This window comes from Myotis myotis, unplaced genomic scaffold, assembly GCF_014108235.1.
Source record: "Myotis myotis isolate mMyoMyo1 unplaced genomic scaffold, mMyoMyo1.p scaffold_m19_p_11, whole genome shotgun sequence".
Classification (NCBI taxonomy): Eukaryota; Metazoa; Chordata; class Mammalia; order Chiroptera; family Vespertilionidae; genus Myotis; species Myotis myotis.
In genome coordinates, this window is record NW_023416315.1 from 45,692,010 (window position 1) to 46,255,263 (window position 563,254).

At 36.6% G+C, this 563,254-nt stretch overlaps 1 protein-coding gene and 1 pseudogene across 7 annotated transcripts; both read left to right on the forward strand.

The window, feature by feature from the left end:
* Positions 1-41,696: 41,696 nt before the first annotated feature.
* CACNA2D1 (calcium voltage-gated channel auxiliary subunit alpha2delta 1) lies at positions 41,697-433,443 on the forward strand. 7 transcript variants are annotated; one of them, XM_036328344.1, is made up of 40 exons: positions 41,697-42,142; positions 116,841-116,922; positions 128,436-128,552; positions 251,685-251,744; positions 279,743-279,784; positions 297,601-297,730; positions 329,099-329,230; positions 332,860-332,929; positions 335,088-335,138; positions 337,284-337,383; positions 351,760-351,918; positions 356,714-356,818; positions 367,371-367,449; positions 368,309-368,358; positions 369,988-370,077; positions 374,209-374,286; positions 376,257-376,331; positions 376,627-376,701; positions 378,610-378,666; positions 382,749-382,805; positions 384,112-384,183; positions 386,490-386,551; positions 391,699-391,775; positions 393,049-393,069; positions 393,715-393,775; positions 397,929-398,026; positions 399,385-399,472; positions 400,456-400,518; positions 401,185-401,288; positions 402,098-402,184; positions 403,625-403,692; positions 404,053-404,091; positions 405,778-405,849; positions 406,765-406,917; positions 407,004-407,056; positions 408,795-408,850; positions 409,553-409,682; positions 411,494-411,603; positions 412,937-413,019; positions 429,324-433,443. In XM_036328344.1, the coding sequence occupies exons 1-40, from the start codon at positions 42,048-42,050 to the stop codon at positions 429,438-429,440; spliced, it is 3,318 nt and encodes a 1,105-aa protein (XP_036184237.1). In that variant the 5' UTR covers positions 41,697-42,047; the 3' UTR covers positions 429,441-433,443. The 7 variants fall into 7 exon arrangements, with proteins under 7 accessions (XP_036184237.1, XP_036184238.1, XP_036184232.1 ...); XM_036328345.1 differs by lacking the exon at positions 393,049-393,069 and having other exon boundaries at positions 382,734-382,805; XM_036328339.1 differs by lacking the exon at positions 378,610-378,666 and having other exon boundaries at positions 382,734-382,805.
* A 67,059-nt stretch (positions 433,444-500,502) lies between these two features.
* Positions 500,503-501,578, forward strand: LOC118665769 (annotated as a pseudogene).
* The last annotated feature ends 61,676 nt before the right edge of the window (positions 501,579-563,254 follow it).

Consider the following 563,254-nt stretch of genomic DNA (forward strand, 5'->3'; position numbering starts at 1 on the left):
ATTAATAGCCATTGTTTTAAAGTCTATTTTGTCTGATATAAGTATTACTACCCCAGCTTTTTTCTTTATTTGTTTCTATTTGGCTGAAATATCTTTTCCATCCCATTACTTTCAGCCTACGTGTGAGTCTGATGATCTGAATTTGAGGCACTGTTTTTCTAAAGTGTTTGGCTGCAGTAGAATTTATTGTTAAAAATGTTTTCTCTAGTTAAACTGCTGATTTCTTGGTTGTTTGGCTAGAGAGAACAGGCTTTTGTTGTGGTTATTTTTGTCTGCTCCTCTTTGTATCTCCAGGTTACCACTTTTTCAGCATCCAGTCTGAGATATATGAGGCAAAAGTAATACCCAGAGAATTTAACATCGTGGTTTTTCCTGTAGTCTCAAGATATTTAGTTGGCCTTCCTTCTTCTCACCACCTTTGAGTCTTGTTATTTTTGTTGTACATACAATGACCAGGAAGGACTCTTAGTTGGAATTAGTGGAAGGAATATGAAAAAGTACATCTAGTTCATTTTCCTGGGAATGGAAACCCAAAGATAAATTTATTTTTCTATTCAAATTTGTAATTTTTATTATAAATTTTGTCAGTGAGGACAGACTATTTGATGGAAGCTTCATATGTCCTTCAGCATCCAATTTATTTTAGTGGTTTTAAAATATTTATTTATTTATTTATTTATTTTTATAGCACTGTATTGGAAAAATTCTGCTTGACACAAATAGCAGTTACCATAATATCCTTTTTTATTTTGCCTGACTCATAGACCACATCTCACCCACTGCCTATTTTGATAGGCAAAGATGTATTAGATCACACTCACATCTATGTATTAATATATTGTGTGTGGCTATTTTTGCAGTATAATTACAGGTTTTGTAGTCGTGACAGAAGCTTTATGATGCATGCCACTGAAAATATTTACTAATTGCACTTTAAAGAAAAAGTGTGCCTGGCCGGTGTGGTTCAGTGGTTGAGCACCAACCCATGAACCAAGAGTTCAGGTTAGGGCACATACTGGGTTATGAGCTGGATTCCCCAGTAGGGGGCATGCAGGAGGCAGCCCAGCAATGTTTCTCTCTCATCCATGTCTGTATCTCGCTATCCCTCTCCCTTCCTCTCTCTCTAAAATAAATAAAAACATTTTTTTTAAACGTTCCCCAATCCTATTTATTTATTTATTTATTTAATTTAAAAATTGGCACTTTATATGTAATGGAACTGTTTCAGCTAGTACTTCTTCTTTTTTTTTTTTTTTTCCCTCTACCATTCTGGGCATTAACCACACCTATTTTAAATGTTTTACTTTACTTTCTCATGATACTAGTATGTAATTACAATCCAGAAGTTAGGATGAGGAAAAGTAGAATAATTTATTTCAAAGATGAATTACCCACTACATTTAATAATTCATTATTTTAGTCAATAAGTGAATTCTTAGTCATTTTTTTCCGTAATCTGATATATTCAATATTGTCAAAGAAAAAAGTAAATGTCTCAGTTGAAAAGATAAAATTTCCCATAAGGTCATTTATTAAGACACTTGCGTCTAAAATATTAAATTTAACTGATTATACTTTATAATCTCCGTTGCAGCACTGTAGTATTCAGACTCTGCATTACCCAATGGAATTTTACTGAGCTACATGCAAATGAGTGCAACTATGCCATAGGTGAGAAATATGCTAACAATGAAGGGAGAAAGCCACGGGAATAACTGTTTTTCCCCCTAAGACTATACAGTAAATTTGAGGAGTAGGTAGGAAATTGTCATGGCTAGAACAAGAGTAAAGAGTGAAGACATTGATAGGAGATGAGTTTAGACGGGTGGCCATGGGCCAGTATGTGTCTGTCGGACCTCGTGTCCCTTGGTAAAACTTGAGATTGCACTCTGAATAAACTGAGCAGCCACTGGAAGTTTTGAGGCAGAGGAATTACATGATTGAATTGAATGGTTGAAAGGAACACCTTAGCCAATATGTGGAGACTGGGCATAAGGTGGTAATAAAAGAGGGATCCCAGTTTAGGAAGCTATTGCAATAGTCTAAGCAAGAAATAAGAGTGATTTGGTCAGGGGCTTTGTGGGATAACAATTTTACTGGCATTGGTTCCTGGTTTCTGGGTAGTTACCTCTAAATCCTTGGCATTTTCTGGTTGATAGAAATATCTTCGTTTACATGATGGACTCTGATAATTTATATTGACTTGGCCCCTCCATTGTATAAACTAGCAAAATGACTCAGAATGGGGACCATCTAGGCCCAAAAGACCATCCATTTGATTAGAGTACTGGGTCTTAGCGGCATATGTCAGTCTGACCCCTAGGAAGGAGAGGGATCGAGAGCTTGAGTTCAATCATACTGCCAATGATTCAATCTATCATGCCTATAATGATACCCCAGTAAAAACTCTGGACACCAATGCTTGGATACAGAAATGTGCATAGAGAGATTTTATGAAAGGGTGGGCTATAAGAATGCTGTCCTATTTGGAGATTTGTATTTGCTTTTGATATTATGATGTGTTTTCCCTTAGAAGCAAGGCATTATATCTAACAAGTTGGTGGCCATGAAAATAAAATAAACATAGAGTTGATAGCACTTTTGTGGATGTAGGAAATTCCCATAATATTACCATATTTATATTTACACTTAATAAATACTAGAGTGTTTACAGTGTGATTCTGGCCATGTTTCTGTGCATTACAGTGCCTTGGAGTTTTAAAGCATATGTGTTTACTTTTATTGAAGAGTCAGTGAACACTATGCTTTCCAATAACTACAATGTCACTTAAAATTAGAAAATTTGGAGCACTCCTGACCTGACAATGCAATGGTTTTAAACAGTTTCATGTGTAAATGTCAAATCACAAAGTACTATACTTATATGAAGTGATTGCTTAGATTGGATGTTCAAATAAATGCATAAAGCTTCAAAGAATATGTAGATTTTAATTTACACAGAAAAAATAGAGTTCAAAACTTCAACTGAAAAATTCTTAAAAGCATGGAAATAGCTTTGGATAAAGAAACTCTAGTAGCTAGTGATAAAACATTATAGATGTTCAAAGTCATTTTAGAGTTACTACAATAAAGTTCAGAATCACCAATTAAGAGCAGAGGACAAGTTGTGAGCTATAGAACAAAAGAAGCCAGAGTAATTAAATCTTTGAGCTAGGTGCGTGTATATAGAATAAAATAGTTTCAGGCCCCAGACAACTCCATGACAAGTGACAGAAAAGAATCTATAATTATCAATTAAAGTAACATCTTTTTAGCAAAAAAATTATAGAATGTGAATATACCATGACTAGTTATATGAATATATTTTGGACAGCAGTAGATTTTTTTTAATAAGAAAATTATATGTTGCTTTTGGATTTTTCCCAAGCTCTTTCAAAGATTTATATAAAACCAGCCAAAAACTTGATGATTTGTCAGCAACTGTATATTGTTGGACATTTAGGAGCAGTATACAGAGCTTATCCTATATAATAAAGAGGTAATATGCAAATTGACCATCACTCCAACAAACAAGATGGCCGCCCCTATGTGGACAAAACATGGCCTGCAGGGGAGGGCAGTTGGGGGTGACCAGGCCTGAAGGGGAGGGAAGTTGGCAGGGACCAGGCCTATAAGGGAAGGCAGTTTGGGGGGGGGGGGACAGGTTGGCAGGGGCAGGCAATTAGGGGTGACCAGGCCTGGAGAGGAGAGCAGTTAGGGCCAATCGAGCTGGCAGGAGAGCAGTTAGGTGTCGGTTAAGCTGGCATGGGAGTGGTTAGGGGGTGATCAGGCTTGCAAGCAGAAGTGGTTAGGGGCAATCAAGCAGGCAGGTATGCGAGCAGTTGGGAAACAGCAGTCCTGGATTGTGAAAGGGATGTCTGACTGCCCTTTTAGGCCCGATCTCACTGGTGGGATTGGGCCTAAACGGGTAGTCGGACATCCCTTGAGGGGTTCCAGATTGGAGAGGGTTCAGGCTGGGCTGAGGGACACCCCCCCACCATGCATGAATTTCATGCACCGGGCCTCTAGTCCTATCTAATAAAAGAGAAACATGGTAATTGGTGTACAACCGCTACCCTTCCCATTGGCTAATCAGGGCGATATGCAAATTAACTGTCAGCCAAGATGGCGGCCGGCAGCCAGGCAGCTTGAAACTAACATGAGGCTTGCTTGCTTCAGTGACGGAGGAAACCAACGTTCCCCGCCTGCGGCTGCAGGCCTCTGAGCTGGCAGTTTCAAACAATGTAACAAATATAGACGCTAAACAAAACGCCAGGAAACAGCTTTCAGCGAGCTGGGATCTCAGAGCTGGAGTTATACATTGTTTCGAACTGAAACAAACCAGATACCTACTTTCAGCAGTGGGGGCCTAAGAGCTGGAGCCTCAGAGCTAAAGCTGGCCCAGAATTAAAAAAAAAAGAAAAGAAAAAAAGGAGCGGTTGGGAGCTTCAGTCACCCCCAGCCTGAAAACAGCCCTCAGCCCCTCACCCAGACTGGCCAGGCATCCCAGTGGGGACCCCCACCCTGAAGGGTGTGTGACCAGCTGCAAAAGCCATCATCCCCTCACCCAGGCTGGCCAGGCACCCCAGTGGGGACCCCCACCCTGATCCAGGACACCCTTCAGGGGAAACCAGCCAGCACCACCCATGCACCAGGCCTCTATTCTATATAGTAAAAGGGTAATATGCCTCCCAGCACCAGGATCAGCGTGACAGGGGGGAGCTCCCCAACCCCCTGATTGCCCTGAGGCTCTGTGTGTGACAGGGGGCAGGGCCACAACCTCCCTATCCGCTCTGCTCTGTTCCTGACAAGGTGCAGCACCCCAACCCCCTGATCGGCCCTGCTCTGTGTGTGACAGGGTGCAGCGCCCCAAACCGCCCCCCCCCCATGGGCCCTGCTCTGTGTGTGACGGGGTAGAGCCATAACCTCCCCATTGGCCCTGCCCTGAGTGTGACAGTGGCGGCGCCCCAACCCCCTGATTGGCCCTGCTCTGTGGGTGATAAGGGCGACGCCCCAGCCCCCTGATCTGCCCTGCTCTGTGTGTGACAGGGGGCAGTGCCCCAACTCCCCTATCGGCCCTACTCTGTGAGTGACAGGGGGGAGCTCCCCAACCCCCTGATGGGCCCTGCTCTGTGAGTGACAGGGGGGAGCTCCCCAACCCCCTGATCAACCCTGCTCTGTGTGTGACAGGGGGTGGCGCCGCAACCTCCCCATCGACCCTGCCTTGAGTGTGACGGGGGCAGTGCCCCAACCCCCCAATTGGCCCTACCCTGAGTGTGACTGAGGGTGGCATCGCAACCTCCCAATCCGCCCTGCTCTGTGCATGACAGGGGGCAGCGTCCCAGCTCCCCAATTGGCCCTGCTCTGAGCCCGACCAGGGGCTGCACCTAGGGATTGGGCCTGCCCTCTGCCACCCGGGAGATGGCCTAAGCCAGCAGGGCGTTATCTCCTGAGGGGTCCCAGACCGCGAGAGAGCACAGGCCGGGCTGAAGGACCCCCCTTCCCCACCAAGTGCACAAATTTTTGTGCACTGGGCCTCTAGTCTAATATAAAGGAGCTAAAGAAAGCATTCTTTAGCATTGAAATTAATTGAATAATTCAGAGGCATGAAAATCACAGGATCAGTCATTTTTAAAATTACCATCACTTTGATTTTCAGGTCATTAAAGGACATTGAATTACATCAACTAGAGTCAGGCAAGAGGAATACACTCATACTGAATTTGTAAACAGATATGAGCTAATTGGCCTAACTGGCTAAGATCTCAATGTTATTTAAAAGGCATGGACATCTTCTTAAATAAACTATTAAAATGGTAGGGAAGATACTTTGAATATATATACATATATATGTTTTGGATATATATATTATAAAACATTGAGCATAGCAGTTATTTAGGTTTATCTATAGATATTGATTATTGCTCCTCAGAACCTGTGCTAGTATTTAATCGACACATATCAGGGCACACTGCTTTGGAGTAAAAACATTGTAAGAAGTAATTTTGGCCTCTTAAGAAGTTTATGGTCATGTGGAAAGTGTAAGACATATACACATGAAATATAGTTTATGTGAGACAGTGCAATTGCCAGGCAGAGTAATAACAAGAAATATCTCTGCTCTGAGATAGGAAGGTAAAGTTGTTTACAGAATGTAAGTTGAGCTGGCCCTGAAGGATATGTCACAGCTGAATATGATAAGAAGAAGGGTGACTCTGACAAAGACAAAGGATCAAGCAAAGGTTGTGCATGCTTGCAATTGGCAAGTAGATATATTTCCCAGGGCATTTGAATATGTGTGACTGAGCAGTAAAAATAAGATTGGGTTTGGTTGTGGAGGATATTAAATGCCAGATTGAGATCGAGAAGTATGGATCTTAACATTGTAGTAATATTTTCATTTGGCTTCTGAGTCAGTACATTCATAAATCAAAACATAAACTTAAGTTCTGGATCAATTAAAGAGCACTGAACTTGTTGACCTGAAAATAGCAGTTGTTTGTTACAGGCCTCTTTTCTTCAACCTGAGAGGAGATTTTGCAAAAGCATATTGAGGGAAAAATTTAAAACAGTTGGTTAAAAACAATGCTATAAAAATTTCCATGAGTCTTATGATTGAATTCAAATCTGTAAAGAGGATTTCTCTCTGCTGAAACATCTCCTGAGGGAATTCCTCAATACCACCAAGCAGGACATGGCAGGACATGGTGGATATTTGTGATTTTCCTGCCCAGCATCCTTCCTTGTACTTCACTCCAGTTTAACTTTTCTCATTGTAGGTGATTTGTCACAAGTGCCAATGAAAGTGCCCTGACCTCCCCTGGCCAGAAGAGAGTCACATGACCCAAGATGAATCAGAGTCCCTGACCTTGGAACTTAGCAGACAGCAATAAGACTTAGCAATAAGACTCTGAGGCAAAATATCCCAATTTGTGACATCTGGTCATTCGTTTCTGTTACCTAGCCTCCAGGAACTGTTCTTTCTGCACACTGGGACTCTGGCTCTTCCATTTTCTCTTCACAGGCCCCAAGAAATTCATTTTTTGCTTAGGTTTTCCACAGAGAGTTTCCATGGCTTGAAACTAATGATACCGACTGGTACCAGGCAACTTCTAATAAGGATTCGGGGATTTTAGTATGACTTGCTGTAGTTGATGGGTTATACTTAGGCCCCACTAACGTCTTATAGGTAAAGTAACAATCTAATTCATGATCATAAACAGTGATACTTTTGAAAGTCAAAGCAGGCATCATTAAAAATTAAACTGTAACAACAGATAAAAATAGGACCAGGATAACCCTAGCCAGTTTTCTCAGTGGTTAGAGTGTTGGCAGTTAGACGAAGGATCAAGGGTTCGATTTCCAGTCTAGGGCATGCACCTCCGTTGCAGGTTCATCCCCAGCGCCAGTCCCGGTGTATGTGGGAGGCAATCGGTCAGTGTGTCTGACATCAATGTCTCTCTCTCTCCCCCTCCTCCCTCCTTTCCACTCTCTCTCTAAAGATCATGCAAAAAATGTCCTCAGACGAGGCTTAAAAAAAATTTGTAAATTGTATGAGCTTAGCCTTCTTTTGACAAGTTTATAATCTTTTACCTCTTTATTATGATTTTAAAATTTATTTAAAGATGAGGAACATTTAGAAGAATATAAATTTTTCCTCCATGAGGATCTTTAGAGCATATTGTGGAGATATAAAACATTCAACAAAATACTTACATAGAAAAGAATAAGTGGATGGCACAATTCATGACTTGAATCCTTAATCTACTAACATCATGAAGACAATAAAATCATTTTATTTCTATGATTGTTAGCATAGTGTTTTAATATAGGCTAAAAAACTGCTACGTATGACTTTAGAGAGAGGATTAAATCATTTAACCTTGTGAAGACAAATGTTAACCAAAGAAAAGAGAGGCTGCTTTGAAATGACTAAATGGGTTAATGCAGTATTGGCATAAAGCCACTAGAGGGTGAAATGAAAAATACTACCACCATTTCTTATGAAAATATTTCCGTAAAACACTTCATTTAATCAATATATGACAATTTACTATATTTAAAGGCACTATTTATCTTCATATAATTTTATTATAAGAAAATAGTCATGCTTATTCTTTGTGATAACTTATAAAGATGATTCGATGATTTGATTTGAGCCAGCTAACCAGAAATATAGCTCTCCTAGGTCTTTACTGTGACAAACATTTTGCTACCTACTTAAAAGAGATTTATTTGAAAACAAACCAAAAGCTAAAACCACATTATGTTTTAGTTATTATAATTATTTATCACATATTAATCCAGTAGATTTAATTTAACCAAATAAACCAATACTTACTGTAAATGTATGAAGCCTGTAATTGAATCATAACCACACACTGTGATAGAAGAGAAATGTAGCAATACATTTATGAAAACTGTTTAGATTGAGTAGAATTAACAATAAATTTCAAATTCACCTTTCAAATATCAAAAAGGCTCACTAGCTTCTTTCAAGCATCTCCATTTTATACATAAATTAGATCTATTTAAATCAACTTCAGTGTTTTACAACTAGGTACCATTTACCTTTTTTAACCTTAAACTGCTGTTGTAAAATATATACTCCTCTGAGTATATGATTCCTTTTCAAACTTTACAAGTATTAATTTCATAGACTCCATATTATTGTTTTATGACGAACATGATGGTGATAATGGCTGACATTACTGAACCAGGCACTGTTCAGCGCCCATAATTGCCTCATTCAATGTGACCCAAACTATTTTGACTGTCTAATATGAATTAACTAATCCAATCTTCAAAACAAACCTAGGAGGTAGGTACAATTATTATTTCAATTCTATAGACAAAAAAAAGTAAGAAATGGAAGTTTAATAACTTGCTCAAAAACTCATGCCAGTAAATAGAAGGTTCAGGATTTTAACTCAGGCAGTTTAGCAGCTTATACAGTATATTGATAGGCTTTTGGCTTCAATTTTATAAAAGTGCAGTTGACCCTAGAACAACACAGGGAATGGAGAACCAATTCCCACAATTGAATATCCACATATAACTTTTTTTTTAATATATTTTATTGATTTTTTACAGAGAGGAAGGGAGAGGAATAGAGAGTCAGAAACATCGATGAGAGAGAAACATCGATCAGCTGCCTCTTGCACACCCCCTCCTGGGGATGTGCCCGCAACCAAAGTACATGCCCTTGACCTGAATCGAACCTGGGACCCTTGAGTCTGTAGGCGGACGCTCTATCCACTGAGCCAAACCGGTTAGGGCACACATATAACTTTTTACTCCGCCAAAACGTAGTTGTTTCTTGGTATCTGTGTGGGGATCCAGCACCCCCTTTCCATCTTCAGATGCCAAAATCCGAAGATGCTCAAGTCCTCCATATAAAATTGTGTAGATCAATGCATGCAGTAAGCCCTTGCATCTGCAAACTTCCCGATGGATTGAAAATAGCACAGGTATTTATTGAAAAAACTGTGTGTATAAATGGACCTGAGCAGTTCAAATCTGTGTTGTTCAAAATTCAACAGTAATTTAAGTTCTGCTTCCTGGAAACAACAGATTACTAAAAGTCATTCGGAACCCAGGCCCACATTCATCTGACATAAGCTGCCTTCACCGTGGCGCTGTGGAAGTTCAACTCCAAAGAGAGCAGCCGTATAGCTGAGGTACACTGGTGGGGAAGTTGGTGCCATGTCTGTCCTGGCCCCCAACATGGGCCCTCTGAGTCTGTCTCCCAAAAAAGCTTGGTAATGACATTGCCAAAGCAACCAGTGATTGGAAGGGTCTGAGGATTGTAGTGAAACTGACCGTTCAGAACAGCCAGCCTGAGATTGAAGCAGTATTGCAGACTGACGGACAGAAAGAGGCAAGAAAACAGTAAGCACAGGAGAAATATCACTTTGATGAGATTGCCGACATTGCCTACAGATGCAGCACTGAGCTTTAACTAGAGAACTCTCTGGAACTATTAAAGGGATGATGGGGCTGTCCAGTCTGTGGCCTGCCATGTTGATGGCTGTCCCCCTCATGGTGTCATAGATGACATCAGCAGTGGGTGCAATGGGATGCCCAGCTCATTGAGAACTACAGAGGAAAATATTTCAATTAGAAATCATTGACAAACAAAAAGTCATCAAGTTCTCATCTATTGCCATGCAATCTCGAAGTTTATACCCAATTGGGATTAGTATGCATTTCTATATCTTAAATTCACATGATTTAAAAATATCTCAATGATATGGCATATCTAAAAATCTTGTTTCCTAAATTAGCAAAATATATTTTTAATTTCATGTCATTTCTAAATGGTGTATATAATATTGCTCCAGGTCTCAAAAGAATTGACTGACTCTTTTTCTTAATTTTCACATTTGCTTTTGCTCTTCTATAAAAGTTATATTAGTGAATATTCAATTTATTAATTATAATTTAATAATGACTTTATGAATATTACAGTATTTTGATGCTTTGCCTGTTTTTTTCTTTTTTATGTAATAATTGTAAGGTTGATCATGTTGAAAAGTGTTTTATGTGATAACATGATACTGAGGCAGTTTGCTAATGTGAAAAACAAACAAACACCTAATAGATTAAGTATCAAAGATGTAGATTCTATTTAATTGAATAGTGATTCACATAAGTGATATCAAATACGTGACAACTTTATTAACTTCAGGGTTTGTTTGTTTTTTGCTTGAAAACTGAAGATAATTCCAATTGTGGTAGTCCATCATAAAGTTTTCTGAAAATAAAAAAATAGCATATTAGATGACATTTTTGAAATTAAAAAAAAAAATGCAGTGGTGTGTTCATTGTCATTGCTATGGTTAGTATTACCTCAAAATCAGAGATCAGAACATACATTTCAGGAGATGAAAAAGAGGCACGTGACAGCTTATAATAAGTGCATAGAATAATCAAAAAACTTAAAAGTTTACTAGTAAAGAAGGTAAATTCTAATTAAATGCTTAAATGTATTTTTGCCAAAAAATAGCTTATACTTTAGTTCTATGAACTATTATAGTCCATGAAAGAGTGTAAAGGGGGATAAGGTTTGAAAAAGAGGTTGGATTCAGATTAGGGTGGGTTTTAAATGTTTAAGACATTTGTCCTTGGTTTAAGAGAAAATTGGACTTGCTGAATGTTTTCCAATGGAGTAATGATATAAGAGCTTTAATTTAAGAAAATTAACTTTATAGCAGACCAGTTAGCTAAGAATTGAAAAGAAAGATAATTATAACATGGCAGGAAACAGATTTAGAATGCCTGCATGTATGTGCAAAGTATGGATCATAACTTTAATAATTTGCTTCAAAATAAAAATAATGGTAAATTAAATTAAACAGATCAATTTAAATTTTGTCTATATTCTATTTATTACAAATAATTTAAGCTAATTTAAAAGGAAGTTATCCAGAGCAGTTAAATGATCTATCAAAAGATCCTACTCAACCCAGCCTGCGTGATTCAGGGTTGAGCGTCTACTTATGGACCAGGAGGTCATGGTTGATTCCCAGCCAGGGACCATGCCAGGGTTGCGGGCTTGATCCCCAGTGGGGGACATGCAGGAGGCAGCTGATCAATGATTCTCTCTCATCCTTGATGTTTCTCTCTCTCTCTCCCTTTCCTTTCCTCTCTAAAACTAATAAAATATATATTAAAAAAATAAAAGATCCTACTAAATTGTAAACAGGTTTCCTAAGATAACTTCCTACCTTCTGTTTTAGTGAATTCCTTTGATAGTTTAACTTTGAAAAGGCACTTACACAAATTTCCCTAAGGGAATAACAATGTCTTAAGTGCTATATATTTATCCATTTATCAATATTTCAGAAATTTTATTAGCTATAATTTAACAATATAATATAGATTAACCTTTATTGACTTCAGTATAACAATGGCCCATAATATCAAGAGAAATAAATATATAAATATATATAAATACTAGAGGCCCGATGCACGAAGATTCATGCAAGAATAGGCCTTCCTTCCCCTGGCTGCTGGCATCGCATTCGCTCTGGCCCGGAGCCACCTTCTGCTCTTGCCTTGTCTTGTCAATTTGCATATTCCCTCCTTATTGGCTGTGGGCGCTGCCATCTTTGTCGCTGAGTTACAGTCAATTTGCTTATTCTGTCTTTATTAGATAGTATATATACATATATATCTATACTAATAAAAGCCTAGGTGACTGTCACACCTTCACATCATCACAAGATGGCCCCCCTATGTCATCACAAGATGGTCACCACAATATGGCTGCCTCAAGATGGCCAGCAGGAGAGGGCAGATGGGGGTGACCGGGCCAGTAGGTGAGGGCAGTTGGGGGAGATTGGGCTGGCGGGGGAGCACTTAGGCATCAATCATGTCAGCAGGGGAGTGGTTAGGGAGTGATCAGGCTGCAGGCAGAGTGATTAGGGGCAATTAGGCAGGCAGGCAGGCAGGCAAGCAGTTAGGAGCCAGCAGTCCTGGATTGTGAGAGGGATGTCTGACTGCTGGTTTAGGCCTGATCTTGCAGGGGTCCCAGATTGAAGAGGGTACAGGCCAGGCTGAGGGACTATTTCCCCCTCCCCCTCAGTGCATGAATTTTGTGCACTGGGCCTCTAGTGTGTGTGTGTGTGTGTGTGTGTGTGTGTGTGTGTGTGTGTGTGTATAATCAGTGCTAATGCTGTGGGTGGTGAATTACATTTATAATTGCATAAAATCAACATGAGTGAATCATAGCAGCTGAGAAGGGAGTAAAAGTGGAAGCAATGTGTCAAAATTGCCCTAGAGAAAGCCAGATGAACATTATTAAGGTGTTTTTACTTATACTTGGTAATAAAGAAATGAAAAGTTGGCAAGACTATCTTGGAGTGAGGCACCAAAATACAATCAGGAGAGCAGGGTCACTTATCCATGGAATCTAAAAAGTAAATGAGCAAGCAAAACAGGAGCAGACTTACACATACAGAGAACAAACTGAGGTTGGTGGGGTGGGCGAGATGGAGGGATATATGAAATAAATGAAGGGAATTAAGGGGTGCAAACTTCCAGGGTAAAATCAATAAGTTGTGTGAAAGTAACTAACAGCATGGAGAAAATAGTCAATAATACTGTACTAACGTGATATGGTAACAGAAGGTAACTAAACTATAAGTGGTGACCACATTGTAATATATATAAATATCAAATCACCATTTTGTACCTCTGAAACTAATATAATATTGTAAGTCAGTTATACTTGAATGAATAAATTAATGAATGAATACAAGAGATATTACAAGAACAACAAGAGAGAAGCTTTTGAATTATGTCCACAAGACATGTACTTTTTTGTTATAGGTTTTAAGATGTAAGGAAAAAGTGTGGTTACTATAAAGAGACTCAGTTTAACTGGCTAACTCTTCATGAGAAATTCATTGTGGTTTGTTTGTCTCTTCATGAGTAATTGAGCTGCATCTAAGTTTATCTGTGCTGTGAAATTGAATCCCACTTATTAAATAAGTGGCATCTATTGGCAAGTTTAGGAATAAGCATGTTAATATCCTTAATCTTTGTTAGATACAGTATGACAATTTATTCTGCATATTTTTAAAAAGATTAGCTGCACAAACAAGGATGAGTTCAGGTATATGCTACTTTAAGTAAGGAAAATAATCTGTTTGCTAATGAATTTTTAGCAATACAAATTAAAATGTATTTAAAATTCACGTGACATATGTAATACCCTTTGTAATATTTTAAGCAATAAAAAAAAAATAAAATAAAATAAAATTCACGTGCCATAGCTGGTTTGGCTCTGTGGATAGACAGCTGATCAATGAGTCTCTCTCATCATTGATGTTTCCCTCTCTCTCTCCCTCTCCCTTCCTCTCTAAAATCAATAAAAATGTATTTTAAAAAAGTCATATGAATCTAGGAAGTACCAGAAGTGGTCTTACCTAGCACTAGGATATAATGCTAATGCTAATTTAAAGAAAAAATGTCTGTGTCATAGCAGCTTTAACTGCTGTGCTCAGATGCTGATGCTGCTGTTTCTCATTTAAAGGTAGAAGTGACTGATGTCAGTAAAAAGAGTTCTCACTGTTTAGCTGGCAGTGGATAAAACTTCCTAGTTACCAGCTAGAACCTACTTGCTAGATAATATTTCTGGTGCTGATTATACAGTGTAGCTATAGAGCTCTGAAGTTAGAGTAAAATCAGCAGCTCATTGGAGTTGATTTAAAATAAAATTCTCAAGGTTGGTAAGAGATAGTAATCAATCATTCCTAAAACTCAAGCTGGCTCTACAAAAATAGAGTCCCAAGCACAATTACACATAAAAGAAAGATGGCATGTAAGTTTCTTTGCGTACTTTTCAGTGGATTCAAAAGAGGAATTATAGTCAACTTTAGAATATTAAATAGAAGATTGTTATTGCCCTTAAGGAGAAATATAAAATTTTAAATGTGTACCTTCTCTGCAGGAAAAATTAAAGATAGACAAACTAGACCCAATATAAAGTGATTCATGGTCTTTTAAAATGTCTTATATCTCTAGTTGCAAAATAATTCTTATTCTATGTCCTTATATGCCTAAAAGCATGTCATAAAGGAAAAAAAATTGTGTGAATATCAAACACCTAAGCTTTTATCCTAAATAATCACAAATTTGATTTATTGTCTTGATTGACCAGTCCATGGAACTAATTAAAGGAATAAATGTATGTTGCAATACTCAACATCCTTTATTTGTTGATAATTTGCTCATAACAATTTCTCTGAACTCCTAGCCAATAGAATTTTTTAATTAGCAGAACTATAAAATTCCAGTTTGAGTTTTTTTGCCTTTTGTTTTTTTTAAATAGAATTTGCAGGCAACAGCAGGCCAGGGTAGACTTGGGAATCTTAGCTGTAAACTTCACCCTCTTTTTCTCTCACTTGCCTGCCATATTTTTCTTCCCTTCAGTATACATTGTTTTTTAAAACATTCTTTCTTCTTGGCATTGAGAGATTAACAGGAACAGAGAACAAGTATATAAAGCACTGTGGAAGGAAAAACTACCATACAATTAGAAATCTAAATTTAATCCTGGAATTATAATTAACAAAAACAAATTCTTTAACATGTGTGAGTTTCTGTTTCTTCATATGCAAATTTAGGAGTTAGAAATTATACTCTCTGAGGTTCTTCTAGCTCTATAATTTATTATTCTTAGTGTGTGAGAAAGGATAAAATAAGTCATATATTATTGAAGCAATATTTGTTACCACAGAATGGTGGTACTTTTTTCTTCATGGAAACTAATGTGTCAATGACAAAACATCATAATTTCATTTACATTCCTAGTTCAAATAAAGTAGAATATTAGCTCCAAAATTTGGTAAAATCTGTGGAGAGACTTAGAAATCCTATTATCATATACACTCTATGAGGTATCTGTTTAAGATACCTCATTTACCAAATACAAGTAACAGCTCTTTTTCTTGTGGAAATAGCAGTCAAATTATTTAGTTAAGGCTTGAACATACAGTTTCTATATGTTGTCATAGTGCAAAAACATTATTTAATTGAAGACTTACTGTGAGCTAAATATTACAATCTGGAAAGAAACGGTTGTTTTCATTATCTTCAGGGTTGATCGCTGAGGTTCATTAGGTACTGTGAAGCACTGGACATTTTATCATACTGGCAAGCTAACAGGTTGGCCGGCCACAGTTTCAAAACTGCTGTCAAAAGACATAAGACTCCTGGGTCAAAGACAGAAGGCTTTATTCCTCATTGTATTGGCTGATTCCAGAGTATCAGCATTTAAGCTAATGTCCCAATTCCACGAGGGGACTTGAAGAGGGATACATGTTCCCCGTACATACATTATTGGAGAGAAATGCTGAGCTTAGGGAACAAATCCTTTATAATGAACAGTAAGTCTGCCTGACCTTTTTCCCAGAAGAAGACATTACTTTTGTTTAAACACAATCGTGAACCAATGTGCTTTTTGCTCCAGAGGGAGACACTATCTTCAACATTAAAGATTGTTCCCTATACAGACATTCTTGGGAAGATAGTCCAGGACAAAGGCCAACAGTTCCTCTACTAGCAAGTTGTACAGAAATCTAAGAGACCTATGGGTAATTATTCTTGACAATAAAGCAAGCTGTTTAAAAATGGCTAATAATTGCCCTCACTGGTTTGGCTCAATGGATAGAGCGTTGGCCTGCGGACTGAAAGATCCCAGGTTCGATTCCGGTCAAGGGCATGTACCTTGGTTGCGGGCTCATCCCCAGTGGGGGGTGTGCAGGAGGCAGCTGATTGATGTTTCTCTCTCATCCATGTTTCTAACTCTCTATCCCTCTCCCTTCCTCTCTGTAAAAAAAAAAAAAAAAAAAAAATCAATAAAATATATTTTTTTAAAAAAAAGAATGGCTAATAATTAAAGGTTCATTAAATAAAACATTTATGCCCTAGCCAGTTTTGCTGAATGGTTAAAGCTTCGGCCTGTGGACTAAAAGGTCCTGGGTTCAATTGTGGTCAAGGGCATGTATCTCAGTTGCAGGCTTCTCCCCAGCCTGAGTCTTGGTTAGGGCTCCTGCAGGAGGCAACCAATCAATGTATTTATCTCACATTGATATTTCTCTCTGTCTTTCCCTCTCTCTTCCACTCTCTCTAAAAATGGAAAAATATCCTGGGGTGAGGATAAAAAAAAATAATAAATATAACAAAACATTTATTATGTTATAATAAAACTGCTTGCATTTTAGATATCAATTGCATTGGAGTTGGGGACAATAGTGAGGTAGAAAATAAGACAAGTCAATATTATAACTCAACAACTCCTTTAGAGAGTTGACTATGTTAAAGGCTATTGTTATCAACAACCCCTATTTGGATGAAGTCATGGGTCAATGTAAATCAAACAAACATTTTTAAGTGACTTAAAAATTTCCCAGGCTTAAAAATATTTCAATGATTTTGAACTTGCAATAGAAATAAAACCAACTTCTTACAGTAACCCACAAGACCCTGTGGCTTCAGTTAGTGCTTACTTCTTGGTCCTCTTCTCATACCACTCTCCAAGATATTCTCTGGACTTCAGTTACACTCTTTCTTATGTTCCTCAGGGACATCAAACTTTTCCCCAAATTGGATTCATTTCACTTGCTCTTCACTTTGCCTGGAATACATACTCTTCCCCCAGATTTCCACATGGCTGTCTCTTTCTCGTCAGTTGCATTTTAGCTCAGTTTTATCTCAGAGAGATTTCTCAGAGTTCCCACTCCTTCCCAACCAGTCATTCAATGAAGTAGACACTTTTGTGGATTACCATACAGCCATTCTTCTTTGATAACAGTCTTCAAGGGAGACAGGCCCGAGGCATGACTTGGTTATTTTAAGGCAAGTCAGGATTATCTCAGATTATTGCCGATTGATCACTTTAGCCATAAATCTACCACACAATTTAGAGGAAACTTTGGGTGACAGGCAAATCATTGGAATTCTAAAAAATTTTATCCTTTAAGAAGAAAGCCCCCCTTAACTATCGCAGGGTATCGGACACCTGAGATTCTCTCTGCTATTTTGAGTCCTGAGTATATCCAGGCAAAAATGACGAGCCAACATGCTGAAAATGACAAAGAAGAAAAATTTCTGTAAATGATGAGGTAACTGACTCTTGAATTAATCATCCTGGAGCTTTCCTAGTACCTGACATCATGTTATATGAGCTAATCAATGTGCTTACTGACCAAAATTTTAGTTTATTGTTTTTTTCTGTAACTTGAGATAGAAAGCATCCTTACTGCTATTAACAGATATCCCATTGTCTTATATTTTTTCTTCCTGCCACTTTCCTCAATGAGACCAGGTACCTCATCTGTCTTGTTCATTCCTAATTATATAGTACCCAGAATAGTGCTTTGACTATACTGTGTACTCAGTAAATATTTTTAAGTTAAAATATAAGAAAGTGAAACAAAATCAATGTCCAGTGGAACTTATACTATATTAAAATGATTAAAAATATTTCACACACACTCACACATGTAATAGGCATGATAAGTAGTGTTAATGTACTTTTCTCTTTCATCTTTCTATGCTATATAATGTTCTCCCAATCATATTTCTGTGTGTGTTGGGGGGGGGGAGTGGAACGTTAAAAAAAGAGAAATAAATAACTGTTCATCTCTAAAAAATAAAATTTGGGGGAGTGTTTTATGAGACAATTTTCTAAATTACAGGTGATTTTGAAAAAGAAAGGGATTTTTTGAATTATTTAAACTTCCATAAGCATACTAAAATTTCAGCCCTCCCAGTTAGTGTGTTTAGATCTGCAGTTGAGCAACATTAAAAAAGTGATACCACATCTCTCTCTCTATCTCCATGTGAGGACATACCAAGAAGGTGCCCACCTGAAAGCCAGGAGGAGAGATTTTACCGGAATCCAGCTGTGCTGGCATCCTGATCTTAGAATTCCAGCCTCCAGAACTGTGAACAAATAAATTTCTGTTGTTTAAGTCATCCAGCCTATAATATTTTGTTATGGCATCCCTACCTCACTAATACATGAAAACAAGCAGAATTAAGTCTATGATTTCATGATTATTCACGTGACAAAATAACCAGACAAGAATCAAATAAGAATTCCAGAATTACTATAAAAAAAATTTCCCAGATAACAGAAAAAAAGGCAGTTTTGAGGGATTGTGAGCCTCTGACACAGAATTTTTGTCTGCAGTCTTCCTGCCCTCTGGTAGTGCCTCTCCCATGCTGAGGAAGGGCTCTACTGTGCCAACCTGATCATGGCATTGGCTTGCTCTTTCATAGAAGCACGTCATCTGTGGCATAAAGTTCATACTGATCCTGACAAACAAGGTCCTTCATGATTTGGCCCCAGTGGTGCTCTTTTGACTTCTTTCTTGCCATTACCAGCAACATTTTCAGCCCTAAAGTAACTATCTCAAATTTCTATCTTGCCATGCTGTTTTCACAACTTGAAGCTTTGTACTCTTCATGGGACATGCTCTCTCCTTCCAAATCCCCCTCTTCCATTTTTAAAACAACTACTCATTCTCCAAGTCCTGGCTAAGATGTTGCCTTCTTTTCTAATTCTAGAATCATTCCATAGACCATATTCTCATTGCATCTTGGATATTCATCCATCATATATAAACAATTGTCATATTTATTGTATACTCTTCTCTATACTGTATCTATCAACATGTGACATGCCATTCACTTGGACTTACTTGGAAAATTCTCTCTTCTCTGTGCTTCTCTCTTGCTAGTGTAAGTCCTATTCATCATTGGCCTAAAATTCTTCTGGAAAACTTTCCCAGGCTCTTAAGACGAATTGGTCTCTCTGTAAATACCCATCATAATTCTCATTACACTCTGATTACATTGTATTTACTTATTTGCTGTTTTCTTCACTCTGGAACAATGAATGGATATCATCTATCTGCTAGAACTGGACTGTCCAACACAGTAGGCACTGACCACATGTGAGTGATGAGCATTTAAAGTGTGGCTAGTGCAAATTGAGCTGTGCTATAAAGGTAAAATATGCACTGGCTTTTGAAAATGGGACCAAAAAGAGAATACAAAGTATTACAACAAAGTGGTTTATGTTGATTATACCTTGAAATGCTGACATCTTGATTTTATTGAGATAAGTGAAATATATTATTAAAATTATTTTTTTGTGTGTTTAGTCTTTTCACCTGGCTACTAAATAATATAAAAGTTTCAAATGTGCCACACATTATATTTCTATTAAATAGCACTGCACATCATGGTCTTTGGAAGGAGAAAAAACATATTTGATTGATTTTCTACATATTACTATATGGCAAATAGTGAGTGAGAATAGCTGTATTATTTAATTAGCAACAAGTAAAGAAATTTGCACAGATTCTTTGTGACTAATTCATCAAAGTGATCTTCGATTCATCATGACAATGCTGTCCTCTTTTGTATGCTTGTAAAATGGGAGAAGTCAGGGGAATAAACTCAGCCTGAAAGCCTTATGATGGTAAAGTTCTGACTCTAAAAGAAATATACATCCCGACTTTAATATATTTTTAAATTTTTTATTTGAATCTGTGTTTGGGGGCCATTCTGAATGTGCCTGTCATAGGCAGATGCTTCTGTTCCCTAAGACGAGCGACATAGGAATCAGTAGGTGGTGGTGCAGATGGCAGAGAGAGGGCGGGGTGACATTTCAGACTGTGGGCAGGACTAATGCAAATTTGGCAGCCCAAATGGAAATTTTGTGGCTGGCTATTTTTGCAAGACTTTTTGCTTTCCAAAAGGTCTTTGACCACCCCACCCCACCCCCATATATATGTGTATATGTTTTAACTCTCTCCATTGGAATTATTTTATATTGTAATTCTCAAAGACCAAGAGTCCTCAAAATTTTGCCTATGTGACCAAACTTTATACTTCTAACACTGGAAATCATAGGTATTTCTATTTTAAAAATCTTAAGTATAGGGAAATAGATTTTTTTCATGCATTTAATTATTAGAAATACATATGCATATAGTTTTAATGAGAAAAAAGTACAAATTGTTTCCTGATTTTTTAAAGCCATTGTCATTGGACTTGCTGAGCCATATAATGTGAACTGCCTGAGATAAGTCAGGCTCCTCACCAAGCTCCTCTGGCATGATTCAATTCCATTCCCAATGAGCCAAGGCAGATAAACTTCATCTCTGTATCTGGGATCCCTAATCCCCCTGTAAAACACGCCCTCCAGCTTGTCAACATCTTTATATAGTGTGATATATTTCCAAATGTCTAACCATAACAACCTGTTGTGTTATATCCTTTTTTCTCTTATGTGCTTGAACATTGAATTCGGGTACTAAATTTTTTTTTAACTTTTTGCAAATTATTATTTCCAATATGCTCATCTACCAAAGTTGTAAAAATATTAAAAGCTTTAAAGATGAAACTGTTAACTGATTAAGATAAAATAGTACATGTCTTTAAGCCCAGCAAAATGCTATAGGCCCTGATGTCCTGAATTCCAGGTAAAGTTCAAGTTTTTGCAGAGAGAGAGAGAGAGAGAGAGAGAGAGAGAGAGAGAGAGAGAGAAAGAGAGAGTGAGAGAATGAGAGAGAATGAGAGAATACAAGTATAAATGAGACTCTGGAGTAATCCATATTTTTATTCATTCTTAGTTGGAATGTAAAACATGATAGCATTATCTAGTAAAAATTTGCATATACAACTACCCAATAATTCATTCTTAGAATTGTATCTTAAAGAAATTCTCAAATATTAGAGCCAAGAAATAGGTGCAAGAAAATTCACAGAAACACTATTGGTGAGGGTAAAGAATTAGTACTTAGGCAAGTATATCAACAATAAAATGCTTCAAATAATTGTGGTGAATGGAATGCTAGCCAGCAATAAAAGTGAATGATCTTTAGCTAAAATTAACATGAGACTATCTTGGAGTCATGAGGTGGAGGGGTAAAATAAGACAGGGAAGACTGAATATAGTAAAATTCCATTTATATAAAGTTTTGTACATGCAATATTAAGCAATACATTAATAAAAACTATAGACATAGAGATAAAGGAAGACATGACAAACAAAAAGTTCAAAATATTAGTGAATTCATGGTAAATTAGGAGAGGGGTTGATGGAACCAGGCAGGGCAAGTAGGGACTTCCAAGGTATACCGATCATACTCTATCTCTTAACCTGAGTGGTGGGTATGGGAGTGTTTAATATATGATTATTCATTATATGTAACAGCCTATTATAAATAATATTTCATTATTTTTTGCATATCACAAAATAATTTTAAAAATAGAGTTCTAAAGGGAAGGAAGTAAATGAGGGAAGGGGAAGTAGGGAGGGAAGGAAGGGAGAAGGAAAGAAGAAAAAAACATGGAAAAGTAAAGAGAAAAATAATGACTAAATAAGACAGAATAAAATGAGAAGTCTGAGCAAAATGGAAATCCCATAGGGAAAGGTGCAAAAAACAGAGAAATGTTGGTCATGATGACACATTAATAGTCACATCACAATGATGATGATGACGATAGAGTATCTAATGTTATGGAGTCATTGTTGTGTTGCAGACATGTTCTCATTCTCAGGTTTTGTACATGAGCTCATTTAAACATTATAATAACTTCATGGGACAGGTTCTACTACCATTGCCATTTGTTCACATTAATACACTAAAGCAAATAAAATTTTAGTAACCTTGTGAAGGTCACACATTTGGTAAGTGGCAGAATGGGGAAATTAATCCATTGAAAGACTGATTCCTTTTTTTTTAATTGGATATTTAACATTATATAAATTAGCATTATATTACTTTCAGGTTTCCAACATAATATTTGTATCTAAGTTAACATCCATCACCAGACATAGTTACACATTTCTTAACACCATCCTATCTAAAATCTCCAAGAATCATTGTTCTCAGATAATAAGTGATTAATTTTTTCCTAGCCTATCTGGCCAAGCCTCCATGAACCTACCTCAGTAGGTCTCCTGACATTAGGCAGGCTATGTCAGTGGCTATAAGATTAAAAGTCTATTTAAGTCTTTACTTTCACTTTTTTTATTTTTATAAATGAACATCTCTGAGTTTTTATTATGGTAATACGATATAAGATACTACAATGCTGTAAGACAAAAATAACTTTCTTTCCTGGTTCCCAGATAAGATGCTGATACTTTGTTCTAAAGGACTAATATGGTTGGTTGCTTTGCGTTTCCTTTCTTTAAGGCAAGCACAGTAATTGTTAGTAATATAGATAGATGGTTTTAGATGGCAGATTTTGCTCCAGAGCCCATCTTACATTTTTTCCATAAAAACCCTAAAGCTACAGAAAAAGAACAAACTTTTTAGTCTTATTTCCCTCAATAAATGCAAAGATATCAGCAGGCCATTGCTATTCTGTGATTAAAACTACACTGTTGGGGTCCAACCCCAGCAGGTCCAGGGGTTCCCAAAGGTGTGGATGGAGTCAGCAAAGAAGGAATGACACGGAGACAGTGTTCAGTTCATCAGCAGCCTAGCCAAGTTCTCTAGCCAGGTTCTAGCCAGGATCTCCAGCCAGGTTCTGTCCAGGATCTCCAGCCAGGTTCTGTCTACTTTCACTTTTTAAGACATTCTAGTTTCCTCCCTCTTCTCAAGACTTGTCATCCTCCATGAGATACTGAATTTGGAACAGAGGTATTAGGTCACTTTTATTAAATGTTTTCTTAGGCATTACTGTATTTTCCTGTATTCCAATTTCTTCATTTTCTTCCCAAAGAAACAACAAGTCTTATATGATGCCTAGGATTTTTCAGGCATCACACAATCTTTCATTAAAGGTTAAAATTGGATAATGCTCTCATATTTTCAGCTTAGTCTTAAATGAAAACTCACTGAGGGTGGTTCCAAATTTAGAGATGTTTACACAGAAACAATCACAAACTGTTAAAGTCAAGGCTAAGTGAAAAGATTCCACATATTTTCCCCAAATGTCACTATATACTGTAACTGTCTCTTTATTTCTTATATCATTGTGGTGACCTTAGTCTGTGGAATTATATGCCTCTGAATATTTTATCATTTTAGTTAGAAGAATTCATCATAAAACAAAATTATATATGACTCACCAAGTTGGAAAAAAAAATGATCATAATAACCATTGAAACTGAGTCATCGTCCCTTTATTACCTTACCCTGTAGTTCTGGGACAGCACTGATTACATCCTCACCAGCCCAACTTTCTATAGTACCTAAATCCCCTCTGAACTTCAGTCCTCACTGAAGAGTGTGAATGAGGATGGAAAGATCTGAAGAGTTTTCCAGAGTAGGACTTGGTGAATACCACAGTCTTCAAAGTCAGTGACCTGTTTATTTCCCATGCTCCTATTCGGCAGTATCCCTTCCTAAGCAAGTTTCATAATCCCTATTTCACTCTCAAGAAACCCCTGAAACTGCAGGTCCCAGCATGCTCTCCCTCCAGGGAGCACACCTGTGCCATTCCCTTAACAACAGGCACGTTTCCCCTGACCCCTAAGTCTCATGGGACCCCCTAAGATTTGCAACCAGTGGAGCAATGGGCAGTGGCAGCTCATCTCAGGCTAATCTCCTGAACCTGTCTCTAAGGCCCCCTTTTCTCTGACTTCCCAGTGAGCCAAAGCAGCCCAGCCTAGGCTCTCCTACTACTGACTTTATGCCTTTCCTAGTTTCACTGTCCTGTGTTTTAGCTGCAATCAATAAATTCTTGCTTGCTTTTCTACATTTTGTCTCATGATTGAAATATTTCCTTCAAAAAGACAAGAGCTGAGGTGTCCTTGTCTCACCAGTAATACTTCTTTTGTCTGGATGCAAAGACTTCTGGGCTCTGGGAGACAGAGGAACCATGAGAAGGAAAGAGCCTGGTCCCTTAAATTGCCAGGAGGAGAAATCTGCTTGCTGACAGGCACATCTGCATTGGATTATTAAATGAGCAAAATAATACTTTTTGTATGTTACATTCTTAAAATATAAGATTTTACTTGTCACTGAAATCATTGTTAATCAGAAAGAAAATTTAATCTTTCTGTTGAAAATTTAATCTTATAACACAGAAAAATGTAGAGAGGGTTCATATTTTCCACTTGGAACACTAAAATGTATGAAAATCACAGCATGAATCCATAGATAATTCTATGACTATTTTAATCAGTGCTAAAAATCTGTAAATATTTAGGCACAAAAATGCCTATTCTGTTGAATACTGCTTTAAAAATAAGAGCATGATTAATGCACTGCTTGATATTATTTAGCATAATCCTCAATTTTTATTTATTTATTTTAAAAATATATTTTTATTGATTTCAGAGAGGAAAAGGGAAGGAGAGAGCGAGAAACATCAATGATGAGAGAGAATAATTGACTGGCTGCCTCCTGCAAGTCTCCTGGGGATCCAGCCTGCACCCGGCATGTACCCTGACTGGGAATCAAACAGTGACCTCCTACTTCCTAGTTTGACACTCAGCCACTGAGCCACTCTGGCCAGGCCTCAGTTTTTATTTTTAAGGGTTTGGTTATATTAAGGAATATGTAAATATAATCTTGTTGCATCAGCTCCAAGGTTGCAACAAGTTTTGTATCAAAGAGAATATATATCCTATATAATAAAAGCCTAATATGCTGTCTGGTTGTCTAATTGTCCGTTCAACCAATCAAAGCATAATATGCTAATGATATGCTAAGGCCACTCAACTGCTCACTATGATGTGCACTGACCACCAGGGGACAGACAGTCAACCAGTCGCTATGATGTGCACTGACCACCAGAGGTAGACGCTCCAACTGTTAGGTTAGCTTGCTGCTGGGGTCCAGCCAATCGGGACTGAGCAAGACGGGCTGGACATGTCCTGGAGCCCTCCCCCGGTCTGTTCCCAGCTGGCCCTCCCCGGCCCTGATCATGCACTGGTGGTGTCCCTTGGCCTGGCCTCTCACAATCTGGGACCCTTTGGGGGATGTCAGAGAGACAGTTTCAGCCCATTCCCACAGGCCAGGCCGAGGGATCCCACTGGTGCACGAATTCATGCACGGGGCCTCTAATACTAGTATATACGACTATTAGTAACAGTATATTGCTTTATATATAAAGGGGTATACTAGTAGGTAGAACCAAATACCAAATATTATTATAGGTCATAACACTCGGAAATGTTAAGCATATAGTGATAATAATTAACCTAGCTGGTTTTGTAAATTATTGCTGAAGTAGTCATAACATTTCAGCAGCTTAATTTTCTTTATGGTGTCAAGGTAGTTTAGTAATGCTACTTATTCTTTCATTTAAACCTAAGAATTAGCTTGATCAATCACATAATCTGATACTGAATGTAATAGAAAATTATCAAAGTTACAATAACAGTGCCATATTTCTTATAGATTAAAAAATGTATATATATATATATATATATATATATATATATATATATTGCTTTGGAAATTGTTTTCACAAGTCATTATGCTTACAAAATTCTAATTAAACACCTAAACCTTACAGTAACCCAATCCGTGATTTACCAATGCCAATTTCTATACTAGCACTCGTATCTGTTTATTCATATTGACATAATAGACATAAAAAGCACAAACATTTGTCTGCAGATGGTACAGATTTCCTTGGAAAACTAGGGAACTGAAAGAAGCAGAAGCTGAATTACAAATCTATACTTTCTCTATTGGGTTATTTTTATTTCATAACCATATTTTCTTTGGGGTTTCCAGATTTCTCTTCTCTCCAAGGCACTAAGATCAATTATTATTTTTTAAACAATAACGAGTTTGTTTCTGTTTTTCTTTTGTTCTCTGAAAGGATTCTATGGCCCATATGAGACAATATCTTATTAGAAAGAGTGATAATGAATGAAATTGTGCTTCAATGCCTCATAAAGTAAATTTGAAAAACATATAGCACTACGTTTAAAGTACTCTTTATTAGTAATGCTTTCTTGTTGATTATTGTTTTTGTAAGTGCTTTAAAAACAAATCCTAATAATTTAATTTTGAAGTGAAATAGTTGCAATGAATCAAATCCATATTGACTTTTCTTTCCCTTTTTATTTATTTATTTTTTATCAAATATCTTTTCATAGAGCCTGGAAATCTGTTTTCAAGGTGACAGTTCATCTGCTAAACTGATTTTTTGATAAAGACAAATGGACATTTCTGTGTTAATAGGAAAGCTGCTTCCATCCTGATAGCTTGTGCATTAGCGTGCACTTCATAGTAAAGTGAAGTTGGGGCGGGGGAGATGGCCTTGAGGGGTACATGTTTTGGGGAAGAATAGGGTCTTAAGATCTTAGACACATCCCAACTCTCATACTGAATAGCAGACTTCCAACTTGGCCCCACATGTTTCAGGAGCTGTTTGGGGGGCAGGCCAGTATCAGTAAATTTGATATGTGAAAGGCAGCAGGAGATCTGACAAGCAATTTAACTCAGGAATTGGTGTTAAAGGTAACACCAGATAATAAAGCTCGCTCACTGAATCACCATTCTTACCAGGTACCAAGATAATGCACTAGTGTAAAAAGCTTTGCTAGAAGTTAGTTTATTGACTTATAAAATTTGTCTCAGTGAGTCATTTCCTTTTATGTCTCCATTTTCCTTAGCCCACCTCACATCATCTCCCACTTAACATTCACTTTTTGAATAACTGGTAGAATTCCCCTGACACACAGAATCAGTATTACTGTTGAATTTGTTAGGCATACAAATACTTTGGCCCCACCCAAACCTACTGAATCAGAAACTCAGGCTTGGTGCTAGTAATCTGGTCTCCCACGTGATTATGACGCATACTCAAATTTGAGAACCACTGATATGTATGGAAGGCACTGTAGCTTTAAAGTATCCCAGTCAGGCCTCTATCTCAAGTATGTGCTTAGAAACTTCTTAGGGGAGTTCAAACCTTCATCTCTACAAATTCACCTCTCCCAGGAATTGATCTTGGCTCTTAGAAGGATAATTAGAACAAATTTCAGCTTGGGTTTATTTTAACAGACACAATACCAAGTTTTGATTAATTTTTCTTGCAGGTAATACTTTTGACTTATTTACTTGCCAGTCTTGTTTCCTTAAAACATAATTGTAGAGTGCCTCCTGTGGCCCAGACACTTGACTAAAGGCAGTATTGTCTATGAAATGTGTAGTCTAGTAAAGTGTACCAGGCATTATATATATATATATGATAATATATATTACATTATATTATATATATGTTATATATATCATTATATATCATATATATGATATAATTAAGGTATAGTTAATATGCCATTCACCCATGTAAAGTGTATGAATCAATGGTTTTTAATATATTTACAAAGTTGTGCAACCATCACCACAATTATTCTTAGAACATTTCATCTCCCTGTCTTGACCGGAAGCTCCTTTTAACAAATTCTTACTAACAAATGAGTAGATGACCAACTCCAAGAATAAACAAATGAATAAAGACACATGTAAATTTCTAGTTTGCATCAAACAAGTGCAAAAGTGAGTTCTTAAGGTTTCTATTATGCACTCACATATGTACTATGCTATGTGTATGAAAGGGAAATCTTGATTTAAAAAAAAGAAATATAATGAATTACCTTTAATGCTATTCATGAGATTAAGTGATGACTATCAACCCACATTCATCAATTTATATTTCCAAGGTTATTAATTTGAATGTTGTTTGAAGTCTGTTAGACTTTATACAGAAATGGTGACTCTAGACCCGCAATTGAAGCTAAGTAGGATTGTGAATTCACGATCAGGTTGCTCACTAAAACCCACATGTTCTTTCTTTTTTTTTTTTTTTTTTTTTAAATATATTTTATTGATTTTTTACAGAGAGGAAGGGAGAGAGACAGAGGGCCAGAAAGATCGATGAGAGAGAAACATTGATCAGCCGCCTCCCGCACATCTCCCACCGGGGATATGCCCGCAACCCAGGCACACGCCCCTGACCGGAATCGAACCCGGGACCCCCCAGTCCGCAGGCCGACGCTCTATCCACTGAGCCAAACCGGTTTCGGCAACCCACATGTTCTTTCAATGAGAAAATGCAGCTTGTGTTTCAAAACGAGGGTATAAAAATAATTGTTTGGAACACATGCTTATAAGTTGGGGATTGCCTGTATTTTTGGAATACTGTTACTATTATAGTGTTTAGAAAATACTTTCTACTTAAATTAAAAATATACTTCTAAGAGAAAGTACCAAATCCAGTTGTCTTAATATTTCATTCAGAAAAAAATGACAAATACTACCCATACTGTTTATTTGAGGATCTAATAAAAGTTTTCAAAATGAGACATATTTAGTTATAGATTTTATTTTTTCTTGTATTTTCAAATTCAACTTTTAAAGCTTCTTATTTGCTTGATCAAGGTGATAATATTTTATTTCTCTAAAATATTTTTATCTTTCTAATCTCCATTGAAAGGTAACAAAATCAGTACCATGAAGGTGTCTTACTGAGGTATTGCTGTTTATGGAAGAAGAGTACATGAAGCAATAAATAGCTCCAGCCAGTGATTAAATGTAGACGCAGAGTTGATGTATCTGATGGATGCAAATGCCATTTACAGCCTCACATAGTTCAATATCATAAATACTACTCTCATTGTACAAGTACAAAGATGACAACACAAAATAAGCTCCATAGCATATACATAAATGATACAAATAAAAAAGTAGGTACATATGCCAGTTGAAATGATAATTTATTGGTTTTTTATGAATCTATAATAGGCCCAGATGATTATTTTTTTATATAAGCTTAAATAGAAACTTTTATAGTGATTAATTGCTTGAGATGGACTAAAGGATAGAGAGGCTAAGAGTTTATATTTGGAAAAATCCTAGTCATCAGTAATTTATACAATTTAAGTATCAAGGCCATTAAAATTTCTCTAACATTCATAAGTTGATATGTTACATATCTATATAGTTAATACTTGCATATCTCATTAAATACTGTGCCTGTTTAAATATGTAAGAATTGATTTTTTAAAATAAAAATATTTCTATGCTAAATCTTTTAATGCTAAAAACCCTTGGAACATATAATTTAAATGGGTTAATTATATGGTATGTGAATAAATAAAGCTATTAAAAGTTAACAAATTATAAAGAAATACTTATATGTTTCTAATTTTTAAAATTTGCCTACATATTTGAGCCTTGAAAATGGTTTATTTATTCTTAGACAATATTTTCTTTATTACAAGCTTTTTTCCAAATGAACAATCTCCACCTTTATTGATCATCAGTTTACTAATCTATTATGTATATTTCAAAGCATGCACACATACAGATTACAAAAGAATGAGAAAAAAGCTACTTCTTTAGAATATATATATTCTAAAGAAGTATATATATTTAGAATATATATATATATATATATATATATATATATATATATATATTAGAGGCCTGTTGCATGAAGAGATTCATGCAATAGGCCTTCCCTTCTCCTGGCTGCTGGCACCGGTTTTCTTCTGGCACCCGGAACCCAGGCCTTCACTCTGGCCGGAGCAACCTTCAGTCTTCCATCTTCACTGCTCCGGCCGGAGCCGCCTTCAGTCTTCAGTCTTTGCTGCTCGGGCCGGAGCTGCCTTCAGCCTTCCATCTTCGCTGCTCTGGCTCGCCTTCAGTCTTCCTTCCACTGCTTGGAGCCTACGTATGCAAATTAACCACCATCTTTGTTGATGGTTAATTTGCATATCACGCTGATTAGCGAATGGGAGGAGTAGCAAAGGTACTATCAATTACCATGTTGGTCTATTATTAGATAGGATATATTTTACATGCCAGTTATTTGTTCTTATAGATAATTGCTTAGTCTTGTTTAAAATGACTTGTTATAAATTTATTTTCAATTCTTAAATCATAGAGATTGAAAAAATTTCACCTTGCATGGCTCAATGCTTTTTATCTGTTGTCCTGCAATATCCTTGACTTTGAGTGTGGCTATGGATGAGTAAAGAAACTGCTATATTCTTTAATCCTCACACAGAATTTCCCCCATTTTTTAAAAATTGAAAACTGAGGCTGGAGAAAGAAGTAACTTGGCCTACATCTCTGAACTATTACATGACACAGCTAAGTTTTTTAGTTAGACATGGCTGGCCATTTCTAGCGTACCACTGCATGTGAGCATACTTCTCTATAGTCAGGCAGAAATTTCTAATGATTTCAAGAGTCAACAGAAATCTGGGGTTAAGAATTTGAGTATTTGATGGAGGTTTTAGAGATTAATGAGTTCAAGTGTTCTCATTAATTAAGAACAAATTAATGTAAAATTAATGTAAGACATGGAAAAGAGACTGAGTGGGACATGTGACTCTGAGTTCAGGGCTCTTTGACATTTTCTAAATTCTAACAGTTTTTCAGGTTAGAATAAAGTCACTGAAGTGGTTAAGTCACCGTTGACCTTTCTTCCTAATCCCATTTACACCTCCCTATTGTTCGTGAATTTTTCTGAACAAAGGTATTGAGAGAAAGAAGTGGTCCTGAAGGCTGAAAATGAAAAGAATACAGGCTCATTAAAGTTCATGAGTCATTTACTATGAAAATATTTGTACATATAAATTGGTATTCTATATGTAATGGATTATGACATTTTTTAGTTGAGTTCTTATAAAAATTCTACATGTCATGATCAGGTTGCTGCCTATGCATAGGGAATTTGCAAACATTGTACAGTAGTTGTACCTTATATAACACTTTATTATTTACTGTTTTATTTTAAAAAGTGGTTGAATATTAATATCATAAAACCCGTTCTACTTTTAGGGAATCTTTTTTTTTATATATATATTTTATTGATTTTTTACAGAGAGGAAGGGAGAGAGATAGAGAGTTAGAAACATCGATGAGAGAGAAACATCGATCAGCTGCCTCCTGCACATCTCCCACTGGGGATGTGCCCGCAACCCAGGTACATGCCCTTGACCGGAATCGAACCTGGGACCTTTCAGTCCGCAGGCCGAGGCTCTATCCACTGAGCCAAACCGGTTTCGGCTTTTAGGGAATCTTGAAAGATTTTTTATATTTTCTATAAATAGGGAGACATTGAAGATTACTACATTTGTTTAGCAATAAAAATTTTAGCTGATTGAATGTTTGAAGTAAATTTAGTTGTCTTAATCTTTAGCCTCATGTATGCTGTTTTGTTCCAGGCATTTTGGCCTTCTTGCTTCTTACTGTTTCTGTTTTACCTTTCTTCTTTGCATTGCATTTATCTGTGTTATAGGAGCAAATTCATCCCTTTTTCATATTGTCCTTCCTTCACGTTTCTATTTTTTCTTCTTTGGGTAATTTCTCTTTGATTTTGCTAATATTTACACTTCCTTTTCTCCATATTACTTTCAAAAGATCCCTCTTTTGGTAATGTGTTTAAGACATTCAAGTATTGTCTGTTGGGAAGGAAAAAGGTCAAAAGAAAAGGTGGAAAAGAGACAGAATGGAACTGGCTAGTTAAGTTGGGAGAAAAGGGGGAAAAACAGCAGAACTGGGTTCTGTCCTGCACTCTGATAAATTATGGACCTTTGTTCAAGCTTGAATTTGAAGCTTTGTCACCATGTTGTAACTAAGTTTATGATGACAGTTCATCTTTGAGAAGTATTTTGTGGTTGTTCAAAGGAAAAAATGTTGTGTATTTTGAGAAGTAATAATGAAGTTTAAAAAATGTATAATCCAATATATAGGAAGTATGAAAGTATTCTAATAATCTTTTGAAAAATATCAAGTCTTGAATTTAAGAAATTTTCAAGGACAAACAGGGAGAGATAGAGATGAGTGACTATACACAGCCCTCCCACCAAAAAAACCCCCAAAACGTGCTGGCTCTTATTATAAACTAGAGGCCTGGTGCATGGATTCGTGCGGGGGTGGTGGGGGCGGAATCCTTGACCTTCTTGCACCCTCTTGCAATCTGGGACCCCTTGGGGGATGTAGCAGTGCGTCAAGTGGCCGGGGGCCAGGGAGGAGCGTGAGCCAGGGCTGGGTACCATGACGGGCTCCTGCCACCACAGCTGCGCTCGCCAGCCATGAGCCCAGCTTCTGGCTGAGCAGCGCTTCTCCCCCCCCCCCCCCCCCGTGGAAGTGCACTGACCACCAGGGGGCAACTCCTGCATTGAGCGTCTTCCCCTTGGTGGTCAGTGCGCATCATAGCGACTGGTTGACTGGTTATTCCGGTCGGAATGGTCACTTAGGCTTTTATATATATATACTAGTAGCCCGATGCACAAAATTCATGCAAGGGGGGGGGGTGTTCCCCACAGCCTGGCCTGCAATGATGCCAGCATCCCTCGCCACAAACTCTGGCCAAGGCCCCTGCCCTCCCCTCTCTTCACCCAGCCAAGCACACACGTTCAGCTTTAGAAGTTATTTACTTACTGATGGTTAGTAAATAACTTCTAAAGCTGAACGCGTCGCCGTGAGCCCAGCATTCCTCACCAGGGACTCTGGCCTGCCCTCCCCTCCCTCCGCCTGGCTGGGGTGCAGACGCTGGGCATTCCTTGAAGCGGACTCTGGCCAGAGGTCCCTCCCCTTCCCTCCCTCCACGCAACTGGGCCAGACGCTGGGCTTGTGTTGCTGGGGCAACGCCGCCAGCGTCCCGCCCTGGCCACTATGGGCACCGCCATCTTGGTCGCAGAGTGACAGTTAACAAAAGTCCCGGGAGCCTGCGGACGTGGCTACGGCCTTTCCTCCCGGGGCCAGCGAAAGTCCCAGGAGCCCACGGCCACGGCCGACTTCGCCTCCTAGGGTGCTTGACACCTGCATATGCAAATTAACCACCATCTTTGTTGGATAATTTGCATAGTCACTCGGATTGGCTGGTGGGCGTGACTGGTGGGCATGGCTTCAGCATAGCAGAGGGATGGCTAATTTGCATGTTTCTCTTTTATTAGATAGGATATAGAAAATGACTACTAACCATGTGAATGACATAATTAAATAAAATTAAGATAATTTTTAATGGCAGCTAGAGTAAGATATGTTATTAGAATATTATAAAAACAAAACCCTTCATTTTTAAGTTATCCATTTGAGATTATAAAGTTATTCATTTGGTTTAAACTTAATAATTTGCATGTATCCTGACAGTATAAATTATATCCAAAAAAGTGAGTGACAGTTTGGCAAAAGATGGATTAATCTCTGTGTAACAGAAAGACTTGCAGTAACATCAGGTAATACATACAGTTGTTGTGGGGGATTGGTTCCAGAACCTCCATGGACACCAATATCTGAGGATGCTCAAGTCCCCTACATAGAATGGCACAGTATTTGCATATAGTCTGCGCACACCCTCCTGTATACTGTAAATCATCTCTAGATTACTCACAATGTAATTACTCACAGTGTAAATGCTATGCAAATAATTGAACTATATTGTTTAGGGAATAATATGTAGGGAAAAATCTGTACATGTTCATTACAGACACAACAATCACAGGTCTCATTATATGGTAGTACACATCAGCAACAACATAACTACTTTTTACTTGGTGAATTGAAACCACCGATTTAGAACCCGAGAATACAGAGGGCAGGCTGTATACCAGTACTCAGTTTGAAACACAAGACTCAAGTTTATGTTTTACTTTGGACTATCTTCACCCAGGTTGGCAAATTTATGAAATCAATTCTTTTATTCTGGCTAGCTTGGATAATCTGAGAGAATCATATTCCTAAAGAAAGGGTCACCTTAGAGTAAAAATTAAAGGAAATGTGAATAAGAAAAAGAAAAATCAATATATTTAACCCTTTGAGTGCCAACCAATATCCTAGTAACTATGCTAAAATTGCCAAGGCATTTTTGCTGATTTTACAGCAGTTTAGGAAAAAAATTATGAATCTCAAGTAAATGAAGTTACATATTCAAAAACGTAAGGAAACCTTTACTACATTTGTTTTCATCTTTGACATATATTGTTTGCTGATTGTATTATAAAATACTAGTAGAAAAAAATTGAACAAAGCATATAATGTTAAAATAGAGGGACACCCTTCTCCAATATCTTCCACAAAATCGTCATCTTCACAGCAAGAATTGACATATTTAGCAATATCATCATCACTAATAAAAGCAGATTTAGAACCGGGCGTCATTTCGAAGCGTTAGGGCTACAAAATCTGAGTAAACTTCATAAAATCATAGTGCCTGTAAAACACTAGGCAGATAAAAAATGCCAGTGGTCAATTCTAGAACTACAAACATTCGGCATCATAAGTAACCTGCACTTAGGTGCCATCTGTCAATAAAGAGTGAACTCCTAGCATCTAATAGTGACACTGCAGGAGGAGCACGACAGTGCTCCCGGCACTTTTGGCGAAGGACAGGAGGAGCGCGATCACGCTCCCCAGCACTCTAGGGGTTAAATTCCAACTGTAGACAATGTAAGTTATCTTTAGAATAAAATTATTTAAATCCCTGTTTTTACGTTTAAGGGTCCAAGCTGTTGAAATACTGTTTTAATTATGAAAAAATATAACATCAGAAGCATACAACAATATCCTTCAGCCAGTTGATTAGGCATCACAGTATCTTGTCTTTTTCCAAATTATCAGGAATTGTTAGAAATTATACCACATTCTATCTTTTAAAGAAAATACTATTACTATTTAAAAATATTTGATGGGTCCTAACCAGTTTGGCTCAGTGGATAGAGCGTCGGCCTGCGGACTGAAAGGTCCCAGGTTTGATCCGGTCAAGGGCATGTACCTTGGTTGCAGGCACCTCCCCAGTAGGAGGTGTGCAGGAGGCAGCTGATTGATGTTTCTCTCTCATCGATGTTTCTAACTCTCTGGCCCTCTCCCTTCCTCTCTGTAAAAAATCAATAAAATATATTAAAAAAATAATATTTGATGGTCCAGTTGGCGTGGCTCAATGGTTGAGTGTCGACCAGGAGGTCATGGTTCGATTCCTTATCAGGGCCTTATGCCTGGGCTGTGGGCTTGATCCCCAGTGTGAGGCACGCAGGAGGCAGCTGACTAATGATTCTCTCTCATCATTGATATTTCGATCTCTCTTTCTCCCTTCCTCTCTGAAATCAATAAAATATATTTAAAAAATTAAAAAAAATCTTGATGTAGCCCTGGCCTGTGTGGCTCAGTTGGTTGGAGTGTCATCCTGAACACTGAAAGGTCGCTGGTTTGATTTCTGGTCAGGACACATACACAGAGTGCAGGTTTAATCCCTGGTCGGGCACAAACAAAAGGCAACTGATCAATGTTTCTCTCTTACATCGATGTTTTTCTCTCCACCCCCCCACTTCCTCACTCTCTAAAAAAATCAATAAAACACATCCTCTGATGAGGATTAAAAATGATACTTTAAAATATTTGATGGCCTGGCCAGTGTGGGTCAGTGGTTTAGCATAGACCTATGAACCAGAATGTCAAAGTTTGATTCCTAGTCAGGGTATATGCCAGGTGTGGGCTTGAAACCAAGTAGGAGGCATGCAGGAGGCAGCCAATCAATGATTCTATCTCATCGTTGATGTTTCTATCCCTCTCTATCTCTCCCTTCATCTTTCTGAAATTAATAAACAAATTGATGTATATTGATTTTCAAAAGTTTCCTAATACCCAACTTGTTTATATTGCCCATGAGATAGGTAAATAGAATAGAGATATTATTGTCACCTATTAGTGGAATGTAGGATTTTAACTCTTAAGTTTACTCATATGTCCAGATAATCAAATCCCTTTTGCAATAATAGTAGGTATTTTAATCATATAAATCTGAAATGTGTGGCTACAAAAATAAAATTATTTTTCTTCTATTTTCCCCCACCTCATTACTTCAGAGGGAGAAACTCCTAGCAATACCCTTTTGTGGTGCTTCTATAAATTCTCATATAACAGATTAATTTATATAATATCTATATTTATATAAATATTTGATCCATAACAGGTATGGTGTGCAGGAGGCAGCCTATCGATCTCATCTATGTTTCTATCTCTCTATCGCTCTCTCTAAAATCAATAATAAAAAAAGAATAGCATCAACAAATGATCTTTTTTTTTTCTTTCTCATGGAAGGTTGCATTTATCAGTGGTTCTCAACATTCTGGCCCTTTAAATACAGTTCCTCATGTTGTGACCCAACCATAAAATTATTTTTGTTCCTACTTCATAACTGTAATGCTGCTACTGTTATGAATCCTAATGTAAATATCTGATATGCAGGATGGTCTTAGGCAACGCCTGTGAAAGGTTCGTTCGACTGCCAAAGGGGTCGTGACCCACAGGTTGAGAACTGCTGGTTTACATAATTAAAAAAAACTGGAAGAGTGCCAATAGGTATTAGTTTTCGTCTTTTCAAATGTTACTATCTACCCATTATTAACCACATCCCATTGCATTTTTGCTGCTAGTAATTACTTGGATAAGTAACTGAATTCTGTACTTCCCTTTGTCTGTATAGGTCTAAATAAATGGATTGCATATAGTTTGTGCTATAACTTACAGTTCAAAAAACAACAAGAAAACTCTAGCCTCACCCTGGCTGGTGTGGTTCAGCTCAGTGGTTAGAGCGTTGTCCCTTGCACCAAAAGGTCGTGGGTTCAATTCCCTGTCAGGGTACACACCCAGGTTGGGGGTGTAATACCCAGTTGGGGCATGATACCCAGTTGGGGTGCATGCATGAGACAACCCAATCAATGTTTCTCTATCACATGGATGTTTCTCTCTTTTTCTTTTTCTAGAATCAATGAAAAATGTATCCTGGGGCGAGGAATAAAAAAACATAAAAACTCCAGCCTTATTTATGGAGTGAAGAAGGATCATTCAATAAAATTTAGATTTTAGAGTCTAATAGTTTTTTTTAATGGGAATTCATGATGTAGGTGCTAATTTTTTCTGAGATGTGCTTGTGTTTAATGGTGGAGGAAGGTAGAAAGAGCAAAAATAAAACAAGAGAAAGGGATAAATAAAAAATTTTATGATTAGCAGAGATTAAAAAATAGAACAGCATAAAAGCTATTGCTTGGTTGAAGATATGATGGTATTTAATATAATAGCTACTATTTCTAAATCCTTAAGTTAGCAGAAGTTTGTCAATATCAGATTCTGATGGGCAAATAATAAACTTTTAATAAGTACTTGTTGAATGCTTCTGTGTTCATTTAGAAAAAGAATATTTTTTCATCAAAAGTTTAATGCAGACCTAGCCAGTTTGGCTCAGTGGATAGAGTGTCGGCCTGTGGCCTGAAGGGTCCCGGGTTCGATTCCAGTCAAGGGCATGTACCTCTGTTGCAGGTTTGGTACCTGGAGGGGTCTCCTGTGGGAGGCAACCAATCTATGTGTCTCTCTCACATTGATGTTTCTCTCTCTCTGTTTCTTCTCCTCCCTTCCACTCTCTCTAAAAATCAATGGGAAAATATCTTCAGGTGAGTATTAACAACAATAAGAAGTTTAATGCAATATCTGTCAATAGCTATATTATTCTGGCCAAGGAAAAATTTATTCTAAATACTTATCTTGTTTATAGGAAGTATTTGACCGTATTTCCTTATCTAAGACAGTGTCTTTTCCTTGTTGCTTTCTATGATGGCCTGTGTGTGCTGCTTTAGTTTAAAAACACTGAACGCTAATGCTGCCTTAAAAACCATTACACACTCCCTTAACCATTCATTCTCCTGGGAGTTGATACTTCTGAGTTGCTTTCTTTCTTATTCCCATCTTCTGAAAAGATCCCCCAAGGACATAGATAGTTGAAGCTTTCTGTCCATTTTTTGTTTAACTTTGGCTTTCTATGTCACATAACTGTGTGTGCATAGAAGCATGATATCACCTCAAGTCACAGGCATTTTCGATTATGGCTCTTACAGTGTAACTTTATCTCCGAGACAGGTCGTACACTCCTATCTGCATATACACAAATAAGGCTCATTGTTATGATTTTCTCCTTATATTACTTAAGATATGCCAAAAAGAAAAACCTAGAACATTAATTATTGCCTTTTAAGTTATTTTGGCCAAGCGGAATTATTTTCTTTTCTAGTATTTGTATATGTACAGGAGAGAGAGAGAGAGAGAGAGAGAGAGAGAGAGAGAGAGAGAGAGAGAGAGAGGGAGAGAGAGAGAAAATTAAAAACATTTCAATTAGGTTACTTGTTCTATTATATAGTAAAAATGTTGAATAATTAGATTTGATTTACTGAAAAAATTTCAGGAAAACATGCTCATACAAACAAACAAATATACAACAAAGTAGACTTTTACGCTACCACTATGTATACTATAACCTAAAAAGGGGAATAAAAGTGAATGTTTCGTGGTTACAAGGTGCATATCGTTCTTTGTTCATTTTTAATAAAAATGAAATATATATGAACAAATTAAATATTTACAAATAATAACAATTGAGAGTTAGCCAAAAGTTACAAATTATAAATTTGTTATAAAAGTGACTGTTTATGGAGACTTGACTGGGAGTGGTGAGCACACAATACAGTGTACAGATGATGTGTTGTGGAATGGTGCACCTGAAACCCACATAATTTTGTTAACCAGTGTCACCCCAATAGATTAAATGAACAGGGAGTAAAAGTCACTGCTTTGCATGAACTAAATCTTCTTTAAACTTTCTTCTAGATGTGACTAAATATAAATATCTGCAACTCTTCATTAGTCTATTTTCATATTAGAAAATTTCCTCTAAGTGAATGGTAGGTATTGATTTCTTACTTCTTGCTCATTTATAGCCCATAAGACAACTTTTATTATCAGTCCCTGTGATTTATAAACAGTTTACCTTAAATGGCAGATTTGATGATTTTAGCAAAATTTCATTAAAATTAATGGGATGAGATCTGATTTTTGGGGAAATTTTCTAAAATAACAGAACTGAGATGAAACAATGCATTGTCAATGGCTATGGCTAATCCAATAGGCACATAATATTATGTTGTGGAAATGGTCGTGTTTTAACTATTGGACGTTAGAAATAAAATTCACATTATGGATATTCTCATTAAAAAGGTTTAGGTAGATAAAAAACCATGAGTAGCAAACCTTATAACAGAGCACTGGGCAGTGATTTAGCCTTACAGTTGATAACCAACACTTTCACAAAGAATTGTAGAAGCAATATCTTTCTTCAGCAGCTTCAGATATTAGAAAACAGTGTGTTTCATCATAGTGATCCAAAAAAATTGAGATTTGGCTCAAAGGCCAACAATGTTAATACTGAAGGCTGGCTTACCTTCTCTTGAAGTTTATTACATTTTTTTTTTACTCCTTAAGCTCTTTCTTTTAAAGATATCAAATTGGAAATGGTATACCTTAGTAGGAATTCTGAGGTCATTATTGAAATCATTGACAGAATACATTATACAAATATTTTTATGTAGTGAGGCTATTATGATACCAACATATCACGCAGACAATAACGGGCGTCTAATTCTGCTATTTGTCATCCCCATACTGGGGGAGAAAATCTGCTTTTGCATCATTGAAAATTGGAAAATAAATGATGGACTGGACTACTTGCTTATCTAATTTTGGAGTGGAAAGCTCTCGTCTGTTATAGAAAATCTCCTTCCTGAGCTCTGTTTCTCAATCGCATTACATCTCACTTCATCTCTGTTTGCTAGCTCCTGCTGCCACACTCCATGCTTAGCATAAAACAAAGTTAAGTCCCGGCGGGGTGCCTTTTGTGAGGCCTCTCAGAGTAGGAAGAGAGAAACAAAGAGCAATAAAGAGATGTAGAGAATACAAAAACAAATAAGGCGCCACAAAGGAGGGTAAAGGAGGGGGTGGATGGGTGGGTGAAAACATCATGGGGTCAAGAATCTTAAAATCACACACTTTTTATCTTTTGCTAGTAAGTAGTAGTATGTCTTCTCTGTTTCGGGATGTTGCCTTCAGAGAGCTGGAACATAAATTCTGATTACGTAAGGGTCTTTCATAAGCGCCCCTCTGAAACTAAAGAAGGGATCATTAACATTTTACAGCCACCTCATAATTGTGGCTTGGACGTACATGCAGGATGGTCATTTTTTTTTTTTTTTTTTTGTCATCGGAATACACTGTCATAGGGAGCTTATGAATTTAAGACGTTCAAGGAAATTTCCCCACTCCGGCACACCAGTTCCCCCCTGAAGAGGCCTGTGCGGTTGGGAGAGGCCTCATCCAAGACCCCTCTGTTCTCTCTGCGAGGAGGCCTGAGCACGCCTTCCCACTGCGGCTGCCGGGGGTGGAGGTGAAAACTGGTTGTCTTGCTGCTACTCAGCTTTCTCTTCCTCCCTTAATTCCTCCTCCACATTTCAGGCGCTTTTCTCAAATTGCTGCCCTTCTCGTGCCTTCGCATTGCCAAAGTGAACTCACCCTGCAGGCAAGGCAGACCCGTGGCCAAAGCCGGCCGTTTGAACCCTCCTGGAGTAGCCTCACCAGAATGTACAAAGCCCCGTTCGCAGTTCTCTCCTCCCAGGATGGAGAATTCGTCCCTCCACCCCTCTGTCCCACTGAATGGCAGGGCTGGGAAGATGTGACAGCATCAGGTGCTTCCCCGAACGTCCTCAGCCCGGCCCGGAGGCTGTCCTCGCCAGGTGAGCCGTACCTGGGGTGGGACCGCTGGTACAAACGGCATTCAGCCAGGCCAGAGGCTCTAGCTTCGGGCGCTGCCGGGCAAATAAATAGTGCCACCTGGTAGAGCCCAAAGCGGGGCTTTCCCATGCAAATACACCCCCTCCTGCATTTGTGGTCAGATCACTCCCCCAGATTCCCAGGCCGGCAGTGGATTCTGCACTCGGGGGAAAGGCTGGGGGAACGCAGCCCGCCTGTGCAAAAATAACCCCCGAAGACGCCGGCCAAGTGCCGGCTGGAGCCTCCGCAGCCCGGTGCCCGCGGGGCGGCTGGCTGTCCCGGGGGAGCCCCGCGGGGCTGGGTCCGCTCTGCCTCCGCTCGCCGGGCAGCGGCAGCGGGCGGGCGCCGACTTGGGGAGTTCCTTTCTGCCTTGTAAGGAGGGCTGCTCCGGCCGTCCCCGCCCGATCGCGCTGACGCCCAGCCCTCCCTCTGCCCACCCCCAGCCGCCTCCCTTCCACTCCCCGGGAGCAGCCAGACGGAGCCTCTCCCCGCCACAAGTCTCTCCGCCTGCCATCCCCCCATTCCGACATCCCCCCGCCACCCCTCCTCCTCCGCCCCCGCCCCCGCCCCCGCCTCCGCCTCCTTCCCCTGGGCGATCGGGGGAATAAATCAGGGAAGAAGCCGAGAGGGAAAGAGAGATAGTGAGAGTGCGCGGGCGCCAGCAGGCTCGCCCAGGTCTGTTTCCAAAGTCGCCCTTGATGGCGGCAGAGGCGAGGCAGCCGGGAAGCTGAACCGCGAAGCGAGCTCGAGGGTCCGCCCGCCGCCGCCCCTTCCCCGCGCCCGCCGCGCCCCTGCTCCCCCGGCGCGTCCGCGCCCCGGCCGGCGCGCCAGCCCTCGGACCTCCGCGCCCGGGCGGAGGGCGCCCCTTCTCCTCCCCGCGGCCCCGGCCCCGCTCCTTCCTTCCCGGGCTGGGGAGGGAGGCGGGATTGATCTTCGATCGCGAAGATGGCTGCTGGCTGCCTGCTGGCCTTGACTCTGACACTTTTCCAATCTTGGCTGATCCGCCCCTCGTCGGAGGAGCCATTCCCTTCGGCCATCACGTAAGTCGCCGGGCCGGGCAGGGCTGGGAGTGCCGGCCGAGGGCGCCGCTGGGGCTGGGCGCCCGACTCCGTGGCCGAGTCGCGGGTTTTCCTGCCCGTGGGGGTGGGGAGCGAGCCCGGCTGGGATCCGGAGAGGCCGAGCGGGAGGAGGGCGCCGCTCGCCGCCTGGATGTGCTCGGAACCGGGGCGTCCGAGGGGCTGGCCGCCCTGGCCGCGCGGTCCCGGGAAACCTCCGCCGGCGCCCTCAGCCCTTCTCTTTAAAGGATTCTCGAAAGAGTTTATAGGTGCGCCTTTCCCGGGGGGGAAGAGAAGAAAGTTTCCAGCCACTTGACCGCTCTCAGCCACACGCAGTCTAATAAAAAGTTGTGTTTGGGCTGGGCGTTTTACAAATAGGTAATGTCAGGCTTGGCAGGGCAGCCCGGACTTCGCCCGCACTTGGCCTCTGGGATGCTCTCCAGTGGCTCCGGTGTCCAAACTCCTGTAGGTCCTCAATCCCAGGGCGCACTTGACAGCCTCTCTGGCCTGCCCGCTCCCCGCCGCAGAGTCCGGGCCACCAAGGGGTCTTGCAGGTACTGGGGCCACCCTTCCTTAGAAGCATCTAATTGCCGGAAGACTTGGGGTTCCTGCTCTTAGAATGAATTGAACCTATTCTTTGGGGGAGGAACTGAGCCTTACCAGAGTCTCCTGTAATTCTCTATTATTTTTAAGATTCTAAAATAACTTGCACACACACACACACACACACACGCACACGCGCGCACACACACCACCTCGCTGCTTTTCTGGAAATAGAGTGTTTAAAGGTAGCCATGTAGTCACACGGCAAGGAAGGGAATGAAACCTAATTCTCTCCTCTCTTTTAGGCTGGGAAAAAGAATCAAAGTCCGTGGCACAAAAATACACATACATACTTTTAAATGCGCTGAAGAGCCTATCAGGCATTCTGGGAAAGCATTTATTTTAGTTCTTGAAGCTACTTTAAAGCTTCTGAGAGTAGGTGATCTTAAGTGGATGAGTCACTTTAATGCATTTTACATAACAAAAACAAAGCCCACGGTAGCCTTCCCGGTATGTATGATGTTGGGAATTATTTGCTGTCCTTTTGTTGACCGAGTGCCGGATACGATAGTTTTTGGTGGATCCTAACTGTGAATCTTTACCAGTTGGAACCCCGCGGCTATTAGATTCAGTGCATTAGGTGCCAGTGCAAGCATCTGACTGATGCACACTCTAACCCAGAGGAGGGAAGTGTCTAATATTTTTATCATTGATTTACAGTCATGTTCCTTTTTAGATAATCTTCCATAAAAACGATTGCAGATCCTATTTTTGTTATGAAGCAAAAGGGTAAATGCCATCTGTGGACCTTCATTCAATTGGCAGCATGTTCCAAGCAGATATTTTAAAACATAAAAAGAGTAAAGATTACCCTATAGATACTTCAAAATTATTTACTCTTACTAATTTTTTACTCTTTCTAGCTTGGCCTATACAGCAAGAACTCCAGTGACTCACTTGCATTTTGTGTCAAATAAAGAAGTGGCTTTTTAAAAAGGAGTCTGTGTATTTAGTTTACACCTTTTTAGTCTCATTTTTAACTGACATATTATCATTATTTCTATCATTTGGAGGTTATGCATCATCACACCATTGGGGAAAAAAACTATGACTTTAAACTCCAACAAACTACAACCTTTTATTCTTGAATGTGACATGGTAAAATATTAATGTAAAAATCCTTTTTGTAAGTACAGCTTCCATAAATGATTTCCTCAAATTAAAATAACTCAGTTTTCATGGTCAGAAATTTACTAGAGACAAGAAAGAAAATAAATAGTGGGCGAAAATAGGAATTAGGAAAACAAAATTTTTTTAAAAGATTTGAAATTTATTTTTTAACCATGGGAATTTAAGATGTCTTCAAATTATATGAAACATCATTTCATGAAATAAAAGCCATTTAATGAAAGATTTTGTAGGTCTAAGCCAGTATCATATAGATAATATTAACCATATTTTTGTAAGACTGCATCTTCAATTATTATTCATTTGGAAAGTTAGTAACACTTTCCAAATGAGGACAAATGATAATTGACATCTGTACTTCATGTTAGATTTTTGAATAAATTAAAAAAAAATTAAATTGCAGCGTTATTTTCATCAAGATGTGATTCCATTTGCTTTTCTTGAAAGAAAAATCATATGAAGTGTGGAGATCAGGAAAAATCTCAAATCTTTGGAAAAAATTTCAAGTTTATAAAAACTGCATACAAAGATGATAGCATTCACTAAAGGCACATTATTATGCTTCTATGTGTAAGTTTCTCATTAGTAAATCATTAGTAAATTTTGGATGATTTTACTTTTCAGAGAAAAGGTAACATGAGAAGTTTTGATTATCAGAAAAGGATGCCATCATCAACACACTCTGAAATTAATTATGCACTTACTGGAGTGGGCCTCAATTCCAGCTAGTAATTCACAAAGTGTTTCTTTTAGAGTGTTTATAATATTAAGAGCTTAAGTTTTATTATAATAAAACAAAAAATTTTCTAAATAGCTTCAATTTTTTGCTGTCTGCTTTCTCATACATTCTCATAGCAGATTCTTCTGGATTAAAGTAGTAGTTAAATTGTTCTAAGTGTTAATACTAAAATAACTTTTTTTTAAGACAAGGAAATTTTGATACAGTTCTTTGCTAGGTTAGGTTTTCCTTGTGGAAATAATTGTCTCAATAGGTGTGAAACATATATATGCCATATGGTAGCAACCACCTCATGCATATTGGTTTATATATAAGTGGAAAATACAGTTTTGTCGTGTTAAAATGCACGTTATATTGGTAGTTTAAAATACAGTTTTCAAAAAGAGAGCTCTCGCTTGTTCTAGAAATAATTTCTTGACTCATATGTGAAAACACTTCTATTTTAAAACTCAGGGTAATATGTATGGAAGCCAGTATTATAATGTTAATTTAAACCTGTCCCTCTTAATCTTAGAACCTATTTATAAATTCAGGTTTTTTTTTAAACATCGTAGTTCTAACTACTCATGTGAAACTTTTATCTCAGTCATATCAAAATGCCAATCAGTCAAGAATAATTGGCTGAGAGACCACTGGTATATGGTGGTTTTATTATAAACTGTATAATGGGATAAATTACAGGTGTCTACATGAGATATAGGATCTACACGAAAAAACATAACATCTTATAGAAGAGTAGTACTTAGGGGTTTAAATACTTAATATCTATCTATCTATCTATCAATCATTCAATCTATCTATGCATATTTCTGTTACTAGACAAATTTAAATTTAAAGGCTGCAGAAAAATTTTTTTTATGTCATTGGAATGACTATGACTTGCAATGAATATCTTTCTTTACTATGTGTTAGAAGTGACAATTATTCTCATTTGGGCTTAGCAATTTCTTCCCACATATTATGTATACAAGAAAATCTGTCCTTGGTAAAATGAGATAAAATATTAAATGTAAAATAAAACCTTAAAACTATGAACATCAATAAATCCCTGTTAGACCTTTAATTTGTTCTCATCAGCTTAAGCACATGACATTTATTATTTCACAGGTGTGTGTTTAAAATATGCAACAGTAGATACATTCTTTTCAGATAAGTAGTAACATGATGTTAAATTTATTAATGTTTACACATAGTAGTATGGGTAGCTATCTGGATTGGCATTTGGATGAGCATTAGGTTGACAGAAATGGATATAAACCAACTTTTTTTAGAAATATACAAAGGCATAACTTATTATAGTTTATAACAAGGAGATAAAATGTGCCTTTATTTTTTCATGGATTTCATTAATTTAATAAGTACAGATAAAATAAGAATCTAAAGCAAACTGTTCATTTTGGAAAATATAAAAAATTTACCACTCTTTCTTCAAAGAAACCTCGCTGCATAGACACCTTTCTTTTATTTCTCCAGTATTGATAAAAATAACATAGTTTTACACATGGTGAGGTCTTGCAAAAACCTAAATAACGTGCAAATCATGTATGCAAATTTAGTATTTATATTTACAGTATAAATTCATAAGAAATAATGCATTTAAGAATTTTAAAAATAATTTGAATCATTGGTTTTCAATACACATGTAAATTTCCAAGGAAGTAATCTGTTCTTCTAAGTTCACCTCTTATTTTCTTATATGTGTCTTCAAACTGTTTATAAGCTTAAACTGGAGATTTAAATGGTTAAAGTAAAATATATTTTAGGCAAATTGCCAATTTATTGATTTCCTTCAGTGACTTACATGTATGGACATAATCAGTTCTAACATAAACATATATATCTAGAAGTTTGGGGAAAAAAATCAGAATTTCAGTATTTCTGAGAAGTAACATTTTATTGCTCTTAAAAGTGATAACCCTTTATCATTTGTAATAAAAGAGCTGCCTGTTATAGTATTTCAAAAAGCCTGTGAGCTGCTTTCATGGGGAAAGAACTCTGTTCTCTTTCCTCCGCTCCACTTTTACTTGCGGCTGGTAGCCTGCATCAGGCACTGTTCATGGATTATCTGCTTAGTGCCGCACCTGTTCCCAAGCCTTTCCTATGGTTGCGTTCCAGTGTACATAGAATTATACTGCGATAACCAACCACATAGCTTACACACGCTTCATTTTTTTTTTCTTTTGTGTGCATGAAAAGAAAAGAAAAATGGTTGTGTCGTATTGTTTACAGAATTGAAAGAAAGAGGGTTTTTGACTTCAATGTCACTTGAGGTAAAAATAGTAGCACTTTGTGAAAAATACTGTATTTGCCATCTTTTCCTTCTGGGTCCAAAATATTAACATTGCAAAATTAGATAAATTGTCTAGTTTATATTACTATAGTACTCTATTTAATAATATTATATGTGTGTGCAAATATATTCAGGGTGGGGCAAATGTAGATTTCCAATTGTTGGTATGGAAAAGAATACAATAATTAATAAATAATAATACAAGAATAAACTGTTTCACATACGACTGCAGACCTACTTTTGCTCCACCCTGTTTCTATATATATGGGAATGTATACACACCGTAACAGCTGATAGCTGTAGATTCTATTACATTTTGAAAATGAAGTGTATTTTAATAAATATTGTCTTTTTAGTATATATACATTTTGGGGGGGACACTGTGTGTGTGTGTGTGTGTGTGTGTGCGCGCACATGGATGGATTTTTTAAAACTTCAAGTGGTTTGCTAGGGTAGAAAACTTCAGTAAGGTAAGATTTTTAACAAATATTCATGCTTTAATGTCTGCCAATCCACAACCGTTTTTTAGGGATTAAATGCCATTCAAAATATTTTTCTGACACTAGCATTTAGAATAACTTGTAAAGAAAATAAAATGATATATTGTATGCAAAAGCAACTGGAAAATGCTCAGATCATATAGTGACAAGTTATTAACATAATGATGATTGAAAAGAAGTATGATTCTAAAGATAGTCTTGCCTCATTTAAAAAATAAATATTTTATTATTGATTTCAGAGAGGAAGGGAGAGGGAGAAAGAGATAGAGACATCAGTGATGAGAGAGAATCATTGATTGTCTGTCTCCTGCATGCCCCACACTGGGGTTTAAGCCCTCAACCCCAGCACGTGTTCTGGCCTGGAATCAACCTGTGACTTCCTGGTTTATAGGCTGATGCTCAACCACTGAGCCACACCAGCTGGGGAGTTTTGCCATCTTTTAAACAAAACAAGCATGAGAAAGAAACTATTGCACATGGAATATTGGGGGTACATATTAAGAGGTCTATGCATGCTAAACAATTTTGTTTCTGCCACTTACAAATGGGATACTTAAAAATTTGTTAAGAATTAAACATATTTGGCATTATGACATTTTTGGAATGAAGGATAAATGTGCCCATGTTTTAGTTTTATTTGTAAAATATAACTTTCAGGTTTCTTTTTTTTAATAGGAATTATATATTTTGGAGTATTCTAATACACATGAATAAACTACTATTAGCAATCTCAAATAGTGAGTCAAATGATCATTGCGCCTTTAAAATTTGCCATTTGTACAGATTGTAACAAGATTCCAAACAAAGAAAAGATTGACATTGTGGCCTCAACAAACTGGTGCACTTTTACAGTTAATTTCAGTTATTCAGAATCAGGGTGTTATATATGAAGCAATATTTAAAGTTCTGTTTGAATATGAATGTGGGATATTTCTGGCTAGATGTTATTTTAACATTTGCTTCTACTGATTTTTTTTTTTTTTACCATATGCCTCTGCTGGGATAAAAAATTAGGATATATTTTAAATTCTATATCATAAATGGGGGAGCTACTTAAGCTAGAAATGATGGTAATACAAATAATGTTGTTGCCCATTTTAAATGCTTCAGATCTGGGGATAATCTTAACTGTCAATTTGAAGTTCTTTTTTTTTTCTGAGTAATTAAAAATTTGTGATAGTCTCCTGGCTAATTAAGAATTCTTCTATTCAAATAACTAATTGTTAGTTCTCTCCTTCATGCACATGCATATTTACTATTAATGTATTATTCAATATAACATTGACTCTATTGGGGATATTTTGGTTTGTTTTTTTTCCCAAGTAACCTGTGATCAGACCTCAATTTCGGGTCCTCCTTCTCCCTTGATTCTTCTCTCACTGTTTCATGGACTTTCTTTCACCAGACATTTCTCTCAATGGGAAATTGTTGAGGGATTTTGATGCACAGATGTCTGTAATGTATAATCAAAACTTCCACCAAAATTGTCAGTCTAGACAATTGTTTCGTTTGACATTTGCCCACATACTGTGGGGATAATTAGGGGAAAGAGGGAAAGAGCTAATAAAATAGTTCTCTGTGTAAGGTGCCTACTGTCAGGCTATGTAAAGGGATGGTTAGACATTAATGATGTCTTATTTTCAGGATTAAAGGAGGACTGGCTCGGTAAAATAAAAAGGCTTAGGCAGCCTGGAAAGTCTCCTGTTTTAAAAAAGTGATCTAGAGGCGTGGTCAAAATGCCATGAGGAATGATGCATGTGTAAAGTGGGGTAGACAGAGGAGCCCTTGGATTACAAAATTAAAGATGCTAAAGGCAGCAGTTGGTTATTTAAAATTTTTTCTTATTTTTTTCCATGTCCCATGTGAACTTGGTTTTTCTAGTGCTGTTTACTGAACATAATATTAGCTTTTATATATTTAAATATCCATATATGGAAATTCACCTTAGAAACAAACCAAAGACAATAAAATTGTCTCGGTCTCAAAAAATAGAAGCAATTAAACATTTTTATTTTTTATAAAACTCTGGGGAATTGGTTTATTGGATAAGAAGTGTTACTATAATTTTTTTTCATTAGATTATAAGAAATTAAATAACTTGCAGGTCTGTAGGCATCTATGTATTATACCAGAGATTATTTAGACTTCAAGGTAGATAATACATCATATTTTTGAAAAATTTTAATTTATGCTGTCTCTAATGTCTCCTGCTTCATATATTTTAACATCAAATACAATTTAATTCAATGAATAACGCAATTATTATTCAGTACAAATTATATAATGCACTGAGCTACGTTCTGAGACTCCAAACTGAGGAAGAGAGTCCCGCAGGAAGGCATTCACAGCTCCAAGGTAACTGGGAAGCAGTGGGACCAAAACATGATCCAGTAAAAGCACATACCATGTTGAAGAAACATGGCCTGTTCCGTGTTAGGTCTGGGCTCCTGGGTAGGAAGAGATGTTGGTGGGACTGGATTGTTGGTTAGAGTCTGAATTATAAAATGTTTGCATCAGGGCCATCTTTCTACATGACCTGAAGGGAGACAGGCAGTGTTTACAGCACATGGACATTTGTGGTAGCCCAGCTCTGTGTACTCAAATTTGGCCTCCATCCTCAGATTTTTTAAATTAAAAATAAAAGTTATAGGCTTTGGCTTATAATATCTAGAAGGTGGATGAAAGAGACCAATATTTGAGGCAGAGACAATGAGAGGAGCAGCTAGTAGACCATGGCAGCACTCCCAGAGTGAGAGTTGGCCACGGTCTAAAAAAGAACAGTGGTCGTGGGAAAGCATAGCAGGTATGGAACATACTGCAGAAATAAAATGTCAGGTCCTGTTGGTTTGGGTACTCGGGGAATCAGAAAGAGAGAAGAGTTAGAATCTAAGATCTCTACCAGGTAGATCATGTTACACTGAACGTTGTACATTAGAGCGCACAGGAGGAAGACCAAGTTGGTGGTGGGAGTGAAGGAACTGGGCTCACTGTTGGCCATTTTGATGAGCAGTGTGTCTGTAGAAATATGTATCTAAAGGGGATTTGCAGACACATTTCAGAGTGCAGACTTTGAAGTCAGAAAAAAAGGCTCATTCATCTATTTAGCAAATATTATTTCGTATCTGTTAGGACAGGCATTGCGAGTTTCCAAAGAAGAACCTAGATACAGCAGGGTTGGGGAACATCTGGCCCTCGGGCCATATAAGCCTGGAGGGAACATTTGGCCTGGCCATGCCAAGGCATTAAGGGTGAGTTAATTAAATGTTAGACCAAATATAGCAGGCTAATTTTTAGGTTGATGATTTTGTATGGCCCGGGAATGATGTTATAAATATCCAAATGATTTTTAGAGATCTGAAAAGATGAGTCCTTTAAGGAAGTCACCAGGCCACGAGGGTACGAGAGCAGTTTCAGCAGCGTGTTGCTGACTGCAGCATGATTTCAGTGCCTTGGGAGTGCGTAGCAGCTGAGACTAGAAAGGTGGCAAGTGTAGATTGTTCTTTCAAGGGATTTGACACTGTGAGGAAAGGGGAAGATGTATAGTGGGTTCAGAGGAAGACACTTTAAGAAATTTGGCACTCTTGCTTTGTTTGAAAATAGGAGTTACAGTATATTAGGTTGTTTGGGATTTCAAGTAGTAGTAGTAAGAAACCATAGGACTATCTTGAACCAAAAAGGGAAATATTGTTCAGTGATAGTGGAGCTGGATGATCTATTATGGGAGTCAAGGTCAAGGATGTGCCAACAACTGCAGAAGGGGTGGGACTGCCAATGGGTTCATCCCTTGCTCCTGTCTACAGGTTTTCTTTGACTTTTCATTCTCTGTTCCCTGCAAATTTGCCTTATCTGCTTTCTAGCGCGCATGATATTGAATAGCTGGGAGAGTTCATATTTATCCATCAAAGCTTTGAACTAGTTTGAGACTAGAATTCTAGTCCAAACATAGCATCCTATGTTGATAGTCTGGCCATTTAGTGGTGATCAGGAGATGGGATTTGGAGAAATGATTCTGGTTACCAGAGCTTGGGGCACTTCGTTATACCCCGGTCAAATCTCTTTAGGAAGTATTACATTGCAGCAGACCAGTTGCTGTTAGCCTGGATAGAGTAGAGGTAGTTCTTAGAAAATGGCTCCTGAGGTTGGGGAAGGTTGTAGAGACAACGAAATAAGTGTTACCAAAGGGGAGATTTGAGGGTATCTGAGGGAGGAGACCAAATGGCAGAGAGATGAAAGAGATGAGAGGCCATGACTGATAGGTGAATTTCCTGCCAGGAGGTGAGGAATGGATCAAGAAGAAGAATAGTGTTTTACAAAGTACCTTTTCGAAGATGAATCAGCCTTGAGAGTTAAAGCAGATGTTTGGGATATAGAATAGATGCACTTTTAATTTACTGGAGATGTTTTTGGAGGAATGTTTCAAATTACATATTCCATTCTCAATGAGGAATGAGCGGGTTCAGAAATGTAATGCATACACATGAGTGATGTTCAAGTTCTGAGATGCACAGACTAGAGTTTCTCCTTACCTGATAGTAAGGAGACTCAGTTCATAGCTCTATTCCCTTTGGACACAGCGACAGTTGATCCTTTTTTGTCTTTATTTTTTTGTTCACTTCTTTTGTTAGACGACATTGTTATCTTGAAAATCCATTTTGTTTTGCAAAATGTTATTAGATTTAATAAGTATATATGCTCATGGTAAAAAGAAATATGAGTGAAAAGAAAATAACAGAAAGAGGAAAGAGTTCCTGTTTTAGCAATTTATCATTATTTATTAATTATTTTTTGACAGATAGGGGAGGTTTACTACTACATTCTATCCCAGTCTTTAGCAAGAAGAAGAGATTTGAATTGGAACAGTTCCTGGTCAATAAAACAAAATGAAAAATTTGGTAAAATAAGAAACAACTAACTGAATATTTCTGCAAAGCATGTTCCTGGTCACCTCTTAAAGGGGCATCTCAGGTCTCCTGAAGGCCTGGAAATTACTGGCAGCTGCCTTCACAGCGGTTGCCTGAGCTTCCAGGATGACTGATGAATGGTTAGGATCACACATGCCAGCACATCTATGAATCAATGTCGATCCCATTGGTATCAGTGCAGTGTGGAAAAATCACCCCCGTCGTTTGCAACAAGAGATGAGAAGAGTTAGATGGGCTCTGTATTTTTCTCTCGTTTCTCTCCCATAGGTATTCACTGTTTACTTGAGCTAATTTTGATGTCTCTACCTGCAGAATGTATGGACACTAATGCTAAGCATTCTCTTTACATATTATAAGATTGCTTTCTGACATTTTTGAGCTCCTTCTGTATGCCAGGCACTGTGAATTAATACTCTGCATGTTTTTGAACCCATCCAACTTTAGTTAGTTAGTCCCCTAAGAGAAGTATTATTATCCTTGTTTTCTAGATTAGGGAAGTTAAATTTAGAGTATGAAGAACTTTTATGAATTTTCTTAGGAGCAAACTTTGATCTCAAACAGTTTAATTACTTAACCTGCTGTACTTTGCTGTCCTTCTGTGGCAGGGGCTTTGATGTGTTCGCATCCAGTCCTCACTTGGTCCAGCCGTGGCTGGCTGAATATCTCAGCAGTGAGGTGGAGGGGAAAGGAGTCAATGTAAATAGAGCAAAACTAACTACAAGTCTCAATTTCTCCATCTGCAGAGCCAGGATAACTTTAAGTAGATCCAGAATCACAGTGTTATACCATGAGGCTCAAATGAGAAGGTGCGTGGGGAACTTGGAAAGGCTGTTTAATGGCCAGGCTTTAGTATTTGTATCACATGTGATTTTTTTCTGCCTTCAAGAAATCACGAAGTGCTGACTAAGATTCAGTGAGCTAGCTTAGTATGCTAATATATCATTGGGCCATGCGGAAAGCCTTAACTGAAGGGGGGAAGGAATGCTTATCAGACCTTAAAAGTGTCTCTTTGTAAAGCTTCTGTGGCCTTAATCATGAAGAGGGATGCGGTGAACTTGAGAGAATGAAGTGTTTTGGTTAAGGACAACCTGTGCCCTAAAGGAGACCATGGAGAAAGCAGAACCATCAAGGACTCTGTTTTATCTAGCATTTCAGCCAGCACCTGTGCTATGAGAACTGTGCCACAGGAGGTCGAATCTGTTCTTGAAAGTTATAACCTTGACACTGATACCCTCTCATTATCAAACAAAGGTGTGAGCTTTCCGTTTCAAGTCAGAATATTTGAAAGTTAAGGCAATCCACCCATGATGTTTATAGAAATGATTCCAGACAACTCTCCAAATTGGGAGAGCACAGAAGAGTAAAATCGAGACCAGTTGCACTTTTAGCAACCAATACAGAAGTCAGAGCATACTGAAAAGGCCAGTTTTCATCTGTTTCATCCAACTGATGACTACTCACACTCATTTAACCCCACCCCTTCACTTTCCAGTATAAACGCAGGCCAGCCTTTTACACACACTCTTCGTAGACATAAAACAGTTAACATGTCTGCTGCACATTTTTAATCAATTCGTGGAGGAAAGAGATATTTTGATGATACTATACATTAATCCGATGACTAATGAGTACAACTTGGTAATAACCATTGAAACAGTAAGTTTTCAAGTACCAGGAACCTGCCTTTTTGACATTTGCCACCGAGAGGAATGTGTAATAGTCTTATGATGTTTGTCACTTTAAAAATACCAACCCATCTGTGCTATGGCATGCTATTAGAATCGACGTAAATTTGCATTTGTGAAGATGTTAGGAGAGACAAACCGATGGGCCATGTGAAGCCACAGAAGAATGGTCACAATGGGGGCGATGCTCATAGCTCTGAATTAAACATTTAAGCTTGGTTGTTTCTCAACACATCTGATTTTCCTGTCAATTTAAATGTAGAAATCAGAATTAATTTTCCTGAGCTAAATTTTTTATTGTGCATGTGTAGCTCAGTTCCCAGGGGATTGATATACATCGTGTCAAGGTCTGCCAGTGAGTAATTGTTTAAAATTTATATCAATACTCAATGGTAATAAATAAACATCGGGGAATGGTAACTCATCACAGAGCCAACCATGCATGATAATTAGATGAGGTCCATTTATCTCCTTAAGTTATCAGATGTGACACAACCTGTCTGTGTGGTGTCTAAATGCCAGCTGAGCCCCTGGGTGTAAATGACCGTGACAGGGGGGTGGTTTGAGGGTTGCAAGCCTTGGATATGATTCTACCACTTCTGGATTTTTGCACAAGTAAAGTCCATTGGCCCCTGGGATTCTGTACTCTATGTATGGGTTCTAAAACCTGGGGTCAACAGACTGCTCAGGATATATACATATATATATATATATATATATATATATATATATATATATATATATTTTTTTTTTTCTTTTCTGTTTACTCTACAACCACCACCCTAATTCCAGGATAACACATAAAATATGTGTTGTATTATATTACATAACATTATAGTACTACAGCACCGTATATAATATATAAACACTAGAGGCCTGGTGCACAGATTCATGCACCGGTGGGGTCCCTTGGTCTGGCCTGTGCCCTCTTGCAATCTGGGACCCCTCGGGGGATGTTGGAGGCCTAGTGCACAGATTCGGCCTGATCCCTGCAGGCCAGGCCCAGGGACTCCATCTGTGCACGGATTCGTACACCGGGCCTCTAGTATGCTTATAAGATCTTTGGTTGATCTCTTCCTGCCCTCCCCCCCCCCCCCACTTCCTCTGAGATTCATCAGTCTGTTCCATGTTTCCATGCCTGTGCATTGAGCATGCCCCCTGGCAGTCAGTGTGTGTCATAGCTACTGGTCGAAGGGTCGCTTAGGCATATATATATATATATATATATATATATATATATATATATATATATATCAAGAATACAGATAATGATTTGAGTGACTCTTTTTTCAGTTCTCTCAAAAATGGTTCATGGAGAACCATCTAATTCTTAAAAATGGGTGCTTTTGAACATTAGGGCTTAATTCTCTCATAGAACTTGCTTGGTTGGTTAAAGTGTGCGTTCAAAGCTCAGCTCTACAATTTATTAGCTGGGTAATTTGAGCAACTGTACCTTCCCATTGATAAAACCATATAATGTTTTTGCAAGAACTAAGAATGTTAATTCATGTAAAGCACGGGTAACATAGAAAGCACTGATTAAATAATATTGGCATAGAAGCAGAATTTAGTGGATGCAGGTAATCTGAGTTCCTGTTTGTCTCTGCTACTAAGTAGATAGGGAACCTGCTTTGGTAGCATCTTGTGAGGACGAGTAATTGTGATACTTGTGTGACATAGAATGCTACTCTTTTTTTTTTTTTTTTTTTTTTTTTTTGAAGCTGAGCAACAAACATCATTTCTTACCTTGAGGAATAAATGAGTTTTATGGAGTTTCTAAGAAAAGAGTACAAACCAATTAAACTGTTAGAATATCAACTCAAATTTTTCAAGAAGACTTTATACTAGAACTCATTCATCTTGAAGTTTAGAAGTGTGTACAGAATCACATAAAGTGTGGCCTTTCCTTGTGCCCCGTTGATTAGCTTTCTTCCCAGTGAAATGTCATGATTCTATGAGAGAAGTTAGGAAAACTTAAATCCTCAACATTTATGAAAAAAAAAGTCAATCAGATTATACAAAAGAGTTACAAGACTGACCTCTAATTTAAAGTACAGTGAGTGAAAACAAACTAGACAGAATCTTCATAAAGATATTTTATATGAAGATGGAGAGGATGAGTCACTTGTTTAGAATTCAGTAATCTAGATTCATTCATTTATTTCATTTTGGCATTTTCCATGCTGTGTATTACACTGCCACAAACTTTGTCATTTAAAACAATGCACATTTATTTTCTCCCAGTTTCCATGGTGAGGAGCCTAGCCATGGCTTAGCAGTCAGTGGTTCTCAACCTTCCTAATGCCGCGACCCTTTAATACAGTTCCTCATGTTGTGGTGACCCCCAATTTCATTGTTACAAATTGAACATAATTAAAGCATAGTGATTAATCACAAAAACAATATGTAAATTATATATTTTTCCAATGGTCTTTAGCCACCCCTGTGAAAGGGTCGTTCAACCCTCAGGTTGAGAACCTCTGGGACTTAGCTGGATCTTTTGCTCTGGGTCTCACAAGGCTGCACTAAGGAGTCGACTGGTCTGCATTTCTTACTGAGGCTACTTTCTGCTCTTCTTTAAAGCTTATGTGGTTGTTGACACTCCCTTGTGGTTTTAGGAATCCTTCCAACCTCCTGCCCTTTCTTCTTAGCTGCCAGAGGCCCCTCAAATTTCCTTTGCACAAGGTGCCCTCTCAAAGGTCCTCTCACAACATGGCCACTTCTTTCTGAAAGGCCAGCAGGAAAATCTCTCTGTTTAGTCTCTCTTTTATGGACTTTCAACTAATTAAGTGCACCACCCACGATAATCTTTCTTTTGATGATCTGAGAATCAAATAATTTGGGATCTTTCGTCTACAGAATCCCTTTACTCTTGGCCATATAACATACCCCCGTCATGGGAGTGACTTCCCTATATAATCACAGGTCCCATCCCTCCCACCTTCTCCCAGGAGAGTGGATGTTACATGGGAGCCCTCTTAGAATTCTTCCTCCCACAGGTTTTACTATTAGACAACCATCATAAAAACACCCCAAGTTAGAAAATGAATAGGAATACTCATTTGCTTGCCACTTTAGATGTTCAGAAACATTGACAATTCTCTGAAGCAGTCAGGTGATTTCTCATCCTTTTGCCTCCAGGAAATCGTGCTCTGCTACCTTGGTGCTGATCTATCCTGTAAGGAAAGTAAATTCCAGGAGCTCATTAACAACTCATTCCTAATGTTAGTTGAACTTTTCATCCTCTACAAAGAAAAAAATTCTCCCTGCTGTGGTTTAAGTCAGTTAACACAATTATTGCCAGCACTGTGTAGAAAGATTGTAAGACAACTCTTCTGAAATGTAAAGGATTAAATTACTTCCAAATTAAGGCTTATATTTCATGAAAACTTAAGTCTCTCCTGAAATTATGTGCATTTCCCTGCCTATATAAACTAGGTGATTTTGTAAAATCCTAACCTGCACCTGTTTTTTATACATATCCATAATGAATACCCCAGTTATAAAAGTATTAATGCAGAAATGTTCATGTATGGAAAAAGCATCATATATCCCTTATCATCAGTATATAGATTTAGGAGGATAGCTATGGTTTCTGTTTACAAAGAAAATACTATCATAAAATGCTTCTGCAAATTCTTAAGTACTGGGTACTCAGTATGTTTACTTTTAAAAAAGTGCCCTCCCTATCCTGTATACAGGTGCCCTGTGCATACCTAGTCATTTCCTTTGAAGTACTGCTGATTACCTGATTTGTTATACCTCTAGCATTAATTAATTAGCTAACACCTGGGTATTCTGGCCAGAATAATAATCTAGTTCAGTGCTTTTCACATTAACTGTCCTAAAGGAATAGAGTTTATTTTTTTTTGTAAATTTCATATCCATTGCAAATGTATATTTTTGTAGAACAATGAAAATCAATTAATGGTAAAATGTAATTTTAAAAGATATGAACCATGTTCTCTTTTTATTATTATTATTTTTGGTCAATCCTCACCCGAGGATATTTTTTCCATTGATTTTTTTAGAGAGAGTGGAATGGAGGGAGGGCGTAAGGGAGAGAGAGAGAGAGTTCAAGGGAGAGAGAAACATTGATGTGAGAGAGACACATCTATTAGTTGCCTCCTGCTCATGCCCCGACTCACCAGGGACAGGGATTGAACCTGAAACCCAGGTACATGCACTTGACTGGGAATCAAACCTGTGATCCTTTGGTTTGTGGCCTGATGCTCTGACCACTGCAGTACTGACCAGGGCTGAATCATGTTGTAAAATAATCAGATTTAGTAGTCATAGCATTACTTTTTCGAACAGTGATAAAAGTGTCTAAACACTCTATATTTCTATGCTTTTCTTTTTTTTAATTAAATCTTTATTGTTCAGATTATTACATTTGTTCCTCTTCCCCCCCCCCCCCATAACTGCCCTCTACCCAGTTCCCACCCCACCCTCCTCCCTCACTCCCCATCCACTGTCTTCATCCATAGGTGCACGATTTTTGTCCAGTCTCTTCTCGCATCCCCTTTGCCCCTTTCCCCCCAAGAATAGCCAGTCCATTCCCTTTCTATGTCCCTGATTCTATTATAATCACCAGTTCATTCTGTTCATCAGATTATTCACTTGATTTTCAGATTCTCTTGTTGATAGATGTGTATTTGTTGTTCATAATTTGTATCTTTACCTTTTTCTTCTTCTTCCTCTTCTTAAAGGATACCTTTCAGCATTTCATATAATACTGGTTTGGTGGTGATGAACTCCTTTAGCTTTTTCTTATCTGTGAAGCTCTTTATCTGACCTTCAATTCTGAATGATAGCTTTGCTGGATAAAGTAATCTTGGTTGTAGGTTCTTGGCATTCATCACTTTGAATATTTCTTGCCACTCCCTTCTGGCCTGCAAAGTTTCTGTTGAGAAATTAGCTGACATTCGTATGGGTACTCCCTTGTAGGTAACTGACTTTCTTTCTCTTGCTGCTTTTAAGATTCTCTCTTTGTCTTTTGCTCTTGGCATTTTAATTATGATGTGTCTTGGTGTGGTCCTCTTTGGATTCCTTTTGTTTGGGGTTCTCTGCGCTTCCTGGACTTGTAAGTCTATTTCTTTGACCAGGTAGGGGAAGTTTTCTGTCATTATTTCTTCAAATAGGTTTTCAATATCTTGCTCTCTCTCATCTTCTGGCACCCCTATAATTCTGATGTTGGGAGGCTTGAAGCTGTCCCAGAGGCTCCTTACACTATCTTCGTATTTTTGGGTTCTTTGTTCATTTTGCTTTTCTGGTTGGGTGTGTTTTGCTTCTTCGTATTTCAAATCTTTGAGTTGATTCTTGGGATCCTCTAGTCTGCTGTTGGGAGTCTGTATAATATTCTTTATTTCAGTCAGTGTATGCTAAATTTCTAGTTGGTCCTTTATCACAACCTCGAGGGTCTCATTAGATTTCTTGTAGATCTCATTAAGTTTATCGGCAGTTTCTAGAAAATTCTTGAAAAACCTTAGAAGTGTGGTTTTGAACTCTATATCCAGTAGTTTGCTTTCCTCCATTTCTGTCATTTGTGTCCTTTTTCTTTGTCTCCGCATTTTTTATGCTTCCCTGTGTTGATAAAGTGGTGTTCTGTGCTGAGTGTCCTCTAGGGCCCAGTGGTTCAGCCTCCCCAATTACCTGAGGAGGGCACTCTTGGTGCACCCCCTTGTGGGCTTTGTGCACAGTCTTGTTGTAGTTAAGCCTTGATTGTTGTAGTTATCACTGGGAGGAATTGACCTCCAGGCCAATTGGCTGTGAGAATCAGCCGTGTCTGCAGTGGGAGAACTTCTGTGCTGGAGACACCCCTCTGGGGCAAGACTTGCTTCAGTGGGGCTTTGGTGCTCACTGAGTCTTCCCCCTGAGTGTGTCCTTTATGGTTCCACGGAGCTGCAAACTGGATGGTCCCACTCTGACCTCTGGGTACACTGGCTCCTGGATCTCTAGGGAGGTGCTAATCTAGCCTCTGCCTTAGGCTATCCAGCAAAAGTCTCCCTGCAGGGCTTGGGCGGGGCGGGTCCCATGGGATCAACAGGGCGGGGCTAGCAGTTATGGCTGCTCTCAGAGGCTCCGCTTCTCAGTGTCTCAGCAATTGCTGCAAGCCCCTCCGAGAGAAAGCTGCCCTTGAGTTCCGTCCGATGCCAGACAGTCCCGCTTTTCCGGTATGAGTCTGGGTCCCCAGAGACTCATCCAGAACTGGAGCTCAGAGCCTGAGACTCCCTCCTGATTGAAAACAGCAACCGCACCCTCAGCCGCCAGCCCACTCCCTATGCACCTCTGCACCTTAGTATTTTACTTCCGCACTGCGCCTCCTCTGAGTCTCGGTATGCTTTTCTCTTTCCTTCTAATTGTAGAATTTCCCCTCAGCCAGCCTTCCTGTGGTTCTGGATGATGTCCGTTCCGTCTTTTAGTTGTATTTTTGAAGTGGTTGTGCGAGGCAGCAAACTCCGGTGTTTACTTATGCCGCCTTCTTGGTTTCTCAATTTCTATGCTTTTCTTGAGCCATATCAGCAGAGTACAACCAGAGTAGCCTTAGTTTAATTGGTTTGCCTACTTAAGGTAACCAAATTACTGTTTTCAGCTTGAGAATGGAATAAAAAGCAAACAAAACTAAAATAGAAGATTTTCTCATTAAGTGGTCTTTAAAAATGATATGCCCTGTTTTAAAGCTTATCTTTGGTTTCGGCTATTGGATAACCTTTTTCCTCAAAGTAATCATAATGTTTTGGTTCGAAAGTAGCTGCCTATTTCAGATTGTCACATGTATAGTTTCTGAATAGAATTTTATGTTATTTACAAGAAATTTGACTTTTAGTGTATTCTCTTTAGGATGTTTGCTTTTTCCAATGAGTCTAAATGCTTGCTATAAGTGGAACGAATATCTTGGTACTGCAATGAAAGGAAGGACTGCCATACCTGAGGCAGGTTGCATCATTTTTACACTTTTTAAAAAATAATCTGAATAAAGTGTACTTGGCCTATGAGACTAAGGTTGTATAAAAAAAAAAATCTCTGTTGATATCTCAGATCTGATAGTGTCTGCAAAGTATAAAAGTATGACATTCTCACTGGATTGCAACACATCCAGAATCAAACAATATGACTCTTGCAAAAGGCAATTAAAAGTTTTCTAAGAGAGTTTCACATGTTCACTTTGTAAGTATTGAGAATTGCAAAACTTTTTCATTTTGTAGACCCCGATTTCTCCTTAAGTATCTGTACTCATTGTAACTGAAATGTCTGAAAAAAAGTATTGATTTTTGACAGAGTTTCTTCTGTTGTTTTCTCCTGGTTTGACTGGAGATTTTTTCTGACAGCCAGTGCCAAAAAAGTTCTCAAAGTGCATGTAGAATTTTACCTAATGAAACTGAGGCATGTAAAGTTATAGCAATAGACGGGAACAACAAGGTTGCCAGCTCTTTATTTTATGTCTTTCCGTGCAGTCTCCTCTGAGTTGTATCTGTCACTATACACTAATTCCAGAACTATTGTCTCAAGGATAGAGTTTTCCAGGCTATTGAGACAGACTAGTTTCCTAAGAAAATTAGAACTTATGTGCTTTAAGGCTCTCTTGAAGGGTTCTTATTCTGTAGTTAGGTGGGTCACTTAACGCTAATTGAATTAAACTAGATCTTTTTATAAAGATGCTGCATCTCCGAGCTAATAGGACGTCAGATAAAGAGCAATGCCAGTGTGGACAGTACTAGACAAACTCTTGCTAAACTGGCCATCTAAGTAAGTGGTTTTCAGGATAAGATCACAAAAAATACTTGATTGATAAATTCCCTTACAGCATAACTTCATGGATCTTACATAGTAAAAATTATAGCTGTTTCTATGTAGTTTGAAATCCCCTTCACGAAAGAGAATGTGTAATTTACAACATTACAATGGCCGCGGTTCTAAGAAATCTGCTGAAATCTTACTAGTGGAAACTGTCCTACCTTGGAAACCATTATAGTTAATTATTGCAATAAAATATTAATTATCATTACATTTGTATGTACATATTTAAAACCTCTTGGCAAGATGACCCTCATACATGAATATTTTAATTTAATGTATTTCAATTTTGCCAAAAATATAGCTGAGAATTTAAAATCAGATGCCACTGTCTTATAAACCTTCCAAGTAAAAAGTCAAGCATTATCTTCTTTGTGAGCAGTTTTATTTAGGGGTTGGTTAAGCCTTGTCCTTTGAACTATAGGGAGCAACAGGAAGAGAAAATATGCTTAAAGAAAATACATAGGGACGAGACAACCCAAACATTTGCTGCATGTTTGAATTTTTATGAGGCCAGGACCTTGACTCCAAATTATCTATGAAATTATTCTGTTGACATCATATGGTCCTGAAATGAAACTCTGTGTTACTCACATTGCTGGCCATCTCATTTTTAATTAGATGGTGATTTAAGGCATGTCTATGCATACATGATCTGATTAGTTCTGAGCCAGCCCTTCCTCCAGGTGAGCACCCGGGAAGCGACAGGGCCATTATATTTAGTAGTGTAGGAGGCTGTCACCAACTGTGTTGGAATGTGGGTTTGTGTCTGTGTGCTTCTCCTTCCCTATCCTTCTGCCACTACGTTTATCTACTCATTTTCCAGTGGATCAAGTGCCCACAAGCTCTTCCTTGGTTGGTCAGATCTCTGCTTTTATCCTTCACCCACCCCCCATTTGAATACATTCAGAAGAACTCTTCTTTCTCAAACCATTAGATAAACAGAATCTTTCTAGAGGCATCATTTTAGTGGGGGTTAATTAGCACCGATAAATCCCTAGTGTGTAGGCCATATAAATGCAGACCATATTTTAAAGGAGGATTTTTCTGAAGTTCTGTCCTGGCTCCTGATTACAACTGCCAAGCACCATGTCAGAAGAGAACTATCTTGGTGATCTGCTTCTGGAAGTTTGTTTACTAGTGTCTGGACAGAGTCATAGAACAAGTTTTGAGAGAATGATTTCTTGAGGTTTTCTCTCTAGATTCAGATACTATCCCTTAGGACATCAGATATTATTCTAAAGAAGTCATTAAGTCAGATATCAGTGGCACATAATAAAGTGATGACAAGCTAAGCATGGTCAGTAAAGACCTACTATGGATATGTGATATTTTATATAATAAAAGGCTAATATGCAAATCAACCAAACAGTGGAACAACAAACTGCCCCCTGGTGGTCAGTGTGCTCCCACAGGGGGAGCGCAGCTCAGCCAGAAGCTGAGCTCATGGCTGGCGAGCACAGCAGCAGTGGCAGGAGCCTCTCGCGCCTCCACGGTAGCACTAAGGATATCCTACTGGAATGGGCCTAAGCTGTCAGTCAGACATCCCTTTGGACTGTGAGAGGGTGCAGGCTGGGCTGAGGGACCCCCTCCCTCCCTGCCCTGAGTGTACAAATTTCATGCACTGAGCCTCTAGTTTTATAATAAAGCAAGAGTGCTACTTATAAAAATACTGATGGAATAGCAGTCTGGTAGATTAAGAGGCACAGACTGTTAGGATAAGGAGAGATGTTTTGAAGAACATGCCCTTGAAGAAGTGTGGCCCGATATTTTTTTTCTGCTCTGATTTTTCTATATTATGTCGATCTACATTGAAGATTGAAAATTTGTTCCACATACACATACTACATGTTTATCAAAGGCAAGGACTCTGCAAAATTGTTGTTGTATAAAATAAGGAAACATGGACCTAAAAACACTTAAAGCAGTTATTCCATAAAACGTATCACAGAGAAGATATTCTATCATTTTTAAGAGACAGAACTGGATTTGCTAATTACATCCAATTGGGTACATTTCTGAATGCTTTTCTCATGCTTTTATCTCACAATGAGAATCATTCTGTTTCTGGCCTTCATGATGTAGCAGGTTAAAAGCAGTGTTTTATTTTATAAAGAAAAGAAAATCAAGAGTTAGTAATGGGGTGAAAACTGGAAAAAAGAGGCTTTTGGAATCCTTAATGAATATGATATGCAATTCAGTTCGACTCATTTATGTTTCTTATTAATCCCCGGTCTCTCCTAAATTCAGACACAGCATGATAGACACTAGAATATTGTATTTTAATTTTATAATATTTGTTTGCATTTAATAATACTTTTATACTATTTATTAACAATTCATAATTTTAGAAAAATCAAATCATAGAAACTTGACTGAAAATAACTATTGAAGTCTATTAAAATACACCAAGGAAAGATAGTGTTGCCACAAAGATTTTATAGAAAGCCACTCCATTTTTCACATAATCTAGGCTAGGTTGCTCAAGCTTGGAACTACTGACATTTTGAACCAGACAGTTCTTTGTAATGGAGGCCTGTCATGTGCATTGTAGGATGTTAGTAGCATCCTTGGTCTCTGCCCTTGGTCACTACCAGTAACAACCCTTCCCAAGTCATGACAATAAAAAAATATCTCCAGACATTGTCAAATGTCTCTTGTGGTGCAAAATCAGCCCTGGTTGGGAACCACTGACCTAAATGTAAATCGCACAATCAATTGACCTATGGTGTGTATTCCTGTTGCCAGTGGTGACTCTATCTGGCTCATTCCCAAAATACTTAAGTGGTGTTGGCATTTTGCAAAACACTTTGTCACATCTGTGAGTTTTTTTTCATTAACCCCAGAGAAGTATGCTTTTAAAAAAGGTAATTTGGCTAGTTCAAAATATTTTCTAAATGTAACTGTTCAATGTAGTGCTTGGTGAAGCAAGAAGAATAATTATTTAACATGTAGTCAGATGTCCAGGGGTGAACTTCTCCTGTTCCCAGAGATCAGTGAGTTTCCTGAAGGAAAATGCTGACCGGCAGTGGAACATGTCTGTCTGTAACAGAGGTATTCTGCTACCTGCTCTTTCCTGCTGGGTTTGGAGCAGAAATGAGACAATCTTCTAGCTGGTCCTTGTGCACAAGGCATAAAATGCTTCATAGACACCAGAAATGCTGGACAGTTGCCAGGGTGGCCTGTGGGCAAACTGTAATTAATATGGACACTCTTGTTAGGGGTGTTTGTTTCACCTGGGAAAGCTGTGCAGTAAACTAATGAAGATTTTCTTGGCTGAAAGGACTCCCTATTTTAAGGGGGAAATAATGAACAGGGACCTCCCCTACGACCCCCATTCCCCAAACAATATGAGCACTGTTGGGACAAACTTACTCTACTGCAAAGCGTTATTTGTAGATGTATTGGTATAGTGTTCTGTCTTATGGTGCTTTGAAATTTTATAGGGCTGGTCTGGACTGATCATACACCAAAAATATCTTGATGAGTATGAAAAGAATACCAGGCATTGCTGCTCATCTACTTGCACTGTAAATGGAGACGAGCTACATTCTGGTTTGTTCTCTTTTAGGACAGTGTACTTACAAGAGTGACAATACGATGTGGTGTAGTGTAGAAACGGTAATCCTGCTGAGCACTCGGGGCATTAATTAGAAAGGAATGCTATTATAAGAGGGAAAATGGAAACCCAGAGTCTCTGGTCCAAGATCAAGGAGAATTTCTCTGTGTGTTGTTTTCCTGTCTGCAAAGAAATGATACAGTATTTTATCTTTTTAGTTGATTGGGCTTAAATGGGACTCTTGAAGTATTTCAGATTTATCCTACTCTAGCTGACTTAGGAGAGCCTAGAAAGATCCACTTTTGTGTCTCCTTTTCATGTTGTCCTCTCTCTGATACCTCTCTAATACTTAACCATTTTGTTAAAAAAAAAACAAACCAACATAACTATATTGCACTTTCACTGGATGCAAAAATCTAGTGCATTTCCATACATTTTCTCCCTTCTTTAGGTAGTCAGCATTCATACATGACATAATACTTCCTGCCTTTCCCTTTTTCTACTACAGACAAATATGGTAAAAAGTATCCTGTAATGACCAGCATTTTATTTCAGCCCAGCTCTTCCTTTTGTTAACCCTTGTGTTGGGTTTGACTAGGACCCTTTTGGTTTCTTCCTGTTATCCATCCTAATGGTTAATAATGACCTTTCACTCTCAAAAGTATCCAGGTTCAGACAACATATTATATGTTTACCCTGTGTTCAAGCTATATCATCAGCATGTTGTACGGTGTAATCCAATTTATGGTGTCATCCTTAGGAAGTTTAGATTACATTTAAAAAATTTATATATGGAACATATAGTGGAAATTGTGAGTATTAATAAACTTCTATACATATGCCTGGATTGTGGATACATTAAAATGACTTAGAAACACTTGTTTTTATCTTCTTCATGTCCTGGATATGTTTTTTTCTTTTAAGTCCCTTAAGAAATGAGATATTTGCTATATATTCCACAACAGCAGTTTAAAAGTTTTAAGTAGCTGTGAATTACTAAGTTATGCAAACCATTAATATGAAGAACAACCTGATTTATTCATTACCTGTGAGATTGCTTTTTGAATCCCTTTGGGTTGACATATGGCTTTTCCAAAATCTATATGTTGAAGTTCTAACTCCCAGAATCTCAGAGTGTATGTGCCCTTATTTAGAAATAGGGTCTTTGCAGATGTAATTAGTTAGGATTAGGTCATACTGGGGTAAGGTGGGCTATAATCCAATATGGCATATGTACCTTAAGAAGGGAAAATTTGGGCACAGACACACACACACACACACACACACACACACACACACACACACACACGGAGAACACCACAGGAAGAGAGGAATTATGCTGCCACAGGCCAAGAAACTACCAGAATCTGGGAGAGAGGCCTAGAGCAGACCCTTCCCTAGTGCCTCCAGAGGAGCTTGGCCGTACGGACACCTTGGTCTTGGTTTTCTAGCCCCCAGAACTATGAGACAACAGGTTTCTGTTATTCTAAGCCACCCAGTTTGAGGTACTTTGTTGGAAACCCCAGCACAGACTCCATCCCCTGTTGGGATGGTCATGACATCACATTCAGTCATATTGTCGAGCATATTGTCATCATATATAATTATTACAGTGGTTTCATTTTCCATGAGACACCACTAAAAATAATTCCTTAAGGACACTTACTTATGAATGCTCTTTCTATTTATACTCCCTAACATACTCAGTGTAGGTTGTCTTTTAGGCAAAACTTCAAGGCAATTATATGAAGCTCCCGGACTTGAGGTCTATGGAGTTTTTCTAGCCTTCTCTTACCAAGAGAGACTTATATCTGGTGCTTTGTCCTGTGCTCCTTCCTCTTTGGCACAGCATCAATGGATTTGCTCCAGGCTTGGAAAACGTGTGACGGGTGAATAGCATGATTCTTGCCAGACAAACTTCCCAAGAAATAAAGAGAACCCTTAGGCTTTTAAAGATTTGTTTATTAAAAAAAAAAAAGAGGCTAATTTGGAAAGTTTTTTTTTTCTTCTAAAATAACATAATGTGGGTATAGTACTTTTACTTTGGGACCTTTTAAGTTTGAATAGAATGAGTTTGTTAACATGTACATTTTTAGGATGCTAATGACGCAATTATAAATACAAATGTCTGGCTATAGCCAGCACATGAAACACACAATTCCACAGAGGTGTGCACTCCAGGGTGTGTTGTCTTGTAGAATCAGAGGTCAGGCTCGCTTGGAGCTATTAGTGCTAGTACTGTGTTCACCTTCTTAAAGAAAACATTTTTATGATAAACATGCTGGACACATACACCTCCCTAGAATGGATCAAAATCTCTTATAGGCTGAACCAATACTGTAGATATTCTCTTTCAGGACTTGACACTCTTTTCACCCTGTCCTCCCTGGATTAGAATGCTGGATTCGTGCTTTTAATGCTCATTGCTACCCTTGCTTCCCACAAATTACTACTCAATATTTCATTGTCTGGCATTATGTTTGGTGGGTTTTCCCACTATTTTTTCTACTCTGTTTGATGCTTCATTTAATGAGCTCTGTAATGTGTGTAGGGTCACTTGGGCCTTTGGTTTTTGTACTAGACATGGGTCCAGGTGGACAGTGCTTGATGTCTCAGTTGCCATTTCCTTATCACTAAACTGCGTTCAAATGCTCTCTCTTACCTAGCTCACTGTGTTGCTGTGACAGTCACACAGGCAATGTATATGTGAATACATTGACACTCCAGAGAACAGTATTGCCATGTGATATTATACTGTTCATTTTCCCCACTAAGCCAATGTGCTGGATCTGTGTAACATTTAACTTGCCATGAAGGTTAGTGGTTGGCCTCTTTTTCAGAACCTTGCTTTTTCTGAACGTATGTTGTATTTGATATGCAGTTTAGATACCATCTAGTGTAGACACCAGCATTTGTATTGCTATGATTATAGAGTGGTGAATTAGTTACAATTACATCTTGGTTTATTATTCTAGTATTTTATTGGGTAAAATTCTGACTGATGGGTTAGAGTAAAGTAAGTTATAAATGCTATTCATGATAATGTATCCTCATTAATAAAATAATTCAATGCATAGTCTCATTATATGTATGTATATCTATAATATGTGCATATATACCATATGTGTACATATGATATTCATGTGTAGATACTCATAACATTAATAAAATAATATGGCTCAGTGGATAGAGCCCAGGCAATATGTTAGTTCCTAAAGAAACAAAGTTAATAGAACAAGATTGTACCTTAGATAATTTCTAGGATAATTATAACAATATTTAACATTTAATCATTTGCATGTACTATCTTAAAGCTTTATTTTATTTTTATTAATTTTTTTCTAAAATATTTTTGGTTTACAAGTGTTATGATAGTAATTAAGAAAATACGGAACATACATACTATGGAAACTGCTCAGCCATAAGAAAAGATGAAATATTGCCATTTTACAACTACATGGATGGACCTTGAGGATACTATGCCAAGAGAAATAACTCAGTCAGAAAAAGCTAAGAATCATGTGATTTCACTCATATGTGGGATATAAAAGTGAAACCCATTGACATAGTTAGACAGCAGTAGGGTAGTTAGTTGCCAGAGGGAAGGGGATTGGGGGGCGGTGGCTAATGGTAAAGCGAGCCAAGTATATGGGGTTGGGAAATGATTTGACGTTGGGTGGTAGGCATACATTGCAATATACAGATAATGTACAATAGAAATGTACAGTTTTCAAAAAAAATTTGAATCCTATATGACCCCATTAACCAATGCCACCCCAATAATTTTAATAAAATTTAAAAAAAGAATTAAATCTCAGTGTTTTTTTCTAGAAATTGTGCATAATAGGATAAGCTTCATTTATTTTTCTAGGGAATAATGGGGCTTTAGAGCCAAACCCATCAGCTATTGTTCTAGAGCTCCTCAGGGAGGTGCGGGTCATAAGCATGAGGCACATGTAGCCAAGCAGAGTTGGGAAGACCTCCGCCTAGGCCTGAAAATGCAGACACATTGCTTCTTTGGCTGAGAAGTCAGGGCATGAGTAGAAATAAACTTGCTGATGACCCATTTTCCTTTAGGTAAATGTTAGATATTTTAGAAGGAAATTAGTAAGTCCATACAAAGTTTCTTTTGCATATATATATATATATATATATATATATATATATATATATATGTGGCTCCTCATTCAAAATATAGAAGATAAAATTGATTAAGAAATGTTCAATTAAGAACTGTCCAGAAAATACTAATGCAGTCTTTGAAAATCTGTTAGAGTGTAAAACAGACACACATATATATGTGGACTAATTCAAATAACATTATTTCTTTAATTTTTATGAGAAAGTGATTATAGTTAAAATAATTGAACAAATGAAATACTTAACTTTTAGCAAATGTTAATACTTATTTAAGTGGCTTATAAGCATTTTAGAGCCTTTTTCTCTCATCATTTTGCATCTCTGAAACAACTAGGAAAAAGTTTCAGTTAATTCTGAATTTTACAAAATGTTTTGATAATCTTGAGGGGGCTGTATAATTTTCCCCTAAATAGACTTTTTGAATTTCTAGTATTTGTTTTTACATAGGTTTCTGCATAATTGTCCACATTTATATCAAGGATTGGATATTTTCTGGCCTAAAGAGTAAGGTGAGAAGCAGTTTAGTCCATTTTTCAAAAATAAAACTAGTGCTTAGCAGATTAACAACTGATTTTTATCTTTGAGAACCAAATCAGAGGGAAAGGGTTGCAAGCACAGAGAGCCTGAAACACAAATACAGACAAATAATTGGAGCCCCGAACCGTCTCTGGGACGAATGATCTAGAGCCCAGAAGTGAGATGAGGCCATTTTTTTTAAAAATCAACATTTATTTAATATATATAATTGATTTTTTTACAGAGAGGAAGGGAGAGGGACAGAGAGTCAGAAACATCGATGAGAGAGAAACATCGATCAGCTGCCTCCTGCACCGCCCCCCCCCCCCCCCCCCCACACACACACACACACGCACTGGGGATGTGCCCGCAACCACAGTACATGCCCTTGACCAGAATCGAACCTGGGACCCTTCAGCCCGCAGGCCGACGCTCTATCCACTGAGCCAAAATCGGTTATGGCTCAACATTTACTTTTTACGATTACTTCTCATGTATTCAGTACATGGGTGGCAACTCAATTACATTGTTTGAGATTTAGTCCCTGACTTGACTGTGGTTTAATTTACACTTTTTCAACTTTACCAAGATGCGAAAACCATACCCAAACCTTATATCAGAGTTTGAATTTTGGTCTTCTCCCAGGCTAGTGATATGTGGTAGGATGCTCTCTGGTAATGCTGGGCAGGGACAGGGAACACAGATACCAGTGAGCTGATATCATGGGTGAACGCCCGAGACTCTGCAGCATACTGTGTTGCCAGTGTTTTTGCATGTTGTGTTTTCACATGCCATCATGTGTGTAAAACACCCATCTGCGGATTCTGCTTCTGATGAGGAGAAGAGGAAGGCAATTATTATAAGGATAATGGTGTGTGTGCTAGTTTTGGCGTGAGGTAAGGAATTTAATACCTTGAGGGACTTTCATTGTCTATGAAATAATTTCAACTTGTTATCAAAGTTAGACGTCTCTTGTGAGAAATGTACCAAAATGCAAAAGTTGCTCTAGTGAGGTTTACTATTCAGGAAAAATAATTCCCAGGATATTTTCTACCCCTGTTAGCTCCTCTGTACTATGTGCCAGAAAAATGGGCAGAGGCAAGGTGTCCACACACCTGTATAGAAAAAAAGGCTTTGAGATTTTGGATTCTTGGATGTGAATATTATATGCCTATTTAATAATGTCAACAGCAGTTTAAATAATATGCTTCTTGATTTTTTGATCATTAACTACTTACTGAATAAGAAATTGTTGTTGGAAATAAACATAATTGCTAGCATTTACTGAGTGCCAGGTGTCAGGTAGTATGCTAGTGTTTTATTTATTTCATTCTGACCTCAACCCAGCAGACATTACTTTTCTCTTTTATAGATGAAGAAGACTAAGCTGAGGTCCTGAGCAGTTGAATAACCTGACTGCACTACATAGATGGTGATAGTGGGATAGAAATACAATTCTGGTCTGTCTGATTCCAGACTTTCAGCCACAAAATTATATTGCCTTCTCATGCAGAACTGCTCAGGTGCCAGGCATTTAAAATAGCATTTAAAATAAGGTTGACTGTATTTGGGTCATTGAATATGTTCTTAGGCAGGCTATAGTTTTTCTTTATCAACACCAGTGATTGTTAAATGGAGGGCATTTAAACTATCATTTCTCTAATGACTTTTAACTCTTGGATTTTAAATAAGAGTCCATACAATGGAATAAACATTTTTTTCCATTACAGTATGTGAAAGAAATCTTCAAAGCAAAAAATAGGCAAGTGAATATCAAAGAAGCTTCTTTTAGAATGTAATCCTATGAGAGAGTAGTCATGAAAGATTGAAAAAGATTCTCTTTGTGATTATGCATTTGAAACAGCTGGAATGAATTCTGACATGATCGACATAACTGAGGATCATTTCTGCAAGTGAGGGATACAGAATGTTAAAGACTCATCGCTTGGTCCTGAGGTCACCTGCTTCTTAACAGACTAAAATAGAAGAGAACAAGTGTTAAGAATTCACCCTGCCTTCCCAATGCTTTTGTAGCTTTATTTTTAGAGCTCTGCTAGCAGCAGTTGGGAGCATTGTTTGCCCCTAAGCGCTTGCTCAGTCAGACTCACTCTCTCTCTTGCCGTCTTCGCCTCCTCCTCCTTTGACAGGTGTGAGGGACTTCCTAAGTGTTGCAAGCTAGTCATCTGGCACCAGCCACCCAGATATAGCTTGCGCCTTCAGCCCACTGAGGTCATAAGAGAGGTAATTTTTCTTGTGCATGTGAACATGTATAAGTTTTTTTGTAAGGCTAAGCCGATCAGAATGAAAGGGTGTTGGATAGATAGTGGTGCAGGATAAAAAATTTAATAAAGAATGGATTAGATAAACTGCCATGATGGATTGATTCATAAGGAAAGAATGAAAAGGAATATGTCAGTGGCTTTCTTACAAAACCTAAGCGATCAGAAATGCCCCAAACCACACAATAATACCAGTTTTTGTGATAAAAGCAGAACACACTTATTATTATAAAAATTGTGCATGCGTGTGTGTATGTTTCTGAAGAAATTAGAGAAACTATTACATAGAGATTTACCCATAATATGCTGTTTATTCAAGACAAAGTAAGTGTAGCAATTTAAATATTTATAGCCCAGGGAACAATAGGAACAGAAGAGATCTTGGACCAGCGGTTCTCAACCTGTGGGACGCGACCCCTTTGGCGGTCGAACTACCCTTTCACAGGGGTCGCCTAAGACCATCCTGCATATCAGTTGTTTACATTATGATTCATAACAGTAGCAACATTACAGTTATGAAGTAGCAACGAACATAATTTTATGGTTGGGTCACAACATGAGGAACTATATTTAAAGGGCCAGAAGGTTGAGAACCACTGCCTTAGACAATGACTTTCTCAGGAAAGTCATGAACTGTTGGCAGTTCATGCTATTCATTGGAATTACGGGAGATACAGAGGTTTTTATTGCACACATTATACAAGGTAACACAGCAGATACACATTTGAATCACCTGGGAAGTTTTCAAAAATTACAAGTTCTTAGGTTCTACTCTAGAGACTCTGATAATTGGCTTGGCATTTGTATTTAAAAAAAAAAAATCTCCCTGGATGATTTTATTGTGCAGCCAGGGTAGAGAGCCATTGCCTTAGAAAACTCAATAGGAAAGTTGTGCTTTCAGAATTACATATCTCTAATTATACTTGGCTTCTATGACCTGTGGAATATAACATATTTTCAGACACACTAGCATTAAAAAATAGGATTTCGTTATCCAATAATCTATTCATGAGTTAATCAAATATGTGTTCAATGCCTACCATGTAAGAGGACATTGATGGAGAGAGAGCCTAAGGGATCCAGCATTTTATTTCTTCTCAAAGAATTTATAATCTGGGGAGTAATAGATATATCTTAAGAAGTAATCAGTGTTCTAAAGCTGTATGTGCTTCGCAGCAATGCCCAGTAGTGATAAAGTGAATGGAGGAAGAGTAACAACTCTGGGCTCATGTGGTCATGGAGAGTTCATAGAAGGTTTGCAATCCTCCCCATTGCAGATTTTCTTTTAAAGCCTTTAAAGCTGCAGTCTCTGAAGTTTTGTTGGCAGCTTAAAAGTGCTGAGACCCAGATCTATCTGGTCTTCTCCCTGTAGATACTAGTAAAATCTCCTCATTGAATTACATTGTCTTGGGACCACCCTTAACTAGCTGATTACCCCTAGTGTTTACAACTGCTTTGAACTTGAATATGAAGTTTATCTAAAATGATAGCTTTTGAGCAGGCCTTACAGAATGAACAGAATTGAGGTGCAGGTACAGTAGGTTGAATTTTCCCTGCTCCAGATTAGCAGGGGGACCATATTAAACAAAAGTAAAGAGTATACAACCTGATTGCAAAAGGAAGGTTATTGCAATAAAAACAAGCTCATACAGTTCCTCTTCCATCTGCTCTATGTTAGATGCATTTTTACAACTTTTGTCAGGTATTAGATTAATTTTTTTTTAGTAAAAAGAGAGGTTCAAAGAGTTTATAATATCAAACATTAGTAAGTCATCAAGTCAAGTTTCCAACACAGTCCAGTAGCCACTCTGATATCAAAAGCAGTGCTCTTTCCACTCTGCTGCGTCTCCTTGTATAAACGAATAATGGGAAGAGACCAAAAGCAGGTAGAGGAAGAAGGTGGCTTGTGGAATCCTTGAATACCAATTCAAAGAAAGGATTTCATCCTGAGGGAAGAAGGGAGTCATTCAATATTTTTGCAGGGGGTATATATTGTGGAAGGCTAAACAGTCAGGGAATTACTTACTGAACACATTGTATTCTACACAGTATCTGATCGCAGGGAGTAGAGTTGAATTAATGAGTGTTTTTAATCAAGAAGTTTCTTTGTAATATGTTGTGCTAAAACATTTTTGAGTGAAAGAGAAATAAGATACAGCATCCACCCTCTATATATCTTGTTGTTGAATTAGCCTATTGGATAATTGGGCCCTTCTGGGTGTTTTTGTACTTCCAACTGTGGCATGATGGGTTCCAGGGGAAGGAGGCTATGCTGGGATCATCAAGCTTTCTGTAGTGGTCCATCAGAAGGTCTCTACTCAAGTTGAGAAGTGGAAGATGAAATGACAGAAGAAAGGAAGAGTGTCTGTGATTTTTGAACCTTTATGTTTTGTTTCACACAAACTTCTTAAAAATAGTTCTGTCACCATGAGTTAATATATAGCACGCTGTGACATTCCAGTGTTCCAGATGAAATTAATTTTTACTTTGAGTGTTTCTCATTGTGCACAATGTTCTCTTTATGAAATATTTGATATGTAGGACTCTGAAAGGTACTGTGAGAAGTTATGAGAAGAGGGATTATATAAAGCAAGAGGTAAACAAATTATATATTAAATTATATGATATTTTTATTTGTGGCAAAGATCCACTAAATTTGACCATGTTTTTTTAAAAAAAATATGTTTTTATTGATTTCAGAGAGAGGAAGGGAAAAGGAGCGAGAGATAGAAACATCAATGATGAGAATCATTGATTGGCTGCCTCCTACTTACCCCCAGTGGGGACTGAGCCCAAAACCCAGGCATGTGCCCTGACTGGGAATCGAATCGATCTCCTGCTTCATGGGTCAACACTCAACCACTGAGCAGCTGGGCTTGACCAACATGTTTTTTGAACTGTCTTTCTGGATGGCTGACATTCTTTGAAGAAAAACTATCTACCATTAATTATCAATATTAAGGCCAGACCACAGAGAAAAACTGACCTCATGAGGTATTAAACTCTTTTTCTGGGCATTTTTAGTACCATTCTCTGACCCAATCTGTGTGCACTGCACCTCTGATTGAGTAGAGGAGAGGGCTGTGAAGTTTGTTTCTAAGGTATCCTTAAATCCTGTGGGTTGAAAACATTATCTATAGCCTAGGCATAAAAACTGTCTTATTTGTAATAATTATTGCTGTTTTTAAACTGTATGTCAACGTCATTCTTATTAATAAACTAGAGGCCTGGTGCATGAAATTCGTGCACGGGTAGGGTCCCTAGGCCAGGCCGGGGATCAGGGCCAATAGGGGCTTTTCAGCTGCCGGCCGGGGCTTTCCTTCCCCTCCTGCCAGCCGGGGCCTGCCTTCATTCCGCGCTGCTCCCCCCCCCCCGCCCCTGCCCCCATGGTCAGTGCACATCATAGCGAGCGATAGAACTCCCAGTCTCCTGGTCGAACTCCCACAGGGACACTTTGCATATTAGCCTGTTATATACTAGTATATAGATTATACTTGGGCATGTGCAGTTCATATATTTTTCTGCTAAAGCAAATTCTAATTTATAATGTTAATCAAGAAAAATTCATTAAATAAGTGTGCAAGGACATCAGTAATCTTCCCATATTGGGGGATACAGAAGATGTACATTTTAGAGCGATATTGAAATATCAGATATTTTGTGCATGATTATTTTACTTATCTAGTGATATAAAGAACTCAAAACCAAGTAAAGACTCTCAAATATGGATGTCAAATCTATTCCCCATTGCCTGTTTGAATATCAAATATATTTCCATAACACTAGCAACATGAGCTCACACACCTAGTGTGTGTGTTGTCTTGTGGTAACATTGCTTAAGGTGGTAGGCAGATCCCTCAGAAAATGCCTGAACAAAGAGTTGAAGACAACTGGCAGGCGGTTGTTAAATTAAGCCATGCTGGAATTCTCTGTGCCAGTCACATTCTTCAGATGGACAGAAGACTTATACATTAACAGATCTGCCTTACTGGCATCCTTATAATATTTTTAGAGGTGTAGTAAATAGGATATTTGATCTTTAAGGTTACTTTTTATATATGTGGACCTGACATTTGAAATTACTTAAACATAATTTGTTATAGTAATTGAACATCTACAGTATGTTTTAAAATAACTTCCTGGATAAAGTTGAAAAGAAAGTGGAAAATCTAAAAATAATAGTGAGACAGCCCTTGCTGGTTTGGCTCAGTGGATAGAGCATCAGCCTATGGACTGAAGGGGTCCCGGGTTCAATTCCAGTCAAGGGCACATGCCTGGGTTGCAGGCCTGATCCCCAGTAGGGGACATGTAGGAGGTAGCCGATCAATAATTCTCTCTCTTTTTTTTTTTTTTAATATATTTTATTGATTTTTCACAGAGAGGAAGGGAGAGAGATAGAGAGAGTTAGAAACATCGATGAGAGAGAAACATCGATCAGCTGCCTCTTGCACATCCCCCACCAGGGATGTGCCCGCAACCCAGGTACATGCCCTTGACCGGAATCGAACCCGGGACCTCTCAGTCCGCAGGCTGACGCTCTATCCACTGAGCCAAACCGGTTTTCGGCAATAATTCTCTCTTATCACTGATGTTTCTCTCTCTCTCTCCCTCTCCTTCTCTGAAATCAATAAAAATATATTAAAAAAATAAAAATAATAGACAAAAAAAATCCAAGTAAAATAGATAAGGATTTACAGGAAAAAAAAAAAAAAAGTGGTGCAGTGATTTCTGAGCCAGAGCTTCTCTAAAATAAGTAAAACAAAACAAAACAAAAATACTTTATTTATTTGAGTAGTTTTAGGTTCACAGCACAATTGAGAGAGAGTTCCCATACAGCCCCTGCCCCTATACATCATAGCTTCGCAGAGCCTCCCCCATTTTCAACATCCTTTTCCTTGTATGTGTTGCATAAGCATCCACACTAGAAACCCAGGAAGGAAAGAGCTGAGGATGTGACTGATGGTAGGCTGGGGAAGGGCTTCCAACAAACACCACTTCAACTACAATCCTGACACTTGAAAGGTAGTTCTACTTACTCAGATCTGATCATTTGCACTGCATAATACATAAGTACATACTGAGCCGTGTTCCTTAGAATCCGCTCTGAATTCCACAGGCAACATTGCTACTGGCCACTGAGCCGCAGTGTGAATTCCTAGACTTCGTCCTTCATTTTCCTCCTATCTCCTATAGTTTTAGACAGTCTTGTTTTCTCTTTTTCTTTTAGTTGGTGACCGGAGTGTTGCAATGCCTTTACTTAGAAATAATTTCCCAGCTTTAGAAATATGACTGTTTGCATACATTTAACTTATTTGTATATCTTAGTTTGTATGATTTTAAACCTTAATTTTGTTTTTTAGATTATTCTTCTAAATTTTAATATACATACTTCATAATACATTTAAAGAGAAAATGTGTTGTCTATTATTTTCATGTTATAATTATCTTAATTAGACATACTCCTTCACTTTAAAAATTTATTTTTCTTTTTTCTTTATTGATTAAGGTATTACATATGTATCCTTATCCCCCCATTGCTCCCCCACCCTAGTGTCTGTTTGTGTCCATTGGTTAGGCTTATATGCATGCATACAAGTCCTTTGGTTGATCTCTCCCGCTTCCCCCCACCCTCCCCTGCCTTCCCTCTGAGGTTTGATGGTCTGATCGATTCTTCTCTGTCTCTGGATCTGTTTTTGTTCATTAGCTTATGTTCATTATATTCCACTTTCTGAGAGCATTTGTCATTCAGCATTGACCATATTTTCTGATCAGAACCCTCAAAGCAGTGATATGAAATGACTAACCAGATAATTTTAAAAATGGCAAAGAGAATATCAGTCTCTTTTCTAACCCAATGTTCTTTGCTAACCCACCCATTTTACCTTGACAAGTGTTGTTATAATGCCACCGGAATTTTACTTAACTAGTTTTGAAACACTGTCTCTCAGAGAAAGTAATTCTCAGAATCAGCTGCCTCCGAAAAGGCAAGTGTCTTGGGTGCTTTGGAGTTTTCTATCTAGATCTCCACTTGCTGTCTCAAGTAAATATAGAGTCTGTCCTTGAGCGGCAGCAACAAATGCTGAAACCTAATCCTACATGCCCAGCGCTCTGATGGGCCATATTTGGCCAATCACTGCTCTCCCTGGACTTCACTGGTCCAGCGAATATCTTTTCTGCTGACTACAGAGGGAGGCGTAGGGCACAGTCTCATGGTTTACTTTTCTGCTTGTGTAAAATTAGTAGTACTGACTGAGAGTGTGAAGTAATGAGTTAGTATTAAAAGTTGCCTAATGGTGCCAAAATGTGAACGTGAGCTTGGCTTTCAGTCAATATTCTGTCACACATACAAAAGCAAGTATGCAAGATATAGAACTAAATTTATTCCCCTATAATTGAACTTCATTTTAAATTTGAGCTGTCTTTAAGAATGATACTTAAAACTAACAGTCAATTTAAGGGTTCTTCACTAAACCATTTCAAGCAGGAGTGGCAATTCAGATCTGAGGAGGGCCTGTGCAGTTCCTAGACTTTGGGATGGAAAGGTTCATCTAGCATCCTTTGAAATGAAGCTAATATCTTTAGACCTTTGTCCCTACTGCAGATCCTAAGATATGCATGTTCCTGCACTTGTCAAAGTCACTCTGTGTCATGAGGTTCCTTCAGGTCACCGGCCTCTATCAGCCACTTCCATGTCTCCCTTTTGGCCAGAGTTTCAAGAACTTATTTAGAACTCCCATCAACCACCCAAGAATTTGACTCTGGTCTGTGTACTTGATGTTCTTTGCTTACTAACTCAATGTAGGAATTGGAAGTGGGGGAAGGGGCAGAAAAAAGGGGAGAAAACAGCGTATTCTCACTTAACAGCACTAAGTCTTCTCCCTCACACTTAAAAAACTATTCAGCGCTTAACAGTATTAATATATTTTCTCAGGAATTGTGTACTTGAAACCTGTATAATTTTGCTAACCAGTGTCACCCCAATAAATTCAATAAAAAGGAAAAACAAAAATAAAACAAAGCTTTTTGTTTCTTTTACTGAGTTGATTGAAAATAAAAACTAAATCCTGTTCACCCGTCTAAACTTACAATTCTACTCTGACACTTACTATACTACTTCCCAACTTAATTTTCTCTAGCATATAGAAATACTTAATATTTAGTTAATATAGTTATCTAAATAATATAATTTGCTTGTGTCCTAAATTTTCTAATTTCTTTGTTTTCCTTAATCTTAAATGCAAGCTTTAGAATAAATACAATGTGGCACCTAGTAGCTATGCCCAAGAGAGTGCAGTACCTAGTAGACATTCTTATAAATAGATTTTCCCTTCTGGAAAAATTTATTTAAGTCTTAGTTTCTATTACATTAAAATAATTTCAGAATGTACATCTTTTTGTTTGTTTGTTACATTGAAGTCAAATACCCAAGAGATTAAATATCATTTTTAATTCTGTTTCCTAATTTAAAATGTATATCTTATTAGCTCCTCTTTTCATTTGTTTGTAATTTTGTTAGTAAGGTATGGAATTATTATTTGAACAATTGCATAACTTGAACACACCTGTGTAGCCTTCAGCATGGATTATACATTTTTATTTGCAAGAATATATTTAACATTTTGTGTGTAAGAATTCAGCATTTCTCTATTGAAAGATGACCTTCATTTCCATTACTTCATTAAAATAGTACATATCTGCATATATGTCAAAATTTCACATGCAGATGTTGTTTCAAGGTAATTCAAGTGTCATTGCCCTTTTACATTTTTTTTTGTAGCCTATCATTTTATTATTCAAATCTTTCAGGACTGAGCTGGAATACTGATTATTTATAACTTCATATTTACAAAATTCATGCAAATTGATAATATAATCAAATTGATATCACTTCAGAATTATTACCAAAAAAGGGGGGACGTTATCTTTCAGTGAGAGAGCTAATACATGTCTATCTTGTCTTTGCTGTTTCCTGATGACTTGTAGACTCACCTGACCATTTACATCCAAGGAGAAACATTTATAAGTAGAATTTTTGTATCGACTTGGGATAGGATTCAATAATTATTTTCCTGAGGCATTTAGAGTTCATGTATTGTTTTTATATATTCTCTCAAGTGTAATAAATTTATTCCTTGTAAGCTGATAGTGATTAAACATTGTAAACTGATAGTGAGCCCTTATAGGGTTATCCTATCTAATAAAAGAGAAACATGGTAATTGGCGTACAACTGCTACCCTTCCCATTGGCTAATCAGCGAGATATGCAAATTAACTGCCAGCCAAGATGGTGGCCGGCAGCCAGGCAGCTTGAAACTAACATGAGGCTTGCTTGCTTCAGTGACGGAGGAAACCAACGTTCCCCGCCTGCCGCTGCAGGCCTCTGAGCTGCAACTCTAAGCAACTATGTAAGAAATATAGAAGCTAAACAAAACCCCAGAAACCTGCTTTAGTCTGCTGGGCTTCAGCCAGTAGGATCGCAACATTGTAAGCAAAGGCCAGAAACCTACTTTCAGCAGTGGAGGAAAAGAGCTGGAGCCAAGCCTCAAAGCTAAAGCTGGCCCAGAATAAAAAAAAAAAAAAAAAAAAAAAAAAAGGAGCGGTTGGGAGCTTCAGTCACCCCCAGCCTGAAAACAGCCCTCAGCCCCTCACCCAGACTGGCCAGGCACCCCAGTGGGGACCCCCACCCTGAAGGGTGTGTGACCAGCTGCAAACAGCCATCATCCCCTCACCCAGGCTGGCCAGGCATCCCGGTGGGGACCCCCACCCTGATCCAGGACACCCTTCAGGGCAAACCAGCCGGCACCCACCCGTGCACCAGGCCTCTACCCTATATAGTAAAAGGGTAATATGCCTCCCAGTACCAGGATCAGCGTGAGAGGGGGCAGTGCCCAAACCCCCTGACCGCCCTGGGGCTCTGTGTGTGACAGGGAGTGGGGCCACAACCTCCCTATCCACCCTGTTCTGTTCATGACAGGGGAAGGCGCCCCAACCCCCTGATCAGCCCTGCTCTGTGCCTGGTAGGGGGGCACTCCCCAACCCCCTGATCGCCCTGCGGCTCTGTGTGTGATAGGGTGTGGCGCCCCAACCCCCTGATTGGCCCTGCTCTCTGTTTGACAGGGTGGGGTGCCCCAACACCCCCGCCCCCCACAGGCCCTGCTCTGTGTGTGACGGGGTAGAGCCATAACCTCCCCATCGGCCTTGCCCTGAGTGTGAGAGTGGCGGCACCCCAACCCCCTGATTGGCCTTGCTCTGTGTGTGACAGGGTATAGTGCCCCAACCCCCCTGATGGGCCCTGCTCTGTGAGTGACAGGGGGAAGTGCCCCAACCCCCTGATTGGCCCTGCTCTCTGCGTGACAGGGTGGCGCCACAACCTCCCCATCGACCCTGCCTTGAGTGTGACAGGGGGCGGTGCCCCAACCCACCAATCGGGCCTACCCTGAGTGTGACTGAGGGTGGCATCCCAACCTCCCGATCACCCTGCTCTGTGCATGACAGGGGGCGGCGCCCCACTCCCCAATCGGCCCTGCTCTGAGCCCGACCAGGGGCTGCACCTAGGGATTGGGCCTGCCCTCTGCCACCCAGGAGCAGGCCTAAGCCAGCAGGTCGTTATCTCCCGAGGGGTCCCAGACTGCGAGAGGGCACAGGCCGGGCTGAGGGACCCCCCTCCCCTCCAAGTGCACAAATTTTTGTGTACCGGGCCTCTAGTCCTATATAATAAAAGCCTAATATGCAAATCAACCAAATGGCAGAAGGACTGGTTGGCGGGTGGTGGGGGGTGGGACTGGCGAGTGGGCAGTGCCAGGCCAGCCAAGGCAGGTGCCTGCAGGCAGAGGGAGGGGACAGCAATCGGGGTGGCAGCGACTGGCGGGTGGTGGCAGTGCGCTATGGGGGCCAGGGCCAGCTGCTTACCTGCCTGCACCGTCCCCCGATCGTCCAACTGTGGCTTAGGCCTGCTCCCCTCAGTCAGACATCCCCTGAGGGCTCCTGGACTGCGGGAGGGTGCAGGCCAGGCTGAGGGACACCCCGTCCCCCCCCACTCCCCCCTCCACACACACACCGAGTACACAAATTTTCATGCACTGGGCCTCTAGTTTTAAAATAAAAGAACACTTTAGGAAACAAAACGATGTTAATATAAAACCAGGAATAACTAATTATGTGTGGGGAATAAGTTAATTATTTTAGCTTCCTTTAAATTTCACCAGATGGGACTACCAACTTTACCTCTGTAAACTATTTTTACTGTTTTTTTTTTAATTTTATTTTTCAATTATCGTTTACATTCAATATTATTTGCATTAGTTTCAGATGTACAGCATAGTGGTTTAGACAATCATACACTTTATAAATATTCTTCCCCATATTTTCAGTACCCACATGGCACCATATACAGTTATTAGAATACTGTTGACTGTCTTCACTGTGCTGCACTTTACGTCTCCAGGACTGTTTTATAGCTACCAACGTGTACTTTCTAATCCTTTCACCGTTCCCACCCAGTCTCCCAACTGCCATTCCCTTTGACAACCATCGGTCTTGTTCCCTGTATTTGTGTGTGTGTTTTTGTTTGGTTTTAATCTGTGCAAATAAACAATACAAAATTTAAGAAATAAAATCTATTGTGTGAAAATTATTTAAAGTATTTAAAGGCCAAATATTTTATTTTAAAAAATAATTTTATTTATTTCAAAGATGAAGAGATAGATAGATAGAAATATCAATGATGAGAATCATTGATCGACTGCCTCCTGCATGCCCCCCACTGGGGATTGAGCCCACAACCCTGGCAAGTGCCCTGACCAGGAATCGAACCATGACCTCCTGGTTCGTATTTCAACACTCAACCACTGAGCCATGCCAGCTGGCAAGGCCTAATATTTTTATGCTGTATTCTGTCTTGGCTTTCCATAGATCAGTACCCTTTTATGATGGGGATAATTAAAATTTTACTGTATTTTGAATTTATGCAGATTAATCTGGGTAATCTGAAGTTTCAAAAAGTCAGGTGAGTGGTCAAAAAGTCAGGCGAGTAGAGGGAGAACTGGAGATTGCACTGTATAATTTTTGCCAGTCCTATTAAATCTGCTGGTAGAAATTATGAGGATTTCCTCTAGAAACATAAAGCATGCAGAGTATTTAACTTATTTCTGTCTAATTATATACTTGAGTGGTGCACGTGTTGTCAGATTCTGAAACCATCTTTGAATTAGCTTTTTCTCTCACCTTGGTGCTCCGTGCTTTCTGAGATTTTGCATGGTTACATGAACTATGAGTGATGCTCAATGTTGACAAGTACAGTGCAAACAACAGATGGCAGGATAGTGATGGAGAATTTTGTTAATGGGCCGGTTGTCTCGCTTAGAAGTACATCTTTTGGCTTTTTCCCTCTGCTTTTCTACACTTTGTACCTTGGAAGGAGGAAAGAACAGAAAGGTCTTTTTATGTTTCTTTGTGGGAATATATTTTCTAATCTGACTGTTCTCTGGCTAGTCACACCTCCATTTAGGCAACACAAAAGTAAACCATAGTTTCCTTCTTTGATTGTGAAACATAAAGAAGCTTCTAAAAGATTTGCTAATTGGTAAAGGTGAATTTATAGGTAAAAAGTAAGTATTTCCTCTTCGTTTTTCTATAAAATGACAACCTACCCGTGGAAAGGCATATCTAGAGATGAAGAGGTTAGCTCTGATTTAAATTTGAACTCAGGGACTTTCCCTGGGAACCCTAAACAAATTATGCTATCCCAATATAATTGAAATACTTTTGCTGCTTCTCATTTACATCTAGCCAAGAAAATAACAAAGCTATTGCTACTGTGTTCTCAGGTATTTGAAAAGGAAAATGTCAAAATACTGTTGGAAAGCCAGTTTTTGATTAAAGTTATTCCTCCTGATCTTCTGACTGCCTCAGAGAATTAAGAGCTCATTTAGGATTGTGAACCCTGACATTTTCATGGTAACTCTCATTGTTGGACCACCATATCGATATAACTACATAAACAAAATTTGCCACCCTTGGCACTTCCAAGCATACTAAAATGTTTAAATCCGAAAAAAACTTACTAAATTTGGCCAGGCAAAGCAAAACAGTATTATAAAAATCTGTGTTTTTGACTCAGATCTGATTTTCACTGATCCAACATTGATCTTAAATTTTACATAGAGAAAAATATTCAAGAAAATGTCTCTTTTAAGAGGGGGCGGTATTGGAATAGCAAGTAATACCTTAAATGTTGAAGGGTAAGAATGCTGGGATAGGGTTAACAATATGGATTACTTCCCTGGCCATCAGAGTAACGGCATTTAATGTTTTATAAAGGACATATGACCATTGGAAATGATATATTTTTTATAAAGACATATCTTAAGTGCAATGATTAATAATTAAACTGCCACAATTATTCTTTAACCACATGATATATAATATATTTAAATTGCTACCACTTTATACTATCTATATATTGTTGTGTGGTGTGTGTGTATTGTTTACTAATCTAATTGTCTTAGATGGATATAATGATTTTTAACTGATTGTTAGAAGCCAAATTGTCATAGTATATTTTTACAATGAAACAATTAATGGTGGGTTTAGCACTTTTGCGCATACAGTCTTTAAATGGGTATGGGACTGTATTTTATTTTACTCTTCATGAGAGTGTATTTCTGTTAACTTGTGGTTTTTAGTGGACAGCTGCTTGGCTTCAGAAGGTTGTAATTTATTATGTTAAAATGTAATTTGAAACAAGAGCTAATTTCTTCCCTCAATCCTATGTGTAAATATATTGTTAACATATTGTATGGTTTGCCCTTTCCAATGAAGTGCAGTTGCATCCTATATAGACGTTTTTCACAGAAGAATGCAGCACAAAGTAAGATTAAAATGGAGGCTATTAAATACTACAGGCTTTTTTTTCTTTTGCTGGAGGTACTTATTGCTGTGGTTATTGCCATTTAAGGCAAAAGATGCTGCTTACTTACTGGTAGCTGGTGGTCTCTAGGGCACTTTACAGAACAGCCTAAGAATGCAAGTGTATGTATAAGTGAATTCTTTGGAAACACCCCAATATATTTTATTATAAAAAAGAAAGATTTTCCAGGCCAGTTTGTAAAGCCTATTTAACCCACATGTAACAGATAGAAAATTACGCTAGAAGTATCTCAATCATATTTGACCACCAGGCTTTCGTGCTCATGTATTCATCATGAGCATCAACAAGAGACATTTCTTTGTAGGCACTGGGGATGGAAGATGGAGGTGTGGGGCAGAAGACACATGTATGAAAAAGTCCCTTTCTCTAAAGATCTAATCATTCCTCTTACGGAAAGTTACAGTCCATTCCACTTTGAGACTTTGGACTATTTTTCTTACTCCAACAGTGGGAGTGAAGCTCTCCAGCCTCTTTGGAAAGCCAAGAGCAGGGCAGAAGAGGCAGGAGGAGCACAGCACAAGCTGAGCAAAATGAGGTCCTATTCCTTGGGGAGCTTGCAATCCAGCCAGCAGGTGCACAAGTGGGTTTGTGCCCTGGCGAAACAGTGACGTTTTGTAGGTATTGGAACTGGCAGGAGGAACTCTTAATGCAGGCAGAGGAGAAGGGTTTGCTTGCGTTGTTCCCAGTATTTCACTAGGGTCTAAATGGTTCAGGAGCATTTCAGTACATTAATGTGATTTATGCTCGATCTATATGCATTAATTGATTCTTACATCATGCCTCATTTTCCCATGTGTCTTGCATCAACATTTAGTTAAAAACAACTTCATCTTCACTATATTCAGTCGATTTCTACCCTAACGTCTACTGATTTCAAACTATATGAAAACTCTCTCTTCCCTAGCCAGCCAGTTATTTCTGTTATTTGTATACAAGGCAAACAAATAAGCTTTACTTTTTTTTTAATCTTTAGCATTTTAATGCAATGCTCATTTCGTATTTTAAAGCATACATTCTTTCTAGGACAAAACTATGTTTTCTTTTTTCTTTATTTTATTACCAGTGATCTATTTTGTATATCTCAAAATATTTTACAAATAATTGTATTAGTCTGCTTGGGCTGCTGTAACAAAATACCCAAGGCTGAGTGGCTTAAATATCAGGCATTTATTTCTCACAGCGGTAGAGGCTGGGGAGTCAAAGGTCAAGGTGCTGGCCAGTGTGGTTCTTGGTGAGAACCTGCTTCTTAGTTTACAGGTAGACAACTTTTTGCTGTGCCATTACATGGCAGAGATAGAACATCTTTCTCTTCCATCTCCAAGTACAGTCACATTAGGGATTAGAGCCTCAACATACTAATTTTTTTCTTTGGGGGGAGAGGGGAGAACAAAATTCAGTCCATAGCATTGACATAGTAATAACAAAAAAAACCCTGGAGCTTTTTAAATTATTGTGTTAATTCTCTAGTGTTTTAGTCAAATGAAAAGTTGATAAATGAGAGATATAAGTGTATCTCATAACTGAACAGGAGTCAGTTTTTCTGTATATTTCAGCATTTCCTATTTTCAGCACTCACTTGGCTATGTGTGGTGAATATGCACTTCATATAGATGTGCAGATTTTTCCAGGAGCTGCTTTTGGCTTGTTTAGTTTTAAAAAATCACTTGGCTTTTCAGATATGTAAAATTTTGGTTATCCACATGCCTTAGTGTAAAGAGTTACTTTATAAATATTTACTAATTGCAATATTGGAAATTTTAATTCGTGTGAAAAGGACTTTGACTAAAATAGGAATCTAGCCTGTGTATATTAGTAAATAAGCATTATATCAAATTAATTCAAAAAGGGGGATTTTAGGCAAAGTGATGAAAAGTCCCGTGTTGATGGGTGCAGGGAGAGGAGAGCTCAGGTGATAAATAAGAAGTGATGTAAATAAATACTAGTCGTGCTTTATCTACTCTGAAAGCCTCAGCTTATTCAACACTCCTTTGAATTTATACATGTTTACTACTAATTTAATTTTTTACATATGAAGACCAAGAATGCTGCCCGTTTTTATTAGGATTCCTGAGTACCTTTTCTCTAGCCCTGGTTTCAAATATCATTCTTCTGTGATGCTCCTTCCCCTTGTAACTGTGAAAGGTCCTCTTCCTTCTTTCTCGGGCTGCCTGTTTGCTGCTCTATTTCTCCTTAGTGCTTTCTCTTCCAAACAAAGGCTGAATATGAATAATTGAATGGCAAATAGATTTAGTTGAGAGCAGCAGTGGTGCAGCTGGCAGCCATGCCAGTAAGCACCCTTGGCATGGAAAACTAGCCTCTGACCAGTTTTTCTCTTTTGGAATAGAACAGAGACTCCAAACTTGCAGCCAAAGAAGCTGAAATACAGGTTCTCATTTGGAGGGGGAAAAATAACTACATGACGTGATCTATTTTTGTATCAAGGCTGTATCCTAAGTGACAAATGTGTTAATGTCCTTAATGGTTAATTTTACAACTTCTACTGACTTTTAGGTTACTAGATAAAATAATCCTCTAGGTCATCAGTTCTTCTACTGCTGCTATGGAACTGATGGTATAGAAGAAATCACAATACCTTTCAATAGAAACAACAGAAAGATTGAATCCCAAACCTTAGACAGAGAGACTTAAAGTCATCTGCACTCAGAGGGAAGATAGGGGAGGGTTGGGGTAAGGGGGAGAGATCAACCAAAGGACTTGTATGCAGGCATATAAGCCTAACCAATGGACACAGACACCAGGGGAGTGAGGGCATGAGTAGGGGAGAGGTGGGGAGCAAAGGGGGGATAAGGACACATATGTGATACCTTAATCAAGAAAAAAAAAAGACATCTGCAAATCTTGGCTACCATTACATATAGCATATATTTTTATGCATAAATGTCTCCAAATATATTTACCCCTTGTGTTTAAACATAGTTTATTTTAAATTTATGAATACCAACCATATATTTCTGTATATCTAAACATGTCATTTGAGTAGTTTTAACTACTAATAATTCATCTAATCTTTTCAGAAGCACCATTTTAGGCCATGTAACATTTACCGTATCACAAAGCGTATTATGGAGGAGGTGGTCCCCTTACACTTACATACACAACCAGTAACAAATAGAAGGTCATTTTCTGATTTAAGGGGTCACTTTCCTTTCTTCTGTGGAGGGCTGCCATCCCGCCCACTGCCCCTCCCCTAACAGTTCTCTGAATAGTCTCTGTGAATGGGCCAGCACGCCTCTGTTTAGGCCTCAGCCACTCTTGCTGCAAAACTTGAAAAGAGCCCAAACGGGTCAGAAGTGAATGGGATAGCCCAGGATCACTGCTGGGAAACATGCTCAAGCTAGTCACAAACTAATCTGGGAGTGACTTCAGACAAAGAAGACAAAAGGCCACTTTAGGGTCTAAATCACCCACTTGACAGGAGGGCTCCAGAATAAGTACCCTGCTAAGTTCTAGTTACTTCTGTGTTCCTTTCTCTTTAATTGTAATGAATTTTAGAGGAGAAGGCCAGAAAAATCAGGAAATTTCCTTATTAAAAGAATGTCTATATGTAGTTATTCTTCATGCTGTATATGTTTGCTTTCTAACAAGAGCTCTGTACGTACATAACCCAGCTTTAGTATGTTTCTATTTCCATTACTCAGTTTCAAAGTATTTTTATTGAGGATGATTTTTTCAAGTTAGGAAGCTTTTCTTTTTCTTTTTTTTTCTGATGTATCGTTTTAAAATAGTCTCATGTGATATGGGTAAAATAAGTCCCTTAGGAAAAAATGTGTTCTATTAATATTTTTGTGTTTATTTATGCACTTAGAAGGACATCAACTCATACAGTAGAATGAAAAAAATAAAATAAAGAGAAGAAAAGAGTAAATGTAATTACAGGCTAGGGTGGTCTGAATGCAAATATGTAAACCATATATTACATAGTTTTTTTAAAAAAATGTCCTGAAAGTTTCATTTTTGAGATTCCTAGAGGCCAGAATAAGAAGGCAAATAAATCTGTTATATAATTTATATATGGGAGTAGTGTACTAATTCCGCAGGGGCGGTTAAGTCTTTTTCCTGGTACTTAGGTCTGAAAGAATTCCTTCCCATGAGTTTTCAATAAAATGAGTTGTTGAAGGATCAATAACTATAAGATTGGATTCTATAAACTTCTGTCCATTACAGCTGAGGCTATAATGCAAGGTAAACTTTGGAAAAGTAATTTTAAAGGGTTTTACGAGAATGTGGTGCAAGGACATGGCCTTGATCCACAAATAAAATCTAGATCCAGAGAAATGTCTTTTAAATTTTCCCCACAAATATTGTTGCTCTTCCTTGGGCTAATGATAAAGGCAGTCACAAATGATTTGAGACTATATTTTCTATAAGACTTTGGAGTCTAGACAGTCTTCATTGCTTAGTAAGGACATTCTTATATACATTAACAGTAAAAGAGCAATTGGTAGGTTAGAACGTTTTGTAAAAATTTGTCTGACCAAGTTTCAATTTGTCTGACCCAAATGCTTATTAAATGGATACCCATCTCTCCCACTGGCCACCCATCTCTTTATATAAGAGAGTGTCTAGATTTGCCAATTCTAAACCAATTCTCAAAGCAACCGATAATCATGGGATATTTTTCTCTGTGTGTGGACTTTGATATAAAGGAAGTATTTACAAAGTTGATACAGTGGGGCCTTGACTTACCAGTGTCCCACATAACGAGTTTTTTGAGATACCAGCTGTCTCTCTGCCGATTTTTTGCATTGAGTTGACAGAGTAATTTGAGTTAACGAGCTTCTTAGAAGCTCTGTCTCGAAACGAATTAAACTCTTAAGTCAAGGCCCCACTGTATTATGAATTCTCTTACAATACAAGCAGAAGTTGTTGTAGACTTACTTGACTTTTTTATACCTTTCTAATCAGTCACAAAACTAATGTTCCTATTTAAATTTTATTATCTTCTTTGTAGGTGAGAAAATTTGAGGTTTGAAATGAACTGTGCTTTTATGCCAAATAGAAACTTTCTGCTTCTTGGATAATATATAATGGGAGGCAATTATAGTTAGAGCACAGAATGCAAATGTAATAAATGTTGACAGTTTAAAAGTAATGCTGTAATGAAAGAAGCTGGGTTATGGGAGGAGGGGAAAGGTGAAGGGACGTGGCAAGACACTCATTTTCTTCTCTTTTGATACGTAGGGAGTAAGAAATGCTGCCTAAAACCTATGGATAGTCCAGTAGATTCTTAAGATATTACTTAATTATTAAGATGGAAATAATGGAAAAGTTAAAATTATAGCTAAGAAAAGTTGGAAGAACGGAGAGATCAGTAGTTGGATATATGGGGAAGACAGAAAAGTAGTAGTACATGTGAATTAATTTCCGTATATTTCATAGGAGTAAGCAGGTACTCCTTACAGCTGAAAAATCAAGAAATGGAGGTAAAAATAGATTATTTCAAGTATTAACATGGCCAAAACAAGAGTTGTAATTTTTTCAATGAAAGGAAAATTTGATTATACTTCCATGGAATAGAACTGAATATGGAATGAGAAAAACTTCACTTTCATTTATAACTTTCCATTCCATGTATTACTTTAATATTTTTGAATAGGTAATGACTGATTCAATAGCTATCTCAGTGTGAAACTTTAGAACATTTTCTGAGTAGTCAGTAGTTTTTGAATGTGTCTGAGGAAAATACAAAGACTTATACATATATTTTTAAAAATGCTATTTTTAGCCCTGGCTGGGTAACTCAGTTGGTTAGAGTATCATCCTGATACACCAAGGTTACAGATTCAATCCCTAGTCACGGCACATACAAGAATCAACTAATGAATGAATAAATAAGTGGGATAACAAATCTATGTTTCTCTATCTCCCAAATCAGTCAATAAGTTTTAAAAATACTATTATTCAGAAAAGCTTAAAAAACATAAATAAATTAGACAAGCACTATATTTGTAAGTGCATACTATTGTTTTAAGGGCAATCATTTAGTATGTCTGTTAAAGTGCTTTACAAATTGTAAGATTAAAAATGTTCGGTGCATCTATTTTTTATCAAGTTGTCTTTGTAATTTGTTTTTAGGGAAAAGTAAATGTCTAATGAGAAAAAATGCCTTTTGAGTTATATTTCCACGGATTATTTTGACTCAAGTTCTGAAATTTATCATTTGACAAGCATGGGACTGGTCTAGCAAATGTGTCATTTTTAAAAGCATCTAATTTATTATCATGCAAATAATTATGGAAACCCACTTGAGAAATTGTGAATAAAAAGTAACTGGATGCGTGACTAAAAAAATAAAAGTACCACTTCTCTACTAAATCTAGAACTCTACCCTGATCAGGTGACAACTTGAATGTTGGCTTTAGGTCTCAGAGTAAAATTTTTATTTAATAAGTTTATTGAACAATTAGATTATCTTCTTGCTTCCCCCCCCTTAATTAATTAATTAATTAATTAATTAATTAATTAAAGTACAGTTGCTATACAATGATTATATTAGTTTCAGGTGTACAACATAGTGGTTAGACACATATATCTTGCACTGGGAATACCACACTAAGCCTGGTAATCATCTGTCACTGTGCAAAGTTCTCACACTGTTATTGACTATATTCTTCTTCACTTTTTTCATCTGTCCCTTCACCCCCATCCCCTCTGGCAACCATCAATTTGTTCTTTGTTTCTGTGAGCCTGTTTTTGTTCATTTGTTTTGATTTTTTAAAATTCCACACATAAATGAAATCATGTGGTACTTGTTTATCTCTGACATATTTCACTTAGCATAAAACCCTCTGGACCATCCACGTTGTCACAAATGATAATAATTCATTTTTTAATTGATATTCCATTGTATATATGTACCACATCTTTTTTATCTATTCATCTATCAATGGGCCTCTGGATTGCTTCCATATCTTGGCTATTATAAATAACTAGAGGCCCGGTGCATGAAATTTGTGCACGGGTAGGGTCCCTAGGTCTGGCCAGCAATCACAGCCAATCGGGGTCTTCCGGGCGCCAGCCAGGGGTCTTTCTTCCCCTGGCTGCTGGCTGCTGGCCAGGGCCTTCCTTTGTTTCACACCATCCCCTGATGGCCAATGCATGTCATAGTGAAGGATCGAACTCCCAGTCTCCTGGTCGAACTCCCAAGGGGACTATTTACATATTAGGCTTTTATATATATAGATGTTGCAGTGAACATAGGAGTGCATATATCTGTTTGAATTAGTGGTTTCATTTTTTTCTGATAAATAGGATGATAAAGTATCATTATGAGAAGTAATAATGAATAACTTGGCATTTTTTGCAAGCTCAGAGAATTCATGACAGAAGTAGACATATAATGAAAGCATCAGAAATTTAGAGCTAGTGAAAATTAGTCCTAAATTTAGAAATTAGCCCTAATTACAGAAATTTAGGGCTAGTGAAAATCATAAGGAGACAGTATGGTACACTTTAAAGAAGCTCTTTCTGTCAATTAAAATTATTAAAATAAAACTGGAACTTTCAAGAAACTGAGCTTTTCATCCCTCATAACGTTTAATATAGTTTTAATTGTTATTTATTAAGCATTTACATACTAAATATTCTAAGGCCTTTTATTCTGTTATTCAGTTCTCACAGAATCCCTAAAAGAAAGGTACTGCCAAATAGCTCTATCTTACAGGGAAGAAAATAAAGATTTAAGGAGAGTAAGTGTTCTTTCTGCTCAGGATCTCACTGTACATGACAGGTAATACCAATTCTTCTGGCTCTGAACCCTGAACCCCTAAGTAAGAAGATCAAGTCTAAGTTGAATATATTTAGATAACATATGTTCGCAAGAGGGTCAGATTTAGATGCCCTTATGAATATTGTCATATGTCTTAATGATTTTCTTTAATGGATCCAGTTGGCATGACCTAGTAGTTACAGTTGTAGTATTTAATGGTATAAAGTAGGAAGGCAATCCTATTTCTCACCACATGGACTTCAGGTTTTATCTTTTTGATATTTGGAAGAAAGTGTTTCGGTGTGTTTGATTAAAAAGAAGGATCTAGAAATGCATGAATTCCTGTCAAGCACTGCTATTGTTTTTGGAGTTTTCAGAGAAGTTGTATATACAGGTGCATAATTTCAAGAATACAGTACTATCATAAATACCCCTTAGTGATTGATAGTCTATTGCTGTGTTTGGAGCTAATGGCTTTGCTGTAAATAATCTCTTGTGAATCTAAAATTTGGGCCTAGAGTGCTCAAGTATTTGTGGAAACGGCGAGAAAGAGAAAGCTAGGTCTACAAAGGGGACTTGTGCATTCCTCTTGCTTCTGTCTCTCCTGAATTCTTAGAACCAAAAAGAGAATGGGTACGTGATATAGTCTGAGGTCTGATATTCATGGGATGAAAAGCAGAAAATATGAAAGAGAACCCTTCCTTATAAAGGACCCCTGGTCCTTAAGCCACAGTGACTCCTGTTTATTAGTAATCACAGACCAATCAATATTTCAAATGCCAACTAATGAGGAGAAATCCTTCCTATAGGTGGACAAGGAGAGGTGAGTGTCCAAACAGGAGGAAGGAGACAAATGTTTTAAGTTTTGGACAGAAAGCAAAAATATTGCTGATAGTCTTTATGAAATTCTCTCCCTGCATTCTTGAAAATTTTCCCAAACTTCCTAAGACCCATACTAACTTTATAGGTACAATAGGGGCTAAGACAAGCCAATATGAAGAGCTAAATGCGACAGATGGCCACAATTGCATTGATCTAATATATCAATCCTGATCTAAATGGAAAAGAGAATCTAATACCTTCCAAAGCAACTCTGAAGCTTTAGTCAATAACTGGAATGTTAGATTTTGGCAAAAGAAGAGATGTTAGATTTTAAAAGCTGACTATATGACCCCAATAAAAAAGAATCAATTTTTATTAGGAATGGAGCCTGGCAGTTTTGTCCAATGCATCCAGAATTTCCCTGACGAATTCTGAGTAATGGATTTGCTTCAGTGGAAATTAGGTGATTTTTTGTGACTTTAACGTGATGCACAAGAAGCTTCAATCAATAATACTTGCATTGGAGAACAGTTTTTGAAGTAGGCAAACAGCATATATAATATGTTGTCATGTGTATATAATTATCTCAGCATGCCAAACAGTGGAAAACAATCTTCAAGTGGCAGAGAATTAATAACCCTCCATTTTATTGTTCAGCATTTTATTCTAAAGTTATGTTGGATTTCTTTTTGTTTTCCTAAGAGATTTTCTTAAAAGCACAAACCTGACATTGCTCAATGCAGCTCACTTTCATCAACAGTGAGCTGATACTCTGCTGAAAGCCAACTATTGTAATTGTCAGTGTCTGAGAAGGCTAGTTGCAAGTAAAAAAATAATGGGGCTAGGTACTATATGGAAATTTATGCATATATAGATGCAAGAATCTAACCCACAGGAATTCTTCTAAATTAGATACCGAGTTATATGTATATCTTTAGAGGTATATAATTGGAAAAGAAGTGTAGAACTGTTCATTTCAGATGAGAAGAATTTAACCATTGCGAAAACTGCTGAATTACTAAATGCGGCTGCTTTGGAATATCTAATGCTTATTTACTATTAAAAGAATATACAGTTCATATTGAAAGGATATATTTTATCTCTTAGTTATTTCTCTTTGAGGAGAACATTAGCCTTGTATTAGGGAAGTACAGCAAGGACAATATCTACTGAAAAGCATGAGTGTTATGCTGTCATTGTCAAGTTCCCAGCTGTTTTATATTATGATAACAATAGGGGGAACTGTAAGAATGGTGCTATGTACCTTAAAGCTTGTTTTATTTCTAGTGTGTGAATGACAGGTATTTATTGAGCTGCCTCAGACATATAGCAACATGGGAAAATGTCCATTAAAAGCTAGTTATTTAAAAATATATTGTAGAACAATTTAAAACTAAATTTGGCAGCGTTCGGGATCCAAGGCATTTCTTACCAATTCCCCAGACTGCTGAATTGGACAAAACCAGCCAGACCCTTTCTTTTTCTTTCTTTCTTTTCTTTTTTCTTTTGAGGTTTCTTATATTTCATAAGAAATAGGTGCCCAATGACCTGAAGATCTCCTTTGTGACACCTATTTTCTGCACACCCCCCCCCCCCCCCCCCCCCGCTAGCTGACACAGAAATCCTGTGACATGTGGCCTTGTCCCAGTGACAGGCAGCCAATGTGTTTTCAGTCATTAACTTGCTCCTGGAGCCTAGAGAGCCCGAGGCAATCACCAGCAACTGATTTTCACCCTGGGGACTGCAGACACACTGTTTGGGGCTGTAGACAATTAAGACAGCCTGCTATGAAATCAATAATGTTTGGGGGGCACTGAGTATATTTACTAAGCATTGTGATAAATGCACAAATGTGTGTGTCCTGCCCACAAAAACCTGCATTTTTGTGGCGAATATACACAAGGGAAGCTTGTTAACAATGTAATAATAATAAAAAACTCCCACACATACAGAAGTGTCAAAAGTGTTTAAAGCAGTACCTCATTAACTGGTTGAAGCAGTAACTAGTGTAGATAGTACCTGTTCCATAAGAAGAGGAAGCAGGAGGTGCCATGGAGCTGGGCCAACTGGAAACATTTTTTTTTTTTTACATATATGTTTACTGATTTCAGAGAGGAAGGGAGAGGGAGGGAGAGATAGAAACATCAATGATGAGAGAGAATTATTGACTGGCTGCCTCCTACGCACCCTACACTGTGGATCGGGCTCGCAGCCGGGCACGTGCCCTGACCAAGCATCGAACCATGACCTCCTGGTGCACAGGTCGACTCTCAACCACCGAGTCACGCCAGCCAGGCTCCGTGTTTTTCCCGTATAGATCTCTGACCCAGTAGGGAATGTCAGTTTTTCATTTGAGCAATCCCCAGATTTTCAGATCCAATATAATATTCTTGGAATGAATCCCTTATATTCCGTCAATTTAATGCCTTAGCTTTTTGAGGATTAGAAAACTGGTATCTGTTTTCTATATTGTAAAATCCAGCTAAGTCCTTAACCTTTTATAGAAATGCCTTGTTTTCTACTTTACAAATGCTTTTGTTGAGAGAGGTTTTCATGAGGGTAACTGAGTCACCTCAATCAGCAGTTACTGTAGACATATCCAAGAAGGCTGTTAATTAAAGGGACAGGAAAACATAATTATGCTAACTTTCTGGATCCTCTGCCTTGCATAATGATGTGAGAAGAATTGCTTGGCACATTTCAGGATTTCTGAGCTCCCTTAATGATGGCTATAGGCTGATTTAATCAACAAACCGTGCAACTGCAGTCACTGTGACTCAGGTCCTTGTGACGAAACAAATGTTTTATAGTGAACTGCCAGAAGATACAAAACACCATATATAATTCTATGTGGTGTTTTTATTTTTATTTTTTTGTGGAGGGTTGTTTATTGTGCTCTGTTTTTACTAAATATTTTTGAACAACTAATTTATGAAGAGCACTGGTATATAGGAAGTTTGTATTAACGCGTAGCTAAATCTGAATTCTGTTATCTTTCATTTAGTTTGACTTATTTTTTTCCACCTATTTCTGTGATGTTCTAGTACTGATTGCAGCTCCCATAAATTCTCATTTGCTAAGATGAATGTAACAATGACAAAAGCATGGCTCAAAGCTGAGGAGGAGTGCCTGTGTTTGTCTCTGGGTGTGTGCCTGCCTGTGCATGTGCGCATGTGAGATGTCTTGATCCATGTGTACATTTCTCTGGGGAATTCTCAGGCAATTAAGCCAGCCTATTACAATAGAGCCTTTTCTGCACGGTCTGATTTGATAGGAGAATGGGTAATTCCTGTTAATGACTAGTACATCTGTTCAATGATATTGTTTGGTATTGATGCTTAATTAGGTGTCACGTTGGAGACGGGGGAGACCCAGAAAGCATGACTTCCTTTTAAATGTCAGACTAGCCCTAAATTACCTGTCTTTTTAACATACATGGGACGCTTTGACAGGCAGCACAGCCTTCCCACCTTAAAACATTTACTCTGTGTTGGAGAGGAAGTGCAGTGTTCCCTGGGAAGAGAGCTGTTTTGGAACTGGTTTGCCTTGCATGTCACACATGTCCAGTTTCGTGTGGTGCGACCCTTGTCAACCTTTAGCTGGCAACAGAAGGAGGGCTTCCCAGGGGTAATACAATTTTTGTTAAATGGCCTTTTTTTCCCCTCTGGGAGGGTTTTCTTTAGAAAAGATAGCCCTGAATAAAATTGAGGCTATATTGCTTAAAACCATAGCTTTTTTTTCTTTTTTTTTTCTTTTTTCTGCTAGATGTATCTAGATACAAGCAAATACACCACCCATTGTATATTTTTTTATTAAATAGTATGGTCACATGGATCCTATTTGTATAAAATATAGCTGGACTAATGGGTAAATAACTGAGTATAAATACAATTCTTGAAAATAGAATAGGGAGAGATTTATAATAGAAAAGATAGTGTCTGAGGAGCTAAGTATTCTTCTAGCTCAGGAATCATGAATGTCACAATTTGAAAGCCTTTTTAGCCAGCTTGTAGGCATGTGTTTCATTTCTTATTGGTGTCCATTGGTGGGTTAAGGCCAACGATGATTATGTTTTCCGTGACAACCCATGCTATGTCACAAGCAATGTGATGTGTTTTAATAACACCATGCATTATGTAGGAGGTCCTGGAACAATTAAAAAGTGGGAATTGACAGCACAGACAATTAAGTCCTTAAAAATGAGTTGTAATGGTCGAGGTTTGCTGGTGGCTGACCTTGCTCAATCACCTAGTCCAGTGGTTTGCATCCTTTTTCATCTCATGGCACGCATGAACTAATTACTAAAATTCTGCAGCACACCAAAACATATATTTTTTGCTGATCTGACACAAAAAAAGGTATAATTTTGATTCATTCATACCAGACAGCTATAGTTGTGTTGGCTGTTGTCATTTTTTTTTTTATTTGATAGTCTAAGGGAAAAGAGGTCAGTGCCCCTGACTAAATAGATATTGCATGTTTTAAAAATTCCTGCTGCACCCTAACCGGTTTGGCTCAGTGGATAGAACTTCGGCCTGCGGACTGAAGGATCCCGGTTCGATTCTGGTCAAGGACATGTACCTTGGTTGCGGGCACATCCCCAGTGGGAGGTGTGCAGGAGGCAGATGATCAATGTTTCTCTCTCATCGATGTTTCTAACTCTCTGTCCCTCTCCCTTCCTCTCTGTAAAAAATCAATAATAATATATATATATATAATTTTTTTTAATTCCTGCTGCACACTGACTGCAAACCACGTACCTTGTGTGTAGCATTTGGAGTGTTTTTTGTTGACTGTGTGGCTATCCTTAACAAATGAGAAGGATATTAATGTGTTGTTCAAAACTGAATAAGGAGTTGTTGATTATGCTACCTTAAGTTAGAAACCTCTTTCCAAAAGAAAAGGAGTTTTGATGGGTTAAGATAGTCTAGTAAAATTTGGCAATTCTAACATCTGGCAAATTCTTTGTTTTGTATTTTCTTGTTCATATTAGTGATCTGTCTGCCTTTAAAAACTATACCTTAGGATAGTAAAATATAAGAATGTATAAAGAAAACTGTAGTTAACCATTCATTGATGTAGATTCTTTGCAAGATTTGCTCCAACCCCCATCTTTATCAGTATTTACTGTTCTCACCCCAGACAGTGTGGCTCAGTTAGTTGGAGCATACTCCTGTCCACTGAAGGATCAAAGGGTCATGGGTTCGATTCCTGGTCAGGGCATATACCCAGATTGTAGATTAAATCCCCCATCAGGGCACATGCCAGAGGCAACTGATGGATATCTCTCTCTCATATAGATGTTTCTCCCTCTTCCTTTGTTTCTCTTTAAAAATCAATAAGAACATATCCTCGGGGGAGGATAAAAAATATTTACTGTTCTCAAGACTCTTCTCTGTAAACCATATTCTAAATTAGGATAAAATAATTCTCTTTCATATTTTAGGTAATATTAGAAAATAAGAAAAAACTGCTTCCTAACATATGTTGCTATAATTTTATACAGAATGAGATTTTGCCTTATTGAATTTACATTTTTTTGGCACTAGTCCATACTGTAAGTTATTTCTTAGATAACTAATTTATGCATATCTTTCATGCAATGAGGAATCTCACACTAATTTCCAGAAGATTGGACATTTTTTTGAGGAACAATTATGCTAAAATTACCTAGTAATTTTGGAAATGTTACCATGAAGTTACACAATATCTTAAAGTTTGTACTTTATTTTTTGTGTTAATATTTATTTGCTGTACTTTCATTCTTGAGAATATTACCTTGGAATAGATGTTATGTGTAAAATAATTCTGTTACTGAGCACACTTTTTGTATTATAAAAATATGTATTAAAGGTTATGTACAAATCTTATTAATTATTAATTTTTTCACTATATAAAATTGAAGATCAGTTAATTTCATTTTTCTAATCATAGGGTGCTTATTAAATATAGAAAGAAATACTGATGGGAATTTTAATAAAAGCATGAAAATGACAATTGTACAACATTTCAGGCCTTATAGTCTTGTAATGAAATTACAGATTAAGTATATCATAGAACTTCATTAGAGTGATGTTATTTTTTATTTATTATTTTTTTGTTAATCCTCACCTGAGGACATTTTTCTCCATTGATTTTTTTTTTTTTTTTAGAAAGACTGGAAAGGAGGGGGAGAGATACATATAGAGATCATTGATATGAGAGAGACACATGGATTAGTTGCCTCCTGAACGTGTCCTGACCGGGACTGGGATTGAGCCTGCAACCAAGGTGCAAGATGCTATTTTAAAAATATTATCTAGAACTTGTGATTTTCAGTGGAGTTCTATATCAATGGCACACTTATCCCATTGTAAATAACTGTTTCTCCTTGAAAAAATTTAGGCTATAGTTTAGTGATACATTTATTTCTCAACCTTAAGCTTTAGTTCCTAATATTATAAACTTTGTAGAGCAACCACAAAAACTTGGTGAAGATATATTGTGTTTGTGGTACTGTGCTAGGTACTTTATAGATAAGATCTTTTTTTAATCTTTACAAAAACTCTGTGAGTTATATACCATTACTAGACTAATTTTTAAAATGATAAAGTAACCGTCCCACATCAGTTAGTAAACAGCCAAGCCAAGCAGTCTGGCCCAAGCCCCAAGAACTTGACCTGCCTCTCTGCTATACTGTTAGTTAGTAGAGAGATGTTCCAGATCCTGCTAAATGGTAGACTATTTCTATCTAGGAGAGGTGTGACTATGCCTTTAAAAGTTCTATTAGCACTGCATTATAATACATTACATTGCAAAAGATTCAGGCAGATAATAAATATACACAAAATAAGCTACAGAGGACATTTACGACCCATCTCCCTGCTCCACTGTCAGCAGTTCTGTGTGTGTCATTCCAGTACTGTTCGCTGTTTATGTAACTCCTGGTGTGAATACTTATAGAATTAAATATTTACTTTTTACATATATATATATATATATATATATATATATATATATATGGATAAGTGGATACTCTAGGCCAGTGATGGCGAACCTCTGGCATGTGTGTCAGAGGTGACACGCGAACTCATTTTTTGGTTGATTTTTCTTTGTTAAATGGCATTTAAATATATAAAATAAATATCAAAACTATAAATCTTTGTTCTACTATGGTTGCAAATATCAAAAAATTTCTATATGTGACACGGCACCAGAGTTAAGTTAGGGTTTTTCAAAATGCTGACACGCCGAGCTCAAAAGGTTCGCCATCACTGCTCTGGGCATTATTATGGCTTGCTTATTCACTGAAGATCTTGAGACCTTTCCATTAATTATTTGTCTTGTTTTATTTTTTCCCACTTAATTTTTTGACTGCTGCATATCCCATGGAATTGATGTGCCATCAACTATTTAAGGAGTTCTCTTAAATAGTAATATTTAGGTTGATCTTTATTTCCTATTACAAGTAATGTCCCTGTGCACATCTTGATACACACCACTTTTTGGATCTCTTGGCATGTTTTTATGTGATAAGAGACCTAGAGATAAACAGGGAATCAGTATTTTTCACATTGAAAAATATTTCCTGATTTGCCTTCAAAGAGTATATATTTTACATATATAATATATGTATACATATAATCACATATATACATATGTATATACATACACATATAGTGTATAATAGATATATATACATAATCTTTGAAGGCAAATCAGAAAATGTTATATATTTTTAAATTGTATCTTTATTTTCACATATTATGTTTCTCCTAGTGTTTGTTAGTATTTAATTTTTTGTTGATCTGATGTGTAATGAAATGTTGTGTTTTGTTTGCTTGGTCATTGATGAGGCTTTTTTTTCAATAATTTTAATTATTTTTTCTGATAATTTGGCGTCCTCTGCATATTACTCTATTAGTTGTTTACATTTTTCATAAAGAGCTTGTAAAATCTCATATTGAATTATATTATAGTTTACTAATTCTTCAGTTTATCCTTTTGGATTATGTAGACAATCATATTATCTGCAAATAATAAAAGCTTTTTTCTTTTCTTTCCCAATGTTTATGACTCCTATTTATTTTTCTATCTTAGTATATTAGCTATGAATTCTGTTATAGCATTTTTGTGCTACTGAGAACGTACAATCTTCCCTTTGCGCTTGACTTAAGTGGGATGTTTTAAGTATTTCACCTTTAAGTTTTCTTCCATAAACTGGTAGATAATGTTTAAGTTAAGGAAGCTTATTTCTCTTCCTAAAAACAAAAATTAAACAGTAGTAAAAGTATTTTGGGGTGTATTTATTGAAAAGATTGGGTGATTTTTATCTTTACTTACTTAAAATACTGTATTAAATTACAAGTTAAAAACAATATAATTTGAACATAATACAATATTAACCATTTAGTATATTCCAGGGATTGTTCTAAATGAATTTTTTGTTTTAATTAATTTTAATTTTACAACCCTTTGAGATGAAGCAACAGTTAAAATGTAGAGGTATTAGGATACTTTAATGTTGAAACATTTATTTCTTCCTGGAATAAATGTTCCTTGGTCATGGTGCCTTTTAAAAAGTTTATCTTTGATGTGATTGCTTAGTATTTCATATAGGTTTTTTTTGCTTATGTTTATATTTGGGATCAATTTATATTCTCTTCTTCTGGCTTGTTTTGGTAAGAAAATGTTTGCTTTTTCTAAACTTAATTAATGTATATAGGTTAATTTTATAATCAGAAAATAAATTTTAATGTTATTTAAAACATTGTGCATTAATATTTAGTCTGAAAAAAGAGTTGTGTAAGTATGGGAGACAGAGGAAGCTAGAGACAGATTGACCAGTAAGCAGGGCACTACAATAGTCCTTACATTAGATGACAGTTTCTAAAAGCAGTGACACTGCGAATGGAAAGGAGGAAGGAATGGCAAAGAGTTGTTTATCTAATAGAATTAACATTAAGTCATTAAACATTTAATAAATTCTTACTATGTTTCAAGCACTAGTCACTCTTATTGTCGTGAAGCTAAAAGTTAAATGGAGAACTTGACAAACAAATAAATTGCTACAAAATACAATTGCTTTTTTATATTGTAAGTAAATTATACCATATCCTGGAGTGATTTACCGAAAAGTAAATACTTGAATTTGGCCTTAAATGTAACTGGAAATTTGCCCTGGCTGGTTTTTCTCTGTGGTTAGAGCCCGCAGACCTAAGGATTGTGGGTTCAATTCCAGGTCAAGGGCACATACCTTGGTTGCAGATCCTCCAGCCCCAGTAGGGGTCTGTGGCGGAGGCAACCAATTGATGTGTCTCTCTCCTCCCTCTCCTCCCTTTCTCTCCCTCCCCCTCCTCCCTCCCTTCCACTGTCTCTAGAAATCAGTGGAAAAAATATCCTCAGGTGAGGATTAAAAGTGAGGAAAGAATTTGTACATTAGGAAAAAGATGAGTATGTGATGTTAGTAACATCCTATACGTAAATTATTTCAAATTTATGAATATTCATACAGAAGTATTTTAAGATATTATTCTGAAGTGAGAATGATATGATATTAGGATCATTGTTATGTACAGAAAAGGAAGAGAAAATGTTGATAGAAGGTAGGAAAGATTGGAAGTATAGGAGGTATCAGGTTATGGAAACTTCTTTTAAAACATTACATTGTAACTTACTGTGATGTACCTGGGAACTTACTAGGGAGCAAGTTGATAGGCTCTAGCTTTTGTGAACAACAAATTCTTAGGCCTTTAATTTTGTTATTATTGTTCAATAATAGAGAGAATACCAGTCCCTTAGCAACTACTTAGGAAATTGAGGCTAGATCAAAGCATATGTAAAATATGTATAATAACACATTTCTTGGACTTAATAGTCTCTAACCATTTAAAGTACAATAAAATGGTACACTGATTTGTTTAACGTCTAAAAATGCAGAAATAGGGCCATTCTATTTCCACTGTAATTTCAGATTCTGCTTTTGACTTTGAATAAGAAATCAGCTATGGTATCATTATTTTCCTGCTTCATAGAACTTAATGAGCTTTTAAAAATAATTTAGCAAATGGCAAAGCCATACAGTGTTAAATAGTAATTTCTGTGTGTTTCCACACAATTTGTGTAGCTGCTTTTCTCTGAAGAATCTAAACATTTACGCTATTATACCAATACTTCAGCCTTCTAGGGAAACACCTTGGGGTGAAGTTTCTGCACGTGATGAGGGACATTCCCGTAGTCAAAGCAGACTGGCAGTCAAAGTCCAGGTAGCGGAGCAAATTGGCAGTGACATAAAGTGTTGGATCAACCTGGTGGAGGCAGACAGTGCCCGGAATTGTTACTCTTTGATTACATTGCAATCGTTGGTGCAATGGCTTCATCCCTGTTGGTATTTCTAATTTTTGCTGTAGTGATGCAATGATCCTGTTATTTTTCTCATTCCGAAATGACCTGAAATAGCTTTATAGGCATTTAGTATGAAAATGCAGACTCTTGGAATGTAAGGGTTTTTTGCACATGACTTTAAGAGACTTCATGGTGTCTGTGTCAGCCAAGATTATTTTTACCCATTCTTCTCCATTCTATTACTTAAGAAAAAAAGAGAAGTTATTGATGTAAGACCATGCTTTTTCAATTGAAGCCTTCTTTATCATGCCTTGTGCAAAAATGCAGATATCTCAATTTGACTATTCTCTTTGCTTTCCCCCACAGAGTCATTTATTTATTCAATTAATATTTTATTGCACAACTATTTTATCTCAGTCTTAAGCTAAGTGCTTTTGATTTCAGATGAGAAAGGCCTTCGCTTGTGTTGTTTACATTCTAATAGAGTAAAGGGACTGAAAACAAGTAAAAGACACACCTAATATTTGCAAGGCTGTGAGTGTCTCAAAGAAACATTACAGCCTGATGTGAAGGACAGGGGACAACAGGATCAAGTGATCAGTTTAGCTACTGGGGTCAAGATTTAGTCTATGAGGTGATGACATTTGATGTGGAATTAAAAGAATGAGAAGAGATGAAACGACCTGGAGGGAAAACGTGGTAGGCAGAAGAAACAGCAGGCAAAAGCATGCTATTTGATTGATGATGGTGTCAAATTCTGTATAGAGTGGCAAGTTCAAGGTCTAAATCTTTGTCTTTTACCCAAAATGTTAGTGAATGCATATGCTCACGTATTGGTGTTGTAGCAATGAGCAGTCTAGGAGGTGGTGGCCTCATGCGGTGTTTACCCTTTAAGTTCATTTCCCTTTTGAGGTTCTGTGTGCTAAAGTTTTTCCAATTCATTGGCTAAAATATCAAGGAGTAAAGAAGCTCCTATAGTAGCTTCACCACCCAATTCTTATGTCATCCTCTATGTGTAATAGAAAATAACTTGTAGGGTCATGCAAATCAAGCAACATCACTTCAGCCCTTCTTTAAACCTCTCCTTATTATCCACCTAGAACTTATCAAGAGAATGTGAAAGATGGCTGCCTAAGGTTTAGAGGTAGCATATGCTATAGCACTTCAGTTTTTAGTGCAATGAAATAATTAAATTGGTGTCTTTCATGGCAATGTGCAAATATAAGAGTATCTAAAATATAGAGATGCACAAATATGAACTCCATTGCTTTGCAGGGAGCCAACCATATGGCTGGTATAAACAAATCATTGTTCATTTATTGATCTGTAATTGATCTGTCTGCATAGCAAAAATCAATGCTATTCAAATCCATTGTCCATACTGAAAATATATATATACTTGATTATAAAAATCAATGAACATTACTTTTCCTAACAATAAGTTGAATATAAACAAAAATTCTTATTAATATAATAGTCTTGTAAGAGACTTGCCTTCACAATTCTATGTAAAATAGATGAAAGAAACCATATGTTCTATCATAACTGGGTTAGAGGTTATATCATTTTAGATTTATAGGACTGTTAATGGCATACCTTAAAAGTTGCAATGATTATTTGAACAATAGTACATAGTGCATTGTTTAAAGTTCTTGGTGATGAGCGATTTTTTTTTTTCAAATGTACAAAAGTAAATTTTTATCTGTTTTAAGAGAACCTCCACCTTCATTTTTAAAAATGTGCATTTATTTTTAGTCTTTTTTTAAAAAAATATATTTTATTGATTTTATTTTTTATTTTATTTTATTTTTTTGTTTACAGAGAGGAAGGAGGACGGATAGAGAGTTAGAAACATCGATGAGAGAGAAACATCGATCAGCTGCCTCCTGCACACTCCCCACTGGGGATGTGCCCGAAACCAAGGTACATGCCCTTGACTGGAATTGAACCCGGGACCCTTCAGTCTGCAGGCTGATGCTCTATCCACTGAGCCAAACCGGCCAGGGCTATTTTTAGTCTTTTATCTTTTTTTTATTCTCCCTACTCCTCCCAACTTTCTTTCTTTTCCGTTGGGTCCATTGAATTTCTTTCAATTCCTTCATTTTCATTTTCTTTCATTTAATCTTATCTACAACCAGCTGGCTGTGTCATAAATTCAGGGGGGAGTTGGTTAATCAGGAACATGTTATTTCCCCTGGGTTGCCCAGCTCTGTGTATTCCTCTAGATTTCTCTAATGAAGACGAAAGATATTGTGATGGCCACAATGGGGTCTCTTCCATTAATTCTATTGTCTGTCCATTCCACAAACATCCCCTCTGTCAAATCAGAAGAGAGAACATATAAAACAAGACCAGCTCAGGTGGAAATTAGAACCCTTTTACCACAATCCTGATGGGTGTTTTCTTCAGGTGAAAAGTATATACACTGCGTAACCCCCTTGAATCATTATTCTTGTGGGCTACTTCCTTGATTCTTAGTTCCAACTTTGCTTTTAGACAGTGACTATTGGATCCTCCTTAGATCCACAGTCCAAAGAACCTGGCAGAAGGGCAGACCCAATCCACTCCTAAACCTAAACCCAAACCCAGGTTGCAGAACTTTGGAGGTATTATGGTTGTCAGGTCTCCCCTTGGTCAGAAAATGTTTCTATTAAACGTACATGGTATATTTAGTAATCATTATCACCTAAATTGCCCTTATTGGCTGATTATTGCTTTTTTTTTATTTAATTGCAGGGAGAAGACAGAAATTCTCATTGTGCCCTTTGCACATCTATATTTTTATTCACTTTTTTTCATTCTGGTTAAACCTAAGGATAAAGACAAACAAAAATATGGTAGTCAGATGGCTACATCTAAGTCAGCTACTTCCACTGTAAAATATATACTATTTTTTTCCCTAACCAGTTTTGCTCAGTGGATAGAGCATCGGCCTGCAGACTCAAGGGTCCCAGGTTCAATTATGGTCAAGAGCATATACCTTGGTTGTGGGCACATCCCCAGTAGGGGGTGTGTAGGAGGCAGCTGATCAATGTTTCTCTCTCATCGATGTTTCTAACTCTCTGTCCCTACCCCTTCCTCTCTGTGAAAAAATCAATAAAATATATATAGATATTTAAAAATATATGTATATACTATTTTTGTGTGTTCTTTTGCTAGGTATTAGGAATTGGATATTTCTGAAATATTTATAACTTTACTTATAAATTCCAAAGGGATAATAATCATTATAAAAATCAAATAATATATAAATGTTTTATAAAATACCTGATTTTAGGTGGTTGTCTAATAATTTATAAGGTAAAATATCCTTAATTTCTTTTGCACTCAGAAGAACTTTCTAACAGTTTCACCTTCCAAATGGGAAAGCTATTCTTAAGGTAATGAATGTCTGTCACAGAAAGTATTGGGGAGAATTGGCATGATAATGCTTCATGGGTAATGAGTAAGGAAGCCTCCACTAAATAGCAGCCTGGACTAGAAGACCAAGTTGTTTTCTTCTGCAGTTTCTAGAACTAAAAATAATGTTTATTAATACCTGTGTTCATCTGAGAAGTAACCTCAGATTCATATACTACATGTTGAAAGGTGATGTGAATGCCGCTAAGGCTACTATTTCCCTGATGTTATCAAGAGATATGAGAGGCTGATTCGGTGCTTTGGGGGAAATAGATCATGGACAGTTGAAACAATAGTTCTGCAGACAGCAAGAGATGCGCAATGGTTTTTTTTTTTTTATCTTCTATTATTACAGGTGACCTAAAACAGGTTGCGTGTTTTCTATGGATTGCCTTTTGTATTTTCTGCATAGCAATAAGGGAGTTCATTCAGCCTCTCTTTTACAGAAGGAACATTTTGAGATAGAATATATGGGCTGTCAGGCCTGTGGGAGGCTGCTGAGTCACATAGGATTCACAGATCTGGCTTCAGAAATCTTCAGAATTTCTCTTTACAACACAGGGTGGTCTGTTTTAAAACCGCCTGTTGATATCCACATTGGGATGTGCTCTAAATGGAGCACTTAGCAACAGTGACAGAATGACTATTACTGAAAAAAAAAATTTAAAGGCTCTAACGATTCCTTCAGAATGCTGATGTGTAATTTATGTTAATGGCTGCTTCATGATTTCTTCATGTTTCATAAAGATGATGAGTTACATGGGCGTTATAGCAGGGCCCTCCAGCCAAAGTACTGTCCCCTTTTCACTAGGGCTCATGAAATGCATCTTACCTATTTCTAAAATGACGGAATGAGATCAGTTTCCTTCCAATTGCAGGAGAATTATTTCAAATGTGGAAGATGTGAACATCAACACAAATGAGCCTTTCTACTAGGAGATTGACCACTGTATTTTAAAGTGTTTATTTCATATTTTATATAAATAATTTAAATTCTAGTAACCAGCTTGTTATTTGCTTCCTAATAAGGAAAATATGCCTAAGACTTTGATTTTTTAAATTTCTTTTTTGTTTGTAATAGCAAATCAATCATCTGTTGTTAGTTATTTAATTATTACTTTATTTTTTTAAAAAGCCTTCTAAGTTACTGTACATACATGATCATGCTTTACAGCAGTTTTTAAAAATATATTTTTATTGATTTCAGAGAGGAAGGGAGAGAGAAACATCAGTGATGAGAGAGAATCATGATCGGCTGCCTCCTGCATGCCCCATACTGGGGATCGAGCCCACAACCTGGGCACATGCCCTCACCAGGAATCATACCGTGACCTCCTGGTTCATAGGTTGACGCTAGCTGGGATACAGCATTTTTCAAATTTACTGAGAGTAGGACACAGATGCTTCAGTTGGAATTATCTACATAAAGTGCTTTTTCCCTTCGATATATTTTTCTAGTTAATTGCCTAGATTTTCACCTACTTTCCCTTAGAATTCATAAAAGGTCATGATTTAATAAAATTGTTATTGAAACAGCAGCCAATCATGTGAAATCTTGATTCAAATACAAATGTTTGACATTGTTATCAAGAAATTAAAGCTGAGTTCTTTTCCTGTATTCCGTTGACATTTATATAAACCTTTCACCAAAGCTTCACATTCTTCACAAGTAATTATTGGATAGTGCTAAAATTGTAATTTTGTCAGCATTTGATAAGCATCAATTTATTTTTAAACACAATTCTCATTGTTAATTTCACCGCATTAATGATTTTTTTTTTAAAAAAAGTTTAGCCTTGTGTTCCTGTTGAGCAGGACAGGAAAGGGCGCTACTGTAATTCCTGTCTGAGAAGCAATCTTTGCCTGGGCTGCTTGGTGCACTCAGACCATGGGGCGGGGGTGAGGGGAGGCACAGGGGCAGTGAATGTGCAGCTCAGGCACAGGGTCAAGGAGAACCACGAGTCTGAGGGGACAAAGAGGCTGAAAGCAATTAAAAGGTAATATATTTTCTGAGCTGTAAGATATTTACTATTTCATTTTTAAAGGTTTCATTTCATCTTTTCGAGAATTCTGTGCTTAATACTCAAGGAATAAACGTATCGGAGACAGGCTCTCCTTATAATTTTCCTTTCTAAAGGTCCTTCAGGAAGAGAGTTATTGTTTTTCTAATTTGCAGGTTAATGCATTTGCATTGACGGGTTTTTGATTGTTCAATAAACTCTGTTCTGAAACAGCTGTCAGACAAATGACACTGTGGGCTGTCTATAGAGGGAGCACCGCAGAAATGGGGCCAGGCTGTTACATTGGTGCATTTGTTTGTGTATCCGACCCTGCATCAGGAACACAATGAAGGCCAGCTGAAACAGGCATCTTTTCCGTTGATATTTGAAAGATTTAATGTTGCTTTTAGAATATTACATATTTAAAACACATCAGGGCTGACTGTACATCTAACCTGCTACTTTATGTCAAGTGTGTGCATGCTGTGAATGATATGAGGGTCATTTGCCGTGCACCTAAGACTGAGGATGTCTTGTTATGCGAACGAAAGGCATACAATTTATGGTTTTGTCATAAAATAAACAGTTCTTATTTGCTTGCTAATATTGATGGGAAAAATTCAATTTGAAGAAAGATTACAGCATTGAAGAAATACGTGCATATTTCCAAAAAGGCCTTTTTAGGGAAGGAAATGTCTGGGTTTTCTCAATTACTTACATTTCTATTTTCTAATTATAACTTACTTTTTTCTCTTGCCATGTAAACATATAAGACCTTTGTAATTGTCATTGTTCCCTTTACATCAATAGCAGACTTAGAACCCAGCGATATGCTATGCTATAAAATAAAAATAAAAAACACACACCACAAGACATTTGAAATTTGTGATGAGAGGAGAGTTGAGGATGGCTGTCTGGTGGCTGAATGATGGAAAGCACCAGGCCGTGTTTCAGATCGCCGCATCGATTCGCATTTATTAATGTATGTGCTCTATTGGCTTCTAAAGGCAAATGGTTAACTCTCCCCCTTACTAACTCTGTGACCTCGGGCAAGTCATGTGACCGCTGTAATTCAGTTTCCTCATCTGTGAAGTGGGACTCATAATACTATCTGCCTCAGTAGATTTTTGGGAGAATTAGTTTGTTCATATAACATGTTTAGAACATCTCCTGGCACAAAGCACTTAATTAAGTGTTATCTGTTATCTATTGAGCATCCACTTTGTGTTCCAAACTATGCTGGGTCCTCCCAAAATACAGGACTGTAAGCTGTGGTCCGTACACTCGAGGAAATTAAGTATTGTTGGAGAAAAATAATTCTAGCATCAGACAGTATATCCATATGTGTGACATTTTGTAAGACAGGCAATATATATCTTAAGAATTTAGGGAAAGGAAGCGTTTTTAAGGATGCGAGGTCTTAGATTGTCCAGAAGAAAAAGGACTTGAGGCACAGACTTAAAGGGTGATTTTCAGGAACTGCAGAGACTTAGAGAGGCAACGTCAGGCTAGTAGGAAACATGACAACGTGACAAAATTGACATGTTGCTGAAACAGTTAAAATGGTTTGGCTGCAGACACTGATCCATGTGGGGAAGTGGACTGGCCATTTAAATCAGAATCTAAACAGAATAAGCGTTATAGTATTTTGCAGTATTGAAAATATTATGCAAGCTTGGTTAATAATTCAGAGAAGGAAATGAGGAATTTTTTATCACGACATTAAATAACACTCACACACATGAATTAGGCTACGATAAATTTTGTGAACAATCTGCAATGAGTGAAAAAATATAAACATTGAAAGGGAAGACCTTCAATAAAGTGAACGGAGGTTTTGTAATGAGCAATTAGAAATTCAGCTCACGCGGTTCGTAGACGCACCAGCAGCAGATTGTGTGGCCATGTGGGACCCGTCCCCTGGCACCAGGCCACAGAGGGGCTGTGCTGGAGGTTGTAACTACCTCTGATGTGGAAGGTAAACAACAAAGCTCTCAGGCCTCGAGGGATCAAATCCCTGTATGAGAACCATCCCCCTCGGGCTGATCTGTGGAACTACATGAATATCAACCCTGCGTGTATTGCTCATTTGTTGTCTTGGAAGCGGGAAGCCTACGCTGAGGCAAAAGATATCAACTAAATAAAGAAGCAACGAAAAATGCTTGGATAAAACAAAACTTAATCCAAGATGGTGGAAACGTAGATCTCATAAAGAAGCTTTGTTTTTTTTTTTTCTTGTTTGTTTTTATATATATTTTATTGATTTTTTAGAGAGAGGAAGGGAGAGGGATAGAGAGTTAGAAACATCGATGAGAGAGAAACATTGATCAGCTGCCTCCTGCACACTCCCTACTGGGGATGTGCCCACAACCAAGGTACATGCCCTTGACCGGAATCGAACCTGGGACCCTTGAGTCCATAGGCTGACTCTCTATCCACTGAGCCAAACTGGTTAGGGCAAAAAGCTTTGTTTTTTGAGAATGATGAGTATGTATATTTGTAAAGTGGATTAAACACACACACACACACACACACACCAGCAAAGGCCAACAGAAACTAAAGGCAGAGGAACATGAACAGCTTATGAATCCGATTTTAGTGATAAAGCCTTTTTTCTACTCCTCGAGCATTTTACCTTTACAATGTAATTAGCAAAAATCAGATCCCTTTTAACATTGCTTACAAGATTGACTCTAGGCAAAAATGGAATACTAAAGCATTTCACAAGTCAAAATAGCTTTCTAAAAACAGTTTATTGAAAATGGCTTAAATTGTTAATAATTTTAAGAACTAACATTTCTGGCATGACATCCAGCTCACAAACAATCCTAGATTGAATGTAATACCAAGTACTCTTTTACACACACACACACACACACACACACACACACACACACAATTGTATTTCATAATAAAGTTATCCATGTTATAAGAATTGCACAGTTATCAAATAGTGTGTCTAGGTTATCTGAATCTTTGGCTTACTTATATAATTTTTACTCAAATATGGGAACACTGTGGGTGGTTTATTATATAACAAAAATAGGAGCAGTTTGGCATTGGTGGGATATTTATAGCAAGTGGAACACTTGAAATATATGAACTTATTACTTCAAAATTTTGAACAGGCTGCTTATATATGAACACAATTGAAATGGTCAGTTGGTTAGAGCTTGTGATATTTATTTTTTCCAAGATCCAGGGGCATAGCTATGTGCATTTCCTTGGATTAAAAATAAAATGATTTTTTAAAACAGTGGCATAGGCAGAGCATTGCCTTAGAACAAGGGCTGCAAAGACTTCTCACTCTCCCACTCCTCCGCTAAGTCCCTTACTGAAACAGCCTTCTTCCTTTCCCTTTGCTCTTCTCTGTGTCTCCCATTTATTTATTTTTTTGGCTCTGGTATCTATGATAATTGCTAGTTGGATAATTCAAGAAGGGTGTTGAAGGAAGATGTCTGCTTTTAATACTCTCTCCTTCCTAATAGCAGTAGATCCAGACACATTCGCCTCTATTTCAGAGAATTTACCACATCGAATATAGGAAGGAAGGACAGTTAGGTAACAATCCTTAGCTATTACTTTGGCTCCATTCTTCCAACAAAGAAAATCTCTTTGTAGCATTTAAAACAATTAAATAGATAACTGTGCAGACTTGACACTTTGTACTCCACTGTTATACTTTTCAATAGATTAAATTGGGTATAATTTGTGCTGTTCTGAATTTGCTCTTCCTCAAGTGCATGCAAAATGAAATCGATTACCATAATTCTTTTAAAAAAAAAGTTTTCCGAACTAGGTACTACTCTTTTAAAAGCCATCTTACAATCAAATCCAACCTGAAAAGGAACAATAATTACCTGCCAAGTATTTTTCATTAAATTTTCGTGAAAACTTGAATATTTTATATATTTGCTTTTAAATTTGTGCTGTTTCTGTACCATAAAGTGAAGCAGATGATATGAAAGATGATCTTAATTATTTAATAAAATATTTGCTTCAATATTTAAAGATCTCAGTGAATTCTCCAAACTACATTGAGTCTGTAGACATCTTTAAACAGTTGGAAACACTCTGCTAGTCGATTCTGTAATGAGTTATTGTAGAGGCAGAGACAGATTACAAGATAATTTTTTCCTATGACATTCAATATCCACTTGACGGATTTGGAATGATAAGTTATGTACTCTAGAGATTTACTAATTCCTGTAGAGTATTAAGTTGCATTTTGAAAATATGCTACTTGTTGAAAAACAGGGCCTGTTAACAGATGCATGGGTCCAGCAGTTCTTTAGTTCTTTTTTTTTTTTTTTTCTGATGTGGATTATGGGGAGAAGAGGGAATTAGTAAATGAATCACTTACTCAACTTAAATAAATGTAATTGTGCTTTAAAAATTAATAATGCAATTTTATTTCAATATATTTTCTGTTTAGTCAATAACTACTCATCTGCTTACTATATGCAAAACACTTTAATAAAAATATTGAGGATTCAGTGACAAATAAGTATAAATGTATATCTACCTAATCATGAAAGTATACAGGAAAATAAGCATAAAGCCAATTAAAGTGCTTTGGAGTTTAGTGGATAGAAGAGAATCTTTTTTAGTTTGGCAATTTATCAAAGGTGATATCAGAGCAGTTGTGGAATTTATTCATAATGAAGGCAGAGAATTAATTTCAGGGACAGGCTGACGTAAATAAGAGGATAGAAAGCTAGGTTGGTTAAGTTTTTTAAACTTTAATTTTTGTCAGACTTTCTGACCTTCCCTCATGTGAGAGTTACACCCCCCCCCCCCCCCCCCCCTGCTCCACCAACCACCCATACTGGAGGGAAAGCAGTGTCCTTATCTCAAAAGATCAGGCATGAACAGCCTTTGTTAAGTTTCCCGCAGTTTACTATGCACAGCTCACACTCTTTGGCCTGTCATATCTTTCCATTCTTTATCAAATCTAGCATAAGGACTCTCAGGTTTAACCATCTCTTTGTGTTTTTATTTCCTTGGGAAGGCTCCCATGTCATGTAAAACTCCTTCTGGAGTGCTAGGTTGGTTTCTTATTACATGAAAAGGCTATGTATCCTCTCTAACTTTCTACAAAATTTTATAGTATATTCTGGAGACAGTCAATGAAATAGTGCTCAGTGATTATAAATACGTGCTTGACAATTTACCTAGAACTAGAAAGACTGATAATTCGCACATATGTGTATTTTCCCTTGGGTAATATTTTACTTTTATGATGCATGGAATCTTTGCATGTTTCCTAGTCATTATATTCTTCTAACTTCAGGTTTGGGAGTCAGAGTGCTTATGTCTTTTAGGAAAACCAGGCAACATGTCATATCTATAAAAAATGATCCTTGCTCCTATAAAGTGTTCTTGATAGCTTGTCAGTGGGGCTGAGAAGACTGGAAGAGTCCTGGATTGCTTTTCAGCCAAAACAGGTTCTCCTCAATGAACAATGGCAATGACAGTACACTCAGGTGTCAAGTTAGAATGAAAGTTTTAGACCATTTAGCATAAGTCAGAATTCAGGCATGAGTTAAGTTGATGTTTTTACATATATACTATTTGTCTCTTGGTTTCCCAGCTAAAGGGATGTATAAGATGTATAACAGTTTTTATTATTTGTCAATGTTGGGAATTATACTTGAGAAGAGATGATTCATTTTCCGTGGGTTTTAGGACTTGCTCAGTAACTGCTTGGAGAAACGAGGTTGTCTGATCTGAATTAGAAAATGGTGTCAATATTCTTTGCTCCTACCAGTTTCCTACTGTAACCTATTGTTTTAAATGTTAAAATGGGAACAAATATATTTATCTAATAGTAGTAATAAGAATATTAGTTAGTATTTATAATATATTTCAAATATATGCACCAGCTCATAAGCAGCACAAAGTCTAATATTAGAATAATGTGGTTATGCATCATTCATTTTAATGAATCTATAAATTTCTCTCCACTTTGTACTCTCCTCCCATTTATTTATTTTTTTTTGTTTCTTGATATTAATTTATCTTCTTTGTATCAATTTCATACAGCATGGTTCAATAAATATTCTTTTCTTATTTTCATTTGTGTTAAAGTATCCCTAGCATTTATGTATTTCATTTGCTAACTAATTTGTTGCACATGTAATCACGCCTCTGTGTTTTCCTCTAAGGCAGTGGTCGGCAAACTCATTAGTCAACAGAGCCAAATATCAACAGTACAGCGATTGAAATTTATTTTGAGAGCCAAATTTTTTAAACTTAAACTATATAGGTAGATACATTGCTATTAACTTAATTAGGGTACTCCTAAGGCTTAGGAAGAGCCACACTCAAGGGGCCAAAGAGCCGCATGTGGCTCTCGAGCCGCAGTTTGCCAACCACAGCTCTGAGGCATTTCATTCTTTTTATGACTGACTTTCAAGTTTTGCTTCTTCCCCTTTAGTTTATCAGCTCATTATTCTTTTATGCGTTCTCCTACACCTCATTTAAATCCCTTTTTCATGTTATACTTCTTTCCATGTTTAATTTCTTATTCTGTCACACTTAAGTTTATTTGAAAAAAATGGCTGCCTTATAGTAGTATTGAAACTCTTACCTATCTGAAGAAAAGAAGATTAATATGGTTAAATACCCATGATCCCAGCACTTATGAAATATAAAGTTCACTTTCCTTTATAAAATAACATGTTATGAAACATTTATTGTTAATAACATTTAAAGAAGTGGGGTAAATAAGATACTTATAATGGCATAGGACTATTTATCATATGACCTCAGGAAAAGAAAAGATATATAAAGTTTACATAGCATGCTTTCAACCATGTGAGGTAATTTAAAAAGACTGAATGGGAATACATGAAATGTTAGGAGTGGTTATCACTGGGTAATTAAATTAGGAGACATTTAAAATATTTCTCATTTTGTGCATTTAAAAAAATGTTCTACACTTAGCACACCCTTAGTATTATATCGAGAAGACTTGTGAGCTAAAGAATAAGGCTTAGTTTAGAATATTCTATTCACTAATTTTAAATGGAATTTTCATAAAAATTAAGCAAATTTATCCACATATTGGACATGACAATCATGTCATTTTTCTTTCTTTTATCGGGGGGTATTTTAGCCTTCTAAGAGGCTTTACAGTAAAGTTTTATTGGCTTTATAATTTGTAGATAGGATGGGAGGGTGGACATAATGAGAGCTGGGAGGGAGGAGAACGATTTAAAGGTAATTTAATGAATTATCTGCATCATGACTGTTAAGTGGCTGTCTGTGGCCTTCATTTGCCAGAGACATGATAGAATATTTTCTTCTCTGATTTCTGCAGGATCAAGTCATGGGTGGATAAGATGCAGGAAGACCTTGTCACCCTGGCAAAAACAGCAAGCGGAGTCAGTCAGCTGGTTGATGTGAGTAGAGCCCGAACAGACTCAGTCTTTTCTTTAATTCGAATGCAGCCCTAGCTTCTGGGAAGCTGTTTTTCTATATCATAGAGAAGCTGTTTTTTGTGTGTGGATCTGATGGTGAAATTCTGGAAGAGACCCTTGGTACTGCTTGGTATTGTGAGAAAGAAACATCATACCTCACAACTGATAATGCTTTCTCACCACACACACCTTACAGTTTAAAAGCAGCCCGCACATACACGAATCCATGTGTTACCTAGATTCCCCTAAAGTTTAAATTGGGATGCTACCTTTTTATTCTCCAGGCTATCTTGTATAATCTGTCACATAGTGGAGGCTTTAAGTACTGTGATGAATTCCTTTGAATGTCCTCAGTGGGAACACTTCTTCATTTTTTAATGGTAGATTTTATTTTTAAAGAGAGTTGAAAAGTGTTCACAGCCATGTCTGGAGACTAGAGTGCGTCACTGATATGGGGGGTAAGGATTTTGGTGTAAGAAAAAGAATCACTGTAAAATATGGTTTTTCTTAGGATTTATGCAATGATTATGAAAACCACTATTAAATGATTTTTAAAGGTAATAATATTATATAAATATTTATGTATCATCTTAGAAAGGTTATTTTTCTTGGGTAAGAACATTTATATTGTAGGTTTTGTATTTATTAAACATTAAATGTTATTGCTTGAGTGTCTCACTTATATTTCAAGGTCAGTAATGTAACAATTTGAAAGTATTTTCGCCTTGTGATCTTAGTGATGCAATGAGTCCTTTTATTTTCCAAAAGTGAGATGAAATGTATTAAAGCAGACTTATCTGTATGATACATGAATACTTATGATGTGGATATTTATGTGTGAATTCTTCTTTCTAGAGAAAATGGAATGTATGGTTGTTTACCATATATATTAATAGAAATTCATAAAGGAACCTTATTAATTAAGCAGATACTTAAAAAAAATTACTCCAGAAACTGTGTACAAAACAATCATAGGTTTCCATCTAAGAGTATGTTGTGCAAACTTAAATACCTGTGAGATGAAGATATTTGGAAATGAAAAATGTTCCTTGGGAATAACAATGATCAAATTTAGTTTAGTCAACACGTATGTCCCAGGTCCTGTGCAGGCTACAAGGGTTGACAGAGAACAGTTCCTTTCCCCAGAGATCTGCCGCTCTGCTAATCTATGTGGGCCCGAGGATGCCTGAAAGCTCCTGGTAGCTGGTGCTGGAGACCTGTAATGACTTATTGTGGTGAAATATATAAGAACATGAGCGTGTGCAAGCTAATACGTGAGCCTCTATGAAAGTGATGGAGTTTGTGGGATGAGAAAAAAAAAGAGATGCGAATTAACAGGTTCTGGTTAGAAGCTATATGAATCTTTTTATTGACAGATTGAGATTAAAAATAACTGCTCTTGGGAGCGCTCCTTCACTCCTCCCATGCTTCTGCAGCCTCAGAAACCACTTTCTTGGCTGACCTCATTTTTACTTTCCGTGTAAATATGTGAACCTTCTCTCACTGAAGCTGCTTTTGCAGGGAATCATTATGCAACCAAAAAAGTCTCACCTGATTTCCACTATGCTTTCGTGAAGTGTAGCTGACTAAGAAGAGTGTAAAATTGTTAAATGAATAAATGGCTTTGTCTGAATATGGATAACAAAATAGAATGGAGAGGATGGAAGAAAATTCCCACACTTTTTCTGTTTATGAGGCACATACATAACTACAGTGACAGAAAAAATACAATTAAATAATTTGTTTTATTATATGTAACAAATGAGGGGAGAGAGAGAGAATTGATTATTGGGAAATAATTTTAGTATTAGGTCACATGAAGAGCGTCATTTTGCATAGATAAATGATCCATATGCCTCTGTGCTTTTGCCTGGAGAGAAGGTTCATGTGCGGGCTTTTGGCTGTGGAAATTTAAAGCAGAGACTGGCTGAAGGATGCTATAGTGGATAGTGGACTTTGAGCTGAGATTGGGTGTATTGGATACAGGGCGAGGACCAAAAGTTGAATAAATGGAGGGATTTAACAGGTTCCTGGATTGAAATTCAATATTATGGAAATGATGACTCTTCCAAAAGTATTTAATGTAATTATTTTTACTGGTTTTGCAGGCTAGAACTACCATTTTACCTAATACTCATATGTAATTGTAATGAGGCAACTTAGCTAAAATAAGTCATCTTTACAATTTAATGAAAATTAAAGTTATTTGCCTAACTTCTGTTAAAGATACAGCATGAATAAGCTTAAGTAGTGCTATGTCTTAATGAATTATTCCACTATCTAATCATTTATTAGAAGACAACATGTCCATTAATTGCGTATGCTCAGAAGCAAAGTACATGAAATAATTGAGGGAAGAAAAGAAATAAAATTAGGGAAAAGAGACAGTAATATGTTATAATTTTGCTTAGTGAATTTAATATATTATAACCTTTCAAATACAACTGAAGGACTTCATTTGGTTTTCATTAGTTTAAGAACTGCACTAAGCCCTTTGCATATGGTATCTTATTAATTCTCAGGACAACCTTGTAAAGTGAACATCATCATCTCTAATATGCATGAAGCATTTGCAATGTTAAATTTTGGTTCTAGGCCACACAGCTACTAAATTGAATATACTAGTGACTCCAAAATTTTAAAAAATATATATTGTTATGTTTTAGAGCAGTGATGGCAAACCTATGACATGCGTGTCAGAGGTGACACGCAAACTCATTTTTTTGGTTGATTTTTCTTTGTTAAATGGCATTTAAATATATAAAATAAATATCAAAAATATAAGTCTTTGTTTTACTATGGTTGCAAGTATCAAAAAATTTCTATATGTGACACGGCACCAGAGTTAAGCTAGGGTATTTCAAAATGCTGACATGCCAAGCTCAAAGGGTTCGCCATCACTGCCTTAGACCCAAGCTGTCAAACTCGCGGCCCATGGGCCACATGCCTTGTTTATTTGGCCCGTGCTAGCCTTTGAGTTTGACATGCTTGCTTTAGACTATAAGTTACTATTTTACCTTTTTATATTGCTTCTTGTACACTGAGTGGCCAGATTATTATGACCACCCCATCAGTACAATGAAGTGAATTAGTTATGCAAATAATAATAATAATAAAACCTCGAGAGTATTTGCTTAGGAAGTTTTCAATATTCAGTATTTTTGGAAGTGTCAATGAAGTACTGATGGGGTGGTCATAATAATCTGGCCGGTCATAATAATCTGGCCACTCAGTGTAAATTAGAAGAAGCCAAAATTCGGCTAGCAGTTACCCACTCATGAACATTTCTATTTAAATTTATTTTTAAAAAGAAAGTATAGAAAGATATTGCAAAATGTAAATTTACATGCAGAATGTAAAATCTTCCATCATTGTTGGTATGCACAGACATGGTTTTTGTGTGTATATCTATTGAAAGGATTGCTAAGAGTGGTACAGAAAATAATTTTTCTTGATTTTGTCTTTATGGTCTTCCACCTGAAGAAAATACACTTATTCCAATTGATAGTTTTGTGATCTGCCGAGGTGTTTCATCTCATGGAGTTGTTGAGATTGATGACATATCCATATATAATATTTATTGACCTGTAACCAGAACGCAAGAAAGATCATTCCCCCGTTGTATTAGTCAAGAGTATTGCATTATACTAGAGGCCCGGTGCATGAAAATTCGTGCACTCAGGGGTGGGGGTCCCTCAGCCCGGCCTGCGCCCTCTTACAGTCCTATAGCCCTCACGGGATGTCCTACTGATGGAGCACTCCCAATATTCTCTCAAAGACATAAATATGAAATGTGTCTAAATATTGAGCATTCGGTCCTCTTAATTAAGTTGGTATTTACACAAGGATTTTGAGTGAAGAATTTCATTAGTAACTAAAGGGGTTCACAGACCAATGCTTTTTCTTTGACATTGTGATCACATGATCTTATGTAAATAGAATTTTCATTTTCTAGGTGGTAAAGAGTTTAATATATTTATTTATTGGCAAAATAAGCTACTCTAAAGCAGAACATAATTAATCACTGGCGATTCTGAGTAGGGATTTAGCAAGATGCAGAGTCAACAGTAAGGAAGGGACTCTTTTTTTCTCCTCGGGAATGCTGCTAAGTAGCTGGCAATAGTAGATTTCCTTTACCTGCTTGTCAAGTGAGATAGTAATACTCTCCCTCACAGAAGCGTTGTAGGAGTAAAAGGGATGTAAAATGCAATGTGACAGCAATAATAGATGACATAAAAAAGTTAATGCTTACTTCCCTTTAACATGTAGTTTTATATTTATATTACTTTAAAAGTAATATTATTATTTAAAAAAGTAACCTTAGTACTTTATAAAAATAATAGTATTACTTTTCAAATATAGCTTATTTATTTCATGTTTTAGTTTTGTTCAGAGTTGCCTTACACCTCCAACTAGGAAATGTTGTGACTAGTTACTGTAATAACAGGGAAATTGAGATTATTGTCATCTTAGGGAAAAATACATTACCCTCCCCCGCTAAATGGAGAGAAATCTATTGAGACTGCAGAATATATTTCCACAGAGAGAATATGGACTCTGTTATTTTTGTGTATGTGTGTTTTATTTCTTTTAAACAGTGATTAATTAAACTGTTTTCAAAGACATGAAAGAAAATGAATTCTAAAGGGGTTTCTAATCTTATGATAACTTTCAATATTTTATTTACAGGTTTTTAAGTGCAGTATTATCGGTTCATAAACATTAATAGTGAAAGACTACTAAAATGATTTCTTTTTTACCATACCAATCTGTTCTATTATCAATCAATAACACTTTTTAAAGTTATGCTGGTATTTGAGCGAGTTCTTATTTATTGTTTCTTCAAGTAGCAATCCCATGGCTTGGTAATACTAATTACAGGGAGAGTAATAGGTAGTGGCTGTGCTCTCTTGTCTATGAGCCTCACAAAGGAGGGGAAGCTAAAAACTTATGGAAGTGATGTAGCCAAGGGTTAGCTTCGTCTTTACAATGAAGATGAATGACATACAAGACCATTATTCGCTACTGCACACTCTCAATATATAACATATAGCTGCTTATCGTTCTCCCCTGAAGACATCTTTAATGTCTTTATATAGAGTGCAGTGATTCTCAGCCTGGGGCAATTTTGTTCCTTAAGAGACATTTGAAACATTTATTATTGTCACAACCAGGGGTGGGGGTGGGGGAGTGTTACTGGCATGTAGTGTGTAGAGGCCAAAGATGCTGCTAAACATCCTATACTGCGTCGGACATTGCCCACAACAAAGAATGGTCTGGTAAAAATGTCAATATTGCTGAGGTTGAAAACTTAAGAAGGACAAGAATCTGAGGCAAGAGTACATGTATGAAGCTTCTTTAATGAATGTAAATTTGTAAAATTACACATCAGCATTGATAGGAAGCAATTTTTCTTTAGAGAAGCCATTTGCTGCTAGATGGTTAAGCACAAATTAAACTGTGCTGCATTTTCAAGGTCTTTTGTTGGCAGTGAAATAAATGTAGATCCTTTGGGTTTAGGGTCAGTCTCAAACAGTTTGGAATTGACTACATAATTAGGTAAAAACGAACACTCTGAATTTTATAGCTCTTCATAATAGTGTCACAATTAGTTTTTCAGTCTTTATTTTCCAATAATTTCTTGTTTCACCCACATTCTGATTTTTCTCTCTGCCTTACTTATGCACATTTATTCCTGAGTGTGGCTATAATCCATCTTTTTTATGATCATAACCAGTATGACTTGACTTTCCTTTGAATTCTGATGGCACGATTTTCTGTCCTTCCTCATTGGAACACTGATAGTATTTGTATTGATTATTACCCTGTTTTGTGTATTTACTCTAACCCATGGGTGGGCAAACTTTTTGACTCGAGGGCCACAATGGGTTCTTAAACTGGACCGGAGGGCCGGAACAAAAGCATGGATGGAGTGTTTGTGTGAACTAATATAAATTCAAAGTAAACATCATTACATAAAAGGGTACGGTCTTTTTTTTTTTTTTTTTTAGTTTTATTAATTTTAAACGGGCTGGATCCGGCCGGCGGGCCGTAGTTTGCCCACGGCTGCTCTAACCTCATGACCATTTACATGTTGCATTTATGTTACACTATGTAACTGCATAGTACCTTACATAGCCTTGTTGTTTTTTAGGTTTAAAATAAATATTGGTTTTTAAAACGCAAGGAAGAACTTGTTACAAGCCAGCATTTCCGTTCCTAGTAAAGCCTGATGCAATCGCCAGTCTCGGTGTCCATTTGCTCATTGATGCCGCCGGGATTATGGAGCGCCTGCTCTGTGCGGGCACTATTTTATGTGCTGGGCTGTACCAGTGGACAAAACAGGCAAAAATCTCTTCTTGAAATTTCTTCTCATGCTACCAACTCTGGTTTTCTCTTGCAGAGTCACATCTTCCTCGTCACTCGAAAGGATCTTTGTGATTACATTGGACTCACCAGGACACTCCGGGATAATCTCGTTATTTTAAATTCATCTGATTAGCAAAACTTCGTTACAACTGCAAACTTAATTCCATTTTGCCATGCGACATCGTATTCACAGGTTCTGGGGATTCGGATGTGGATCTCGTGGGGAGGCCTTTATTGTGCCTCCCACAGCCATCGCTTCTGTCCCTTGGTGTCTGAACACTCTTTTCCTCCCACTAGTCTTTTCACTACTGCTTCTGCCCTTGATCCATCCCGCTGTCATCTACAGTCAGACTCTGATTGGCGCAATGTATTACTGTCTAAACAGATCTTTTGTACTTGGCTCCTACAGGCCATTGATTCAGAAGTTAGCTGCTTGTAACTGTGAAATATCTTAATACAATTAAGCAAGGGTCAAAGTTAAGGTCATGCATTAGAATAAAGCTACCCACTTATAAGGAAATTCTAGGGCTACTCTTTTTCAGGGATGGTAACAGGGGAACCTTTCCTCAGAAAGATGGCTGTGGGCAGCCAAGATCTTGATTGCTTGTGCCTGACAAGTTCTGTGGAAGGAAAGCAAATGTCCAAGTATTGAGGGAAGGCGTTACCAAGTTTACATATGTATAAGCTATAATCGCAGAAATTTGACTGTTTTTCTAGGGAACTTAACTTACTCATGAGCTACCATTCTTTCTCCCAGGGGAGGAAAGTATTAATCTTACCATTTCAAGGTTCCTGTTTTTCAGTTCCAAAGGGGCTTTTGTGGTCAATTATAGATTTAGTACAGTTCAAATTCAAACTCTCTTTCAGTATTTTCTCATGTTCTTGACTTTGCTCCTTGGCATCTGGGCGCAAGGGGAAACTCATGTGAAGGAATGTCTAGTGTATTTGATCTTGAATGTGATTGCCTCTAAGAACTTGGTCAATCTCCTCATCCTGCTGAGGGCCCTCTGGTGGTTTCACCATCATCCTCCAGGGGAACCTCTGCTCCCACCCTCCGTCCCTCAGTCTCAGCATTGGGCTCCCCTCCTCCTGCACCGAGGGTTGTCTCCTCGAAGACAAACTGACCCTTCATTCTCAGCGGCCTTTCTTGTTCCTCCCCAGGGGCTTTTCTATTCCCCTACATCCTGCTGAAGCCAACGGGGATTTCAAGCAGAAGGGTATTGCGAACTCACGTTGCCTAACCATTTCACCTTCTGCTAGCCCGGACAGTAGTTTGGTCATACTTGAAGTGAAATGGGAGTAAAACTCACTCCACTCTGATATTCAAGAGCCTGAATCCCAGTGTTCCCATTAATATGATGGCTAATTGAATGCACTTTTTAGGTTTCTTAAAGTGAGTGGTAGAGAGAAGCTGCCTGAAAGTGATTGCTAATCCAGTCTTGTCTGTCATCCAGAACTTGGAAGTGTATCTGGCTTTTAGTGAGCATTAGGGGTATCTGCATTAGTCTACGGCATCATTCGTCGTCTAAAACTAAGGCTTATGATTTCAAAAACAGTTCTCTAGGTATGTTTATGAAGCAGTTATATCAATGAGTGCTGTCACCTTTTAGATATTACATTTGAGATTATTTTAAATGTATGATTCTGAAGATTATCTTGAAACTATGGACTTAATTAGAGCAGAGTGAGTTAGACGTTTCCAATGAAAAAGGTAGGGAAACCATATTCTCTGTTGTCATTACCACAAAATTTGGTCTGTCAATGTAATACTGAAAGTACATTAAAACCAGTTAATTAAAATTGTAAGAAAGAAAGAACATGCAGGCGACAAGTACTGTTTTGTCAAAACTTGTGCCAAAGATTGTAGGGGGAGGACTTGAACAACAGAAAACCTAGAGCACATTTGTGCATCGGTCAGCAGGATAAAACATCCTGTGCGGGAGTGTCTTTATGGGCCATATTCTTTCAGGCAGAAGAAATGGAAGCCAGTGTCACACAGCATGTGAGGAATCAACATGTGATTTGAATGGAGTTTATCTGGTCACAAAACTCCTATTATTTCCACCAAAATGTTTTTCTTTCAGAAAGGCCACTGGATAAAATGCTAAAGCAGGTCATTGTTTTTTAAGGAAACAAAATACTAGAAAGAGGAAAAGATACTTAAGATTTTTTCAAATAGTCGTATGTTAACATGTGAAAGAGTATAGAAATGTGGTTTATTTTAGTGGGAGAAAAATTATAAATTTGTGTACATTAGGAAAATACATAATGTTAAAATCCATGTGAAACTTTCTACTCTGAAAATGTTTATAAAACAAAAACCAGTAGGCTTTTTGAGAGCCTTCTTGATACTTTATGCAACAAAGAATATTGTAGTCTTTAAAACCAGAAGCAAGAGTTAGTTTTTCTTTTGGTGGGACAGTTAAATGGTTCAAATTCATTTTTATTACCAATAAAACATTTCAAATGTTTTATATGTAAAACAAACAGCAGGATATTTACACTGGGGATCGAGATTTAAACTTCCTTAATTTTACATTTATTTAAAGTTTATTTTCGCCTAGCTGATGTTGCTCAGTAGTTGTGTGTCCACCCATGAACCAGGAGGTCAAGGTTCTGATTCCCAGTCAGGGCACATGCTCGGGTTGTGGCCTCAGTCCTCAGTGAGGGGCACGCAGGAGGCAGCCAATCGAAGATTCTCGCTGAGCATTGGTTTCCATCTCTCTCTTTCTCTCCCTTCCTCTCTGAAATCAATAAAATATATATATTTTAAAAATATGGGCAATAAAAACATATTTTAAAAAAAGTTTATTAGCCAGGTAGATCTTGTTTTTTTTTTTTCTAAGCATTAAAAAATTACCCTAGAAACATAATTTGAGAGAATAGATTATATATATTTTAGAAGAGATATATATATATATTATATATATATATATATATATATTTGAACTAAATTCTTCTGATTTATAATCCTCTCATTCTTTAGAGCACCTATAATGTTTCTGGTTTTGTAGGTAGTGTATTAATCAATGTCTTTATTTATAGTACATAATGCGAAGTACAGACTATGCATCCTGAACTAATCTTCACCAACTCTGAATTATATTGTAGTCTCTATACCACAGGAAGGAGATCAGACTTCACACAGAAAGGAGCAAGACATTAATGGTTCAAAGCACAGCTGCCTTTATACCAATTAGCTATATTGGTTTCACTGCAAAGAACTAAATATCCTGGATCAATTAAAGTGATGTTGAGGTTTATCTTTTTGTACCCTGATCAATTAATCTATTCAGGAGGTCATGTTCTTGGATGTCATCTTAGGCTGAAATAAAAGAGGGAGCCTTGAGTTGGATGGATTTTATCATGGATAACCTGGATCTTTAATACAGAGCTCAATAATCTGTCCTGCAGAAGAAAACACAAGCAGTCCATAGTCCAGTAATATGCAGGGATCCTGGATGACACTAAATATGGAGATTGTATATGCTAAGTTACTGTGGTTTGAATAGGTGAAATGACAACCTACAAGGTCAAATTAAGTCTAGTATGGAAAAACCTCATAGTTTGAATAAATCAAATGAATTTAGGAGTAAAAGCTTGATTTAAATCTTTTAAAATGATTAATTTTTATCATTTGAATAAAAATGTTAATTCTGTGTAAATGAACATACATACTCTGTTATAAATAATCTAGAGGCCTGGTGCATGAATTCATGCACTGGTGGGGTCCCTCAGCCTGGCTGGCGATCAGGACTGTCTTGCTTAGTCTCAATCAGGGCCAATGGGGGTTGGCTGTCCAGGGAGGAACCGCCACGGGAGGGCTCCAGGGCTTGTCCCACCCATCTCGCCCAGTCCCAAATGGCTGGACCCTAGCAGCAAGCTAACCTACTCTGATTGGTCGGAAACTTAGCATATTAGGCTTTTATATATCTAGATGTTAGCATATGTGTCTGTGTCCATTTGAAACCAGTGTTCACCAATAGCATCCATGCTCATCTGGGGCCAGGCTGTAGAATTTGTTGGTAGTAACAGAAAGCTAAGGTTGTGCTAGGAAAGCAGGGTTAAACTAGTTCCTGCATGTGCCTGGATTCTCTTCTCATACGATGGCAAAAAAACTGCCAGGTCTTGGCTTTTAAAGATGGTTTAGTCATGCATGTGCAACCCATCTGTTGGATGCATAAGGGATTTCCTTCTCTGCTCAGCCCTCCAGCCACAGATAGGGTTGCTGGTCCTCTCCCCACCCCCTTTCTTTCATTCTTCCTCTCCCGCCAGGAGCATACAGGCTCTGCATACCAAGTGTATCTGATGCAATGCTGGGGAACTCCTTCCATGGACACTGATGTGAGCCAGAAATGCAGTAGCTGAGTTTTCTTTTGCTGCCTTTCAGTATGGTTTGATTCAACTTACTTTCAGTATGGTTTGATTCAACGATTTAAAAACAAAACAGTCAATCTGATAATAAAAATATTTACACAATTCCGTTTTAACTAATCTTGAATGTCGACCTTGATAATCTTCAAACTACTACCCTGTGAAATGAAGCTCCCTGTGTCACCTGGATGAACCTTCCTTAGCAGGGGCTTCATATTCATTCATTAATTCTCTCTTTCTTCTCATAAGGTTTAGCAGCAAACCCGTTAGCCTCGGTGATTGCAGTGAGGGAGAACAGTGGGCAGTCTCTCTCAACATATTAGCACTCCCCCTCCCTCCTACCTTTGTTCACTGCACATATCCTCCAGGTTTGACCTCCCATACTCCAGTTCTCCTGTTTTTAAAATGCTGATGGCAGTTCATACTAGGTTTTGAGGTTGAATGTACAATTTCAAGTCACAAAATTGCATATACAAAGCATTGTTGTTCAAGATGTTTTACAGCCTGTTGACATAACTATTTTGGCGAGCTGGTGTTCTTATAGGAAACTAATATTTATATACATATTTTTGAGACACCTAAAGGAAAGATCAAGGTGAAGGAAGAAAAGGGTGGACTTTTCTAATTGGGCTGACACAGAATCCTAAAATCCTAAAATCAATTGTTTATGATTTTAAATACATTCTAATGTGAACTTATGAGCCAAATAAGCAATTATTGTTCTTAACAATTTTCTTTTGCTTTTCACATAGATTTATGAGAAATACCAAGATTTGTATACTGTGGAACCAAATAATGCACGCCAGCTGGTGGAAATTGCAGCCAGGGATATTGAAAAACTTCTCAGCAACAGATCTAAAGCCCTGGTGGTGAGTTTAAATTGGGTTTTCTCATTTGGTTATTTTCCATTCCTTATTATTTTTCATGTTTTAGTTGGAGGCTTTCTTCACCACGGAAACTGTTCATCTAATGTGTGCATGAAGGTGAGATATCATGGTTCCATTATGAATTCAACATAATCAGCTTACTTCTAATTATTAGTTTGTTAGGTGATTCTAATACATAGGAATAGTGTATTTAATTCGTACATGGATGTATTTATACATATGTAAGTCATGATGTGTAATAATAATGTTTAAATTTATTGTGCAACATAAAACCCACGAATATTGCCAGCACCCTTAACGCTGCCTTCTTAGAACTCTCCTGTCCGCTTATCTCGCCTCCCTGCCAGGGGTGGCCAATATTCTAGATATTTGATTACTTATTTCTTTGTTTTAAAAAATAGTTGTGCTTTACATACATGTTTTGTTAAACAACATATTTGCTAGTTGCTTTCTTTTTAGCTTTATCAAAATCACATTATAATGTATGTAGTTCTCAACGACTTTCTTCCATTATGTTTGTTCTAGAGGTCCAATGCATGGAATTTGTGCATTCCGGGAGCCCTCAGGGGATGTCCGCCTGCAGGTTTAGGCCCACCAAGGGGTCCTTAGCTCTGTCTCAGAAGTGGGAGAGGCTCCCGCCACCACCGCTACACTCACCAGCCGTGAGCCCAGCTTCTGGCTGAGCGGCGCTCCTGTGGGAGCACACTGAACACTACGGGGCAGCTCCTGCATTGAGCGTCTGCCCCCTGGTGGTCAGTGTGCATCATAGTGACCAGTTGTTCCACTGTTTGGTTGATTTGCATATTAGCCTTTTATTATATAGGATGATTTATCTGGAGGTTTGTACTTAGATTTAATTCATTTTAGCCACAGTTAAATATTATTTCATGAGGGTATATCTCAAATTTTCATTTATTCTCTGTTGGTAAATTATTATTTGGTGCTGCTACATTTCTTGAACAAATTTCCTGGTACCACATGCAAGGATACCTGAAGGGTCAATAGTGGAATTATTAGACGGTAGGGTATTCACAAAGTTAGCTTTATAAGAATATGACAATTGCTTTTCAAAATAGTTTTATCAATTTAGATGTACACTAGCAATATATTTTTAGTATCAAGATTATCAACATAAAATACCCTTGGGAATATATAATAGATGTAAATCTATGAAAAACATGTAAATTGAACTGGTTGTTTTCTCAAAAATCTACTAAAAAAATTCCCTATGAGTTTCTAGAATTCAGTTGTTTGTTTTTTAAAGAAAATGAACAACTGAAAGGATTTTTTTTCTTTTTTTAGTGGAATGATTATAATTTCTATGATAAACTTTATTATGTCTGCACATATACTGATTTTATGTATTTGAACATTAAATTTTTAATTCTGGCTTTTATAGTCTGTTGATTAAACATGAAATCATAGCTTATTTCATTGCTTCATGCTGAGCTTACACTGAGTGGCCAGATTATTATGACCACCTGAAGTTTGTAGGCAAATTAGCTATAATTTCGCGCTGAAGTTGCTAGAGGGCCAGACCATTATAAATAGGGCAGTAGGTTATATACATACGTATATATATCCCACATTCAAAGGCTGTTAAATTGCATTGTTTACCCATATCTCCAGAAAAAAAATCACTTTTACTGTCATGGTAAACAACCTGCTTCCCTATTTATAATGGTCTGTCCCTCTAGCAACTTCAGCGTGAAATTATAGCTAATTTGCCTACAAATGTCAGGTGGTCATAATAATCTGGCCACTCAGTGTATGTTTGACTCAAAACCATTTCAACCAGTATCTTTCTTCAATTTCAGTATTTATTTTGACATTTTATTCATGCTTATATTGTGCTATTATCTTTTGATCTGCTCCAACAACCAACTTTAGAAAGAGCTGAAAGAGAAACCAAGGTAAAAATATTGTAGTTGCTTTTGCCATAAAACCAACCTCTTTTATAGCAAAACAGATTTTGCACTTAAGTCGTTTTTGGTTTTGTTTTGAGAGTATATAAAAACAGGTTATGATTCTGATGAGTGATATGCATTGGGCTGACACAGAATCCTATGAAATAGGCACATTAAACATCTGTTCATTCTTGTTTAATAAATGAGGAAACTCATAAAGGTCTAGAATTCTTGTCCAAGACGTATAGATAGCATGAGGTTGTGATGGAATTTAACTTCAGGAAATCTGTCCATGAATCCAGCTTTTTTCCCCTCTAACGCCACACTGGTAATTTCAGCCATTTTGTTTTCAAGATATATTTCCTAAGTGAGTATTTTTCTATTTTCCTTGCTATGCCTATGCCTCACAAACTGTCTCAATATGGTAATTATTCTGCTAACATTGTTGGATTATTCTTAAGCAATCTCAAGTCAAAAAAGAAACAATCGTTTAACATTGTTATTAACATTTATTTCAGCCTGCACTAGGCAGAAAAATCTGCAAGTGTTAATGAACAGTTCATAGGAAAAAGCTTTTCAAAGAAATAATCCAACCTCCTTCAATGGTGCCTCCTGAAAGATGGAGGTGAATTAAATAAGTGGTCTTATTGTTCACCAGCCAGCACAGACAAGGGGATCTGCTGAGTTAATGAAGGTCTCTAGACATTTTGCTCAAAGAAAATAGGATCAAGGTTATAATAAACACATTTTTCTAGTGACACATTTCCAATTATGGCGTATAGTGTCTCCCTCTGGCTGTCCTGGTAACTTTAAATAAAGCTGCTCTAATCTATTATGAAGCTTTAAATACTGTAACATACACCACCTCCCTCTTAATTCAACCTTGATATTTAGTTTATGATTAGATAATGAAAAAGAGAAAATAACAAATGTTTTCAACTGACTGTTAAAATAGTATCCCCCCCACCCCGTAGATCATTGTTGATTAACCAAATTGTTTTGTTTATTTTTAGCTATTAAACCAGTAGTTCTCTATTTTTCATGTTTGTCATTGATATGAAGTTTGCTAAAAATGCAGATTCCCGGCCTTTATCTACAAAGGGTTTAACAATAAATAAATAAATAAATAAATAAATAAATAAATAAATAAATAAATAAATATCAGAAAACCAGGTCTAAAGAAGTGATAAAGAGATTCAGAAAGAAATGTAAAATTTTTAGAGACTCAAAGAATTTAAAATGTATTTGGGTTTTAGGAATCATTGATTTACTTTTATAAAAACAGATTCACTAGAATATATTGGAATGGAATAAAGACCACAGTGTTAAAGAGTTTTGGGGGCCCTAACTGGTTTGGCTCAGTGGATACAGTGTCAGCTTGTGCACTCAAGGGCCCCAGGTTCGATTCCGGTCAAGGGCATGTACCTGGGTTGCGGGCACATCCCCAGTAGGGGGTATGCAGGAGGCAGCTGATTGATGTTTCTCTCTGATCGATGTTTCTAACTCTCTATCCCTCTCCCTTCCTCTCTGTAAAAAATCAATAAAATATATTTAAAAAAGAGTTTTTGGGAAGTTAGAAATTGGCATGCTTAAGAAGTTTGGTAGGACAGTGAAAGAGAAATGTGGAGAACTACTATAGACTTTTTTTTTTTCAGAATGGAGGACATGTAAACATGCTAATGGACAGAAGGGAAGGAATCTATTAAATGTAAAACTAAGAAAAAACACACACTTCAATGTTGAAGGATAATTCCAGAAAACACATACACCGATATTAGAGTAATGAATTTATCTTTGCAAAGGTGGTGGCATCTTTCGCTTGAGACAGAAGGGATAGTAAATACGAATAGAGATAATTAAATTTGCAGATAGACGAAATTAGAAGTCACACTGGATGACCACTTTTCTCTTGGTAAATTGGAAGCCTTATATGCAAAGAATGGGTGTTGTGAGGACCGTATTAAAGATTTTTTGGGGAAGCGAAGCAAGAAAAGGTGAAAGGAGTCTTGTACAGGTAAGTGGAGAAAAGTGTGTGCCAGGAAAATTAGCCCTAAATCTATCTTAAGGGTATAGATTTATCCAGAGTGAATAGAAGAAAAAATTCCTTTGGGAGAAGTATGGAATATTGTGTTATTTCTGTTTTCACAGAGAAAAATGTGCTTACCCTTCTCCTTAATTTTAGTATACATGTTCTTGAGAGGATTGCTAGGATTGCTTATATATTTAATTCCCCTTATCTGAGTGGTAAAGGTACTAGCTAATCTACTATTATTTTGTCAAATTTAGATTACTTTTATTTATTTGGATTAGCTACATGCTCTGGATGCTAACAATAAAGTGCTGAGGTAGAGATGCCTGTCTGATGGCTGAGCAGTGAAAGGTGGCTTCATTGGGCACAAGCTTACACACAAATCAGAACAGAGATGAGCCTTACCTGACGGAGCTGGTCTGGGACTCGATCCAATAGGGCACGCTGCCAGGGGCAAAGCCAGTTCAGCACAAGCTATCAGATGGGAACTGAAGCGTAGGGTGCAAGTGGCAGCCAGAAGTGTGGCATTGTAGCGAGATGTTCTGGAAACCTCCAAACAATGCAGGACGGCACCCCAAGAGAGGAGCAAGTCAGCGATGAACATCCACCAATGCCAGAGTGTACCAACACACAGTCATAGTGAGAAAGGGGTGTCCACTACCAGCTTTCTCACAGTGCCATTGCGGAAATCACCACCTGGGAGCTGGGAAGTGCCATCAAGATGGCATAGGAGGAAAAACTCAGAGAGTGAATTTACCACACTCCTCACACAGAGACCCCTGAAATTTCTCAACCTGGAGCAGTACCGAGCTAGTATTGGAAGTACAAATGAATTTTAAAATTAGATTTTCACTTTAACCTAAATTAGATATTTTAATTCATTATCTGAGATTATTTTTAGGTATAAAAGTTAGTGTTGCTTAGGACAGTTATGGAACCTATAAGGCTTAAAGTTGTGTTCAAATACTATTAATAGACAAGCCAGCTAAAGGGTGATTTGTACAGATGACAGGTTTATTTTCTTCCATGTCACAAGAAATCTGAAGGTAGGGAGCTGGAAAGATTTCCAGAAGTCCCATTCTGTTACTTCTGTGTGCATTTCACTAAGACTTGCCTGCAAGGGGGGAATAAGAAATAGAGTTTTTGCCTTGCTGTACAAAATTGTTGTACCCTTAGTTAAAATTTTGATCCAGCCAGCTGGTGTCTATGTCAAGACCTTTACAAGATTTAATGTGAGTTTTAAGGAAGAAAGTCTAGAGCAAATCCGTTTTAAGAAACATAGGAAAGAAAAACATAGCTTTGTAAAACAAAACAAACACCCAACAAACCTAGAGTTCTGCCCTGGCTGGTTTGGCTCAGTTGGTTGAGCATCCTTCCATGCGCCAAGAGGTCACCAGTTCAATTCCCAGTTAGGACATGTGTCCAGGTTGCAGGCTCGATCCCAGTAGGGGGCATGCAGGAGGCAGCCAATATATGTTTCTCTCCCTCTCCCTTCCTCTCTCTCCAAAATCAATAAAAAAATATTTAAAACAACACACACACACACACACACACACACACACACACACACACACACACAAGTTCCACTCCTTTAATATGATTACATGCATAATCAGATCAGCTTTTTCTATGGAGGATTGGGACAGTATTAATAGTAGAAGACTGAAAAGACTCTTGAATCCATTTTAGATTGAGTTTGGCAGAGTAAATATTATAAACATCAAGGACACTTAAGAATTAGTCACCATTAGTTGAAATATTTGAAATCATGAACTATGATAGGTAGGGTGTGGTAATGGTCAAGAATTATGAGTATAAGAAAGAAGACAATTGTATGTGAGTAAAGTATAGGTTTATAGGGAACAGTGGGGAAACAAGAAATTGTGGTACATGATGGGGATTTAAGAAATTAAGAGTTCTGGGTGATAATAAGGTTGAGGCATGAGTGAGTGAGCAGGTTGTTTGAATGGAAAAGAGTGAAAGCTTTTGAAGTTTTAATGATAAGGAGCAAATTCATAATTAGCATTTATTGAATGTCTGCTGTGACCCAAACACTTTTTGCTAGGCTCTATTCATATATTTCTAACACAATTTCTGCTCTGAAAAATAGGTATAATTGATCACATTTTAAAGATGAGAAAATGAAGGCCTAAGTAATTAAACATTTGTCCAATTTTACACAGCTAGCAAGTACTTCAAACCCAGGTATGTACATATACAAGGTACTTGGTGTTTCCTGTGCGGCCTTTACTAGTTTAAAAACCTCCCACATTAACTCCTTTAATCTTCACAGTACATCTACTGAAACTCAGATAAATTTAAGTTCTTGACCAAGTCTTATATGGAGTGAGAGATTTGGGCTTGAATTCTTGTTTTAAGGCTATCTAGCTTTTAGCTTTATGCACCATATAGCTCACCTCTATGACATCTCAGTAATCTAAGCCAAAATATACTTTGTCATTTGTTCAATCAATCGGATCTCTTTGTACAGGTGACATATAACTGTTATAACTAAGTAAGCCACACTAATTATGCCTTTTATTGGGCCCCATAGTACCATTGGATTGAAGTCCTATAAAAGGGCATCTTCAGCGGCTGTGTTTGCCCTGAGGATCTAACACCTACTTGGAGCATAGTTCAGCACTAAATAAAACACAGTCTATGTAACCTGGTTTCACAATAGAATTCCTCTTGATTTCTGAAATCCAACTTTCACAGGGTACACAGATCTCTCAATAAGATACTTTTTGTTTCTTGGTGGTTTTTTGTTTTTTGCTAATGCTTATAAGGCAACTATTTACATGTACAACCTCCAAACTCAGTATTTTTTTTTACAGTGTGATATCTGGGAGTCTTGATTTAAATTTTAAATAGAATTAGTAGAACATCAGAATCATGTGTAGATGCTTTGAAGAATAGGCCCGATGCCAGCCGAGGAGATGTGCATGTTTTCCACTGGCACTGAGAAGCCAAGCCAGGTCTACAAACACCTGCACTTAACAGTCCTACTCACTGTTTCACTAGACAGTGATTGTAGCACTTTACCCTCTACTATGAAAGCTTCTTACACTTAGTGATGCACCTTTGCATTTGATAAGTATATATATTTTACTGTTTTAGTTAGAATTTTAAAAGTTGGTTGGGGGTGTAGATTGATACAAATATATGATTTTTTTTCCATTCACCATCATAAATGATTGGCTATCAGAATTTTCACTCAAAACATCTGATTTTTTTTTTTTTTTTTTGTGTGTGTGTGTGTGTGTGTGTGTGGCTTAAATGGGAGATGCCTGTATTTCTTGATACCATTTGTTAATGTGTTAAATGGAAATCTCTACACATACCACCACATTTCCTCTCTCAGGTTACACACTTTAGTGGCATATTTATGGATTTTTAAATCTATCATGATAATGACAGGACTTTGGGTCCAAGCAGAAGAGATGGTGAAACATTAAGTGCTGCTTAGGATCTCTTAAATTACTAAGAAGGAAACAACAGATCCATATAACTATGACTATGCTGCAACTCTCTACCACACTCCACATTTTAATTTTTATAACATTCTGTTTTGATTTATATATTATTTAAACGTTTGTAGTAAAGTGTTTTTAAACAACACCTTCTGTTGTAAATTGCTTAGTGCTAAGAGTACTTTCTCCCTCCCCCATTCCATGAAGTAGTATCTGCACTAAATGACTGTATGAACATAGACACTTTTGGAAAAAGCTAGGTACCAAATATATCTTGAAGATGGAGAGCACAATTAATAGTATAGTGCACCTAATTTTTTAATGGAAAGTATTCAGATAAGAAAAGGTTCCGGGCAGCAATTATAGTTTCTTTCTAATAAAATAAATAAATCACTTTTAGAAATGTGACTCTCATAGTCCTGAGTTGACAATCTATAGGTTCAGAAAGAAATATTTAAAGTACCACCAAGAGTGTTACTGTGTTGGCAATTTGATAAAGATAATGTATGCTCTGATAACACAGCACTTGCAAAAATTAGGGTAAAAGGGAGTGATGGGTTTGTTGATTGCATTGAGTACAATGGGAATTAGGTGAAGTGACTTGCAAAATGAAAATGTGAGGCCCTTTTAAAAAGGGATTAAGACTTTCAAGATTGCAGTAGCAGAGCCTTAAACTAATTGTGGGCCCATCTGAGTGAAGGGCCCTATCTAACTGCAGAAGTGACACCCCATAAGGCTGGCCAGCCCTTGCACGCAGTTGGTTAGTGGCAGATGCGGAATGGGACTTGGGATTATTAACTACTCATCCAGGGCTCTTTCTATCACGATAGTCATTGAACTTTACCAGGTGGCTTGAGAGTCTATGAAACCTATGACAATTGTTAAAAAGATACTCCCAAATGAGCCAAAAATCCATATTTCATTCCACTTCTATTATTTAAAAATTGCAAACTTGTCCCAGTAGGACTATAGCAATGCTCTGATCTAAATGTGCTAGTAAGTGGTGTTTTGTATAAAAAGCAATAGAGAGAAACGGTGCTAATCCAAGGCCAGCCTCTTCGACTTACCTAATGGAATCTTTAGATAGAACTCCATAGCATGCCATAAAATGGTGATGTGATGATCAAGCAGAGTTTGCTAATGATAAGCACTGTTGAAACCATTTTAGAGATGACCTTTAAGTAGTGTTCTGATTCCTAAATGTTCTTCACTATATTTATTTGTTTTTATTTTTAAATATTTTTTAAATCCTCACTCAAGGATATGTTTATTGTTTTATTTTGAGAGAGAGGAAGGGGGAGAGAGAGAAAGAGAAATATTGATGTGAGAGAGAAACTTTGATCGGTTACCTCTCACACACGCCCCAACCTGGGACCAAACCTGCAACCTGGGCATGGGCTCTGACTGGGAATTGAACCCTCGCACTTTCACTGTCCAGGAAAAAGCTCCAACCAGCTGAGCCACCCCGACCAGGGCTTAACTTAATTTTCAATCTATTCAGGTTTAGTTTTTCCTTTTCCTCATTACCCACCGATTGTCCTGCCACAGAATTACAAAAACGCTAAGTCGTCTTCAATGCATTCATTTTCTAACTTTTACTGAGTATCACGCAGGCTGAAGCCCTGTGTGAGATCCCCGATGTCACACAGCCTTTTTTTTTTAATTTTTTTTTTTGTATACCCAGGAATTCTTTTGAATCTATTCTTCATAGTTTTTTAGGGCTTATAAAATTAAGAACTGCTTTTAGATGATCTCAAAGATGAGCTCCCCATGCCTACCTTAACATACCCTGGCACAATTTGCCATTAAAATAGAATGCCCTGTTTATTTGATGAAAATATCAGAGAATCATAAATCTTGAAGGAATTTTGGGAATTTGTTTTTCTGACTTCCTCTCTGGCAGGTGAATGTTTAAACCACCAAGGATAGGGAGTTGCCAAGCAGCCATTCTTGCCAGACATTGTGTTAAATGCTTTACATGTCTTATCGAATTTAATCTTCAGAACAACCTTATGAGGTAGGTGTGTTATTGGGTCTGAAGATCAGAGTTATATTGAGATATAATTGACCTGCGGCACTGTATAAGTTTAAGGTGTACATCATAATGATTTGACTTACGTAGATCATGAAATGATTACCATAGTAGGTTTAGTTAACATCTATCATCTCATATAGATACAAACAACAATACACATCTTTACATATGGGAAAACTTTTGATTATCTTATTAGAATAAGTCATATAAATGGAATGGTGGAGTCAAAAGCAGATTGACATTATTTATATTTTTCTTTTAAGGAAATTATCTTTAATCTTTCTACTAACTCTTTCTCTGCCTTCTCTTCATTTGTAAACAACAGGACTTCTAAAAAAAATTAGGTATGAATGACCTGGTTGCATTTAGCCCAGTGTAATAAGTTAAATATGGTTCTGTAAGCAGGACTTAATTTTAAATGATAGGTATATTTTTAATTATTATAATAATGTCAAAAACTCATACTGTTTTCTACGGATTAGTGCCTTTGTTTTTGTTTTTTGTTTTTTTTTTTTCTTGGCAACATAATCAGTTCAAGATTAACAAGCTGGCTGGCTCAAACATCTGCCTTCCAGATTTATTTTTAAAAACATACAGCCTGAGAGTTGCAGTTCCTGATTCCACATGCCTGCTCCTATGCTCTGTCTTGCATGGTTTATTGCAGCCACGGGCAGCATGCCAACCTGCCGCGCTGCACGAGGGACCCTGCTGGGGGCAGACCTTGTATTCTAGGGCAGCTGACGCCATCTAAGCCCAGTTATGAGCAGGCGCCAAATTGTGTCTTGACAGCCCAGGCATTAGTTCCAAAAGACTGTCCACTCCTTCTCTGACTAATTCATCTATTTAGTCCCAGGCCTCATTACTCCCCAATTACAGCTACTCCTATATATGTTGGCCTATTGTTGCCTGACAAACCAATCACCGCTGATTGTTTATACAGTCTTTTCCCAGAAATTCTAGGTCAGCCAACTTAAATGTCCAATAATAAATAATAATAATGACTCATTTTCTACCAGAGAGTTTACAGAGAATTTATTGCCCTGTGCATTACTGCCTATGCCATTATTTTCTCCAGCACAACAACACAGTGTGACCTCTTAAAAAGGAAAAGAAATAAATCATCCACTGGGATATTTATGTGCTCAGAATAGTTCTTTAAAATATGGATGTTCAATAGCCAGTTTTGCTAACTTGTCCTAGAGACACGTTTGACACTTGCAGAAGGGCTCATTCTCATTAAATGTTTGCACATGTTCGCTTTCCCCTCTCAAACGGGTGTTTTTAAAATTACAATATCAATATAGATTTTAACAGTATATAGTTTCTGATGCCTTTGTTAGTAACTATACTTTGACTCACTAATTATAGCCATTAAAATGAAATTAATATTCACAATTTCTCAGAGAGTGATGATGTTTTTAAGGTTAAATATTAAAAATGTTTTAAAACTAACATCTTATGTAACTTCTTACATAGGAGAATAGTAATAACAATAATTTATTAAGTGCTTATGACAAGTGCTAAGGCCTTTATTTGTATTCATGAATTTCAACTCTTCCAATATATTTCCACCCTTGATATCTATTTTATGTAGATACTTTGCCCAATGCTTTGAATCCAGTTGCATTTAATTTTGAAGTTTTATAGCAGCATTTCTCCTCACTCTGCCTTGTGTTTATTATGTGTCAGACACTCTGCTGAATTATTTTATATGTATTATTTCATTTAATAATTTCTTCTCTTTCTCTTACTCTCCTCTACCACCTCTTTTCTTTTACTCCTTCTACCCTCTGGGTCCCTCTTCTCCCTCTTCTTCAGTATGATAAGGTGAGGAATTATAGATTACAAAGTTCTAAGTATATCATCCAAGGTCATGTAGTTCTAGAATGGTGCTTTTGTTTCAAAATAAGATTATAAATTATCATGTTTTTATTTATATAAGATGTACAAAGAAGTGGTAATGATACCATACACACACATACACACACACACACACACACACACACACTCACACCTATTACTGATTTCAGAGAGGAAAGAAGAGGGAGAGAGATAGAAACATTAGTGATGAGAGAGAATCATCAATCAGCTACCCCCTGCATGTTCCGCCCTGGGGATCGAGCTGGACACCTGGGCATGTGCTCTGACTGGAATCAAATTGTGACCTCCTGGTTCCTAGGTCAACTCTCAACCACTGAGCCATGCTGGCTGGGCTGATAGCTTATTTCAATTTTAATTACAATGTAAAAGGAGAGGAATACTACACCGCTATAAAAAAGAAGGAACTTTTACCATTTGCAACAGCATGGATGTAACTGGAGAGCATTATGCTAAGTGAAATAAGCCAGTCAGAGAAAGATAAATATCACATGATCTCACTCATGTGGGATATAATGATGAACATAATTTGATGAACAAGAATAGATCCAGAGACAAATGGTAAGGGAGGGGGGTTAGAGAACAACCAAAGAATTTGTATGTGTGCATGTTAGGATAATCAATGGGGCAGTGGGGCCTTGCCTGGGGTGGAAATGGTTGGGGAGGGTCAATTGGGGAAAAAGGAGACACATGTGAAACTTAAGACAATAAAAAAAGGAGAGGAATACTAAAAGAGAAGGAGGGGTGGAGGGAACAAAGGAGAAAGGATATAGATTTTCTATTCTCTAGTATTACTAATACTGGTAATGCATTAATGTGTGGTTGTCTAGTGATATAGACAGAGATAAAATCTAAAATTTTTTTATCAAGTTTAGTTTAATTATTTGGGTTTCTATATGAAAACCAACTATTTTGGAGTATCTACAAGTCAACAGATTGTGCTGGGACTTTTGTACCATAAGTGAATATATTTTGGGAGTTTTCTAAGGAAACTGTCTGGATAGTAACACATACAGTTGTGGTATAAAGATCAAAATGAATCAGAATGGTCCTTATTTGTAAACTTGAACTTAAATGCCATACAGATATTCACTGTGTTATATCCAATGAAACCAATGACTTTTTGGTATTGTCTTTCTCATTTAGATGATATTTCAAGAAGTAAATTTTACTAGTACCTAAAGCATTGGCTATAGGCAAAGGTTCAGAGTAAGTGAATCACTTGCCATTCTAAACTTAAGGTCTATTTAAATTATCCAACTTTTAATTACAAATAGTGAGAAATTTAGGGCATGGTGTATAGTTAAAGGACAAGACCTGTTGCTCTAGTCAAGAAGAGAGAGATGCATTATGGGAGTGAGAAAGGGAAAATATGGAAGCCACCTGAGTTTATTTCACAGAGCACAAAGAATTTCCGAAACTCTCAGAATTTTCGTTCTTCCTAAAATGTGTATTTGTTTAAAGTATTCCCTATCATTCCTTTGCTCCCGATCATGGTTCACTGGAGACTTACACTTTTGAAAATGATGCTATCGTTTGGGAATTCGCAGGGGGATAACTCTTTCTATGATTTCAGTGATGCTAAATGTCTGCCCGTCATCTGCTTGGGAAACTCAGTGCTGCTTAATGTTCCTGCACTTCCATGATCCAATATTTCTTCACTAAATGGTAGTGTGTCCTTAGCTGACATTTCACACCAATTGCCCCCTGGCTGTTGGGAGCTAAATCAGCATATTAAGCAGCAGCAAGTGGCAGCTAATGCCTGCCCTGAGGAAAGTTACCATGTGTTAGTTACCGCACGGATCCTCAGCTGCTCTCCCTGATAATTCAGACACCACACTCACTGATGCTCACTGATGCGAAGCAGCATTTCTCAGCTGCACAGGAGGCACCCGGAAAAAAAAAAACACTGGAAGGAGGAACTTTAAAGACTTAAAGGCAGGTCCTGTCAAGGCAGGCCATCCTTTTCCTCTCAGCTGCACACACAGAGGAATTATCCCTGTGATCTGCCCGTGTTTTATTGCCACATCAGTAGGCGTCCGTTACAAAGGGAGCGGGCCGTGTGCATTTTTGCTGTGTTTGTGTGACAATAGTAATTTCCTACTTCTCCATTCAGTGACAGTGTTTAAAAAGGAAAACAATGGATGCATATTAAGAGGCAGTGAGCTCCAAAAGGCTCTTGGTAGTTTCTGCAAATGTATAGTCATTTCTACGGTGCAACTAATGTTTAAAAAGGGGATGATGTTCAACTAACATTAGCCCGTGAAGGACTGGGGTCTGCCTAGTGTGCTCTGGATGATACTGGTAGGTTTGTTTCTGATTGGCTTTGTGGTGTGACCTGTTCAGGTAGTACTGAATCCGATATTTTTGATTTATACATTAAGTCCTGATTTAGGAGCTTTGGTGTTCTTTTCTGGTCAAATAGGAAATCGTCCTATTATATTTGGTTCTCATCAGAGAGGAATATAAAAACTTGTGGTCATGTTTTCTCTTAAGGAACTGATGGGGCCAGGGAATGAATGCTGTAGCTACATTGTAAATCAGTACATACTGAAGTGACTAGGAGTTTGACAGCTTGAAGAAGAGAAACACTTGTAAAAAATAAAATGTGTAATTAGGTTTCTCAGGTCTAAAATTCTATAAATTCATCAAAATCCTTCCTGCTACTCCAAGAAGGTTTCTAATTATGTGTCTCTCTGCTAATTAATTGTGGTAGCTCAGAGCTTCATCCACTCTAACAGCTGTGGCTCTCAGGGCTTAAAGCTGCAAGATTTTAGCCTGACACAGTGAGCAAGCTGACTCAGATGTCACAAATGCTGTGGGATGTTAACCCTATTTAAAAAGGGTCACTTATAGAAACAGCCTTTCCTATTCAATATCTACATGTTAAGTCTCACATTTTGCCCTCCTTTAGTCCTTTATGCTGTGACAAAGTTGTCCTGTGCTATGAAATAGTGAGTCATTTATGTTAATGCAAATCACTAAGCCATCTGTCCTGCTAAATTTTGAAACTCTCCTCCCAAGTTCAGTGTCTAAGTCAGAACATAGGTGAGAGAGAGTTTAATTTTTCTGGATAGTCTTGACTTAGGGGTATGTGGCCCAGGTGCTCTTGCTATTGAGATTGAATGATTGAATTTTTTCTCCTCTGATATTTGTTCTTTTATAATAAGTAATATTTTGCATTAGCTTATAAGTTTAAGAGTTGTTGTTTTTTTACCTTTCTGGAATGTTTGGGGAAATAGGCAAAATGGAGTATTTGAAGCACATGTTTCCTTCCCCCAAAAATTATGTCTTGTTTTTCACTTCCTTTTCTGAAAGATTTTGTGCAACTAATATTTAGATGACAAATCTTTGTCTGTTGTTTAATTTAGTGTGTAAAAATATTGATAGCTATATTGATAGCTATATAACTCTGTATACTAGTTATCTTCAGTTGATATATTTTTGAACTGATTTAATTGTTTTTGTTGATATTTAGATTTTTTAATTATTTTTTCATTAAATGTATTGGAATGACATTGATTAAAAAGATGATATAGATTTCAAGTATAAAGATTATATAGGTTCAAGTGTACATTTCTATGGTACATGATCAGTATAGTGTATTGTGTGCCCACCACTCAAAGTCAAATCATCTGTCACCATATATTTGGTTTCTTTTACCCTTTACTACCCTCCACCCCTCTTCCTTCTGGTAACCATCATACTATTGTCTGGGTCTATGAGTTTCAGTTTTATATCCCACATATGAGTAAAATCACATGGGTCTTAGCTTTTTCTGACTGCCTTATTTTGCTTAGCATGATATTCTCAAGGCCCATTCATGTTGTGGCAAATGGCCATCAGATATATGAGAAGATACCCAACTTCACTAGTTAGTAAAGAAATGCAAATCAAAACTATCAGGAGATACTACCTCACACCTTTAAAATGGCTGTTATCAACAATCCCTGTAATAACAAGTGTTAGAGAGGTTATGGAGAAAAAGGAACCCTCAGACACTGCTGGTGGGAGTGTAAATTGGTACAGCCACTATAGAAAACAGTATGGAGGCTCCTCAAAAAATTAAGAAAAGAGTTACCAGCCTTGGATGGTGTGGATCAGGTGGTTAGAACATTATCCCATACACCGAAAGTTTATGGGTTCAATTCCCAGTCAGGGCACATACCCAAGTTGCAACTTCAGTCTCTGGCTGGAATGAGTTCAAGAGGCAACCGAGTGATCTTCCTCTCCCTCTTCCTCTTCCCTCCATTTTCTGTAAAATCAGTGGAAGTATATCCTCAGGTGAGGATTAAAAGAATAATAAAGTTACCATATAACTCAGCAACCCATCTTCTGGGTATCTACCTGAAAATTTGAAAACATTTAATCACAAAGATATATTCATGGTGGCCAAGACATGGAAATAACCAAAGTGTCCTTCAATAGATGATGGATAAGGAAGATGTGGCACATACATGCAATGGAATACTACTCAGACATAAGAAAAGAGGAAATACTGCCATTTGTGATATTTAGATTTTTATAAAGTGAATAATATATCATCTTGTAAAAACATGATACAACTACATTAACAATATAAAATGCAGATAGAAAAATATAAATTAAAAATTAGCTCTTAAATATAGTAGTGTAATCAATCCCCTTATCAAGTTTCAGAAAAATAGCATTGATATTTTCTAGACTGTTAGTTTAAATTTTGTTGTACATATTTGGCTTTAGGTATATCAATACTCTAAATCTGAGCACTCTTCTGTTTTGTTACATGGGATTCTTCTGTAATTATTTTAAGCACGCTTGCTTTCCTGACATCTGAAATAGGTTTTACATTAGGCGACAATAAATGATACAACTTGTTATTATCCTTTAATCAATCTCTTTGTTTATAAACATGTTTTTCTCCTAAGAATAAAAGACTCATTTCAAAGCACAAAAGTCATATTTTTGTTGTGACTAAAAAGCCAGTTATAGTGAAAATAAATGAAAAATTTTAAGTGTAAATACCTCTGATTTTCTAAATTCAAGAAAGAAAGACCTGTGATAAAGTTACCCGATATCAAGTTAAAAATTTTTCCATATTTCTATGTTATATGACACATCAAACAAAAAAATCTTCAAATTTCATATGATAAACACAGTTATTTTATTATTTAGCTTATGTTACTGTTAAACAAAATAATTTAAAAGTTTACTAGAGTTACGATTAATTGTGATGGTTTAAATAAGCATGTTTATCTCTTCTTTCTCTCAAAACTCTATTAAAATAAATTTAAGGAATAAAGAGGCTTAAATCTGTAAGGATAACAATTATAGAAGGTAATGTCACAGAAGAGCTGCTAACAAAATTTAGAACCAGACAAGAGTACTCCTTGACTTACAAGAGTAGAAAGAGCAAAGAGCTAAGTGCCTACATTAAAATAATATAAAATAAATATGTACCACATTGAGAAAAAATTCCATTTGTGCCCCAGAACTCTGGTAGAGCTTAGAAATTAGAGCTAAACATGACTTTGAAAGACTGAGTGCAAGATAGGGCTGAAGACATGAAGATTGATTAAGAGGGTTTACAAGAAGTTCCCTTCTCAAATGCCGCCCTTGCTGAACTCAGGCTAGTGTACTCGGAGATAGCAGGAGATAAGAGAAGTGTCATTATTCTACAAGAGGAAACTCTTTTTAGAGTTACAGGAAGTCTGTATCTTGAGCTGTGAACTTCTCAGTTTCCTTCCTTCTTGAATCCCAGAATTAGAGAGAAGTTTGGAGACTTAATTTCTGGAGATATTGGCCCAAGAGATAAGATGTACAGAGACTGACATTTTGGGATTCACCAACAAAATAACCAGCTCACCAACTGATCACCCTGTGGTAAAGCCCATATATCAGCAAGCAGGTTCATGCACATGGAACTTTCAATCAGCTTTTCAATGCCTTACTCTTTAAAAACATAATTTATTTGTATGCATTTAATATATAAAATGTTATTCATAGAACAAGCAACCAGAAAACAATAGCAAATACCCACCTATGGCAACACTAGTCTCCATTGTGAGAATTCTCTCCAAAATGACTTGTAGTCACTTCTGCAATGGGTTTGACATTTTTTAAAATCATGGCAATATTGTCACATACCCCTCTGGCTATCCTTGGCACAATCTGTATCAGTGATGCATTTTAAAAATGGTTCATGAGCTCAGATTTTTTTTTTTTTATTCAGTGGTGAGAACTTTTTAATTTCAGGTACATAAAATCTGGTTACAAATTAAAACCTTCATGTACTCTCCCACCCCTTCCCAGGCTCCGCATCCCCCAGGTTTATGCCATGGAGGTATCCACCTCCAGCCACTTCCCCACAAGTCAGAGGAAGTCCCTGTTGAAGGGACTGACCTTTCCTTTAAGAGCCTGGCAATTGCCGAAACCGGTTTGGCTCAGTGGATAGAGCGTCGGCCTGCGGACTGAAGGGTCCCAGGTTCGATTCCGGTCAAGGGCATGTACCTGGGTTGCGGGCACATCCCCAGTAGGAGATGTGCTGGAGGCAGCTGATCGATGTTTCTAACTCTATCCCTCTACCTTCCTCTCTGTAAAAAATCAATAAAATATATTAAAAAAAAAAAAAGAGCCTGGCAATGTATATCTCCAGGGAAATCAGAAAGATTGTCACAGTAAACTGCATGCCTTACTCATAAGAAATATTTATTTCATCTTAATTATATCAATATTTAATTACCTAAAATTATGACTACCTATATGGGAAAAATGAGGGAGGGAACAAGTGTGTGTGTGTGTGTGTGTGTGGTGGGGCAGGGGAAGTGACATAAGAAAACAAAATACTTTTTATAGGAGAAATTTTATGGGTATTATATAAGCTTATAAAATAATACTTGGACATTTTAGCATGTTCTATTTTAAAATGGAGTCAGATCACCATGAAAAAGCAATATGATTGAGAATGGTTGGCTCTGGTAATCAAGTGAGAGTGGGAAGAGATAAGGCAGGATTAAAAAAAGTCATACTTTTATTTTACTTTATGACTGGCTATGCTGATTGACTTTTAAATTAAGCATTTGTATTATTTGGGAAAATAAAACTGAATTAACAATAAAATAGTCCATGTAATTTCTAATTGAAAAGAAATATACTACATTTGTATTTCTTCTATAAAATTATAGAAAAGCCCCCCAAATTTAGTGGGCCTTGTATCTTTGTTACATTTGTGCCTATTTTTAGACAAATGTAGTATTGCTGAAAGTTATATCTATTTTCTTCTTGAATTTTATATTCTTGAAATAGCAAGAATATAAAATAAAATTAATAAAATTTAAATAGCAACTACTTATCATTCCTCCTTCTGTGCATCATCATTTAAATATTTGAGGCATCCTTTGATTGTTTCTGTGAGGCTGGCCTCTTGTGCCTTCCACAGAATCTGCTTTTGGCCAGAAGTTCACTAACTCCCACCTGGAATATAGCGACCACTTCTGAAATGCTACTCCACCTCCTAATCTCTCTCTGCTTCAATTTGGTCTTTAGTGCTTGCAGGTTATACTTCAGAAGTCACAACAGTGATGCTGGTTATTCTCTCAGTGAACAAAAAGGAGGGAAGGGAAAGGTAAAGCAAACCCTTTTCAGTGGAAAATAATCATCTTGGGAAAGGAACATTATGTCATTGTTTCTGGTGTTAGTGATAAGGTTATTCAAACTCAATATATTTAGTGATCAATGACTAATGCCAGACACTCTACTAGTAGGACACCCTAGCTACCAGGGTTATAAATATTAGAAAGATAGTCCCTTTCTTTTTAGTTCACATTGGTAGCAAGGCTGTAAATATTAGCATTTTTAAGGGATGGCTATAGAGCCTTTAGCTGGTCAAGTATTTGTTGAGAGAGATTTAGGATTAATGAACTGTATGTTAACTATGGTAGGTTAAATGGCAGTTCTTTTCCCCTGCATGTCTTTACTCACTGAGAGTACTATTTAATTTTCTAATTGGAACACTTTCATTTATACTTCAACATTAGAAATTAATTATATATCTATGTACATTCTTTGGAATGGTGAGCCCCTTTTCTCTATCCATTTCTATTCCCATTTTTACTTATCTTTTTATTCTGGGTCTCTGCACAGTTTTACCCACAAACAACTGCAACTTCAAAATGAATAATTCATCTGGTTCATTGTATCCTGAATTAGCATGTCTGAGAGCAGATACAACACTGTGTGTTCATACCAGAGGAGGCCTTTTGTTCTTTAGCAAAAGAACAACAAAATATGTGAGGTGTCAAAAGGTGTCTGTGTTAAATTATGTATGTGTTAGGTACTTGATTCTTACAATCCTACTGGGGGGTGTATATTTGAATGTGGGGAATCTATCATTAGGTTTCATTGTACTTATTTGTATTGGATCAATTGAAAAAATATCATTTCAACTCTTAATTCATCATAAATAAATAGCATTCATCTTCCCCTTTAGGAAGACAAATAGATAACTACCTCAGTTGGATCCCATCAAGATATACAACTGTGTGGAACTAAATATTTGCACTATGTGGTCCTGGTGCCTTTCTGATAGGTAGTGGCTGCTTGCAGGCTGGCTACATGGCTGTGATTTATTATTTAACCATAGGCTGTGTTCATTTCAGCAGGGAGCCTCTCTTCCTGCAGCTCCATTGAGATCTACGACTGTCATCAGACCTTGCACAGTGACTTGGACATCAGTCTCAGTTGCAGATCTCTGAACTCCCCCAAAAGGGTTCATTTTCATAACCTCAATGGAACACAGAGAATTCAGGCCCAAGTTTATTGACTCTGATATCTAGTGTGTTCATAGGAGCATAAAACCGTAGGCAGCTGTTCTTTTGGGTCTCAGTTGTCAGGTGGGAAATTAGGAAGAGCTTCATGCTGCTCTAAATAATTAAAATTAATACCTACCGGAAGAAAACCTGCTCAATTAGCATTAGATTCCTTACAGATATGAAATAATTAAACTATAGTCTGTAAGAGACAAAAGTGCATTTGTAAGATACAAATATTTAAGTAGGAATAATTTTTAATCTGCGTAGACTGCTCAACAAATATATCAATTCAATGACTCTTAATAAAGAAGCTAAAGTATCAGTGTGTGTGTGTGTGTGTGTGTGTGGATTTATTAGGTGGGGAAGCCAAAGAAGCCAGCTTTTGATATGAGTGCTCCTTCCATCTTCCCTTCAGGTTTCTTAACTCCCAAAGCAATCCTCCTTCTTCTCAATTTTCTTTAAATCATTTATATTATAACTTTTGGAGGACAGAGATGGGACCAAAGGGAGCCAGGAAAAAAATAATGCTATTTCTAAAGAAATATTTAATAACATACACAAGTTCTAATCCTGGAATGAATGTCAAGAAGGCAACTGCAGGAATGTTTATTCCATGGCACTTGAAGACCTATATAAAACAACTTGGGAAGACCTAAAGCATTTATAGCATTTTATACAGCAGACAGAGAGCATTAGCAAGCACCAACCATCCAGCTCTCTGATCCACATCTGAGCTGAAAACGCGTAACTGTGTGCAAGGCTGTAACCAAGGTAAAAGAAAGAATATAAACAAGTTCTATTCTTAGTCCTTGTGACTCTCAGAGCTTCACCTCTTTATATTTAGGTCATTAGGTAGTTCATAGCTGTGTTCCCATTATTTTAATTGTCTGCATCATTTTTAAAAGACTTGTCAAAGATAGCTTGCCAAAATACATGACATTTGACTCTTTAAGAAATCATATGATATTCCAGATTTGAAAGTAGAAAGTGCATTTCAATGCTATCATTTGAGAATTTGGGTCAGCACTCCTGGGAGTTCTGAATTTGATACTCATTCCCTTTCTCAGCTGCATTTTTTTTTTCACTAAAAGATAGTTCAGTGAAGCATATAGGACAGATGTTGTGTATGAGAATGAAAAATAAAAACAAACACAACTGTGTAATGGGATGTAATTTGGAGGAGATGTAATAGAATTCAATACGGTTATTTCTCTAGAACATCCCAACCTAGTATAGCATCCATTCTTAAGGCCACAAGACCTTGCTGATAAACCTGTCTGCCTAAATATGTTTATATTAATAAGGAATTGATTTTTAGAAATAACAAAGGGAATCTTTACTATGCAAAAAGAGAAACAAAGAATCCAGACCTGGTTTCCCAGGTTTTAGTTGATTAATATGTCGGTAGTTAGAAAGTTGGTCTTGAAGCTCCTTTCTGGAAATCCATGAAAAGTAAAAGAAAATACATTGATGCTAACTGTCAATGTCCTGAGTTGAACACATATGTTATTTAAAAAGGGTGTGCAAAAGACAGTGATAATAAATTGAGTGAACTGTAAATTAGATAAATTCATTATTAAAAAATAGAATTTTCTCTTTTAATCTGTATATGCTTATTAAATGGTGTAAGAGACACAGAGCACCTACCTGCCTTTTCCATACACGGGACCTGCTGTGCTTTTAAAACCATACATAAGCCAACTATGTTCTGAGAAGCCCACAGAGTTCACTTCATCTCTATAAATGAAAAACAAAAACAAGGGGAAAACAAAACACACACATACACACCCACACACACACACACACACACACACACACACTATTAAATAAGCAAAAAGACAGAGTAGTTTTTCTAAGGAAATAAAAACCCTTTGGGTGTTTTTTTTGTTGTTGTTGTTGTTGTTTTTTTTTTGACAAAACGTTTTTTTTTTCTTTCTTCTTCCTTTTGTATGAGATTAAACCAAAGCCTTTTAAGGCCAAATGAGGTATCAGACATGATCTAATCTGCCTTCCCCCCAACTAGGCTGTGCTACATCAATAATCAGTCAGTGACTCAGAATATGAAAGTAGGGAAACAAGGGAAAGAGCAAAGCTAGAAAATTATAGACTTTGAGAAAATAAGTTTGGGATATTAGTATAGCACATTTTGCTATCTTCCATTGAAAACATCTATAATATACTATATCCTATATAATAAAACCCTAATATGCAAATTGATCAAATAGCTGAATGACTGGTCACTGTGATGTGCATTGGCAGATGTTCAATGCAGGATCTGCCCCCTGGTGGTCAATATGCTCCCACAGGGGGAACACCTCTCAGCCAGAAGCCGAGCTCACTGCTGGCGAGCACAGCGTTGGTGGCAAGAGCCTCTCCCGCCTCCACTGCAGGTGGGCAGTAAGGAGCAAGGGGTCCCGGACTGCAAGAGGGATGTCTGACTGCCAGGCTTACGCCCGCTCCAGTAGGACATCCCTCGGGGGCGCAGGAAGGGCTGAGGGACCCCCGCCCCCCAGTGCACTGGGCTTCTAGTATATATATTTTAAGGCTCAGCATTTCCTGTGAGTGATTATAAACCCACTAGGGGCCTGGTGCATGAAATTCGTGCACTGGGGGGTGGTGGTCCCTCAGCCCAGCCTGCCCCCTCTCACATAGTGGGAGCCCTCAGGGGATGTCCTACTGATGGCTTAGGCCTGCTCCCTGCTCTCCTTAGGGAGCAGGCCTAAGCTGCAGTCTGGCCTCCCTTTGTGGGAGGCATCCGGGCTGATCAGGGGAAGGCACCAGCCCCATCACCCCACTGCTGCAGCCACTGCCAGTCACCGCAGCCAACATGGTGTTTTCACCAACACGGACTCCAGTCCCTTCACCATGAAAAAATGACAACTTTCTTTAGGCATTTTCAAGATGTGTATTTTCAAGATGTGTCTTTCTTAGGATATGACATTTCTTTATTATTATATTTTATCCTCAGCTGAGGATGTTTCCATTGATTTTTAGAGAATGTGGAAGAGAAAGGGAAAGACAGAGAGAAACATCAAAGTGAGAGGAACACTTTGATTGGTTGCCTCCGGCATGAGTACTGAACAGGGCCCCAGCCAGGGAAGAGCCTGCAACCTAGGTACATGCCCTTGGTCAGAATTGAACCCAGACCCTGTGGTAGGCAGGCCGAGGCATTATCTCATGAGCCAAACCGGCTAGGGCAGGATATGATATTTCTTAGCCCTCCAGCAGCAGACCTTCGTTTCTTTCTCCAGGAGTGAGGTGGAAAAATCCTACATCACCTTCTTGGATTCTTATTACCCAAGTTACTAAGAATATTACCAGTGGCATACAGGGTGCTTAGCCAATGAGCAGTCAGAAAAAGTGTTTCCTCTGTAGTTCACACTGATCCCCGGCTCGGCTCCTGCCCAGTCCTAAGGCCTTAGACCAGGCATTAGGCCTAGGCAAAGGACCCCCAGCCCCGTGCGATCACTGGCTCAGCCCCTTACCAGGCCTCAGGCCTCTGGCTGGGGCATTAAGCCTGGGCAGGGGACCCCAGCCAACTCAGATAGCAGGCTCCACCCCTGACCAGGCCAGAGGGGTGTTAGGCCTGGCCAGGGGACCTACAGCCCACTCCAATTGCAGGCTCCGCCCCTGCTCAGGCCTTAGGCTTCTGGCCAGGGCATTAGGCCTGGACAGGGGACCTGCAGCCCGCTCCGATCACCTACCCAGGCTTCAGACCTCTGGCTGTGGCGTTAGGCTTGGGCAGGGGACCCCCAGCCCATGCAATCACCGGCTCCGCCCCTGCCCAGGCCTCAAACTTCTGGCAGGGGCGATCACCGGCTCTGCCTTTCTGGGTGGTGTCTGACGCTGCCTGCCCCGCCTCCCCGGTCCCCGATCTGTGGCTCGGATCCCATGGGTGGCTTCTGGTGCTGCCCGCCCCACCTTCAGTATGCAAATTTAATGGCCATCTTTGTTGGGTTAATTTGCATACTCTTCTGATTGGCTAGTGGACGTAGCGAAGGTACGGTCAGTTAGCATCTTTGTCTTTTATTAGTGTAGATTTCTTCTTCAGGAGTGTAGGAAGAAGACAAGGGGGAAAGGGAGTGGCAGAGTATAAAGAAGAAGAACAACACAGACAGGCAGAGATAGGCAGAAAGAGCAGAGACTTCTGGGAGATGCCATTCAACCTGTCCCATAAAGGGGGGTGTTTCTTAGTCATTGGGATCCTTTCCCCAACAAGAGCTTCACATTGTTCTCTGGATGACTAGGGCTGCTTGATGGCAAGTAGTAGCTATGGAGGCTAATGACAGACATAAAAATGCTACAGAGGTAGAAATGGGAAAGGACAAATAGAAAAAATAAGAAGTGATTCTGTGGTACAGCAGAGAGGGAAGAGGTTATAAATGAAAAGGGGAAAAGAGAGCAACAAATACTGCTTTTGGATTGCCTGGGAAAGGCTCTCATCTCTAAGGGGTAGCTTAGTGGACTCTGTCTCTGGCTTTTTCATCTTGGATCTATGAAGAATAGAAATAATTACTCAGAGAACCAAGATGGCGGCATAGGTTAACGCCGGAGTTTGCTGCCTTGAACAACTACTTCAAAAGTGAAACCAAAAAACGGAAGGGACATCACCCAGAACCACAGGAACGCTGGCTGAGTGGAAGTCCTACAACTAGGAGGAAAGAGAAACGCATACGGACACCCAGAGGAGGCACAGTGCTGAAGTCAAATTCTGAGGTGCGGAGTGCGCGGAGCGGGCTGGCGGCGGAGGGCGCGGTTGGCGTTTTCAATCGGGAGGGAGTCGCAGACTCTGAGCTCCAGATCCGGGCGAGTCTTTGGGGACCCAGACTCAAATGGGAGAAGCAGGACTGTCTGGCTTCGGTCAGAGCGAGTGCAGCTTTCTCTCTGAGCTTTGCAGCGGGTGCTGGGACTCAGAGAGGCAGAGCCCCTGGGGACAGGACTGAGAGCCGCCATAACTGCTCTCTCCGGCCCACCCTGTTGATCCTGTGCGACCCGCCCCGCCCAAGCCCTGCACAGAGGCTTTTGCCGGATAGCCTCAGGCAAAGGCTAGATTAGCACCTCCCTAGAGGACAGAAGCTCTCTCACTGCTGACACAGCTGATTCTCATAGCCACTTGGCCTGGAGGTCAAACCCTCCCTGGAATTAGCTACAACAATCAAGATTTAACTATAAGACTTCGAACAAAGACCACTAGGGGGTGCACCAAGGAAGCATAACAAAATGCGGAGACAAAGAAACAGGACAAAATTGTCAATGGAAGATATAGAGTTCAGAACCACACTTTTAAGGTCTCTCAAGAACTGTTTAGAAGCCGCCGATAAACTTAATGAGATCTACAAGAAAACTAATGAGACCCTCGATCTTATATTGGGGAACCAACTAGAAATTAAGCATACACGGACTGAAATAACGAGTATTATACAGACTCCCGACAGCAGACCAGAGGAGCGCAAGAATCAAGTCAATGATTTGAAATGCGAGGAAGCAAAAAACACCCAACCGGAAAAGCAAAATGAAAAAAGAATCCAAAAATGCGAGGATAGTGTAAGGAGCCTCTGGGACAGCTTCAAGCATACCAACATCAGAATTATAGGGGTGCCAGAAGATGAGAGAGAGCAAGATATTGAAAACCTATTTGAAGAAATAATGACAGAAAACTTCCCCCACCTGGTGAAAGAAATGGACTTACAGGTCCAAGAAGCGCGGAGAACCCCAAACAAAAGGAATCCAAAGAGGACCACACCAAGACACATCATAATTAAAATGCCAAGAGCAAAAGATAAAGAGAGAATCTTAAAAACAGCAAGAGAAAGAAACTCAGTTACCTACAAGGGAATACCCATACGACTGTCAGCTGATTTCTCAACAGAAACTTTGCAGGCCAGAAGGGAGTGGCAAGAAATATTCAAAGTGATGAATACCAAGAACCTACAACCAAGATTACTTTATCCAGCAAAGCTATCATTCAGAATTGAAGGTCAGATAAAGAGCTTCACAGATAAGGAAAAGCTAAAGGAGTTCATCACCACCAAACCAGGATTATATGAAATGCTGAAAGGTGTCCTTTAAGAAGAGGAAGAGGAAGAAAAAGGTAAAGATACAAATTGTGAACAACAAATATGCATCTATCAACAAGTGAATCTAAGAATCAAGTGAATAAATAATCTGATGAACAGAATGAACTGTTGATTATAATAGAATCAGGGACATAGAAAGGGAATGGACTGACTATTCCTGGGGGGGAAAGGGGTGTGGGAGATGCGGGAAGAGACTGGACAAAAATCATGCACCTATGGATGAGGACAGTGGGTGTGGAGTGAGGGCGGAGGGTGGGGCGGGAACTGGGAGGAGGGGAGTTATGGGGGGAAAAAAAAGAGGAACAAATGTAATAATCTGAACAATAAAGATTTAATTTAAAAAAAAAGAAAAAGAAATAATTACTCAAATATATACTCTTGAGTGTATTTTATCAGCTGTGTCTATTTAATATGCTTAACTCATTTGCACCCCAAAGTGGGGGATATTCTTCATAGAGTCCTGTGGGCTCCTATCTCTAACTCTTCAATATGTTATTGCCAAAACCATTTTGTCCCATTTTGCCTGTCCTAATTTTGTCTGTTATCCTATGTATTTCTATATACCACTCAAATTTACTCTCCAAAAGGTTCCATTTTGAAAAAATGGTATATGGTCCATTGATCACAATTGATCAAGAAAATGTATTTACTCTAAGCTAAAGCTATCATAATATACCTATAGGCCTGTTTCTGAGTTCTTCTTATCATCCCCTACCCGGTAGGTAAGATTTCTTCTAACAGTCTTTTAGCTCGTCAAAGAACTGAAGAGTTAACAAATATTGAAAGTTCATTTATATGTTAACAGTAAATAAGTAAATCACTAATTCAAGAGTAGCTACGAAATACCATGACACTTTGCAATCGCGTAGCCTGGTTAGGACTACAAGATTATCCAGAGTTGGGCATTGTAGGGGGTTTGAAGGATTTGGTGCCAATCAAGGAAAATATATGACCAAGGAGAGGCAGTAACTTACAACAAGCTTTATTGAACAGCACTTGGCCAGGGTTGCCTGAGAGGGGAAGTTGTCTCTCATAGCTTGTGAGCATCCAGAAGCTTACGGCACGGAGGTCACCACCCAGAAAGGGAGGAGCACTGGGAAATGCTTGAGGAAAGGTGCATCAGGGAGGGGTGCACCTCTCCTGGTGGTGTTGCTCAGCCGAGGGTCTCTGGGTCAGAGAACTATTAATGGCAGTGGTGTCTTGGTGTCTTCATAGCCAGGGCTTATCTTATTTATTGTTAGAAAATGTGGAGTGGGATTTTGAGGGCTGTGTTGAGTTTCCATTTTCATATGCATGGAGAATACAGTGCCTGCATTAGCCTGAATGGGCCCAGCGCTTGGAGAGCTATGGAGAGCTAGTCATGATATTCACATTTATTCCAGCTTGCCTTGGTCTTTCATTTTTATTTTGTGTAGTTAGATTTATCAGTCTTTTTATTTATAGCTTCTATCTTTGCTATTTTGCTTTGGAAGGAACTTCTCTAACTGAAACAACTTCCTTTTCTTTATTTACTCTTTCATGATTTCTGTAACACTTTTTCTTTCTCACATTTAACTTCTTACTCCATGTGAATGGATTTTGGAACATGCTGTGAAGTGGGCCTGCAATTTTTTATTTTCCTTTCCAAACAGTTAACTAATTATTCTAGGATTATGTTGCCATTTATTAAAGATTTTATCTGCTAATTTGAAATGATACCTTGGTTTCTGAACTCTCAGTTCTGTTCTATTAATCTCTTGTACATTATTATTCTAGTAACACTCATTGTCATTTTTTCCTTTGTTGTGCAATTTAATATTTGAAAGTTCATGTATAACCTAATTTTATTTTAAAAATGGATATTCTTCATGGTGATGGTTAATGCAGTTTTATCAGAAACTTGCCATTATCCCATGCTCTCAAAAACATGTAGTTTTAACTCCTAATTCCATATATTCTTGCTTCTCATATTCATGGATATTTTTCTCTTGAAAGTCGCTATTCATGTCTTAATCCCCAGATCCAACTGCTTGAACAAGTATTTCTACCAGCATCTATGGCATTTTATCATGGGTTATATCTGTTCTCTCTCTGTAAACTTTTACAAAATTTTAAGCTCTTTAGCTGCTGGAGCCTTCCTGACCCTTTCTTTTTATCCACCTTGCCCTCACCTGGTATATTGTAAACATTGAATGCTCTTGTCTTCTATAAGAAGGAATCTTTGAGGCCGGTTCCTTAGAAACGGTATCACAAAACATTACACAACTTGAGGGAAGTCAGTTTGAATTTTGGAGTACAGACAAGAAACGATTGATATACTATTCGTTTATTTTCTGAAATGAAATTTTTTGAACTTCAATTTTTTGTAGTAGCAAGAAGATTGGTACTCTTCAGGGAAGTCTAGCAGGCTCAAAATACAATTGTAGGAGCAAGTTTTCTGTAATATTTTGAAAGAAATGTAGGGGATAAAAATCTGTCTCTTGGTTCAGTTGTTTAAATTATGGGTCTGTTATAAAGTTAAATACTTTAAAAATTCTGAAAGTACAGTCAGCATTGCCATTGCATTGACAGTGTTATTCAATTTGATTCTTATATTGGGTGACCTGCAGTGTTTAAGGTATAATGTATTTCAGGAAGGTACATGGTGCGCCTGAGCTGTCCCTCCGTCCCACCATATACAGGCATAATCAGAAACAACCTAAGAGATTTGTTCTCACTTTGAAATCCATTTTAATGATTTGGATATACTTAAACATAACCCTCTGTGAGTGTTCTCGTATTATACAACTTTATTTATACTGCATTTTCTTTAATAAAATGGAATTTTGAATTTTTTATTGGTTGGCAGTCTGGGCATTAGGTATAAAAGTAAGAAAATGGAATAATCACTTGAACTAACTATATTGAGAGAGCCAGACATCCCTCCTCCTGCTAAGAGTTTTCTTCCGAAGTCCCACTAACCCACATGCCCCCAGCTCCTACCTGTCTCACAGGGATTGTTACCCAAAGGTCAGGATGCATCAGTTTCAACTCTTGCCCAGATTTTCTATATGGGACTTATGGGAGTTTCCTTTTTTTTTTTTTTTTTTTTTTTGGTTGAGGTGTCCTCAAACTTCCCCAGATCATTCAATGGCTAAAACAATTGTGAACACAGATTAGATTTAGTGTACAGAGTTTACTGGCTTTGTTTTCTTGTTATTTATAATATTATGAAAGATTTTAGAGATTGCTATCAGAAACCAAAAATCTCCATAAGTTATTACAGGACGTATAGTTTTACATTCATTGGAGGAAATGCCATTTTAAAATGAAATTAGGGAGTTTTAAGTAAATGATTTGAATTTATAAATTATTTTAGCCATTCAATTAAAGTCCATAATGATATATTTATGCTTTTGATATTTTTATTCATTATAATGATATAAAATCTGTATACAATAGCATGTCTTTTCATAAAATACCCACTATATACTTACAGCCTTTTAATTACCCCTTTTTTCACAGGAATATTTGTGTAAATACAATGAAAGGCAAGTCACCACTCTTTAAATTTTATATACAGTGCATATTTTAGAGGATTGAAAGCTTTTGGGGATAATGTTACTTAGTAATCTATGAAAAATTTGACGGAATTTATTTGGGAATGTTCACGCCTAAGGGATGGAAATCAGTAGGTAGCTACTTATGTCCTCTCCTTGTCTTGTGTAGTAGACATTGTTACTGTCTCCTCAACACCCAGCTCACCCTTCTCTTTTGTGTAACATCCATTTGGTTTAGATGATACCAGTTGCTCACTGTGTCTCTTGACTGACTCTTGTTACAACCCAGGACTCAATACATGGCCTTCCATTGTCCAGGAGGGGTTTACAGGTAATTCCATCAGTGCAAAGCTCAGGCCCTTCTTCAGCTGTTCATTAGTTGTGTGAGGAAGAGAAACCTTTCTCTTTGCCAGTGGTCTCGAACTTGGCTCTCCTGAAAACAAGAGCAGAACATTTGGATCATTGGCCATTTGATGCCTTGATGCTGCTGCTGAGCTGCTCAGTCAATGAACTTTGAATCACACCTTACATATGGACTTCCCTGTCCCGCAGTCTAATCGATCCCTTAATGACTAGGCCAATTCCAGTTGAGTTTTCAGTTATTTGCAGATGTAAGAAACCAATTGACATATTTGGTGCCATGGAAATAGTACTGTACTGGATTCTAAATCAGAAGCCTAAATTCTTGTCTTAGCTTTTCAATTTACACTGCAGTTTGACCTGAGACAAATAAGTTATTTCCATGTAAAAGGCATAGGATAGATGACTGAAAAGGCTCCTGTAGCTCTACAATTCTAGAATCCTGTGCTCCTAAATTGATTTCTGGATTAGGTCAAAGAAAAATGCGGTATCTGAAGCTGGTTAATGATGAAGATCGTTAGCTTCTTCCAGAGCTAGACCAGTCCTCTAGGTGCTTGTGAGAAAACTACAGACACTGAGAGTAGGATGACAGGCTTGCGTACTCTTTGGGATATATTAAGATGGCACATATCAAAGTGTTGATGTGTAGCCTATCAAAGAATTTGCCCTAGCTTTTTACAGTTATACTAGTAAATAACAGACCGATTTAAACAGAAGATATATTTATTGAAATAGTATTTTGGTAATTTAAAGAATTAAAATAAATTGCATGTAGAACCAGGCTGGGAAAGATACAGTTGCCACAACCCTTAACCATAGGCACCGTGCCTTGCACTGTGACCATCATCACTGGCCCGGGAACTGACTTTGCTGTCCCTAGAACTGGATGCTGCTGCCAAAGCCGGGATGGGTCTATCTATCACTGTCCCTGATTATCTGGGTTACTAACCTCTCATTTAAAATCAAGTAAAGGTCCTTCTAATTGGCTGAATCAAAGTGGTTGGCCAAGTCCCAGAGGCAAAGAAGGCAGGTAAAACAAGCTTTTAAACTCTATACTTGGATGCGGGCACTGCCTCGCAACATAATTTTATCTTGAGAAATTCTCCAAACATAGAGAGGCGTTTCAATGGCTGAAAATAAATAAAAAACTCAGACAAATGACGAATGTCCACAATAATGTTTAGCTAATTGTAAGTAAGTACCTCTTGAGAATATTGTCTTTAAACACTCCTGTGTCCAAATAATTCGACATTTCAGGCTCACTTGATTACTTTAACCAACCAAAGCAAAATAGACTCAACACACGTAAAGGATATGATAAAATAAAACTGCCTGTTTGACTGGGTTGGCTATCAAGAAATGGGAACAGTTAAACAATTACTTAATTGGTGTAAATATAAATGAGATGATGTGAGTGGGGACCTTGGAATTGCTTATTCTTTATGGTGGAATATTTTTAAGAACAGTTCAAAAGCTGGTTATGGTCTGGTCAATTTGATCTTTGAAAATCTATGCTTCAACAGATAATTAATTATACTGTGTGCCAAAAGGCAAATACAATATCTCCTAAAAGTTTAGTGTTTACTGTGTGCATCCTATTGCACTCTTGCTTACAAGATACACATTTTGATGTCAGAGCACTGTTGCTCTTTGCCTTCAAGTGTATCATCTTTAATCAGCTTGAAGTGTTTCTTGTGGAAGGTAATTACAGGTTTTCAATGGAAATGACAGTGTACTGCCAGCTAGATGGTGTTTGTCACACTGAGAATGTATGAAAAGCACACACAAACTATGGGCTCTCTGCAGAAAGAACCCTTCCAGAGAATGATAGAGCTGCTTTTGGGACTGATAAAATCAGAGAGCAACCTGATAGGGGGTACTGCCCTCACCTTGGGTGAACAGTTATGCTGTCTATTTAAGAAGATCAGAGAAGGTAAAAGGAAAGTGTTAAACAATGTGTAAACACCGCTGGCTACATGCTCTGAAATGCATTTGAATTTAAAGAACTATTATAAAAGGGGAGTGGTATTGAAATTTTGATTACCAGCGGAAGCAGTTCCAATGTGGTATTGTTTCAGTTCCTTTTCGGAAACTACACGACAGAGCCAAGGAGCTTGCTGCAGGTCCTGAGTAGATGTTGATGTTTAATTGAAGTAACATTTACACTGTGATTTAATTGGCAGCATCGAAGGGCTGGCTGCTTGATGGGAAAAGCTGTGTATTGTGCAGCTGTGTATATATTTCATATCTAACTGACTTAATGCTTGCGTGTGAGATTTGTCATGAGCAAGCAATTTTCCTTCAGTATGATTTTATTGCTGCACACTTTAGATCACAGCGTGTGTGTCCTTGCATAGAATTACATGTGTTTGTTTTTTCCATTCCCTTATGTTATATCACTTTTATGATACCTGGAACAAAATACATTGGCTATTCCTCATTCAGTCATTCATAAATACATATATTTGACAGTTATTTATTTTTTGAGTGCCAGGCATTGATTTGGGGGCTATAAACAACAACAAAAAATGATTGCCTCCCTCTGGAGCTTGTGTCCTAGAACTCTCTGAGTGTAGAAGTATATGGCGTTCAAATGAGCTCCCACACATTGTGGACAATATAGACGTGATTTTGTTCTCTTTGCTTGACGCTTTGTTGTGCTTTAGTGAGGATAACCTGGCAGTGCCAGATGTCAGTGAACGAGAATATAGTACTCGTTAGGAATGAGGAAGGAAGAAGGAGAGGTTGCAGTACCTATAAGCCAAGAAGGGAGACAGTATGAAGAATAGATGGTCAGCAACATTAAAGAAGGCAATCCTTGTAGCGTTCATTCATTCAGAAAACATTTCTCCAATCTCTGCTATTGGTAGGCATTTTCTAGGGACTAGATGTAGCAGTTAACAAGACAGGCAAGTTTCCTGCTCGAATTTTATATTTTATAAATTAAGGGAGATATACACGAAGCAAAAAAGAAAGTAAAAAAAAAATATTTTTCCCTCCACAATTTACAAGACTTTTATTGAATTCAGTTGTAGACAGCTGTAAAAAGGGTGATAGCCTCAGGCTATGGGCAGCTACTAGGGGCCTCCATAACTCATTTTTTTATGTTTATTGAATTTATTGGGGTAACACTGGCTAACAAAATTATACAGGTTTTAGGTACACAATTCCACAGCTCATCATCTGTTTGCTATATAGCATATTTACCACCCCAAGTCAAGTCTCCGTCCATCAGCATTTATCCCCCTATGACGTCTAAAATTGCTTGGAAAATTATCAATGTACAGTGGTGAAAATAACGAAGACAGTAATAATGACCCATAATGATGAAAAGGAGGCCCAAGACCAGGGCCCAGATGTTGAGGCACTTAGTGGTAGACACAGCTCTGGGTCCCTATCACGACACTCCCCATTTTAGGCCCCTAAACTTCAAGGAGCAGGTGAATGCCACAAAGCCCAGGTAGCAGGAATTCATGAAGCGTGTGTGTTGAACAGGGACCAGACAACGCGGTGGGCCATGGCAGGCCACGTGATGTTGATCACGGTGGTCGCCATGGGCCCCAAGGTCTGGGGCATCTCTAGCTGGGCTGCTCCCTATTCCTCCTGGAGCATCTCATGTTGGGGGACTCCAGTGTGGGCAGCAGTAAAGAAGGGCTGTGATTCATGGTGCTGAGACAGAGCAGCTGCAGCTTGGGTCCTGGGCGGGAGCTCTGTCAAAAGAGAAGTTTTCATATAGTAGAAAGTGCTCTGGAAATTGGTAACCAGAAGAATGCACTTCTTAACTTATTGCCCGGGGAGGCTGCTTTCAATGTGATGGGTAATAAAGGTGTTCTAAGGTGATGGGGAAGACGTTCAGTGGAGGAAGCAGGTGTGAAGGTGCCACTCCAGGTGGTGGGGATGCTTAGTCAAAGGCCGTTTGGCCCAGGGACCTTCTGCTTCCCAGGATCAGAAAGTCTCCTGTGACTGGAGCTTAATGAGCAAGTGTGAGAGTGTCTAAGAAGAGTTCAGAGGGGCATCCAGGGGTCAGATGACAGATGGCATCTAGAAGAGTATTCACAGTGTATGACAATGACCAGTATTATGTGCTTCACTAGAAAAATTGCTGTCTCAATATTAGGAAATTGGTAAATAGCAGAGGAAAAGAAAATTTACTCTTAATTCTACACTCAGTTGCAAATATTATGAACATTGTGGTGCTTGTATGTCTATTCCTCTTTCTATCCTTGGGCCCAAATACATGTGCAAACATGCATACTCACACATGCAACTTTTAATTAAATTGGAACTACACTGTTCACATGTTAAAATCAGTTATTTGCATTTAATGTATTGAGAATGTTTGTCTATGTCATAAAATGTAACAATAAAAATAAAATCACATTGCATAATATGTACAATACACACTTTACTTGGGGCCCAACAGTAAACAATATATAAAATTTTATTTTAATGGCTACATCATATGGGTATACCATTATCTGTGGCTAATTCAGAAGACATCTAATATTTACTATCACAAATATCAATCCTATAAACATTTATATATATATATATTCTAGCTAATAAAAGAGAAACATGGTAATTGGCGTACGACCGCTACCCTTCCCATTGGCTAATCAGGGCGATATGCAAATTAACTGTCAGCCAAGATGGCGGCCGGCAGCCAGGCAGCTTGAAACTAACATGAGGCTTGCTTGCTTCAGTGAAGGAGGACTCCAACATTCCCCGCCTGCCGCTGCAGGCCTCTGAGCTGCAAGCAACTATGTAACAAACATAGAAGCTAAACAAAACCCCAGAAACCTGCCAGGCTTCAGCCAGCCGGATCGCAACATTGTAAGCAAAGGCCAGAAACCTACTTTCAGCAGCGGAGGCCTAAGAGCTGGAGCCAAGCCCCAAAGCTAAAGCTGGCCCAGAAAAAAGAAAAAAAAAGAAAAAAAGGAGCGGTTGGGAGCTTCAGTCACCCCCAGCCTGAAAACAGCCCTCAACCCCTCACCCAGACTGGCCAGGCACCCCAGTGGGGACCCCCACCCTGATCCAGGACACCCTTCAGGGCAAACCAGCCGGCACCCACCCATGCACCAGGCCTCTACCCTATATAGTAAAAGGGTAATATGCCTCCCGGCACCGGGATCAGCGTGACAGGGGGCAGCACCCAAACCCCCTGATCGCCCTGCGGCTCTGTGTGTGACACGATGCGGCGCCCCAACCCCCTGATCGGCCCTGCTCTGTGTGTGACAGGGTGTGGCGCCCCCCACCCCCCCACGGGCCCTGCTCTGTGTGTGACAGGGTAGAGCCATAACCTCCCCATCGGCCCTGCCCTGAGTGTGAGAGTGGCAGCACCCCAATCCTCTGATCGGCCCTGCCCTGTGGGTGATAGAAGGCGGCGCCCCAACCCCCTGATGGGCCCTGCTCTGTGAGTGACAGGGTACAGAGCCCCAACCCCCCTGATGGGCCCTGCTCTGTGAGTGACAGGGGGCAGTGCCCCAACCCCCCTGATCGGCCCTGCTCTGTGCATGACAGAGGGTGGCGCCGCAACCTCCGCATCGACCCTGCCTTGAGTGTGACAGGGGATGGTGCCCCAACCCCCCAATTGGCCCTACCCTGAGCGTGACTGAGGATTTAATAACAACCTCCCAATTGCCCTGCTCTGTGTATAACAGGGGGCAGCGCCCCAACTCCCCAATCGGCCCTGCTCTGAGCCCCACTAGGGGCTGCACTTAGGGATTGGGCCTGCCCTCTGCCACCCATGAGCAGGCCTAAGCCAGCAGGTTGTTATCTCCCGAGGTGTCCCAGACTGCGAGAGGGCACAGGCCGGGCTGAGGGGCCCCCCTCCCCGCCGAGTGCACAAATTTTTGTGCACCGGGCCTCTAGTATATATATATATATATATATATATATATATATATACATATATATATATATATATATATATATATATATTTTAAGACTCTTATTTCCTTAGCATAAAATCCTAAGGTGGAACCATGTCAGATATATGTTACACTTGTTTTAAAAAATATGGATACAGATTCCCAAGTTCTCCTTCTAAAATTGTAAGTAGTGTATGAGAGTATCTTCATTTTTACTTCCTCTGCAACACTGGATGTTATCATTTCTTAAACACCTAAGTTGATATAGGCAATTATATTTCACTTTTATCTGTTTCTTTGGTGGTTTTATTTAGGACATCAAGTGATTTGTTGATTATATTATTGTATTAGTTATCTATTGCTAAAGAATAAATTACCTGGATTATATTATTGTATTCGTTATCTATTGCTAAATAATAAATTATATTGTGGCTTACAACAACAAATATTTGTTACCTCATAGTTTTCTTGGGTCAGGGATTCAGAAGTGGCTCAGCTGGGTAATTCTTAAGGTTGCTTAGGTGGTTCTGGTCATCTGAAGGCTTGACTGGCACTGGAAGATCTGCCTTGCAGGTGTCTTGCTCAGAGGTCTGTTGGCAGGAAATCTCAGTTTCCTGACCCATGGGCTCTTCTCCATCATGCTTGGCTGTTGCAGAGAACTTTGCCACAGTGAATATCCAAGAGAGCATGGAGAGGAACTCACTGACCTTTATGTCCTGGTCTCATAAGTTGCATATTGTCACTTCCACGTTATACTAGTTGTTGAAGTGAGTCACTGAGTCAGGCCTACCACTTGAAGAAAGGAGTATCAAGGACCTTGTAGACACATTTTAAAGCCACACAATAATTTTTTCCATTGTCTCACTGGCATATTTATATAGCATTGACAATATTAGTACAACTATTATTACTACTGGACAACTAAAGCCACCACCTCACTATTTACAGTACAAAAGTTAATAAGAGCAATTTCACATGTTTGTCATATATTCCTATTCTAGTCCTGTCAAAATTATTCTGTTTTAATTTTGGAATTCTACAAGTTAAGGTATATTCATGATTTAGAGAATACTGTCTTTTAAAAAATGTTTTTATTGATTTCAGAGAGAGAAAGGGATAGGGAGGGGGAGATAGAAACATTAATGATGAGAGAGAATCATTAATTAGCTGCCTCCTGAAAGCCCTCCTGGTTCATAGGTCAATACTCAACCACTAAGCCACACTGGCTAGGTGAGAATACTACTGTCTTTTAGAGGTTAAACAGAGGGTAAAAATCTTGTCATAATGTCTCGTATAGTAATCATTTTGGATTTCTGCTTAAATGTGTTTTGACTTCCATACATTTATAATTTTTTTATGTGTGTACTGTTTGCATTGTTAGTCCATCATCTATTGTCTAGGATTATGAATACTGTTTATTTCAAATAAGATAGATTCGGGAAAGAAGAAAATGATTATTAGAGTTTTACAGTGTAATTAGCTGCTTTCATCTTTCTAGTCATTTACCTTACTCTTGAAGCCTTTTTATCTCCTTGGTTCTGATTAATAACTGTCTAAGCTCAGTTTCTCTAAATTCCCAAATAGGGATAATAAGAGAGGCTTATCTACAGAGCAGTTTTGATGCTTAAGGGGAAAAAAAGTATTCAAAGTTATGACATCTTAGCTATTGCTTTGTTGTTGATGGTGGTAGTGATGGTAGTCTGAGGACCAAAATCAGGAAATTGAAAGTTAGCAAGGGTGTATGAAATTTGGCCAATTTATATAGGTTTATTTATGGATGGTAGGAGGTACATAAAATCATAATTGCAAATTTCCATTTTAATGGAATAAATATCTTATACAGGATAAAGAATGAAAAAAAAATGAGAAAAAAATCAATATAATATATTTACTACATATAGGAGAGAAATGAGTGAAAATAAGTGACTCAAGATTCTGAGATTGAATGAATGAATGGTATTGTGAGTGGCAGGGAGAAACTGTATGGGGGGCTGGATTCTAGAGAAAGCAGTGGCTTTGCTTTTTCACCTGATGACTGAGACGATGGTAGGCTTTCTTGCAGTAGCTGGCTAACAGCAAAAGGAGTTAGAGGATTGAAACTTCCAGAAAGGGTGGTAGTGGATCTGTCCTTCCATTTAGATGACAGTTGACATCAACAAGCAAGAGCAGAGGGCTGAGTCTGTGGTTAAAACATTAGGTGTATAGAGTAGAAGTGGAGACTAGAGCCAGAATTTCAAGGGAATTATGATATTTACATGTCATCCAATACATCTAAGGAAGAAGTTTGTAATTAAATAAGGAATACAGTTCAAGAAATGGTTATGGAGAAAATATTTTGAAATTGGAGGTACTAGAGCAGTTAGATAAGGCCATAAAGAAATGTTAAACAATGAATATGATCTAAATAAGTAGTTAAAAGGAGTTTAGTAATGAAAGACATGAAACAGTCTGTGTTGAAATCCACCAGAATGGCCAAAATCTTGAAAAGGCTCATAACGCCAATTGTTGGTCAGTACAGGGGTAGGCAGAAGTAGGTTTACAGTTGTGATTACATGAAATAGTTTATTCTTGTATTATTATTTATCAATTATTATATTATTTACTTTTATTATAACTATAAACCTACTTTTGCTCACTCCTGTGTATAGAACAACTGGAACTTAACATATTGGATGTGAGGAAACCCATTTTTACAGAAATCACTTTAGAAATTTTTTGGCAGTATTCTAACCCTATGATTCAGCAATTCTTAAAACATACCTAAGAGAAATGAGTGCAATAGCCCTTAGCTGAAAATAACTCACATGTCCTTCAACAAAAGATTGGAAAAATAAACTGTAGTATATTCATACATTGGAATATAGGACAGCGATTAAAAGAACAAAGCACAGATATACAATAGTTATAAATATCACAGATAATAGTGAAGAGCCAAAGAAGTCAACCAGGAAAAACTACATATTATATGATTCAATATATATGAAGTGCAAGAACAGGCAAAACTAATCTGTGGCAGTAGAAGTCAGAATAGTGGTTACCTTGGATATAAGGGCAGAGAGGATAGATATTGATTCTAATGAGCATGAAGATATGTGAATAAAGTCTAAAAGGGGAAGTCAGTAATCGCTGAGGAGAGGAGAGCTTAAGAACTTAATTAGCTGAAGCCAAATGATGGGTCTATAATTCAAGATGTGGAAACCAGAGACACAAGGAACAATGTACAACTATATAACGACCTAAGGCAATAGAGACTCTGTTGTCTGCTGTTTAAGTCTTAGAAGTCTCTGTTTAATGCAGTGACTTGGGAGGAGGGGAGAATATAAATGAAGGGGTTGTTTTCTGTCACTTTATTCCTGGTATCTGTTATGCCTCAGTCATTCACTCAGAAAATTTTTACTAAGCCCTTTTTATATTCCAGACACTGAGCTGGGTACTAAGGATATACAATTAAAAGATGATGTCTTGGAGAGTATTTGACTTTGGATGGTTGGCACACGGTGCAATATACAGATCTTGCAACATAGAAACCCACACTTGAAACCTATATGTTCATGTTGACCAATGTCACCCCAATAAATTTAATTAAAAAAGAAAAATAATGTCTTTCCCCCACCAAATGTATGTAATTTACGTTTAGTGGGGGAAGATTGTCAAATAGATAAATAATTTTAATAGATGTGCAAGTACAATGGAAGAATATAGAACAGTTCTCAAACTCCTGAGGTGAAGAGAAAACCTAAGGGAATTTCAGGTGCAAAGGTAGGATACATAAAGGAAATGAATGGTGAATGAGATGTGAGACTAGAGAAGTAGAGACTGCTAATAAAGGGACTTGTACAGCATGTGCGCTGAGAAGCCACCACACTTGAGAGTGGACAAATTTGGGTTTGATTTTATGACTTGCCCATAAGAAATGGAGAAAATGGTCTCTATTTTGCAGGGTTGTGAGAATTAAAGGAGTAAAACCTGCTTGCTGTTGTTTTAGTGAAGGTAGCCCTATCATGACAGGGAAGCTATGAAAGGCGTAAAGGAGGAGAATATGAATTGATATCAATGTAAATTCACATTGACAGCTTTAGCAGGTTATGGGCCAGAGAATTTCAAAATCGGATTCTGGAACACCACTGAGAAGGCTACTGCAGAAACCCTGGAAAGGGAAAACAGCTTGAAGGGAAACAGTTTTTGTTCAAATGGAAGAGAGGAGACAGAGAAAGCAGGAGAATATATCGGTCATGCTGTGACTGAGTGTGAACATTGGAGAAAAGATGTTTAGGTTTCTGGTTTAGATAAGCTGGCAGAGGAGATAGTCACCAATGAAGGGGCTACAGGAGGGGCATCCACATACACTTTCTGGCAGATTTTCATGCCATTTCACCTTGTACTCTGATTCTGGCCTAAGGAACTACTATCTTTTCAACTTCCTCCACCACCCTCATAGATCGGGTGCTCTGAATAGAGCTTCCTGGATACCGTTTCTTCTTGTCTTTTTTTCTGTATTAAGCTACTTAGCAGGCTTTCCTACTTAGCTGTCTTGGAAAGGATCCTTGTCCTTGTGTTCTATTCACCATCCTTAATTTTATTTGTTGTCTTTCAAGGTGTCTTTCAAGTTCTCTTTCCATTCCCATTTAAAAAAAATATTTTTTTTTACCTTTTTATTATTTTAATGATTATTCAAGACACCTTGCCCTATGTAGGCAAACTAATTTATCAACTTTTGCCCAACCATGGTCCACATGACTCTAGTAATTAACTTTTCTTTTTGGGTATTTCTGGTTTTGTCTGAATAATAAAAGTGCAAAGGAAATCATAGACTAGGTGTTATGACAGGGAGAGTGGGTAATTGGGCTATGGCAATAAATTTGTATAACTAAATAAACCCCACATGAGTTTTAGGAATACAGTTCTACAGTCCATTATCCGTGTATTGTATTGTGTGTTTAGCATCCCAAGTCAAGTCTCCTTCCATCATCATTTGTCCTCCCATCTTCTATCTTCCTCCCCGCCTCTCTCCCCTCTGGCAATCACCATACTGTTGTCATCCCAATAAATTCAATAAAAATACTACAATAATAAAACAAAACAAAACAGATAATGACTTAGTCCTATCATTTCAATAAAACTAGGAAGTGAAAGTAAAAACAAACAAACAAACAAACCCTAGACAGTAGGTCTCGGTTTTGCTCTGTATTAGGCTAACTGGCGGTTTCATCTGTTTTTGTAAAATAACATTTAAAAGTTAATTTTATATATATGACATTTTCAGTTCAACTGCTTAATATTATAGAGATAATATCTGAAATATTAAATCTTAGCTATTTATCATGGAATTCATTTTTAAAAGACACATTTTAACTTTGGTATAATTATTACACTGTATTTCTTTTGATTTACTTTCATCTTTCCATACCCCATTTAAATTTCACTAAATTTGTTTAAATGTTAAAAACAAAACTATGCCAAAAAATAGATTTTTCCTCTGCCTATGTAATATATGCAAGTAGTAGAATAATTCTTACTTATTAATTTATTGATTTTTGATATCCACATAGGGAGGCTGTAGAAGGTTTAAAGGGGTTAGCTTTGAAAGCTTTAGTTTCTTTAATTCATTAGGACATTCATGCATTGATTTTGTATATGAGAAGAAGTGCAAGGTGATGGTTATATAAACAATACTATTTAGTACTTATAGTCAAGAAATATTACCGGCTAATGGCAGAAACAGACAAGTACCAAATAACAGTACACAGTAATACCATATTACACTTTTAAGTACTATAAGTGAATGTCTTATGATGAATTATTAGCAAACAGCTTATTCTGAGCTGTTTTCCAGATTTGAATTTAATATCATTTGGTGCTGAGATATAAATAATTGTAAAACTTAAGAATTGTATTATAAGTATGTATATCAAAAAGTCAGATGTTTTACAGGTTGCTAAGCAAAAGATTAACAATCAAAAGAAAAGTTAGCAAAGTATAACTTTTATAGCAAAGTATAACTCTCTCAAATACACATACAGGCATACAGACAGTAACATATGAAAGTGTTTATTCTCTATAGAGAAATGCAAATCATCACCAGTATAGCCTATTTTTGCCAATATATTTTTCACTGGCATAAGTGCTTTTTAAAATAAAGAATCTTTTTCAGCTTTTAATATTTGTCCTGAATCTATTTGAACCTAAATAAATCAGTTAGTTTTAAGGAAGCTATACACTATACATATTCATTGGGAGTGTCTAGCTGATGAATCTGTAGATGAAAATGCATTTCAGAAGAAGTTTGTCTTGTGATTGAAATGTAGATATGGAACAAACCATATATTTCCTGCTTCATTCTTCTTTAGGGTAATTCAGTTCTTATTACAGTTTATCTTGTCATGGAAAACTGTCAAACACATTTTTGTTAAGAATTAGTTGAAGGCCCTTTCCACCAGTAGATTTTATGGATAACTTTTCAGTACTGACCTGCTATATTTTGGGTATGATAAGACACTACTTGTAAGTTTATTTCTTTAGCCATTATAATTTACATGCAAATGGTGGTAAACTCATTACCATTTTTACAAAATGTTCTTCTAAACTAACTTAAGAGTACTTGTGGAAGCATATACTTATTGAAATTGGTAGAAGCACAAATATGTTATAATAGCAGTGACCTGTGAAGGAGTCTGTTCGCTGATAACCAATAGCACTCTGAACTTAAAAATCTAAAAACCTAGATTTCAAATAGACAAAGGATGCATCTCATTATTAGCTAAAGGTCAGGCAATTTCTTTCATTTTCCAAATTGGTTTATTGAATGGAAATGCTTTTGTGGCTTTTTTCACGGTAATGTATGGCTCCTGTAAGACTGCCTTTATATAATTTATAAAATATGAAACGTTACATGCATTCCCATAAATAAATATGCCATCTTGTAGATCAAATAGATGATTTAATGAGATAGAATATAATGCCCTCTAACTTTTTGTCTTTATATAGACAGTTTGAACCATTAAAAAAAGCTAACCAAAAATATAGCTTTAAAAGTCTCTATTGCCTCTCATTTCTCAGGATCAAATCTTGGATAAAGAATAACAAAAATAAAGAGGAGAATGATTGAAAATCAAATGTGCAATGTATAAGAAAGTGGAAAATGGGTTGCAAATCATGGTGGGCGGTTGAAGAATAAGATATAGTTTTAAGATAAATTTACTCACAGGGCAGCTACATGATACTTTTATGTAGAGCCCCATAGATTGTTCCAAATCTTTCACAAGAGCTTGCAGTAAAAGACAGATATTCAGAGAAGAAAGAGAACCCAGAGTAAAGTAAATAAACTTCTGGATATATATCTGTGAGTTCTCTAAATAAGCCAAAGGATCTATCGGGATTTGGGGATTTCTTGAATGAAATCCAAATGTGTTCTTTGTTAAGTAGAGGGACAAAATCTGCACAGACATCAGAAAATGAAAGAGTAAATCATTAATATGCATGGGTTAGATTTGGCCCCAGAGATCTTAGATTCAAATATGACTGGGTTTGCATTGCTTTAGGAAAATTATAAGGCAATATTTAGAAAAACATTATACAGCGGAATTTAGCATTTCAATTTGAGAAATAGTGCTTTGGTTCTAATGAGCAGATGCTCAACTGTGTATTGAGAGACATGATGCAATTAAAGGAGGCTTTTAGGTGGGAGGAGATCATTCAGCCATGTATCGCCTGTCAGATCTACCTTGGCCAGCTTTCTGCATGACAGATGCAGTTAGATTTTCCTAAGTCTATTCAGCCAGCCATTAATTTGGCAATGGTCCCTCCAACAATCACTTTATAAGACCTGGGTTTAGAAGACTTATGTGTCGCTTTTTTAATATATCAGAGATCAGATGTGTTACTGCAGTGATATGAACATGCCTGCTAAAAGGATGAGGCTCACTGACTTTTCAGGAGAGAAGATGGAGACTGAAATTGGAAATGGCAGAGATAGCTTGTTGGGGAAGTCTGCTATAATATAAGTATATATTTTGATCTATAACAGAAAATTTTCAACCATTTTCATCTCATGGCACTCATAAACTAATTACTACAATTCTGCGGCACACCCAAAAATATACTACATTTTTTTGCCTATCTGACAACAAAAAAATAGGTATACTTTTGATTCATTCACACCAGACAGCTATTGTTTCTGTTGGTTGTTGTCATTTTTTTTAATATAACAGTCTAAGGGAAAAGAGGTCAGTGCCCCTGACTAAAATTGCATGTTTTTAAAAATTTGTGCAGCACACTGGTTGAAAAATCGCTGATCTAAAAAAGTTTATATATATGAGATAGAGAGAGATAAAGCTCTTTAAAGCAAGGGCAAGAATGCCTCTTTTTAGACTAAGTGGCTCCATCACCAGTGGTATATCTTGGATGACACTATTTTTTTTTTAATCATAAATGAGGAAGCAGGTGCATCTTGAGTAAGAAAGTGGAGCTTAGAGACACCAAGTCATTTACTGGAGGCCAAATTTGATTCAGCTGATATGCTTCCCCTTGCCCATTCTTTTCCTTTTCTTTCTTCATTTCTCTTCAGGTCAGAGGCTGGCAGCATAATTAAAATTTGAATTATTTATGAAGAGCCATTAAAGTGGGTGGCTTGCAGATTAGTCAAAGACAGCAGCTCTGACACTAAGCTGCATTTCTTTTACTCTCTCAACTGTAACTGATATCTGAACTGTATGCCTTGAATGTAAGCATATGAATTTAAAGCTTTTCAAAGAAAAATATGTGAAAATTGTGACTATTTACATTGAAGCAAAGATAAGTAAGTGTGTGTCTATAATTGTCATAATGTTCAAAACATCTTTTTTTGTGTGTGTGCATACATACATAAAAGATGTTTCTCTGCCAATAAGTCATTAATATTGAATAGAAGTATAATTACCAAGGGGAACTATTTTTTTGGTAGACATATAAAGATATGGCTAGAACTATAAATATGCCCACATGGGTATCATTAAGTGCGCATTTTATATTTGGACAGGGACATTGAAACAGTTCAGAAACATCTGCCACCAGTGTGATGTGTTGAAAAGCAAAAGAAATGTAAATGGGTGTCTGTTTTCTCAAAAGCATTAGGATTTATAAACATAAACACCATTTTTTTAATCTGCCAATTAGAGTGAGTTCATGGACCTAATGCAATTTTGAAAACAGTGAGAGTCTGCATAATAATATTAGCTAGAATATTCTTCAAATTAACAAAGGGAAAAAACCCCTCATATGATCAATTTCTCTATAGCCTATCGTAGTCTTGGGGGGCATATTGTCATATGTTTTATTTTGCATAGAGATTGAGATAAGTCTCTCCCCATTTTACTTATTGAACACATGTAGATTTTTATTCATACCATTCAGAAGAAAATCAAACATACTTTTGATTTTGAAAAGGCTTTCCTGGCCTTTTACTTTCTCTCCATGAAAAATGGCCCAAAACATGGATAATAGTTCTAATTGTGCTAAAATGGAATAAATTAAATATATATCCAGTTAGTTATTTTCATCTTAATATGTCTCTTTTAAATGTCTTTAAGCAGAATGGACTAATACTTCTTTGAAATAATCACTTTTATCTAATTTTTAAAACCATTCATTTATAATTTTAGAGTGTTGTGGATTAGGTCAATCTTACTTTTTTTTTTAAGGAAAAATACCAGAGTGAATGTTTATTTGAATTGGTAGAAGTGTTTTAAAAATAAAACCATCCATTCACGTTTAGGCTAAAGTCTCTCTACTTGTCAGGAACAAAATGACCAAGGTATGACGTTTTCCCCAGCATGTTGATGTATATAGGTGAAAGAGTAACATATCTCTTCCTCTTCATATGTTCTCTCTTTTATGTGATCCTGAATCTCCTCCAGCGGATTTTTTACATGGAAGTCAGCAGGCGTTACAAAAGAAAAGAATAATAATAGCAACAGCAACAATAATAAACTTACTGATTCTTCTCAGCATGGAAACATGATGAGCTTTGTCAATTTCAGAAGAAAGGGCGGGCTGGTCAGCTTCCTCATCAGCATTTGAAATTGGCTTTACCTCCAAATAAGTCATCTACAAGGAAAGATTAACCCTTTTTTAAAATATCTGGCCATTCTTTTTTAATATACTTTTATTTACTTCAGAGAGAAAGGGAGAGGAAGAGAGAGATATATAGAAACATCAATGATGAGCGAGAATCATTGATCGTCTGCCTGCTGCATGCCCCACACCAGGGACTGAGCCTGCAACCCGGGCATGTGCCCTGACCAGAAATCAGCTGTGACTTCCTAGTTCATAGTTGATGCTCAACCACTGAGCCATGCTAACCAGGCAAGATTAACCCATTTTAACACATTAAATACCAGGGTCATTGAAAGAAAAGTATCAGTAAGACACCAGGCCTTTCCAACACCAAAAAATTATTTATCGCAGCAATTTATCCACTTGGAATGAAAAATTTGTATCTATTTCTAACATTCTCTTTTTCTCATATGGTGCTTATAATCTCTGTGATGTGGTGGTATATATTTGTTAAGAAATGATTAAGTAGAATACTATCCTATCTGAAATGATAATCAGTAGTGCTTAGAAAAACGTTTCTTCTTACCAATTCTTATCCTAACCTCATTGATTAGTACCTGAAAGGAGACTTCATCGGCCTAAGGAAGGCTTATTAAAATGGAAATACCTTGGCAAAGGGGTTGACCTTAGTTGCACTTGACCTTGTGAGACAAAAAAGGAAAAGAGTAGTCTGAAAGTCTGGTGATAACAAGATTATTAGAGCTATACAAACTGCTAAGGAGAAGAATTTTTTAATATATTTAAGTTGTATTTTGTTTTATTTTGGTTTAAAAATTTTACATTCAGGGTTTTCCAAAATGTGTTCCATAGCACCCGGGTTCTGAGAGACATTTAAAATTGGGCCATTGTAAATAACGCTGCTATGAACACAGGGGTGCAAAAATAGAATTTTACTGTATGTAAAATTATCAAAGAAATAAAACAAAACACAACTTAAATGTATAAAATAATTGGGCCATTGTCCAATAAATTTTGGGCACAGTTTATACTATATATCTCCTCATAGACTCACTAAACTCTTGGGCATATGAAAGACATAGGAAGGCCCTGCATTTAGGAAGCCTACATAAGTTTGTTTAGTTCAATTTTTCACATATATTTAAATGATATATATCTACAAATGTAATAATAATGTTACTTGAATGTTATATATGTACTAGAGCCCTGGTGCATGAAATTTGTTCACAGGTAGGGTCCCTAGGTCGGGCTGGCGATCAGGGCCAATCGGGGCCAATTGGGGCCTTCCGGCTGCTGGCTGGGGCCTCCCTTCCCTGACTGCTGGCACTCGGCTGGGGCCTTCCTTTATTCTGCACAGCCACCTGGTGATCAGCACACGTCATAGTGAGCCATCGAACTCCCAGTCTCCTGGTCGAACTCCCAAGGGGACAATTTGCATATTAGGCTTTTATATATATATAGATATATGCATATATGTATCTATAATATCATTTGAATATTATTTACACATACACACATACACATATATACAAGTGTGTATGTGTATATATAGATATATATGTATGTATTTAAAAATATATCATTTGGAACTAATGTTTCTTGAACACATTTGAAACTCTTTGAGAGATACTGGTATAAGTTTTATAAACAGATTTTGAGATTGAACCATCTAGAACAAAATCTACTTCTATCAAACTGAACAACCTTGAGCAAACTACTTAACTGGTCTGAAGCCCAGTTCTTCTACTGTAAACTGGTGCAAATAATTTCTACTCACATGCTTGATTTAAGGTTAAAATGCCATAATATATATAGAACTCTAGTGAAATTCTATCACATATGCATTTGATAATAATGAACTTGAGAGGATGATGTCTTTAAAGTCATATTTTGCCTATTGCCAATGTTGTATAGGGTTATCCTTAGGTAACTGGGTGTTGCTTAAATTCTCATTGTTTCATGGGTATAGCATTACTCCTCAAGGAAATTTTTAGTTCTCTATAGTAGATATCTGTTGTCTTGGCCTTCTTGATTTTCTTTTTGTTTCCTATGGAAAAGTGCTTGTATGCCATATGATTCTAGTGGCATTGTTCATAATGATGTTGATATTGATGATATTATTAATAATGACCATGCATGACACTTGCTGAATGTTAGGCAGTATTCTTAAGTGCTTTAAATATATTAAACTCAATTAATTTTTTATATCACCTTTATAGCATACCTACTTTAATTATCTCAATTTTATAGGTCAAAAATTTTAAAAAGGGGTAGAGAGAGGTTAAGAAACTAGCTCAAGGTTACACAGCTAATAAGTGGTTCAGTCAGTAGTAAACCTGAGCAATAGGGCTCCAGAGTCTCGGCTCTTCACCATTGAATTATATGCAAAAAAAGGCCTCAAAGGAGGGCTCTGTTGCTCACTTTCCACCTGGGATGTCACCTCTGTGAGGTAGAAAGTATGCTAAAGCCAAACCTAACTTTTCAACTGCTTGGCATTCTAATAGTGTTTCTGGATGATTACTATTATGTCTTTCTACCTTCTTTATTACCCCCTTAGCATTTAGGACTAAAAGTAGGATGTATTTAGTAAGTACATGATTAAAGATTTCTGATAATCATAGACTCTGAGTTGTGAAAAATTCCTAAAGTACTTTAAATATTTTCCCAAGTGCTATTCCTTAGCTGTTTGACAATCAAAATATATATGTACTCAGAGACCTTTTGGTATCTCCAAATTTGTAAGCAGTGTTCTGCCACTGTAATCCCTGACTGTTCCATTTATGAAGGAAGGACATTGATACTGCTTCACAAGATTGGGTGCTATGGTGGTAAGTAGCAAAAGGTCCTCCAGTTAGGCTCAGTGACTGAATAATTCTCATTAAAATTCAGGCTCATGGCCTTAGTCACTAAAATATGTACCATAGAAATATCACAAATAGGTTCATATTAAAGCTTTAAATTGCTACAAATAATCCAAACACCAACTGTGACATAAATGTGTAGATGTATATATGATTTAAAAACGAAATTTTACATTTTAAATTTATCACCACCTAAACTATTTGAATCAAGGCCATACATAATGATCCCTTCTTAATTAGAAGTTGACCATCCCAAAAGGGTCTACCATACTCCAAACATTATCTGTCTGTCTATCTATCTATTATCTATCTATCTATCTACCTATCATGAGCTTATCTATTCACATCTATCTCAGTGTTTATTCAGGAGTCAGATGAAGGATTTTATTTTCTTAAGAAATTTTTGTTTTCTTCTAATAAGCAAAAAAACACATTTTCAAATGCATTGGCTTATGTATTTCTCTGTTAGGTAAGATGAGTGGTTATTGAACAAAAAGAAAACACTATATTTGGAAGACATGGGTGGATTAACGTTTAAATACTTTCAAAGGAACTTTTTTATTGATCTATTTCATCCGGTCATCCTAAACTGTTTAAACCCCAGGTTTTTAACCAGAAATCCCCGTTTTGTCAGAGAAGTAGTGGTTATGAACTGGAAACCTTAGTTCTGTAAGCCCTACTGACTCAGTAAAGTTTGCCTAAAGCTGGAGAGTTCAACTGGTGAACCTGCCAGGAATGCTCAAGATTAGAAACTCCTTAAGGAAAGTAATCCTTACTATTGTTGGCCATTGTACTGGACAGTCTTTTACTTTTTTAAATGTATTTTTATTGATTTCAGAGAGGAAGGGAGAGAGAGAGAAACATTAATAATGAGAGAGAATCATGACTGGTTGCCTCCTGCACAGCCCACACTGGGGATTTAACCCTCAACTCAGGTATATGCCCTAACTGGGAATCTAACCATTACCTCCTGATTCATAGGTAGAGACACTCAACCACTGAGCCACATCTGCTGGGCTGCACTGGACAGTCTTACATATTTTCAGATTGACCAAGGAACTATTTCCTTTATTTAAACTCACAGAAGCATTTTTTCCTCCTTTTCAATAGGAAGGAGTAAGTGAAAACAAGTGGATAGCAGGACTGTATTCTCTGTAAGAAACTGGAAAAAGGCATTGTGGGTATATACTTTTTAGAATGGAGAATATTTGATTTACTTTAGTCATAAATGTTGAGGGTAGGATTCCTTCCTCTTTCAACTCTAATATTGTCAAACTTTCACTATATCCACTTGTACCTCCTTCCCCAAGAAAAATGTCCTTTCCTCTGCTAGAAGCTAATGGCTTCACCTGTTTTCAAAAATATCTCCCTCCCATCTCATCCAACAGTGGGGGCTCCCTTCATGTTTCTATTTTATTTTCAGTTCCATTTTGTTGGCTTGTGCCTCAAAGTTTATACATCTATTCATGCTCTAATCTCTCTCATCTTTATAAGAAAGCTACAAACAAAATAATTATTCTTACATTCTGTGGTTCCATTTAGCTAAAGTTTCTTCTCTCCTTTACTTGATAGCCAAATTTATATCGGAGCTTTCCAGATATTCAGATTTCATGAATCCGTATGTTTTTTAAATGTGAGAACTAGTAAATGACTAACAATTACTATATTTCATCAGTTTAATTTCATAAAAGAGAGGATATTATAGAACCATAATAGAAAGGACATATTAGTTATTTTGTTCTGAGTACCTGTTTTAGGTTTTACATAGTCCTAGAGTACAGAATACTTACTCTCATTAATGCCTTCGTTTGTTTATTGTAACCTTATTGGTGCAACTCAGTGCCTATATTCGTATTTTAGGCATTACTACTTTGGCTTTGAATCAAAACAAGAAGTGGATTTAATTCAGTGGATTGAGTTGCCAGTTGTAAATGGATATTATCCCAAGATGTGTATGCAATTTTCCTGAAAATAGATGACTGGCACTGAGTGTGTTTTCAGTGTCGAGACAGGGGTAATGTATATGATTGGTGGTAAAATATAGACTGCCGTGGGCTTGCAGCCAGAATCTTGTGCCAGTCCCTTCGAGGAGCAGAGCTGGCTAGAGCTGATTTGCTCAACTGAAACGCATTTTGCAAGATACTGTACTAAGTGTCATAAAAGGAGGGGAAAAATAACTCTTTTATTCAATGAAACTCACAGAAGCTTTATTTTTATTTTTGTGATGTAAAATATTAAAATTTGACATAAACACAAATAAAAGAGACAATATAGTATAATATCATTAGTATTGGGAGCAAAACAAATCACTTCCAAATTGTCATAATTCAGGTTGTATTTGTTGCTGCCATCTTCATCATTGATATTATCCCTAATGAATTATCTTTACATATTGATTGTGGGAAAGGTATTTAAATTTTTGAAACTTGTGATAGTAAACACATTATTTCTAGTGATGGTAGTGTAACCAGAACAAATACTAAGTCAAACACTGTTTTATAAGTTACTTTAACTTTTTTGCTTCAAATTTTAAATGACTTAGAGATTCAGATTATTTTAGTTGTTTATGCTTTTATTTTGTCCAGATAATATTATTATAGTATGTTCTAATGGATGGTTTGACTCAGGCTGTAGAGAGAGGGACAGGTCATACTAAGTAGAACCTTGCAAAACATTGAATTTGGATTTTTTAAAAATGCAATTAATAGATAAGTTTTAACTTAAATGTAAGAGATGGTCCCATTTCAAGGGCACTGATGAAACCAGGATTCTAAATCTCTAAAGCTAAAAGCCTGATGCTGGAATGCAATAAATTTAAAGAAGGTAATGAACTCTACCCTTTGAGATCTTTTGAAGCCAGTTTTTCTCACAGTCTGAACCTGTTGACTTTTCCTGTATATGCTAGGAAAGAGATGAATGATAGCATGACATTATACATATCAACAGTGTTATATAACATATCATACTTTTGATAATTATTGTTTCAAAACATGTACTGACATGTTTGTTTGGATAAAAAGAGACCATACAACTTAAAGGGACATACTTGTTATTTTATTGCTAGGTCTTGAACACATGTGTTCCTCTCACCACTAGGAGTTTATACCAAAATGATGCATGAAGAATTAAGAACAGAAATAATAGGGTGAAACAAATGAAAATTTAAAAAATAGTAAACCAATAAAAGGTATATGGAAACAAACAATCGCTTGTGGTTCTCTTTTCCACAATTATATACACATAATACAAATTTTCCACTATTAAGCACAGTCTTAGAAACACACAGGATATCCAAGGGATTTATGCTGAATGCTAATTTGTTTTATTTATTTCATATTTACATTTGGAAGGACAGAATAAGAATGAACCAAATTAAATTGCAGAGATGGAGTGAGGTGAGAGGCAGCAGGATGCTATCTTGTTAAGCCCTTGATGATGTATATTTCATTTCCTAATGGCCACTGAGTATGTAGCAAAGCAAAATGTAATTCATATTTCCTTGTTGGTAAGTTAGAATAAAGATTAGATGAATAATCTGTTGGTGGCATCAATTTTTGATGTTTTGTTTTAAAGTCAGAATAGAAATACTCCCCAAACATAGTCCTGGGGTGTGGGGTGTGAAGCTACTCATCAAATTCAATTGTCAAGGAAGAAAGAGTGTTCCTTTTCAAAAACTGCCACCTAGAAAAATATTTTGACCTCATGTTTCTTAGCCAAATGGAAACATACTAAATTCAGTGTTCAGTAGCTTCAGGGAATTTGCTCTAAAACCTTGCAAGTTTCTGGAGAATAAACATTAAGTTTTTCTAGTGTAAAATTCATATGATTAAAATACATTATATGGCACCATGAAATTTGTCAAAGATAGCAGGTAAGGGTTTAGCATGAAACATCATTAACAGCATTATTGTTCATTTATTTTATATGCCAATATTTTATGTCTTACTAGATTCTTTTTGGTTGCTTTAGTTTTGTATATTAAAATATTTGTTGATATCTGTCAAATACCCTTATTACATGAAATCAACTTCCAGAGCCAAATTTTATCATTATGCCCTTATTGTATATAAAAAGTTCTTTTCTCTCTGGATTCTCCTTTTAAGCAAATTTAACAAGTCTCCCCACAGCTGTTCTTCCTACCTCAGGTCATGCCTTTATCATTTCTGATCTGTATTTCACATCTTTATCTTTTCAGACCTGTATTTCTAACTGTCCTCTTGCTTTTTAAAATTCTCACTGCCCTTTGATTAAATTCTTTTTCCACATTACTGCCAGTCATCTTTTTCAAATTCAAAATTTATCATTTCGTTTCTCTACCCAAAATTCAAGACTCATTTCTCATTCCCTTCAGGATATAATCCAATTATTTTGAAAGTCAAACAAAGCCTACATTCCTGCCCTTTCTTCCAGCCATTCCCTTCCCTCTTCTCAGTAGCTACTCACACTTCCATTTCTCCCAATGTCCACATGCTGTGTTCTGATCTTTGAACACCCTTCATTTTAGAATATATTTTTATTGACTTCAGAGAGGAAGGGAAAGGGAGAGGGAGATAGAAACATCATTGATGAGAGAGAATCATCAATAGGCTGCCTCCTGCAACTGGGGATTGAGCCTACAACCTGGGCATGTGCCCTGATAGGAATGGAACTTTGACCTCCTGGTTCATATGTCAACCCCCAAGCACTGAGTCACCAGGGCTGGGTGAGGGGCTAGGCCAGTGATGGCGAACCTTTTGAGCTCGGTGTGTCAGCATTTTGAAAAAACCTAACTTAACTCTGGAGCCGTGTCACATATAGAAATTTTTTGATATTTGCAACCATAGTAAAACAAAGACATATATTTTTGATATTTATTTTATATATTTAAATGCCATTTAACAAAGAAAAATCAACCAAAAAATGAGTCCGCGTGTCATAGGTTCGCCATCACTGGGCTAGGCTGACACCCTTCAACTGGTTAACTTCTCATTTTATTAAGTGGACTTTCTCCACAAAAACTTCCTGGATTTTAGTTTTTCTATCTGTCCCCAAACTCATCCTCCCCAGCTACCACAATTTGATCTGGGTTAAGTGTTCTTCTCTGCTTAAACAGATTCTCTCTTACCACACTACAGTGATATTTTTTTATTGCTGTTTTGCCTACTATTTTGTAACTCCTTGAATCCAGGAACTCTGTAGATCCATTGATGAGTATACTGGGCATTCAGTAAATACATATTTAATGAATGAACAAGTAGATGTTTAATTAAGAGAGGGAGTATGGTTAGTGCAGTTGTAATAAGGCAGGCAGCCCTGCCAGTTTTCAAATCCTGCCTCCACTACTTATCCACTGTTAGTTTCAGGCAAGGTATTTAACCTCTCTGTGATTTATTTTCTTGATGGGACAATGAGTAATACAAGAATAACTATCTCGGATCATAGTTTCAAGGACTGCATAAAGCAGTTAGCAAAATGATTGGTATATCATCAGTGCTCAAATGAATATTAACTACTGTTATTTTTGTGAAGGAGAGAAACTTATCAAAATTACAGAATACTGTACAGTATCTTAATTTTGACTCTTTCAAAACATGTTCACATTCTCATGTTAGAGTACAAATAAGAACAGGTAGAACATTCTTGCAAAATAGTCATTATTGTAGTGTCTCATAAATAAAATAGAATAAATGACAGATAAAGAATTTGATACTCTTATTTTGAAGGACATACCAATTCAGGTAATGAAAAGTAGATGAATCATAGAAATATAAAGTGATTATTTGCTAGATATTTTATCTCCCATGTCCTTTATAGTTTTACAGCTGATTACTGTTTATTGATAAAACATGTTGAAGATCATCTTTAGGAAAGTGGGCATTGACATGAGGCAGGTCCAGGTTTGCGTTTCATCTCCTGCCCCTTCCAAGCTGTGTAAGTGCTGATGGACTACTTGACATTTTCTAATGATCTTAGGAGCTACTTTAAAGAACCTAACATATGGCATACCAAAAGCTGAAAAAATGTTTTCAATGTATGGTTCTGAAAATAAAATAGAATAGAGCAGCACGAAATCACTTGCGGTTCCTGGAAATGAAATTGAAAAGTGCAGTATAGCCCAATCCTTTCACACCCACTGCCCGTTTTTGGGGATAACTAATGGAATGATTAATTTAAAAAGATCTAATTGCAACATCACAATAACATATTTTACTTTTTAAATTTTTCATATGTGTGTATTTATGTATTTAATTTGAGACACAATTTATATGCAATGGAATGCATAAATCTGTGTCAAACTCAAGGACTTTTGACAAATGCTTACAGCAATATAATGTAACTCCAGCTTCTGCCAAGATATAGACAATTTCTAATATCCCAAAAGGTTCCTTTTGTGCTCCCTTTTCTTATTGTTATTAGTGCAAGATTTTAAATCTCTGTCTTCTGATATCACAATAGCAACCTATTTTAGGTACTAGTAAACTCCATTAAATCAGCTCTTTAAAAATGTGAAAATTTTGCAGGTGGCACAAGGAAGTGGTCTTTCTGGTTTTGTTTAATCTTGTTTATTAGTAAATTCCCCCCCCCCCCCAACATTAGAAAATCAGTACATACAACTTATTAAATTAAATGATTAAATGCCATTCTCAGAGCAGCCAAAAATAATTTGGAAAAATTTAATACTTCTCTTTAACCTAAACTCTTAAAATAGAAAGCAAAGGAAATATTGTCTTTAAAATATATTTTTATTGATTATAGAGAGGAAGGGAGAGAAAGGTGGAGATAGAAAAATCAATGATGAGAGAGAATTATTGATCAGCTGCCTCCTGCATGCCCTCTACTGGGGATTGAGCCCACAACCTGTGCATGTGCCCTTGACTGGAATGGAACCTGGGACCCTTCAGTCCACAGACTGATGCTCTATCCACTGAGCCAAACCAGCTAGGGCTAGGAAATCTTTATAATTAATAATAGGTGTATCAGTCAGGGCTCTGTTTAGAAGACAAAAACTATTCTAGGTATGTCAAGGAGGAATTTAATATAAGAAATTAATTCCTTTCAAAGCTGAAGTATGTAATTTGTGGTATCTTATCCCCATAAATTTTTAAAATTCAATTTACTGGAGTGACGTAGGTTCACAAAAACATACAGGTTTCAAGTGTACAACTCAATAAAACATCATCTGTCCATTGTACTGTGTGCCCATTGCCCCAAGCAAAGTCTCTTTCCATCCCTGTTTTGCTCCCCTTTGCCTACCTCCAACTACCCCAACCCCCTTTCCCTCTGGCTATAACTGCACTGTTATCTGTGTCTATGTGTAATGTATACATGCTCTTTGGCTAATCCCTTCAACCTTCCTTCTTATTACACCACTAGTAGCCCAGTGCATGAAATTCATGCACATTAAAAGGGAACTAATTGTCCTAACCAGTTTGGCTCAGTGGATAGAACATTGGCCTGTGGACTCAAGGGTTCCAGGTTCAATTCCAGTCAAGGGCATGTACCTTGGTTGCGGCACATTCCCAGTGGGGAGTGTGCAGGAGGCAGCTGATCGATGTTTCTCTCTCATCGATGTTTCTAACTCTCTATCCCTCTCCCTTCCTCTCTCTAAAAAAATCAATATAATATATATATTTTTTAAAAGGGAATTAATTAGCGGAGATATTTTAATATTGCTATTTGCCCTTTATCTATAATAGAATTGTGAGAGATGAAAGGAAATTAGCAAAATGTATATGAAAATAATATATAAATTTATTAATAAATAAACAGTAACAAAAGGATATAACAACAACAGAGGCATGATATAAAAATGACAAAAACATGATCTGAAAACAACAAAAACATGATATGAAAACAACAAAAACATGTTATAAAAAAAACAGTGATGCAAACAATGACTAATAAAAAGTGATTAAACTTATTCTAATATCTCCCTGTATACCACATTAAGAGTGAAAACACTTTCAGAGTGCTTGACTAATTTCCCTTGTAATGAAGTACTTAGAACTTTATAACAGCACATGCTCTTCAAAACTCAAGAGAAAGCAACATATAACTGACCATGTGCAAAAACGCGTTCAGGTAGGAATATGCCTACTTTGTCTAGAGTTTATCCTTGTGATTTATTAATAATCATCACAAATGCTGGCATCACGGGAAACCGTCGTCGAATCAATTTAAATGGGAGGCCAGTGTCAGATGGGGACAAATTAATTCTTGGAATCAGAACCTCTCCCTCTGCAGATCCTGTTAATACTTCAGCTTCTATAATGTTAGTTCATAATCTTTTGATAATAAATCTGGTACCATTACAAAGACCCCATTTCCTATTGAGATTTCTCAATAGCATGATGATTGCACCCACTTTCAATTTTAATTTATGACACAAGTTCTGCTCCAAGGGCAGGTTCCTGCCTGATACCTCGCCCTCCAGGAAACAATTGGGGGAGGGCGCAGCCGTTTCCAAGACGATCCTTGCAGGACTGACTTCCTTCCAGCTGGTCACGGTTCTGGCCGTGATGTTACACCCAGGATTTTTATATAAGTAGATGGCTTTGAGAGATGGAAGGTATGGGCAAGAGATCAACATTATGTCCATTGTTTTAATAAAGATTTTTGAATTTATATAGAGATAACTGACTTGCTATGTTTCTTAGGACTTCTTATTATTCCTGGCTTCATCTGTTTAAATACATAAATAAATATGTACAACAGACTCTCCTAACACTTGAAAATATCTGGAAAAAGTTTATTAAAACTTATACAAATCAAGACCTGAACTATTCTTGTGGTTAAGTGTGATATTTGTTGCTGGTAGCCTTTGGAAAGAGTGATAGTGATGGGGAACAAAATTTCAAATGACAAGTATTTGAAATTATCAGTAGATCATAAATCTTGTTAAGAAAAGAACACACAAAAGAGCCAATATTTAATTTCTTAGAAGAATGCTGACTATGCAGATGGCTAAATATAAAATAAAATTAAAATGTCTTACTATATTATGGTGAGTTAGAGCCATTTATTAAAACTTGAGCTTTTACACATAAGTCATTGCTGAAGCAATAACAATTGAAACTTAGACTCCTTCTGGAATAGTAATCACCCTCAGAGAGTAGGTAATTAATGCCACTAACTGTGAATCCTTAAGAATTATCTCATATGTCCTAAGTTACATAATGAAGTTAAAAATTAATACTTTTCAGGATATAACAATTGGATTTAGATTTTTACTTATTTGGTATTTAAGAAAAAATAATTTCCCACTATGACATTTTATTCATATAGGGTCAGCTCTGTTTTTCCTTCTATATCCACATATTGTCAAGCTTCATTACAATGCAGAGGAGTTGCAAGTGAGGTGTAGAGACTGTTTTGCTAGTTGCCTACTACAACCCATTCCCTACTATCCCCCTTTTCAAAGACCTCCTATTGCACCCATCATAAGATTTATCCTGGTTCCAACTTCAGGGCTGGGAATTGATTGTTCTAAACCAACTCAGTTTAGGATTGGAGATAAAATTTGCCTAAGCCAATCAACACAAAATCTGTGTTGATACTATAAAAGTTAGGCTCAGGGGTATTGCTTGATAGTTTTAAGAATACTCGTGAGCCCTGACTGGTTTGGCTCAGTGGATAGAGCGTCGGCCGGACTGAAAGGTCCCAGGTTCGCTTCCAGTCAAGGGCATGTACCTTGGTTGCGGGTACATCCCAGTGTGGGGTGTGCAGGAGGCAACTGATCGATGTTTCTTTCATCGATGTTTCTAACTGTCTATCCCTCTCCCTTCCTCTCTGTAAAAATCAATAATATATATATATAAATACTCGTGAGAATATGACTGTTCTCTCAGTGATAAAAACAAGCTCCTTTTCCAGTCCTTTTGCAACCATAAGGTTGGCAAAGCTGAAGATGATGTGCTAAAGGTAATGCCAGCACAGGGGGAGGTCAGAGCTAAGGAAGTGTCTTGTCTTCCTTCAACATGGCAAAGTTAGTCTTTCCCAATCTGGCTCAAACACACCCTTTCAATCTCATCAGCAATCTGCTTCCTGCTGTACTCTATGCATTCATGTGATCCTGTGAAGAATTCACGAATAGTCTCATACTCTTATTTCTCCAGTTTGTTTCCCCACTGCCCCAGAAGTCCCTTTACTTAAAATCTTTTGTTCCGTTCTGCTCCTCCAATGCTTCGCTACTATTTACTTTTTTACACTTAACACTAGGGTAACATCTTTGGTTTGAATGTTTTTGTACCTCCCAAATTCATAGGTTGAAACCTAATACCTAATGTAATGGTATTAAGAGGTAGAAGTTATGGGGGTGATTAGATCATAAGGGTGGAGCCCCATCAACTGGATCAATGCCCTTATCAATGAGACCCCAGAGAGCTCTCCTGCTCCATGAAGTTACTCTCACCAGACACCAAAACTGTCAGGTATCATGATCTCAGACTTCCCAGCCTCCAGACTGTAAGAAATAAGTGTTTGTTTTTTTATCCACCCAGTTTATGGTATTTTTGCTATAGCAGCCAGGATGTACTAAGATACTGTCTCTTTGAAGTATTTCTTAGTATATTTAACTCCTATTGTATCTACTGAATATGGTGTTCCCCCTCTGTGCTCCCATAATTCCTTGGAGATGCAGAAAGTCTCTATATTGAATTTTATGTGGAGATTGTTTGGGTCTCTGTCTCATATGAGAATCTTTAGGACAGGTATTTGTTCATTACTGTGTCCCAAAAACCCACCCCTTCTCTCTGGTCATACAACTGCAGAATTTGGATATAGTACATCAATGCCATTTTTTTTTTTATAATTGAGATGCAGCTAAATTCTGGTTAAAGAGTGAATTCTGATAAAAATAACCATGCTTCAGAAGACACCAGGTGCAAGAAAAATATCACCAACTTGGATTCACAATGTTACCTTTAATTATCAGAAAACAAAAATCACTTGGTTATTTAAAGTGTTAGCCTGTGAATAAGAAAGTATGGATTCTCATCTTACCTTTAATATTTCTGTAATTATCTAAGTCCTGTTTAGATCACTGAGAGAGCAAAGTGCTTGGGAAAATAAACAGCACAGTTCAAATAGGGTCACCCCTGGGTTCAGTGCCTGTGTGGGTTGGAGCGCTTCCTTCTCTTCTCGGGTCACCAGAAGTGCCCCTGTCCCCAATTACCAGTCTTCCAAAAGGAAGGCCATTAGGGAAGAGAACTCCCATGGGAGACATGTATGGATTCATGGCACTCTGCCAGCAGTTTAGAAAAAAATAGTCAAAGTGAATGCCTGAGTGCCAAGTGGGCATCATTAACCTTATGCATGAAGCATTTTATTATTATCACTCTATTGTGGTCACTATTAATACATGTTGTCATGACCTATGACCTCTTCAAATCTAAAAGAGAGCCTGGGTAATATCTACAGACATTCTTTGCTTGTTGCTGCTCGGTGCTTCCGAGGTGTTAGCTTGGGTGTAATAGAAGCTGCTTAGTGCCCTTTGTGTACACCTGGGCCTTGGCACATGTTTGTATCACTTCCTAGTTTCATTTCTCTAAACTAGGAATAATAAGGCTTCTTATCAGATATTGTTGGAGAGCTTAAGGCTTTTTTCTCTCTCTGTAATCCTTAGAGTTCAGATTTGTTCTTTGTGTAGTTTTAAAATTCATTTAAAATTCAGGATTAGTGAATAATTACTTTATAATGTTAAAACATCTCCTGCTTAATTTTTCCTCAGGAAATCTTATAAACTAGATGAAAATATCCAGGGAGGCTGTCTTCTTATAGTTAATATTTAAAAAAAAAAGATTTTGTCAACCTGATGTCAACCACGCAAAGCCTGTGTTTCCAGGACAAAGCACAACACTCAGTGACACATGATTGGATATGTCTCAGGGATGAGCTCAGTGGGCGCTGTGGGAAGAGTTCGGCCCTTTCACTTTCACTCTCAGAGTTACATATGTGAGTGGGCTTGAGAAAGATTGATATGGTTTAATTCCTAACTAGTTACTGAAATGTTATTTTCTCATTCAAATTCCCATTTTAAAATCTCCAAGAGTCTGGCTGATGTGGCTCAGCAATTGAGTGTTGACCTAGGAACCAAGAGGTCACCAGTTCCATAGCCAGTTAGGGCACGTAGCTGGGTTGTGGGCTTGCGCACCCAGTAAGAAGCTTGCAAGAGGTGGCCAATCCATGATGATGCTTCTCTCTAGTCAATGTTTCCCTCTCTCTATTCCTTTCCCTTCCTCTCTCTCTAAAAATCAATTAAAAAACATTTAAAAAATCCCCAAGAGATGTAAAAGAGGAGAAAGCAAGGGGGTTCTATTTTTATTTATAAAACAAATATCCTCACTAATTTTACTATATATAGTGTTTAGTTATTAGTCCATTACTGGAGTTTCTTCCATATTGGGAAACACAAAACCTGAGTTCTGTTCCACCTGGAAGCCATTAAAGATGAGTTTTGATTGTGTAGTGGAGACTTTATCATGAATAGAGAATTACCCATGGGTTTATTCAAGACAAAAACAAATTATGCATCAGCGAGCGAGCTGTAAGTCCAAGGAATTCAGGAATTTTGCTCACCTGTGATGATGGTAATTTGAGTAAGGCAGTAATCACTGATGCCATGGCCAGTGTGACAGTTGGTTGAGCATCCTCCCATGCACCGAGAGGCCACAGGTTCAATTCCAGTCAGGGGACATGCCTGACTGTTGGGCTGTGCAGTGGGGGTGTGCAGGAGGCAGCAGATAGATGTTTCGCGGGCTCTCTCTCTTTCTCTCTCTCAAATTAATAAAAACATTTTCAAAAAAGATAGTAATCATTGATATTATGAAACTTTTTCAATGTTCTGTGGCTGGCGCACAACTTGCCATGGAATTGGTATCTAGGAGACACATTATACTTCTTATCTGGTGCCTGTGCTTCTCCCTCAGTTTGAGTGGACAGCCTGGAGGATGCTTTATGCTTTGTTAGAAGACCAGCTCTGAGCCATTGTTGCATTTTCAGTTTTATGCTTTTCCCAAGTGAGAGAGGCAGTAATGATCAAAGGTATTTTCCCATGTATAATTGATAGGACTTTGATGGAAAGCACATTGCTGTTGTCTATAGAAGTAGAATATAGTTGAAATTATACATTTAAAATAATACTAGTGCTTATGCTTATGTGTGTTAAAGTTGGGACTATTAGGAAAAGAATCTATTTTAGCTACCAGTTAACACAAACCTCTAGGGTGTATTTTATCAAGCTGTCAATATACGATCCTTACTGATGAAATCTGTGGACAGTTGCCTGCATTTATGACCCAGACAATCACACCCTTCACAGCCTTTAAGCTACTTTTGAAATATTGCATTGCCTCCTTTACCTTAGCAATTCATCTAATTTAAGAAATATATGCTATCTATACCCAGGTACAAATCATGTTTATACATTAGTATTTTCTGTTGCTTAACATTGCATTTTCATTACATCTCTTTATCTATGTATTTATCTATTTATGCTTTCTTTATGTTTCTCTGGCCCTTAAATTTTGCTGTATCTTTTTTGCCCTCTGATTCTGTATCAAATTTTACTGACTCATAAATAAACTGAAGAGAAAGACTCAGAATCTTCTATAACGGAATAGTGTACAGTGGCAATAATCAGACCTCTTATTTTATTTTATTTATTTATTTATTTATTTTATTGGCTAAAGTTTTACATATGCCTCCCTTTTCCCCACTTGACCCCTCTCCCAGCCATTCCAACCCCATGAAGCCCCCACTGCCCAGTGTCTGTGTCCATTGGTTATGCTAATATACATGCATACAAGTCCTTTGGTTGCTCTTTAACCCCTGCCCCCCTACCCTGCCATTTGCAGACCTCAGTTTTAACATGCACAATCACCCCCCCACACATGTTTTTAAACTAGGTGTTCAACAAAAAATTTAAATTAATAAGGTGAGTTATGACAGTCCTGCTTCTGCTACCCATTAGCACATGTGACATTTTGTAAAAGTAAATTACTCATGTATGATCCAGAGAAACCTATGAAAGCTGCTTATAATATGCCTGTGTAGATCAAATAAAATAAAGATGTTTTAAAGAGTGGTGAACACTCTTTAAAAATTTGAGTGTACTATTCAATGAGAGAATTTGAAAGAGGAAAGATACTACAAGAATTCCTAATTAATGAAGATTTTTATTGTTATTAAAAATAATTTTCTTCACGTGACCTTCTTTTTCTGTGGCTATTAACTTACTCTAATCATAATCATTATGTGTTTTTCTGTGTTTTATTTCTTGCTTTTTTCTTGTTTAATTTTCATTTTCCTTTTATTTCAACCGATATGGCTATGTTATTGTCTTACTTATATGTGGGCTTTAAGCATATCTCTTAGAAGTTACTACTTGATTCAGTTTAATCTAGATTAGGGCTGTTGGTCTATAGTTGAAAACTAAACCTAAACCTAAACCTAAACATAAAATAGGCACATAGGAAAAGTGTCTATAAAGACTATTTAAAATCTAATTATGACTAATAGTTATTTTAATTTCTTTCTTTTTTAAGCTCACTTTCTCCCTTTTTATCTTATGGGATTATAGAAACCTCTCTGATAGCCCGGCCCATGTGTCTTAGTGGTTGAACATTGACTTATGAACCAGGAGGTCACAGTTCCATTCCTGGTAAGGCACATGCCTGGGTTGTGGGCTCTATCCCCAGTAGGGGGCATGCAGGAGTCAGCCGATCAATTCTTTTGCATCATTGATGTTTCTATCTCTCTGTTTCCCTTCTTCTCTGAAATCAATAAAAATATATTTTTAAAAATGTTAAAAGAAACCTCTTTGATAAATAGAAGGATGTGTGTATAGGTTTGGATACCTCATCCTTAGTATCATGAAGGATTTGAACTTAAATCTGATTAAAATTTCTAATAAGTGAATATGAATATGCATATGAATTATTTATCCATTGAGATAAAAATGAGAATTTTAATAACAAGAATATACTTTGCTTCAATGAAATGTTTCACCTGAGAAACTAAATACCTTTGAAAAAACAATAAAATCCACAAATTATCTCATTAATGCACATATTAGTTAATGAATGAAAACTCTGTATTTTCATTTAAAGATACCAATCAAGGTGAAATAAGAAAGAGTTAACACCCTTAAATTAGTTTGTTGAAGAAACAGTGAGATCAGGTCAGAAAACTCTTGAAAATCCTTGGTTGCTATTTTCTTTATGAAGCCAGTATGGGATTTCTGGTCACTTTTGAAAATGGAAATTCTGACATTTAAAATCAAGAACCACAAATCATAGTTCTAAAAATTCTAAAGCTAGACTAAATATAAATAATTCTGAGATTTTATTTCTGGATGCTCTATAGAATAAAGGGCAAGAGATTGGGATTTGGAGTCTAACTAGATGGGTTTTCTTCGGGCTGCACCTATATAGTGAGGTGTGTGAGTAGGTGTGAGCTACACGGCCTCCTGGGGCCTGGGTCTTTTCTTCTCTGCTGGGGGATCCTGACACCTTGCTCATGTATTTGTTGTGGGGATTAAAGGGGGTATTGTGTGTAAAACACCATATTGCTTGGAAAGTAGCATGCATTCAGTCACTGTTGGCTATTTAATAGTATTTTGATACTAATAATTACTGACAATTACAGGTAAACATATGGATAGCTAATCTGTTTACATTGGGAATAATAGTTTTCCTATTTCAGGAAAAGATGTGTATCAAAATATGTCAAATTATCTTTAAAAAATGCTTACAAGGCATGAGCTCTAGAATTGAAATTTAAATGACCTATAACTAAAGTCAGCTGGGATTATTTTCTTCTTTGGAAAAGCGTTTTATATGCCGTAACCGGTTTGGCTCAGTGGATAGAGCGTGGCCTGTGGACTCAAGGATCCCCAGTTCGATTCTGGTCAAGGGCATGTACCTTGGTTGCGGGCACAAGCCCAGTAGGGAGTGTGCAGGAGGCAGCTGATCGATGTTTCTTTCTCATCGATGTTTCTGACTCTCTCTATCCCTCTCCCTTCCTCTCTGTAAAAATCAATAAAATATATTTTAAAAAGTGTTTTGGAAAACTTGGTCTTTAAATGTGTCTGTGGACAATAGGGTGGTGGAAGGTGGAGTGAGAGATGGGGAGGACTTGAAATAAAAAAGAGGTAAATAGTTTAGTTTCCTATGTCATATTTAATCAGGCTTAGTTTCATCATTAAATAAAAGATCAGAACCGCACAGTTTAAAATGTTTTGATACAAGAATTTAAATAGATATTGGAGCCCACATATCTATTTAACATATACCACAATGGTTTAATATCATAACTACTCAAAGGTAAATATACAACTTTTAAATACTTTAAGTATTTCCTTGAAAATTTGATTTGTGGTTTTATTTTATTTTTAATTCCTTTCTTTATTGATTAATGTGTTACATAGGTGTACTTATCTCCCCATTGTCTCTCCCCCCACTCATGCCCTCACCCCCCTGGTGTCTGTGTCCATTGGTTAGGCCTATATGCATGCATACAAGTCCTTTGGTTGATCTCTCCCCCTAACTCCCACCCTCCCCGCCCTTCCCTCTGAGGTTTGACGGTCTGATTGATGCTTCTCTGTCTCTGGATCTGTTTTTGTTCATCAGTTTTTGTTGTTATGATTTGTGCTTTTAAACAAGATTGACTTTCATAGTACAACGAACAATTTTGTGAGGCTATGATTTTAAGACACACTCTTACTTTTAATAAAATGTGAACAAAACACATTTTCCTTGCTTTTGCAAAGCATTTATTTATTTATTTATTTATTTATTCAATAAATTCACTATGGGACTGATTCACAAAATTGATTTGGAATATGCATATGTGTATATTGTAAAACAAACAAATCAAGAATAAGAATCAATGCAGTGAGTCTATTTGTGGAAGGAAAACTTTCTATTGCATATCATGAAAATCTCTTTTGTGTTATTTGATTTGCTGAATAGGATCTTTTCCATTGGAAGAGGGCATGTTCTTTTAGTGATTACTACTCTAAAAGAGTGTCTGAGCATGAAAAAGTGAACTTTTATTTAAAAATACAACACAAATATGCACCCAATGCAGGAGCACCCAAATACATAAAAAAAAACTCCTGGAAGATAACTTTTAATTCTTGAAAAAAAATACGATACAAAATCTTCCTATGAGAAATAAGTGTAAATTAGTTAAAATCCACAAATAATTTTTTTTGTCTAACATAAAAGTGAAATAGTTGTAGTGAATTTGAATATGAGATGAATAACATGTTTATATTAACACTAGAGGCCCGGTGCACGAATTCTGTGCAAGGGGCTTGGCCCTCGCAGCCCTGGCTTCCTTGGCCCTTGCAGCCCCATCTGCATCCAGAAGCTCATCCAGATAGTCATTCTGCTGTATGGTCAAATTAGCTTATTAGCTCTTTGTTATATAGGATTATGAAGATTGCTCATGGTAGTTATGATCAGTATTAGCTGTGTTTTATATTTCTTTATTTTTTATCATAAAATATTGTCTGCTGAAGATGACATCTCAGATAGGTTAGGATGGTAATTGATTAAAATTTTTTGCATTACTAATTATGTCCGTCCAATGTATTACATACTATACTATAAGTATAGCATCTAGATCTAGATCTATATTGATATATAGTATGTAGATCTAGATTTAATCTAGGTACTATACTAATATAGTATATCTGTATACAATCTGTATACTAATAGTATATAGATCTAGATTATATATAGACATTATCTATACTATTCTTTCATTTTTATTTTATTTCATTTAAAAAAATCTTTATTGTTGAAAGTAATACATAAGTCCTCCTTTTCCCCCCATTAACCTCTTCCAGCCCACTCTTATACTATTCTTTCTTATTCTTCAAAATAAAATTTATTTACTATTCTTTTAGGATATTCATATTCACATAATATTAATAAATCCCTAACCTAAGCCATGTATTGCACTAGACATTTTCATTTGTTTCTTATTCAAGCTTCATATCACTTTTTGATGAACATTTTTATTGTCTTTATGAAGGTGAAGCAATTGAGGAAGATTTTTGTAGAATGACTTTAGAAGCTTATAAGCAGAAACACACACACATTCCCTCCTACTCCCTCTCCTTACCCCTCTAACCCTCTCCCCTCAGGCATTCTAGGATAATTAGAAAATTAGATCTGAAAGGTGAGATGGTGATGATATAAGTAGATCTCTTGGGACACCTTTTGTCATGAATTTCCAAGTTAATCCTACAGAGTTAGAGAGAGTACTCCAAGGATGTTTGAAATGTCATTGAGGAGGTCTGGGCTTTTCTCTAGCTGTCTGACCTTAAGCAGGCCTGAAAAGCAATTCCCAGAGCTACAGAAGTCCCTGAATTAAACAAAATGTAGTCCAGATTAGCACAATTCTCTTTGCAGCTACCTCATGGTGTAGAGAGCAAAATATCGATAAAAGTATTAAGTCAAATGTTGAAATGCAAAGACATACTTTTATCTTTTAATAAATAATAACCTATTAATATAAACCTTAATAAACTTTATAAAGATACCTAATTCATAATCAGGTCAAAAAATACTGAGAAAATCTGAAAAGTTATTTTCAAAATACATATGAGTTATATCAGTTTTACTATACAACAGATAAAATTGTAATATAGAAAGCCTGAGATGAAATTAAAGACCTTTTAAGTACTGGTTTTTGATTCTTAGGTTTGTGCACTCTTAATTCAGCTCTAATTTTGAAATATTTGTATAACTACACTTAAAAACACATTTGAAGGCAACTCTTAAAGGTGCCTTTTAGGTAAAATTTAATGAAGGGTGCTTTAAGAATTTAATAGAATAAATTAACAAATTAATTGATAAATTATTGATATATAAAACAACAGGAAGTAAGAGATGGTTTTAAGAATTCTTTGATGCATTGATGTTGCCTAGTCAGTAATACACTAATATATACTTCTAATCTCTGAGGATTTTAAAATTATTCTATGTTCCATATTCTCATGAAAGGAAGCTAATAGTTTTCTAAACTTGGATATAGATTTAGAACTTAAATATAAAATGTGATTAGATCAGGAATATAATTTGAACCCTCTTGAAGTTTATCTGTAGTAAACTAGAGGATGTGTGTGAAAAAATATTGCTATATAACTATAAAGACCTATAAGTAACAGTAACAATAAATTATGCTTACACCATCCCAAGTGTGCTTCCTATTTTCTTATTTTTTAGTTGACATCTTTAGTTTTAGGCAAGCCACCAACTGTACCAGTTGCTTTGCATACAGAAAATCATCCCATTATGAGATCAAAATGTTAACATGAGGTTAATGATTATACATGATTTGGGTGTAAAGTAAATAGTACTTAAATGAGTAAGGTTTGAGACAACCTATTCATACCTGATAATCCAAGTAGGAAAACAAATAATAGGAGATTGAAAAAAAAAAACAAGACAGAAGTATATATCTGTAGGTGTGTGCGTTTTTAGCTGATGTTTTGCTAATAACATGATATCTTGTGTTCAGTAAAAATGAACTGAGCTAGCTTTAGAAGTGTTAGTTATTAGATTTTTGTGTGTGTGTTCCTGACCTTAACCCAAATTAAAATAAAATTAAGGAGAAAGGATTCGTTTTAGTATTCTGAATTTTATTAAGAATGGGAGGAAACTTGAAAAGCTTATATTTGTTTCTAGTTCTGAATTTTTACATAATTTACATAAGCCTTGGGTAAGTTAAGTGCCCAGCTATTAGAAAACACTTTAAAATATGTTTTATCCACAGTGTCATAGAATTAGTGTGATATATTTTATTTTTACAAGTGTTAGCATATTATGTAGGTGGACCGATTAATATAAAGAACAGTTTTATGCATAATTGTGTTGAAATACTCAGGAAAATGTAAGTGTACTCACCATTGCTGAGGAAACAGATTTCCTTTAACAAGTTCTTGCTAATTAGATTAAACATTATTTTATTTCACTCTTCACATAAAATTTTAGAATTCAGAATAACAGTCATCTTCAGTGTAAGGAAAATTAGTTTTATGGCACATAACTACGGCATCAGTGAAGAAATATTGTTAAGAACTTATCAGTCAAATAGCACTAAAAAATACTAAGATTTTCTTATACTTTTGCTATATCATCAAGTTGGATACCTTTAGAAAAAGTCCAATGTAAGAAACACTTCTAAAAAAGAAGGAACAAAAGCTTCTAAAAGCTTTGTTTGAATTCTTCATTCTAACTTAAATCAATGAAGAAAATGCTTACTCCAAGTCAATTTTTCTCATATACAATTGGTTAGTGTAGAGATTAAATTATGAATGTCACATTTAATTTAAAACTAAAGAGAGAAATATAATTATTGCAGAGAATGTGCTCTTCTGTGAATGTCAAGCGCCAACTTGTTGAAGGTCTTTTAGACACGCAGAGGACAGACTTTGTGCATTAGTGATGCATGCCTGGAGCACCTACCAGTTCGGAATACAGATGCCGAGTGCACTTTGGTTACCCCCGCTTTCTATGCAGACTGGTTCTTGGAACCACACTCTCTATTTGCCAGGGAATGAGCCTCTGCTACAGAGTGGATCCAAAGCCTCTTAACATCTGTGTAGAAAATAACATTCTTGCTTAGGAAGTTGGTTTGCACTTCTAAATTCATGACTTACCTAGTAACTTGGAGTTTCTAGAGAGCCCTTTTTCTCTCCTCTGTGTTGCATTTACCCCTCTCAGTTATTGGTTTATCTTAACAAACAGTGTCTTTTGTTAGCAAGGTGATACTCAACTAAGAACCTTGCCAGATGTTTGCCTGCTCATTTCTATTCACTTTTTAGCCTTTCACTTAGCTTATTGGGAGGGTTATTGGGCTAATTCATGCGAAGTTCTTACAGAGTTTCTGGCATAATCAGTCGTCAGTAGGGCAGGTGGTGAGTATATTTCTATTAGATGAGGGCAGTGAGTCCTAGAAATATAATTTCTTTAGTACAGAGACATCATTGGACCTTTTATACAGTGACATTTTAGAAATATACCCATTCTTGTCCTTTATCTGTGGCCTATTGGCTTTTCATGGCACTGTCACTCCAAACCTAAATATCTAACCACTAGAGTAGTTAGCCAGTGTTCCTTAGCATTTTAGCCGAAAGCTACAAAAATGGAGAAGATCCAGACGTGATGAAATTTTGAGAATGAACATCTATATAATAAAAGCCCAGTGACCGTTACGGTGGAATGACCAGAATGACCTGTTGCTATGATGCACACTGACCACCAGGGGGCAGACGCTCAATGCAGGAGGTGCCCCCCTGCTTGTCAGTATGCTCCCCCAGGGGGAGCACCACTTAGACAGAAGCTAGGCTCACCGCTGGCAAACACAGCGGTAGTGATAGGAGCCTCTCCCGCTTCCACGGCAGCACTAAGAAGTGGCGAGCCAAGTGGTAAGGAGTGAGCAGGTGGGTGGTTAGGAGCAAGGGGTCCTGGATTGCGAGAGGCCAGAGGCCGGGCTGAAGGACCCCCCCCACCCCCACCCGCCCCAACACATGAATTCTGTGCATCAGGCCTCTAGTAAAATGTAAAATTAAAAGAGTCATCAAGAGAACTTTTATGAATATTTTCAAGACTATTCATCTTTAGTAATTCCAGCTATTATTATTAACACTTCACTCTCTGGTGTAATAATTTAAAGTGATGTGTGAGTTTGGAAGGAGTTACTGACAATTAAAAGCATTCCTGGATATAGTGAATTGATACTGTTTCTGGTGCTGTAGTGAAATGAAAGTCCATTTGCCTTTGGTGACTGTGCTGAATAACATTCTCTAAGGCACTAACTAGAGGATTAAGGGGTAATCGGTTTAGCTCCATTTTATATTAGCAATGGATTGGAATGTTTCTTTCAGGAGACAAGCATTATAACATTTTTATCTGCAGCGATGAGCTGATTTTGCCCATTGCACCATAGAGAATATGTGAGCAAAATGTTTAGTTCCTTTATATAGTTTACCATCCATCTGTTTTTTGAGTAATTTTAATTAAAAGGAAAAGGAGCAGAGTTAAAGCACAGCATTGTTAGATACTACTTTCATCTTTTCGTTTGCTCGTTTAGCCTGGTGAGCATGTCTTAGTAATTCTCCTCATTCTCAAGTTTTACCTGAGGTCACCGGGTTAGATATTGGATAAAGTTTATTATTTGCGAAGTAATAAGTTGTAGCACTTGAATAATAACATCTTTACTAGTTATTCTCATAAACCATTATATTTAATACTAGTTCTCTTTAAAGTGAAAGTCTGTTATGAATCCAGAAAGAAGAGGAATATGCCTGTTTTGGAGAGAGAAGTAGGAAAAATGTTTTCTCTCCAAATGAATAGCATTTTTTGGACAAACTAAGGTCATTCATATCCATTTAAGTTTCAGAAATCAAATTTTTATGTTAATAAATGTTTTCTTATGTTAGCTATTAGTTAATTTTCATGAATTGATTGATTCCATTTTCAGTTTCTCTGGGTTGTCTAAAAATTCAAAGATAGTTATGGCCCCCTTGTGGTCAAATAACATAAAAATTTCAAGATTGGAAGAATAATCTTTTTCTAAAAGGATATTCTGGAAAATTCTAAGGCTATGCCTTCTAAAATCATAAAATAGTCTGATAGAGAATAAAGACATCAGTTAACTAAAGATATTGAATTAACATATGATCTATAATTTTATATAAATAGATACATGTTTAGAAAAATATCTGAATAATTACTTTCCTTACCCCACCCTCTGTGACATTTTAGTTCAGATGTGTTAGTAAGAAATTCTTTTTTAAAGTGTGTCTGGTATGATGATGACTTTATTAACTATGGTTCATTTAACACTTAAAACCTATTAAGGTAGATCTTGCCAGTGTTGTTCACTGGTTAGACTGTCAACCCGTGTTTCGAAAGGTTCAGGGTTCAATTCCCAGTTGAGGGCATGCGCCTGGGTTGCAGATTCAATCCCCAGCCCAGGTCAGGGCGCATGGGACCAATTAATGTGTCTCTCTTCACATTGATGTTCTCTCTCTGTCTCTCCATCTCCCTCCCTCCCTTCTACTTTTGCTAGCAAAACAAACAAATAAACAAAAACAACACACAAGAAAATGAAAAAAATATCCCGTGGTGAGAATTAACACACATATACACACATACTCAAACCTGTTAAGATAGCAGGATAAGAAGCAGCATATATTATGTACATGCTTTTGATAATTAAATCTTAACATTTTAATTAAAATAATTACCTAGTTCTTTATATAGTCCTATATGACTCTTGATTAGTAGAAGCGTCTTTAAACCACATCAGAGAAAATGAATATTAATCAGCATTTATTTTTGAAGTTTTTTTTTTTTTTATATGTTCAGGGTATGTTTTATGTTCTAAATAAAGATTAAATAAAATGATGTCAGAAAGTATGTATCTTTATGCATATTTAAGTTAATTTATAAACGTAACAAGCAATTGTTTTATCATAGTCATGATAAGATTTCCAATTATTATTACTGAAAATATATTGATGTGGATTATTTGTATGTTACCTTTTGGGAACAACTTTATGTACATAGAAAAATCATTTGGATTTGGGCCAATTGCTTTCTAGAATAGCATGTGAAAATTTACATAGGATTGTTTTATGTATAAATCTACTTAAAATATAAAAACAGATGGTAATGAACTAAACAGGAACAAATTGTGCTATGCAAATATAACTACTGTCTGTGACTTGTTTTAGTGAAACAATCTTTTTAATTTTAATGTGACTGTAAGAGTGGAAAGGAAAAAAAAAGTCTTGTAATGTGCAGGACATGCCAATAATAGATATTCACGAGCTGTCCCGATCACTGCCAATTTGATACTATTATTTTTATCCGGTGCACTTCACTTGATCTCATGGGATACAAACTTCTGTCTTCATTGAAGAAATGGAAAAGCTAGCAGAAATTAAATGAATACTTTAATAAATGTCACAAAGAATTTATCAGAGCTATGCTAGATTTAAAAATATCTGTGGCTATTTGGGTTCTTTTGTGATTCCAAATAAATTTTCGGCATTTTTGGAGTAGTTCTGTGAAGTACTCCCTTGATATAGGAATTGCATTGAATCTGTAGACTGCTTTGAGTAGTATGACATTTTAATGATGTAAATTCTTCCTATCCATGAACATGATATATGCTTGCACTTATTTGTATCTTCTTCAATTTTTTTCTTCAGTGTCTTATAATTTTTTGAGTACAGGTCTTTTACATCCTTGGTTAAATTTATTCCTAGATATTTTATTTTATTTTATTTTATTGACGTAATTATAAATAGGATTGTTTACTTAGTTTCTCTTGCTGATAGTTTATTATTGGTGTATTAAGAGCAACTGATTTTTGGCTATTTATTCTGTATCCTGCTACTTTACTGAATTTATCAGTTCTACTAGTTTTCTGGTGGAATATCTAGGGTTCTCATAGCCATAGCAATCTTGAGAAAGAGGAACAAAGCTGGAAGATTCACACAACATGATATCAAACTATATACAAGACCATAGTAATCAGAATAGTTTGGTACTAGCATGAAAACAGACATTTAGATCAATGGAACAGAATAGAAAGCCCAGAAAGAAAGAAACCCACACTTTGTGGTCAATTAATGTTTGATGAAGGAGGCAAGAACATACAATGGGGTATAAAGATAGTCTGTTAAATAAACGGTGTTGGGAAAATTGGACAGATACATGCAAAAAAATCAAATTAGACCACCTTTTTACACCATACTGAGAAATAAACTCAAAATGGATTAGAGACTTAAATATAAGACTCAAAACAATAAAAGTTCTAAAAGAAAACATCAGCAGTAACATCTTAGACATTTCTAATAGCAAAAAAAAAAATTTCAATATATCTCCTCAGACAAGGGAAACAAAAAAAAAGAAGATAAACAAATGGTACTATATCAAATGAAAAAGTTTATGCACAGCAAAGGAAACCATCAAAACCATCAACCACCCATTGAATAGGAGAATATATTTACCATGATTATCATTATTTATGACTAGAGGCCAAATGCATGAAATTCATGCAAGAGTAGGCCTTCCTTCCCTTGGCTGCCGGCACCAGCTTCCCTCTGGCACCCGGGACCCAGGCTTTCCTCTGGCCGCCAGCAGGCACCCGGGACCCAGGCTTCCCTCGCGGCCCCAGCTTTGTCCAGAAGCTCTTCCAGAAGGACATCCAGTTTAATTAGCATATTACACTTTTATTATTATACACTAGAGGCCTGATGCATGAAATTCGTGCAAGGGGCTTGGCCCCCGTGACCCCGGCCGGCCCTTGCAGCCCCTCACAGCCCCAGCTTCACCCGGAAGGTCGTCCTGAAGGTTGTTAGGCTGTTTGGTCTAATTAACATATTAGCTCTTTATTTTATATGATAAGTATACAATTGAACAAAGATGTTATAAGAATTAGGAAAAATATAAACATCATTTGAGCTAAAGTGGTAGAATTTGGGGTGTTAATGTTCCTTTAATGTTATTATTATTTTTTTCTTTCCACTTGGGAGAAGGAGAATACATAATAAACACAAAAGCAGTTACTTTTTAATTAGATCAAGGAAATTTTTCATGGCATGCTAATTTCTATTCACTGCACAATGTGAGGTTTTTGATGGCAATATATTAAAATTTTACAAAATTGAGTTGCTTTGCCATTAAGTTATGTCTATGTTTGCTTCTTTCCAGAACATATCATTGATATTTGACCTAAACATCTCTAAGGAAATTTCATAGGTAAATGTAAATGACTTACCAAGCAGTTAATATGGTTGTGCTGCAGCCTCTGGAGGCTTCCAGGCTTGGTGGCTTACCTGTGTTTCCCATCACTCTGTCCTTTGCCCAACTCTAGCTCCATTCGCACCAGAACAGACTGGAGGGCACTTGTGTGAATGCAGTGAGCGGTCTGTGTAACCAGAGCAGGTAGAATGTAAACATTTATTTCCTTCCTCTTTTGGTTCAAGCCCCTTCCAGCCTCCTCTAGGGCGTGAAGCACAAACAGCCAAAGAAGGACTGGGAAGGGCCCATTTAATTAATTTTACCAAGTATCTTACCACCTCATTAAAAGCACATTTCAAGGGGAACATTTTCTGACATGGCTTTTTGAGGATTCATTTATTCCATAGACATTTAACCAGAGTCTTCGGTGTACAGATGTGGGGATATAAAGATGAATTTGACCTGGTCCCTGCCTCAAGCAGCTTATATAAGGGAGAAGTTTGTCCTGATTAATGTTAAGGCTCTCTAAAATACAAACAGCTTCTTCCTTTTTTAAACTACATAAAAAGAAAGCCAATGATGCTTTTATTATATTAGAATTCATATATATATGAAATATGCAGGGTGTCCCAAAAATGTTTATATACTTTAATAGCTGATAGCTCAATTTTGAAAATGAAGTGTATTTTAATAAACACTGCCTTTATATTTATTCAAAGTGTGTGTATACATTTTCCTGGGACATCCTATATGTATTTTCAATAGATGTAAATTACATTTCATATAAGTTTGTATATTTTAGAAGTAAAATTGGCATAATATCTGCAGTGTTACTTTAGTTGTTTTAGAGAAAAATTTAATAAAATCTTCAAAATGACTTTAGCATGATAGAAAATAAAAGATAGGGTTGTACTTACTTGGACACTTTCTTCCTTTAGTTTTGGTTGAGCACCAACACTTGTATCCCCTGTTTTCTTTTGTTTGTTTCTTTTCTAATTTTAAAGAGTGATTTTCGTATCTGTCACAATAAAACATATAGATTCCTCTCAGAAATATGTACGTTGCCAAAAGACATGCACAAGGATGTCCATTGCAGTACTAATTTTCATAGCCCCAAACCAGAAAGAACCCTGAGGTCCATCAACAGTAAAATGGAAACGTACAGTGTGGTACACGCATTCTATTGGCATACCACATGGCGTTGGAAACAGGATAATAAAGATAAAGCTGAAACATAGCACTGAGTGAAGGAAGGTAGACACTAAATGTAGATACTTCTCTGATTCCTTATCAACAAGATACAAAACAGACCAGACTGTGGTATTTAGTGGTTAGCTTTTTGTGGAAGACTCTCCTTTCTGGAAGGGAGCACAGAAGATGGTGTGTGAGGGTTGCTAGTTACATGGAATTTTTTTCACCTGGCTTCTGATACTCAGCTGTGTTTAGTTTGTGAACTTATGATAAATGTGCTTTTTTGGTATGTGTATTATTCAACATAAAGTTTAAAAATGAACTGTTAAAGTGAGTGAATATATGGGCAAGTGTAACAAGAAATGGAGCTGTGCTCCCAATAGTCATATACTTCATCCAACAGACTTTGTGGAACTAAATGAGGACCACGCAATTAGAAAAGACAGAGGCTATTCGTTCAGAGCTTTCTGTAGCAGCCACTATCAGTTGCATTTGGCAGAGACTCAAAGGTAAGGAGGGGGATGAGAAAGCACCATAGCAAAAAAGGGAGAAGGCTTCAGGTGGGCTGTGATTGGAGGCTGCTGGCATGGGAAGTGGAGGTGGGCTGGCCGGAATCCAGGAATCTTATGTGATTAGTTTGGGGAGCACAGTTTGCTTTCTCCAGGCAAAAAAATAGAGCAGCTGGAAATCTTTGACTAAGTTCTGCCAGTTGTGGGAAAGTTGCTGCAGTTATGATTTGGCTGCCTTCAGAGGTTGCAGGTGAGAGTTCTCTTGTCACATGTAGTCTGGGCATTGCCTGTTTGCATATTCAGTTTCATCATAGAAGGAACAGTATGAAGGGCTGTGCTTTGCCAGAGCCTCGTCTGGTGCACTTTGAATGTAAGGCTTGGTCTCCTATATTTTGGGGACTAGACCTGTGATTTGTCAGTTTTCCCAAAAGTAATTGGACTATGAGTAACTACCTGCTAAACTAATCTAATCCTGTTCCTACCGAGCTAATCTAAGAGAGACTTATAATGGAAAGACAATTTATTTGGGTAAACTAGTGGTCATATCTTGTTCAATAATTGGACATTCTTCCCTACCTGGTTTGGCTCAGTGGATAGTCGGCCTGCAGACTGAAGGATCTTGGGTTTGATTCTGGTCAATGGCACATGCCCAGGTTGTGGGCTCGATCCCCAGTATGGGGCGTGCAGGAGGCAGCCGATCAATGATTTTCATTATTGATGTTTCTATCTCTCTTTCCCTCTCTCTTCCTCTCTGAAATCAATAAAAATATATTTAAACAATAATTGGACATTCTCTTACTTGATGGTGAGTTGGTTCAGTCAGATATAGTCATTAAATGCTATTTTTAAAAAAGCTAGGCGTCTCTGTGATCATATATTCAGAGTAGTTCTAAAGCTCAGTGAATATTAGAATCCCCTGGAGAGCTTTGAAACTGCCCTGATCCTGGTTCTGCCAGCAGAGATAGAGATGCCAATGCAATTGATAAAGTGTGAGACCCAGACACTGATATATATGTTTTAAAGATCTTGTGATTTCAGTGTGTGGCTGGTGTTGAATCACTGGCTTACAGCAAAGGTTATTATATAACATTTGACTTCTTGATAGTTGCTTATATTACATCAAGTATTTTACATACACTATTTTATTAAAGTATTCTCAACGCCCTATGAGGTAGTTGTTATGATCTTGTTTTTAATATGCACATTATGAAATTATATTAATTTAATGACTTGCCTATAGCAATTAAATATTTTACCTTGAGTCACACAACAGTAGGTGCACTGGTCCATATTTAAAGACAAAATGTGACTTAAATTGAAGTGAGGCTCTATGCAGCCTTTATTTATCTTTCTTAGTATGGATATTCAGATATTTCAGTGTGTTTTAATACTGGGTCCTGAAATGTTGATATAATATACAGAAGAGTATTTATCATAGTTTCTTTCTAAAATTGAAAAAAATTCTATATTTCAAACTCTATCTGTCCTCAAGTTTTCAGATAAAGGCTTAAGGACCTTGAATAAGTATGAGAAGCAGGTTTAATCAAATTTAGAAGAATCTCTCTTAACAGCTAGTCTGTACCTCTATTTTATGATATTTTTATCAAGCTATGCTGATCTAATAAATTTCTCTTTATTCTAGGAACATGTTTATTGAAAAAACCTGTACCAGTCACTATTATTGATAGATCTGTAATTTCAGGCTTGGAAGAGATCTTAATAGCTTGCTATACCAATCACCAATCTGATACTTGAATGTATTTTATCTTCTCAGGGTACAAAACCTGGCTTACAGCCTTTCCTAGAATCAATATCAGACTCTCAACTATGTCACTTGTACAATTTATTTTTTCCCCATTTGGAAGATCAGATGCACTTGTATCTTGGCTCTTAGAGCCCTTTTTCTCTTCTTCATGAGTCAGTTAAGACCATGACATTAGTTTCAGCTAATTTTCACCTTCTTCCAGTCTGTGTCATGTTCTTTCAATCTGAAGGTCCTTGGGCTTATTGTGAATGAATACATTTTCGCTCACAAAGTAGGGCATGGATACGGTTTTATTCTTTTTTTCAACTCTTAATATCCTAAAGCCTATATTGACTACTATAGCAACATCTTTCAATTTTATTAATCCATATTCAAGATGTTAAAGAAGATATTTTTAATTACTAACATGAATTTTGAGAATTAAAAAGTAATAAGACAGTATAAAATTATTCACTCTTCTGGTGCAAGTAAAAATTGTAATATTTTATGTGTTTTATGTAATACAAGGGGCAGGCCTCCTAGAACAGTGTTTTTTTTTAATATATATTACACCTTAAACTGGGTAATAGTTCTGGTTCAACTGATTCTTTAGAAGAAATGTGGACAATATCTAATATATAATAAAGTACATAAAAAACCTACCATTTGGAATTTAATTGAGGCGCGTAAGAAATAACAGCCAGCTAAAACACTTTCTAGGTCTAATGTTTTAGGATTAAGCCTCCGAATTCCATTTTTCTTCTTCCTTTAGGATTTTAATTGCTTTTTTGGTGTCTGGATCTGTTCTGATTTCTAATGGATAATTGAATGAGGTCCTTCGTCTTCTGTACTCAGGAAGCCTATTCCATTGGTCCTGTAGTTCAATTGCTTTTTAATCAATCCCTCTGAAAAACCAATATGCTAGCAAAATGACAAAGTGTCTCAGAGCCTTGACACTTGCCTGAGAAGTTAAATCAGTTCTTCCCTTTTTTTTCCAAAAAGAATGGGTCATGGTAAAAGCCTTCATCCCAGAAAGGAGGTCTCAGCAATAACTGCTTACCTCATCTAAAATGCACTTCATTCTCTTTCTTGAAGGGCTGTTGTAAGGACAAATGAGAAAATATGTGTGAAGTAGCTATCGGAGCATGAGCCAGCCTTCAGTAAAGGGTGGCTGCGGAGAAGAGAGGCGGCTCTGGGGGTGTTGGTATAGTGGTTTGAGCTGGTGGCAAGTGTGAATCAATGCGAACCAATGAGTCTTTGGTGTAAGAAAGTTTCTTGGCCATCAATGGGATTGTAATTCATTTGTGCCTTGCAAAAGATGTCTAACAAGGACATACCTAGTATGCTGACTAAACAACTACCTAGGACATAATTTTAAAAAATAATTTTATATTTGGTATTAAAACAAAATTAAAGTTGAAGTATGTTGGGTTTTCTAATATATATTTTAGACTTTGGAATTGGTTTTATTTTGAATAATGAATAAACTAGTCTATAAGCATTTAGTTTCTTTACAGACCTTAGACCACCCCCAAGTCTACATTTGCATGGAAAGTCTTTATTTTAATATACATTGGTGCTCAATTAAACAGAATCTGTAGCTTGTGTTATACATTACATACACTTTTGTTCAAAATTCTTGCATTATTTCTTCCAATTTAGCTTATTTTCCAGGTAACAAGACCACTTAGACAAAAATTATTGTATAAAATGAGAAACCAGAAAAAGATAAGAGAGGAAGAGAATGTTTATATCATTAGTATTAACTTTTGCCATGTTATCAAATAGTTGATATATTTTTACATTGGACAGTCTTAGCAAGCATAAATGTGGTGTCTCAATAGTGATGTACATTTGTTTTTCAGCAGTGGGGCGTTCTAAGTTAGGTTTGAATTTCACATCCAAATAAGAGCATACATTTCACCTGTCATTGCACATTTTGCTCTGCTGAGGGGGAGACTCAGATGCCACGGGGAGAGAAATGTGGCCTGGGGGCGAGTAAACAGTCACCACATGACGGATGAACAGGAGCAGTTCATGCTGCTTCTGTTAAGATGGAGCTACATGTCCTCAGACCTTTGTGAACTATCAAGTGTGGGCTGACTGAGAAATAGGTCCTGTCTTATTTCTTACCCTTTTAACATGACAGGAAAAATTGCTCTTTGAATTGTAACAAATCATCGGACGCATAGGAACAGTAGATCAAAATGATTTTATGAACCCTACAAGAAAATGAATGTTGTGAGGAGACCAGGCTATTTTTGTGTGAAATTCTTTCTGGAAATGAGTGTGTTGATTCAGACAGACTTGGAATTGGAAATCCTGGGTCCATAACCAGGCTCTTATCATTTACTATGTTACCGCGGGTTAGTTACAGAAGTTGCTAAACCTAAGCTTTTCAACTGCCAAATGGGGACAATGATGATACCTATTAATTTTAAGTTTTGTGTGAGGACCAAATCAGTTACTGCCTGATGTATAGTGAATAAGCACTCAATAAATACTGGTTGTTCTTATTTTTTATTTAAGATGATGAAAACGTTTCTCCATGATTTTATAATTTTGCATGCTACCTAGGATTTTTTTTTAAAAGTATTATAGATAATATATTCATTCATTCAGCAAATATTTTTGAGGGTGCACTGTGTATTAGGTGCTGCATTAAATCCTGGGCACATAGCAGAGAAGGAAACGGAATGACAGGTGGGGCTAGGAGAGGTTGCTAGGGTGGACTGAAGATAAGCGAATATTTTAGTAGATGATTGAAGTAAAGTAAATAAATGAAGTGATCACTTCTCTAGGCAGTGGATTTTCCGATGCAGTGAGGATCCAGGGCGAGCGTGTTTGGCATGATCATGGAGCCACAAGGAAGCCAGAGAGGTTGTTGTAGGAATGTCAGGTTGAGAGATAATAGGGCATTGAAGGTGCGGACACATCATGTCAGCCTTAACAAATGGAGGGAAGGGATGCCGTAAGATGGTTTTGGGCAGGAGAGTGACATATCTGATTTACGTGTTTGGAGAAGGGGCATGCATGGAGTCAGGAAAGTCCTTTAGGAGCTATTACAGTGGTTTAAGATAGAAATGATAGTGTTTTGGACTAGTCTGATAGTGGTAGAAGTTAAAAAATAAAAGGCCTAGTAATGTATTAAATACTTACTATGAACTAGAGGCAGGTGGAAGAGGGCATAGAGGGGATAAATGGGATGAAAAAAACCAGCCAACCAGCAAACAACCCCTCCCCCCCCCCCAACAAAAAACAAAAAACTAACAACACCAAAACTCCTGAAAAACCTTTTAACTTTTATTTATTTTTTAAAAAAAATATATTTCTTTTTTTGATTTCAGAGAGGAAGGAAGAGGGAGAGAGAGACAGAAACACCAATGATGAGAGAGAATCATTGATTGGCCGCCTCCTGCACATCCCTTACTGGGGATCGAGCCCGCAACCCAGGCATGTGCCATTGGCCAGAATCGAACCTGGGACCCCCCAGTCAGCAGGCTGACGCTCTATCCACTGAGCCAAGCCAGCTAGGGCAAAACCTTTTAACTTTTAATTGGATATTTACTTATTCAATAAACAATCATTGAAGTTATTTAGTACCCAGTATGCGGCGGATGCTATATTAGATACGTGGGATAAAAAATAGATAAGACATGATACCTTCTCTCAAGAGCTTGGTGATAATAAATAGCCTGTATTGAAGAAAAAGATCAAGTGTTCTATTATAAATTAGAAAGCAGTAAGCAGTTTTGCTTCTTGAGGATGGCAGGAGGTCTTCAGAGAGGAGAACGCATTTGTGATAGATCATCTCTTCTGTTATAATTGGACACAATGGAAAAGTTCACTTGATCCATGCAGTTAAAGTCTCCGTTCCTCAGTATAGAAAACCAGATAACTGTAGTCACAGGTACACATGACTGCAGTTACAGGTATGTATGTAATATACCATAGCCTTGGATAGCTCTCTCTTTGGCCATCCAAATTTCAATTGACCGTGGATCAGATTAGCTCCTGGTCATTATTCTCTCAGAAGTTCCTTCTAAGAAGTCCCATTCAGGGGCTGAGTGTTATCTGAATTCCTGGCATGCACTAATAACTCCAGCCCTTCCACTGTGGTCTTCAGTTTGAACTCCATCTTTTGGCCACTTCTTTTGATTCTTCAAACAGTGGGTCTCTTCCCCTCCACGCCCATCAGAATCCTCATTTTGCTCATTTGCAAATGGTATTGTGCTAACAACTAAAGAAATGGTTCCTACATTTGAGAAGGGGCTGGGCTTACTCATATATGGATAAAAACCTCCCACCTCATACATGAAAAGGAACCCCTTGTTTTCACTTTTATTACAGCTGGTGGACCCTTTTCCACCCAAACCTACATAGCTTTATGGACTACGAGAACTTTTCTTTACATCAAAATCATGGCTATTTACTTGAAAGGCACCATTATAGAAAATATCCTATAACTTGTCTTGAAGCCATTTGGATGTGCTATCAGAATTTGTAGTAAATTAACACTTTTTGTAACTGTGAATTAATTTAACAGCATTTAATTGTTTCACTCTGAACTGGAAATCCAAGACCATGTCATAGGAATCTTGGGAATCACTGTAAACAAAGTGTTTGGAGTGATTGTTATGTGTAATATTTATTCACGAAGCATACTCTTTATTTGATTTATGTATATAATACAGCAATGTTTTAGAGGTTGTCTGTATTAAAACATGCAAACATAGTGTTTCTCAAAGTATGGTCCAGAGACAACTAGAAGTTTCCAGAACACTGCTTTTATTTAAAGTGAAAACAAATTATATAGAGAAGCATTATGCCATTTTTCAAGTTGAAAAAAATATTAAAATAATTTTATGAGGTTTGCTATATTATAATGATTGTCAATTAGAAAACTGTGAAATTTATTTTTACTAAGTCATACACATTAGGTCTCTCTCTTCTAAGTCTTTGCCATTCCAAAACACTTCTCTTATTTTTCAGATAAATATTTATTAGGTAACAACCTCAGACAATTGTAAGTTTTGTAGGGTATTATTATTGTCATTTTGCAAGTGAATACATTTTAAAAACACCTTTTTGATAAGTGTTTGCAATTTATAATTAATATCACAGAGAGGAAAAGAAGTGGCCTTGAACTGGAGGAGCCCATGAAGACCACCAGTTAGGCAAAACTTGCCTGCCCTTGCTCCTTTTTCTTAACTAGAGCTAATCTCTTTATTTTGATGATATAGAAATAGAAATGTGGGGGGGGGGTTAACTCAAAATATGTAATTGTTCAAGATTTAATTGGTTCGTGGCAAACATAAACCACTTGGGCTGCTTGAAATTTTTTGAGAAGAATATGTCACATTCTTCCAAAGGCAGTGTACATATGCGGCTGAGTTGGACACGTGTCCTGGCCATGTCCCAGCTGCTGTAGAGAAAATGAAAATGTGCCTCAGAATTAGAACTTAAACAACTCTTCTGAGGTTTCTTCCTCTTTCCTGGTGATTAATAAAGTCATAACAAAAATTCTATAACTGAATGGTGTAGAAAAATTCGATGCTCCTATTTTATAGTAAGGGATTATTATTATTTTTAAATCCTTATCTGAGGATGTTTTTTCATTGATTTTAAGGGAGAGTAGTGAGAGAGGGGAAGACAAAGAGAAACATTGATGTGAGGGAAACACATCGATTGGTTGCCTCCTGCAGGAGCCCTGACCAGGGCCCTGGCCAGGGAGGAGCCTGCAACTGAGGTGCATGCCCTTGACCTGAATCGTACCCTTGACCCTTTGGTCTGTAGGCCGATGCTCTATCCACTGAGCAAAACTGGCTAGGGCAGGAGATTATTATTTTTAACAGAAAATATGATAAGGTAGAAAACAATTAGAATAAAGAATGCAAATTACTTTGCTGCTTACTAAAGAAGCAGAGTAGTATAGATCTAATAATTATAGGTCTAAACTGTCTTTTTTCTATGATCAGTATTTACTAGTTGTCTGAACTTCAGATAAGTCAAGGAACCTTTTTAAGCATTAGTTTTCTTATCTCTTAAAATGGGAATAAAAATAGTACCCAAATGAGAGTTTATTTGAGAATTAAATAATCTAGTCTTGTTGAAGGCCTAGCATAGTGTCCCCCACCATTAAAAAAAAGAATATTAAGCCTATGTTATCTATATTGGTGTTGATAATGATGACTACAACAATGATAAGAAAGAATTAGAAAAGTTTTATAATTAAAAGATTAGTGACATTTTTGCCTCTGAAACTATTCCAAATTTTAATAGTTTCCAATTTATTTGTGCTTTTCTTCTATTTGAAATTAATGAAATGGACATATCATGATAAAATTTTACTTGTGTGTGTGTGAAAATTCACCATTACTATTGGTAGCTCTTGCCCTTGGCAATGATATAATCACTGCAGCAAAACTACTGAAATTCTTTGTATGTCTGAAACAAAATTCCCTGCCTCTGTTTAATATTTAGAAATAATCTTTTAGTTGCCTTTCAAAGTGTGTCTAATTATTTGAACCTGGCTATGAAATTTCCTTGTGTCAAAGACATAGTCTTTTTTTTGATACTTAAACAAACAAAACAAAATAAGAAAACAGGATGTAACAGACATGGACATGAGGTACACATCTTGATTTCTACTAGTTCTGATTATCTTCCTATTTTAGATCTTATAGCTTCAGGATACTGTCACCTTGTGTGTTTGTGACTTGAATTAACAATTCAAAGCATATTGTTTAAAGGGATCAGGTGAAAAAGGTGATTGAGAGGAACAAATTATAAATCACTCACAAGCTAGGCCAGTCAGATGGGGAATATGAATAAAAGACTGAGCTAGTGTCATTAACATTATGAAGAGAAAGGAAATAGCACTTTATAAAATAGGCAGCTATAAGATTATTATCCACTGATTTGGAATAAAAAGGATATAATATAATGTAACTTAAAATGCTATCTTTGTATAACATACAGGTTTCCCTTCCTTCCTTCCCTTCCTTCAAGTATTTCAGCTATCCAGACTCTTAATAATATTTATTTAGGCTAATAGCCAAGAGGTTCTGAGCTTATGGCTTTTTTTTTTTTTTTTTGGTTCAGACACATTTACTAGTTTTTTGGTTGCTTATTTATGGAGAGTATTTTGCTATTTGGAGCATCATCTCCTTTTGTCCTTTATTTTTGGATTCGTCGTGTTCTGGTTACTTGATTTTGCTGGAAGTCTGGTATTTGGGTAGCTGAAATATTTGACAAAATGAAACTATTCTTTGGAGTAAAATGTCTTATTTTTGTAATGCTTGAAGTTCCAGAATGTTTCATAGAAGGAAGAATTAAATCAGCAGTTTAATTTTTGGAAAAGGCAAGTTCAGAATATTTACAATAAAGTACCTCATGAATATGTAGCAGACCAAATTGATTTTGATAAACTGCTTCATATTCTACTGTTATTACTCTGCCTAGAAAATATGCTTTGTGTGGTGAGAAATTTAAACAATATAAGGAATATTTGGAAACAAAAAGAGGTGTGAATGTCAGGGGAATGGAAGGAAAAAAAGAAGCTACCTATTACTTTTAAAATATGCTGAAACAAATGCAACCCGCAGGGCTTGCAAAGACACACTTGTGTTAAAGACAGGAAAATAGTTTGCTGATCTCTATTTTGATTGGCTCTCACTTCTGGTTTCCTTATCACTTTTTTTTAGGGTTTCAAGAAGTAAAATGATAGAAATAGGTACTTTTATGACAATATTCATCATTTATTTGGTGTTGACAAATTCAGGGCCTGCCCCATATGCTTTTCACTTCCATGTAATCTCTTAAACAGATGGGAAATATAGGAGTATTAGCTTTTTTGTTTTTTAAAATTTATCTTTATTATTGAAAGTGTTACAGATCTATGTCTCTGGATCTATTTTGTTCATCAATTTATTTTGTTCATTAGATTCCACATATGAGTGAGATCATGTGATACATGAACAGAATAAACTATTTGAAGGTTTAAAGAAAAAGCTGGTCATGTTCAGAACCTCAGAAGTTTAGTATGATAAGTCAGCAGGTATAAACAGAGAATGATAAAAATGAGGAAATAAAAATAGACAATGGGCAGATAATTGCAATTCTTGCAGGTCACAATAGGAGAATTATACTTTCCTGGTAAGAAGGGGAGGGTCAGGATCAAATTTTTATTTCAGCTGTGTATTCTTCTATAATTTTAATTATAAACAGGTTTGTTTTGGATTTTGGTTTTTAGTGAGCTTAGAGTTCAAATATATGAGGTAGTTTTGAATGAGAGATTATTCTATATAATAAAAGGCTAATATGCAAATCGACCGAATGGCAGAACAACTGGTCACTATGACTCGCACTGACCACCAGGGGGCAGACGCTCAATGCAGGAGTTGCCCCCTGGTGGTCAGTGCACTCCCACAGGGGGAATGCCACTCAGCCAGTGGTGAGCGCAGCGGCGGTGGTGGGAGCCTCTCCCACCTCCGCTGCAGCACTAAGGATGTCTGACTGCTGGCTTAGGCCCATTTCCCATGGGGAATGGGCCTAAGCAATCAGTTGGATATCCCTTGAGGGTTCCCAGACTGAGAGAGGGTTCAGGACAGGCTGAGGGAACCCCTGAGTGCATGAATTTCATGCCCTGGACCTCTAGTAGCTTTATAGAAGCACAACCAGGTGAGGAGGGAAAGCTGAGCTTATTCTGTGTTGTGTGGAGGTGTAAATTTTCCCCTGGATATATGAGCCTTATTCCCATACCCATGGGATCCTCCAACCTGCCATCTAAAAGGCACTGGCTTGCCCTAGCCAGTTTGGCTCAGTGGATAGAGTGTTGGCCTGCAGACTGAAAGGTCCTATGTTCAATTCCAGTCAAGGGCACATGCCTGGGTTGCAAGCTTTATTCCCAGTGGGTGGCATGCAGGAGGCAGATGATCAAGGATTCTCTCTCATCATTGATGTTTCTATCTCTCTCTCCCTCTCCCTTCCTCTCTGAAATCAATAAAAATATATTTTAAAAAAAATAAAAGGCACTGGCTCTTTAAGAGAGTATCTTTTGGTTTGTATGTGTAACTATATTTTTATTTTTTTCAATATATTTTATTGATTTTTTACAGAGAGGAAGGGAGAGAGATAGAAAGTTAGAAACATCGATGAGAGAGAAACATCCATCAGCTGCCTCCTGCACACCCCCTACTGGGGATGTCCCCGCAACCAAGGTATATGCCCTTGACCGGAATCGAACCTGGGACTCTTCAGTCCGCAGGCCGATGCTCTATCCACCGAGCCAAACCAGCTAGGGCTGTAACTATATTTTTAAAGAACTGTTTTATATATATATATATATATATATATATATATATATATATATATTAGTATATATGGCTAATATACAAAGTGTCCCCTCGGGAGTTCGACCGGGAGTTTGATTGCTCGCTATGATGTGCGCTGACCACCAGGGGGAATGAAGGAAGGCCCCAGCCGGCAGCTGGAAGGCCCCAATTGACCTTGATTGTTGGCAAGGCCTAAGGACCGTACCTATGCATGAATTTCGTACACTGGGATATATATATATATAATATCGTCATTTAGAAAGATAGTCTAGAATATTATTTAAGAACTAGAATATTATGCCCAGATTTTCTTGTATTAAATCCCAAATCTACATATACTTGCTCTGGGACCTTAAATTTAACAAAATAACATCTTATTTCTTCATTTATGGGGATAATAATGACACTTTAGGTCAGAATACTTCAATGCCATGTAACATAAACCAAACTCATGGATCAATGAAAAAAAAATGTATTGGCATAATAACGTTGAATTGTACTAATCCAGACCAAGTCCAGTGGTCCTGTTGGATCCAGGAGCTCAAACAATGTCCTCAGAATCTTGGCTTTGTTATACTCGAAGACTTCATTGCCAAGCCAACTTTCCGCATGTTGCACAAAAGATAGTACCCAGAAACTTCAGGCTTTACAGTCTATAAATTTAGCAATTGTAGGAAAAACAGGAAATACCTCCTGTCTAATGGTTCACAATAAGTCTTAGGCTGAGTCTTACCATCTCTTCTTATAGGATTTCCAGATAAAATTCAAATGTATCTGAATTACAAATGCATAATGAATCATCTTTAAAAACTGTGATTTAAACATTATGTGAACTGTACTTACACTAAGAAATGATTCACTGTATATTTGAAATTAAATTGAACTGAGCATTCAATATTTTTATTTACTCACTATCACAATCCTTTTGGGGGAACCTTGTCTATATCTGAACCCATTACTCTAATCAGGGTGACGGAATGTTTACTAGACCTGGTTAGATGCCTTAATAGTGAAAACCTCTACCACAAAGCAAATGGATTTTTAAAAAGACAAAAATAGTAGCTCCATATCAAATATTGAGTTGCTACTACCAAAGAGGAGATGAGGTGCAATTAGAAAACAAAAACATAAAAACAAATAATGTTTTATGGAAATAGTGTCTAATAGAAATTCTTTGAAGATTACATTAAATGGGATAGATAATCTTCTTAAAGCTGTCAGCACAGTGCTTGGCACATAGAAAATCTCAGTAAATATTTTCTATGACTCATGCTATTATTGTTCTACTAATTCTGATACATAAGTACTTACTCCATTTATTTAGCTGACATATATTGATGACTTCTATAGTATTTCATAATTTTCAAGTTTTGCAAATCTTAATAGGAATAAATGAAACAATTTAAGAATGATTAAAATATTCTGTTAAACATCTTTGTGCATTGGACTCACCCTTCACCCCCTAAATAAAATTTTTCATAGGAACAGAGAAAAATTACTAGCTCAGAGGAAATGAACATTTTGAAATTCCTAGATACTTATGCTTAGCTGTCTATCAGTTGTGATTCTATAGAAATCCATGTTTCAAACCAAACATGCTGGTATTCTTCCTGCTACCGACAGACTCAGCCTTATATCCAGTAACCTCTGCCTAGACCCATCCAATAATCTAAACTTTATCTCCAATTCTCAGCTTATAAGACCTCTTACTACAAAATCATAGATCAAGCTTAATTGTTGTTTCTATAGTTCTCTGGCCTGGGAGAGACTTTCTCAAAACCCACCCCAACACAAGGAAAGTCCCATTGTAGAGGTGGTTCTGGAGACCTGAAAATTCAATTTATTATTATTTTACTGGGCTATTTATTCTATTCCTTCTGTGGTGATTTCTTCCAGTTTATGTATAAAATTCTGATATCAGTCAGTCCTCCTAGCCAGTGGTCGGCAAACTGCGGCTCGCGAGCCACATGCAGCTCTTTGGCCCCTTGAGTATGGCTCTTCCACAAAATACCACGTGCGGGCGCATATGTACAGTGCGACTGAAACTTCGTGGCCCATGCACAGAAGTCGGTATTTTGTGGAAGAGCCGCACTCAAGGGGCCAAAGAGTCGCATGTGGCTCGCGAGCCGCAGTTTGCAGACCACTGTCCTAGGCAATCCACACAATAGATAAAATGAATAGTACATAAGGAGTCTTACTGAGGAAACCTTATGAAAATAAACCTAATATTAGAGAAAAATCAGTTGTTAGCACAGAGTCATAAAGTTGCTCAAATGACTGTTTTGAGGAGGAACAATAAAGGATCTCCATCCATACCAACTGACCAAATTGATCTGCTTCCCATTCACACAAAGTCCAAAGAATGCATCTCATTTCCATTTCTCTCTGGTTGTTCCCTTTGTTCAGAAAATTGAAGAGAAATTGACTAAGGTTGCAGTTATTTGTTATAGCAACTTCAAAAAAGGATATTTGTACTAATGTTTAGCTTTGCCTGTTAAAGATAAAAGCAAACTGGAAAGTTCACATCACAAGGGTTTGACTGAAACCACATTACGGAGGCTCATTCATGCCTTAGCTAGACTATTTTCAGTGCATGCAGGATGCCAGCCAAGAAGGTCTTCTAAAAGGTTTTACACATCTCCCTGAAAAAAAAAAAAATTGAAATGTATCTATTTGATGTAAATTGGTAAATCTCTAGTTTAGACAACTATCATTGTCTTAACATAATCGTCTTTTAACCAACAAAACTTCCCAATCCCATCAATATCTTAACTTTTCCCCAAGTTGTACTTAAGTATTTACACAACTGGTAATCGCTCCACTTCTTTGAAAATGAACAATCAATCATTAGGTTCCTTTAATGTAAAATACTGTCTTCTTTGGTGTCTTAGACCAGTTCTGTTCCACATTTTACTATTATTGGCCTGGTTTTTAGGAGGTTTTTCTCTCATATGCAAACCCACCCTCAACACTCATGAGTCTCATCATTCCTTTCATTTGACTGACTATAAATTGCTAGCCTCCACATCACTGATTGTGTCACAGAGAAGCTCATCAGCTCTTTGAAGATATGAAATTCTTTGGCTTGGTTATATCATACCTTAAATGATTGCCAATCTGACCCTAATTTATAATAAAAAATACTGTGAAATCATATCATAACTCAAAGGGCCCAAAGGTTCATAGTTGTAAGGTTCATAGTTCTTTGCATACCAAAGAATAATGAATATTAATAACATTTTTATAGTAAGAATAATGTTTATAAAATTAGCTGAAATGTATATATTATAATTTAGAAAATACTTCATAAACATCTATGGAAAAATATACAAAGATACTGATATGTCAGTTTTCCTTCCAGAGTTTGAAATAATTGTTTGCAAGAGGCATGTAAGTTACAAAATAACTTCTCTCATACACTGATATTTAGGCTTTTCTTAACCAATGTGGTAAAGTAACTTTGTGTTTAAGTAGAAGAGGAAGCCTGTTTGTAGAGCATTGTCTTTACTTTGCCTGTATTCCATTTATATAATTACTAGAGGCCTGGTGCATGAATTCATGCATGGGTGGGGTCCAGCTGGCCTGCCCTGATCAGCTGGGAGGGGCCATGAGTTGGCTGGTTGACCCCACCCAGAATTGGGGGTGGGGCAATCAGGGGCGGGGCTGGCGGGGGACGGGCCACAGGCAGTTTTCCGGCCCGCCCCACCCCCTGGTCAAACTCCTGGTTGGACTCCTGGTTGAACTCCCAGTCAAGTGGACAATTTGCATATTAGCCTTTTATTATATAGGATACTTTTGTGAAAGAATAGGTATGCAGTATTTTTCCAACAGCCTCACATTATGCTATTAATGTTATGAGCACTTAATACTAGGGATAATATCCATTTGTTCCATGCTTGGGATATGATAAACATTGGGCTTAGCATAGGACAAACATTAGGTAAATCAACTCATATGCCTGTGAGATAGCCATTGCTATTCCCATAATCAGATGGGAAAGCACAAAAATTGTTTTAAGTTTAGGGGAGCCTTGAGAATATTGATATTCTAAGGAGAAAAGGCCTACAGGTAGGTAGACAAAGACAAAACACTAGAGAAGATAGGTGCTGAGCAAAGGTGAAGAGAGATGAATCTTAAGGATTAAGGAAAATTTTCCTCTGAGACGGAAGAAGAAGAAAGGGCTGTAGGAAATAACAATAAATTAACAGGCCAACATTAAAGTGAATCTGGTTGACTATGACTTTGCATTTAGCTTTAGCAAGGATAACAAAGTGCCATAGACCTGCTGGCTATAAGCAACAGAAATTTGTTTTTCACAGTTCTGAAGGCTAAGGGTTGGAGATGAGGGTACCAGCAGGAAAAGGTTCTGGTGAGATCGCTCTTCCAGGCTGCATGCAGATGACTTCTTTTCCGCACATGGTGGAAAATGAGTCACAGCGCTCTGGGTGTCCCTGTTATAAAAGCAATAACCCCGTTCATGAGGGCTCCACCCTCATGACCTAATTACCTCCCAAAGGCCCCACCTCCAAATTATATATAAAACAATTGTATGTGCCTAGCACTATGTAAGGCATTAAATGGTCACAAAGAAATATAAGTCTCTGCTTTGAGAAGCTCAGAGTTTCATCAAGAAGACAAAGCATAACAGGAAAAGACAATGCAAGGAAATCTGCAGTTGCTACTACAATGGATGTTAGAGACAGTTACCCTGATGAGATCAGAGTAGTGGCAGAGAAATACTAGTTTCACTAATTTTCTTTAAATGTAGGATGGCGTCACTTGCAGAACACAAGATAATTTTTAAAAATCTACAAAATATGACTTATCATCCTATCTAATAAAAGAGAAACATGGTAATTAGCCATACATCCACTACCCTTCCCATTGGCTAATCAGGGCGATATGCAAATTAACTGCCAGCCAAGATGGCGGCCGGCAGCCAGGCAGCTTGAAGCGAACATGAGGCTTGCTTGCTTCAGTGACGGAGGACTCCAACGTTCCACGCCTGCCGCTGCTGGCCTCTGAGCTTGCAGTTTGAAACATTGTTACAATATAGAAGCTAAACAAAACCCCAGAAACCTGCTTTCAGCCAGCCGGGATCTCAGAGCTGGAGTTGATACAGTGTTTCGATTATAGAACCCAAACAAACCAGATACCTGCTTTCAGCAGCAGAGGCCTCAGAGCTGGAGCCAGAGCTAAAGCTGGCCCAGAATAAAAAAGAAAAAAAGAAAAAAAGGAGCAGTTGGGAGCTTCAGTCACCCACCAGCCTGAAAACAGCCCTCAGCTCCTCACCCAGACTGGCCAGGCACCCCAGTGGGGACCCCCACCCTGAAGGGTGTGTGAGCAGCTGCAAACAGCCATCACCCTCTCACCCAGACTGGCCACACTCCCCACTGGGGACCCCCACCCTGAAGGGTGTGTGACCAGCTGCAAACAGCCATCATCCCCTCACCCAGGCTGGCCAGGCACCCCAGTGGTGACCCCCACCCTGATCCAGGACATCCTTCAGGGTAAATCAGCCAGCCCCCACCCATGCACCAGGCCTCTATTCTATATAGTAAAAGGGTAATATGCCTCCCAGCACCGGAATCAGCGGAGCTGCGAGGCCTCCCGGCACGGGGATCAGCGTGACAGGGGACAGCGCCCAAACCCCCTGATCGCCCTGTGGCTCTGTGTGTGACAGGGGGCGGGGCCACAACCTCCCTATCTGCCCTGCTCTGTTCGGGACAGGGGAAGGCACCCTAACCCCCTGATCAGCCCTGCTCTGTTGCCTGATAGGGGGGAGCTCCCCAACCCCCGATCGCCCTGTGGCTCTGTGTGTGACAGGGTGCGGCGCCCCAACCCCCTGATCAGCAATGCTCTGTGTGTGACAGGGTGCGGTGCCCCCCCCCCCCCCCCACGGGCCCTGCTCTGTGTGTGACAGGGTAGAGCCATAACCTCCCCATCGGCCCTGCCCTGATTGTGACAGTGGCGGTGCCCCAACCCCCTGATGGGCCCTGCTCTGTGGGTGATAGAGGGTGGCACCCCAACCGCCCCCCACGGGCCCTGCTCTGTGTGTGACAGGGTAGAGCCATAACCTCCCCATTGGCCCTGCCCTGAGTGTGACAGGGTGCCATGCCCCAACCCCCTGATCCGCCCTGCTCTCTGTGTGACAGGGTGCGGTGCCCCAACCCCCCCCATCAGCCCTACTCTGTGAGTGACGGGGCGAGCTCCTCAACCCCCTGATCGGCCCTGCTCTGTGTGTGACAGGGGGAGCTCCCCAACCCCCTGATCGACCCTGCTCTGTGCGTGACAGGGTACGGATCCCCAACCCCCCTGATGGGCCCTGCTCTGTGAGTGACAGGGGGCAGCGCCCCAACCCCCTGATTGGCCCTGCTCTGTGCATGACAGGGGGTGACACCACAACCTCCCCATCGACCCTGCCTTGAGTGTGACAGGGGATGGTGCCCCAACCCCCCAATTGGCCCTACCCTGAGCGTGACTGAGGGTGGCTTCGCAACCTCCCAATTCACCCTGCTCTGTGCATGACAGGGGCAGCGCTCCAACTCCCCAATCATCCCTGCTCTGAGCCCGACCAGGGGCTGAACCTAGGGATTGGGCCTGCCCTCTGCCACCTGGGAGTAGGCCTAAGCCAGCAGGTCGTTATCTCCCGAGGGGTCCCAGACTGCGAGAGGGCACAGGACGGGCTGAGGGACCCCCTCCCCACCAAGTGCACAAAATTTTGTGCACTGGGCCTCTAGTCTATTATAATACCCATTCATATTTTATAGATATTAATATGGATAAAAATATATCCCTCCAACTAATTTATTGATTAATTTACACAACAAATAATTGTATAATGTGTTTAATTCTCCAGGCCCAGTTCTTGTTGGCCATAATTTTATTTACATTAACGTCAAGAAAACCACCGATTTTATATTTGAGTTGAGAAATTTTAAGTAACTTAATGACTGCTGACCTCAAAGAATTCAGGTACATACGGCCAATTGCTTTATAGTTGGCAGCCTTTTTCATTTTTATTTTTAAATTCAACATTAACATGATGATTTAATATTCACACTCGCATTGAGGATGTTTTTAGATTTTGTTGTAAATGTTGGTCTGAAAGTACCCAAAATATACTTCATTTCGTTAATTTTTAGAAGCAGAAGAAGATTTATTTGGTTCACCAAGTTTAAAAATGTGGCATAGGATGTATAGGGAGCAATTTTAGCAGCAGTAAAACATTTCACAACCATTATTATTTCAAAAATAAAGCTTGTGTTTGTTTCTTTGACTATAGGGAAGAATTAGAGCTAGAACTTTCCTGGCATATATACAGAAATGAACTCATTAGCATTGGAATATCTTCTTATAACTGTTGGGAACAAGGAAAGAAAAACCAATCTGTTTGTTCCCTATTTTGTATTCATGAGGTTGCTCAGGAGGCAGTTTGATTGACACCATTGGTGTGTGTTGTCCGCTTTCTTCAGATCAAGCCGGGGGTTTTGGTTCACCTATCACTCACTTCTACTTTGTTACCAAGGTCTATTGTGGCTCTCTAAATTGTGTTGTGATGAATTGCCCACTTGGGAATTTTTAGGACATCTTAATCCCAGTCTGACAGAAATCCCTTCCATAAATAATCTACCAAGCCCTATGCCAAATGCAAGTGGATCAGTGGACACAGATTTATGACAGCTTTCACGAATGAAAAGTAGCGGCAGGGAATTTGCTAGTGCACTGAGAATCCATGGATTGTCTCTATTTCCTAGTTTATTTTTCCTCAGATATATTCAGTTGAACTGTTCTCTGCAGAATTTTCTTTAAAGCTCTGTTGTGTGTGTTTGTGTGCATGTGTGTTTGAATCTGCAGTTGTTGCTTCATTGCTTTAAAAAAAGGGGAAATTATATAACATTTTTTATTTATACATTTGGCTTTTTTGGATAAATATAAGGTGATAAAATTGGATAGTAATTATGAATGAAAATTCTGATTAAATAGTTTTTAAATAATTTAAAATAGCAGTTGAAACCAATTTGAGAGGAGTTTATAACTAGTAGATTTAGAACTTGCATGATAAGAATATGTGACTTATTTTAAATGATGTAATTTTTCTTCAAAAAAGGTATTTTTTACTGAAAATCACATGACAAATTATCTGTGGTTGTGTTAACCTGATTATAATTTTATATTTGAATCTAAGATATTTGCATAGAACCAGTATAATTCAGAACCAGCAAAAAAAAAAAAAAAAGTTTGGTAGATTGAACAATTTGCCTATAATATTTTAATGTAATTTATATTGATTTATGATAAATTATTAAGGATATCAAGTCATTAATGCTATGAAATGAGCACTCATAATAGAAAATAGAATTCAAGTACCATCCTTCATTATATATAATATATATATAATGCATTTTATTTATTAAACATTTAAAGAGTAAAATTCTAAAATAGAATCCTTGTTTAGTAATTCTTGCATTAGCACACTTAGACTGTGAAATCTGTCACTCTATAATAGAAGCACCATTCTTTCCATAAAGTGACAGCCACCTTTTCTTGCCCTGAGGGTATATGGCACAAGTTCACAGCAAGTCAGAATGTGACATGTTGCTATTTGTCATTCATAATAGTTAGACAGCTTTATAAGCTTCTTATGAGGCCAACAGTTCTCTTCAATAATAAAGAAAAGAGAGTGGTTTGACCTTATGTATACACTTGTTTCCCTCTCTGGTAAGATACCGTGCGTGCTTTTTGTATATACTTATAAAAACAATGGGAAAAATAACCCCCATGGACTGGAAGGGTTTATAATTTCCTAAATCCATAGAAGTAAATTAAAATGGATATATTGTTGTTGTCATTAGTTAAAAAAATACTGGATTTTTTCAGAACAAATCCTAAAGAGGCTATTAAATTCCCACTAAGTACCAGCTTCTTCTCCTTAGCCACCTTAGCTACCAGTAGGGGAATGGAGCCCCATTAAGGCGGTAACACAGGGTCAAGGATGAGAATTGCTTCTGGATTGGATAACTCAAAAATCAGAGTCTCCAAATTAGTACACTTGCATTCAAATTAGACAGGGATACATACTTTTCTTAAAAACATCAAATCTCTAACCACATAAAGTACAGCATAGGATAATTGTTAAATGAGAAAAAATGTTATCATTTTGGATGGTGCTTGACATTTTGTAAAGCCTTTTTGCTGTCCCAGTCTCATTTGACCCATACAATGATTTTGTGAGGTAACGCTTGTCAAATCCACATCACAGAATAAGAAACTGAGGCACAGAGAGAGCAGTAATATGCCTAAGATCACAGAGCTACTAGGGTAGCATCAGGTTTATTGAATTCCCTCTGCTCCATTTTAAGCCCTTTTCTCATGTTCTCAACCTGGGACTGATATAACCTCCCTCCTATTGCCCTCCCCCCCGACTCCCACCAAGAAAGTTTTTGCAAACATGAAGGTGCTTTGGCTGTCACAATAACAGCTGCTGACATTTAGTTGGGAGGGCCAGGGGTAGCGCCATGCAAGGACTTTTTTCTGCCTAAGATTCCTGCAGTGCCTATGTTGAGGAACAATTACAATTACTAGGCATATCAAATAAGGAGGTTCTTACAATTTTAAAGTATGTTACATTCTGCTCAGTACATTTGTTCCTTGTTTTTGTTTTTATCCTCATCCAAGGATGTGTGTTGCTCTAACACTGATGTTTCTTTCTCCTTCTCCCTTCCTCTCTCTCTAAAACTCAATAAAAAATATTTTTTAAATCCAGTTCTGATAATAAGCAAGATCTTTAAATATTTGTTTCTTACTTATCTAGACTCATCTTTGACCACCAGCCCCCCAAGTCTAAACTCTATGCTTTTTCAAAATACTTTGAACAACCTTTATTACCTTCTGTACTTGATTAACTTCTATTCTACCTTAAGACACAGGTCAGGAATCACCTTCTCCATCGGGCCTCCCCTAATGTCATACCCTACCCCATTTTGCATTAGGGCGTTCCCTTATGTGTTCTTGTGGCACACCACTCCCTTCCATCCACTCACTCATCAACCTGGATAGTGGTGGTCTTATCTCTCTTCCAAGACTATGTCATTCTTCAATTTTCTTCAATTCAGGGACTATATTTTGTATCTTCTTGAATTAAGATATAATGTAAATCTGAAAAAAATACTTCCAGTATAGGTCACTAATCCAAAAACATTGCAGATAAATTATTTCCCGTAAAAGATATGATAGTGAAACATAAACTGTTGCCTTTGTCTCTTATGATTACCTTTATGTGACTGCTTGGAAGAGCATGTGTTCATTCTCTCTCCTCCTCCTCCTCCTCCTCCTCCTCCTCCTCCTCCTCCTCCTCCTCCTCCTCCTCCTCCCCCCATGCCCCTTTATCTCCCCTCGCCCTCCATCTGTTAAGTATTTTTACAGTATCATCTCATTATAGCATACACTCGAGGGTTCTTTTTCATTATGTTTTTCAGTCCTTCCCTACAGATAATTTTGTTCTCTTCCTGCTCACTTTTCTTCCAAATCTGATTTTGCCAAACGTTGTAATTGATGCCCTTTCCCCAAACCTGAATATGTTTTTACAATTATTTTTAATAAAATGTCATAACATATATCAAATAAAATACAATGTGGTTTTATTTGCGCCCTTTTCTCATTAAGATATCTGTGCCTGCTTTGACTTAAGCTCAATAACTACACTTCATTTTTTTAAAAAAAGATCTAAGGAAAAATGGGCTTGAGATTCAACAAGTAAATACCCCAATCCTTGCATGGTATTTCCATATGCATACACAACTACATGCAAATTATTAAGGGAGGAAAATATTCATTTTTTTAGCTCTTCCAGCATAGGAAGTAAAGACACATTTTCCTACCCTATATGAGCTTGCAGAAGTTTATTCACTTGTTATTTTGGCCCAAAGTGTACAAAGTTTGTCATCTTGAAGGGCAGAGTGGAGACCATCACAGGAGCTCTTATGCCATGAGGAGATGAGAACTCTGGAGGCAGGCTGCACCAGCTGGAGGTTGCTGAAGGGTACCATACCCAGCTCCACTGAGCAGCTCAGGGAGAGCTGTGTAGATTCCGTCAGTGGCTGGTGCCAGCTTGTGAGAAGTTATATAGGGCTTTTAGCAGCTACTTTGAAATCTTACTCGAATGCAGTTGGTTCATTTTAGAAATGTAATTGAATATTAACTTCCTCAGTTAATGATATTTGGTACCAAAACAATGTAGTCTTATAATTTTGATGCCAAAATCATTATAGTGAGATTCCATTGTACTCTGAAAGTGGGTTATACAGATGAGATCTTGTTTTAACAAAATCATGAAATAAAGTGAATAAAACATAATCAATAAAGGGAATATTTGAAAGCATTTATATACAGATATATTCTTACATTTCCCTCAGTAGCACCAAATGAATTTTCAGGTTATAAAGCAGCTATTTAAAGATAATGTTAAAATATATTAAGTATTCTAACAAGCATGTTAAATACATTTGTTTTTAATAATACACATTCTTTAAATAATGAATTTTTGGTAGAGTTGAGGGGCAGATAAAAACACAAGCATTCCACAAGTTTTTTACACCATTGCCAAGATGATTAAAAAAACTAAGAAATGCAGCACATTAACTTATTTATACTCACTTTAATGTAGTATGCATTCCCATGGATTATAGCATACTACTTTTGCTTAGATTGATTTTTTAATGCACTGTATAAATGAGATTTTATTTTGTTCATGCTATGTCTTTTTAAGATTAAAAATACCCCCACAAACCCACACATCTCAAAAGATTTGGCAAACTACAATGAAAGCAAAGCAATTATTGTTCATTCCAAAGACTGCTAAAATTTCCCAGATATTTGTCAGTTTGCCCAGGACTATTTTGGACACACATGTTAGAAGAGATTAATTTGCTATTATCATGTGGCCATTAGTCATTAAAAAGTAGATAATGTGTCAATATCTATTGTTTGAAATACTTTAGAAGTACTTCCAGTCTAATATTAATAGCACTTAAACATTTTTCTCACCTGTTTGGTCTTGTTTAATATTTTGCATGGTGAGGGGTTAGAGCCCAGGCAGTATGCAGTTCCATATCCAAATCTAACATATAAATATTCAGGGTAGGTTTTGTACACCCTTTGAGATGAGCACACCACTCGCCAATATAGTTTGGCAGAAAAAGCATCAGACAAAGGAAATTAGGAATTAGAACAGATGGAATCTAGTTCTAGTTTAACTGATGATTTAAGGATGCCCTTGATGAAATAGCTTTCTTTGTTTCAAGGAACTTATAACTAAAAATCACTAATCAAGTAATGTTTCCCATGTATGTCAGGATAGATGCCATTGTACAAGAGAATAATACTTTCTGGAGCCAATCTTAAAGGTGTAGAGACACAGTAGATGATGTGTGTGTGTGTGTGTGTGTGTGTGTGTGTGTGTGTGTGCTTAAAAAAAAAAGAAATGGCTGCTTAAGTTATTAGCTTTAGAAGATCTACATAGAAAATACAAAAACAATGGAGAGTATTGAATAGAAGACATAGGGAAATCTACCAGGCAGTTGACCTGGTTGATTTAAGACACCCCCATTATGTCAGTGCCTGACATGAACTCTTTGGAACCACTTCTGAAGCATCTTGAATCCTTTCTGTTTTCTCTACTGGTTCTGTTGATGCTTCTACCTAACAGATGATTCTAAAGGTCTGGCCCTCTTCTCTCTTTACTGTTCCCTTTCTATGATCACATTTAAAATCCTATCTAATAAAAGAGTAATATGCAAATTAACCATCACTCTGTGACAAAGATGACTGCACCCATAGCAGCAGGAGCAGGATGCTGGCGGCATCACCCTGGCAACATGAGCCCAGCAGGTATTGCCGTGGCGACCCGCGATCAGGCAAGCACGGTCCTCAGGCAGCACCCAGTAGGGCTCGTCCATTGCTGTGATGTGGAGCAGGCAGGCCCTGCAGAGAGCAGAGAACCACTGGGAGCAGGCCCAAGCTGTCAGTAGGACATCACCTGTGGGCTCCCGGATTGGAGAAGGTGCGGGTCAGACTGAGGGACGCCCTCCCCCCACCCCCGCATGAATTTCGTGCACTGGGCCTCTAGTTTTCTCATAAAAGAATGTGTCAAGTCAATCCTTACATGTTTTTTAAGCTCTAGTTCCCCATCCCAAAGCATTGAAATCTTTACCCAGTTTCCCAGATTCCACATGCATCTCAAAGTGCCAAACTGAACATTTAATGTTTCCCTCAAAAAAGCCTGTCCTTGCATGGCTCAATGGCTGAGCGTTGACCTATGAACCAGGAGGTCACAGTTTGATTCCCTGTCAGGGCACATGCCCTGATTGTGGACTTGATCCCTGGTATGCGTCATGCAGCAGGCAGCCGATCAGTGATTCCCTCTCATCATTGATGTTTCTATCTCTCTCTCCATCTCCCTTCCTCTCTGAAATCAACAAAAATGTGTGTGTGTGTGTGTGTGTTTAAAGAGTCTTTCCTCAAGATGTTGTGCCTTTAAAAAAAAACAATGCCATTTTTTGGTGTGTGTTAGAACTTCTGCTTCCACAATTGTGATCTATTTCTTATATACTTCATGTATGTCATACTAAAGATTTTGGGGAAAAGTTAGAAAAGGGGCTTAAATCTTTGCCACAAAATAACACTAAATTGAAAATTAAGCTTCCCAATTATTAAAAAGTGTTTCTTGACATCCCCAAATGAGAAATTATTACTGGTATTTCTTTGCATCTATTCTGCGTGTACTTACCACCTTGAAGTGTCTTCTTCCTTTCCTCATACCCTCCAGAATTGCCTCATAATTGTAATTTCATTTTACCGCGTGAAGAAGTCTGCTTTTCTTAGCATGATTCCCAAAAACTTGAAAATGTAAACCAACCTGATGCTCCTCTGAACAAAATGGGCTTCTCTATTTCACAGGATTTAACCTCCTTAGAAGGAATTTGTTATTTGTAGGGATAATTTTCTGTAACACCAGCTATCCTTTCTCTGCTTCTTCCCTGGGTGGTCCCCATATCCATTTAGATTCAGATATTGAAATCAACTATTGATCACTCTCTCTTGTATGAGACCCTTGCCATCTAGACCTTTATTTCTCAATTTTTCTCCATCTTTAGAGATTCATTTCATTTTCTGTCAAATAAAATACATTAAGTTACCTTACCTTGGACCTGTCCTCAAAAGGGTTTCTATATCTGTCATACAGTGATGGTAATACTTATTGGTGGGGTTATTGTGAAATTACCTGCCACCATGCTTAGCATTCAATATTAAGTAATTAAATGTTATGTTCCTCTTATTTTTTCCTTTGGAATCCATTGAATATTAATTGAATTCATGATACTACATTAGTCATCCTATTTAAAAATAATTCTTCCCTGTTTATCTCTATTAAAGTGTAAAATTTTGGGGAGCAGGAATTTTATCTGGTGTTCAAATATGTATAACAGCAAAGTGGAGAGGGATAAGGAAGAGTCAAGTATTTTTTGTGGTAAACTTTTTTGGAGGGATGTGAGCCCTAAGTTCTCACTATGTAGTGATCATTTTTCCTTTGGGCTTCTAGGATAAATCTGAGTCCTAATGGAGAGAAAATTCTATCTGACTAAGCCTGTGTATTGCAGTCCCTTTCTTTGATAGATATCCACTACTATTATAATTCAGTTTTCCCATTTTGATTTCTTTGTTTGATTTCTTTGTTTCTGTCTTTTGCTGCTTTCAAGTGCTTACTTGTTCTCGAACTTTATTACACACACACACACATGCATGCACACACATGCATGTACACACATATGTCCCTTAAAATATAAGAATATAAGTTGGGTTTAATATGTTGTGACTTTGTCTGACTTTTTAAAATAATTTTTTATTTAAAAAAATACAAAATGCTTTAAAGTGAAAGTTTTTTTTCAGATAGAAGGTGGAAATGAGTGGAAGGAAAAAACCAAAGGTTTTGTACAGGATAATATTCAAAGCAACTTGCCTGTGTTCTTTGAGTTTGAAGGTGGTGATTAGGTTTTCAGATTTAGAGAAGTGTGAGACAACCTAATTAAACACCTTTTTGCTGAAAAGCAGCTCTATAAAGCCAGAATGCGTTGGGAGGCTCTCAAAGCTTTTATCAGAAAGCTAATATTCTGAAGTCTTTCAAATGAATAGCTTTTGAAAAACTATTTCTCAGGCTGGAAATAAATTATAAAGGTACTCAATAAACATGCATGCTAGAATCCTTACATTGAATAGATGCAAAAATATATCTTTAAAAGCATAAAATATATAGTAAAATAAATGTGTACATATTTTCTAGTTAAACAAATAGTTGAAACAAATTAATTTTATAACTTTAGGAACCCTTAGCTTTTAATTAAAATCCTTAATAAATAATTATATGTTAAAGAGAATCACATGGCAATCAGGATGAAAAAAGCAAAGCAAATCTTTACAGATTGTAGATATAGTATAGTTTTAAATAAACCCCTCATCTTCTTTATGAGCATAGTATTTATTATTGCCCTCATTACCAGTGTACTTATTAAATGTGAATTGTTTATCTTTAAATACAATGGAATATATTTTGTAATTTTGTAGTATCAATCAATAGCATACATTCCTTTCTAACAACACAATATTATTATTATTATTATTTTAATATATTTTATTGATTTCCTACAGAGAGGAAGGGAGAGAGATAGAGAGCCAGAAACATCGATGAGAGAGAAACATCGATCAGCTGCCTCCTGCACATCTCCTAATGGGGATGTGCCCGCAACCAAGGTACATGCCCTTGACCGGAATCGAACCCAGGACCTCTCAGTCCGCAGGCCGACGCTCTATCCACTGAGCAAAACAGGCCTCGGCACAATATTATTTTTCATAGCCTTTAGTGACCTTTTAATGACCAAGCAGACAGATTCTCTATATAAGCTGGTTTATCATTGTGTGAAATGAGAGGAATGGGCTCAATGACCTCTAGGATTTCTTTCAATCTTTAACAACATATGATTTTATGACTTAATTTTTTTTATAATACCAAGAAGAAATGGTTATGGGTTGAAGGATATTCAGAAAATTCATTTATTTAATTAAAAATAGTCCAAAGCTCTATCAGAGGGCATTTGAAGATGGTATTACAATGTGAAGAGAGCATGAGATTGCCTTTAGATAATGAGTAAGGATGATATAAACAAATTCACACACTATTGGGTTGATTAAATTTATCTTTATGGGAATTGAATATATGGTGGTCTTTTGTACTACAAATGAGATTTGAGGAAAGTTAATGATGCTGAGTCCTCATTAGCTCGTCATGCTTTTCTGCATGTTTGATTGATAGCAAAGGATCGCTATTGTCTTTTAGTAATTAATCTCCTTGTTCCATAGAACAGAATTTTTTTTATTTAAAACAGTTTATTCAAAGTTAATAAAATTATGGATATGAAGCAATTAAACATTGGCTTACATTCAAGATAAAGAAAAACTAATTGTAAACTGAATTCTCCATTCACGGAACAAGGGCAGGCCAATCTTGCTGCGAAGATGATTCTTTCTGTGGATGTGAAGAATGGCATCATTTTGGCTTCTATGTTTACAGATTTCTTTTAAAAACATTTTTGCTTCTCTGACTCTTAAAATACATTCACTGAAGAGTTAAAAAAAAAAGCAAGTTCTCAGGAGCAGAGCAGACACTACACTGTCAGATTGCAAACACTACAACAGGAATTTTTTTTAGGGCAAGATAGGCTTATCTATATTTCAAATTATAAATTCATTGTAAGTCACTTATCTTTGAAATATATATGTAATAAAGTTTGTTACTGCTATGGTTCTATTTTATTTGATGTTTACTTTTAAATCATCTATAATTTTTAAAAAGTATAAATTCCTCCTAAAGCAAAACCTTGTCTTTGAGTAGACCTAATGCAGCTGCTAGTCTTGTTTTCATCTGTCTTTTCAGCAAAGAGCCTAGTAGAAGCTCCATTAAAACTCCACAAATGAAAGTGGAGGTTTTCCTACAGAATTCTTTCTTATGTGAGTTCTTCTCCCTCTTTTATCCTTTTCCTCTAAGAACCACGCTCTTTTTTATTCTTCTGTTACTATTTAGGATTCACTATTCTGAAGCTTCACCCAGACATGCCATAACGAAGTGGTACCTCTTATTCTAATACTAGAGGCCTGGTGCACGAAAATTTGTGCAAGAGCAGGCCTTTCTCCACTCAAGCTGCTAGCACTGGCTTCCCTCGGGCACCCGGGACCTGGGCTGTCTTCCCTCAGGCCCAGCTTTGTCAGGAAGGACATCTGGTCTAATTAGCATATTACCCTTTTATTATTATAGACTAGAGGCCTGGTACACAAAATTCATGCATGGAGGGGGGTGTCCCTCAGTCCGGCCTGTACCCTCACCAATCCAGGACCCCTCAGGGGATGTCCAACTGTCTCTCGCAATCTGGGACTGCTGGCTCCTAACTGCTCGCCTGCCTGCCTGCCTGCCTGCCTGATTGCCCCTAACCACCTCTGCCTAACAGCCTGATTGCCCCTAACTGCTTCTGCCTCGGCCCCGAACCCGGGACCCAGGATTCCCTCGTCTGGCCAGCTGCAGGCACCCAGGACCCGGGCTTTCCTCTCTCTGCATCAGGCCTCTAGTATTGATAATAACATTTTATCTCTGTCAGGTCTGGGGCATTTCTGAGCCTACTGGGGGTTGTTCATGCCCCAGTAATTCCAGTGAAGGAAAATACCCGCCCCTCCACTTTGCTTTGCTCTATAGCACACCGGAAAATTAAACTGCTTTGTGCTTTTAGCCCCTTATAGAGATTTTGGTGAAATAAATTTTAGTAGTTTCTTTCAACATTCTTGGCCTCTGGATAAAAACGAATCAAGAGTCTTCACTTAGAAATCTTTTCCACGTTTCTCAAATTTGGCCTATTTCTTTACAGCAAATGTGTCTGTGTTCATTTTTCCTTTCCTGAGGATAAATTATTTTCTTAAAAGCTCTTGGGTATTTTGGGTAAGTAAATTTCTACAGGACCATCTCATTTTCCCTCCCAAACTTTTCCAGAGTGAATTCAATCTACATAGCAAACTAAGCACCATATGCCTCTTCACTGTTTTCCACAGTGGCTGCACCAGTCTGCGTTCCCACCAGCAGTGCATGAGGCAGCGGTTCTCAACCTGTGGGTCGCGACCCCTTTGGGGGTCGAACAACCCTTTCACGGGGGTCGCCTAAGACCATCGGAAAACACATATATAATTACATATTGTTTTCATGATTAATCACTATGCTTTAATTATGTTTAATTTGTAACAATGAAAATACATCCTGCATATCAGATATTTACATGACAATTAATAAAAGTAGCAAATTTACAGTAATGAAGTAGCAACGAAAATAATGAGGGAAAATAATGAGGCTGATGGTTGGGGGTCACCACAGCATGAGGAACTGTATTAAAGGGTCGCGGCATTAGGAAGGTTGAGAACCACTGGCATGAGGGTTCCTTTTTCTCCATATCCTCACCAGCACTTATTGTTTGTTGACTCCTTGATGATAGCCATTCTGACGGGTGCAAGATGATACCACATTGTGGTTACAATTGTATTTCTCTGATGATTAGTGACTTTGAGCATTTTTTCACATGTCTCTTGGCCTTCTGTATGTTCACTTTGGAGAAGTGTTTATTTAGGTTCTTTGCCCATTTTTTAATTGGATTTTTTTTCTCTCTTTTGTTAAATTGTATGAGTCCCCTATATATTTTGGAGATTAAACCCTTATCAGATGTACCATTGGCAAGTACGTTCTCCCATGTAGTGGGCTCTCTTAGTGTGTTGATGGTGGTTTCTTTTGCATTGCAGAAGCTTTTATTTTCCTGTGGTCCCATTTGCTTATTTTCTCTTCAGTTTCCATTGTCCCGGTAGATTCACTTGCCTCTTTAATTTTGGATACTGTAACCTCCCTGGGAGGCGTAAGAGTTAATGGAGTTTCTGAGGAGAAAACCCCGCCCCCACTGTACATTTTTATTTGTATATTTTGATCTGACCCTTTGTTCCGTTGTTGATATGCTTATTGAATTATCAAAGCAGTGGAGTGCAATCGGGTGGAGAGAGAAGAGTAAACAGTTATAAAAGGATGCTACTAATTTAGAAAATGAACATAAAATCTGGTAATTTCTGAAGGAAACATTTTTCAAGTGCTTCATTGGTTGATATTTATATCTGAGCTACTCTCTACTATATTGGGAAGGAGAAGAAATTAGTCCTTGTTCAGTTTCAGTTTTTCTTCTACTTATGTGATGTTGAGAGCAAGTTATATAACTTCTGTTATCAGATGTAATAAGGGCAATGGGACTGGAATAGGAAGCCTTATTCAAATTCTAGCACCTCCACCACTTGCCCTTTGTCAAGCTCCTTATAGGAATTATCCCATCTATCTTTCCTACAAATTTAATAGATAATATTATTAGCACCATTTACAGATGAGTAAATAGACTTGAAAGAACAGGTAACCCAAGGCAACTTAAACTCTCTACAGTCTGTTTACTCCTCTTTAAATGGAGCTAATGATAGCATCTACTAAGTATTTAAGAAAGATGGGATAATTTCTAGGAGGTGCTTGGCAAAGAATAAGTACTAAAAAAAAAATCAGCCTTTATTGTTATTTAAATCTCATTATGATGATCAACTGAGACAGCATCTATAAAAGAAATTTCATAAGTTATAAAGAGCTACATACATTTTAACTATCATTCATGTGCATTGTATAATGACTATAAAACTTTATTTTTTTAAAAAAAGGAAAAAAAAATAGAAGCCCTCTTGAACTTCCCACTTGAGAGCTAAGTGTTTAAAATTTTGTCACTTCTTAGAAGTTTATATCTGAGAAATTGGAACAGAAAACCTTTGATAATAATGTAAGAATTTTTAAGAGAATTTTGATAATATCAGTTACTGGAACTTTTTTACTGAAATTGTTGAAATTCACATGACAACAAAGAGAAATAATAGTATTACTCAAGTTAAAGAAAAAAAAAAACACTAAAGAACTACTAGATGTTTTAAAGCAAATCAAAAGCACAGTCTCTAGAAAAGAGGAAAACAGGAATGGTATATATATATATATATATATATATATATATATATATATATTTCAAATTAGTGCATGATGTTTCTGATATTTTAAAAAATCTAGTAAATTGCATATTTTACCAATTTGATTGACTAATTTACACATCATAGTGATTTTCCAAATACTAGGAGGAAAAATTATACACGTGGGGGAGAAGTACACAGTACACACTTTTATCTACCACCAGATGTAAGGCATTTATTCCCAGTGTATCAACAAAAATTAAAAAAGGGATTGTTTCCATAGCGACGTTAGCTAAACAGAAAATGTGCTTGCTAAGATCACTATTTTGTTTTTAAAGCCTGAGCACTGACCAAATTGGCAGCCTGTAAGAGTTAATTAAACTCAAATGTAAATTATTTAAAAGTAAAAAGAAATTAAGATAGCATGGCAGGAATGATAAATAGTTAACTACCAGTCAAAGAGTAGCCTGAGGTAAAAGAAAGGAACCCCCTTTGATAGAATAAGAATCAAAGGCAGGGTGTGGGGAGGAGCACCAGAGATGGCAAATCAGAATTGTAAAATGAAAAGGGTGGGAGGTGGCTGAAGCCGATACCATCTGACGGGATCTTGGGTGCAGTGCAGTATATTTATACCAGAACGATATGTACCTGTTAGATTTTACCTGCAATAAGATAAAATAACTCCTTTCCCCCCTTCTTAATTAGTAGTAGCTAATGTTGATAAAAATGTCACTGCTGTTTGGTTTTGCAAAAATCTCATTTAATCCTTAACTATTCTGTGAAACTGGTACTATTACCTGTGTTTTACAGGTGAAGAAGCAGAAACACAGAGAAATTAAATAACTCCTCCCATATTTTCTTTTTTAAAATGTTATTTATTTTTACAATTTATCTTTATTGTTGAAAGTATTACAGATGTCCCTTCTAGCCCAGGCCTTCACCACACTCTTCTCTCCTGTATTTTCAAAGTCAAGACATGTTTTATGATTTCCTGAGTTCTTGAACAAGCCCTCCACGAAAGTTCAACCAAAAGTAAAATCTTCAGAACTATATTCAGAATAGCTGGTGGAAAATTTTATGTGATATTTTTAGTTGCCATGTAATATAAGGATGTTTTTGCATTTACCCAGTACATTATGGGTAGTAGCTGCCCATGTCTAATATTTGTCTGCAGAACAGTTTTGGTGCAGTGGGAGGTGATGGATGTCTATGTGAGTTCATATGGAAAATTAATTACTCAGGCTATTTTAAAACTCTTGCATTATGACAAGGGAAATATACTGATAAATACTTTTAGGGATTATAAAATGCTGAAAGATAAATTCTATATGAAATGATCCTTTACTGATGGTATAAACCTTTTAAGTTACTTTCCACTGTAGGGTATCAAAATAAATTTGGTAGACTCTTTTGATCTGCTTTTTTAAAAAAAATATATTTTCATTTGTTTGATACATATGCAAACTTATGTGTAGGCATACTTGAAACTAAAGATAAATTACAAAAATGTATTCTTTTGTCATATATATTTATTTATATATTTGCCTTTAGTTAAAGTCATTGAAGAGAGTTGAAGCTTTTAGATTCACCTGTTTTTTTTTCTTAGAAAAAAGAAAAGTTGAAAGTATTAAAAATTAATTTTAAAGGTACTTCCCAATCTGCTACACTACATCATTTGATTACGTCAGTTTGCATCATATTCAATTAAACTGTTTTTGCTATTTTCTTATTCTAATAAGGCCCACGTTAACACATTTTTAGATTTATAGAAAGGCACAGCCTCACACAAACCAACTGACAGTGAAAAGTGGCCTTCCCACATTTTTCTCCTTCTTTTTAAGCGGTTGTGTACTTTTTCAGGTCTTTGTATTAACTTAGTGCTGCAAAGATTTGATTATTTCCTTATAAGTAAAGCAAATTTTCCTCTTCTCCCTCGCATAAGCTTTTGTGCTTTATGCTTCATTTGAGAACCAGTACATTAGAAACAAAATGAAACCTGGAGCTTACACAAGTTTCTGCAAATTACAAGTAGTGGGCTTGGTAGAACTAAGCACGTTTGAGCCCACTTAGTATCCTGTATCCAAGAAACAGAGGAAGGAAGGGGAGAATTATAAAACTATAAATATAAAGCAGTGCATTTCAATAATATATTTCAAAGAGGAAAAATAATAAGAGAATATAATTTTAGATAATTCTAAATTGCATTTTTATTAATTCTAATTAATTGTCTTTAGGACATTTTTTGAGGATTCCATACAGTCTATATACATTGATATTGTGTTCTGTACCACAGTCATTTTACATATGTTTTCAAAAATCATTTTTTCTTATTTATTTTAGGTTTCAAACTAAAGTTAATTTTCTCAGCAACAAAGCTAAAAAACTATAAAAATCAGTAAAAATAAGACTGTAAATCATGATCAAACTTCTGAGTTGTTATCAATCTACTTGTGGACTTCTGCCTCACCCTTTCATCTCCATTGTGTCTGAATTTACCAGGTTTGTTTTTCAAAGAGGTATAGAGCCATTTGCTGTTATTTTATTTCCCATTGCTACAAGAGCTCGATGTTAAGATCATATAAATCTTCTGCTTGAATAATGCTCTGATTTTTATTTTAGAGCGGTACTTCTCAAAAGTGCACATTAGAGTCACTGGAGGTCTTGTTAAAACATAGGCTAATGAGGCTCACCCCAAGAATTTCTGATTAAATAGGTGCTGAGCAGGTTCTGAGAATGTGCATGTCTAGCGGTTCCCAGGTGATGCTGCTCCTGCCGGTCTGGGCGCCCTTTGAGAAGCACTATCCTAGGGATGCTGAGACGTAAGCAGGGCATAAAACGCATGCTCAGTAAAGAAGTGAGGACGAACTAAATGTATCAGTTAAATGATGTTGAGGGCTTGAAAATATGGAGACGGATCCGTGAACATTGTTATGGAAGCGGACTCAACTAGGGATGGTGCTTCAAGAAATATCAAGGCTCTGAGGTTTTACCCTTCTTGCCAGCTAACAAGCTAGCTCACCCCAGTTTCAAAGATTCAGGAGACTCCCTGAGTCAGACACAATGGGTTTGCTGGTTCCTACGCAGCAGGCAGCTTGGTATTGTGTTACCACCCGTTCCTCCTGACCCTCAAGTCCATGCAGAGTAGCGCAGGTAGGCACTGTGTGTGCCATGGGTCTGTGTCGCAGCCCAGGAAACCTGGGATTGGAAAAACCCATCTTTTAAATGGGGACTCCCAGCAAACCTGCTTAACTTTTCCCCCACAGATTATTCTTATTTTCTGGAGCAACAAATAAATCTGGAGGGAGACATGCTGCCTGTCTTCCCAGGCTGTTGGATATTCTTGAAAAGATAGGAGCAAAATCTCCTGAATATGTGGTCCCCTAATACAGTGGTTCTCAACCTTGGCTGCACATTAGAATCACCTGGGAATCTTTTTAAAATCCTGATTTCTGGGCCTCATCCTCCGGAAATTCTGTTTCTTTGTTATGGGGTGAGGCCACAACATTAGTAACAAAGAAACAGAATTTCCGGAGGATGAGGCCCAGAAATCAGGATTTTAAAAAGCTTCCCAGGTGATTCTAATGTGCAGCCAAGGTTGAGAACCACTCCTATAATATGAGTAGTCTGATGTTTTAGCTTAACTGTTTGGGACTCTAGAGCCAATTATTAATAGGGTTAAGGGCTAGACTAGTTTTAGGAACTGTTTTTTGTTTTGTTTTGTTTTCTTTTCCTCTCCACTGACCAGATTCTCTTCCTTCTCCACACTGATCATTTCTTGAGTTTCTGAATCCACATTAGTATTCAACATTTAGAGAACAAGGCAAGTGATTATAAATTAGCTCTAGAATCCTAGAATGGGATTATATGGATTAGCTTGGATCCCTGCCACATCCCCAGCCAAATTCTACTAAGTTTTAAGGATCAGGTGGGGACAAATTAACACACCAACTTTTACCAACTGAGTGGTGATGAATTAATCTAGCAATATGCTTGTCAGATAGAAAGACAACTTTTGTGGCCTCTCAAAGTGTCATGATAATGAATAATGATGACCTAGTGAACCTAGTTATAAAGCTTGATAAGCTGAGAGAAAACCTTGAAAACACTTGGAAATGATGATTTCCGCATTCGCACACACGTTAATTGAGTGCCTGCTCTCTGGTGCATTGTGTAAAGTGCGTGAGGTGTACAGACATGAAAGAGCTTCTTCTTATACTTAAGGAACTCACATTTAATGTTTTATTGAAAGATAGAAGAAAGCCAGAGAACCAGAAAGAGTGAGGGAGAGAGAGACAGAAAGAGAGAGAGAAGAAGTTGAGTACAACATAAAGGGTGTCAGAATAGGGTAAACATATGGCTCTAGTAAAGGGCAATAGTTTATTGTTGTTGCTTCTCCTTAGAACAATGCTTCTCAAAGAGTAATTAAATCCATATGTCTAATAGAGCTAAAATATTCCCCTCTAGAAGAATGTTTTCAAAGTTTAATCCAAGGAAAAGGAGTACTCTATTGAACATACAGAATTCTGGGAATGACCCCAGGTATGGAATCAGAATCTTTGGGTGAATGTGGGGTTGAGTGGGTTCATATGAAGTCCAAGTATGTTGAACACGCTCTTTAGATTTGTCAAAGTGTAAAGCTGATGTGGAAATTATGTTCATTTGAACAATCTTTTATTTTATTGTTTTGTGCTGTAGGGCCAAAAATAGGTAATGATAATTACTGGTTATATATTATTTACATTTGCTACCACTGAAAGGAATTTCACCATTCTTACCAGATGACATCTCCTTTACCCTGGCTTCTGTATTCTAAGAGTCTGCCAGTTTATTTGGGGCTAATTACATCTCTGAAGATTAGACTTGAAGCTTTGTGATTAATTTCAGAAGCATTTTGTGAATATAACAGATCCAGGGCTGAAATCTATATAACACGATCCAGAAACCATATTCCAAAAGATTTATTTTTCACTGGGCCAGAAGTAGAATGAATGATGACTGGCTTGACTTTTAGCAACTTTTATTTATATATTTTGCATATGTTATACTCCCTTAAAACTTGCAGTGGAAGGAGAAATCGTGTTTATATTATGAGATTTTTATTTCATATAAGCTGGAATGAAATGAATTGTAAGAAAATGATAGACTATTAAAAAGAATTAATCTGTAGCCTTATATAGCACTTTATGCAGTATGAGATTTATATGTGATTTGGATTAATACAATAAATTAGTATTTTACTATTTTTATAGTTCTCATGTCATAATTCCAGTATTTGCAGAAGTGTTAAAGTATTTGAATAGACATAAATGATAAGACTATATACTTTATTCTCCTGGGTCAGTCTATTTACAACTAATTTTAATGTCTAGTAAAAATTATATATTATGTAGCTTGTTCTGTTTCTCTTAAGAAACAATAGTCAAGAAGGCAAACTCCCTTTTTTCTTCTTAATTATCTCAAAAAGATAGACTGGTGCTAAGCTATTTAATCAGGATTTGGTAGAATTTCTCAAATTATTGAAGTATATTTTTCTAAATTACAGCAGAATTTTATTAAAAATAACCTTTGTGTCTTGTAGTCAATTTGGGATTGCCCAGCTGGAAAAACAAAAGTGAGTTTGAAAAAACAAGAAATTTAATGATTGTAATTATGTGCTCATGTTTTGTGTTATTAAACAAAACCAGAACGTCTGCAAAAACATATTTTAGGCAAGCCTAAGTAAAACATAAAAACAGTGTTTAGTCATCTTTGTAAGAGTGGGCTTGCTAACCCACAGCTCCACAGTGAAAGGGGATCAAAATGTCTTTGGGTAAGTTGTCTTGCTTAAATGTTGATTTAGCATCTTTCAAACTGTACCAGTAATACCTGTGCAGAAACAATGATAATGAGAAAGGATAGGTAAGACTGCATTTACAAATAAGGCCTGTTACTATCTTCTGATGATAAAGATGCAATAATAGCGTAGTGTTTTAGTGCTAAAAAAGAGTTATAGAGATGGCTTCAGTTTTGTTTCCTTGAGGGTTCTTCTCTCTTCTGGGCACCTTATCTTTACTTTCAAAACCCTGATTAAACCATTTCTCAAAACTCCCTGACAGTAATTGATTCTCTCGTTCAATCTAAACCATGACTTCCAATGATTATGGGTTTCTCTCTAGGAATATCAGCCCTCTCCCCCCACTAAAGCTGGTGTGGGTTTTCTTTGGCATTCAGCCTACACACAACCTTGGAAAAATCAACAGTATTGACATCAGATAACATTTGCATACTTAAAAAATATTTGTCAAACAGTGCCAAAGAATACAGACTAATTCATTATACTGATTACTATGGGTAGAAAAATTGGTTAAAGGAGATAAATAAGGTGAGCTTCAAAGCTATTTGTAATATTTTATTTTTTCCAAAGTAGTTATTAAAGTAAATATAAAAAATAAAGATGAAGTCTGGGTCATGGGTTCCAGAATGTTTTTAGGCTTTTCACTATTTTTCATGTTTCATAATGATCTCCTCTTTCTCATTTTATTTATGATAAACATAAAATAAAATGGAACTCACTTTATTGACTATTATATTAAACTCACATTCCTTGACTCGCTTATACTTTGGGACCACCAAATGGGTCTTCAAGAGCTTTTTGGTTTGGCAACATACAGTTAAAATATAGGAACTATGCAAATGTTTTCATTTGTTTCACTCAGATATGTATGTGTTGAAGTGGTCATCAGTGATTGTAATTCTAACATAGCCTATTCTATGAAGTTATATTTGTAAGCTTCAAATGGAAAAAAAAATTATTGAGTTTATAATGTCCTAGATGTTTAGCATACCAAACATAAAGTATATAAAGGAGTTATTATTCTTAGATGCAGAAAAATGTTGAGTTCATTGCTTAAAATTTCATAGTTACTGAATGGAAGCACCAGAATTGGGAACCAGATCTGTCTGGTTTAGACGTACATGCTCATTATACTGTACCTCCAAAATAATGTATTGTACCTGTACATTTTTCTTCAAAACCTATGTCTATTATTCAGCTAAATTTGCCATTTTCAATTGATAATATTAGACCATTCAATTGATTATCCTGATTTTTTTTTTTACTGTGCTAAGAACATTGGATGAAGATAGGCAAAATTCATTAAGATGATAAAAATTGTCAAATAGACATAATACTATTGCTTTTCCTTATATGGTATTAATTATTTGAACATTAATCACATAACACATGCATATTTTACTTGGATTAGTCTGTTGTGAAGCTCTGTTACCTCTTTATATATGTATGCGTATATATATATATATATATATATACATATATATAATTTTTATTGATTTCAGAGAGGACAGAAGAGGGAGAGAGAGATAGAAACATCAAAGATGAGAGAGAATCATTGATTGGCTGCCACCTGCATGCCCCCCACTGGGGATAGAGCCCGCAACCAGGGCATATGCCCTTGACTAGAATTGAAACCTGGGACCCTTCAGTCTTTAGACAAATGGTCTATCCACTGAGCCAAACAGACTGGGGCTCTATTACCTCTGTATTAGGAAGAAATGTCTTGACATACACTAGCCAAAGAGATTGTTTCTTTGAGTGATGTTTTTAAGTCAATTATTAATTAACACGAATATCAACATTATTAGAGTTTAACTCAACTGGCATATGATCCCTGAAGTTTTCCTTTCAAAGCTATCAAAAGAAAATTTCTAATAATTAAATATATTAAAAAATTATTTTATCTTTCATCTGCAATTACCTTACAGTCTAGGAAGCAAATTATAAACAGGTTTGGAAAATAGTATCTTTCCAAGAAAAAATATATGTAGGTATTGTTAAGGAAGAATGATAGAATTATTTCTTTATACACTGTATAATTATAGGGCTTTGATTAGACTTTCATATCACCTGACAGAATTCAATGCCAGTGGAAGAGATAAAGACATGTCAAAAAGTGAAGGTTGAGAATGAATAGGCCTTCAAGGGAGCTGATCTTTCTCTGATCTGATAAAACGTCTCCCTTTCTCTATTTCTGTTTTTGTTTTTTTTTTCTTTCCTGCAGATCACTGCTTATCAAAAGCTTTCTCTCTGAATAGCAATAGTCTCTCAGGATTTGAGGACAGGACCTATGTAAAGAAAGTTCTAAAACTGACATACAGTTTTTTGTTGTTTTTGTTTTCAGTCTTTAGAAATGTCTAAAAATTTGCTGGGAAATTTCCCATTAATCTGAAATAGTTCTCTACCAGTGGTTTTGGTTTTGGCAGTGCTTTGTCTTCATATAGTCTGTCAATGACTAGTGATGTTCACACTTTTGATGGGTTAAATGGATATTAAAGATTGTTCTTGTGGAATGAGCATAAGCTTTGGAGTCAGAAGGCTTAGCTTAAAGTCCATTTTGTTAAATTTGTGAGTCCTAAAAAAGTCATTAATATGATTTTCTATTTAATTATGCTCAAACCAATAGGTAGGTAGGGATACACAGACATCTGTGACATTGTTTATACATTTATTGTTTTATACTCAAAGGATTTTTAAATACATGTGCTGTTTCATTTATAATAAAGCCATTTCATGAATCTTTCTGGCATATCTTAATATGAGCAGAATTAAGTTTTAGTTTTCTGTCAAAGGTAGTTATGCTGAGCTGGGATCTTTGGTTCTATCTGGTGCTTGGTCTGATTTTAATGATTGATATTATTACTATTAATTAAATGAGAAAAATATTATCTTTCCTGTAATAAATTATTGTTATAGACTACACTTATATAGCCAGCTATGGAAACAGGGATACTCTACCAAGCAAATGTTCACATTTTATTAGGTAGGAATTTTATCGATCTTAACACATTTGCTTGTGGCATTTAATGGTCAATCATTGGCTTTAAAAAGAAATGTCACCTGACCAGAATAGAAGTTAATTAGGGACTTGAAGTGTCAGTTTTCTGTAAGTCATGACTAGCTGGTCTTTTGCCACAAGAAAGATCACCATCAGCAACTATTTGTTTGAGTCCCCAAGATAGACTATTTAAGCATCTGAAGTTCAGTGTTACGCTTTATCATGAGATTTGCTGGATTAAAATATATTTTGTTAATTTCTTTATGAACAAAGAAGGTAACAGTAGTGCATTTCATAACTGTATTTTCAGATTTCCAAGCTAAGGATATAAAATTTAGCAATTTTTGAACTTCAACCAAACTTTTAAAATACACTTTGCCTCCCTCCCTTCCTTCCTTCCTTCCTTCCTTCCTTCCTTCCTTCCTTCCTTCCTTCCTTCCTTCCTTCCTTCCTTCCTTCATTCCTCCCTCCCTCCCTCCCTCCCTCCCTCCCTTCCTTCCTTCTTTCCTTCCTTCTTTCCTTCCTTCCTTCCTTCCTTCCTCCCTCCCTCCCTCCCTCCCTCCCTCCCTCCCTCCCTCCCTCCCTCCCTCCTTTCCCTCCCTCTCTTCCTCCCTGCCTCCCTCCCTCATCACCTGAGGATATTTTCATTGATGTTTTAGAGAGGGAAAGGAAGAGAGAAAGAGAGAGAGAAACATTAATCAGTTGCCTCCCATACACACCCCAACCTGGGATCAAACCAACAACCTAAGTATGCGACCTGACCAAGAATTGAACCCACAGACTCTAGTGTACAGACAATGCTCCAACCAACTAGGCCACACCAGCCAGTGTCACGTTTTTTTTTTTCATATATAACTACAGGGTGCCCTCCATCCCCCGCCAAAAGAAATGTATACACACTTTAACAGCTGATAGCTCAATTTTGAAAATGAAATGTGTTTTAATAAACATTGCCTTTATAATTATTCAAAATATGTGTATCCTTTTGGGGGGGATGCCCTATATATGTCTTTAAGTTTCTAAAACTATTTATGAATTTTGTGACAAATGGCACTTATTTTAGAAAATTAGTGTTTAAAAGCATATATTAGAAATAGAGCTAATTTGGACTTTCCTCCCTGGAGGATAATTGTCTTATAGTTTGTTGCTATTATTCATTTCTCTTTAATTTTTTTTTTCTGGAAGTAAACTGTAATGCTTACTGTCATTGTGGCTAATTAAGCATGGATTGTGTTTATATCATAAGCCATGTGATTCTGGATCAGATCACTTTAGTTGTCCTTTCTCATGCTCTCTAGAATAGAGAACAGCGTGGTAGAATTTGAGCTCCGGCGTTAAAAACTGTTTCCCTGTGGCTGAATATCCCCCAGTGTGTTTTGTTTGGGGGTGGGGGTGGGGGGGTAGGGGAATGATCCTTCTTCTGTGCACTGTGAAAAGGAAAAAATCTTAATATTCTTCTCTAAGACATAAAGGCATTCTAGAGTTCTAATATTTTTTAATCTAAAAAATATTTAACTTATTTGTATTTTATCCAGTATTTTCTTTAAATCCACAAAATACTTAAGTTTGTTGTGTGCCCCATACATATGAATATTCAGCTGTTAAAAATATTACCTTATATTACCTGTTAAAAATGAGGGAAGACTTACACTTTGAATTTGTCACGAATATCACTTGATGTTTATCTTCTCATTCTGCCTTTTCTTTCTTTATCTTCCCACACTGAGGCTTTCTGATGAAGAAATTGCTTCCATTTCCATTTCATTTGCTGCTGTCTTATTCACTTTTTTTTTTGCTACATTTCCACACTGAATTTGAGTTTCCAAAAGTAGTGTGATGAAATGCTACTGAAGGGTATGCATTCTTTTAACTTTGCTGTTTAGTTATTTCTTTTTGTAGGGATAAAGCGTAAAGAACCTTTTTTGTTTACTCTGGTACAATTTCTAATGTTTACTAGCCCCTATTACATCCTATTTGTGCCTGTTGGCTGATAGCCGAAACCTTTGTCATTTAAAATTGCTGGACAATTTTCCTCTTAATTCAGCTTAGGGACTCTTAAATTGAGATCTCCCTTTAGCTAATAGTTTATAGTCATGGATAATACTTACATAATAGTTAGAAAAATGAACAGATTATATTAAATAGCAGGGAATAGAGGTCAATACACCAATATAAAAAAACTGCTCTAAAGGTTGTTTCCATTTTCCAGGGTAGCCTGGATTTGCTAGGAGCACACTCTGAAGCAGAGTTCATTGTGAAAGATTCAACACATGCACCAGCGAACCACTAGGAGATTTGTACTTTTTACAAACCTAACCTCATCATTTATCTCTTAGTAAATGAGTATAATACCTTCAACTTGATTACGTGGGGTCCCCCCAAAATGTATACACACTTTGAATGATCATAAAGTCAGTGTTTATTAACATACAGTTCATTTTCAAAATTTAAATGTATATTTTTTTAATGATTGCAGAGAAGAAGGGAGAGGGAGAAAGAGACAGAAATATCAATGATGAAAGAGAAACATTGATTGGCTACCTCCTTCACACCCCACACTGGGGATCGAGCCCGCAACCTGGGCATATGACCGGGAATCGAACCATGTCCTCCTGGTTCATAAGTTAATTATCAACCACTGAGCAGTGCTGGCCAGGCCATTTTAACAATTTATGAGAATCTACAGAAATGAAGAATTATTTTTTCTGCACCTGTTTTCTTTTTAAAAAAAATATATTTTATTGATTTTTTATAGAGAGGAAGGGAGAGGGATAGAGAGTTAGAAATATTGATGAGAGCGAAACATTGATCAGCTGCCTCCTGCACACCGCCCACTGGGGATGTCCCCGCAACCAAGGTACATGCCCTTGACTGGAATCGAACCTGGGACCCGTCAGTCCGAAGGCCAACACTCCATCCACTGAGCCAAACCGGTTAGGGCAGCACCTGTTTTCTAACTGACTGGTCTGGCACTGCTGATAACAGGAAGCAATGGAATCGCAAATATCAAGAATCATTTTATTCGTATCTGTGCACCCTCAGTCCATCAACTGTTGTCTGTTTTGTACCGTATCTTTTAGGTATCTCCATAAAAAAAGTCTAGTGGATAAATTTTCTGTGTTCAAAGTTTAGTGTGGCTTCACCCATTATTTTAAATCAGTTAAACCTGGAAAGGAGTGAAAATTAAGTGAGTTATCAGCTGTTAAAGTCAGTCTACATGTTTTTGGAACACCCTGCATTTGATGTTATATTTGTCCTGTTTCTTTCTGCCATTGTCTTTTAACTGTGTGTGTGTGTGTGTGTGTGTGTGTGTGTGTGTGCATTGGGGGTGGTGGCGGGGGGCAAGCAGGGCAGGCCACAGATGCACACACTAAGCTATTTTCCCACATGGACACAGAGTGTAAATAGATTCATAATTACTCTTCAGAGTTACATAGCTGTTATACATACCATTTCCTCTCTGCCCAGCATTGTATATATAACTCATTTAACCCTTTGAATAATCCATGAGGCAGATTCTCACATTATTCACATAAGAAAATGAGAGGAGAAACTTAATTTTTTCTAAGTTTGCACAGCTAGTATGCAGCAGGGGTGGTATTTAAATCCAGGTAGTCTGGCTTAATCTCTTTACTCTTAATCACTAAATGTTCCTGTCTCTTGTAAAACCTTATTACATGGAGAACATAATAGTAACACCAGGAAATACAAAGAGAAAAACCTAAACACCAGAGAAGGAAAAAAATAATCTACCTACAAAAAGTATTAGGAGATGGACAATAGATAGCTTATCATCAGCCTAAGGAAATAAGTCAGTCTACAATTCTCTAACTCATTTAGTATATAAGAGTGAAGGTAAATGAAGCCATATTCAGGTGTGACGATTGTGACAGCTTGCTACTACTCACAGGTTATCTCTGAAAGAACTATTAAGAATGTTCTAGCCAAAACCGGTTTGGCTCAGTGGGTAGAGCGTCGGCCTGCGGACTGAGGGGTCCCAGGTTCTATTCCGGTCAAGGGCATGTACCTGGGTTGCAGGCACATCCCCAGTGGGAGATGTGCAGGAGGCAGCTGATCGATGTTTCTCTCTCATCGATGTTTCTGACTCTCTATCTCTCTCCCTTCCTCTCTCTAAAAAATCAATAAAATATATTAAAAAAAAGAAAAAAAAAGAATGTTCTATTAAGAAAGAACTATTAAGGTGGACATTATCACATTGTTGTGACTTTTGGTAAAATAAAAACAATGAAATATGATAGTAACAAAGTGCCTAGTACAATGCTTAGTGTATATTTAATGATTTTTCAATGTCATTTCCTTTCTGCTTATATAGAAACTAGAGGCCCGGTGCACAAAAATTTGTGCACTCGGGGGGGGGGGGGTGGGGGAGTCCCGCAGCCCGGCCTGTGCCCTCTCACAGTCTGGGACCCCTCGGGAGATAACGACCTGCTGGCTTAGGCCTGCTCCCCGGTGGCCAAGGGCAGGCCCAATCCCTAGGTGCAGCCCCTGGTCGGGCTCAGAGCAGGGCTGATTGGGGAGTTGGGGCCCCGCCCCCTGTCATGCACAGAGCAGGGAGGATCGGGAGGTTGCGATGCCACCCTCAGTCAAACTCAGGGTAGGGCCGATTGGGGGGCTGGGGCACCGCCCCCTATCACACTCAAAGCAGGGTCAATGGGGAGGTTGCGTCGCCACCCCTTGTCACGCACAAATCAGGGCCAATCAGGGGGTTGGGGCGCTGCCTCCTGTCACTCACAGAGCAGGGCCCATCAAGGGGTTTGGGGCTCCGAACCCTGTCACACACAGAGCAGGGCCCATCAGGGGGTTGGGGAGCTCCCCACTGTCACCCACAGAGCAGGGCGGATCAGAGGGTTGGGGCGCCGCCCTCTATCACCCACAGAGCAGAGCCGATCAGGGGGTTGGGGCGCCATCACTGTCACACTCAGGGCAGGACCGATGGGGAGGTTATGGCTCTACCCCATCACACACAGAGCAGGGCCTGTGGAGGGGGGTTGGGGCGCCGCACCCTGTCACACACAGAGCAGGGCCTGTGGCGGGGGGGGTTGTGGCCCTGCCCCCTGTCACACACAGAGCCGCAGGGCGATCAGGGGGTTTGGGCGCTGCCCCTTTCACACTGATTCCGGTGCCAGGAGGCCTCTCAGCTCTGCTGATCACGGTGCTGGCAGGCCTCGCGGCTCCGCGGATCCCAGTGCTGGGATGCATATTACCCTTTTACTATATAGGATGATAGATGCCTGGTGCACAGGTGGGGGCCGGCTGATTTGCCCTGAAGGATGTCCTGGATCAGGGTGGGGGTCACCACTGGGGTGCCTGGCCAGCCTGGGTGAGGGGATGATGGCTGTTTGCAGCTGCTCACACACCCTTCAGGGTGGGGGTCCCCACTGGGGTGCCTGGCCAGTCTGGGTGAGAGGGTGATGGCTGTTTTCAGGCTGGTGGGTGACTGAAGCTCCCAACTGCTCCTTTTTTTCTTTTTTATTCTGGGCCAGCTTTAGCTCTGGCTCCAGCTCTGAGGCCTCTGCTGCTGAAAGCAGGTATCTGCTTTTTGGATTCTATAATTGAAACACTGTATCAACTCCAGCTCTGAGATCCCGGCTCGCTGAAAGCAGGTTTCTGGGGTTTTGTTTAGCTTCTATATTTGTATCAATGTTTCAAACTGCAAGCTCAGAGGCTGGCAAGGCAGGCGGGGAACGTTGGTTTCCTCCGTCACTGAAGCAAGCAAGCCCCATGTTCACTTCAAGCTGCCTGGCTGCCGGCCGCCATCTTGGCTGGCAGTTAATTTGCATATCTCGCTGATTAGCCAATGGGAAGGGTAGCGGACGTATGCTAATTACCATGTTTCTCTTTTATTAGATAGGATACTAGAGGCCCGATGCACGAAATTCGTGCAAGAGTAGACCTTCCTTATTCCAGTTGCCGGCACCGGCTTCCCGCTGGCACCCGGGACCCGGGCTTTCCTCCAGCATCCAGGAGGCACCCAGGACCCGTGTTTTCCTTGCTGGCTTCGTCAGGAAGGTCGTCCGGAAGGACGTCTGGTCTAATTAGCATTTTATGCTTTTATTATTACAGATATCCTATACAGGAATGTACTAACAACAACCTACCAAGATTAAAATACTCTATCTATTGACTGAAGCTTTCTCTAAAAACTAAAATGTTAGTCGTTTTAAATATATATATATGTATATATATATATATATATATTTTATGAGAATCTACAGAAATGAAGAAATTTTATGAATAAAAATATACATATATTTAAATATATTTATATATCTTACATATATTTTTATTTATTTCAGAGAAGAAGGGGGAAGGAGAGAGAGATTGAAACATCAATGATGAGAGAGAATTATTGATCGGCTGCCTCCTGCACACCCTCTACTGGGTATCAAGCCTAGGACCTGGGTATGTGCCCTGCAGGAACGGAACCATGACCTTCTGGTTCATAGGCTGACCTCTGAGCCACACTGCCCAGGTTGAAATGTTAGTTTTTGATAGAAAGCACTTGAAGGGGACATTACTGCCCATGATGTCAGAGCCCATGAACTTCATGGTATTCAGGAGTAGTACGTTACTTATATTACTAAAAAGGTAAATAGACGTACTGTTTATCAACTTCAGTAGGTTATATTACTTAATCATTTAGACTTTATGAATTATAAATAAGGAGTCACTTCTGTTTTTTTACCTTCATAAGTGATTTCAAAACCCAAAGACTATATAATGATTACATATTTATGTGGTCATTTTCATTCTAAGATTTATTGTTTTCTTTTCAGCGCCTGGCTTTGGAAGCAGAGAAAGTTCAAGCAGCCCACCAGTGGAGGGAGGATTTTGCAGTAAGGACCCTTTTTTTTTTTACCAATTGGTTTAAATAAATGATGCGCTGTGTCTTTATAGTTTTGATTCCATTAATATTATTTAGTGATGAAATCTTATGGTTTATAGGACCAAAATATAGCTATAGTTTGTTGCTTTAAAAAAATTGCTTTTCGATAATCAGGGCCAATTAAGTTATTCCAAATGTTCCTGCTTATGTTCTTTATTTTTTAAAAAGAAGAGTTCATTGAAATGTTCTTCCATACTCAAAGGTATTTATAAAATTAATTACAGTAAAAAATAACATTACATTACAATATCTGAATAAACTTTGTAGATATATTAGTTGAAAAACAAGTGGCATTTTAAAATTCTGAGTTTGTGAGAAGCGACTTGCATATGATAATCACCTTTATAGTGGGCAATGTGATTAAAGTGAGAATAAATGTATTAAACCTCTTGAAATTTAATTTGCTCCATGTTAGCTGGAAGTAATCTTTCATCTACTCTGGCCCACTTTTAGAAATGCCAACTTATATTAACTTTTCCATGTATTTTTTTTTTTGGTAAACTTATTTTGTTCAACAAGACTCATTGTGCTAATTGTACAAATAGCAGAAATTATTCTTGTAATGATTTCTATCTATCTACCTATCATCTGTCTGTCATCTATGTATATATCTTATCTGTCTTCTTACAGCTAAGGGGGACAGTGAAAAAGTCTATCTTTAATAGTCAGTTAAAATATTTCTGCTACATATTTGAACTTTTCACTAATATTGAACATTTTTTAGTGTCTGATTACAGAAAAATTATAGACAGTTCATTTTGAGCATGTTAAAATAGGAACCGAGTATGAGTAACAGTTTGATTGTATTGTTCAATTGTATTTGAATGTTTTGCAAACCTAAATCTCAAATTTGAAGGTTACGAAAGTTGTGCTTCAATAGAACACTAAATCGAGGTTCTGTAATTAGCATGTTTCCTTTGTGTTTGTATGATTATACTGTATATAAAAGGAAAATGTATTCATTTATTGAACTCTTAGTCTACTAAGTGGAGACTCACTACTGTCAGTTTGATTCTTTCCATAAATTGATCATATTGCTTGATTTATTGGCATCATGTAGATACTGCCTTGGTCCACAATTGTTTGACATAGGTAGGTTAAAAAAGATCAATTTGTCATCCATAATATATAAAGAAAACAGTCGATGATTAAATTAAAAAAGATAACCTTTGAGTACTGAGGGCAATTTGTAAACTCATCCAATATAGATTTTACATAGTAGTTGTTACTTTTAGATAAAAGGAAACTTGAATATTTTTGTTTTTTGATTAGACCAAAATGCAGCCAAGGTAATTTACCCAAATAAGTATCCTTTTGATTAACTAATTTTCAAATCCTCCCCGCTTTAGGTGTATGTCCTGTGTAAGACATAATAGATGTGAAGCTGGACCATATGTTCTGCCTAGAATTGCTGTAGTAAAATTGGTTCTGTTTTAGTTTAAATCACAAGTAATTCTGAGCACCCCAAAATCAAGTTTATCCAGATTGGCTTCTTTTGTATATAGATTCCATTGCTTTCAAAAAGCTTTTCTTCGAGTTAAAGGAATTTGATAATATTTTACATAGTCATTGATTAGTTGTATGTCATTTTTAGATCTCTAAGGAACAATGTGTTTGAAAATAATTTGTTAAGTAGGGATGTAGTAATGACTTTTATATCACTGGTGTTGTTTTCTTCAATTATTATGTTACTGTTCTGTGGATATAATGTTTTCCCCCCCAGATATATTGTGAACTTTTTGATATCAAGCTGATTAACACTAAATTAACATTCTGGCAATGATTTATTTCTCCTGATGGAAGTAATAGGTGACCATTGTAGATGTCACAAAAACTTTCAATGTGTGTTAGCTATTACTATATTATATTGAATTCAAACCATAATTATTTGTAAGGCACTCTATCATTTATTTATTGCCAAGAAAGGAAAAAGAAGCCAATTAGATTATGATGTACCAGCAATTTGAATCTGTATTCTTTCTTGTCAGATGTTAAAATGTGGGAAAAATTACCTTGAAATGTAATTCCTATTATCTATTTTCTCATTGTCTATATCCAATGAGAATCACTGCTAGGAAAATTTATGCAAGAGGACAAATTAGTCCCATAACGACACAAAAGCCATGCCTAAATCTTATAGGGTAAAATAGAAAATAAATACTTTACCCAGTAAATGTTAAATGTTCTTAGCAAATAGTAGTCACAGTGTGGAGAATTCCTGAACAAATTCTGTTCTTAATTTCCCCCTAGATTACCTCACACTTTATTTAGGACATATGAACATATTGATTGACATTAAAATAGATTGTTAAAGAAAAAACAGATTCGGCCACTTTAGAGACCTGTCAACTCATTTTTTGAGTTCCTCTTGAAAGACTGTGAACGATATTCAGGGGACATGTGTCTGTCACAGTTTGCACACTGAGAATTCATATTTTCCATATCTTACCATGTCAGTCATACATAACGTCTTTACAAGAGTCCTTCCCTTTCAAATACCATGGCTGATAGAACGGTCAGATAATGGTGGTTTTGTATTTGGACCTGAATGAAGATTATCTAACCTTCAGACTCAAATAAGTAAATAGTGCAAAAATAAGATACTTTTCCCCTTTTCCTATTTTTTATTGTTGATAAAGTAGATGATGCTTCAGTTCATATATAGAAAGGTTAAGCAACTCCTTCCAGGCCATTTATACAAATCTAATTAAAATTTGTGCCTGGCTCTGGTTGGAACTTAGAAATCAGCACCATGAAATCACCCCTTATTTTGTGGGAGCTCACAAAACAATTGCAGATTTTAGCAATGTCTTAACTAAACACTTAAAAATGTTTAATTTGAAGTTAAATGCCACCTTATTTTAAAAAGTCCTTCTTTGAAACTATATAAGACTTTCATCTTTTGAGGTATTTAACTATTTGCATCAGAGCAATATTTCTTTAATGCCATCCTTCAATAATTTAACACGAAGATGATTTAGAAGGCAGAAATAATTTCCTAAGAGGTACATTAACATTTCAAAAAGAAATATAATATTCTGATTCTTCCCTCAAGTCTAAGTAGGCCAGTTTTATTAATATTACTTAGGCAAAATGTTGATTAACTTTCCCTACTGTGTAATGTAGAGAAGTCTCACGAACAACAAGAACAAAAGGCAAAGTACTAAAATGCTGGCAACAAGAAACAGATCATGTAATTCACACTCTCCCTCAGCTCAATTCCCAATTGAATGTACAATTAAGGGAACAAAGGGCATACACTCTAAATGGATTAAGAGTTGTGCGGTCATGCATTTACAAGTTCAAACCATATTTGTAAATAAGCCATGTCTGCCAGCTGCTTTTCAAGACTCCTTACAACATACGGGTGTTAAAGGTGACATTTCTGGTCATTTATAATGGACGAATTTTTTTTTAAGAGCAGGTGGGAAAAGGAAAAAAGAATTTGGAAAACTAATTGCTCCACATGAAATAATTGCTGCTGTTTCTATAGAACTGATCTTTCCAATTGCATTTGAAATCTCATTTGATTGTATTGCAATGGTTGGTTAACTATAACAGTCTTATTTCCAACTAAGCCTGCAATATTAATTGTACTTACACATGTATAAACATGAGGGGGGCCTAATTTGTATTTTAATAAGAAGGATCTTTATGTATGGGTTATTAGCATCAGCTTGTTCCTGTGTAGGCTTAGTACAGACGTCTAGAAATTGGCCAGTAATTAAACCTTTGAGTAGCTGTTTTTAGCTTCAGCTTCATAGAGAAACTAAATTAGAAGCTGAAATATTTTCTAGTGAAATTGAATGTTATTGAGTGTCAATCAGGATAAGTTAGTTCAAATTTAGCTTTAATTATATATACAATGGTGGACAAAAGTAGGTTTACAGTTGTGAGTATGCTGAACAGAGTTAATAAAGCTATTGTAATAATCATAACCTGCATATGTCTTTCCATGCAAACAACTCTAAACCTACTCTTGCCCACCCATATGTGTGTGAGTGTGTGTGTGTGTGTAATCACTTTGCCCAAATCACATTATGAAATGTTGCTTTAAAAATAGTAATATTAAAAATTTTGTGTTTATATGAATTAAATTAATACGTACTGGTATTATGTATTTCACTATTTCATCTATCCTATTCATTTCATGAAATTGGATTATTTCTATTGATTGCAGCACAACAGTTATAAATATGTGAGCCATAAAAACATACTTCATTTTTTTTGGTTATAATATATAAAGATAAATGCTATTCGAAATTATAATTAGGTGTAGGTCCTGGATATGAAAGAGCTGAATTTTTAGTGATTAAATAGTGGGGGAGTAAAGTAAAAGGGGAAAGCAGTGTTCTGTTTTAAAGTATAAATGAATTAATTTAATAATTGGTCAAAGTGACATATTAGTTTCTCTTAGTTTCTACCTTTGGATGAATTGCCATTTCGAATCAAGAACTTGCATATTTAATTTTGTTGTTGTTGTTTTTTGCAACACTTGTAAGTAGGAAAACAATCAATTTTTTACTGCTGCTTTCTTTTAAGATTCTTTGTCAGTATTTCCTCATAATTAAGATAGAGGGAAAGGAGCCACAGTGCAAAATTGACTTACTCCAAAATTGTGGGAAACCAATTCAATAGAAAAGACTCAAGCAAATTGATGGTGTTTTTTTCCTTCTGTTTATTCATACTTATAAATACTCATGGTAAGAGCTTATAAAACAGCAAAGTAGAAAAAAATAAACATGGGGAATAACCCCTATCTTACTTTCTTATGTTGAAAAATAGAAGACATAAAATATTTATTCATTAATAATCTAGCCAATAATATTGTTTTAATTTTTAACAATTTTTAATATTTTCTAATGATCTTCCAGACCTCTATTGTTTTACTAGAGGCCCAGTGCACAAAATTCATGCACAGGTAGGGTCCCTAGGCCTGACCGATCAGATTCCTCGCTTCCCTGCCTCCCCACTTCCTCCTTCCCTTGCTGCCCACCCGCATGACACCACCATCTAGTTCCCTCCACCTCCTCCTTTCCTCACTTCCTCAGCACCACTGTTCGCCCTCAATGTTCCACCTGGCCCCCTGGTGGTCAGTGCATGTCATAGCGAGCGATCGAACTCCCGGTCTCCTGGTTGAACTCCTGAGGGGACACTTTGCATGTTAGCCTTTTATATATATAGATAAAGCCAAGGTCACATTTTAGTACAATAGAACCCCTAAAGATATACGTCATGGTTATTACCCAGATATACGTCATGGTTATTACCCTGGGATAATGCAAACTTAGATCTAAATGAGGCTGGGTATATTTCTTTCTTTTTTTTGCCCCCCCTCCCCCTCAGGAAGGGAGGGATAAGTAGGAAAGGACAGGTATCTGTGACTTAGAAAGTGGAGAGATGGATACTGAGTCTATATTTTTCAAGACCAGTGTGTTGCCTCATTAACCTGGAATTGAACTAATGAAAAAATTGCTAAATTATTGAGACATTCCTGGAAATGATGCCAGTACTCTAAAAATTCTAGCCATGCAGTGCACCCAGGATCATCCTCATCAATGTTTAAGTTAGAGTAGATTATTGCCATCAGCTGGTGCCAAATTATAGTGTTGAAGAGAGTTTTTGAATTTAGGGATTTTATTAACTTTTTATAACTTGACTTGCATCTTATTAAAAGTTCTCAAATCCTCCCACAACCACATCAAAATTACAACTAAATTACAGAATAGCCATCATTCACAACTGCCTCAAATCTAGCTGAATCATACAACTAGGAATTTAAAGAAGAAGTTACATGGAGACTGGTAGGAGGAGCTGGAGACACAGAATGAGCTGGTGCCACAGCACATGTGGTGGATAAAAATCCGGAGGAATATCTCAGCTGCATATGTCTCCCCTGAGTAGCAAGGTGTTCCAGCACCACACCAGGCCTCACAGCCAAAGGTTCCAGAGCCAGGAAGAGAAGTCTCCGTAACTCTGGTTGTAAAAACCAGCTTGGATTATGACTGAGTGAGAGATAGGGCTGCTGGAGTCCCAGGCAGTTAATCTTAAAGAGCCCATGCAAGAACTTATTGAGACTCACTCCTTCCAAGCTCCAGCACTGGGGCAGAAGCTTGAAAGGAACCAGGGAAATAGGGGAGGAACAGCGTTGTCTGGCATCAGAATGAGAGTCAATGGGTGAGAACTTCTTTCTGCCAGATGAAATTGTTGGCACAGTTTATTGTTCTTTTTTTGAGACCTGCCCCCCTCTCCACAGAGCTGGCAGGATGATGCCATATCTGAGTGTCCATCAACCTGGTTCATCCTTGTCCTTCCCTAGTGATTCCCTGAGATCTTGCCCCAAGCCATTTCCAGTGGTTTTCATACAAATGGCTCATCTGGCTTCTGAATATCCCCTACCTCTTTCTAAGGGCCCTGCACTATTCGCAGCACACCGTGGTTTGCAGTTTGGTCTTTACTGGGCACCTCCATGTCAAGTAACAGCCATCTGCAGATTGCTCTGTGGTCATGCCAGGTAGCCCCGGGAAGTACACAGGTGCTGGCTGGCCTTACATCTCCCAGGAGGCCCCAGAGACACTGGACCCAATAGACAACTTCAAACCACTCTCTATTACAATCCTACCACCTCAAGGAACTGCACACTCAAGGGGCAGACTCAGTAAGCACTAAAGCCACCCTGAATCATGTCCAGGGTCGACACCTGCACAGTAGCTGTGCTGTAGTCACAGTTGATCAGTCTGGGGATCTATCCTTCCCAGAGACATTCAGTGACTATGAAGGCTCAGCTACACTAGGACAGTGCACATAGCCACACAGGCTGAGGAGGCTGTGCCACTGGGCCCTATAGGACACTTATTACACAGGGCCACTTTACCAAGTCTGGTAGATGTCGTATCGCTACCTAATACATAGAAACAAACATAGGGAAGCTGTCAAAATGTGAAGACAAAGAAATAGGTCCAAAATGAGAAAACAGGAGAAATATCCAGAAAAAAAGAGCTAAATAAAATAGAAGCAATAGTTGTTATATGGATGTTCAAGGAATTCAGTGAAAACTTCAACAGCATAAGAGAAGATATGGAAACTATAAAACAGAACCTTTCAGAAATGAAGGATACATTAACCGAAATGATGAATAATTTACAGGAAATCAACAGTAGAGTAGATGATGTTGTGAATCAATTTATCCAATCAGAATAGCAAAAAATACCCAATCAGAAAAGCAAATAGAAAACAAGGAATCATTCCCCCCCAAATGAAAATAGTGTAAGGAGCCTCTGGGACAACTTCAAATGTACCCACATTTGCATCATGGGGATACCAGAAGGAGAAGAGAGAGAGAGCAAGAAATTGAAAAACTATTTGAAAAAATAATGACAAAACTTCCATAACTTGGTGAAGGAAATAGACATACAAGTCCAGGAAGCATAGAGTCCCAAACAACATGAAGCCAAAGAGGCTTACACATCATGGTTAAAATAAAAAATATTATAGACAAGGAGAGGATCTTAAAAGCAGCAAGAGTAGTGCTCAGTGTCTGAGCATAAACCTATGAACCAGAAGGTCACAGTTCAAATCCTGGTCAGGGCATATGTCTGTGTTGCGGGCTTGATTCCCAGTCGGGTGTGCAGGAGACAGCCGATCAATGATTCTCTCTCATCATTCATTTTTCTATTCTCTCTCCCTCTTCCTTCCTCTCTGAAATCAATAAAAAAATATATATATTTTAAAAAGGCAGCATGAGAAAAGCAGCTAGTTATCTACAGAGGAACTCCCATAGACTGTCAGCTGATTTCCCAACAGAAACTTTGCAGGCCAGAAGGGAGTGGTAAGAAATATTCAAAGTGATGAAAAGGACCTAAAACCAAGATTTCTCTACTCAAAAAAGCTATCATTTAGAACTGAAGGTCAAATAAAGAGCTTCCCAGACAAGAAAAACATCATGGAATTCATCACCACCAAACCAGTGTTATATGAATTGTTAAAGGGTATGTATGGTATCAAATGAGTACAAGATTTATTGGGATGATCACTTAGTAAGTTATATAATGTCTAATCACTGGAATGTAAACCTGAAATTGATATAATATTATGTTAACTGTAACTGAAAAATAAAAAAAAATGATTTAAAATGCACTCATGGAAAAAAAAAATCCAGTGACTCTTCATTTAGCATAAATGGTATACCAGCCCCTTCATGAACTGGCCTCATCTTACTGTGGACGAAAAAAGGGGCTCTATGGAAACCCTCACAGGGTGATCTGATCATAAATTCCTAACTGGGCAGGTAAATGGTTGGTAGTCATATCTAGGCACATCACTTTTTACTAAAAGGTTTATCTTTGCCTTAAACAAATCCTCTCCACTGCTTTTGGAATCTAGGTTAACACACCTTTGGAGTAAGCATAACCATCCCCACGAGAGACCTAATCTTGTCAAGCATCCTATGATCTAATGTCTGCTTTTCTTTCTTCCACCTCCATTTAATCTTCCTTATGTTCCCTCAATTTAAATGCACAAAAGAAGCTGAAAAACTATTATTCTCCAGAGCATTTGAGATCTTGCTCTGGCATATGTTGTCAGTTTGGTTCAAATAAACTTATAAAAATTCTCTACAGGTTTGGACTTTCTTATGTTGACTTTACCTTTCCTATTTTCTATTTGAACTTCTTCCCAGCAGCTATTAACACACTCCAGAAATGCTAAGCCCAAAACAGAGTAAACTACTTGATGTTTTCCTAGGAGGATATTTTTTTTCCTTCATCTGCAGACCTTTTGATAATTTTTGCCTAGAATTATCTCCTCTTTCTCCCTTATTTCTTCTTGTCTTTCATTTACTCATCCAGGATTTGTTGTCTGTTTTACGTGGCCCTCTAATTCCCAGTATATATTCCTATTTAAGTATGTACTCACTGTATAATTTTCCTTTATCCACTTTTTTCCAGCACTAAAACATAAACTTCTTGGAGATAACAGCTATACTAGTGCATTACTAAGAAAACAGTCGTCTATTATAATGCATAACAGACAGTAGCATATATGTAATTTTTAATGAAAAATAATTACTTGAGTCTTGAGTTGTGTTTTTAATATAAGCATCAGTGTCAGTTTTACTGGAGAAATAATAATATTTGCTTGAACTGAAGTTTCTTTTCTTAATATGTAGGTCCCCAGCCATGGTTACAGAATACTGGGCTTGGAGTTATGCAAATCTTTCAAATTTTGGCTTTGCTACTAATTTGCAATGAGATTTTAGAAAAATAATCGTTTGTTGAATATCAATTTCTTTATCTCAAAACTATTGTCTATGTTAAAAAAAAATCAACCAAGTAAATTTGAAGATTGAATTGACTATAAGAAAGGGATTCATGAATTAGGAAGCATCTCATCTAGCAACTACAAGGACCCTGCTGTACAAGGACCCTCCCGGAGTTGTACAAAATGGAAGCTTTTTATATTAAGAAGCTTGGGGAAAGGGAGCTATTAAAAAAAGTAGAAAAGAAAGAAAAGAAATGAAAAGAAAAGGAAAGAAAATAGAAAAGAGAAGAAAAGAAAAGAAAAGAAAAGAAAAGAAAAGAAAAGAAAAGAAAAGAAAAGAAAGGAATATTTTTAGACCATATGTAGACTGGGGCATCTTCTTGAGAGGGTGGAGTAAGAGAATGGCAAAGGTCTTGATTATACAGATTGGTCTTCTTTCTCTTGGGGGGATAGAGAGGGCCCAGGAGACAGATTACTTTACTGGTACTTGACCAGCAAATTCAGACTTGATTAAGACTCCATTTCTGGGAGAGACTGGAACTGCAATTAGATCAGGTATTAAATCTAGGTTGGGTATTATTAGCAGGAGTGCCACCATTTGGGGCCTGTGGTTTTCTCTTGAACAGCTCTGTAGTCTCCACCAGCGTAATTATCTCTGTAAGATGCTCAGTAATTATTTTTCTATGTTCCTGTGAGCACTATTTCTCTACCAAGAAGCATATTTTCTAGAAACCCCAAGATTTGACTCAGGTGTTCACAAGCAGGTTGACACAAGTCCCTGGATGGATACTCACATAGTCCATTGAGCATCTGCCAGCTCCCATGACTGTTGTACTTTATTTGCCACCCTTCCCAAATAGTAGAATTATATTCCTGGGCTTCCAAAGTCCCATATCTCTGAGTCCAGTCCTGGAAGAAGTGCAGCTGGGGATTTCAGTAGAGCTAAAATAAAAGCAAGTGTCCAGAATTTCTATCCCATGTTGCAGCTGGGTCCAGTTCAGTATTAGGCTAGTTGTAGTCCATTAGTTCATTGTGTGTGGAGTCCACCATGTGGATGAATGCAGGGGAGCCAAGAGTCAAGTGCAACATGCCAAGAGGAATCGAGAGAGTGAGCTCCTTTGTTTGGGGACTGAATAACCCAAATTTCACACCCTTGCAATGGCCATGCCTATTCTGGCCAATGACCTGTTCCCAGGTGTGACTGACATGAAGCACCTTTCTGACATGACCCCACCTTTACTGAGCATGCATCTGTCTTACACCCTGTCCAATCACTTCCCCCAGCAATGTGTGAGGAATAGATCCCTGCCTCCCTGGAGAGTGTAAAGCTTTAGCTTTCTGGCAAAGCTGCCCAAATGACATGCCTATCATATTTGGCCTTCGCCTTTGCCCCTTTCCTATTATTATTAATAACGAGGTTAATTACAACAGTATCAGCTGCACAATTATATCTTCCCACCAACAATGTGTAAGTGTTCCAAATTTGTCATATTCTTGCCAACACATGTCTAGTTGAAAGACTTAAACAGAAGATATGAAGCTGTAAAACTCCTGGACTAAAACATAGGAAGAGCTTTATGACATTGTTCTTGGCAATGGTTTTATGTTACCAAAAGCACAGGCAACAAAAACAAAAATAAACAAGTGAGACTATGCGAAACTAAAATGCTTCTGCACAGTAAAGCAAGCAATCAACAGAGTGAAAGACAACCTACAGAACTGGAGAAAATATTTGAATGCCATATAACTAATAAGGAGCAAATCTCTAAAATATATTTAAAAAATACAGTAACAAAAAATATCAACCCTATAGGTTTTTAATCACTAGGGCTTTGAAGCTAGTTCTCATATTCCATGTGTCACAAAGTTTCTGAAGAAATCAGCTCATTCATTATTTATAAAGGACTTCTGTCAGTGAGGGCAGAAACCTTTGTCTGAGAGAGTTTTAGGAGACTTATCTTATTCTCATCTCCTCAATGTCCCCATGAACTCTTGTCCATGTATTTCTCCTTTTTTAGGGAATAATCCATTGGCCTTCAGCAAATGAATGCATTAAACAGATTCCTGATAATTTTCCAACTCCTAACCTATATTGCCATAGGTCAGGTTAAGCCCAGAGGACCCTGCTGATACATATACTCATATTCCCAAAGAGCTGTTAGAAATTAAATGAGGTCGTTTATGTAAATATGCCTAGCATTTTGGAATTCTCCAAAAATGATAATTTTAATAGAGGAGGCCAATGTGTTGTTTCCCTCCTGAAACATTTTTTTAAGATACAGAAGGCAAGTGACTGTGAAATGTTAAATAAAAAGGATAATATGGAATCAAAACATCCATTTTGATCAGTTCTGTTCTTGCTCTGAGCAAAATAAATAAATATTTAGCATGGCGATTTTAAGCTTGTAAAATGTCCTGAAAACATTTCTGCACTCATAGTGTTTGTATGAGTGTTGGAATCTCATTACCTTACTGCTCACGATTGGTAAAATCTAATACGTTTTACATTTCCACGCTTTTATTTGAAATTCTCAAGAGTTTTTATGTCCTGAGCATTTTTGTTTTGAAATAAAGAGCATTAGTTACACTCTGAATAGATTACAAAATCCAACTTGCAATACATCTATAATATATATTTGATGGTTCCATGCTAACTTCTTTTTCATCATCCTTGTGATGAGTGAAAATGACTAAATCATATATCCAAGATGACTTCAGCCTATTTCTTTGGCTGGAAGGGAAACAAACCAACCTGCCAGAGAATATCAATGTTTCTGTTATGTTATTATGATGGATGTTAATCCTGAGGCTTCCCAGAAGTTTCTCTAGTTTTTACAGGATCTTCTCTGAAATTCTGATTCATAAAGTTAACTCATTAATTTAATAACCTAGATTTTTAATTCAAATATTTCTTCTATCTCACAGGCTTTTAATTCTAAATTCTGGTTCATAATTAGTTACTAGTTTGCAAAGGAGAATGGTGGAAAACATGAATCATTTTATGCTACAAATGGATAATCACATGATATGCCATTTTCATCAAACTCTATTTTCTTATTTGAATGCACATAGAATAAGCGCCAAAAGGGTGTTGGGAACTGTAGAACATTGGATTCTCTGGCATGGCACTTTTTATGGCCTACTTGCATTGTTTCCTTTCTTAGTACTCTCAAATGTCAAGGGTATTTTGTTGATGATTATAAATTGTCTTGAGTCATACTATGTGACTCACAACAAAAAAGCAGCAATGACAAGAAAAGCCAAGGTCTCTCTTTATAAAAGCACTGCTTGGCCATGTTGAAAGCTTTGTGAATTTAGAATGAAGATGGCAATTGCACTATAATTCATAGCTCTGCCTGAAAGTGCCAAGGAGCCATATCTCTCAACAGTTTTGAAATTCTTCAGATGTAAAACTCAAGGTTACTGTTGAGCAAATTAAATTAATCAAAATACTTTGATTTCAAAGGGTATTAGATATCTATTTTGTAGTTTGATAGAAAGTCTACTTAATCACGTTAATGCCAGGCAGATTGGTAATGTGAAAACAGGAAAATGTAAGTGACTTTCACCTGTAGATAATAGTTTAGAAATAGAGGTCTTTGTGAAAAAGCCTAAGTACATTTTCATGAAAAAGGGAAGTTGCTCAGCTTCCCATTTCATTTCCCTTCTGCGTCCTGTTTATAAAAGAAAGAAAGAAGAAAAACATTGCAAATGATTAATGCTGATTAATAGCTTAGTTATTAATGTTACTTGAGATTGTACAGATGAATCTCTCTTTTGGAGGGAGAAATATTAGTTTATTTATGATTTTTCTAAAAAAATAGTCCTTTCCCCAATTATTTAGATACTTTTTTTTAAGAGAGGCAGAGCATATAAATGAAGGAGATATGTAATTTTCTTTTATTAAAAAAAGTCGGGGCCCTAGCCAGTTTGGCTCAGTGATTGGAGTGTGTGTCTGCGGACTGAAGGGTCCCAGATTTGATTCTGGTCAAGGGCACATACATTGGTTGCAGGCTCCATGCCTGGCTCTGGTCTGGGTGCTTGCTGGAGGGAGGCCACCAATCCATGTGTCTCTCTCATATTGATGTTTCTTTCTCTCAGTCTCTTCCCCTACCTTCCACTCTGTCTAGAAATCAATGGGAAAATATCCTCCAGTGAGAATTAACCACAACAAAAAAGTAGGGTACTGATAAATTACTAGGGACGATAGAGTGAAAGTTGATTACACAGAAAAATCAAGAGAACTGACTTCTGAGTTGCTTGCAGATAGATTTCCCAGCTTCTCCCCTGGAAAAGACTGACATGTGTCTGGAGTTTAACTTGAACTGCTGTCCAGCTGGCCTGCAGCTCTTTATGGCATGCAATTTGGTGACAAAGGGCTTCCTGCCGGGATACCTGATCCAAAAGTAAAGAGAAGTCAACAAAACAAGTAATTAAATAGGTATCATTTACACTGATTGTCCCTAAATTTAAAAGCAATGTTTACTGAATTAAAGCCAAAGTGGCGACAGTTGATTGCATGGTGTGCCAACATATTTTATGTAAATTTATTTTTTTAAATCATGCCTTTAACTAATTTGTAATTACATCTTGGTGTGCATTTAATCTCCTAAATCTTACATATTGCCAATGTGTCTTTGATTATATAAACATTAATTTGTAGTTTTAAGCCTCTTTTTTTTAGTAAATTTCATGTTCCCAAAAATTGTTTGAGGGTCAAATAATATACCTAGTGAACATCGGCAGTATCTAAGCAAACATACCATGCTGAATGTATTTATCCAAATAGTATTTTGCTAATGTACTTTGAGTGTGCTTCTTGACTTTCAGCTTTCTATCTTGGCTGCCCTCTAGTGAAATACCCAGTAATGAAGACAGTGACTTGTTATACCCTTTCTTCATGCTGATGGAACCTTTTATTCTGTACATTGTCACCCTGTGATTGTCAATTTTTTTATTTATATAATCTGCATTATACTTGGGCTTGTTGGCCATAATTAGTCAGGGAGATTTGAAAAAGCAGAGAGACCAATCTGGAGAAACTTCTTGCTTTGATTTCCTTTTGCTAACTGCAAAAAATAGCATTTCAGAACCTCACTAGGAAGAAACATTGTGATTCAGAAGTTGAGAGTTTTGGGATTTAGTGTTTCCATACTATGGATGCTTCTCGTGTTTATCATCATATTTATTGAATATTCACAATTTAAAAATATGTAGTATACTAACTTAATGTTACTAAATAAATACAGGGTATGCATTTCCTCTGGAGGAAATTATGTAAGCTGCGGTGTTAGATAGACTTAGATTCAAATTCTATTTTGCTATTCCCTATGTAACTCTGAGAAATTGGCTTACCTTCCTGAACCTTTGTTTCCTTACCTATAAACTGTAATAATATACATCTCCTTAATATTTGAGGTGAGCAATTCATGAGGTAGTATGCTTCCACATTAAATTATCAATAAATGGATATTATTTTCATTATTATTATTCATACTTTGTTTTACAAAAGATGACTCTACAAAGATCAAATTCAGTGCAATTCTTTTCAGTATTTATGTGAGCATATAGATGTTTTATGTATATGTTGTATCATGCTTTTCTTTACTAGGAAGAAAAATGGGTGCTGGTAATCTTAGGTTCTCTGTTCTCTTTACACTACAAAACACATTTCTTAAGAATTTCACTTAAAGCTTGGGCTAAAAATATAAAGAAATCTTAAAGAATGGTATTAGACTGTTGTCTATTTTCTGTGTGTACAAATATACTCATCAATTATGGAGGTATGTATGTATAGAGAGAGAGTGAGAGAGTGGCTGTTTGAAGAATCCTTTTGTGTTTGCTAAAAAAATATTTTGAAGAACATGTCCTTCAAGCTTTGGTTATAGGAAGAAGTTTCTGTCTCAAAGCAAAAGTCTCATTTATTCTTTTCATCAGACAAGGAGAATAATGCCACGACCATAGTTTCCTTCTCTCACAGTCTGTCAGGAAGCTCATGGCTGAATTTTCAATGCTTAATCACATAATTGCAGGTTCTTAACATATATCCTTTTTCTCCTGATAAGGTTTTTTAAACAATTATTGTGTTTGAAATATTTATTTTAACAGAGCTCTTTCATACATGTTTTGTAGTTTCCTCTAGGAATGGAATCATTTTCTTAAAACAATGATGCTTATTTAGAGCTTTAAAATCTCCATCAGAGCTTTTCAAATACAACATTTTGATATCCCTACACACAATCCAGTAACAAATCAATGACTCGTCAATTAAAAGTCAGTGGATGGCCATGCAAACATCAGTGAACTGTTGTTAAAAGTTTTAAGTCATTGGAATTTGTAAAACTGATGTTTGTCACAAATAAATATATATTATACACATAGAGATCCAGCAATCCAGTAACATCCTTTTACATAATTTGTCAGTTTTAGATACTAGAGTTCCAAGAGTTATTTGAACAAAGATTAAAAAAAAAAGTTAAAATAAGCAACTTGCAATTGAGCAATTGTCTTAAATGTATGAAAATTTGAGTTTAAGTCTTTAGTGACTAAACTAACTTATAAGAAACAAAATCTACGAAGCAAATCTATATTTATTGTATGAATTCTGTGTAATTAATCACATGGTTGTCCAGCCTACTTTATTTTGTTTATACATGATTAGTTTGACTTTAGTTTAGAAATTATAAGGACCCAGAATTTTTATGGAGGATAGATCTAAGTCCTTTTCATGAATTCCTGGGGAAACTAGACTTTCTCATCATGGCATCATCAACAACAAAGTAACTGGTGGCAACAGGCAGAATTTGGTGTACTTACCCCTTAAAGTGCTTGGTTTTCTGGTTCTACCATGTCAGTCTTTTCCAATACCTTTGACATCAAGAATGGCCTCTATCTGGGAATGGTGTTCTATTTGACCTAAAGTGTAAGTTTAGAGGAATCACAGGATCGATCAACAGTTTGAATGTAAGTGGGTAACTACCTGCATGTTCAGGTCATGAAAGTCGACATAGGTGATCTGTGAGAAGACAGCCATGTTTCTCTATTATTAGTTTTAGCAAAGCATCCCAAAATAATAAACTGCTGCTGAATTATCAGTGCACCTGTTTTGATGATTCCTTAGTGGATTACAAAATGAGAGTTAAAAGAACAAGACCAGGTAATTATCTGTGTGAAACTGGAAATGCCATTTCCACATACAATGCATTTGACCAGAGATTTACTTCCACTTTGAGGAACAAATGCTCCTTGGCCTTTCGGGTGGTTTTTAAAAGACTAGAGCAGTTTGTGATTTGATTTCATTTGAGATCATTGTCCAGATTTAATTTCAAAGCTAGTAATTAATGCATCCTCCATCTCCAGAAAAAAATTCCCACAACAATAATTTTAAACTTGTCAGAAATCCTATAAAATATTTTTAAATTATGTAATAATATCTTACAAATTTGGGTTGCTACATTTAGCACATGAAAGTACAGGATGCCCAGTACATTTGAATTTCAGATAAACAAATATCATTTCTATAAGTTTGGAACATCCTTTTACTAAAAAAAAATTACCGGAAATTAAAATTTAATTGGGTACTCTCTATTTTATTTGGCAACGCTATAGTATAAATACCAATATTTTCTCAAGCTCTTACATGAAAATTCTTAGCTGAAGCTTTCTTAAACTTTCTAAATTTTTTAAGACCTGATTTCTGCTTTGAGCAATCTCTAAGCAATTTTTAAACAAAACTAGGCCAATTCCATAACTGTGATTTTTGTACATGTACTTGATCTTGACAGAAAAGGACAGTACGTATAGTGATATTTATCAGCTTTGATTAAACAAATTTAGGTTTATCTTGTACTCTGAATATAATTTGAAAATTTTTGCTTTTTGAGTAAAATTTGAGTGGTAGCGTTTTTGATCTGCTTTCATTTCACTTATTTCTCTGGGGTGTTTGTAGAGCTGCTATATTTTTACTAAACAAGTAATCCATAAAAGTAACCAAAATCCACAGCAGAGTGGAGGAAAGGACACAGCCTTCTCATTTTGTGGAGAGGAAATTGTGTTTGCAGAGGTTAATTAGCTGCTAATATATTCTCTTCAGACTTCTCACCTGGCTATTGACTTTGAAATTTCTTGAGTCCTTAAATGTAAAATATTTTTCATACTGAGTTTCTCATGCACTAGGAAAGAAGTCAGTGTGATCAAAAGATGAATACACTGATGTGTTCCTTTGTTCAGTAACACATCTGGAAGCACAGTTTAAAATGTAGACAACTCTCTAATTGTCTCGGCTTCTCTGCAATATTTATGCTCTCCACTGAAGTAACCCCTTGTGATTAGAATAACTTCATTTAAGCAAGTCCTTTAGTTGGTCAGTTAATATGTTATCTCAATTTCTTATTTAAAACTACTTAAATTTTATTATTTATACTTAACCAAAATAAATATCTTTTTTACTTTTTATTCAATGTTTCAACCTTTTCTTATTCTATTTGTATAATTATATTACTGAAACAAGTATCTAAGTAATTGTATATTAAACTGTAAACTTCATTAAAATTGTGTAAAACAGTTATAAGGTAATTTATATGCTATATAATATTAGTATTTGTTATATATATATCTTTAAAATTTACAAAGTTGTTTCAGATAAATTATAGCATTAAATTATCACTGCAACCCTTTGAAGTTGGAATTCTTTGTCCAATTGATAAATGAGAAGACAAAACAATTTTGAATAGGTTAATTTGTTTGCTTGCTAACACAGGCTAAGAATTGCACCAAAGAATAAAATTCAGATTTTTTAATTTGTCATTTAGTGCATTTGTATTGCATCATGCTGCCTCTGCGTGGTACAACTTTGTGTATAATATTTAGAAAAAATATAAAGGTTTTATTTAATGCTCCCAAGAAAAATGTATATTTTTTTCTAAATAATTATACATTATGAAAATTAAAATGAATAATTTGTAAAAGTATGCCTGAAGAATTAAGCATGGTCCACAGAGTTCCTTTTCCCTGTCCTTCCTTTTTAAAAATTTGAGTGAAAGATGAAATGCAGTATACAACTGAACTAGGACTATGTTGAGAGTCTTGGATTCCTTGAGAACTTTTTTGAATTGTGGCATCTATAATAATTAACACTTTAACAATTATGCATGTTTTAATTAGAGTCAAGTTATATCTGAATCAGTGAACAATTTGAATTAGAAGCTCTTTGAAATACAACTTAATTAAATATAATTCCTAAAACTAAGCTAATGAAGTTCAAGCTATTAGGAATTTTTATTTGTTTTCAAAGCATTTATATATTATTCAAATGGAATGTCATGCTTTTTAAATTTTCAGAATTTATTTCATTTATTTTCTTCTGCAGTAGCCTTTTTTTTCTTTGTACTGTTAGTAAAATTATTTTTACAGAGAAGTGGAACAAATTTAAACTTTATCACCTGTAAAAAACACTCTGATTTCTATTAGTTTCAACACAAATGCATGGCATTTCATGATATTAATGAAAGATAGCAGTGGTTGATCTAGAGCAATTATTTTATGCCATAATGGAGAGACTGCCAGATTGGTATGAATAAAGGGGTTGATTTAATCTAATATGAGGTTTTTATTTCAACACAGGCATCCTCAGAAATACGGTTATTATGTTTCAGAGATAAATGGATATACTTTGACTTAACCTTTTAAGATATAAAGAAAAATAATGATGCAGAAGTTCTTACACTTTTACATGTTTCTACAGAGATATTTCAGAGAGATTTCAGCTAAAAAAAGAAAGAGAAAGCTTTCTCTTTACCTTTCAGAATTGAAAGATGTCTAAGTTCTATTGGGTGTTCACTTGAGAAGAGAAGTAATCACAGACTTATTGTGAAAAATAGAGGAACACAGCTACTAGGTCTTCTGTGATCTAAAGCAAAAACAATTACTCAGTGAAAACATAAAACTATATAGGTGGAAAGATTCTAGGCTATATTTGTCATATTTGTCAACTAACTCATCATTTTACAGATGAGGAATCAATGCCTAAAAAAAGTCACACTGCTAACTAGTCACTGCTTAAGCCAGGGGTGGTCAAACTTTTTGACTCGAGGGCCACAATGGGTTCTTAAAGTGGGCCGGAGGGCTGGAACAAAAGCATGGATGGAGTGTTTGTGTGAACTAATATAAATTCAAAGTAAACATCATTACATAAAAGGGTACGGTCTTTTTTTTTTTTTTTTTTTTTTTTTTTAGTTTTATTCATTTCAAACGGGCCAGATCCGGCCCACGGGCCGTAGTTTGCCCAGCTGGCTTAAGCACTTTAAAGTCATTTACTGATTTAACTATGCTCTCAGTAAATATCTCTAAAACACTCCCTATGTGTCTATAGTAGATGTTGTGGGCCCCCTGCCCACATCTTCTGAACACACACACACACACACACACACACACACACACACACACACTCCTCTAGCTTCCTACCCAAAGCATATGCATATCTCTGCTTGAGGGCTTTCTCTGGTGGCAGGAATATGTGGAAGTGAACACTCCATACACACACACACACACACACAGAGAGAGAGAGAGAGAGAGAGAGAGAGAGAGAGAGAGAGAGAGAGAGATTGATTATTTGGTTGCCTTCCCAATGTGTCCCAAACCTTTTGATGTACATGGCATGGCTTTCTGTAGCAGGCCCATGTTCCACTTGCAATAAGCCATGCTCTAGCCGGATGCATTTGTTTACTTGAGGTGAATGGTGAATGGACACATTTCCTAGACCTAGTCAGTATAAATTTAAAATTACAGTAATACATACAGAAAAATTTTCTGTGAAATTAATCTTTTCATCCAGACTTAATTTTAATGTGTCCACATAAGTAAAAACTAACTAATTTGTCAATTTTTTAACATATGCATTCTGAAAACCTACTTTATTGTATAACAGACTTTCAGCTTCAATGGATACCCCTTCATTCAAATTAGTTTGTTATATTGAGGTTTTACTGTAGTTATGTTCTCATCATGCCACCAACAAAAATTAAAGTTCAAGCAAATACTATTAACTGTTAGTAATAGGAATTAGAATGGAAAAGAGCATTGTGGGGAGTGTGGTATTTGTATTAGTGCTATCAGTTGTCAGAGTTAGAGACCACATTCTAACTAGCTTAAAAAATAATAAATTATTGGTTCTATAATTAAGAAGCATGGAGATGGAGGGAATCTCTGGCACATCAGCTTTTAAGCAGCTTATCTTTCACGACCATAACTACTCCTGGAAAATGGAATATTTTGGGGAAAGTTATAGAGAAAAGTTGTAAGTGGACAGATTCAGGCACCTGTAATGTCTGTCATTAGAGGAGTTGTGTTGTCAGCCAAACAGAATCACATCATTGGAAGAAACAGTTTTTCAGATAGTAGCATTTCCAAATAGAAGAAAATTAACCAAGCAAAGCAAATCCACATGTTTGCTTATCCTAGGTTTTACATTGTGAGCACTGCTGACTTACTCTGTATGAGGGCTTGCTGTGTCATTTTCTCCATCAGAATTCCACAGTTTGGGTGTTGAGATGGATAAGCAAACTTTTGGTTTACTAAGGTTGGGCAGGAGTTAGTGAGGACTGATGTGTGAGAAGTGGGTTTGGAAAGAGTGCAGAGAATCATGGAGAAGTTTGGAGCAACACGTGTAATGGACAGGATGCATATTGACCCATCACTTACCTCCCATTTACATTAGACTTCCTCAAAAATGTACCTCATCTAATTGATCCAATTAAAAATAATAACAGAAATTAATCATTTTATTTCTTCACTCTGGTACATGGAGTCTTTGAATAAATAACTAAATGAATTAAATAGACTCTCAGCATACTAACTGACCTAAGGAAATAAAACTTAATAATTTATTTGAATTCATATAAGTATCAGATAAAACTAACATAAATTCTATGGATAATACTGATTTTTCTTCTTCAATATATAAAATAATAGTTGATAACATATACATGTCACATATTGTGTGCCAGGCACTGTGCTAAACTTAATCAGTTGTGTTATTATCTCCTGGCACATAATATTCATGTAGGGTTGTCATATGACTTCAGTCCATTAATCTGGTAACATTAATCTCTAGTTTGTCTTGTGTCGGCCTTTCCTTTCCTTTTTATCTTTATAAACAATGTACTCATACATTCTAAACCTCACACAAATGTAATGACACACAAATATTTTTTTTTCTCAAAGACTATTGTCTTCAATTTACTTCATCTACTTTTAGCTATATTTGAAAACGTGCATTCCATTCACATTCTTCCTCCCATCTCACCCCTGCTCCCATGCATGCACACCCAGCCACACTCACACCCGCACAAGCACGCTCACACAAGTTCCTGAGTTCTTTTATTCACACAGGGCTGCAGTGCTGCTGTTTAGCTCATCCTGTGTACCGTGGTTTACTTGGGCACAGTCAAGAGCAGTGGTGTATGGTTACCAGGTCAAATTGGTACAAAGATATATTAACCACAACATTTGAGTTATAAGTGATTTGAGCTAAATTATGGGGCTCTTTGTTGGTAGGAATTATTAACATAACTCATTTATAGATAAGAGAATCCTAATGTTTATCTGATTGACTTCATATTTGGAACCTAAGGGTGATTAAAAATGACCACAATAATAATATTTAAACAAAATCTTTAGCAGACAATTCAGTTGCCTAAAATTTGTCAGGTGGTGGATCATTGTGCAGAGCCAAGGCTATTGCCAAGAAAAGAGCATTACTAAATTGGACGGGGCGTTAATCTCTATTTGAATTTTGAATGTGTCATATATTTCGGATGTTGGCTATAAAATCCTAATTTTCTGTTCCAATATGTAAATCATATTTCTGGCAGCATCTTACTTCCATGTAGAAGCTTTGTACTTATGCTTCAAATTTTTAACATCAACTATTCATCAGAGGCCAACTTTTATAGGCAAGTGGCATGCAAGGGACTGTCACTCAGAGTGCCATTTTAAAGATGGAATGGTCTATTTTGCCCAGATTTAATTTTTGACTCCCAGTAGACGCTGGGAAACTAAAGTAATTTATCTCTCAACTTGCTAGGGGATGTTTTAAATTTCAGTAAGCAGCAGTATTATATTAGCATAGACTATTTGGGTAAATTTGTTTGAAGGAGATAATAAATAACTAAACTACTTGGTTAAAATCAGAAATGAAACAATTTGTTCTTGTCATCTGGTGGTGCTTAAATTATGACAAATAGCTCTCCAAAGGTCTAACCCATCTACAAATCTCCTTTGAGGCCATTGCTAGCTTTATCCTATCATAAGGCATGGAATACACTGAAATCCACTGAAAACTTTTGTGTTTGAGTTAGAAATAACTTCCAAGGTCATGTTTAATAATTTGCATAAAAAACATTTAGCCAGAATTATGTTAAAGAAGATAACTCAATTTTATAATATTTGCCTGTGCTAATTAGTTGCTATGCTGATTAGTTGAAATATTAGAAGATACTGATATACCTATGTACTTTCTGGAGAAGGGACTGAGGGAATTTTGAGTAATAGGATAGATAAATGATTAAGAAACACACACATGCACATTTGCAAATACACATACTTGATCTGAACCAAATGGGGAAACTTTTACAACAATCTGAATTTCTTAATTTTCACCTATTTTGAAACCTAGGACAGTTGATTTATGTGGTCATGTCATCCAATGACAAATAAGAGTTATTCTTCAATTTCAGCTACCTCAAAGTCTTGCCACATGTGAGTTGTGATGCGAGAACTTGCTCCTTATGGTTGGAAGGGAGTCTTCATCTTTGTTTTCTAAATGAAGCACAGAGTGAAGTCGCCCAAGTTGTAGAATAGTTGGGGACTGTCTCCCTCTGTTGGTCAAAAGATCCCAAAGTCTCTATAGGGTAAAGGGAGAAGGAATGCAGCTCATTCTTTTGGCTCTTCTTTAATTATACCCCCTCAGGACATACAGCTGTCTTTACACTGTTTCTTAATTTTGTTTTAGCACGGAATTCATTTTAAAAATATTTTTATTTATTTCAGAGAGGAAAAGAAAGGGAGAGTGAGAAACATCAATGATGAGAAAGAATCAACAACAGTTGCCTCCTACATGCCCCACACTGGGGATGGGTTGCACGTGCCCTAATATCCCGGTTCATAGGTCAACACTCAACGGCTGAGACACACCAGCCAGACACACAGAGTTTGTTTTAGCTAAAATCCATCCCTCTAAAAACATCGGGACATAGAAACAGTGCTGGCTCAGTGTGAATTGTCCAATATTCCTGAAAGTTGTCCTTTATCCCAACCTGGTTAAGATTGGTTCTGGATATATTTTGGTGCTTACATGATTTGAGTCATTTGATTTTATACTTATTTAGTTTAACGAAGATTCACATTCTTTCTTTTTCATGTTAACAAGTAATTTAAAATACTTGTATTGAAAATCGTCTAAACAAATGTAAATGGAACTACATCTATGTCTTGTTTCATTGGAAGCAATTTAGTTTTTAAAAATTATTGTTATTTAGATTTTGAAATATTATTTGTAATATTAATTGTAGTAACACATTGACCTTACATTTATATGTTTTTCCAATGTTGATTTTTTTGTATTTTCTTTTTCTTTTTTGATTTTTCAATTATAGTTTACATTCATTATTACTTTGTATTAGTTCCAGGTGTACAGCTCAGTGGTTAGACAATTATATACTTTACCAAAGTGTTCTGTTCCCCTGATATTTCCAGCTGCCACCTGACACCATATGTAATTATAACAATATTATTCACTGTATTCATTATGCTATACTTTATATCCTCATGACTATTTTATAACTACCAATTTGTACTTTGTAATCCCTTTATCAATCAAAACCTCTCTCGTTTGGCAATCATCAGTCTGTTCTCTGTATGTATGGGTTTCTTTTGGTGTGTTTGTTTCTCCTTTAAATTCCATGTATACGTGAAATTATATGGTATTTGTCTTTCTTGAACTGACTTATTTCACTTAGCATAATAGCCTCCAGGTTCATCCATGTTGTTGCAAATGGTAAGATTTCATTCTTTCTTTTGGCTTAGTAACATTCCTTTATCTATATGTACCAGAGGTTTTTTATCTACTTATCTACTAATGGACACTTAGGCTGCCGACAAATCTTGACTATTGTAAACAATGCTGCAATGAGCATAGGGGAGCATATATTATTTTGAATTAGTGTTTGGATTTCTCCAGATATATACCCAGAAGTAGAATTGCTGGGTCATAAGGCAGTTCCATTTTTAGTTTTTTTGCAGTAACTCAATATTGTTTTTTCATAGTGGCTGCACCAATCTGCATTGCCATCAACAGAAGCTGCACACATCTTAATGTATATTCTTATATACAGAGCTAATATATATTTTTATATAGCAAAAGAGATAGTTATAAATGAAATTGATTTATAACTTCACAGTTTCACCAAATCATGTTTTTTTTTTCCTCAAGCTTACATTTAAATTTTTTACTGAGCCAAATAATTCTGATACTATAAGCCACACTAAAACAAATCACTGCAGTTTTCCATAAGAAAGTATGATTAATTGAGACTGGAAACTATTTTTATGTAGAAAAAATTTATATAGCCAAAACCGGTTTGGCTCAGTGGATAGAGCGTCAGCCTGCGGACTGAAAGGTCCCAGGTTCGATTCCGGTCAAGGGCATGTACCTGGGTTGCAGGCACATACCCAGTGGGGGATGTGCAGGAGGCAGCTGATCGATGTTTCTCTCCCATCGATGTTTCTGACTCTCTATCTCTCTCCCTTCCTCTCTGTAAAAAATCAATAAAACATAAAAAAAATTATATAAATTCAGTGCCCTGTGAATGTTTAAATTTTATAGTCCACCTGCCATGTAGGTGGAATGGGGTGACAAATTAAATGCACCATTATCTTTTCTCCAAATTGTTACATGGATTATCCTTGCTAACATTGATCAGTGGCGCTTTTCTTTTAGGTAAAATAAAGGACTAATGAAATGTGCATGATATCCATGCAAGTTTTGAGGTTTGGGAAAGGAAAGTGTATTTATAAAAAATGTTTCTAGGCCAAAAGCAATGTCACATTTATTGGAGAAGAAATTTTGTTGTAATGCAGTGGAAGTGACACTATTGCTTTCCTTCACATTTATATTTTGACCATGTAAGAAATTGACCTTGTATAAAAAAAGAGAGCTTTTTAAAAACAGAAATGTGCCCTAGCTGGTTTAGTTCAGCGGACAGAGGGTCGGCCTACGGATTGAAGGGTCCCTGCTTCGATTCCAGCCAAGGGCACATGCCTGGGTTGCGGGCTCAATCCCCAGTAGGGGGGCGTGCAGGAGGCAGCCAATCAATGATTCTCTCTCATTATTGATGTTTCTATCTCTCTCCCTTTCTCTCTGAAATCAATAAAAAAATAAATAAATAAAATAAAAGTAGAAATACAAATTACCCATTTTAGAAGGGGTATAAATATTTGACGTGTAGTATTATTTTGTGATTAATGTGTTTTTCATAGTTCACATAAAAGAAAAAAAGCCAGTTTTTTGAATTACATGTATTTCAAAGTCCCGAAAGACTTGTACAAATGTATGAAATTTAAATAAACTTGGCAATATACATTTTTCAATAACAGTTTTAGAAGCAGTACAGAGGTTCTTAAAGAAGAGGTAATAGGGTTTTGTATAAAATATAGCACAGTAAAAGAGGGAATGGCATTTGGAAATTCTCAAACCCAGTTTTCTGTATGTTAGTTTTTATTTTAATTTCCAGCACAGTTTATCTAAATACAATCAAAATACTTAGTTTGAGTGAAAACTAGCATTTCTTTATCATACTTAACCCTCCTCTGGGACTGTAGTTGATATACTGAATCTCAAGTTTAAGGATTAAATTATCTTTATTTGTTATATGTGACGATGTGTGACACATAAGGAAAAAGCTTGCTAATAAATTTAGTCCTTTAATTCAAGTACCATGTACCAAGTGTAGTCCTAGACACAAGTGGCTTTATATAATTAATCTGTATCCATTATTTTACCGAAAGTATAAGGGTAGGTATGTTTGCTTATATTGTGTCTCCCTTGGCAGAGCAGTATGTACATATGGGTATATAAAGAATGTTGAAAATGATGATACTGAACTGCATGAAATTTAATACAGTTTCAACACAGTTCAATTTTGAAATATAAGGAAGCAGTTGGAAGAAATAAAATCTAAAATGAAGATAAACTTATTCGGTACTTTAATTTTTGATGGACTCCACATTTTAAATTGAAAATTGTCTCCCAAGTATAAGTTACAGGGTTGCATGAGGGATCAATAAGCTAGTAATTAGATTTGGGTCTCAGGTGAATTCAGATGGTAATGATGAGTTCTGATTTTGTATTTTAACTTTGCTTCAAAACTAATGCTATAAGAAATGTTTCAGGAATTAGAACTTGCATGCATGGTAAAAATCTCTAGTTACTTAATTATTTTAAAAATCATTTAATGGTAAGTTAAAAGGTGTTATTGACTCTATATGAAATACATTTGAACTCCTGGGTTTCATTCAGTGTTATGAATCATGATTTCATGTATTTGTCTATATAGGGTTTGGTTTGGTTGTTTGGTCTTCAGAGACACCTATATTTTATGGTATGTTTCTTACATAAAAAGGAGGCAGGTTCTGTGACAAATAAATCTGGGAAACAAAACAAGATCTACTTTCCTCTTGGACATTTATAATATACATACATGCATACACTGAGGCTCTGTGAGGTCCTGCTGAAAAGAGACAATTCTGTCTATTTTTATTCTAACGTCATGACCATAGAATACTTTTGCCTATGTAACATTTATTATGGCTTGAAGAGCTAGAATTTTTTTTTGGGGGGGAGGGGGCATATTTTAAGAAATATTAATCTAGTCTATTTTTTCCAAGTAATTTCCTTCAAATATTTTTTGTACATTGTGTTTTCTTTTAATGGAATTTTATAGTGTCCATATTTGTAATTAAGAGGTACAGAAAAAAGCAATTTTTATATAGTACTCATTTTACTACTGGAGACAAACAGAAAATGGACTGTATTTTCGATCACTTCAGGAGAGGAAAGGAAATAGAAATGGATTATTTTTAAATTGCATGGTTCTAGCCTCTAAGACTCAAAGAAATGTCCAAAATTATAAGACAAAATTTATTCTTGAGGAGCCAACACACTTATTCACCACTTTGGTAGAAATGGAAAATATCAGTGTGTTAGATAAATACGTATTTTTTTAAAGTCATAGTTTTAGCAAACAATTAAGCAACTTGTATTACATTTTTCTTCAATTATCTTATCATTTGTGGTTTAGGCTGTGTGTGTGTGTGTGTATGTGTGTGTGTGTGTGTGTGTGTGATATTTATCTGCATTATTAAATTTTTATTTTTTCTTGACAAATTGTTCTCAGACTTACACTGAGATATTTTCCCTCAATGCAAAATGTCCTTTTCCAATCTCACTGATATAGTGTTTTAATATGTTCTTAGAAAATATTGGCTAATATTTATGGATCTTTGTGGAATATATTCTGAAAGGAATATTATGGGGGGTTTAATAATTAAAGTATAAATCAAATGTATTTAGTGTTTCATCCTGTATATTTTTTTTTACTCAAATTAATAAAGCATTCATTTTTATATTTTTTATAGAGTAATGAAGTTGTCTACTACAATGCAAAGGACGATCTGGATGTGAGTATTAACATTTTACATTAAATTCCAAGGTGAACTTAGTTATACTGGGATGACTGATTTTTTAGAACAAGTTGACTTAGCAGGTTTAGTATTTCAGAAAATGCTCCATAGCAGAAGAAAAATGCCAATTAGACACAACAAGGTAATGATGGAATTTAGTGCTTATGTGATCGTTAACAACTTATTGTTGGTATCTTCCTAAGAAGAAATGCCATATGTTTCTCTGATCTGAACTCACACTGTACCCTGTTCAGACCTCGGTTCACTGCACTGACTTAAATTCTCTATACTCCATTAGCACTGTTGACAGAGATTGGGTCCCATCCATCTCTATATCCTGGCTCCTGTCACCACGGTCACTAGGCATGTCTACTCTGGCCTTAACTGCATACACCAGGAAAAGCCATTTACTTCAACTATAGTGTTAATGACATTCTGGAAGCTGAGCAACCACTAGCCTGCCTGTTCAATCTTTGAAGCATATTATGTGCTTAATATGCCTTTTAAATAAATATCTCTAAGGTACATGTTCAAATGACTTCAGAACATGATTATTTTAGCTCAAATAAGTTACTTATAATAATGAACAGATCAGGACAGATTAGGGACACACTGGGACAGATTAGGGACCCATTTTCATTACTTAGATATGGTATAAACATTTATAAAATTATATGCCAAAATTTACACGTAAGTCTTAAATTCTATTGTAGTTGATTTTTGTTATCAGAAAAAATATTTATATACACTTATTTTTTATCCAATGTTTTTTGAGGGCCTCCTATAATTTAGGTATTCTTCTAAGAGCTTGGAGTATATTAAAGAAAAGATTAAATAAGTATACTATAATTATTGTTTGTTCTCAGACTTTTTTATCTGAATCAAAAATATATTATATTATATATATAGTTATTATAAGTGAACCTATTGAATTTGTCCTCCTTTTGACTTTTCCCATGCAAAAATGTCTCTAGTATTACTGTGGGTTATAATTATGCCTAGAACCAGGATACATTCTCTTCTTTAGGTCATGAGTTGAGCTATAGCAAATTAAATAAAAGTCTCTTAATAGGAATTGATATCAACTATATTTGATATCAACTTTTAAATTTAAAACTTATAAGTGATGGTTATCACTTAGAGAAATTATTTTTCATTTGTTTATATATATAAACGGCTGTTTCAGAATAAGTGGTTAAGAGTGTTGTGTAGTGGAAAGAGCATTACAAAGGAATCAGAGACTTTCATGCCCCATCCAGCCCTAAAAATGTAGTCTCTCACAGGGCATTAAAACTATCTAAATTCAAACTGTTTCCCCACATTCTACAGCTGACTATGTGATCCATAAATTATTTCCAGTTCTGTGTAGTCTTAGAATCCTGCTAAAATAGTCAAGTTTGCTGGATTTAGGCTGTTTCATGTAAAATTTTTGAGAATTTATAAAGAACTATAAGATTGTTTCATACTTCATTAAAACTTTTTATGGAGACGTTCAAAGGGCTTTAATATTAGTCTTGTAAACCCTTAAACATTGAATAAAAATGAACCATATTTTATGATTAGCCTCTGGGTTTGGCTGTTACGGAGAAACCTAAAGTAATAGTGGTGAAAACAAGACAAAAGTTTATTCTTCTTTCATGTACCATTCTGTGTACAGGGCCTAACATGGTAACTCAATCATCCAAGGCCCAGGGTCCTTCTTATGTTTTCTCTTCTCAATATACTTTTTCATGTTGTGGCCCAAGCATGATGCTTCAATATTCACAATGGTTTTTGCATTCTAGATAACTGGAAGGAGACAAATGGCAATGGAGGGCATGCTCTTTGCCTTTAAGGGCATGTTCAGGTGCATACATCACTTCTATCTGCACCATGGTCCACAACTTAGTGACTCGTTTTGCCTATTTGCAGTAGAATATGGAATATAATCCACCCCTATCAGATAGGCATCTACCCAAATAAAAATATGGGGTTCTATTACTAAAGAGAGAATAGGGAGAATACTAACTAGGAGATAATTAGTTTCTATGAATATCTTCAAATTACTCTTCTGACATATTAAAGTTAATGCCCAAAGTCTACCCAATCTTAGTGACGTATGTTATCTAATATAGTAAAATTCTTCAACTTGGCACTGAGGAAAAATTATTTTTACAGCAAAATGTTTATAAATTATGTGATATATTTTTTCTTAATGTTTTGATTACTATGATCAAATTGTTTTCTGCAATAGAAATATTTACAATTTTACAGTGAAAGGAAGTTAAGACATCTAAGTAAATGTGACACTTTGATATTCTACTTTAGAATTTTCAGTGGTTATAATTTTCTTAAAGACTTGCTTATCTGATGAAGTCACATTTCAGTGGATGATGAAATTTACTCACCCTAGCCAAAAGTTTTGCAATATAGGTTGATTTAATTGACTGCCATACTCAAAACTTTATACATGTTGTGCTTGATTATTTTATATATCGAATTCTCACAAATCATAATGCGATCTCATTGTTCTGATTTGAATTGGCTTATTATCACTGTTCTTTTAGGTCAGGGGTCCTCAAACTATGGCCCGTGGGCCACATGCAAATACAAATATTGTATATGTTCCCGTTTTGTTTTTTACTTCAAAATAAGATATGTGCAGTGTGCATAGGAATTTGTTCATAGTTTGTTTTTTTTTTAACTGTAGTCCGGCCCTCCAATGGTCTGAGGGAGAGTGAACTGGCCCTCTGTTTAAAAAGTTTGAGGACCCCTGTTTTAGATGATAATTTTCACAAATTCCACAGAGCCAGATGCATTATTAAAAATTGTGATAGTACATTATCTAATGTGCTTTTATACATCACTAATATCTAATGAACAAATGAACTAATTGAAGTACTAAATATTGAAGCAACACTGTCAATTAATACATTTGTCCTCATATATTTGAATGATGCTATAAATATCTGAGATGTAAATAAAGTTTCTATTTTAAGTATTATACCTCCTACAGGAGTCTAAAAAGATTGTAAATCTCTAGCTTATCATTTATAAGTTTTCCCCCAGTTCTGCATTAGCAAGAGCATATTTGTTTATCGAGGACCACTTCTAGTAGAAGAGTGGTCATTTCTATATTTCCCAACTCTCTTACATAGGTCATTTCCATTCCTTTCCATCACGATGACCACCATGCAAGTTTAGATATTATTCTAAAAAATTACCTAAGACCTATTGAAATGGTCTCTCATGCTTCTAAATTTTATATAGATTTCATAATATACATTTTTAGTATAAAAATTCCTAAATATTTTATTTATAGTTCCTTTTCCACTGTCAAGTTCTTCAGATCTGTTATTATTGCCTTTATTTGGTATTTAAGATCCTGAATAAACTTTACCAGTTTGTTTTTTTCTAAGCCAACATGACTTTTGTAATGAAATGGCCATTTCTTCTTTTGGAGGCACAACCAATCTTTATAAATTATGTTCTTGGGTCCTTCCCTTATGTGTAAGTTCCTGGAGGGCAGCTCTTATGTACTCACAGCAGCTAGCCTGGCCTTAATAATAGCAATTAGCACATTGTAATTACATAAGGTTTTTTCCAGTAATAAATCTAAGTTAAAATAGAAGTTTCATTGTATGTAAGTATGAAATGGCTTAAGAAGAGCAATCATAATTATATACCCCCTTTTCTGCTCTCCATACATAACTTTATTTTTAAAGAGGTCCTTTCACCACCACCACCCCAATTTCAGCCCAGACCTGTGAATCTGTGATATAAAGTGTTTCCCTGAGGAAAACACTTGCCTTTAGCAAATTCCTACTTGACCAGAAACCATACCTATATTACCCTCTGCCTTCAAGTTACAGATCTGACAGCATCAAGAAAAAAACCCTTGAAAGGGAATCTGTACCATTTGACTGTTTCCCAGTCCTGAGACTAGATAATCTTAATTCTGAAGAAAGACTAGATAGACCTCTCTTTATTAAGGAAGAAGCAGTTAATGGAGCAATCCATGAAAAGTTCAATAACAGTATAGTAGACATATTGTATTATTAAAGATACAGAAGAAACAAAATAGATCCAGTGACATAGACCCATGGAATAGACTCTCGAGTCTCAGAGGAAAGGTGGGGATAGGTGGGTGGGTGTGAAGAGATCAACCAAAGATCTTGTATACATATATGCATAACACATGGTAATAGGGTGGTGAAGGCCTGGGGTGGGGGTCAGGAGTGGGCAATAAAAGGTCAGTGAGAGAAAAAAGGGGCCATATGTAATACTTTCAACAATAAAGATTTTAAAAAAGAATGTTACATTTAAGTGTAATCTATTGATTTTGCCCATTATAAGGATGATACATAGCCTCAGGTAAAGGTCAAACAAGTATTTAAAAGTGATCAATTATTCCTTTGGAATGTAACCTTTCTATTAGCTACATCTGAATAAGTCAGTTTGTGAGAAGCTATCAGGACAATTTCTCAGGGTCATTTTATATTATTTCTGCTACTCTACTTAGGTCAATTCTATTTATATTCACCTTGTGGATATAAAAATAAATAAGTGACAGCCAGATTTAGCTAAAGTAGTGACTAAAGTAAGGGGTAGAATTAATGTTTCTTAGGATTGTGTAATATGGTAAGAAATTATAAATGCAGACTTTCAGACAAGTTTTCCCCTTGAAATTTAAAAAATATAAATTATTTGGTAAGCCATAGTTCTCATGGAAGGATACAAGGCACATAACCTTACTAGAAATTTAAGGTCATTCTTCCTGTGTCGACTGAGCTGGTTAATGCTAAAGCAGTCTCTCTTCTGATTACTTGATCATGGTACCCTACAATTTTCCAGTCAAATGTTAAGTATTTAAAAACCAATTCAGTCTGACCAGCGTGGCTCAGTGGTTGAGCATCTGCCTATGAACCAGGAGGTCACAGTTGATTCCTGGTCAGGGTACATGCCCAGGTTGCAGTAGGGGGTGTGCAGGAAACAGCCAATCTCTCTCATCATTGGTGTTTCCATTTCTCCTTCTCCCTTCCTCTCTGAAATCAATCAATCAACCAATTCAAATACTACCTCCTCATGAAGTCTTCCTTGGTTTTTCTAGTTAGCAAATGGCATTTTCTTCCTCTGGGTATTCTAAACAACAGTCTCTCTGTTTTTATCTTTTTTGGTTTGTAAAATAAAGGTAATCATAGTACCTATCTCATACAGTTAGTGTGAAAATTAAAATTAGTTAACACATATAAAGCATTTAGAACATTTCCTATCCCATAGTCAGTAATACAGAAATATTAGTGAGTATATTTTAAAGAGAATAATTTTTAATGCTATTACAATAAATTTAAAATTGATTTGAAGTGGTTTTAACTCAAAATGGAGCATGTTTGCATGTATGCATTAACAATAATGAAAGGGTAATAGCTTAAACTATTTTTTTTAATTTTATTGTCATGAATATAATTCTAGCATAGGTGTAAAAATTAAGACAATGCGAAACACAATAAAAATCAAATTAGCATCTTCAAAAATAACACTTAGAATAAAATGAACACAATGCTGAAATTTGTCTTGATAACATTATAGGTTTTATTATGTCCAGATTTGAAAGAAAAATTAAGCATCAAAATAAGATGGAAAAAGGCTATTAAGCAACAATTTACTTATGAAATTCCACTTTACGTTTTACTTCGTTTTGAAATTCATTTAGGTTCTTGGCTTAGTGTTTTAGAAACATCTATCTCAGTAAGTCCTTAGATTCACTCAAAAGTAGTGAAGCAAAACCCACAGAAGGCTTGAGTTGTGCCAGCAAGCTGCACTGTTAATTCCCAAAGCCAGCAAAAAGAATGCAGATCATTACAGACTCTTATTAACCTGATTCCAAGATCTATGTTTCTGACTAAAACCCAAATGAAGTAAGTTTAACTTTGAATTCCCATGTCGATAAATTGAGCTGATTTATTTGCTACATTTTATTTTATTGATCATGTTAAAAATTTGACCCGTCTGGGACTTTTGGCTAGTCTGCCGAATTCCCTTGCATATTTATGTTACTATTTATTTTGTTAGCAGAGTCTTGTCTATGTTAAAATTAATTGAACACAATGTCCTAACTAAATGCCTTTTTAAAAGCCCAATCTTTCATGATCTTATCTTACTTTACATAAATAAATAAACCTGATTCTAGGAGGGATATGCATCAGTGATGAAATCTATTCTAATTATTAAAGAAACAAAGTCTAGATTTTTTTTCTAACATTTTCCCCCCACTATCTTACAGAATGTAGCCTTTATTACAGGCTCTGATGACTGATGTTGAATCCTCAAACAGGCGATGGCATAGAGATGAAATATTAATTGCCTCTGTATAACGACTGGTTTAATCAGAGTTGCTTTTTTGTGTGTATGCATCTAAGATAAATGTTTTAAATATTTTGGATGGTATATGTTTGGATTGGATTATAATAGTAGTTAGTATACATATTCTTATTCTTAATAGGCAGTAAATACTTTGTATGCAATGCTAGCGTTTAAAGTTCACACTAATCCTTTGTAACATGCACTGTTATTTTACTGACTTTCAGGTGAGACAAGTAAATCTTAGTGAGCTTAAGTCACACAGTAGGTATTTGATGGTGCCAGGCATTGAACGTGGTGCAGTCCGTGTGCTCCGCAGCAGAAGCCGTGTGGTGTTGTGCTGTGGGCACCCATGGGATGGAGAGGGCCCTGTAATGGAGTTGCTATAAATCAAAACTGAAGGTTAAAATTTTTGGAGATGGTTTTCACTTAAAATTTTAATTGATTATACCTACCCATTATTCTGTCTATATTTAATGGTGATGTATTTGGCTTGTATTTAATCCAGCCAGTTTCATCACTGACAGTGATTTGCAGTAGGTAAAAAGAAATTGCTATGATTAAAAAGAGTGTTAGACTTTGAATCATAAATCTCCATTGATCTGATCTACTGTTCCCAGTGATATTAATGCATGCAACCCTGTATGAAATATGACCACATTAGGAGTCATTGGGAAAATTTTTGTAAAACTAATAAAAAAAGGTAGATTAGATTCAATTTCTTCTAGTAATCCTGCCTTATGTTTTGGGGGGCTTCTTTTAAAAGTTTTGACTCGATTCAGAAAATTTTTAATGCTTTACATACTTGGGCACATGCTTGTTTTGCAAGGATAGTTTAAACATTGATTCTTGGGTGTTTTGTTGTTGTTTTTGGAGATTGAATGATTCTCTTATAGATTTGCATCCAGTTCTTTCTTTCCAGAAATAGAGTATAGCATACATATTTAAAATACAATGAATAATCATTAAATTTAGAAAATTCTGTGCATTATGTGGACATTATAAATTTACCCTGTTGTACAAAGATGGAGACTGGATTGCTTTGAACAGAATCTTCAACCATTTTTTGTTTACACATGCATATCAGTTTTTTAAAAAATGCATCTCCCTTTATAAGAATATTTATTTATAAATTCTATATATTTTTTTTTTTTATATATTTTATTGATTTTTTACAGAGAGGAAGGGAGAGAGATAGAGAGTTAGAAACATCGATGAGAGAGAAACATCGATCAGCTGCCTCCTGCACATCTCCCACTGGGGATGTGCCCGCAACCCAGGTACATGCCCTTGACCGGAATCGAACCCGGGACCCCTCAGTCCGCAGGCTGACGCTCTATCCACTGAGCCAAACCGGTTTCGGCTATAAATTCTATATATTTACTACTGAACTAATATGTTTAAAAACCCCAAAGGAGACTTCTAAATCTTTGTTTAGTGAAATTTTACAAAGTATTGGTTTAAAGTGGCATATGATTAAAAGTCCCTGGATGAAAAAGTGTAAAGATTTTTCTGGATGCTAGTTATTAGAGGCCTTTGTTAATTATGATGACTTCAATTACCATTGGAAATATCTCAACAGGCCATATGAACACATTAAACATTCTTATCAATAATAAATTGTACTTAAAATAGCCTTCTTGATAATTTTTAACTTTTGACCAATTTGCCTAATTAAACAAATTAAATCACTGTTTTCATCTTGTAATGAGGTTGAAGAAGAGCTAATGCTGAGAATAAACAGAAGCATCATCTGTCATTTTCCTGTTGTTCAGTGCAACTTCCATTGGTAGAATTTCATCTTTAATCATTATTAATTTTAAGATATTTTAAGCTACTGATCCATACGCTATAGGTTAAGCCAGAAAAGATAGTATATAAATTGCATATAAAATATAGCACAGTACATTGAAAGTGATGGTACAAGTGAGAAGGTAGCTACCTACTTGTCAGTGTGTAAGTTTCCACTTTTTGCTGTGGTGCCTGGAGTGTAGCAGGTGACTCCAGAGCAGCTCACACACAAAAGGTAGGGATTGCTAATGTCAATCCCTATAATAAATATCAGTCAACTTTCTCTTTTTTTTTTTCTCTCACTTCACTTGCTATAAGTAGGTATCAGTTCTGTTTTCTTTCAACCCTCCAATGGATCCTCTTAGATTCCACTGATACATGATGTATTTATTTTCATTTAAAGTCTTATGAAAAAGAAGGACTTAGTTATCTCTCAGGGATGTAAATGAAAGAATAAAACCCATGAATTGAAAAGAAAAACCTAATGTTTTAATTCATATGCACCTACAAATTGTCTCTTTGACTGATTGATGTCTTTAGCTTTATGATATGAATGCATTGCCCTAAATTAAAATGTAAATTCTCAGGGTTTGGTTACCCAGAGACTTTAGTGGTAAATGCTTCTTTATAGCAGCATCCCAACATTAAAATGTTCTTCTAGTTATTTGGCATTAAAAAAAACAACAACTTTGTAGATAATTTGCTTTAAGTCCATAGATTTCAGAATTAGAAATTTTAGAGCTGGAAAGAACCTTACAGATCTTGTTTCCCTCTGTTTCTTATAAAAGAAAACCTGAGGAGAAAGCAAGGATTCATAGAGTTGGAATGAGATTGAGAACCTAGATTCTTGACTGAGGCACTGTCTGCCCATTCACCAAATTGCTTCCAGTGTTTGTCCTAGGAAAAAGGCATAAATTTGGAGGCCAGGAAACATGGATTCACTTTTTAAAAAATATATATATTTTATTGATTTTTTACAGAGAGGAAGGGAGAGGGATAGACAATTAGAAACATTGATGAGAGAGAAACATCGATCAGCTGCCTCCTGCACACCCCCAACTGGGGTTGTGCCCGCATGTACCTTCACCAAGGTACCTGCCCTTGACCGGAATCGAACCTGGGACCTTTCAGTCCACGGGCCGAGGCTCTATCCACTGAGCCAAACCAGTTAGGGCAGGATATGACATTTCTTAGCCCCTCCAGCAGCAGACTTCAGTTTTTTCCTCCAGGAGTGTGGTGGAAAAACCCTAGATCACCTTCATGGATTCTTATTACCCAAGTTACCAAGAACACTGGGAGTGGCGGCGTACAGGGAGCTTAGCCAATGAGCGGTCAGAAAAAGGTGCTTCCTCTGCAGCTCACACACAGAGGCCCCCTGCATTGTGTCCGCTGGGCCGGGGGCGTGCTGCCTGCCCAAATGCCCTCTATCCCTCTGTGGCCGGGGTGTGGGACGCTATGGGCGCTGCCATCTTCGTGAAAGAGTAGTGGTTAATTTGCATATTACCCTTTTATTAAATTATATATATATATGTATATGTAAAATACTATATGGTTTCCATGAGGGTATACTATATTGAACTTTTAGAGTATCTAAAATATTATAGTGTTTTTCAAATTTGAGACAACACTTCACAATCCCTTAATAGAGAGAAATACTGTATCAGCCTCTTCCCAAAATTTAGTTTACATATTTATAAATATAGATATGTATATATTTTCATTATATTACATCCCATTCTAATGCTGGTGATTTGAAAAGTTCACACTGCCTTGGAATTTAAATCAATCCCAAATCTTCTTGTCATCAAACCTACCTGTATTGTGATTCTAATGGCCCTCATTCTTACTCTGTGCTAGGTCCTGGAATAGCTGATTCACCCATAATGTAAACTAAAAAGTCATCTGTTTTATTTTGAAAATGTTCTCAGATTGTTTATTCCAACTTTTTTGAATGTTATCATTATAATCATTACCAGCAATCTCAGTATATATTTTTTGAGGAATGTCTATTTTTGCTTTTACATTTAATTTAATAAACAAATTATTATAGTGATCAGTATCACTTTTGATTTAATTTGGTTGTTTTATGTGTTTCATATTCATACCTGTCTTTGACTCTGTCATATTCAGAGAATGTATATATTTTTTGATTTAATATCCCCTACGTTTTTTTTTTACTTGCTACCTTTCATTGTTATGGCACAGTTTAAGCTGCTTACTGTTCCTTTTCCTCAAAGTTGGCTTATTTCATACTGTTTCTACCTTATTTTTTATGTATCATAATTAGTAGAAGAATACATGGAGGCTTCACAGTGAATCTAATCTTTAAGAACTAGAATTATTTCTCCAATTATCTTTTGATCACTAATGTTATAAATTTACTTTTCATGTTATATTTAAAGCAATCTTTTCTTAATTTGTTAAATAAATTGCTTCTGAAAAATTAATGCTATAGTTTTTTCATAGGTTAATCTAAAGAGTTATATCATTTTGATTACCCAAAGTACTAAAGAAATCTTCTGAATTCACGAAAATACAATTTCTTCATAAAACATATTATGATTAGCTAACCTCATGTTTTTGCAAGGATAATATGTCTATTAAGTTCAAAATTTAAAATTTGTTCTTATTGTTATAATTTAGTAACACAAAAGTACAAAAATTTAAGTCTTTAATGTATAATTTGTTTAGTCATATTTTCCCTCTAATTCTCTTCATCCACTCAATACTTGTGAGCCATATTATCCTCAAAGAGAAAATAGCTTAAACCGATTAACTCAGGGGACTCAACAGGGTTCTTATTGCATTGTAACTGAATTCATGGCTTAATTTTCAGCCTGGCCTTACAGCCTGACCAGAACAACTATGGCTGATGAAGAAGGCTCAGTAGCTTTTGCTATGCATTATTCACTAATTGGGCCTGGTCCGTTGCAGTTGCTTTGGTGAATTTCCATTCCTAATAAAGGGTGTCCCAAAATTCACGCAATAAGTAATTTTGATAGAAAACACTGGTTTATAATTAAAAAATTGTAAATTTTTTATTGATTCATAAAGTATACAGTATAAGGTTATGTATGGAATAGCATACATAAAAACTGGATTATCATGTCACGATAGCGAGCACCATTAACTGTTATTGCCTGAGCAGCCGCATTTTCAAAGAAGGATGGTCTGATGATGCCTCCAGCTCAAAATCCGCACCAAACAGTGACACGTTGTGGATGAATTTGTTTCTCAATAATCACTCGTGGATTTTCTGAACCCCAAATGCGACAATTTTGTCGATTAACCAAGCCATCAAGATGAAAATGAGCCTCATCGAAATTCAGCCACATTTATGCAAAAACGGTCATGGAAAATTTCAGCAAAAGAGTGCGCATGTGCCCGCAAAGCTGTGGAGGCCATTTACCTGATATGCTATTCCATACATAACCCTATACTGTATGCTTTATGAATAAATAAAAAATGTATAATTTTTAATTATAAGCCTGTGTTTTCTATCAAAATTACTTCTTGCGTGAATTTTGGGACACCCTTTAGATTCAAGTGATTTGGTAAAAGGAGGCTTTCCTTTTTAAGAGCCAGAACTGGTAAGCAGCCGTAACTAATGGGGGATCACAGAATGCTTCGATTCCAGGATTGGACTAGTGGTTACAGAGGCAACCTTACCTTTTAATCCACAGAATGACTGCAAGGCCCTGTTGTAAATAATATGTTTGTAATAGTTAAAAAGGAAAGGATGGCCCTGGCAGGGTGTGTCGGTTGGAGCGTGGCCATGTACAGCAAAAGGTTGCGGGTTTAGTTCCAGGTCAGGGCACATACCTACCTTGTGGAACTCCATCCACAGCTGGGACATGTAAAGGAGGCAACCAACCAATTCATGTTTTCCCCTGAAATCAGTGTCTCTCTTTCTCTCTCCCTCTCTCCTTCTCTCTCTAAAATCAATTTAAAAAAAAGAAAACATCATAAAACAAACATATCCTTGAGTGAGGATTAAAAAGGATGCATATAGAGGTAGACATTTTAAAATATGTGTGCATACATACTGGATAATTGTATACAAAGCAATGACCTCTAAGTATTGAAGAATTTGTCTCATTTCACAAGAGTTCATTCACTTCATTAGTGAGTTAGAAATGCCAGTTGTAATACTTATATAAAGAGTAACACAAGGATCTCAGTGTACCATTCTTAATCATATCAACTACTTTTCTCAATTTGGGGGGACACAAAAAAATAAGAGAGAGCAGGGGGAGAAGATAAGCCTAGCCACAGTATGATTGTGAACCAAGTTTCTCAATGAGCACATTTAATCTGAATTGTGCAATGTGATTAGGCTAGTTCCTATTGCAACTTAGGTAAAATATATAAACTTTAAATTTCTGGGCATTTTCCCTTCAGTAGAAGTAGTTTTTAAGTTCACAACATGAAAAAATAACTATTGAAAAGAAATGGGTTATTATAAATCAATTCTGAGTGTTTACTTCAAGATAAATATATTAAATATGCAAGAGCTTTTCCTGTCTGTCACAGACTTGTCATTGTGACTTTGCAAATTAAATTTGCTAATGCGCACTGCTTGGAAAATTGAATGACCTGCCCATCCAGCATTGGCCTGTACGCTGTCTCTGAGTGATCTAATCTATTATTTAATAACTGAAATTATATTGAGACCAATAGTCTGAGAAACAGACTTCTCATGTTTCACTTATGTGTTTTACCAAATGCATTTGAATACATTTGAGAATCAATTTGCTCATTTCTTTGTAGACATTTCTATAGGATGGTTTGGAGAATTCAGAAGAGAGATTTTGGGGGAAAATGTTAAAAAAGGAATATAATAACTTAAACAAGGAAATGTTAATTCCAGGGGAAGCATTTAAAAAGTTTAATTAACACATTAAACAACATATGTTAAGTAGCTGTCCTCCAATTTTCCATTAATTTCTTTATGTATAATATTTTTGTATTTTAATTACTATATAATGACAATATTAATATAGGTATCTGAAACAATAATACATGTTTAAAAAATAAGTGATTTGCATTAAAAATTTTGATATTTTCATGAAATTATTTCAATTTATGGAGGTTATGAAATGGAGGACCAGGGAGAACAACAGTATTGTTTTCCTTAATATATTTAACAACTGCACATTAAAACTAGTCTTGATACACAATTATACAAGTTAAGAGGTACATTATTATTTTAAAGTTATTTATAAAAGCCCTTTATGTGGTGATTAAAAAAAGAATCTGTATAATATATATTAAAAGAATTAATATATTTAAAATTGTGATTTTTAGCTATGAGAGGATTCATAGGAAATATAAGAAGTAATTTTCACCTTGGTAAGATAATCATATAATGCTTAATAGAACTTCAGAAAGGAATTCAAAGAAAAATGAATATTTTTCCGATTAAAATATAATACATGCTTCTTGTATTATTCTAAAAAGCAAGAGAACACAAACATAACTATAGTTATATCTCATAACTACAAAACTAATTACATTTACTATGTAAGCATCCATGCATATATCCATTTACCTCTCTTTCCTCTCAAAATAAATAGGCCTTTTCTTTCCTTTTTGCTGAATATTTACTTTTTAAACTTTAGATAAGTTTAAACAAATATAGCATATATGTATATTCTCAATGCAATTACTCTTTTATATTATAGCTGTCACTATTATTGTGACCATTTTACTATTGTTGGGCATTTAATTTATTTCCCAATTTAGATATTAAATGGCATTTCAATAAATGTTAATATCAGTAAATCCTCCTCATTTTACCAAGTAAATATTTATTGAAAGAGTGAATGAATGAAATATTTGCACATTTCCACATATTCCTAACCTTAATTCATAGATGTAGTTCAATACCTTCCTATTGGTCTATTATCATCTAATCCTTCTACTTTTCTATATCTGAACTTTGCTAGAAATAGATGTAAATGAGAATTCTTGAAAAGATATGCTGACAAAAATAATGTGTCCTTTTTTAAAATTATAGAAGTGGAACGATAATTTTCACAACTGAAACTGACTTTGTAGATTGTTTAGTTTGAGGGTTAATTGAAGACAGGAGAGAATTAGAATCAACTGAGAGATTCCTACAAAAGACATTCTCCCCATTGGGATATGCTGCTCTGTTGGTGGGGGCAGAGGCTTCCCATGTGATTCTGATTGTCCCACGGGTAAGGACCACACCTGCAGCCCATAGTCATTTACTTACAGTCAAAAACAGAAGCCCGAGGAACAGTGACTGGCCTACGTTGCAGACGTTATTAGTGCAACAGACTGGAACCAGATCTCCTGACATCTACACTTTCCACTCTGCCTTTTATGGTATTTTGTGAGTACTGTATGTTCTTTGTAATAGGTATTATATTTTTTAAAAGAGTTTCAGGTTGTATAAGCTTGAGAACACTGGGTTAAACAGTTGATTTTTTTAGTGAAGCTTATTTCAGAAGCTTTGAAATATGATATTCTCTTAATAGAATAATCTAACAGGCAGCGTTTTTCCAATGTAATTGTGGATGGAGCTAACCCCTAAAGCAGGGGGGGACCTTCCTGCCTGCATGCTGTATAAGGCTCCAGAAATATTTGCTCTCGCCCTGCCAAGGCATTAGGGATAAGTTAAGTAAATGTTTGACCAAATACAGCAGGCTAATTTCTAGATTGATAATTTTGTATGGCCCTCGAATAATGTTATAAATATCCAAATGGTTCTTGACAGAAAAAAGGTTCCCCACCCCTGCCCTAGAGTATCATGAGGGACTGTTGTCTTTTGAAATATCCTTTGACAAAAACATTACTTGCCATATTGCCGTATGTATGCACAGTAATACTAAAGCTGTCTTATACATGGAGGGCAGAAAATTTTAGGTATCCATTAATATGAATATTACTGATCAATCCTAATATTTCATGAGTGTTTCTACTACATAAAAATGTATGCCTAATTTAAACTACTGATACTTTGAAGCACAGGACTTCCATTTTTGTGTTCATCAGCATCACCTGGAGGTTTGTTAAACTACAGATTGCTCAGCCCCTCCCATGGTCTTTCTTACTGACCAGGTCCTGGGTGGGCCCCAAGAGCCTGGATTCTAAAAAGTTTCCCTGGATGCTGATGCCACTTCTCCAAGTACCGCACTTTGAGAAACCACTGCTTTAAAGTAAATGTGGAGACTTTTCACTAATTCAGAATGTTTTCAGCTGAGAAGAATAATATCTATTAGTTGGAACCCTCTTTACATTCACATTATTAACGAAAGTAGTTTGTTTTAATGTACCTTTCTCTTATTCTTGTCAATAGTGCCCAGGAATAAGATACCCATAAACTAGAGAGGGTGACTTTTAAAGTGTATTAAAATGCACAGTTGAATCCAGTGCAAATCCTTTAGTCTGAGGGTTCTTAATTGAAGCTAGGAGAGAATCTTAGGATCAACTGAGAGATTCCTTCAAAAGACGTTCTCCCCATTGTGATGTGCTGCTTTATTGGTGGGGGCAGAGGCTCCCCCACGTGATTCTAATTGTCCCCTGGGTAAGGCCCACACCTGCAGTTCAGAGTCATTTACTTATAAGTCAAAAACAGAAGCCCGAGGAACAGGACTGGCCTGAGTTCGAGATGTTATTATTGCAACAGAGTAGAACCAGATCTCCTGACGTCTATACTTCCCTCTCTGCCTTTTATGGTATTTTGTAAGTACTGTATGTTCTTTGTAATAGGTATTATGCTACACACACTTCTGTTTTAGAAGACTGTAATTTGTGATTTTTGCATGTAGGTGTGTTGCTAAATGTTAGACTTTCAACACTGTTATTTTGCATATTTATTTTGTTACTGGAGGGACAATTATATCGTTGTGGCTTTTAACTAAATAAAATGTGCTCTGTTCCCAAATATTTTTATCAATGACAAATTTTACAATTCAATTTGCACATACCCACATGTATGTTCATACACACACACAGTCATACCTAACTTGACCAAAAATTTCACAATATAGTTCTCTCTTATGTGGAGTGTATTTTCATATTTCTTTGTTTCATTTAAAAATGACTTGGACATGACATATTCAGTTGATTTTATTACCTAATGATGGATCAGACCTACAGCTTTACAGAAATAAAAAAAAAAGCCATGTTGCTCATATTGTGTCTAAATAATCTTTTCAACGTTTCAATTTTCTTAGAGATAAACAAAAATACCTAAGTGTGGCTGTGTGTGTAGGAAGTTGTTAAAATATCTCAGGATGCTGATGTGTTATCTGACCATATAAATTTCCAGAGCCATATGGAAAGTTGGGCGCACGCTTCTTTCTAGACCTGCTAACTTCAGATTGTTAACACATCCTCCCAACCTCCTTCTGAAATCTGGTTGTCCATGGAGTCTCCCACTGTTTATCCTTGCCCCACCCCATAACAAAGAAACAGAAATTCCGGAGGATGAGGCCCAGAAATCAGGATTTTAAAAAGATTCCCAGGTGATTCTGTTGTGCAGCCAAGGTTGAGAACACTGATCTAAATTGCAGGGGTCCTCAAACTACGGCCCGCGGGCCACATGCGGCCCGCCAAAAACATTTACCCGAAAACATTTACCCGGCCCGCCGGGTGTTTTTGCCGCCGCTGGGTGCATAGGAATTTGTTCATAGTTTTTTTTAAACTATAGTCCGGCCCTCCAACGGTCTGAGGGACAGTGAACTGGCCCCCTGTTTAAAAAGTTTGAGGACCACTGATCTAAAGCATAGTTCAAAGAGATAGAAAATTCATCTTCAACCTTAAACTCCTGTGGGATTTTCCTAAATCATTATTGATTGTTTCTTGGCTTCTACCTTGGGAGACAAATGGCTTCAGTTAGGATTTGATTGTACTTAGAGTTATAATAGATCTCTTCTTTTCTAGTATACTTTCTTTTTTTAAAACAAAATATCATGCCCTAGCCAGGTTGGCCCAGTGAATAGAGTGTGGGCCCACAGACTGAAGGGTCCCGGGTTCAATTCCAGTCAAGGGCATGAACCTTGGTTGCAGGCCCTAATCACCATATGGGAGGAAACCAATCAATGTGTCTCTGTCACACTGATGCTTCTACCTCTCCCCTCCACTCTCTAAAAATCAATGGAAAAATATCCTCCAGTGATATTCAGGGCTAGGTCCATGAAAATCAAATTGACCCGGGCTATGGGGGGAAAAAATCTCACTCACTTGGGAAACATGCAAAAGTCAAGGGAGCATGACATAAAATAATTTCTCATTACTGTCTTTTATTCAGTCGTGTGGACCATTAGTTGTCAAACCCAGAATTATCCTCAACTGTACACTATAAATGTGGTAAGATAAGAGTGAAATTCCCTCCAAGAGGATAGTTTTTATTAGGTTGTATTTAAAGACACTTATCCTGTTGTTTAAATGTACATTTTGCTAAGTACTAGTTGCTGGTAAGCTCTGGTTCTGTTGGGATGATACTGAGGAGTGACTCAATCACAGAGGAAATTGGGAGAGAAGTTAGGTTATACTGTGAATACATTGGAAGTCATCATGGTACTCTATTTTAAAATATTCTTTTAGTTCCTTTGTTAAAGAATAAGCACTTGGCACATGATAGGAATATGAGAACATCTGTGTTGCATAAGTTGTAATATTCTGTTTGTTTTCTGTATTTTCTTATATAGCCTGAAAAAAATGACAGTGAGCCAGGCAGCCAGAGGATAAAACCTGTTTTCATAGATGATGCTAATTTTGGACGACAAATATCCTATCAGCATGCAGCAGTCCATATTCCCACCGACATCTACGAGGGCTGTAAGTAAAAGGATGTGAACAACAGCTCAAATACCATGTTCTTATCTATCTGCTGGAGCCAATGTGATACTGTTTTATTTTCATGCCATTTGAGAGTCTGTGGCAAACTCTGGTTTGTGTAAAAGAAGAAACCTGATTTTCATGAGCTGTTTATGCTCAGATGGTCTCACTGGGACAAAAATTGTAGGCAAGTCTGCATCCATGGAGATGTCCTCCTACTCTAGGGTTTAGTAAATAATTCTGCTTTCCCAAAGGACATCAATAACTTAAAAGGATTAGATATATTCTTTAAAAATCAAAACTGTGCCCCACAAGTGCACACATGCAAACATTCTTACCCAAACACACCAACCGGTAAAGGAAGCGAGATGTATATTTTAGACTCCGTTTCTTACCACATCTTATCATGCTTTTAAGTCTCTCTCACTCCCAATATATTGTGGGCTCAAGATAAAAAAAAAAAGTGTTGGGAGAAGGAATAAACAAAAGACCTGGGGAAGCGGAAAACCACTAAATGGAAGATCAGATTGAGAAGGCTTCACTGTAAAGAAGGGAGGGGTTAAGTTATATGGGAAAAAGCAGGGGAGCAAGCTTGGGTCAGTGATGTTTCTCAGAAACGCCCACATGTAACCAAGGCAGAGCCTGAGGATTCTAACTAGGAAGTTCCCTGAGGACAGCCCAGCATCTGTGAGGACTAGCTGTGACCCAGAAAGCAAGGTCTTTGTTCAATCTTAGCTCTGGCTTCCATGATGTCCATTCTCTAACCAGCTTACTTTCATGCCCCCTCATACCCTGCCTTCTCACAAAAACTGGTAAGGAGAAAGAACCACTTGACATTTTTAAAAGTGTGTTTCCTGTATTCCCCATAATCAGAAAGGCTTAGAATGTTCTGAGTATCTAGAGTATATCTTGGTTTCTGGAGCCAGATGGCCTAAGTTCAAGTCTAAATTTTACCTATATTGTTTCCTTAGGCAAATATTTTGATGTGCTGGTCAAGCATTTTCTTACCTGTAAAATGGGGGTAAATTTACTAACCCTAAAAGTCATTTGAGAATAAAGTAAATTAATAAATATGTTTGCAGTACCAGGCTTAAAGTGAGTTCTATATAAGTGTTTGCTGTTACTATTAATTATACAATTAAAGTTTAGAAACAGGATTAAGCACAAAGACTAATATTGTAAATTAGCTTTTATTTTTTTTAATTCACTGTGATATTTATTGTTTAAAAGGGAATTTGAAATACATGTATGATTCTTTTCATAACATAAATTTCACCTATAAAACATGGTATTCATTCATTTTGCTTCTATTTAATGTTTTAAAATGTGCATGTTGTTTCCTTATCAATTCTCATAAGATGTTAAACATACAATATTTCTCTACATACAATAGATACAGAATGGTGTGTATAGGTAGTTTTTGATGCTTCATGCAAATTAAAAATAATTTGACTTCTTTACAACCAACTTATCCTATTAATTGCAAGTCCTTTGAGAAACTACCTGGGATTTAGATTCAGATTTTTTTTTTACTTCCACAATTTTGTTCTTCATCAAAAAGTTATTTAATATTTGCCATTATATTTTGTAAATACTATAGCGAGCCACTATTCAGACAACACCAAGCTCTATAATGATGTTTTTCATTTAAAAATATTATTTAATTCACCTTATTTTGTTTAAATGTTTATAACCTATTGCTTGTTGGGTATGTGAACAAAGTAATGATCTTATTACTTTATCTTTCTATTGAATTTACATAAGATAAACTGGGTGAATGGATATAGAAATTCTTAGTCAAAACATTTTTTTTTTTGTCAATACTGTGCATAGCATGGCTCTATTTTTCAACTTGCATTAGTACGTTAAAAAATGGACTTCAACTTGATTGTTTTTAACATATTGGGAAGCTTCTTTGATTATGTTTCTGTTTTGTTGCCTCTTATTTGAGTTTTTCCCCTTATTCCTGAAATTCACTACTCTATAAATGTCAAGATATTCAGTCAATTATTTTTTTCAAGTAGTTTAAACATGTAGACACTTTGTTTAAAAATACCTATTTACATGAAAGACTTGTAGATAAAATTTAAAAAAATGATTGAAACAAATGTGGTGTGACCAGAACCCTGCCTAGCTATCCCTTTATGTTCTTTAATAGGAAACCTTTTGTTTGTTTACTATTGGTAGTCAAAATAGTCTCTGACCAAGTTCATAGATCAGCAATTTTCAACCCTTGTGCCGCAATAATTTTTAAAACATGCAATACCTGACTTTTTAGTCATGGGCACTGACCTCTTTTCCCTTAGAGTGAAAAAAAAAAAAAAGACAACAACCATACAAAAGTAGCCATCCAGTGTAAATGAATCAAAATGATACCTATATTTTTTTGTCAAATCAGCAAACATATATTTTTTTGGTGTGCTGCAGCATTTTAGTAATCACTTTATGTGTGCCAGGAGGTAAAAAGGGTTGAAAATCTCAGTCATATTATTGATTGTTTGTCCTGACCAAAGAAAGGAAAAATAAAAAAGTTGAGTGTATTGTGATTTTAATTTGTCTCTTGTGGATCTGGCAGCTTAGGGAAGTTGATGGTTATTTCTTAGAGTTCTGCCTCTACCCCCCCTCCCTTTCTCCTCTTTCCCCTGGCCACTGCCCCATCTTTCTCAGGACATGGGCACTTTTGCCCAAGTATAACTTGAGAAAAGAATGGCTTGAGCTTACGCTCTGCACTGTATACCACCAGACACACCTCTTCCACCCTTTCATGGTACACAGACTAGGCTGCCCCTACCTCACTGGCCTGTTCTCACTTCAGCTCCCTCCCTCAGATACACAGAATATTTAATGAGGCTCATCACATGCACTTCCACAGTCTTTTTTGCCCCTCTGTAGGTAAATTTCCTTGAAGTTCAGGCAGTCCAGTAGTGCTTATACAGAAATCCTCAAATTTTCTGTAAAATTTTCGATGAAGGATATCAGAACTACTTCACACATTTTTAAAACAGGTTTCTTGCCCTAGCCGGTTTACTCAGTGGATAAAGCATCAGCCCACGAACTGAAGGGACCTGGGTTGGATTCCAGTCTAGGCTCCATCCCTAGTGCAGTGTCTGGGAGGTAACCGAAAAGATGTTTCTTTCTCTCTGTATCTCCCCGTCCCTTCCACTCTCTCTAAAAATCATTGGGAAAATATTCTAGGGTAGGGGAGGCCGGGTGGGGGTCAATGGGGGAAAAAAAATAAAGGAGACATATGTACTATTTTTAATACCATAAACAACAACAATAATAATAAAAGGAAATACCCTACAGTGAGGGTTAACCAAAACAAAACACAAAACAAAAAGAAATACAGGTTTCTTTTTTCTTCTAAAAGCTATGCGCCATGGTGGCAAAATTTTAATATTGCATACATATTTAACATGGAAAATGAGAGTCTCCAATGGTATCCTCTCCTGAAGCTAATCATGGTTAATAGTTTGGGACATAGTCCTTTAGAATATTTTTAAAATTGCCAACACTAACTAATGTAATAACTGAAATGGGTTTTTCATACTGTTCTTCAGCTTGCTTCCCCACACCTGCCTTATAATAGAGGGATATTTTTGTTAAACTATTAAAAGGCTGAAAATAGAGAGGAAAATTTCTCTTCAGGTGTAGGTTACCCAGAGAATATAAAAACAAAATTACTTTGTTTAATTTTTCAATGGGATACTAGTTTTTAGAAGCAAAAAGAAGTGAAAAATTCATTTCTCATTTTTTACCTAGATTACTAGAACCCAAACTAATTAGAACATAATTCAACAGTCTGATAAATTACCTTGTGTATATATTTTACAAATACCAAGCGTTAGTAGACTATATAATTCCATTGACCTGATTAAAAATAACCTTTTTTAGAGTTTACTAGTTGCTTGACTTCATGCTAATAAACTTCCTTAATATAATATTTTATTTATTTACTATAATTTTGTTAAATAATTTTGAAAAGGGGGAAACTGAAGTGAAGTCTTTAATGAAAAACCACAACATTTGTAAGAAATAGTGTCAGATGTCAAATAAATTCTAATTCCACCTTTTATTCTTTTAATAAGTATGAGAAATAATATACCTGATATTTTACTTTTGAGTTAATTTTGACTTGGTTATATTATTTTGGAGCCAGGATTGTCCCCAGAAGTTAGTAATATACTTACATATGAGAATCTTCCTTTTCTTACTATTTTGATCTCTTTCTTTTAGTTGAAATTATATTCATGACTAATGTCTTCATCTATTTTATACTGTCATGAAATCTGACACATAAAATAAATCCATGAATATATTTTTAAGATATTAATTGTCACATAATATATACATCTCTTTATTAAAATATTATTATTGATTTTAGAGATATAGAAAAGGGGAGGGAGAGAGAGAGAGAAATATCAATTGGCTGCCTCCTGCACCCCCCTCAACTGGGCATGTGCCCTGTTGGGAATCCAAAGACTTAGGAGGACGCTCAACCAGCTTTGCCTCAGTGGCCAGGGCATGTATCTTTTTTCAGTATCTTACTTTGTCTAAACCTTTTCCTTTGTAATTTCAAATAAACTATTTGTAAACAACTGCAGAAGATGATTTTAATCACCTCCGAGAATAAAAATACCGCTTTACTTTGAAAATTAATTTAAAAATACCTAGAGATTTTCAGAAGTCATAAGACACTTTGGCATATGGCATACATCTTTTATAAAAGGAAAAGAAGCTCTGTCTTTGGATTATTTATTTGGCCCTATTTATCTTGATATTGGCTTTTCCTTCTTGGTTGAAATCTCATCAATAAGACACTGACCCTTCCCGGCCTGTACTCCTTTAAAATTCATATCCAGTGTTATGGGCTGTGTGAGTAAATGACACAGAAGTAAAATCAGCAATGTTAACAAGATCTTAAAAATTTAATAATTACTGGTAGTTTTTTATGCAGTTCACCACAACATATTAGATTTATAGTATTATTCTAGATTTCTGAACTTAAGAAATGTGAAAAGTATAGTTTAATTGAAACTTAACAGAAGGAAACAGCTTCTTTCACTTAAAGGCAGTTGTGTAGCTACATTCTCATAATAAATCTTCTAATTTCCCAAAGGCAGTTACTTTAGTCCCTTGAATTGAAAACTGGTCATTTTTGCTCAATGATATGTTTAAAATTTTAGAATAGTATATTTAATTAAAACCCTATCTGAAAGTTTTCATTTTAGATCATTTCACAAGTTGGTACTTTTATGTAAAAAGGAATTTCAAAATTCGTAAGATGTTTAGTAAGAAATCATATACTATTTCAAGCAAGATTCTGATATGTAGAACAACTCAATCAGCATTCTCATTTAAAAAAAAAAAAGAAAAAGATCATGGCATTAGTTCACAATTATTTGTTTTACACAGAAAAACAGCAGCCAAAACACTACTATGAACATATATAAGCATTAATAGTTTGTACTGTGCTGTGAATCCCAAACCAGAAGTGATCACAAAAAATATGGCAGGCAAGCCCAAAAGCCAAGCTCAGAAATGTCTATCAATGTATAAGGAGTTATGTAAACATGATTTTTTTAAAAAAATTATCTGCCTGTTTCCTTCTAGTATTTCTGTAATCTGTTCCTAATATTACCACTGAATGATCAGAAAAGAAACTAACTTGCATGGAATTTATTTAATTAGGAAATAAAAATTAATAGTGATGGAGAGCCCTGACCAGCTGCTGTGTCTCAGTTGCTCAAGCGGCATCCCATGCACCAAAATGTTGTTGGTTTGATTCCCAGTGAGGTTACCTATCAGGTTGTGTACTCATTCCCTGGTTGGGGTGTGTGCAGGAGGCAATGATCACTATCTCTTTCTCACATCCACGTTTCTCTCTCTCTCCTTCTCTTCCTCTCTCTCTCTCGGCAATCAATAAAAACATATTTTAAAATAATTATGGAGAAAGGTATTTGGAAATTTTGCCAAATTGTACTTTTATTTAATTCACTACTCTTTAAAGATCCTAATAATTTTATCTTAGCTCATTTGCTTTTCAAAAGTACATTTATAAGATTTATTAGAATTAAATTTGTATACCACACTTTTTGAGATAATTAGATTAACATACCAGAATGCCAGTATAAAAATTATAATGAATATAAAATTAGAAGGAAGAGTGTAGACCTAGAAAATATACCAGATTTACATAATATGGATAGGCATGCTTCCTTGGGCTACCACTTTGTCCAAGGTCACACCACCCCTCCTCTGTTCTTACTAGAGTATCCAGTATAACATTTTTATGAAGTAAAACAGATTACATAATTCCTCCTACAGAAACATCACACTTTCCATTTCCATTATGAACTGAATGTTTGTGTTCTCCCCAAATTCATATGTTGAAATCCTAACTACCAATGTGCTAGTATTAATGTTAGAGGTAAAATAAAGATAACATTTTTGCCCTTAAACTATTACAGATAGCCCCCCATATCTCCTTGTAAAGGAAAAACATTTTCTGTATTAAAAAATAGGATAAAGGAGAATATATAAATTTACAGTGGTACTAATACTATATGTATGTGTGTTTCTTGAATATACCAATAGTAAATATATAGTAAACTAAGTGAATATACCAATACTGACATATTACAAAAATGAGTGAATATAAAGTTTATACCTGTACTTTTAACTTTCCAGGAAGCTTTATCATATATTATTTAATAATATTTTTGAAAATAACATTTTAATATTATATGTTCCATAGCTAATTTATATTGTTGTCATTTTATCATGGTAAATAAATATATCTCTATATCCCTTCATAATTTCCTTATGATAAAATATAAAACCTCATATTAGAAAGTCAAAACTATTGATAAATTTTATTTATATTGCAGGTTAATACAAATTCAAATTTACGCTAGCAGTGAATTAGTGCCCTTCTAACTCCAACATTATCAACATTGAATATTACCTCTTAAATAATTTCTCCATGTACAGAACATTGACTATAAGTTGGATTAGTTTACTGCAAAATATTTTTCCAGCTACTACATCATATATGTATATTTCTGCACTGGGTTCTGTAGTTGTTTTCTTTGCTGGCATTTATGATAAATATTAATTTGGATCAAGATACTACTATACAAAATGTTTTTAGCAATAATCGGTTCTTAAATTTTGTGTTTATTGTTGTTTTTTAACCAGATAATTTACCAAAAATAGAAAAATGTTTCTGCAATTCTAGAGGTGCATCATTCCAGTGCTACAGAGCTGTAAGCTTAACTGCTACAAAGGTCAATGCCTTAAATAACTGTCAGTAAAATGTTACCATGTTTATTAATATACCAAAGTGGCAAAGCAGCTTTTCTTTATTTTAAAATCCTATTTCAATTATAAAGCCTTGGTTATGAATCAAGGAAATAGAAATCTGATAAGTGCTAAGAAAGGGAACTCTTAAGAAGTACAATTGATTCTGTAACAAAGTGATCATCCCATCACTTGGGGGAAAAAGAATTAGCTTAAATAATTAACATTATATCTTATTAGGAGTAGGGCAATAAAATAAGAACATCATAAAAAATACATTGAAGACAATCCTGAAGTTCAAAAATGTAGATTTTAGGCTGGGGTAATTTGATCATCTATAATAATATAAGGGTAATATGATAATTAGACCGACGCCTACCAGACATCATTCCGGATGTCCTTCCTGACGAAGCCGGGACCGGACGGAAGCCTGTGGGCAGCCCAAGGGAAGACAGCCCGGGTCCCGGGTGCCAGAGGGAAGCCGGTGCCGGCAACTGGGGGGAGGAAGGCCTACTCTTGCACGAATTTTCGTGCATGGGGCCTCTAGTATTTAATAAGAATGGCCCAAAAAGAAAGCAATTCTTCTCTGAGGTAAAATTTGCACTTACTTTCAATGCCTTACTGTATGTAATACATGCATTTCAGAAAGAGTGATATAGTATTTATTTTTCTATAGAAAAAATGGTGAACACAGGTAAACCCAAATGATCTTACAGATACTAGCTCTTGAATTCATTTAGGACTGTAGAGTAACAGACTAATTAATAATAATAGTTTTATGGGCTTTGTAAATTGCTATGGATTGAATTTTCCACAAAAAGTCATGTTGAGACCCTAACCCCCTATGTACTTGTATTTGGAGAAAGGGTTTGGTGGTAGAAGGTGAAAGTTAAATGAGGTCATAAGGCTGGGGCCCTAACCTGCTAGTATTATTAGCAAAAGCCCATACATGTACACAGAGGAAAGGCCAGGCGAGGAATAGTATGAGAAGGCAGGTGTCTGCAAGCCAGGAACTGAATAGGCAGTCACCTTATCTTGGCTTTCCCATCCTCCAAAATGTGAGAAAATAAATTTCTGTTCTTTAAGCCACCAAGTCTGTGGTATTTTGTTATGGCAGCCTGAACTGACTAAAATGCAAATTTATTTCCAGAGGAAAAATGCAATAGGCCTCAACTCTGGTTTAAAAGAATAAATATAAAACAAACAATGAAAAAGTTAAGTTGGCTATTTCATACTTTATATGAAAATATATGGTTTAAAAATATTTGGCTGGAAATTTGTATTTGCAAGCCTCCTTTTTGCATTTTAATCCAGAATCTTGGTTTTTGCACTTCCCTTCAAAGGGATTGGTCTTCAGTGCTCACCAAACTCAATAGATAAATAGACTTGATTGGGAAGACAATTAATTTGCAATTCTAGGCATAAATAGCAACAATAATTAGTTTGATGATTTTCATGGAGAATCCCCTCAGTTACTGAGTGGGTATATAGGATCTGTGGATATAGAAACTGAAAATTATAGTCACTGAAGTCTGGTTTTGTTTTGTCATTTTTAAGAGAGGGCAGAAGAATACTGTAACAGTCTGATTAATTATGAAGTCATGCTGACAAGCTGTTGCTGTTGCTTTTACCAGCCTGTGCAGATGATATTGTCCTGTGCACACTACAAATGGATCACATTTTAGAATACTCCCCTACTGAGTGAGTTTGTGAAGCATTCCAATTCCCGAATTGAAACTTGAGGGATACTTTGACCCTTATCACATTTAGAATTATAAAACCCTCTGAACTCATTGAAACTAAAATTGTAAATTAGCTTTTGAGATAGTTACTGATTACAAGGTCCACTGAGCTTTTTGGTGTAGACACCTATGATGGTGGTTGCACCTGTCCTCTGTAGCACCTACCATGTGAACTTCTTCAGAATGGCACATTTTCTAAATATGTCTATAGGTAATGAAATTATATCAGGATTCTTCAGTGGGATAATGGTTTGCTGGCCAAATAAGTTTGGGAAATGTTGTATTTTATAGTTCCCTCTTTGGAGATTCATAGTACACATTACCTTTAACAGCTCAGAGAAATTCTGCTAGAAAGAAACAAAACTCAAGTTGTTTTACCCGATGTTTTTCGTATTTATTTGACCATGCAACATTACCATCCCACAAGTATATATTTTATTTAATTTACACCATCACTCTAAAATAATAAAATGGCCTTGGTCACTTTTAGTCATAAAAACAACCACCACCACCGCTCCCCCCCCCAAAAAAAAAAAGTTTCCATTCAGAAATTACAATGTCTGTTCCGTGTAATAGTCACGAATCTCAAATTTGAGGTAGCGTTGCCTCTTCTTCCCTACCATAGATTAGAGGTCATGAAAGCCTACAACGGAGAAGGGGCAAAGGGGGGCGGGGCACTTATAAGCTGCTATGTGGATTTTATTCCCCATCAAGTTGAAGCAAGGTGGGGAAGAGAAGGTGTAGGATGGTCCTGGGCTGGGTGGCTTAGGGCAGGGCTGGGTGGATGATGCATCTTTAAGATAATTAAACTGACTCTTTCTCCTGGGGAAAAATCTTATGGGTTATTTAGAGACTTCTTGCTGGGTTCGTCTCTTCTCTAGTTCCTTTGACCCAACAAACACACATTTCTGTCCTGTGTGAAAACTTGCTGCTACTCGCCTCCATGGCCCGGCCTGGCGTTTTGAATTGGCTCCCCCAGAACAACCGAAGGTCCTGTGGATAGCGACATCCTTCATACTCCATGCCAGCCTTAGCAGAGGCTACCAAGTCAGCCAGGATTTAGACATATGATATTATATGGTTCTTAACGTTTTACTGTATATCTCTTGTAGTATATTTAATTACAAAGCTTATTTCATAATGCTGCATATTTGGCCAAATATATAAGAAGTGGCTAATGGAAAGGTTATTCTCAGGAGCCTCATGAAGGATGTTCAGTGAGAATACTTGGAAATTTTTAAAGAATCTATGTCACAATTAATATTGGTATTGTCCCCATCTTTCTCATCTAATAATGATAATGCCCATATACTGTATATCACCCATATCTTAGCACTCTGCTTAGCACGCATATAACTCAGGAATACACACATCTTTCCATGAAATATAGGAGCTGGCATTTATTTCTCAGCGCTTTTTCTTAAGAGGGAGAACATTGAACAGTATGTTAATGAAATTTTCTTAATTTCTATTCATATTTTGTTAGTAGCCATGTTACGAATAAAATAGTCTTTGAATTATTTTATACTATTGCTGAACAAGAAATGCAGGCATTTGTTAAAGGTCCAGTTATTGCTATATTTCTAATTGTGTAGTGGGGAATACAAATTAAAATGCACGGTTTCTTTGTTTCTAAAAAAGAAATTAAAATGGGAACATAGAGGGAAGACATAAAAAAGAATGTGTGCACAATTCAATGCCTCTATAAATTGATAGCTGGAAATCAGAAGTGTACTTGGCCAGCTTTTTATGATGGATATAACAAGTGACAGGCCATTCAAAGGTTGAAGAAAAGAGATAATGAAATCTTAAATTAGAATAGCTTCCAAAACAGACTGACAGTACTGTTCACAGCAAATTAAAAAGGGATTGACAATTGGAGAGAAAATGAAAGTATGGAATTTGAGATGAGAATATTTTAATCATCTGGCATTTGCTTCATGGATAAAATCTTATGCAGATTTCTCCCTAGAGATAAAGAGGTATTTAAAAGGTATTTCTACAATCCTGTAAAAAAGAGAAAGACTTTAAATAGATTAAATATTTCAAAACTACTTGTCTCTAGATACAAAGATCAGATTTTAAAAGTATGGGGCTATGAGCTATGCTAGGCTTGAGATGGCATCTTGTCAATTTTTATTGTGATTAGAGCAAATAAGTCATATACCATTTTAACTTAATGACTAATACATGATGCTTTTTAAAAACACTGCTTGAGGTATGTCACATCCTAAAGGGAGTACCAAACCTTGCTAAATGGTTCAATCTTGCGTACAAATTTGATTTTACTTTTTCTTGCAAATAATAGTAACTAGACGCTGTGAAGAAGTTCATTGTAGGCTCCGATGGACACTGGGGTCCTTTATTGCCTTACATTCATCCGGTCTGGAGCATGACTGAGGAACTGTTCCCATTCCTACCCTTTCAGGTCTGTGAGGACCAGTTGTTTCTGTACTTTCTCGGCAGGGAAATGCATTGGTAATGATTAGACCACTCTTGGTAGAGGGCAAAAGTCCCCAGGAGAGTTATAAGTAGTTTAGTGGGAGGCTTTATTTTTGAAACTAACCTTGTATGGGTTTGGCATCTTTTACTCTTAACATGGCTTCTCTATTTAATCTTTATCTTTCATAAATCACAGGGATTCTTCAACCCATAGGAGAGCATCCTCATTCCAGAATAATTTAATTCTTTGACTCTCTTCAGTTATCAGTTTCATCCCAAAGCTACTAAAAAAAAAAAAAAAAAAAAAAAAAAAAAAAAAAAAGGCAAACAGGTAAATGACAAGAAAAACTGGTTTCAATCATTTTTTTTTCTATATGTATACCACACTTTTCCATTTCCAATAGAAGGGCTAATGGGGGAAAAAATCAATGATCCCCTGTATTTTGTTTGTCATTTATTATTTGAAGTTTTTAGGTTCTCAAATTTAAAATAACATATATTTGTTAAAAATGTTTTCTCCTTATAAATGTGAACAAGTTTTATGAAAAATTTTGCATGTATATTAGTTATTTCTGATATTTTGATATTGCAACTTCTTTTTAGAATTACCTTCACTATCAGTTTTCTAGTAAAGAAAAAAAACATTAAGTAATTACTATGTTAAAAAAGAATAAATAAATAAAACAGCCAGACTTTTTAAAATCACACTTAATTCTAATGGAGTTATAGCTGGTGGGTTTTATTGCCAGCATTAGACCCTCTGGAATGCTCTTTTCACCCAGGACCAGATGGGTGGAACCAGAAGGTCCCTGGGTTGAATGAAAACATACTACAGAGCCTACTCCCTCTCCCACACCTGGACTACACCACCTATAAGCAGTATGTTTGTAGGATATGAGAGAAACAGACTAGTAAACTACTTGATGTTTAAACTACTTAAATCACATATATACTAATATGTATATGTGTATATATGTATATATATTCATATGCATACATATAATATGCATATAAGTGCACACACACATACTCTTACACAACAAATATATTCTAACAGTTTTAGCTAGTTTTCCTAAAATGTTTAAAAGTCAAAATGCTAATCTAAAAGTTTTATATCCAAATAAATTTTGAGACAGTTTTTATCAAGTCTTAAAGCCCTTATCAAGCAGATTGATCTTATATAGAGCTACAAATTAAATGTCATTTCCATTTTCTTATTCTTAATCTTTCATTCTATTTCTCTTTCTTCTTAATTTATATTTTAAAAAGTATGACAGGTTAGGGAAAACAAAAATTACAGCTGATTCTTTGAGGAGGTTGATGACAGGTCGATTTCAGACTCTGATAGTTTTAAACATATTTTGCTCACTTCCAAGTTAATAGTCAAAGCAAAGACTTAAAAGCATATAAATATTATATGTTGACATGATATTTCCAATTTATTAGCTTGTTTTATAAAACTAAAGAATTACTCTGTTATTCACAATACATGATGTTAACTACCCTTTCCACTGCCACAATTATGCCATGTGTAATTATGACAAAATATATGAACTAACATGTATTCTGTAATCGATAGTTTAGGGACCATTCAAGTTAAGAGATTTGCATTTAACCTGGGTTAGTAGGCTATAAAATGTATGTATATATATTTTTATATTCTTAAATATATATCTACTTAAATTATCAATCCAACACATTTTTATTTACAGGGGGCCATATACTATAAAACCATTACTGTAATTATACCATTGTAATTATACTCAGCTTTATTTAAATACTAGAGGCCCGGTGCACAAAAATTTGTGCACTCGGGGTGGAGGGGGGGTCCCTCAGCCTGTCCTGTGCCCTCTCGCAGTCTGGGACCCCTTGGGAGATAACAACCTGCTGGCTTAGGCCTGCTCCCGGGTGGCAGAGGGCAGGCCCAATCCCTAGGTGCAGCCCCTGGTTGGGCTCAGAGCAGGGCCGATTGGGGAGTTGGGGCGCTGCCCCCTGTCATGCACAGAGCAGGGCGGATTGGGAGGTTGCGATGCCACCATCAGTCATGCTCAGGGTAGGGCTGATTGGGGGGTTAGGGCACCGCCCCCTGTCACACTCAAGGCAGAGTTGATGGGGAGGTTGTGGCGCCACCCCCTGTCACGCACAGAGCAGGGTCGATCAGGGGTTTGGGGAGCTCCCCCCTGTCACGCACAGAGCAGGGTCGATCAGGGGGTTGGGGAGCTCCCCCCTGTCATGCACAGAACAGGGCCGATCAGGGGGTTGAGGAGCTCCCCCCGTCACTCACAGAGTAGGGCCGCTAGGGGAGTTGGCACACCACCCCCTGTCACACACAGAGCAGGGTGGATCAGGGGGTTGGGGCACCGCCCTCTATCACCCACACAGCAGGGCCGATCAGGGGGTTGGGGCGCTGCCACTGTCACACTCAGGGCAGGGCCGATGGGGAGGTTATGGCTCTACCCCATCACACACAGAGCAGGGCCCGTGGGGGGGTGGGGGAGGGTTGGGGCGCTGCCCTCTATCACCCACAGAGCAGGGCCGATCAGGGGGTTGGAGCACCTTCACCTGTCATGAACAGAGCAGTGCCGATAGGGAGGTTGTGGCCCTGCCCTCTGTCACACACAGAGCCGCAGGGCAATCGGGGTTTGGGTGTTACCCCCAGTCACACTGATCCCAGTGCCGGGAGGCCTCTCAGCTTCGCTGATCCCAGTGCTGGGAGGCATATTACCCTTTTACTATATAGAATAGAGGCCTGGTGCATGGGTGGGGGCTGGCTTGTTTGCCCTGAAGGATGTCCTGGATCAGGGTGGGGGTCCCCACTGGGGTGCCTGGCCAGCCTGGATGAGGGGATAATGGCTGTTTGCAGCTGGTCACACACCCTTCAGGGTGGGGGTCCCCACTGGGGTGCCTGGCCAGTCTGGGTGAGGGGCTGAGGGCTGTTTTCAGGCTGGGACTGAAGCTCCCAACTGCTCCTTTTTTTCTTTTCTTGTTTTTATTCTGGGCCAGCTTTAGCTTTGAGGCTCCAGCTCTTAGGCCTCCGCTCCTGAAAGCAGGTATCTGGTTTGTTTCGGTTCTATAATCGAAACTCTGTATCAACTCCAGCTCTGAGATCCCAGCCGGCTGAAAGCTGGTTTCTGGGGTTTTGTTTAGCTTCTATATTTGTTACAATGTTTGAAACTGCAGGCTCAGAGGCCGGCAGCGGCAGGCAGGGCAGGCGGGGAACGTTGGAGTCCTACGTCACTGAAGCAAGCAAGCCTCATGTTAGTTTCAAACTGCTTGGCTGCCGGCCACCATCTTGGCTGACAGTTAATTTGCATATCTCGCTGATTAGCCAATGGGAAGGGTAGTGGTCATATGCCAATTACCATGTTTCTCTTTTTTTTTTTTTTTAAATATATTTTATTGATTTTTCACAGAGAGGAAGAGAGAGAGATAGAGAGCTAGAAACATCGATGAGAGAGAAACATTGATCAGCTGCCTCCTGCACATCTCCCACTGGGGATGTGCCCGCAACCCAGGTACATGCCCTTGACCGGAATCGAACCTGGGACCCCTCAGTCCGCAGGCCGACGCTCTATCCACTGAGCCAAACCGGTTTCGGCAGACCATGTTTCTCTTTTATTAGATAGGATTTTCCACATTAATTCTTATAATGAAGGATACAATTTTATTGGAATTTAAAAATATTGTAGTTTATCAGTGGACCAAATAAGAATATTATATGCCTTGCTGATTTGAATTTAACATTAAATTATATAACTTAAAAGTTTTATTTTGAAACATATTTTTATCTGTCTTATGAGTTCCGTCTCTCATTGGGCATTTTACTGGAGTTGATTTGTTGAATTTCTGGATAAATAATGTAGATGTTCTGTGTGGCCAACATCTCCTGTCTGCCTCCCTAGCCAGGGTATGCTGAGTTCAGACTTCCTATAATAGTAAAGGTGTGGGAGGTTTTTGTACAATAAAAATTGAGAACTCTGTTCTGACCAAAACATTATTTCAAACTCCAAATTTTTTTGGTAACATACAGTGCTACATGTACATAGTTATTTTCTTCTTTAGATTTTTCATTTTATGCTAGTGTATAGTTACTTCAAATTTAATCTATTTATATAATCTTATGTACATAAAAATCTCCCAGACAAGGAGCTCCTAAAGAAACATTACTTGCCTTTGGTTTAAATAGTGAGTTCTAGGTCAATGAAAAATATGCCAAATACTTAAATTCTGTTCTATTTTAAAAGTCAACCCCATGATCTTAATTATGATTTACACATTTCAAAAATTATAATTAAAGGTTCTACATAGAAAATGACACTAAAGCAGTTGCTAGAAAAAAGTAGAAAGGTTAAAGTTTTGACCCAAAATAAAAATAGCAGTTTGAAAAAGGCTTTTGCTTGATATCTTCAGAAAAATAAAAAATTTAGAATACCATTTCATATCTCCCAATTAATCCTCATTTTACTTTGAATAAAGGCACACATGTATACATTTCACATATGTATATCATTTCAGGGAACAACTCTCTCCAGGAAGCTTTGTGTTGATTGAAATTTTAGATAAAAATATCTTAACTTAGGGAAGAAGTATACTGCCATAGTCTATATTTTTATATTGATGGCATGAATTTCAACTTATTCTGAACTAAGGAAAAGCAGAGAATTGTCTAGAAGTGGACATAACAATGTTCATGAGTTTTAAGGAAATTTTAATTTTATTGAATGCATCTTTATGCCCCAAAAAATACCTGTGAAAGATTTATTAAATTTAATAAAATATATAAATTCTTTTATTTAAAAAGTTAAAAGATATAAATATCTTTTATTAAAAACAATAAGATTATATTTTTGAATTTGATTTAAAAAATAGTAACTATTTTATAAAATGATTAATAAGATGAACTTCAGGTGGTAGAAAGAAAAAATCACTTTGCCTATCCTTGGAAGTGTGGAAATAAATTTACATTCAAGAGAATCCTTTTTGAGACTATTACAAAGAAACAGTAAATTCAATCTCAACCTCGTTATACTTGTACTAGAGGCCCAATGCACGAAATTCTTGTAAAAGTTTGCCTTCTTTCCCCCAGCTGATGACACTGGCTTCCCTCTGGCACCCAGGACCTGGGTCTCCCTCCAGCTGCAACAGGCACCTGGGACCCGGGCCTCCCTCTGGCCACTGGCAGGCACCTGGGACCCAGGCTTCCCTTGCAGTCTCAGCTTTGTCCGGAAGATCGTCCAGTCTAATTAGCATATTACGCTTTTATTATTATAGATTTTTCAAAGGCTTAAAAAATTGTGTTTTTGTTCAACAGGAAAATAATTATGTAATGTTTTGTCAGTGTATAGAATGGCTATTATAACCAAACTAGAGTCCCAGTGCATGAAATTCGTGAACTCGGTGGGGGGTGTGGGGTGTGGTGGGGAGTTCCTCAGCCTGGCCTGTGTGCTCTCACCATCCGGGAGCCCTTGGGAGATGTCTGAATGACTACTTAGGGGGACCTAAGCCAGCAGTTGGACATCCTTAGTGCTGCCATGGAGGTGGGACAGGTTCCTGCCACTACTTCTGCGCTTGCCAGCCAGGAGTCAGGCTTCTGGCTGAGCAGTGCTCCCCCTGTGGGAGCTCACTGACCACCAGGGGCAGCACCTGTGTTGAGCATCTTCCCCCTGGTGGTCAGCGTGTGTCACAGCAACTGCCAATTGGTCGATTTACATATTAACCTTTTATTATATAGGACTAGAGACCCGGTGCACACAAATTTGTGCACTCGGGGGGAAAGGGGGGGCCCTCAGCCCGGCCTGTGCCCTCTCGCAGTCTGGGACCCCTCGGGAGATAACGACCTGCAGGCTTAGGCCTGCTCCCGGGTGGCAGAGGGCAGGCCGAATCCCTAGGTGCAGCCCCTGGTCGGGCTCAGAGCAGGGCTGATTGGGGAGTTGGGGAGCCGCCCCTGTCATGCACAGAGCAGGGTGGATCGGGAGGTTGCGATGCCACCCTCAGTCATGCTCAGGGTAGGGCTGACTGGGGGGTTGGGGCACCGCCCCCTGTCACACTCAAGGCAGGGCTGATGGGCAGGTTGCGACGCCACCCCCTGTCACGCACAGAGCAGGGCCAATCAGGGGGGTTGGGGCTCTGTACCCTGTCACACACAGAGCAGGGTCGATCAGGGGGCTGGGGAGCTCCCCCCTGTCATGCACAGAGCAGGGCCGATCAGGGGGTTGGGGAGCTCCCCACTGTCACTCACAGAGTAGGGCCGATAGGGGAGTTGGGGCACCGCCCCCTGTCACACACAGAGCAGGGCGGATCAGGGGGTTGGGGTGCCGTACCCTGTCACACACAGAGCAGGGCCGATCAGGGGGTTGGGGCACCGCAGCTTGTCACACACAGAGCCGCAGGGCAATCAGGGGGTTGGGGAGCTCCCCCCTATCAGGCACAGAGCAGGGCTGATCGGGGGTTGGGGCGCCTTCCCCTGTCATGAACAGAGTAAGGCAGATAGGGAGGTTGTGGCCCTGCCCCCTGTCACACACAAAGCCGCAGAGCGATCAGGGGGTTTGGGCACTGCCCCCTGTCACGCTGATCCTGGTGCTGGGAGGCATATTACCCTTTCACTATATAGAGGCCTGGTGCACGGGTCGGGGCTGGCTGGTTTGCCCTGAAGGGTATCCTGGATCAGGGTGGGGGTCCCCACTGGGGTGCCTGGCCAGCCTGGATGAGGGGATGATGGCTGTTTGCAGGTGGTCACAACACCCTTCAGGGTGGGTGTCCCCACTGGGTTGCCTGGCCAGTCTGTGTGAGGGGCTGAGGGCTGTTTTCAGGCTGGCAGGTGACTGAAGCTCCCAACCGCTCCTTTTTTTCTTTTTCTTTTTATTCCGGGCCAGCTTTAGCTCTGAGGCTCCAGCTCTTAGGCCCCTGCTGCTGAAAGCAGGTTTCTGGCATTTGTTTACCCTCTGTATTTGAAACAATGTTGCGATCCTGCTGGCTGAAGCCTGGCAACTAAAGCAGGTTTCTGGAGTTTTGTTTAGCTTCTATATTTGTAACATAGTTGCTTAGAGTTGCAGCTTAGAGGCCAGCAAGCAAGCCTCATGTTCGTTTCCAGCTGCCTGGCTGCAGGCCGCCATCTTGGCTGGCAGTTAATTTGCATATTGCCCTGATTAGCCAATGGGAAGGGTAGCGGTCGTACACTAATTACCATGTTTCTCTTTTATTAGATAGGATGCTTGTTAAATGAATTAATTAAATGTTATTTATTGTATATAAGTATACAGTGGTTCAAATAGAGGATGGAATAATATGATCTGGTGCCTGTTGTGATACATACACACATCTTCTTACCTTCTTGTCTAAGAAAGTTTGGGTACCTTATTAAAGAATATATAATATGAAAATTTGTTCCCCCAAATGTTAACAATAAAATGCACATGCTTTTGGTTTTACACACAAAAAATTGGCGATGTTGCATTTTCTGATATCAGATGCAAGGACGAGAAAATGAACAATTGATACTTTAGTAGGATATTTATAAAAGAATTTTAGTTGAATCAAATAAATGAAAAGGCTTTGGTTCAGATATATTTGGAGGGCAAGAGGAACTGACAAATAACATAAAAGATTCTGGCTTTCATCAGTTTGATTCAGAATACAAAGTGACAAAGTAAAGGCTTCTTTTAAAAACATGAGTAAGATTATTAAAGAAAATTCATTTTGGGAAGAACAGTAATATTTATTTTAGTAAACCTTGTTTATATCAGAGAGTGGTAACTATGTGTTTGAAGTTAAATTGCGTTTATTACTTCTTACATGTGCCTAGTTTTGTTTTATGAAATGGAAGGTTTAAAAATTCTTGATCTCTGCGTTACCTTCTGATATTAAATTTTACTGAAAGGTTGATTGAAGTTTCCTTTTTAGGAAGAAAAACCTCATATGTTTCTAAGTAATTAAATCTTGTCACTCTTGCTTTCTGATGAATGAGGCTGGTTGGCATTCAGGCATTGAGAGCTGCTGATGCCGGTTTAAATCATTTCCAAAAGTCAAAGGTGCAAGTGAATTGCAGAAGAGAGCCGCACCAGGACGGTGAGGAGCGTGTGTTCGGCAATTTGAAGTGTCTTTATAATACATATATGAGTCCTGTGGTAGAACTTGATGGTCTTATAAGATCATGTAATCATCGAGCCTCACCCTCTTGAGGCTCCCGGTAAGTATACAGGCACAATAGATTACTCCGTCCTTCCAGCGGAAGCAGAGGGAAATTGCTTATTCTCCAAGTGCTCCGAGAGCATTAGTGTGCTCTGCATGCAGGAGAGGCAGGCATTGTATCCCTGGGTACTTGATTTAAGTCAATAACTATTTTAAAAGTACAAAGTTGTGAAAAAAATGCATTCGAAGATAATGGATTTTTATTGGTTTTTATACCTTTCCATATTCTCTCTTCCTGATGGACTGTGAGTCACACATAGATAACGTACAATTTGTATTCAGTACTCTTATTTTAATGCAGATGTGAAAATCATATTTGAAAGACACATTTTGTCATTTTAATGAAATGAAAACAATAGATATTAAAGTATACTATGCATCACTTACTTTTTATGGAAAATATGTCGTTTATGAGAGTTAGGTCCTCATTTGCTCCTTTTGGCAATCTCTCTCTGGTAAGTAAAGCTTCCTTAATACTTAAAGATCCCTAGAGCTTATGATGTCAGTAACTGCTGGCTTCACGCAAAGTGGATAGTTCCAGTTGTCACTGAACAATGACTCCCAAATCTGATTCTTCTTTGCAGACTTCCCGGCTCAGCTGCAGGTTCATTTCTCTTATTGCCTTTTAAGTCATCCTGTTTACTAGCTATCTCACAGGCACTTCACGTTGTGTTCAAAATGGAATTCATCATCATTATCCCCAAACATACCCCTCCTCCTACATTCCTATCTTTGTTCATAGCACTATCCAGACCCAAGTCAGAAACCCAAGGCTCCTCTTTTCCCTTTCCCACTATCTGCCACGATGGTCTGTAGACTATTTTTCCTCAACTTTCACTCCTGTCTCCACCACTGTCTTTTTAGTCCTCAGCTGACCATACAAGCTTGTATCCTGACCATATAAGCTTTCTATTTTGCCATCACCACTCATCTGGCTTGCTTTCAATCTGGCTTCTAAGTGAACTCTCAAGTGCAAATATAATTATTTCAGATGTCAGCTTATATGGCTCTCTATAATTCTCAGAATAAAAATATTGTGTATTTAGTAGTTCTGGATGATCATGACAGTGTGTCTTTAATCTTAGCATTGCTGCCATGGTCCTACATGCAATCCCCTTTCCTTCACCATCTTAGCAGGGAGCTCCTAAAGTGTCTTATGCCTTGTTGTTATCATCGTCTCATCTCTGTGCTCTTCACAGGTTAGGCGCTGAGTCAGCCACCACGCCCTCTTTCTGCCTCTCCACTCTTCCTTAACACTGTGTGTCACCAACTCCAGGAAGTCTTCTGTGACCACCTTCCCTCAGCCCTCAAAGCATTTACTTAGCTTTTCATAGGGAGGTAACAGTTAATAGGATCTATGATACAAAAGCAAAATTTGATTTAAGATACTTTGGCTTATCTATCTTCTCTACTAGCTTTTGATACACTTGAGAATAATGATCACAATTTATTTGATTTTGGCCTGAAGATCTAGTCAAGGATTATTAATAAGAATTATTGCTGTATTATTAAGATACTCGCTGAACAATGCAGTTGTTAGGGCTGATAAATATAAAGTTAATGTCAATTACTATAACAAGTACATTGAAATCTGAAGAAATCATGTTCACTATGTTGTAAGCATGATGTTTTTCTCTATAAATAACAAAATACTTAATGAGTGCCCTGCATGCATGCATGTTTATATGCACTTGGGAAATTCTCTATTCCTATGCAACTACATCCCTATTCGTGTGCAACTAGAGATATTAGGATATTAACCTCACGTTGCCTTGGAAATGGTGTTCAATTTTATTCATACCTTTAGGTAACATGACTGGAAGTAACAATCTGTCATTCAATTTATTCAATTTGTTTTATTTTGTTTTGTTTCATTCTGAAGCAGAGGGATGGCATATAAACCAAGTGATTTCTCTTCTTGATTACAGCCAACTACTGTGTGCTGAGTTTCAGTGCATCTGATCTTTGCATCTTTAAATCACCAGGCGACTCTTTATTCCAAAACTGGTTGACACAAACCCTTAAGTAGCAAGCAGTGTGTGCCTTATTGATAGCACCAGCCCAGTCCCCAGGAGCCTTGTTATCCTTATCTCATTAGTCAGCTCCAATACTTTTTGATCCTTCATTTTGAATTCAGACCAGCTTTACATGGAGACACTAAATTCCCTATGCAGTTAAGGAGTCTCAGAGCAAAGACAAGAGATATCCCATAGCTCATTTGGCCTATAATTCTCACCCAGAGTTTCCTCTCAGTCTTAACAGAACTGTGGGTATATCATCCTGTGTGTTGTGTCTGCTATGTACATTAGACCTTATATAATTTAATTTCTTCTACCGGAATTTTAGTGTGTCTGTTTATCATGGCAGCATTCACCAGTGTGGTTTGATTTCAGGGGGCACTGGAAATATCCCATTGTAAAAATCATCTCCTCACCAAACTTATACAGTACATAAAGGTCAGTCACTACAGAGAATTTTTTTTTTTTGGTTTTTAATTCTCATAACAATGTAAATAATTTTGGAAAGGTTAACATACCTTTTTCTCATGGCATTTATAGCAAGGAGATTAAGTAATGTTGGACATTAACTTAGGGCTGAGTTAAGAGCAAAGGTTTCTTGAGGAGGGGAGTGAATGAGAGGTTTTAATTATTCATCCTAGCATTTTAGCAGCTCATTTAGAATTCCTCCATCAAAATATATTTGTTAACCTTTTAAATGCTGAATATGAAGAGGTGAATAAGCCCTGGCCACTGTGCTCAGTTGGTTGGAGCATCATCCACTGCACAGAAAGGTTGCTGGTTCTTTTTCCCTCTCAGGACACACACCTAGGTTGCTGATTTCATCCCCAGTCAGTGTATATATGGGAGGCAGTGGATCAATATTTCTCATACATCTATATTTCTCTCTATATCTCTCCTCTCTCTCTCTCTCTCCCCTTCCGTCCTTTCCCCTCTCCCTAAAATCAGTAAAACTATGTCCTCCTGTGAGGAGTAAAAAAAAAAAAAAAAATTTTAAAGGTGAATAAGATAATAATAATGGTAAGGGCAGGCAACATTTATTGTGCAGTTACTAAGTGACAAGCAGTATTCTGAATACATATAATCTATTCTAATATATATATATATATATATATATATATAATCACTTTTGTTTACAATTACAAATTTAGTTATAAATAGTTGAATTTATGATGAAAATGACTTTGTATCAATGGAAGAATTGATTGTCCTCTTCAGGTTTAACAATTGATTCTGCATAATTTATATTGAAAAATTATGCAATGTTCCTAAATTTAAAATTATATTTTACCTATATGTTTTCAATGAAGAGTATCTCATGATAGAACTTTTAATTATGGGGTGGATATAAGGAAAGTGGCTTTATTACAAAATAAATGGAGAAATATGCTAACTGTTCATTCAAGTAAAACAAAGTGACTGGCAAGACTCAAATAATGTGTAGAAATGTAAAAAGAAGCTATTGTCTATGAACCAGTAAGACATCTAAAGGCCATGGACATGTTACAGTTTTCCAATCCAGCTAAGGGAAGGACTATAATAAAATCATGCTCCCTTTTATTCAAAAACTTATCTGACATTCATACTAACTCTGAAGGCGACCCAGCATTCTTAGTGTACTTATATTCATTTTTTAGATGAAGGAACACAGAAGCACAAGAGGTCACATGACTTAAGTAGCCTGTTGTGCTAGTGGTAGAGACTCTTCTCTACCAAAGTCACTAATTGTGTTTTCTTTTTTTGGATAATGTTAGGAACAGAAAAAGTTAGAATGCTTGAAAGATAAAGAAAACAGTGTTTTTAACCTTGCCTTCTACTCATTATTCCCATGCAAAATCACTACGCCCCCCCCCCCAAGAAATAGCTTACAATTATCATTTTATTAAAAGTGGCATTTAAAATCCTTCAATTACTAAACATAACATTCTATCCCAGGGTCTTCTATTCCCCTTACAGTGTTCTTAATCTCTTGGGTTTTTTCTGAGTCCCTTAGATGTGCTCCACAATTTTCAGATTTCATTGAAACAGAACAGCTGTGCCCTGGATATTAGCCACATACATGCTCAATCTATGGGAAACAAAAGACATAAGGAGCAAAACCAGAAATCTCAGTAATATGGGGGTTAGAGAACTGACAAGGACAAGAGCCTTTTAATATTTGTACCGAATTAACTGTACGAATAAGGCTTATCTTGTCATCGGGGTCTACGTATGCCTTGGACCCTTCTGTTCTCCCATCCTCAGTGGGAGGTGCAGTCTGGTGCGTGAGACACAATTAGAGAGATTAGATTTGGTCTTCCCTTCTCTCTGTGTTTTATTAATCTTTCAATTACACTGGGATTAGATGAGATTCCCTTAGCCAAATCCATTGAAAAGATTCGTTCATTTTAATATTTATGCACACTGTCTAGTCCTTAAAGTGGATTCTTTTTGCCTGTGCATTTAATTGGATCAGTGGGTTTCTTCTTATTAACATTTTTCCTTTTAGAGATTAGAGTTGATGAATAAAATTAGTGACATCTGGCTCAGCTCATCTGTTAAATGCAACCCTTTTTATGATGATCTTATGTACTATGGGATAAAATGAACATTTGCTATAGAGATACAATAAGCTCAGTTTAGAATCACACAGTAAGTGTTGACTTGTTAAAAATAACAACAGTACCAAAGCAAAACTCTAATATTCTGTGACTATCCAAAAGCAGGTGGTGGGAGGGATAACATTTAATGGCACTAAAAAGTAGCTTTGAATCCTTACTTTTTTAGAGATGAGAACAGTGTGTTAGAGTTTCTGAGACTAAAATGAAAATTTGCTCAACCCAAAGGGTGTCAAAATGTAGCCTGAAATATTGAGATTATTTAATATCATAAAATAATCCTTTAAAAAAGTATATCATTTCTCACTTTGTAGAAGTTTTGCTGTGACTTTTTGTTGACAACATTCATTGGGGATATTGGTTTTTACAAAGTGGATTCATTGTCTTGTGTTTATAGTTGTATTTGAGCCAGGTTTCTAAACCTGGGCGCTATTGACATTTTAGTAATTCTTTCTTGCGGGGGATGTTCTGTCCATTGAAGGATGTTTAGGGAATCCCTGGCCTCTGCCCACCAGATGTAAATAACTTCCCAGCAGGTATGACAATCAAAAATGTCTCTAGGGTGGGAAAACTTTTTGACTCCAGGGCCACAATGGGTTCTTAAACTGGACTGGAGGGCTGGAACAAAAGCATGGATGGAGTGTTTGTGTGAACTAATATAAATTCAAAGTAAACATCATTACGTAAAAGGGTACGGTCTTTTTTTTTTTTTTTAGTTTTATTCATTTCAAACCGGCCGGATCCGGCTTGCGGGCCATAGTTTGCCCACGGCTGCGTCTAGACATTGCTGAAGGTCCCCTGGGAGGAATATTTCTCTCAGTTGAGAAACAATGTGTTACAAAGGCATTGACATATTTTTTTAGATATAAAATTTTAAATATGTAGAGCTAAACATACAATGAAAACTTTGAAATAAATAGCTCACATACGGTTAACATACCTGCAGCACACAGTAAGTGCTTAATATTGTTGACCTTATTTGCTATTACCAGTAGCAAGAACTTAAATCATATATACTAATTTCATCACAATGCAAGGCTTTGATAAAAGAATGCTATTATTAGTTAAATAGAAATAGCATATTAAACATTGGAGCCAGTTTTCTTGTTTTAATGATTTAATTGCATCATATTTACCATTATAAAACAACAACACAATTTTTAGCATCTAGTTCCTTGCATAGCTTTAATATCTACAGGTCTTACCAGAAACTTGTCAAAGCTATTTTATGTTTGATAAAATTTATTTTTGATACAGATGTACCCAGTGTTATTTATATTTTAAATAAATCATAAAAAATATTTCTTTTTTTCTACATATAATTGCTTCATTTGAAAGCTGTAGTTGACATTATAAATAACCTTAAGGTTTTTGAAATAGTCATTTTGTGTCTTCTATGCACACGAGGCCCTGAACCCTGAATAAGTCAACAAAATATATTCAAACTTAAGGGGACCAACAGTGCGACACTTTATGGGTTGAAGTTTACAAGAGAAACTTATAAATAATTCTGTATGCCATGTCAGAAACAAGATATAGAGATGTCATTTATTTTAGAAGAATTAGCAAATGTAAAGTGCTTCTTTTATGCTGTTGCAAATTAGATTTTCCTTTCTTCCCTTGAGAAGCCTGATTGAACAATAGAACGCTCTAAAAGCGAGAATCCTTGAACACCAAGGCCATGTTTTTTAAAACCAAGTATAAGGAGAATAGAGATGTATCCTTGGCGTTCTGAGTCAATTATCAGTGGAATCCTGTTAACCATTCAGAATAGAAGCCCGATGTCAAGGTTTGCTTCCCCAGCATTCATCGATTTTAATAGGCTTAGCCTTGGACATCTATCAAAGACTTATTTTTGCAAAATCTAATTTTCTAACAAAGATAAAGATCCTCATTTCTTTGAAGTCGGCGGAAAGTGAGGACTAATTTTGCTCTTAAAGTCGCCATAAGACACTCAGATTAAGTTCATTAGTTACTGACAGTAGGTTCAAGGCTAGATCAGCATCGACCAGTTACTCTTCTATAGTGAAAAAATGTCACTCATTTATTTCTAATATCCATTCAAATGAAAAATCATAAGTTTGTGTGAATGTAAAATGTTATTTTTGGAGGTTGTGGGAGAAGGAAGACATGAGTGAATCAGGGGTGGGCACAAATAGGTTTACAGTTGTGAGTACAGGAAACAGTTTATTCTTGTATTATTATTTATTAATTATTGTATTATCTAATTAAAAACATGCCTTTGCCCATCCCTGTATAATACACAATCTTTTAAAATGTAATACATATACAATACATAACTGATATACTATATAAAATACAATTATTTAAAATACTGCTAAACAATTTATAGAAAATCAGTCAGAATTATTATCCAGTTCTTAAGTAATTCTGTCCCAATAAAAGGTAAAGTTTTGGTTTTTGGTCAAGGAATATTTCAAGTTATTTTAAAAATGTTTTATTCTGGAGTTCTTGTATGAAGCATTGTTTGGCTATTAATTTATATCAGCATTTTGGCAATTAAAATCTTTTGATTTCTTGCTCTGGTCTTTCAAATAAAGATCGCGACTTAACAGAAAACTAACTGCATTTTAAGTGTTTATAAGATACATTGACAAATGGAAACTTACTTACAACCTGTTTATCTTTATTGAGTTAGAGTACCACAATTATTCTTTGAGTCTCAGGTCTTTATATAAATGAACAATACAGTTTCATAATCCAAAGTAATATTGGCTGAGAATAATTTTCCAGAGAATTTGGTCTTGTTTTGTTTGTTTCATCATAGAAAGATTATGCTTTATAGTGCCTTTAATCTTAAATATTATGATGTAAGAAAAACAGGGGACTCTAATAATACCCCAACCCAAAGAAAGGCACCAGCACCATAACCACAGAAACTCCTTGTAAGATAAAACAAAAGACCTCTCTCTCTCTCACCCTAACCGGTTTGGCTCAGTGGATAGAGTGTCGGCCTGCGGACTGAAGGGTCCCGGGTTCAATTCCGGTCAAGGGCATGTACCTAGGTTGCAGGCGCATCCCTAGTAGGGGGCGTGCAGGAGGCAGCTGATCGATGTTTCTCTCTCTTTGATGTTTTAACTCTCTATCCCTCTCCCCTTCTCTCTGTAAAAAAATCAATAAAATATATTTTTTAAAAAAAGATCTCTTAATGATAACTTTTTGAATGTGCCTTTTTACCCAATTGCAGCCAGGGTAGTTGATTAAAAAGCATCTCCCTAAAAAATCTCTACCTGATGATTTTAGGTGAGAGACAGTAAGTATCTTCAGTAAATGAGATACATTTGTTTTAGCATGGCCAATATTCTGCATTAGTTTTACTAGTGTTATTCAGTCATCTGCAGATTACCCAGTAATTTGAGTTATGCTAATACCAAAGAAATGGAGAAATGCATGCTCCCCATAATTCTGAATTAAGCTAGTATTTAATTTTATACATTTTAAGAAGACAAAAATCTGTTCCTTTCAGGATATTAAAATAATATATGCTTATAGTCTAATACAATGTGTGATGTAGATCAGAAAAATATAGCCAAATGAAGAAGCAACTAAAATATATTCATACTTGTTTGTTTACTTTGATACATATACATATACATATATATATATATATATATATATATATATATATATATTGTATTTATAGTTGCTTTCAACATAGCTTAAGAAAAATTTTTCCTAGTGCAGCAATATATTTTACTTTGTGGTTTTGGCGCCTTAAAATTTTGAACACTATGATTGAATGAATGACTCTTGCTCTAAAATTCTCTGGTTAAGGACTGGAGATCCATACTGCCGTTATGGTATGAATCCCCTGAAATTGCTAAAGACTATGTTCATTTTGAAAGACAGCTACAATCAAGCTCCCCGTTAAAGAGGGTTCGCTATTCTGTGCTCTCAGGGCCAACTTTGAATTTTAATTTCTTGCTCCAGACTTTCAGATAAAATTATGTCTAATAGAATAAAAATTACACCCAATAGCCTTTATAAATTACCACTCAGAAATGGAAGTATTTGTATCCTCATTCATTGCTACATACTATTATCAAGTTGATAAGCTTTGCCATAGGTTTACAATATAATTTCTTTCATTCTGAATAAAATTTAAAATCAATTCAGGGACCTATTCTGTAAATATTTTATATACTTTGTTCATTGGCAGATGATCTAAATTAGAGAAAACATTTTTTTAAATCTACTTCAATAATGGCTTATCTGAATAAGAGAATTTTCAAATATATATACTGCAAATTTTAAAACATATCTCTAATATAGTAAGAATATTCCAGAGTTGACTTTCCCCCAAGTAGATAAAAGTGTAATTCACAATCAGTGTATCAGAGCCTAATCTTTATAGTTGTTAACTTATCAAATAAAACTTAAGAAAAAAATAGCAGACTTGAAAACGAATAAGTTTATTAAAATAATTAGATATCAGTTTTTGCTTAATGTGAATTAAATAGTCAAGGAAATTGAAAAGATAGAGTAGATTGGAGATTAATGAAGACTACTGGATCATAAATAAACATGATTATTTGTTCAGTGGAATATTAAACTTATGAATGTTTAAAGAAAAGTATAATATCCCTCATTTTCTGTGATGTTTTTGTATATTGCTATAAATATTCATGAATAGTGAGTATCAGTTCAGGTTATCTGTGTGAATATAAATTTTTATATAACCAGTCACTTAGGGTTCATTGGATCATGCTTTTGCATATGAAATCACTGGTATCTCAGATGCACCACGGATCTGACCCAACTCATGAATATTCACACACACACTGATCTTTCAGGAAGTAACCACATCTATAAAGATGGAAATCTTGTTAGTTTTTAATAATGAGAAAAGTACTAGAATGCTGGTCCCAGAACAGTTTTACAATTTTACTGTTTTCATTTTTTTGTAAATGATAAACTTCAATATACACCTTTTTTGATAGAACCTCTTTTTTTCTTTTACCTTTAAAAAGTCTTGTGCATGGTTTAGCCATAATTGCATTTGCTTCCTTTTTTCGTTGTGGTCACCAAAAAACATAGACACTAAACAGTATCTCCAGACCTTATCTGAAGCTAATTTCCACTGTTTAGTTTTGGTCATAGATTCTCAAGTACAGAGATGTCCAATGTGCTAATATGCTGAGGTCATGGTATATATTTTACAAAAAAAAAAAGATGCAAAATTATTTTTCATCTTTTTGTGTGGAGGGAAAAATAATATTCTAAACCAGTTAAACATTAATATGCTAGACAGAGGGTGCTGTAATTAGAGAGGCCCATAATTACAAATTATATACCACTTTAACCCTTGTTTCATCCCACATTATAATGCTTCTCTTTCATTGTAATGAAAGGCATATGTTTCAGTCAACAGTTATAAGTAGGTATCAAAATCAATGACCTAATCCTTATTAGCACTATACTCTAAATAATTGAGCTAACTAGAAAAAAAGAAAACTGTTCATAATGAACTACTTCATATTTCTAACATTGACATTGTCAAACTTCTGAATGATTTTTTTTGGTCAAAATGAATACCTTTTCTATTTTGTAAGCACATTAAACTATGGTCAATGGCAAGCATATTTATTTTTAACTCAAGTAACACACCAGATTATCTAACAGCAGATTATTGAGGGAGGTGGTCATCAAACTGTGCCCTGAACTGTCTGAAAGTTAGGAATGCTGCCATTGTCTGTTGTATGTATTACTAGTGTCCTGGTGCATGGATTCGTGCACATTGAAAGGAAATTAATTAGAAGAAATATTTTGATATTGCTATTCGCCCTCTCTCTATAGAAGTGTCAACCAAATTCACCATAGACAATGATATATTGAAACACATGCATGCGATTGGCACCAGCGAGAGCTTTATATGTATTGCGCATGCACGAGTCAACTTAGCCTTTTATATACATAGTATAAACTTGCTTAATTAGACATGCTTTCTGATTTAGCTAAACTTTTTCCAGCCCAGTGAAGCACCCCAACTTCTCTTTCAGGTAATTGTCAGCAACAAGGCAGTAAATATCAACACTAATCAGATTATTATTATAGATCAAGCAGAGAGAACAAAGAGTAAAATATTTAACTGCAGCAGTGTTTGACTATATACTGTGCAGTGAGAAAACCTGAAGTCATTTTCAAGGTCCGCCATTTCTTCTTTTCCAGTCAAGTCAAGTTTCTAAACTTTCTAAATCCCCTTTTTCTGGCAAATGAAAAGAAAATAGGATTCTACCGAGTCTCCTATCTACCTACCCCAGGACTTGTGCGAGGATCTAATGAGATGAGGCATGGGAAAACGCTTCACAGACATTTGGTTAAATTGTAAAATGTTGGCACCTGGCTATAAAGCAAGTCGGGTTCCTGGGTTGAAGAAACTCCAAGGAGGCTAGTTGCTAGGGGGGAGGAAGTTGGGCTTTGCTACATGAAATCATTAACTGGGCGCCCACAGCGACTGCTGCTGGTCTTAGCTGGGCTGTGGACCACATTTTGCATCACGGGGCCTTGGCAGCATTGACTGTGATTTGGGGGGCTGTCGCTCCGGAGTGATGGTGGGGCCTACTTGGGGGAAGCCAAGTGTTGGTTTGTCGGCGCCAGGTCTGTGGTGCCATTTATTTTTAAATGGCCAGTGCGTGTCATAGCTACTGGTCAGACAGACAGACACTTAACCTTTTATATATAGAGATAGTCATTCTCAACAGGGAGCAGCTTTGCCCTTCCAGGGATTTCTGGTGCTGTCTGGAGGCAGTTTTGCTCATCACAACAAGGGGGACTATACTGACATCTCGTGGGCAGAGGCCAGAGATACTGCTGAGTATTCCACAAAGCACACAAAGCTCCCACACAAAGATTACCCAGCCCACAATGTCTAAAGGCCAACATCCTATAAAAATTTGTTTGAAGACATAATCCCATGTCTAAACATTTTGGTAGCTACTGGATTAGAGTACTTTATAAGTAAAGCAGTGAAAATGTATATCTTTTTTGCAAATCAGTGGAGACTGGTTCAATTATAATTATAAATTTTATTAATTTCTTTCTCTCTTTTTTTTTTGTTAGCAACAATTGTGTTAAATGAACTGAACTGGACAAGTGCCTTAGATGAAGTTTTCAAAAAAAATCGAGATGAAGATCCTTCATTGTTGTGGCAGGTGTTTGGCAGTGCCACTGGCCTGGCCAGATATTATCCAGGTAAGCGCTTAGTGAATCAGTAGGTACCAGGTAAAATCATAAGTCCAGACTTAATGTTTCTTGAGAACAATCTATTACCTTCTCCTTCATTGAAAGAAAAAGATAGTTACCATGTTACTTTTAAAAGGAAAGACTATTTCTCTTTAAATGGCTTTGTATCTACCAAAACCACTTTAAACCCAGACACCTAAGCAGCACCTGAGGTATTGGCACCTGGAATCAGGCCAGGTAGCTGTGAGACTAATGATCAGGTATCTGTATATCTGGATGGGGAAGTTATCCTGAATCCTAAAGCAATTCTGATCCACATGCTCAGCATGGACCAATGAGTCACATTGAGAATTGAATAGAATTTTCAGAACCTAATTGAAATTTTTCTCTCCGGATCTGATTTATGTTTCTATATAAAATGCGTTGATGCTTTTCTCCAATCTCAAATGAGGATTTGTAGAAATGAGTATGATAGAAAATAACATGCAATTTCAATGAAAGTAAAGCTTTCTTAGGTATCAGGTTGGATTATTTTGAGGGCATCTCAGCAATGAGATGAATCTATTTTATACATTAAAATGGATAAACCCTTTTGTGATGTCCTTTATGTTTTCTTATAAAGGAGGGTTTGGAGAAATAAATCTATCAAAAAATGAAAAATTCATCACTAGTCAATCCTGAGGACCTGTTGAAAGGACTTTTAGTGAAATGTCTGTTTCTCCACTTTTAAGAACAAGCTGACAAGCACAAATACATTTTATTTCTCAGAGATATGGCCTGAGTTATGGGGTACTTAAGTAACTTGACTTGAAACAGTATAGAGGAGAATTTTTCTTAAGAGTTGACTTTTTGTAAACATGTTTAACAAATAGAATTAGTCACAATAACAATCACAAAAGTGAACATGGAGAGAACTAGAAACTGGGTAATATCTAGCTTTGCATGGCAATAACTCAATATCAGAGAAATGAATGATGCCAAGAAGGAGGGGCAAATCAGTTTATAAGAGAGAACTAGGAAGGGGAGATTACAAAATAAGAGGGAGAGAAACCTTTGTGCTCAAGAATTAGAAGTAAAGACAGGTTGTGTTATAAGCACTTTTCAAAGATGGCTCCTTTTACAAATAGCAATTAACTTTTAAAAAATACTATTTAATCATATTCAATTCTTTCGTTTGACATGCTAATTGAGGAAGCAGGTTTTAACTTTTTAAAGCCCTACTCACATACTTTCAAATGTACTGCCATTTGTCCACTTTGTTTTGGGAAAAAACTTTAAAGGTTTAATTTAGCTGAATCCTCGAGGTCCTTCCAGAATATTAGCTGTGGAAGAAACCCTGTACTCTCCGGAAATACCTAGATTTGAACAATGGTTGGGCAGACATTTGCTTTCCTAGATTTTCTGACATCTGAATATGGGTCTATATCCCCTCTCTGTCTAGGAGATTCATCCTAGACCTTTCTGTGTGAGCCATGATGCTAATTAGGGACTGTGGAGAATCCATTCTGGGATGGTAGTAGTTGGGCAGCAACACTCAGATTCCTGAAAATCTTGTGAGCTAGGCAATACAAATGTATGGAATCAATTCTTAAAAACAAAACAAAACAGTCCAAACTCATTATCTTGGCTTGGAATTCAGAACCATGACTAATACTCCATAGGAGATGACTGAGACAAGCCTAAAATAATGATTGACATAACATCAGTTAGATCCCAGCAATTGGACCAGGGTTAAAGGTATTTTTAGGTATGTGAAATTCACCTTTCTTTTTCTTTTAATGAGGGGAAAAATGTGAAGTCTGTAGAATAAGAAAACTGCACTCGAACTTGCTAATTGGAAATGCAATTAGTTTTCATGTGAAATGGTGTTTCTACCAAGAGAATTAGCCCTCAAATGCATCATTATGAGCTGCATTATTTCCTAGCAGCTGAAAATAAAAACATACTCTTCTGTTATTTTAGACTGTATTGACTAGAAAATGGATTTGTAATTTGCATACTTTCTCAAAAATATAACTAACACATATTTTAGTATTCTGATGTAATGTATAAATACCTTTTTTTAAGTCAACAGTCCAACAACTGACATAGTATTCCTTAAATATCATGAAGTAGAAGTGTAGTTCAATAGATGTAGTCAGTGATAAACTCACAGTTCATTTTTGATCAGAGGAAAGCATTCTCGTGAATGACTAATATCACCTTTAACTTGGGCTTTCAGAAATTATATGCCCACAATGTAGTTGTTATTCCCACCCCTTCTTTCTTCTGTCATCCCAAAATCTTATTGGAAAGCAAAAGAGACTTTAAACTGAGCAACCTTTCACTTTTTGCAGGGATTTTAGAAGCTCTGATTTCTTCTCAAAATATGTATCTTTCATTCTGCATCATTATGAATCTGATCATTTCACTGTATGGTTATTAGTCATTTTTACTATTTGATCTTCCACAATTCTGAGCCTATATAAATAATGTACCAGTTAATTGCCACAATGGGATTTTACAACAAATTAATTAGTAATATCACAGAAGAAATCACGTTATTTAATTTTACCATAATATAAATATCTTAATTATAATCAAGGGATATGCCCTAATAGTAGATATTTCAGAAGACTCTAAGAGAAGATTCTTAATGTTTTTAAATATAAGCCATTTAAGAATCATGAATTATTATTAGAAATTTCTCTAAGGGTCATATATCTAAACATATTCAAGGAGAGAACTTGTTCAGCATAAAATTATTGTCTAATTCATCAACTTCTAATGTTATCCAATGGGTCTAAGTGGTGTGTGTGTGTGTGATATTGTGAAAGAAGGTTTGTAAAACATTTAAATTAAAATATAGATTTAATTTGAATAAGTATACATCAAATACATTTGAAATCAATGCAGTTAGACAAAAGTATTTTTTTATGATTACTGAAAATGGTGAAAGCTATGAAATTAACTAAAGGTTCTTGAATCTGTATTGAATTACTTCAAATCCTTTAAATAAATTTAAGGAAAACAGTTTTTTGTGTAGTTTTTAATTATAATTTAACCTTTTAATTAAAATTTCAAATGGACTAGCCATTATCAAATGGCTAGTTAATAATAAGACTAAAATTATGATATTGTATGATAACAACCCAAGAAAAATAGCAATCTTTTTTATAGATCAAGGTAGTATGGCTTTAGGTGAAAATATAAAGATTAAATAATTGAAAGCATAATTTCCATGATGCCAAATCCATTTTCTTTTAAGGTAAATTTTTCTATTAGTAGAGAAGAAAGAAAATATATAATTTCTGGAAACCTAGTAAAACATATAAGTCAGCACCCAGAAAATCCCTGTGTCTGCAAATTATTTCTGAAATAATATGAAAAAGAAAATATGTTGACTTTCTTTTATACTGCTATATCATTTTCCATTTTTTGCCATTAACAAACAAACAAAAATTATGCATAAAAATTGTATCCCCCATTTTAAAATTGTTATGGATAAGAAGAATGTGTCAGTGGTGTTTTTGGTTTATTTTAAATACTATTTTTATAGGTCATGTCTAATATTTTGATGTTATTTCTCTAATTTTTAATGTAACTTAATTTCTCTCTCCCTTTTACTTTCTTATTTTATTTCTTTCTTTCTCTTAAAGCTTCTCCATGGGTTGATAACAGCCGAACTCCAAACAAGATTGATCTTTATGATGTACGCAGAAGACCATGGTAAGAATTTTAGGTAATCATGAAAAGATTAAACAGACAAAAGTAGGCTACATTGTTTTGGGTGAAAAAGATGGAAGGAATCTTTACATTATTAGGATGAATATTGTCTAATTATTTAAATGGCTCTGGTATTTTTTAAAAATGTTAACAACTGCATACAGTTAAAAGTAAATGAAGATAAAGTTCACATGGGAACAATAATGAATATTGTTGAAATTCATCAACACATTTATTTCAACTGGACTACCTTTATTTGCAATTTCATCTCCAAAACTCTTTTAGCTGGTGGAATTTCTATGGAAAGACCCCCAGTTTGCTTAGAGTAGAGCTCTAATTGAGCCTCTGGACTGAGTAGGAGGTGGTTTGTCTTTGGCAGTCAACTAATGAGAACTGGCCCAAACAGTAAGAGCTGCCCCTAGTTAAAGTTATATTGCTTAGGTTTATTGTTCAAAAAAAAAAAAAGTATTATTTGTTTCTCACTAGTAAAGCAACTCATTTTCCTAATATAAAACAAAAAATACCAATAACTTATATTTTCCCAACTTATGTGTTGTAAGGTTTTAAAAATGTATTTAATATCTTTTCTTGAATTAGTTCACATGATGTCCAATATACTGTTTTGTAATATACTCTTTTCATATCAATACCTTTTAATGCCTGTTCCTAAGAGATACACTTTACATCATTTTAAAATAATGACTATGAGGTAACTTATTTAAGAAATCCCCTATTATTCCACATTTAGATTATTTCTAACATTTTGCTAGGGTTCATACAAATTCTCAGATATACTGGTTGATTCAAAGTAAACGTATTTAATGCTTTGATGATGCTGTTAAATATCCCAGTAGCAGTTTACATGAACATCAAACATTATAGTAGCGCAAAATATTATTAATCCACATATTATGTTTGTTGATATTTCTCCAAGTGTGGTGGCTGTGAAGCAATGGGAGGTAAAGACAATTACATCCCATGATTTGGATTCGGGAAACAGCTGTTTTGGGGGAAACTTAGGAGCTAAGTGCTAAACAGAAGAGGCGGACAATAGTCTTTCCTCTAATCTTCCCACAGAGAGGCATGTCTGCACCATTTGTTAAGATGCCAGACATGAAGTAAATTGGCTTTCCATTGGAATATCCCAGCAGCGTTTCCCCTAGCCTTCTTAGAGTGACGCAAACTTGCCTGCAAGTTATAAACTCTGTTTCATGAACACAACACGTAGTCCTGAGTAGATGCTAACTGTGCTGGATGCTGTCTCTACACTAATAGACAAGTCATCTGGCAAAGTTCTGAAAAGTGAGATTTAGAGTCATGGGTAAGGAGGCATCAGAGATGAGTAGAAAGTTGAATCTTCAGCCTTCCTGGTGGGGAGAGTAGTTCCCTGTGCCCTGGCACTCTGTGGCCAGGCAACATGAACTTTGGGATCATTCACCTGAAGTTACGTTTCTCTCTCTACAATTCCTAAATGATCTGAATAAAACTCTCCTATAGTCTCTTTAAAATGCAGTGGTTCTAAATCTGTAGGGCTGGGTTGAACTTGGGAATCAACATTGTAAAGTAACTCTCCAGGTGGTTTCTTAGATTCTATGAAGTTTGAGAGTCACCATTGAGAAATCTTGGTAGTAACACTATATATTTTTCTGTTTTTAATTTCTTTATTGTGCCATTGTATTTCTGTTCTGTTGATGTTGCTTTTTCATGGCCCTAGACCACTTAACTATATTTCATGTTTATTTTTTGCATTTAAAAATATGACTTAGCCTTGGAGATTATTTATTCTTATTATTCCTTAGAATTAGTTTTAGAATGTGTAGTCAACAAATTGACGTTCAGAATAATTTTCCCCCAAAAAAATGGGCTTCTAGAAGTTACATTATTTTGCTCTTAGTATTAAAACACGTCTCTTCACCCCTTTTAAATAAATATCTGAAAAACATAATTGAAACATTATGCCACTAGCATCTCTACTATTATAGCTTTTTAAAATGGACAATGCAAAACTATGAATGAAAGAGCAGAACATTGTTGACTGAGATAGAAGAGAAGTAGGTCTGTTTGGAAAATACCTTATCTCTGATCAGGAAATATCAGGGTAACAAATATCAAAGTTTGCTATTTTGCAAGAGAAAATGTGTTCATTTGGGATTTGTTTCAGGTACATCCAAGGAGCTGCATCTCCCAAAGACATGCTTATTCTGGTTGATGTGTGAGTAGCTAAACACTACATATTTATTTCTGTACTGAGAATATAGGGTGGAGTCATAGATAACAGTAATGTGTTGGGACTGAGAACTGATTGACAGGTTGGGGGGAAAGAACAAAGTGTTATTATGATTACTTTTATATTGAGACAAAGAAGCCATATGAAGACAGTAACAAAACAAAAATTATGTTATTGAAAATATGAATCTATATCAGAATTGAAAATTAAGGCCTGGCATGGTTCTAAAGTCTGAGCTTTTTGAAAAATATTAATTTTCTTCTAATGTTTGGCTTTATATTTAAAATAACTTTAAGGTACAGTCTGGCTAAAACTAAGCAGTTTCTGTCAAAAAAAAAATCATTCAGTTGACAACTAGTCATTAAGATTCAAATAACTTTGAAGGTTTTGACCACAAAACAGATAGAGTAAAATGTATTAAATGTCAATACTGAGACTTTCTCGAGGGAAATTCTAATATATGTGTAAGAATTCCAGGAGTTTTTATATTGGCCATTTTATGTGTTACAATGTTTCAGTTTAAGGTGTGTGTGTGTGTGTGTGTGTGTGTGTGTGTGTGTGTGATGAGAGAGAGAGAGAGAGATCCTTTATGAAGTTGAAAATAAAATGGTAGAGCATAGAAAAACATATATCCTGCTATAGAGATTTGTTTTTTAAGAGTAATACCAAGGAACAAAATCAAAGCATAAAATGCTTTGATTATTTTCCCTGAGAAAATAAAGGTATGTCCTCAGATATTCTTCACCACATTGGAAGAAACAGAATCCAGTGATTTATTGGCAAATAAATCTGTATCACAGGCTAACATTAACGTTTGAAAATTTCTTCATTTTGACCTAAAGTAAACAAGTTCAAAACTTTATAACCTAGCCTGAGAAGAGGAGATAAATGAATTAGACAAATGTAACTTAAATGTTCATTCATTCTCATTTCATTTGTTAAATGCACTTAAGCTATATCTCATTTAAATTAAATTATTGTGGAATTTATATCATACACGAATCCTTAAGTACAAATTTTAAATGGTAATGTAATGTGTTATAATTCTATTGGATATATAATTTCCAGAAATAATTTATCATATTAAAATCTTTGAAAACCACATGCATATCCCAAAATTGAAAATATATATTTACTAGGTAACTATGGGTAGTGTTGTATTAAGGTGTGTTTCCAGAATTTTCACCTACTGCATGGGGAGGAGAGGTGACTATGAGCTGCCAGCAGTAGCTGTTACCATAGCTCAGCATCTTCAGGTCATGGAGATCTGAGTCAGAGTGGAGAGCGGGTGGAGGGGAGGCCACTGTCTGGGAACAGAGTGAAGTGGAATGAATGAGAAAATTGTCTGAAAGGGAAGGAAGGTTAAGGGGGAGGAGGAAATTGGACTAAGACCTAGCTTGGTTATTACCAATAACATAAATAGGAAAGAAAAATATGTTGGGGAATAATGTGTCATTTTGGGCATTGAGCCTGTAGTTGTTTAACAAGCAGTGAAATGTAAAAGTGGGGAAAAATTGGGAGCTAGAGATTAGAATTGGGAGTCAGTTGTCTAGAGCCCCACAAATAGATGAGGTCATTCATGAGCATCATAGACTATATAGAGATGAGACAAAATGAAGACTGAACCCCAGAAAGTATCAACTTTAGGATACAAAACAAGGCCTCTTGTCCACATAAAAAATATGTCTCTTATTATATATGTTATGCTGCTTCATAATTATCAGTTTAATCAAGTAAAACATTGGATACCCTCAAGCAATGACCTTAAATGTTTACCTGCAGAGGTTATAACCCCTCACTTCTAACTTGGATAACCAAGCTGGTATTAAGTTTATGTTTCCTGAGTAAGTGACTATGCCCTGAGTATTCATATTTTCTTAAAATTGTCATTTGACTTTCCATTTTTGTCATTGTGCTTAGAAATATATATTCTGATGCTATATAAAACAATAAGATTTCCTTTTTTCTACACTATTAAAAATACGACTTTTTCTACTACTGATTTTTTAAAGACGAAATTATTTGAGTATTATATAAAGATCTAGAGCCAGTAGGTAACTGCCTTTACTTAAAGTGTCTGATTTTGATGAAATAGATGGTCATTAACATGCATGCACCCATTTTTTATAGGAGTGGAAGTGTTAGTGGGTTGACACTTAAATTGATCCGAACGTCTGTCTCCGAAATGTTGGAAACCCTCTCAGATGATGATTTTGTGAATGTAGCTTCAGTAAGTATAAGATGACTGCACTTCTTCGGTCATCCCATTTTGGGGGAATTAAATCTGCAATTTCTATCTCCTGTGACTTTAAAATACTCTGTAATGCTGTATTATAGACAGGCTGAGATATTTCTGATCTAATACAAGACTATCTCACTGAGCTGTTCATATCTTGTTACTAATTCTCCTTTATTTCTTCACCAAGGTCCTTTCTGAATGTCTAAGGCTTTAGCCACAAAGTAATTGAAGGAAAAACATTACACATATTCTCCTTTACTCAGAGAAGCTTAACCAGGTGACATGAACCCTTTTACTCACTGATAACATTATAACTCTTAATAAAATTTATTTTTCAGTTTAACGGGAGAACCAATAGATATTTGAATGTGCTTCGTTTAGAGTTTTATTTCCCCAGCATCATCTTAGACCTTAGAGTGTACTGAACTCTGAAACAAGTGAAATAGAACAAAATAAACGTTACCATGTCTCATTTTAATTCATAGAAATGAGGCAAAAAATGCCATGGCTGGTGACTGATGGATATAATTTCACATTTGAAGTGGATGTATTCCTAGAGATGAACATGAGGGAAGGGGAATTTGTGGGGAGGTCATTTTGTATCGAACACAGGAGAATGGCTTTATCTCTGACACCACTGGGAGGAGGAAGAAGTTCAAGCACATGGCCTCCCTTAACTGAGAGGGCACCTTGGAGAGTGAAAGTGGGCAGGAGATGGGGCATAACCCCTTGTCAATCAGAGCTCCAGGTAACTAGATTAATATTTACTGAGAGGAAGAGGATTAGTCCTAAAGTGCTTTTAGCATGATATCCCTGGCTAAGGGTAACTATGCTAAATAGAACCCAGGATCAATGAAGCAAAACCCCCTGAAAAATGTCCCTGCGCGATATAACTCTCTGGTTAATACATTGGAGCTAGTCCGTAGTTTAAACAGTCCAGCTATACAAGGAACCCCTCAAACCTCTTATTGAGACTTTTCATCTGGGCCCGAGGGGTGTCGCCAACATGGTACTGAAGGGCCTGTCTATGTTTTCTAGAGCGGCCATATAGAATGCCACAGACTGGATAGCTTGAACTACAGAAATGAATTTCCTCATAGTTCTGGGGGTCGGAAGTTCAAGGTCAAGCTGCCAGTAGAGTCAGTTTCACCTGAGTTTTCTTTCCTTGGCTTGCAGTAGCCGCCACCTTGCTGCCTCTTCACATAGTCACCTCTCTGTGTGTGCAGACCCCTGGTGTCTCTTCCTCTTTTTATAAGGACACATGTCCCTAAACTAACTGCCTCAGTTTAACTTAATCACCTGGTTGAAGTTCTTATCTTCGGACGCTGTTACATTCTGAGATACTGGGGTTGGGACTTCAACATATGAATGTCAGGGAGACACAATTCAGCCCATAATAACATGTGGTACCACTGTCCATGTCCAGATCTTTTTCTGCTTCTGATGAACCTTTAGAAATCTTAGCTTGTCTGACCCCATGTGTTACCTCACCACTTAGTCTGTAGCTCTCAAAAAAAGTGATCAGAAAAGACAGTCATTTTATTTCATTTGTACATAAACATATTGTTTATCACACAGCCATTGTGGTGGTGCTAACAAAATATGATCTTTGACATCGCAAAAGAGAAAGTCGTAAATTCAGTACAGATTTGTCATATCTAAGTTTCTTTTGTTTAAGAACAGGAATTTTGATACTTAAATCATGTAGGAGATGCAGAATGAATGCTGCATCATTTCCTAGTGACTCTGTTGTTTCCAGTGCTGTTTTTTGGTTACAGAAAAGAAGCCTGCTGTTAGGCAAAGCTCAAATGCAAGCATTATGTAGCTGTTTTCTCACTAATCCAGTTATATGCTTTGACAGAAGTAAGTGGTAGATGATAGGAGCAGCAATTCAATTATAGCATGTTCTGATTTACAGGCAAAATTTCAAATGTTGACACGGGAGTGGAATTTGTTTATGAAAGTGAGGGAATTTGACGTTTTAGGAATAAAGTTGTGAGCTAGTGGATAATGAAAGGAAAATGTATGCTGATTATGGGCAATATGTGAAAAGTTACCAACTGAACAAGGTTGTCATATATTTCCATAAAGTCATATAGCTTCTTACTTAAGAATTAGATGCAAATATCAAGATTGTATTAAGGTTCCTTGAGTGCATTTTCTTCCAGAAAGCTTTTATAATTCATGTGCATTAAAAAATGCTGTCCTGGAGTAGTCATCAGAAAGAAATAATCAAAATATAATTCCTCATAATATCATTACTATTTGTTGTAAGAGAGAACTTTTTTCTTAACCCTCATCCAAGGATATGTTTTCATTGATTTTAGAGAGAGATGAAGGGGGGGAGGAGAGAGAGAGAGAGAGAGAGAGAGAGAGAGAGAGAGAGAGAGAGAGAGAGAGAGAGAGAGAAGAGAGAGAGAGAAGAGAGAAACATCAATTGGCTGTCTCCCATACAGGCCCTGACCACTGGTGATTGAACCCCCGACCTAGAAGTGTGCCCTGACCTGGAGTCAACCCTTTGGTGTTTGGGATGATGCTCTATCCAACTGAACCAACTGGCCAGGGCTGAGAAACTTGTTTTTTAAAGTAAACTCTCCACTTTACCTAGATTGTAGTCATACCTAGATTGTGGTCAGTAAACAACAGTTTTAGGAGTGACAGTCTCTCTATGTAGTACGAAATGGAGAGTGGGGAACCACCGCCACATAGGAGCTGGGGAAGGGATGCTCTTGACCTGACGGCAACGTTAGCAAGGCTCACCTCTTGTGAGTGACCCACTTCCCACTCTTCTCAGACAATCCGGCCTCTTCGATGCACTCATTGAATTGCATAGGGATTGTGCATAACCTTTGAAACGATTAGTTACATGACCTTGTACAAGTTATGTAAGGCTTATGAATCTGTTTCTTCCTCTTTGAAAAGGACATCATATTTAACTTGTCAAAAAGCTCTTGAGCACTATATGCAAAATGCTTACTTATGGCAGTTGTTGTTATTATTACCATCATATTCTTCTAATACTTTTCTACCAACTGCTGAGAGACAGTTCTTCATGAATACGTCACATTTCTTCAAGGCTAAGCATTAACAGCCAATCTGCTCAGCTTCATGTCCATTCCAGGAGGGTGAGGGTAGAGCTGTCTTCTCCCCCAGAAGAGGTTTGCATTGCCGAGTCATTAAGATATGGTCTCCTTTTTATGAGGATGATGGTCTGTCTGCCAGCAGCCCCTTGTAAGCTCAGGGGCTTCCTCATTTGGGATCTCTTGGCCAAAACTCATCCATGGCCAGTGCGGATGACTGCTGGCCCTTCTCTTATCCCCTGTGGGAATTGGGTTTTGGGTGCAAATAGGTCTCAGTCTGGTTACTCCTGCCTTTTGTCTCTCACCAGAGGACTTGTATTTCTTGGGCTAGCACCGTGGTCGGCAAACTGCGGCTCGAGAGCCACATGCGGCTCTTAGGCCCCTTGAGTGTGGCTCTTCCTAAGCCTTAGGAGTACCCTAATTAAGTTAATAACAGTGTGCCTACCTATATTGTTTAAGTTTAAAAAATTTGGCCTCCAAAAGGAATTTCAATCGTTGCACTATTGATATTTGGCTCTGTTGACTAATGAGTTTGCCGACCACTGGAGCCTCTATGAAGCGGTAGAAGACTAACTACTTAGCTTAAAAGTAGGATGAAATCTCAGACACCTCCCAGTTCTTGACCTGATAGTTAAACACCAACTAATGTCAGTGGGGGTTTGTTGAAATATGCAATTGTACATATCTGCAAAGAGACACGATTTGGATTGCTCCTTTTCCTATGAGCTCAGAACTTTTTTTCCCCTTCTAAAATATGCCTAATGGCTTTCTTGGGTTAGGAACTTTTCTGCGTATGATAATGAGCACAGTTGTCTGTTGTTTCACAATTTAAATTTAAAAGTTATTTTTAAACCCTTCCGAAGCAGACCCGCATTTGCCAGTGCTCGAGTAAAAGAAAAGATACTTAGCATGCCATTGCAGTTTGCTGACAAATGAATTCTGGGAGAGTAATGTCATTTCACGTCTTATAAAATAGTCATCCGTTTAGATTTCAGGAAAATTTTATGTTGATTCATATCTCATGTCAACAAATAAGAATATTAGAGTTTATACCCTTGATTCTCACAGTGGGGCCTGTGGCCAAGCAGCATGAGCAGCACCTGGCAGCTGGTTAGAAACGCAGAATCTCAAACTCTGCCCCTGATCTCAGGATCCAGACTCTGCAGTTAGCAAGTCTCCCAAGTGATTCCTCAGCAGTGGGAAAACCAGAGAATCCGGGCTCATCAGGGAGGCACATTTGGCAGAGTCCAGTGGGCATCTGCCTGGGGCTTGTTGTAACTAATCATGCTTATTCATGATTGAGATTTTAAGATCTTGGTACTTCATTGAATTACTAATACAATGGATGTTTATGAATGTTTTTATTTTGTAGCCATTTGCTTTTGTGAGGGTGAAATTTAAAAAGAAAAAACACAGGAAGAAGGAGTAAAATTAAGCTCATTAAAAAAACTGAAATTCCCTCTTTTTACATACTTTTAAAGGTAAAGATGGGTGCTTTAAAAATTATCTTCATCTAAATTATACACAAAAGAAATTGTAGACTGTGAAGGAAAGACTGAAATGATAAATTTAGGGATTATATAACAAGACAAGTAATCAAGGTTATTTAATTAAAAAAAAGAGATTGCTAGAGGATAACTTAATTGCTTTGGAAGTATAAGGAAAGTTTATAAGAAGGTGTGGACAAGCATGGTAAATATTTTTCCATTAATTATAAGGTGCAAGAAAGATGGCTTTGGTACTTAAAAATTAGTTGCATTTGGAGTTTTAGAAATAAGAAAGTAATACTTAAAGTGAGGAAGAGGGAATGCTTTTAAAACTGAGCTATTGTTTTTAAAATAAAAGTTATTGACTTATTTACTGGGGCTTGAAGGACTAGGTAAAGACTCCATGCCCAATAAGCATAGATGTATGTCATTACATGTTGGGTAAAATTTTTCAAAGTACATTTATTCATTTAATTTTAAGTAAAGGCAAAGAGATTGGCTAGGGCTAACCTGAGCTTTAGCCTTAGCAGGGTAGCTCATAGTTATTTTAATTAAATTAAACTATCGTATTTGCTATTTAATTATTTAGCAGGTTTAACTTTAAGAGAAATTAAAATATAAAGTGATAGTATAATAAGGTAGTTATTAGCAAATATATAGACTTAAATCTTAATTTTTGAATAGCAAAATCCCACTTCAGCAATTTCTTGGTCATATATTCCACTGTAAAGGACTTTGTTATAGTAACAATTTGCATATTACGTTCTCTTCCAAATTTCAAGATACAAATATTGCCATTTGCTTTCCCCCACTTTTCTAATATTTTGTTAAATGATTCATGTTTATTGTACCCTTTAAAATATATTCCTCAAATTTTTTTCACTCCTCATGAAATCTTTTCTGCTTAACCTTTGCTCTATCGATAGGTATCTATTTATTATTTTTATTGATTTATACTATATCAAAAGTACAAATTTTTTGGATGTGTATATTTCAAATGTATATTTTGATCCCAATGGAAGTGAGTTAGATTGAATATAATTCCTTCAAATCTAGTTGGTATTTTTTTTGTTGATCCCAGATGCTATCCCAGATGTTTAAAAGAACTCATTGGTAATGTTAGTAACTTTGTATCAAAATGCAAATAGAATATCGTAAAATGACACTTGGGACTTATGCAGAAATTTATTCACTATTTCAACAAAGGTTAGTAGACTGAATTTTGAGTATGTTATGATTTAAGTTAATTGGAATATTTCTTTAAAAATGAAAACATCAACATTTTTGATGGACTATCATTTATAATTATAGACAAACAGAAATTTTGTTTTGGTAATGCTATCAACATTTTTATTAGTTTATTGTTACCATTTTCTTTTGACATACAGAAATTATTATTCCTATTTATTTATGTAATTCTTTTTCTGATAGTTAAAATGATCAGATCTGGCTCTGGGAGGGGGTCATTTGGTTGGAGCATTGTCCCGTACACCAAAAGGTGATGGGTTCAATTCCTGCTCAGGACACATACCTAGATTGCAGGTTCCATCCCCTGTCAGGGGAGCATACAGGAGGCAACCAATTAATGTTTCTATCTCACATTAATGTTTCTCTGTCCTTTTCTCTCTTTTCTCTCTCTCCCTGCCTCCCCCTCTCCCTCTCTCTCCCTTCTGGTCTCTCTAAAAAATAAAAACATACATTCTGGTGAGAGTTAAAAAAAATTATCAGATTTAATTACCTGATTTTAAAATTTGAGGGGCTTACCCTTTTATTTCAGAAAGGAGGAACCTAAAGCTCAGAGCAGAGAATTTAATAAAATGTGGCTATTGATGCTTATTAGTAGCTGTTTCTGAACTAGTCCTGCTTTCCTGAAATTGAATTAAAAAGTGGAAACCTTTTTATCAAAATTTATTTTTTTATACAGTAGAACCAAGAAACCACAAAACAGCAGCCAGTGTTTGGGGACAGTGACATCAATTTGAGGACAAGAGTGTTCAAGTCCCAGAGTGCCATTATCACAGATATTCCCGTTGTCTCCAACTATGGGTGACCACATCTTCTGGTTTTCCCAGAATAGGGCTTAATAATAGGATTAAAATCAACTTTACAACATTAGCAAATCTAATGAATTACCTAGTAGTACTTTTAATAATATATTTAGTATCTGAATTTTTTTTAAAGGAAAGAATATATGAGATATATGTAGAATAGTTGAAATGGAAATACAGTTAGAAATGTGGAATTAATAATTCTTTCTGGAATGGAAACTGACTCAAGTGAATATGTAAATTTTTCTCAAGTTTATTGGTAAATGCAATTTTAGTTTGACCAAAAAAAGTTCCAAAGTTCAATAGGACGACAACTGATCAAAAAGTGACAGGGTATGACAGCTTACTCTTCTGGCTTATATGGAAAATGATTAGACACCATAGACTAGAGTGTGCCAGGTGTTTGGGTTAGAAGTAGAGCTCTGACTCTTGGTTGCTGTGTGTGATTCTAAGCCTCATTTTCTCAACTTTATATTGTAAATCATATTAAAACTGAAACCATAAGCTTGGTGAAGGTCAATTGAATTAATACATGTAAAGTGCTTAGCTTGGCACAATTGTTATCCTCAATATATTTTGGCTAATTTTTTTATTAATATTAAAAATAAGTTGGTGAAATGATGGAAAGAGTAAAGGGATTAAAAATCCTAGAAATGTATCTAAATCTTGATTATAAGGAATGGATCATAAACCAATAATTATTTAAAAAATAAAATAAAATTGGCTATTTGAGAAAACACACATCTAAATATAATTGTCACCTCATACTTTTGGGGGAAATAAATTCCAACATGACTGAATACCGAAATGTAAAATAAGTAACAAAATCATCAAATATTAGTAAAGACCATAAATGAATATTTTCCTGATTAGTTTATGTCTTCTAAGCATAAAATTACTTTAAGAAGTCATAATAAATAGGTATAAAGTAAAAGCTAATCAACAGAATGGAAAAATAAGACTTACATTTTAACAGATTATATGAAAATTAATAGATGGGAAAAATTTTACTTCTTAGCCATCAGGGAAATTTAAGTACCTAAATATTGAATTATCCTCTTTACTTATAATTTAGCAATTAAAGTAATACGTGCTTATGAAAGTGAAGTAAGATGTTTATACATATTATTGTAAATTAATTCAGTATTTCTGGAAAGTAATTTGGCAATAGATAAAGAACCTTAAAGTGATTCTGAACTGGGAATATGAACCTATGTGTATGGATAAGTGTTATCAGCTATTTTCTCTGGATTTTATAACAATTTTATTATAATATTTTCTAGTTTACAAACATCCTATTAAAAATAGAAAAATCAACATAAATAAACCATACTTTAAATAGGAATAAAAGTTAACCAATATTTTCAAGATCACAGTTTGTGTTCACTTTCCTTTTATTTTTTTTCCTGCATTGCCCTCTGGTGTCCAAAATATGGATAACTTCTGTTACCATGATTTGTAATTGTGCTGACTTAATATGCAAAATTGCATTGTTTACAGTACATAATTTAGGTAATTCATGTAATTAATTATTTTATCTAATTTAAATTATGTTAAGAAGTTTATTCATACTGTATAATTTAAAAAAATACCCATGTTCCAAAGCAGGCCGGTCTGGATTTGAGTTCTTGTGTTTTGCTGATCAACCGCACAGCGTGAGCCCACACTTTTCCTCTATTTCTTTTTACATGCAAAAAAGAGAGAGAAAAGATCATTAGAACATGTTCTAAGGAATAATTTGTATATAGAACAATTTTTCAAAAATCAAGGAATTATAAATTATGTTCAATTTTCCCATTAAAGAATGCTTATGACAAAGTACCCTAAAGGGAGTTTATAGGAGTATAGAATCCATGGATGAGGTAAAGGAGGGGAAATTAAAGACATGCTGAGTGGTCAGACACATATTAAATGGGCCACTTCTTTTTCTCTGCTGTTCTAAGTGGAAGAATATTCCCTTTGGGATTTTACTTTTAGTTCTTAATGTGTTAGGGTAAAACTCTGTGATCCCACCAGCCTTTCAAAGGGAAACTCAGTGTTCCATGAAGGTGGATTACAGGTGCCATTCCTAGACAAGGCTACTTTCCAGGACCTTGATGTCCTCTGACTGTTGGTGTATATCAAGGCCATGCCAGCATTTTATGGTTTGTATCCCAGGTTAATCCAATGGACAGCAGAGCTGCTCTCATGAATATTTTTTGGAATGGTTTCTTATTCAGTAGAGGCCACAGAACAGAAATAGATAACAGCCCTCACAAAACCAAGAGTTTAGGACGCCTCATTTGAGAAATTAAGAGTTTGCTTTGGACCTAGAGTATCTTTTAATTTAATGTGTGTACTTGACTGTGATATTTAATAGGAAGGTTCTTTGAAGTTTACTCTTCATGGTTATTTCAGAGAATATCTTAATATTAAACTAATGTTTGAGGGACCCTTGTTATAGGGTATAGCCTGTTAGTGAACTTTATTTAAAGTTTAATAAGCTGGTATTGTTTATCTGAATCTCATGCATCTAGGAATCCATTCTGATTTTGCTACTGATTATACTGATGTTTTTACTAAAATAAATTTTTAAAGGATAGAGTTGCCATTGATTTAATATCTATGTGCTGGCATCTACTTTATGCTAGGTGTTTCACACTCATTTTCATTTGACTATTTTAATAGTGTCTGTTTGGAAAGACTACTTATGATTATGAATATAGAAATATAAACACATATTACACAGTTAAAATATAGTCACTACAATAATAGGTTTATATCTTGATTATTGATCAACATTTTGGGCCATATTCTAATTTTCTTAAATTCCATCCATATATTCAGTAAATATTTATAGCGTACCTATTATATACCTAACATTAAGGATGGAATGATAGGATGGCCGTTTTCTTTGACCATGTGGGCTTCTAATCCAGTGGAAGAGTCATTTAAGATGCCATACAAAGAAATATGAAATTATAACTAAGATATGTTCTATAAAAAATAAATCTAGGCCTAGGAAAGCTTATTATGGCATGATTTGTCCTAGGCAGGGAAGGTCAGGAAAGCGTTGCTAAGGGAAGAATGTGGAGGTAAGTGGGATAACCGAGTGTAGAGGAGAGAGAGTGTTGTAGGCAGAAGGAACAGGATACGTGAGAGAGGGAAATGAAAGAATGTCCAAGTGCCAGAACACGGTTGCAAAGTCCCTCGTGATTTACAACCAGATGCTCACATTACCCCACACACTTTCCCTGTCTCAGACGCTCACAGAGATTTTGCTCAGCAGTTCTAAAAGGGACCTATTTGCTTGGATTTGGGGGATCAGGAAAGGAATCCGTGTGATGTTAGCTTGAATCTCTGACTCTGTAGGGTTAGTGAAGAATACATCTTTAAAGAAGTATTTAATTAATAGATGACAAAAGCAGGGCTCCTTAAATCTATTTTCACTCACCATATACTACTTCAAAGTTTTATACGGTTACATTATTAAACTTCTGCCTTCCAGTTTTTAATATACATGTGGCTTGTATATTAAATATGTGATTTATAAAATAAAATATAGGCACATGTTACCGAAGACTACAATTTTAGTTCATGAAAATAAACCGATGAATATCAGATGTCTGTGTAATGTATACTGATCTAATTTAGACTTTTAAAATGTATCATCCCTTTCCTTGGGAGAATAAGAATTGCTATAGGGACTTAAATGTAATTTCTTTCTTGCATTATTTATGAGTTTTATTATGAATATAATTGTAGTCTTTCTGATGTACATACTGAATTTGTATTTAATGAATTAAATTTACATTTAATCAGTTTGTGTTAAAGTGATTTAATGAGATGTTTCACTTTTCTGTTTAAAAGCAGGTCAAGGCCAATCTGAATACTTAAGTCTATACATTATTGAATACTCATTTTGTGCATAACATAATTTTATGATGTATGGTTTAACTAAATCAGTTAATAACATTTCCTATAACTATACCTAATAATTCTCAAAAGTTAAACATTTTGCTATTAATATATTGGCAAGTTATTATTACTATTTTACTTTCTAACATGAAAATTATCATTCTTTTAAAAAATATTATTTTAAATGGACTTTTAGAAGAATGGAGAGAGACACACACACATAAACACATGCACACTCATATAGAGAAACATCAATGTGAGAGAGAAAATTGATCAGTCACGCCCTGACTGGGGATCAAACCCAAAACCTAGGTATGTGCCCTGACCAGGAATCAAACTGCCACCTTTGGTACAAAGGATGGCGCTTCAACCAACTGAGCCACACCAGCCACAGCCTCACATTCTTTTATTTTCAAAATGAAACATGTAGATTAAGATTGTGTCACACTATCAAAGATTGGAAAGTAATGAACTAGGCAGTGGGAGTTAAAACATTCAAATTTATAGACAACAGTAAAATATATTGGAAGTTTATTATTCAATGTTAAGGTAAGAACTCAAAGTACCTGTGCAGGACATTTTACTTGTTATTTAATATCCACTCCCTCCAAACCATCTCTTCTCTTACTTTTCCCTGATGACCTTGCTTCATTGTTCACTGGGGACAAAAGACACAGACAGTAACTGTCATTTGTTCAACACCCAATCTACGCACCCCAATCTACACACCCCAATTATCTGTGCACCCCCATTATCTGTGCTCGGCTCCCACTCTACTTTCCTGGAACAGGGAAGTCAACACATGTTTTCTTAAAGGATCATTTTTATAGCTGCCAGCTGTATTCCCTCCTTCCCCACCTCACAAGAACTTTATTTTTTACCTCTTTTCTACAGGGTGTTCCAAAATATGTATACACACTTTAACAGCTGATTCTATTACATTTTGAAAATGAAATATAGTTTAATCAGCACTGCCTTTATAATTATTCAAAATGTGTATACATTTTTGGGACACCCTCATTTCCTACCTCTTTTCCTTCCTTTTCTCTTTAGTATCAATCCTCTCTTGCTCTAGTGACCCTTCATTTTAAAGAAGCCCTTCCGTTCCCCCCGATTTACGTTTACAGGTACTTCGCTCTCTTGCTTCTCTGCTTCCCACCCAGGCGCTTTGAAGGTGACCCTCTGTGCATGCTCTCACCTCCCACGGTTCTCCAGTGCACTCCACTGGGTTCAGCCCGTACCGCCTGGATGAGTTCAGTAGTAAGTCCTCATCTTCTCTGTCTCTGAACTGCAATGTCATCTTCTTGAGACTCTTTCTCTCTCTCATCATCCAAGACAGTCCAATCACCTTGTTTCTTTCTTGTCTCCATGGGAACATAACTCTTACTCAGTTTTCTCAAGGGCTCTTCCCCCCCACTTTTAATTTATATGGTTTTAAGCCAAATTTCTATGATGAAGATGTTTTGTTTTGTTTTTAACTTTAACCAAGACTTCTTTTAGTAGTAAGCCTCATGCTTTAAATGTTCTGATTTATTGACATCTCCATTGGCATATCTCACTTGTATTGAAAACTCACCCTCACTAGCACTCTGTGCTTCTCTTCCCTATAAGTCCTCTAGCTACTCCTCCAGCTCTCCAGCCACCCAGATGCCCATGTCAGAATCTGACAATCATTTAACATACCACAGTCTTACTAAACCACATCCCCAATCCACCACCACATCCTATTGATTCTTCCTCCAAAATAGATCCGGAATTCCTTCTTTTCTGATGACTCCCACAAATAATAAAGCCAGTTTCTATGTTCAGCTTGGTTATGGCAACAGCCTTTTAATTATTCCCCCCTCCTTTAAATTTTGATCACCTTACATATATTTTCCAAACAACAGCTAGCGTGATCTCTTAAAATTCTAGATTATACTAGTTAGCATTTGGCTTGAACTCTTTCTACGATGTTTCATTTGACAAAAGAAAATCCCAATTGTTCAGCATTTCCATTAGGCCTTTCATCTAGCCCCTTTCTCCTTCCCTGAACTCATTTGTCTTCATATGTGATTGGGCTAAACTTCTTTATATTTCCCTAAAAGGCTCCCCCATCCCCACATCACCCCAACACATCAGGGTCTTTTTGCATGTTGTTCTATTTGCCTGGACTATTCTTCCTCAATAGTCTTCAGTAAATTATTTCTCTGGAATCACAGGAAATGCCATTTTGGGGGAAATTTTTCCCCTAACTGCTTACAATTCAAAATAGGACACCACCCCCTGATAGGTTCTCCTAAATCATAATACTATATTTCCTTTTCAGAAGTAATCATAATTTATTGTAACACATTGGCAGGTGATGTGGGAATAGTTAAAATCTCAAGACTCTTCTGCCACAGTGCTAGTCTGAATTCTGACTATCACTTATTTGCCACTATGGACAAATTATTTCATTTCTCTATGTTTAAGTTTCTTCAGGGATAATAGTAACACTAATCATAGGACATTTGCCAAGAGGAGTGATAAATATTTGTAAAGTACATAGTAAATGCAGCACATAGTAAATACCATATAAGTGTTTACACACATGCAAACGTGTGTGTATATGTGCAAGCCCAGTTTACATACTGTCTGAAGGCACAAAACTATCAGCTGCCATAATTCTTAACATATAACATTGCCAGTTAATGTTTGCTTAATGGATTGATGAAAACTGCGGTGTCCTTATAACAAGACTTCATTGATCTTCAGAGAAAAAAGAATGATGCATTATATTTATAAGAATATATGATTACTTTAAAATTTTGTGTTTTGGCTTGTCATCCACCTATTAAAATCATTTAATTATGTTTTTGATCTGAAAATATTTTCAAACTTTTACCTGACCAGCCCCTATCTTTTAGCAAGTAGGTTTATTATCCTAATGTTGCAGATGTGACAGTCTAAACCCCAGGAGTCTGAAGGATTTATACAAATGGCAGAGTTAATAAATAATAGGATGATCCGACTCATATCAGTATTCTGGATCTTATTGCAGTTACTCCTAGTGTTCTTCTCTTTTTGGGAAATATCCAGTGAATTATGTGAATACCTTTTATAGTGATTGGTGAAATTGGTGATCGCTCTTAAATTTTCAGTTTGGGGCGCGTATGGTTGGAGTTTATCCTCTCCTCTCCTTGCCGCGTTGCTGACCAGGGGCACGTCGCCGACAGCAGTAATTCTCTGCAGTGTTCTCTTGCCTTTCGCTTGCCTCCAGCTTCACTGAATTCTGTACGGAACCTCTGTAGTGATCGTTCTAAAAAGCTACCAGGTGTTCTTGACACTTTCAGATTACCTGTTTTAGCCCTCATAGGAAGACTCTACTCTCACATTTCAAAATGATGAACCCTCTCTTCCTTTAACTCGTGTACTGTGTTTCCGTCTGGCTCTTCCTGAGGAGGCACGAGTAAAATACTCAGTTTCTCCCTTAGCCTGCATAGGCATCATCGTACCAGTTCTGGATTCTGAATACATTTCATTATCTATTGGGTTTCTTCTCTCTTTTTTTTTTTTTTTTTTTTTTGTAAAAATGCTTATAAAATTTGAGAGCTGGAAGGGACTGTATATAACTCAAATCCCAAATTTATAATCAGGGAAACCAGGCTTCAGGAGGTAAGTGACAGGCTCAGAGTTCCAATATAACTTCAGGGCTTAGGTGAAAATTACCACTTGATCCTCAGTATACTTTTGTTACCAATCTATTCTACCCTTTTTTTTTTTTCCAAAGAGAAAGCAATGCATTAGGATTGAGAATTACAAACAATAAATTCAAAGAAAATTACATGGTTGATTTAAAGTTCATTTATATGTCCACTGTTTTATCTTTTTCAGTTTAACAGCAATGCCCAGGATGTAAGCTGTTTTCAGCACCTTGTACAAGCAAATGTAAGAAACAAGAAAGTACTAAAAGACGCCGTGAATAATATCACAGCCAAAGGGATTACAGATTATAAGAAGGGCTTTAGCTTTGCTTTTGAACAGCTGCTTAATGTAAGTAGCAATACCATCCCCTTTTCTTTTTCATTATTGAATTGCAGCTGCTGAATTTTAATATCCTGATAGTCAAAGCTCTCCGGGTTAGATAACAGTGCTCTTTTTGATTTGTTTAAAAAGTGGATGTGTCCAGGCTATAGAAACCTTTGTACTACTTTTATCTTTAAATTCAAATTCAAAAGGTATACAAAATTCATATTCTCTTGTCCTTTTAGATCTTCTATCATATTTTCAGAATATGTTTAGAAACATATTTATAAGGTAATTTAATTTTGCATAAGCACTTAAAACTTAGTGGGCATAATTAGAATATCATTTATTTTTCCTTCTATCAATTGCTATATTATTTTTTTTTGGAAATTTGTTCTTTTAATCATCAAATGGTTGGTGGAAAGATTTTAGTTTTAAACATCTACTTTGGGTATTTTAATTGTTCCTAAATGTACAGAAAGGTCAAAATGGCAGACAGTAAGTTGAGAGGGAAGATAAGTCCCAAGCAGGAATTCCTCAGGGAAGATTCCCCTCAACTAATCACCCATCCATGTCTACAGTTAGACTATTGGACTCGGACAGCCTGCTGCCTGACACTGTGGATTGTATTTTCAAATGGCTGCGCCATCTTTTTCATTCTGAACTAGCTGAGAGCAGGAGTTATCATTCAGTTTTGTACCTCTCAAGAGACAGTATTTTCACTGTGTTTGAGACTGAGGACCTAATCGCTCTGTACCTTGGTTTCTTCTCGTTTACAGTGGAGGTCACCATCACATGTACTTCATATGGTTGTGGGCAGGGTTGTTTAGAGTATCTGACCCACAGTAATCCTCATGTGTAATATAAGCTGCTGGGCTGGTGTTGGAGTTAAGATCATGATTACTATAATTAACAACTAGTACATGGCTAGTACAGAATCAGCAGACAATTCCTAATGTATTTGCTGAATCAGAAAAGCCCTTACAGGTGATCTTTTCTTCAAATTTAACTTTGATGTTCCCTAAGTGAATCTTTCTAAACAGGTTTTGAGAGTCTGATCAGTTGGTTCGGCCAATATTTGTGAGTGTCTCACAATTTCCTGTCACAGCGCCAGAGCTGGAATTCTAGAAATACTCCAGACCATCGGCTCTTGAGAAGCTCCAGCATACAGTAAATCATTATCCCAGTGCAATGAGTTAGGGCCATCACGGGGCATTCAGAGTGTGTTTCTGGAGCAGCGTGGAGGAGGAACTCAACTTACCCAAAGGGGATCGGGAAGGTGTGGCCTTTCCTTGAAAACAGGCTTTTGAGCAGTGAGTAGAATCTAGGTAGGTAGCCAAGAGAGGGGAAATCATTTAAGATAAAAAGAACTGCATGGACAAGTGCCAGACGACATGGAACCTTGCGAGAATTGCGGGCTGTTTGGCCATGGCTGGGGCATAGCAATACAGGAGCAGTGATGGAAATGGAAAGACCATGAATTGTCAGTTAATGGAGTGTTTAGGAGCCAACCAAATGGTAATTGTATGGAAATGACATGCTCTAACTAGTGTTTGAGGTTAAGCTATGGTGGGAATCCAGGTGTTGGAATAGTGGTGAAGAGATGTTAGGAGTAACAGGGTAACTGGCCCAGGGAAAGAGGCTGCTGAGTGGCAAGAGGGATTCCGGTGACTCTAAGTTCTTTTAACAAGACTACTAACTAGATAACGGCACAGGAATCTAGATAGAGGGAAAGTGAGGGCAGAAAGAGCTCAGTTTCAGTTGTGTTGACTGTTACATGCTGTTAGATAAGTAAGTAAGGAGACAGGAAAGGCAAAGCAGTTCAGCACTGCAGTTTTGAAGGGAAGTTATATTTGGTAAAAATGCATGTTTGTTAAATGATGTATGTTCATTAATAAAAATATGACAACTTAAAACTTTGAAATTCAAATGTAATTGGCCATTAGATTCAGATATATTCTTTCTATAGAAAAGGAATATAATTTTGAAAACTAATAATTGTTTATCTCTTGAGTCAGTAATCGAGTTTTCCAGATTGGCAGGTTCATTCTTCTCAGTGTTGCTCATTTAGCTGGCTCCCTTCCCTCTTATTCAGGTTTCACTTGTGAAATGCTAGGGTGTCTCAAGCCTAATGTAGGATTTCAGAGGCAGTCTCATTAGAGAAGCCACATTAACTCCCAGATTCATTGCTAGTTGCTGATAAATACAACTGTACTTCTCTTGGCCGCTGGTGCTGCCTTTACCACCATTGTAAAGGAGTTTTAATATGTCTCAGTCATTCCTGGAGTAAATCTCAAATGTTCTGCTTTCCATGTGTCCCTTAGGTATGCACTTCTTCATTTTAAAGTAATTTTCCCAAATGTCACGGCCTGCCTTATTCACAGTTGAAGCACATTTTGTTATTTCAAACACTTCTAGTCCTCTTATTATCATGTAATGCCATTCCCTGTTTTTCTGTAAATCCTTGCAAGGTTTACCTTTGAGATCACTGAAGCAAGCATCAAATAGAATTAGACATATCATTTTCCCCATAGTAAGCCTTAAATTAAGATTTGAATTATTCTTCAGGTAGCGTTTCATAAAATGTTACCAAATACATTGAGATGCAATTTTTAAAACATTTTTATTGAGTGCATAGATGCTGCTCTATGTACTGGCCATGCAGGGATACAGCAAAGAAGGTTATGAAATAATATATTAAAGCAAATCAACGCATTGAAATAGTCATGTTCTTTATTTTACTTAATTCATTACAAGCCAGTCAGGCATAACTCTGTGACTGTGTGATTGTGTGATTCTTTAGATTATTGCAAATGCACTGAAAAGTTCTGTGATGTACTTTGCTTTATCAAAAGTCCTGAGAAGGGTGCTTCTAGGAAAAATCATGTCGAAAACAAAATATTTTATTTCCATTTTCGTGTGTCCTAATCTCTCTTTCCTGGGAAAGGTTATTATTACTTTATTTGTACCAATATACAAAGATCAGCAGCACCTGGTGTGCTAAGTTACATTGATATTTGCACTCAGTGATAAAATTCCTCTGCAACTTTAATGAAACTAAGTCCTGTGGTAGAAATTTTATTTATCACTTTTATGAGACAATCTTTTAAATACATATTTATTTTGCCCATTTTTAATATACAGATAAAAAAGACAAATCATTAGGGAAATTAATTTTAGTTAAGGGATTTCAACACCTTTCACAAAGTATTTTGATAGTCAAATTTTTAGACAGTTACATTCAAAGACAAGAACCATGTTTGAATGGGACAAATTGTTTTAGTCAGTTCTTGTGTTTTCACGATGCTTGGATGAAAGCTTTAACTGCCCGTCTTCTACTGCCTAGTCAATGGGGTGAGATTTTTATGAAACAGGATTTTTTTCATCAATAAAACAAATTTTGTTTTTCTTAGCTTGTCCAACAGGAAATGGGGTTTATCTTTTTAAAAAATAAGATAGAGCACTGCCCTCCAACACCTTAAACAGTGAAGGATAATTAAGGATTTAAATATATATATTAAGGGCCAGGTTAATGTGCTGTCCAATATGGTAACCACAATCATATATGCTGTTGAGCATTTGGGATATGCCTGGTCTGAACTGAGATTTAAAGACTTATTATGAAAGTAAAAGTATATGTTATCTGAAGAATTTTTACATTGATTTCATATTTAATTGATAATATTTTGGATGACCAAGTTAAGTAAAATATATTGTTAGAACTAATTTCAGATATTCTTACTTTCTTTAGCATGGCTATCGGAAAGTTAAAATTATAAATCAGGTGTATCTCCATTGATACTACTAGGCTGGCTAGGGGGTTGGCATTTTGAAAGAAGATGAGCATTCATAAATTAATTTTAAGTTCAACACAACGCAGAAACACACTTTACAATAGTAAAAAGACTGACATTATTGTTTCAGACCTCAAAAAAGCCCATATTCCTAAATTAAATTCATAAGAGGGGTCTTTTGGTGCTCATCCATTGTTCTCCTATGATTGACTCTTTTGGGACCTTAAAGTTCAAGAGATTTACACTAGGAATTGAGTCTTTCAGGATTAGAATATGTGTGGCAGGTTGAGAGAACATAGCAGAGGCTATTCTGGGAATAGGTATGAACACTTACAAAGATATGAAAGAGCATTGGGTGTTAGGGATCAACTAGGAGTTTGTAATTTCAGCAACGTAAAGTTAATAAAATAAAGTAGGAAGAAGGAGGGAAGGGAGGAAAAATGTTTGTAAATGGTTTAAAAATATATGTGAATGGGTATGAACAACTTTTATTAATATTGTTCCTGGTTTAAATTATAGGGGGGAATGACAACATAACTATTAATTAAAATCTATTAATTAACCACTGAGAAATTATGTTCTAATAGGCACTTATCTAGGCAAGAAAAAGACACTGAACAAAAACAGACAGGACTTCATGCCCTCACGGTCTTTACATTTAATTATGCAAAGCCAACAATGGGCAAGCGAATACAATATCCAGTATATAATGCTGTGAAGAAATACAGCCTGGGAGGGAGATTGCAATTTAAAAATGTAGCTTCTGGGAAAGTTCTCAATGATAAGGTGACATTTGATCAAAGACCTGAAGGAAGTTGGGGCCTATGGATGTCGGGGGTGGGGGCGGGGGCTGCAGGGAAGGCTCTGTGAGGGGATGGGCCTGGGCTGATCCAGGAACCAGTTCTTAGGATAAACATATTGGGCATATATGTTACTAATTACTTGCATCCTCTTTATGCTCTTTCATATGCTTTATATTTCTACCTTTTATTATGAATGATATACATATATATATCTTTTCTTTACAGTATAATGTTTCCAGAGCTAACTGCAATAAGATTATCATGCTGTTCACGGATGGAGGGGAGGAGAGAGCCCAGGAGATATTTGCCAAATACAACAAAGACAGAAAAGTGAGTGCAATTTTACAATTTTTTTAATCTTCACCTGAGGATATTTTTTTATTGATTTTTAGAGTGAGTGGAGGTGGGGGAGAGAAGGAGAGAGAAACATCATTGTGAAGGAGAAACATTATTTGCCTCCCATAGGCACCTGGACCAGGGATTGAACCCTCAACTTAGGTATGTGTCCTGACCAGGAATCAAACCATGCTCTCCTGGTTCATAGGTCAATGCTCAACCGCTGAGCCACACCTGCCAAGCTCATTTTTTTAACAAAGGCATTTTGTGACATGCTGCACCTCATGTTAAATGATTCATATCACATTTACTTTTGTAAAACTAATGAACCTCTCATATGCAATACTGCTGAATTTCTGTTAATATATTGTCTATTGTGCTTTAAGGACATGCACTTCTCTTAAAAACACATTTCTTTTGTCAATACCAAAGCAACTTTGAAAATTCAGTAATTAGCCCTTAGTTTATATGATTTTTAAGTAAATTTTATTTTTATTTAACATAATAATTAGGATGTTCTTGAAGTTCAATAGTTTCCTTATTTTCTAACATGGGAAAACTTTGTTAAACAAACACATTTTCATCTCCTGGTATTGCTATGTTCTGTAACTACTAAATGAAAATAAATGATGACCAACAAACACTTTTATTCAGTTCTACTTTTGAAAGTATTTGCATTTTGTTCAAATAGCACTTACATATTTAATTGTTTATGTCAAGGACATATGTGTGCATATAGCACACATATGTATATATTAAAAATAGCAGGTATCTGTATAAGGGAGATTTTTTTCCATCATCTTCACATTGTTGTGGATAAATTGAAGAATCTTTTCTGGCTTCCTCTCCTCATTCAAACTTCCCAATCTTCCATGCACCTACCGACCCTGTCTAAGGCATTTGCAGCCCACAGACCCTGATATAGAAAATAGTTATCTATCTTTGTCATCTAAGGATATGTATGATAGACCAATTCCATACCTGCTCAATTAATATTTGTTACATAATTATCAACTCAGAATTTCACTAGCCATATGATCTTTCAAATGACCAATGTGTAAGTGAAATTTGATAGATTTAGATATATACATTTTCAGTACTCTTAAAAAGTCTATATTTGATTATAACTTTGTTTAAAATATGCTCTTTAAACAAGAAGTTCATTTGTAGCTTAAAAATACCAAAATTATAGTCATGAAGAAAGTTTGATTAGCTTTTTTAAAAAAATCTGAAAACTACTCTTTGAATGCTATTTTTCTCCCAAGTCTCTTGCTTGACATTAATATGGCTGCTAAATGCTTCATTTACAATCATTTTTCATCCACTTGACACCAGAACTCACTCAGAGCACCCAGGTAGGTGTGATGAGGCGCATCCGGAGAACTGATGAATGAAGCTACAGATACACAGCACAATTTAATGAGGCCAAAATGTTTGAGAGTCAGAACAGAATGTTTGGGTTCTTTAGTGAAATGTATTACTCTGGGGGATTATAGATAGGTACAGCTTTAAAACCGAATCCATGTTAATCTCCTCACACAGCTGTTTCAAATTAAAATAAATTCGCTTTCTAATCTTTACCTGCCGCAATGCCATTCCTTAGGGCTCACCCATGTGTACCAGACATCCTTAAAAATGGTGCCAAAAGTAAAATGAACTCTATCAGAGAGTCCAAACAAATGAATAAAGAAAAGTAAAACCAGACACAGAGCTGAAAGATAATTTCCAGGCCCAGCAAAATTAAGATAGTGGCCCTTCTGTAGAATAGCAAAGGGGTTGCTTAACATCACACATTTAAGCTTGTCTTGCCAGTTAGAACATTGCTCTCTGATTCTTAGCTTAATTCTCAGAATTAAAAAATGAAAGGCAGTCAAAATTAATAGAGTGGGTATTTCAAAACAACTAGTAAATGAATGAGAACAAGTGGAAAAAAGCATATGATAGATGGGGAATAATTTTCAAAATAAAGAAAGAATAGCTATAAAATTTAATCATCTGACAATAGATACATTATTTTTTAAATTAAATAAAAAGTATGTCCTAATTTTCTATCAAATCCAAAGTAGCGAGATATAATCTATACCCTATAAAATTTTAAAGCAAATCACAAATGGCTGACTCTGTGTATGTTTTTTATATGGTAACAGTGAAAATTTTCAATTTTTCAACAGATGGTAGGGAAAATTATTCATGGAAAATAATTCATTGCCTTCTCTCTTGTCTCTCTCTTGCTACTTCATCAGGCAAGAATAAAGCCTTTAGAATGAATGTTCAAACATATGATAATGAGGGCATTCAGATGTGTAAATTTTTTAAATGTGTTTTAATTTCAGAAAGGAAGGGAGATGGAGAGAGAGACAGAAACATCAGTGATGAGAGAGAATCACTGATTGGCTGCCTCCTGCATGCCCCCGACTAGGGGTTGAGCTCGAAACCCTGGCATGTCCCTGACTGGGTACCAAACGTGACCTCCTGATTCATAGGTCGATGCTCAACCACTGAGCCACACTGGCTGGGCCAGATGTGTAAAATTATTTAATACTATTTAACAAATGCACTGCTTCTAAAATCTCTGTAATAAAACTTTTCTAAAAAAAAAAAAAGACACTTTCAACAGTTTCCAAATGATTTTTAACGTTAGAACAGGAACTATACCTTGTTGATAAAATCAAATATATTATTTTATACCAGAGTTACTGGATAGCTGAAAGCAATAATTGCATTGTAAGACTGGCCCTGCCAATAGAGAGATTATCAAAGGCAGGTTTTGTGCATGTGTTTGTGACTGTGTCCTCCTCTTTAACAGGTTTATTTACATTTGTTTCTTTCTGAATAAAGTTAATGTTGACAGTTACCTAAACTAAGGAAAGTGTTATCAGATAGTGGCCTGATGCATGAAATTTGTGCAAGAGTAGGCCCCCTCAACCCTGGCTGTCTTGGCCCTCACAGCCCCAACCCCGCCCACTGGTCTTCTGGAAGGTCATTCCCCCATCTGGCCTAATTAGCATATTAGCTCTTTATTATTTAGGATATATTTCCTTCAGTCTTGAGTAATATTACTTTATGTATTTTATAATCTTTAATATCTAAAACAAATCTTATGAAAAATGAGGTTAAGTATTAATTAAGCAGAAGGTGTAAAATATAGCATAAATCTTTTTTTTTTTTTTTTTTTTTTAAATGAGATTCCCTAACCAATCATTGGTCATTTCTTTTTTTTTTTTTTTTTTTAATATATTTTATTGATTTTTTACAGAGAGAAAGGGAGAGAGATAGAGAGTTAGAAATATCGATGAGAGAGAAACATCGATCAGCTGCCTCCTGCACACCCCGCACCGGGAATGTGCCCACAACCCAGGTACATGCCCTTGACCGGAATCGAACCTGGGACCTTTCAGTCCGCAGGCCGACGCTCTATCCACTGAGCCAAACCGGTTTCGGCTAGCATAAATCTTAGAGTATAGAAACTGCACTTGAAGTAATTTCTAGGTAGAACTGTATCACCTGCATTTGGGATTGCCCATTGTTTGTGTTAAAACTTCATATCAGAAAAGGCATTCCATTCTCCTTTTTCTGTGGCTGCCTTATTGATAGATGAACAACTCTGTTTACAATATATCTCTGTAGTTGTCTTCCTCACCCAATCTTTCTAGAGTGGCCCCTTCCCCCAGAAACTCCCTTAGCTTTCTCTATGTCAGCATCCTTTTTTCTTTCTGTTTTCTTTCTCCCAGATTACCATTTTTAATTTTACTAATGTATTTGTTCACTCTTTAATTTGAACTCCCCTCTATTAGAAGGTAGGGTTTCTGTTAATTTATAAGCCAACCATTGAACCTTAGTGGTTAGCACAGTGCTTGAAACACAGTAGTTGCTACATGATTACTGACATACAAGATATCAGTAAATATGCAATAAATATGCACCTGAGGTAAACCATAAGAAATTCATAAATGTCAGGAGAAACTCATAGCTTTGTTCTTTTAATGGGAAGTCGCTTAAAACAATATTTGTCTTATAATTGGAATGTGGAGTAAAATTGACGGTCTATTCTTACACATCATCTTATAAGTAGGGAGGATTTAAGTTTATATAAAAATGATTGTATCAATGGCACTTTTCCATTGACCCTAATCAGTCCAACACATAGTTTTTCATGAGGATTCTCATTATTAGTGTCAGTAAAGTATTTGGCTTTACTCAAGAATAACATCTGAAATAAATCACTATATTGCTTATTTTCTGATATCTCAGCTGACAGCAGTCTTTGCAGAGATACAAATTGCTTGGAAATGCAATGGGCCTATAACTTATTCTTTCCTTATAAAGTACTATAAATGAAGGCAGAAGGCAGGGGAACTCAAAATTTCTTCCTTATAATCTGATCATGTAAGGGTGATTCATTATAATTGTTGTTTATAAATTAAAAATACCATCATAATCCCAAGTCATGTATCTGTGCTATGCACCGACATGTTTGATATGAGAGAAAAAGAAATATCTTCTTCTTTTAGATAAAAGTAGATGACTATTGCATTTCATTTTTCTTTTTAAAGTTGTTTCATATTGTTAACTTAAATAAATCCAACAGACATCAATTAAATTATTGCTTCTGTCAGACCCTTGGAAATTTCGTACAGACATATCTCATAGGAACAAAATGACATTTAGACAATATCAGACTCTTTTATTTAGAGCTTATTGCTAAATGTAAGAGAGTGAGCCAAATTTTTTCCTTTAGAAAGATATTATTTTGAGGAATTTTAAGTTCATTTTGAGGCATGAAAGGCTAATGTCCCACTAATGGGAAATGTTACCTCTTTGAATTCTGATGGTTTGACTACAGAAGACATTCTAGTCATCTCTGTTACTGTTGTTATAATTACATCATCTTCATTACCGTAGCTAATATGTACAGAGCTCACAATTTTTCATATAATATAAATGCTTTGCATATCATTTTATTTTCAACTGGATTAATCATATGATAAAAGTATTTTTATTATCATCCTCATTGCCATTTTGGAAACTAGAAATTCAAAATTTGAGAAGTTAAAGTAACTTTTTGAAAGTCTCACAGCTATTAAGTGACAGAGTCAAGAGTTTAAATGCTCTACAGTCCACATTTCTTAGCCTCATGTGGAATGTGCCTGGCTGGTCCTCTGTCTCTCTCTTCTCCTGGGCAGCCCTGTGGCTATGCCAGTCATCATTGCCCACCCAGGAGCCTTCCTTCTTGTTGGACAACAGGATTTTACCACTGAAGGACATGCTTCCCACAGCTTTACCAGACAAAGATGGATGAAACTCAGCTGTCAAAATTTTGCAGGCTGCAAGTACCTTTCAGATCACTGGGCTTTATAAAATAAAGTGTGAAAGGAGTATTTGGACACTTTTATTTACTTTATAATACTATAAAACTAGAGATATGGGTTATTCAAATGCTCTGAATTCTGGAATCTTTGTAAGTTCTGGAAACCACTGCAAAATTTTCTTCTAAAATACTCAGTCCAATCTCTTATTTTTATAGGCGTAAAGCCAAAAGTTTTAGTACACATAGTAAATTAATAAAACGCATTTCTGACATCATTTCTCTAATATGTTTCGATAGCTGAAGTTTTTATTTTAGTTTTATTGACTTTCTTTCTTCATAGTCTCATTTCCATTATTCCTTGGAGATTTGCCTAATGCAAATTAAACTTGAACTCTGGGTAACTGATAATTGTCGAGGTGACAGTTTCCAGTAACTGTGTTCTGCTGGGAAACGAGAAATTCCTATGATTTTTTAAAATAGTTTGACCCTGTGGCTTTGGAAAAATCTTAATTGACGACAAGTATTTTATTCTTCAACAAACAAAACAAAATAAAGAGATTAGCAGAAGTCCAGTATTGTAGGATAAAGTTATAAGTCATTTGCATATTATAAGAAACAAATCAGTAATGTATTTCAAATAACAAAATTTGTTAATTAAAAGTTTTCTCTGATCAAATAAGGCAGACTTGATGTATCAGCTTTATATTATTGGAATTATAATTTCTCTATTCAGAGAAAATTTGGTTTTTGAAACAACTAAAGGCCAATTATGAAAGTTTGAGGCTAGTAAGGACTGATGTTTGTTTTTAGTTTAATTTTATTAAATACACTCTTAAATCACTATTGCTTCTATGCATATGCTTATGCTTATACAACTAAACATGAGTCAAGGGTTATGAGAATTTTTTTTTATTCTTTAGGAATTAATGCAGTACATAAGTGGTACGTGAATTAAGTATATTTTATTTTGCCTGCAAAAGTTTGTTTAACTCTATTGAGCAAGTCTAAATAACATTAAAAAAAAAGGTTAAGAATTTACCATGATATAATGAAACTGCCAAGATTACAAAATGCAAGACAGCTATGAGCCCTGTTTCGGCTCTACTCTGTTATAATTAATTGCTTTACATGTCAGATAGCATGACATATGTCTTAGATCCCTCTGCTGAGAAGTTGAGACCACTCATTTGACAATGGGCTTTTTTTCATTTAACAAATATTTATTTCCATTTATTTATAAGACACTAAAATAGATACAATAGATAAAATAGTGTAATCTTGGAACTGTTTTAACCTAATCCAATGTTTATTTAACACTACTTTCCCATATTATTTCTGTTAGAGATCTGAGCACCAGCATTATCAAAATATTTTTCAAAGCCATCTATGATTGTATATGTCTCATATATGTACCTCACAGAAGTGAACATTTGTTGAAAATCACACAAATTAGTTGAGGATCATTTAGCAAATTTTCTATATTATTTAGAAAAGTTTTTAGTTTGCATTTGTTACATGAATCTAATATTGTGATTATAAATGTACCATGCAGCATAAGTAATTTTTTTATAAAAGTTGACTTTGTCTTGATATAGAGTTGGTTTAAATTAATTTGTTTGAGACTAGATAAAATACATAGCTTGTGTGAGTACACATTAAGGATTTTGAGTTATTTTTGTGTGCCATTTTATTTAAGACCATCCAAATGCACTAATAAGAAAAGAGCTCTAAAAATATACATAATTGGGAATGTAGTTTACCTTGATTTTTAAATTGTGCATATTCCAAGGAATCGCTTTATTTTTCCTTTACCTAAAATTATAGCTAAATCTGAAGTGTAAATATAAAGAAGTGGAAAACATGAGAGCAGGGCATAGCAATCATCTCTGTGGATCTGGGTACCTGGAATTTTAGAGTTAGTTCATTATTCCACAGGGTGGCAGTAATATTATATAGAATAGGAAGAATACCATCTCAGGTCCAAGTGGAAAGTCAGTGTGCAAAAAAATCATCTTTTAAATTTCACTAATTCATCATGTACATGCACTATAACGTGTATTTCACATGTTTATGAAGTTAAAATTCTTTCATAATTACCTATTATGTATAAAACAAAGCTAAATTAGACATAGTTATGGCATCTGCAAGTGAAATAATTTTATTGATTTTTTTCATTGTCATATAAGGAATTTAAGATTTTAGGTAATTCTTAGTATACTTTTTCTGAAACAAATATATATTTTTTAAATTGTTTCTGAAAATTCTAAGAATCTGAAATCATTAAATATATACATGCATCTGATTGGTGTATATGTATGTATATGTGTGTGTATATATATCCATCAAGAGAAAAATAAGAATCTTAGATATAGTAGAAAGATTTTATAAATATTATAATGGTAAGGTAGTTGCAGAAATTATAAAAAGGTTACATTTAAAATTCTTGAGATTTCATTACCCGCATGGAGTTCGGAAAATTTCAGAAAGAAAAATATCTTTTAAAATGTTGACAGTAGCCCTGATGGTGTGGGCCAGTGGATTGAGCATCATCCCATGCACCAAGAGGTTACTGGTTCAATTCCAGGTCAGGACACATGCCCAGGTTGCGGGCTAAATCCCCAGTAGGGGGCGTGCATGAGGTAGCAGATTGATGTGTCTCTCTTGTGGATGTTTCTAGCTCTCCCTCTCTTTAAAATAAATAAAAAACATATTAAAATATTTACAGTAAGTAAACTATAATTGAAAAATAAAAAATATAATGCTTTATAAAGATAACATTTTTAAAATATGTTGACAGTTAAAGCATATACATTTGTTATATGGGAAGGATTCAGTCAGTTAATGTTATATTCTAATAGCCAAGGACCTATGTGAAAAATGAACTAAGACAGATTGGGGGGTGGGGGAGTGGTGGAAATGAGTGTCCTTTAAAATTTTATGAAATTATAACTGTGACAGAAAGTATACTTCCACACCCAGCCCTGATCTTGAAACCCTTAATTTGGACTTCGGAGGGCTCCAGGGGAGTAGGAAAAACTTTAGTAGTAAAGCAAAGTTACAAGCTTTTTTTTTTTTTTAACCCTTATGTTTTTTTGGCTGATTTGGTTTTTTTTGGACTATTTGATGAAAAACATCACTCAAAATAATGACATGGTATGTCTAAGTGTAGCATCTATGTCTCTATGTTATTAGAAATGCTTACCTAGAAGGGACATATTAGTGGTATTCATTTATTTCTTTTTAATGAAAAGTGTTTCATGGAAAATTTTTTTCCTAGAACACTGTTGTGGGAACAGGAACAATGAGCGAAAGCAATGCTTTAAGTTGAAAAGTGGAGACATGCTTTCACATGTTAATTATAAAGACAATCCCTGAGTGCTTTCTGGAGCATCTGGGTTTTTTCCCTGCCCTGAATTCATGTGACAGTTGTGTAGGGGCTAGCATTTAAATCGAGTCATCAGTAGGGTGGCCAACCTATTTATCCAAAAGTATTTCCATTTAGGAGTAAGTTCAACTATATAAGCAGTAACACTCCATTGAAATATATAGGCAGCCTAAAAAGGGATCCAATTGAAGAATTTAAGAAAATGAATCTTGTATTTTGAGAGAGAAAAAAGTGTCATTAGTCACTCACTTTTGTTAACCTAGAACCAGTCATTTGTTCTTGCAACTTGAGGTGATTAAAACTCAGCTGTGTCCACCGAAGGGCTCGGTACATAACTAGCTAAGGCAAACCTGGACGACTTAAGGGTGGCTCACATAAAACTTTACAAGTGAAACAGCAACATCCCCAATGTACATTTTTGGGCAGGGGTTGTTATAATGTGGTTTCTGTGTGGCCGAGACAAGTGAGAGAACAGAGAACAGATGTGAAATCTCTTTTGAGATTTGAGCTCTGCAATCATGTAGAAAAGATGAAACAGATGAAACAATTAGAAAATGTCAATTCAAACAGTCAATCGACATGAATTAGGGAAAAGCTCTTAACATAGTTCAAACCAGAACATGAAAATCATGGAAAAGTGATTTTCTGCATGTTTATCTTTAGAAAAAGCTAAAATGTGGAACTTAGAATATTGGTTTAGATTACTAAATTGGTAAAAATCAACCCATGTTAAATAGCCATTGTATTAAATACTTGTTAGCATCATTAAATTTGTCCTCTACACTTTTATAGTATTATTTAAATTCAATGCCTCTCAATAAATATTTAAATTACTATAATTTAACAACCATCTCAATTAAAGTTTTAAAGATTTGCATATTTTATAACATGTTAGAAACTGTCTATTTTGGATCTCTTTAAAAATCATAGGAGCTTAAAATATTTATATACACCAACCATCTTTTATAGAAAATAAGTAATATAACTAGTATAATCATACCTATGCATTCTAAATATTTCCATAGCGTGAAAGTAGTAAAAACATTGCTACATTTAATTGCCTTAAGCAACTAAAAGTATAATGATGTCCTTTATGTATACACTAGAGGCCCAGTGCACGACATTTGTGCACTCAGTGTGTGTGTAGGGGGTGTCCCTCAGCCCACCTGTGCCCATTTGCATTCTGGGGGCCCTCGGAGGATGTCCATGGGGAGCGGGCCTAACCCGGCAGTCAGACATCCTTAGCTCTGCCACGGAGGCGGGAGAGGCTCCCACCACCGCCGCTGCACTCGCCAGCCATGAGCCCAGCTTCTGGCTGAGCAGCGCTCCCCCTGTGGGAGTGCACTGACCACTAGGGGGCAGCTCCTGCATTGAGTGTCTGCCCCCCGGTGGTCTGCGCGCATCATAGCGACCGGCCGTTCTACTGTTCGTTAGATTTGCTTATCACCCTTTTATTACATAGGATTTTTATCACTACATGCCTATAAAGTATGGGGAAATTTCTATTGTGTACTGAGTAGATATATGAATAATATGTTTTAACCAGGTAAGACAGGTGAATTTAGATTGGACCTGAAAGATGCTGTTTCTACTAATAAAACCTTAGTTATGATCTTGCCATCGGATCAGGATATGGTGCAGGGCACTTTTAAATGTCATAACTGAAATCTGTGGTGATATTTTTTTCTGTCTGGTGCCTTCCATAATGCTTTTCTGGTCTCAATTTTTCTTGTCCCATTAATCAACTATGAAAAACATGCTTTTATTTTTATTTTTTTTACTTTAGCTATATTGTTGTGCAGTTTAACTAAAGGGTATGCAGCCTAACAGATACCTAAATTTTTATTCACCAGGTACGTGTATTCACATTTTCTGTTGGTCAACATAATTATGACAGAGGACCTATTCAGTGGATGGCCTGTGAAAATAAAGGTAACATCCATTTTCATGACCATGTTTTATTAGAAAACAATAATTTGGTAGTTGTAGTTCTACATATTATTATTTAAAATAATCTAAAGTTGTAGCTAATTTTATAGGACTCAAGGCTAGAATAAGATGCTGACAATGTTTTCTGTGGAAAAACAACACAACAGACTTTTTGTTACATTATATAAAAATTCAGACACGTGATATTGTACATTCATAAAAGGATATATTAAATGATACTTAATGATGCTTATCAAATATAACCTTAATGTGAAAAACTAACAATGAAAGAATACCTAAATTACATAAAATTTGGATATAAGAAAGTGTGACATATGTACATTTTTGTCTGGTTAAATTATTGTTGTTTTAAAGATGTGTTTTTACACATTTCTAAATAATTCATATTTTGTGTAGTATGTCCATATTTCCTTTGTACTCAGAAAAAATATAAGATGTTATTTGAAAGATAAACAGTGATCACATAGGAATAGAAAGAACCTAAATGTATTCTTAAAGTTATATTTAGGTACATATTTTATATAAATATGACTATCAGATACTCATGATCATTCATTGTCAGTAATTTCCCCCATAGAAAACATTTTTAATGTTATCAGGTTTACTACTGTTTTGTAGAAAAATAAGTTATTTTGTACAATGTAAGATAATGTAGCAACATTTCTAATAAACTATGTATCTGTAATGAATATACAATAATCAATAATTTTCAAATTTATTGGTGGTGGTAATTTATTGTTTGCACAATTAAGGTGAAAAAATGTTTTTCTTACGAAGCCATAAATAATTGCATGAACACTTCTATAATATATTTTCATAAATATGTATACATATGTTTCAGGTTATTATTATGAAATTCCTTCCATTGGGGCAATAAGAATCAATACTCAGGTACAGTTTTGCAAACCTTTATTAAATTATTGTTTTCAAAGTATAAGGTATTTTCTGAATTATATGTGCTCAATATGCAGAAAATAGGTGAAAATGAAAATATTTTACCTAATAAGTTTATGTTTATGCATAATATTACATTTGTAACAAAATGATGAGTATTATGGTAATGTATTGTTGTTTTTTATTCCTCACCCAAGGATATGTTTTTATTGATTTTAGAGACAGAGGAAGGGAGAGGTAGAGAGAGAGAGAGAACATATATTGCTTGCCTCCTGACCAGAGATAGAACCTGAAACCTGGGTATATGCCTTGACTGGGAATCAAATTCATGACCCTTTGAGGCACTGTGATGCGGCTCCAACCAACTGAGCTACACCAGCCAGGGCAGCAGTGTATTACTTTTTATTCCATTAAGGTTCCAAGGGTTCTAAAACTCAAACATAAAATATATAAGTATATTGTTCTTCTCAGATGTGAAAAACATCGTACAAAACAAATACAATCCAAGTTACTAATAGTCTCATCTCATGTAATTTGAACTTGATTCTCTTGCAAATAATTTAAATGAGGGTTTTTTTCCAGTTGTCGGTATCACATAGAAAATGAAGCTGTAATTATTCTGGACAAATTATATAAGTTCTTACTAAGAATTTACATCCCCAAATAACCCTTGTAGATATATTTACCTGTTTAAAATAAACTTACATCAAGGAGATGGCTTTTCTACAACCATTTAAGGGGGAGAGATCAACCAAAGGACTTATATGCATATAAGCCTAACCAATGAGAAAACAGGGAAGTGAGGGCATGAGTGGGGGTTTTTGGGGGGGGGGGCAATTGGGTGATAAGGACACATATGTAATACCTTAATAAATAAAAATAAATAAATAAATAAAATACATAGAAAAAGAAAAACATGCCTGGTCAGTAACTTTATACATTGAAACAATTAAGTTAATTTAATTGTTTTATTTTTAAGTATTCATAAATTACTGTTTGAGGCTATAGCTCAATTTTGAATATAACTGAGGATCTGTAAAATAGACTAAGTCAAATTTAGCTTAAATAATGTGAAATTTGTGGAAATGAATTCTGAATACATTGAATGTTGAAATGAAACAGCAGCTACATTTGAGTCTGATGTCTAGATTTGGCACAGTATTTCATTTATTATTTTATATGTTTAAATGTAGTTTTGAATTTCAGCCAAACAATCTATGATATGAAAGCAAATACGTGGCTGCTTTATTATTTCAAATTTGTGCAGTTCCATCCAGTAAATCACAGAGCCTAAAATAGTTTAGATTAACATAAAACAATTCACAAGGAACATATTTCACTTATCATTGGCTTTGCCACAGAAAGATAATGTTTTGATTGTTACTAGGAAAAACTAGGGTAGATATATTTTATAAATAATGTAAGTCAAATAATGTTGATTCAGAGTATGTAGTTATACCATTTAAGGAGTGCCCAAAGTAGGAATTGAATGATTACATGTTTACTGTCTTAATAATTTTGACTCCATATTCATTTTTAACTCTAGATAATTTTTCTTCTGTGAGATGGGTTTTTTTAACACAGCATTTTTAATTTTCAACTATTTTACTTTTTTTTAATAAATAGGAATATTTGGATGTTCTGGGAAGACCAATGGTTTTAGCAGGAGACAAAGCTAAGCAAGTCCAATGGACAAATGTGTACCTGGATGCACTGGTAAGAGGTTGGCTATTCAACCAAAAACTGTCATAACAAAAGCACACAGCTGACTTCTTTGTAGATGACATTTCTCTTTTCCATTTTGCTAAACCTTTTAAAAAACCCTATCACAACTTTTTTAAACTAGAATTTAGATAATCTAAATACGAAGCTATACTTGCATACTAGAGAACCACAGACATAAAGTGTTATCTCTTTTTCAGTTGATCCATTAAGAATGTAAAGTTTCCAACCATGAATTCGTGGACATTTCCATAACTTTTTCAATAGCTATGTGAAAAATGCGGAAAGTCTTGTGAATTAGTACCTGTTACTGCAGGTTTTGAACAAGAATTTTGAAGTATTTAAAAAGTAGACCTCCACTAGCAGAAGCATTTGTAGCTTCGTTAAATCAAGCCAGATCCCCCAAAAAACTCAGAAGTACATGCAGTTAGGCAAGAAATCTTACCTTATTCTGAATTCAGTACAAACCTAATCACCTCTTCATATAGAAACTCTTGCTTTAGGTTGTTTTATAAACAACCCCAGATGTTTATAAAAATAGACCCTTGAGGTGACCAAATCTGGTATGAAATAAGAAAAGCATGTTCACTTGTCCGTTACACAATTACAACTTTAGTACAGGTATTCAATTATATTTTACGGTAGAAGCTCTCAGCTGTGGGTGATTTTCCCCTTCGCAGGTCATTTGGAAATACCTACATAGATATTTCTAGCACGATGACTGAGGTGCAGACGCCCTGCAGGCACGCTGCTAAACACCCTACTATGGACGAGAGAACTCCCACCCTCCCACCACACACACGCAACAAACAATCATCCAGCTCAAAATGTTAATAGGGCTGAATCTGAGGGGGGAAAAAATGTTAATGTAAATTTTTCTTTCCTGATATGAAAGTTATAGACAGTAATTATCATACTTAAGAAATATTCATATGCTTAATCTTAATAAGACTTTATTAATGATTTTACTAATGTACATATTAGAGAGAATCAAAGTACTAAGCTCTGAAAAGTACATAGTGATTCAATAACCCTTTTTCCTACTTGAAATTTAATTATATGCTGATTCAACTGTTCTAAATACAACGATGAACCCAAGGGGCAAAATGCAACCCACTTAAATTACTTATCATTTGGTTCTTGTAAAATAAACATGTACAGGAAGTTAGAGGGAACATAGGCACTATTAGCAGCAGCCTTGCATGCGAAGGCCGATAAAGTGAAGCTTGCTACCTCAGGCCCTAGTTAAAATTACTGTCCAGTGTTCCTTCTTGACATCACATATTTATTTAAGGTCACATGGTCATCTAAAGCTATGGCCAAATTTCATCCTTTCCCAAATCCATCATAGTACAGAGTATGATAGGAGGAGTCAATAATTATGCCCTGTAGTAATTCCTATGACCAGAAGTTCATTCACCAACATTTGTGCACTGTTGGTAAGGTTCTTACTGATAGCACAAAAGACATTAGGAAGAAATGTTGGTTCTAAATATGCTGTTCTATAAGCTGAAACTAAATGTCAAAAAAGAACACATATTCTTTTTGCTCACTTGAAAATGAAAAGTGACCCATCTTATATTTCTAACTATTTGTTTATAGTCTCTGCACAAAGCAGATTCAAAACAAATGCTGGTCAAAATAACTGTTATACCAAGAAGTAAAAGGGAAAGTACTCCAAGACTGTAATAAGTATAATGAGCAAATGAAAAGGTATCTGGAAATTCAGAAGAAATAAGCCATATATTTTGAGATAAAGTAGGGTGAGGTTAAAAATATGGTGGCATTTTTTTTCTGATTTTCCACTTCAGGTTAGGTTTTTATTATTGGTGATGAGCAGTGAACCAGGATGAAAGTTGCAAAGTGCTGGGTATATGAAGGAATGATACATAAGTCACTTCAGGAGATAATGAGAGAAAGGAAGGACAAGACTGGAGCAGTATTATAGAGGGTTCACTTTATTTGGGAGGTAAAATGAGGTTCTGCACATAAAAAGAGAGAGGGGGGGAAAGAGCTGGGTTCTAGAAAATAAACACCAAATAAATTCCAGGAGAGTAGAAATCTTGCTTTGTTCCTCTTTTCTAATTCTCTAGAAATGAGTACAGTTGTTGTGTGTTTTTTTTGTTGTTGTTGTTTTCTGTCTGCTGTATAAATAAGGGAGAAAATGATTGTTGGCCACCAATGAGTTTATCCATGAATTTATTTAATATATTAGTCTTGTATCTTATTTTAGAACATGTTACAGTATTTATATGCTAATTAGAGTATTCTATACAAATGCAAAAGTGATCCAAGAAAGAGATTATATCCATATATACCTTATCTTATTCTATACTAGCATGTATGTACATTATAAGTCAAATGGAAAGTTTGCCAAAAGGAATCTTCAATTAATTATTTTTGGGGACTAGTTTTATAAATTACCTGTAATTTTGACTTTTTTGAAATGAAATATTTTCATTGTGAATATTAATTTGCACATTAATTAAGGATGCTTTCATTGTCAAATGGTCTTGTTTAGGACTAATTAGAGAGCTAACGTATAAATCATCATGCACCCAACTATGTGTAGATGTTTCCTTTATTTGTCCCCCAAATTTAGTATCTTGTTCTACTGAAAGCCTCTCTATGATTGTCCTTCCTCACTTTATTTGGTTTCCATTATTTTTGTGCTTCCCACATGCACATTTTTAAACCCTAGTCTAGGACATTTCTCCATGAGACCATGCTGTTTCTGGAATGAGAACAGGGGTCCTGAGATTTGGATTTAGGGTTATTATTCACAGGAAGATTCACTAATATTTTTCACCAATATCATTCACTACTTTCTCAGCTTAGCTGAGAAATTTTTGACAATTTTAAAATTATTTTAAAAATGACTGTTAAAAATGGTTTTTGACATGAAATAGTGGTAAATATATAGGTTGCCTATATTTCTTTATTAGTCAGATGGCACTAATAAAGAAAAGGGAACCTCTGACTTGAAAATCAGTTCATTTGGACTAATCCATGGTCTCATCTATATATATAAAAGCCTAAGCAACTGTTTGACCGGTAGCTATGATGCACATTGACCACCAGGGGGCAGACACTCAATGCACCGGTATGGAAACATGGAACAGACTGATGAATCTCAAGGAAGGGTAGAAGAGATTAACCAAAGATCTTATATGCATACTAGAGGCCTGGTGCATGGATTTGTGCACCAGTGGGGTCCCTCGGCCTGGCCTGTGGGGATTGGGCCTAAACCAGCCCGGTGCATCCGTGGAGTCCCTCAGCCTGGCCTGTAGGAATCAGGCTGAAACCGGCAGTCTGACATCCCCCAAGGGGTCCCGGATTGCCAGAGGACACAGGCTAGGCTGAGGGACCCCACTGGTGCATGAATCCATGCACCGGGCCTCTAGTTTAATCTATGATATCATCTACATTCTGATTTATTATTGTTACACTAAACTGCTTCATGACTAGTCTTTCATATTTTTTTAATTGTTTCATTGCTTAAAGTTTTTGTCTACATCATTTTACTTTGTGAAAACTACTCTTTATTTTGGAGGATATTACTTCTTTTGAACAGCATAGTATTTACCAAGAATATCCCAGAAATACAGTTATCTGTAACATGTTTCTTTGGTTCATAATGTTATTCTGCAACACATTTGTGATTTAGCATGTAAGCCTTGGGCTAGGGCATGAAAAAGAAAATCAAGAATGAAGCTACAACAAAGGAAGGTGAATAAATCATTTGAAGCACATAATATTTTAATATCACTCTGCTCATGGAGGCCTCTGATGTTAGGTGAACTATCACTGTAAAGAAAAGAGTACAACAGGATAACTGAAATGTTTGGTGTCAGTTGATTTTTTTGTATTTTAAGTTATTTGCAGTGCTCTTATAGAGTAATATTTTAGGTGTTGCATGCTTCAATGGCTGCCTAATAGATCTTGATTATTTCTAAGACATTTTTATTGATTTTTTTGTAAAATAATCTTTCAAAATCTATTACTAGTTTTTTTGTGGCTCTTTACATGGTATAAATTGCAATGCCAGATATCAAAGACTAATGCAATAGAACAGAGTTTAAGTTTTAATTTTAATTTGCCTTTTCTCTCTGATTCTATTTTTAGGAACTGGGACTTGTCATTACTGGAACTCTTCCGGTCTTCAATATAACTGGCCAAGTTGAAAATAAGACAAATCTAAAGGTTAAAAGTTAATTGATAAAATTAATAATAATAACTGATAAACTATGACGTTGAAGCTCAATGTGGATAAGATATTTCTATAAGGAAGTACATACAATGTAACTGACTGTGAGGCTGGAAGTAAAAGGCAACAGCTGCTTCTGTGATAACCACCTAGGAAAAAGGAAATGCAGGTCAAGTCCTCTGTTTCCCCACAGACAGGATTCAGCCTAACCCTATTTAACTATGACCTGATGAGAACACAAGTTCAGACTCTGGGAGTAATTATGTAATGAATGGGCAATACTGTTATGTGCACATTTTTAAAATGCATCTAAGATATTCACGGAGTTCAGAATGAACATCCAAACAAAACCATTTTGTCTCAGGTGTACATAGGTATATTTAATGAGTTGTTCCTCCTCCAACTCCCATTCAAACCATTGTTTCTTTAATCATCATGCCACTCAAGAATCTGATTTAAATAATTTATGTTTTCTATGTTAAGGTTCAGGAAAAATACTTGAGTTTCACAATTTTTTTTTTTTATTTCTATAGCACTGGTATATTGTCACTGCAATAAAATGCTACCCACTTAAAATTTGGAAAGTTCTGAAAAATATCTTGTGCTTGTTAATTTCCATTTCTTATTTTTTAAATACTTTTGATTTAAAAATAAGGTTACATGCTTATTTCTTAGCTTATAGCAAAAGGAATTTAAGAATGTCAGAGAATACTAAATAGTCATTTTGTAGTTTGGTTGTCATTCTTGATTTGAGGGCCATTTATTTCCAGTTTATGGTATAATGAAGCCTATAGCACTTAAGCATTACTTGTTTAGTTATTATAAATTTCAGTTGAGCTCCTTATTTTAATAATGTAGCCATAGAAAACATTGCTTATTCCTCTTTGGAGGCCATTACCACTCTTAAATGTCTGTGGGTCATAATATCATAACTCATAAAGTAGTCATTCTCTCTCCTCATATGGACTGTACCAGGGACTGCTTTAATTTGGGATTTTACTTGAACTAGGAAAACAGCATAGTTGTTGACATAACTTTCTCATTCTCTGTGCATCTACACAAAGTTTAAAGAATTCTTATAATAATTATAGACTGGATTTTACAATTTTCTTGGTAACATCTAAATTTAACTTATAATTTATATAATTTTTTTAAAACAAAAATTCCTGATTTTAAATGTTAACTCCATTTTCAATTTATGTCCCATAGAATATTAAGATAACAGTTTGCCAAACAGCCTCCTTGACTTGCAACTAAAACTATGATGCCCATTCTTTGGTATTTCTGGGAAATTAGCAGCAAGCAGAAATTAGTGTTTTTAGGATTTCTGCAACTTTATTACTAATAAGATCACATACTTTTTAGGATAGTAGAATAGATACTATCAACAGCAAAAATCAATAGTTTTCTCATTGCCTATTACCAAACATCTAACTGTAAGCTAGACATTTTGGTGCTTTTTAAAAATTTTTAATTTTTATTGTTGAAAGTATTACAGATGGCCCCCATTTTTCGCCCATTGACCCCCTCTCCCCCCACTCCTGCCACCCCTTCCCCAGGCCTTCACCGCACTATTGTCTACACCACAAAGTCAGTATACACTCACATGCATACACGCTCACAGAGCTGCAGCTGCTGACTATACAGTAGCAATAAAGTTGAATATTAGGGGTAAAATAAGTACAAGAAGTATCAAATAAAATTTTTCATAACATAAATTTTCAAGATTTTATTTTTTAAGTTAAATAGTAAGTAATAAAATTGTGGGAAAACAAAGCTGAAAATCATTGTACATTGATACAAAAATGCCATACATATATGCCATATTACTTTATATATCTAGATATAATGTAAATTTGAGCTATAGTATGGCATACAAACAATGCCAAGCAAAGGGATGAATAATATTGTGTAGAAATATATAAAGTTTTGGTATAAAACCCACTACCTTTTTGCTATCTTATAGAACCAGCTGATTCTTGGTGTGATGGGAGTTGATGTGTCTTTGGAAGATATTAAAAGACTAACACCACGCTTTACAGTAAGATGCAATTTACCATTTTGGTATCTTTTCTGTCTTAAAACTCTGTGTTAATTTAACTTGTCCATAAAGCATTAAACAACTTTAAAAATTATGTGCAGTTATATTAATGAAGGAACTAAATGTTAAAAGGATCCTTAAAATAAAAAAATAAAGATATCATGTTATCTTTCTTCATGCTTTAAAATGTGTATTTAAGATTTATTTTAAAAGGAGAATGAGGATTTCTGCCTGTGGCTTAGGAATCTCTATCTAATTTTTTTTTTTTTTTACTTTTATTGTTGTTTGTTTGCAGCTGTGCCCTAATGGCTATTATTTTGCAATTGATCCTAATGGTTACGTTTTATTACATCCAAATCTTCAGCCAAAGGTATGTATATAATTTGTTTACAATGATTAGTGTCCTGTAAAATTAATGGTTAATGTTCTTAATAGGTATGTTATTTTAGAATTCACTGTATAGCACTAAATAGAAACATTATATTTGTAATGTTAATAGATGACAAGATCACAATTTATAATATATCAAAATGTGAAAGCACTGCTTATTTTCTCTTATCAATTTAGCTTTCCAATATTTAGCTAATCAATATTCTTATCTTAAAGACAGCCATTATCACCACCCATGCCTGAGTTCCACACGTCCCACTTGAGACTTTGTTTAAGGTCGTAAGATAGTGAAGGAGATTGCCGACTCCCACCCCCAACCCGACCCCGTCCACCCATATGGATCTGATAAATATATGTTCCTCAATGCATAGGCCACGTTTTCTATTGCCCTTTTCTCCTGGTAATTGTCTCTCTCTCCCCTTCATCTCCAAGAGTGTGGGGTGTTTTTTTTTTTTCTACTTTTGAATAGACTTATAAAAATATGTATGCAATTCAATAAGTAAAATTCCATGGGATGGACTTCAGAAATGGGAAGTGTTTATTAATCCGTGAGTTATTGGGAAGCGATAAAATTGCATAAACCTTTTTATCCTAATCTTTATGCCTTTTTTCTAAGGTATAAGTTATATTCTTTTTAAAAATATATATTTTTATTGATTTCAGAGAAGAAGGGAGAGGGAGAGAGAGAGAGAGAAACATCATTGATGAGAGAGAATCATTACTCGGCTGCCTCCTGCACGCCCCCTCCTGGGGTTCAAGCCTGCAACCTGGTCATGTGCCCTGAACAGAAATTGAATGGCAACCTTTCTGCATGGGATGATGCCCAACTGAGCCACAGTGGCCAGGGCCAGCTTTTTGTATTTTTATATAGGAAATTATTAAAAGCAAGTATGCAACAGAATCACATTTAGAAAAATATTATTTTAGAAACCATTACAAATAAATATAGTTAAACAATCAATGTATTTTTTTCTTAAATTCATGGTTTTGAATTCTTATCATTAAAAGTTAAACATAATTTCTATTTTGTGGGTGATGTATACTATACAGATTGATACAAGAAACTCATAAGTTGATAATACAGTATATGACAAATGTTTCAGAAACTGACGAAGGACCAATATGGTAATTTCAGCAGATAGGCTAACAAAAGTAATCCTAATTTTTTATTAGCAATTCACCAATAGAAAAAAAAAAGGAAAATAATATTATGTCTATAGTACCCTAAATTATTTAACAAGGTCAAGTCTAATTTTATGTTTCCTGTTTTATTTGAAAATTCATTTTAATTGTTTTCCATTTTGTTTTATTGAAATAATCAGATTAAGTATACATATTAGGTAATTCCTTTTGACCTGTCCCAAGAAGTATTTATTGTAAAGGAAATGTATATTCTCTATGTCATAGAAGTCAAGATTTAAAATAAATATATAGTGTTTTGATTGAATTATCCATTAGTGCCACAGATATATTTGGTATTACTTCAGAAAACAAAGGCACAAGTTTTAAGGGTTAAAACTTTTTAATAGTCTATAGTATTTATATTTTAACACATTTGAATTACGTAAATTCTATACATTCTTTTTTTTTCTTAATCAGCATGAAAGTTGTCTGAGACAAATCATCTTTCTCACTTACAACTTCCCCACTTTTTTCCAAGGGAAAAAAAGAGAATATTAACAGTCATTTCTCTTAACAAACAAACAAACAAAAACACAGTTTTTTACTTACCATATTTTTAAACTTTTATTTTGTTTACTGACTCTTCATGAACTCTATAATACCTGTTTTTTATCAAGCAAATACACGACCACAATTGATTATAGAATAAAACCCTTATCTATGTTGAGTTGTAGCATGATGAATTACCATCTTTCTGTTGCTTTAGCCTATTGGTGTGGGTATACCAACAATTAATTTAAGAAAAAGGAGACCCAATGTTCAGGTAACTGAATGAAATTAGCAGTGCCTTCAAATTTGCTAAATCAGAGTTGAAATTAAGCTTCTCTTTCTAAAAGCTTATGATTAATGCTGCCTTTCCTGACATCAAGCTTCCAGAGCATGAGATGGAGATGAGCATCGTTTCTCAATAAGTTGGAGCAAAATGTTATTAATGATGGCAGAGGGTATGCATTGGCTAACTAAAAATTGCTAGCAAATTATGTAGTAATAATGTTAACAATCAGCATAATAATCAGATGGCTTCTAAAGATAAATTTATTAAACATTGTGAAATTGGTATCAAATCCATGTAATCTTAACAATTTGTGAAATTCATTTCTAAGTGGAAATAAAAATACAATTCTGATGTGATATTTTCTATAAGCCATAGAATTTAAGCCAACGTTTCTTTTTTTACTTTCTAAAAGTGTATGCTTAGTTAGAGGTTAGAGAAAATTCCCTTCAGCTAATTAAAGATGTCTAAAATTACAAATAAACATTATGAATTGTTTGTTATTGCTTGGCAAACTCAAAATTTTTCTCTATTGTCAACAAAATTTAAACTTTATTATATGTATGCATATTTCTTTAAGCACCTTAAAAATAACAAATGTAAAAGAATACTTCCTGTAATTTAGTACAGTTTAGTAAAAAAAAAAATTTTTCAATGTTAAAGAAAGTTCAATATTATTTAAGGCTTTAAATGTAAGCTTACAGTTTCTTAAAAAAAGAAAGTTGGTGACATAATACAAATGGTCTCTACTTATAATGATTCGACTTAGGATTTTTTTGACTTCACAAAGGTGTGAAAGCAATATGCATTCAGTAGAAATCGTATTATGAATTTTGATCTATTCCTGGGCTAGCAGGATATGGTAGGATCCTCTCCCATGATGCTGAACAATGTTAAGAGTTCTGAGCACGTCTAAAGTAGCCTATCTGAAGGTATGATGCTCCATAGGTTAGAAGTGTTAAATGCATTTTCAACTTATAATCTTTTCCATTTATGATGGGTTTATTGGGACATAAGCTCATTATAACTCAAGGAGCATCTATAATGGAGAAGGAGTGTGGTATTAAGAAACCTTTGAGCTATAAAAGTAGGACTTACAGCCAACACTGTAAACTTGAGTAATTGAGCAGAGGCTTAAACTAATAATTATTTTCTACCCCACACAGTATATCTGCCGAGGAGATTAAAATATATATATATATATTTCAGGCTCCATTTCCTGAAAATTTCATTTAACCTGGCAGGGGACGAAATCCAGGCTTCTGAATAGTTTTTTAAACTAACCCAGGTTGTTCTAAAGTGCAGAGTCTCTAGATGAATGGCTTCAGGAAATTCCCTTCTAGCTCTCGAAATCCATGACAATTTGAATTTCATTTGTTGCATCAGTCTTTATATCTTTTATGATTCCTTTGGAGATTAAAATTATACTTATGTCTTGATAAATTATTTTATGTTCCTCTTCTTGCATGTTTCTGTGTATTATCTTAGCAGTCGTGTACATCTTAGTGAATTATTATTCTTGCAGTACTTTCAGATTGCATGTAATATTATGATATAATTTTTAAAACAAACAACCTTAAAAGTGGTTTGTTTTATGTTTGTTTTCCTTTAAGGAAACCCCAAATGGCAAACTAGCAACCACACAAGACTTCTGAATTTTGGAAATATTTTTTGAACTACGTATGTAGTATTTTTAATAATACTTAACTACTAATTATTTCAATTTAAAATTTGTTAATATTGCATTTTATTTTAGTTCCACAAATTATGTGGTTATTCTGTCAGTTGATATTCAGATTTTACAAATGAGAAATGTAAAATGTTAGATATTTAAAACTTAAAAGTATTGGGAGTAGAGGAACTTGATTCTAATTCTCAAGACTCTCTTGTTGCTTTCTTATTAGAAGATTTTACTTTTGCATTTTTTTTATAACTGTGCCTATGATGGGTCTTTCAAAAAATTGCCTACGATGGGTCTTTCAAAAAATGGTCAGCCAGATTGCCATTTAAAAAGTACAAGTTATTTATTGACATTTTTCTTTTATTATTTCATTTTCTTCTCTGTGTCTTTATATGTTGGATTGGGACATCATCTTCATATTGCCAATTCTTCCTGATAATGCCTCCTCCATGCATGCTGTTTGGGTCTGGTCATGCTATGCATTATCCATTGCATGTAAGATAATATTCTTATTTATGTTTTGATTATTTTGACTTTGTTTTGCAGTGACTTTATTAAAATTTTAATGCTGGTATAATGGTGTTTGTGTGGAGATAATTTATTTCATGAGACTTTTAAATAAGGAATTCTTAATATTTTCAACTATAGAGTATCCTTTTGTTAGAGACTTTCTCAGTTTTGTTTCTTTAAAGAAAGGATTAGAATTATTTTCAACATTGATTTTTATTTTCTTCTTATGAAATATGTGACATTTCAAATCAATATTTGCTTCTGAGCGAATAAGATGCTATCCAAACAATGGTCAGTATTGAACAATTTGATACTTATTTTCAGTTATCTAGAATCTTCTGATTCTACATATTGAGTTCATAAGCAGTGAATATTTTTTCAATAAAATTGACAGACACAGTTGAGATTATTTTTGTAAATTTGCCTTTTAAAAAATCCTCATTCATCAAAACCCATGGGAATCATAATCTTGCATTGTTTAAATGGAGTTACTCTTCAAAAGAAGGCCTTTTGTTATAATTATAAATTAATACCTGCCATGTGCACTTATTTGTCATCATTTGTGATAAATAAGATATGGTTAATTTCAGTACATTTTAATAATTGGTGCTGTCTTTGGTAGTCAGTCCTCCTAAAACATTCTTTAAAATAGTGATGATCTGAATATATTTTGGAAGAGCCTGTGAGGCTGAAATTATTCAAAATCTATTTACCTTGCAATAATACAGCGTAGTTTGTATTTATTACTCCTGTTTACTTAATTATTATAATATAGCAGTATTTATTTTATGAAACATTAAACACCTGGTTTCTAAAATTTTGTAACTATAGAATTATAGGTACCTATTATAATTTCATTGTTCTAGTGAACTTTGAAATTCTACTATGGCATGTTGCGTTACTTGGCATGTGTTATAAGATAATCAGTATATTTTTGTTTATCAAATAGTTCAGTAAGTTTTCATTTTGTAATTAACAACTTTTTTAAAAATGTCATATGAGGTGAATTAGCCATGCTAACTTTTATTTTGATATATTTATATAAATAAGTAAAAAAATATTCCTTATTCCACAATGAATTTTATTTATTGTTGGACACCAGCAAGAAGCAGCGGTAGGAGATGTTAAAGCAGGGAACAGTATTTAATGAATCCAGGGGTCATTATTCTAGTTAGACTTCCATTACAATACCTAATCTTTATTAAGTTTTTTTATGCCTTAGCCACAAATTTTTCGTTAAATAAACTATATGTAAGGTTCTGAGATTCGAATACATGAAAGAAATTTGCATATTTATGCATTGTAAGAAGAAAGAATACATTTAGTAGAGCTTGTTCTGCTTAGCAAATTCATAGTTTTAAAGTATTTTTCTTCATTTAATCTCTTATTACTTTACAGATACAAATAAGGAAGGATATTATTTATATATTCCCTTTGTTATATTGCTTAATATGTTATTAACTTGGCTATATTTTGCTCCTTTCCATCATAACCAAAGAGAAACTCCTGAGTGGATCTTCAAAGTCATTTCCCCCCAGAGCTTGTGGCTTGTGGTTCTAAATGCAGTATCTAACTCAGTGCTCAACATAAGACTATCTTCAGCTGATGATTAATTAAAATTTGCTGCACTTAAAGCTTAAATTTCTGGCCCTACTTATTATTACTTTAAAATATATATATATATATATATATATATATATATATATATGAAAGAATATATCATTATTTTTATTATATAATTTTTATTATACCTTAGGTAAGTAACCTTTACAGGTTAATTTTATATTCAAATATTAATTGAATTATTCTATATATAGCATCATTTTACAATGTCACATATGCTTAATTATTATTATTTTTTGTGTAGAACCCCAAATCTCAGGAGCCAGTAACTTTGGATTTCCTTGATGCAGAATTAGAGAATGATATTAAAGTGGAGGTGAGTGTAATCAGGAGGCCTGAACAAGACCCTCCGCTCAAATGCTGGAGTCACCCACTCCACAAGTATCTACTGAGCAGCTTTAGCAGGTTGGGTGCTCTCTTAGGTACTGTATACACAAATTTGGATGTTTTTTTCTCTTGAAAAAATCCTAGGTCCTGGGCTCACTTATCCAAAAGGTCATATGAAAAGAAATAAATATTTTAAATTGGGCGTGTTTGTTTCTTTCTCATCTCACAGATAGAGATATTTTAAGTATCTCAACACAAACATGTAAGTGTCAATAAAAAAAACAAACGTGGAGTATGTTGCTATAGAGTTGAAAGAAATTTGCAGGGAATCTAACCATTCAACCATCCAATGAGCAGCATGTGTAGAGAAGCTGACATGTTTGTCTTAGTGCTTTCCTCAGAAAATGTCAATATAATTTCAAAACCAGAATTGCATGTCACTTCCTCTGAGAGGGTCTCCCATCACGATAAGGATAATCATTAATAATAATAATAATATTTATTGAGTACATGACATGTAAGTCATGGATTCTCAAGAACCTTTGAAATAGTTATTATTATTGTTATTACTATTATTATTATATCTGTTGTCCTGATGATATGCGAGGTACAACAAGGTTCCATTGCCTAGCTTGTCTCCTGTTACTCAGCTGGTAAGTAGCAGAATCAGGTTTTGAAGCTGATTGCTCTCCAGAGCAAAGATTTTTAAGATTCTTTCAGATGGGTGAACTCCCTTTCTTCTCTTATCATAATCTGTCAGATTGTGTTTTAATTTGTACTTGCTTTACACATTGTACAGCTTTATTCCTCATTTTACAATAGAATGTAATTCTTTATTTTAATTATCCTGGGCCAAGGTATGATGCTGGATGCTTTAGGTGGTTAAAGAATATTTGTTGTAAAATGTTTTGACATGATGGAGTAGGATTATGTAATAGTAAGGAGCTTGGTCTTCGGACCCTCATGCCACTGAGTAACTATAATTATTATTTCACCACTCTTAAATCTCAGTTTCCCCTTGACCACATGAAGTAATTGACCACTCCTTTATTGATTATATTTCGAGAATTACTGCCTCATTGAAAATATTCCATTAAGGATGTTCTTATTTTTAAAAAATAATGTAAACTTACTATAATGTGATAGCTTTTAAAAAAGTATTCCCAGAGAATAGCAGCAACCTACTACTTTTATTCAGTTGGTTCTGAAATTAGGTATAATATGTTAATAAACATACTTTGGTAGGTCAATTAGTAATAATTGCAATATAATATTTTTTTTTCATTTTTCCTTAGATTCGCAATAAAATGATAGATGGAGAAAGTGGAGAAAAATCCTTCAGAACTCTGGTTAAATCTCAAGATGAGGTAAGAATTAAGTCAGGCTTATTCTCATACATGTCAATAATAATTGATATTGGTAGTTAGTCTTTTTTTCTATTAAAACAATATTTATTTATAAAATAGGGTTGTCTCCAGTAAACAAATTTTTTAAGGTATTCTTCTTTCCTGGAGGGATATTTTCTTTTTTTATAATCTTTATTGAAAGTATTGCATAAGTCCTCTTTTCCCCCCATTGACCTCTTCTAGCCCACCCCACCCCTTTCAATAAGATTTTTAACTCTTGGATTTTTATAAAATAATGTTGTTTGGGGTTTCTTTATTCTTTTTCAAATTTAATTTTGTTTTTCATGTATTCTTATATTAATATGTTCTTGAAATATTTTTATCATTATAAGAAATAAAGCACAATTTAATGTGGATGTTCTTATTATTGTATTCCACATATTAACTATTTAGGATTTTAAACATTTTTTGGTTGTTGTTTCTGGCTTGATTTATCTTAGTGCACTATTTATGTACTTTATATAATATTTTCCCTGCAAATCTGAAATTAAATCAAGAGACAACACAACTACCCCCATACGTCACTGGTACAAATAATGTAATACAATGTATTGTTTATTATTATTCCATTGTCATTGAAGAATTCTTTATCTGAGGAGTGTGCGTATCTGTTATTAGTCACATGTAGAGTAAATGCATGTTCATATATTGGAGTATTTGAAAAAATGTAGAACTCAGAAGTTTTTGAGCTTAGAAATTTAATCTTTATAGCATCCTTTTAAAATGTCAGATTTCTCCTGAATTCCTCAGCAGATCTTTTCCTAAAATGTAGCTAGGATCTAAATAGGATCCTTCAATGGCATGTGGCTTTCCTTATTTTAGTATCATTCAGAGTCCCCACTATGAGAACCTAAGGGGAGGTGAAAATCAATTTCAGTCTTTGTTAAAACTTCAATTCTCTTTACTCAGACTTTAGCTGTGCTGTTTTCCCCTTCACTCCTTACAGGAAAAAATGTGTACCATTCACCAGTTTCACCAACTTTTCCATGTTGTTCTATCAACCAGATCTTTGACTTGAACATTCTTTCCTCAACTTAAAAATCACTTTTGTTTCTATTAAATCACTTTGATATTTTCCTATTTCAATTGACTATAAATTATTTTTATGACCAATATTCACCTACAGAGTTTTCCTATTACTAATAGTGAAAAAATATCATCTTGTATGTCTCCTAATCTGATATTATTTTTACAACTTGCAGAACAACACTAGTTTGCCATGTTTGTTGAGCAGTATCTAATAGGTAAACATTATTTTTAAAAGTTATTTTAAGAATTTTACTAGTCCAAAAACCTTAACACTCCATTCCTCCATTCTCCCACTCTCCACTCACATAAATAAAACCAAGGGATGTTGGACGTATAGCGGCAGCATTGTGTAGTTGCTATACAATGGTTTGACATCATACATTTCCTTCATCCTCTCAATTAAATAAATTTATTTCTTCATCATTAATTGTGGAAAATAATAGTATCTTCACCAGGAGGTTGATAAAATGAGACAGTGACTGCAAAGTGCTTGGTATGTTGCCTAACTCCAATTAATGCTTCAGTGACTGTTACTGTTCTGATGAGGATGACTAACCTGGAAATAACTAAAAGAATTACAAGATATGAATGTGTTATCACTATATCTAATGGAAGAAAGAATAATAATTTCTTTAGTATTGTTCATCAGCTGAATATAAAAGATTCTACATCCAGGCGGTTATTTCTCTCTTTACTTCCTTTCCCTGGTACATTTAGTTGTTTTTTCAACCTTCATAATACTGATTTGTTAGTCTCTCATGATAGATAAAACTATAATAATGGCTAAATAAGAATAGTAATATGCTAATCTTACATTTGGATCTAGATACACTGACTGCATTAATTTCCTGATATTATAACCATTTCTTTTAAACATACTCTGGTATGGATTATCTGAGTCTTATCGAACATTTCACAGTCCTATTTCATTATTACAGTTTATTTTTCAGGAAATGTTTTTAAAGTATTTGGGTTAATAATTTGGCATAAATTGCCAAGATTTTCACTTGTAAGTTTTTAAAATTTATCATGTGGGTGTTTATTTTGTCCTAACATTTTGCTTTATATATACCTATATCCATAACAGAATAAACATTATAACATAGAATAGATCAGAAATTTGTGTGGAAGGATGTTGACTGACCACTGGATTTATAAATAGACCCTAATGTTTTGCTCATCATGTAAATTTACATAGAGTAAAAGCTGAGAATAACCATGTGAAACTTTTTTTCTAGAGATATATTGACAAAGGAAACAGGACATATACATGGACCCCTGTCAATGGAACAGATTACAGGTAATTAACTATATTTATATGTATATTGAATAAAAGTATTCATTTCAGTGTCTTTCACCTATTTTAGTAGTGATTTTCCCAATGGATGAATATTAAGTCTTTGCATTTTCATTAACTATTTTCAATGTAATTAAAATAGAAATGTTACCTTTTCCAACACTAAAATGTGTAAAGTTATAGCTGTGTTGGTTTTTACTCAAAGTGGAAAATATAGGGAAATGCTAGGAATATAAAATTTAGAAATGACATGTGATATAAATATATTTTATATTTTGTATATTTATGTTAGTAAAAATAAATGTTGACAATATGCCCTTTATTTGTAGTTGTCACCTCCACTAACCTCCTTATATAAATTAGTTTACATTATTCACATTTTAGGTTATAATTAACTTAAAAATAATGTTTATTACATCATAGTGTGATCTGATATAAAATGCTCAGTTGATATAATTTACCCCCAAGAGTAGCAATTTTGCAATATACTAATTCCTTCAATTGACTGGGCCTTGTAAAACTGGACACAGTAACACCCTATAAGAGTGATAGATTCTAAAATTGTTGCCTTCTTCATTTAAATCCCAGCTGGCGAGACAGTGGCACATGGTAGACATTCCTTAAATATTTACAGGATTCAAAATTAAGATTTTTCAGTTTGCCCCATCCTGTCAATTCCAAAGAATGGTGTCCAAACTTCCATTGAAACATTCAAGTCTGAAGGACTCTTTGGCTACATATTTTATATATATACCTAACCTTTCAGGGGGCCCTAGATGCTGGGGATTTCCCTAGAGCTGCAGTGTTGTTATAATAGGAAACTGTTGCCTTTTGTGTTCCTAGGAAGGCATACAAGTAGATATATAGAAGAAAACAGGTATTAATGTCAGAAACAGTACCTGCCAGTCTTTCTCCACTTTTGCTTTTGCTTTTTTGCATACTTTTGAACGTATTGAGAAACACCAGGATGACTGGTTTAATTACTTTACTTGTGTCTACTGATTTCTCTCTCTCTCATTTCTATTAGGCATCTCTTCACATATACACAATCTTTATTTACATACAAAAGTCATTACTTCTTCTTTCTCTTTTATGACTATTGCCAGCTTCCCCCCCCCCTTTTTTTTTATGAATTTGTCAGTGTAACAACCCAGAAGAAATCTAGAATCTAGGAGCATAGTCTCTTTATTATTATTATATTAATTATAGTTATAGTTATTATTTTAACCCTCACCTGAGGATATATTTTTATTGATTTTAGAGAGGAAGGGAGAGGGAGAGAGAAACTCTGATGTGAGAAAGAAACATGGATCAGTTGCCTCTCACATGCACTCCGACCAGGGATTGAACCCACAACTTGGGTGTGTGTGGACCAGGAATCAAACCCAAGACCTTTTCAGTGTACCCAGGACCTTTCAGTGTATGGGATGATGCTCCAACCAACTGACCCACACCGGCCAGGGCAAGGAGCCCTATCTCTTTAGAGATGATTTTATGATAAAACAAAGTATTAAATGTGCTGTTGGGAAAGCACTCCATGCCTTTGTTCCTTAGGTGCACAAATACATTGCTTTTTTATTCTTTGTAGAATGTGGGGGTTTTTTGCACGTATATTTATACAAAGAAAAACCTGGAATTTTATTTTTTATTTTTTCCTGTTCTGTATTGTCTATAGGAAAAAGTAATGAGATTACAATCTGGACATTCAACCCAAAAGCCATGATATGAGGCTTGAGTTATTTGAAATAAGATCTCCTGAAAATGTCTAGAAATATTTAGAAGCCTGAATATGCACACCTTTTCCTGTGCATTGCTAAATTTTAGATTACATATTAAAGGCGAATCCTGAATGACTCAATTGATCAACTGAACCTAGCCTCACTTTTGGAAAATAGGTGCATCGGAAATCTTTGAGATTGCCTCATTATCTGCACCCATTAGTTCCTAAGTTTTCTTCTATATTCAAAGAATTGCAAAAGTCATTTGCAACAGCAAATGTAGACATGAAAAACTGTTTCCTTTTGATCCTGGCAATGAGTTGTCAATGGGAGTTGTTCCTACTACAGTCAGAATTATACTTTGGGGGTATTTTTAATTCGCCTTATACCTTACCTAAATGTATCTGTAGCAGACTCTCAAATGTCCATTACCTTCAGCCCCTTTTCCTCACACACCCAGACATAACACACAGTGTGGGCAGGTTAATGCTTATTTCTGCAGGGTTGAGCATATTACTTGTTTATAAAAATGTACTCTCTTCTCATTTTCATGAAAGTTAAATTTCAACTTCCAATTCTGATCATTCATGTCGCATATTTCTACCCTGTCTTTTCTCCCACTGCTCTCCCCATACAAGTTACTGTTCTCTGAATAGCCAATCTTCCCTTCTTCTGCATGTTTGCATCTTTCATTCCCTTCCCCAACCTACAACTTTGAGCCAGATTCCATCTCTTTCCATTATAAGTACTTTTCTGAATCTCTTTACAAATAAATTCATAAATGCCAATTTAGAAGAAAATGTTACATCTATATTAAAGAAACATGGCATGTGTTGATTTAATGAATGAGGTACCAAATTTCATTTAGTGATTTTTGTCTCCTTAAGCCTTGATATAATTTAGATACATTTTGAAATATAGTAATTAATTATATTAATAGAATTCTCTCAGCATTAATGGTTTGTAGTGAAACATTTTCGAGCTGAAAAGTGTTACATTCTACTTAACTAGTTAATCATATTTATGTGAGTCACATAAATATTACATGGGATCTAACATCCATCTTGTGGCCACTGGATTTATTGGACGTTAATCCCTGGGAGAAAATAAAGCCGCCTTGGCCTATTGGTTTTATATGGGAGGGAAACAGCAAACGCTGTATATGAGAGCATTGCTGACTGGGAATGTTGGTGAAGATCTTATCTGCTGCAGGTTGAAGAAATAACTGTTGCCTTAACATGGAAATAATTAAATGTAGCTATGTTTTTCTACAGAACAGTGTGTATCCACGAGTAACAACCTGAGACTTCCAGGCCAGATATATACTTAATATGTCAATTTTAAAACTATTGTGTCCCTCGGGGCTTGCCACACTATTTTTTATGGTGCATGAGATGTAACACAAGCTTGCAGAATGACACTGTGGCAACCACATGATATAATGTTATCGGTTTTAATTAGAAGTTTCTCTTAGCAATAAATGCTGATGGGGTAGTAAAAATGTCCTAATTTCCCTGGAGAGGAATTTTTAGGAGATGATCTTCGAATGCTCAGTAATTCTGCTCCACATTTTATAAATGGCAAGTGAATCATGTAAGGTCATCTTGCTTTCAGGCTAATTGCACTGCTTATTTTAATTTTAATCTCTGCCTCCATTTAAAGGAAGTTACCTATAAAATGAATGTAGAGATTTGCATTAAATCTACATAACATTTTATTTCTCTGACCTTTGCCCATAAGGAAAGTCTGTGAATTTCTTAGTGATGGTAAAAGATTTGAGAACTGGAGGTAGCAAGCATCCACCCATTTTGCTACCTTGACTGAACAGTTAAATTGTAGCAAATAAACCACTGCTTCTTTATTCTTCATAGAATTAATATTTTGCATGTATATTTATAAGAAGAAAAACCTGGAATTTTGTATTTTTTCCTGTTCTATATTGTCTATATTGTCTGGACATTCATCCCAAAAGCCATGGTATGAGGCTTGAGTTATTTGAAATAAGATCTGAAAATGTCTAGAAATATTTAGAAGCCTGAATATGCACACCTTTTCCTGTGCATTGCTAAATTTTAGATTACATATTAAAGGCGAATCCTGAATGACTCAATTGATCAACTGAACCTAGCCTCACTTTTGGAGAATAGTTGCATCGGAAATCTTTGAGATTGCCTCATTTTCTGCACCCATTAGTTCCTAAGTTTCCTTCTATACTCAAAGAATTGCAAAAGTCATTTGCAACAGCAAATGTAGATATGAAATAATTAGCAATGTCCTATGCATGTATATTAGCCCTTGTAAGAATAAAAGAATTTCATACATGCAGTGGTATTTTTGGAAATTGCATAATATTCAAATGTTCTGACATCTTTTCAGTTTTAATGCATTATGTGTTTTATTAATTGGCAACTTCAAAACAGCAAGGTTACCTGCCTGTCAGTTTTTATTTTGTTCAGTTACTAAGACAAGGTTTGAAGATAGGCTTTTCAGTGTCTAAATAGTTCTGAACTTGGTTTAAGATTTGCACACGACCTGTCCTCTAGTTTGTACATCTATACGTTTAGAGTATCCCATGATTCTTGTAATGTACTGAGCTCAAGATGTATGCCCTTTTGTACCTGACAGCAATTTACCAAGTGCTGTGGAATATCCGCAATAAATGAATTTGAAGTATTGGGTAAGAACCAATGGCATGAGCAGGGAATCGTTTTTAGTGCTATAAAGGAATCTGAATTTTCCCATTAATGGACTCTCTGGACTTGTCTAAAGATTAGAGTATTAAAATAGTAGTTATTTAGATGAATAACCCATGGATACAAACAATAGTGTGGTGAAGGCCTGGAGAGGGTGCGTAGAGAAGGGGTGGGCTAGAAGGGGTCAGTGGAGAGAAAAGGGTACGTCTGCATAACTTTCAACAATACAAATTTTTAAAATGAAAGGAAAATGATTTTTAATATTTCAGATGATTATGTAAATTATGTAATAGAAATGATAATACTTACATTTGTAATTTTTAATAGCTTACATTTGCTACAAAGCACTTTAACATTATATTTAATGCATCAATTTTATTTGCTTTGTTTAAACATACTCCCATATTCTATATTTTTCAACACTCAACAGTGTTTTCTGGAAATATAGTACCCATGACATTTCTTTCTCAGCTAATTTATAGGCATATTTAGAAGCTTATTTTCCATGTGTCTTCTGATCCCCTATAATGTAGAGAACTGGGTGACTCAGGATGGCAAGATCAAATTAAATACTCTATTAGCAGAATGCATTTTACTGTCACAGTAATATGTCTTTTCCTTCCCATGAAAAAGATTTTTTTGGATTTTCCATGAACTTGACGTGTGGTGGTTTTTTGTTTTTTTTTTTATGTTTCATTTTTGTTTGTTTGTGTTTATGCTTCTCTTGTTTCTATTGCAGTTTGGCCTTGGTATTACCAACCTACAGTTTTTACTATATAAAAGCCAAAATAGAAGAGACAATAACTCAGGCCAGATGTAAGTACTGTGAAAGCAACTTCAGGGTCCCTTTACCATCTTCTAGTATCAAATGTTTAAAGACGTCTAGATTTTGGAATACCCAAGGCTTATCCATTCTAGTAGCTGTTATTACCAAATCTACAGCAATGATTCTAACCCATTCCAAACATGCAAGGAACAAGAAATATTCTACATGGATAGAATATGAGCAGGTACTCCAGTCTCACTGGCAGTCCCCACCACCCTTCCCGCCTCGCTTTGTGCTCTAGAATCATTGCAGTGCTGTGTCCTCTGTTGCTGTTGTTTTAAGGGTCTGCTAGCTGATGCAAAATGTTTCACATAGTCTCTGCCCATGGCACTGTGCGAGTAAAGCTTTACCTTTTCTTTCTTTTTTCTTTTTTTTTTTTGTTATTGTTGCTTTTGGCAAGAATAATATTGTGCTCCACATGTTCTACTTTGTTGGAAAATATTAGATTGCACTGGTCTTTGGTTTTGATTTGGTGATTGACTTTTTCTTATAATCAAAATTAATGTCTTCAGTAGCTTAAATGAATTCTTTTAAGTATCATTTGGAATGTGGAGTAATTATTAACACTAGTGAATATTTCAAATCATTATTAATCTTTATTTTGTTTTGGGTGACTAGATTTAGTATAGTAAAATGACCATCATATCCTTTGCACATTGCTCAGTTATTACAACCTAAATTTTTCTGAGTACAATAAAGTAAAAAATGTATACATATTTGCATATATATTTTATATCGGAAACCGGGAATCTTAAGAATAAGTAAACTAGATTCTTTCATTTCTATGTCAGTTCTTCTTTGCTCTCTGCAGTCCTGGTTCTCAGAGTACATTGTGGTATTTTATACATTTTTATCACTTTCACTTGATAGGTATGATGGTCTTTTCACAACCAGTAACTTTGCATGAGCTAGTTCTTCACTGGATAAATGAGGGGATGACTAGCGGGTCTTTGATGATTGGTAAATGGCTTTGTTTATAGGCTAACATCGGTATTGCACCTGCATTAACCACTTTGAAGAATAGACCCTTGAAATAACCACAGTGCAGATAGAGTGCTCTAGTCGTAATTGACGGGGCATACTTTCCAGTCTCCAAAAAGATGTGTCTTCTTTTCCAGACTACAGCTGTACATAATGAACCTTTGATCTATGCGCAATATTTTTATTCAAGGAAGTCATTGAATAAAATATTGTTTGTGACCCCCTTTGCTTTACCCTCTTTTTTTTGTTTCCCTGCTTTCTCTTTCTGATGGATTTTCACAGCAAAAAAGGGCAAAATGAAGGGCAAGTATTTTCTTGTTGCTCAACTTTTTTTCTGTTTAGTACTCTTGACATTTCCACTGATCTTTCCATTCCTAATGGATATTATCCTCTGTGCTTCTCATTTGCTAGATTTTCCTCCATGATCACTCAGACCTTAGCAGCCAAAAACGGGGAAAGAATATGCTTGTGTTTTCAAGTGGAGCCTGTTTCACATTCAAGTGTTGTCTTAGACTTAAATATTTGTGTGTTTTTATCCTTCTACTTACTAATTCATACTAATGTGAAAAATGTTACTAATTCACTAAGGCATTAATTGGTTTATTGAAATCATTTTCTTTACCATAATATTCATAAAATTTTATGTTGACATTTTAAATACCTGTGATGTATTAAAGAATATCTTGGTTAGAATATGGTTAGTAAATGGGAAAGTTATAAACTTAGCATTTTCTCTGACAAAACTGTTATAATCTATGCTACAAAATTAAAGTTTATTTTTTTAAGTATGAAGGACATTTGTAGTAATTGATGTATTTCAGTTTAGGATATACATAACATATTTTAATTTTCTCATTAGATTATATTTCTAATGCCTTCTTATTGCCATAGAATCTCAGGATATATATTCTTGATTGCTTATCTAACACTGTAACATTATCTTTGCAGATTCAGAGACACTGAAGCCGGATAATTTTGAAGAATCTGGCTATACATTCTTAGCACCAAGGTTGGTTTGGTTTTATTTTATTTTTATAGCTTGTATGAATGATAACAGTTCTGAATTTGGGTCAAGACTGCTGCTCTGGGTTAATTTCATGCCAAATTATGGAACCAAAGGGAACAACAACTTTTAAAAGGAAAAGAATCCTGCTAACTCATTCATTTACTCATTTAGTTGCTTAGTACTTACTAAGCAACTACTATGTGCTAAGCAGTGTGCTGATGTGGGGATACAGTAGTGAACAAGACAGGTGTAGGCTTTGCTTTTGTTGGAACTAACCAGGTAACAAGAATGAAGAATTATATATTTGCATTTGTATGTGTACACATACAAACATACTCTCTATATATGTTTTTACATGTTATATATATACACACACACACATATATACACACTGATAGATATATATGTGTACATATACATATGAGAATGTATTCACCTTATAGTAGGTCTTACATAGCAGACCGTGCTGATTGGCTTCTGTGCTTCACCATCAGACAAGATGGAAAATATAGGTAACAGGCATTCACAGAGGATAAATATGTCTCAATTTCCATTCCCAATTGGTAGGCAAGGGGCTTTATTTAGTTCAGCAAAGAGTTAGCCAGTGGGCCATTCCTGTGGCCTAAGTCATCTCCAGTATCAACATGACTTACTGGAAGATTGGAAATTTCCTGTGTGCTTAGGGATGGAGCAAATCCACCAGAGAAGGGAAGCAATGTTGTTATAACTTGTGACACCTCAATTAACACATGTTAAGCCCTTTACATGCATAAGTATATTTACTGCTCAAAAGAACTCTATAATAAATTAGTGTTATTGTCCCAAATCACAGATCAGGAAACAGTTTTAGAGATGTGAAATAATAGTTTCCTCTTTACTGCAAGATATGAGTATATATTGACTATACAAATGCCGATAGATGTCAAAAGAACATTCAGTATACCTGAGTAAAATATTTTTGTAGGGAAGGTTTCCTGAGAACATTAATACTGAATGTGTATTCAAAGCATTGTGAAAAATAATGTGATTTAAAAATTGGGATAAAGAATAATTGGCGAGAAAAGGCAGAAAGTTATGTAGTATAGGACAGCAGTCATATATTTTTGTCACTGTTATTAATGAGAAACAGTGTAGCAAACTTTAGAGCAAGACTGTCTGGGTCTGTTACCCATATGTTCATTGTTATAGCGTGTTACTCAAATTCTCTGCACCTTAGTCTCTTTGCTTTCAAATGTTGTATCCCTGACACCTACTTCAGAGTTTGTATAAGCTTTTGATGAGATTATGCACGCAAAGTATATACCAAAGTTCTTGGTAAGATATGAGCTCTAAATAAATATGAGTTATTATTTATTGGTTGTAGTAAGAGGTAGTAAGAGGAAGGAGAGGAAGAAGGATTTAATAAAGGGTATTCAAAAGTAGTTATTTTAAAATAATTTAAAGAAGAAAGCTTGCAAGTTATATAGATATATAGCCATTTTAGTTAATTTTTAAATAAATTAAGCTATGTGATCATGATGAATCAGTTTTTGTAATTTCCTCAATTTTAAAACTACTGAAAAAGGAAAACATTGAATTTAGATGCACGGAACATTCCTGCCTTAAAGAGGCATACAGTCATAGGAATGAAAAGTCTAAAACATAGGTTAATTTTGTTGTCTTTCTTGGATGTCCAGAAATGAGAAAGGCACTTCAAAGAAGATGAGTTAGACTGAGAAATAACAATTTGCGATAGGCTAAAGTTCAGTGCTTACCTGTGACTTATTTAAGGTTGTTGAACAGAACAAAGTCATTTTCAGTATTCTAGAAGTAATTTGCCAAATTTCTAATACTAAAGGTCTGTAGTTTCAATGCCTTTTGAATTACAACCTAATTTGGTCACAGAAAGTGACCAAAAGAGTTTATAACGTTCAGGCCCTGAAAGTGTTTTCAGCAAATTGAAGTTTGTTCTTTTAAAGTCATGCAAATATTTCTTCACCTTGCTGCTTTACTTTTCTGAGGAATCATTTTCCTAAAAGAAATTAACAATGATCAATATTGTAAACCTGATCACTTTTAGAGAAACAGTGCCTCATAGAAGATATATTAGCAGGTATTCCCACACGTCTTTAGAGACGAATTTAGAAGTTTTGGTAATGACAGGTATTGTTCGGCTACCCACTGTCATGTGTGATTCCTTTGGGGAAAGAACCTGAGAAAGAGCGATTATCTTGAGTCCTGAAGCGCCCAGGCCTGTGTTGAATAACCATTAGGCTAACAGACAACCAACATCAATGCTGTCTGTCTAACCCCATATTCGCCTCTCAAATATTACCATCAGCCTCTTGCTACTTATTGCCTGCAGCATAGGCACCACATTCCTCATGGTGGGTAATTTTCTGTGGTCCTTCTGGATCATCTTATTACTAAAGAACTCGTTCTACTGACACAACATTCTGTATTTTCTCACCTTTTCATTTTAAAAACCTTTCACTTTTATTCCCATCCTAATTCCACAACTCTCCTTAAAAGGGAACTTTCAACACTTTTTGGCTTTTGCTATTAGTAAAAATCAGATACTCTGATTTTTATTGTAATCAGACGTAGTCAATATGTCTTTAGACTATTTCAAAATGCAGCACAATTCAACCAGCAAGTATAAACACACACACAGGATGACACTGTCTAAATTAATTGCTCACCACACTAAATGCCTTCTATTGGTAGAGGTCAAAGTTGCTTTTGGCCTGGAGCTATGCAGTAACAGAAGTGCACAGAGTGGAAGTTCAAAGCACCTTGTATGGTTAAAACACACTAATTAGGGATGTGAAGACTGGGCTCTTCCTCGGGCTTCCCCGTCTGCTAGTTAGGTCCCTCTGAGTAAACCTGTTTACATCCTAGAGTCTCGGTTTCCTCACCTTTGAAGTATTGTATACTTTCTGATAAAGTGAATTTTAGGATTAAATGAGCAAATGTAATTTTAGAAATGCCTTTTAAATAATAACAGAATTCTAAAAATGGGTTTTTAATAATTATTTGAAACATTTTATTGACTTCTTCTAATACCTTGAGTTCAGCTTCTAACTTGGTGAAGTCATTGCAATCTTCATTGCCAGGCACCCAATCAGGGGAAACAAGCCAGTTGCACTTACAAATGTCCTTGATGGAAGGAATGAGATTTTTATTGAAGCTTTACCCTTGAGTATATGTCCTTTAATACTCCCTGTGGTGAATATGGAAGTTCAGAGGCATGTCAGAGTCACCAGGCTGTCTCAAAGAGAAACCCTTGTCTGATTGTTTGAATTGAGAGCTGAAATTGGTGTTTTTCTTTTTTTTTTATGAGCTATCATTTTAATTGAAAGAATGACTTTGGTATTTGGAAAATCTTTTCTCAAAAAATCAATCGTATCAGCCTTTTACTTTGAAAAAAAATGACAGAGTTTTTGTTGCCAAGGACAAAAATTTGAGCTTTTAAACAAAAATTAGAATTGGTAAATTTGAATTTATTACTATGAGTGTCCCCATATTTAGACTATTCTGTTGATGACATCAGTGATGATATTAATGAATATGCATTTTCAATATTGTATAATAAAATGTGTCATCATTTGGAAGACCTGCATAACTCATATTTCCCAAGTGACTAATGAGTTATGTTACAAAATCATAGAGATGCAAAAAGATTCGCTAAAATATAAGATAGTGCATTGTTTTATGTGCCAAAACAAAATCTTGCAGTTGACCATAGTTAAATCAATGCTACTTTTTCCAATAGGTTATTGTTTTAATTAAAAACAGTAATTTCTCATAGAAATGTTAACATAATGGTTTTACTAGTATTCTTCTATTTAGCGAGAAAATACATGTTTTAAAATTTCTCAGTTTCTATATGAAAACTGTAAACCTACATCTTACAGTGATAATAATGTAATAAGTATACAAAAGCTAGCATTTATTGATCATATGCTATCCAGAGGTCAAATGCTTAATATGTATATCTATAATATCACTTATTGTCAAAGTATTATCTTGATGTAGAAATGAGGAAATAGAGATAACAAAATCAATGACTTAAAAGTCATATAGCTAGTAAAAAAAAGTGTTTCCACTGCCTATGATTATGTGTACATTTTTAATGTTTTGATTTTAATAACCAATATCTTAAAATATTTTTCAGAGATTACTGCAATGACCTTAAAATATCAGATAATAACACTGAATTTCTTTTAAATTTCAATGAGTTTATTGATAGAAAAACTCCAAACAACCCATCCTGTAAGTATGCACTAATTCACAATAATTGTTCGTGTGGTCAAATCCTGGTTCAGTTTAATTTGTTATGATGGTTTATTTATTTTATAAAATTTTAATGGTAAAATGTAACAATATGACCCTAGTAAAGAAATGTTATTACATTATTAAATGAAATCAAAATTCAAAAGCCAGAAAATAGATACTTGCAAGTGTTTAGGATATGCTTACCTTTGCTCCTTTCAAATTTAAGAAGCTTAATTTTAAATGATCTTTTGAAGGTTTTTCATTGCATTGTTCTTGCTATTTAGAGGAAAACAAATATATAACACATATTTTCCAATTTATATAATGAGTTTTACTATGAATAGAATAAAAAGATAAACAGTATTACCTAATTGTTTTCTTGCTGACATTCCATTTTGATCACAGTTAACTTTGTAATTGAAAATATGCTTCTATATTTTCCCATTTTGTGAAGTAAATAAAATTGGGATAAAAGAAATTTTAGTAGTCTTTTACTATAACATTTGTCTTTTAGAGAAAATTTGCATCATTCATACTATGAAACTTGATAGATATTTATGAATTCTTAGCTTTTAAAACATTTAAAAAATCTTAACTATTTTTTCCTAAAAATTAAAATAATTAAGACCAACTAAGATTTTTCATTTTAATCTTACCCCCCATCTCTTGTAGTAATAGCATATGTTCCTGACCTGAATAAAATGAAATGTTGATATGAATGCAGTTTCAGGGGCTACTTACAGGTTATTCACAGCATCACGGGCTTAGAGCAGAGAAGCCTGAAGAAAAGTATGAAGAAAAAGTGTTTCTAAAATGTGTATTAATTTGACCCTTGATTTTTATTATCTATCCTTCCCATTACCTTTGAACTTGAGCTGATAGGATCCTTCACTAATATCAGTAGATTCCAAAAGCTAGTCTTGGAATGGAGATGGTGTGTGATAACTTACGTTCCTTGGCCAAAACAAACAAAAACCTACATAACTATGTATTTTTATATTTATATATAGAATTGTCCATGAAATGATGATAGTTTGAAATCACTATACAAAAACAAAAGAGAAAACTATTTCTTCATTGTTTCTTGATTGGCATATTTCATATATCTTGTTAATGCAGTTTTAAAAATAAGTTGCCTCATTTAGAATTGGCTTTTCCACTGCTAATTCTGTCCATAGCCTAAAAAAGTCAAGGAAAGATGAAAAAATGCAGAAAATAAATATAGGATTTATTTTAAAATTCATGGAAATATTTTTCATTCTAAATTGCTTTTAGAAATAGATAATATATTTGTCTCATTATCTTAATTTTAAAAGTATGTGGGTGTCATTGAGGGTCTCCTTTTTCTGTGTTAGGTAACACGGATTTGATAAATCGGGTCTTACTGGATGCAGGTTTTACAAGTGAACTGGTGCAAAATTACTGGAGCAAGCAGAAAAACATGTACGTATTGTTCTTATTAATTAAAAACTATGTCCTCCTTTTCAGTTTAGCATCTTTCTGGGGAATGTCTGGAAATAGGCATCAAATTTAAAGTTTATCTTTAATAACAATTTATTGAGAAAATCATTTTGCAGTTGTTGACAACTTGCATTTGCAGTTGTGGGTGTATGTGAGGAATAACACCTGCCATTACTCAGCTTTACACGGAGTGTGTACACTGACATGTGAATAGGCATGTGTGCTTCTACATGTGGTAAAATAGGTTTTCTACCATGTACCCAGTCAAGAAACTGACAAATCTGACGATGGTTCTCATTTACAGTCTCTCCTCTACCCATTTCCAATCAATCATCAAGTGCTGAATATTTATCCTAACAATGTTTTCCTCTCTTTATATGCAAAGTCCCAAGTCCAGTTTTTAAGCAATTACAGCAACTGATTTTTATGCCTTTAATACTTCCCATTCCTCTTCCTACAACAGCCCCCAGTCTATATTCTCCATGTAACTCACACTTGCCAGTCTTACTTTTAAAATGCAGTTCCAGTTCTAGGCTAAAGGTGACACTCTCCAGCATGGATTTCAAGGTCATTCATGAGCTGACCATTCTTAGAAGCTTGTACTCAAAACTTGACTTCCTGTATTTCTCACCTTGTGCCTTTTGCTTTTATCACACCAGATACAATCACTCTTCATTAGCTTTCTCTGTCATCCCGGTTAACTCCTGTTCCATCTTCAAAATTCGGCTGTATTATTCTTTTCCTATATATGTCTTCCTTAAGCGTCCTCCCTTTTAATTACGTATTTCTTAGATGTTTTAACTATTAGAACATAGTTGCATCTATTGATAGATTTACTTTGGCTACTTTGGCTATCTGTATTTTAAGAAATAGTTTTATTTATCTTTGTATCACCAACACCTAAATTAGTACCTTTCAGAGAGTAAGTTGAATAAAATATTCCCTCCTTCTGTCCTCTGTTCCAGCAAGGGAGTGAAAGCTCGGTTTGTTGTGACTGATGGTGGGATTACCAGGGTTTATCCCAAAGAGTAAGTTCAAATAACATCTGTAAAAATAAGTGCATTACAAAAGACTACGGCAGGAATCTGTTCATGACTGTGTGAGGAAGCCATTCTTCAGAGACACTGATCATTATTCATACATTAAATTGTAATCATTGTTTAAAGTATTTACATTACAAAATATTTCATTTCTTTAAAAATGCTATATGATTCTTCAGTAATGTATTTGCTTATCTCATATATTACATAATTTAAGATATTTTAAAAACATGTTTCTCTTTGTACAAACTAACCTAGTCAAATGAACATAATGGTGATAGCCTATGGACTGTATTTGAATAGCACTTCATTGTTTTCACTGTACTTCAATGAATCTTACCTCTGTTTACCTTCAGAACAGTCTATAAAGTGGGCTGGGCAGGCTTATTAATATTAATTGACCTATTAACTGACTTGTCCAGAATTACCTAGTTAGGAAATGGCAGAGTAAAACCTAGGAGTCAGTTTTTTCTACAAATTTAATGCTGATGTATTGCTTAATAATGAGTATCATATACCCCATCAATTACCACTGACTTGCTTGGGCATACCTGAGATGTAGACATATCTGTAAATTTTGGTTTTGTTCACAAAGGGAAAAGTAGGTTATCAGGTAGATTAAAGACTAAAAATGATGAGCCATTTCCTCCTTAGGGCTGGAGAAAATTGGCAAGAAAATCCAGAAACCTATGAGGACAGCTTCTATAAAAGGAGTCTTGATAATGATAACTATGTTTTCACTGCTCCCTACTTTAACAGTAAGTATTTCTTGGAATTTAGCTTTTATAATTAAAAAATAATGAATTGTTGCTACTACTTGCATTACTCCCCCAAAATATGTTAATTGCTCAGAATAGTCATTATTAAGTATACACGATATGCTGACATTGGAAAGACAGAAGCATCTATTTAACTGAGGAGGTAAAATGCACATACAGGAAACAGTCATCCAGTAATGTAGAAGCAGCTTATCTGCAGGCATGCATAATACTAGAAACATGTAGATAAACCTTTATTTCACAAACTGAAAATATATTGAAGAATGTTTAATTTTTAAAAAGGTAATTTACTACACTCTAATTAGTTTGTTAAATATATTAAGTATAGGAATTAATAGTAGCCATATTTTAAAATATTTTATTGTTATTTCCCCAAAATTTTCTAATTGAATTACTCAGCCTCTCTGGGGATAGATATTATTTATCCTCATTTTCACAAATGGGAAACTGAAGTTCAGAAAATATTAGAGTTTTTTCCAGGGACATTATCTTCTAAAAATTCAAAGGCAGTTTGGGAATCTAATATCAATCTTTCCACTCAGCTGCCTTTCCAATATTTTAGCAAATGTCATGAAGCAGAGGTTTGGCATGCACCCATTGCATTGTGGAATGCATGAGGCCAAGCTGAATAGTTCACATCCCAAAGGCAATTAATGCAAACCAATTCATGGACACTCCAACTACCCTGGCATATAGCATATACCTGTGCTAGATTAGTCATGTATTGAAAGAGATTCAATATTATTTGATTTATCTAGATAGGTCTTTTTTCCACTTTTTTTTTTTAGAAAGTGGACCTGGTGCTTATGAATCAGGCATTATGGTAAGCAAAGCGGTAGAAATATATATCCAAGGAAAACTTCTTAAACCTGCAGGTAAGCATATATGTAAATATATATTATATAGCTACACATGACCAATATTAATGTGACCTAATATTTATATTAAAAAATGGGCAATGCTTATCAGAAAGTTTCAACCAAAATACAGACAGACAAATGTTTTAAAAAATAAAATACAATCACTTCTCTTTGAGGTTGGGGATAAAATTAAGTTCGTAGTATATAGAGTTGAGGAATTTTCTAAGAAGTATATATGTTTATATGCTGTTGGCACAAATTTGTGGAGTCAATTTAGTGTCATATGTAAAAATTCTAAATGCTGGATTGGAATTTGGACTTCTCGAGCAATCCCACTTGAGAAGTCCAACCTGAAAGACACTTACGAATATGCAAAAGGATACATGGCCAAAGATGTGAATATTTGTAATGATGTGAACATGGAAAGTTTAGTTTCCGTTATTGGGGTGAAAAGATAAGTTATGGCATAACTATGCAATAAAAAGTATTAGGTAAGGATCCATTTTTTAAAAACCTTCCAATAAAGTAGGTTGAAAATAACTTTTTTTTGTTAAAAGAAATCAAACAAAACAATTTGTAAAACTGAAGATTAATGGGAATTGGAAGGAGGCTCGAATGAGTAGATAATAATGTAACAATTATTATTTTTTCATTGTATGATTCAATGCCGTTTGACCATTTCAAAGAGCATGTGTTAGGCCACCGGGAGAAGGTTCATAAATTGCCTTCCTCCTCCTGAGGGCAGTTTTATCCCTCAGTGGCTCAACGACATGGTTAGATTCACTCCATCACTTCTAACCAATACACCCTTCCTTCATTTGCTCAGTTGCTTTTATTCACTTTATTATCTCTCAGACACTTTATCATTCTTCCACTCACTCAACCGTTCATCTTCTCATCTAGTCACTCTTCAGCCAACATTTCTTCATTACCTATTGCATACATTGCATTGGCCAGGTTAGGAAAGCCTCCTAAGACATTCTATTTGAATGGCCTTATATTTATAAGGCTATTCTTAATACTATCACATTTTTTAGCTTACCAGCTATATTAGTTAATTGGCCAGGTTGTGGCAAATGAATAAGCTGTTTTGTGAATATAAATGAAGTTTATGTGATAGATAAAGAGCTATCAGCATTACTTCTTAATGCAAACCCGAAGAAATATCTCTGTAACAAACATTATATTCAATGCTATTATATAAATTACCTAAATTATCATGTAGCAAATATTTATTGCAGCTAACTAAAATTACAGTCTTTTAAATTAATTCAAATAAACTTTTCAATGTATAGCTGAAATTAAATTAATTTCTTTTAGATTTCCTTTAAATCTCAAGAAACTTATACTTGCCTGCTCAGGAATTTTCAAATATGAGAAGAAAAATTGATATATGAGAATAATAGGTATATTTTTTAAAGATATATGTCCATTTTTCTTTTACATATTTTTCAGTTGTTGGAATTAAAATTGATGTAAATTCATGGATAGAGAATTTCACCAAAACGTCAATCAGGGATCCGGTAAGATATATATATTTTTAAATTATTTTACTATGTACTTACTCTCAAATGTAAAAAAGTTAAAAGTAAAATCTTATACAGAGGCTAAATTTTCAGTGCCACTACACTGAAACTTTTTTTTCAAAGATTTTAAAAATCGATTAATAAAAAAAAATTTAATGTTATCGTTTGAAATGGTAGTGTAGATAAGTATTGCTATTTTCTAAAGATAAAATAATTCTCTTTTTTATGGGCTAGGCTGATGTTTAATCTTACTTTTATACTAAATTATTTTGATTTATAATTGCAACATGGTAATAATATGATACAATTAAAATCAGTTTTACAAAATGTGGTAATAATTGTAATTTTGTCTTTCAGTGTGCTGGTCCAGTTTGTGACTGCAAAAGAAACAGTGATGTAAGAAAACTCTTTAAAATAAACATTTTAACTATAATTTTATTAAAAATATATTTTATTGATTTTTTTACGGAGAGGAAGGGAGAGGGATAGAGTTAGAAATATCAATGAGAGAGAAACATCGATCAGCTGCCTCCTGCACACTCCCCACTGGGGATGTGCCCGCAACCAAGGTACATGCCCTTGACCGGAATCGAACCCGGGACCCCTCAGTCCGCAGGCGGACGCTCCATCCACTGAGCCAAACCGGCCAGGGCTTAACTATAATTTTTTATTGTTACTCTTGCTAAGATTTTATGATTAAAAAAAGATGAAGGAAATTTTAATTAAGTGCTAAAAAATTAACTATGAAGTTGTGAACCACTTTAAATCCTATTTTTAAAAAATTATATTATGGGAAATTATAATAAAGGCATATCAATATGGACTGTATTCTCTTCTATCTCAATTCTGTTAGATTCTTTGTACCTATAAATCTTTACCTCTATTCCTGGGTGGGCATTTTCTAACCAAGGTATACTTTCTACTTATCCATGCAGGCTTCCCTCATCTTTTGCATTTCCTCTAAGTTTATTCAACACTGTATTTACAATGATGAGAAATTGTTTTTTTAACTAAACCTAAGGATTATATAATTTATTATGAAGTTCCATTAACATGGATTGAATTTTACATTGCCTTCTATTTTATTTCTGTTTGAGAGTTTGAAAAAGCAAATGTGGACTTTTTTTGTTCAAAAGCTGAAGATGCTTTAAGGATGATACTAGATAAACTATTCCAAAAAATGAATAAGGAAGGATGAATTCCACTCTTCTGTTCATCTTATCTGTGTGTATATTTCCCAAGGAAGCAAGGGGTTTATATCATCTGATCACTTCTAGTCATCAAAATTATGTCAATAATTTAATTATTTTTGTAGTGTATCCATTTTATAGAGAGTTTGTAAACATTGATTATGGGAACTATTTTTTTGGAGCAAAGGTTTTGGCAAGCTGCTTCCACAGTAGGAAAATGGAATGCCCATGTCCCCAACTCTGAAAACAGTATTTCAAATTGTCGTTTTTATATAATAAAAACTAGTAAACTGATTCATGCATTTACACATGATTTCAATTAGGTGGGAATTTATGCTATATTTCAGGATTAATGATTTTTTTCTGTCACAGGCATTTCTTTTTTTGCTTTTAAATTTTAAATGATCCAACCCAGTATTTATAAATATAGCTCTAAGTATCCCAAGACTGCTCCTTTTTTAAGTCTATGAAACACGATGACTAAAATTCATTTAAAAATATTTTCTATCAAATCTTAAACATGTGCTTAAAATAAGAAAATAATTATACATTATTAAATATTTTGATATATTCAATTTACCGAATGATTCAGATGATTTTTGGAGTGGCAAAAAGATTATTTCTGATTTGTTCTTATGATTTGTTGAGACTAAGTTGACAGTTTTAACTGGATTGATAGTGGTGGAATATCAAGCCCTGGGGTTTGATATGAATCTATGCATGCCCTTAATTTATTTAATCAGAATCCCCTGAGGATGTGTGTCCAAGAGAAGACATAATCTTTGGAATTTTTCTCCTAGTGTTGTTATAATCATCTACATGTATGGACGTAATGATAGTATAACCTTATAATCTTTCTAAAATGTGTTAACTGTTATTTTTATTTTTATAGGTAATGGACTGTGTGATTCTAGATGATGGTGGCTTTCTTTTAATGGCAAATCATGATGATTATACTAATCAGGTATGTACCTTAAAGTGAAAAAGAACTAAGGTTTCCAAAGTATATTTTCCTAGATCAACATTACAAAACTCCTTCATACCATAATAGAAATTGATGAGTTGTTTTATTTTTGTTATAAATTTTAAAGTGCTTAATATGATATAAATCATTAAGATATGATCCAGAATATAGCTTTCCTTATGTTTGTTAGTTGAGTTTACTTTCTAGTACTCAAAGTAATTAAAACATATAGTTAAGCATCTTAACATGATATAAACTATTTTTTATATTTGATCTCTCAGAAATGTAGAATAGTCACATGTATTAAATACTTATCAGTTGATAGTGTCTAACTTAATATATGGCTGCTTTGAAACAGAAGTTTCTAATCCCAAATTTGTAAATTGCTAATTGCTTCACAGAAGATTTTGAACAAAGTAGAATTTTTTGTCAACTACTTTCATTTCTGAGTCTACATTTGTGGCTTCTCTTAAAAGAAAAAGAAGGAAAATATCTCTCAACGATGACCGTTTTTCCTAACAATGTTTATGGGCTGGAGTTTAGGAGTAAACTTCAGGGTAATTCTCTAATACCTTGGAAGTTGCTCCTGTGGTTGGGGCTCACTCCAGTTCATCACAGTCCCTACAAATTTCTTTCTCAAGTCCCATCCATTTTTCTTATTTGTGCTATGTTTCTCATCTTCAGGAGGCATTTGGTTGTCCTTAATGCTGAATAAATTGTTTCCATTCCTTCTACAGATATCACACAGAGCTTCTGAGTATTGAATTAAGCTCATTTGCATTCTTTTGGAATGCCAGATCTGGTTTTAAAACTCCTAATTTTAGTACACGATTCTTTGTATTATTTCTTTGCACTCTACTGATTCACGTATTAATATTTGACTTTAGTTTGCAACTATTATTTTTTTCTGTGCAGATTGGAAGATTTTTTGGCGAGATTGACCCAAGTTTGATGAGACATCTGGTTAATATATCAGTCTACGCTTTTAACAAATCCTACGATTATCAGTCGGTGTGTGAGCCTGGTGCTGCCCCCAAACAAGGAGCAGGGCATCGCTCGGCATACGTGGTCAGTGATAGCCAAGTCACCCCTCCCTCCCCAAGAGACACTCAGTGTGGATGAAAGCACTGACTCTTTTATTTTATATTTTCCAGCCATCAATAGCTGACATATTACATATTGGCTGGTGGGCGACAGCTGCTGCCTGGTAAGTCAAAATTCTATTTGCGACATGGATTTTTGTGACATGTAAATAATAATTATGGGAATTTTTTTATTCCCAATAACACATATTGGCAATATGTATTTATAAATAGTCCTTCTAAGTGATCCATGTAAAGCTGTTACAATCATTCCGGGTTTTTTTTTTTTATGAAAACAATGTTATGCTCATGCAAGTGCCAGCCTTTCCAGAAGCTTATTTTTCCTATGGGACCTTTGAAACTCTTCATTTGTGTGTCTTCCTTATAGGATACTCAATTCCTTAAATTGTAGGTGTTTTGTATCTCTTCTATCTATTGCATTCTGTATTCCAGTTGGATTTCTTCATCCATCAAATTCCTGACATAATGACTCCTCTTTCCACCCCTTTACTGTTCATATAAAGGCTGGCATAGTTTTAAAGGCATCAATCATCTTGCTGAAATGGATCTAATTCTTTCCTTTCACTGAATCCAACCTCCTTCACCCCCTCACCTAACCTGCCACCTATGTAAATGAGACATTTAAACTGCTTAGTGAGGCACTGAGGGAAGTCTGAAAGATCAAATTTGTCATTGGTTCTGCTTAGTCAAGTAACTGCACCTCCTGTTGTGTCTGGGATCCATTCTCTCCCTCCCTTCCTTCCTCACTGTCACTATATTTCTTTTTTATCAATGCCCAGCTGTGTATTGTCCTAGCCTTATTCCAGGTAGGTTAATCTCTATGTTCATTTGATATTCAGGCTTTCCCAGCTAAAATTAGATTATAAAGTAGCAAAGATTTTTGAATTAAAAAAATACATTATTCTGGGGAAACAAATTTGTAAAAATTGGTGCTTTCTGTTGTGAAAATGAGATTTCTAAATCTCATATTGAGCCCTAGCTGGTTTGGCTCAATTAATAGAGCGTTGGCCTGCGGACTGAAGGGTCCCGAGTTGGATTCTGGTCAAGGGCTCAATCCCCAGTAGGGGGCGTGCAGGAGGCAGCCAATCAATAATTCTCTCTCATCATTGATTCTGAAATACTTGGTTGCCTTTATGTTATTTTCTGGCCAGAATATCTCACCACCACTTTGTTTTTTTTAACACTAAACTCAGTTCCAAATAACTCTATACTAACATTTGGCTCAATTGTCCTTTATTTGAAAATTGAAAAGTTCTATATGCCACACACACACATATACATATACATATATATATATATATATATATATATATATATATATATATATATATATATATATGTGTGTGTGTGTGTGTATATGTGTGTATATGTCCACTGTGTATTTAAAAATATCCTCTATATTATAAAGTAAATAGTTTATAAACCCATGGCACAAAGTCATTTTTGTTTTGTTTTTTATGCTTTTTCTTCTACCACAGAGCTTTAAAAACTAAAAGAAGGAGAAAATACTGACTGTGAAACCTGTACATTGAAATACTGATATTCTCCTGCTAGACTTACCACTTCTCCACAATCTCATTTCATATTATATCTCCTCACACATGTATCCCTCATTCGGTCCTACACACCCTGACTTCTTCAACAGAAATAATGTATAATGTTTTGTACAATTTAAGGATACTTATATAAAAAGCTTCTAAACTTTTTACTAACAAATTCTTAATATTTTCCTGAAAGGTAAAAAAAATGTTTATAAAAAAAATTTCCTCACATTTTTATTATATAATTTATAGAGGAAAATATGTAGATTTTAATCAATAATTACTCATATTTAAAATTTAGGTCTATTCTACAGCAGTTTATCTTGAGTTTGACTTTTCCCCGGCTTCTGGAGGCAGGTAAGTAAATGCTCAGATATCCTATATAATAAAAGGCTAATATGCAAATCGACCAAACAGTGGAATGACCAGTCACTATGACACACACTGACCACCAGGGGGCAGACACTCAATGCAGGAGCTGCCCCCTGGTGGTCAGTGCGCTTCCACAGAGGGAGCGCAAAAAGCCGAGCTCATGTCTAGCAAGCGCAGCAGCAGTGGCGGGAGCCTCTCCTGCCTCCACGGCAGCGCTAAGGATGTCCAACTGACAGCTTAGGCCCTAAGCCGTCAGTCAGACATCCCCCGAGGGCTCCCGGGCTGCAAGAGGACACAGGCCAGGCTGAGGGACAATCCCCTAAGTGCATGAATTTCGTGCACCAGGCCTCTAGTTGTCATAATAATTAAAATATTTTTGGATGTACTGAATTTAACAAACTCAGAGTGTGTGATAGAAAGAGAGTCACCCATTTGACACTTATAGGTTCAAATCTATTTGTCAAAACTTTCCTCTCTCATTGGCTCTATTTTGTAGCTATTATATATTTGAATTAATTTTTTCCATTGAAAAAATTGTTGGGCAACTATTAAGGGCTACCACTATATTACTAGCAGTAAACAGCCAGTCAAGGTGCCTGGCCTTTTGCAGTTTTGTCCGTGAGAAAGGAAGGCTCTGGGGACTGCCTACCATGTCCCTTCCTAATGGTGGTCTTTCTTTCCCCACAGTTGATATGGAAGATGAGGACTTTACAGCCTCTATATCAAAGCAGAGTTGCATTACTGAACAAACGCAGTATTTCTTTGATAATGATAGTAAGTCATTCAGTGGTGTATTAGACTGCGGAAACTGTTCCAGGTAATTTTTCTTCCTCATTTCTGGATCAAAGAAATTGTGTTCACTTTTATAGTCATTACAGGAAATAATGGAGATTGTTGTTGTTTGAGTCAGAGAGAGATGGATAACTGTTTTAAAATGAAAACATCAGAAATTATCCTTTTTAAATTTAATTCTAACTTAGATAAGTTATAGTCCCTTCAACTATAATAAATGTTCTAGAAAAAATACCCACTTGTAGGTAGAATAGAGAAATGATATTTGTGTATTTTTTGTCAAAAGTAACTCATATTAAAATGTTTATAGAGAAATTTGCAGAATCATTCATTCTAATAAGATTAGGGTTAATTATATCAGTAATTCTAAGGCAGACGTATGATATTTTTTACACTTAAACTATTTTCAGGGGTGTGTATTGTAATTCAAAACTGGGAGAAAATATTTCCAAAGGTCAAGGTTAATGTTAGTCATCACCAGTATCCATAAAAAAATCTTGAAGCATTGTTGAAAGAGATGGAGAATTTAGTTTGGTTGCAATGGGATAGAGGCAAAGTGGGGATTTTTGGTTTTCAGAGGAGAGTGATAATCCATGTCACAGGTCTGCTGAGAACGGAGCAGAAAGACAGAGTTGGGATACTTTGTTTTTAGTGACTGCGGGCTGGTTATTTGAGAAGAAATGTTAACATAGAGAAGAGAAAATACAAAGATATGAGCACAGAAAAGGAATTGTTAGTTGCTAGGGATTCAAAATAGATGTTTAGAACAGTTAAAAACATTTTCAGGAATGGGTTAACTGAAACTAGCATGAATTTTTAATAAGCATGTTCAATATGATTCGATGACTTTATTTAGCTAACCTTTATGTTCTGGGAGGAGGTAGAGGGTATGAAAAGGAGAAGAAAGGGGAGGACAGTCAGGCATGGACTCAGTAAAAAGCAGACCTCCTTGTTTAGAGATGAGTATATTAGGCTATCCTCTATCAGTGTCATCCGGCACATCGGAAAGAGCTTCAGAATCCCTTGTCCTTTCATTAATTGATGTGCAATACTAGCACTGTGTGTTTTAACATGGCTAATTTAAATTGCATAGATAATCAAGATATTAGAATGAATCGCAGAAAAACCCCACTTTTTAAAAAAGAGATAATCTTAAAGAAATTAGTCTTTAACGACAGAGTTACTGATTGCTAAAGAAGTGGGGGGAAAAACACGACAAAACACTTCATGGAATTTAAAGCTCTTGACTTTCTCTATATGTGTGTTTCCAGTTCAGTGGTTAATATTAAAATGTTGTGCCTCAGTCACATTTCAGGTGCTCAATAGCCTTATTGTCTATCATATCACATAAAGCAAAAAACATTTCCATCATCACAGAAAGTTTACTGATCTCGTCTTTACTCTGCCATTAGCTTGGGCAAGATGATTAGCCATATCTGTAGTCTGAGTTTTCTTATGTGTAAAATAAGGTAACTATGGCTTATTTCCAGTGATAAATACCACAATTCCTTAAACATGTAAAATAAAACATTTTTTCTATGAGTTTCAACAATTTAATAGTGCTAATTTTGCATTGAGAACTAACATTTTTAAACATGCTTAAAACATTTTTGCATTTTTTTGTATTCATTTGAGAGAGGTAAGAGGTGCATACTAAGACATAAAACAGAGTAACCTATCTTCTAAACTCATTCTCCTTCTGTTTTATTGTTTATGTTTATGATACTTTGTATTTCAAGATGTGATATCATTTTAATGTGTTAAGAATCTTTGAATATTTTTATTTCTTTTTCCCAAAAGATACAGTTGTTATTTTTTAAAATATTTACTTTGCAGGATCTTTCATGTAGAAAAACTTATGAACACCAACTTGGTATTCATAATGGTTGAGAGCAAAGGGACTTGTCCCTGTGACACACGACTGCTCATACAAGCAGAGCAGACCTGTATCCTTTGACATCGGAGATGTTTGGAAGGGAAAGCCATCTTGAAATAATGTGTTTTTAACCTCGTCATGTTGTTTAGTCATGTTGTTTATGCCCGTCAAAAGAAAAATATTATAGAGTGATCACCACACAGGAAGAAGGGACCCCTCACGCGAAATTTGTTTTGCATGTCAAGGCTGATGTTGCTATACATGCACCAAAAGAATGTGAAAGGTTTCTTACTCACAGAATGAAGTTTGGTGGAGAGAGCAGTGCAGATTCCCAAGTAGATCGGAAAATGGCCTGAGAGAGCTGGGAGGAGCAACTGTCTGGGTTAGGCAGCAGTGCCAACGGAGGGAGCATTCCACTCCAGCTTTCCTGATCACCTAGATGTGGGGTTGAAGGAAAGGGGGCATTGTGGCTTGAAAGCTGTCGATAGTCAATAACGCAAAATGCAGTCAGATATGGAATATGCATCCAATGGAATACCATTCATTCTTAAAAGAGGAAACCTTGTCATATGCTACAACTGCTAAAACTATTTCTGGTGGTAAACATTCAAAATGACATGCAATGACTATTCAGCACTTATGCAGAGGTTCTGTAGAGCGCTTATCCTATATAATAAGAGAGGGATATGCTAATTAGTCATGACCGGTATGCAAATTGACCATCACTCTAACACACAAGATAGCCACCCCCATGTGACCACAAGATGGCCTGCAGGGGAGGGATTAGACGTCAATCAGGCTGGCAGGCAGAAGCGGTTAGGGGCAATCAAGCGAGCCATTGGGAGCCAGCAGTCCTGGATTGTGAGAGGGATGTCCCAGATTGGAGAGGGTGCAGACTGGGCTGAGGGACACCCCCCAGTGCACAGATTTCATGCACCAGGCCTCTAGTGTGTGTGTGTGTGTGTGTGTGTGTGTATTTATTTATTTATTTTTATTTTTTTCAAAAACAGCAGGGGCAAATGCTAAAAAAGTTCTCAACTATGTTTAGAATTGACATTTACCAGTATTATTAGAAGTTGGTTTTGTCTATCTTTGCACCCAGGTTCTCCCCTGTACTGTTTTATAAGTATGATCCTCTTATACTCTGCATCATTCATCCACTTTTATGTGCCAGGGACCATATATGGTCAGAATTGAAAAAGTTGATCTCTTCACACAGCCTCTAGTCTGACAAGAAAAATTTGTGGCAGTTTAATTCCTTAAATCCCTAAGTACTTGAACTGGTTGTGCTGGGTTAGAGTAATGACATAGGTAACTCTTACTTGCTTTGAGAAATAAATATATTGCATTTTTATTTGTGTGTGGGGGAAAGTAATTTCATATTCCTTAACAAGTTTCTTTAGCTGATGGTCCTGATCCTTGTGACATGGTTAAGCAACCCAGATACCGAAAGGGGCCTGACGTCTGCTTTGATAACAATGACTTGGTAAGACCAAATGTTTACTGTATTAAAATACTTTATCTCAATGGTCCTTGTCCTCAAGTACTTAAAGAGCCATAGTGTTTCTCATTAACATGATATACTTTCTGGTAAATAGATTTTTCATTTCAATATTTTTCATGGTTAGAATAAGCTTACCAGTTGCTTCTTCTATCTGTCCTTCCCACAGAAATTGTACTTTCAAACACAATTCCAATCAATTCACTAATAACCCAACATTACAAATCTGATGATTTTAAAGACTTTCATGGACAGTAAATGTTACGTATGGTATATGAGTTGTCTACCTTCATTTATATTCTAACCTTGAAGATATAAAAGTTATTTTTATTAATTTGGGTTTATTCAGTGTATTTAAAAACCTGTTAAACAGCTATTATCTAATTGTTTTATAATTCTTTTTTTTTTTTACATGGTTTCTGATTCTGTCATAGATTTATATTATTTCTCTTAACTATTCTTATATTGTTTGAAATTAGACCAGGTCAATTACACAGGGTTAAGTTGATAACATATTAAATATGCTTTGTAAAATTTTATTTAACAAACTGCTAATATTCCTATAGGTCAGCTGTCTTCCTCTAACACTATTCTCACTGTGTCGGTAATCAGCTTTATGCTTTTAAAATTATTTTAGTTAAGAAACATAAAGGTTACAAAATGCCTGTCCACTTTCAAAAATTAATTTTAAATATAACATTCAATTCTCTGATTCTTCAAGGTGTGCCTTTGCATTTAGTGGTTTGCACACAGAGACCATTATTATCTTTGGCCCTAATTTTAGAATATAATAATTCCTATCATTTACTGATTGATGTGTATTTATAGAGGTTTTTATTTATTTAGAGTAGACTTGCCTACTATGTACTTAAGCATTTCCATAGATACACATTATGCAATTAGATAATTTAAATTATAATTGGTGCAAAGAAGAAAATCTGGAGAGTAAGGCTAAAAAAGCAAGATGTTTTAGCAAGTATATCTCTGACCCTTCCCTTTGATGGGGAAATGATTCAGAATTGCTAACTGTTCTTTTTCATTTTACCCAGTTAGAATTTTAAAAAATTCAGATATGGGGAGTTATTGTTTTATCTACTACACTTCAGGAGCTTTGCCCTTGTCAAATCATTCCCCAAAGAATGTTGTATGTGGGCCCAAGGGTAGTATCGCTCATCAGCTATTTACCATCAAAGACTGAGGTTAAATTCCTTCAGATGAACTTTAAAGATCATATAAAATCCCTGTTACTCAAAAATATTTTTACCCTATGAAGCTCTATATTTTGATCAAGGCATTAAAAAGGTTTAAGACAAAAAATGTTCAAATTCCTATAAATTATACAGTGGATTGTGGGTGAAAGTACAACTCTTGCTCTGTAGCTTAATGTGCTAATAGTGTCTGTGTTTCCTTAGCAGTGGAGTATTTCAGTGATGCTTATTTGCAATGGTCACTGTGAATGTGCTCTGGATGGAGGCTCACATAAACTGCTAACTGCCAGCAAATTGCATGAAATCTCATCTTGTATGTCTTCTTTCCTGTGTTTTCTTTCTTTTTTCCTGTTCTTGCTACTTTGCCTGTTATTAATAGGATCAACTTATATGCACAACGAGTCGTGCCTGTACCATGATGTCAGCTCCTATCTTCATTTTACTGCAAGTTTTCATGTGGTGTGGATGGTCAGTCACTTTCTCTAATTTTCCTTTGTTTTTGTGTTTGGCTCGAAATTTAAAAAAAATAATCCATATCCCTAAATGTCCTGAAACCAGGTTATTAAAATACCAGTACTAATTATAAATAGCTAATTTCAAATGTTGCATAAGTTTCTAATCTTAAACTGAACATAACATTCTATATTTATTTAAAAATCAGTATTTTCTGTTTTTTTTTAAAAAATAAGTCAATGTGGAAAAAAATTATACAAGCTTCATGATGTCTCAATTTTACTAAAGAGAAATACCTTAAGGACAATTACTAGAGCTGATTCAATCATTCTACTTTTCTTTTTTAAACAACTTTTTAGATATTTACTACCAAAATTTTGAGGCTCTTACTGTATAAGTGCTCCCAATTTCATTTTACTTAAATATCACTTACATTATCTAGGGCAAAATAATCATTACTTATTAACCTTTTGCCATTTACTGAATTACATAATCAATGTAACTAAATAGATGTTTTAGGGCCTGAGTTTGTGTTCAGGGTTTTATTTATAGTTTTGCAGTTTCTTTTCTGATGGCCTTGATTCACCGTGATTATTATTACTAGAACCACTTTGGTTGTGTTTGTTCTTTCATCATTGTTGTCCAGGTAGTCATTGATTAGGAAACCACTAGATGGAGATGTGGCCATTACTATGGATGGAGTGAGCTTATCAGAGGGAAAAGGGAGTAGCAGAAGGATATTCAGAAAACTGCATTTGTTCTGGGATAATAATGGAATTTTTTTTTGCTGTGAAAACCAAGTGAAGAAACCTATCTGGTTTAAATACTAAAAAAATATACCAAAATTAAATTATCTCTCTGTATGAACATTTTAAAAAATGTATCATTATTCCCTTACCCTGGCTCGTGTTGTTCAGTTGGTTAAGCATCGTCCCATGCACCGGAAATCATCGGCTCTATTCCTAGTCAGGATACATTCCCTGGTTGAGAGCGGTCCTCAGTAGGGGGCATGTAGGGTTTTTTTAATAAGTAACTGAAAAGTGAAAATAGGAATGAGGAATTCTCGGTGTATCTTTTTAAGATTCCTTTGAGAGACATCCCTGGAAAAAATCTACTAAAATTACTCTATTGTGTGTGTGTGTGTGTATATTCTAGATAGATAGATATTTAGATATATATAATATTAACACTGTATAATCTGTCATACTGAAATAAGGTACCAATCTCTTATTTTCTACTATAGTAATCTTTTAAAAAATCAGACTTGATTGATCTGGTCATGATGTTAGTGGGAGTTTGGTCGCTTTAAAACAGAGAAATGCTGAAGTTCCACCCATACCAATGCATTTGTGATTTGGAATGTTTTTAGAATATAGCTCATAATTTACTTGCATGGAATAATTTCAAGTCTTGGTAAATGTAGTTGTCCATGCAAAATGCATGAGAAAGCATGATCAGGACACTGAAGAGGCAGATTTTTTAGTGTGAATCAACTTACAGATTTCAGGGACTCCAAATAACTTATCTAAACTACCACCTTGCAGGCTAAAACAGACATATATCATCACACAGGGGAAATGAGGCCCCACCCTCCTCAAAAAACAAACACACATTTGAAAATAAAGAAAATGGATTCAAGCCAGAGAGAATATTTTTCTTTCCATAATACCTTTCTAGGATAATTTTTACATTAATAAGAATTTCTTTGATAAATATATCTTTAATGAATTAATGGGTCTTGTTTGTGGTCTAATTTTCTGTTCCATCAAAAACCAAAGAACTTATAAGCATATATGCATGGCCTAGGGTGGGGTTGGAGATGGGTGAAGGGGGGAAAATAGGGGACATCTGTAATACTCTTGACAATAATTTAAAAAAAAAAAAAAAAAAGCAAAAGAATAACATGAAAAAAAAAACACCACTTAAGTAAAACTTAGGAGACACTCCTGGTATAATGACAAGCTTTAAGTTAGTATTTTGTGTTTGTAACTAATCAATATATGTGCTACTTTACTGAGTACCTAATCTTAAGTACTTACTCGTGAAATATTTGAGGTATGTATAAATTAAAAAATTATTTTCAATTGAAATGTAATTAAGAACCCTGTTTTTAATCTGGTAACCCTACCTACAGGGAAAAGTATCTGAACAAAGAGAAGAACGAGTACAAAAGTCCCGAGATAGTAAACACCTTCGCCTCTTGCAGAAACAGCCAGTGTTATCAGAGCAGAATGAGTGGTGAGGGTGAGGAGAGGAGTACAGGAGGGTGAAACTGGAAAGACAGCCAAGTCCCAGACCATACGATGCTCTGTCGAGAAATTTTGCTCTAAGAGCGATAAGAAATTTCAAGAAAGGGAGTGAAATGATTTGATGTATGGTTTTGAGAAGATTGCTTTATGAGAAAAGATCATAAAAGGACAAGAGTAGAAGCAATGAGGCAGCCTTGCAGGAGTCTAGGCAAGAAGTGATGATGACTTAGACATGAGAAGTAGTAGGTTTGGGGATATATTTTGAAGCTAGAAGACATGCTGATGGATTAGACTTGATAAAAAGGGAGGAAACACAGATGACTTGTCTGACCTGATCCACTACTCCTAAATGTGTCATTTAGAAAAGTAATGTTTTGGGGCGAGCTTGATATCTTTATGAGCCCATATAAGAGTAGAGGTGGTAGAGATCAATGAATGTGGAGGTCAGAGGAGAATTTAGGGCGAAAGATATAAAAATGTGAGTAATTGAGATGCTGGTCCAAAGTGGTGACATAGTGAGCCCCAAGACACACCAAACCTACACCTATAAACAGAAATTCCTTCTGAAAAAAATCAGCTGAGTGACCTCTATACTTTGGATGAACAAGAAACAGTCACATTGAAATGGGTAGGAAATGCTGAGACATACTATCACCATAAACCTCACACCTGGCACATCAACCTAAAATCAGGAGGCAACTCACAACTCCCAGGTTCTTCCTGAAGACGGAAGGGTTTCGACTGAACATCTAGCACCTCAACTTTTAAGATTTCCACCTGATGATGGGCCCCCAAAACACCTAGCTCTCAAAGCCATTAGGGGCTTGCATCATGAGACCCACAAGACCATAGCAAACAAAGGAAAAGTTTTTAATGGGCCCATGAGGGCTCACTACGACCATCCTCCCAGGGCTCAGAGAAGAGAGAGCAGCCAGAAATGCCTTCCCCCAGTCTTTCCCTGCCAGAGGATATTTGCATTCTTTAAAAGCTCTATGAGAGTAAATCCTCTAATTTAGCACATATTTAGGAGTTGACTGTGGTCCTCCCTGAAAGGCTGGACACAGTAGGCGATGCCTCCATGCTCATCCTCCGACCCACTCCAGGTCTCTGGTATCTCTTTGAGAAGATTTTTGAACATATCTGGCACCTTGGCTTATCAACCATCACTCTAAGAATGCACCCCTTTATCACTTGGCTCTAGTGGCCAGCACAGCTGGCATTCACAGGTAATATAGGACTGTAGCAAACAGTTCTTAACCAGTTGTCCTCCCAGAGCTCAGTGTAGAGGGAGCTACCAGAAATGCCCATCTCCAAGCCTTTCCTGAAAGGCTTGCATATTTTAAAAGATGCTTACTTTTGCTTCAGCCTCCAATCAGCCTGAATCTGGGTGTAATGGATTCCTCCCCCACTCCTCCCCACCCCCTCGGCCCCCACCCCAGGACAATGTGCTCAACATCACTCACTATTCATCAGGGCAATACAAATCAAAACCACAATGAGATACCATCTCACACCTGTTGGAATGGCTTCATCAAGAAGATGAGCAACAATAAGTGCAGACAAGGATGTGAGAAAAGGGAACCTTTGTACACTGTTAGATGAAATAGAAATTGGTACAACTAGTATGGAAAACAATAGGGAGGTTTCTCAAATAATTAACACTGGAATATTTTTTAGCTATGAGAAAGGTGGACATTCTGCCATTCTTAATAACATGGTTAGACCTGGAGCATATTATGCTAAGTGAGGTAAGTCAGACAGAAAAAGACAAGCACTTTGTACGATATCACTTACATGTGGAACCTTAAAAAAAATTGTAAAAACAGAATGGTAGCTATCAGAGTATGGAGAGGGGGGTGAGGGAATAAAACAGTTGTTGTTCAAGGGTACAAACAACAAGTAGTAAATAAGTCCTAGATATCTAATGCACAGTACAATGAATATACATAATAGCATCCTATCTAATAAAAGAGAAACATGGTAATTAGCATACGACCGCTACCCTTCCCATTGGCTAATCAGGGCAATATGCAAATTAACTGCCAGCCAAGATGGCGGCCGGCAGCCAGGCAGCTTGAAACTAACATGAGGCTTGCTTGCTTCAGTGACGGAGGACTCCAACGTTCCCTGCCTGCCGCTGCAGGTCTCTGAGCTGCAACTCTAAGCAACTATGTTACAAATATAGAAGCTAAACAAAACCCCAGAAACCTGCTTTAGTCCGCTGGGCTTCAGCCAGCAGGATTGCAACATTGTTTCAAACACAGAAGGTAAACAAAGGCCAGAAACCTGCTTTCAGCAGCGGAGGCCTAAGAGCTGGAGCCAAGCCTCAAAGCTAAAGCTGGCCCAGAATAAAAAAAGAAAAAAAGGAGCGGTTGGGAGCTTCAGTTACCCGCCAGCCTGAAAACAGCCCTCAGCCCATCACCCAGACTGGCCAGGCACCCCAGTGGGGACCCCCACCCTGAATGGTGTGTGACCAGCTGCAAACAGCCATCATCCCCTCACCCAGGCTGGCCAGGCACCCCAGTGGGGACCCCCACCCTGATCCAGGACACCCTTCAGGGCAAACCAGCCGGCACCCACCCGTGCACCAGGCCTCTATCCTATATAGTAAAAGGGTAATATGCCTCCCAGCACCGGGATCAGTGTGACAGGGGGCAGCGCCCAAACCCCCTGATCGCCCTGCGGCTCTGGTGTGACAGGGGGCAGGGCCACAACCTCCTTATCAGCCCTGCTCTGTTCGTGACCGGAAGGCGCCCCAATCCCCTGATCAGCCCTGCTCTGTGCCTGATAGGGGGGAGCTCTCCAACTCCCTGATCACCCTGCGGCTCTGTGTGTGACAGGGTACAGCGCCCAAACCCCCTGATCGGCCCTGCTCTGTGTGTGACAGGGGGCAGCACCCCAACCCCCTGATCGGCCCTGCTCTGTGTGTGATGGGGTAGATCCATAACCTCCCCATCGGCCCTGCCCTAAGTGCGAGAGTGGCAGCGCCCCAACCCCCTGATCGGCCCTTCTCTGTGGGTGATAGAGGGCGGCGCCCCAACCCCCACCCCACTGGCCCTGCTCTATGTGTGATGGGGTAGATCCATAACCTCCCCATCGGCCCTGCCCTGAGTGTGACAGTGGCGGCGCCCCAACCCCCTGATCCGTCCTGCTCTGTGTGTGACAGGGGGCGGTGCCCCAACTCCTCTATCGGCCCTACTCTGTGCGTGACAGGGAGGAGCTCCCCAACCCCCTGATGGGCCCTGCTCTGTGCGTGATAGGGGGCAGCACCCCAACCCCCTGATCGGCCCTGCTCTGTGCGTGACAGGGGGTGGCGCCGCAACCTCCCTATCGACCCTGCTTTGAGTGTGACACGGGGCAGTCCCTCAACCCCCCAATCAGCCCTACCCTGAGCGTGACTGAGGGTGGCATCGCAACCTCCCGATCCCCCTGCTCTGTGCATGACAGGGGGCAGCGCCCCAACTCCCCAATCGGCCCTGCTCTGAGCCCAACCAGGGGCTGCACCTAGGGATTGGGCTTGCCCTCTGCCACCCAGGAGCAGGCCTAAGCCAGCAGGTCGTTATCTCCCGAGGGGTCCCAGACTGCGAGAGGGCACAGGCCGGGCTGAGAGACCCCCTCTCCTCCCCGAGTGCACAAATTTTTGTGCACCAGGCCTCTAGTTGTATTATAATCATCAAACTTACTAAGAGACTAGACCTTAATTATTACTACTACTAGAAAGAAAGGATCATTAGATAACATGATAGAGGTACTAATTATTGCTACAATGACAATCATATTACAGTATATTCATCCATCAAATACATTTTTCACCTTAAATTTATACAATGTTATATTTCAAATCTCTCTATATATAAAAGGCTGAGCTACCATCCTGTCCAACCAACCAGTCGACTGGCCGGTACATATGACACACACTGACCACCAGGGGGCAGACACTCAACACAGGAGCTGCCAAGCTGTGGTGACTTAGCAGCAGTGGTTCTCAGGTGACACACCCTGGAACCAGAGAGGAGGGAGCCTGATTCCTTTCAATGTGCATGAATCCGTACACCTGGCCACTAGTATGTCAATAAAAAGAGACCCACACTAAGACCCATTATAATTAAATTATCAAAGTAGAAGACAAGGAGAGAATCTTAAAAGTAGTAAGAGAAAAACTGTTATGTACAAGGGAACCCCTAAGACTATCTGACTGAAGGTGGTGGCACATAATAATCAAAGTGTGAAAGAACACACCTGCCAAACAAGAATACCTGGGAAAACTGTTCTTTAGAAATGGAGAAGAGGGAGCTTTGAGACAAGCAGAAATGGAAGGAATTTATAGCCACTGGAGACTAGACTTATAAGAAATGTTGAAGACTCTTCAGTAAGTGCAGGTAAAACAGTGTTAATTAGTAACAGGAAATCATATGAAACTATACATGGTAAGTGCATAGTTAAATTGAGATTAATATTATAATGGTGGTGGGTTAATAATCACATATATCTAATATGATTGTTAAAGAGTTCCTCCTGGTGTATGAGACAGATTATGATTTGGCTTCCTAGCAGCATGATTGTGGGCAGATGGCTTATTTTTTGAAACTTGCATTCTGTGTAAAATCTGGACACAATACCTACTTCATTGGGCATCCATGAGAAACAACTGAGATAATTTATGTGATGAGTTGCACAATGCTTTGCAAATTTGCTCCCAAAAAAGATCTTAGTCCAAAAATATGTAGTGAAATAACTATAATATAATTAATGATTACACAAGATAAAATATGTAAACTGTGATATCAATAACAAAATGTGGTGGAGGGTAAAAATATAGAGCAGTGCTTCTCACCCTTGGCTGCACATTAGAATCACCTGGGAATCTTTTTAAAATCCTGATTTCTGGCCCTTCTGAAAAATCTTTAAAAAGATTCCCAGGTGATTCTAATGTGCAGCCAAGGTTGAGAACCACCGATGTAGAGCTTCAGAATGCATTCAAACTTAAAAATGTTACCACCTTAAAAATACAGTGTTAAAAGATGTTTTATGTAAGCCTTTGGTAACCACAAATCAAAAACACACTGCGTCCCAAAAGATAAAGGGAAAGGGCTTTAAACAGACCACTACAAGAACTCATCAAATCGGGAAGGAAGAGAGTAAGAGCAGTAAAGGCAACAAAGGAATTTGAAAACAGCCAGAAAATGATTAACAAAATAGCTATCAATAATTTACTCTAAATGCAAATGAACTGAATTCTCCACTATAAAGACGTAAAGTGGCTGAATGGATTTTTTTAAAAAGATAAAATTATAAGCTGTGCACAAGAGACATACTTCAAGTTTTAAAGTCACACACAGATTTATTGTGAAGGAATGGAAACAGGTATTCCATGCAAATGGAAACCAAAAGAAAGCTTGGGTAGCTTTTCTTAGACTGTCAGACAAAAATTGTAATAAAAAGCCCTGGCCATGTGTCTTGGTTGGAGCACTGTCCCATGTACCAAAAGATTGGGGGTCTGATTCCCAGTTGGGGTGCATATAGTAGGCAAATGATTGATATTTCTCTCTTACATCAATGTTCCCCACCCTACTATTTCCCACCCCTGTTCTTTAAACATATCCTTGGGTGAAGATTAAAAAAAAAAAAATTGTAATAAGAAACAAAGTCATTATATAATGATAAAGGAGTCATTTAAAAAGAGGATATAACCTTTATAAATATTTATGCATCAACATATAGCACCTAAATATATCAATTAAATATTAACAGACAAAAAGGGAGAAATAGACAGCAATCTACATATATAAAAGCCTAAGCAATGTCCAACCATTAAACCTATCGCCTGGAAGCTATGACGTGCAATGACCACCAGGGGGCAGACACTCCAAACAGTAGAGGAGAGAGCACAATTTCTTGCGGAATCGGCCAGGGGTTAGGTTGCTGCTGGGGCACTGTCAGCCCTGAATCTGCTTCACCTGCACCGTGAACCCAGAGAGGTCCATTGGCCTGGCCTGTGGGGATTGGGCCAAATCCAGTTCTCTGACATTCCCTGAGGGGTCCCAGATTGCAAGGGCACAGGCCAGGCTGAGGGACCCCACCGGTGCACAGATCCATACACTGGGCCTCTAGTACAATATTAGGGAACATTAATTCCCTACTTTCATCAATGGGTTTAACATCTAAATAGAAAATCAATGAGGAAACTTTGGAGATAAGTGACAAGTTAGAGCAGAAGAATGTAAGAGACATTAACAACATTCCACCCCAAAACAGCAGAATAGACATTCTTCTAAACTGCATGGGGATCATTCTCTCCAATAGAACATATTTTATGCCATAAAAGACAACTTAATAAATGTAAGATGATTATTATTATCAAGAAAAAAATTACATCAAGCATCCTTTTGACCACAAGTGTATGACAATAAAAATCAATTACAAGGAGAAAACTGGAAAATTTATAAATGTGTGGAGATTAAGCAGCATGCTCTTAAACAATCATTCAAAGAAGAAATCAAAAGAGAAATGGAAGTAAAACATACCAAAACTATGGGAAGTAGTAAAGTACTTCTAAAGGGAAAGTTTATGGTGATAAATACCTATAGTAACAATTTTAAAAATCTCAACCTAAATCTATACCTCTAGGATGTAAAAAACTGCCGGGAGCCGATCCATCCTTGCTGTTTCACAAAAACAAACAAAAAACAACAACAACAAACTAATCACAATGGTATTAGAAGTCAGGGAATAACAAAGATCATAGCAGAAATAAATAAATTAGAGACTAAAATGACAATAGAAAACATAAATGAAACAAAAGATAATTAAAATAGACAAACCTTTAGCTGGCCTTCCCAAGACAAAAAGAGAGAGGACTCATAAAATTAGAAATGAAAAAGTTGTTAAAATTGATATCAGCCAAAACCATTTTGGGTCAGTGGAAAGAGCTTCAGCCTGCGGACTGAAGGGTCCCAGGTTCGATTCCGGTCAAGGGCATGTACCTCGGTTGCGGGCACATCCCCAGTAGGAGATGTGCAGAAGGCAGCTGATCGATGTTTCTCTCTCATCGATGTTTCTAACTATCTCTCTCCCTTCCTCTCTGTTAAAAAATCAATAAAATATATTTTAAATAAATAAATAAATAAAATAAAATAAAAAATTTACTTTGCTCATATATTCAATTTAATTTTGCTCTGGCACTTTCATTTTATAAAGGAACCTACTTAATATATTTTTTTCAGACATTTTTCAGGAAGTAAATTAATTGTAGTTATCTTTTATATGGATACAAAATGCCCTGTTTGGGTGGGAGGGTCTCTTTCTAAAAAAAAATTGATATCAAGTACAAAGGATCAAAGAAATTACTATGAACAATTATATGCCAACAAATTTGGACAACAGAAAAATGGATAAATTTCTAGAAACAAATATCCTCTCAAGGCTGAATCATGAATAAATATAAAATTTAAGCAAACCAATGACTAATAAATAAATTGAATCACTTATCAAAAACCTCCCAGCAAACAGAAGTCCAGGACGAGATGGTTTCACTGGTGAATCCTACCAAACACTTAAAAAAGAATAAATATCAATTCTTCTCAAATCCTTTAAAATGTTAAAGAGGAGGGAACACCTCTACACTCATTTTACAAGGCCAGGCTTGACATGGTACCAAACCAGACAAGGAGACTACAAAAAAGAAAAGTAAGGCCAATATTCTTGATGAACATAGATGTAAATATCCTCAACAAATTAAATGAAACAATACATTAAAAGGATCATATACCATGATTAAATGAGATTTATTCCAGCGATGTGTCTGCAAATAAATCAATATACTACATTGACAAACTGAATGATAAAAATCAGGTGATAATTTCAACAAATGCACAAAAAGCATTTACCAAATCTAACATGCTTTTTTTTTTTGCTGCAGATTTAAAAGCATTGAAATAATTTTTCATATTGGGAATATTGACAGGGTCAAGTGACATGATGGCTTTGGTTTATAAAACACAGTAACACATGAACAAGGAGGGAGAACACCATTCCTTATTCTTAGTGTCAGCTAGGTGGCCCGTTATGGCAGTGAAAGCTTTGTGATGTAACACAGTGTTGTGGAGAAAGTCAGAGGCAACGAGAATGTGTTCGGTTGAAGATATCAACTTGGCATCCTGGCGAAGCCAGTGCAGTCCCTGCCAGGTGTAACGAACTAGGTCTGTCATGATGCTTGCATTAAAGATGAGAGGACCCTTTACTTTATCCAGTTCAGCAAAGAATTCTGTTTGTTCTTTGGAAAGCTGCTCAGCTGGGTTCCACATTTCTGTTTGGTGAAACTCTAAACAAAGATCGTATTGAAGGTACATTCCTCAACATAATAACAGTCATACATGACAAGTCCACAGCTAATAATATCATATTCAATGGTAAAAAGCTGAAAGCTTTTCCTCTAAGATCAGGAATAAGACAGGGATGCCTACTCTCACCACTATTATTCAAGATAGTACTGCAAGTTCTAGACAGAGCAATTCAGCAATAAAAAGAAATAAAAGGCATCCAACTTGGAAAGAAAGAAGTAAAATTGCCTTTATTTGCATAAGACATGGTCTTATATTTAGAAAGCCCTAAAACTCACTATAAAACTGATAGAATTTATAAATTTAATAAAAGTGCAAGATACAAAGTCAATATACAAAAATCAGTTGCATTTCTAAACACTAAGATTGAACTATCAGAGAAATTAAGAAACTAATTCCATTTACAATTGCACCAAAATGAATAAAATACCCAGGAATAAAGTTAACCATGAAGGTGAAAGACCTGTATACTGAAAAAAAAAAAAAAAATACTACAATACGTACAACATAAACCACAAACATCTCAAATAGCCAAAGCAATCTTAAGACAGAATAAAAGTGAAGGCATCACACTTCATGCTTTCAAACTGTATTACACAACTATAGTAATCAAAACTGGTCCACTATTGCATACTATGCACAAATCAACTCAAATAAGCAAATGGGACTTAAAAGATATTGTACAGTAAAGAAAATTTAGATAGATAGATAGATAGATAGATATATCTTATCTATCTATAAATAGATAATAGATAATAGATAGATAGATAGATAGATAGATGATAGATAGATAGATCTCCATCTCCTCAATCTACTGAATGGGAGGGAATATTTACAAGTCATATATCTGATAAGGGGCCAGTACCCAAAATACAGAAAGAACTCATAAAACTCAGTATCAAAAAATAAATAATACAACTTAAAAACAGGCAGAGGATCTGAATGCCTGATCCAGCATCAAGAAGGGTTCAGAAATCTGGAGAAGGGACTGTGCATAAATTAAATAAGAGTCCAGAGACAAAACATAATTTTGAAAGGCATTTGGGGGTCAGAGGAGCCTAGCTAAAGAAACTAAGATCTCCTTGTCTCAGGAGGACCCCTTGCTATTTATTAACACAAATTGTCCTAAGGCAAGGTGGAGATATACACTTCAAAGGGTAGGGTTGGGTACAGAATCCATTGTCAGATTGGAAGAATTTGCCTCTGGCTGTTCAGGTGTTTGGCCAGTAGGAGGCAGTAACATGTAGATTAAGATGCCCTGAGCTGTCTGGCAGCAAGCAATCATCCCTTTTCAGGTTTGGGGAAAGGCCCTTGCCACTCCAGATGATTCAGCCCTTGCTGACATGCTGGAATTGGCTTCCGGCATCTGAATAAACATATTTTCAAAGAAGACATACAGGTAGCCACCAGGCATATGAAAAGAGGCTCAACATCACTAATTAGGAGTGACACTAGCATGCAAATCAAAACCACAGTGAAGATCAACTCATACCTATTAGAATGGCTATTGTAAAAAAGACAAGAGCAAATAAATGATGGCAAGGATGTGGAGAAAATTTACGTTTTGGGGAATGTAAATTGGTGCAGCCACTGTGGAAAACAGTATGGGGGTTCCTTAAAGTTTTTAAAAATAGAGCTACAGTATTATCCAGAAATTCTACTTCTGGGTATTTATCCAAAGAAAATGAAAACACTAACTGGAAAAGATATATACACTCCTGTATTCAGTGCATCATTATTTATAGTAGCCAAGATATGGAAACAACCTAAAAGTTTATATAAATACTAGAATTTCATGCAGCCTTAAAAAAATCAAATCTTGTCATTTGCAAAATAAACCAACATGGATGGATCTTGAGGCATTATGCTAAGTGAAATAGACAAGCAGAGAAAGACAAATACTGCATGGTATCACTTACTATATACAGTGGGGCCTTGACTTACGAGTGTCCTGACTAACGGGTTTTTTGAGATAGGAGCCGTCTCTCGGCTGATTTTTTGCTTTGAGTTGCAAGCTAAAATTCGGGTTATGAGCCAGCTTCAGATACCCCACCGCTAGTTGGCGCAGCGAACATCACAGTGAACACCACGACATCAGCCCAGCATCATGTGTCTCACTCGTTCACTTTTTGATTTGACATACGAGTAATTTGAGTTATGAGCTCCGTCACAGAATGAATTAAACTCGTAAGTCAAGGCCCCACTGTATATGGAATCTTAAAAAAAAAAAAAAAATTTCAAACTCAAACAAAATTGCTGCCCAGTGCTGAGTGAATGGGGAGAGGTTGATAAAAGTGTAAGGCCTGAGGATCCAATAAAACATGGTGACTATAATTGATGACAATGTTGGTAACACTGTAAAATTGAAATTTGCTAAGGGAGTAGATATTAAATATTCTCACCAAAGGAAAATAAATTAGTATGTGAGGTAATGGATGTGTTAATTATCTTGGTAGGAGCAATCCTTTCATAATCAAGTCACCACAATGTTTACTTTAAATATCTTGACATTTTATTTGCCAATTATAATTCAATAAAGCTGATTTTTTTTTTTTTGGAAAAACAACAACGTTGTTTTCATATTAAAAACAATAAAAATATGAGTAATTAACAAATGGGTGAAATTTAAAGCTACAGGGCTGGATTAGAACACTTAGGAAGAAAGTATAAATAAAGAAGAAAATACGAGTGAGAAATAACCCCTGGAATAATCTAACATGGAGAGATTCTGAAGAAAAGAAGCTGAAAAGAGTAAGAACCACAAACAAGTGTGGAGGAAAGATGCATGAGAAAATATTTCAAGGAGAGAATATTTATTGTATTTTGTCAAATGCTCCTGAAAAGTCAAATAGAATGAGGACTGAGAATTGATCATTTTTTAACTGTCTCTTTAGATTTAGGGCCTATCTTTTAAATATGAAATTTCCCTTAATAGATTCTTTTTCCTCAAAAATTCTGTTAGACGAACAAAAGAGTTCTGCCTCACAATACAATTCAAGAAAGAAATTTTACTTATTTATTGGGTAGCAATCACTGTATTAAGCCCTACTGAGCAAAGAGTCAATGTTCTATTCTCTGGGAGCTCTGAGTCTTTGTATAAATATTCTGAATAGAATTTTTCCTTAGTTAATTACTTTTGTACTCACATACTTACATAACATTTTTGTTAGTGGAAGATGAACCTTGGGTTAGTAAATTCTTAAATGATGTTTAGAAAAATAATTAGATATGTGGGTTTTCTATTAAATTCAACATATTAAAAGGAATGAAAGGATATAGAAAAGGTTACAGAATACAGAACTTTGGAATAAAAGATAAATAATAATGTTGCATTTGTAGGGAACGTAATGAACCACAACTAGACATTGGGTAATCCAAATGAGTATATGCATTACCTACATTCATGGTTTTCTAAACAAAACTTGATAGCTTAGCCCCTGTTTAAGATATATGTTTTAGAGTGTCCTTTCATTTATGGTTCAAATATGTTATTCTTTTTATTTTAATTCTTGATGGAGGTTCAGATGCTACATGTCCATATGGTATGTTCACCTTTGAAACTAGATGTAAGGGATATGGAAGATAGAAGTTCACTTCTCAAATTTATTTATTTTACCAGTCCCAAAATTTGCCTAATTGCGCATAATCACTAAAAACATAATTCGTGGCAATTATAAAACATGCTGTTAAATTTTATTTTTATTTCTTATATTTATAAATATATGGGAACACTTAATCCTATGAAAGTTTGTTGTTTTTTAATTTAGAAATTGATACATAACTCAAAATAGCATTGACTATTAAAATATTTTCTTTCATTATCATCAGAATCTACAATAAAATTATAAAGCATTCTAAATGGTACTAGGGAAATGTCTTTATCCTAAATCACTGAACAATAAAATCTAGGAGAATGTAATTTATTTGGACTAAGAGACATTTTATAAGGTGAGTTCAGAAGTGGACTAAACCCGGGTGCTCTGAAAGATGTCTTACTAAATATTTTTCAGGATTTTTCTTTTTCCTGTTCTTTCCAACAGGAGGATTATACAGACTGTGGTGGTGCCTCTGGATTAAATGCCTCCCTGTGGTCCATCGTTGGAATCCAGTTTGTACTTCTTTGGCTTTTATCTGGCATCAGACACTGCCAGTTGTGACCTCCCAAAACCAAATCTGCATAATTAAACTCCAGACCCTGCCTAAACATGAGTCCTCAACTGCAGTAACCTAGGGTCAACCTCGGATCAGCAGAACATTAGCTGGGCCCACAACATGGCATAAGTCTAAGGCGCAGACTCATAACGCACCCACTGGCTGCATGTCAGGGTGCCAGATCCTGAAACTTGTCTGAATGTTGCATCATCCATGTATAACATCAAAGCAAAATTCTGTGCGTGCTTTCCTGGAAAATTTGAAAGTTTGTTGTTGCATTGTTGGTGATTACTTGTAAAAGGGCTCCCCACACAACTGTTTATGACTCATACAAATTGTCTTGATTTTGACCTGGAATTTGACTTGCTGCAATCCTTGTTCTTTTACCAAGAAAACCTCTAGGGGGAAAAAAAGTCTTGTGTTTTGTTTTTTTGTTTTTTTCTTTGCCTTTACTTATTCTTCTGTTAACCATTATTTCCTGCTTTGAGTAGTTATTACTGAAATATGTATATATAGAGAGAATTAACATTGATGTAATCTGTTGAAATAGAAATAATGGCTAATTTTCTATAAAAAAAAAAATTGCCATGAATAAAATGCCTTATGAAGAATGGCTTCTCTGCCAAAAAATATAACACAGATGATGACTAATTAAGTTTTGGTGGGGTAATAAATTGGTTGTTTGAAAATAATAACTAAGAAATTATTATACTAAAGGTGCTTGAGGGTAAAATTTGAATATGTGACGTATTTCCTCATAAATGTAAGCCCTTACTAATTGCTTCAGTGTACTGGTCCTTTGTTCACAATAGAGTTATGTAGTGCTAGCCAGATATTTCAAAATTGCTCTAAAAAAGCTTGTTGGGGGAGGGGAAGATGTTTTTTCTTGTGATAAATGAACTTTGGTTACCAAGGGTATTTTGCATGATGCTGCTATTTTTCAGTTTGTTTTTCTCTTAACTGTATAGTCCATTGAACAGTTAACCGAGTGACATTATTGTTATGTAAGAATCTGAACCTTGCAGTGTAATGCACCTAAGTCATCTTTAAAAACGTTGTTAAACTACTCTGAATATACTGTGCAATGTAAATGCTGAATGACTGGGTTAGATAAATGGTGAAATGGGAATTGACGGATTTTATACAGATTCGTGCTTTTGCCTGAAAGCCTGTGTACAGATATTTTACGTACATAAATCAGATTTGACACATTTATTTTTTGAAAGCACATATATGTTCTCAATGAAGATTCATCCTAGGTTTCCTCTTTGTTCGTTTGAATAGTGGCACCTACAATCCAAAAATTTCTGCTGCTGTTGCTGCTGCTTTGTCCCTCCATTTTCAATGGTCTGATCACTTGACCACAATTTCCATGCAGATTGATAAGGGTTTTACAATAATCTGAACAAATAGGAAACCTTGAATCTATATGTTATGCATATGAATACTTGATGATGAATAATCAAAATTGTTTTATACAGCCTCATTGGTGAAAATCGTTAGCATAGTAAATCAAATATTTCATTATAGATGAATATGGAAGCTGAATATTACTTATACTTTAAAATTTATTTTCAAGAGTAAACAGTATTTGAAGAAAGGGTGAAAACTGAATGTGTAACTCTAGTTGTAGTGAGTAATTCTGCTGAAGGTTGAAAGTATACAGATATTTTTCATGGTAAAATGCACTTGTTCTTTTTTGAACATGCCAAATATTGGTGTGTGTATATGCTGGGAATTTTCTTATATATCCTTTTAAAGTCAGAATCTTATTAAGATTATCCAGCATGCTTTAATATGCTCCACATAGCAAAGATATAACAAATTCTTTAGCATAGCTTAAAGGGTATATTTGTTTTGTCTTTAGCTTTGCATACATTTGTAATCCCCTCCTACCGCCAATATACCCTAGGTACTATTTGTGTACATTTCCTTATTTAAAATATTTTTTTATTTAAAAATGGTGGGATTGGGAAATGGATTCACTTTGCCAACTATTGTTCTAAGAGTCTACATCAGTTACCATTTCTAATGCATTGTGATTTTGTAGTCTCATTTGTAACTGGTATTGACATTTTAGAAAACACCAAAGTGATTTAAAAACAAAAAGTGGAATTTCTCACTCTAGAAATGTTTAAATCATGTTGTTTGTTAATTAAATATTTAAAACTTATTGTTAACTTTTGCTAGACTATTTTAAATCAAGAAAGTGTTGGGAGGGGGTATCAAAATATAAAATTGTTAGTTTGTGTACATAAGCAACACATTAAACAATGGAATTGCTTCCAGCACACAACAGACTACCTTAAAATTATCTTTAAAATCTATTAAATATATTTTCATGACTAATGTCACTGAAATAGTATGTATTCATTGACTACATTATTGTATTAATGACAGTTAAATGTGGCATCTCTTGGCAGGATCCTATTTGATTTCATTTGCCATCAAAATATATTTAATGCATGAGTCTTGCTATGATCCTTTATTTTCTGCTATACAATATACTAATATATTATGACAGCCACATACATGATTATAAATTGGGTAAGAATGTGCTCTGACTAAAAATTGTTCTGGGTCCTAATACTTGTCTTCATGCCTTTTGCATACTTACTTTTCTGTAAGACAATAACACTCATCCCATCAAATTTTTATCTTTAATTTCAGATTTTTCTCTGAGTTCTAATTGTTGTCAAAAACTTAAATTTTAACCTATTATATATATTGAGTTTCAAAGACTGAACAGTACAAGAAATCAAGAAAAAAGCTTTTAAACTCTTCATTTGTGCAATACTCATACAGCTTTAATGTAGTTTGTCATTAAAACGAATTCAAATAACTCTTGCATTGGTGTTGAGTAACAGGAATAAATTTTGCATTAATGGTTTTCTTCATTTGAACAACCAGCATTACTGCCAAACACCAATCGTGGTCCATATTTGTAACAGGTTTTTAATATGACATAGTTAGCAAGTTTGATTGAAGAGATTTTGAGGTCCTGGACCTGTAAGATTTTAGTATGATCTTTTTTCATGTTTCTAATGCTTCAAGCATTATTGCTTAACTTGGAAAACAAAAACATAAAAACGGAACAGTGTTGCTGCCATTTGTAAGTTTTCTTGTAATATTCCTTTTATTGACTTTAAAACGGGCCTTACTGGATTCAAATAGGCAGTATCCCTTTTAAGTGACCTTTCTGACCCAAGTGTTACTTGCTTATTTGATGCTCTCTTGTATTTTCCATCTCATTTAAATCTTTCTCTCCACCAAAGCTGAAATTCTATGTCTTAATTTAAAACTCTAAACTATTCCATTGATCATGTTAGTTGACATGAAAATGTCCAGAGATACAGAGTTTGATTCAGTGAAACAAGTGTAGTGACTTTGTTTTTTAAAAAAGTGTAGAATAGAAGGATGATTTCACTTCCCCCAATTTCAAATACTTTATTGTAATCGGAATGTTGTTTTCCTCAAAGCAGAATGTTAATATTGCTAATAATCCATGTGCATTTATGTAAAGAGCAAATCAATATAACTCATGTATCAAGTGTTGGAAAAAATCCAGAATTTCAAAAACTTAGACAACCCTTACCAATAGTTTCATGTACTTTGTTTATATAGCTCACATAATTCACTCAGAGAAATTCCTCTGAGACTAATGGGATACTGTCTTGTATAGATGCCAATTGAGTTTACAGTGTGACCTGACAAAGCTATCGTTTTTGTTGTGCTGTATGATTGTTGGATCATGCTTTTTAGGATGTTTTTATTAAAATGCTCAGTGTGCATCCATGCAAAAGGCCAAGTGGCTTTGTGAACAAAAGATCTTTTCTCCCATTTATTATGTTCTCTTGACACTTTTGTGGAAATTAAGTAGCCTGATAAAAACATTTTGTAAAAATTTGTATAATACTGTTATAAAAATATTTATAATCCCAGAAAATGTTGTGTTAAATCTTGTGCAAAAACAGTATATTCAGAATAAAAGTTTATCATTTAAAGTCACGACAGTTTGAATTATTTAATTACTTAAAATCCTGTTGAAAAAGACTGGTTTCTATCATAAATATATTTTAAGAAAGCCACCTTCCTGTAGAGATAATTCTAGATTTTGGAAGCAAAAGCTGAGATTGCAAAGTACTTCTACAATTACAAACATCAACTCACGAATAAACAAATGTACTTGCTTAACTCTGACCCTTATCATGTGCACTTTTGCCATCAAGGCATTTAGAAACTTATTAAATCAGACTTCCAATTTCTATAGTAAAAAAGCCCACAAAAATTCTAGGCAAAAATGTTTCCAGGTTTCTTTAAATACCTTCAGAAAACAGTTTGAAGGAAAATTGTTAAAATATCTGAACAATGCATACCTTTTATTACATCTGATTAATCTATACATATAAAAGCCTAAACGACCAAATGACCAGGCGACTGGTCGCTATGACACACACTGACCACCAGGGAGCATCTGCTCAATGCAGGAGCTGCCCCCTGGTGGTCAGTGCCCTCCCACAGCGGGAGCACCGCTCAGCTGACCAACAGGCGCTAGACACAGGGTTCATGACTGGTGAGCGCCACTGCTGAGGCGTGAGCCTCTCCCAATCGGGACTGTCTGGGCACGAGCCCACTGGCAGGTGCAGCGGGGCTGGGATGAGTGGGAGCAGCAGGTGGCATTGGACTGCCAGTTTTGGCCCAATCCCCGCAGGCCACGCCAAGGGACCTCACTGGTGCACGAATCGGCGCACCAGGCCTCTAGTATTTAAAAATTCCTGCTATTTTATGCCAGCTAAGACAATGAAATTTATAGAGTTTAAACACACACACACACACACACACACACACACACACACACACACACACACACTAGATTCCTTTTACATTGATACCAGCTTACCACCTGCCACCCTGTGCTCATTGAATAATAAAGTAAGAAGCCTGATATTGCGTGGAACCCAGTATAATGTCAGCCATTTTTCTTTCTGGGGACTTCCATGAGAGAGCAAAAAAGACCTACATGTGAGAGCAATGTGGTTTGTAGGTACCAACGTTGGTGGTTACTAGAAAATTTGACTCTTAGTTTCTGATCAAGGCATTTTAACAGGAAAATCTCTACCTCAAAGTGTAAGGTAGATAACATTTGTTTTTTGAACATCTGGCTCCATTTTGTACCAATGTATCTCCTCAATCAGTCCTCTCCCCTCATTTCCTCTATCAATCATCTTGGTGCCACCACCCCCTAAACCCCACCTCTTCCCTGGGGACCTCGTTTCATCAGTTCTTTCTTAAGCATATCCAGTCCTCCCTTTCTGCAGGCTCACTTCCCTCTGCCTGCAAACACATTCAGGACACCTCTTTTTAAAACAGCAAAATCAAACATCAACCGCTGCCCGTTAGCCCTATTAATTACTGTTATACACCTAGAATTAAAATATTCCTTTCTATATGTACGGACACATTTTGGTAGTCTCTTTGCAACATACTCAACTAGGCCTTAGAATTTTAGGTTGGAAAGTCATATTGTTATCTCTGACCTTTAGTTTGGACTACCCTGAAAAAGTTTAGTGGCTGGTATAAGGTACTAAGAAAGTCAACATCTTGGGCATCTCTTGATTCTCAAATTATTTGTTTCTTAAAGTGGAGCTATTCATAGAGCACCTCTACAATTTTCCGCAAATTGGTATACAATCAACAATACCATTTATTTAATATTTTCTATTTAAATTGACTAACGTTTTTTTAAAAAATATATTTAAGAGAGAAATTCAACATAACTCAACCAAAGAACTTATATGCATATTTGCATAACCCAAGGACACAGATAACAGTGGGGTAAAGGCCTAGAGAAGGGATGGGAGTGGGGAGGTGGTGAGGTCAATGGGGACAAAAGGGACATTTATAAAACTTTAAACAATAGGGATAAATTTTAAAAAGTAAAAAAATGACATTATTGCCATAATTGAAAAACCAATATAATTTGCCATAATTAGTAGGAATGTCACATTAAAATAGGTTTTTTGTATCCTAATAAATCAATCAAACCACTCAGCATATGCCAGTGTCAAATGTGCTAGATTTAACATAACTTCTTCAACATATTTACTGTAATGATAGATTAGGCAGTTTTTGTATTTCCACCACTAATGTTTTAATTGTAAACCTGGACTCAAACATCTTACTAAATTGTAATTATTAATACCTTAAAATAGATTTATCAAAATGCATACTCAATTTTTTTTTCAAAATGTTGTTTTCTTAGGTGCACAATTTTTTTTTAAAAAAGCTTTACTGTAATCACAGTAGTCTTGAGTACCTCAAGACTCTAATATGCCTTTAAAGATTACTTATAACACTTCCACTGATATAAGAATAATGTATAATGAAGCTAGGTGGGAGTAAGATAGCCAATTTCCGGTACTGGGAAGGACTGCTCTTTTCCAGATATTCTCTTTCTTTAATTGTTTAGTTTAAGAAAAACTGATCTCTCCTTTGTGAAATTATGGGATAGCTGATAATAGCAAGTTTTAAACATATTTTTTATGTTTAAAGACAGGAAGAGAGAGAGAGAGGAGAAACATCAATGATGAGAGAGAATCGTCGATCAGCTGCCTTCCTGCATGACCCTACTAGGGATCGAGCCCACAACCTGGGCCTGTGCCCTGACCAGGAATTGAACCATCACCTTCTGGTTCATGTGTCGAGGCTCAACCACTGAGCCACACTACTTGGGTTAGTAACTATTTTAAACTGCAAAATTGTTAACAAACATGTCAGTTGTCATCACTGGTGCTTCAACCCTCCTTTTATCAATTTCAAAATCATACAGATATGTAAAATTCCTAAATGTTGTAACACTGCTCTAGTCCTCATTATGAAGGCCGTGTGGCTAATTAGTAACAGCAATCTATTGCTTAGATTCGGACCTGACTTTACCACTTAATAGTTTGGGAACCATGTGCAACTTACCTCTGTATAAAAGCCTTAGTTTCCTCAGCCATAAAACAGAATAAAAGTAACTCCATTATAGGGTTGACATGATGACTACATGATATAACTAATGTAGAGCACTGAGCATACTAGTAGGTTCCAGCACTGAGGAAGCACTCAACACTACCATCCATCAGTATTATGAATTATTATCACAATCATTTCCCTGGTCATCACAGTCATTTTTGGCTGGAACTTTTAAGTTCCTAATGTTGCACCTTTTGCCACTTAATGCAGAGAATATCTCTGTTTAAAATCTACGAAAATGTGGTGTATTTTTTCAAAAAGACTGTGTGGACTTTGGAATTAAACAAACCTGGTTTCATCTGTAACTTTGATTTTTATTTAACAGAGTTACTTAATATTGCAGCATAGCAGTACAGTGGGACCTTGACTTACGAGTTTAATTCGTTCCAAGACCGAGCTCGTTAAGGAGCTCGTTAACTCAAATTACTCTATCAACTCAATGCAAAAAATCGGCGGAGAGACAGCTGGTATCTCAAAAAACTCGTTAGTTGGGACACTCGTAAGTCAAGGCCCCACTGTAGCTTTAACTGTAAGTTGTCACAGCAACATTTCCCTGGCAATATTTGGGCCAAATCCTAATAATATGGCACTGGCAGAAAATAGGGACTTAATAAATATAGCCATCATTTAGGAAAATAAGTACCCAATCTCCTAATAGCCATAGTCCTGGTATTGCCAGAATATCAAAAATGCTTCTAGTAGTCAAACATTTGGTAGATTTTTATTAATATTTCCATCTGAGTTGAACAAGTGGTTAGGTTGTCACATGTCCTAGCGGGTTTTTATTCTCTAATTTAGCATTCATTCTACCTAGTACTACCTCATGTCAAATTGAGAAAACCTAATGGAACACACCAATCTGCATATCCCAGATTTCTTCATCTGTAACTCAAGAATCTACTTCTAAATTTTAAAAATTACTTTAGAATTCTGGAATTCAGATAACATTATAAAAGGGATCTAGTCATAAGGATTGGATCGGAATTAAGAATCGGAGTTCTGAGATTAGCAAAAGTGAACCAAGCAAAGTTATAGAAAAACTAGCAAATCAGACGCATCACTTTTAAAGTATAAATATTTTTTAAAACTGCAAAAATAGGGTTCAGGATCAAGTTTTATTTAATGTTTAATACTGAGCCATTAAGCTACCAATAGGGGACTTTTATATTTCCCTAAATTCTGGGGTCAGCAGAGCCTCACAGAAGACATCAGGGGGGCTGTCAATTGATAGGAAGGAAGCAAGACAACAATCTAGCCACTAGCTATGATGGGAGGTGAAATGAGTGGAAAAGAACAACAACGTTTGATTTTTAGAAGTCAGAATTCCAAGTGTCAGCAGGGCCACACTTCTTCCAAAAGCTCTGGGAGAAAATCCTTCCTCGCCTCTTTGAGCTTCTGCTGGCTCCAGGCATTCCTTAGTTTGCAACAGCATCACTCATCTCTGCCTCTGTCTTTTCCTTCTCTGTCTCTCTTAAAAGGATTTAGGGCTGGGAAGACCCTTTTTCCAAGTAAGTTTACATTCACAGGTTTCAAGGTTTCGGACTCAGCCCTATCATTTTGGGAGACATAATTCAACTAGCTACACATAATGCATTTGGCACTGTGGCACATGTGTGAAGACTGCTTATTAGGCTTATGATGAGTTCACCAATTTCCATCCCCAGCCTTGATTTTTCCATTTTTTCTAGATGTGTATATCCAATTTGATATGTTAGAGGCCAGTGTGTTCCACCGGAGTGTTTAATAGGTGTAGGAGAGGTTATGGTGCAACATCCAGATACCTATGTTCAAGACTGAGGCACTTATTCTCCCATTTTCCAGAAGGGTTGACTGGGGCTCACAGCTAAGTCCCTTCCAGAAATCACTTTGGGGTGAAGGAGATGCTTTGTGCCTCCAAGGGGATAGATGGGGAGGTTACAAAAGCTCGGAGCACTTGCCTTAACTCAGTCCATCACTGAGGGGTCATCCAGAGCTTCCCACAAAATGGCTAAGAACTCTGTTACAACTGTCCGACCCAACGCTCTTCCCCTGCACAATCCTGCCCCCTTCCTGTTCTCATAGGTATTACTCCTAAGAACACTTTGTGATAAACCACTTATATACATGTCTCCATTTTGGAGTCTACTTCCCATAGAACCCAACTCTGTAGTTGTGTAGGAAAACAACTCTTATTGCAATGTACCCTCTACCACCTCAAGTTCCCTCCCTTCCACCAAAATGGTTCCACCCCACCCCCATCCCAACACAGTAAATGGCAGTATCATCCACAGAGCTCTCAAGCCAAAAACCGAGGAATCACTATAATTTATGGTCTTTTCTCTTACCAAGATCCTATCTGAGCAAGGCGAAGCAATTTTACTTCTAAATTATATTGAATATCTATATCCTTTTTTTTTTCCATTTTCATCACCAAACCTCCTAGTTGACCCTCATCTCTCCCCTGAACTATTTCCGAGTTAGTAGTATTTTTATTCTAAGTGATGTACTTAACCTTTATTAGCCTCCAGGAAATGAAGGCTAATATTGATGCCAAATTTAGTTTTGGCTGCCTGCTGCTTCGAAAGCCAATACTTGAGAGACAAGTGCTTAGTGTCAGGAAAAATGGTTTATTCGAGAGCTGGCAGCCTGAGAAGATGGGGGACTCTTGTCTTAACATCTCGCTGCAGGCAGAAGTTTTTATAAGGAGGGGAATTTAGTTGAAAAAACTATATTGATGTTGAAGCTTCCCTTTGACTGAACAAAGAGACCATGGGGAGAGGGTTTGAAAAGTCCTCTGGGTAACAGACCAGTACAGTCCATTCTGATAAGGACCTTGAAACTGGTCAAGCAATGATCTGGTGTGCACCACCCTGTTTTTCATCATCCTGGTTTTACATCATCCTGGTTTTATGGTTGAAGTTAGGAAATCTCCTGGAGCTAGAATGCCTGAAGGCCAGAATTTGTGTCTTTTGAAGTTAGTTCCTAGAATTCTTATACAAACATGTTGTTTATCTACGAGCTACATATTAGAATCAGCACTTACAGAAACAATGTCCAAAGAATGGTGGGGTTGCTTACAATACCAACATGATACTAGTTCCAATATTATAGAATTATTGTGATCAAATAGGTTAATAAATGTAGAAGAGTTAATAATACTTGGTTTATAGTAAGTGCTATAGTGTCATCATTATAAAGATCCAATTTAATTAGGTTACCTCTTATGGTGGGAAATGGAAAGTGCATACAACTGAACGAGGATAATTATCTGGATTTCTCCATTGGTTCTTTGTCCTCACAATCAAACGATAATCTTTTTTGCACATAATAGCACCATATCATTCCCTATGGTGGGATTCCAGGATTTATGTTATTTTAAGATATTCAATACACACATACAATAATGAAGTAAATGTTATATAAAATAATATTTTTTCTAAATATCCCAGCTTTTGTTACTTATCTGAATGGCTCTAATTCAAAAATAAGCAGTCCAGATTCTGCCAAAAGTGCATTCCAGGAGCATACTGTGGGGTGATTATTTCCAGTACATGACCTTACCCCTGTCATGAATCTGCTTACTGGTTAATTTCTTTTAAAATTCCCACATACGTAGAAAAATACATATTTGGCTCTTAGTCTCTTCTTGTTCATCCCTTTCCATTCTTAGTGATGACTAAATGGGAAATGATTTCTCAAGTTTCTCTAGCATTGTGGTTAAAATGTGGTGTTCAAAACTATGAGACATGGGCCTGTGTGTGATTTAATACCAAGCATCTCCCTAGATAAAATGGATATTCATAGAATGAATTAGGTTACTATACATCCTTTAACATGACAATGGCAGTTTAATAAGTTTAACAAGGGTCATAAGATATAAACTCAATTTTAAATTTAAAATCATGATTAAGTATATCATTTTTAAGCCATTCTACTATTAACAGCAGCAGGATAATAAGATATTTGAACAAATAAGGTTGCTTCGTTTGTTTTAATATAGCCATGAGAAAGCATCTGTTAAAGTTTACTAGAACTTAGCCATGTTCATTTCAAAAGCACATTCTTTAAAAGTTAATAAAATATGTTATATTCTCTCAATCTAGTTGAAAAAAAAAACCTATATTAATGGTGAAGCTTCCCTTTGCCTGAACAAGAAAAGAGCTGCCAATTCCTGTCATGTCCTACTCTGTATTTGGGGTGCAGAAAATGTGAGCACTTTGGAAATAAGCATGGCAATGATTACAAAATATTTCTTGAAATGGTATAGATCTTCCATGTCAAGAAGATCCTATTAGCATTTAGTTCTGATATAGGCCAATGGACAGGAGGCAATTAAAACAATAACCAAGTAGAGAGGTTTCAGCCATTCTGTTACTTGGACCCAAAGAACCCTAAGTGAAACAACTGAACAAAAGTTAGCCAGGATTCCAGATGCGTGAGCAAACCATTTACTAAGTAACTGATGTCAGAAGAGGGGCTGGATAGGGAAGAGAAATAATGAGTGCATTAGAAAGGGTTGAGTTTTATGTGCCTATGAGAAAACAATGTGTAGGGTAGCTATAGAATATGAGCGTGTATCTCAGCAGGAAAATCCAGAAGGAAAACTCCAGATTTGCAGTTTATAAATAGCACTTGAAATCATAAGTTTAGATGTGGTGGGCCAAAAAATAAAAAGTTAAAAATAAACATGTACTTAGCCTAATGAATCTTGTGACCCCCTCATCTCTCTTTTACGCCAATTTTATTTATTCAAATTTCTTATAATTATAGATAATAAATTTTAAAAGGATATAACAGATGATTTTAAGAAAGGTATTAATTTGCATGTATGTGCCCAAATAATGTCTTGCTTCTTGGGTAAGTTTTTTTAATAAAACTATGTCTAAGGTTTTAGATCATGTTTAAAATTAAGTCTAATTAAGTAGAAATTTTCTCACTTTCCTATGAAGGAATGGAATGTTTCACACTTAGATGGCAGAGCATGAAAACTAGAATCCAAAAAGGGAAGTAGAAGAGATGGGGAGGGTGGGTAAAAGAAAGGGAAAAAGGTTCATTTCAAACATCCTCCTATATAGATTTTCTTGCATCTAACAGTTAAATATAATTTCTTGCATCTAATAGTTAAATAAATTAACAACTATGGGAGTTGTTAATTTTTTAAATTAATATTGTATATTCATGTATCTGTATCTTCCTACCCTGATAAATCATACACTTTTTCAAGACAAAGACCAGTTACCTTTGTAATCCCACTGTAATATCAAAGTTTAAAATTCTGATATATTTGTCCCATAGATCTAGTAAAAACAAACCTAAACTATATTTCTGATTTGTATAAAAGGGTGATCTCAAAGCACTTGAAGTATTTTTTTATCATATATTTAGGTGTATCTCAATGTAAGAGTAAAATCTGAGACTGGAAAAAAGTATTCTGGCTTAAGGTTATAGAAGTCAGATAATACTATAGTCTGCCTCACTCTTTTTGAGATTCCACTGAAATAAATGGAATGAATTACAAAGAAGGATAAAAGGATAACATTGAGTATAACAGGAATAAGGGAATGAACATGCCTGACCAATGAGAAAGATCTACACTTTTGCTGAAGAGAGAAGCTGCAACCTAAATATGCTATAACAAAAAAGATAGTACATTTTCAGAGAGAAGCTCTAAGAAGCACTCATCTCAGAATCAGGAGGTATGATTAAGTGTGGAAATGGAAAGTGGAGCTAAAATTCAGTGAAAGTGTAAGTATGAAATAACTGTTGTTAGACAGCCATTTACCTTCACTAATCCTGAACAAACAAATCACAAACATCCACGTTCGTTCCCAAGCAAATTAACTGATAGTTTTACAGGACCGTGTGGCTAGTTATGACCAAGGAATGATCGGAGAAAGTGATACGTGTCCCTTTTTTGAGCAGATCATTTAATGGTTACAACCACTCCAAATCTCTTTCCGTAAATCTCAGACCAGCAGCATTGCCATACTGGCTACACCCAGTGTCAGCCTAAGTCCAGAGTGGAGGCATGGAACAAAGACTCCAGGCTCTACTGTTGTTAAAGTCATACATTTTTTGGTTTGTTTGTTAACAAAACCTAGTCTACTCTTATTTTGCCTGTCCTCTTAGCCAAAATATTTTGCAGAAAATGGGAAAACCAAACCTTTTCGTGTGTCATATGTACCCCAGAATTAAGTTCCCATAACTCCAGTATTTGGGGGTTTCTATAAAACAAAGACAAAAGATGAAGGAAAGGAGGAAACAGATTTGATGTGAGACACTTTTTAGAATGAAAGAGCTCACCAAATGCCCATCACTTTAAATTTTACAAGACTCACACTTACACATATTTTAAACTTCAGAACAATAAAAAGAGGAAAAGATATTAAAAAGTCTAAAGACATTTTTACTTTAAAGTCACTCAAAAGGCAATGAGAAAGTGAGTGTCATGAGAAGCTGTGTAATGTAGTTATGTAGCACATGAGGTCTAGAGTCAGGTACTACAACATACTAACCATGTGCTTTGGACAATTAAACTTGTGCCTCAGTTACTTCAGCTATAAAATGAAGATTATAATAGTTTCCTTTGTGGTTAAGACCTTAAAGTATTTAGAACAGTACCTAGACCTAAATAGTTGTTAAGGAACTATGGCTATAATAATTTTTAGAGCTGCCAAGAACAATCCTGAATGTGAGAAGTCTATAGGGCAAAGAACTCAATTTATAATGTGCTTTAAATGATTGCAGTTACAAAATGAACACAATTAAAAGTGTCCTTTTTCTTCCTAATTGAAATTTGTTTTTAGTTCCTGAATCCCAATTTGTAATTTGTAGTAGAAATCTGGCCAAATAAACAACCTAACATTACATCTTTAAGACCTAGGAAAAGAAAAACAAATGTAGCCCAAAGTCAGCAGATACTTAAGGTTTTAAAAAGGGGCTCTTGGGACTCTTGTCTTCTCTTGCTTCTCTTGTTGACAGAAGGAAGGAGTGGGAATAGGAAGTACCTAGAAGTGCAATTCTGCTCCAAGTGCTGCTCTATCTCCTTGTTAGCTTCCCATCTGGCCTAAGGTATTGGTCACTGTCTCCAACAAACAATTGTGTCACCAGGGGGAATAATTCATTGTCTCTGCTTTCATAAAAATGTAGTCTTTGTTCTGAATGGAAGTTTGGCAGTTCTCCTGTGGATTTGGATTCCACCTTCGTCCTTGTTGCATGGACCTGATTCTCTGAACTCAGCTGTCTCCCAGTACAGCCTGGACTATCCTTCCAGAGCCTCAGCTACATGCATGGTCCCTTTCCCCCAACTCCACGGTGAACTTTAGCGGCTCACGCTGGCTTTATAATCTCAACCACATTTTGCATCCAACTCAGAAATGTCCTGATCTTCTCCACGATGGTGACAGCCAAGGATCTCTATTTGCACTAAGTTGCAACTTTGCTTTTGCATACGGGACACATCCTAAAGGATATGTAAATAAAGAGTGTGGCTGCAGTGTGAAGAGTCTAACTAGATTTAGAGATGAAAGAAATTAGAGTGCTCTATCACAGAATTACTGGAGTATATGGGAGAAAAGGATGAGTTTTTAGAAAAATTAGACTAACCTACACTTTAAGCATTTCTGTTGAGAAAAAAAAAACACATTTATTTTAGACTCACCTTTTTCAAAGATCTCTACCCCATTGCTCCATTACATATGAAGGTAAAATTGTACTGTCCACTATTTAAACAACTGACATACCCAGTAGTTGGATGAGAGCAAGAGCTCAGTCCTTAAATGTGATCTGATACATGGAGAATATAATCTCAGGCTCTGCTTTTAGCTTTAAAGTCTGTGTGTGTCTGGGATTCACATATAATGTCAATTGAGTATAGTTTCCATTGGTTAAAAAATAAATAGTTTAACATTTTATAATTTTTAAATTTTAGATATTTGATAATAAAACATTAAAAATACAACATTTGCTATTAGTTGTTGCAGGCCAAATATAGGATATCTCTTTAAGTCTTTAGTGACCGAAGTATTAACTATATAATGTGATGTGCATGTCTAGTATAGTACCTTAATTTACGGAAATGTGATTTTTTTAGTAATGGCTTTTTTTTTTTAAGCCCCTGTATGTGGACTGATTAGCTTTATTTCCTAGATTATTCCTAAAATATAAAATTCCAATTATCAATGACATTTTTTTAAAAAAAGACCTATTACTTGTTCCTGGATGATTTAAAGAGAAAAAAAATAATGTTATGACATATGAAACATTAGTAAGTGGTGCTTTAAGTCACATTTTTGCTATTTCATTTGAAGATCCTTCCAGTCTTAGAGTGTGAAAAAGAATTTGTATTTTGTTTTGAAGCATAGTTGTGGAGACATCGATGAAAGAAAAATTATTTCTTTGAAAAAAATTAAGACATCATAATTTCTCATTATCTGATCATGCTTTCTTATAATACCTAAATTCAAGGACATGTGGAATGAAATGCGATCGAGAGTCTATATACGTTACATATTATATTACCAATGTCTAGCTTCAATAAAAACTTCATCCAGCTTCTGTGCCATGTGGTATATGAGTTAGACTCACTTTAATTGACTCCAGCTGTTACTTACTACGTGGAATAATAAATCATGATCTTTTCAGCATTGTCTAAAAGGAGATATGTGTACAAAGAGAGAAAAATGTGTAAAAATATAAATAATCACCAATCTATATTTATTGAGTGTACCAAGCCAAAATGTAGAGAAAGAGGGAGATTCTAGAATATGGCAAAGTAAATAATAAACTAAGTTAAAGAAAGTCAGTCATGATGCAAAGAACAGATGTCTAGAAGTCAGTACACCTGGTTTCAGGCCCTGGCTTTGCCACCACTACCCATGTGAGTGATTAAAGTGTGAATTATGCTTGCTCCTTCCAGCCCAGGTAACAGAGAGGGGGGGGGGGGATAATTTACCAAATTTGAATAGGCTGATAGGTGAGGCAGGGCGATAATAGAACATCTACCAGGGAGATCCTACAGAGAACCATGGCCAAAGAAAATTGATACACCCAGGCTAATTTAGGCCTCAATCATCCATGGGTGTCCCTGTAGTGATAGAATGTCAGCCAAAAAGAGAAGAGAAGCAGATTGTATTTTATAGCCAAATAAGATCAGTGGTTCTCAAACTGACTGCACAGTTGTGGGGCCCACCTCAGACTCATGAAATCAGGTATCTAGGGTTGAAATGCAGACATGTATGGTTGAAATACAGACATGTAAAAAAATTGTATAGCTCCCTGGGTAATTTTAATGTGTTGTCAAGGTTGATAACTAGTGGGTTACATGAAAGTTTTGCCCTTGAAGTGGTGCCGGGGTCCAGCCCCAGCGGGTCCAGGGGTCCCCAAAGGTGTGGATGGAGTCGGCGAAGAAGGAATGACACAGAGACAGCATTCAGTTGATCAGCAGCCTAGCCAGGATCTCTAGCCAGGATCTCCAGCCAAGTTCTGGTCTGGATCTCCAGCGAAGTTCTGCTTCAGATCTCCAGCCAGGTTCTGTGTCCATGTTCTCTTGCTAGGTTCTCCAGCCAGGTTCTGTCCAGGTTCTCCAGCCAGGTTCAGTCACCAGGTTCTAGTCAGGTTCTCTTGCCAATTTCTGTAGTCAGGTTCAGTCCAGGATCTTTTGCCATGTTCTCTCCAGCGAAGTTCTTCTGTCTCTAGAGAACGTTCTGTGTAGGTTCTGTGCCTAGGTTCTGTCTCTCTTGGTTCCGTATTCTAAGTTCTGTGTCTTGCTGTCTTATTACATCTGTATTTATACCAGTTGATTCAATCCTATCAATCTCTATTACAAAGGTTAGGGCGTTTCTTATCTCCATTCCAGGGAGTAAAGATTATGTAGCTTAAGCATGATTGTTCGTAGTTAAAGTGATTAATTACCCACCTGGTACTAGTTAAGAGGTTTTATTCCCTCCCTAACTTCAGGGGAAAATCCCTACCTGGGGAAACAACCTTTCTCAGAGACCTTGGTTAAAACACATAGTGCCAAGAAGGTGAGCAAACATATTAAGAACAGTATGCCATATATGCCAGGTCCCTTGAAACAGCAAGCATGGACCGGCTCCCGGCAAAGTGGCAGGTCACAAGCCATTGGACCGGAGCTGAGTACCCTCAGGGAAGCAGAGCCCTGGCACTGGGAGCAAGGTATGAGGGGTGGGGAGAGCTATTACTCCAAAATTAAGATGAGTGACCGGTGGAACCAAGTGGACAGTAGCTCACAAATATAGCTGGTCACACATTTAAGAAGATGACTACATTTAGTCCTTAGTACTAAAGAAAGACCAGAGAGTAGTGGGAGCAGATGACGAGAGAAGCTTCAGAACCTCAATCAGCATCTGAAATTGGTTAGGAGAAAGATAGCCGATCAAATGATGTTTGATAAAACCAGGGAATAAGCAAAAGGCAGATGCTACTCTGCCTTGGTTAGTTCATCAGCAAAATGAGTTTGAAAAATCATCTCTTGGAATACTTTGTGCCCACATCAGTCATCTGCTCCCCTTCAGAGCCTTTTCCCAGGGCATTCCTCTCAGAGTTACACTTCACTGCCTTCAGTACTTCAAAATTCTGCAGTATAGCTCTTTCACAAAGAATTGCAAAACTACCTAATAAACTTATTAAGACACTTCAGCACAAGAGTGATTTCGAATGGTACTATGTAAGTAATACAATGAAAAAGAAATGAGCTTTAAAATTGGAAAGAGTAAAATTATAATTTTTTGATGAACCCTAGAGAATATTATAAACACCAAGTTACATAGTAAAGTGGTAGATGTAAGATTCACATAAAATATTAGGAGTCTGCCTATATACAAACAATAAATTAAAAAATAGGAATAAAAAGATTAATATTTAGCCCTGGCTGGTTTGCTCAATCATGATCTTTTCAGCATTGCCTAAAAGGAGATATGTGTTAGAGCATCGGCCTGCAGATGGCAGGGTTGCAGGTTCAATTCCAGGTTAAGGGCACATACATAGGTTGCAGATTACCCAGTCCTAGTGGGGGCATGTGCAGGAGGCAACCAATCAATGTTTCTCTCTCTCTCCCCATTCTCCCTCTTTTTCACTCTCTCTAAAAATCAATGGAAAAAATATCCTCAGATGAGGATGAAAGAAAAAAAAAGATTAATAGAAAATATGAAAGAAAAAAAAAGAAAATATGGAAAAATAAATGCTACTAAGAAACTTTTAAATTAATAAATGGAAAAATGTTATTTGAGCTTTGGTAGAAATTTTATAATAAAGATGTCAGTTACAACTAAATTAATGTTTAATTGAAAAAAGAAATACAATAGGAATTTATTTTCAAAATTAAACACCTTAACTTTAAAGTTTATAAGGAAAATAATAAGTGTAACAATATTACTTTTTTCATAAGGCAAGAAATAAAAACTTTAACAATAAACATGCTGAAAGTCACTAATCATTTGAGAGGTGCAAATCAAAACGACAATGAGGTACCATCTCACACCTGTCAGAATGGCTATCATCAACAAATCACCAAATGACAAGTGCTGGTGAGGATGTGGAGAAAAAGGAACCCTGGTGCACTGCTGGTGGGAATGCAGACTGGTACAGTCACTGTGAAGATTATGGAGTTTGCTCAAAAACTAAAAATGGAACTCCCATTTGACCCAGTAATCTCACTTCTAGGAGTATACCCCAAGAAAACAGAAACACCAATCAGAAAGGATATATGCACCCCTATGTTCATAGCAGCACAATTTACAATAGCAAACATTTGGAAACAGCCTAGGTGCCCATAGCAGATGAGTGGATTAGAAAACTGTGGTATATCTACACAATGGAATACTACACTCCTGTAAAAAAACAAGAAATTCTTACCATCTGTGACAGCATGGATGGAACTGGAGAGCATTATGCTAAGCGAAATAAGTCAGTGAGAGAAAGATAAATATCACATGGTCTCACTCATTAGTGGAATATAATGAACAACATAAACTGATGAGCAAAAATAGAACCAGTGTCATTGAAGCATCTAAAAGACTGTCCAACCTATGAGGGAAGGCGGGGGCTGAGCAGGTAAGAGATCAACCAAAGGACTTGTATGCATGCATATGAGCTTAACCAATGGACACAGACTGGGTGGTGGGGGAGGGCATGTGCTGGGAGTGGGAATGGCTGGGGAGAGGTCAATGTGAGAAAAGGAGACAGATGTAATATTTTAAACAATAAAGAATTTAAATAATAATATTTTGGTTGTGTAGAAAAGAACACCAAGGAAAAGAATAGACTATGAAAAAATATCGGATTTTTGTCTAGTTAGAAATTATTTTCTAGATAAAGATATTGTCTAGTAGTGATTCAATCATAAATAAATCACAAATAGAAGTCTGAGCTATGTAGTGTGATTCTGGACTTCTCCATTTCTTTTTTTTTAGAAATTCACAAATTAAAACTAGGCATACGGTCAATTTGAAATAGGGGGCATTTATATCATTCATCTGCTTGACTTCCCTTACTAACCCTGACATAACATTACACTTTCTTAAAATACACCATAATGCTTGCACTGTTCTGATCTGACCCACATTTGCCATTTTTGACTTTTTATTGAGGCCTCCCTTCCATTGCCCAAAGCTGACCCCTACCTTGGCCTTGCTTCTTCCATCCATCAGTTTTTCAAATACTAATACATTTCCTTCCTGTAGATTCTAAGACAAACAGTAACGCTTCAATCCATTCTATTTAACTGCAACTAAAACTACTAAGCATTTTCATATTTGCTGCTATAAAGAATAATCACAGTCCAGTGTCCTTACATACCAATTAACAAACTTTGATGACATTACTTTTTATTAGATCTTAATTTCCTTATCACATTATGAAATAATTATGACGTTTTATTAGAAAATAATCTGATTTCAGAGTTTTAAAAATTACAAGCCTGTGAAGAGTTAACTGTGTGCTATGTGCTATGTGGATTTATTCCATACTTTCAGACCTATTATTAATTTATTAAACACTGAATAGTTTATAGTTTCATAATTCACTGGTATTATCTTAGATGTATGGTATATTCATGAGCTTTGGGGGAAAGACATTAGAATAGCAGTATTTTAAGCCAGAAAATGAAAACGCATATATTTTTCTTTTGCTAAAAACATATATCTAGTTGACATTATTTTTTTCTGATGGTCATCCATATGGTTGAGACATAAGTAGCCTTTTAATTCTGATGTGACATGGTACTACATTTTAGTTCAAATTTTTGTTTTCCTGTGAGTACAAATTGCATTTATCTTAACACAGGAGTGAAGCAAAGCTTAAGCTTTACAAAAAGGTTCTTTTTATATTTTACAGTTTATCTACATCATTATTGATAGTTATAGCAGAGAAAATACATTAAACATTCCTCTCCTCTAAGGAAACTGGCAGTCCATACTGTTCATTTAGAAAGGATAGATTTTTGTTCACCTAGAGCATAGAATTTGGCTATAGGCCACTGAAACAGTTTGAAAAATGATCTCTAAAATGTTTAAATTAATAAAGCAACTGTAGTGTATGTGTTCATTTTTGTTTCAGAAATGGTTCATTTTACACCCTTTGACCAACATGGTTAATTTATCACTGAAGTTCATTTTTAATATATTTTAGGAAAGGCATATTGTTTCAACTAAATTATAGAAATAGTATTCAAGTCATCTGAAAAGTTTGTTTTATTTTTTACACATTCTGGAATAATATTTTTGCCACCAGTTTATCTGGAGATGGAATAATTTTAACTTTTTCACTACAGATTTATTTCATGACCAGCATGAGAAATGCACAAGAAAAGGAAGAGACCTTAGGCCAAGAGGAGGAGCAGGTGAAGGAGGGGTTGGTGAAGGAGGAGTGACCTAGTCAGATAATGGTGTTGATGAGATTAAACAAAGGATACATATAAGACAGCAAACCATTTACCTTAATGAGTGTGATTGCAATTAAGTGTTAAGGACAGAAACCATCCTTGATGAATTAAGCAGGAATTGAGATTAAGTCAGAGCATGCTATGTGGCTAGTGAGCCAAAGTGTTTTCAGTGAATAAGTATAGAAAGATAAAATTATCAGAGAAGTAGCTTTTATGCTTTATTTCTTGGAATAATATGTATTTTGTCACTCTTGACAGATTTACATTTGAATTGAACAACAAATTCGTGGGAGTAAAATAGCCTCTAAAGATGTATGAGGAAAATTAAATGCAGCAGTTGTCACTAATTTGTATATGAAATTGACATAATCTTTTAATTTTCTAATTTGCAATAGAAAAATTTTCTTATACAATCTTAATAGTCTCATAATGACAACAGCAAGTATCTGAATTATTTGTCATAACCATACTTTATTTAATTATCCCTGCTTCAAACAGATTTTCTTAGAACGATTTATTGTTGATAAATTTTGAAACATTTCAAAATAAGCCACTAACTCAATGAAAGAAATTGTATTTAATTAGAAGGGAAATTAACTAGAAGTGTATCAAACATGAAATTAACCTACCATCAACCACTCTGTTCAGAAATAACATTCTGAGAGCTTGCGAGATTTACTTCCCCTTTGGGAGCATCTGCCATGTGATACAAAGCCTTGAGCTGTGGAAATGACTTTTTGATTGCAGTTATTATGGAAAAATTTGACAGTATTTAAAACTCCACATTTTTCAATGCTGAAGATTAAATGCACTTATCTCTTAGAAAAGAAGCTTGATCTCAAATTTGGACATGGATCTCTATAGTCTATAAATAAGTTATTAAGGAGTTAATATTCTGTAAAGTGCAAATTTTCCCATTCTAATATTAATAAGAACATAGAAACAGTTGCTATGGCATATAGAACATATAATTATTTTCTAATGTTTTCAAATCACCTCAGAGCATCATAAAAATTATATAACAAACCAGAAGCATTCTCAGAAATATGTGTATATTGACAGAAAATTCTATAAGAAGTTTAAAGGAAGCATTATATATTCATTTCATAAACCAAGGACACTACTCAAATAACTTCCTATTTAAACAAAAAATACATGATTAGAAATTAAAATGTTGAATTATGCTAGTCACCACTAACACATAGCAATTCTTACATGGTTGGGTCCATGCTATAGCATCATCTTGGTTGAGTTGATGATTTTTCAAGGGGGGATTATATATCTAATTTGGTTTGATCTCATTTTGCCTTGTTTACAAGGCAAAAGTTCCATCTTCTATAAATTGCTTAACACTGGATAAGACTAGGAGTACTAGGGTTTAGTGCCATAGTTGTTTATGGTATTTGTCATTAATTAATGCATAGTTTTGTAATAAAATCAGAGAATGTTTTATATAGTAGTATTATATTTTTAGTTTGTATTTTTAGAAAGTGTTCTTTGTGAAGTAATATATGGTCAATTTTTGTGATTATTACATGAACCCTGGAAAATAAGGTATTTTTTGTTTTTAGAGTATAGAGTGTGATGTATATCAATTAGATCTATCTTCTTAAATATGTTACTTTGGTCTTCTATATCTTCCTTGACCCTCTTGCTTTATTAGAGAGAATACCAACTAAAATTTCCTATTCCTAACATGCTCTATTTCTCCTTGTATCTATCAATTGCATTGTATTATTAGCTGAAGTCTACATTCTACCCAGGCTAATCATAAAAAAAGAAAGGAGACCCAGTTTACCAATATCAGAAATTAAATGGAAATATAATTACTGAATAAAATAAGAAAATACAACCAAAACAAATATGCTCACAAATTCAAAAGCTTACATAAAATGGAACAATTCCATGAAAGCTATGCACTGCCAAAATTCATCAAGACAAAGCCCATTAACTAAAAAAGCCTTTTTCCACTAAAGAAATTAAGTTATAGTTAAAACCTATTAAATAAATTAAATTTTAATTAAATACTATAGGTTTTAACCACATACTTCAAGAACAAATCATTTCAATAGTGAATTCTACCAAACATTTATAAATAAAGAATACCAGTTATTTATAATGGTGGAACTACATAAAATTTCTATTGGTAGAACTATATTATCACTTCCAGAAAAAAAAAAAATGAGAGGGAACATTTCCCTACTTTTTAAAAAAATTCATTGTTGTTTAAAGTATTACATATAGTATTACATATATCTCCTTTTCCCCCCCATTGACTTCTCCCCGGCACATGCCCTCATCCCCCTACTGTCTGTGTCCATTGGTTATGCTTACATGCATACATACAGGTCCTTTGGTTGATCTCTTACCCATCCCCCTTCCCCTGCCTTCCCTCTGAAGTTTGACAGGCTGTTCGATGCTTCTCTGTCTCTGGATCTATTTATGGCCTACTTTTTTATGATCCCAGAATATTACCAAAACCAGACAAAGACATTATAAGAAAAGTATAGATAAGAAAAGTACAGACAGATATCTCTCATGAACATAGACACAAAAGTTCCTAACAAAATAGTAGCAAAGTTATATATATATATAGAGAGAGAGAGATGAGAGAGAGAGAGAGAGAGAGAGAGAGAGAGAGAGAGAGAGAGAGAGAGAGAGAAATAATCTATGGGGTTCTAACCCTTATTTTATAAGCAGTCATAAAATAATGGTAAATTCTTTTTACATGTGAAAGTCAGAAGACTTGTCATTGATTATCAAAATAAAATTAAAGAGAAAATTTAAAACACATGCAGGTAGGATGCATGTATTGCCAATCATTGAAAACTATAACAATAAAAAAAAATAAACTAGATAAAAGTGACTCAAACTTTTAGAGCCATGGACCTTTTAAGATTAAAGAAATCTACAAACCTCTTCCACATCTGCTTATTCCAATATATATCAACCCTTGCATTCAGAAGTTTACCTAAGATTCATTATAGGACCTTAGAAGTTTATTTCCTTCACATAATAAAAATTTTTAAATTATATTTCCAAAATTGTCTTTTGTTAATAACTGCTGTAAAACTGTGGCTATTGCACTGAAAAATTGGAAGCTCAACTGTACAAATGAGTTTAGTTCTGCTCCAAGTAATTTTCCACATGAAGATTGCATTTGTGGATATGAATAAGTTAAATTGATGAGTGGTCTCTTGCATGCTATTTTTGAAAAGCAATTGCTTTTGATCATCTTGTATTTAACAGCAAGCTGCAGAAAATTCAAACTCATAAAAGTATGCATTAGCAAGCAGAAACAGTACATTCTCATAGCCACTCTTCCAGATAAGGGTGGCTTATGTCAAGGAAACCCAGAATTCTCTAAGACATTTCTTTGAAATCATGTCAAATTTTTTCTTTTGTCTTCAAGGCTGACATCATCTTTGGCAAGGTATACCTTACTGATGTTGTCTTTGACAGATCAGAAATTAATAAGAAATCCACATTTCAATTCCTTCTGTCGAAGCAGAAGGAATCTTCAAAAGAAGGCTGTGGGGTTCCCAAGTGTTTTCAGATTCTTGTCTGTGGTGAAACTGATGTATAAAACTCTTGGTTCATTCTGCAGAAATATTCCCATCATTGGAAAGTTCACATTTGTTGATCTTCCATTTCTTTCTCATAAACTTCTCAAGGTTTCAAGAGACTTCATACTATTGTCTACAAGGCCAAAGCAAAAATATCCTTCCAAAAACCCATTTTTGAGTTTGTATTGAGTGAATTCTGATGTATGTATATCTCTTTAGAAAACAGGCTTTTCTTTGAATTTTGTGAAAATTAGAATTTTGAATGAAAAAAACACACACACACACAAACTGACTTCAAATAATTTAATGAGGGGGAAAGCATCACCCCATTTTTCTGGGAAAATAGTAAATGGAATAGATGAAAAATTAAAAGCAGGAATTCCGAGTCTATGGCTCCTAGGATATTCTATAAGAAATCACCAGTCTTTGTGTATTCGGGCAACTACTCTTAGTAATTTAACAAACATTGATAGTTAACTCCTATAATAAGAGACCTTGCTCCCACACGAAAGCTACAGTCTCTGCTTTTACCCTTCCTGCTCAAATGTAAGGCAGATCTAATATGCCCACTCCCCTCATATTGCTCCAGGAATTCCCATTTTATGTTAGAGGAAAAGGAGAGCCCAATTAGTCCAAGCTATTCCTGGAGACAAATCAAAGTCAACATGTTATTTTCATCTCATCAAAATTGTCCTATGAAATGTGTTGCCCTCTTTCCCCCCACCTACTTTTCTTTCCTTCTTTTCTTCATGTCTTCCTAAAATTGGGATTTTATGTGCAAAGAGTGTCAATAGAAAATTCAGAAAGCTTTACTTGATATGGATATTTTTATTGGGCAAAAAACAAACTTTTCTTGAACAGGGAGACTTCAAAAGAGGTGAGAAGGTTGCTTTAGGAAGGTTACAGTAAGACTTATGAAGCCAGAGGAAGTTCAGAGAGCTTAATTCTCATTGGTTAGCACAAGCAGAATACCTAAATCACCACTGATTGGCTACTATGTGCTGAGCCATGCTGATAAGGAAATAAGGCTCAAACTTTCTTTACAGTTTAAGTGGGTATTTCAGGAAATGGATCTTTATGAGTTTTACTAAGCTGCGTGTGAGCCATTGGTTCAAAAGCAAAGGTAGGTTCTGGCTTCCATTTTGGTTTTTATTTCACAAGGGATTATATTATTTTTTTCCAATTTCTTCTTATCCCCAAATTGGAATAGTAAATAAAGCATGGAGTAGTTTAAAAATTAATTTCCATTTTGAGATATTTCCATGTAGAGATTATTAGTTTTTTTTAGAGGAAAGGATGTACTGTTAGTATTGGAAGATACATCAGTTATCTATGCCTATGAGTAACATAATCCTGAATACAGTGAATAAATCACACAAGTATTTCTTTTTTCATGCCACAGTAGTTCAGAGATAAGCAATCCAAAGTTGTTTTCTGGCTCTCCAAAAGTATTGGGAACTCAAGATTCTTCTAGTTTTTTTACTTTGCAACACATGGCTTCCATCCTCAAGGACAACTAATTTTCCCAGGAGGCAGTGGAAGTTCTAACCCTTATATTTGACTTCTAGAAACAGGAAGGAAGATGGCACCTCCTCTCTGCTAAGACTGATCTTGTCTGAAGAACTACACTTTTTTTTCCCCCAGGGGATTTTTAAGATTTATTTTTAAAGACCTGCATATCAATATCAGAGCTCCCAAACCCCATCCAGTGATCAGGGTCTGCATTGTTCATAGCCTGAATGTTAGATATAAAAGTTCTAAACAATACTTTCTAAGATGACCCCTATAGTCAGCCCCTTGTGGAAATGTGGCATTAACCCCCCCCCCCGGGGGTGGGGGGTGTAGGGGGAGGGGGACAGTAAATTCTTGATGTAAGAAAAAAATCTTGCTCTTGTTCTCCTGAGCTACTTTTGCTCTAAAAATGATAGTTTCCTTGGTAAAGATATGACTCCCAAAGTAGTGTATTTCTTAAAACTATGCAATAAATTGACAGCTGGCAGAGAATTTTCTGTATCTAGAGAGGCATCTATTGGGAGATGTGAGATTTCTGGGGCGGAGTGGTGGCGGGGGGGTTGACACATGGCTTCCTCTTTTTACATGTATAGGAACAACTTATGCTGAATTGCTTTTGACACAATACAGCTGGTACTCCCACACTCCCTTTTTCCCATGGACCAATCTCTTATTGGGACAATTGACCGTCCAAAAACTTCTTTAAGTTCTGCAGGTGGAGAGTGTTGGCATGGGGCTGCAAAGGAGGGTGGGTGGGTAGGGGGAGTCAGCTAGTATTTCTAATTCACCTGCCTAATCAAGCAATGGTCTTGTTTTTTGCCTTATTGCCCAACTGCTCAAGCTGCGTTTAATCAGTTAGTTCTTGACCAGTATACAAAGGAAAGTTGGCGGATCACAAGCCATTCACAGGTAGGCTACCAAATTTTAATCTATACAGAACATTTCTTTTTGTTTCCATTGAAGATGCTATTATGCTATTATGTTGATGTCTGTCAAATTGACTTTTTAACTGAACAGATTTAAAATATGATATAGAGCAGATTATAATTTAAGGGATAAGGTACATGGTGTCATAGAAACTCAGAGCCAGAGCTACATAGCATTTCCTTGGGATATCAAATAATCCTTTGCTGGTGCACAGGTAGAATAGTTACATCAGAGGTGAAAAGAGCTCTTTCAAGCAACCACATAGTTTTATGGGATGACGAACAAGGGCAATAATTGTGGATTGGTTTTTGTGCAGTCATTGTGGACTATTTTATATAACATATATTCTTCAGTTTGCCATTTTTAAGTCAGAGTTTGCCTCAACCCTTCCACGTTGGGGCAAAAACAAGTCTAGTCTATTTCAATCTCCTTCTTTTAGAAATGTCTATACTCACAACCACAGGGAATGGGAAAGCAATTTCCCAAACTCATTGTTTTGTTGGTCAATTAAGGCAGATTGCCAGTTATGAAATCATGCAATGTTAACAAAGCGTACACATTGATTCCTGAAGCTGAAATCGTTAGCATATCTGAAGCATCTGTATTGGTGGTAACTGTCAAACTCTGCATCGCAAAATTCAAAGCCAGAACTTGAGTGGGATATTAAATATGAGGATTCAGTTTTCAAGAACTGTAAAAAGTAAAAAAAAAAAAGAAGAAGAAGAAAAAAAGAGAAACTAAAAGCCCTAAGGCAAATATATTACACTGACATTTGAAACTCTTACAATAGATTTTATTTATTATGCTTTCTAAAAACAAAGAGCTAGAAATACACATTCCATTTTGCTAGGTGAGATATATTCTCTCTATGACAATAAAAATGTAAAAATAAGGTATTTTATGTATAGAAATTCCAATGAATTTGAAATTTGCAAATGATCTCTTTCCGAGGACCTCAAGACAATAGTTAAAAACCTCTGGTGACTATATAATGATTCATACCTAGAAAGTGCTTGAAAATTGTTAAACACAGATTCCTATCCAGAAAGTGCTTTAAAACTGTTAAACACTGTAATACAAGTTGAAATAGTCCATACTGAAATGACCTCTGGTGAATTGGACTGGGGCTGAAAAAACTGTTTTGCCAGGGATCATGTTAAGTGAGTGCTAGCAAGCAGGGAGACAGGTGTTTCCTGTTCCCAACCACATGGCATAACCATATAGATTAGCTGCAAGGAACCTAGCCAGAAGATTTTCAAAAAAACCTAATTCAATTTACCACCACTCAGATGGAAATTGGTTTAGGTTTAAATTGTATTCTAAATAATTTAAACTCAAAGTTAAGATTTATACTCTTCTTTATTATTATAATATCCCCGAATCACAAATGCTAATAACAGGGTGGGTACATGAGCTATCTCATTCACACTCTACTAATATAGGTATTCTCCCTGGCACCGCCCTGGAAGATGGGCCACTATCCTGTTTTAACATTTCCCAGGGTCAGAAAGGGCAGAGGAGGAACCCACAGAGGAATGAGGTGACAAATCCATTTGCAGACACCTCTGAAGGTACTGTTTACTGATGATCATTCAGACATTTAAACTAGAGTTAAGATAGTGTTACACTTGCAAAATGGGAAAACATCATTTTGCATATCCTGCCTCTTTAAGTTGATCATATATTAATGCCAACTGGAATTATCACACAATATGGCTTTCACATTTCTCAAAAAATGTTTATGTCTAACAGAATGCTAAGTTGGAGGGGATGTTCTCTGGGTTAACACTAATAATTGACCCACAGTGATTAAGTGGCATCGGTATGTCTGTAGCTCTCATTCTCCTGGAACATAGCCATCTAATAGCGATGGGAAGTCAGGCACTGCAGGGCCCTTAAAGAGGAGACTTTCTAGCTTCTGCCTCACTGCCTCGCCACACACTACAGCACATCATCTGATGAGCTTTAAGAGTGTGGAAGAATGAAAGGGGCTTAGTTATGTGGCACCCCGTTGGGTTAGAGAGGGGGTAGTCTCCGGTTGTAAAGGAGAGAATGATATAGGAAATTCCTAAAATAGCATTTGTTACGGGCTAAAGGCTCTGTGGAAGTAAGAAACCCTCAAAATAGACTTCTCCATACTCTTCCTATTAAGAACTAAAAGAATTTATTACAACACTTTATTCTCCGCAGAGCTGTGAGGCTCTAGGAAAGATGCATGGGTCTTACGCATGAATCTGTTCTGGCAACGGGACAGACAGTCCAGTCCAGTCCAGGAGCCAATTGTGTGGGTCAGAGTAAATGGTCCAAGTCAAATCCCAGCACCACTGCTTAAGCCCTATGACTTTGTACAATATATTCAACTTCTCTGCCTCAATTTCTTTCAGCTCTCAAGTGGAGCTACTAATCTATAGTAAATAGAGTTGCGGTGATAGGGAGATGAGTAAGCTCTGCACAGTTTTCAACGGGAGAATAGATTATTTTCATTGTAAAGATATTCTGAAGCGTCATTAAGGTGTTTTTTTATTTGCTTTGTTTTGCTTCTATTATTAAGGGAGCACACATTACTGACTCTCCCAGTGGTCCACAAACTGCGGCTCGCGAGCCACATGCGGCTCTTTGGCCCCTTGAGTGTGGCTCTTCCACAAAATACCACGTGCGGGCGCGCATGTACAGAGCGATTGAAACTTCGTGGCCCATGCGCAGAAGTCGGTATTTTGTGGAAGAGACTACTCTTTTTGTAACCCTGGTTGTGAAACCCTAAAGATGGTGAGTATTTTGGTGAAAGAGAGAGATTTCTTTCTTTCTCTCCCCTCGTCCTTCCTCCTCCTCTGCTCCCTGTCTGTTTTGCTGAATCTTCAGTTTTGTGGGGCCCTAAGAGTAATGCACTGAGGATCTGCCCACACAGGTAGTAATTGCCTGGACTGCAGGCTGCAAGCGCAAACACTCCACGTGGTGGCTGGGACTTCCCCTGCTCGGGACAGATGTGAGCATAGTTTTGGCCAAAAGACAAGAGGGTGGGAAAGGGAGAGATTTCTCAGAGCAATGCTTTACTGGTGTCTTTCAAAAGAGAGAAAAAAAAATTATACCTCTAGGTTAAAAAGCAAGACTAAACCACAGTTATGTAATTTTGAAAGATTCCTAAATCTGTACTGGCATTATATTTAAAACATTAAACTTCAAAGAAATAACCAAAGAATTCCCCCTGACCTCATACTACATATATCCCATTAAAAATTCAATTTGTAAAACATATTTCAAATGGTCATTCTCAGGAGAATATGCTTCGGTAAAGACCAGACACATGGAATATTTCAACTGTGTGTGGCTCTTCTTCATTTTCTTTTTCTTCACATACAGGACAGGACTTCTAGATGAATAAAGATATGGTGTTTGTGTATTTTCCAGAACCAAGTTATCTTTGGGCTGTGATCAAGCATGAGGAATTTGCACCCTGAGGAAAACTATTTGAAGGTTGCAAAATGAATGTAAGTTCATGGGTAATGCTACTTTTATATTGTAAACATACTGTAATTCAAGTATATTTTCTATTGAAAATACCTAGGAATTCCTAAACTATATATTTTCTGGGAATATATAGACTGGTGATCTTCATAAAATTTTAGTGGCAAAGATTTTAGAGATTTTTCTAGTCCAATGCTCCCATTCTGCAGATAAGTAAACAAAGACCTCAATCATTTCAGGGAGAAAGTGCATTCAAATTTTGTGATAGAAAATAACTTTATGTTTGAGTGCCAACTCTGGCTAATTGATAGTGTCTATGTACAAATATCTTTTGAGAAAGATTGAGAGGTTAACTTCAGAGTCAGCTGGAAAGAATGCTATGATCAATGAGCATCTGCTCCGGATTTGGGGTCAGGTATAAGAAAGCAAGAATGGCCCTAGCTGGGTTTGCTCAGTGGATAGAGCATTGGCCTGGGGACCAAAGGGTCCCAGGTTCAATTCCTGTCAAGGTCATATACCTCGGTTGCAGGCTTCTCCCCTGTCAGGGCCCTGGTCAGGGTGCATACAGGAGGAAACCAATTGATGTGTTTCTCTCACATCAATATTTCTCTCTGTCTTTCCCTCTTCCACTCTCTCTAAAAACTAAAAATCAATGGAAAAATAACCTCAAGTAAGAATTTAAGAAAAAGAGAAATAAATAAAGAGAGAAAGGAAGAAAGGAAGGAAGGAAGGAAGGAAGGAAGGAAGGAAGGAAGGAAGGAAGGAAGGAAGGAAGGAAGGGAAAGAAGGAAAGAAATTCCTGTAGTTGCTGATGTTAGTTGCTGACTGGGAAAAACAGTCTTTACAGTCAAAATAAATCTGGCAATGGATTGATTTCTTCATCGATTAAGTGGTAGTAAATTATTTATTAGGAAAATATCTATTGAGCCAATCAACTCTTTTCCTACAGTCCTAGATTTACTTTACAAAAACAATGCTGCTTTGTTTTATAGTGGCTGACCTCTCCTCCAGACTGGCTTTAGTAGTTCCTCACTATGATAATGAAAAAGACACTCAAGGAAAGCTGTGAAAAACATGATCTGATCAAGCATACCAAGAGAAGACTGTAGAATTAACAGTCACATGGAAGGAAAACCTGAGGAATATCAATATACAAGATTGTAATTGCTGCATATATGTAAGCTGGAAAACCAAATCATAAAAGCCAACTCTGTGTAGATTCCCCTAAGAGCAGGCTGGAGAAAGCATGGCTATATGAACCTGATCAGAAAAGAGGGTGATTGTATTTTGTGCTGAAAAAACAGTACTTTGTAGGACCAGCATATCGGTGTTCCTGAATGAGCAATTAAAAACAAACTACGACATAGGTTGCTTTCAAAATGAATAGTGTACCTTTGAAACACAGAGTCCAGTCTGGTACAGCGGCCCCATGGCCATCCCCTGCCTCTTTCCTAAGACCCTCTTTTCCACTATGATGCTTCATTTTTACTTGATGAAAAGGACCCCAGCAACATGAAATCAGAACCTGGTTCAGTAATGCCTGTGTGGCTTCAGTGTTTGATATGAGGAGAAGTATCATATATTTCCTAGGTGAAGTTAATTCATGGCAACAGCTGCAAAGTCACATCATATTTCTGTGAGACTCTAAACCCAAAGTGCCAACCAATTCTTGCCCTTATGTCTGTTGTAAAGAAACCATGAGAAGGTGAGCCAGAGGGCTTACAGCCTTACTCTCTGCCTATAATAATACAGTTTAAAGGATATTGGTCCCAAATTTGTCTCTACACAAAATGATCTATGTGTAACTGTAGCTGTGTTTCCTCTCTCAACTGTTTATAGGAAGATGTTTTTTTCTTATTCCTCTGGCTATATACCTCTTGTTTCATATTGTTAATTCCTACAGTATAGTAATACATAAGACAAGTTGAATAAAGATAGTGACTTTATCTTAGAAGCATATCTTATATCTATAGAGTAGCCTTATTATGGGTGGAGGCTTGTAGCAGTTGAGAAATGCTCAGAATGAGATTGCCATTATACTGCCAGTTTAAAGGCAAAATTTTAGCCAACAAATATACATACATAGTTTAATAGTATAGATAAAGCCTTAGTATTTGCAGTCTAGCCTAAATTGTCGTAAATTAGTAAGCAGATTCTTCACTGTCTACTTCCTTTAGTTATTATATTTAATACAGGCCTGTGCACGAAATTTCATGTACAGGTAAGGTCCCTAGAGGCTGCTGGCTGGCTGAGGCCTCCCTTCCCCCAGCTGCCTGCCACCAGCTGGTATGAGGACGGCCAGGGGGAGGGTCTGAGAGTCCTTGGCCAGCTGGCCCCACCCCCTGGTTGAACTCCTGGTCAGGTCAAGGGGAAAATTTGCATATTAGGCTTTTATTATTTAGGATAGCTTTACATTTTTATCTTATTAAAAATAAATATAAACATATTGAATATTTATTATAAACAAAAAAGTACAATATGTATAAAGTTTCCCTTTTCTTTCTATAAGCTCAACCCTAGCCCAAATAGTACCTTAAAGTATATGCTATTTTTAATCTTTTCAATATAATATACTGAGACAAATTCAAAGTACTAATTTACCTTCATTTTCTTTGATAGCATAAAATTTCATAGCGTTCAAATACACTAATTTTTGTAATATATTTATTAGGTTATGAATAATCTTTTGTTAGGCAGAATTCTCTTGTTACAAAGACAGAAATCAATTCATAATAGCTTAATCAATAACAAGTCCATGTATCAGACATATATAGTGGTGGGACAGAGAACTGAAGGAAAAGCTAAACTCCCAAACCTCATAAAAACACAGCTCCAAAGTCAGACCAGTTCAAACCACAAAAACAACTGCATCTAAGACTTTTTCTATCACTGGTTTCTTTTTCTCTCTGTGAGTCATCTTCATTGCCTTTAACCATCAATGGGCTTCTCTACAAGGTGGGGAAATAAGCCATCTGCAGCTCTGTACTCAACTCCCCGCCCCCCCCCCCCCAAACTAAGGAGGAAAGGGATTACCCCTATTGCTTAAAAAATCTTTTGAAAAGATTCTACCTTCAAAAGGGTCAGATTGGGGCACTTGCCAGCACTTGAACCACTATCGCTGAGGAATAAAATATCATTATTGATCTAGCAGAGGTCCCTGCTATGTCCCCAATGCCATGTTATGGTCAAGTCTCAATAAATATTTATGGAACTAATATCCCAAAGATAACAGTGTTAAAATATAAACATTTAAATAGTCTAAGCACCTAAAAAACACCCTGTGTCTAGAATCTATAATTATTATTGTAATTTTACTATATATATAAATCCTCACTGTATTCACAATCTTTTAAAATGTAATTCTGACAAGATTATTTAGACATAATCATAAAATCCACTATTTAACTCATCTGTTATTTGAGATTAATTAAAAGACCAATGACTGCAAGCCCAATTTTTTTAGTGCATGGCAAATTCAGATATTCAATTGGCTTAAAGCATTGAATAAACTGTTTGGCTTTTTAAAATTACAGTTTAAAATCTTTAATTCATCTTTCCATCCTTCCAGAAATACTCTATGAACATATATGAAGTGTGAGACCCTGGTTCAGGTGCTGGAAATAAAGCTATTTATAAGACCAATCCTGGTAATCACTGAGTTTATATTCTAATTAGGGGAGACAATAAATATGCAAATCATTAGGGGATACTTGAATATGCAAATTGATATCAGGTATTGAAAATTATCTATTAGGAAAACACAGATATTAGAGTAAGGCAAGAGAGTAATGGCATACAAGTAGCTGATATTTAGATAGGGTGCCAGGCCAGCTAGTTCTCTGAGTGTTGTTTGAACGATAACTAAGTAAGGGAGGGAGTCATGCAACTAACTCAGGGCATAATTACCTGTATAAGGACTCTGAGAGAAAGAATACAGCACTCAGAAAATTGCAAGAAACCATAAAGTATCTACTGAAAACCACAAGAGAACTGTGAGTTATCTATGAAGCCTTGGGGAGGTCTGTGAGTGGTAGGAGATGGGGTTGGATAAAGTAAGGCTTTATTTTTTATTTTTTAATGTATCTTTATTGTTGAAAGTATTATAGATGTCTCCCTTTTCCTTCCCCATTGACCCCCCCCTTCACTTTGCTCCTACTCCACCCCCCAGACTTTCACCCCACTATTGTCTGTGTCCATGGGTTATGCATATATGCATTGGGAGATGTAAGAAGTGAAACAATCTGATTTTTGTTTTAAATCATCTATGTGGCTAATGTCATCTATTGTGTACTGTTTTGTTGGGAGAGCAGTTCTGCAGAGTGAAGTAAAGGAACTTCAACAACTATACTTAATATATATATATATTAATATATTGTGAATACAGTGATATATTAATAATACATATTAATATATTAAATTTTGCCAGTCTTCCATTGTGCTACAACTTTTATTTTATTTGGTGACTTAAATTAAAATAAATTCTCTGTAAGAAATTTAAATTTAATTGCATCAAATCAATTTATTTTTTAGATGGGTGATCTGACCATAAATTTCTAACTGGGCAGTTCATATGGGTAAAAGATTTATCTTTGCCTTAAGCAAGCCCTGCCCAGTGTTTTTTTTAATCTAGGTTAACACATCTTTGAAATAAACACCCTCAGGAGAGCATATAAACTTGTTAACCATTTGATAATTCGGTCCCCACCTTGCTTTCTCTGACCTTCATGTAAACTTCCTTGCATTCCCTCCTAATCGCAAATGCATAAAAGAAACTGCAAAACTCTTATGCTGAGAAGCATTTAGGATCTTGTTTCCTGGCAATTGTCGTCAGTTTTAGCTCAAATAAACTCTTACAAGTATTCTCTACCTGTTTGGATGTTCTTATGTGGACAGAAGACACTTAGGAACTTCCGATTAGCTGGGGGAGATTAACAAATAAATAAAGTGATTGATACGTTGGGATAGGATGGTATGGCAGAAGGAACACTTAAACTAGTCCTTAAAACGGTGGGAGGGTCCAACAAGGCTTTTTGAAAGATACAACTTTTAAAGTTGAAAACTGGTGGAGCCCAGAGGATGTGCAAAGACTGTAGGCAAGGGATTGTGGTAAATCCAGGAAATGTTCAAGGATGTCAGTGAGGCTGAGCAGGTTTGCTTGTTTGTTTATTGGGGTTTATTGTCTAAGAGGCAGTTACTGGATGTGGAGGAAGATAATTAGCAAAGGAAAGTGTAGGTCAGAGACATAAACAAAGAATAACAGCTGATACTTCACCAACTTTGACATCAGGATGATGCCATCAAACAGGGTACTATGAAAAAAAACTATTAACAGTGAATGATGAAAAAGTACTAAATCCTCAAAAAACCAGCATTACTCTCAGTGCCTACCAGTGAAAGTACATTCAGTCCATTCTACAGAAGTAGGGTGAACCCAAAGGAGAAATGATGAGGAATATCAAATATCTGAAATCATGTAAATTTCTGACACCAACAGGAACAAATTCACAACTGAAGTTAACACAGTGAAGGCTCAAAGTCATATTGCAAAACAAACAGGCAGCATTATCTAATTTATAAAGAAGTATTTTGGATGAATTTTGGTGTGCTTATTCATTTATTATACTTTACTTGCTTTAAAACTACTGAATAGATACATTTGTCATAAAAATGTACCTTGTAGTTTTGGATATGTTGTTTGGAGCAATGGAAAGCCCTAAATAGTTTTAAACAAATAAGTGGTTCAGATTTGTATTTCAGAGACATCTTTGCTATTTTTGTCATTGAATATTGAGAACCACTCAGAGCAATTCAAGATTGGATGTAAAAAGACTCGGGCAAAGTCTAGATATAGGCTCCTTAGGGAATCTTATACATGCTATAATACAAATGATAATAAATATAGAAATAAATGTATACACTGAAGAGATATTTAAAAGCAATTATTTAGTGGGACTGGGTGGTTTGGAGTGGAGTTAAGAGAAACTGAAGACAACACTCAGCTTTTGACATTCATTTAGATTCCACCAATTTACACTTTGAAAATGTAAGCCAGACTTACATTGACTTGATAGGCTTCAAAACATATTTTTCAATGTAAATGATGCCAACAAGATGGGACAAAGTGTGTTGTTGTTGTTTTTTTCAATATATTTTATTGATTTTTTTACAGAGAGGAAGGGAGAAGGATAGAAAGAGAAACATCGATCAGCTGCCTCCTGCACACCCCTCACTGGGGATGTGCCCACCACCAAGATACATGCCCTTGACTGGAATCAAACCTGGGACCTTTCAGTCCACAGGCTGACGCTCTATGCACTGAGCCAAACCAGTCAGGGCGAGATGGGACAAAGTTTTAAAAACAGAAGTGCTACTTATATGCAAAAAACTGTAAGTATATTTTAATAATAAACCTAATCAAAGAATGCATAAATGTAGCTTTTAAATGCTGCTTATTGAGATTTACAATTACATTAAAATGGCAGTTTAAATAGCTTATACATTCATATCTGCTGTCTATATTTTTCTGGGCTAGTGATATTACATTGTTTTATTTTATTATCATTCATAAAAGTGTATGTGTAGATACTATTATAAGACACTAGAGGCCCGGTGCACAAAATTTGTGCATAGGGAGGAGGGTCCCTGAGCCCGGCCTGCATTCTCTCCAATCCAAGACCCTCGCTGGGGATGTCCAACTGCCGGTTTAAGCCCAATCCCTGCCCAGCAGTCGGACATTCCTCTCACAATCTGGGACCGCTGACTCCTAACTGCTCAACTGCCTTCCTGCCTGGTCGCCCCTAACACCTCTGCCGGCCTGCCTGATGCCCCTAACTGATCCTCTGCTGGCCTGATCACCCCTAACCGCACTCTCCTGCCTGCCTGATCGCCCCTAACTGCCTCTGCCTCGGCCCCCGCCACTGTGGCTTTGTCCCAAAGGACGTCTGGGAGGATGTCCGGAAGACATCTGGTTTATCTGGTCTAATTAGCATATTACCCTTTTATTAGTATAGATATTTCATTTTTAAATAGGTATTGGTTAATGAGCAACAAACAATTACCACTAGATATTCAGTTTTTAGGTGAGAGAGCATTATTTAAGAGAAGCCATCCATAACTGGTCTATTGGATTTATATCTAGAGAGACATGAATGTATGGTAAAATGACTGATTTTTTAAATAGATAAATTTTCATAATCTGAATCATGAAGTGCCATTTTTCAAATTAATGGAGCTATTGTAAGAATTACATTAATTAATACATTTTCAAGGAAAAGTCATTCAATGAGATATCACCTCACACCTGTCAGAATGGCTATCATCAATAAATCAACAAACTTAAGTATTGGCCAGGATGTGGAAAAAAGGGAACCCTTGTGCACTGTTGGTAGGAATGTTGACTGGCACAGCCACTGTGGAAAGCATTATGGAGTCACCTCATGAAATTAAAAATGGAACCTGCCTTAAGACCCAGGGATTCCACTTCTGGGAATTGATCTGAAGAAACCTGAAACCCTGATTTAAAAGAATATATGCATCCCTATGCTCATTGCAGCATTATTTACAATAGCCAAGATTTGGAAGCAGCCCAAGTGTCCACCAGTAGATGAGTAGAAAATAAAGCTACGGTACATTTGTAAGAGGGTTAACTTGGAACACAGGCAGATAGGGCAGAGGTCCAGTGGAAAACAAAGCAGGTGGGACATAGGCAGGGGCAGACACAGCAGTTTGAGCAGCTAACCACAGAAACCAACCAAGCAGAAATAATAAAATGTTTCTGGACTCAAAGCGGTAGGCATGGGAAGACAAGGGAGGGCCTGCAGCAACAAGGTGTATGAACACATAAAACAGAGAAAGTCCATCATAGGAACAGAGAAAGAACACATAGAAACAGGGTAAGTTTAAGTCCTTTGCTTGGCAAAAACAATTGAGGGAATCAATGAGGTGATGACACAGATAGATATAGAAGCAGGCTTGTAGCAAATATATACCCCTGGACTACAAGGCTTTAACAGGCAGCCCATTCTTTTGGACCCCTCCCTGTTAGGGAGTCTGAATCTGTTTGTAATAAGTTTTCCATGCTTTGCTTCAGTGTTCTGAGACACAACCCCAGGAAAACACCTTGGTTCACCATTCCAGTTGTCATTTACACAATGGAATACTACTTGACCATAACAAAAAAATTAAAAGGAAATCTTACCCTTTGAAATAGTATGAATGGACCTGGACAGAATTATGTTAAGTGAAATAAGCCAGTCAGAAAAAGACAAGTACTATATGATTTCACTAATATGTTGAATCTAATGAACAAAACAAACTAACAAAGTGGAGACAGACTCATGGACACAGAGACTAGATCAGGGGTGGGCAAACTTTTTGACTCGAGGGCCACAATGGGTTCTTAAACTGGACCGGAGGGCCGGAACAAAAGCATGGATGGAGTGTTTGTGTGAACGAATATAAATTCAAAGTAAACATCATTACATAAAAGGGTACGGTCTTTTTTTTTAGTTTTATTCATTTCAAACGGGCCGGATCCGGCCCGCGGGCCGTAGTTTGCCCACGGCTGGACTAGACTGACAGTTGTCAGAAGGGGAGAGGGCTGGGTGAGAATGTTGAAGGCATTAAGGAAAAAAAAAAACATGGTCACAGACAACACTATGGTGATTGCCAGAGGAAAGAGAGGGTGGGGAAGGGTAGAAGAGAGTAAAGGGGGGATAAATGGTAATGGAAGGAGACTTGACTTGGGGTAGTAAACACACAATACAATGTACAGATGATATATTGTAGAATTGTATATCTGAATCTTATATAATTTTATTAACCAATGTCACTGCAATACATTTTTTTTTTAAATTCTAAAGCCCTAATAAAATACTACATTTTAAAACATTATTGGAATGGCAATTTTTACTCTTATTGTTATTTTAGACTCTTGGATATGCTAGTTTCTTTCTAAGTCATTTGTCCTTGACAAGTATACATGTGAAATGTTAAAGATTTATAAGACAAAGTTAGTCTTTCAGAAGCCTATCATTAAATAGTTCTCTAAACAAATAACATCCAGAGGAAAATGAATGAAACAAAGCTTGCATTAAAAGTAATTAAAGGCAATATTCTCTTACTTCATGATTTTGCCTTGATAAATCCGTGTATGGAGAATGTGTTTACTTAATCACATTTAACTTACTTAAATTAGGTGCAAAATATTTAATAAAATTCTTTTTAGGTTTTAATAAACCCTTTTAAAGAAAATATAGCCCTGGCCGGTTTTGCTCAGTGGATAGAGCGTCGGCCTGCGGACTGAGAGGTCCCAGGTTCGATTCCCGTCAAGGGCAAGTACCTTGGTTGCAGGCACATCCCCAGTGGGGGGTGTGCAGGAGGCAGCTGATCGATGTTTCTCTCTCATTGGTGTTTCTGACTCTCTATCTCTCTCCCTTCCTCTCTGTGAAAAGTCAATAAAATATATTTTAAAAAAAGAAAACATAAAGCCTTAATATCTTAATTCATTGATATTGTTCATTTTTACCTTATGAAAATTTGGGGACAATTTACAGCAGTAATTTTAGATTCTTTCAAATAGACATAAGATTCTGATTACTGTCAGTGGAAACACTTGTAAGAAAACAATGTGATGAAGGGGGCACACTTCCAGAAACATCCGCTAGATGTTGGATGCCCCTGTATTTGAATGCCAGTGTTTATTGGGTGATACACATTCTTTATATGCATTTATCCACTTAATCCTCAACAACACCACTGTTTGACTGAAGATGAGGAGACACAGAAATCATAACTTACCCAAGGTCACACAGCTGATCAATACTGGCCCTGGAATTCTGTTCTGTATTAAATTGTATTCCTTCAAAATTCATATGTTGAAGTCCTAACCACACTATCTTAGAGTATGACCTTATTTGGAAATAGGGGCATCACAGGTGCAGTTAAGATAAAGTTGCACTGGAGTAGGGTCCTTACAAAGAGAACACCATCTGAGGGGAGACATGTTATGTGAAGATAAATAAAACACTGGGTTTCTTCAAAGAAGTAAGGTGGTATTGATTATGGAAAGTGTATTCTGTTTTCCTTTGAAATAATTCACAGGTTATCTCAATTCATGGTCAATCTATTCTTCCCACGACTCAGGCCAAAATGATTGTTGTCATTTATTTCTCGTACATTCTTCATCTAATCCATAAGCAAATATTGCTAGTTTTATTTTTAAAATATATCAAGACTAGAACTATTTCTCATTACCTCCACAGCTGTATCTTTGATCTAAGCCACCATCATCTCTCACCACAATTACTGCAAGATTATTGCAACTACCACCACCTCTCTTGCTGGCAGTCTCTTCACAGCAGAGGGGCCAGAGTGATTCTGTTACTCTTTTATATGTCACTTTTGCATTTAATCTTCCCAATGGCTTTCCATTTTCCAAGTAAAACCCAAAGTCCCTACAAGGGTTCTTTAACTGCTACATGATCTCATCCCACCTATACTCTGTCCTACCTCATTCCCTACAACTCTTCCCTTTGCTTATTCTGAGACAGGCTCGTAAGCCAGGACAAGCGGAATAGAGAAATGAGACAGATAGTTACATAGCAGTTTGTAGCCATCTAGAAAACCTAGATGCAAAGCAGTTTGCAGCCATCTGGTAAGTCCTATCTTCCCTAAACAGAGGACACTTAGGAGTACATGGTTTGTACTTCAATCCAACCACAGAGTAAATAGCATAAACCACCCTACTCCGTGAGTCAGCAGCCATTTGTGCCAACCACACCCAAGGACAGATGAAATTGAGAATAAATCTCATTTTGGTACATAAAGCTGAGGAATATTCTATTGAGATCCTCCCTTAAGACCTCGGGTAAATGCCCAGCCTTTAAAAGTCCTCAAAAGGAAGGTCCAGCATGCTCCCCTCCCCCCATCTTTCCCCACAGGCACGCATCTCCTAAACTCCAAGTGACCCAAAGGGCTTGCTTGCAACCAGGGGAGCAATGGACAGTGGCAGTCCATCCCGGGCAAACCCCTGGAACCTGTTTTCAAGGCCCCCTATTCACTGACTTCTTAGTGAGCCAAAGCGGAATAGCCTAGGCCAGTGGTCAGCAAACTCATTAGTCAACAGAGCCAAATATCAACAGTACAATGATTGACATTTCTTTTGAGAGCCAAATTTTTTAAACTTAAACTATATAGGTAGGTACATTGTTATTAACTTAATTAGGGTACTCCTAAGGCTTAGGAAGAGCCACACTCAAGGGGCCAAAGAGCCGCATGTGGCTCTCGAGCCGCAGTTTGCCGACCACGGGCCTAGGCTCATTTCCCTAGCCCTTTGTTGTTTCATAGTCCCGGTGGTGGTGTGTGTGTGTGTTTAAAATTATATTTTTATTGATTTCAGAGAAAGGGAGAGGGAGAAGAGATAGAAACATCAATGATGAGAAAGAATTTTGCATTTCCCTCATTGGGGACCAAGCCGGCAACCCAGGCATGTGCCCTGACCAGGAATCAAACCATGACCTCCTGGTTCATAGGTCGACACTCAACCACTGAGCCACGCCCCGCTGGACTCATTGTCCCTCATTTTAATAAACATCCTCTAAAATTCACCTAGACTTGTGTTGTAAAATTTTTCCTGCACAAAGTCAAGAACCCAAACAGTACCGGCTGGCCCTAGGCTAGTGATGGCGAACCTTTTGAGCTCGGCGTGTCAGCATTTTGAAAAACCCTAACTTAACTTGGGTGCCGTGTCACATATAGAAATTTTTTGATATTTGCAACCATAGTAAAACAAAGACATATTTTTGATATTTATTTTATATATTTAAATGCCATTTAACAAAGAAAAATCAACCAAAAAAATGAGTTCGTGTGTCACCTCTGACACACATGTCATAGGTTCACCATCACTGCTCTAGGCAGACCTGCCAAGGGCCAGCTCCCCTTTTTGGTAACAACTCCACTTCAACAACCTTTGCCTCTTTCCGGGCGTCTTAAGCCAAGTAGTTGGTTACATTCTTTCCTCGAGGCTTTATTTAGAGTTTGTTCTTACCTCAGTATAAAGCACTCTTTCCCAAAATATCCATATTATTTACTCCCTCTTAAAATATTTTTGCAAATCTTACCTTCTCACATCTCAGTCCCAAGTCAGCTGGGGTCCTGGCGGAAGAGTTGCTAGCGTGCAAATGCGTAATTTAAGAGATAATTGGGGACTATTTACAAAGACTGGGAAGGCTGAAGGAAATTACAAAGAGGTGGTGAGGAGCCCAAAAATTAGTAACAGCTGGAAGCCATTTCCATCCCCTGAGTGAAAGCGCGGGGAGAAAAGCTGCTGTTATCTGAAAGTAACATTGAGGAAAGTTACAGGAGCTTGAGGTCCTGGATAAAGAAACAAAGGCACCAGCAAACTATAATTCATCAGGGAAAGAGTAAAGGGAATACATTCCCTGATCTCTCTCTCTTTTCATCCTGTGATTGACTGCTGAGGCCTCACATTGGCTGTATGTAAACAGAGGCAAGGTGAGAGTGAGTCTGGGAGTTACACACAGTAGAAGCAAGGCTTGTGAGAGTGCAGGGTGGGGCAGAGAAACTCAGGGGATGGATCTGGCAGGTGAAATGGAAATTAGCTGCAACCATCGATCCTTCCCCACTCCCAGAATCCACTCTTTTTTTTTATATATTTTTAATTGATTTTTTACAGAGAAGAAGGGAGAGAGATAGAGAGTTAGAAACATCGATGAGAGAGAAACATTGATCAGCTGCCTCCTGCACATCTCCCACTGGGGATGTGCCCGCAACCCAGGTACATGCTCTTGACCGGAATCCAACCCGGGACCCTTCAGTCCGCAGGCCGACGCTCTATCCACTGAGCCAAACCGGTTTCGGCCAGAATCCACTCTTTTAAATAATAGCTGTAACTAGATAATATATTATATGCTACAAATTTAACCATTTTAAAGGCAAGTTACCATCAACAAAGTACAATTAATTGAGTGGCCCCTGGAAAAGTCAGCAGTATGTACAAATTCACTGCTTTACCTTGAGGCTATGCCAACTCCTCTTTCTGGTACAGCCCAGAGAAACCAGGACCATCTTGCTGGTCCATTACAAGGCTATTGCAATGTAGCTAACCTGCATGACTATTTCTGTATGTCACAGCCAGCAAACAAAACTGTTCCACCTTTCCAGTTGCATGCCAACTATGTCTGCTTATCTTTGTTGATGGAAATTGAAAAGAAAGTGATGTCTTATCCCACAGCTGTATATCAGGTAACAAGGACTGATTTACTGCAATGATATCATGAAGAACAGCTGGGATTAGCTCCAAGTACTGATCCTCTTTAAGAAAATCCAGTCATTATTCAAGACTCATTTGGTTTGTAATGGCTAAAGAGACAAGTTAAAGAGATGTCAGAGGAATTACAGACCCGGCATTTGTCAAGGCATTAATGATAGTGCTAATCTCTATAATTCTCTGATAGATGCAGTGTTGCCTTGAATGTACTATTTTTGATGGAGAGCAGCATTTATAAGGACTTTCACTAGAATTTTTCTATCATAATAGCCTTACTCCATGATCAGGTAACTAACATGGGGAGTTTTGCCAGTTACCAAATATACACATTCTCACTGTGCATGCTTGGGCTACGTAAATAACCACACGATGGGTCCCTGGTTCCACTGTGAGACAAACTCAGACCAAGGCTCTGTCTGTCATTGCACTTCAATAAACTTCCATTCTAATCTGTGCATTTCATATATCCAGGGATTGACCTCAGTAAAGAGCCTCTGTGTAGAGCTAATAATCTTCCAAAAAGTCTGTATTTTCATATCTGGTGTAGAGGTCTACCACCACCTCCCTCCATTAGGAGAAGACTTAGGAAAAGAATCATGGTATAACTTGTAGCCACACTGCAGTCCTTTTTCAAGTCTTCATGACCAATTTGTCTTTGATGGGTTCGGCTTGATTCTGGCAGCTATGACCAAGAGTTTATTATTAAAATTAAGCTCAGAAATATGAGTTCCAGTCCAGAATCTCCCATTATTATCTCTGGCCTATATAAGACCGTCATTACAGAGTTTTAAATAATGTTTTAGAGAAGAGTAAAGAGGGTTACCTCAGAGATATTGAGGGTTTGGTTCCAGATCACCACAATAAAGTGAATACCTTAATAAAGCAAGTTGTAAATTTTATTTTATTTTTTTTGCTGATGGAGGGTCTTGCCTCCAATTTGTAAAACTACAACATCTGTGAATGCAATAAAGCAAAGCACAATAAAATGAGCTATGCCTGTATCCTCTGGTCTTTCTAGAAAGATAGTAGGAGGAGGCTGAGAAACTTGTGTACAATTGATCCACTCTAACATTCCTTAGGTCTCCACACTTTTTTTTAATTATCTTTATTGTTGACAGTATTAAAGATGTCCCCATTTTTCCCCTTTAACCCCCTCCCTCCAAACACCCCCCTCCCCCGGCCTTCACCACACTATTGTCTATGTCCATGGGTTATGCATATATGCATATAAATTCTTTGGTTAATCTCTTCCCACCCTCTACCCCACCTTCCCTCTGAGATTCATCAGTCTGTTCCATGCTTCTGTGTCTCTATATCTATTTTGTTCATCAGTTTAATTAGTTCATTAGATTTCACATATGAGTGAGATCATGTGATACTTGTCTTTCTCCAACTGGCTCATTTCACTTAGCATAGTACTTTCCCAGGCTTCTCCATGCTGTCTCAAAGGATAAGAGATCCTTCTTTTTTATAGCTGCATAGTATTCCATTGTATCAACAAACCACATCTTTTTATCCACTTATCTACTGACAAGTGTTGGTGAAGATGTGGAAAAAAGGGAACTCTAGAAAAGGGAACATTGCTGATGGGAATGCAGACTGGTGCAGCCACTATGAAAAACAGTATGGAGTTTCCTCAAAAAAATTAAAAATTGAAATTAAAAATTGACCCAGTGATCCTACTTCTAGTAATATATCCTAAGAAGCCAGAAACACCAATCAGAAAGAATATATGCACCTGTATGTTCATAGTAACATTATTTAAAACAGCTAAAATCTGGAAACAGCCCAAGTGCCCATCAGTAGAAGAGGTCAAACTATTTTCTTTAGCATGCCAGGAAGTGTTGTTGGCTCATTGATAGTATTTCACCACCGAGTTCAGTTTTCATTTGGTTAATGTACCAAGCCATTATTAACTCTACTCCCAAATGCTTGAGCTCCCATATTAAATTCATCCCAGGTGAGATTCTCTAAATTCAACTAAAATCAATCTTGTATTTGACCCTCTTTTTTAATATACTCTTGTAAATAATCTCTACCTATGTTGCAAAACTCCTGACTGTGCAAATAGGCTCAATCTTTTGCTAAAGTGCCTCATCCCTGGAGCAGATTTTTCACCTTTATATCTGGGCTATGCTAAGCTATAAACCACCCTCTGGGCCTAGAGGTGAGGGAAATTGGTATGAATGACAACTAAGAGGATATGTAATTCTTGTTATTTGTCCAGCTTTTTAAAGGTTTTTTAGGCTGGGAGGCTTGTTCTCTGGGGGGTATGGTGGAGGAAGAGGCAGCTTTCTCTCCCAGGGAGTGTTGAAAAGGATTTGAGTGCTCGGTGCTTTCTATACTGTCTCTGTCTTGTTTATGTCCAGATGTCTCCATACCACATTTCAGGGTGCTATTCCTATTCACCCTATATCTTTCTCTCAGGAGAAGAGACTGGAGGTTTTCTATATTTAATTAGAGTTGAAATCCATAACCCTAGCAATCAGGCCTTGGGCTGGATCCTTATTCTTTCCTGGGACTAAATAAGAGCATTCTTTTGTAACTGCCCGAAAGCCAGTTGATTTTTCACCCATGCTTTGAGTTTTGAATTCAGGGCTTTTGGTGTATCTCTCTTTTTTCAAGTGCATAGGTTATTCAGAAACAGATAGCTCATCCCTCAGTTTTTATATTCATCATCATCACCATGGTGACTAAAAGCTTCACTACTTCAAGATTTGCAAATGCCTCACCCACCACTAGCATTCCATCCCATGCCACTAGCAGTGATAATCTGAGCAATCCTAATACCAGTGCAAGCTACAAATTAACAGCATCTCATTTATTCCAACAAGGAGATTCTTTGTTTGTCTCTTTCAATATATGAGCAACAGTTCCTATAAGGTGATCTATGTTAGATATTTAGTTTTTAATTTTTACTATTTCATATATATTTAAATTTTCACATTTAATAAGCACTTATTTTTTAATATTAGGGCTTTTAAAAAGAAAATTTGTAAACAAGACGAGTTCCATATTTATTTGTATATTATTTTACGATATCTTTATATTCCTTGGAATGAATTCCCAGAAGCAAAATTCCTTAATCAATGTGGTCACACTTACAGATATAGCAATTTCCTTCCAGAAACTGTGTATCAGTTTGCATGCCCTATAAAAACACAGGAGAATGCATATTTCTCTATATACTGGCCAGCATTCAGCAGTCATTTTTGATAAAGTTTTGCAATCTGACATTAAAAAATGGCATGACACTGTTTTTAAAAAATTCCTTAGTGATAATTGCTTGCCATTTAAAAAAAAAATTTGAAAAAAATATGGGGTGGAGAACCAAGATGGCGGCATAGGTTAACGCCAGAGTTTGCTGCCTTGAACAACTACTTCAAAAGTGAAACCAAAAAACGGAAGGGGCATCACCCAGAACCACAGGAACGCTGGCTGAGTGGAAGTCCTACAACTAGGAGGAAAGAGAAACGCATACGGACACTCAGAGGAGGCGCAGTGCTGAAGTCAAATTCTGAGGTGCGGAGTGCGCGGAGCGGGCTGGCGGCGGAGGGCACGGTTGGCGTTTTCAATCGGGAGGGAGTCACAGACTCTGAGCTCCAGATACAGGGGACTCTTTAGGGACCCAGACTCAAACGGGAGAAGCAGGACTGTCTGGCTTCGGTCAGAGCGAGTGCAGCTTTCTCTCCGAGGTTTGCAGCGGGTGCTGGGAATCAGAGAGGCAGAGCCCCTGGGGACAGGACTGAGAGCCGCCATAACTGCTCTCTCCGGCCCACCCTGTTGATCCTGTGTGACCCGCCCCGCCCAAGCCCTGCACAGAGGCATTTGCCGGATAGCCTCAGGCAAACTCCAGATTAGCACCTCCCTAGAGGACAGAAGTTCTCTCACTTCAGACACAGCTGATTCTCATAGCCACTTGGCCTGGAGGTCAAACCCTCCCTGGTATTAGCTACAACAATCAAGGTTTAGCTATAAGACTGCGCACAAAGACCACTAGGGGGTGCACCAAGGAAGCATAACAAAATGCGGAGACAAAGAAACAGGACAAAATTGTCAATGGAAGATATAGAGTTCAGAACCACACTTTTAAGGTCTCTCAAGAACTGTTTAGAAGCCGCTGATAAACTTAATGAGATCTACAAGAAAACTAATGAGACCCTCGATCTTATATTGGGGAACCAACTAGAAATTAAGCATACACGGACTGAAATAACGAATATTATACAGACTCCCGACAGCAGACCAGAGGAGCGCAAGAATCAAGTCAATGATTTGAAATGCGAGGAAGCAAAAAACACCCAACCGGAAAAGCAAAATGAAAAAAGAATCCAAAAATGCGAGGATAGTGTAAGGAGCCTCTGGGACAGCTTCAAGCGTACCAACATCAGAATTATAGGGGTGCCAGAAGATGAGAGAGAGCAAGATATTGAAAACCTATTTGAAGAAATAATGACAGAAAACTTCCCCCACCTGGTGAAAGAAATGGACTTACAGGTCCAAGAAGCGCGGAGAACCCCAAACAAAAGGAATCCAAAGAGGACCACACCAAGACACATCATAATTAAAATGCCAAGAGCAAAAGATAAAGAGAGAATCTTAAAAACAGCAAGAGAAAGAAACTCAGTTACCTACAAGGGAATACCCATACGACTGTCAGCTGATTTCTCAACAGAAACTTTGCAGGCCAGAAGGGAGTGGCAAGAAATATTCAAAGTGATGAATACCAAGAACCTACAACCAAGATTACTTTATCCAGCAAAGCTATCATTCAGAATAGAAGGTCAGATAAAGAGCTTCACAGATAAGGAAAAGCTAAAGGAGTTCATCACCACCAAACCAGGATTATATGAAATGCTGAAAGGTATCCTTTAAGAAGAGGAAGAGGAAGAAAAAGGTAAAGATACAAATTATGAACAACAAATATGCATCTATCAACAAGTGAATCTAAGAATCAAGTGAATAAATAATCTGATGAGCAGAATGAACTGTTGATTATAATAGAATCAGGGACATAGAAAGGGAATGGACTGACTATTCCTGGGGGGGAAAGGGGTGTGGGAGATGCGGGAAGAGACTGGACAAAAATCGTGCACCTATGGTTGAGGACAGTGGGTGGGGAGTGAGGGCGGAGGGTGGGGCGGGAACTGGGAGGAGGGGAGTTATGGGGGGAAAAAAAAGAGGAACAAATGTAATAATCTGAACAATAAAGATTTAATTAAAAAAATAAATAAATAAATAAAAATAAAAAAAAATAAAAAATAAAAAATAAATAAAAAATAAAAAAATTTAATGTTAGAATAAGTATGTAACCGATTTAGAAGTAGTGGCACTTCAATGTAATCATGTATCTCTGTTACATCACACACAACTTCAATTCACTAAAACGTTATACATACTCATCTCAAGCTTTCATTTATCTATGAGGTTTTAATTTTTATTTGTTATAATTTTTTAAATATTTTTTTATTGATTTTAGAGAGAGAAAGTGAGAGGGAGACATAGAAACATCAATGATTAAAGCGAATCATTAATCAGCTGCCTCCGGCACGCCCCCTACTGGGGATAGAGCCTACAACCCAGGCCTGTGCCCTAACCAGGAATTGAACCATGACCTCCTGGTTCTTAGGTCAATGCTCAACCACTGAGCAACACTGACAGGCCATGAGATTTTTGAGGAACACTGAAAGTCAAAAGGAATCCAAGACATTTCATTATACTAATACTAATGTGTCACATTAATCAAAAACCGAGTCTTGCCCTGGCTGAGTAGCTCAGTTGGTTATAGCATCATCTCCATACATCAAGGTTATGGGTTCCATCCTGGGTCAGGGCACACACAAGAGTCAACTAATGAATGCATAGGTTGGTGGAGCAGCAAATCAATGTCTCTCTCTCTCTCTTCCCCCATTCCTCTCTGAAAGTCAATCAATAATAATAATTAAATATCCATGTCTCATCTTTGTGGAAGTCAAGACACACATTCACTGCAGAGACATTATTGCAGCTGGTGACTGGGCTGTAGCACCTTCTTCCTTTCAAGCTTTCCCCACCTCCTGAGTTTTTCTTGGTGTTCTCTTTGACCCCAAAATTCAATTTAAATGTATGCTCTTAGGTGTTATTTTAACACTCTGGTAACTTATTTCCAAAGTTAATCTAACATTTTTCCTTTCCTCACAGTGTTCTAAATGCCAGGCTGTTGTTCCTGATGAGATTATAAATTCCTACATTATAAATCAATTGGTGGATTTCCTGGATAGGTCTTCCTGGGGCTCAGCATACATTGGGCATTTAAATATTACCAGCATGTGCTCCTTTCTGAGTTCTAGACAGAGTCTCCTTGTTAGGCAAAATCATTTTGAAACAAGAATAACACAACAAGCTAGTGTGCCTCAGTGGTTGAGTGTTGACCTATAAACCAGAAGGTCATAGTTTGATTCCTGGTCAGGGTACATGCCTGGGGCACAGGCTCGATCTCCAGTAGGGGGCTGTAGGAGGCAACCTTTCAATGATTCTCTTTCATTATTGATATTTCTATCTCTCTCTCCCTCTCCCTTCCTCTCTGAAATTAAAAAAAAGTATATTTTTTAAAAAAAGAATAACACAACAAGATTTGACATCTTCTGTCATACTGAAATAATCTAAAAATTCTGGGTCTTTCTTAGCTACTCAGTTCCTTAGTTTGCCATTTGTGAATGTTATAATCTTCCTTGATCCTTTTTCTTCTTGCTGTGGCTACTTTGGTACCCTTTCATACACATTCTCTGCCACATTTGTGATGTTTAGCTAGTTTAGAGTGTATGTGACTCACTAAATGTGTAGCTGAGAGGTTTTTGCAGCATTCTGATTTTTTTTTAGTAGCTGTTTTTTCAGAATCATTTCTATTTATCTCAGCAGTTCTGTAATCCACACAGGACATTATTATTTCAGTAGGACATGAAAAACAATAACAGTGGTGATCAAAAGAGCCTGAGGAAAGACATGACTTTAATTCAGAAAAAAAAGCAGATGAACAGATATAATTGTTTTAACTAGAGATTGAGAGGTCATTGCAGCTGGAATGACATTGTTTTATTTTTTCCTGATTTATAAAAGTAACACATGTGTATCACATTAGAGAAAAAAGTTTAAAATATATAAATATATAAAAATGAAAAACTATGGGACTTAGAAAAATATGAATATGACACCTAAAAAAAAAAAACATGGCACAAACTATTTCTTACTTTAAATTATTTTATTAGCACTTTGCTATATATTAAAAATACTTAATATATAATTTAAAAGCTTTGATACTATTTAAATAATATGGGTTTTTTTAAATGTTCTCTTTTATCAATGAGACTTCTATAGCTTTGCAACTGATTTTTTACATATTTCCAATTATTTCTAGAGGGTACATTTCTTTTTTTTAAGACTTTATTTTATTATTATTCTTAAATATTTTATTGGTTTTTTTACAAAGAGGAAGGGATAGAGAGTTAGAAACATAGATGAGAGAGAAACAACAATCAGCTGCCTCCTGCACACTCCCTACTGGGTATGTGCCCACAACCAAGGTACATGCCCTTGACCGGAATCGAACCTGGGACCCTTGAATCCACAGGCCAACATTCTATCCATTGAGCCAAACTGGTTAGGGCACATTTCTTGAAGTGAAAAATATGAACATTAAAAAACACATGCCCTGGCTGTTTTGTTTCAGTGGTTAGAGCATCAGCCATCAGACCTAAGGGTTGCAGGTTTGCTTCCCCATCAAGGGCATGAAGCTCGGTTGAGCATGTGGGAGGAAACCAATTGATGTGTCTCTTTCACCTCTCTCTCTCTCTCTCTCTCTCTCTCTCTCTCTCTCTCTCTCTCTCTCCCCCCTCCATCCCTTCCACACTCTCTAAAAATCAATGAGAAAAATATCCTCCAGTGAGGATTACAAAAACAACAACACACACACACAACAAAAAAATTAACATTTTATCTCTTGATAATTATTGCTAAATTTCCTCCAGAAAAGCTACCAAATCTTTGACAGCAAATTATGAGAATGTCTATTTTCTCTAAATCATCACAAGCATTTATATATCTGTTGTGGATTGAATTGTGTTTCCCAAAAACATATGTTGAAATCCTAATCCCAGGCAGCTACGAATGCCACCATATTTGAAAATAGGGTCTTTGCAGTTGTAATCAATTTAAACGAGGACTTACTGGATTAAGGTGGACTCTAAATCCAATGACTGGTGTCTTAATAGGGAGGAGGGGCGGGGCTTGGAGACAGAGAGAGACAGAGAAGACACAGGAAATAAGGCCCTGTGAAGACAAAGGCAGAGATTGAAGTCATGGTGCCACAAGTCAGAGAATGCTAGGGGCTGTTGGGAGTCCCTGGAAGCTAAAGGAGGCAAGGAAGTATTGTCCCCTAGAGCCATTCAAGGGGTCATGGCCCTGCCGACAACTTGATTTTGGACTTCCGACTTAAACTGTGAAGGAATAAGCTTCTATTGTTTTCAGTCACGAAGTTGTGATCATTTGTTACAGTTGCCTTAGGAAACGCAATATCCTCAAAAAGCTAAATCCATTGTTATATAGGCATTTTAAGATGTTTGCTATTTAGGCTGGTGAGGAGAAACCATTTTTATTATGCTTGTGGCAAAATAAATGCTGTCTTGGTCAGCGTGTCCAACAATGCCATTTGGGCAGATCCCATTGTTTACTGGGTCTTCCTTATGGCAGAAGTTTTCAAACTGTGGTTCTCGAATTTTCATTTGTGAGATTCTCCCCCATCTCCACCACTTTGGAATTTGTATTTCTCATGGAAGACATTTTCTGCCACCAAAGCCCTGACAGAGGCAAAATGTCACTGCCGTTCCACTGACACTGCTGTTTACTTAGACCCTCTTCTTTGTCTTGAGTGGACAAATCTTGTGAGTCCCAGCCTTATTCAGAAGGCTTACTTCCGTAACTCTACTCTGAATTCAGATCTGATACCATATTTCCTCTTGCTGTTGGCTATGAAAACTCCATCTCCCTGCATGCCAGGTTCCATAGTAGGGCCTAATTCCTCCTCCTGATGACTGAGCTAGGACATCTCTATATGTCCCTACATTCCCCCTTCATTTATGACATGAAGCTTCCTTTTCTTTGAAATTTAGCTATGGTAATACAAATATACATAGTGTTTAGTGTTTGCTTTTAGCCAGTTTAGCTAGTGGCTATATCGAGAGAGAGAGAGAGAGAGAGAGAGAGAGAGAGAGAGAGAGAGAGAGAGAGAGAGAGAGAAACTAAAAGTTATTGAGATAAGATAAAAGTACGGGACATTTGCAGTGTTACTATAGTGGAATGGAAGGCATTTACTAAGTCTAGAATAACTAGTCAAATTACCTAATGCTAATGCTTGTAATGTAACCACCCAAATTCAATGGCTTTACACAATAAGTGTATTTCTTGCTTATATCATTAAAAAAAGATAATGGTTTGGGCAATTGCTAACTCAGGGTCCCAGGCACCAAGATTTCACCATGTTGTTACCCTGCCATCTTGAACATATGGCCTCCAAGATCACTTTTGTAATAGAAAAGAGAGAATGAACACACAGGCCTAGAAGATGACACAATTTAACAGTGAGAAGCCAGTCACTTACTCTGAACTTAATCTGAAGGAAACCGGGAAATGCAGTCTTTCCTGGATTCCTGAGAAGTGGATATCAGGCTGTGCCACATGAGATGAGATTGGGGAAGACCCCAGGAGGTGCTAATAAAATGCCCAAGCCATTGTATTTACAGTTTCCCTCTGATAGGGACAGTCCAAGGTAGTAAAGTTTCTTAAATCCATGCACTAAGAGGAATTTAAGAAGTTGAGTTCACATGTTTAGGAGAAAAAAACAACCATCACCTAATATACCTCATTTTTAATCCAGCTTTGTTGTAAGGAAAATTAAGATCACATGGGAAAAAATAATTCATAATTCTCTTAAAGTAATATAGGTTTATAAAACAATGGATAAGTATTTTATATCACCATTCCTAAAGGAAACTAAATATTACAACATTGCACATTATTGACATTGTTTGTTCTTCTAAAACTTTTATCAATGTCTTCAGTTCTCATCTTTTAAAATATCTTTCAAATTTATACACACCTGCTTTTAACATGAAAGCAGAGCCTCCTGGCCAAGGTTGGCTTCATATTAAGATGCTTATTATACTTGATGTTGATACTCTTATGTATGTAAGTTTCTATAATTGAACTCTGGATATTAGAAAACCCACTAACTCAGAGTTTTCGCTTGTCCCCTTAGTGTTTCTCTACAAGTAAGCTTATTACAACTAAGCTTATTTAATTCCAAGTTAGCACTGCCATTACTTTGTTAGATTTAGAGCTGCTGCACTCAGGGCTCACACCTGCATGGACAATCTTGCATGGAGTTCTTATCTCATAGAATGAAACTTATACTCTCTACTCTCTGCACTTTTTTATTTGCTGACTGAAATACTATTTTTAAATGAACCAATATCCTAATCAGTAACATTGCCCCCACCCAATGTAATGTGATTTCCTGATGGTTCTAGTTGCTGGGTTTGCCTCCACCAAATTGGGCTACCTTCAATACAGAAGCCAGTCAAAATTAAGCCTATATTGATCACTTCCCTTTGGATGACAGAATTGGGTCTTCTGGTCATCTAACTTGGTCAATGAGATTCTCCAGGTCAAAACTCCAAACTAGTTTGATACAAAGTTTTATAAAAACTGGCAGCTTCTTTTCTTAATCACTCTAGCTAAGATTTTTTTCTCCCTTCTATAAGTTCACTTACAAAGTTGAGTAGCTGATAAATCATCTTCATTTCTGAAACTCTTTAAGTAGCAACAACACTGAATACTGTAAAGAGAAACACAAGTAAGAGTGATGTCCTATTTTGAGATGTTCATAGTCTAGAGTAATAGCTATATAAATATACTAGAGGCCCAGTGCACAAAAATTTGTGCACTCGGGGTAGGGGGGGTCCCTCAACCCGGCCTATGCCTTCTTGCAGTCTGGGACCCCTCGGAGGATGTCCACCTGCTGGCTTAGGCCCGCTCCCTGGGGGATCGGCCCCAAGCTGGCAGTCAGACATCCCTAAGGCAGCCCGGCAGCCCTCGGGGGATGTCCACTTGCCAGCGGGGAGCAGGCCTAAGCTGCAGTCGGACATCCTTAGCACTGCTGAGGAGGTGGCAGAGGCTCCCACCACCACCGCTGTACTGGCAGCCATCAACCTGGCTTGTGGCTGAGCAGAGCTCCCCCTGTGGGAGCACACTGACCACCAGGGGGCAGCTCCTGCATTGAGTGTCTGCCCCCTGGTGGTCAGTGTGTGTCATAGTGACCAGTCATTCCCATTCTGCTGTTAGGGTCAATTTGCATATTACCCTTTTATTATATAGGATAGAGGCCTGGTGCATGGGTGGGGACTGGCTGGTTTGCCTTGAAGGGTGTCCCAGATCAGGGTGGGGGTCCCGCTGGGGTGCCTGGACAGCCTGGGTGAGGGGCTGATGGCTGTTTGCAGCTGGTCACACCCCCTTTAGGGTAGGGGGTCCCCACTGGGGTGCCTGGCCAGTCTGGGTGAGGGGCTGAGGGCTGTTTTCAGGCTGGCCAAGGCCCCCAGGGATGAAAGCTCCCAGCCTCTTTTTTTTCTTTTTTCTTTTTTAATTCTGGGATTTATTTGCCTTCTATAATTGAAACTTTGTAGTCTTGAGAGGAGCTCAGAGCTGGTCAGGGTGAGCGGGAGGGAAGCTTGGCTTCCTCCATCTCCAGGGGCAACCCGCTCCTGCTTGCTCTAGCTCTGTGGCCACGGCCGGCTGAAAGCAGGTATCTAGGGTTTATTTATCTTCTATAATTGAAACTTTGTTGCTTTGAGTGGAGCTCAGAGCCAGCCGTGGCAGCTGGGAAGCTTGGCTTCCTCCATCATTGGGGCAACCAAGCCTCCTGCTTGCTCCAGCTCCGTGGCTTCCGGCTGCCGTCTTGGTTGAGTTAATTTGCATATAGTTACTCTGATTAGCTGGTGGGCATGGCTTAATGTGTAGTGAAGGTATGTATGGTCAATTTGCATGTTTGTCTTTTATTAGTGTAGCTGTATTATACAACATTATAATTGCTCCAATAACTATTAAACAAAAGGTTACTAATCTATTTTAGAAGGGCTAATAAAAGCAAATGAATATTAAGGAATATGTCAAGTTAATTATTCCCCAACATATTCTTCCCTTATTATAAGGACTTTTAAAGTGCTTATTCATTTGAGACGATTGTATTCCCCCCATATTTCAGTGTGGCTTCCACCCTCCAACCTTACTCTGAGAGCCTAAATGTTCCAGCAAAGTTTCCTATGAGCGCCTGTGGGACAGGACCTGTTGAGTGGATGCACAGACATTGCAATCAACTTGGTTGGAGAAGAGGGAGGCTGAGGCAGGGCAGCAGCTCACAGACACCAGTGTATGATTAGGCAATACAAGGGAGCCAGGGACACTCAAGAACCTATCCCCTATTTAGGAGAGTTAATAAGTTAAAATACTCTGTCCCTATATGAATCAACAAGTTGCCTTTCACATAGTGTGTGCTTTTTTTCTCTGCTCTCTCTTTCCCATAATAGGCTCTGCTATTTATCATTGGTCCCTTCTGGCTGGGTGGGAAAATTCAGTTGTAGAGGATGGAATAGTCTGAATCTAAGTATGTTCTGGTTATCAAACTTCATTTTCCTATTTGGCTGTACTGGAAATAAAGAGTAGATTTGGAGTTCCATCTGATCATTGTTTCTACTTAAAATTGGTCCAGAATACACTGGGCATGCTGGGCCAGAAACCTTGCAAAAAAGACTTAGGAACCAGCTTTTTGGGCCCAATTATGTAGGGAGGCAAAAGCTTTTCATTAATACAATGGTATGTTTAATAGGAACAGCTCCATGGGTCTAATTTTTTCACTAGCATAGAAGTCAAACTCTGAGATTTTAAGTAGGGGCTGTTTTAAGCTATTAAGTTTGTTAATATTTTTTTTTTGGCAGCCAAAGAAAACTAATGCAGGTGGGGTAGGTGGCAGAGGAGGGGCCATAAAACAAGTAAGAAACACAAAGGTAAAAATGATCTTATTCCTAATGTTCTAATTCCGAAGTGAAAGGGGGAGAGGGGTTCATGGTTGCTCTTTTACTGTGATTCATAACATATATAAATACTTTACACTTTTTTCTCTTGTACGGATCTCATATTACTTGAAAACAGTTTAAAACTCTTGTGTTGCTTCGTCTGTGGTTTTGTGGCAAAAGCAGATTAAATTGCCAATATTTTCATTTGAAACTTTCCTTTCATGAAAAAGACACATATTACACAGTGTATTTTCACAAAGGACAGGTGTGAGGTTCTCTGAGGTTTTTTGTTTCCTGTGGATTCCACACTCGCATTAGAAATGCTGAAAAATTGTTTCCCCTGGATATTTAATAAAATTTTAAAAATCCACAGGATATGAAATCTGTCCTCTACATTTTTCACCTTATACAAATTGCGGTATTACAATTCAAGAGAGCCATAGCTGGTTTGGCTCAGTGGATAAACCATCGTCCTGAGGACTGAAGAAGGGTCCTGGGTTGTATTCCTGTCAAGAGCACACACCTAGGTTGCAGGCTCCATTCCCCTGGCCTTAGGGCCACATGCAGGATCGAGTGCGGGAGGCAGCCAATCAATGTTTCTCTCTCACATGGATGTTTCTCTCTCTGTCTCTACCCCTCCCTTCCACTCTCTCTAAAAATCAAATCACACTTATTTATTGAGCACCTACAGTTTGCCTGGCTTTCTGCATTCTGTGGTTACCCAAAGAAGTAAAGCTCCGGACTGTGCCTATTTAATGGTCTATAATTATAACTGAAGTGTGTATTTAATTTACCCAGTTGGACATTGTATTCGTTTCCTAAGGCTGCCATAAAAATTAATATAAACTGGGTGACTTACAACAACAGAATTTCTTTCCTCACCATTTTGGAGGCCAGAAGTCTGAAATTATGGTGTCAGAAGAGCCAGCAGGCTCTAGTGCAGCGGTTTTCAACCTGTGGGTTGCGACCCCTTTGGCGGTCGAACGACCCTTTCACAGGGGTCGCCTAAGACCATCCTGCATATCAGATATTTACATTAGGATTCATAACAGTAGCAACATTACAGTTATGAAGTAGCAACAAAAGTAATTTTATGGTTGGGTCACAACATGAGGAACTGTATTTAAAGGGCCAGAAGGTTGAGAACCACTGCAGTGCAAACAATCTTTCCATGCCTTCCCCAGCCCCTGGATGTTGCTGGCATTCCTTGGCTTGTGGCTGCTCAACTCCAATTTCTGACTCTTTTCTTCATTTGGCTTTTCCACTTCTCCTCATGTGTCTTTCCTCTGTGTGTTTCCTATAAGGACACTTGACACTGGACTTGTTACCCTCTTGATGATCCAAAGCATCTCATTTTTAGATCTTTAATTTACTGATATCTGCAAAGAGTTTTAAAAAACTTTTTAAGATCACATTCACTGGTTCTGGAGTTAGGATGCAGACATATCTTTTTACCCCACTACAATACGAATCTAAAATTCATAACATATAAATAATAATGGTAATATATTTTCATTTGAATTACATGAGCCTTATAATAATTTGTTCTAAAAACAGTAACAAAAGGAATTTCCCTCGATAGGATTATAAATGTTTAAAGCTAGAAAATAATTTTTGGATTTATTTTCAATTTGGTTCATAGTTATTCATGATCTTTTGACCCCCTTATAAAAAATCATAATTCTGGAGAGTCCTTCTCTACCAAGAGCTGGACTAAAAATATGTGCCTTCTGGGGAAGAGGCTTACCAAATATCTGTCTTGTAAATGGAAGAGAGATTCTGGAGATTTTGGAAAAGACCTTAAGATAAACCTATTGCCACCCTGACCGGTTTGGCTCAGTGGATAGAGCGTCGGCCTGCAGACTGAAGGGTCCCAGGTTCGATTCTGGTCAAGGACATGTACCTCGGTTGCAGGCACATCCCCAGTAGGAGGCAGCTGATCAATGTTTCTCTCTCATTGATGTTTCTAACTCTCTAACCCTCTCCCTTCCTCTCTGTAAAAAAAAATCAATAAAATATATTTTTTAAAAAAAGATAAACCTATTGCCTTTATAATCCACATGATATCAAAACTGAAAAATTAGTCATACCATGGAGGGATGGTGAGAAAGAATTATAAGGTTGAAAATGTAAAAAATAAGCAAACAACCTTTGATCAGTAATCATACCATTATTCACCTCATAATGTTAATATTTACTACATATATTCCTCTGTCACACTGATTTGAAAGTCAAAACTAAATATTTATGCTAATTGTTTTTACAAAACTGTGCAATAATCCTGTGGGCTACAGTGGATGATGGTTAACTATACACACACCTTAAAACTTTTGTCTGCTCATGTAATCTAGTAGGCATGGCCTTATGCAGAACTTAGGCTACTTCTGTTCAACTTCTTTGCAAAATTTCCTTAAAATAACATTCCTAACATGAATTTTAAAAAATCAAGAATATATTAAGTATTTTATTCCTGTATAAAATTTAGAAACCATACTTCACCTATCCTAAAAGAAAAAAACAAAAATAATTTTTTGTCTCACATTAGCGATAACAATGTTTTCTTCAAAACCCAAATGGACCTAAAATTTTTTGTGTGGCATAACAAATATAGAAGGCCAACAAACAGAAAATCTGCAACTGTGTGTGTGTGTGTGTGTGTGTGTGTGTGTGTGTGTGTGAGAGAGAGAGAGAGAGAGAGAGAGAAAGAGAGAGAGAGAGAGAGCGAGAGAGTTATTTGAGGGACACAAAAAAATATGGGTGAGAAAATGTGTTCTGTTTGCTAAATCTTTCTTCTTAGAGCTCATAAACAGAATGATTTTCAGATTGGTGTATATGTGCTAACATTGTCTTTTGCCAAGTGGAAAAGAAACATTTCTTGATCTGGTTCCCCCAAATGTTGATGGTTTCTATCTAATAAAGATGTTTAGATTCCATTTCCTTTAAGATATGCATGTGACAAATACAGGATACATTTTTCTTTCTTTGCCAATTTCTCCTATTATAAGAGCACGCTCTGATTTAAGACGCTACTCCAAACAGCAATGCATATCAGGAGATTGTGCACACAAAAAGTTAAAAATAGCATACAGCTTAATGAAATAAAGTTTCATGTAAAATAAAGTACAAAACAACATACAATACAAAAGTAAAGACAAAAATTTTGGAGTGCAGAGACATCTGACGGATTTATAGTATGCTCAGGTTTGATTAGCCTGCCAGGCACACTTTAAGAGCCATTCCGTTGTTCAAAGGATAGATCAAGAAGCATCATGTGAAGGGGAATGACTCTGAGTTCAGCAGTTTGGGTCAGGTGTCTGTTTCTATACTGCATCCTTCCTATGCATGTCATCATGATGAATGCAGAGTAACTGAACACTAATTCTATCTAAATCCAGCTGAAAGGAGTATGTGATCGTATCACAATCTAAGGCTCCTTATTTTTCAGCCTACTACTGACAGCATGACAAAAGTCAGGGGTTATCACTAATGATGAGTAACATCCTATAATAATTTCATGCGGGCTATGCTCGAAAAAAGACAATCTATTCCAAAATTGTAAAACTCCAAGCATATTTTCCGGCAGACCTAATCTATATCTTATTTCCTTTCATAAATCATTAGCAATAACTTAAAATTAGAGGAAATGATCTATGGATGTGAAACTCTTTGCTAAAAACTAACAATGTAAGGTCAAAGGAAAAAAAAAAGATAACTCTCTGTGGTTCCTCTTTGGATATAAATCAAACTGTATGCAAATAGTCATTTAGGTAGAAAAATGCCATGAATTATGTACATGAGTATCAATAAATTCAGCTTAAAGCACGTGATCTTTAATATAACTTATAAAAATAATATTGTCCAATTTAAATGTTCCCTTTTTCACAAAAGGTGACTGCTTTTCAATAGTCTGGATTATCAGAATTAGATGATAGCTCAGAATAAGACATTTGTCTCTGTTGCTTGTCTTAATCACTAAACGCCACCACCAATAATAATAATGAAAATTAATAATAATAATAATAATAAATGTCAAATGCAGTAGAGGAGGTTTGGATTGCTTTGTTTTGTTTTGAGCAAGCTTAGCAGGCTCCAGGTTTTCTAAAATACATATGCCATGCACTAAGTTAGTTTTAAAAAGATACTATGATTTATGGCTTTTTGTGTTTACACGGGAACTATCTTTAATTACCAATATCTGGTTGTCAGAAATTCATATATTTGTAAAAGATAAAACCAAAAAATTTAGGCTTTTTTGAACATTTGTAAGTGTCTAATTAAAACACATCAGTTACCAAAGTCACTTTAAAAAGTGACTTTGAAGTATAATACCTCCTTATCATAAAAATTCTTTGGGAGTCAAACCTTCTCTTTCAACACAACAATGACTTAACAGTGAGTGAATCATATGAAAAGTTTACTAAGATCAAGAACAATCTTAGTCTGATAAATATAATGGAAAGCTAGCCAATAAATGAGATAGCTAAAATAGGTCTAAATGGAACAAATATGCGTGTGTGTTTTTAATCTCGAGATACATTTCTTTATTTTGAAATGATTTAAGAATTTCCTTCTAACAATTATGTAGGATTTGGTTAGGTTAAATGAAGTTCAATGTTATCCATGCATTTTCTCTTTGATTTTCACAGAACACAGTTGTTACTTAGCTTTTTCACAAGAGTAGATTTGCACAAGTTCGGAAAAGTATTCACATTTTTATAGTAATGGAAATATTTTCATTACTCTGATATAACATAATACTAAAACTAGAGGCCCGGTGCACTACATTCGTGCACTCAGAGGGTAGGGGAAGGGGTCCCTCAGCCCGGCCTGTGCCCTTTCACAGTCCAGGAGCCCTCAGGGGATGTCCAACTTAGAGGACTGGGTTTAAGCCGGAGTCAGACACCCTTAGCGCTGTCGTGGAGGAGGGCCACTGCACTCGGCAGCCATCAGCCCGGCTTATGGCTAAGCAGCGCTCCCACTATGGTAGTGCACTGACCACCAGGGGGTAACTCCTGCATTGAATGTCTGCCCCTTGGTGGTCAGTGCGCATCATAGCAACCAGTCGTTTCGCTGTTTGGTCTATTTGCATATTAACCTTTTATTATATAGGATTGTCTTATTGCTTGAAGTCTTATCAATGTATAAATACTAGAGGCCCGATGCATGAAATTTGTGCTAGGGTAGGCCCTCGCAGCCTTAGCTGCTGCCTTGGCCCTCATAGCCCTGGCTTCTTCCAGAAGGCCATCTGGACAGTTGTTCTGCTGTTTGGTCTAATTAGCATATTAGCTCTTTATCACCCAACTAGGTTACTAAAACTTTGAGCAACAAAAATGTATTGTTCTTACTAATATTTACTGAACAATTACTTTATCCATGTATAGTATACCCTTATTTCCATAAAAATCCTCTTTATTTGTAAATAAATGGGAATGAGCCAATTAGCTATTAGGAAGAAGGTATAGAAGCAAACATTTAACTCACTATTCAATGAACTTAGTACATTTTGGCAGTCAACGAAGCCATTGGCAAATAGGCTACTTGAGAATCAACCTTTTCAGAGACTATCAAAAATAATTAAAGCACAGGAAAGTAGTTCATTCATTATTCATATTAGTAATTTTTATTATAGATTTTTCATAAGCAAAAGTGATTGAAATAGTAAAATAAAGCCCATGAATATATAGTCTAATTTCAATAATATCTCTAATTTTGTTTCATCTATTTCTTGCAGATTATTTTTATACAAAACCAAAGCATTACATTACTTCACTGTACTTACCTCAATAAATCCCTGAAAGATAAATATTCTTTAAATAAAAACATGCCAAAACTGGTTTGGCTCAGTGGATAGAGCATCGGCCTGTGGACTGAAAGGTCCCAGGTTCGATTCCGGTCAAGGGCATGTACCTGGGTTGAGGGCACATCCCCAGTAGGAGATGTGCAGGAGGCAGCTGATCGATGTTTCTCTCTCATCGATGTTTCTAACTCTCTATCTCTCTCCCTTCCTCTCTGTAAAAAATCAATAAAATATATTAAAAAAATAAAACATAACTACAATATGATTAGGACAACTAGAAATGAATAATAATGTATTTATCTGATTAACTTTCAAATAAATTCTAATTCTGAAGAATATTCTTTTATAGGTTTTAGATGCTTTGGCTGGCATTGATTCAGCTTCTATGTGAATTTCTTTATTTGGAAAAAGAATTATCATCTAAACAGCACTACTAGTATGCGGTAGGTATATGATTATCTTTCTCTCTCTCTTTTATTTCAGATTGAGACCTACATGAAATAAATTTCCTAAGGTCATAATGCCAGAACCAGTTCAATTTCTGGCATCTTATTCCAGTACCCACACTCTTTCTTACCCAAATCCATATAACTTTAGGGTAGAAAAATATAAGGAACATACTAGTAAGTACACTCAAATAAATATACCAATTTTTTTTCTCTTTTGAAGTAAGGTTTTATTAGTTTTCTTTAACATCTGAAGCTAAATACACATAGCTATTCATCAAATGAGGGCAGATCCACAATTGTTAACAAATTCTTGCTCATGACAGGATAGGTTTTTCCAGTATGCCATGGACCTATTTCTCCTTCATGTTTAACTAGCAATTTTATTATCTTTAGAATTTTGTTTATAATTTTTAATCTCCTAAATACATTTTTCTCATCCAAATCATTCTTTGCATTTCCCCAGACCAATCATCAGTAAATAAGGATGGCTTAGTCAATGAGCATCTGCCTTAGTGAGAAGAGTCTCACCTCTAACTTCTACCCCAACTGCATTAAATATACAACTTTTTTTAAAAAAAATTCATATGCATTTGAGTATGTAAATTTTGTCCTTCCTTCTTTCCTTCCTTCCTTCCTTCCTTCCTTCCTTCCTTCCTTCCTCCCTTCCTCCCTTCCTTCTTTCCTTCCTTCTACCTTTCTTTCTTTTCTCTTTTATTTGATACTAAACATAAATTTTGTCCATCAACTCAGAAATACTTATTCACTTAATAAATCTACTAGGAGATTATATTTAACTTTTTGTAAAATAGTTTAAACATATCTTGACACATAAATGTGGATATATTTTTTTTCGTCTAGCTAAAATATTTCTGAGAGCAAGAATGTTAGAATATTAATATTTAAAATAAGTTTTGATATATAAATCTACAATTTAAAAATTGGTTCCATAATTGAGGTTGACTTCTACATAAATATGAAATGGAAGGCTTAATAGTTTTGGGACTCCAAAATGATCGGAACTATAAACACATCAGGAAAAGCATTAAAATCAAGGGCTTTCAACGTTCTTATTCAACATAGCACTGGAAGTGCTAGCCACAGCAATCAAACAAGAAGAAAACATAAAAGGCATCCGAATTGGAAAGGAGAAAGTAAAACTGCCTTCTTCATGAAACTTTCTAGCCTTTGATTTGAAGTGAAGGATATGTCACTTGAACACTTAGAGGCCATTGTAGGATCAATAATTGGCCTAATTTCAATATTGTTGTGTCCCAGGGAATAGGGAGATCTGAGAGGGAGAGAGATGAGGAATGACCATCCTGTTAAGCAGTTAGAACATACACAACATTTATCCATTAAGTTTGCCATTTATATGAGTGTTTGTGGTTCCCCAAAATATTACAACGGTAACATCAAAGATCACTGAGCGCCGATTACCATGACAAATATAACAGTAATGACAAATTTTGAAATATGTGAGAATTACCAAAATGTGACACAGAGACATGCTGTTGGAACAATAACACCAATAGATTTGATCAATGCAGGGTTACCACACCTTGCAATTTGTAAAAAAAAAAAAAAAAACAAAAAAAAAAACAAAACAAAAAAACAAAACAAAACAAAAAAAAACCGCTATATCTGCAAAGGTTGCCTGTAGTTTGCTAGTTAGTCTTCCTTATCCACTTTTATCTCCTCTAAATACATTCTCCTCATTAGATGGTCATTACAAGTCCAAGTCTCATCATACTTTAATTTCTCTGCTTTTAGAGTAATCATCAAGCCTTAAAGTGTCCCACAAACCAGCACTACATGGCCAACAAGCATGAACTGACTCTTGCTTATTCCTTCAGGCAGGGACCAAACTAGTCTTCCCCTGGATCTCTGTATGACCACCTTACTGACTTCCTTTCAATAAATAGTCCCTGGATGCTCAGGACCTTTGCAAATGCAGTTCCCTTTATCTTATATCAATTTACTCCCTCATCTGTGCTTGTACAGGATCTCAGTTCAAATTCACTTCATTGGGAAACCCATCCCTCCCAAGGAATACAGAAAAACCTCTTTTCTATAGCACTATCTGCTTTTTGTTTCATAGTTTTTGTCAATTATAATTTCATAGGTATTTATGTTTTATTTGATTAATGTCTGTTTCCTCTCAAGAAACTATAAACTCCACTATAGTCTGTTTATACTCATTACTAAAGGCCCGGTGCACAGATTCGTGCACTGGTGGGTGTCCCTCAACCTGGCCTGCGGAGGTCAGTCTGAAACCAGCTCTCCAACATTTCCCTGAGAGGTCCTGGATTGCAAGAGGGCAGGTCTTGGGTGATGCACCCCAGAATTGGGCTCCCTCCTCTCTGGTTCCAGGTGTGTCACCCGAGAACTACAGCTCCTGTGTTGAGGGTCTGCTCCCTGGTGGTCAGTGCATGTCATAGCTACTGGTCAGATGGTCCAATAGTCGGATGGTCATTTAAGCTTTTATATATATAGATTAAATAGCATAAATACTCAACACAGCATGTGACATTAACAACTCAATATATATTTACCAGTTGTTGAATAATAAGAATTTAATTTTTCTTTCCTTCCTTCTTTCTCCTTCTCTCCTTCTTCTTCACTCTCTTCCTCACCTTCTCCCTCTTCTCTTTCTCTCTCTTTCTCCCTTCCTCTCCACATTTTCTCCTCCTCCTCCTCCTCCTCCTCCTCCTCCTCCTCCTCCTCCTCCTCCTCCTCCTCCTCCTCCTCCTCCTCCTCCTCCTTTTCCTTCTTCTTCTCTCTCGCTTTTATAGTTCCCTCCTTTTAAAAAATCATCAGGAGATGTTCATTCCTATAATCTGTAAGTCATTCTAAGAACCTACAAGGCTATAATGTAGTGATTCTTAAACATGGCTGCCTGTTAGAATCACCTGGGGAGCTTTTAATAAGTACCCATGCCTAGGCCCACCACAGACCAATTAAACCAGCATTTCTGGAGGTGAGGATCAAGCAACATTTTTATAAAGCTCCCTAGGTGATTCTAAGGTTTAGCCAGGGTTGTGAAACATGCTCTAATGGATGAAATCTGAATACCCATCTGGTCACAAAACATTCAGGCCATGACTCTTGGTGTAGGAAATTCCTAATTCTGATTAAGTGACCTTTATATTCATTCATTCATTCATTCATTCATTCATATATTTATTCAAAACACGATTTTAAATCATGTTATTACATCTTTTATTTGTTACACTAATATTAAATAGTATATTTATTACTAAAAGCAAAATTTTCTATTAGGAATTGCAAAAGACTATACAGTACAGCTAGATACTTTCTAGATTCTGATTTGACTGAATCCTTTTCTCCCTTTGCTGATATCATTGGTTTAAATTACAAATTTAACCCTAGAATTTTCTCCTTGCTTATCTCTTTACCGTGCATGTTACTTGAACACGTGGTAGCCTTTCACACTGATTGCACAAATGTAGCAACCCAGACATTGTTTATGAAAAACAAACAAACAAACAAAAAACCCAGGCACCTCTACTGTAAAATAGGCACATCCACACAAAAATATTTCTCCCTTACTCTGAAAGCTGTGAAGGGGAGTCTTTCTGATTGCTATAACATCTAAGGGACTAAGTAATTAGAGATGTGGCTCCAAAAAGAGAAGCTGAAGAGCTGTTGGGGCTGGGCAGGAAGAGTAGAAATATTTAAAAAGAGACATGGTGCAATCAGGAAGCGTTTTCCTCAAAGGGCAGTTGCTGCTGGAGCAACTGAGTCATCCTCACGGTATTGTCTGCCCTAGATACAGAGAACAGGAAGTGAAAGTTCAGTGTTGCTTACTGTCAATTACCATCCACATAAACAGACACAGGAAGATCAAGTCATGTTAGTTAGCTTTATTGCCCTGGGATGTTTTGATAAATATGTTAGCAATATAAATAATAAACTTGCATACCCCCAAGGCCAAATTTTTGAGTTTCCTTTCTGAATTCATCTATTTTGAAAGCACTGTCTTTTCCCACACATTTTCTTTTTGAATTCACCAACCTCTGAGCCCCTTGCGTCTCTTCACCTTCTGTGTATAGGAGGGGACACCTCATCCTCCAGGCCCCTCATAAAGGTAAAGGTGGTGCCAGCGAGTAATCCCCTTGGGTCACTAATGGATATTCACACATCTGAGAACCCTGTTAAGACGCTTCTGAAGTGGAATGTGACTCCAGCTGTAGCACTTACATACTGCTCATGTTTCCTCCTTTAGACTCCAGGGAGTTCAACAACTGCCTATTAGCAAGCTGACGATGGAAGGAAGCGCCGTAAATCTCCCAAGCAATGATAAAGCCGATGCTCCAGAAAGAAGTAGGAAAGAGCGAATTGCAATTAAAAAACAGAACCGTGAACTTTGGCCTTTTCAAAGAACAACACCCACAGTAAGTTAATGAAGAACATGAGAGGATAAACGAAACTGTAAACATTTCTTATATCTCATTTCAGCTATCATCTGGGCTGCAAGCAGAATGAAAGAGGACACTAAACATCAACAACCCAAATTAGTCTCTAAGATACAAATGCCGTATCATTTTGAACTTTTTAGAACATTTGGTTTACATATAATTTGGTCACTCCTGTTACTTCAGAGAGGCAAAGAGTTTGTAACTCCTATCGTATAGGTACCGTTAAAGACGAACTCTTAAAAATAAGAGAAAATAACCTTAGGTGTTATAGAAATCACATATGCTTTAACTGAATATGTTGGATACTTTTAAACAACATGGTGAGTTGATGGCACATGTCTTCCCATTGTTTAAGCAGAAGCAAATTAAAATTTCAGAATGTAAGGTAACTTTCCTGACCATATGCCAAGTAAACTGAATGGCTTCATTCATTTATAGCTAGAGGGGAATCTACCCTATGTGTGAAGAAGAGAGCTTAATGTTCAGACTGAAGGAAAGGGGGAGGGAGATGTAATACAATTTAAAAAACCATAAGAATTAAGATATCAGAATGATGAGGAAGAACACCTGGCTTAATTTATACTTACATATATTATCTTGTTTTATACTCACAGCCTTTTGATGATAAGATTCACTCTATAGAAAGCATGGGCCATTTCAAAAAAAAAAAAAAGAAAGAAAGAAAAAAGAAAAAACACACACAAAACAAAACATTGCCAGGTATCACTTTTGCCCTTTTGATTTATGTAAAAAAGGTATAATAATATGAGTATTTTGCTTTTGTACATTGCTAATGTCTCATAGTACCATCATTGCATCTGTTGAAAAGATAATTATGTTCTTTATTATCAAGTGTACCTAAATAATAAAATAACATCAGACTAGATAGGACCATCCCAGATATAGTCATACAATAGTCTCAGACCACTTTGAAATAGAAAAAAAAATGCTCATAAATTTATAATTATGTCTGTAAAGCATTATCTCTAAGATATATAACTTAATTATTCTTACATTTTAAATAGCTTAATGGCTGCCTTTGTACTGCATTGGCCATAGGTGTCAAGCTTGACATGTAGGTTCACAACCTACCAAGAGTACAGGAAGTACAGGTGAAGAGCATGTTTGTCCCATGTTAAAGAATCTACCTGCTAAAAATAATCACTTTGCCTTCTTGAAAATCTTTCCCTGCTGCATAACAAATGACTTCACAAAATTTTTTGACCAAAATCTCTCAGTTGATTTGCATTAAGTAGAATTAGTGGCTTCTTCTCTCTATATAATAGAAATTCCAATTCCACTGCCAGCAATTCATTAAGGTGACTCAAGAAAAATGCTGCCAACTATATTTTAAAATTGCTGGTCTTATTTACTTTGCTCTGTCTCAAAACCAGCAAAAACAGATGACCTGCCCAAATAATCTAGATTCTATGTAAGTTATACAATTTCCTTTCTTAATTTTAAATGATGCTTTGTAATTAGAGAAAATGCTTATGTATGGGTTTTTAGAGAGAAGTCTTTATTAATTAGACTGAAACTACAAAAAATTATGAATAGTAGAATTTCAATACTATGTACAATATATATGCAGATGTTCAAGTTTTCTTTAAATGAATTATTCAATGTGTACATCACATAATATTAATTGAAATATTTGTTTAATAACAATACCCATGAGCTATGGTAGATAACAACAGCATTAAAGAATGGCAGACTAAGGCCCTGCTGGCGTGGCTCAGCGGTTGAGCATCGACCTATGGACCAGAAGGTCACGGTTCAATTCCCAGTCAAGGCCTATGCCCTGGGCTATGGGCTTGATCCCTGGTGTGGGTGTGCAGGAGGCAGCCATTCTCATCGTTGATGTTTCTATCTCTATCTCTCTCTCCCTTCCACTCTGAAATTAATAAAAATAAAAAAAATAAAGTAAAAAGAATGGCAGACTCTGCAGCCAGAATGTCCCAGACTACTTGGGTTCATATCCAGGATTTACGTAGTTCTTTATTTTTTATAATTTAGCTTTTTGCTTCTTCTGTAAAATAGTTTACCAATAGAGCCTACTTCATAGGATCATTCTGAGGTTTAAAGGAGTTAATACATGTAAGCGCTTATAACAGTGCCTACTAAGTGCATAGTATCTGTGTGTTGCTCCCCATGCCCCCCTTACAGTGCCCTCTCTCCTTTTTATAAATATATTTCCTTTGTCTAGGTCAGTGATGGCGAACCTATGACACGCGAACTCATTTTTTTGGTCGGTTTTTCTTTGTTAAATGGCATTTAAATATATAAAATAAATATCAAAAATATAAGTCTTTGTTTTACTATGCTTGCAAATATCAAAAAATTTCTATATGTGACACGGCATCAGAGTTAAGTTAGGGTTTTTCAAAATGCTGACACGCCGAGCTCAAAAGGTTCACCATCACTGGTCTAGGTGATATCTTTTCTGAGGGATTAATATCACTTAAGTGTAAATCTGGAAATATTGTACTAACTTTACTATAAAATAGTGTAAATAAGCAGATATGGTGATTGCCCTCATGTTGTTTATAATTTAGTGAATAAAATTTGAAAAAATAGAACCTATGAATGCTTAAGTTTGTAAGGATAGTAAAACAATAAATATACAAATAAACAAATAATCACAAGCTGTGATAAGTGATATAAAATGACAGTGAAAAACCAATGGTCAAACTAGTTGACTGCCTTCCAGGAGTTCACTGGCCAGCAAAGAAGACTTAACAAAAAGAAACAAAGCAGCCTCATGTTAAAAGTATTTTTAAAAAGTAAATTTAAGTAATATTAACAAGAGTTAATTAACATACACACTAGCAAGAATTCTACCAACTTTAACAATGCCTGTTTAAATATATCACCAAATGCAAACAATTGTATGTTTAGGCACAATTTATATCCTGCTTTATTTTTTGTCATATGTGTGTGTGTATCAAGTTCTACAAAGCTTCACAATTATATTTGAATGGCTTCCCAATATTTCATCAAATGGCATATGTATTCTCTTAAGTTGGACACATATGCTAGTCTTAATATCTTATGATATAAGTAAGGATCCAATAAATAATTATATTGATTTTTTTAATCTTTTTTTATTTCTACAGAATTCTTCTATAAAATATTTTTCTTATTTTGAATAGTCTTCTTTGGATCTACTTTAATAAGTGAGATTATTGAGTCCAAAATGCATGATTTATTTTTTCTGACCCAACTTTTCTTTCAAAATTAAATTAATATTAGTATGTTCCAATTTTAAAAATATTTGATTTGTGTACAAAAATTCAAGCAATCGCCCTAGCTGGTTTGGCTCAGAGGATAGAGCGTCGGCCTGTAGACTGAAAGGTCCCAGGTTTGATTTCGATCAAAGGGCACATGCTCTGGTTGTGGGCTTGATCCCCAGCAGGGGGCATGCAGGAGGCAACCGATCAATGATTCTCTCATCATTGATGTTCCTCTCTCTCTCTCTCTCTCTCTCTCTCTCTCTCTCTCTCTCTACCTTCCTCTCTGAAATATATATATATATATATATATATATATATATATATATGAAATTCAAGCAATCAAAAAATGTATAAAGTAAAAAAAAAAAGATCCTAGATGGAGGTAGCAGACACCCGACTGGCAATGTCAAGGCAGCAGGGCTCTGCTCTGATGTGGTCTGGACTCACACACACTTCTGGGTGCAGCAGATCCCAGGCTGAGATGGAGCAAGAGGACAAGGTGCTGAGCCAGTGGCAGGCAGCTCAGCACCAGTTTGCAGAGAATACTGAGAAGTCATTGTGCATCTTGGAAATGTCTCTATCTCCCGGAAGCAGTAGAGTCCACACTTCTTGGAACCATGGCCCTTCAGGTATTCAACACATTCTTCAGTGTGCACAGGTGGAGAGGATCCTCTTGGTTTCTGCTGAGGTGCCCGGGCAGAATGTGAATGAAATGGGGCCATAGTTCAGTGTGTTGCTGCCTGAGCATGATGTGAACTACTGCCCCTAAGTGACACTCCCTCCTTCCCAAATGATTTACTGTCATGGAATGTCTCCTTCTCAACCACGAATGATGATTTTCAAAGGGCCCCAGATGATGTTCTTAGGAGGGCCCAATATTCCATGGTGGTCATGACCTTCAGTGAGAATCTAAGCATTCCCCCCCAGTGGGCCACCAGTCACAGCTCCCAGTAAGATCCCACATTAGGACACCAACAATGCCTTATTCTGGCCACTCTACAGTATCTTTTAATAGAGACTCCTTAACACCTAAAATGTTATTGCCCTCAGCCATGTCTTCTGCTGAGGGCCAGGCAAGGCTGTCCTCTTTGTTCCCTAGAGATCCCCACAACTGTGGAATACCCACAGCTGGGTCCCCATTATTGCTGACTTTAGAATCCCAGGACTCTTTTGTTAGCCAACCAGACTCCCAGGAAGACCCCTTCCTCCCTGAGCTACCCATACCTACTCCACAAAGTGCAGAGCAGAAGTGCAGGCCTTGGAAAGAGCAGCCAGGAGAGCCCTGGTTGCAAGGCCTGACTGCTGGCAATATGAGAACTGTGGCAAAGCTTACAGCAAGCGCTCGCACCTTCTGAGTCACCAACACAAACACACAGGTGAGAGGGTCTATAAATGTGAGTGGGAAGGTGGGAAGTGGTCTTTCTTCCATTCTAATGAGCTTGGACGACATATGCGGATACACACCAGATACTGACCACAGTATCATGAGCCTACATTGATACATCATAATTACCAAAGTACTCTCTCTTTTGAAGAATAATTTTGTTGGATACCTTAAACATCCCACTCCATTCTCTTCTTGCATGCATAGTTTTTACAGTTTCTGAAGAGAAATTCAATGTAATTTTTCCCCCGTTCCTCTATAGGTAATATAGTTTTTTTCCCCTGGCTTCCTTAAAATTTTTGTCTTTGATTTTTTAAAGTTTAAATATGATGTGAATAGGTATAGAATTTTTGGTATTCATCCTTCTTAGTGTTGCCTTTCTTTCTCCCTTTCTTTCTCTCTTTCTTTCTTCTCTCTCTCTCTCTCTCTCTCTCTCTCTCTCTCTCTCTCTCTCTCTCTTTCTTTCTGCATTTCAGTTTTGGAGGTTTCTATTGGCATATCTTTAAGCTCACTGATTCTTTCCTCAGCTGTGACCAGTCTACTGATGTGCCCATCAAAGGCATTCTTCATTTCTGTTAGTCTTTGATTTCTAGCATTTCCTTTTGATTCTTTCTTAGAATTTCCATCTCTTCGCTTATATTACCTATCTGTTCCTTCATGTTGTCCACTTTTTCGAGTAGAGCTCTTAGCATATTCATCGTAGTTTCTAACATTTCCAATGTAATAATTTCAAAATCTCGGCTGTATCTGGTTTTGGTTCTGATGCTTGCTTTGCCTCTACAGAGTCTTTTGTTTTTTAAAAAATGTTTTGCTTTTTTACCAAATCTTGTAATTTTTGTGGAATGCCAGATAGATTATCAGGTAAAAGGAACTGAGGTAGGTAGGCCTTTAGTGTGAACTTTCATGTCTTTCTGTCTAAGACTTGGGTTGTATTCATGTTTGCTATAGCTGCAGTTTCAGAGGCTAAAATGTCCTTTAGTTTCCATGTTTTTGACTACCCTGTGGTTTTGGGTTTACCCAGCGACTCTTTAAATAAGGCCTGAGGTTTGAACTTCTTTAGGTGCATTCCTGTTATTATAGAAGAGCCCTGTTGATATGGTGCGTAAGGTGAGAGAGAGGGAAAGTGATCTATAGTCCCTGATTAGGTCTCATTCCTTTAGTAAACTTGAGTTGGGTATTTCTCTTCTCACATATCAAAGGCTAGAGCAGGCTTGTGTTTGGTTATTTCCCTTCTCCCACCTTGGGTAGGCTCTAGTAAAACTCCATGCAGCTCCGTTCCAGAGGGCAGACCTTGTTGAGATGGAGAGCTCTGGAAATATTTCAAAATGGTAGTTTTTCCTGCTCCCCCTGCTGGAAGCATGAGGCATTTTTTTCTCTAATTGTCACAGTTTGAACCTGACAGAGCAACTGAAAGTAAAAACCTAGAAAGTGTGGGCTCGCGGGGCACTGAGAATAAGCCACCCCTTAGTTTTGAACTCTTCCTGTCCATCCAGCAATTCATCAAGTAATTTAGTCTTCCCACTGCGATGGGCTCAGGTTGTGGAGATCTGCTCCGTGGCTCCTGCAGTCTTCAGGGTAGCACGGAGGCCTGAGACCTCCATTCCCTGACGTATTTAAGAAGAGTTGTTAATTTTCCATTTGTTCAGCATGTCTCATATCTGGATGGGAGTGATGATTTCTAAGCTCTTTGCATGTTGGACCAGAAATCAGAAGTCAAGTGGCCCATATTAAATACTCAACATATATTGTGCTGCTTCTCCTTTATTTTGTTCTTATTTTTATACATAGTTATCTTATTGTTGAAAGGCTAGCCTTTTGTTGTTTTAAAGAAAATTCTCCTATTTGATAGAGCCTGGTAAAAAAAGAAAAGTTAGCCCAGCCGGCGTGGCCCAGTGGTTTAGAGTCGACCTATGAACCAGGAAGTCACGGTTCGATTCCCAGTCAGGGCACATGCCCGGGTTGTTGACTCAATCCCCAGTATGGGGCATGCAGGAGGCAACTGATCAATGATTCTCTCTCATCATTGATGTTTCTATCTCTCTCTCCCTCTCCTTTTCTCTCTGGAACCAATAAAAATATTTTAAAAAAAAATTTAGAAACCCTTAACAAGTAATAATTGAATGAATTTTTGCCTCACATGCCTTAAAACGTGTACCTTGTTACTAAAATGATGAAGTGCAGGTTGTTTGTGTGGGAATTCTTGATCTTCATTCCGTGGGAAAAGCTCTCATTGTTTGAGTAACACAGTTAGCACCATTAGTGCCTGAGGAAACGAAGTCAGAGGCTAGAAGCCAGTGTACTAAATCTATTGTTTTATTATGAACGTTCCTTTGCCAAATAGAAATATCTTTGTAGCCCAAAGCACAAGTTTATACTCAGACACTCCACCCTCCACTCCCACCCCCACCCCCCCACCCCCGCCCCCCACACACACAAAAGGGGAGTGAATCAAACTCTTTATATTCGGCTTATATTTCCTATTTATTTTTAATGAGTTAGATCTCTGTAATTTGTGACATACTTTTAAGACCTTTCATCTTCGATCTATGTCTCTTAATTCTGAGTTATCATCCAAAGTCCACATCCTCATCTCAGAGTTAAAAGAAAAGAATAAAAACCGAAACCTCACTTGGTGAAAAGCAGCAGGTGCTGTGTTCTTTGCTAAACCCATTCTTCTCTTTCAGGGGTTGAGATTCTCAGATCTCAGAATGCCTCATTTCTGCCTAATCAATAAACATGGCTTCTCCTGACATGTGTGTTCCAATAAAACCAGACTATAGTGTGTACACTCAAGATTGCTATCACATGTCAAGTGTCTTTAGCATAGAATTATGCCTGGATTGATGGCTCTACTGAGCTGACACACTAATTTTCTTCCCCATTAAACATCTCCCCATTTTGCAAGCATCCATTTCATTGATAGAAGCCTGCCACATTTAAGTATTTCATTTAACCCCCTATTGTGCATTGAAAGGTATATGAATTGTTTCCTAAAAAACCTATTTTTGTTTTCTTCATACTGATAGGGTAAACATATGTTGTCTTTTTAAATGCCATACATATCCTAACAAATAAAATAGGCTCATTATTTTGGGACTGGCAGCTCTGTTTGTTTAAAAATGCAGTAAGAAAACAGGCTGTGTTGATTCAATGTACCTTTCTGGTGCAAAGTCTACTGAGGCATCTGTTCTAAGACCAAGAAAACATTTGAAGCTTTCAATCTGGTTTTTCAGACAGCTGAACTAGTTTAATTTAAAGGTTTACAGAAAGAGATGGAGAAAAGAAATCTATAAAGAGTTTGGTCAACATTTCAAAAATACATCAGATATTTTCTCCTTGGCTTCCTAACAATGTATGACATCCATTGTGACAATGTTTCCGGATTCAGTAGGGACAGAAGTAAGCACTGGAAGCTTATTTTTTGATTTATAAGGGCAAAGGAATGCAAATAGATATTAACATATATGTGTGTGAACAATATAATAATATAATATTGGTATGAACAATATATACCTATCCATGTATATACCTATTTAGTATGCTACATGGACATACTAAGTGTAACCATCTATACTAATAATAGAGGAATATGCAAATTGTCTGGGACACTGTCACAGTAACAGTAATGACTGAACAGCAGGCTGCATGGGGCCACAAGGACAGCATGGGGGGTTAGTGAGGGATGACCAAATGACTGAACAGCAGGCTGTGTGGGGTGACCAGGCCAGCAGGGGGGATAGTGAGGGACAACCAAAGGACTGAACAGTAGGCTGCGTGGGGTGACCAGGCTGGCAGGGGGGCAGTTGGAGGCAACTAGGCCAGCAGAGGGGGAAGTTGGGGGAGACCAGGCCGGCTTGGGGGGCAGTTGAGGGTGACCAGGATGGCAGGGGGCAGTTGGGGGCAACCAGGCCAGTAAGGGGGGGCATTTGGGGGTGACGAGGATGGCGGGGGGCAGTTAGGGACAATCAGTCAGGCAGACAGGTAAGCAGTTAGGAGCCAGTGGTCCTGGATTGTGAGAGGGATGCCCGACTGCCAGACATCCCCTGAGGGGTCCCGAATTGGAGAGGGTGCAGGCTGGGCTGAGTGCATGAATGTTGTGCACCAGGCCTCTAGTTTTATATATTTTGATTGAGAAATGGTTTTGAAAATAGAGATTATAGGTAAGTAAACAGGTTACAATTTAATTCAGTTTTTGAAATAGAACCAAAAGTTGATTAAGTTATCAAAATGTGAAAACATCTCAATAGACAACAAACAATGCAGCTGATTATTATATTGAAGTTTTAAAATTTTGACTTTTTCTGATCTTATGATTGACACAGAAAAATTACTTATATTTTGCTTTTCATAAAAATGCTCTGTGCCATGAAAATAGACCATATGGAATGAGATTATTCTTCATACTGTTTGGATAAAAGGAAAGAACAACTTGCAGAGAGAGAGAGAGAAGAGGAAGCAGCAATGGGGAGAGGAGGATATAGAAGGAAACAATAGAATTCATAAAGAGAGAAAGGATTTCTGGGGCTGTTTTGTCACTGGACTTCCATTTTTGGTTGGACTGGGTGATCCACTATTTTCCCAATACTTCCTTTCAGTTGAACAATTATATTCAGCTGGATCACTGTTACCTTGCTCTATGAAAGGTCAAGGAGGGACTCAAAGGCCTGGAGGAGCCAAGCCATGATTTTAACAGGACCAGGCTTTGTGTTCTGAAGCAAAGATTGAGAGCAAAACTAATCTATACTCAAGTGGGTCACAACTGCCATTGTGTCTTTATTAAAAATATATCCTCATAGACTGAATTGATTGAATATATATATATATATATATATATATATATATTTACCTTTATTTTCATTTTTTTCAAATAAGAACCTTTTTCTAAGATAAAGCTAGAATTTAAGCAACTTATTAATAGTGCAGAATGATGACAATGTTGATAGTAAAACAAGTTCCACAAATATGAAATCAAGATGATATTTAATCTAATAATAAACTATAAGAATTTCCATAAAAGGTCTAGTAAAATAATAGACATTATAGGCATTACATCATGCAAAAATACTAGAAAAATATCAGCAAAAGGATTCAAACCAGTTACTTTGCCCTTGTAGCCAATAATCTAATCCACTATTTTAAGTACATATTTGATTTGCAAACATATGTGTCAGAATATTGTACAATGTCTGCACAATTAAGAAAAATAAAATCAGCATTAATTGATTGTCCATGTAATCTAATTAAGCTAAACAACTCTACCTGATTAGTAGTATTATTATGCCCAAGTTTTTGAAGAGGAACCTACAGAAATGGCTTCTAGTGTAGCTGGATTCCAAGGCCTGCACCATGTGGCTGTAGGTTTTTGTTTCCATTGCACCAGGTGAGAAACAGTACATTACAAATTTTTAAAAAAGTATTTACTTTTCATTTTATATAAATACCAAAGAAATGTAATATTCAGAGAAAGTTTTGAAAGAACCTTAATTGTTTGGGGGAGCACAGATCAGCTCGATATGTCAATAAATTCTTTTAAATAAGCAGACCCTATGGGTCACTTTATCAGACAATTACCTGACTGTCCAACAAAACCTCCTTCTTAAACATTCCAATATGTTGTTAAGAAAAAGATATGAAGTGTGATGTTAAGTATTAAAACACTTAAAAGCATGCCTGCACTTCTTTGGCGAATGGACGTGCCATTAATGAAGGTATATAAACTTCAGAAAATAAGAGCAGAGTGTGTGAGGAGAGATTTACTTCAAGTGAAATCCTCTGCCCTCAAAGGGTTAAATGTTAACAAAGTTAAAAAGCAGAAATCAGGCTCCTATTAGTCTTGAACACTAATCTTGTTGACGGCCGAAGTGTTTCCTTATTTTATCCATATTTATTATATTGAAGGTGGGTTATATGGTGGTGACTAATGACCAAACATCTGGACCTAGTGACCCTTAAAACCCTCTAGCCATTGCTGTTCACAATTAAATACCACATGACTAAAATGATATTTTGGCTTGATCAGGACAAATTAGTGTGGCAAATCTAAATAAGTAGACTTGCCTTTAGCTTTGCAGATATCATAGCCTATAGAAATTTTAAAATTAAAAAAAATGAAATTTTGTCTGACTCACATAACTCATTGTCATTATAGAACTAACAAAAGTAAAATGGACTTTTTTTTGAAGAAAATGAATAAGTATTCTGGTGGATTGATCATTGTGGGTATGAAGAACATTTGCTTCAGAAGTTTTACCTCCCAGAATTTTGATTGAGCTGTGGGAAATGGGATTACTTCAGGTTAAATAATTGGCAAACCTCATTTCCAGAGTAATTAATTTTATCTGCAGACAGATAGCTAAAGGGAAGAGAAAGCACATGTCACCATCATCATAAGAATTATTCAGTAAGAATGAGTAAGTTTGTCTTCTTACAGGTTGAAAGGCAAGAGAGGCAATATAGAATAATACTGGTCAACAAGAATAAGTTGGAATGGGCAGAGACACAAAAGAAAAAGTGGGTTACATGGAATGCCTGAGGTTGTGTAAGTACCCAATGGAAGGGCTTCCATGGAATTCTGTTTGAACTCTACAAAGTTTGCCGATTTTTCTCTACTCTGGCTAAGAGAGGAGGTGGAGTAGTGCTGGGAGAGGTGGGCAAAGGTGCTGAATGCCACTCCTGTGACTGAGTCCATGAGAGATGAAGCCTTCATATTTGACTTACATATTAAATTCAAGTCTATCTCTTATTGTGACTAGGTGGTATAAAACCTTTAATTTAAAAAAGTATCAGAGATGAAAATCCACAAATCGTGTTGACACACAGCCTCTACTGATGAACCCATGCCACCTATCTGAAATAAGAGCACACAAATACAGACAGACCACAAACCAGCAACAAACAGCCCTCTAACTTTGTGATGGTCTGAAGTGGACACCAAGAGGATTTAGAGAAGAAAGGAAAAGTATCATGGGGAATTCATATAAACTATATCTGGGGGAAATGTTCAGGTATAACTATCCATTTAGAATATGGGAAAGGAGAAAAGAAATCCCTGACCCCTGTGGGGGAAAAAAAATGCCAGCTCAATTTTAAGAACATAAAATGCAACACAAGCTTAAAAACCCTTCTTATAGAACTTATATCAGATACTTGAAAAAGATTTTCTAAAAAGTACTTTCAACTCCAGAAGAAATGCTAAGCAACTTGAAATCAATAAAACAAGGATGAGATAGTGAAACAAGAGAGGGATGTAAATTAGAGACTATGAAATCAAGGGGAAAACTGAGAATCAAAGCCATGTCATTAAAGAATTAACAATTAAGAGACCAATAATAAAGCATAAATATGCATATCTAAAAACTAAAATAATGACATAGAACAGACAATTCTTTAAAGTAGTTAAAGATGGTTTATATTGGGTACAGAGTTAAATTTTTAAAAAAACTAATGTTCCTAAACTAGAGAATGAACCATTATGCAGCAAGTAGTAATCAGATATATAAAATAAGAATGTAAGATTCTCAAAGATAAATCTGTAGAAACTGAATAGAAATAAGTAACACAAGAAATTTTATATCCTAAGAACAATCAAGTAGGCAAATGAAAAGATAGAGATGTATATAGTAATTAATAAGGTTGATCCAAGTATATACATGAGTGAATAACCATGGCACTAGAGTAAAACTTTTTAAAGTTATTTTACATTTTCAAAAAATAGTATATTCTTGACAGAGTATTCCAAAATGTGGTATAGAACAAATAGGACTCAATGCATGTGCACACACACACACACGCATACATATATTTAGTATGCAGAATAGATACAAATGAAAGTACTACGTATAAAAAACATATGAGATAGACTAAATTGGGCTCAGATGAAAAATTCAGAGCCTTACACATTAATGCTACTTACTTTGATACACAATAAATCTAAAAAAATAAATATTTAATAGAACAAGATAGAAATAGACTGCAAAATAAACCTAAGGAAAGATAAAAGAAGGGTATAAATAACAAAAGCAGTAACAAACGAATCAAAAAATAGAAAAAATTAAAAAAAAAAGTGAAGAGAAATTTTTTGGATAAAATTAAAAAAATAATAGGAGCCCTGACCGGTTTGGCTCAGTGCACTGAAGGGTCTTAGGTTCGATTCTGGTCAGGGGCATGTACCTTGGTTGCAAGCACTTCCCCAGTAGGGGGTGTGCAGGAGGCAGCTGATCGATGTTTCTCATCGATGTTTCTAGCTCTCTATCCCTCTCCCTTCCTCTCTGTAAAAAATCAATAAAAATATTTTAAAAAATAATAGGAGAACACAGAATTACAACTTTTTTATAAAAAGTGTAAAAAGGTACAGGCAGAAGTAGTTTAAACACTTTTTAGTATGCATTTTGCAAAAGTATAGATTACAAAAGTACAAAAAAACTAAAAGAAATGATTCTATAATAAAACCCAAACAACATAAAATATTAGAAAACCAAAATAACAAAAATGACCTTAGGAAAAATAGAAACATTGGATAAATTGAACAAACCATTAACTGTGAAAACAAATGCTCACAAAGTCATACGCTAATCATCTTCCAAAGTGGTAGGCTTAGACAATTTCCCAGGTAACTTCTTGTTAATCCCTGGGGGAACAGACAATGCTGATCTTGTTTTCCATAACATGAAGACAGTAGGTAAGTCAGCATAACTCTGACTATAAATACATATACAGATAGATTTTTAAAAAATTTAAAGAAAATTTATATATGACAGTATTACATAATTTCTCCTGTTGTCTGAAATCAATTTTCAAATAACAGAATCAATTCTAAAGTATCCCTAAAAAGCATCTGTGCTAACTCTTGACTTTAAGGTTCAGCAGTAATTCAGGAGTTCTAATTATTTTTCATGGCTCATGCCATTTTTTTTCAAACGCAAGGTAGATCAAATTTGTATAACATCAATAGGAAAATGAATACTTCTTTTTTCTACTAGTTTTGCATTTGGAGGTTATAAGCACACACACATTGCTATTGCTGTGTATAAATGTATTGAAACTGATGATTATTGCATCAAATTCAAAACTTAGTAAGTTAAATTAACAAATGCTTGTTCCATAATCATCCCTCCCTGTTTGACTATTTTATATTCTGTAGGGAACTAACTGGTGAATATTTAAAAACAATGCATCCTCAAAAGGTATTTTTTAAAAATAGAGATTATAACATTTGAATTAAGAGAAATATAACATTATCAAAAGAGGTCAAATATCTTTATGATGAGGAATTAATGGATTTTTGAATTTTCAAAATTTTAAATAACTGTCCTAAAGTAGCTTTATTTGATCAGATAGTAAATCACATCTGGTAAATAAATAAATAAATAAATGCAAAAAATTTCACGAGAAATAATTTCCAATTTTTGAAATGTGGTTATATTTTCTCAATAAGTGAGTTAAGCAGTCACCATTTGTTGATAAGCATCATATGGGAGAATGGAGAGGTTTGCCATAGTCGGAAAGTAAATCAATCATAGGTTTGCAAATAGAATCCACATGTGCAGACCTGCAGAGCTGGTTGAGCCACCGGCCAACACTCTCTCATCACACTATATTAGCTCCGTTCCTGTCCGGGGAAGATTGTTAATGGTGAGTCTGATTACACCATGAAACCCTATCCCAAGGGAACTGACAGAAACGCCATCTCACGTGCCATTTAAAATAACTTTAGGACCTGGAGGATATCATCTGGTGTTAAGATGTAAATAAAGGGCTTGATTATCCTGAGATATTAACAAAATCCATCCAACCTAAGTAAGCCACCTTAAGGGGTTTTTTTTGTTGTTTTTTTTTTTAAAATTTTAATTTTTTTTAGGAATGGCCTCAAAAATGACCCAGCAACATGAAGTACAATAATTTGAAGATAATTAATTTTTACTTGGGAGATATTTGTTTGTTTGTTTTGGTAGAAGGGTGCCAAATTGTTGCTATACTTTGACTACAACAAAAATATATTTTATCTTGTATTCCTAGATGATACTTCATTCATTCATTCTTTAATTAGTAAATAAACTAAGGACCCAGCTTCTTCAAAGTCCTGCTATTGTATAGAAGAGGCTTTTCCTACATCACAGCACAGAGACAGTCATGCTATATCAATGCAGACTTTTCTAGTTGCAAATGATGAAAACAACCTAAACTAGCTTAATGTCCATTAGCAAGAATAGCTGAAATACCTAGGGATGCAAATGGCTTCAGGCAAAGTTAAAGTCAGATGCTCAAATACTACTCTAGCATTCATTCTCTCCCTCTTGACTTCTTGACTACTTCTTAATGGCTTCACTCTCTGGCATGCTTCCAATAAACGGTGGCAAATATTACCTGCAAATTTACACGATGCTTAGCAAGCGTGCTCTCAGATACTAGACCCGTTCTTTTCATGTGTCTTATGTCAATTTCAAAGTGGAATCTGGTTTTTACCACGTGGGTTATTTGTTCTTCCTGAGTCATTCATTGATTTAACAGAGTAGGTAACTTTTTGGCCTGAGTTTTAAAATGCAATGAAGATGTTTAATTTTTGGACAAAAGTAGTAAGAGGAGACAGCAAGAAGAGAATCTTTGAGTAAAAGTATAGAGAAATTAAACAGTCTGGAAAGCTATTTGTTATGAACTGATCAAGCGATAAGCCTTAAATCCAGATCATAGTAGTACTCACTATGTAACTATCCAGATCATAGTAGTACTCAATAAAAGTTTGTTGAGTGAATACAAGTTGAACAATTTTCAAACCCAATTGGAAGAATCCAGTGTGAAACTAGGGAGGAGGAAGAATAGACTTTTCCACCCCTTTGGGTGTTTGGCAAATATGTTGATGCTTTTTGCAAAATTAAAAGGTGAGTTTTCAATTGGAGTATCACAAAAGCTAAATAAACTTTGCCTTTGCTAGTAGTGTCCTTCTCTTACTAAAGATCTCCTTCCCTAACCATTTCTTACCACCATCGGTGACAAAGGGAAGAAACAAAGATGAGAAGAGGAGCATTTCAAGATTAAAAAATTTGTATGTTTTCTCAGAACCCCATGGTGAATTAAGAACACATTTTCTTCAATATTTATTAGTCATCTTCTGTTCCATCATATGTGTGTGCATAGTTTTCTAATAAAAATTATCATGTTATTATTTAATCTCCATTTAAAAACAAATTATTGTAAAAGCTCTCTTTTAATATTATATTTTCACAATATTCTATTAAAATTAATGTGCACTTGTTAATATAACTAAAATATTTTCTCATTGAGCCCATGAGTATAGTGAGGCAATGGACTAAACAAATAAATAAATAAGTAAATTTTCTGACTTCTTTGTTTGGGTCAGTAAATGCACAAGTATCTCAAGTTTGTAGGCAGGCTATACATGGAGAGAAAGAGAAACAGTGAGGGGCTTGCATATGTATTTGGAATTAACAGTGTAGTTTGTGAGGTGAAATATAAAACCATGTATAAGTCACACCGCATCATGGTCATGGCACTAGGATATAAATTAATCCAAAATATATCTGATTTTCAGTTTTGTCATTTTTAAAACTAGTTTTCCTTTCGGCAAATTAGTTAACTTTCTGAAATTTATTTATCAGTGAAATAACAATAAATTATCAGGGCAATTGTGAAGACTAAATGAGAAGAATGTATGTAAACCACACTGCCTTAGATCTTGTACACAATAAATAGGTGCTGCATAAATATCACTATTATCTGAGAAATTTGTCTTTGAGGAAACAAAATAGATCTCAGGTTACAACAAAATCAGTGAAGGTAACAGTGTATGTAAATACAGAAGGTGTTGGTTGGAAAAGCAGTTACTCAGTCACAGATGTTTTGAGAAGGAACTTCACTGGCAGGTCTCACCTATGTCCAGTGGAGCGGAGATAAGGATGTGAACTGTTTAGTCAGGAGGCTGTTACATGTTTACGTGGAGGTGAATACATTTGCTTGTCCTAGAGCAGTTCCAGTACACACTGGATCATCTCTCTGTCATTCCTAAATGCAAACTGGTGTCAGCAGACTTGACTGAGGTGCTTTTAAAAGGCAACTTCCAATGTCCCACTTGATATCTCTAGAGTACAGCTAGATAACCCACATTGTTAGCAAGCTCCCTAACTGATCTAACTGTGCATCCTAGTGTACGTAGATGGCATGGGTGCTGCTCTCTGCTCTGATTTTGTGCTTATCACTTCGAGTTATGGTTTGGTTCCCCATACCCATCTCCTAAGGAAGAAAATGAACTGGTTATCTGGTCAATGTTTTCAGTGTCAACTGTATTTCTTCCTGTAAATTTACCATTGTCATTCTGGCTTATCCAGAGTTTACTGTGAGCTAGAAAAATATATTTGCTATAGACTACTTGTGGTGTGTTGAGGAAATAAAGTTTCTACACTTCCCAACTGTGAATATCAGACAACTCCTTTAGAGAAGTATCAGAATGTGAAGACCCAGTGTCACCATAAGCTGCCGTCTTCTCAAAGGTCAACAGTGCTGGTCCTAGTGACTTCATGTCCTGTGTTTGTATACACACCGTGTGCTTTTAGTTAGTGATAGGAGTCACTGAATGTTAGTCTACAGGCCTGACCCAGTCATTCAGTGACTGATTTCCTTGACAAAATGCAAGGGAATTTCAAAAATGAAGGCTCTTGGGTGGATATTACAGGATATTGCTGTCATCCCTCTGTCGCTAAAATTGTCTTTGTGTGGTGACAGGGCAGTCAGCTGAGAAGTGGCACTTTATCCTTCAGGGTTAGCTTTGCTGCATCAGGTCTCAGTGATCTGGTTAGAGCCTCCAGATATAAATCTCCTTACTTTAGGAGAAAAAGAGGAATTCTTTCTCTCACTTGCTTATTTTTGTTGTTCAACAAGAGACTCAAGACCATTAAATAATACTTAAAAATAACCCTGCTGAATCAGCAAAAAATCCTTGTATTGTCAGCACAAGGCTTTGGATGGGCCACATGATTGTATAGACTGGTGAGGTAAGTCCAGTGTGTTGCACTGGCCACAGGAGGCATGTCTCATGGTATATCTTCTCTCTTGAATCCCTGAGAGACTAGGTTTACTCTGAGGACAGTATCATTTGCTTCTCTTTCTATCTGGAAAAGACCATTGTTCTGGTGTTTAATTAAAACCAGACTCTTTTCAGCATGGCAAAACCAGCCCCAGAAAGTATCAACATTAGAGATTCTACCATTGTAAATGTATTTTTGTCATAAACCCTTGCTAAGTTCCCTAAACTAACTTCATTATTTCTGGTGTGACAACATATGAAACTAAACTTACCCTTCCCAGTACTTATTTTCTGAAGGTCTCATTCCAGTTGTAGAAGAAACCAGTTTTAAAAGTCTAAGAAGGACTCTTTTATGAGCATGTAAGGTGCCTACCGGCAGGCTGCCAATAATCCCAAAGCAGCATACAAGCTGGGCTTCTAAAATTTCTTTTCCCTTTAAAACTTGCTCTAATGTTCAGTTTCATATATTTTGGGAAGTGTCCCAAACAGAGTGATTTTCCCCTGAATGTGTGCTCTCCTAAGTAAAACCTGAGTAGAGGTTGTCATAAACCAGCTGATAGGAAAGTGAGACAATGCCTCTTCCTCACTGTGCAGGGACGTGTAGAGAGCAAACCTGGTCCCTGCTTCCCTGTCATGAGGGTTGGCAGTTTGAGGCCTGGCTGGCAGAGTGAGGTACAGCAGGTCCACAGTGAAACCTGACCCAAACTCTATGCTGTTCGTGTGAATGTGCACCCCGTTTGGATCCGTATACTGTGCTTTCATTGGAAGAAAACACGGGCTTTTCTGAACAGCGCCTTGGCATCTTTCAGCCCTGAGGAGAACAGAGTGTGTGTGTGCATGCGTGTGTATGTATGTGTGTGTGTGTGTTTACGGCGTGCTCATGCCTTTAACCTCCTCCTTGTTCCCAGTCCAATGCCAAGATTTGGAGGGCTCACCGTTTTACCAGGCCTTGTGTCGGTCTCTACGTGGGCTGCCTCAGTTTTTGCTTCTAACAACCGCTGAGAGGCATCATGAGCCCCATGTCACAGGGAAGGCGACGGGAAAGGAAATGAGTTGCCCTGGAAGCTGAGCTGGTATTTGACTAACTCGGCCCAACTCCAGTGTTTATATATCTATCTCCAAACGCGGTAACGACCAAGCCTCTTGAATTAATGAGTGCTTTCTGAAAGGAATTCTATGAGTCAAACACTAGAATAGAGGAAACCTATTTTTTTTTTCCCCTTCAAGGTTGCTGGTGCCAGGGAATACGGCAGGACATTTGTAAACAATTTGTACAATATCTTAATGATAGAAATCCCCACACAAGCATGATTGTTTTCCTTAGAATGTGAATGAATTGAGAAAATGATAGTACTAAGTTTCAGATAAATAAACATCCAGTTATACATCTTATTGATTAAATATGAAAATGTCCTTAGGAAGGTCACAGGTTTAGGAAAATTGAGGCAAAATTTTATATATTATATTGCTCCATTATTAAAATATTTATTTAAATTTCAATTGAGAACTGATCCAGTTTATAGTTCCTCTATGCATAAAATGGACTTAGTACCCAAATGCATATAGTCAAAGAAAAGAGATATGTTTATAATACGCAAGTTGTAAATCTTTAACACCATTTCTATATTGAATTATTTTTGTTATAATTAACCTTCATAATTCTAAAAATCAGCAAAAAATTAAAGCTATGTTAAAAATCATATTTACAAGTTCATTTGCGACAGCATTATGGCCATCAGGTTGTTTTCTGTTATACCACAAAAGCAGGTACCTAGGTATTCCCTTGATGGTGAGACTAAAATGCTACTTAAATGTGGATAGGGTGGCAACTGGGAAAGGAAAAGTTTTGCCAGTGGCAAGCTGACTGGGATCTCAGGCTCGCCAGTGGCTTTACTGCCTTACCTTCCAAGAACATGGAGCTGTCTATGAATTTGTTTGAGGTTCTAGACATCTGTTAACTCAATTTTAATCCAACGTTTTTTTTGTCATAAAATACAACCCTTCTTTCTTTTTTGAAAAAAAATTAAAATCTTTATGAAATCAAAGGATTCTGAATCCATAATGTTTAATTCATAGAGTCGCTTGATTTCTTAATTTCATTATAGAGTCTACTATTGAAGTCATCCCATATTGCAAAACATTTGTGATTCTATTAAAAAAATAATAGAAAATAGAATTATAAAACCATAGTCTATAATAGTTGTTACCAAATACTCTAAGTACATTGCCTAATTTAAAGGTCACAAGAGTGCAGTAAGATAAATATTATTATTCCAAGTTTATATTGAGAGAACTGAATTTTAGAGATGACACACTCTTAAAAAGACTGACATCAATGTTATTTTCCTCAAGCTACCAAAGCAGAATTGGGGAAAAATAATTTTAAAAATTGTTGTTTAATACTTTCTTTCACACAGAATTGTAGAGAAGATTTAAAATATTTAATTAAAAAAATTGGGAAATCAGAAAATGCTAGCGACTGAAGCAGGCCTAGAGATTAAAATATATAATAAACATATTATAAATAGAACAGTGTAAAATAGAATTCCCAAGGCTTAAGGGCTAAAAAATCTTTGAACATGCACCATATATATTGAAAGGAGAGAAAAAGAACAATAAAATCTTCACATTCTCAGTGACATCAATTTCTTTTCAATAGTGACCTTTGAGGTTGAGAAGGTCACTCTTGAGATTGCATCATAGTGCAAAGGGCAGAAAATTCTCTCATTTCTCACTTTTCCAGCTTTTGTGTCCATCTAGATGTTGATAGATGATGGCAAACAAGACTGTCTCCAATTATACACTAGTGATACTGCCTTCAAAACTCTGGACCTGAAGATTACAGAGAGCAAGGACTCCAGAGAGAAGACAGAGGAGACACAGAAGAATTCAAGTATCTCAGATGAGGGGCTAAGAAATAGGACTGGAGTGTTAAGTGATAAAGTAAAGAGAGCCTTTACAACTTGTTGAAGACTGAAAAGGACTTAATCTTGTCCTCTCCTTTCCCCATTATTTACCTTCTTGTTTTACCTGTTGCCTCTTCCTTCTCTTTCCATTCCACTTCCTCTCCACTGCAGCAGGAGAATTGTGGAATATTGTGGTTGCTGACAGCCTGATGGTATTTGGGGAACAGGGCACGCTCTTTCTAGTTCTTTCTCCTCCTCCCACAGTTGTCCCTGCGGCCATGTTCCACTGCTCTCCACAGGCTTCTAGAATGCGAGAAGCTGTGCTGAGCAGATGGTGGTAGGTTGCCGTAGATTAGTTAGACATCTGTTGGGTAATGTTACCCATCAGTTGGGTAAGATAAGTGATATACTCTACACTAATGCAGGATAAGCTCCATAGCTGGATAGTGCAGGTAAGCTATCAATAAGTAACAGAGGTAGATGTGTATTAGTCAGAAATTGCCATATATAGTTTATATGTTACATGTATATCTTATATCACGAAGAGATAATACAAAATTCAAACACACAAACATATTTTTCACTTACTAATTGACTGACCAGGCATTTTTAAATAAGTATGAAGCATAATTAGGATGAAAAGATTTAGATACTTTCTTTTGAGTTGGGAAAGGCCAAGGTTATTATCTCCAGCTTACAGATAAGGAGATTTATGCACAAAGTGGCTGAGGCAGTTAAATGGAATCACTGGATAGTAAGGCTGAATAAATAATTCTTAATATGACATTTCATTTTTACTTACATTGAAATTGAAATCAGTTGAACTTTCTCGGATTCCTGTTTGTTAATTTCTATGGCACTCACCCAAGTGTCAAAATGTCATAGAAACACTTCCATCTCAAAAGATATAGACATGTATATCTTGGCTCTTACAGCAGCTCTCCTGAGTCATATTTCTAACTGCTTATACGGTATCACCACTGAACTGTCTTGCCACTATATTCAATTTATCAAGTCCTAACTGTATCATATCTCTCACAGACACTATTATTCTTCTAGTCATCTGAAAGGACTAGAACTTTGGAGCCATCTTTTACTCATTCTGTTCCTTCATCGTCTAATTATGGTCTGTCCCCAGGAGTTCTCACTCCTTCATCTTGGCCTCCCCTGTGTGATTCCCATAGCTACCTCACTACTCTGGGCTTTCATCACCTCAGACTTAAGTGGTCAAAAGAGCCTTCAGATGGCTCCCTTGCCTACACTCCATCATCTACTGCTCTGGCCCCAGATCAGTGGCCTGTCAATATTCACAGCCACTCGCTAGTCAAAACACTTCTTCTGGGTTTCTGAGTCTTTCTAATCTAAGCCTTTTTTCTAGAATAGTCTGACATTCACTCTCCGCTTGAGGGAGGCCACAAGTCACCTTATTTCTGTTCCACCTTTTTTTATTTTAAATAATGTTCTCTTCCATCCTTCTTACACCTCTTCTTTGTATTCAGACTTTAGCCATGTTGAGAGACTCAGCTCAAAATCAATGTTCCATCTTCTGTGATTGAGGAAGTTTATAATGATTTCTCTATTTCCTGAATTCACATGATTTTCATCACTATCACATGCTCTGGTATATTACTGTGTTCTAATGAATGTGGTATATTTATCTTACCAAAGAGATTGTAAATGCTTATTGTGTAGAACTACTGTCTCTTGTACCTTTCATAGCATCAAAACAGTTGAAGGCACATAAAAGCGATATTTTACTAATTGACTGATTCATTAAAAATGCATTATTATATTTTATAAGCAGAGAGGAAAAGCTGACAAGGTATCCTTTAGTATAAAAAAATCTCAAATAGGTATATGACATTTTTTTTTTAATTTTACAAGTCTAATAATTTTGCTTCATTTATACACCTATTCTGAGCCAAATATTCTGCTAACAAGGAAAGTATCAGATTTGGAAACATCCTTTATTTTGAGGACCAGAAATTTACATGCAGAATTATATATTGAAATTCTATGCTATTTCAAAATGTAACTCTGATGCCGGAGCTGCATCCTTTTTCTGATTAATTTACCCAATCAAAATATCAAAATGGTTGGGCATCTGAACGCATACATATGTCTGACTTTCTCTCTGTGTTTTTTTCCTTCCTTTCTAATGTCAGCTGTATAATTTCACAAACAAAAAACCTGAGAAATAGTGAACTCCCAGTTAGGTATCCTTGGACTTAAATAGAAATGCATCTAACTCAAGGTTTTGCCATTCCCGCCACTTATTCAAAATCTTTGCAAGCAAAGACAGAAAAGAAACAAGTTCCAGTACAATGAAACTGTGCATAAAATCCCCAACAGTTCAAAACTTGGCTTTCTGGACTTTTTCACAAATTACAACTGCAAGTTTAACAGCCAGCTTTGGGGACTTCAGTGCACCAGGTAGGGGATATTGTTCCATAGAATAATTGCTCTCCAGGGGAAAGGCATTTCGGTGACTTTCATGTTGTAAGGCAGCACGAGCCAGTGGGTCATTAATCATTAGTGAGTGTCACTGAAGAGTTTAAATATAAAGAAAAGGGCCCAATGACATTAAATATCAGAAGGAAAAAAGAATTGGGCAAATGTTCATGATAATCTGACTTACTGACACTAAAGTTTCTTACCTGTGCACATATGCAAATATCAGGTTTAAAAGAAACTTAAAGACTAATTTACGACATTGAAGTAAAAATGGCATCTTCACAGTTGATTCGTTTGGGTACATGTAGGAGAACAGCAGGATAGATGAAAATAAGGTATGCTTAATAGTCTGAAATAAAAATGTGCCATCTCTATCTTTGACTGGTTGTAATTTTTAGAGTTTTGTTATTTATTATGCATCCATTTAAGCATAAGAAAAGCAACTTTTGATAAAGGCAATTCTGTAGCTAAAAATTAAAATTAGGTAAAAATTAAAATACGGTAAAGATGCACTGATAAGAAAAAAAGAACAGCCCTAACCAGTTTGGCTCAGTGGATAGAGCATCGGCCTGCGGACTCAAGGGTCCCAGGTTCGATTCCGGTCAAGGGCATGTACCTTGGTTGTGGGCACATCCCCAGTAGGGGGTATGCAGGAGGCAGCTGATCGATGTTTCTCTCTCATCGATGTTTCTAACTCTCTAGCCCTCTCCCTTCCTCTCTGTAAAAAAATCAATAAAATATGTTAAAAAAGAAAAGAAAAAAAGAACATTATTTTTCCCCCAAAAAAAGTTTAACTTAAAGATAGTTACTTGTAGTTATGAGCTATTCTACTCCTAAACTTCTTGGCAGCTAAGCAAAAAGAAAAATAGGATAAATTATCTTCTGAAAAGCACAATACAATATCAGAAAAACAATTTTTCTCTTAGTACTAATTTTCAGGAGTTTATTTCATAAGTGACATTAGACAGCATTGATTTAGTTAGTGTTCAGTTCCAAGTAGCAGAAACCACCTTTGGGCAACTTCAGGGCATTTATTGAAAAGATATTGAGGGAGCTCCCAGAAGCAAAGGAAAGGTTACAAAACCAAGTGTGGGCCCAAGAGCCACCAGGCTTTTAGAGTCTCCGTAGCTGAAACAGTCTGACAGCCTCTCCTTGGCAATAGCACTTCAGTAAGTCCCACTCTCCTGCTGTCCTTGTGCCTATCACTATAACAAGGTGACCTGGGTCTCAAGAGCAGGAAGAATTTGACAGTTTCTTCCAGGCACTATCCCTCTAATGAATTAGTCTCGCTTCCCATGGCCCTTCTGTCTATAGCTTGTGACAGTCAGTTAAGATCTGGAAGTGCTTTCCTTCTCAAGCAATCATCATCTCCCCCCTCCCCTCCCACTGTGTCCGGGGCTGGTAGACCTTGTCCATCCAAATAAATGTGGTTAAGCACATTATTCTGAGAGGAGAGGCACTATTAAACTGAGACAAAATGGAAACTTAATTATCTGCTGAGACCATCTATCATTGCACACAGAGACAGAATTTTTCAGGAGAAAAGAGCAGCACTTTAAGTGGGGATCTCAGTCTTCTCTCCTCCACACCTCTACTCCTCCGCCCCTCCTCCTGGGCCAGAGGGAATAAACCTGTCACCTTCAGGGAAGGAGAGAGATAAAGAGCCATTCATAAAAAAGAAAGAGTATATCAGATATTTTTAAAATGGCTCCACATCTATTAGATATTCGGTATTTACAGTCTTGTGAGAGAGTGGCTGAGCTCAGGAGGCACACAAGCCCACACAACTGCTGTGTAGGGCAATAAGAGGCAGGCTCTGATGTAGGAAATCTCCAGGGATCTCGTTGGCTTCCCTAGTGGGAAAGGGGGCATCTGAATGTGCAGACCCACCAAGGCCACACATAGTGGGAGTGGCAATTTCCCCCAAAGGAAATCAGTGTTCTCTCAAAAGAGGGAGAATGGATTGCTGGGCCATCAGTCCAAATGAATTGATGTCCAATACAGGCAGCAGCGGCAACAACGGTAGCAGTATCTTATCAGACATTTAGTGAGTGCTTATCTGCCAGGCATGGTTTTAAGTGCTGTACAACCTCTTTGCAATCCTCACAACCTCTCTGTGAAGATGGCACACTTTTATAATCGTCCTCAATAAGTTGCCAAAGATGCTCAAAAGGTCAGTGTTGAAACTAGGATTCAAACCTGTCTTCAGGACACATGTTCCTGATGCCTATGGACACCTTCAGTCGCTGTTTTAAAAGAGATGCAGAACTCTCTTCATCCAGCTGCTTCTCATAAAAATAAATGAAAACCAGAGCTCCTTCTGAATACATCGAGTGTACAATCAAATATAATAAAAATAAATTATCCGATATAATAAAAGGGTAATATGCAAATTGACCCTAACAGTGGAACAACCAGAAAGACCACTCGACCAGTCACTATGAGGTGCACTGACCACCTCTCACCCGATGGAGAGCGGGAACTGGGGGTAGGTGGCGGGGGATGCAGATGGTGCCGGGCCAAGTCCCTGCCCATCAGTCACCCCACACACAGAGAGCAACCTGCAGCGGGGGGTGGAGGGGCCGGTGAGCAGGCGGGAACGGCCCACCTCATGGTCCCTTCCCCTGGCCATCATGCTCTGATCACCTGATGGCGAACGGGGAACCGGGGTGGGTGGCGGTGGGGGCAGGGCTGGCTGCAGGCAAGTGGGGAAGATGGCCCTGACCGCAGGCCAGGCCTAGGGACTGTACCCACACATGAATTTCATGCACTGAGCCTATAGTACAGGGGTCCTCAAACTTTTTAAACAGGGGGCCAGTTCACTGTCCCTCAGACCATTAGAGGGCCGGACTATAGTTTAAAAAAAAAACTATGAACAAATTCCTATGCACACTGCACATATCTTATTTTGAAGTAAAAAAACAAAACGGGAACAAATACAATATTTGTATTTGCATGTGGCCCGCGTGCCGTAGTTTGAGGACCCCTGCTCTAGTATATATTATAAACATCTCTAGTATCAAGTACATACAAAAATAAGGATAAATAAATGATGCTACAAATGAAGATCAGTATTGTTTTAGAAAAAATAAGAAAGTGAGGTTTTTTTATGGTAGAAAGTTTGAAATTGCTTTCTTTGTATGTTTTGATTAATGTATCTTTCTAACCCAAATAATATAATTTAATTATTATTATTTTATTTCTGTTTTTATATTTTAAAATCCTGGTTGGGTAGCTCAGTTGTTTGGAGAATTGTCTGGATATGCCAAGGTTGCAGGTTCCATCCCTGTTCAGGACACATACAGGTATAAACTAATGAAGGCATAAATAAGTGGGATAACAAATCAATCTCTCTCTCTCACATGCTCTTTCTCTCTCTCCTTTCCCTCTCCCCCCCTCTGTAAAATCAATCAATAATAAAAAATAGGGGAGTTATTTAAAAATAATATGTAATCTATTGTCAATAATTTTATCACAATTCACATATCCCCCAATTTAAGAGAGAAAGCTATTTGTCACTGTCCCCAGATCCTCTGCCAGTCCTGTTCCCTAGATGAAAGTCATTTGAAGTGTGATTTTTCTAGAACACCCTCCTTCTCAAGGAGCAGGCAGATACTGTGACAGCCATGACATATTTCTGGCCCAGATTTACAGCCAAATAATAGAGAATGCTATCAATTCATTGAACTTTTATATCACCAAATCTTAAGTGTCTTTTATATTATTCTCCAAGACAATGATAATCAAATTATTTAAGAGTGGCAATGACAAGAAATTGAAGAAACCTATCCTTCTACTTGTCCCAATTTGTCACTGCTCTGTGTCCTTAGTTTTATATAAAGGAGTGATTTTGTTTTTGCCACACCGATGTTAAGATCTACAGGAGAATTTGATAATCATTCTAAATCTTCTTTTTCTCCTCCTCTCAGGAAAAAGAATCATATACAAATACACTTGCACATATATATGTATCTCCCACAAGCCTCTAAATGATTTGGGGTTTCATTGTATAATAAAGCCATTTAGTGACAACAGTTCTATGGTAAGACCTTTCATTTTAATTTAGTGGTTTTTATTTGAAAATTTTCTTATGGAAATGTATATTGGAGAATAAACCAGGAAACAAAACAGGAAGGTCTTCGTATGCAATGATGTCCATAATATATAATATAATAATATAAATATAATACAATAAATATATAATTAATATAATATGAATTAACATATAAACACTATGTATTATATATGACATACAATATATAAAATCATATCTTATTTTTTTACCAATTTAAATTGTGTCTTTCACACAGATTTAGGTGTAGAAATGAATTTTTATCATTTGAGCACCTCTTAAGAGAGCAATTTCTGATTACTGAGAAGACTACATCTTAAGAGTATTTTCAGATTTTAAGGTACTAACACTTTGAATATGAAATGGGTGAGAATAAGACAGGTTAAAGTGAGACTTAATTTTACTAATTTTTCTCAGCATCCTCATCCTTCTTCATACAGCCCACACTCTCCTTAATGTATCGGTTCTCTCTATGGTTCAACATATGCATGATGAAGTGCCCACATATGCTTGCTTGGGGACACACAGGAGTTAACATTTTCTTATGTCCACAATAAATACAAAGTCCCTTATCTTGAAATTTCCTTGCTATTTTCTATGCCTGAACCACCGTACTTACAAAGTGACTTTCCTTTAGCTACTCCAAACAGCATTTCTCCCATTTAACCAACCTTAACTTTTTCTATAGCTTAACTCTTGAAAAAATCATTTGTTAGATGTTTGATGATAAAATCGCAAGATCATCACAGAAAATAGATTTTTCTGAGGAAATGTTTTATATAGGTATATTCTGCTACCCATGGGAGGATAAAGACAGGCCTGTTTTCCTTTGTACCTTGGAGTGACCCTAACTTGTAAGGTGATGGTATCACTATTACATTTAAATAGAAAATTGTTCTGTGGAGAAAATGAATGTCCCAAGAACAAGCTTTAAGTTCCTGCAGGGAGAGGAAGGCTTCTTGCCTGAGCAAAGCCCTGTCTGCATACACAGGTTTACCAAGAGCATTTTCAATTGCTTAGTTATAAAAAATGAATAGGCAACCAAAGATGACTAGAGAGTTTCACAGAAGAAGCAACTTCAAAATAAGGAAACAAAGTAAACATTAACCTTGGGTAAAATTGACCTAAGAAGAAAGAGTAGACTTAGAACCAGGAACAACTACATAATTTGTGAGGCCCAGTAAAAATAAATATGGGCCCCCTTATTCAACAAGTATTACGAATTTCAGATGTCCACACTGAGAACTAAACTAAGAGACCTTCTGAGCACAGGGCCTTTTGAGACTGCAGATCACACCTGAGGGAAGCAGGCCTTCCCTCTTACAACACAAACTCAAACTTGAATAAATCTTTATGAATGACCTTTGGAGGGATTTGAAATGATATTTCCACAAAATAGGAATATGACAAAAATTAAGAAAATAATAGAGAAAACAAGAAAGGACTCATGAAGTTTAAACACATTTAAAGATACATCTGCCTTCTTTAAATTTGGCCCAGATTTGCTAATTGGCTTTGGCTTCTGCCTTGGCCTTTGGAAAGCCAAAACGGTGAATGTTAGCTTTCATGTCCTTTTTGGAATCCTGAACTTGTATGTGAAAAGTGATTGGGCCCTGGCTGATGTGGCTCAGTTGGTTGGGTGTCATTGCTGGTTTGACTCTCAGTCAGGGCACATGCCCGGGTTTCGCACTCAATCACTGGTGGGGGATATGCAGGAGGCAGCGATCAATATTCCAATCTCACAATGATGTTTCTCTTTCTCTCTCCCCCTCTCTCTCTCTCAAATTCAATAAAATATTTTTAAAAAGAATAGAAAAGTGATTGGGTTCCCATGAACTTTAATTGCCATATCAATTACAGAAACAGAAACAGGCCGTGCCATTCAGATTTAGTTATCATTTCTAAATATTTACTTCCCTTGGAGCAAATAATTAGTAATTAAAGTATAAATATATACTTATTATTGGAAGTTTAATTTCTGAAGTATTTATGACTATAAATTGATATTTTATGAAAAAAAGTAATTATTATCAAGCTTTAAAGTAAGTGAATCAACAATCAATTTAAATGTTGAACAAAAATTGATCACCTGGTTCTGTGGAAATTAGGGTTGTAGTACAGAATGTGAATGCTACCAGCATAAATATTAAAAAATATACTTTTACATATTTACCATTTAAAAATATGTTTTATTGATTTGAGTGATAAAGGAAGGGAGAGGGAGAGAGAGAAACATTGATGCTGGAGAGAAACATCAAATGTTTGCCTCTTGTATGGGCCTCAACTGGAGATAGAACCTGCAACCTGGGTGTGCGCCCTAACTGGGAATTGAACCTGTGACCTCTGGGTGCATGGGATGATGCTCTACCAATTGAGCCACACCGGTCAGGGCCCTTATTGGAATCTCACAACAATCCTTTGAGGTAAGTAGAGGTAGTTGTTTACATTAGATATTTGAGGACCTTGAGTTTCAGAGAAGTTAGACTTGACCAGGGTCACCTAGGTTATAAATAGAGGCAAATGGAGCCAAACCAAATTTTGTTGCTCAAAACCCACTGTTATTTAGTTTACACCGTACTGTCTTTTCTGAAAAACTAGATAATTCATGTCAAAATATTATTTTTATGAATAAGTGGGAGAAGATTATTATTCTTTAAATAATCAGAGCGCTCCCTTAAAGCAAGCATAGCATTGGTTCTAAATGAATCATTAGATCAAACATTTTTATTATCAAGAGACTACCAAAGAGATTGTTTCAAATTGGGTTCCATGGTGCTGTAAGATGTTTGGAACAAAGAAATGTAGGCCAGTCTGGGAGGTAGAAGTATGCTAGGGTGCCATTCTTTGAGGGAAGATGGAAGTTCACCTATTGCAGGCATATAAGTAAACCATCTTTTGAAGGAAGGCTTTCATCCTATATAATAAAAAGCTAATATGCTAATTAGACCAGTTAACAGAATGACCTTCTGGAACAAGCAATGGGCAGGGGACTGGGCCACGGGGCAGCCGGGGCCACGAGGCAGCTGGGGCCGTGAGGGCTGAGAGGCAGCCGAGGCGGCTGGGCTGCGAGGCAACAGTCGAGGAGGTCAGGGCTGTGAGGCAGCCAAGGCTGTGAGGGCCCTGGCAGCCGGGACTTTGAGGGCCTCCCCTTTCACGAATTTCATGCTTTGAGCCTCTAGTGCAGCCGTGGGCAAACTGCGGCCCACGGGCCGAATCCGGCCCGTTCGGCTGTTCTATCCGGCCCGCGGAGCCGAAAGAGTGGAGGGTTCTCTTGCTCTCCCCTCCGCTCCTTCACCAGCAGCAGTGTTAACATGTATTAGTTCTCACAAACACTCCATCCATGCTTTTGTTCCGGCCGTCCGGTCCAGTTTAAGAACCCATTGTGGCCCTCGAGTCAAAAAGTTTGCCCACCCCTGCTCTAGTGTCTTAATAAAAGAAATTAAATGTAAATCAAATAATGGAAAATCAATGACACACTGACTTATCTATACTAATAAAAGGGTAATATGCTAATTAGACCGGGAGACCTTCCAGACGTCTTTCCCGACAAAGCCATGGTGGCGAGGCCGAGTCAGAGATGATTAGGGGAGAGCAGGCCAGCAGGGGCAGGGGCAATTGGGGGCAAGCAGGCTGATGGGGGGGAAGTTGGGGCGAGCAGGCCAGCGGTGGGGCAGTGGGGGTGAGCAGGTTGGCGAGGGGCAGTTGGGGGTGAGCAGAGTGGTGGGGAGGCAGTTGGGGGCAATCAAGCCAGCAGGGGGGGTGCAGTTAGGGGTGATCAGATTGGAAGGGGGGCCAGTTGGGTAGCAGAGTGGTTAGGGGCGATCAGGCAGGCAGGCAGGTGAACGGTTAGGAGCCAGCAGTCCTGGAGGGATTTCTCAGATTGGAGAGGGTGCAGGCCAGGCTGAGGGACACCCCCTCCCGTGCACAAGTTTTGTGCACCAGGCCTCTAGTCTATATATACAAAAGGCTAATGTGCTAAGCGTCCGACTGTCCGGGTAACGACGTCACATAGCAATGCCCAGCTTCCTATCCCTGGCGACTAGCCTCCTTGCAGTTTCTTCCGTTAAATATTTTACCCTTTGTTCTCCCTGCATGATCTACAATGACAATCTGCTTCGTGTTGCTATTTACTGTGTGCTGCTGACAATTACCTGAAAGAGAAGTCGGGGTGCTTCACTGGGCTGGAAAAAGTTTAGCTAAATCAGAAAGCAGGTCTAATTAAGCAATTTTATTATTATAATATATATATATATATATATATATATATATATATATATATATATATATATATATATGGCTAAGTTGACTTGTGCATGAGCAATACATATAAAGCTTTCCCTGGCGCCAATCGCACATGTGTTTTTCAATCAGTCATTGTCAATTGCGAATTTGGTTGACACTTCTATTATAAAGAGTGAGTAGCAATATTAAAATATTTCTTCTAATTAATTTTCTTTCAATGTGCATAAATTTGTGCACCAGGCCACTAGTTGTTAATAAAACTGAAGCCTGGTGTTTTATCTATGGTCCCACACACAGCCAGTGAATAACTTTATCATGTGTTTAATGATCCCCTCCACATGGATCTTTATGTGAAAGCACACTGCCTATGATTTTACTTTAAACTGCCTCCACTAATGTAATTACTTGCAGAATATTATTTCTTGCACATTACTGTCAGTTATAGTGTATTAGATACCTATTACTTCTTAAAAAGTAAACCATGACCATGGCTTTGGATATAATGATATTTTAAAAAATTTATTTTCAAATATTTCAAACTTTACTTGACATCATAATTTCCACAATTCCTATTGCTATGAGTTCTTAACAATTCCACTTTCTTTTATACACAGATACCATGATCACAAATCTCCTAGAAAAAAAAAGCCCATTTTACATAGTCAACCATGTGTAAAGCCAGATTTAGTTATAAGTGCATAAATCATGCATTTGCACCTGCATAAAAAATGCTGCATTATATAAATAATTTGTTCTTGCCAAGATAATGTTTAATAGAGCCAAACCTAGCAAAATTGTAATTTTTTTATTCCTTTCCTTTGTCTGAAGTTTCTCCCATGCTTTGCTGAGCCTATGTCCTCCAATAACATTAATAATACTAGCTATCATTTATTAAACTCCTCTTCTGCAACAGGCATTTTATTTATGAAACTCAACACAACTCTGCAAGACATTTATTAGCTTCCATATTTTTCAGATGAGGAAAGTGTAGTTCAAGAAATTGCAGAAACAAGTCATACCAATAATCTCTATGGTTTCATAGCTACTTTATCACTTCACCTTACAGAAGACCTCTCCAGACCTTAACAGGAAACTCAAAATAAAATGTAATATATTTCCTTTATTTTTGTCTCAAAAATAAAAGTAGCCTAGGCCTATTTTGGAAACTAATTTATCATATATGGAGGAGATGCTGACTATTGTTTTTACTCATACTTTATATCTTTTCTGATTTTTCTTATACTTTTCAAGATCAAATCTCCAGGAGTAAAATTTTTTCAACAGTATGTCAAAATTTCATGACCAGAAAGTATAGATACTGCTGAGTTTATTTATGGGGATTATTAACTTTATTATTAGTGATATTATTTTAAGTCCTTCAAATGCTCATTTCCCTCCCCATGTTATAGCTGCACTTCAGCCAAATTGTTCACATTTTTAGTGTTAAATTTGTTGTTCAATTATTTTGAATCTATAATAATAAAAACGTAATATGCTAATTAGACCGGACAGCCAAACGACCTTCTGGATATCATTCCCGATGACCTTCCAGATGAAGCCGCGGTGGAGGGGCTGAGGCAGAGGTGGTTAGGGGCAATCAGGCATGCAGGCGAGCAGTTAGGGGTGATCAGGCAGGCAGGCGAGCAGTTAGGGGCGATCAGGTAGGCAGGCAGAGGGTTTGGGGTGATCAGGCATCAGGCAAGTGGTTAGGGGTGATGAGGCAGGCAGGCAGGGTGGTTAGGGGCAATCAGGCAGGCAAGTGGTTAGGAGTCAGCAGTCCTGGATTGTGAGAGGGATTTCTGACTGCCGGTTTAGGCCTGATCCCAGCCTAAACCAGCAGTCGGACATCCCCCGAGGGGTCCTGGAATTCGAGAGGGTACAGGCCGAGCTGAGGGGATCCCCTCACCCCCCATGCATGAATTTCATGAACTGGGCCTCTAGTATATTATAAAAAGACAAGAATACTTTTCATGAAGCAGTATTTACAGTTTTAGGATTTAATGGTTCAATATCAATATTTATATGAAGGAAATAAATGAGTGATACACTTTTTCATAGATGATAAGCTGAGGAAAAAGGAGAAGGAGAAGGCATGAGAGAGAGGGTGATCACTGGGGGAAGGGTGCTACAGGGCTAGAGGGCAGATGCAAATGACCAAAATGATGAACAAATTACTTATTCTAGGGCTAATTATATAATTATGTCAAATAATCTCTATTATTTGACAGACAAATCTATTTTATCGTCATATAAATTAATATTTTGTCAGTTTCAAATTTTACTTGATTATGCCTTCTAGCTCGGTGTAGTTTAGTAGCTTGTTCTCTTAAGTAACAGAGATAAAAAAGACAACATCACAGTGATTGCTACTGACCCTATTTTGCATGGATTGGTATTGATGGCCCCATAGCTCATAGAATATTGGGTGACATAGTCCTGTCTATTCTATTATGTACTTTGTCCCAAATAGTCACCATGAAACTAAAGTAATTCTTTAAACTATAGGTAAATCTTAAATGTTCCATGATCAGATTCTTTTACTAGTATTTTTAGAAAATTCTAATAAATAGATCACTTCCTTTGTTTAGAAAGTCATTCTTTTTGTTCTCTCCATTAGAAGAAGAATTCTAAAATGGAACCGCTGTTATACAAGAATATATTTAAATTTTTCACCAAGTGTGACATGCTTCCATTTACCCTTCTAGTTAAGCATGCCCACATTTTATCGATTACAGAGATACATGCAGAATGTTTTATGAGAGACACTATGGTGTTATAAAAAAGTGCTCTGGATTGGAGTCAGGAAAACAGATTTCTAGCTCTTACTTCCCAGTTACTGACTGCACACTGCTGCAAGTCACTTCAGGTATCTGAGTTTTAGTTTCCTAATCCATGAAGTGCAATGGCTAAATTATATAATTTCTCACCCTTCATGCTCTAATATTGCAATGAGTCTATTCTTCCTCCCCATCCCCCCATTGCATGAGGAAATCACAATGGTGGAGAATGATGAAGAACTTAAAATACAAAGTTTTATTTATTTTTAAGCATATTTCAAGATAAAACAGATATCATGGTCTTCAGAAGAATCTCTATTTGTGTCCTCTATCGATGAGCTTAAGGCATTAAATAAATTCGTGTTGTGTGTGTTCTTTGGTAGACCGGTAACTATTAACTTTATGTGACACTTCTTTCTTATTTTTCTTTTACTGAAAGAAATCAAATTTAAAATTAAACATTAATATCCTATTATTTCATTCTCTGTAACTGCATAAAATGGTTTACAAATGAGATTAGCAAGTATTTGAGAGAGAAATTTGCAGGTTAACCTTCTTGATATTAGGTAATTACAACCTTCTGTGGTTCTATAGTAATCTTATTTCCAGGGTTAGAGCCAGTTTTTTGCATTAGTTCTTCCAAAGGGACCACATGTCAAATATCCTTGGACAGGGTACAATTTAAATTACTGGTGGTCTACTAGTTATTTTCAGTCTAGGAGAACAAACACCAGATGTATTATGGACAGACTTTAAGAGGCATTATAAAGAGAAGAGGGGATTGGTCTGTTTCTTACATTGTGAGATCCACCCATTGTTGTGTGTAATAATCTCATTCTGGAAAAATTGAGTTCATATTTATCACTGTGTCCTTTGAAATGATTCACTGAATGAACACTCTATGCATAAAGCAACTTCATAGAAGCAAGACATAATTCACTCTTGATCCCTAGCAAGTGACTTGAAATTTGCATGTCAGATTTAAAGAGAAATTGATGGTGTGCATTTTATCAGGCCTTATTTACAGTTACTTGATGGTGTCCTGTGGTTTTGCTTGGAAATTAAAGTGTTTACTAATTCAAGGAACAGTTTGTAATAATTGTCTGCAAAGTGAACCTGCATTATTAAGGGTGAAATAAATTTTAAAACACACCTCATTTTTCTTCTCTATAGGGCAAGGTTTTCCTAGAGATTCTGCTGATATTTTGAGCTACCGTCTTCCTAATCCCTTCTCCATTTTCATCCCCTGATCTCCAACCATACTCTGTTTCCGGGGTGACATTGACACTCAGCATAGCTATTAGCATGATTTTGCTGACGCTCGATGAGCCCGTGTGAATTGCGTAGCCACCCTCGCCAGCCGTGCAAAGCCTTTGATCTTTATTTACATTTTCATTTCATGTTTTGGTGCTGGTGGAGATTTTGTAGTCAACACTGGGTCAGTGAATTTAAGGCTCTGTACGAAGGTTCTTTTTTTTGTTACTGTCTAATTAGGGCTATAACACATTGAGGTAAATAACTACCACTTATTTTTCCAAACCATAAAGATCTATACACACTGTGTTTTAAGGTGAGCCTAATTCTTATTGAGCCTTGATTCTTTTGTAACCTACAGCTACATTTCTATTGGAGTTCATTTAAATAAACATTCTTATCATTTGTAGCATCTCATGGATTTTACTGAACAATGTGCATTATATAATTCACCTGAAAATTTTTGCATTTTAATGTAACAAATAATTTTGCTTAAGGTATTACTTAGGGAAATCAGATCAATAAGGGAATTGTACTAAAGGTATCTAGCTTTCTGTCAATATGTATATCTTTTAAAGCAGAAGTAGGGGGGGTTACAGAAAGAATATAACAGGCATGGCTAAATATATTAACACATAAATAGGGAAATTTTAAATGTTCTCATGCGTTTTGATTTAGCAAAGCATATATATACTTGTAAATCAATATATAGTAATTTGTACATCTATCTCTATCTTATATGGCATCAAAGGATTATATGAAGCAAAAGAATATTTAAAAGCAAATAATATCATTCTCTTAGACATAAATACATTTTATAACACAGAATCTAAATGTTTCTTAATGAAAGATATCATTTTAGAAGATGAGATGAGCACAGTTTACTGAAATGAGGGCCTAGAGCTTTCCCTGCCAAAAGTGAGTTTGTTCAAATATAAAGGACAAACCTTTCCTCCTGGAAATGACCCTCCAATGGCCATTTCTCTTGCTGTCACTCCTTAGTGTCAACAGTAACATCTGCATTTGTGAACCCTGTAGTTTTTTTGTTTGTTTCACATATTATGTGCGTGAGAGATATAATTTTCCCAATTTGCAGACAAGGAAATAAAACTCAATATTGTGTGCAAGCAGATTGCAAGTGACCCATACCTATTAGGGATATTATTAATGGGCTTCCTGGAATTGGGATAGGGGTGGACAACTTCTGAATTCAAGAGAGTAACGTAGCAGAGTTCTATAAGTGTAGGCCTCAGGATTAGTAGAAACCCTTTCAAAAATGTACTTTTTAAATTTAATTTTATTTATTTTTGCTATTGTAAATGGCATTTTTCAATTACAGTTTACATTCAATATTATTTTGTATTATTAGTTTCAGGTGTATGGCATAATTTACATAGTGGTCCCTCCAATATTTCAAGTACCCACCTGGCACCATTCATAGTTACTACAATATTATTGACTATATTCCCTATGCTGTACTTTATATCCTGTGACTACCAATTTGTAGGTATTAATCCCTTCACCTTTTTTACCTAACACCCCAAATCAGTCCCCTCTGGCAACCATCAGTCTGATCTCTGTATCTATGAGTTTATTTCCATTTTGTCTGTTAAGTTTGCTCTTTATAATACAATATAAGTGAAATGACATGGTATTTGTCTTTCTCTTTCTGACTTATTTCTCTTAGCATAATACCTGCTAGGTCCATCCATTCTGTTGCAAATGGTAAGATAGTATTCTTTTATGGGAAAGTGATATTCCACTGTGTATATGTACCACCATTTTTTAATCCAAACATCAATTGGGTTGCTTCCATATCATCAATATATACTAGTAAAGGGTTTCCCCACAAACGTATACACACTTGGAATAATTATGAATTCCAATGGATTAAATCTGAAAAGAAAGAAACATAAATTGAGCTATCAGCTGTTAAAGTTTGGATACATTTTTTGAGATACCCTATATATGTTAAATGAGTGGCTGAATCCTATCCTTTAACTCTTTGGCTTCTAAAACTAGGGAAAATAACGGAAGAATTAAAAATAGTCTCTCATCTCTTCTGTCCCCAGTATTGTCCACTATCTAGTGATCTGGAGAAATTTACTTACTTTTGTGATCACAAATGTCTCCAGTGAATTATTTTAGAAGGGTTTAGTATTTTGCTTTTTTTCCTATATGTCACAAATGGGATGAAATAATTAAATTCTTGGTGATTTATAGAGTAGTTTTTTTGTTAGATGTACAATATTATTGGACCAATGGTCAACATATTTATGTTAACAGGATTGCTGAGGGAATGTTAACCAAATTAGAAAAAAATTATAAGATTAAAAAATATACTTAAACATCATTAAAAGCAGAAATCCTTTTAAGGTGCTTCTATATACTATCTATGAATATGTCATTTTGTAAATGTCACAATGTCTGCTGTTTTATAGAATCTAAAATTTTGCTCAGAATTTCATGGTTCATCAGCTCTGTCGCAGTGAAAAAACAGCAGAACTGGTGGGTGGTCTAGTCCCCACACGGAAGCAATTGGCAATCTGTATCTTTAAAAATATCTAAATTCTGCATTTGTTTCTAGAGCAATTAAATTCTGCCACCTATAATTAATTTACACAATCTGCTAAAGGCCTGAGAGAAGGATCCAATCATAAAATGGAACAGAATACCTACGGGCAGGATTCAATCCTAAGAAAATGTTTGCAACATTGAAGAAACAGTGTCGAGGAAGGCAGCTGGGCCACATCTCTTTCTGCTCATCCAACTTGACCAGGGTGACCAGGGATTTCAAAGCCCATGCTTTCTTATTAATGCCCTATTCCCCTACCTCACCCAGCTCATTGTTTAGTCTAATAGACTTTCTGCTTAACCAGTTCCATTCAGGATTTTCTAGTTCCCTCCCATTTGGCTTTAGTCATGCATTCTTGTGAATGGGTGACATTCTGAAAAGTTTCTATTTTTCTCCTTGATGAAAAATGTTGAATATAGATCTATTCTCATTTTTATTCAACAAGATTCCATTTAGTAAGACTTCTCTGAGAAAGTAAAGATAATGCTGATAATAATAATGGTAGCTGAAATTTATTGAGTACTTAATATGTGCCAGTATATATTTATTATTTTTTAACACTTAAAACAACCATAGACTGGTTGGTGTGGCTCAGTAGTTGAGGGCCCACCTTTAAACCAGGAAGTCACGGTTTGATTCCTGGTCAGGGCACATGTCTGGGATGTGGGATCAATCCCCAGTAGGGGGCATGCAGGAGGCAGCTGATCAATAATTCTCTCTCATCATTGATGTTTCTATTTCTCCCTCTCCCTTCCTCTCTGAAATAAAGTATATGTATGAAAAAAAAAACCCATAAAAGTTAAATATGAGTATTATCATTTTATAGAGTAAAAACAATGAAGTGTAAAGATGGTAAGTAGTTCAGGTCATGCCAATTAAGTAGTAGTGCCAAGATTTAGCCTTCTAAAGTGGACTCTTAAGACTGGGCACCTGTGATAACCATTCCCAAGGATATAGATAGTTATTTCCTGAGCTTCTTGGGATTTATAAGAAACTCATACAATGACTAAGTATTTTATACAAAAAAGGATAAAATTAAGTACTGTATTTTTAGTAGTTGCTATAGGGAGTAGTCAAAAGATAAATGTGAATCTGGGAATCTTCAGGCAAGGTGGTCAATTTTTTGCTTTTTTAGGAAAAAAAAAAAAGATCAAGAATTGAAGGTGGGAGCAATGCAGTGAAATATCAAGTTAAAGGGGAAAAGGCATCAAGAAAACAGCCTGGCTCCTTCTGAAGGGCCAAAGCACCAACAGCAGACAGAGATGCATGAGCAAGTTCTTCCAGCCCACAGGCTTTCAGATGCTTTCCTGGAGCTCTAAAATTCTCAGAGTCAAGCGACCCCATGCCTGCTTCAACTGAAATTGCTCTGCATCTGTGTCCACATATGTATGTATAGATAGTCCTGCTGGCAGACAGACCAGCAAGCTTAACCTAGTACCACATCTTGCCACTTGCCCTAATGACTTTTCTTAAATAATTATATGCAGAGTGACAGTTTCTATCTTTCTATAGGGTTGCAGTGCACATGAAGGACTTACAAGGCATTGTATGCTTTGATCTTTCTCACAACCTGGAGCATAGTAGGTGTTCAGTAAATGAATGTAAGAAAAAAAAAAAAAAGAGGAAAATCTGGTGTAGGTCCAGCAGAGACTCAGTTTTCTTGTTTCCCAAGAACAAGATTTCTAAATTTCCAAAACTTTATTTTCTACTACTGTCTTTCTTCCCCCAGAACAGATCTGACAATAAAGAAATGTAGAGAGTACTGGGTCTCTTTTTCCCTGCCTGTAATTATTTCCTCCAATCAGGATGTAGTTTCAAGAGTAGCCAGCACTGTCAATCACCCTCTACCCTCCTTTGAAACTTCTTGATTATGGGAAAGTGCTCTGCATGTAATCACTCCAATTACTCAGTAAAACTTCCTGTGTTCCTTCTGCTGTTTTGAATTTGGGATTTTAAAGAGGCTTTGCTACTTTCTCCTTACTTATAAAAATATATGTATTTGGAAAGAGTCAAACAAAATTGCTTTTACAGATGACCACACATCCAGTTGTCCAAATTAGCTTGCCCAGCATGGAGGGTCTGCAGGAATGGAGCAGACAACAGGGACAGCACAGGCATCAGAATGAGGGGCTTTTTAGCTGAGGGTTAATCTGAGACTGCAGATTCCAGGGAGATTGCAAGCTGGGAACTTGGTAGCAGGCTGTTCCATTTGAAACCATTCATTTGGTCAGAAATTCCTCTGGCATGAAGTTCTGGGTTACTTTATGGGTGATACATTTCTCTGGCCTTGAACTTGGTTTTTTTAAAAAAAGCAAAAACAAAACAAACCAAAAACAAACAAAGCAACCACAGCAAAAGACCCTCTTTGCTGGACCTCCCAGTGAAGGGAATAATAGCTTCAAAAAGAGATTCCCTCTTGATCTTTGAGGCCTATGACCTGCTCTGTGATATTATAGTCACTCTGTTGGCAAAGTCTGCAGAGGAGCTTCCAGGCTCCTGATCATGGGTGGTGTGGGGTTTACAGGACTAAGTGAGGACTTCTTTCTCAATTGGCTCAGTGATGGCAATGTGGTGCCAGGGGTCAGATTTCTCCATATGATCCTCTGCACCCTTAGACACTCAATTATGGGCAGTGTGATGAAATCTTGGTGGTTTAATATTCAGTGATATACCCCACTCTTCTTATTTTAAAATTCACTCAAGATTATATCAGCATCATGTGAAAATAAATACAAACATTTATTAAACGTCTACTATGTTCTAGAAACTATGCTAGGCACTGGTGATATTGAGGTAAATGATACCTGGCTTTGTCCTCCAGGAGATCACAGGTGAATTAAGTCCTAACAGGGGAGTGGAATCCTCCTTCTGCCTTACGCAGGGCTTAGGCATCAATTCCCAAGGAACTATTTGTGGCGGAGCCAGAATCAAATGGTACCCGAATTGGCAAAACTCTCAATGACAGTTTCTTCTATAATCTATTCTAGACAAAATGTCTAGACTTTATGTTCTAATGTCCCGATTTCAATTTGCTTAATGTGAGAGAGCTAAAGGCAGCAGAATTCTGAATTTTTCATTTATCATCCAAAAATTAGAGAAAAATTCAAGTGGAAAGATATGAGGACATGGATCAGAGGGAGACACTGGGAATATAAGGGGGAAAACTGACAAAATATTTTACACCATCAATCAAGTACTTTCCTGTATTATTAATTTTTTGTTCCTGTAATCAGAGGGGACAAGGAAGATTACTTGACACTCATTAATAACAATTGGTTCTCTGTATGTTGTGTGTTCCCCTTATTCTTTACCAAAGTTTTATAAACCAAGCACATCATTTTTTAAAATAAGGTAAAGGAACTGAGATTAAAAGAGGTTGTCACATTCATGAGGCCATAGCTGATAAGTGGTGGGCCACATTTTCAATGCATTTGCCTCTTTCCAAAACCCATGTTATTTCAACTAGAGGTGTCTATAATTATTACCTCTGCTTTGCAAATGAGAAAGTCATCTAAGTGGTCTAGGTTGACAATCCAAGGAGGTAGGAAGGAGAAGATAGGAAAGCATCTCCAAAGAACAATGGCTAATGGTTCCTCAAAAAAAAGGATGTGGGCATCAGCTAATTCAAAATTCTGAACCTGGTAGTTTGAGAAGTGGTAATGTCACCAAAAACATTTTAAAGTTATAAAGGTTAGCAAGTGTAAAAGAGCAAGTCAATATGGTGGTCTGTTAAACTGACTCTGAGTTGATATCCAAATATTTATTGAGATGACTAGAAGGTAACTGAAGATAATTGAAAGGGCAGGTCACATGACAGGCCCATTCTGGAAATATCTATATATATATAAAAGGCTAATATGCTAAGTGTTCGACCATCCGACAGGTCACTATGATGCTCCCTGACCACGAGGGGCAGACGCTCAATGCAGGAGCTGTTATGACACGCACTGGCCATTTACAGAGAAACAGCACTGCAGACCTGGCACCCACAAAGCAACACTCGGCTTCCCCCAAGTGCAGCATAGGCCCTGCCACCACCCGGAGCGACAGCCCACCAAATCACAGCTGATGCTGATACTCATGTCACAAAATGTGGCCCACAGCCCAGCCCAGCCCTAAAACAGTCACTATGGGTGCTGGGTAATGACATCATGTAGCAATGCCAGCTTCCTCTCCCTAGCAACTAGCCTCCTTGCAGTGTCTTCAGCCCAGGAACACAACCTGCTTTATAACCAGGTGGAAACATTTTATACTTTAACCAAATGTCTGTGAAGCATTTTTCCATGTCTCATCTCATTTGGTCCTCACAGAAGTCCTGGAATAGGTAAATAGGAGACTCGGTGGAATCCTATTTCCTTTTCATTAGCCGGAAAATGGAGATTTAGAAAGCTTAGAAACTTGACCCAACTGAAATGAAGAAATGGCGAGCTTGAAAATGACTACAGGTTTTCTCACTGAACAAAATATAGTCAAACACTGCTGTAGTTAAATATTTTACCCTTTGTTCTCCCTGCATGATCTACAATAATAATCTGCTTCATGTTGATATTTACTGCTGTGTTGCTGACAATTACCTGAAAAAGAAGTCAGGGTGCTTCACTGGGCTGGAAAAAGTTTAGCTAAATCAGAAAGCAGGTCTAATTAAGCAATTTTATTTTATATATATAAAAGGCTAAGTTGATTCACACATGTGCGATACATATAAAGCTCTCTCTGGTGGCAATCGCACGGTGTATTTCAATCTGTCATTGTCGATTGCAAATTTGGTTGACACTTCTATTATAGAGACAGGGCAAATAGTGATATTAAAATATTTCTTCTAATTAATTTCCTTTCAAAGTGCATAAATCTGTGCACCAGGCCACTAGTAGCTTTATAAATACAGTTGCTGCTACCTATGTGTAGAATTTCCTGTCCCAGATTTTCCAAAGCTATTTTCTTTTGATATTCTTACCTTACCTCTCTTGTTACTTTTTCCACTTAGTCTTCCCCAGTCCAATCTAAATTTTTCTTCCCTAGCTACCCCATTGCTCTAGCATTATGTGTTTTATGTCCTTCATATCATTTACTATTATCTGAAATAATCTTACTCATTATTTATTTGCTTGTTTTCTGTCTCTTCGCACTAAAATATCATCTCCAGGTGACCAGGGACTTTTGCCTATCTTGTTTACTAGTGTTTCTTCCAAGTCTAGAACTATTATTGGTGGCAAGTGGACACACTATAACATTTTAAAGAAAAACAAAAACAGTGAAAAAAGTAATGGACATAGAAAATTCAACTAAAATATATGTTAAGTACTAAAGGCATACTTTTTAAAAACTTTTACAATTTATTTTTATTATTTATTTAGTTTTGATATTCTTATTGATAGTTTTGAGACAGAGAGGAAAAGAGAGAGAAACATCAATGAGAGAAACACCCATCGGCTGCCTCCAGCACGCACCCTATAGGGGATTGAGCCTGATACTTGGGCACATTCCCTGACCTGGAATTGAACCTGCGACTCCTTCCTGCATGGGACAATGCTCAACCAACTGAGCCACACTGACCAGGGCTGAAGACTCATAATTTAATGAAATATATCAACTGTCATTACAGAGCTAAGCCATGGCAATAAAACAGTTTTCTGAGGGAAGGTATTTAGGCATAAGAACAAAATGAAGGACTAAACTCTGGAGAGCAACCAAAGATGATGTGTGGGGACAGAACTGATGCAATGAAAAATAAATTTAAAAGTATACAGTAAAAGTATAATATAATACCATAAACACCAAATGAGAAAATGCTTTGTGATGAACATTTGTGGTATAGAATTAAAATAATTAAAATGTAATTTATTATTAACTTCAGAGATAAAAAATATCTAGAGCCGGCTTAGAAGCTAACTTATTAACTCCTATTTTAGTCTTTTTGTCCTAATCAAAGATAAATAATAAGTTAAAAATGTACAGGTTTTTCATTTTTTTCTTTTGGCCTTAAACATCCCTGAAATGTTTTAACAATGATTTTAAGTACAAATTTGAATGCTCTTTTTATACCCTATTAATACAGTATAATTAATATATAATAACAATAAAACATATAATAATATGTGCTACATCTGAACAGTTAAGTGAAATTATCTTTTTTCAACATTAGAACACAATATTTGGCCTGTTATATGCTGTCTTTTTTTTTTTTTTTTCTTTCTGAAATCGTGGCCCTGTTTGGAGATAAGTGTAACATTAGTGGTAGTTCAATAGCTGGAAAAGATTAGCAAGAATGAAAACAATATTTATCCTGGCAGAAAATTTAAATTACATTTTAATTATTACCATTTAAATTTTATTTTAGTGAAACTTACACTCAATCTGTAACTCATGGGGTAATTATGTACTTAATAGTTAGTTTAGTCTCTAAATTTGTTTGAATTTTGACTATTTTATCTTGAATATCTTTGATGTTATGATGTTTTCAATGGGAGGTAAAAAAGTTGGGTTCTCTTTGTTTTTATTTCAAGAATTAAAGTAAAATAAAGACTTTAACAAACAATTCTATTTTTCCTGAAGTCATTTTTCTTTCTGTCATCAGTTTAAATTATAGATCCATCAGCAAAATTCACATCCTTTACTTACAGAACTTATGCATATTTTTAACCACAGTAGCAGAAAATTAGGTTAATCGTGAATGCAGTTAATGTAGCACATTAGTAAGCCCTTAGGTATTTTGTATGCTATTGGAAAAAAAATTATTTTTTATTCTTAAATCCAGCATATTGAGACATTACGTTTAAAAATAATTTTTTTGCCCTGGCCAGTTTTGTTCAGGGTTGTAGCATTAGCCCATGGGCTGAAGCGTCTCAGGTTTGATTCCTGGTCAAGGACACATAACTCAGTTGCAGGTTCCCAGCCCTGTGGGGGCTTGCGGGGGGCAGCCAATTTATGTTTCTCTCTCTCTTTTCTCTCCCCACCTCCTCCCTCCATTCCATTCTTTCTCCTCTCTCCCTCCAACTCTGGAAATCAATAAAAAAAAATCCTGGGGTAAGGATTTTAAAAAATGGATCTGTCTTTGAAAAATGTTACACTGCCAGAAATCCTTAATGAATAGTTATCAAAATCTTTATGAATAAAAGCAAATAGTTTTGGGGAGATGGCCTTTTTAAGAATAATGACATTCAACTATGAATATTCATTATTTTAATGAATATTTGTGAATTTCTACTTGTACTTTTTCTGCATACATTTTGTTTTTTTTTTAGAGAGAGAGAGGAAGGAAGAGAGAGATTGATTTCTTATTTCATTTATTTATGCACTACAGGCCTGGTGCATGAAAATTCGTGCACTGGAAGCGGGTCTTTCAGCCTGGCCTGCCCCCTCTCACAGTCTGGGAGCCCTCAGGGGATGTCCTACTGATGGCTTAGGCCCACTCCCCGTGAGAAGTGGGCCTAAGCCGCAGTCTGGCCTCTCTCTGCGGAAGGCAATTGGCAGATCATGGGAAGGCACCACCCCCATCACCCTCTTATGGCTGCTGCCTCTGGCCTCCCTCTGCAGGAGGTGAATGGGCCAATGAGGGGAAGGCAACACGTCTATCACGCCTCTGCTGCTGCCATTGCTGGCCACTGCAGCTGCCTGAGCCTCAGCCTGGCACTCACAGGAGCAGCTGCTGTGGCTTTGTCTAGAAGGATGTCCGGAAGATGTCCAGTCTAATTAGCATATTACCCTTTTATTAATATAGATTCATTGGCCCATTCTTGTATGTTCCCTAACTAAGGGTTGAACTGTCAACCTTGGTGTATCAGGAGGATGATCTAACCAACTGAGCTACCTGGCCAGGGCAAGTATTCTAAATATGTGAATGTATATGTGTGTGTGTGTGTGTATGTATATATATATATATATATATATATATATATATATATATACACATATATATATATCTGTGCATTCATTTTTCATTAAGATTTCCTTAATAGCCGAAACCAGTTTGGCTCAGTGGATAGAGCGTCGGCCTGCGGACTGAAAGGTCCCAGGTTCAATTCCGGTCAAGGGCATGTACCTGGGTTGCGGGCATATCCCCAGTTGGAGATGTGCAGGAGGCAGCTGATCGATGTTTCTCTCTCATCGATGTTTCTAACTCTCTATCTCTCTCCCTTCCTCTCTGTAAAAAATCAATAAAATATATTTAAAAAAAAAAAAGATTTCCTTAATAAGAAATTTAAAGAATGGTGATTTAGCCCAGCTGGTGCGGCCCAATGTTTGAGCATCGACTCATGAACCAGGAGGTCATGGTTCAGTTCCCGGTCAGGGCACATGCCTGGGTTGCAGGCTCAATTCCCAGTGTAAGACCTGCAGGAGGCAGCCGATCAATGAATCTCTCTCATTATTGATGTTTCTATCCCTTCCTCTCCCTGAAATCAACAACAATATATTTTTAAAAAAGAATTGTGACTTAAATGCATTTTATTTCTATAAATATTATAAAATACTTCTTATCCATTGTTTCATTGTTTATTTGGAAATAAATACAGCCTAATGTTCTAAGCCTAAAGTCAGATAAACCAACATAATACAGGGGCAATGTACCAAGAACTATATAAAGTCAAGATACAGGTGAAAACAATTTTAAGGCATTAGTTTGACAATATCAACTAGTTATTATGCGTATGTTCATCTTTCTCCCTCATTTTCATGACACAGTTTTACCTCAGTAGAATTTTGACTACATATTCCAAAATAAACAGAACTCAGGCTTCAGTAAATCTATTTTAGAACTTTGTTTCCAAAAATAAAAAAATAAATGGTAACTATACGATAGACAAATACCAAAAGAACTCATTATTTCACCAGTAAGTGGCAACCTGCTTGGCTCTGTTGCTTGACTTTCAAGAGGTTATTTTTCTTACTCATTTTAAGCTGTATTCTGAAATATGATTTTTTTCCTGCAGGCATTCTGCCAAAACTTAATAAATTTAGAAAGGTCTGACAAGTCTGTTTATATTTTTGTGAACTATGAAGATCAGGGGTTCCTGGGGTAGATGTGAAAAAAGTGTTAGGTGTCATTTAGTTAATTTAAAACACATTATTGGACAGTTATTCTTTATCTTAATGTTTAATAATTAAATTTTATCCCAGTTGAAAAAAATGGAATGTGGGTAAATATTCCAAAAGTGTTTTTTTTTCATAATTTATGGATACTTTTTGTATAGTTGTTTTATTTTAATGTTCCAAACAGCTTTTTTAAAATAATATACATTATTCCTATTATGGGGGATTTCAATTTAAAAAAAAAATTGTGACCAAATGTTTATCTGTAAATCCTAGATAATAAAACCCTAATATCTAAATAGACCAGCCGTGGGCAAACTACGGCCCGCGGGCCGGATCCGGCCCGTTCGGCTGTTCTATCCGGCCCGGAGCTGAAAGAGCGGAGGGTTCTCTTGCTCTCCCCTCCGCTCCTTCACCAGCAGCAGTGTTGACATGGCAACGTCGGGAAACACGGCCGCAGCTCCTTCTTCTGAGTCCAGTTTAAGAACCCATTGTGGCCCTCGAGTCAAAAAGTTTGCCCACCCCTGAAATAGACCGAACAGTGGAATGACTGGTCACTATGATGCACACTGACCACCAGGGGGCAGACGCTCAATGCAGGAGTTGCCCCCTGGTGGTCAGTGTGCTCCCACAGGGGCAGCACCTCTCAGCCAGAAGCTGGGCTCATGGCTGACAAGTGCAGCGGTGGTGGCGGGGAGCGGCAGTTGGACATCCCCCAAGGGGTCCCGGACTGCGAGAGGGCTCAGCCCAGGCTGAACTGAGGCTCCCTCACCCCACCCCCCCCACCCCCAGTGCAGGAATGTCATGCACTGGGCCTCTAGTATTTCATAATCAAATCATATGTAAATTATGAGCTGACTTAACCTTATATGCATGAGTTAAAGAATGAATTACATGGGAAAATAACACTTCAAAATTAGAGTATTTATGGGGATTTATTATGTGGGAATAGTTTTACTACATCATTTTAATACTGCTATAAAATACATTTATGTTCATTTTATATTTTATTGTTCCTAAATATCTATAAAGTATGTAAGAGAAGTTTCACAAGGTTTCTTGAAGAAGTGATACTGAGTGGGCACTCAGAGACCATAGTGAACAAAATGTGGAGAAAGAAAGCTTGCATCTGGATAGAAATAGTATGCGTTGCTCCCCACATTACCCACTTCAGGAGGTTATTATGAGGATTAAATGGCATGGTATTATACAAAATTATCCCATATAATAATCTGTCACTATATGGATGAGCCTGTATAAGAATTGAGTTCAATTGATGTCTCTTTAAATTCTTTTAAAGAGGCAGTGCCTTTATTTATTTATTTTTTAACACAATTTTATTTTTTTTATTTTTATTTTTTTTAAATATCTTTGATTGATTTTTTTACAGAGAGGAAGGGAGAGGGATAGAGAGTTAGGAACATCCATGAGAGAGAAACATCGATCAGCTGCCTCCTTCACACCCCCTATCGGGGATGTGCCTGCAACCAAGGTACATGTCCTTGGCTAGAATCAAACCTGGGACCATTCAGTTCACAGGCTGACGCTCTATCCACTGAGCCAAACGGTTACGGCAATTTTATTTATTTTAGACAGAGAGGAAGGGAGAGGGATAGAGAGATAGAAACATCGATGAGAGAGAAATGTCAACATCAATCGGCTGCCTCCTGGGGACTGAGCCCAAAACCCAGGCATATGCCCTGACTGGGAATCAAACTGGTGACATCTTTGTTTATGGGTTGACATTCAACCACTGAGCAACACCAGCCAGGCACAACTCTTTAATTTTTAATTCAGGAATAGAGATAATCTGAGTTCCATTCTGGACTAGACTAGACCATGTTAATGGTGTTTCATTCCCTTCTGGAGAATTTAGGAGGGCATTTGAGCATAAAAGCTGGTAATGATAATGGTTAAAAGGACTGGAATGAGATGCATCACTTGAAGAAGGAATACACATCTTTATGTATTTGAAAGGGAGTAGTTTTACTTTCTTTGGCTGTGGGAGGCAGAATCAGGAAAACATGGAAGTTGTAAGGTAGCAGATTTCTGATCAATACTGAGGAGAATTTTCTAACAATGAGAATGTTCCACATCAGGAAAAACTACCCAAAATGTTTATTTGAAGAAATAAAAGGATGAATGGCTACTAGTGTCATTTGTAGCAATGAGTAACTAGGATTTTAGAATTCATGTTTTATTTTAATATTTAATAGGGTTCAGAAAAAAATGGAAAATTATATAGATGTATAGAGGGGCTGGCGTGGTCTTGAGTAATGATTAAAAGAAGTGACTAATCCACACTGCCACCTATCAGATGTAGAAATCAATTATATAATTAATGGAGATATTTTTCCTCATTTTCCATGTTTAATTCAAGTTTCAATTAGTCAAACCTTTATCCTACGCTCTTAGATTGCTGTGAAGAATTTCAATCTTTTTATTTTCTCCTTCCTCCCTCCCTCCCTCCCTCCCTCCCTCCCTCCCTCCCTCCCTCCCTCCCTCCCTCCCTTTCTCTCTCTCTCTCTCTCTCTCTCTCTCTCTCTCTCTCTCTCTCTCTCTCTCTCTCTCTCTCCTTCTGTTGTTGTTATTAGAGGTTATAATATAGGCTCCAGAAGCAAAATGCTTGGGTTTTAATCTTAGATTTGTCATATACTAGCTGTCTGCAGTGTCTGTAGTAAAACTGAGTATCTGGGAAATGAATATAATAATAGCACCTATTCTTATGTTTGCCGTGAGGACTTAAGGAAGAATTTTAAAAATATAAAGTATGAAATGTGCTTAGAATAGTGCTCTAATAAATGCCTATTTTTATTTATGATTTGGAATTAATTCATTTACATTATTTACAGCAAAATCAATAAGGGAGATTACCTGCCGATTCCCCATACAGATTTCTTAAATTAATGAAAATGGTATTTCTAGCTATTTTTACATTAGGAAGCATAGTGAAAGCAATAAGTTTGCAGTAAGTGCAAATGGATACATATTACTGACTGGCCATTATAATGACCAAAAACTAGGGTAACTCAGAACAAAAGGAAGAGTATAAACCCAGTTCTACTTAAGAGTTTAAAAATCATGAGAAAAGTAATACAAAGAATGGAGACACAAAATTAAATGTTAAAATACATGAAACAACTTTATGCATGTCTGAGAGCTCACTCAGGTTTTCATTGTTAGGCATATTGGTAGAAGATCATTCATTCCTTTGGTTGGGGTTCATGTCTTCTATATCTTTGTATGATCTCATATTTATTAATACCTTGGGCACTCAAAGATTATTAATGTCATTTTCCGGCAGGTGCAAGAATTGGAGTAGGTTTCAGCATATGATTTATGTTTGCAATAAGATGTGTAAATACAACAGTCATCCAAGAAGTAGTAAATGGGCCAGTAAGGCGGGGCGGGGGATAAACATACTTTCATTACCCACATTACACCCACACGTCCTAGAGGATGTGGCCAGGATTTTTAGCAAAACCCATCTGTGTTTGACACTTGGTGTAATTTCTGTAACGATTTTTTCTGCTTCTTTCTAATAAATTATTTGGCAATTTTTTTTGCACTGTAATATCAATTTTTTAGTTACATTTTGCACAAGAACTTGGGTTCACATCCCAGAGGAGGCTCTGGGAAGCCTAGGGTATCGGATAAACTTGGCCTGGAAGAGGGCCAGACAGAAAAGATTCTCCAACAAGGATAATACTGGCTGTAAAAGCCTCCTTCCTTAGGAATCTGAATAGATAAAGGAAAAGACAGTTTTGCAACTTCCCCTTTCAAAGATACAGATCTCTGTCTTTCAAAACAGCACTATTGTTTGCTAATCTTCCTGAAATGTCAAGTGTAATTTCTGTGCCTTCTCCTGATTACTTGAATAAACAACACATTGCAAAATGTTTCTCTCAGAGCAGTTAATGCATCATTGCACAGAGCAAGGCAGAAACCACCATGAGGTGAAGATTGCCATCACAACCTAAACAGTACAAATAGTTAAAAACACACACAACTTCCTTATTATATCACTCAATCAAGATTTCTTGAACATTTACTAAGAGGAAGGCATAAAAATAGGCGATTTGGAAAGATATAAAGAAATGTAAGGCTTCACTCCTCCCTTTAAACAGTTTACAAACTACTCAGGGAGGTAATACATACACATATGCATTGGCTGTTATTGCTGTTGTAACCAATTACTACAAACTCGGTGGCTTAAAACAATATATGTTACCTTTGTTAGTGTAGGTCAGATGTCGGACATTGGTCTGACTAGGATAAAATCAAAAGGCTGGCATGGCTGTGTTTCTTTGCAGCGGTTCTCAACCTGTGGGTCGCGACCATCGGAAAACACATATAGCATATCAGGTATTTACATGACGATTCATAACAGTAGCAAAATTACAGTTGTGAAGTAGCAACGAAGATAATGTTATGGTCGGGGGTCACCACAACATGAGGAACTGTATTAAAGGGTCGCAGCATTAGGAAGGTTGAGAATCACTGCAAGGGGGAATCTGTTTCCCTGCCCATTTCAGCTCCAAGAGGATGCCCTCATTCTTTATTTTGTGGCCCGCTTCATTCATCAGCAATTTGCATTTCTTTAGTCATCCTGGTTCCCTCTCTGAACACAGCTGGGAAAGGTTCTCTGATTTAAAGAATTCCTGTGATGAGATAGGGTCCACCTTGATAACCCAGGCTAATCTCCCATCTCAAGGCCCTTAATCTTAATCACACAGGCAGATCTTCCTTTGCTATGTAAAACGACATATTCCCTGGGTAGAGGGACTGGGGCGTGGACATTTTTGGAAACCACTTTCCTTCCTACCACAATTTATAAAGTCACTGTGGTATCTTTAGCACCTAGCAGAGTGTTCCATAGATGTTTAGAATCAAGATGTATAAAACAATATATTAAATATATAAGGAACATCTTTTGGAAATAAACATCGCTTGTGCAATTATCTGGAAGCTGGAAAAAACAGTTAACATTTTAGTATCAACAAGTCCTGTATGGGACTGGCTACAGCTACAGAAATATCTAATTGCTTGAGGTGAAAGATTTCAAGTAAAAATATTTAAAGATATCAATTTATTATAAATATATGCTTATAAATATTTTATTCAATGGTATCATAATCATTGAAAATAAATTCTAATGTTAATGCATATTCATAGTGCCTGTTTTGCTATTGCAAATCATATGTTTTTAAAAAGGTACTTATTAGAGCTGAAATAAATCTCAATAGAGCATCAATGAATGTGGATTTTGGATTTTGTCTTAAATCAATGTCTAAAAATGTTTATCAGAAAATAGGGAATCCTTAAAAGTTCTAGAAAAGTAGAACTTTGCCTTTAGTTTCAATTTTTTCTCTTGTAAATTGACAGACTTTGGGTCGAATAAAAAATCTAATAGTCTACGAAATGGAAACGTGGCTTTTCTTAGAGTAGTTTGTGACGGCGGGATCACCAGACTTGATGCATTCGTGCATGTGTGTGGATGTGTATATATGTGTCTGTGCATAAAATTAAATAGTGAGTTTATTACTATCTCGTCATGCTGTTTGAAGACAATCATCAACCATTTTGATATATTAGGTGAAAATTAATAAGGCCTATTCAGAATCTATATAGTTTTTGATAGTCACTAAGATATTCCAGACACTACTATAGGCTCTAGTGGACAATATATATTCAATCATATACTCTATACACTTGAATGTAAAATGAACGGATAGCCTGAATTATTTGGGAATAAGGGTAAAAAAAAACAGTTAAAATTTAAGCATTGAGAAATCCAGACAATAGAAATCTTTTGGATAAATCATGTTGGTATTTAATCCCTTTTTTGCTGATTTAATGGAAGAAAATAGAAATACTGTTCATTTCTGGATGCAATAATTCCCTTAAGTAACATCAAGAATATTATTTTAGTGACATTTATTCAGGCAAGATGCCAATGCAAAGTTGAGCATGCCTCAAACTTTTTACATATTAAAATATCAAATTATTTTACTGAAATATAATTTTTCACTAGCAATATTTTATAACATGGAATTCTATACCTTTTTCTGCTTCCCTAGATTAGTTAACACATGGATGCATATGAAAAACTTATATTCGTATCTAGTGTCACTTAAAATTTATTTTAAAATATTAACAAGCACTTCGGATTAAATAACTGGTAAACACTAGGGGTTTTCCTTATATCATTATGCCAAAAGCATGTCTTCACTCTGCATTTTAATTGAGGTATTTTCTGTTTGAGACATTAAATAACTAAAAGAGTATCTTATATGTTTCAGTATCAACAAAAACAATTATTAAAATTGTATAGTGTTTCTAAATATCCCCTATGTTCTTTATATGACTATTCTCCAATTGTTACTATAATAATTATCAAATACAACTGTCGTAACCCTTTTTATACATTCTTCATTATCATTTTGCAGATGAGTAAAATGAGTTAATTTGTCTAGGTTTTCTCAATAGGTGGATAATTAGGACTTGAGCCAGCTGGTTTTGACTTTGCACTATCTCTGTGTACATTAAGATATATATATATATATATATATATACATATATATATATATATATATGTGTGTGTGTGTGTGTGTGTGTGTGTGTGTGTATATATATATATATATATGAACCTAATATGCAAATAGACTGAATGGCAGAACAACCAAACAACCGGTCGCTATGGTTTGCGCTGACCACCAGGGGGTGTGCATGGAACATGGCGGGCGTTGGCAGCATGGGGCAGAGTGTGGAACATGGCGAGCATTGGATGCGGCGGGATGGTGGAGCAGGTGAGCAGGGGCGCAAGACCAAGGTAGGGCACCTGTCGCTGTCATCTGGGTGAGTCTCTGGTGGTTACTGAAAATTCTTTGCTCCCGCATGCTGCCGTCCTGCCCGGCACTCACACCTGCTCCCAGTGCTGGCCCTGCTCACAACCGCTGCTGATGCCGGAGCTGCCACTCGCACCCGCTGCCGGCACCCTGATTGCTTGGTGCTGTCAGCAGGTGTGAGTGGTGGCTGCCAGCCCCAATCACCCCTGAGGGCTTCTCCACCTCTCCCTGCTCCTGAGGGGTGATCAGGGCCAGCACCCGCCTCTTGCATATGCTGCTGGTGATGGCCTTGCTCGCACCTGCAGCCAGAGCCGCTGCTTGCACCCACTTTCAGCGCTGGCCTCACTCGCACCCACAGTCAGCGCTGGAGCCGCCGCTCACACCCGCTACTGGCACTAGCCCCAATTGCTCCACGCCATCAGTGGGTGCGAGTGGGGCCAGTGCTGTAAGTGTGTGAGAGCAGCGCCAGTGGGAATGCACCAGCGGGAGTGGGGCTGCCGGCAGACAGGGGACTGGGGGCGTGACGGGAGGGGCCAAGCGGGGGTGCCAAGGATTGGCTGAGACCTGTCCCTGTGCCCACCGCAGCCTCGCAGCCCACAGTACCTTTCAAGGTGCATGAATTCGTGCACTGGGTCCCTAGTAAATCTATAACAAGAAATGTTAAACCATAGGGCATTAAAGCTATATATTGTACAGAAATCCTGAATTAAATCTTTAAGTAAGACACAATGTTTTCTTCTAAGTTACTCTTAGAATGATGCTAACTAACCATAACATGTAATCGCACTTTGGAGAATTAGGAAGTTGTTTCTGAGGAAAAAGGAGGAGAAAAAATAAAAACCTGAAAAAAATATTAGTTACCTTTAAACATAAAAAATGCTACAATAAATCTATTATTTGGAAATAGACAGACATAATTAAAAAAATATTTAATTTATTTTGAAAAGAAAAGGTTGTAACCTCTTTTATTTATAAAAGTAAAAATAAAAAAAATAAATCATGGAAAAAAGATTCAGAAAAATTCTATGAACATTTTTCTTTTATCAGGGCAAAAAAAGAAAAAAAGTTTAAGATAGCTACAATCCAGCATTTTCCATGTGGGTGTTCTGCTAAATGTCATCACCTATTCAATATATGAGGTATAATTCTGTTTTAGAGTTGCAGGGTGAGAACATTTGGTTCATTCTAGAGTTATTTTTCTCCATTCAGGATTAGATTAAAACATTGAGCAACATACTTCATCTGACCTTTGCTATTTTTGCAACATTATTGTGAATTATAAAAGCATAATATAGCATGATTAAATAATTAAGCAACATAGACAGTTTCAGAGATTTTCTCCTCATATTCAGTGTTGTGTGGCTAGAGAAAAGCGATGTTTCTGATGGATTTGATAGTCTCTGCGCTCTAAAGAGTCTCCAGGGGTCCAGTGAGTGCAAAGAGTCCCAAATATGAGTGAAGTAAGAAGTCTGCCAAAGACCCTACCATTTTGAATGAGAAACCCCAGTCTCCTAGATTAGGAATTTAAGTATAAGCTTCTTTAAAAATCTAAACCATACTGCCTTATTATGAACAAACTAGATATAAATTCAGTCATTAAAAAAATTACCAAGGTTATTATGTTATACGAGACCATGGTATCATAGCATTAGTTAGATAGCTCTTTAAGTAATTCATAAGTAAGGCCAATAAACCAGATGAGCTGTGTGCAGTATAGTATATTATAAAGAAACACTTCCCCTCACACCCCCCTTCCCTCCCCCCGCACCCACCCGCCACACACACACACACACACATACAAATTCACAGAAAAGCTGTGCTCCACCAGCTTAAGCCTTTCTCTCAAGTTTGAAATGTAATTCCTGGTATTGAGTGCCATCTGGTAAATGGAGTTGCCCTCAGATATCCCCAAGACCACAATAAACATGCAACATGGACATATAATAAAAGGGAAACCTCAATTTTATGATGTGGCTTTTAAGATGCAAAATGAATGGATTAAACAGTTGCTTTGAAAAGTACCTTATTGTGATATTTCCGTTTTCTTATACTAATATATATTTTATCATCATTGGGTTCTAAACTCAGAAAACAAAATTGATTCCCCAAATTTATACATTTTTACTAATATCCCCATGCCCAACATACCAGGTGTGGAATGCTTAGGCTTTATAAGTTGGGGGCACTCCAGATTTAACGAAGCAGCCAGCACCTGGAAAGACATAAAAGCTAGCCTCTAAACGAAAGGTGATGAGTGTTAGTTAACTGGCCCCCCCTGGATTCAGAGAATGGCCCCTCGTGGCTCAGAAAAGAAAACTGAAAATGCAGCATCACAGAGTTTAGTTTTAGCTCAGATTTCCTGGTGTTCTCAACGCCTGTCTTCTCTTTACTCCCCAAAGGCAAGAACAGCTCCAGTCATGACTGTCCTTTTGTTTTGTTTTTAGAGGAATTTCTTCTAATATGCACCGTGCTATTGCTTTATCAACATTAGTGAACTGCACAATGATTTCTGCTTCAGTATGCACAACATATTTCTAGAGAAAAAATAATTCTGCTTTTTTACACACTTGACAATTCCGACTGTGTGTTGACGTCCTTCAACTGTTTCTGTCATTGTCCTGGATGCTGCCTTGTGGTCTCACCACAAGTTCTGCAACAGATTTCCTGGGAGTGTGGCAAAAGTCACCCTGGGTAAGTGGCTGAGACTATGATTTGGTTGAGTAAACATTAGACACTTTTTAGTGGTTAATCAATGTTAAATTACTTAAATATTTTTAATATTACATATAAAATGTGTCCGAAAGTCAGCGGTTGTTTTCAATTAGGTCATTTTTTTTTAATGTACTAGACAGATTTGTCACATTCCCAGAGACCCTATACATACTTGAATGTATGGATTGTATCACATTCCTTAGTAGACAGGTGTTTGTTAAAAATACCTATTTTAGCCGAAACCGGTTTGGCTCAGTGGATAGAGCGTCAGCCTGCGGACTGAAGGGTCCCAGGTTCGATTCTGGTCAAGGGCATGTACCTTGGTTGCGGGCATATCCCCAGTGGGAGATGTGCAGGAGGCAGCTGATCTATGTTTCTAACTCTCTATCTCTCTCCCTTCCTCTCTGTAAAAAAATCAATAAAATATATTTAAAAAAATACCTATTTTAAAAAGTTTTTCTCATGACCAGTTTCTCTGTGCTTGTTTCTGTAGTGTGTGCCTGACATGTCCTCCAAACAATGAGTTGTCTCCTGTCAGTTACTTTATATCCCAAAGAAAAGTAATGAAAGTCCTGTTATTTTTGTTCAAACTATGTAAAATATTAATAGAAAGAAAGTGTGGGGGGATTTTATATTAAATGTCCCCATCATACAAATTTTTTGTGTGGCCATTGTACCCACTCTTCAAAATATATTCATATAAATATGCCATTATGCCTGCTTGTCTCATTGTTTTCTGATTCTGCTTCGCATATTTTAAAAATATTCTCTATCTGATCCAAACTTATAGGTCAACCACTATGTATCAGACACACTTTTACTTTTGGTTTTCTGAAAAGCAATTGCCCATTAACCATTTTCCATCTCTGAAACATATATTCCTTCTTCATTAGGAGCTCCTGTCAAAGATACTAGTGCCTTTAGTCTGTTTGGCCTGCTACAACAAAATCCCACAGAGTGGGTGGCTTATAAACAACAGACATTTATTCCTCACAGTTCCTGAGATTGGAAGTTCAAAATCAGGTGCCAGCAGACTCACTGCCTAGTGAGGGCCCGCTTTCTAGTTCACAGGTGTTGCCTTCTTCATGTTGTGTCTTCACATCGTGGAAGGGCCTATGGAGCTCTCTGGAGCCTCTTTTATAAAGGCACTGATTCCATCCATGAGGACTGCACACTCATGACCTAAACATCTCCCAACACCCCCACTTTCTAACACTACAATCTTTGGGGACTAAGATTCCAATATTTGAATTTTGGGAAGACATAAACATTCAGATGATACCACCTTCCATACAAGCAGTGGTTCTCAACCTTCCTAATGCCATGACCCTTTAATACAGTTCCTCATGTTGTGGTGACCCCCAACCATAAAATTATTTTCGTGGCTACTTCATAACTGTAATTTTGCTACTGTTATTAATCATAATGTAAACATCTGATATGCAGGATGTATTTTCATTGATACAAATTGAACATAATTAAAGCATCGTGATTAATCACAAAAACAATATGTAATTATATATGTGTTTTCCGATGGTCTTAGGCGACCCCTGTGAAAGGGTCGTTCGACCCCCAAAGGGGCCGCGACCCACAGGTTGAGAACCACTGCATACAAGTTAAGGCAAATTAGTGTGTTGACCAACATTTCATGTACATGCTCTACATTGAGCTATATTATCTAAAGGAAATTAATATAAATTGTAATGAATTTTGCAATACTTCCTACATTAAAAGTAGTCAACACAAATTATTCAGTGCTGAGCCTCTATAGATGAAAAATTACCATAGAGGGTCAGACCAATATAAAAGGAAAGAATGAGAAGATATCATTGCATGGGAAAGATAAGCAATACCAAAGATTACACAAGTGCTTCTGAGATGTGGAAGGTCAGAATTACATAAAAGTAAGGTGACCACTACAGAATTCAGATAAATAGAATAATCAAATTTACATCTGGGAGAAATGTTGAAAATCTCAATATCTCTGTCAATGTGGCATTACCTAAGGCAAGTGACTTGTCTCTAAATCTCAGTTTCTGCACACAGTGTCCTCAGCGGGCCTCAGATATGTCTCTTGCTTCAACAGTGTTTGGATGGAATGGACCAAAGGACACCCCTTCTTCCAGCCTCAGGCCACTCTCCAGCATCTTATCCAGTCACCACCTTCAGAACCACCTCAGCCATCCTCAGCCTCTAAGACCAGTCAACACCGTTTTCTTTTTAATCTTAATTCCTATTTCCGAACAACCATGAGCTCCCAAATTCATCAGAATTATTCCACCAGGTGGAGCCTACGGTCAACCCCCTGGCCAGCCTGCATCTGCGGGCCCCAAACACCTACCTCTCTCTGGGCTTCTATTTCAACCTCCATCGAGACACAGACCCTCAGCTCTGTGACTTCCTGGAGAACCACTTCCAGGGTGAGGAGGTGAAACTCATCAGGAAGATGGGCGACACCTGACTCATCTCCCCAGGCTGCCAGCCTCCAGGTGGGGCTGGGCGAGTACCTGTCCAAAAGCCTCAGCCTCAAGCTCGACCAGGAGCCTCTGGAGCCCAGAGGCCTTTGAGGGGCCTCTCTGCCTTCCCCTGGGGTCTGGCTTTTACCTGAGCCTCTCCCCGAAGCTACTAGCCACTCTTTTAACCACCCTGAAGCCCTCTCCCATGCCTTGGACCAAATGGAAGCAATAAAGCTTTTTCAGCAATAAATAAATAAATATATCATATATATATATATATATATATATATATATATATATATATATATAATTGGTGTGTGTGTGTGGGGGGTGAATTGGGTAAGTGAGATGGTACATTGGAAATGGTTAGCACAGTTCCTGGCACAGAGTGTCCTACTTTAGTGGTAAGATAACTGAGGTATAGGGATTAATTAACTGTCTTAATAAGAATTGAGACCAGGAGTAGTAGCAGCAAACAGAATGGCATCACAAAAGTGCCAGTCACTTAATAAACGAAATGACTAGTCCAAGAGCACTCCATACATTAGTGGTCTGCAGAGCACAGGCACATCAGCTTCCTCTTGTTGTGAATACCTGCAAATATCACTTGAGCTTGAGAAACATGGGGCTTACAAAGACAAAAAAAGTTTTTGAGCCAAGTGCAACCTTTTAAAAAAGTACAATTATGTACATTTTCCATTCAATCAATCTTGTTTCCTTGAGATATAGAGACCTTAATCTTATGAGAGATTTTAAAAATTATATAGATAATTTGTATTTATCCTATATTTAACTAATTACACAAATTCTACTATTTAAAGTATGCTTTTGTCCTGGCCGGGTTGGTTGGAGTGTTGTCCTATACACCAAAAGGTTGCTGGATTGATCCCCAGTAAGGGCACATACCTAGGTTGTGGGTTCAATCCCCAGTTGGGGTGCGTGCGGGAGGTAACTGATTGATGTTTCTCTCTTACACTGATGTTTTTACTCTTCCTTCCTCTCTCTGAAATCAGTAAACATCCTTGGGTGAGGATTTTTTTAAAAAGTATTCTTCTTGAAAAATTTTCTGTTCTACCAAAAAAATTTTAGAAACATTTTTGGGGATTTAAATGAACAGTTTAACTAACACCTAAGGAGTATAAAAATAATAGCACAGGATGGGGAAAACATCATTATTATAACTTAGGAAAAACAAAGAGAATGTGTTACCAACACAAAGTAAACTGATAGTGTAATAATTTTTTTCATTTATATATCATTATAGTTTTGAAAGATTTAAAATTACTTATATATTGATTTATTTTATAAATTATTACTGAACATCTCCTGTATGTTCTGTCTTAGGCTAATTTTGGTGACCATAATCATCTATAATAATAAAAGCATAATATGCAAATCAACCGAACGGCCAAACAGCAGAACTACCATCTAGATGACCATGCTATGACACGCACTGGCAATAGGCCAGTCAAGGTGGGTGCAATGCAATTGGTCAGGGGGCCCCACCATCACCCCACAATTGCCCTGCAGAGGGAGGCCCAGGCCACCTTCTGCAGGGTGATCGATTGCAGAGTCCCAGCTGGGTGGGCGGGGCCTCCCTCTGTGGGATGATGGATTGTGGAGCCCTGGCCATGGGGGTGGGGCCTTCCTCTGCAGGGCTATTGATTGAGGAGCCCCATGATCAATCACCCCAAAGAGAGAGGCTCAGGCTACCCGGCCCGTGGTGCTGCGGCGGGTGGGCCGGGCCTTACTCTTTGGGGAGATCCATTGTGGGGCTCCCGAACTGCAAGAAGGTGCAGGCTGGGCTAAAAGAACTTCCCCAGACCCTGAGTGCACGAATTTTGTGCACCAGTCCTCTAGTATTGAATAAAAGACATGTGGTTCTTCTCATGGGGTTTATAGAAATTTATTGGGCGTGACCAACTTCATTTACTAGTAAATCTCACATCTGAATCTTTATTCCTTTGTGACCTTGGGCAGAGCAAAAAAGAAAAAGAAAAAACTTGATGATTGCTGGAGTAGGGGGTGGGAAGAGGTGAAGGAGGTTATAGAGGGGATAAATGGTGATGGATGGCCACCTGACTTGGCACTGAGAACATACAATACAGTGTACAGATGATGTGCTATAGTACTGTGCACCTGAAACCTGTATAATTAAACAGTGTTACCCTAATTAAATAAAAAAGGAAAATAAATAAAACTTAAAAGAATAAAAATAATTTAACTTTAAATTATAAATGGAAATTATAAACAAGTTATAATAAGTAGAAATTATAATCATTCTTTCTTAATATAAGTTTTTTGTAAGGATTAAATAAGACAATCTTTTAAAAGAGTACTTGGAACAATGTTTAGCATAAACTAAAACCTCAATGTATATTAGCTAGCATTTCAAAATAGAGAAAACAGATAATCTGTCAAAAGAGAAATAAAAACATAAAATGCTAAATAGGTTTAAGCATTTATTGTATTTAATGTTGTGATAAGCAGTTAGACAGATATGAGCAGAGCAAGGACAACAGATGAACTTCATAAGGTCACCAGGGTTGAAAGTCCCAGGTGTAACATAGCCTGGTCCCACTATAAAGTGGACAATGGAGGGGTTTGGCCAGTAATGGCACCATTAATTTTAATACTATCTTATAGCTACCTCTGTAACTGGACCCCAAGTTCAGCTGCCTGTTGCCACAAAAACCAAACTCATGAAACAGATCCTGGTGAAAAATGACAGAGGTTTATTCAAGTGCCAATAACAAGGAGATGAGGGACTCTTGTCACAAAGCCCATTTCAACATCTCAGTGCAGGCATAGGTTTTTATAAGGAGGGAGAGGAAAGCAGAACAAGTAACTCAATGGGAAAGGGTGGAAAAGTTCTCTCTCTGCAGGCCAGCATAGTCCATTCTGATAAGGATCTCAAAACTGGTCAAGTGATGGTTTGGTGTATGTCATCCTGGTCTTCATCATCTTACCTCTACATCATCCTAGTTCTATGTTTGAATGTCAGCAAATCTCCCAGAACTGGGATGACTGAAGGTTGGAGTCTATATCTCCTGAAGTTAGTTCCTAGGATTCTATACAAACATGCTGTTTATCTAAAAGCTCTATGTTAGTCTGAGTCAGCATTCACAGAAGCAATGTCAATATAATCCCCACTGTTACAATGACCTATTTTGCCAGTCCTAAGGGAAGTACACAGAGGATGAGGCCTTTTTAGATCAATGCGTCTTTTCCATGCATGCAAACTTTTATGGCTCTCTGAAATCACCCTCAGCTATGTACTACTGGCAAACTAGATTTCTCTCTAATTGCTACAGAGCCTGAAAGAAAATATACCTAATGGAAAAACAACAACAACAACAAAAATTCCAAAAATGGGTGAATAAACTTGCCAGTTTTCACCAACATTTGAGTAGCAACCCAATTCTTGAGGTATTAAAAATGACTTCCTTGTTTTACAAATAAAGTCTTTACAGGGCTAGAGGTATGGCTCCAGAACATCAAAGCCCACTAAATCTTTTTACCTTCCCCAAACCTCCACTATTCTGCTCAAAAAGCTTATAGATAATTGGCTTTATGAAACAAAGTTCTAGGAGGAGCCTACATTTATTTCTCTGTACCTTTGAAAGGGAAGTATCTGGTTTTCTTCAAGAACTCTTATCTGAGCCATCTCTTAAAATGCAAGTTTCTGGGAGATAATCCTTATCAAAAGAAAAAAAATCTTTAGCCATTTAAACAGATCAAATTAATTTATCTTAGCTGTTAAATATTGATTGCTAGACAGGTATTAAGTTCATCTACTTTTATTATAAAAAGCTAGAAAATAGATTTGGAGCTGTTAATAAATGTCTTAAACTTTGTTAGAAATATGTCTCTTAAAAATATGAGTGTGTTTGCCAGTGGAGAAGCCTATGATTTTAGAACTTATGAAATATATTTGCCAATCTAAAAAATGCTAATTGCTTACTTTTTACTTGTAATTTGAAAAAGTTTGTATAGTTTTTTGATAGAAGGTATAAGATCTAAGAATTTTTTTTTTAAGGAAAATGAGGTAAGTTGTTCCAAAGCTGTTTCTTTCTGAATGGGTAAGAAGGGTTGTGAAGGTTGTAGAAAGGTTTGTGAAAGTTATAGACGGTTTGTGAAAAAAATCTTAAAAAGAAATTATATAAGTAAGCTGAATAATAAATGTATTAAGTGAATCAATTTAAAGAACAAAAGTAAACATTTGATTTTGGTTCTTTTTTACTTTGTTAAATGGACAAGCATTTTCCTCTTACTTTTCAGATATAAGGAGACATTTTTTAAAAACAATTTGGTAAATTATTTATTTTTCTCTCTACCTGATCCCTCCAGAACCTGGCAATTCTTAATGAGTGAGTCATGGCAATATGTTTCTTTGCATGTTTAAGCCCAGTTTCCAATTGTGGTTTTATTAACCAAGACTTTGGCTGGAATGTCATGTCTGACAGAGACATGCCTGGACTCTGGATGTCACCAGAAATCCTTAAGAAATGAAGATTGACTTTGAAGCCAATACGAGCCCCTTAGAGACATGGCCTGGTACATTGCTGGGGCCTATGATTCATAGTAGTCTTTCCAGGTAAGGAATGAAGGTTGTTTTCCTGAGAGATGACAAGAAAGGAACCTCAAGACATCTTTGGGGACCTCAAGAACTTGAGAAATTCTCCCAAGTCTATAGGTATTGCAGGAAAACCTGATGGCAGCTAGGAGGTTTGGCTTCTTTGACCTGAAAGGCTTATTGAAGCTCAATAATGAGAGTTCAGAGAAGTAGATTTAAGAGACCCTAATTGACCAATTGCTATTCTTGTTGTGTTTATGCAAACAATCAGGACAAATTGAAACTGGACTTAATACAGTAAATAAATTAGTCTTAATTTGGCTCTTTGATAGAAAAAATAAGGGTGATTGCAGGGGGGGAAATTATGTTTCAATAGACTATATAATGCACAGTTGTGAATATTAGACTCTAATTCAATTAACTATCTTCAAAATTTATTTTTCACCTATGAATTGAACTGGATCCTGAATATTTCTAATTTTCTTAGGTATTTGACTACAATCCTCCAAATTAATGTTTTGTTTTTCTCCCATCCTTTTACTTAGAACTAAATCTTTCTCCTTCTATCAGACCATTTGTCATAATTCTTGTCATTCTAACTTTTGCCCCAATAATACCAAGACAGTTTATCTCCACCAGGTGACAAGCCCTACTCATACTCAGGGAATACCACCTCTAGACACCATTGCCACCTCTTTCCATGCCCAGGCCTCATCATCCCTCTGACAGAGAGCAAGGATCTCTTGCTCTGAAGAAAAATGCCATCTCTCTTCAGCAGGAAGCAGCTATAGAAGAGACCCTGAACCTCTAGAATTTCCACCCTTACAGTCCTTAGGAAGGAGGACCCAGCATGTTCTCCCTCCCCAGAGCATGCCCATGCCTGTGCTTTTTCCTTCTCCCACCCGCCTCCCCACAGGTACATAGATCACCTTTACCTTCCTCACTTCTGAGCTCTAAGGGCCCTTCCTTTGCCTGTATCACCTTCTTCTATGAATTACTTCTACTACCTCTGTGATTTTCTAAATAAATGTTCTCTTATAGTTTGAGTCTTGGCTCTGAATTCTTTACTAATCAGAACTCAAGTACATAGGTTGCTGAACCCAGGTGGTCCGGTCTAACCCCACCAGTCTGGTGCCATTCTCATCAGAGACAACAATGTGACAACAACAAATTGTGAAAATGTGTGACCTATTAAATAATCTCTTATCCAGGGTATATTTTTCCCCCAAGCCTGTAGTAATAATTGAAATTATGCTTACAGCCCCATACTGCTTTGTTTGTGTGAGAGAGCAGAAAAACTTGTCTCCATTGTTTACCTACAAGAATTTACTTCAAGAAAAATCTAGCTTCTTTAAGAGGAGTTTGAATCCCTAATACAGTCCAAGAGATGCCATGGTACAATTCAGGATCGTGGTCAGGCAATACACTGAAAGTGACATTTTCCAAAAACTGTAATAGAAAGTCAAAGGAAAGTGAAATGGATACTTGGGACACCAGGGCGAGGGGACAAATGACTTTTAAATTTGATTGGTTTTGTTTTTATAAGGAGAAAATAATCAAACAGAAAAGTTAACAATAAAAAGGTGATATAAAGTGGATTCCTCAAAGTGGTTGTTTTAAGCCCCCACTTCTCTAGCTAGCCTGCAATCTTGTGGGGTGTGTGTGTGTGTGTGTGTGTGTGTGTGTGTGTGTTCTGGAGGTGAGGATGGGTAGAGAAAGAGGAGGAGAAATCAGAGTTGTAGGTGCAGATAAGGCTGCTCTGTGGATGGCTTTAATTTTGCTCAACACCCTGCTCCAGAGTCATTCTCACATTATGTTCACTTTCCCTTCCTCTGTCCACAGAGACACTGCTTCCCACTGGTGCTCATCTCAGAGACACATGTGGCAACTATCCCCGCCCCCCCAACCCCCAGTCCATTAAAAATAAAGCAAGTGCTTGCCCAAAGTAACCAGCGTAGTGCCGAGACAAATCCTCTCAATAAATGCAAAGTCTGGGCAATGATTTCACAAAGAATCTACAGAAATGAGTCGTGTCCCTCTCCCCTTCACCCCCCCCCCCCCCCCCACACACACACACCCTGCTCCAGCTCTTCATCCCTCCATTTCGATTTTGGGAGGCTGGTGGGTGAATGCAGGGGGATGGAGCTTAAGAAGAGAGGTCCATTCATCACTGCTGTATTGAAACCGCTTGAGAGATTTCCAGAGAAATTCTCTGACGGTGCACACGTCATATAGACATATGTGTGTGTGACTGTGTATGTGTGTACATGTGTACAAGGACACATAGTCCATTCTACATTTATCCATCCAACAGGCAGTGGATAATCGCAGAACCTTGGACATTTTGAGAGCATGACCAGATTTTATCAGACCCCAGATCAGACAAGTTTCCCTGAGGCACTTTGGGTATATTTGTGGTGATTTGGGGGGCTTAGCACAGCTTCTGAAAAATCTGTCCGCTCTGCGTGCTTTGGACAGGGGCAATTTTCCCACCTGACAGTGTGGCTGCGTTTGTTTGCTTATTTATTTTGCCCATATATTACCACACCCTTTTCTCACCTAACTTCTTTCTACCTGGGCTGGACTTGCCTGCGCTCTGCCTCCTGCCTGCCTCCTCCTCCCACCCTGCCTCTCACCCCCTGGGCACCTGTGCCAGGGTTTTGAATACCTAGATTGCTCTAGCAGTGAAACGAGACGGCTCAGGAGCGAAGGCACATTTGACTAAAAAGCAGCTCTTTGCTTTCTTCTGCTGCTGCTTCCCCTTCCTCTTTTCCCAAATAGATATGTAAACACATGTATTTTCTGTTTAAATTGAGCGAATTGGGTCTCTGTCT

What these genes read in the sequence shown, in the direction of transcription:
- CACNA2D1 (XM_036328344.1), top strand. Translation starts at nt 42,048, where the DNA reads ATGGCTGCTGGCTGCCTGCTGGCCTTGACTCTGACACTTTTCCAATCT. An exon ending in TGGAGCAAGCAGAAAAACAT is followed by an intron (nt 399,473 to 400,455) that starts GTACGTATTGTT and finishes CCTCTGTTCCAG; the next exon opens with CAAGGGAGTGAAAGCTCGGT. An exon ending in TGGGCGACAGCTGCTGCCTG is followed by an intron (nt 407,057 to 408,794) that starts GTAAGTCAAAAT and finishes TTTAAAATTTAG; the next exon opens with GTCTATTCTACAGCAGTTTA.